A 576,716-nucleotide genomic window follows, 5' to 3' on the forward strand; every position below is an offset into this window, starting at 1 on the left:
CAATTAAATGTCCTTGGTTTTATACACACGTCGCTTGAACTTTCTTTTAATATAGATGTTTTAAGGCCATGATCCTGCAAACCTTGCTCAACCAGGTAGTCCAATTGAAGACAATGAGGCTTCTCATAAGACTAGGGATTGATTACTCATATGAATAAGTGTTGCAAGAATCTAAAATTAGTGAATTTATAATGTATACATACAGCATTTCCAAATCCATTATTTTCTAGTTAGAAGTCAATAAACAAGTTTCCAAGCTTGCAGGATGACCCTGGGGAATTATTTTGATCCAAAGGAATCTGGTGTAAATCCTGGCTCAGGACAAATCCTTATTACTCAGAGTTCAATTTTTGTGACATATATGGTAAACAGAAGACAGCCTCTGATGAAAAGACCACTTACCTCCAGGGAACACACTATAAAAACTACAGCTTTGAGCATTAACAAACCTGTTGGGAGGATTACCAGTTGGACATTATGTAAATATGCTTTTATCTTCATTATCAATTGTTGCTATGTCACAGAAAATGCGAGTTGGAATAAAGGTAAACCCTGATTTTCTGAATCCCAGTTACCTGGCATTCATATTAGTCAAAATTCAGAAATGTCCTCCAACAGTGTCATTTAATTTTTCTGAAATTCTATTTTTCCAAAATCCAAGTGAGTCCAGGTAAGTTCTCTGAGCTATTTAGGTAGTTAGGATTTATCAGAATATTGTTTGGATTCACAGAAATCAAAATATGCTTTGCATCTCATAAAACCACAGGCAACTCAGAAACAGCATGGTCTAGAGAAATTAAGAGGTTTGGGAAGCAGGATATCCAGATTTCTAAATCCCAGTTCTAACATTGACTTACTGTATTGCCTTGTCAAGACATCAGCTTGAAACTGTCTGCCTTGATTTCCCCATCTGGTAAAATGTGGATAATATTTATTTACCCATCTCAAAAGGGTGCTTTGATTGTTTGATTGTACACAGCTACATAAATGCTGCTTATTAAACACTTTTTCCATTGCAAAGCATTATCTTCATCTTCAATTATAAACATATAAGCAGTTGCCCAAAATGTGATTGTACTGAAATTAAAAATAATGTAAAATAGATTGAATCCTATTTTAAAAAAATCTAATGTAAATGTCTGAGATTACAGTACAATTTCCTAATGGAGCTCATGTCTCTGACTTTGATCATATGTGATTGTGACTAGAATGCTAAGTTGCAATGATGACCTCTATTCAGTAGCAACATATACGCAGCTCCTATTGTATGCTTTTATATTTAAATAGTGAAACATAAGGGAGCAGTTTGAAGCAGAACACAGCTGGGTCAAAGGAAAATTCACACCAATTACAATTCATACATAATTCACATTTTACCTATATTGGAAAAAAATTCACATTTATTTACTGTCAAACAGGTGTTAAACTTTACATTGGTTATTAGTGATGGGCTCATTAACAGTTTTACACAAAGGGATGAAAAAAAGCAGAATTTTGCTGAAACAATTTACATTTCATTAGATCTTTATCATAAAATAAATTACTAAATATAGGCAGAAGGAATATGGAGGAATAATATTTGTTTTATTTAATTTTTAAAAGGACAGGCACCTTTTGTTCACCAGAAAGTTTGAGAGAAGTGTCCAGTGTCCCCATTAGCCCTCCCCTTCCCACCCTGGTTAAAGAATGAACAGGGAATTGACTTACAATCTTGGCTAGATTTTACCAAATTTGTGCAAGGCATGGCATAACTGGCTTCTGAGAGAAATTTCTCCTTGGAAATCGGTTGTTTGGTTTTTTTGGCAATAAAAAAAAGTCAAACATAAGAATAAAAATTAACTTCTCAAAGCAGAACACTGTTTACAGTGAAAAATAAGTGAAAACAGGTAGAACTTGGAATTTAAACATACTACAGTACTATGAACAAAGTGTAAGAAAACCAGCTTATAACATATGTGCAACCAAGAGCTCTTCACAATATTTTCTTCAAACTCTTTAAAATTATTTTTAATAATTATATTTCAGTTGGACACAAATGTATTTTTTTACCCTAGCAATAGAACAAAATATAATTTCTTTAGCCATCTTTCACAAGAACAGTTCATTGTACAGTTGAGGAAATATATGAAATAAGGCCTGTGGCTTGATTGCTAGTGGTTAGACATGTTTCAATCTTTGCCTTAATGGACAAGATTTGCAGTGAACTGCAAACTGATGCAGAATCTCTCTCTCCTGCTTTTGAAAGTCTTGTCAGGAATAATAAGGTACAGTAAATTTGTCCCACAGGATTTTAGAGCCTACGTCTTGTATATAATACAATGCAGGCCTACCCAAAAAAGGAGGGGGGAGGGTGCAGCCATATTTACAAATATAGTTCACAAACTGCTGCAGTAAAATGGCTGGAAAGTTTTCATCTTTGTTTGTTTGTTTCACAATTTTGTTAAACTCAGCAGCAGAAGATATCTTAAAATACCTTGTTGGTATCTCTTCTCTTTGTAACAAATAATTCATTTTAGTATACTCTGTGTATATACAAAGTTTTTGTTTTATAAAAATTCACAGAACTGCAAGGTCCAGTCATTCCCTTTACACCGGAGAACCACAGGGTGAACAGAATAGTCTCTTTGAGCAGATATGAGGGAGCCTGCGTTGGGCCAATAAAGTCTTTTTAATACTTGTATGTGGCCTTTAGTATTTCTTTGCTACACTATTAAAGGCTTGTCACTAGTTGCATTTGCCCTTCCCTAACATCTCCTTCTGGGATACATCCTTCTTTGTTAATAGGAATTATATAGCCATCACTATTGCCCCTGCTGATTTGATAGTACATCTGAAGCTGATGGCCAGCTCCAAGATTTGGCATGCTTTTGTAGTAAATGTCTTCATTCTCACTCCTCCTGGAGGGAGAGAGATCTTCTTCAACATCAGGGCTGCTCTCTGGATAAGGAGAGTCTCTAAGATTGGGCATGCTTGTGTAAAGAGAGTCTCTGTTGGGGGACTGTAGGTGGTCTTCAGCCTCAGCTGTCAGCTGTGAGACGTAGCTGTCAGTTCCTTCAGTCTTCACTTTCTTCTGTGGCTGGTACAGAAGCGAGTGAGTCCGTTGGGGAATGAGTGGTGCCTCAAGCTCCTTATGGTGAAGCTCCAGTCCTGGGTTGTCACTGTGCATCAAAGATGAAGCATCCGCCACAATTGCGTCATCTTCGCTACTGCTCCCGCCAATCACAGCTTTGGCTGGGAGTGTGCGCTCCAGGTTGTGGTTCTTGCTGCTGCCCCGCAGGTTGTTGTGCACTAATTCTGAAATGATCATTTTTTCAAAAGCAGTATCATTCAGGCTTAGTCCACAGTCTACAACTTGCACACTGTCATTATAATCTCCATTGCGCAATGAGTAGCTGTTGTTGAAATTACCATTTAGCGGTAGAGTATCCATGGCACTTGTATCCCTGGCATTGTTCAGTGAATGTCCTGAAATAGAAAGGGGACAGTTTGGGTTACTCTCTGGCACTCTTTTTACTTTTCTTCTTTTTGTATAAAACTCTTTAATGTAGTTCAGGACAAAGTTGTACTTGGAAGTAAGACTTGAAAGAAGTTAGGTTATTGAACATTCCCAACTGTAAACAGTTGCACACCTTATAGGAAAGATGTATTTCAAAAATTATACTGATTTCCCATGGGGTGGAATTGGATTTTAATTTAGAAATTTAGGGGGTACTCTGGGATTCGGATTCCATAACTCAGTACCAGGTTTATGACTCTTCCACAAGGAACTGTTCACTCCATGCCCTTGCATATGTAATGCAAAGCAATTCATTTGTAAATATTTACATTTTAAAGTACAACACCATGATTAGAAAAATAAAATTAACAGAATTTGTCCTAAACGACACTAAATTAAAAAGGAATTAGGCCACATACAAAACTGAAGGTCAATGTATAACATAAACCCACATAACTGGCAAGCAACTACTTTAACAACAGTTCTAACCGTTCCTTTTTTTTTCTGGAGATGAAGTAAAGAAAAGAATGAAAAATGGACAAATACAAAGACTTTATGTTAAACAAGGACAGCCAACTTTCACACTAAAGGGACCAGGGCCCACAAGCACCATCCAACAACACGATAGACAGCAGGTGGAATGACTCACTTTGACAACTCACATCATGTCTGTCTGCTCAGGCTATCTGGCCTAAGAGTAGCTGATATATAAAAGAAAGTAAAATGATTTATTGTAACATGATGAAGAATTACTAAGCTTCTCAGCAACTTAGTCAGAGCAAGGGTTCAGCAAATTAGATTACTAGCAATAACAGCTTTTTTCCCACTTAATGTAATTTTTGTACTAATATTCTGTCTGCCAGCAATGGCCTCGGGCTTCTAAAGGTCAAAGTTCGCCTGCAGTCTGCATCAGTCACAGTGACAGCACTGAATGAACCAGTATAGTCAATTAAGACTTAGGCCCACAGACACCATGGGCATGCAGTTCAAATGCAGAAATGTTAGGAATTTCTGTAAGCATGGGTCACAGAAATTAAACCAAAGAATAAATATTAACTGTGGAATGGGAGGAGGAAATCAGCCATGGCTGACATCTTTTAACTGCTGGAGGAATGACAGATTGGGTAAGTCTGCTGGAGATATGAAAAGAAGTTTAAGGAAAAAAATTGGAATCTTATGGTGACAAGTTTTTTGCGTTAAAGAAATGTATTTTCTACAGACACAAAGACATGTAAGCTACAAAATCACAACGCTTCCCAGGCAAGAAAAACAAGAGTTTTGAAAGAAACTGAAAAGCCTGTACCATGGAAAGTTAGATTGTTAGTGGATTCCTAGAAAGTCACTTTAACTACAAATATGACTGGAAATAAAGAAAGAATGAAGTGATGTTATTGGAATGAAACTGATCACTGTGAGGCTGCTGCATTATATGCAAGGCTTGGAGGAGTACAGGGGAAAAAACTTTTGTTTGAAAAAGATTACAGATTTTCTTGTTTTGCCTTTGTTCCACACTTAAAGCTGCAGCGTACTCTAGAAAATGCAAGTGTCTTCTAAAAATTTTTTAAATATGAAAGTGATATGTTTTTGTCAAGAGACTGTTTTGGTAGCAGAATACTGATTTTGAGCTAAATTCTCCTTTTGAAAAACTTGCAAGTCATTTTGTATTGTGTTATTCCAGCCTGCCATGTGTACCAAATTAGACAAAGTGATGATGGTTGTTTGAAAGGCCTCTTTAAGCTTTGATTAAACAACTTCATAGCTTTGTAACTTCATATATGTTTCAAGATCTTAGCTGCACAGAACATATGGCATTTATAAGAGTGAGGCAACACATGGACCGCATGCTGGCATTCATTTCCCTAATGAAAGTGATTTATTTTTATAATTTTGTTCTCTGTGCTCTGCTAAGCAGATACCAAAACGTATTTGATAACCCTAAGTCAGAGTTCTGTGATATACTGCAGAGTTAAGCACTCTAGAATATACTTTGACTGATTTGAAGAGGCAAGTTTTGTTGCCCATGATCAGGTAATTCATTTGAAATCTTTCCATAGCCTGTAGCAAGATTACTGTGGGAATGTAGAAATGTAAGTAAATTATTAAGCATTTTTGCTTGACATTGCTTTGATTTTAAACAGCAAATTATTTCAGCATTGCATATCCTCATTTACCAATAGGCTTTGCTACAGACCTTGTGTTATTTTCCAAAAAGCACTACAGAAGTACTATTTGAACGTGGAAACATTTCAGTTGCAAATTGTGAACCACTTGCCCGCTGAGTCTACGTCATGACCACTAGTTATGTTTTAATTGTGCCCATTAAAAACCATGCTGAAAAAATTTACATTTGATAGGCAAAGTTAAGTTTTACTCCCATACTTGTCTCTCTGTAGGTTGCTAGAGGAAAGCATAAGGAAAGTAAGAAAACAAGAGAATGAAAATAGAAACTGCAGTTCAGTTAAAAAAGAAATTTGAAATAAAAAACAGAAACAGGTTTTAGGTTCTCCATAGTGCCAAAGTTTTAACACTGAGTTTTAATTACACTAGAGGCAATTATTTGACTCATCAAAACTGTAACTACTAGATATATATTAATTTATGAACTGCTCTGCAATTAAGAAAAGCATTTGAATAATATCACAACAAAAGTTAGGTTAGTGATGACACCCTTATTCCAGAGAACTAAACTGTTCTAATTATAACCTCAAGATTCTCCTAAAGAAATCAACTAACATAAAGCTGCACTATACTATAGTTTGGTTTATCTTTGATGCTGGAAGCAATTTTCTACACCAGGGTATCCAAAAGTGTCAAGATGCCTTGCACTGCTTTATTATCTAATCAGCTCCATACGCAGGTTTTTCTCAGCAAGATTTAGAGTCAACTGAAGCTTATATTGCATAGACATGATACCTCTAAGTGAAATATATCTTGAAGATGGGCTCTCGGACCATGTGGTGTCAGTCCTGTAATAGTATATTAAGATTTATGCCACCTGTGTTAAAAACATGGATAATTATTGGTAAATACTATTATGGCAAAGGCATTACTATAATATAGTGCAGTTTTACAAGCCTGGCATTGGCAACACTGTAAGTATTTCTTAAACTGACAGAAATTCAGAATGCAGGACTAGAATATTGCAACTTGAGTTTCTAGCTAGCAAAAAGAAAGGACTCAGACTAAAGAAAAGCGTTTCGTTTTTTTTTCAATAAGTATAAGCACACCTGGTGAGTTAAACACGGGAGCTGAAGGGGCATTACATACAACTGTTTCAGCGAGCAATGTGTTATAGGGGTTGTTAGTGCCGTGTGGTCGAAGAAGAGGGTTTGTTAGTAGGTAATTGCCAGTCATTCCTAAAGCAAAGAAACAGAAAAAGAGACATCAGTTCTTTAATTTTATTCTGACAGTTTTCTATAACATTTTTTTTATTCATCATGAGTCATGTAGAACTTGTCAAATGTAATTCAGCTGAAAATTTCTGAATGTATTTGAACTATTAATTTGAAGGAGGACAGAGAAAACTTAAGTTAAATTTCAGTAATTCACAGGTGCTGTCCAAATCCCCAAAGTAAACACCTGCTAAGAATGACATTTACTGATTTATACAAAAATAACATTAAAGAAGAATAGCCGTTAAGTGCATAGGGATCCATATTCTATTTGAAGATGCTATAGCTTAATCAAGAATCTTGAACACTGTGGTCCAGAACTGAAAAGTCTAAATTTTATTAATTTAGAGATGTTGGACAATCCCTTATGAAAACATCTGGGTTATTACTAACCTCTGAAAAGCAGAGGGGAGGGGGAAGGAAATAACTTTCTTCAAAGAAATACAAGGAATGACAAACTGCAACAAGCCTATCTTAGTATATGCAAAAGCGCACATGCTGAAGAGAAAGCAAAATGTTTTGCTTTAAGAAATTAAACCATTCATATGTTCTTTTGGGACAGATTCATGCTGCAACAATATCTGCCAGGCTTTAAAAATAAATTTTTAAATGTCTAAATTTCTCTAACAATTGGCTTAGCAAGATAAAATAAAACATGACATGATAACATGAACAGATTTTTACTAATTTTCAACTTTAATGCATCACCATTTACACAAGATTTCAAGTAATTTATTAGACAAAGTTTCAGCATAATTTATTAAAAACTAAATGTTTAAAAACCAGTTAATTTGGCTGTGTGACTTCTGGTTTTTAAATTAGTAGGAAAACTAGTCAGAATAATGAAGAAAAATTATGCTAAAACCTTTGATTGAAAACATGATTTTAAACATTTCATTAAGGTAAAATTCAACTTATGTTGTATTGAGTTGCACAACTGCATCGGGACTAATGTTATCTGAATACATTACATGTCCAAAGAGAGCTAAAAAGCCATCCACATTTTCATACTATATTTAAATTTATTAGATTCTCATTCAGGCAATAGCCAAAGATATTTTAAATATTAATGCCGTTATCCTACTAGAGATATTTTATTCTAGGTAGCAGAAATTCCTGGAGTTCAGAGAATTCTTTTATTGACAGATTATGCTAATTTTATTTGACAGTAGTTTAATTTGGTTAACAATTAGATTGCTTTTTACCCTAACTTGTAAAAGTTGCTATTTGGACACAATGAGAAATACTAATTCCAGTGCACTTCCATATTACAATATATTAAATCTTCTCCCGTATGTTTTACTTTTAGCTTGTTTTACTTTTACTAGTGTACAGGTTACCAACAGTTCTTCTTTGAGTAGTGTCCTAAGTGGAGCACCCACAGGGGGTAGAATCTCGAAGAACCCCAGTTTCTGCGTAAGGTAAGTAACCTTTCCATATTTTCTGTCAATTTTATCCTAAAGCTTCATTTACAAAACCCCAAAAGCCCAAGTTAATTAGTAAATTAGCTTGTTTAGATTTGTGTCATTCTAATGGTGATATTGTAACTAAAACCCTTTACAAAGCTTGGCAGACTAGCACAAGGGAAAGGGGTTCATTTGGTCATGGTTTCTTCCCCTGAAAAGACCTTGTGCCTATTGCCTAGTGGTATGGCTGTTAGGCCCCAACATCACATTAACCTTGGCCTTTGAATTAGCTGAAGGCCATGGCACAGGCAGAGCAAGTCTGGGGACGGATGGGCTTCAAAGGGGTGAGGTCCCAGGCTAGCTTCTGCTGGCCTATGCAGGGCATACCTCTTCCCAGCAGCAGCAAACTCCTCTTCTACCGCCAGCAATTGGTTAATTTTAGTTCACCAGATTCTAGAGTAGATGTAAAGATTCAGGTGGATGGCAGTTCACTGAGTTTAGCCTACTGTTGTATTTGGGGTCAGGAAGTAATTTTACCCTAAGCAGCATCCTCATGTGTTGCTGGTGGTTTGTTTTTTGCCTTCCTCATTTCCAAGGTTCAGCAGTTAGGACTAATGCTTAGTTTGTGGGTTGAAGATAAAGGGGCTTGCTGGTTATGGTTCCTAAGGATTTTCACCTGAACTGAGCAGCATCTATAGGGGTTGCTAAATTTGGTAGCACTAATAGTAGTTTTGCTACTGTCTTTTTAAATTTTGCCAATTTAGCAGGAGTCTGTTGCAGCAAGGTCAGGTCCATATACCCTTTTCTCACAATGTGGGTGCAGAGTTGAGAAAAGGTAAAGCTAGGGCACAGATGGGGGAAAGGGGCATAGTGACAGGCTTTTGCATTCAGCTTTAATACAGAACAGCCCTACCTCCATTAGTGGCTCCTTGGCACAAAGTTTGGTGAGGGGAGAAAAGAGTGGTGGTGATTGTGGCTAGAATTCTCCTCATTTTTGGATGGCCATGGGCATTAGCATGTGTTTGGGGCCTTCATAAATGTTACATACTGTATGGACTAGATATGCTGGATAATCTTCAATTCAAGTTAAAACGATTAATGAATTTGTGGCCACCAGAAGCCTGCAATCTAGTTTATGTGGCTGTGTATTTTTGGGGCCATTACACATAGCAGACACAATGCTGTCACAGAAAGGATAAAAATTTTACTGAAAAAAATCTTTACACATGTCTTTTGCATAGAAACGGTGTCAATTTGATTTCACTGGGAACATTTCTGAGTCTAAAAAACAGTCTCAAATATGCATTAAAAATGTTACTGCACTTGTATTTCTGTTTCAGATTTAACCTATAAAGGTTAGTAAAGTTTTAAAATTATGTTCTTGCTTTTAAGCTAAATTATTGAAGAAACTTATTAACACACATTTCCCATGAATAGAGAAAGTCAACTTCTATAGTGAATGGGCAAGTTGAGTGAACATTGATTTTAAAATGTGCTCGTGGAAGACTATAATTTTAGACAACATGTGTTCGAGAGTTTTTTTTCCAACACAAATTTGTTTCAACTCTTTATCTGTCAAATGCTATTAAATCTAAGTCATCTAAAATTGAAATGTTCCCAGTGACTGACCTTGATTAAGTGTTGAAGTGCTGTTGATGTCACCTGAGATAAAGGAAGATTCAGATTGTTTTCTCACAGTGTCGTTCCACATCCTTCTTATACGACTCTGTTAACGTAAAGCAGTGAGACATAAACATTGTATTTTAGGGCACAAACAGATTTTCCCCCTTTCATCTGTCATCATGTGAAGCATTTACATTGCTTCTCGCTCTAACCTAAATAATTTCTAAAATAAATTGGCTCCTTTGTTATGAAAAGTCTAGTCTACTAAATTCCAATTAGGTAAAATATGATGGTATCCTTGCCAGCTCCCTTAAAAAAAAAAAAAAAAAGAGGATGTTTGCATAAGAACAAACTGAAAGGAAATGTTTAAAAAGAAATCCATTCTACAAAACAAAACCATGTTTTGCCACCTAGATCTTTATAATGAGAAGACAGTTAGTGCACATGAATGAAACATGTTTCAGTAGGCTTTTGTAAATAAGGTTAATTAGAAGATGCTGTCAAAGTCTTTGTTACCTGAGTGCCAGAGGAATAGCGAGCGCTAGTTCTTGTTGTCGACGCCTTCACTGAATTGTGGGGGCTCTCAGTTGGTAGTCCACCACAGCAATAGGAATGTCGGAAGCACTTTCCATATTCCTTACGTACCTGTAGATGTACAATGGGGATAATTAAAAAATCCAGATGCACAATAAATATGTCTCTTGAGATAAGGATGTGACCAACCATCATCTATTAATGAATTTTAAACAAATTCCTTTATGGGAGACACACAAATTCAAAATTTTCATCATTTTGATGCAGTTGATGAGCTTGTAATTCAAGGTATTTATAGTTTTTTAAAAAGGCCTCCTATCACAGATCAATATATGTAAACCAGGTTACTGCACATCTGTGTTTTTGCAGTTTTGTGAGTAATTTCTTTTTAATGGAATAACTGTTTTGCGCAGGAATAAACAAACGTTCTTTGATAAATGATTAGGTTGGTATTTTTTCCTCTTCAGGCTTTCCAGTCTTTAGTTTTTAGTGCAAAAATATTGAGTCCAGTTTCCCACCATCATATGCTGGATATTGCAATATAATTGCTCTTCAATTATATGGGTAACACCCATGAAAGTAATCTCTTTCCAGAAATTACAACGTAGGGAGAACAGACCCTACACATTGTAAGACCTATGAACAGATTTTCATAAAAAGTTTATTATATGCAATCCAAACATAGCTGCTTATTAATATAGCTACTGCTGCTTCTGTCGTGTGTGAAATTTACAATAAAACTGCCCTAATCTGTGCAGAACGGAAACCACGTCAGTGAAGGCTCTGCCATAATGTCTCAGTACCAAGTTTTGGATTGTAGAATCCAGGCCACCAGGTAACTCAACAGAACTTCTGTCAAGGCACAAGAAATACAATCTTTGTTGCTATGTATGTTTGCTGACTCCCAGGAAGTTTGAACTCTGAAACGTCAATTGTTTTAAATGAGATTTTTGTCTGAATAAAGATTAAAGAAAGCTAAGTAACGATATCAACATTTGGCCTATGATTAGTCATAAATGAATGTCATAAATGTTTCTAAATGAACGTCTTCACGGTGCAGCTTTATGATTAGATGTATTGATGTTTATTAATATTAAAGTCATCAGAACTATTTTACAGAGTAGTTCTTTCCCTCAAATGTGTTTACTGACAACTGGTTCTAAGTAATTCTTAATAGCGTGCACATATCCTGGCAGCACTGCATGGATAGTAAAAGACATGCTTCTAAAAATTTTATCCACTAGGACTTTTCCAAAGTCATCTGGCTGCTAAGACTCCTAATTTCCCAAGTTTCTTTTCAAAATGGAACTTGGGCTCCACAGTCACCTAGACACTTCTGAAAAGTTTACCTGGCCTGTGACTGTACATGAAAATGAGAGAGAGATTGTGTGAGAAAAGGTAAAATTTTCACATGTAGTACTGAAAACCCATTATAAATTAATGAAGTTTTTTTTGCATAACTCAGGCTTTGCTTTCAAACCCCCCAAGTCTTTTATTCAGAGAGTACATAGTTTTATCATGATGCTTTTATAAAAGCATGAGCAGGCTGCAAATTTGACTACTCAACTTAAAAATCAGTTTTTCAGTGAAAGCTTGAATTTTATACAGCGATACCAACTTACAAATTTTGTAAAGGAAAGGGACACTGTACGTATTTTAAATGAACCCATCTATACCATACAAAAATATAATCACAGATACATAATTAAAATGGGGTAAGTTCATGAAAATGTAAAGTTCTGTATCATTAACTGACATAACACCAAAGGAAAATGTACTTCTGAATTTTAACGGATATTAAATGCTCTGAAACACTATAACAGGGACAATAGCAATCAAAGCTGTATTTTACCCAAATACCACCCTCCAGGGCCGGTTTTGCCTAATGCCTACATTGCTGTGAATGTACATTATCTGTCAGTACTGCACATTCCACTGTCATTATTTCTAAATTATAGCCTGTTTGAAACTGATGGCAGTAACAGCACTATCATCTTGTCAGGACTGGAAACATAATAGTTTTCTCTTCCACAATTCTGTATCTCTGTTCAGTTTAGTGACCAACTAGTAATAACAGAATAAAAAGACTACATTAGCTATGCAGACAGGGACAGGATGATGATATCCAGTGAAGGGCACTGAAAATTTTAAACCTTAAATAGTAGCCTTAGCATTCTTTCAGGTATAAATCTTCTTGATCTAGATTAAATTTTTTTCATACGTGACTGGCACTTTAACATTGCTTGACTCCACTTAATATAGAAACAATGCCTGAGAACAGGAAATAAAACAGCAATGTGCCTTTGGTTTTCAAATCCTATATAAGTGGTTAAAAAGGCAAAATTTTAAAATATCCTAATCTAGAAATTATTTGCATTTTTACTACGTTTACATTTTCCCCCTTTTCTATATTCAATCCCATCTCAATGGTTTTCCCTTTCTGAATGTGTAAGGAGTGCTATAGCCAACTTGATAAAACACTTCTCTCTTTTTATTAAAAACAACTAAGAGTACTTGTGGCACGTCAGAGACTAACAAATTTAAGGGGTCACAAGGACTCCTCCTTGTTTTTGCTGATACAAACTAACACGGCTACCACTCTGAAACCTGTCTCTTTTTATTCTGGATCTCTTCCTAAAACACGTTATAACAGTTTGCATGGAAGAAGTTGTATACCTCAAATTAAGAAACACACAAAGTTAAGTGGTGAGCATGCACGATTTAAATCACAAGAATGATACTTTGCACTTAGCACCCTTTTCATCTAAGGGTCTCAAACCACTTTACAAGCATTGAGTTAATTAAGTCCCGTGAGGTACATGTAACAGGAGCTAATGATTACAAGTTCCAAAATGTAAATTGGTTAAAATATCTAGTGGCTAAATGTCTACTGTAAATTTGCTAAAATTATTTCAAAATGGTTACATTTAAGAGAAGATAATGACTATAATTTTTCATTTTACCCCTCTCCCCTCCCTTTATTACATATCCGTTTTACCCTCATTTGCTATACGACTCAGATGCAGACTGTAAGCTCTTTGGTACAGTTGCCATTTTCTGCAAGAGTAATGCATATACAATAACCACACACACGGGGCAGCTCAGGATATTGGTAAAAGGATATTCAGCTTTAAACCTGTAGGCTGACACACGGACTCTTGCCGCAGGGTCAGTAGTTCACAGGAATTTACAAGTGAGCCCACTCGACAGTCTTTGGGCCAGTCAACGTTTTTTAAAATACAAAAATTGTCAACTTTGGAAAACTCCCTTCCACCTCACATACTACCTACCACTAATGACCACATTTTTCTATCATCTGTTGGTGTTCAGCATTACATTAATTTTGGGTTCTCAGTTGACTCTGAAATGAACAGTTACCCACACTGCAACCCTCACCCATCACCACTGGCACTACTTGGCACCTCTCAAGAGAGAAGACAAGGACCTTTCACTGATATAGAGGGTACAGTACTCCCTCAACCCCAGAAGTGATCTCCTGCAGGTTGAGACACATCTAAGCTGAAAATGAGGCTCTGATTGCAGCACGAGTAGGCATACCCACACTAGCTTTAATTTAGCTGGCATGGCTAAGATTGGTAGTGAGGAAGTGGTGGTGCAGCATTCAGCAAGGACTAGCTTCCCCAGTCCAGGCCTCCTGGGGACTCTGGGTACGTACTCAGGTTGCTGGCCCACACCAGAATCTGTGCCACTGTGTCTTCACTGCCACTGTTACCCACATTAGCTAGATTAAGCTAGTATGGATATGCCTAGCTGCATTGCAACCACACCTTCATTTGCAGTGTAGCCAAACCCATTGACATTGTAAATGACTGGAAAGTTGAACAGCCATTGTTTGATGCTTTAACTTAGTGGTGGGCAAACTGTGGCCCCACAGGGTAATCCGCTGGCGGGCTGCCAGTTTGTTTATATTTGCATGGCCGCCCGCAGCTTCCAGTGGCCGTGATTCACCAGTCCCGGCCAATGGGAGCTGTGGGAAGTTACCTATAGTAACTTTCATCCAAGATTCTCAGACCACTTTATGAAACATTAACTAAGCCTTGCAACACCTCTGCAGTGTCCTATTAATACCCAGTGTACAGCTGCATGAGTCACAGAGTAGTTAAATGACTTGCCTAAGAGCACACAGCAAGGCACTTGCTGCAAACAGTACCAATGGTTTCTGACTCCCAGTTCCCCACTGTTGATCTAACCACTAGAAGACAGGCCTTCCCTTGAAATTACACTCCATCTCCCATTTTTCTTCATTGCTATTTCTTTTCTAAAAATATCAGGCTACTGAAGAGGTATAAACCACGTGTGTTTGTTTTCAGTAACTTACTTTCTTTTGAAGGGCACAATGAAAGATGAAAATAAACATTCCCTGGAAAGCATTAAATACTGTGAAGAGATATGTCATCACAACAGTCTCTTCATTGATAAACAGCAGGCCAAATGACCATGTTAGGCCAAGAAGACACAGGAGAGCAAATGCACCTAAGACCCAGGACCTGTAAAAGAAAATTAATTTTAGTAACACTGCTGATAAAAATGCATACCGCCAACTCCAATATTAACATTTCAGTTGCTGCAGTTGACTTTTACTAGGTTCACATTCAAATGCAAAAAATCCTTAGCTTTAACCTTTCATCTATTAAAGAAAGAACAATTCCATTTGGTACTTTCAGTCTCCAGTGGAAACAGCAACAGTAGATATGACCTTTTTCTTATTCAAGAACTGCACAAGATGTCAAAACTATTTTAAAATGCAAAGGTATAGCACAAGCCCCAGCTACCCCACTGCTTTATCTGTATTTTTACAAAGGAGATTGGTAAATCTAGCTTAACCACTAACTGAGCCCTATATTTTGAACAGTGGTTCTTCCATATGTCACCAAATAATGTAACAAATACACAAAAGTTAAACAGCAGAGTAAAAACCTAGAACCTAAAGCTTTAATATTCTGGCAAACTCAGCTAAACTAAGACTAAGTGATCTAACTTCCACATGAAGGAGCCTTGCTGAAATGTGACAAAAATATGGATACATCCAGAGATTCCAACATGACTAGTTTAAGGAAAAAGGAATTGTCGAGAACAGCACAGAATGAAGGGGAAAGGGATTTTAGTCAGTGCATTCCACATCTAACTAATGATCTTACTTGATAAATGGTTTATTATCTTCATAGCTAGAAAGCATTATAAGCAGAAAAGAGAAACAAAATTATTAGACAGAATTGTAACAGAAATTAATATGAAAGCATTTTTGTATTTTTAATAAAAATTAGTCAAAATTAGGAAATTCAAAGTGCAGAGGCAAGCAATTTAAAATCATAAAGGCATATAATAGTTAAAAATACTTTAGCAAATTAGATATTTCCAAACTAGTTAATTAAAAGTAAGGGTGATCCACAATATTGGCGGAGTTTGTAAAATTAAAAATATCATGCTAGGAATTTGTTAATGTAGGGTTCTACCTTACCCAGGTAAGTCCGTATTATAGTAGCCATCACAAACACGGTAATTACTGGTGTGGATGAGAAGACAGAAAGAGGAAAAGGAAGAAAAGAGAGAGATGCTAAAGATTAGCGCTCTCTCTCATCATGCAACATGCAATGAAGCTGATACTGACCTATCTATAGCATCTGGTTTGCAATGTTAGCCTTAAAGTAAACCTGTCTTTGCCATTTTCAGTATCCAAAACAAATCTGTAGCACCTTTTCACAACCAACCCTTAGTTACACCATCCCTTCAAAGAGTTTATAGCAACAGCCCTCAGTTTGAAAAAAGCACTAAACAGAATACACTAAAAGACTATCAAAAGACTATCACAGCTGTAAGATTCTTATTAATTACGTAACACTTGCATTACTCTCCAAAAGGGATACTGAAATACAGCACCAATATAAAGTAAACATTTGTTCAATTAGCATGAAAACAACAAATAATCTTCAAGTTAACAATAGTAAGGGAGTCATTTCTCTTGGGAGAACTGGATTACAAATGAAAACTGCTCAGAATCCCTAAAATAAAAACGCCATTTAACAAAACAAACTTAACATAATCATATCAGCCATGCAAACAGGAACGTCATTTTGAACTACATTTTAAATGCAAATGCAATTGCCACTTTGCTATGGAATTTCCATGAAGATACTGACATAATTTCTTGGCATTAATTCCAGGCTGAAATGATCTAATTTTGACCAATATCTGTGACATTATAGTAACAATGTAAGGAAAGCAGGATTGGTACTGTTTCTTTCTAACTGACATTTGTAGTTGCTGGGAGACAAAGTCATGTGTTCCTAATGGAGAGTAGCTTTCAATCAGTTCAGTAATCAGAAAATAATCATAGTTCTCATACTTGAACACAAAGCACTTACTTAATGTTTTCCAACCTGCTAGAGTCTGGTTTCAGAGTGTTTGAGTGCTTCACCATTTTGCACAATGTGATCACCAGGAAGATAAGATTCAGCTGTCAAAACAGATAAGAAAGAAATTAAACTACTTTAAGTTTAACAGGTTGAATAATGAGGACGTTATTGACTTAAAAAAAACCCCTCGGTTTATTTTCAAGTATATTTAGGTGACTGGTAATGGTATTTGGAGTGTTTCACCCCTAAGATGCTGATTCAACTATGGACAAAGGATAACATTTCAAAGTCCGAATTTTACCAAAATCTAGCCTCACCAAAAGTCACTACCTTCTCATACAACTTGCGTTTGCCATATTTAACCTGTTGGTCTACATTTTACATTTTCATTCTGCCCTATCGAACATCACTATCTAAAGTTAGACTAACCTCCGCCTTACCTGCTCCTGTCTCACCCATTTGCCCCTTATGTTTTGCACCCCGTTTTTGTCCTTGTTGCTACCATTCTTTCCACTTGCCACCATTCCATCTTTCCTTCCCCCTTGAGCCCTTTCCTCCTCTCACTAGTTCCATCCCTTCTATAGCTGCCCTTCTTCATTCCTTCTTGCCCTCACAAGTACTACTCTTGTCTGGAAAACAATTTTTAAAAGTTGTTCCACGGTAACAAATGAAAAGCCTAGAAGACACAACAAGGGCACCTAATTTAAACCATTGTGTAGCACTGTCTACTTTCTCCATCCATTTTATTGTCTAGACATTGTTTAATTTCGATTACAAGCTGATTGTGCCAAGCACTATGCTGTTTTATATGTCTGAAGTACCATTTATGCCGTGGTGGAAGATAATGAATGTGTCCAAGTACAAAAACGATGAAAATGATTACAGCACTTACTATTTTTTCCAGAGAAGCCCATGTGAAATGAGCTGGTGGTCTCAGACCAGTTTTTAGTCCACATGACAAAAATCACCATCAGAACTGACACCTAATAACTGATGTTAGAACCTCGGGAAAGAGGCAGTTGATGGAATGGACATGGAGACTGATTTGCTTTCGAAATTAGGAGTCTCTTCAAAGTCAGAGTTGAGTACATTTTGTAACCTGCCTGAGACACACTGCAGTAGATTAATGTGATCATTTCTCACCCTCCTGTGCCTGGGACAAATTTTGCATTGTGCTGCACAAGTGTAATGGGGATGAGGGAGAACACAGGGAACTTCTCCTCCCACCCTTTACACAAGCAGCAGACAAATTCCCTACCTAGTACTGTACCTTCCAGATGTTGTACTTTTGTGACAAAGTCTTCGTCCTTCTAAGTCTGTAAAGTGACTGGCACGTTTTGGAAGTTTCCATGATGTTAGTAATAGTGCTTGGGAAAGCACTAGGTTTGGGGGGCTCGGACAGTGTTCTATAGAACCACAGGGGTGTGGCCTGCCAGCTATGAGGCATTCCCAGACCCCTCGCTTGTTTGCCATCTGTGGTCTGTAGTGCATGCTAACTGAAAGTGTGCATTTCTTTTCAGGCCAGTAGTAAAGCTCAGCTGGTAAGCCTAACTGCCCTAATGAGCTAGCTTGGAGTATCCTGCAGTGTGCCAGTAGGATGCTTCCTGGATCAGACACCCATGGATCAGGCATGGCTTAGCCCCTGTACAGCTATAGTAACTGGAGGTCTTTGAGATGTGTGGCCCCTATGGGTATTCACTGTGGGTACACATGCACACCATGCACCCTGGATTGGAAACTCTTCACCAGTAAAAAGAAAAGGCGTACTTGTGCCACCTTAGAGACTAATACAGTTATTTGCGCATAAGCTTTCGTGAGCTACAGCTCACTTCATTGGATGCATTCAGTGATGCTCATGAAAGCTTATGCTCAAATAAATTGGTTAGTCTCTAAGGTGCCACAAGTACTCCTTTTCTTTTTGCGAATACAGACTAACACGGCTGCTACTCTGAAACTCTTCACCAGTAGTGACGGGTAAGTTTGTACCCTTTGCCTCCTCTTGCTCTCATCCAAGAGCATAAGGAGTGGCATGGTTTGACTGCCTCTCCAGCTCTTATTCTACTTCTAATCATGTGAGGACCCAAGCAGAGGGGAAGAGGGTGGGTCATGAATATCCACAGGGATTACGTATTTTGAAGAACTCCAGTTACTATAAGGTAAGGAACCTGCTGACACTTCACTCTAAGTATAGTGCCTGATAAATGTATGACTGAAGCCCCAAGTTGGCCCCTACAGATCTCCCAAGATTGGGATTCCTTGTAGAGAGGCCAACCAGAGCAGCTTGAGCTCTGGTAGAATGAGCCATGACATACTGAGGAGGCGGGGCTTCCGCAAGCTGCTAGCAGAGGATACAGCTGGAGATCCATTTTGAGTGTCCTTGGGAAGGTATTTCCTCTCCTTGCATCCTCTCAGCAAAAGTGATGAATAACCTTGGAGATCTTCTAAAGGGCTGTATCCTGTACAGACAGATGGTCAGAGCACTGCATACATGTAGGGAACAGTGCTTTCTGTGCTCCCTCATATTGTGAAGTTTTGGTTAAAATACTGGTGGACTGTCTGGTTGAAGTAAAAGTCAGAAGGAACTTTGGGGATAAACTTGGGATGCAATCTCAGAGATACTTTGTCTTATGACAAATCATATAAGGTGGGGTTGCAATAAATACCCCAAGCTCACTCACTCCCCGGGCTGAGGTGATAGCCATTAGGAAAGCCACCTTTATACATAAGTGGAAGAGGGAGCAGGAGGCCCAGAGTTCAAATGGCAAAGTCAACAGCACCGATTCATATCCTAAGTGGGCATATGCTTTGATACTGGCAGGAATTTTCTGACAATGCCTTTTAAGAATTTTACTGTTGTGGGGTAGAATAAAACAAAGCAGTTCTCCACCATTAGGGGGCAACGAAAGGCATTAATGGCTGCTAAATATACCTGCACTGAACTGATACAACTGATGGCTTCAAAGAGAGAAGACAGTTCAGGATAAGATGAATCCCTGACTCCACTGGAGACAACTGATACTTCTGACACCACAAGGAGAATCGCTTCCATGTGGCAGCATCACACTTTCATGGAGAGGGCTTCCAACTATTGAGATAGAGGGACTGGACTTCCTCTGAGCAGGAGCTCTCTAAATTCATTCCCCATCCAAAATCTGGGCTGCCAGATGGAGGGATGCTGGGTTGGGATGGCTGGTCCTGACTCCATTCTGTGACAATAGGTTTGGAGATGGCAGTAAGTAAACGTACTGGCAGGAGGCCATCTGCAGAGCCATGGTGAACCAGGACTGTCATGGCCACCATGGTATTATTAAAGTCAGTATTGCCTTGTCCAACTTCGTGTTTCAGAATATATGAGGTTGGAGAGGGATGACAGGGAAGGCATATATCAATAGGTCTGACCGTTGCTTTAGGAGGGCATCCCCTCCGGAGTTGTGCCCCTGTGTGTCTCAAGAGCAATAGGCTGGGCACTTCTTGTTTCCCTGAGTGGTGAAGAGGTCCCATGATGGGAATAATATCTGCTGTACCACCGACATGGAGTTCCCACTTGTGATCCTTGTGAAAATGCCTGCTGAGGCTGTCTGTTCAGGATTTCATCGTTCCTGGCACTGCAGTGAGGATGATCTGATGGTGGGTGCACCAATTTCAGAGCGGGCCAGCCTCCCTCCAGAGTGGTACGGACTCTGGTCCCCTCTGTTCGTTTATACATAGCAGGGACGGGAAGCAGGCTGGAACAAGGGCAAGTACAGTTGTGGATGTGGTATGCGTTGAGCAGCCACTAAACTGCTGTGGGGGCCAAGCTTATAAGCAGGACTGCTAAACTAGCAGCCAATCAGGGGCTGTTCTAAGAGTTCTAAGGTTCCTTGCAGCGCAGTTAGCTAGGGAGCAGGCCAGCAGTTGTGCCTAGGTGGTCTGGTACCTGACAGTCCAGGAATCTTGAGCTGCGTAATTGTCCAGCCTCATAGAGACACATCTATAATGAGTGCCTTTGTGGGAAGGGAGGGAGCAAAGGGAACCACCACACAAACAATGTCCTTCTCCCACCAGGTGAGAGGTGTCCAGATGCTATGAGGAACTGAGATTCTCTTGTCCAAGGAATCTCTGTTTGGAAGGCAGACCTTTCTCAGCCAAGCCAGGATACTGCACAAGTGTAGCCTGGAAAAAGGGGGCCACATAGGTGCATGCTACCATGCAGCCTTGGAGGACCAAGCAGGACCAGATAGTTGTCTAAAGACTGAGATGAATGCTGAGGTCTCTCATTATGAGGAATCTGTCTAGGGAGGGAAATATATTTTAGAGTTGCTGGCGCAAGTGCACAGCTACCATCACCATGACCTTTGTAAAAACCCTTGGGGCCACTGCAAGGCCAAAGGGGAACATCTTGTACTGGGTTTAGTCTCTAAACCCATTGAAAAATGCAGGAATTGCCTGTGCTGGGGGAATGTCTTTATGAAAATAAACATCTTAAATTGAGAATCACATATCAGTCTCCTTTGTTTAGGGAGCAGATTAGAACAACTAGGGTAATCATCCTGAATTTTATGTGGTAGATGAAGACATTCAAATGCCTGAGGTCCAGGATGAACCTGCAATTCCCTTTCTTTTTGGGGATCAGGAAGTATTTGGAGAAAAAGCCCTTTCCCCGATTATGGTCTCTCCAGCCCCTACCTAGATTAAGCAGCTGAGTCTGGACAAGGACAATAGTGGAGTGGTGTGTCGGCTGCACTGTACTCTATGGTGCTTTCCTGGTTGCTCAGGGGGCCTCTGGTAGAATGGCCATGGGGCTGCACCACTTCAGAATATTTTCTGCAAGATGGTGGGGTGCACATTCCCAAGGAATGGAGAGTGGCATGAGAGTATTGGAGTGAGTGACTCACTGGTTTTCTTGCTGAAGGCTTGTTAACCTCAAAGGGGAGATCTTCTACCATCACCTGAACCTTTTTGGGGAACCCTAATGGCTGCAGCCAAGAAACCTACCTACCTAACTACTGACATCACCACGGAGCAGGAAGCTGTGTCCGCTATGTCCAATGACAGCTGAAGGGATGACCTGGCCGTTAGCTTTCCAGAATAGCCTGGAATTGGGGCCTACACTACTAACATAATTTATTGGTTAACTCTTGTGGCAGTTCATGACGTAGTATTGTGACATGAGCATTCAGTAGCTCTTGATATGGAAAAGTAGACTGGCTGAAGAAAAGTTCTTTCTGGCATCCTTGTCTGAAGGAATGATCCTTGACTGGTTAGTCATTCTGCTCTGTGATAGATTAGACAACCTGAGAGTTCTGATTTGGGTAAGAGAACAAATTTCTGCCTCTTTAGGGGAAACAAAATACTTCTTTTCAGTTCTCTTTGGGGAAGGGGCCCAGGTGGCTACAGTGTCCTTAGCTGGCTCCAAAACAGCCTCATTCATAAGAAGTGCCACTTTGGAGGGTGCCACTGACAAGAGAATGTCTATGACGACATGGAGAGGAGGGGGAACCTGAACCTCTTCCAGCAAGATGTGGGAGGGTTTAAGTATTCCTCTGGAGAAGTTCATGGTACTGCTTGTAATCATCTTGAGGAGGGGGAGACTGGTATCATTGCCTTGTCTACAAATGAAAAAGAAGCCCTTGGCAGATTCAGAGGTACTGGCTGCTCATGTTCTTTTGCCTGACCTAGAGAGGGCTCAGGCTCTACCACTGGAGGTGATTTCTGATTAAATCTGTGCCCTCGGTGTTCCAAGTCTGGGACTTGATAGTAAGGGTCTCAAGTGTTCCAGTATGGCCAGTAGGTGGGTTCGCAGGGATGGGTGCAGATCCCATGGGGATTGCTATTAATCCCTGAGTGCTCTGTATGAGTCCTGGGATGAGGTTTTGGCAGCCCTATACAGGTTGACTTTGTGTGTGCAGACCATTGGTGGAACTGGCAGTAACAGCTTCTACACTTCCACACAGTAAGAGCCATCCAACTCGAAGGGCGGAGCCAGCAGTACCCATTGTCTTCTGGCAATGTGGCTACGGGTATTCCCTGGAAAGCAGGGTCCTGATGATCCTTGAGAAGGGCGTACCAAGGTCTGACCAGAGGAGAATTGGAAGAAGTCATCGGTATGTGATCTGTCAGTGCAAGCTTAGGCATGCAGTGTAGTACTGCCAGGGCAGATGGTGAGTGCTTTTTCACTTTCCTTACGCCCCTTGAGGATGGTTTTGGAGCACTGGAAGCTGGCTGTCAGAGCTGGCTTGTGCTCCCAGTACTGTCAGAGCTGGCTTGTGCTCCCAGTGAACTCCAGGAGCACCTCCCTCTGTGGTATGGAGTCTCATGCAGTCTTGAGGGAAGATACAGCTCCCTTCTTTGAGAACTGATGAGACTTGTTTGCCTTCTTACGAGTGTATTTCTCCTTGTCTTCTTCATGCTTCCACTTTGCAGAGTCCCTGAGCCTGCTAGGTTCCAGTCAGTGAGGCGGAGAGCGGGAGGTCGATCTGATCAAAGTCTCACAGAATGCTCCATCTGGTTCTTGCAGAGTCTGAACTCCTGAGACTGCCTAGGGCAAGGGGAAAAGGAGTGGCAGATCTCACACTTTGATGGGATGTGTGATTCCCCAATGCAGTAGAGGCAGTTCTCATGCAGGTCACTTACTGGTAAGACCCACAGGTAGACAAGGTAAGACTTGAAGTTTGGGACCTTAGGCATATGTACCCTGAGTGTTGGGAAAATTAGCTAATAGGGGCCAGGAGTTCCCCCTCTGTAACTGTGACTAAGACTACTCACTAACTAAATACTAAAACTATTAACAATAATAAACTATTTACAGTGTTACTAGTTAGAGATTTGAGCAAGCTAGAAAGCTACAAACACAGGACAGTTTGGTCTCAGGCTGTGAGTAGTAGAGGCAGTAGGTCTGTGTCATCCCTTACCACTTTGTTGAGAGCATGAGGTGAATGGCCAAAGAACAGACCAATGGACACTACTATTGAATTTTCAGTCCTGGGCTCATGGAGTGCACGCACTCCAACAGTGAATACCCATAGGCACCAGCACTCGAGGAAAACTGGCAGGATGATTCTTTGAACACGAGAAGTCTAATTGGCAGCTAGGCATCTAAAATGTGGAAAAATAGAAGCCTTATAGAGTAAGGATCCCATCCTGCACTGATATCCAAGCAGTCAAGTCCCTACCCCTGAGCCTACACAATGTTCTAATAGGGCAACAGGGCTTCACGCAGCCTTTGCCTGTATGGATTTCATTGCAGAATCGGAGGCTGTTACCAAACATTTTCTCAATATTCATTAAAATTTAGAAAATAGAACTGAAAAGTAGCCCAGTATTTTACTAAAGTTGTATTATGGTAGATGAAAAAGAACCTTAGAAATAAAAAGCATTAAAGGACCTTACTTTCAAGACAAAGTAACTATGACAACAGATGATATGATACTTGTTCTCCTCATCTCTGTGAAAAATGATATAATTTGAAACATCAGCAACAAAAGAACACTAGTTCACCTCTGAAAAAGGATTAAAAAACATTGGTTCTGTATATGTGCTCTGTAACTATCAGAAAATTATTCTAGCTGTGCAAAAACTGTAAGTGGCATCGAGCTAACCTTGGGGAAAGACACATCCTCTTTTATCTCACTCACCTCCTATCATGGAAAAAGGGGTTCAGTTCTTTTAAGTAAGTTGCTGTTCTGGGTATATTCATTTTATTGCATAGTACACCAAGCAGAAAGGACACGGGAACATGATGGAAAATAATTACTTTTAGAATAAATGGCTTTAACTCCTCTTTCTATTGAGGACAGCGTGTGTGTGCATGCACGAGAGAGAATGAACCAGATATTTTGCTTCTTTTCCACTAATCTGTATCAGCTGTTATCCAGATGATTCAATGCATTTGAAGTTGTTGTTTTAAGAAGAATAAGTCATCCTAAATACTGAATTTCTTAATATCAATAGAAATTTAAAAAAAAATCACATTCCAATGCATAAAATCCACAGAGGCCTATCGAATGGCAGGTAGAGTTTTGTGTTTGCACTTCTGCAAAAATGGGCCTCTCTGTAGCCTATAACAATTCAACCAATGGACATGATGTTTTTTGCTTTCACAACTGCAGCATTACATTACACCGAATTTTCCACCTGTCTGAAGAAGATCAAACATTGACCCAAGTCCATCTAATTATTCTTTTAGCATTATAAATCAATCTAACCTTCAGCTGATCTATATCTATTCTCCTCTTCCTCCATAAAAAATATGGGACACCCAATCTCGAGTTAGTAGTTTCATCTTTTAGAGTTTGACATTCTCCAGTAAATACCAGTGAGTTATCAGTTAATACGTATCTGCTGTCTAATAGATTTTTAAAAGAAATTATCCTTTAATGAGCTCCAACTCCAGTTGGTAGATGTGTTGCTGCAAGCCAAACTAAGGAGAGACCTTCATCTTGGGTGGACTTCTAAGAACTCAAATGCACAGGCAATGTGTGATGATAGGTTCAAAGAGTCTTGCTGAACAACAGTACAGGCCCTCAGAATCTAGCACAGCTTCACACTAAGAGAAGGTTACACACCTTGCAGTAACTGAGGTTCTGCGAGATGTGTGTCCCTGTGGGTACTCCACTCCAGGTGACGGTGCGTCTTGGTGCCATTGATCGGAGATCTTCGGTAGCAGTGCCTGGTCGGGATGCACGCGCCCAGCTGTTGTCTTGCAGCATCGTTAGGGTCTATCTGTGTGCACGCGTCCCACACCCCCTCAGATCCTTCTCTACCATAGAGTCGTCTGATTCGTACTCCAAAGTAGAAGGGAGAAGGGTGGGTAATGGAGCACCCACAGGGACACACATCTCAAAGAACCTCAGTTACTGCAAGGTGAGTAACCTTCTCTTCTTCTTCAAGTGCTCTCCCTGTGGGTGCTCTACTCCAGGCGAATGTGAGGCATACCCACTATGGTTGGTGGGACTTTGGAGTTGTGTCTTTGATAACGGTAGACAGTACTGTGTGGCCTACCATGGCGTCTGCCATAGTGTTCTGTGTGATAGCGTAACGTTTGGTGAATGTGTGGTCTGATGCCCATGTGGCCACCTTGCATATGTCGGTAATAGGTACATGTTGCAGGAATGCAATGGATGTTGACATCACTCTAGTAGAGTGTGTTCTGATGCCCTCTGGGGGTTGAGCATTCTGGGTCTGGTAGCATGACCTAATGCATTCAGATAGCCACTTGAAGAGTCATTGCTAAGAAAGAGCAGCACCCTTCAATCGTTCGGTAGTGGACACAAATAGTCTAGCGGATTTACCGAATGCCTTAGTGCTACCTAAATAAAAGGCAATTGCATGTCTGACATCAAGAGTATGTAATGCCGCTTCCTGTGGGTTCTTATGAGGTCTGGGGTAGAATGCAGGTAGGTATATTGGCTGATTGAGGTGGAAAGTGGACACCACCTTGGGAAGAAATTTGGGGTGTGGTCGCATCGTAATCTTATCTTTGAAGAAAACTGTGTAGGGAGGGTAGGCCATTAGTATGCTTATCTCCGAGGGATGCGGTCCCAAGTCCTGCTCTGGAGCAGAATAGATTGCATTTGCAGTTTTGTGTTGTGGCAACCAGGTCTACCGACAGGGTGCCCCAGTAGGAGAAGAGCTACCGCAGTATCGTGGAGTGCAATTCCCATTCGTGTTCTTGTGAGAAGTGTCTGCTGAGTGTCTGGTGGTAGTGTGCTGACACCCAGGCAGGTAGGAAGCAGTGATCTCTATGTGATGTTGTATACACCAATTCCATAGCTGGATGGCTTCTGTGCATAGAGAGTGTGATTCCCCCCCCCCCCGAATCTGTTGATATAGAACATGCATGCTATATTGTCTGTCAAGACCCACATAGATTTTTTCCTTATGACTGGGAGAAAGTGGAGGCAGGCATATCTGACTGCTCTGAGCGCTAGAAGATTTATGTGCAGACATGTCTCTGACAGGGATCATCGGCCCTGTGTTGTGTGAGCTCCCAGGTGCACTCCCCAGCCTATCAGGGAAGCATCTGTCATGAGCGTGAGCACAGGGGAATTTTGATGGAAAGGGACGCCTGTGCATACGTTCCCCAGTTTTGTCCACCATTGTAGGGAGATTAAAACCTTTGCTGGAGGAGTTAGCATCATGCGGAGGCTGTGCCTGCTGGGTTTGTATACAGAGCTGAGCCAACCCTGAAGGCACCTCCTACGTAGTCTGGCATATTTGACCATGAAGGTGGTGGCTGTCATGTGACCAAGAAGCTGCAGCATGTTCTTGCCTCTACTCTGGGGCAAACAGATAACGTGCCTATGAGGTGTGTGATGGCGAGGAATCTGGTGTGTGCGAGTGAGGCTCTGGTCAAAACTGAGTCCAGGTGAGCCCTGATGAACTCGATTTTCTGTGTGGGTATCAGGGGGGACTTTTGGAAGTCTATTTGCAGGCCTAGACTGTGGAAGAGGGAGATGGTAAAACAAGTGGCCTCTACTGTCTCGTTGTATGAACGGCCTTTGATCAGGCAGTCGTCTAGGTAGGGGAAAAGTATAATTCCGTGTTTGCGTAGGTGGGCCACCACTACTGCAAGAGTCTTGGAGAACACTCTCGGTGCTGAGGAGAGTCCAAATGGTAGCACTCTCTATTGGAAGTGTTCGTGCCCTACTGTGAATCGCAGAAAGCGTCTGTGTGCTGGGTGAACAGATATTTGAAAATAGGCATCCTGTAGGTTGAGGGCTGAGAACCATTCCCCTTGTTCCAACGCGGGTATTACTGTGCCTAATGTGACCATCTTTTAATTTCTGAACATGTACAAATTTGTTTAGTCTTCATAGGTCTAGTACAGGTCGCCATCCTCTGCCTTTCTTCTGGGTCAGAAAGTAGTGAGAGCAAAACCCTTGTCCCCGATGTTGGGCCGGTACATGTTGTACAGAGCTGTAGAAGATGAGTCACCTCTGCTTGAAGTAGGCGCTCGTCAGAGGGGTCCCTGAAGAGGGACGGGGAAGGGTGGGTGGGCATGAAGTGAAAGGGATGGAGTAGCTCAATTGTACTATTTCTATGACCCAGTGGTCCTGTGTGACCTGTTGCCAGACATGGTGGAAAAACAGGAGACGGTGGCCAAATGGGCAAATAAGTGGTGGTGCCAAGGGATGGTCACGCAGACCCCCAAACAAGGCTTCAAAATTGTTGTTTGTTTCCCAATGTGTGGGATGTAGTTGGTTGCGCTTGGTTTTGTCTGCCCTGGGAGGTCTGTTGCAGTTCTTCCCATTATCGTATGGTCTCAACTGGGGCCGGTGATATTGTTGATAAGGTTGATACCGTTGCCTTCTGTGTGTGGGGGGGTGGGGGGTAGGACAAGACGTCAGACAGTTATATCCCCAGTGTGCATAGAGTGGCCCTGGAGTCCTTCATAGTGTGAAGGACTTCATCAGGGGTTTTTTGTTTTTGTTTTGTTTTGTTTTTTTGGAAAAAAGTTTATCCCTATGAAAGGGAAGGTACTCCACTTTGGTCTGCAGATCTTTAGGGATGCCAGATGCAGACAGCCAGGAAGACCGGCGCATCACTACCACAGTGGCGGTAGTACAGGCCGCTGTGTCAGCCATGTCCAGGGATGCTTGTAGCACCATCCTAGACACCAGTTGATCTTTGACGAGGACTGATTTAAAATCTGATCTTCTGTCCTCTGGGATATGGGAGGTAAATTCAAATAACTTGTTGTAATTGTCATAGTTGTAGCTTGCGGGGGGGGGGGGGGAGTAATTTGCAATTCTGAATTGCAGAGTGGAGAAGGTGTAAACCTTGCGGCCCAGGAGGTCAAATCGTTTGAGGTCCTTATCTTGTGGAATGGGCCGGTATTGTGGTTGCTTTGTTCTGTTGGTAGCTGCCTCAACCATAAAAGAGCTGGGCTGTGGGTGGGAAAATAAGAAGTCTACATCCTTAGCTGGTACATAATGTTTATGTTCAGCCCTTTTACATGTTGGCAGGATGGAGGCAGGGGTCTGCCATATAGTGTCAGTAGGTTCCAGTAGGGCCTCATTTATGGGTAGTGCAATCTTTGATGGCGCAGAGAGTTGGAGGATTTTCAGGAGTCTGTGTTTTGTCTCCTCCTAATGGAAAGTCCTGACTGATTGCTGCTCTCTTAAAAAGTTCCTGGAGCTACTTAAAATCGTCCATGTTCTGTGGTGGTGGTGGCATGAAAGCTTCATCTTCAGCTGACAGAGAATTATGATCAGATGATACAGGGAAAGGTTCATAGCCCATTTCTTCAAGGTGGGGGGCTCAGGAGCTCTGGATGTAGATGGAGCTGGAGACAGAGGTGCAGAGTGGGTCTGCAGTCTGGTGGAGGGTCCACAAGAAGGATTGGCATCATGGGCAGACCAAGGGTACCACTGTGGCCACTACATAGGGTATGAAAAGTGGGGCACTGCCCATGGGGGGACAAAACGGAAATTGAGGCTGGTTCTTGTGGGGTGCCATGCCTTGAAATAGGTATGGCTCCGGAGGGGGAGGAAAGTCAGGCAGGGAAAACTCTGCCTGCTGCGGCATGTCATTCTCACTGTCAGTGAGCGTGACCAGGTCAGGTGGTGAGAGTGGCTGATCAAAGAGTGAGCGCTCGGTGCCTAGGAGGGGGGAATCAGGCTGTGGGGCCATGGAGATGTTAGCATGATTTAAGAATTGCTGCTGCTTCATGGGTTGCGGTGCTAAGGGTCTCAGAGTGTGAGCCAATTTCCGCAGCGATATCTATTTAGCCTTGGTGGGTGCCTATAGGTGCCCGCCGGGAGTGGTGTGGCTGCAGGGGGGGTTATTGTCAGTCTCAGTGCTGACGGTCTTGTTGGTGCCGGGGTGAACCGCGCAGCCAGTACCGAGTCTGTTTGCGGTGCCGGCAGGGTTGGTGCAGAGGAAAGTTGCCCGCTGTGGGGGGGTTGAGTCCTTGTTTCTGAGCCCCATATGAGCCGTGTTTGAGGTGGTGGGGAGGTCAGCTGTGATGGTTCTTGGTGCTGTCAGCACCAGGGAAGTGACTTCGCTGGAGACCCTTTTTAGTTTCTGTAGGTCTCTGTGTGGATAGGTTGGGGCTTCCTGCCTCTTCACATGAGAGGGTGAAGCCGCATTCCTGGTCGGTTCCAAACTGGCAGGGGAGCGTGAGGGAGAGGGTTTACTTGTGCCCGTCTCTGCTGGTGGCTGCAGGGATTTCTCCATAAGGAGCATTTTCAGCCACTTGTCTCCGTCATGGCGAGCCCTGGTTGTCAGGCTATTACAGTGGACACACTTTGTGGGGACGTGTCTCTCACCTAGACACTTCACCCACAGTGTGTCCATCAGACCGTGGCATAGATTGACTGCAGAAGCCGCATTTTTTGAATCCAGGGGATGCCGGCATCATGAAGCTATGATTGCCTGGGGGGGAAGTCTCAGCAGGAGATGAACGTGAGAGAAAAAAAGTTTAGTTTTTTAAAATAACGAACAATGAATAACTATTCTAAAGGAAGGGAAAGAACTGGGATATTTCTAGCTAACTATTTCTACTTGTTTCCTTCAGTGACCAGGCAAGAGGTTCAGCACTGCCCCGAGTCCCATCTTCAGCTGAGAACAGTTGAGAAGGAACTGAGGGGGTGCAGGACACGCACGCACAAACAGACCTTAACGACGCCGTGAGACAACAACTGGGTGGGTGCGTCCCGGCCAGGCACTGCTACCGAAGATCTACGATCAACAGCGCCAGGACACACAGTCGCCTAGAGCACCCACAGGAACAGCACTCGAAGAAATGAAAGTTCATTTGATGCCACCAAAATTTTGCATCTTCTTGTGATTAGCAGAGCTACTGAATTCACAAGGCTTCCACCATTTTAGGCAAAGTCTTATGAAATTTTGGATTCCTAAAATCAGAATCCAAACCCTAATACTGATTTGGCCTCAAATATCAATTCTAAACCAAAGTCTAAATACTGCCTCCTTAGTTCATCTCTAGCTGTATTACCTATACATACATAGGGTGATTTTCAAAAACAGTCAACATTGGGCTAACTCTGGGAGCTGGGTGGGTCAGCACCTCTGAAAATCAGGCCAGTTCTTTTTAAGTGCCTATATATGAATTTAGGAGTCTAACTAGCCAATAAGGTTTGAAAATTCTGCTTTACATGAATAATGAGACAGTCCACAGATAAATTTGAGAGAATTATAATGTAAAATCACTACATAGCACAGATAGGTTATTCCATAATTGCCCACTAAAATGTTTTGCACTTTCTTCTGAAAGCATATGATAACTGGGCACTGGGAGACATGGGATACATGGCCCACTGGTCTGATCTAGCATTGCAATTCCTGTGTTCCTACAAACATTTTATATAGCTGTAAAAGAATTTACAGGAACTATTTTTTAGAACAAAATTCCTCCACCTGTAAAGACAGTCTGTCTTATCATAAATCCAAATACAGAATCATAGAACTGGAAGTGACCTTGAGAGGTCATCCAGTCCAGTCCCCTCCACTCGTGGCAGGACTAATTATCTAGCCCATTCCTGACAGGTGTTTGTCTAACCTGCTCTTAATAATTTCCAATGATGGAGATTCCACAACCTCCTTAGGCAATTTATTCCAGTGCTTAACCACCCTGACTGTTAGGAAGTTTTTCCTAATGCCCAACCTAAACCTCCCTTCCTGCAATTTAAGCTGATTGCTTCTTGTCCTATCCTCAGAGGTTAAGAAAAATAATATTTCTTCCTCCTCCTTGTAACAGCCTTTTACATGCATGAAAAATGTTGTCATGTCCCCTCTCTGTCTTCTCTTTTCCAGACTAAACAAACCCAATTTTTTCCATCTTTCCTCATAGGTCATGTTTTCTAGACCTTTAATCATTTTTGTTCCTTTTCTCTGGACTCTCTCCAGTTTGTCCACATCTTTCCTGAAATGTGGTGCCCAGAACTGGACACAATACTCCCGTTGAGGCCTAATCAGAGCGGAGTAGAGAAGAATTACTTCCTGTCTTGCTTACAACACTCCTGCTAATGCATCCCAGAATGATGTTCGCTTTTTTTGCAACAGCGTCACACAGTCAACTCATATTTAGCTTGTGGTCCACTATGACACCCAGATCCCTTTCCGCAGTACTCTTTCCTAGGCAGTCATTTCCCATTTTGTATGTGTGCAACTGATTGTTCCTTCCTAAGTGGAGTACTTTGCATTTGTTCTTATTGAATTTCATCCTATTTACTTCAGACCATTTCTCCAGTTTGTCCAGATCATTTTTAATTTTAATCCTGTCCTCCAGAGTACTTGCAACCCCTCCCAGCTTGGTATCATCTGCAAACTTTACAAGTATACTCTGTATGCCATTATCTAAATCATTGATGAAGATATTGAACAGAACTGGACCTGATCCCTGCGGGACCCCACTCGTTATGCCCTTCCAGCATAACTGTGTACCATTGATAACTACTCTCTGGGAATGGTTTTCCAACCAGTTATGCACCCACCTTATAGTAGCTCCCTCTAGGTTGCATTTCCCTAGTTTATTTATGAGAATGTCATGCGGGATAGTATCAAAAGCTTTACTAATATCAAGAGGTACCATGTCTACCACTTCCCCACATCCACAAGGCTTGTTACTCTGTCAAAGAAAGCTATCAGATTGGTTTGACACGATTTGTTTTTGACAAATCCGTGCCATCTTTTACTTATCACCTTATTATCTTCTAGATGTTTGCAAATTGATTGCTTAATTATTTGCTCCGTTATCTTTCCGGGTACAGAAGTTAAGCTGACTGGTCTGTAATTCCCTGGGTTGTCCTTATTTCCCTTTTTATAGATGGGCACTATATCTGCCCTTTTCCAGTCTTCTGGAATCTCTCCCATCTTCCATGACTTCTCAAAGATAATTGCTAATGGCTCAGATATCTCCTCAGTCAGCTCCTTGAGTATTCTAGGATGCATTTCATTAGGCCCTGGTCACTTGAAGACATCTAATTTCTCCAAGTAATTTTTATTTTGTTCTTTCCCTATTTTAGCCTCTTCTGATCCTACCTCTTTTTCACTTGCATTCACTACGTTAGATGTCCAATCACCACCAATCTTCTTGGTGAAAATAGAAACAAAGAAGTAATCAAGCCCCTCTGCCATTTCCAAATTTTCTGTTATTCTCCCCCTCTTCCCCCATTGAGTAATGGTCCTACCCTGTCCTTGGTCTTCCTCTTGCTTCTAATGTATTTGTAGAATGTTTTCTTGTTAGCCTTTATGTCTCTAGCTAATTTGATCTCATTTTGTGCCTTGGACTTTCTAATTTTGTCCTTACATACTTGTGTTATTGCTTATACTCATCCTTTGTAATCTGACCTAGTTTCCATTTTTTGTAGGACTCTTTTTTTTTTTTATTTTTAGGTCATTGAAGATCTCCTGGTTAAGCCAGGGTGGTCTCTTGCCAACTTCCTAGTGGGATAGTTTGCTCTTGTGCCCTTAATGTCTCTTTGAAAAACTGCCAACTGTCTTCTATTGTTTTTCCCCTTAGACTTGCTTCCCAAGGGATCTTACCTACCAACTCCTTGAGTTTGCTAGTCTGCCTTCTTGAAATCCACTGTCTTTATTTTGCTGTTCTCCCTCCTACCATTCCTTAGAATCAAGAACTCTGTCATTTCATGATCACTTTTACCCAAGCTGCCTTCTACTTTCAAATGTTCAACCAGTTCCCCCCTGTTTGTCAGAATCAAATCTAGAACAGCCTCTCCCCTTGGTAGCTGTCCCCACCTTCTGAAATAAAAAATGGTCTCCAATACATTCCAAGAATTTCCTGGATAATCCGTGCCCTGCTGCGTTATTTTCCCAACAGATGTAGCTGAAGTTCCCCATCACCACCAAGCCCTGTGCTTTGGATGATTTCGTTAGCTGTTTAAAAAAAGCCTCATCTAACTCTTTTTCCTGGTTTGGTGGTCTGTGGTAGACCTCCTACTATGACATCACCCTTGTTTTTTTCCCCTTTTATCCTTACCCAGAGACTTTGAACAAGTCTGTCTCCTATTTCCACCTCAGTCTCAGGCAAGTGTATACATTTTTAATATATAAGGCAACACCACCTCCCTTTTTTCCCTGCCGGTCCTTCCTGAGCAAAATGTACCCTTCTATACCAGTATTCCAGTCATGTGTATTATCCCACCAGGTCTCTGTGATGCCAACTATGTCATAGTTGTGTTTATTTACTAGCATTTTCCGTTCTTCCTGCTTATTCCCTATACTTCTTCCATTCATATACAGACATCTAAGATACTGATTTGATTTGATATACAAGATCGAGGAAGAAGAAAATTATCACAAACATTTCAAAAAAATCTCTATCTATAAAAATGTCATAAAATCTAATATCTGAGGACTTTACAGAGCAAGCAGCAAGTTCAATACCCTAGGGGAAGCTGGGTAATCTCTCTTTACCAATACACAGAAGTCTTGCTTCTAACCCTGCAAAATCAGACGGCACTGGACCTTAAAATGATGCCGGACTGAATACTGCCTGTCCTGCGCATCAGACCAGTGTAATTTTGAGGGAAATATTTTTGTCTCAAGTGCATTTGAAAAAAGATTTGTTATAAGCTGCAGAGAGGTCTGAAAGACTAGGAATCCTAAGAAAGATAGATAAGTGGCAGAAAGAAAGTCAGGAATATGACAAATGCAATTTATCACGTCTTTCACTGCCATAATTAGCATGTGTGTACGTATAAAACCACACATCTACAATATATATTTATATACATATAATGTGTGTGTGTATATATATATATACACACACACACACAGACATACCAGTGAAATAACATATTTCAGTATGAGTAAAATGACCACACATTTTTCCTGTATTGATTAAATAGAACATCTACGGAATCTTTGTTTAAATAACCTTTACCGGGCGAATTTATTAGCTCCATCTGTGAGGATCATACCCCAGTAGTCCTGGCTGAGCAAGTCTAACCAACTTCATCCATCTTAATGGTATGAATGAACATGGAGCTATATAGAAGTCAAAATAATTCGGGCTTTTCTGACCACAGATTATGGGAGCATACTGTTTGTTTTATAGCCATCAACCTGCACAATTGAATCCTGCCTGCCTGAGTTTAGCAGTTTAAAATTCATTCCACACAGCCTGCAGTGCTGACATGGATATGATAAGACAGAAGAACAGAAACACCACTCTGAAGTAACCTAGCTGAACTGCACATGTTCTGACCCTTTTTGTCCTCCCTGGAGCTTTTGTTACCTGGCAAATGCAGCTCTAAAACTGTTTGTGTATCTGCAGATCTTTGCTCTTAGCCATGCAGAAGCCTATTTCTCTCTGGGACTGGCAGCCAAAGAGGTGTTCTCTGAAGAAGGTTTCTAAATGAGTGTGCAAGCTGAACTCTTACTGAACTGAATTAATTATTAAAGATGCAGATGGAACTGTCCAAATGATGAGAACAGCTCCTGATGTATCATGATCCAAGCTTTCATTAAACCGTTTCTGGCATACTAATGGTTTCCCACCGCTCATTACTTACATGCTCTTTTCTCATAGATATAATGACCCTGGTGCCCATAGGCATGACAGTCTATGGAAATACTAAAGTTGAAAGTTTTATGTCTTCCTCAGAAGGCAGTTTTCCCTCACAGACCCTCACGTTGTCGTGTACAGATTTTAATGCAATTGAAATTAAAGCAGCAAACAATATTGTCTAAGAATATGCATATTATTTCATTAATAAACATCATAAAAGAGAATTTAAACTAGTAACAGATGCTCAAAAGATTACTAATATTAAAGTCTTTCATACCATTGATAATGAATACCCTACTCTACAAACATGGCTCTTCTCTGGTTACGCTGCACATGAGATATTATTTTTCAGCCATTACTCATCTCCCTCTCTCTTTCTCACTCTCTCAGTTGGACGATTAGAAGGCAAAGCAATTGCAGGAGAAGAATTACTCCCAGGAACTAGACTGTGATTGCTACCTGCTGTTTCATATTTGTGAAGTTGGGAATACTGCTCCCAAAGGCCTTTAGCCACTTAGTCTAAATGATTTGCTGGAGGATAATAATATCATGGCTGATAAATAATAGTGGACTCTGACTGTACATGGTCAATATAATTTAAATGTCCTTCACCTCTGTTCTCACTCTGACCTGGTTATGAGGACACATAAATGGCCGCAGCAAAGCCCCCTTCTAGCTCCCTCAAGTGAAATGTTATATAAAATAGAGAGACGTGACCTAGAAAGTGCTTACAGTAATAAGTTAAACAAAAACAAACAAAAAACACTTATAACCAGACCCTAAAGCACTGACTAGCTGAACTGTATGACAACAGACTTAGAACAGTTTTCTTTAAATGATCATAGCAATCATGACAGGTTTCAGAGTAGCAGCCGTGTTAGTCTGTATCCGCAAAAAGAAAAGGAGTACTTGTGGCACCTTAGAGACTAACAAATTTATTTGAGCACAAGCTTTCGTGAGCTACAGCTCACTTCATTGGATGCATGCAGTGGAAAATACAGTGGGGAGATTTTATAGACCCAGAGAACATGAAACAATGGGTGTTACCATACACACTGTAATGAGAGTGATCAGGTAAGGTGAGCTATTACCAGCAGGAGAGGAAAAAAACGCCAAAACCTTTTGTAGTGATAATCAAGGTGGGCCATTTCCAGTAGTTGACAAGAAAGTGTGGGGAACAGTGCGGTGGGGGTGGGGATAAACATGGGGAAATAGACTCTGTGTGTTTACTGTGTGTCATGACCCATCCACTCCCAGTCTTTATTCAAGCCTAATGTAATGGTGTCCAGTTTTCAAATTAATTCCAATTCTGCAGTTTCTCATTGGAGTCTGTTTTTGAGGTTTTTTTGTTGAAGAATTGCAACTTTTAGGTCTGTAATAGAGTGACTAGAGAGGTTGAAGTGTTCTCTGACTGGTTTTTGAATGTTATAATTCCTGATGTCTGATTTGTGTCCATTTATTCTTTTATGTAGAGACTGTCCGGTCTGGCCAATGTACATGGCAGAGGCGCATTGCTGGCACATGATGGCATATATCACATTGGTAGATATGCAGGTGAACGAGCCTCTGATAGTGTGGCTGATGTGATTAGCCCTATGATGGCGTCCCCTGAATAGATATGTGGACATAGTTGGCAACGGGCTTTGATGCAAGGATAGGTTCCTGGGTTAGTGTTTTTGTTGTGTGGTGTGTGGTTGCTGGTGAGTATTTGCTTCAGGTTGGGGGGGTGTCTGTAAGCAAGGACTGTGTACAACTTCTCCTATTGAAAGAGTATGACCTACTGTATTAAAAATGCCTTGTAAATATAGTTGAAGGCTTAGTTCTGAATCAAATTCCAAAGTGGGAGGGATTTCCTTTACTTTAAACTTTTTAAATAGACTAAACTTTGTACTACATTCTTAGTTGACCACATTCCTCATACCTCAAGGAGACTATTATCTCTCTCTCTCTCTCCCCACATATACATACACACACTTTGACATTTGAGAAAAGAAGAGGAAATTTTACATAGCAGATCCTTCAGCAGTGTGACTGTATCTTTAAAATGAAGCATCTATTTGCACATTGTGCACTTGTCCTTTCTTAAGTGTCCCTGCTCAATGGGTTGAAAAAACTCCATTGTTTAACAAAGGTGGCCTTCTAATAAACAAAGAGTACATCCCGAGATACATACATCTGGAAATACTTTAGCATGTTATCTTAGGGAAGGATAAATCACCTATCTATAGGCTTGGCATAATTCAATTTTTTTAAAATATAATTTTGACACCAATATCGATGTTTATTTTTAAGCATTTTTTTCAATTTTTACTTATTTAAATGTCTTAAGGTGTGGGAAATTATGGAGTGGGCCAGACAATAATTATTTAAAGACAATAGGCATTGAAATTCAAGAAGTTAAAGCTTTATAAATTTTAAAACACAGATTGTCAACATTACGTGCCAAAATATACGAAGTGAATACCCCTAAATTAAACCCAGTTCGAGATTTTTATTACTCTGACTAGCTATAAATTTTGATTATTATCAATGGAAATATTTTTTTGTTGCCCTGTGTGTACAGTGAAATTGACTTTTACCAACGTTTAATAAAAATCAAATCCTACCAAGCCTACCTATCTTGGATGGTCTGGCACATCTTTTCACTGTAATTCATAGATTCAAAATACACCAATTTTCTTTCACACTTTGGGGCAGTGTAAATTATAAGATACAAAAAAAGTGCTTAAATAATTCAGTGTATAAATCAATAAAAGGCAGGAATTTAAAAATTAAGGCTGACAAACTAACCTCGAAAAAATAATACAAGAGTACAAAGCTCTAACTAGTGAAGGGAGTGTCAGAAACTTTAATTTCTTGGCTTTTGTCACAACCATGGCATTATATAAATTCATGGGATCTGGTATTTAATTGCTGTAGGTTTCTAAAAACACTAATAAAACCCACTTCACTATTCCAAAATATCGAAGTTATGAACTCTCTCTTATGTTCCTACAGAATAAATATCAGTGCACACTCAAGCACAGCTATACCTTTCAGAGCTCTGACGCCACAACCATAAAGTTGAGTTTTAAATTCATTTTGAATATACTTTTCTTCCAAATTCTTACATCTCTATTTCCACGAGTTTGAAATAACTGCAGCAGATCTTCCCCTGGCTAAATATACAACCATGTTCAATCTATTGTAAAGACTGGAATGATTCTAGGAATGGATAATGAATGAGTTAACCACTCCATATTTAATTAAAAAAATAAATTATATATATAATTAAAATATTTCCACAACCAATTGGACTGACTCACATGGGTTTTCTATTGGGTTCACAATACATTATTATTTATATAAAAAAAAGTAAGTGTGTTTTATACATATGTTTTATACATAGAACACATAGCATATATATACATAGGGGGAAAAACACTTACAAATATACACATACATAAGCATATGTATACAGAATTATTAGATTGAATTATTTACCCAGACGATTGGAACTTCTGTTTGAATCATTCCAGTCTGTTGGATAAATATTTAGTTACAATTTTTGAGCATGTGCAAAACCGACTCAATAGACTAAAGTAATACTAATGGCCCTTTTGTAATCTGTATTTAGTACTGTATTGATCTGTCATATGACTGCCATATCAATATGACCTTTAGTATTAAAATAATAAGGACAAAAAGAAGAAGTGAAGAAGCACCAATTGAGTTTTGAACATTAATAATTTGGTCAGAACTATATTTTAAACATTCTTTTCAGTCCCTTGTTCCCATCATAAATTTGCCATAAGTATTTTCATACAAAACTCTGAGAGTAGGGTTTGTAATGATTGATGTTACTCAACCTTCACAACGCTGTTGCTTTTGTAAAATGAGCATAAAGGGGAAGGAAAGGGTGGGGGGGTGGAGGGGAAAGAAGAAAGCACTCTTACCAGAATAATGAAGGTAACAGGCCCAATGAAACTCCAGATAAAATAGTTATCTACGTGGAGCCAGCAACTGTGGTGAAAAAGGCAATGAAAGTTAAATGATTACATTGGCTCCTGAGTTGTAAAAATGGAAAGTGCAAAACCCATCTTAAATAATCCTTGAACAGGTGTTTCATTGTGAATAGACAATAAGCCAACAACAGTGAACAAACAGTATCATCTTAATCATGGCCATTTCCCCCTCCCCCCTTAGCTAGGGCTGTTTTCTTGGTTCTCTTTAACAAGGTTGTTGATCACCTGCTCTGGTTTTCTCCTTACATATCAAAACTAATGTTTGTTTTTTTAAAAAACCCTCTCTCTCTCTTTTTAGGTTCACTCAAAGTTTTTGCTATGGACTGATGAAACCCGACATCAGTAAATGCTTTATTTTCATAGGTTTTCTATGTAATTTTCAAAATTTGCCTTTAACTTTGTATCATAAACAAAGTGCTCATTCCTGAAGAATGCAAGATAGAAAATGTTCAGATGTCATGTTTTGCTGCAAAACAGTATGATATAAATAAAATACCCCATCTGGGAGTTGAATAGTAAGAAAAAACACATATGATATTAAAGTAAATGATGCATAAACTTATCGGGTGGCTTCACTTAGTGGTTCATTTTTCATATAGCCCAGCCCCCTGCTGAATCTCTTTTATTTGTCTTTCATCAGTAGCAAAATCAAGCAGCTTTCTAGAAGTCAACAATATCTTCCCATACTGTAACTAATTTCATCAAAGGACAAAGTAAAACGCCATTGGAAAGCAAATTCATGCCTCCAGCAACTCAAATCCTCAGAAACATTTTATGTCTACCTTCTGTCACTTTCTATAAATATCTGTATTTTTATAAATAAAAGGCAATGGGTAATTTTAATCCTGCTCTACCCTTCTGATAAAATATTATCAAAGTAAAACATATAGGTTGGAATATTGTACTGTCATATTTCAGAATGAGAGTTAGCCAGAGGGCCAGCTGAACAAAGAGATCTAATGAAGCATTAGCTTAAAACTGGGTGGTTAAGCCTGTCAGACACTTTAAGTTCGGAAGAATTTTTACTTAATATCCATTTGAGGCCAAAAAGTTATTTACTTTTTCAATTTGTTTCAGGTCAATCTTTTGTGTTAAAAGAAAGACCATAATTTAGAATCTGCCTCTCCAGAGTACAAATCCTCTGAACCTAGAAAATTACAAAAGACTTGATTGTAATTTGTGCATGGCATTGCCATTCTCTTACCAATAAAGCTTTCAGATGCTATTTTAGTCTGTCAGGGACACTCTGACAGCTAACAGGCTTTAAAAAAATTATTCACTTGAAAAACACTCAGGTCACTTGCAATTACTTACGCTTTCTCTGTTCCATAGCTCTTATAGTCAATAGCTGCTGAGACACCAACTACTGTGGCAGGGAAGAGGTAGCCAGCAACATAGTAGTACTTCTTCCTAGAATATTCACTTTCAAATACTTCTACTAACATGAGATAGAGCTGCACTCCTTCTAGACACATCCAGGCAAATGCTGCCAGGAAGAAAAAGTGTAAGAGGCCTGCAAATATTGGACATGCAATCTGCAAAGAAAGAGAAACATGAAAATACAAACTGCCCAAACCTTCCTAGCTAATTCGATACATTGCAAATGAAACAGTACGCAATTTTGTTATGAAGGTAGTAACTGAATATATTTCTACTAGAGACCCTTCACAAGTCCAGTGTAGTTTTCGCTAGTCAGAAACATATGCTAGATATTCAGAAATGTTAGTAATGTATTATGTCCACAGTAACTGCAGATAGTATACTCAATTGCACTATGTACATTAAGTATGGAAACAACTTATTAATATTTCTTACTGTAGAAGAATATACAGCATTAAAAACAATTCCTTAATTTTGGCATTGGGATGTTATCACTGCTGCAAGACTTATATTGTAGATGATTTGGTACATGAAGATAAATAAAGAACAGTTGGTTCTACATGTATTATTTATATCTTCTGTTTAAAATTCTTATGTAGCCATCCGAATTTTCTATCTGCTTTAATATAAAATAACTTTGCTTTTACTATTTTAGGAAGTTCTGCTGTTGTATCAGTAGCCAGTTTAGATTCACTCCTGTGTAGCTGAATGCTGGATGAAATTCTACCAAATTATGAAATTCCAAGCCACTCTCGGAGCTCTGAATGATGGGATGAATTTCACCAAAGCTTCAAAAAGTTGCATCAGACACTCAGAGGTCTTTGGTGCAGAAAGGTCATATGTTTCTGGTACATCAACATTTAATTTCAGCACCAGTTTGACAAGTACCCTTTAAATCACCTATCTTTATTAACATATGCTTCTGAATGGAAAAACACTATTTCCCTTTAAGAGGGAAATAGAAGCTATAATGGTATTTTTGATGCCTGCAAATATTATTTGTGAACATGTCCATCTTAATCTTTTGTAACACCTTTTTTCATAGATTTATAGATATTTAGGTCAGAAGGGACCATTATGATCATCTAGTCTGACCTTCTGCACAACGCAGGCCACAGAATTTCACCCACCACTCCTGCAAAAAACCTCACACCCACATCTGTGCTATTGAAGTCCTCAAATCATAGTTTAAAGACTTCAAGGAGCAGAGAATCCTCCAACAAGTGACCCGTGCCCTATGCTACAGAGGAAGGCGAAAAACCTCCAGGGCCTCTTCCAATCTGCCCTGGAGGAAAATTCCTTCCCGACCCCAAATATGGTGATCAGCTAAACCCTGAGCATATGGGCAAGATTCATCAGCCAGATACTACAGAAAATTCTTTCCTGGGTAACTAGGATCCCACCCCATCTAATATCCCATCACAGCCATTGGGCCTATTTACCATGAATATTTAATTATCAAAACCATGTTATCCCATCATACCATCTCCTCCATAAACTTATCGAGTTTAATCTTAAAGCCAGATAGATCTTTTGCCCCCACTGCTTCCCTTGGTAGGCTATTCCAAAACTTCACTCCTCTGATGGTTAGAAACCTTCGTCTAATTTCTAGTCTAAATTTCCTGGGGGCCAGTTTATATCCATTTGTTCTTGAGTCCACATTGGTACTGAGCTTAAATAATTCCTCTCCCTTTCCAGTAGTTATCCCTCTGATATATTTATAGAGAGCAATCATATCTCCCCATAACCTTCTTTTAGTTAGGGTAAACAAGCCAAGCTCCTTGAGTCTCCTTTCATAAGACAAGTTTTCCATTCCTCAGATCATCCTAGTAGCCCTTTATCCCGGCCTTGCTGTGTCAGTTACATTCAGAAACTTGAAAGCTTGGCAGTGGTGTCATATTTAAATTCACATCCATTTCAAACAGTCATTTTCACAGAACAAGATCAATATGCACACAGACTTACTTTGTATTCTGTTTTATCGATGCCTATTAGGAAAATGAACTCTGCAATGAATAGGTTGATACAAAGATTCTTGTGAATAGTATTACGATCACTTTGCAGGCCACGGAAGAAACAGAATGTGAAGATGCAGATGGCCAGGCATACAAGGGAGATGACAATTCCCACCCAGGTGATGACAGTAAGGAGTAGCTCATGCACTCCATCTTTGTACTGAAAATAATCAAGAATGGAGAAAATTAATATGGCCATTTATCAGTACAAACAGAAGATCATTTAAATAGGTAACAGCTAGAAAATTCCTGATTAATTTTATAGATGACAGAAGTGCTGAGTATTTTATTAATCTTATGTCAGGCTTATCTGCTGTTCAGGATTAGTGTGGGTGCAAGAAACGCAGCTCTGAGTGCACAGAGATAGAAATTTGAACTAGATCAGATAATATTTTTACTTTTTTCATGGTGACCTGTAAGCTTGAAGAAAATTCTGTGGAAAAGACTCGTACCGTGAATGTATTGCAGTACACACGTGCGGATACAGAGGAAAATTCTTATAATAGTCTATAAGAGAAAACCTTGTTTTTTTCCTACAAACCTAGGACTCTATATTCAAAAAGCCTGAGTGCAAGTATGTGCACATTCATCATGAAGAAATCAATTAGAACAAAAAAAAAAGCAGAGTAACTCAGCTGACCCTTCAACTTACAACACAAACTCGAATCTCATTTTCAGGTAAAGACTGGTTCAGAAGATTGTCCTTGCTTTCACTGGCCACAGAGTCAACCCTGTCATTCTCCTTGGTTTTGTTTTTTATATTGGTTGTATGGTTCAGCAACTCACTGGCAGCTTCTTTGCTGGGCTATGCTGCTGCTAGGTTTATATTTGCAGGCACTCTTGGGCTTCCCTATTTAGCCGCTCTCCAAAGTGCACAATGTCCAGGCAAAGTCTCAGAGCTGTTCAAATGTCACATGCTCTGGGACTTTAGAAATCTCATAGGCACCCTGGTGTGCAGCTAGATGGAAAAGCTCCATAGTGCAGGGAAGTTTGAAGAACCCAGTAAAGAGGCTGCTGGACCTTATCATTAGTATAGCAGCTTGTGTTTAAGGGAGGGCATAGAATACACAAGATTCTCCACAATTTATATCCAACTGTATCTGGGAGTTTGTTAAAGGCATGGGGCTAGAAGTTGAATGGAGGGACCAGAAACCTGTCCAGTACTGGGAAAGCACATCTGGTCAAAAAATTTCAAAAACAAGATTGTGACAAAAAACAGAAACATTTTTTTTTAAATGTCCCCCTCATCTTGTGATCAGCTTTATGGAAGAGGGAGGGAGAAAGGTCATATGGAGAAGAAGCTGCGCTGGGAAGTGATGCATGAAAGTTGGAAATGCTCAGAGATATGTCTGAGATTTGGATAAGCATCTGAACTTTTGCTTTCTTCTACATATTAAAGCCAAACCTTCAGAGGTTTGCTCTATACTGACTAGAAGCATCATTACTTACCGCAATTTCCCTATGGGCCATAAGGATTGCAAAGTTTGTTAGGTGGCTGCAAGCACAAGATGTATGAGTTTTATTTGTGTCAATCAGCTTGCACCCCTGAGTGGACCAATATCCCATCATAGTCCTCTCTGAGTAGTTCCAGAAGGAGCAATTTGCATTGAAATAATTGTCAGGCTGGGGGATAAAAGGATAAAATAAAATTAGGATTTTACACTCTAAGATGGCAATAACAGTTGTTCAATATATGTAAAAGGTAATTTAGATTAAACTTTGCATGTTTCGGACTATAAAGTTTTTCATCAGCAAAGTTGTGGACTATGTTGTACAAGGCAGACATCTAGTTTAAAAGGGACTTTATAGTCCGAAACACTTTAATGTGTAATCTCAATTACTGTAGATCCAATTTTAAACAATTACAATTTCCTTCTTACGATTTTATGCACTGATGGTGCATTGTAGCCTTTTTTTTTTCTTTCTGCAAAATTAAAACTGAATTTATTCTGTAGGATTTCACCTTTATCTGACCATTTAAAAACGCTGTCCCTTTTCTATTCTAATTTTTGAGCAAACCAAAGTTGCACATAAAAGGCACCAGGAAAGGATTAGCTCCTTGAGGCCTACTTCAAGGAGAACTTGCTGAAGTAGATACAAAAGAGGAAAATCCACACATTTTTCTGAGCCAGTCCTGATAGTTTACCGTGCCCACTCTTTTGGCATGGGAACAGGAAGAACCCAACTCAAACAGCAGAGTGAAAGAGCATAGTGAAAAGAAACATGGATTTAGCAGTCATGAGGAAGATGGGCAGCAAACTTTGAGGCACTGGAGACTGTAGAAGCTACACTCTGTTCTCTGTTGAATAAATCTATTTGAATAATTTGTAAAGGTTTCCCAAAGATGGCCCAGAATTAAAGTAAGTATTCCAAGTGTCATTTAATTTTGCTACATTAAACAGGCAGAGTCATAACAATTAATATTTTTCTATCCTGCTGCTAAGGTAAGAGTTAATTTTCACTTAGAAACAAATTAGAGAGTCATTTACATTTTCATGTTGATTACTGAATTAACTTTCATTAAGAATACACTTAAGTTCTAATAATCACTGAACCAGGCTCATTTAATTTTATGTTCATAGACTTAAATAAACTTGTGTCTCTGACCTAGTCCAACATTTAAAATTCAAATGGAAGGAAGGTGGTTTTTTTTTCTGCTTTGCTCTTCTCTCTTGCTGATTTTATGACCTTCCTATTAATTCATTATCATAACTCACATCAATGTGTTCCAGGGTAAAAAGCACAGGATCAGTCAGGTACACACGGCTGGACTCCTTGTTGATAGAGGCTGCGATGACGTGGGAGTTCACTGCAATGGTACTGTTCCGACCAACGAAGTCACTACCCAGCTTTATGGTCGCATTTTCGGTACTGAGGAAGCGTCCCAAACTTTTGTAAATGATGAAAACCAATTTTGCTAATCCTAGTAAAGGAAAACTCCCATTATAATGTCATGGAATTGTAGGTGAAGAGTACAATGTGTGCTGAATAATCTATTGTCTAAATGCAAAATAAAACATCAGCAAAGAGGAATGCATTATGCAGGATTTGGATTCAAATCAAAGAGACTTACACATACTCCGTACAAGAAAGAGCCCTTGAACAGCTATTTTTACTTCTGCTAGCCAATGTATTAACATATTCAAAAATGTAAGATTTAAATTACTATTGCTTTAAATGTGTATTTCGCACAGATTAAAGGAGTCAGATTGTTTATGTGCCCAAACTTACCATTCCTGCTGTTCTGTTTCACAGTGTTTGCGGAGAGTTGGATCAAATTGCCTCCTTCACTGCCCTGAGGAAATTTCAAGTCCTGCACCTGGCCTTCTGTACTGAGCACTGCAACTTCCAGAACTAGTCGGACCAAACACAAACCAACAGGGAAGGGGAGAAAAAAACCGTAGAAAACATTTTTTGTGGTCAGATTATAATGTGGCAGGTGATAACTTTCTGAAAACTCCTCATTTTGCTGTCCTTGTTTGCCTCTACAAGACAGAGGCTTGCTGGCATGTTTCAACTATGTGGACCTAGTTTCTTTAAACTTTAATTAAACCTAGTTCATACTACCAAAGTAACAGCACTTCAGTGGTGAAAACATGATAACAAACCTTGTTTTATTGTGTGCGTACAAGACATCACTTTAAAAACATTGTAAACTCTTATGTTGAAGAAATCTTAATTTTTGGAGCCAAGAGTGTCTTTACTGCATAAATGGTTAGTGTCTGTCTACAGTTTTTAATAGCAATTATACAGTACTAAGGCTATCCTAAAATACCGTAAATAGCTAGGTGCGTTTAAATAGTATAGTTCTGTGAATCTCTGTATTTGTGTCTAGAAAAGTCCCAAATATCGGTTTTCTGCATGTATGTTAAAGAGTTGTTGAAAGACATTTTATGTTTATGTATTTTAAAAAGTTTTAAATGCTACTATCAGTTTTTTACATTTTAACTCAGGCTTATATAGTGCAGGACTGAGGTTTTATAGAATTACCTTGCAAGGTTGGATGCTCTTTGATAAGTAAAATTACTCAGTTCAGGACAGACTACTTAGGAAATATCTTTGCCTCAGTGTTAAAACTTGGCATTTATGCCCACCTGTACATCACATTTGACAATGATTTCAATTTTTCTGCCTACATATTCTGAAGGATGAACACAAATGCTTCCAATAACCAACAAAACAGTTAATGTACAAGAACATGACAGATCTACAGTGGTTTTTGCATGGAAACTATTTATTTGACTAATGAGTTCAGTACAGGGTGACCAGATAGCAAGTGTAAAAAATCGGGACGGGGGGGAGGGGGAGGGGGATGTTTAGGTGCCTATATAAGAAAAAGTCCCGAAAATCGGGACTGTCCCTATAAAATCTGGTCACCCTACTTCAGTATAAGTATAAATTGTGACATCCTGGGTCACTGAAGTCAATGCAACTTTTACCACTGAGTTCAATGAAGGGGTGGAGGGCAGTATTTCACTCAGAATGTCTTTAAAGGGGAGAGAGGGAGAACTGTGGGGAATGGAGGAGACAGGTAGTCCACTGCCAGCCTTTCTGGAGTTAAGATTTTAGGTTGCTCTATTTCTGAATGCCATTTAGTTTAATGGGAGTTGTGTTTGCACAGCTGGTCTGTTAGGCCTTGACTGACATCAGTAGCCTTGACATGAAGAATATATTATTTTGATTTGAAGGCAGCTTCTCCTGAGCACTGACATACAAGTAGTCCCATTGAACTCACTAGAACTACTTGTACATCAGTGATTGAAAGATCAGGGGCCTAGATACACAATCTACTTTAAAGGAAGCTGTTGCCTTACAAGTGGCATGTAGGCTAATTTGCAAAAGGTGCGTCCTTACTCTTTTTCGAGGGGGAAAAAGTAAAGGTAAAAATATGAATGAAAAATGTCTTCAATTAAGTCAGACAAGAGAGAATACATTTTTAAAAATTATTCTTTAACAGTTAAATCCAGCTCAAATTCTCAAAAGCTTTTCACAAAGAGATTCTATCCAAAATTCTAATAAGGGAGTGAAACTTTTGTAATGACAATTGATGTAACTACTTAGTAGTGATAGTGATAAATTAGTGATGGTGATACACATTTTGTGTGAAAGTTCTATAATTAGGCAGGCAGAGTGACCACTACAAAAAGTAAAGGCCATCCAGAATTTGAATTTACAAGTGCACAGTTCACACCAATATTACTTTGCTTACAATATGATGTTTAGGATGCAGTTTTAAGAGAGAAAATAGAGGTTTAAAATATTATTTGTTTGGATTAAAATCTGAGTTGATCTAGAGGCCCTTCACCTGCGAGACCATAAGTACCCAGCAGTTCCACATTGTTCTCACACCCCTATCCAAAACATTATTTATTCAATACTCTTCCCATTCCCAAATCTCTCGGTCCAATCCCCAAGCCTCTGACCCAGCACCTCAGCATCACATGCTTCCCTTTCCCCTTGTACCTCACTGAGGACTGACTCATCAGTACACTAAAGACATTTTAATTTTATGGACCAGCAGTGGGTTTAACTATCACAAGACTATACCTATATTTGTAGATCCCTAATGCTGAGCCCTTCATCTGCGCCACCATTTAAATTCTAAATTATGTTCCAAGTATCTGCAGCTATTTTGCAATCTATGGAGCATGGTTATTCTGCATTATGGAAGATGTAGTTGCATTTTCACCTGAAGGCAGTTATGTTTAATATAAACATTTGGTCCATGTTCTATGTGCCTAAAAAATGTAACTGGCAGAGTACATTCCAGAAAGTAATTTAAATTCATTAGGAACAGATTATATATAATGGGAAAACATTTCCACAGCTCCACAGAAAGCATTTTACTTACTTCAGAAAATCCATTCTCTGGCATTTAAGCACTATTCATATCCATACATTTTGCTAATGATTTTTCAATTGTAGATGAACTTTTCAACATGAACTACTTTACTTTTTTACATAGCATTAATTATGCTACAGAAGAATAGGTTTTTTTAACTAATTAAGAAAACACCCCAATTTCTGAACACTTTCTACCAAGTACTGCAGACCCCAGCTTTCTTAGTGTACTGTGACTATTAACCTTGGTTTTTGTTTTCTTCTCATACCGGGATTTGCAGTACTTGAAACTACACTTGAAGACATATTAACTTACCAATGTTTTCGGTGGGCATTGAGACTCTAGTTGGTTCTAAGAGGTTGTCAGCCAAGACAAAAGCCCCTTCTTCTAGTGTATCAAGTAACATTGTTGCAGCATGTGCTTGTTCGGAAGAATTCATATCTTTCCAGGATTCTAGAGCTTCAGGCCTGAGGAGGTTGTTCACTGTGTCAACGATTGCCTGTATTCATTAGAAAACTACCATTAGGTGTGATTGCCCTAGGCAGTGGGAGAAAGTTTCCAACGTTATCTGGTGACAATTATAATATTTAACTGTCAAGATTATTTACTGTGATTTAATGGCACCAGAAAACTATTTTCAACATAAAAATATTTCCAACCCTTTACTGAACTAGCACAAATAGAGATGCACTAGCCACCAGCTGTGTGTTACCTGTCACTGGTAAACATGCAGATCTGGCTTGTTTCATATCAGATATGAAGACTGTGTTATTCATGTGCTGAGAAATGTAAGAACCAATGCCAATGGTCTTGCCTGAAGCTTAATACTGAAGTTAATGTCAAAAAATATAATTCACATTTAGAAAATACTAATACCAAAGTCAGCATTCCAAAGTTTAGGCTAAAAAGGCAATACTATTATCCTGCAAACTTAACACAATACATGCAGCTACAGTACATAAGCTGTTGTCTAATACAAACTCTCTCTTTTATTATAAGAGGCATGAAATGAAGTTGCCTCAGTAGTTATAAAATAATCTGCACCACTCTTTCTCCCCTTTCCTGTACCTGTTGACAAATACTTAGAAGCTTACTAACTTCCATTCCTGCACAATGGTCATTCAACAAAGGAAATCAGTAGCACAAACAAGATGCACACTGACTGACCCTGTTATCTGTGAAAGCATAATTACAAAACTGAACAAAGTTCTCATTTTTGAAAGTCTACACTGTGAAAACTATATTATTATGTATTAGGGTTCATTAAGCTGCATATAAAACAACAGTAAGTAAGGAGAAAAGGGAATTTGAAGAGACATCATTACATTCTCTTTACAAAATAATCCAATCAATCACAGTAATCAGTTAATCAATTGAAGGCAGGCTCTTACATTAATGCATAATGTAGCTGTGCATTGAATATGCCATGCATTGCTGAATCATTGTCCCATTTACCTAGTCATAACGTGTCATTAAGCACATATATAATTTGATCAGTTTAAAAGCACTGGGAATGGAAACGAAACACATTATACAAACAAAAATATTGGTTTGGAAAACTACACTGTACACATGAATGAATAGGAAAAGTTGGTCGAGACTATTGTCAGACCAAGATTAATTAGCTTAATCCATCTTTATATCCTCTTTCTGCCAGCACTGTGAGCCACTACAACCTTCCTGGAGGGTTGAAGATACTTCGAAGTGGCATTAAAAGGTTTTTTTTCTTTCTCTAATGGGAGACAGAATAGTCAAATGCTCACACTGATACTGCTGCAGCCATTAATTAGAGTGGAACAGAAATTGGTCTGTAGAGGCCAGATTCATTAGTCACCAAGAAATACAGATTGGAGCCTCTAATCTGAGGTACAATTGAATCCTCTGTCACCAAGTGGGAACTTGCTTCATTTGCATAGTGTAAGTCAGCTTTTGATTTCTAATTTCAAGAGGTTTGTTATTTTTATCTTAACAGAGAAGCTCATTTGAGACTCATTGAAAATGATACCAGTCAAAAATTAAGGTCGTGCTACTGTTTCTTGTGTATCTATATACAGCGCTGATTATATGCATTCATTAACTCGAAGCATGCCTTATTTACTATGGTACAATCTAACTCGATGTATTTCTTCAGTGGAATCAAAATGATTAGCAATATAATAATATTTCTGAGGTGCTCTCTCCTCCCTGCCAAAGGGGGGGCGGGGGAATAAAAGACTATTTTTGTCCCAATGACACGTGTCCTGGGCAATACACCAATTACTACATTTCCCATTAACTTATATCTTAAAAGGTGAACTGCAAATGAATTACGAAAATTCAATCCCATTCCAACAATATCTGCTGTGCTCCCCATTAACCAGGCTAAAAGGGACAATTAAAATATTATTATTTGAAATCTGATTCCACCACTCCTATTTCTTTTTTCCTTTTGGATCTCAGAGTAACTATTCTTGCTGTGACCAAACAGCTCTCATTTCTATGCAAGGCTCCAGCCTGTGAAGGTCGGTGACTGGAGCAGTCCTATATAAAGGGGGGAATGTCAGATAAGAGGCTTTTCTTTTTATTATGTTGTGCGGTGTTTCAAAGTTTTTATTACTCGTGTATTATATCCCATAGAGTGTAAGCAAAAATTAATAATATTTAAAAAAACTTTGAAAAACCGTGCAATATAATTTTTAAAAGCCACTTACGTGATCCACTCTAGGCCAGTTTCTTCCACTAGCAGTACTGAGTGGTGGCAGTGACATAACTGGCACAGCATCACAGTGTGGGAACTGGGCACTGCAGGGATGGAGGCTGCAGAATCTGCAGGAAACTGAAAGTCAGGTAACAATATACTGCATGCCCCCTGTAGCTTAGCTAATGGGGCACTTGGCACATACTGTACTGTAAAGTTACAGGAATGAATTTATTTTTATTTGTAGTCCACCCCCTTAAATTGCTGAATCTGACCTTAGTAATGTCTCTTAACAAAAATCTCTGGAATTTAAGATTGCACCTCAGAAAAAGGGAGAAACTAGCAATATGACACCATTTCTGTTTTATTGACTTTTTTTCTCCACGCACGTAACACAAGGAAACAGAGATATTATCATCTCCAAATCACAATGCTCATTACTGTTCTTGTACTTTTGGATTGGGGACAGGGAGCAGGAGAAGAGTTGTAAGAGCTGATCATTTGCTTATTCTGAGAGTATTATACCTGTGCAAAGCCAACATTTGTACAGTTGATATGGGGTACAAAACACATTTATCAAAGACTGAAATACATAGGATCATGCAGCAAGATGATAAAGCGTGGCAGGTTGCTGAAGCAGGGTGAAAGCAGGGTGACAGCACAGGAGAGATACCTTAAGGTAAGCCCTGCATGTCTTCTCTCGTTTTTGGAGCTTTTTAGTAAGAAAAAAGAAAATCAGAGATTAGACACATTCTGGAAGCTACAGAAATATCCAAAAATTAGTCTGATGTGTCAAATCTGCAGTATGCAGAGTCCAGATGTCTGTCTAGTTTTAGCCCAATGTACTTCCATGGGGCCATGCAACATTCTTGGAGAACACTATGCCCCAACCATATACCTGGTTATACCCTTCCTTTCCTTCATGAATGGGAGTTCTGTTCAAACTATGGGTAGACTATGGGCATATGCTTGGTCTTTGGAGAAACTCTGCTCAGCAGTATAGCTAGGGATTTTGAATAAAACCATCAACCACTCCTGCAAGAGCTAATATGCCAAGAATGTAGCTGCCACAGTGGGAGATGTGAGAGGATGGGATGGTCTTTCCAAAACAGACTGGGTGAAAAATCCTTAATTTATGTTGTGCTGACTGAATCACAGCGGGCAAGAGACAACCCGTGCCCTGAAGTTTAGCACCCACAACAGGAAAACTGGAATGATAATCTTATTATGATTCACATTCAAAAACATCAAGAGATAGTTTTATCTGTGATCATATTTGCCAGTAGTAATAACTGGGTACATGTTTAATATACCCAACTATCATTAGTAACTAATGCTTGGGTCTTAAATGGACTAACAAAGGCTCTGATCCTGCAATCGGTTTCCATGAAGATATGCTACTCCCCAGAGTTCAATAGTGTCACTTCTTCTCAAACCAGAGGTGATATATTCAATATTTGAATAAGCATACACACATTTTATATTTGAACCCAGTCATCTATTGAGCGTCATGTCAGCCAGTTAATAAAATTTACACTTTATTGTGGATTTGTTTTTTTCTTAAATCTTTATTTGTACAGTAGGAGTAAAGCTCAGATTTGGCAGTAATGTTTCTGAAAGGAAAAAAAAAAGATTATCCTAGCAAATGGAGGTGTGGGAAGCTGTGTACCTTGTTATAACTCCGCCCAGCTGAGTCTTTTTCACTAGGCCTCAGTTCTTGCAGTTGAGCATCAAGAATGTCCACCAACTGTTCCATCAACCTCACCGATGAACTCACATCACCAGCAAAAACTGGTCCTTTGGTGTGTTTAGCCAGTTCATTGGCCAGACTAGCAGCATTTTCTCCACTTCTGATCTGAAATGACAATTTATATTATCTCAGCAGGATCCGTTGTTCTGCTTGTGGCTTCCAATTCTTATTCTCTGTATACCTTTGTTGTGGTGAAATAATCATTTGCACGTACGTTGAAATCCGCAACTAACTGAACCAATAACTTTATCTCCGCAGATTAAAAGTTCTTAGATCCATGACACACAAAAGCAGTTCTTAACAGCCATCAAATCCAGAAATCAGATTGGTGATTTTGGGTCAGATCTTCTTTTCATCTTCACTTTTATTTTACCACTGTTATCAGACACTAATAAATCTTTTTGTTCATATCAGTGTTTGAGGCATTTGAAAGTCAAGCAGCTGGTAGTGATGGCAAATTATTTAGTTTCAAAACTTCACTAATGCTCATTAGGGAGGGGAAGCACAAAAAGTGATGCTGCACTCTAATCATATTCTGTTTTAATGCATTTTTTTAGAATTCTAGTTTCTTCCATCATTTTCAGTTAGCTAAACATCTGCTTATACAGTACATATTTTGGTGTGCACTTTATAGTACTTGATTTATTAGGTGAATGTACTTTTTTCTATTGAACATCAAAAAGCGCGTCTGAATTTAATAGAAATGAAATTAAGCAAGCATGGACTCATTAAAAGAGTTTAATTTAGAAAACAGCTTACCAAAGAACACATGTGAATCTAGCTTTCAGTAAATGCTTTACAGACAAAGTATGCGTAATTCTTTCTGCTTTTAAATTGAACAAAGAGTAATAAAGATGGTTTCAACATACAAAGCTGAATAATTTATGTTCAGAGTTAAAACCCTTAATCACCAGTGTGTATCATATTAAAAGGTTCCAACCAACCTTCTGAGCCAGCTGATTTACCCAGTGTGAGGTACAGTTGCTAAGATCAGGGCCCTTAGGGTTCCATGTTCCAGTGGAAACCATGCAGAGATACGAGGCAGTTCCTACAACAGATGTAGAAACAACAGTGAAATTGAAACCATTTTTCTGCATGCATTCGGGAAATCAGCTACAATGCACTCCATACTCTATATTAAATTTTGAATAGCACTAGTGGAAACAACTGACAATAACTGACAAAACGTAAGAAAATAATGTAAATTACAAATGGCAATACACAAGTCAGGGTAAAGTATCAGACTTTCACAGCAAACAAAAAGCTCTTGATTTTCCCTAGAAATCATCCAGAGAGCAGCTCCTAATGGGAAAGGCAGCTGTAAAGCAAGCTTCTCTACAGTTCTCAAGCAAAGACCTAAAGTTTGCCCTGGATTCTTGAAAAGTGTGTGTGAGGTAATTCTGTACCTATATTCAAATGTCTTTTATAGATCAAAGCATGAACAAACGCTACATACTTCAAGTAACAAAAATCATGAGAGTTTGAGATTACCCAAAACAAAAAATGCCATAAGAGTTGTCCATTCTTTTTGAAACATTTACTTGAGATCAAGATTTTTTTTAAGGCAATACCTCGAGTTCCTTTGGGACAAGGACGTTCAACCATCATTCCTCTTTGTGTCTGAGGCCAGCTAATCCCCCTGGCCTCATCAGGTTCACAGAATCTCTCTGGCAAAGGGAAAAAACTTGTCACTGGAGGAATTTTCGTTGTGGAAACTGCTGGTGGTGGCTTGGGCCCTCTGCTTCCTTCCTTTGTGCCTCCAGCTAATGTTGTGCTTATGGGGCCTTTCTGTGAAGTCGTGCTTATGGTTGACACAGTGGTTTTGTATAGCTCTGCTGAAGAAGTTATTGTCACTGCGGTAGTAGGCACTGTAGGGAGAAAATAAAGAGTAATAATAAAAATAATGGTTCTTCAAAATAGTGAAGAAAGGTAACAAAAGGTTATGTGATTTTACATGATTCTCTGGTGTCTTTTTTCTTTATTTCAGTATCAATCTTTTGTGCTCTCTACAGTCACTGTTAAGCATATAATTCTGAATGTCTATTTTTTTTTAATTCTCTCAGTCTCAAATTAACATGATGGTTCAGTACATTTTGTTTACACCTTTTCTCTGATACAAATTGATAGTTACATTTCTAAAGGCCGAGAGGCACTAGTAACGAATTATCAGTACATGACAAATACACATAAAACAATTAAACACGTTCTAATGACCTTAAAAAAGAGCAGCCTGATAGAATAATTTAAATCAACGTGCTGTAAACAATCAAGCTCAGTGTAACAACAAAAAATTGTGGACTGTAAATAACTAGGGCATTTAAAAATCTAAAAAACCATCGAGTCACCCACTCTACACCTTGCAGGAAAATAATTACTGTAACATCTTCCCACCCGGCATCATTCTTGCTTGATTAGATCCCAACAGAAGAAAAGCCTAGAATGTATGTGTTGTCTTAGTTTTTGATCATCTTGGGTTTTAACTTTATATAAAGCAGATATGAAGAAACGAGTAATTCAAGCCTGTGGCAAGTACATGGCTTAATCTTCTGTGTCAAGACAACACTGGGTTAGGCCAAATAATTTCTGATTTGAGACCTAGAATGGATTGATTCTGCTGACCCACATAGGGAATGTACTAACAAATGTGCTGATGAAATACAGAACAGATCTGTTTGGAGTGCTATTAAGTTACAGAAGTATAATATTGGTATCTGTGAATATTGTGCTCACCACCATAATTTGTTCATCTGATAGCAATAAGAGCCAGTGGAAGAATGCAGCTGCATCATTTGTTATTTCTGCATCTCCACAGGTATGCATGATGCTTTACAGACAAAGCAAAGACAAGCGCCTGCCCTGAAGAATTTACAAATGAAGGACAGGCATTTACTTCACCTCTTATCAGACAATACTGGAAACAAGTGGCTTTGACATTTTTCCGTTTTTGGGGTTGTTGGGTTTCGTTTTTTTTCTGTTACTTCTCATAGGCTAACCCTAATTATACAAAAGGAATTTTCATCTCATGTCCTTGGGTTATGACTTATGAAAAATATACATACTTGAAATTAAATTAAACCACAAGTGCAAACAAGAAAAGAAGTACCCAAGCTGTCTTTCAGAATTTTTCAAAAAATGTTTTGTTAAGAGTCTCAAATGTTGTTTACATATTTCACGTTACACAATCTTTTTTTATTAAAATCTTTTTTCACACTATTCACTTATAACAATTCTTCCTGGATAAATGTTTTATAGACACTAACAACTGACCACGCTAAAGTAAAAATTTACACTGCAATTTTTGATTTGTTTTCAGTTTCAAGTTCTTAAAGAGCAAACTAAATTTCTTCCAAAAACAATATATGCAAAGATATTCGTTCTCACATTATTCTCCATCTCAATCAGAACCTTCTTAAATTTGCATCTTATTTTCAGTCTAATTTATTTACTGTTTGAGTACTGCCTGTGTAATCCTGCTGAACTTCTTGCCTACCCAGCTGCAGCAAAAACCTATTCAAACCTGTCTATCTTTTTTTGTAAGTATTTGCATGACATCTTGTGAAACCTCTGTAATTTTCTTTTGATTACAATGCAGCCAGGCTTTCAGTGCTTTCTCAATTAACATTTGTCAAAAGCATCACAATCACTTGAAGAAGTGTCAAGTAACTGCTGCTGAATCAGGCGCTGAGGGTGGGGAGGGGAGAATAGAGCAGGGGAGAACAGATTATAACTATTATCCTATATATCCCATGACACACAGTGCTAATTAGTACATATTTAATCACTGAACTCTGTATTAACAATATTGCAATTAGTACTGTTTTATTAGACCTTTACTTTTGGTTTTGGGACAAGAATAGTCTAAATACTATAGGAACTAGCTAAATATCCATAAAAGGACTCATGACAAATATTTGAAATTCAATAGTGAGATGACTATTTTAAGAACACAATTTCATACTGCAACTCTGAGTGCAGCTGATCTGCTGCAGACTATTTTCAATGCTACCCATTAAAATAAATTATACAGCACATCTACTTTGGTTTTAAAGATGATCTGCAAATACTGCTAATAAGAAAGACATTTTCAAAATTATTTATAATCCTTAATTAGTAATAACATAAAATCACAAAAATAAAATTTTAAAAAACTATCTGCAAAATACTCTTCTCAAGACCGGAGTGGAATTCCATATCTGAAAGAGCACACTACAATAATCCAAATGGAGTTGGAAGTGCAGGGAAGGAGAAGCACCTTCAGTGGAAAATGTTAAAAGAATGACACACAATTCATGAAATCACTTTTGAAAAACATCTAGCATTTAAAAGGCAGGTCATCTTGTTTTTAAGGAACTATCGGAGGATATACTCTACAACATAATCTAAGATTTCTGTTTACTCTAGGCGCAAAACTGGAGTTTATTCTTTTTCATTGCAATTTAATTCGAATCATGACTGTTAGGTAATGTCTGTCTTGCACTAGGAAGGAGCGAACATGCAAGCCTCATATACCATCAACCAGAATTTTCATTTTGAGGAGGTGATGGCTGTCAAGTAACTGCTTACACCCCAGGACTGCATCTCAGAGTCAGGTAGAAAATCACCCTCTTGTGCCCAGGAGCGGGGATGGGACTGTAGAGGGAAAAGGAATGTTTAATTTGCCTCACACATCAAAACCAAAGGAGTTATGAAATCTTGTTTTGTGTGGTCTTAACTTTTAGACTGGGCTACAATACTTGTGGCAATGGGAGGAAAAACCTTCCTTTTAAAAAAAAAAAATCATTTGTGAGAATGTGTTCAACTGAAACTGGACTGCACAAACAAACAAACAGAGGTAAACATAATTACTGTGTAGAAGGTAAATTAGCGTAGATTTGTATCATCCTTTTTCCTAGACCAAATTTAAATTAATACTCAACTAGCCAAATAGGGTTGCCAACTTTCTAATTGCACAAACCCGAACACCCTACTCTGCCCCCTCCCCTGAGGCCACGCCCCTTCTCTGAGGCCTTGCCCCTGCTAACTCCATCTTGCCTCTCTCCATCGCTCACTCTCCCCCACCCTCACTCACTTTCACCAGGCTGGGGCAGGGGCTGGCGAGTGGGTGACTGAGGGCTCTGGATGGGGGTGCGGGCTCCGGGATGGGGCCAGAAATTAGGAGTTCATAGTGTGGGAGGGGGTCCAGGCTGGGTCAGGGAGTTCGGGTGTGGGAGGGTGTGAGGGCTCTGGGGTGAGGCTGGGGATGAGAGGTTTGGGGTGCAGGAGCAGGCTCTGGCTGGAGGCGGAGGGCTTTGGAGGGGGCTCAAGGATGGGGTATTGGAGGAGGTTTGGGGTGCGGGCTCTGGGAGGGAGTTTGAGTGCGGGAGGGGGCTCACGGATGCGGGCACTGGCCGGGTAGCGCTTACCTCGGTCGGCTCCCGGAAGCGACCAGCATGTCCCTCCGGCTCCTAGGCTCAGGGCCACAGTTCCCTGTGCCTAGGAGCGGGACATCCCGGCTGCTTCTGGGAGCCGTGTGAAGCCAAGGCAGGTAGCGAGCCTGCTTTAGCCTCGCTGTGCCACCAACCAGATTTTTAGCGGCCTATTAAAATCTCCCGGATTGCTTTCAATAGTCACCGGGAGACCGAGGCCAATTCTGGTAAACTCCCAGCCAATCCGGGAGGGTTGGAAACCCTCTACCCAAATGGATTACTCCTTCCACCACTGAAAATATAGGAACCACTGGGGTGAAATACAGCAACTATTTAACAGTGTGCTATGTAACAGAATAGCCTAATAATTTAAGACAAGGAGTAAATAATTATTTTCCTCTGAATGGAAAGGAAAGGGGAACTTAGACAGTAAAGGCCAGATTACCAAAGGTATTTAGTAACTGCTTTTCAAAATCCCACTAGGCATCTAAGTGACTAACTCTCACTGAAATGCTTAACTCCCATTGACTTCAATGGAAGTTGGGGCCTAGGCACTTTTAAAAATTCTACAATGTTCCTATCTGCATCTTTAGGTGCTTAAATACCTTTAAAAATCTGGCCTTAAATCCCAATGACTTTCAATGAGACGTAGCCACCAACATGCCTAAATCGATTCTGAAAATGAGACTTAGGGCTTGTCTACACTTAAAACGCTGCCCCATTGCAGCTGCACTGTAGTAACGCTTCAGTGAAGCCACTACCTGTGCCAACAGGAGGGCTTGACTCAATGGCACAGGTATTGTACCTCCCCGAGAGGCGGTAGCAAGGTCCACAGGAGAATTCTCCTATAGACATAGCACTGTCTACACCAGTTAGGCTGGTTTAACTGCATCTCTCAGAGGTCTAGATTTTTCATATCCTTGAGCAACATAGTTATACCGATTTTATTTCCGAGTATAGACCAGGCCTGAGGCTTCTAAGTCACTTAAGCACTTTTGAAAATTACCCTAATAAAGTAACAATAGACACATTGGCACTTGGCTAGGTCACTGAGTTAACACTTCCTGTTCCCACAAACAGTGCTGTCGGAGTTGAAATAGCCCACAAGTAGCAAGGGCCTTTATTTTACAGCTCTTCTGAAAGATGGCCCCCTAGCACAGACCTGGGGTATTGTTTCAGTAGTGACTCAGGGAAATCACCAGCACTTGCTGCAGCACCTAGGTATTAAGAAGTTGCGCAGCCAGCTATTAACTCAGCCAATCCTGCTTAGCTGAGAACACAAAGTTAGCATAGCCATCTTCTTAATTGATATCTGCACATGATAATAAAGGTTTCAGTAAACTGGCAAAATTGCTTCAGTTGAAAACTGGGTTAATTGGCTCCCAGTATCTCATCTCTTTCACCATGACCACTCCTCAATCAATCAGCAGCATGAGATAATGGCCGAGATCTGATTTTCTTTAGCAGTTTGCTGCCTGACTCCATGGAAGATTCTTGGGGTGATAAAGATTTATTTGCACCAACTTCCCATTATTTTAAGGCTTGGGTAATGGCACTATAAGGGCTTGTGCTCTACACAGACCCACAGCTGCTATATTTTCCTGCAGTGATCTGATAAAATGTAATGATAGTTAACATGCTGCAAATAAGGAGAATGAACTCCAGTTTGAACTGTTTTGCACGGTTAGCGCAAATTGGAATGAACATAGATTAAATCTTCCCCTAATTCACTGAGAAAAGGATCTGCCTTCTCTTTGATGCCAAAGAAGCATTACAGAGTAACAACATATCCATTTTTGAAAATACCCCCTGCTCCTCCTAATTCTTTCAATTTAGAAAGTATTTTATTCCTGAATTTCTTCTGCCTTCTTGCATTCTTTGGGTGTCTGTGATATGTGTAGTAGAAAAAATACAGTATCCTCACCCACAGGGCTTGCCAGCCAACTAAAGAAGAATCTGGTATGATGCACACACTTGTTTTGAGTTGTATCTGTTTGTTATTTTAAGTCAAAATATATTTTATTACTAATTTAGGAATACAACTTTTTAAAAACTTTTCTTTTCACTTAACCCAAGAAACCACATTCCTGCACAGTTTTTATGTGGTTTCCATCATACAAAGTATTCAAAGTGCTGTGGAGAGAGTGTTAGCATAGAGAACACTTTACAGAACTATGTACAGTAATTCCCATAAGTGCAGAGAGGGGAAAAACAACATACAAAGGATGAAGTCAAGGGAATGAGCTGTGAAGGAGAGAAAAGGCCAATGTGATATGGGTCTGTTTCTTGGTGCAAGAGAGTACTTTGGTCACAACATTCTGAATTCCCTGAAGGATTGAGGAATATTGTAAAATAGGCAATTGCAAAAGCAGAGATTGTGATTACGGCATGGATAAGGGTTTCAGCAAAGGCAGGGTCAAAGTAAGATCAAATACTGGCAATATTCTAGAGATTGCAATAGGCAGAATTAAACATAAGGGAGACATCTGAAGAAGGAAAACACAGGTCTGAGGTCAAGAGTGAGTCCAAGATTTTTGGTCTTGGGAGTAATGCGAATGTCTAACTTCAGGAGTGAGAGTCAGATATGACAAAGAAGTCTTTTTACCCAGGAGGACTTCAGTCTTTGAAACACTCAGCATTTGGAAGTTATGGTGTAGCCAAGCACTGACAGAGTCAAGACAGCAGACAGACAGGTGACAGAGGGATCAGAGAGAGTCATTACTGCTCCCACTCGAAAGAGAAGTGACACAGATTGCTAAATTTTCCATAAGGGCTCCAAATTAACCATTCCAACAGAAGAAGTCAAAGCCAGGATGTCTGCTTTTGCGGCACTAACTCTAAGACATCATTAAATGTTTAATACTAGGGTATTTTAGGACAAGGCAGCAAAAAAACAAGGTGCTATGGTTAAAAGATGTAGAAACAACACCCAACTTTATGAACAGACAGTTAAGAACATAAGAATGGCCATACTGAGTCAGACCAATAGTCCATCTAGCCCAGTATCCTGTCTTCTGACAGTGGCCAATGCCAGATGCTTCAGAGGGAATGGAATGAACAGAACAGGGCAATTATCAATTGATCCATCCCAATATCCAGTCCCAGCTTCTGGCAGTCTGAGGCTTAGGGGCACCCAGAGAGCACGGACTTGGGTCCCTGACTATCTTGGCTAATAACCACTGCTGGACCTATCCTCCCTGAACTTACCTAATTCTTTTGGCCATCACAACACCCTCTGGGAATGAGCTCCACATATAAAGTGTGCATTGACAGTTGTTATAAATGAACTTGTGCAAGTACTAAAAAACAAAAACTCCTCTAGTCAAGCTAATAATTTCAAAATTTGATCTCCAGTCTCCAGCCTACCAATAAGTAGCTTACACATGCAGACATCAAAATCACATTGTAATAAGAAAACTGATGGTCAATTTATACAGTTTAAATGAATATTATGCTGACACTGAAGTGATCTGAGCATTTTATACAAAAAAAATTAGCTTTAAGGGTTTCTTCCTAATCCCTCTATGACTTATTATTTGTTTATTTAAAGGGCATTCATATTAGGCAGCTTCTGTCCCTCTTCAATGCGCTGTTTCTTTTACTATGGGGAGCTGGCTTAGGGTATGTTTACACTGAAGCTCAGAGTGTGCTTCCCAGCACAGATAGACTGACTCGTGCTAGTTCAGCTTGAGCTAGCTAAAAATACAGACTGTAGTCAGGGGTTGCCTGACCAGCAGCTCGGGTTAGCTGCGTACAAAACTGCTCTGACTCCTTGGGTACACACTCAGGTGGCTAGACTGAGCCGCTGCCCAGGCTATCCCTGTCTACACTGCTATTTTTAGCCTGTTCGCTAGCACAAATCCATCTACCCAATCTGGGAAGAATAATCTCAGCTGCAGTATAGACATACCTTTAGACTGAAGGAGATTTATGGTAAAATTTATTTTTAGTTCTTATATATATGTGTGTGTATGTGATTATATATATTAGGGATGTCAATTAATCGCAGTTAACTCATGCATTTAACTAAAAAAAATTAATCCCAATTAAAAAAATCAATCACAATTAATCGCAGTTTTAATCACACTGTTAAACAATAGAATACCAATTGAAATGTATTAAATGTATTTTGGATGTTTTTCTGAATTTTCAAATATATCAATTTCAATTACAACACAGAATACAAAGTGTACACTGATCACTTTGTATTATTTTTATTACAAATACTTGCACTGTAAAAATGATAAACAAAAGAAATAGTATTTTTCTCTTCACCTCAGACAAGTACTGTAGTGCCATCTCTTTATCATGAAAGTGCAACTTACAAATGTAGATTTTTTTTTTGTTACATAACTGCATTCAAACACATAACAATGTAAAACGTTAGAGCCAACAAGTCCACTCAGTCCCACTTCTTCATCCAATCGCTAAGAGAAACAAGTACATAGATCTATTTGTGTGTCTGTAGTAAAACAAAATTAAAAATCAATATACACTCACTGTCTTCCACTGAGCTGAAAACTGTAACAGTATAATTACACACAGTCTCTCAAACCAACCCCAACATTTTCTAAAGATACCTTCATGGATGAACAGTGAAAACTCTGTGGCTAACACTCTATTCTATATAAGGAAGGGAAGAGTAGTATTAGCAAAGAGCTCAAAAAGCTTTTTACTCCCTTTCAAACTCTTGCTTCACTCACCTGCTGTTTGACTAGAGCTCCAACAGTGAACCAAACCCTAGGGCAGTTGCCCCAGTCCCATAAAATCCTTAGAACCAGCATCTGCTTTCCAATTGACCCCATCATCGTCAAACATTCCTCAGCATCCAGTTACAACATAAAACAACATTCCAAAAACAATCTAAGGTGGCTGGGCTACATACAGTTTTTGTATCAGTATAATTACAGGTATGTCAGTTAGGGGGTGGGATTTTTTTCATCAAAATAGTTATACCTGTACAACAGTTAGTGTGGACGCATTAATACCAGTACGAAGGTACCTTATACCAGTATAGCTTGTTCTCCTTCCTGTACTAGGAATAGCTACACCGGTAAAAAGGACTTTTTACCAATATAACTGTATTCACAGTAGTGGGGGTAGTACCACTTTGACTATACTATATAGCTGAAGTGGTACAACTTTTGTGCATAGTAGACAAGACCTTACTATAAGACTTTCTGAAGTGGAAAAAAAAGTTACTAAATGTAACTTTAATGACATGTCTAAATTAATGACATGAGAAGTGAAACATTTGCCTTCAACGATAAAGAAGCTTGTCAAAATTTTTCTCTCTCCCTGTATCCCCCTTCCCAAAATGTTCCACAGAGTAGTTCTTCATGAATTTACTCTACCTCTTGGTGTTAACTTGTGGTTCATAGTTGTTGAAGTAATTTCTTTTGAGATCTGTGTCCCAAAAGCCCCCCCCCCTTTTTTTTTAAGAGAGCTGATGCAGATAGTTGTGCTCATTTCAGATTGACTGCAATTGTTACAGACTTACCTGGAAGACTAATGTGTAATTCCACAATGTTATAATGTGCTAGAAAGATGTAGGATAATCTTGTCTAAGCAGATACTGGAGACAGTGCAAGAAGGATGGAAAAACATTTATACCTGGTATTGCACATTAACCCCTTCAGTCCCCCCAAAACCTCCTGGCACACATCTCTTTCACCTGCTGGTGCCAAGAAGTTAAAAGGTCTGTAGATACATTTTAATCAATTTAAAAGTCGGGAAGCAGAGCACAAAAGCTAACAGGTTTCTGGCTCAAAATGAATGAAATTAGTCTTATTTCAACAGATCTCCTCTAGTACAGGTGACACAAATACAAGCATTTATTCCTAATAAAATAACTATCCGGTGTTTTAGAACTTTAAAGTAGGCACTTCAATGTGTGTCATACCAACAAAAAGTAACACTGCCATGGGTACTAGTACCTAAGAAATCCTCCTTGCCCTTCAGCCAAAATCAAGGTCTATAAACAAAAATGTCCAAATATATGTTATATCAATGATGATACAAGTGGATTGCTGAAGTAAAAGCAAATGCTTACCTTGGGCAGGGTCAGGTGGGCCAAACTCTAGAGAGTATCGTAGAATGAAGTTGTTGTTCCACACATACAGATGGTTATCTCTTGGGTTGTAATCCACCGCTGCAATGTACTGGTACTGGTTGGGGAAGGGAACTTCTACATTTTCTCCTCTGCTTAACCTGGTGTTGTAAATGTAATCAATTGCATTCTTGCCAGTTTCACTTTCGTTGTCTTGATACACTGATCGGACTACATAGAGGACTCCACATATCATAAAAGCATTGGATGCTGCCCGTTTGTCATATGTGGTTTCCCATGTTGCTTCAAAGCGAAGAGTGTATGGATTCAACTGGCTAATAACTATCATTCCGTTGTTTTGTTCCGTAGCATAAATTACCCATAAGCCATTTTCATCAACTGCTAAATCAATATCAGTCTTTCCTCCCCATCTGTATGGAGAAGTGTCATGGTAGTTAGCATAATTGATAATGGCCTCTCCACTCTTAATTCTAGTCCTCAAATCAAACTTTACAATGTTCCTGGTTCTTTCTTTGTTAAAAAATACAGCACCATCATACACCACAAATCCAGTGCCGTCCACTCGATTTGGAAGTTTGTAAGTTGTCTGTTGGCGTCCATTTTGGAAGTCCTCTAAAGAAGCGTATTCTATCAAAGTATCAGTGCGATATGGAGTCCATGGCATGAAGTATATTTTATCTGCAGCCTGGAGAGGATCTTTGCACCAAGCACCTGCCTTTTGTTCAGCTTCATATAAAGACGGTGAGTCCACAATTGCTTTCAACGTCCCCGGGCAAACAAAAACTAACAGTCACAGAGAGAAGTAAGACAAGAATTATGTCAAATTAAAACATTCATGCACCTAAAAAGACTAGGTAAGTCATAATGACTGAGTCAGGAAGAAAAGAGTCATTTAATTTTATAATAATTACAATTATCACTCTTTATCATCCACTTTTCTTAAAGTTACCATGTTCTTATTGTACCAGTATGTAAAGTGGATGGGAACTGTTTTCACTAGTACAGACCAAGGCTCAATCACACACATGTACATCTAAAAATGTAGAGCTAATCTTGCATTTTAATCTTAGACTTTAGTGAATACAGCATTTAGGCTCCAGAGCTTTTAACTGGTGTGTAGTACTGCGATAGGTCATTTCAGTAAAAAAATCACATCCAATTGTTTAGAACTTTAAGAAGTGGTGAGGCTGAAAAAGGAGGTGCCTCGATTAAAAATAAAGAAACAAAACAAATCGTCAGGTATATAGAGAAAGCAATTAGGAGCAGAGAAAACAAAACACAACCAAAGCAATGAATGAAATAGACCAGGAAACCCTGTAACCAAGGCATGCTATGGAGAGGGTTCTGGAAGCCAGGCAAGATGACATTTGATTAACAGGAAAGTACCCAAGGATGAGAGAAAGAGAGGGAAAGAGAGAAAGCACGGGACTCTCCCCTCCAGCCCCAAGTTTTTCAGACACTATATCCCACCACCTACTTTAAGCAACCAAGTCTCTTTACTGCAAACAGTCGACTTCTTTATGAGGTGTACTTATGAGATCCTGCTGATTATCATAATATCAGAGTGTTGTGGGTAGGGAAAGGGAGGAGGTTAACATCCATAAGGCACATAACAAGGAGCTGGGGTTTGGACTGTATACGTTATTTACCTTTTTGCTCCACTTCTATTTTAAGCATCGGAAGGAAAAAGTGCAAGGAAAAAGGAAAGAAGATTAACATAAATTGACTATTAATCTAAGATTAAATTAGTAACAGACGCTAAATATAGGGAGAATAAGAACTGCACTATATTGGATAAAGAGAAATAGACAACAGGAAAACCTAGCAGGAGAAAGATTCTAAAGTTACATAAGTGAACATGGATCAATCATTTTAGTCGTTTAAGGAGGCAACACCAATATGTTGGCATGTAGTTTCACTTAGTGAACCTGAATAAATAATGAATTACTTCACTAATGCATGATATACGTACCCTTCCCAAACACAATGTATATTCCTATCAAGTTGGTTTTTTTAAATGAAATATTAATATATATTATACACAGGTAGGGGTATGTGTGAGCGCATGTGTGGGCGTGTGCTTATAATCCCCCTGCTCAGTGTTCTGTTTTCCTTTCTTGTAAGTGAAGTGGTTCATTGCCTTTAGTTTTCCTTGGGGTTTCCCCCTCCCCCTTGAATGTTAATTTTCAGAATACTGTAACTTCTTAGTCTAGAACTGCAAAATCAGAGTAAAAGGAACAAGCGAAAATATCTAGAAGAAAGAAGCAAAAGCACAGTAAGCAAGAAGAAAGGAGAAGAAAAAAATTAACATTTAGCTCATTCAGGCATTCTTCAGCATCATCGACTAAGCCCGAATCAGCAAGCTAGTATGTAAAGACAATCATGGCAAGCACTGAAAACAAATACCATCTCCACCACCACACACACCATTAAAGGAAAAAGAAAAGGAGTACCTGTGGCACCTCAGAAACTAACAAATTTATTTGAGCATAAGCTTTCATGAGCTATAGTCTCTAAGGTGCCACAAGTACTCCTTTTCTTTTTGCAAATACAGACTAACACGGCTGCTTCTCTGAAACCTGTCATGAAAGGAAAGTGCTTCATAAAACAAACCTAATTAGCAGAATTGTTAGATTACTGAAGCAATTCTTTCCCAAAGACGTTTAAAGGAATAGATTATGTAGTTACATGAAGGGTGTTACAACCAAAGTCCCAATAACTACTAGCCATAAAAAACAGTTCACTCTGTCAGTGGGAATTTTGAAGTACGTTCCTTCAGTTTCAATAAATGACCTGGACAATGCCAGTTGTACAACTCCTTTGTAACAATATTTGTTGATACCAAAGAAGCGTATGAAAACTACCTGTACAGCTATTACACCTTCAGTATTATGGTATTATCTAGGAAATGTATTTCTTTCTTCCACAGAAGATTGTGGGTTTTTGGTTTCATTTAACAACATTACCTGTGCTATTGTGTGAGAACAGCACTGACCAAACCGATCTAATATTTCTTCAGGGGACAATTTAGAAACCTTTTTTTGGTTACCGTTTTTGAAATGAATGGTATTTTTCCTAGCCTTGCTCATTTATACATCTTCAGATAACATACTTATTTTCCTGCTATTTGTGGTTATGGACTTATAAAAGTAAACAGAACAGAATTTTTAGGTTGCCACAATTCTGATAGTGACATTCAGATGATTCCATCTGTGAACTATGATGCATGATCTTATTTCTCAGCAAAGAGCAATATTGTACCTGCTTAGAATTAGTAAGAGTAGGGCAGTTGTGAAAAGACACGGATAACAAAAATCATTAATAGCATGTCTGCTCTGAGTACATTTGTGTACAGCTGTACGCTTTTCAGGGACAGATGGGCTTACTGAAGTAAACAAATGCTTCAAAGTCCAATCAATAGAGAGAGCAATAAAACACTTTTAAAATGTCTTCCATTGAATTCCTGAGTCCAAATAAGACTTAAAATAAAATTTCATGCATAGATGTAGGAAGTAGTGCTTCTGATGTGCTTATTAATCCTACAAGGGCTGACTTCTGTTATTCAATCAAAGTATCAACATATATTGTTCAGCATAATTGAGAGAAATGTCAAGTAGGGCACTCTCAATTTCTCTGTAATTCAATCAATAACATTCTAATTTTAGGACAAAGCAATGCATATCAGATTTGTTTAGAATTCCATTTTTAATGGAGATTCACCCGAGCATCCCAAAAGATCATTTTTATTGAAGAGGATTAGAAAAATATCAGCAATAGATATGAATTTTGAGAGGCAAACAAAAGAAGCTTCTCATAAAGGATTTCGTTATGAGGACCATGAACATAGAACCCAGGGAGCTGTAGCAATACGCATGGTCAGCAAGGTAGCTATGTATTTATGGAGACCAGCAAGACGTGGAAAAGCTAGTATGCTACACACTATCCAAGGGTGAGACATTAAATTCAATGTGTGAGAGAGCTATATCTTTTACCACAAAATCTCACACTCTCAACCATGTTTACCCTCTCTCATGGACAGAATGGAAGTGACCATGAGATTTCATAGGTTTTTTTTAAAAACAAAATCTTGTGATAATTAAAGATTTGGGGGTGAAGGGATAGGAAAAAGAGACCAGTTCAGAAAAATAAGAACAGGAACAAGAACTTTTTTGTTTTTAGGTTTGAAAATGTAGGGATCAGTAATCTCTTCCCTCACCTAGACCTCCAAAAGGCCTAGACGACCTTTTTGAAATCCTTCCTAAGGGATCTAACATGAGTCGAACTCTTACGTTGGGCCAACTGAAATTTGCAAACCTTGGGATTTCAGGTATTCTACATGCCAGCACTGTGTTTTTAAGTGCCACAAAGGGCTCAGAGCACTGAAGATTCAAATAGAGCAGTCAGACCCAGCCCAGAAGGGAGAGAACACTAGAACTGATAAATGCATTTTTGTTGGGCATCAGAGAGAAGTAGTTTTGGAAATATAGGGATAGATGTCGGGAAGTAATCAGAGGGAAGAGAAAAAATGGGAAGGGATAGTGAAACATCACAAGGTTAGGGTAAGCCTTTGAATGGTAAAGCTTATCCAGACTGATTCATCAAATCTTCTGGGGGTTGTCAATAGGATAATTCCTGTGACAATGTTGTAACTACTCCTGGTGGTCACCACTATGCAAGCTGCAGTTACAACTTCCTAATCTTCACTTGGGGGGGGGGGGGGGGGAAGGATATCTATCCATCTATCTCCAGAGTCCAGGATAATTAATAATAACAGAATAATTCACAAGGGGCGTCAATGGAATTAAACAAAGCAAACATTTTAAGGAATAGAACGGCTACAAGTTAGAGTTCAGCGTAGGCTGCGTTGTGGCACTATACTTCTGATAACTGAAAAAGAAAAGTCCCTGTAGATAGGAATACCCAATCAGTAGAATATATCCACACATGTCTCCCTAAAACAGCATAGAAAATTGTTTTAAAGTTTGATAATATTTGCATAATACTTTTCTCTCTAGATTGGCCTACTGGAACTGGCTCCATGGAAAAAATAACCTTTTGGCATTTGATTGACCTCATGCTTTGGAATAAGATGCACTGCCCTTTTTCTAGGAATTTGGGAACAGAAATTGTGCTGAAGTAAAAATGACTTTAATTAAACAAAATAATATTGGTTAGACTGGGACAAAACGTAACTCCTCAAAAGTGGGACAAGAAAAAAGGTTACAACGAGTCACCAATATTACACATGGGAGGAAAGGTACCAATGAGCAGTGTATAAAGTAGGCGTCCAACCTACAAAGGGTATAGAAAAAGATCATAAAGCATCCATATCACAACACCACAAAAATACACAGCAGGGATGAAAACAAGAGGTGATCTGTGTTTGGCCTTTAACGGATGCTGAATAAAGCTAAAGTAGTGAAGCAATATAGAGCACTGTTTTGGTTTAAGAAGTTTGCATTTCAAAACAATGTGCAAAAACCAATATGGACAGTTTTGGCATGGCTTTACTTATGCGAGAACTCATTCCCTTTTGTTTCTGATGTGTATTTTCTGCTACTTGGGAGTGTTTTGTATCTGAAACAAGCTTTGTTTTTTGTCCAAATGAAAGTTTCGGTTTTGGTTTGAGATCAAGAACATTAACCTTAAAAACTGTTAGAATTTATGAAACAAGCACTGTATTGCTATACTTCACACTGCAAGCATGGCCATTTCTCTGCTGGATTAAAGGAAGAGGGAGAAGTCACTCCAAAGAGTGATCTTAAGAAGAAATGAAAACAGGTGAAAGTGTTGAATCAGCGTAACTTTTAAAAACTGAAACACTCTTCAGTTAAAAAAACCCACAATTTTAATTATAAATGTAAATACTCCTGAATTCTGGCATTAGAAAGAACATTGTGCAAAACTGCTGTAGTGCCACGGACTACTGATTTTTCATTCTTGGTATTAAATTTTAAAATATTATTTTTGAAAGATTATTTCCAGTCACAAAACAAATTCTTTCATTTATGTTAAAGATGAATGTCTATTTATTTTTCCTATGTGTTACTAAGAGATATTTTTTCAATTTATTAATAAATTATTAATTTTGAATTCATGTGCACTTGTGAATGTGCAACTTAACCTGAAAGCACAAAGCTTTCTTGCAAAATTTAATAATAACTGAGACACTTGCCTCCAATACCTCTGTAGTGGGTTCTGTCATACACCCAAGGTAACCACACAGCAGGTAGCCTTTCAAGTTGGTAATGATTAAAATTGAAGTCAATTCCTTCTTTAGATAACTGTGAGCCAAACCAATTTGTCAGCAACTGGTATTGGGCAAAAGAACAAATTTCTATCTGGCCTACTGAATAGCTAATTCAAGTTTGTTTCTTGAAAAACAGTAGCCTTAAAAGCCAAACACTCAAGAACACAGACAGACACTTGGCCAGCATCACACTATGGCTTCCTTCCACACTTCGTGAAGCTAATTGGAGGCCCTAGTCTGTAAGTGCTCTGCATGCATAATGGTTCTGTAGGCCATAGACATATGCTTCTTTTGCATGTAGTAGTGCTCCAGCATTAAGTGTGAAGGCTGGAGGAAGTGAACAAGAACCAAAAAAGTTTATACTTACTGTAAGGAACACATTCATACTGAACTTCAAGATATTTGTACGTTCCAGGACAAGGATCAGGAAACACGTCTGACCCAGTAACTACTATACACTGTGTTCGGTTGTTGCACCTGTAAAGGGGACAAGAAGTAAGCTAATTAATTTAAAATGAGATTTTAGTTTGCAAGTTTATACCAAAACAGTGTAATGCAGAGCAGACTCCTTTCATACGTGGGCAATCCAGTCAATAAGGAAACAGAAATAATTAATATTAGATCAGTCAACAGCCATAAATAAAGTGTCAAGATAATATTTCAGTTCAAGCTTCATACACTTAGATCTGGGAGTCAATGTTACTCCAAATATTAACTCCTCCCCTTTGACTGAGGTAACTACACCACTGGCTCCATACTGATACTCAATAAAGCATGTAATAAATAAATATGGTACATTGTTTCAATGTGAGATGTTTGCAAATTAAAACAGCTCTAAGTAACCAATATGAATAGTACTGACATGGCTTTGCTTATGCCAGAACCAATTCCTTTGCTCTTTAGACATGTACACGCTACTGAATGTTTCTGCATCTCAGACAAGCTTTGTTTTCTGTACCAAAAGAGAGCTGTGATTTTGGTTTGAGGGTTTACTACAGATCAAGAACATGAACTTTCAAACTCATAGAAGTTTAAGGAACAATTGATGTATTGCTAAACTTCCCAGCGAAAACATGGCCATTTCTCTGTAGGTTATAGGAAGTAGGAGAAGTCACTGCAAAGAATGACCGGATGAGGATATTTTAAAATAACAATTAAAACTGCTGAATCGTCAGAGAGTTGTTTAAACTGAAATTTAACAATTTCTCCAAATTAGGGCCTTCCTGTTCTCCTATGCCTTGTGTGAGGGATTGGGGAAGTCGAAAAAGGAATGTAGCCCAAACTATGATGAGGGACTGGCCAGGCCAAATTTGTGTCATTGACATGCAACCTGGCACATAGAATCACAGCTCCACTCCCTCAAATATGGCCTGGCCAGCCCCCCATCATCGTGACAGAGAGGCAGCTGGTCCAAACCTGTCAGCACTGTGACTCCGTGCACCAGATTGCAATGCCTGGAGTGGGGAGCTGAACCCAGCTAGAACTGCAAGAGCTCTGGATGAGTGCAAGGTGAGCATTCCTATCCTCCCATCAGCAGGACCCAACCCGATCCCCCAGCCTCCCATCCAACCTTTTGGCCCATTGTGGAGACCCAATTTTGGGTTGTGACCCAAGTAGCTGAGAAACCCTGGACTCAACTACTTCTATGCCAGTAAAGGTACTCCGCAGACATACAGATAGGCAGTATGGGAAGATTGCACTTTTGCTACCTGCTATTGGACATATGGAGACTTCAATCTCTAGGACGGACACTTTCTCTTAAAAAAAAAAAAAAGTGCTGTCCTTATGATAAGTCATTAATATGTGATTCTTTTTACCCACCACTTTTTCAAGTATCTTTTGAAGAAGAGGAAGGGTTAAATGCTGGTATCTTGGCCAACATTTCTCCTCTCCATAAAATTATGTCTATATCTATAATGGCTGATCTGATCATTTATTTATTTAGATTTATACAAACAAATAAAAGGGGTATCTATCCAAGGATCTAGGTGCTGCTGCCAAAAGTGACAAATAAAATTAAACAAACAGATTACCAAACTTACATAGTCACCACTCTAATTATTACTTCATCATTTTGAGATGCCATGAAAATTGAGTGTGTGATACACAGCCAAATTCTATTACACTAATAGAATCTGTGCAACAAAGTCTCTCTGTCTTGCTCTCTTCTCCTTCACCTGCCATCCTGTTGAGACAGAGAAACCCCTATTCTGAAAGCTGCTAGCTCACGGGGATTTCCAACCTCAAATAGATATGGAAATAAAGGTACTGCTAATTGGTAAAAATGTATTAGACACCATTAGAGAAGGAATGTCATTAATAATTAACTTGAAGTACATTCATTGTAACCGATGTCGTCTTTTCTAACCAGTATATTGTCAGCTTGGTCCATCTATCCAAATCTATTTTAAAATTGTTCTAGCTATAGGCCAGTCATTAAATTTGTATAGTTTTCTGGAATGTGGGAGTACTTGAGTGTTCTGTGTCCACCTACATTTACAGTTCCCTTACATAGTTTTCTGATGCTCATTTGTGAATTCTCTGATTTTTTATATATCCCAAAATCTTAATTTTTAAAAACACATTGGGACTTTATATTGGAAGGTCCCTTAAAAATTAACAGGCCTAGACAGTTTGAGTCTTAGTCTACACTACCAACTGATATGGATTTTCCACATTCCTGAGTGACACAGTTATACAGACCTAACCCCCAGTGTTGTGCTGACAGGAGGGATTCTTCCTTCAACATAGCTACCACCTCTTGAGGAGGTGAAGTACCTACGTCAATGGGAGAAGCTCTCCCATCAGCTTATGTAGCATCTTCACTCAGTGCCGCAGCTGCACCGCTGCAGCACTACAAGTGTAGACAAGCCCTCAGTGTAGCATCATCTGAGCACAGAGACTAATTTCTGCTAAACGCCACTTTTGTACGCAGTTTCCGCTTTTTTATCTTTGTTAAATACACCACGAGAACAAAGAGGGGAGATACTATGCATCCTTGTTACAGCTCCAAATCAATCCTCATTATCTGACAACAGCAACAAAATCATTACTGCAACTCAGAAATTTGGAGACAAAATTTTGTTCCACTCAAAACTTCCTATAAAAAATACCTAAAAAACGCACTCAACTCATTAAAGGACCTTCTGAAGTCTTAAAAACAAAATGCTGGAGTCATAAAAACAAAATGGATTCTTAAGAGTCTGATTCCTAGGCTGCATGACTCATCTGCAACTTCCACTGACTTCCTATAGAGATGGAGTTCACTTTTATTTTATTATTTCATTTTATTAAGTTGTACAAGAATAAGTAAGATGTTATATCAGGAATTATGGATGGTGCTTTTCAATTATTTTCTAGTTTGCTGAGAAAAGCATTTAAAAGAAAAACACTTTTAAAAGGCCCTGAATCCCACTCTTTCCTGAACATTTCAGGTTTTTTCCAGTGAACAGGAATAACACCCTTTTACATTTTCAACATAAAATGTATATAAAATATTAATAATTACCAAGAAAAAATAATTTTAGCCTCCAGAGACTGTCACGCTAAATAATTAAGACGTAACAGTAACATTTAAGGCACCCACAATATTTACAAAGACTTATGAAACAATGAATTTGTCACTTACAAGCAAATAAACCTGATTTGTGCAAGCTTTATATAAATGCAGTGATAGCTGATTTGTAAAAACTAGTATTCATTTGTAAAAAAAATGAATTAAATTAGAAACCCTAGTTAAGCAGAGATTAACTGCAGTGCTGAAGGAATGACTACTTAGCCTGTTATGTTAAGAAAGGCAAGAATTTTCCAGGAGGAAACATAAGTAGTACACTACTAGCCTGCTGGAGTATAATGTTAAGGTGTAATTGTGTACTCTACCAATGCCTTTTCTCCATCCTTTTACTATGAATGAAAAGGTTAATTTTCATAATGCAGAGATGTCACTTATGGTAATCTGAAATCAAACACAGAGTTAAATTAACAGTTACAGAACAATGTTGAACTCTATTCACCTCAGGAGGACAATTGTACAAATGTAGAAATGGCCCCTTCACAGATCAGATGAAAATAAGAGAAAATGGTAAATGAAACAAGTGGCAGTATGGCTACAGCAAGTATTTTACCCACCACAAATCTCTCCCTGTACTATATGTTACCTTCATGTGTTCAGCTTTAAAGACAGCTGTACTTTCCATGCTAATTTGTTTGCATTTAAACTCTAATCTTGACTTGTACAATTCCCAACAAATTGCTTCTGCTCTTCTTTTGATTACCTTATGCTCATTATTATACTTTACCAAGTGCAAAGTATGGAGATGAGATTCCTCGTGTAATGTATTGTGTGAGGTGTTTTAATCAATAGTCTTATTTTGCTGATTAAGCAGGGGCTTCTGTTTTGGCAAGATAACATTAGTTTCTTCTGTCATACTCCAAAAGCCATTGGGAATCTTCAGCAGATCATTAGATATGCTACAATAAAGCTTTCGTACATTCTCTTTTCTTCCTTAAATTACTTCCTCACTGTCCTATCATTCTCCGTCACTGATGGCATTGCGTTATTATTACAGTTCCCCTGAAACATGCACTAGAGCTATGTCTCCAGGCCATAGAATGCCATTTTCAATTGAGGCTTCTGCTTGAAAATACAAATTAAGAAAATTTCATTATCTCCTGCCAAAGGCCATTATTCACCACTGTTCTAAGGAAGATTAAAAATGCAAAATCTGCCGACTTGAACAAATACTCCAGCATTAAAATGAAAAGCTCAGTAGATCATGGCAGAACCGGAAAACTGCAGTAGTACTGAAATTTGGAAAGTCATACACTGGCATGACTTTAACATTAGATGGCTCACACAGCTTGAATAAGGGGGAGGTCATATTTAAATATAATTTATAAGGTTCCTTTTAGTGGTTTCTGACATAGATATAGGTAATAATTCCCATTTATCAACTTCTCTTTCCAAAGCTGCGTGTTTTGAGCATATAATCTAACAAGTATAATAATGTACCATAAAAAAACCAATGGCATGTCAAAGAGGACAAAAGTTCAGGTCAAAACTCTCAGGTTATCAGAAAATTTTTGTCCATGTATTCTTAATTCTGGATATTTTTTGTGAACACAACTTTTCATGAAGAAAATATGTAATACTGAGCAGTCATTATCAGTACACAGACAACACAAACATACAAAACAGTTAAATGATAAATAGATAAAAGAATAAAACTATTTTTATAATGTTTTAGAAACTGAAAATCTGATTTCTTTGTGCCTCACACTGATAACCAATTGATTACATACTTTATAGGGCTCTATCTTGCATGGTAATATGCTCCTGCATATTGCCTACAGCAGCCTGTTTGCATTCACTTGAGGGATGAAAGCAGACTGAGTTGTAGCACGAGCTGCTTCACATGCTGCTCCTGCTCATTTCCCCACCCCTTGTGCCTTAGGTAATGAAGAATGGATGGGATTGATGGATGTGTTATCGCCACAGCAGAGATATATCCCACATGTTGCATTGCAACAACATCTTTTTAAATAGAAAAAATACTACAGACCCAGATTTCAGAGTAACAGCCGTGTTAGTCTGTATTCGCAAAAAGAAAAGGAGGACTTGTGGCACCTTAGAGACGAACCAAGCTTATGCTCAAATAAATTGGTTAGTCTCTAAGGTGCCACAAGTCCTCCTTTTCTTTTTACAGACCCAGAGCCTACCTTTAGAGATACTCCTGATAGGCCTGCAAGTGAGATGTCCAATGCATTTGCATTTTCACATGCGCAATGGTTGTGCTAACTTTCCCAATATTAATATGTAAATTACATGTATGTAACACCATGTTTTGGAGCATATAATCTAAAAAATTCAAATTCAAATATAAGCATTAGCAGTAGTTTACATGGGAAGAGGCATGGACTAATACTTTGAGAATCTGACTTAAATCAGTAACTCCCAAATTCTAATTCCAGCTAGAATATGACTCAAGTCAGCAACTCACAAATTCTAATTCCCCAGCTCTCATGATGACTGCTTTTGTGTCTTCAACAGGTCACTTATTCACGCTGCTTTAGTATTCTCAGGTGTAAAATGGGGATATCAATTTAAATGAGTCGTCAGGGATGCGGGGATAACAGAAATTCATTAAGGCCCTGATCCTGCAAAAACTTATGCACCTGATTAATTTTACACACTAGAAGTAGCCCCATTGCAGTCAAGGCTCTATATTCAGTCACTGGGATGACTCTTGGTGAGTAAAGTTATGGGGGAAGATAAATCTTTTCAGGACTGCCTAACATCTCTGGAGATGTCAAGCACTATTTAATTGCTAGTTTTTTCTAATTTAGCCTTACAAAGTTACATAGACAACACGTACATAAAGTAGCAAGAATATTATATTCTTAGGATACAAAGTTTTTAAAATACATAAACTTTACTACATACTATGACTAATACTTTACTATATGCTATATGATACCTAAACAGTTAGTAAACTGAGTTTATTCTAATCCCGAAGAGTAGGGAGAAATTGTCAAGAAAGAAAGCCCTAAAGAACCAATATTAGCTTTGGCCGTTGAGCTCAGGTTTGAAGAGGTGAGTGGCAGTCATTGTTGGAACATCAATGTTGCTATAGAAATAGAAATAATACAACAGTGAACACATGCAGAGAGGGTGAATATCTCCCCCTGCCTGCAAAGCACAACCCTCTGACAGACTGATATGTGACTGCATACCTGGCTTTTTATGAAGTGAGCTGTAGCTCACGAAAGCTCATGCTCAAATAAATTGGTTAGTCTCTAAGGTGCCACAAGTACTCCTTTTCTTTTTGCGAATACAGACTAACACGGCTGTTACTCTGAAACCTTTAAAAGTACAGTATGCCTCACTGGCAATTTTCTTACTACTGTGTATAGGACTCCTTCGTTTGCAAGATAGTAACCCCTAAGATTATTCCTTTAAAGGAAAAGAGCACCCACTTTACTCAGCTCAAAGGGAAACCAGAAATCTACCTGCTTTGATGTTGGTTTTAACAATGAGGAGAAAAATGGGAGATGGATGTGCACATATGAGAACAGAATCTGGCCCTTAGCAATTTGCTTAAATGTTAGAGATCTTTCTGGCTCTTATTAAGGTAGTCCAGAAATTGGTCTGCAGACTCACATTGCTGGCCTCATAATTTATATCACGCCTTGGCCAGTCTGAATGAAAAACATTTTGAAAGAATACATTTTTGTAGTCCTTTTTTTTGTTTTGTTTTTCAGACCGTTGATTACTATCCACAATTCTGACACTACTGGGTTGAGAAAAATATAATATTGATGATCTGTTGAGTCTTACTAATTACTAAGTCAACATAACATTAGGAAGCTAAATGCTGTGTAATTAATATGGCAAAAGGAGATGTTCCATAGTAACGTTCCCATTTGTCACATAAATATGAAGTCATAATTCATAAGTAATATCTGTTGCCTGTTACATTGTAATCTTGTAGGACTCTCAGGATTAAAACCATTAAGATTTAACAATTGCTTTGAAGGATAAACATTCAAATTTGTTAAATTACAAGAAAAAGTGCATCTCCCACAATCTCCTTCATAGGATTATCTCCTCTGATTCAATATCGATAGATGCATATTAGATTTGTATACTGAAATAAGCCTCGTTTTTCTTGATTTCAACCTCACACTTTTAACAATTTTTAACGTGTTGACCCAGCTGCTTTTTAGTATTCATGTTTTCAAATTTCAAAGCAGCCAAATGTTAGAAAGGGGAAACTTTAAACTATTCTTAATTACTCACAGATAATTTATCAAATAGATTACTCTTGCTACTATTCGTTCCTATTTTAGTGCTCTGTTTATTGACGTGAATGCCAATATTATAGGAACACCATAAACTTGATATCAAGTCAATTAAAACATGAGTTAAAAGGGTTTTCAGGTATTACATTTGTCCCTAGTTTCTCTGCCAATTTTGTGGTTTTACAAACACATTTTCCTATTTTTAAAAAACGCTTCTCTCTCCCTTTTTGCTGTGGAAAAGACCTACTAAAACAGGGGACAATAATGATCTAACTGGCTATGCTCTATACAGGAGATACAGTGAAACTAACTATACACAAAGTGTAGTTAGGTATACAAAGAACGCAAAATAAAATAATTCCTTTTTTTTAAATATCTTTTACGTATAATAATTTTAGGTATTACTTATAAATCTAACATAAAATAAAATAGTTTCTAGTCCTCAGATGAAGAATGATCTTAAGTAGACCATGTCTCCTTTATTTTAGAAGGCTAAATTCTTGCAATGAATTCGAGCTGTGCATGCAAACAAAAAAAGGGAAGTGTGACAGCATAAAGAAGAAATCAGCTATGTACTAAATAGGATTTCCGCTGCATTTCTGGCTGGAGTTGGGGAGCTGAAATAAAAACACATACATGTTTATTTGTTGCAAGTGAGAGCACAGCAAAGGGAGAATGGCAGTGTAAGTTTCGTAAAGGACAATCCTAAGCATAAGCAGACCCTGATTAACAGACGCCCTGTACAAAGCACCCAAGTAAACCACTTCACCACTGAAAAGGAGTAAATAACACACAGGTGTGCTTATCTAACTATGTAAGCTAAGTATTATCAAAGTATTTGAATAAGTGACACAGATTATCCTCATTTGCCCTTCCCCACAGGTACTGGATAATTTTTCTCCCCATCTTTTTTTCCAACTCTTTTCCTCTGCTTAATGGCGCAAGTAAGCTGTTTTTTTAGAGAAACACCTCTACTTGGGTGTAGATGTGCAGATATTCAGGCTAATGCTTACCAGGAGTCTCACAAAAAGCGGCACAGTTTTAGGTGCAGGCATTGTCTTTCGGAAGCTATGCAGGTTTCAGAAGAGGATTTGGTGCTACTGCAGTCACATCACATTCTAATGTTAATTTCTAACATGCAACACTATAGTACAAAATACAAAAAGTGGAGGGAAGGGAAAAAACCTAACCCCGATTTCTCTCTCTCATGCATAGTGCTGTAATGAACACACAAAGATAAAAAGCACCAGATGATAGTAAAAATTATTTTATTTTAATTAAATTATTAAATTAAATTATTAAATTATTTTAATTTCTGCACCCTGTAATTCTTTTTTATCCATGGGCTGGCATTTACCATTTTCATAATGTGGTTAAGGTTTTACAATTTAAGATTGCTTCCTATTCGCTTCAATGTGATTCTCTGAGTAATATATATTGTACCATGAATTATGAAAGTATGCATAGATTTATTCTACAAGTTAACTTGTATAGATCTTTAATGCATCTTAATATTGCCCCCAAAATTCCCCTTAATTACTAATATAAGCAATTTTAAAGTTATAATGGTTATTTGTTAATACAACTTCTGATACTTCAGGCACTTTGATAATTTCTTACAATTTGACTGGACATTTGGGTCAGTTTAGTGCAAATTAGGTTTGATTCACTCAGGGTCTTATTAATCTAGCACAATTCTCGTTTGTAGAACTGCATACTCAACACAAATTTAGGTTAGTTTTAGTAGGACAGTAAGCCTTATTTATGTACAGAGCAGGCCACTGAGACCAGGCTGAATTCACAGGGTCACCAGGTCTCACTATACAGTGGAGAGAAGAGCATAATTCCAAAATTAAAAAAAACCCTAACTGGTCTTTAAACATCAATATTGTGTTCATAATTTCAAAACTTCCTCTTGAATAATTAAAAAAATATTTTGACCTGTATCAATTAGGAGCAATTATGTATAAAAATGTTCACCTACTGCAGTTTGCACATAGAGAAATGATCACATTTTTAACAAGGGAAATGGAAAATCGCGATGGGATGCCCTAGTTAGATTAAATTAGCAAGAAACTTGTTACCAGAACATATAAAAGATACAGCATAATAAGATATGACCTTGCAAAGGAACCTTGGAGCCAATCTATGATATTCTTTCCCCCATAACCCTTGCTAATTATCTGCGAAGTTAGCGACCCTTTTGTGGCAGGTTATTTTTCTTCAAATAGTGGAAGTATTTTGGCTTTTAAATATTTAATTAGTCTTATGATATAAGAATTGTTGCACATACCAAGTGATTCAATTTTCAGACTGTACTCCTCCTAATTATGCTCAGATTTAGGTTGGTCATCCCAAACCTCTCGCTCTTCTAATTATTTACTCCTTAAAGATCGTTCAGTGGAGAAATATTTTTCACCCTTATGGCTCTTCCTTTCCACAAACGGCTTTTCTGGTCCGTTAATTACCCACTCAGAGGATTAGAATTTGTAATAATGCAAAAGAACCTGCATGTACGATGAGTTTTACTGGGTGAAAAAGAATAAATTGTTTTCAGTAAACCTGCCCTGGGGAACAACCCCTTTTTGGTTATGATTTTCATCAACAAAGGCACTGTGCCATCACTAGGTATCTGCTGATTCCACAGGGTTATGGCAGCGATTCATGTGTGCAGCTGAACAGACCTCCAGAGGCAAAATGCATAGCAAGAGTTGAAATCTTATGCCCCAAGATAACTAATTTCATCACTTCCTTTTATTTTACTTTTTGAAAGGTTCTCATTAGACTGCAATCTGACATCAATATAGCATAGTCCTTTTTTAAACCGTCTCTTCACGTTTCGCTCTGGGTTTTATGGCTGTGTAGGTATATATGTTGAGCTGATGACTAAAAACAAAATTAGAGCCCCTTGATTTCATTTGCTGATTTCTTGTCCCAATATGGTTTAAAACTTGAGACAGAAGTGCTGTCTCTTGTAGGGTCTTTAATCAACTCCGTAACAGTGGTGTCATTTTTATTAAAATGTATCTCAAAGTCCTTACTACAAGTACTTTCTTTTATTCAGAGAGGAAAGCCTGTCACAAAAGCACAGTTATTCATTATCCACAATGATGTCTGAATCTAATTATCATCTGGAAAGCTCACACGGCTTCCAGGTACAGAACTTCCTCAGCAAAGGTATCTTCCCACTCTTCTAACTCAAGAAAGATAGTGCTACCTTTCCCCCCCCACCCACTCTTTTTTGATCTGCAGTTCAGATTAAATTACTTGTTTAAACTGTTTTTTCTGAATCCTAGTGTGCCCAGTCTTAATCCAATGAAGTAGGGTGGATTTTTGTTTGTTTGCTTTTACATTTGCAGAAATGGGTGTCTTGTGATTTTTACATATCAAATCAAGCAGGCTCACCTGCATAAGAAATGCATGAGAAAATTCTCTAGCTCATCTCTATCAACTTGGAGCTAATCTTTAATTGTGACAGAAATAGTCATAATCTAATCCTTGTATCAAACTACCTACCACTGCAGGAGTCTCATGTGTTTGCACAATTAAAACCCCCATGTTAGCTGTGTATAATACTGCATTACATTTAATGCAAATCCTTTTCTATTGAAATTAGAATTGAGCTGACAGCAGGAAGTGGCTGATAAAAAAGCAACAAGGCACTGCTGATGGCATTCATGATAACTGAACACTAACTCATATGTATTCTGTCTACAGCATATTAACAAAGTACTCTTTTTTAAATGTGACTCCAGGAGGTGTCCTTTTGCTATATCTGTCACAAAGGCAGTGAAATTATCTAAGAAAGCTAAATATACAAAGTAAATGACGGTTTTCATACCCATCTGTGATGCTGGCACTAGAATAATACACTGAAGGCATTATCTGTGCTGCTACATTTTAGATAAGAAAACACCTACAGCTTTGGAAGCATAATAGTACAGCTGAGTTCACCGTGTATAAGAAATGAAGTTAACATCAGAAAGATGATGGGTAGAGAACTGGTAGAGAACTCTTAAATGAGAAAATAATTGAGTCCAACATGTCTTGTTGTTAAACAGAAACACAGTCTCATACAAATCCCGGGGTTAGGGAACACAGTTTGATTTATGATGAACCAATTGTTTCACAGTGCTGATAAAATGCTTAGATTAAATACATTTTCAAAATCACTGTCCCTTCAGCTAAAAGTCAGAAAGAGAACGTTGGAAGTATTGGACGTAATGAACAATAAGGTTAAAGGATCTTAATTGCACAGACTATCACCAATAATTTAATATGGAAGCTTTTGCACAAGGAAAAAGTACATATCTTGTCAGATGAGATATTATATGATTTTAATAAATATTAAGGTCTCTCATTGCAAGATGTTAACTAAGAGAGTTTGGGCAGGGACACAGGGTTCTTGTTGCATCTAGCAAAGGTCTGAGATTATAATATCCCCTACATTTGTTCAAAGAAATGCTTTTTTTAATCCCTAATTCATCTTTTAAGGTTTTTAGAGACTATGTATGTATTAAGATATCAAAATTGTAGGTATAACTGCATATTTTAGTGACAAACTTGAAAAAATATATGACTGCAGATAGTAAATTTGAAGTGCAGGATTCTGTACCATAGTTGTGTTATGAAACAGATTTGACACTGCAAATGTATATGAGATAAGAATTCCCCTCTTTGATATTTCCCAAGCAAACTAAAAATATTACACAGAGTACTGAGTAACATATTCAGTCTATGCTACACTCTAAGACTGCATTAACTTCATAGCAGTAACTTGTTTTATAGGCTCAGTTCATCATGACCTATAAAATGTTAGGTTGAAGTGCTTTAAATATCTGCTAACACCATGTGCAAGTCTGGGAGTACAAAGCAGTGTGCTGTGATGCGGCAAAGACAGTACTCTTCTGAGAAACTACCATGCACTCTTATGTCACTGATATAAACAGGGTGAGCATGTTAAATAATGTATGACACAGACAGCAAATCTTTATAAGAAACTGAAGTTCTAGTTAGGATTTTTAGTTTTGTTTTAGCATTGAGATATTTTTAATCTTCTACAAACACCCTAAAAAGTCAGATTTCACTGTAAATTTAATAATTTATATATACATTTAGTATATTCAAGGTTATTACATTTCATAAAAGAACACTTTGTGGCTCCAATTTAATTTGTGGGTCCAGATTTGGAGGGGGTGTGTGTATCATTGGTCTATACTACATAAAAAAAAGGATAAAGACTGGAATTACTATGTCTTTTAGTAATCATGGACAATTTATTAAGTAATTAGTTGCAACTTCATTATTAAAAAAAAAAAAAAGAAATTCTGTAACATCATACTGTTGCCCATAGCTTTGGCCCTTAAACTTTTTCACTTCAGTAACCTCATTAATGTCAAAATGCCATCAGAATGTCTGCCCAATTTAAGACTATATAGCTTGGGCAAATGCAAGATCTATGGGGTTCAATAAAAGATGTTTTCTTATTGCATTGAACTAGAAAGCTTAATTGTAATACAAAGATTAGAGTGCTCTTTAAGTAGGGGATCAATCTGTGGAAGAAATAAACTTCCAGAATGTGAAATGAGTACATTTCTATATTACACTGTAGCCACTTTTTAACTTCTAAATCCTTGTTTTTCTTTCTTTTCTTCTCCTCCCAGCTAAATTCTCTTACTGTAATAATTCTTCTAAATTCTATAGCAGTAAATAACAGCATTATTAACACTGAAAGCTTTTTAGATGATGTCACTGCCAGCACTAATTTCATAACACTAAAAAGTTCTCATAATTCTACTTAAACATATTGTTCAGTTCACACTAATCTCTGTTAATTTAAGATCTACACTCGCCCTATCAATACTCATCTTCATGTACTTTTTTTTTTTAAACATGTCAATCCTGCTTACTAAGTGATATTCAACAGATTTCCTATAGCGCAATGAATCTTAACAGGCCACTTTTAATTGCTTCACACAGGAAACCACATTACTATTAATTCCACAGCAACGGTATAAAATAAAACCATTGCTTCTCAAGCTCGAGAGCAATTAGACCTCTCGGCTATTTGGCTAACTCTGCTTCATGATACCCAGTGCAGTTAATTATATTTTTTGATGTTAATAGTCTCTGGCAGTTTCAAGCATAACTCCTCTTTGATGAATATTTAAATTATATTTGAATAAAAAAAACCTTGGTTACATTTCCTATTCAGCAGTCATCATAGCTTAATAAAGGTCGCCTCAGCAAATGTTGAGATAAATGTCTATGTGAACACATGTATAAAAATCCTAAATCAATTTATCAGATAATTTAGCTGTTTTGACTAGTACTGTAGTGAATCTAACCAAACTGTTCATGGAAATATAAAAATAAACGGTCTTATTCTCTTATAGTGATATTTTATGACCCAAAAATTGCCTTAGCTATTTATAAACATGTTCTTTTTATCTATTAAATATATGAGAATATAAATTATCAATGAGAACATCTCAGGGCTGGACCAGAAAGTCACCAAGTGAACAGAAAGTATACAAATTATCTAAAATAATGAATGGAAAGCTAAAAATTCAATGCATTGGGGGTAAAATAAATGTTGTCTCAGCCAAGTTCTCACTGTCATTAATCCACCAAATAATGTGGCTAAATAACTTAATCATAACAATATGTCTAGTAAGTGATACAATCTGCATAAGAGATTTTACATACATTAGTGAACTCACTACAGGAATGCTGGACGGGGCCCTAAATCTGTAATAAAGCGATAGAATCTGAAACATACTTCTCATATAATGTGTGCATACAATACTGCAAATGAATATACTGCACAGAGTGATATAAAAATATGCCCCAAAACACATATACACCAATCTACCAAATAAAAACATACAGTGATACAAGGAAAAAATTTGATCATAACTTTTGTTAGTGACAGGAAATAAAGACAGCTTAAATAAAAGATCCCATATTACAAAATAAAATATCTATAAGCAGTTTAATAATGTATCCCAATTTAATTTTAAGTCAAATTCATTCTTACTGAAGTTTCCCAAATAGGTAGCCTATTCTAATAAGTTTAGGAAAAGTTGTTACTTTCGCAGACTGTCCATTTCTTAAGACAATTACAATGCCAGAGATCAATCTTCAAATCACATGCTGCAAAAAACAACTACAGAACACATCACAAAGTGAATAAATTTACACTGATAGTTGTCTCACTTCACCCGACTGTTTTTCAGACTTAATAAACTGAGGCTTTTTGTATCTAGGCTGTTAAAAGATACTGTGAGAGAATGATCTGAACCATTACAGCTATACAAATATTGTTCTTTCTTAAATGAATAAACCAAGCTTACCAGTTTTTAATTTAAAATTAATGGTAGCAAAAATGAACACTGTCAAGTAAGGTTTTTTATCATCCCATGGGCATGACTGCTTTTTCCTCTACTAATGCAGCATATTCAGTGGACTAAAGATTTTGGTGTGACTCATAAATATTCAGTGCTATACCACTCTATGATGAATAGCTTCATTCATAAAAAAGAGATTGTGCACTTGGGTCATTGTATGGCTTCTGTTTTTTTCCTTTTACCTGAGTCATAATTCACTATTGAGCCTCATACACAGAAGAAAAGCAAAATCCACAGAGCCACACAGAATTGGCTATGGTCAGAAACCCAATTTAAGTATGAGGAGCCCTTTAACATCCACTTGAATAAATATACTCATGTGGGTGACTGTTTGCAGCATCAGGGCTTATGACTGTACATCTGCTTTTATGTGAGCAGTTTTTAAATAGCAGTCTAAAAGGGACTGGATGGCTTTGATAAACGTATGGTAAAGAAGTTGTGAAGACATTATCAGCAATCTGGTACTGAACACCAATGACATGCCAAAGCAAAATACAGACCGTATATTTTATACTCGGTCATTTACAATGGCAGCTTTGATGCACGTGCAATCAGGGCAGTAGTCATCCAAATTGATATCTGAAATACAGTGATCAAAATTACTACTTTTTGGATATAAAAATGAGAGCAAATATCCAAACTACCCAGGGAACAGAAACAGAAAAACGCAGGTTACATCATACTATGAGACACGTTGCACTACTGAATATCTTTAACAAAGTCAGCCCTCATCCACAAAAGGAATAGCTACAGTATTCATATAAAAGCACAAACAGCAGCAAGGGTCTGAGGAGTCCTTGTCTATGCCTGACAGATCCCCAAAAGAGAGATGCTTCATCCTCAACAACGCAACACCTTCTACAGATGAGGAGTTGACTATGAAGTGTTGCCCATTATAATAGTTTTAAACTACATTAAGAAATGTAGTTTTGAAGCCAGGCTACACCTGGTCACAGAATCAAGCCTGAGACCTGTCAGAGGGAGTTAGGTTGAGATGCTCTAAAATGGTTTACTCTGGCAGAACATTCAATATGCGAACCTGGTTCTGAAACCAGTTTTGCGTTCCACTGGTGCAGACAGGGCTTAAGAAGCTGAAGTGTTTCATTCCGATGAGATTAATCAACAGGAATTGGCGAATGAAACTCCCTCCATCTAAGACTGGAGTCCAGGGAAAGATTTATTTCATTTCAATTAGAAAGAACCTGGCTTGTTTTCACTTGAAAGGAGATAATCTGATATGCCACTGTTTCTTTTGTAGACCTGACAAGCAAGGAACATATAGCAGCACTTGCAGGATGTGTCTTCTGAGTGGAAGGGTATTTAATTTTTTTCTTTCAATGATATATCACACACACTGATATGTGGAATGTAAAAAATCATTGCATTGTTAGGAAAAGATTGAACATCTCTCTTTCCCGCTCTCTCTTTCCTCTGCAAATGAGTTACCATTTTCCATCATATTTGTGTGCTATCTTGCAGAGGAAGGGTAATATGCATGAAGGTAGTAAAACAAAAATTGTATTAAAGAATTTCTTCCTTTAGCACAGCTTTTGTGTCCCCTATTCTCCTACTTTTCTGTAGTAACATTTTATAAAGAAGGATTTTTGAAAGAGGGGAAGGTCCCTAATTTGACCTGTACCTTATGTACATCTACTCTTCTTATCTGTCACCTGGAAAACAAACCCATAGGATTCTTTGTGCATTTTTCTAAAACGAATTTCAGTGCTGTTAAATAAACAAAATACAATCACAGCTATCTAGCACTCATGAGGAGAAAAACAGTGTAACGGACACAAAGCTCAGGAAGTTTCAACCCAAAGTTTCCTACAATTTGTCCTTATTTAAAGATTTCCCCACAGATATCAGGATATCCATGGAGGACCAGGGCATCTGCATGGAGGCATAGAATCTGCACTACTCCCTGGCTCCTCAGCATCAGTGGCTTTTCATCTGGCTTTCTCTTGCTCCATCCAAACCCTTTTCACCACAACAGTACAGCCACTTACTTGTAGGCAGGGCTTCCAAAAGTTGTGTGAGAGGGAAAGAGATGGCTCTGGGGCTCATTCCCATTTCATCTTATAAAAACTACATCTTTCAAGTGGTATTTCCACAATTTCCCCACCTTCTGTGGAACTTTACTGAGGATACAATCAATGTTTTTTTCAGAGTAAGGAAACTAGCTCTCTCTTGTGACAATTATTTAGTTAAATGCTAGAATCCACTCTTTTTTAAAGAACACTCTCTGGCTATGTCTACACGGCCTCTCAGTTCAGACTATGGGGGTGTGAATCGCAGCACGCACGAACGTACTGCATAGTAACTCTTCTGTGGGGTTGCTACTGGAGCGAACTAAAAAGTACCCAGTTCACATTAACATAGTCCTCTTTGAAAGAAGACTTCGATAACATGAACTTTACTAGATACCTCTTACTTTGGGCCAACAGCATCCACGAGGAGTGAGTTACTTTGCAGCATGCTAGTACACACTTCAACTCACATCTTTGCTGTGTGAACTACGGGGCTGTGTAGGCAAGCCCTTACTTTATTTTTTGTTAGTTTCCCAACACACATTTGCATGTGAGTCACATATAATTTACTTGCACACATTTATTAGTAGACTCACTGAAATGTTATTTTAAGAAAAATAATTTTATCTAAACTTCTTTCATTTACAAAGGTATTCCAGTGTGGGCTAATTGTTGTATATGTGTATGTGTTCGCATGTGTTTTTAAGAGTGAAAAAGGTCATCCAGAGAGCACATTTAGCTAAGGATGACACAACTTTCTCTGCCTGATGTTTTTTGGGGAGGGGGATTGCATACTTTTCTGAATCATTATGAAGATAAACCAAATTGGCACAGATTCTTATTAATGGCACAGTCCATTTACACCACTCTGGCAATATAAAGGAATGATAGGTGAGATTAAATGGAATTTACTTTAAGGCCCGTTTACATTGCCAGAGTTGTGTATGGGGCGTCTTAGTGTAAATGAGAGTCTGGCCCAGGGAGTCCAATATTATTAACAAAGGAAACTCTCACTTTTTTGTTGCAGTTCAAAAATAATCTGGATACCTTTTCTATTACCACTTTTTAAAAAATGGACAGGCTATTATGGTTGTGTGATAAATACCCTTTCATTTGGTGCATTCCCAAGTTGCAACGTTCATACAGTTTTCTGATCATTTGTTATTTTTTCTTCTTTCAAAGGCCTATTTGAAACTATGTTCTTCATGGCACAATACAGACCAGATCGTAGAATATCAGGGTTTGTAGGGACCTCAGGAGGTCATATAGTCCAACCCCCTGCTCAAAGCAGGACCAATCCCCAACTAAATCATCCCAGCCAGGGATTTGTCAAGCCTGACCTTTAAAACTTCAAAGGAAGGAGATTCCACCACCTCCCTAGGTAACGCATTCCAGTGCTTCACCACCCTCCTAGTGAAAAAGTTTTTCCTAATATCCAACCTAAACCTCCCCCCCTGCAACTTGAGACCATTACTCCTTGTTCTGTCATCTGCTACCACTGAGAGCAGTCTAGAGCCATCCTCTTTGGAACCCCCTTTCAGGTAGCTGAAAGCAGCTATCAAATCCCCCGATTCTTCTCTTCCACAGACTACACAATCCCAGTTCCCTCAGCCTCTCCTCATAACTCATGTGTTCCAGTCCCCTAATCATTTTTGTTGCCCTCCGCCGGACGTTTTCCAATTTTTCCACATCCTTCTTGTAGTGTGGGGCCCAAAACTGGACACAGTACTCCAGATGAGGCTCAACAATGTAAAATAGAGGGGAACGATCACGTCCCTTGATCTGTTGACAATGCCCCTACTTACACAGCCCAAAATGCCATTGGCCTTCTTGGCAACAAGGGCACACTGCTGACTCATATCCAGCTTCTCGTCCACTGTAACCCCTAGGTCCTTTTCTGCAGAACTGCTGCCTAGCCATTTGGTCCCTAGTCTGTAGCGGTGCATGGGATTCTTCCATCCTAAGTGCAGGACTCTGCACTTGTCCTCGTTGAACCTCATCAGATTTCTTTTGGCCCAATCCTCCAATTTGTCTTGGTCCCTCTGTATCCTAACCCTACCCTTCAGCGTATACCTTTCCTCCCAGTTTAGTGTCATCTGCAAACTTGCTGAGGGTGCGATCCACGCCATCCTCCAGATCATTAATGAAGATATTGAACAAAACCGGCCCCAGGACCGACCCTTGGGGCACTCCGCTTGATACCGGCTGCCAACTAGACATGGAGCCATTGATCACTACCCATTGAGCCCTACAGATCTCATCTTCAAAGATCCATGCAGCTGTTTGTAGAATAAAGATGTTATAACCTTTATTGTTAAGGACACTGCATTTGATTTAGAAAGCTAGTGTTACTTTTGCTGTCCATTAATACTTTTTAGGCACTCAAACGTTGTTTTTTTGCCTTTTTAAATGAACTATCAGTTCTGTGTGATCCAGAGTCATATGACAAATTTTCTTTTAAGCCCATTAGTTTCATTTCATATTAGTTCTACCATGTCACAAAATGGTTAAATGACTTAGATCAAGTCAGTTGTAGAGATCGGCCTGGAGCCCAGAGGTCCTGACTGGCAGCTTTCTTCTAACCACTCACCAATGCAGAAATTTTACCTCCTCGACGATCCAAAATTTTGAAGAAAGCCATGTGGTTCTTGGAATATGCATGCCAACAGAAAGTGAACCACTTGTATTATATTGGCACCACACAAATCTCTGTTATTAATATTCATCAGGGTTTTGCTTAGTTCTTGTATGTATCATCTTCTAGGAGTTCTGTTTTAAAATATATGTGGGAAAATTCACATCGACTGTCTAATATTATCCAGAAAGAATTACCAAACATAAAAGGCTTATTTTGTTGTATTCTATCCATACTTGGAAACAAAGTGCCCTCAGCATCCAGAAAAATGTGGCTCTCCTAGCAACCACACACATTTGAATGTTATTTGGCTTATTATAGAATGTCTCATTTTAAAACATATGTACATATATATACACAAATATTTTAAATGTTATTATTTAAAGTTATAAAAACTGAAAAAGCATGCAGAAGCCATAAAATCTTCAGTGCCTGCCTCAACAGAAATTGGTAGTGATCATCTTCAGTTTCTCAGTGTCTGTAAAGCTAGGCTTTGAAGTTGACACTGCAGGCAGAAAGTCTTCATAGGTGAACAGGCAGTTTGAAAATAACTCAGACAAACCATTTTCATTCTTCTAAAACTGGCTTCTAAGTGGATTTTTTTTTAAAAGTTAATTTTCAAGCCACCAATTTGTCTACAAAGAACAATATTAGCTAGTAATGTCAACTTCAAAGTCTCACAAGAGTTACTGGCTACAGCTGCACTCAGGACTCCTCACAAGCAAGGAAGTTCTTGTCCTCAGGCTCCTTATGTGTCTAACCTTTTTATTTCATTTTTTTTTTAAAGTAAAGAAAAAAATATGGGAAAAATAGTAAATTTCTCCCTAGGGGAGGTATTGTATAGTTAATAAGTATCAACTCATCCAGATTGTTTTTACACATAAAAATCCCACACGGCTTGAAACTATTGCTAGGCGATTATACTGCTCATTCACTAACACATATTTTAGAAACAATGTTACATTACGGAAAAAAAAAAAAAAAAGAAAGGAACAAACAGCTAACACATAACTATATGAAACTGACCAAACCTAGAACTGTGGGAAATACAGTTCCTACCACACCTCCACACCCCACCCTGGGAACCCCATCAGGTTTTGTGTGTGTGTGTAGGGCTGAGAGCATGGGGGGAAGGGAAGTGCTGCCAGGTTTTGCCTCCCTTTTTTAAGCTAATTTTTTTAACTTCTATTTACATGAACATACTGAAACTGACTGCTCGACCACAAACCTCATTTGGAACCATAAGTACTCACTCAGGCAGCAGCAGAGACCACACACGCACACAGAGAGCAAATATTGTGTTAAATGTAAACTACTAAAAAAATAAAGAGAAAGTTTTTTAAAAATTGACAAGATAAGGAAACTGTTTCTGTGCTTGTTTCATCTAAATTAAGATGGCCAAAAGTTGCATTTTTCTTTTGCATAGTAAAATTTCAAAGCTGTATGAAGCCAATGTTCAGTTGTAAACTTTTGAATGAATAACCATAACATTTAGTTCAGGGTTACAAACATTTCAGAATCACCAACAACCTCCGTTCCCAAGATATTCGTAACTCTGAGGTTCTACCGTAACATATATGTGAAAGATTTTATACTATAGTCACTGGGATCTAATTTCAATCCGTGAATAAAAAATATTTTAAGTTAAAAGCAAAGTGATGAGAACATCAATGTTCTAAGATAGGCCTATTAGGAAAAAAATAAGAAAGTTAAGAACTACCAAGAAACATAGAGAAGAAAAGAAACAAGTAAGTGGAAAGAGATGACCATGTCCAGTGGGTAGTATCAACTAACACTGGATGCTGAAGGAGATGGTGGATCTGTAAATTTTAAGAGAGATTTGGTTTGCCAGAATCTACAAGCTTCTAGAAAGTGGGCATGGCTTCTGATATCACAGTTCTCTACTAAATTGGTTAGCTCATCTTATTTTTCAATCTTAAGTTTTCATTAGGGTGTTTCTTAGGTTTGTAGTGAATGCTAAAGCTGCTGAGCAATACTGCAAACACATGGGTAGCATTTAGTAATTACTAAACATCACTCTATGAATTTATATGACTTGCCAAAAAATTGAAGGCAGCAGTAAGTAACTGAGTGGACTGAAGTAATAATGGAAACAGATCATTCTTCTGAAGTAAAAAGAAAACATTGTCAGGAGCTCTTAAGTAGTGAGATGGAAAGGATTAGTATTCATCTCAAAAAGCACCAAATAATGCTTTCTTCGTGAGCAAATGTACAAATGAATTAAGCTTTTTTCTACTGAGAGAGCAGTACACTGATGAGTCTAATGATCCTCTATACCATTGTTGTTATTGAAATACAACTGCAATAAAAACAAGTGCCTGTTTCAGGACATATAACACCTCTTCAAAATACATTTTATTCAGGACCAGCATCAATTCACCCCCCAAAATAACTAAGATCAATCACTGGTTATGGTATAATAAACAAATGAAAGATAAAGACTTCAAATACTTGATAAGAAAGTTGCAACCTTCTTTTTATATAGAACAAATTGAGAGCAATGTTAAGAAAATATTGGAAGACAGAAGGAAAGTGCATTCCTACTAAATGTCATTGAGTCTCTGAAAAAGAAAACCATAAAACATTAAACTCAAAAAGTCTAGAAATTTCTGCCAAGAAACTAGAGAAAAGTGTGACACATGGTCTTGGCCATTTGCTTAGATAACAAAAAGAGAATTTTAAAAAACTGAAAAAGATTAAAACTTCTCAGATGCAAATAATCTAAACCTCTGACATATGAAGCACATGATTTTTTCCAGTTGAGATATAAAGTAACACCTAGCCCAGTTCTGCAGATCATGAAAATTCAAAAATACTTCTGCAACCACCATAAGCTTCATGCGCACTGATGGAAAAACTAACGTCCTAGCTTCCTAATGACACTCTGGTGAAACTCTTATGAAGACTGCTTGTTTATATTTGCATCCAACTGCCACAATCCTGAAACATGTGCTGAGCATAAAGAAGACTTCGATCAAAACACAACATGTGTTTTACACAACAAGGAACTCTACAGAGAAGCACTACACTTACAAAGCAACTGAAAGTGGTTTCGAAGGGACTTGACAGATGACGCTCAGGCTGATGACACTGCTGCTGCAGTCTCAGTGGAAATCTGGCTTGATCTATTTAACAACAATGAACTAGAACCACAAAAAGACAATCCAAACTGATTCAGAGAAGTTCTGGAACCTTTCCATTAACTTGGCCAGGATTAGCTACAGAGTCCTTCCACTACTGACCGCAAACACAAAAGCCATCAGTTGAAACATAATCTCAAATTCCTTAATACCCTTCTAGCATTTAAAATTTAAGATCGAGATTGCTACCCTAATTCTATGTCTATGAAGGCTGTTGTTACAGTTAGTAACATCAAAATGGTTGAAAAGAATGGAAATAAAACTCTGGAAAAACTTCATAATAGGCTAGGTACTGAAATACAAAATAAATTGGTGAATGTGTACTGGTATAGAAGGGAGGATAAAGAGTATCATAGTAGACTGGAGACACGATTATTGCTTTTAGGCTTTACTTACAGAAAACATGCCTTTTTATAGCATAAGAAAATATAATTAATGAAAAAAGCATAGAAGAAATACTATTCACTTGACTTCATAAATCTCAGAGGTTTACTGTTTCTCTCCACCTTTTTTTAGCCCCCCTCCCCCCCCCAGAATAATGAGGGGTGGAGGTTTTTTGAAGTGGGGAAAACCATCAATCTTCACCAATTCCCACTCATTTGTCTGTTAAAATGAGACTATTTGAAAAGACATGATTTTTTGCATTTTATAACAAAAACGGACAAAGCTAATAATATGAAGATATCACTTGAGCACTTACAAGGGAGTTTTTTTTCCAGAAGGTCTCTATCCAGTCTCTGATGATGACAGGATGGTAAACATGCCCATGAAAAATCTACACTAGTACTTCCACAATTGTTAGCACTGGCTGATCTACACAAATATTAGGCCATGGCAGGAGAATTTCTGTAAATCTTCAGTGCAGATGCAATTTCTGTGAAGCTTTTTTACAGTGAGTCCCTTTTATTGGTGCTACATCTCATACCCTGAAACTAACAGGGCGACTTGCTGAACGCTGGAGTGATAGTAATAACTGCTGAGCAAGACAGTCAGAAAGCAGTTTTGTCCTCTAAGAGGACAATGCTTACACCCTTTCCAAAGAACTGACCTGACTGTACAGTTGTTTTAGTTTGATATGTTTTGTAGGTGAGCAGAGGGTCAGCTATTGATTGTATTGATAGCGTTTAGAAACTGCTTAAACATGCAGCAGCCATTTGAATACTTTTTGAGTACAGTTTGACTTCCTGAAAGACGAGGATACAGTGACACTTCAAAGAAGTGAAATGTTTCATTCTCCTTGCAATCACCTGCCTGATTTCTCACTTTTATCACAGAGACTATAAAAGGAACTCAGAAAGATTTGCTGGTAGCTAGCTTCAATTTCTTTGTAATATTACTAGATAAAAATTAGAAGGATATTTGAATAATTTTTCCATAAGAGAAAATGTAAATCAGTACATATACAATGAGTAAATTAATCGTGCGGTACACTTTTGGAAAAACAGTAAATGCATTTTTACCTTTGTGTCATAATTTTGTAGGCATCTGGGAGGAAGCATTCTGTGTTTTCCATCTGGAAAGGGTCGGCATCACAAATCTTGTCATCTGTCCGTCCATAATTAGCACTCTCTATCATAATAACATCACTTCCTGGACACCGAAGGTCAATGGAGTAGCCCTCACAAGACAGTTCCCTCCTAACTAAACCAAATGGTAATGCTGCTCGGCTGAAACCTTTAAAAAAAAAAAAAAAAGGAATCAAATTAGAACAATGAGAAAAAACTGACAAAAGGAAAACACTTTCTGGCATATGCATGGATGTTACACTTTCTGTCCCATGCTCAAGGAGAGGAAAGTAACACAAGCCATTACAGATGTTTTTTATCACATTCACAGAACATAGCTTTTGGAATTGTAATCATATTAGCCTAATTACAAAACATCTTTAAAAATATCTGAATGTTTTCCAAAGATCTAAATTCACATTGAATTGGTCCAGGGTCTGCCTTTTACAGGCAGTGTGCAAGATAAATACAGTAATGAGGTATTGCCAGGCATAAGAGAAAATCACAGAGTGAAGAAATGTTTTCAGAATTTCAAAATCATCTGGTGGTTTCTTCTGGATTCCGCACATTCTGAGCTTTAATTTAAAAAAATATTACAAAGTTAAGTTTTCAGCCCTTTACACTGAAAAGCTACTGTTTTTACAGTGTAAATCAATGTGCTGCTGCTTTTTTATTGCACATTTGCAGAAAACTGAGCTAAACAACAGAGGAGAATTCTTCTCACAACCAACTCACATAACTGCCAAGTTTTCAGAGGCAGGACCTTAGGGTGGAGGCTGGCAGCTCACGATCCTCCATGTTAATAACCTCACGACCCCCTGAGGGGTCCCGAACCCCATTTTGAGAACCCCTGGAGTAGATGAAGAAGTTGATTCGGTGGGAGTTCCAGTAAGGGGAAGTGCTTGGTGCAGCTGAGTGTGTAGTGGGCAGTGGCAAAGGCAACTGATTGGGTGAGATTGCCAGCGTCAGGGAGCCAGCTGCAGCGAGGTCAGTCTACTATCAACACTGGGGCACAGCTGAGGCTGATTGACTGCAAGTACTGATTGGTGAACGGATGGAGCTAAACTACTACTTGACCCAGCAGCAGCCAGCACAACACATCCCACACTGCAACTGTGCTTGATCCTGCTTCCTGCTCCCATGTCTGCTCTGGCCCAACCTACTCTTGTGCCTACTCCTGCTTGCTTCCAGCCCATGCCTGCTCCTGCCTTTATCCATCCTGGACACCCTTGGCTCTGACCCCCGGCTCTGCTTCTCGACCATGTCTCTGGCTCACCCTGGGCTTGGGCATTTGGCTTCTGACCTCTGGCTCTGACCCAAGATGGGGGGGGGAGGGGGGCCGTGCTGGCGCTGTGTGCTTGGGGCAACTGGCTGAGTGGTGAGGGGGGTGCCTGACTGGAGCAGTGGGTGTGCATTTGGTGATAGGATGGAGGTGTGGCCTCAGGTGTGGGTTCCCTGGTGATAATGGTCTTTGGGATGGCAAGAGGGCCTTATGATTAGCACCTTGCCAGGCAGCTACTTTGCCCCCTATCTAGCTATTCAGATCCCAGCCTGACAAGCAGTCTGTAAGAGTGAGGAGCAGGCAGAGATGATGAGAGTCACAGCTAAACAATGTGAGGGAAAAGCATTGCCTCAATCTCGGTTCTCACCCTTTGTACCTCTCCTCTCTCTTTGAAATGCAGCTTTTCCTTTCCCAGGGATGTTCCATGTCCCAAAGGTGGCCCCCATGACATTTTAGCGTACCTACCTATGCCATTTTGCATAAACTAACAGCACATTACTTGAGTAAGAGCACTTATGAATAAGTATGTAAGTAATTTCTGCAGAAGTGTGCTGAAAAGTTCCTGCATCCAATCAGGAAAATTCACCCCCTTTCCTCCCCAAAAAATCCTTCATTAATTTGGGGAAATCCTTGTTTTTACCCAAAAAAAAAAAAAAAAATCTGAAATCTTCTTCTGTCTGAGAGAATTCCTTAAAGCAAATCATTCCATTGAGAGTTTTGAAGTAACATGCAATTGTCTGGGCACCAAAACCTAGGACTAGCTAATTCAATGGGAAACCTTTTGTCCTTTACATCAGTTCTTTATGCAGTCAATGTAGAGCGCTAGCATAAAGTAGCTATATTCTGCTATACCAGGGGTTCTCGAACTGGGAATCGGGACCCCTCAACTTATTACATGGGGGGTCACGAGCTGTCAGCCTCCACCCCAAACCCCGCTTTGCCTCCAGCATTTATAATGGTTAAATATATTAAAAAGTGTTTTTAATTTATACGGTGGGTTGCACTCAGAGTCATGCTATGTGAAAGGGGTCATCAGTATAAAAGTTTGAGAACCACTGTGCTATACATACAAGATTTGACATAGACCAGATTGCTTTGTCTCCCTGACACAAAATTTGAACCCATCATCATATTAAATTGTGTGATACGTTAGATGATGTGATAAGACTAAATAACAACTTCTTTAAAAAAGTAGATACTTTTCAACAGCACCGGAGATTTTTTTCCCCCCAGCGTTCTTGTAAAACTAGTAACACACTCTAGCACTGTTATAGTTAAGATTCCATAAAGATTTCTGGCATACAGTAAAGGGTTAGGTATTTCAATATTTACCCATCTTTGGTACTCTATACATTTAAAAACAAACATTTCTCTCCCTTCCATAAGCAAAACATTTGGAATAATATACACACACAGTCATTATTACACACACACAGTCATTATTACACACACACAGTCATTATGTGTTCAGAAAGATTTTTGGTTCATACATTTATTACACACATGCAACACAGCATGTGAACCATTTGGTATAGTCTACTTTAAATATGGCATATTACCGGGGTGACCAAACAGGCGGAGGAAGAGAGACAGCGTAAGGGGCTCTGAGAGCCGCACTTCCACTATAAAAGAGACGCGGTTTGGCCACCACTGGTATATTGTATTAATATGATCGGCATAATTATTATTTATTTACAGGCGCTCTCACACTGTGTTATGTGTTTTCCAACCAAACACAAAGAATGCCCAGTTTCTGCACCATAGAGTTTATAATAAATACATTGTAACAACAATGCATAGCTAAAATGAAAATGAAGACAAACAGACAAAGAGCAGGTGGTGTAGCATGTGCCATTTTGGGGCGTTTGGATGGGGGTATGAAAGAGAATATTCCCAAGTCACATACATACTGGTTTCTTATAATCGTGGTACCAGAAGTATGTCTTTAGAAGGGAATCAAAAGCAGAAAAAGTAGTGGCTTTGTGGATCTTTGTGGAAGAGTGTTCTGTGCAGAATGGAAGAAAGCACAGAGATGACTGGGGGCAAACTGGAGGATAGTGGAGTAACTGGAGGAGCAGAAGAGACAAGAGGTGGCAAAAAGGACAAGGCCAAATAAGTACAGATGGGCAGAATTATGTGGAGCTTTAAAGGAAAGGACAATAATATTGAATATGATGAGGTGGAGAAGGAGAAGCCAATGGAAAGATTTCTTTAAATCTTTAAAAAAAGAAAGATGGTCAAATTGACGGGCGAGAAAGTGATCTTGGCAGTAGTATTTTATATGGACTAGAGAAGCACCCTTCCTATTGTGTTAGTAATCTGTGGATTAAAACTCCCATTGTATTGAGATGATGAGCTGTAAGATCTCCAAAAGACTTGTTTCTTTTAATCATGTCAATCTGTAAGCACAGTCAGTTTACACTCATACATTTTAATATTTATTAAAAACAGAAGAAAGAATGGTACACTTTAAAACAAAGAAACTCCAAATTAAACTTTCATATCATCCAAAACTCATGCCCCTATGTTTGACAGAATGTATGATGCATAGCATCAAACACTAATATTAGATCTTTGCTAAATCTAGTCAGAATGGGCCAAGATAAAACCAGAAGGTCATGCATGTTCTCTTCTGATACACAAGTGTGATTCAATTACAGTCAACATATTTTGATCCAAAGTATATACACTTTAGCACCATGGCCCCAGCCGTGCCAGGACTAGCAATAATGCTGCCGATGCATTCTGTGATTCTGAAGAACGAAGTCATCCAGCACAAAATAGGGAATTACTTAATTCTGCCTCTGCTGCCGGCTTTTTCCTGTGGCGTCCTGGCAGTTTGCAGAGGAGTGTTAGAAGGGCCGAGGGTGCTTCTGAGGGAGGTTAACTGACATAGTGTGGCTGACTGAGCACAATAAGTCACTCCGTGTTTGCAGCATCAGGTCAGACACTTCTATCGTTACAGGGATGGTACTGAAAACCATGCTACATTATCTATGATGAATACAGATCGTTACCCTCATTTATATTTGCAACAGGAAATATACTGAATCCTGCAAATACTGTACTGACGTTAGCTAACTGCAAATCTTATATCTAAGGGAAGTGGCAATTGATTTAAGTATCATCAATTGTACATTGACCTAGATTTCACCTCCCCATTCCCTACATGCATTGCTCTATATTGGGGCTCACATTTCAAAATAATAGACAAGCTAACGTCAGGTCACTCACTGGGTAACAGAGGACGCTCAGATTATATTGTAGGATGCTACTCTGCAGAGAGAGAAGGCAGTAAAGCAGTGTGTTAGACAGGGACGTCCCTCTATGGAATTTTTACAACACAATCGCCATAAAGAAAGCAGTAAACAAAAAAATTAAAAGTCCTGTGACAAAGCTGATGTGATCTTTATTCTAAGCTTCGTTTATAATCTTTTTCTAGCAACAAAGAAAAAATAAGCATTTCAAGAAGCAAAGTGTAATTCAATCCATCTTGCAACCCTGACAATTGAAGAAAGAACTAGTGGGAGGCCTTGTGAGTGAAAAATCAATATTGCAGCTTTGTGCCGTGCAAATGTGAACACTGCCAAATAGCAGTGCTTAAGGTAAAATGAACTATTTTGCTCCATTTTCTCCTCTCTGAATAAATGATTTTGAAAAGATAGCTTTTTTTCCAGTGCTATAAAATGTCAAGCAATAACGCTCTGTGCTTTTGGTGAATGATTGGAATAAATACCTCTTGGCAACAGGTGCAGTGACTTAGGACTGAAATACATTCACATTCAGGAGATAACTCCTGATAAACTGATACAGGATGGAAATTTGAAAGACCAGGGTTTTGCATCATTTCAAAGCATTTTACAAGTAAGTATGCTACTCTGTCAATAATTACTATTGTCACTAGCAACTTTATATCTCAGGTGCACTTCTCGCCATTAATGTTTTGAACACACTGCTTTACTAATCAATTTCTATTCAATCTGCTGCCTGGATGAAACAGCTTTACAGTACCATGCGCAAACTATTTTGTTAGACTGCAAATCAAAACAAAACAAAACAAAAATCAACTTTCCTTGTTGTTTTTGCTAATTGCTTCAAAGCTAACCCTGTCATGGATGACACTGCTCATGCTGTCTAAGGAAGCACAGTGCTAGCTGATTGATAGAATATCAGGGTTGGAAGGGACCTCAGGAGGTTATCTAGTCCAACCCCTGCTCAAAGCAGGACCAATCCCCAATTTTTGGCCCAAAACCCTAAATGGCCCCCTCAAGGATTGAGCTCACAACCCTGGATTTAAGCAGGCCAATGCTCAAACCACTAAGCTATTGTCAAGGACCTATACATTAGTGGGGCTGTGACTGCAAGCACAATCTAAACATTAACACAAGTAACAGCCTATTACCAACTGAAGCATATGCTACCTCTGACTCATTTGCGTTTATATATGTTAATCAGATTTCTTTCCTACAATGGAAAGGAGAAAAATACTTAATGAGAAAAAGAACAAGGTTTCTGTCATACTGAACACTCAACTTATAAACAGTTTTCATGGCAAACATATGCCTGTTGCACGTTTTACTTGCTCAAAGTTCAGGTGAGTGTATTCATTACATCTGAAATAATAAAATAAATCTGCTCTTCTGAGATCATGTTTACAGTTTCAAGTAAGGCTAAAAGTAAGTTAATGTGGATTTTTAATGGCAGCATGCATTTCTTTGTGCCATATCTATCATTGAGTCCATAGAATAAGTTTGTAAAGAAACTTTCCCCACTACTTATTCCTATTTAATTACAAACTGAAGTACACATGGCAGAAATCTAATTTGCATGCTCTGCTTTACTAAGTAGACATAGTGTGATCCACACGATGCTAAAAACCATTTTACAGAAGTTTACAAAATGTCATGTTCTGCCTCATTTACCATCCTGTTGTCAAGCTACTTAATTCAATTAAAGAAATAGTTTGTCTTTAAAAAGATTATCTAAATTAATAAAAGCACAAAGAGAAGTTAATAATACAGTTTTGTGCCCACTAGCATACAATCCTTTTCAGTTGCCAATATTAGCAGAATATGACAAGCTTAATATACAAAGATTTTAAAAAATAGTTACCTTGGAATTTTTCCCCATGCAAAGAAAAAACAAAAAAGAGTAATATTAGTGGCTACTATGAGTACTACTTGCTGTTAGAAGCAAGGAACCTTGATAAAACTTAAATCACCAGTAAATCTTCCTGGAAATACAAAATTATTCTCAGCGAAAGAGTGCAGTCACTGAAGGTACTATGAACATGAAACAAAACTAACCAGGCACATATATATATCTGTCAACAATGAAATGTCACTTTTTGTGTTATTTGGCTCTTATGGAAAGGTCTTTCGGAAAGAGCACATCTTTTCAAGCAGAATGTTTACAGCTGTCTCTCTCACAATCTTTTATTTTATCAAATCATGAAATACGATTCAAGTTCTAGACAAGACACAGTGATGCATGTTGAGCAGAATTTCAATAATACTTGTTAAACAAATGCAAAGCTTGATGAAAAGGTTCTTTTATTATCCAGTAAAAACGAGATAGAATGGATCAGAATATTTTGTAATTCTCCACTGTATAAAAAGGCAGATACATATGAACAACTGTGAGTAGAATCCTTCTCCCTACTTCTTAGAGAATGTGTTACGTGTGTAGGTGTGAGAAAGAGAGATGAAGAGAGAAGAGGGGCAGAGGGGCAGTTTACAAAAATTATGGGAATTCATATCATGGGCTCAACAAAGCATTTGTAAAGTCATGCATAAACCCCTCAAAATCCAGGAATTCCTCACAGGATCAATCTACCACCACCACGAAGGGTAGTCTCTCTGCCCCTCCAACCCCCCACTCCCCCCTTTTTCTTTTTCTTTTTTTTTGCACACATGGCACTGTATATTTTATACAGACAAGCACGTTATTTTGTTAAACAGCTTCTAAATTATCCAATACTGGTCAACAGATCATGCTTGGCAGTAGCAAATACCACAAAGATAATGGCAATTTAAATGACAAGTGTGCTATCTAATTCTAGCTTCTAAGGAAAAAATCGTTCTGGCAAGCATGTCTATTAAAAGATTACATAGGCACAATAAGAGCTTCTGATACTACTCAGAGGTCTGGAGTTCACAGTACTCAGCTCTTATTTCACTGAAATCCACTAGATAAAATGTAAACAGTATGAATCAACGCCACTGTAGACAACAGCCAGCTGTTCCAATGCAGATAAAAATATGCAGAAAATGACCCCTTTTTAAAATTGGTTGTCCTGCCATCATCTTCATATAGAGAGTAACGTTTTCACATCAGAGATGGAACAAAGGAATGTATCTAAAAGAGCATCTAGAAAGAATGGATTATTCACTGATGAAAATCCATTTTAATAGTCCAACTAAATGTAAAGTATCCTGTTTCAATTTTTAATCGTTTTTATCTGATTGTTAAAAATGATCTATTGCATAATTTTGAGGAAAATACATGACAGCAAAGGCGTATTTATTATTTGAACTTTAATTAAAAGGTTAAAAATCCCAATATACCACCTGATCTTTCAAACCTGTACCCACATGAGTTGTCTTTACCCTGTCATTCAAGGAATAGTTCTACTTGAATGAATTACTCTAATAAGTAAGGGCTACTGGCATGTGTACAAGAGTGCTGCATCAGACAATTAGTAATGACTGAACAAGTTATCTGACCCCTTATTTTATTTTACAATACCACTATATCAAATCTGGAAGCCTTGTCTCTTTGAAAATAATGATGTGCACTTACTAGCAATTTTCGTATTCAAAGCACTTTACAAACATTAAGTAATTAATGACAGCTTTTCTCAACAAACCCCTTAGATTAAAGGACTGAAAAATTGAATTATTTTAATATGAAGTCTAGAAGTCATTTAAAATTTTGAAAACATTTGTCAAATTTTAGTATATTTCAAGGTTTGCTGTAAGCAACATAATTACAACAGCTGGCAATTTTGTACAGTCATATAGTATATTTTGTGTATACATAAACATATAGTACGGAAGCCTCCAACAGAATACTGAATTCTGGCTTCTACTTCACTGAAGTATATTAGAATCTTCCTTTCATGATCCTTCTCCCCTGTCGTTCTCAAAAACAATCCTATTAAGCTCTATTATGCAAAACATGATTTTTGAGGCCTACCAGATTTCTGCACCAGGAATTGGCTGGGCAGTGGAACCTATTTCTTTACTGCAACTGTGTCAGTCCCTTCTGCATATGGTTAACTAGGGTGGATACCTCATTTAAATTCTCCTAGGCAGATCTCTCCCCTTATTCAAGAGGGCCAAAAAACTGGCTTTCCATGGCAGCAGACTTAATTTTTTCTTTCTTTAAAACAGCAAGAGAAAAGAGTGCTAGATTGACAGCACCGTAAACTGAAGTCCTCTAATCATCCAGAACAAGTACAACCGTATTCTGAAGGGATCACTATTGTGGATAAACAGACAGACTGGTCTTCATGACCATTTATTTAATCCTTCACCTCCCTGCTGCAATTGCCACAAGGGTGCTAATTAACACCACACTGTGGTGGAGTTTTTTGCACTTGAATGTGGCTGCAATGGAATTTGATTGAACCCACCAATTAATTCAATAAAAGCCACCAAACCAGGCACTTGACACTGGCAATTTCTGATCACTGCCAACTTGTGGTACATAGGAATCACGTGACCTAAAGGTGAAACACTCAGAATCACACTGTAAATAGGCATATGAAGTATTCAATCCTCACCCAAGGCCAAATTTTATGCTCAGATGCATGTACATCCGACATTTATTTCAATGGGACTTGCAAGCATCTGAGGGAAGAACTTTGTCCTCCAGGTTTAGAATGATCCCAGTCTGAAGCCATTCATCTATCTAGGACACTCCCTTCCTTTTGCCAGTTTGGTGCCTGTTCTCAGGTGACAGGTGTCTCCTTTCTTTTTCTTTACGTCATAGGCACTCGATCTTTTGCCTGCTGAAGGAGGGCACCCTACTTTTCCACCTTAGCACTTAAACACATAGTGTCTTTAAAGCTTCTCAAAGCAAATCAGCCAGAGGGTGTCTGTCAATTAGTCTCTCGGAGCTTATCCCCATGGTTTGCCATCAGTGCACTTAACTGAACATGCAACCTGTCAGGAAGGAGAAGTTTCTGAATTTGGAACAACCTCAGGGTGGACTGAGACAGGGAGGCAAGCCACATGAACGGTTTCTGTGTCATAAATTCTGTGCCAACAGGATTTCCTGCTGAATTGCTTCCTCCACACACGAAGTTGGTAGCAGAACTCAAATATATTGCAATTTTTGTATTTGCTTTAAAATATAATTTCTTGGTAAACATTTACATTTCAAATTCTCTCACCCAGTCTTATTTGCCTGGGAAGTTCTGCTAACCATAAGGTTGGTAAAGAGAAAAAACAAAACATGTCCTTAAGCAACATTCAAAAGCCTCCGCTGAGTTGACTGTTGGACAAAGGCAAAATACCTTTGCTCCCCAGCTTAAAAATTCTCCAGAACTTAAATAAATGAGCTACACACAGTGATGCATGAATGTGCAATCACCATGCAAAAAATGGTAAAGATTCCTTATGAATATGCACATTAGTGAAAGTCAAACCACCCTATAAAAGATCAAAATATTGCTCAGGATGAAATTGCTAGTAATGACTCGTTGCCTTTTGTGTGCATTGGCGTGTGAAAGGTTATATCCTATCGTGCCTTGTTCAGCTTAGCCAAGTTTCTATTTTCAGGATCACATTTAAGGATCACATTCTGATACTCTTACTCATTATGAGTAGTAGCATACTCCACAGTTATCCCATTAACTCAGTACTACTCAACCTGAGTACAGGTAACAAAATATCTGTCCTTACTTGGCAATTACTTTTTCATCATGTTCAGTTCTCATTCAGGAATTGTATTATAATTAATAGAATGACAGGTATTTTCTATATTGACTTTTATGAACAAGGAAATTCACCCCTTAGGCTGTATTTTGAAAATACAGCATGCTACATCCATGTGTGAAAACTGAACTGTAAATACAAGTCCATGCATAGACTACAATATGTGAGTTTACCTCTACAAATTTACTACAGTATTTACCAAAAACACTGTAATATCAGCACTGTAAACTGTAACATTTTTGTACAAGGGTGGGTTTTGTCTTGTTTCTTTTAGAGTGTAGACTTGTGAAACATTTTAAAACTGGCTTAAGTAACAATGGGTATGTGTACATGTCCTCTGTTCTTTTGGTGTGTTCTTCTAAATGTATAGAGACAGTGTGGAGACTATTATCACACGTGTAATTTACAATGAAAAATGTGTTTGGCTTCTATGAAAGCACGTCACTTCAGACAAAGTTAGAGTGCATATACATTTATTATTAGCCTAGCAATACCTCTGTCCATTCACTCTACAGTCTAAAATATTTCTAGTGGACTAGATTAGGAGGAGAAAGAAGAACCCTTGTAAATATCAAGGAGCAAGATCCCACTGAGAAAACTGATAGCCAAAATATAGCAGATATACATTTTTAGAACAAGCAGAAGAACAATTTGAAAAATGTACTTTATGGCAAATGCACAGTCACTTCAGATATTATCAAAAGCAGAATGAGTAGTGAGTAATCTCGAAAAATGCCTAGTGTTAGCCTGAAAGATCAAATAATCTTTTCTGACCATACTGTGTATGAAACAATAACTCTATAGCTTGGAGAAGATACTGGAGTAAGGGGAAATAAGACACCATACAATGTGCCATTAACCAGCTATAGGGTAACTGTAGGCATGTGTCCACAGCGTTCCTCACAGATAGTGAACAGGATTCCTGAGAGAGTAAGTAATTCAAGTCACACAGGTGGGAACTGAACCTAAAACCTGAGAATTCAAATCATGTGTCTTAGCCACAAAACTATCCTCCTTCTGGGTACTCAAATGTGATGGTAATGAGTGCACTAGAAATTACAGGAACTGCTCTTAGCCAGACAGTGTTGGCATGGAGAGCGTACATGTGCTCAAGTGAGAGAGGACGGAAATGGAGAGGGCCCAGAAATAGCCACCCCAAATCCCCAAGACACAATCAAAATAATTTTTCTTATGAATGCATGGGACAGAAGTTCCAGGGTTAATATTATTTACATTAGAAAGTAACAACAAGCACACACTTCAACAGACTAGAGAAAGGAAATGTTTACATATGCTAATATCGTCCTTTTAAGAAGCATGCATCCAACAGCTGATGAATTGAACTTCCAAAACAGTGCATCAATTTATGAAAGAAACTGGAAAGCTGTATGTGAGATATGTAGAAATGTAGGCATCAAATGAGTCCCACAAACTAGACAACTCACTGCACCATTATTACAGTCTGGGAAAATAAGGCAATTTCTTCACAGATTAATACACATTACATATACTGACAGACTTGCCTGCAATTTTGTTTTTGAAAATTCTTGCTCTAAATGTTTGAAGCAAGTATTTCAGAAAGGCAGCCACCAAATATAACAGATGTGACTGCTCCACTTTTTTTCCATCCCAACTAAAACTACACTTTCCTACTGAAACTACTATCAAAAAGTGTGTTCTCAAGACATGCTGTTTAGGTGTACGAACAGTAGGATGGGTTTTGCAAAAAGGAGGGGATAGCTTGTGATCTAATCATCAGGTACTGAATACCTCAACTTCACGGAAATACAAATCCCAGCAGAGCTGATTCCACCGCTAACTGTTCTCAGGCAGGTTAAGTTGAGCACCATTCTGTTTACTCTGCTGATCTTTCAGCTGAGATGTTAAAAAGGGGTTCTGCTCTGCTTAGACAGTAAAGAAACCATGATGCTTATGTACAAGAAGGGATTTTCCCAGGCATCCATAGTTACAGGGAAATGCATCTATTTCTTTGCAATATGCATACTTCTATAAATCAATTGTGACGTATTTTTCACTTCTGCCCTATTTTGACTACGAAGGCCAGAGAGTTAGCTGTTGTAACCCAGCACTGCTCCACTGAATGTGGCCCACATTATCTTGTTCTATACAAACAGAAAAGGAGTACTAGTGGCACCTTAGAGACTAACCAATTTATTTGAGCATAAGCTTTCGTGAGCTAAAACTCACTTCATCAGATGGATTCAGTGGAAAATACAGTGAGGAGATTTATATACACACAGAACATGAAAAAATGTGTGTATATAAATCTCCTCACTGTATTTTCCACTGAATCCATCCGATGAAGTGAGCTGTAGCTCACGAAAGCTTATGCTCAAATAAATTGGTTCGTCTCTAAGGTGCCACAAGTCCTCCTTTTCTTTTCGCGAATACAGATTAACACGACTGCTACTCTGAAACCTGTTCTATACAGTATACTAAATTTTCTGGGTGAGATAATATTTACTGGGGAAAAAAGGAAATACTACTACTCTTTGGAGCTGCTGTACTCAAAAATAATGGGGAAATTTAGGACAAAGCAGAATCTAATTACCCCAATTAGGCCCTGATCCTTCACCATTAAAGTCAATGGGAGATTTCCAATGACTTAATGAATGCAGGAGCGAGCTGTTAGAATTTGGTCAGATCACCCAGGCTCAGAACCAGTGTGCTCAAGAAAAATGCAATGGGACCATTAATGAGCCTTATTGTTCTGTTTCATCTAAAAAGACAGTGTCTTTAGCTGCCAGTTCCCCTTATCAACACCATGGGACATTGGTTTAGTATTGATTTAGGACTTGACACAAAGGCCACTGAAGTCACCTTTCCACCTATTCAGGGTGTCTACATTTAAAACGCTGCATGCGCTGCTGTAGTACTTCCATGTGGACACTCACTGGTTCTCCCGTCACTGTAGTTAACCCACCATCCCGAGAAGTGGTAGCTAGGTCAACAGAACAATTATTCCTTCCATCCAGCACTGTCTACCCAGGAGGTTCGGGCAGCAACACTACATCTCTCAGCTGTGTGGATTTTTCATGCCCCAGAGAGATGTAACTATTTCGATACAAGTTTTAAGTGTAAACCAGCCCTCAGTGGGCTTTGAAACTGCCCTACGAAAAGAGAATGCCACCTCCTGTATCACTTACGAACATACCCTGCATTCCAGTCCAAATTCTGACAAATGGAGGACCTTGCTTAATTTAGGAAATCACAATTCAGTGTGAGATGGCTAAAAGATGTACACATAATGCATAGTGAAAACAGAAATGTTAAATACCAACCCCTAATTAGTAAACCAGCACATGCACCTATAAAGCCATGACATCCTCAGAACCAAGCCATTTCAAATCATTCCTTTGTCATTGATTGGGACACGTTAGGGAATCTTGTGTAATTTGCATTTTATTGTATGGAATGCAGCAGAAACTTCATGCCGAATATGTAATAAAAAACATGCAACCCAGCAAAGCAGTTTTCTTAAAAATTTATTTAGGAGGCCGCAATTTCAGCCTCGACAGACAGCGATAGAGGATTTCCAGTGGTATCTGAATAAAAATATACATCTTATATAAATGATTATGTCTGAATAGATAATTAAATCATTTTTAAATTTACAAGAGATTATGCACCATTGATCACAATTTGGTCTAATTTTACAATTCAGGAAATATATATCTGAAAAAACACTTGAAGTAATTAGAAATTCACATTTAACTGTTTCAGAGTAACAGTCGTGTTAGTCTGTTTTCGCAAAAAGAAAAGGAGGACTTGTGGCACCTTAGAGACTAACCAATTTATTTGAGCATAAGCTTTCATGAGCCACAGCTCACTTCATGTTTATAACATCTCTGACTGACTATACAAGTAACTGAGTCTTTGGTCCAGAACACACAGAGTTCCTGTTCAGATGACAAAGTGTCCACCTTAATGAAAAAGTAAAATTAGAAAACAAATATCCATTTATATCTATATTTACATATTCTTAAGGGTGGCTGAAAAATATTACTATACTCAGCAAACAGAAAATAATTTGAAACACTAAACTGCAAAACGAGGGAAAGAAGCTGGGTCAGGGCACAAACTATTTTGTTTTCCTACATATCTGAAGAAGACTGAGTAGTGTCACCTGTTGCAAGCCCACACGTTTGAAAAAACCTGGTGGGGAGGGGGAAGAGTGAGCACAGATGTCTATTATCCTTGTTAGTAAGTGCAGATTAACAAATCATCACCCAGTATAATATCCTTTGGATTTCAGTTAACCGTTGTCTAAGCGACCTGCCTAAAATTCCACAAAGCTAAATGTGAGCCTAATTTGTAGCTGTTTCAGAGTAACATCAATTTGGGATAGTTGCAGTGTAGTCATAACAATAGTGCTGGGGTATTCAAATTTGGAAGGGATGGAAAATGGAAATGAAAATCCCTCTCCCTAATTAAATCACAGAACGAGGGTTTGAAGTGGTAAATAATAAATCACAAAGAATCCTCAATCTGGTTGTCAAGGAAACCAGTATGCCTCTGCCATAATTGCTGTGAGCCCCATCTTGCCCTTTTTGACACCAAGCCTTATCATGCATTCTGGTCAGAGACTGAGAAAGTAGCTTTTCTATTCCTCTCAGGCAATCACGTAACATGCATTGAGCTTCACTGAACAGGGCCATGCTACCACACAAACCTTGCATTCAGCACCATCCTTTTCTTATCTGTAGACAGTAATTAACTAGTATAAGCTCCTGTATATTCCTATCAACCCTCATATTAGAAATGGGACTGAACTAATTGACAGTGCTTTGGATGGTCTCAGCAGCTGTATTTACTAGAAAGGCCTCCTTAAGTTATTGTTGGAAAATCTTGAGCCTAGTTATCTTGGTCTGTGACAAGTCCTGGGAATCTCCTGTTTCTCATTGTTTCAACCCCAGTCTGAAAAACATCCACTAGAAGTGGTGACTGACCAAGCTCTGATTTTAGAGCAGTTATGTAGGGATGATCATGAAAAAGATGACCAGGAAAAATTAAGCATACTCTACAGTAAGTGAAACCATGGTGCTTAAAAACCAAAACCAAATAAATATTAAAGCTAATCTGTTGCCCTGTTATATGGGAAGCTTAAAGTATGGCTTCTCTCTATTCTCCCCCTGTGACAATCACTTTTCATAAATATAAGTCTTAGGGTGAGTAAGTAGCTAAACTTTATCTTTTTTTTGGGGGGGGGGGGGGAGGGAGACTCCTACATCATCAGGGTTAGGGCCAGCTGGGGTTGTAGCAGATAAAGCTACTCCTAAGAACAGTAACCCTAAGAGATGAGAAGTGGGGAGGAAACTCTATTTGTTCCCCACCCCATCCCCAGAAATTCTGTGCCAGTTTTCAGAGGAGACACCCCCAACTTTCGAAAGAGAGGAGAACTGCAGAGGGGCTAGGTACGTGCACCCATGATACTACTTGCCTCTCAGGAACCTGGAGCAGACAGAAAGGGGGAAGGCAATATTAGGGGGAGAGAGAAAATGCTTCCTGCTAGGAATCAGAGAAAGAGAGATTGGAAAGAGATCTGGAAAGGAACATTTGCTGATTCTTCTCCATTTGCTGGTTATTGGTTTCCCCTTAATCCTGCCCCTCTCTTACAGTTCAGCAATCATTCAGCTGTCCTCCCTCACTATCCCTATTATTGTGCTTCTCTTTCATCTTCCCTCCCTTCATTTAAACACCCCTCTCTCACTCAGACAATCCCTCCCTCCCCCCCAGTCCAACACCAGTCACTGACCACCAAAAAAAACATGCTCCTAAAACTAAGTTTTGTAATATAAACAAAACATGTCAAGATAAACAAGATGAACTCTGACTACTTGACCTGTTCACTGTATAACTTTCCCTCACTCTTCATCTCTTTCTGTCATTTTAGAGTGCAAGCTCTTTGGCACAAGGACAGTGTCTTTCCTTCATGTTTTCACAGTGCCTAGTGCAGAGGGGCCTCAATCTTGGTGGGGGCATTTGGTCACCACAACAATATACTGGTAACAACTTTAAAATTGCAGGAAAATATGGAACAAAGTGATATAATAATAGTTTTTTTATTTATTTATCCATTGTTGTGCTTATAGCAGCTTGTTTCCCTTTTTAGATATTGCAACATGCACAAAGAACAGCATAATTAAACTTGTTCCATCTTCAGAGAGAAGTAAATATAACCACATGTTGACAGCTACTTCCTTCTGTCTATTCATCCACTTGTTTATTTAGCTTTATTGGCTCTACCAACTGTAATTGTTTTGTCTGTCTGTTGGATAAGCCAAGCATCTCAAGATAAGATACAGTACAGAGCACTGGTTTTCTACTGCTGTAATGTTCAAGTATCCCAGCAATAATGAGGAACAATGGGTAAAATCTTTGTTCTAAATCTTAGCTATGACGAGTACTTCTGTGATTAAAAGATCTGTGAAACAATGGGATGTGCAAGCCAAAAGATGCAGTAAATTCTGATTCTACGGTAGGCTTCTCAGACAGTTTGCCCATATTTGTTGTTAAAAGAAAAATCTGCTCCCAGGAAATGAGATGCATATCAGTCACAGGTTCTCCTACTCATGTACATTAATTCACTCATGCTTGTCAACCGTCCTGATTTCCCAAATCTTTGACCTTCATCCCAGAGCAGCTGGAACTGAAAACAATGTTTGCCTACAGTTCTTCACTTCTGCTACTGAAGGCTGCTACTGTCGGTGCACTTGCTGCTCTCCCCAGCTGTCTTCACAGGTCATGTGCCTGTTTCCTCGGTTCCCACTCTAACGCCTGGTCTACACAAGGTTTTGGTACAGCTTTAGCTACGTTAGTTTAGATGCTAAGGCTATTTCTACACCGGCACTTACGTTGATAAAACTTTTCTGGTTCAGGAGTGTGAAAAAACACACACACCCCTGGACAACAAAAGGTTTAACTAATAGTGTCGGTGTGGACAGCGTTCTGTCAACGGGAGTGGCACTCCTGGTGATGAAGCTACCACCCCTCGCCTCTCTCCGGGAGATAAAGAATGGCTCCACCACACACCTTACAATGGCGCGGCTGCAGCAGCACAACTGCACTGTTGCAAGGAGTGCGGTGTAGACAGCCTAATATGATGAAATCTGTGCAACTCCCTAACCTGCACCTAGTTATACCCGTAGAAAGGTGCTTGAATATGCATAGCTTAGTTTAATAAATGTATGGAAATACTCTAATGAAAAGCTGAGTAGTCATTTCATCCTAAACAATCCATTATCTTCCCTTTTCTTACCCCCTCCAAACACATTGTACTCTAACCTGTCTTCAACTATAGCAGCTGTTGTTGGTAACGGAAGAGCAATCCCCTACACATATAAAAATTAAAGTTCACATTGTCTGGCTAAAACATGTGCATGACTATGCCTAACCAAAGTTTGCATAATAAAAGGCCGGTCCCAAGCTTGTATTGTACGATTTGGGTACAAACATGTTCCTTTGGAATACACATTTGTAGCATGCATGGGAGAAAATACAAAGACCTTTGTCTGATTTTTACAGCTAACTTAATATGACATAATTTAGCCAGAATTTTATTCTTATTAGAACAATTAATGACTTCTTATTTTGAACACCATGACAGCAACACTTCCTTGTGTGTTTTTTGCTTTCTTTTAGAATCCTGAAGGCTACACAGGTTTCCATACCAATTTATTTTTCCTCCTTCCAAGAGTTTCACATTCCATGAGTACCATACCAGGTGTCATATGGCTGGTTTTCCCAGTGATACAATATGCTATATACAAGGAGATCAAAATGATCCATACCTTGCACCTTCATAATCCACTGTGAAAAAAATACCCTGTTGGTAGGAAGTTTTTTCAAACAGATATTTCTTAATCTACACTGTTTTCCAGAAAGAAAAGGAGTACTTGTGGCACCTTAGAGACTAACCAATTTATTTGAGCATAAGCTTTCGTGAGCTACAGCTCCAGGTGGTCAATTTGATTTGTCAGTGCTTTACAATCTTTAGTATTCCCTGTTAGAACAGCACTGTATCCATCAATTACTGTATCCAGGTCCTCAATTTTTCTCTTAGCCTCCCACGATCCTGAGCTGAAGCTTTCAGAATTCTTACCCATTGCAGCAGCATAGCCTGAATTGCTAAACATTTACTAATATCCTCTGAGTTTTTAATAAGCCACTGTTATATTGTTTGATTAAAAAAGCCTCTTTGGTATCAAACCACAAGCAGGCAGGCCTGCCTCCTAATTGGTGGACATCCTAGAGTGAAGTATAGAGGACTCTCTGCCTTTCCCTATCTTGTATGACAGACACAAAGTCTCTCTCTTTCTCTCTCTTAAAAGTAATTAAAAGAAACCACTTGCAAATCATAATAAATAAGAGAGATCATGTGGGGGGAAATTATATCTGCTAGCTTGATTTGCCTACATGAGTACTTCCTTCCCCAGTTCCCACTATAGTTTTTCCTCCTAAGACATTAAGGTAAGTGTAAAATATACTTTTTTTGTTACAAATTACCAAACATTTCTAGAAAAAGACTGCTGGAAACCAAACAGAGATAAAAACTGGAAATGCTTTGAGAAAGATTGGCTAGGACGCTAATTGACTCATAACTCTTCTGTAGGGCCCCTGACTGGAAGACTGGAAGGAGATAATCATGTGTTGCAACCAATCCCCCAAACAGCAAACATGGTATTCCCCTTCATGAAAATTGCATGTACTCTATACTGAAGGGAAAACTGTGGAGGCAGAAGAATTTTAGATTGACATTTTTCTTTTTTGAACTCCACTACCAGGGCCTCTGGTGGCATTAGAAATATTTTCGTAATCCACCATTCAAAGCAAAAACAAACAAAATTGTTTAGTGTCGGATTCAGGATTAAAAAAGGTAACAGCTGTGCATTACTTGTGTAATTGTAAAGGTCACCACTGCTAATGATTTAGAACAACAAAAGGGCTCTCCTCCTTACTCATGCTAGTTTTATACACATAAACCAAAATGTCGGCACGTCTACATTCTTTTTTGTACTTTATTTTTCAGTCTCTTATTCTTGATGAGCACCACATTCCTGCTTGGGACAGTCATCTCCAGCTAGATCGATGTACATGATCTTAGGCCCAACCACTACAGAATTTTCTAGCACACATCAAGGTAGGAGCTAGAGCTACCTCAGACGTGGCTACTGGCATCCCCATTTGAAGCTTTTCCAATATCTCATTCTCTGTGTGGGTTATAAATCAGCCATCCTCTTAGACAAGCTGCATTCACAAATCTATCTGAGTCTTGTCCAGCAGGCGTTACCAGAGCTATCATACAGTACATCTGCTTTTACCCTTGCCACCACAGGACAAGTTTATCACTCATATGAAATAATATTGTGCCTGCTGGATTGGGGCTCAGAGACTCAAATGGTCCTTAAGTCTGGATCTCTGAACTGCTCCAGAGCCATCAAAAGCAACTACCCAACTCAAGTAGAATAATTCAATGAATTGTGATGGATAATTTCAACTCTCTCTGAAACATTTAAAATTCTCACTCTCAAGTGGTTTCTATGAGTTTCAGCAAGTGACCTTTGCAAAGTGTAATTTAGAGAACAAAAACAAAAATTACCTTGTAAATTAAACTGCTTCAACTAGAATCTGTTGTGACCACAGTGCATATTAACATGGCAAGCTCTCACAAAAATGTCTTTTCAAGTAAAGAAATATATTACTTGTGTGTTCAAGTATAGAGCTATAAACCATATGAGACCCTATTTATTTCAAATTTCCCATGATGCCATTTACTCCAGCTTTTAACCTTTTATGTGACATTGAGCTATTTTATAATCATAAAGTAGTAGAAAAAACGACCTGCTAATTTGAAAGGGACACATTACAACGTCTCTCCCTGGTGCTATAATTTTTTTTTTTTCCCCAAGACAAACCAGTTGGAAAGTGACCATCTGCTAGGGTGTTAGTACTATTCAAGCAAAGTAATGAACAAAATGTCCTCCTTTCCCAGCAAGAAAAGGAACATTAACTGAAAGGAATTCAGGAAACAAACATATGAGGTTAACAGACTGCTTCACCACAAAGTGAAGTTTCCATTTCTTTAATTATTGTTAAATCTAAGGACTACAAAAAGGATGATACAGAAAGTAACACTGCTGGACATTATGCTCCACATACAACAGTACAAGAAATTTTGAACCTTTACAGCAACAAAAGTTAGATGATCGTAACTGAACTTCCCATTTTTTGACTGCTAAGCCATGTGGAAATGCATGTTGTATACAAATAAAAAAAATCTATTATATACTTCAAAATAAACAACGCAATTTGAACTCTGGGTGCATTTTCAATATTGAGCAGTAATTGCCTTCCCCCAGCTTGTTTTAGTCTTATGGGTTTTCAGTATTTCAAATCAGCTGAAATAGGTGAGGGAAAGGAGAAAGACTTTACTGGACAAATTTTCAAGGCAGCCTCAATAAATCTTTCATATTTGTATGTGCAAAACCACCTGTATTAACAGTCAACACAGAGCTTCCAGCACAACTGGGCTCCAATCTTGGTTAGCATTTCTATGTGATATTATAATACAAATAATAATAATTTTGTGTACATAAAGTTCATCTATTGCACATGCATATGTCAGTGCTCAGAAAGCATGCACAGTTGTTTTCATGTGTAACTCTGTATATACATAAGTGGATAAAGTCTGACCCTAAAGGGCACATAGAACTATAGTGTGCTATTTCTCAAGGTTACAAAATAAATTGTTCTATTTTAGTTTTCAATCAAGATGTTATTCATCTCTGTAACTTCTCAGCATATTTACAAAAAATGCCATTGAAGACTTAAAAGACAAAATTAATCTTGACCATGTCTTGATGTTTAAAACATAAGTCAAACATGATGTTTTAAAATGTACTATATAGTTACTTTTTATTTTGCAGCATAGTTTATTTTAAGGGTCCCGTCGACCCAAAAAACAGCATCAAGTAACCTAGGCCTTATGTAGGTCATACACCAGCAAAGCAGGACATGGTAACACCCCACATCAATGTGTCAAATAAATGTATAGGACTCATTGCTTCCCTTATTTTTAAATTCATAACAATAAGGCAATAAGGCACTTTATGCAGTGGTATTTCTCAGGGAAATGGTAGAATAGGTGTCTTATGAGAAAGTAGAAGTGGCCAGACAAAATGTTCCTCACAGTCGAAATAGCTACAATTTGTGACATAGCCAGTAATGGGTACTGCACTTCTGGGACTGTTAAACTCACTCTCCTTTCAGACTTATAACACTACACAAGATACAATAAACACAGAAATACGATGCCTATTGGGTGTCTACTTAAATAGTTTCATACCTAGCATTTTTTCTGCCCTTTCTACTTGAATTTCTTTTCTTCCTAAACCTCCTTGTCAGATATGCTCACAGAAATTGAAGGGAAGAAGGACATTACTCAAAATCTATCTTTACTACTGGGGCAGATATCTGTGCCACTATGCAAGATGAAGAACTGATTTAAGGGGAAAGTTTCAGCCCAAGACAAAAACTACACAATTACAGAAACTAAGCAGAAGAAAGTGGGCTCCTCCAAAAAATGTTAGATACCATGCAGAATTTAAGAATCATAAAAATGGATCCACTTCAGTTTAGACTGCGTGAAACACAATCAGTCAGAAAGTGCATGCCAGATTATACTAGAAGCGCATCTTACTGTAAAGACATATAATTATTGGTCCCTACTTCATTCAAATGATTTTATATATGGAAAAGCATTAATATTCTTTTTTGCCATTCTACATATTTAATTGAATTCCATCAATACTTGGTCAACTAAACATTTTGTTTAATTTTGAAAGGATTTAAAAAACATACGTCTGACTTGACCCCTTGCCCGTTTCTCCTTAAGGCAAACCAATTTTATAACCAGGATAACACTAGAGGATGAGCATTGTTGGGGAGTTGCTCACTGTGCCTGTCATACCCCGTTAATGCAACTTTGATTTGCCTTTGTTCTGACAGTAGCAAACAGCTGCTTGTAAATGAGCCACAGTCCCTGGGCTGCCTCCCATTATTCCACACTTTTGTTTGACAAGGTCACTTGCTGTGGGGATTTTGGGGAGACAGAGTGTGCAGCCTATAGAATTAGAGTTAAACCACAGGCAACCCAGCTTGAATGCTCTTTTTTTCCCCCCATAGCACCAGAAAAGTAAGAATAACAAAGAGAAAATCTTTAGTTCTGTGAGCAAACTTTTTTTCTCTAGTGTCGATTTCATAATCCTCAAACTATTTTATAAAAAGAAAATCATGTTTCCATAAATTCCTTTTCATTCACAGCTATACGGAAGTTATATTAAGAGATGGATTTAATTACAAAACAGGATTAACAAAATGCAGATTAATATTATATTGTTCGTCCCCAGAAGCAATATGAGACAAAGTGATTCCAGCTAACTGCAGCCATAGCAAACACTGCAAGGAAAAGACTAAGATACAATCTGAAAGGTTTATGTCAGTTTCTGTGGGAATGTTTATTTTTGCTTTGAGCCAAGTTTGGGGTAGAAAAACTAAACCTCCAGTAAAAAGAGTCTCATAAGCAAAATATTATGTTTGCTGCTCTTTTCATGAATAGCAGACATTAATATGGCTTGCAAGTTTTATAGTTTTGAATCTTGCTATTAAAATGCAAAATCAGTATCTAGCCAAAGTTACTGATGTTATGAAATCCTTCCCATCTTTGATTTTTCAGACTGACCAATGATATTAAGGAGAGTGAAATCTGTCATTGGGGTGTCCCATCCCTTTGTGCCAATTATTATTGCTTTTGAAGCCATCCAGGAATAGGGAATGCATGGCAGATACTCAAAGCAATGGCTGATATGATGGGAGGAGACAACCTGTGGCAATTTTCTACCATGAATGAATCATAGTGGAGTCCTTTCAAAATTTATGGGTACAGAAAGGGGAGGTCCTAGCTTAAAATAAATCTGCCAACTTCTTCAAGAAGGACCATATAAAACAATTAATGGAAATCAGTCTAAAAGCCCTTCAATAGCTGTCACCTGGCCTATCCAAAGAGACATTCCTGATGATTTTATTCTTTATCTCATCAATCCAAAGAGTAATTGAGCTCTTCCTGCTCACTGCCATTTCTATCCTAAACAAGTTTTTGTCAGGCCACTAGAAAAATGTTAGATACTCACATCAAGTAACATACTTAATAAAAATGATGCTGCATCTGCATTAAAAGTAGAAAGCCACAAAAATTACCTTTCAACATACTAACATCTCTGTAGTCTTTGACAAATTTTGGCAAAAGAACAGATACATAAAATTTGCAAGCTTCACAGTAAAGTAAAGAAACTGGCAGGGAATTCTAGACAAGTTCTGAATGCATTCTCAAAATTCTGAAAGGGGAAGATTATGTTTGTAACCACTAAAAAAAAAAAAAATCAGCTTTTTAAGCTCTTTCGTGTTTCGACTAATCCATTATATCTCTCATTCTTGGCCGTAAATGCTTCACCAGTAATTTAAGTTCAGATAAAATGGTCTTTCCAAGTTTCAATCAGAACTACTTCCTTACTGACATGTCAAGGTTCCTCCCCCACTCTGAACTCTAGGGTACAGATGTGGGGACCTGCATGAAAAACCTCCTAAGCTTATCTTTACCAGCTTAGGTCAAAACTTCCCCAAGGTACAAAATATTACACCCGTTATCCTTGGACTGGCCGCTACCACCACCAAACTAATACTGGTTACTGGGGAAGAGCTGTTTGGACGCGTCCTTCCCCCCAAAATACTTCCCAAAACCTTGCACCCCACTTCCTGGACAAGGTTTGGTAAAAAGCCTCACCAATTTGCCTAGGTGACTACAGACCCAGACCCTTGGATCTTAAGAACAATGAACAATCCTCCCAACACTTGCACCCCCCCTTTCCTGGGAAATGTTGGATAAAAAGCCTCACCAATTTGCATAGGTGACCACAGACCCAAACCCTTGGATCTGAGAACAATGAAAAAGCATTCAGTTTTTTACAAGAAGACTTTTAATAAAAAATAGAAGTAAATAGAAATAAAGAAATCCCCCCTGTAAAATCAGGATGGTAGATATCTTACAGGGTAATTAGATTCAAAAACATAGAGAACCCCTCTAGGCAAAACCTTAAGTTACAAAAAAGATACACAGACAGAAATAGTTATTCTATTCAGCACAATTCTTTTCTCAGCCATTTAAAGAAATCATAATCTAACACATACCTAGCTAGATTACTTACTAAAAGTTCTAAGACTCCATTCCTGTTCTGTCCCTGGCCAAGACGACTACAGACAGACACAGACCCTTTGTTTCTCTCCCTCCTCCCAGCTTTTGAAAGTATCTTGTCTCCTCATTGGTCATTTTGGTCAGGTGCCAGCGAGGTTACCTTTAGCTTCTTAACCCTTTACAGGTGAGAGGAGCTTTCCCCTGGCCAGGAGGGATTTCAAAGGGGTTTACCCTTCCCTTTATATTTATGACAAACCACTAAAAAAAAAAAAAATCAGCTTTTTAAGCTCTTTCGTGTTTCGACTAATCCATTATATCTCTCATTCTTGGCCGTAAATGCTTCACCAGTAATTTAAGTTCAGATAAAATGGTCTTTCCACGTTTCAATCAGAACTACTTCCTTACTGACAAAAAGTATTTATACTATATTTATTTAATGACATATTTTAAATAGTGTGTATTCCAACTGAATCATATTCAAATTATCCAGTGCCAACAAGAATTCACGTAACAAAGAAGAATCTAATGGTAATCGATTATGACAGCCCTCACTTCCCAACAAAGCACATTGAACACACTCTAGTAGCTCACTATTAGAGTACAGGACAGGAGATTGCAAGCCTCATTTGTATTCAAAGGAAGGCAAATCACAAACTCATTTACATCCCTCCATCTTCCTTACTGCATGTCAACAGGAGGTGGTCTATCAATACTACCTTTGAAATAGGTGGGTGTCTTAAAATACCTTCACATTTCAGAAAAGACCCTGAATTACAAAATAGACCCTGAGCCTTAACTTGTATATTTCCTTTGCATAAGCTACAATAAAACATGAATAAATACAGTTCTTACTTTGTTCTCATTTTAATCTACCTTGCAAAAACTGGTTTCATGTTATAAATTTAGTCAACTTAATCTGGCATATTAGAAAAGAAAGCTGCAAATTAAACCCATTACAGGTATGACCATGTGGCACAGCTGGCAGGATATGCCTCTTAAATGACAGATGAATAGGTGCCAATTTCTTCCTTCCTTCTTTGCATACACACAGGATAAATGTCTGAGCAATCTTTGTTAAGATGATGAGTTACTGGAACAAAAAGATGAACTAGAGTGGAGATCAAAAACTCATTCTTCAGCTAAAACCCTATCTCTTTGTAAAATGACAACTAGCAGAGGTTTGTTTGTAAAGTTGTGAGTAAAACCCATAATAGAGAAAAGCATCAAACTAAAGACTTTTTTCAAATATTTTTAGGATCGTTAAATGAAGATTGGTTCTTAATTAACTCTTTGAGGCTTGCTTCCAATTTCCCCAAAGCCAGTCTAGTGTCAGCGATAGACATGTTGGGGAAACTACTACCCTGAAAGTATTAAAATCACCATGCACTTCCAAGGCCATATGTCTGCTATTATTCACTGTGGCACTGAAGCATTAACAACAGTCAGGCTAAGCTAAAAACACAAATATCTGTTGTCAATCAGAACCAATTTCTGATAAAGTGTGAACAAACATTCCACAAGATAGGAATCAAGGGCATCTTCATGCCCAAAAGCATACACAGCTAGCAGTAAGCAACATTAAATGTGTTTATACAAAAACAAGATAGATTAAATAAACTAAACCCTGTGCTTAAATGCTTTTGATCCCTACTGTTTGCTTTCACACTGACAGCTCTCTCAGACTCTCTAAGAAATTCGATGTACGCATGAACCATGACTGGCGAAATAATAAATTAATGCTCTGATGTCTGGCTTCAAACTTTTTAAGAGCCTTTTGAAAGTGAGCACAGATGTCAGTAATAACTCCCCACAGATCACACCACACACCCATCACACTAATGCAGCCTTTTCCCCTTCCCCATGCCCGCCCTCAGTTTACAAGGATGGGGGAGATTTGGCTGGACCAGTAGGTGAATGATGTCTCTTGGAGTCCTTACTTGGGCAGGAAAGAAAAGGAGCTCCTGCCTCCTCCCTTCTTTGATAGCCTCATGCTATAGCAGGGCATTAGTTCCCACCCCGACACCTGATGGGTTATTCATGACTCATGTGGGACCTCATTAGTGTCATAGCTCCCTTGGGTGGGCTGTCATCTGTGCCTGTTTCCTTCCAGGCATACCCAGGGAAGACGTGCTGGCAGACGTTGCAGTAGGTGGGTCGTAAGCCAACCCAAGAAATGGCAGCATCAGCTAAGGAGTGACGGAGCCAAAAGATTTCCTGGCCGACCCCCACCCCATTAGGCAGTGACCATGTAAGGCCTCAATGCAGGCTGTGAGGATGCACTCTGCCTTGTAGATCCAGAAAGAGATCAGCAGTGCACTGCCTCAGCAGGGGCTAGCAACATGCCCTTCAGAGAGGTTTGGTGGATGCCCTGAAATGAGTGTGTGCATTACCTTTCAGGACACCTCCTTGATTGGTTTTGTTGAACTGTGGCACTGCTCGCTCCAGCTATAATCCTCCCTCGCTTTGATATTTTCCCCTTCTGTAGCGAGGGGTAAATAAATTCTGTACCGACCCCTGCCACCCTTATTGCAGAACAGAGATGAATGAACTCTGTACTTTCTTCTTCCACCCCTATTTGGGGTAGGGGCTAATAATAAACTCTGTATATGTCCCCTACCCCACGTGTTATGGGGGTTTAACAATAAACTGCATTTCCCCACTTTGACAGGAGGGAAGTTAGTAAACTCTGCATTTCTTCCCCCAATGGGGAGCCAACCTGATGTTCTAGCGGTAGTATTTGGTTGAATAGTCCGATAACATATATAGCCTGACCAATCTGAATAGGGATTTTGAAGACTGTTGATGCTATTTTAATATTCTGTTTATTCTCATTTCTGCAAGATGAAGCAGGGTTTTTTTCTGGTCTAGTAATAAATTCTCTGTTGGGGGGAAGGGTTGGGAGGGAATTACTGGGCTAGTCAAGGTCAATCAGCCTTTTAAAAAAATAGTACCATTAGGAAGGATGGCCAAATTCCTTAGGAAATCAGTGATCAGTCACGGAAGGATATCTTATCCTTCTGCCAAACTTTTCAAGGAAAAAAGGATGCACCTGTTTTTACCAAAGATTTGACATGTTTTGTGTAATTTAGGGCATATTTATGTCAGTTTTGTCCATTAGCAGGGGGAGGACGGGGTTCCTTTTAGGTGCTGGCAGGTTTCCCGTGCAGGTTAAATGAGAAAGTGGAGGCCAGAGTAGCTGGCTTCAGGCCGAGGCACTATCCAGGTGGCAAATGGCTGGACCATTGCTCCACGATGCATGGCCAGGAGAGAGGCACTTATCCCTCACACAAGGAAAGGGAAAGGAGACATTTTGGTCCTGGACCTCACATGGATTTCACAGCAGAGGGAAGAAGAGGTAGCTTCCTTTTATGGATTTAAACTGCCTGTACCACCCTTCATTTGTGAACTGCACGAGACTTGTCCTGTCAGGTTTGTGTGGGGAGAAGCTGCCTGTCAGTTCCTCCATTAGTTCTGTTACATCACAGGTAAGAAAAAGCTGTGGCCTTCAATTTAACTAATTCTGCATGGGGAGTCTTAGTCATCACAATTTCCAGACCAATGCTGCAAATATTTAAAACTACTCCTTCCTGTCTTTAGTTTCACCTGTTATTTACTGATTAGAACTGATATTTTCAAAGGAAGTGAAGATTACCAGCAAGCATTTGTTTAAGCAAAAAATGCCACCGCCCCTCAAAGAAAAACCCTCACCATTGCACACAGGTTTTTCTTTAGATGGTCAGCTTTGTACCCCTCAATTGTGCTTTTAGCCAGGCGTCATATGGCTTCAGACTAGGAATCTGACTAAACTGGTGTGAGGCCAGACATCAGTACAAAAGCTCAAAAAAAAGCCCCTACAAACCCTTAAGCAGGCTCCCCTCCCTAAAATTACTTGCTGTTCTGGCAGAAATACTTCCTTATTTATAACAGACATTTTTTTCTTAAATGGAGCCTTACATCTTACCCTGTCTTGATAACGTTTTTTCCTTAAACCTTATAGCAACAACAGATGATTTTTACACCACGAAGCACAAAAGCAAAGGTGATCTCACCATCAATGGGAAAAAGAAAGCCTGAGTCATGCCATCTTCACCCCAACTAGTCCACCTCACCAGCTGGCATGACACAGAGAACAGTATGGAATACCTCAAAAGGGAAAAGTAAACTAAGTATAGATGAGATGAATTAAAGTGGCAGTACGGTTGACAGGTGTCCGGTTTTCAAGGCCCAAACAACAGCTAAAATGATGTATTTCTGCCACATGGGGTGCACCAGTAACAGAAAATCTCTCCACACAACCTTCTCTGCTCTGCATCTCCCTGGTGGCTCTGTACTGGCATTGGCCCCGGGGAGGCAGGAGGATGGACCCTGGATGGACCCTCCGACCAAGAACTCAGTGTTTCCCCGTACCCCCAGCTAGTGGCTCTGGCTTGGCTACATGCTAACTACAGTAAGTTGGCACTGAGGCTTCTGCCCTGCCTGCCTCTGAGTGTATTTTTCAAGTGCACAACCCACATACCATATCTCAGGTTTGGCCCATACTGAGGTAGCTCACAATGTGCATTATCTTATTACCAATTAACCTTAAGTATTGTTTGCAAAAAATAAGTTCTATTTAAATGTGCAGTTGCACAGGTCAAATATTTTCTGTAATATGCTGAAAATATTTCCTTTTACCCTTTGCTTCTTTAAACATTTTCCAATATAAACTACAATATTTTCCCACTAAATACATGTGTACACTTGTCATATTTTATATGTGATTGTGTATTTTACAGTTGTTTGTTACATCTTAAGAGTTTATATATAGACGTATAAAAATGTACATGAACTTCACTTAGACTTCTGTATGGCATTTGACTTAAAATGAGATATTCCATTTTAAGTTTAACACTTTGCAAAATCAAGGTAGCACATAACAGATGGATTAAAAATTGGCTAACTAATAGATCTTTAAAAAAAAAAGTGTAAAAGGGGGATCAGCCAGTTTAGATGTTTCCAGTAAGGTTCCACAGGGTTCTTGCCTCAATGCTTTTCGATACCTTTATCAATGATGTGAAAGAAAAAAATAAAATAATTGCTGGTAAAGTTTGCAGATGACACAAAAATTGATGGAGTGTAAATAAAAAAACAAGTTTTACAGAGTAATTAGGAACACTTGGGAAGATGGGTTTACTTGAAAAATACATATTTTAATACAGTCAACTGCAAGGCCGTATATTGAGGAACAAACAACATAAGTCACACTTACAGGAAGGGGGAATGTATTTTGGAAAGCAGTGACTCTGAAAAGGATTTGAGCATCCTGGTGGATAAACAACTGAACATGAGCTTGCAGTGCAATGTGGTGGCTAACACAGCAAATGTGATACTTGGATGTATAAGTAGGGCAGTTCAGAGTAGCAGTGGAGAGGTGACAAAGGTATAAAAAGATGCAAGAGATGAGACAGACTAAATTACATTAGCAATAAAGGGCAAATTTTTTAAACAGTGAAGGAAATTAGCTATTGGAAAAACACACTTGGGGACATGGTAGATGTCCCTAAATCAAGACTAGATATCTTTCTAAGAGAGATGCTCTAGCTCAGGGGTGGGCAAACTACAGCCCGGGGGCCACATCCGGCCTGCCAGACGTTTTAATCTGACCCTCAAGCTCCTTCTGGGAGTGAAATCGGGGGTTTGCCCCTCTCTGCACGGCTCCCGGAAACAGCAGCATGTCTTCTCTCCCTCCACCCCCGCCCCCCTCCAACTCCTACACATGGGGCAGCCAGGGGGCTCCACACACTGCCTCCGCCCCAAGCACCGCCCCTCTAGCTCCCATTGGCCGGGAACTACAGCCAATGGGAGCTGCGGGGGGGGGACCTGCGGATGGGGCAGCGCGCAGACCCGCCTGGCCACGCCTCCGTGTAGGAGCCGGAGAGCGGACATGCCGCTGCTACTGGGAGCTGCTTGAGGTAAGTGCCCCCAGAGCCTGCATCCCTACTCCCCTCCCATGCCCCAACCCTCTGCCCCAGCCCTCATCCCACTTGTTCCCACCGAACCCCTTGGTCCCAGCCTGGAGCACCTGCCTGCATCCCCAATCCAGAGCCCACACCCCCAGCCGGAGCCCTCACCCCCTCCCCTTGCACTCCAACCCCCAATTTTGTGAGCATTCATGGCCCGCCATACAATTTTCATACCCAGATGTGGCCCTCAGGTCAAAAAATTTGCCCACCCCTGCGTTAGCTCAACCAAAAGTTACAGGCTTGATATAGGAATCATTGGATTAAATTCTATGACCTACGTAAAAAAAAAAAGAGATCATAATGGTCCCATCTGGCATTAAAATCTATGAAACTCTTCATCTACTGGGCAGCATTCTGTCATGTGTGCATGTATTTTGAATCCTTCAACTTCTGTGCAAAACATAAAGCACAGTTACCCAGATTTCTGCAGAATTTGAGAATTTCATTCTCCTTGAGGAATGAGTTTTAAAGGCCTTCAAACCCTCTTAATAAATCAATGGGATGAACTCAACTGGAGTTTTTTGTGCACAGAAGTAGCGAATCAGATCTTCTCTTTGAGATTTACAACATAAAGACATTTCAATCCTTAAAATCTGAAATAATAAATCCCTCTCTGAAAGGGAAACTGTCAAACATTTTAGATCCAGTGTCAGAGTGGAATTGTCAGTGCCAGGATATTAGTAAGACAAGTATGGATCAACTTCTATTGGTGAGAGAAACGAGAGCTCTGTGTGGCTCAAAAACTGGTCTCTCTCTCACCGACTGAAGTTGGTCCAATAAAGATATTACCTCACCCACCTGGTCTCTCTCAACTTTTTACACCAGGCACACTATTTCTTATAAATGTTTTTTAAAATAATAAAAAAGCTCATAGGGAAGTGCCTCTAGATTACAAATATCTCTTTGGGGAATGGAAAGCGCAGTGTGGATAAATCCGATTTTTTAATTTAAATTAAATAAAAGGTTTTCTTAAAAATAAATCTATTTAAAATTAAATTGGAAATTGACAACCGATGTTAAGGCCTAAACTTATTATAATCGACTAAAATAATTTAAATTAAATACAAAAAATAATATTAAATAGTACATATTTTCTGCGAAGTTTTAAAGGAAATCAAAACACGGCACAGGTGGAAGTCACAGGCTAAGCACCTAGAACCACAGCCTGATGAACTGCAAAACCAGCCTTTCATAGCAGTAGCCTCTTCTGCAGCAGTAGGGAGAATATAGTCTTCATTTCGCTGCACTCAACTAGTTCGGTTCAACAGCTAGCTCATTCAAAATTAAGGAACTTTGGGAGTTGTACAAGCAGGAAACATCGTCCTCCTCTACCAATCCATGAATAAAAACTCAGCGGGAAAGGATAAGATTTACTATTTTTAAACTGTTGAAAGACATAGTGATCAGAAATAATCAGTTCAATTCACTAACTACAGATAATACTTCATTTCTTCAATAGATCAGTCTTAAATGCAAAACACGTTTTGATAAAGTTTTTGATACTTTTCTTGTGTTTTAGCACATTTAAGATAGCTTTATTGAATTAAAAATAGATCAATAAAATGCTGTTTTCATGCATGTTTTCATGAATTGGAACGCCTATCCAAATAGAGCCTGATGCAAATCACAAGAAAAAAAATTAACCATTATCTACTAAACAAGAAATGCATCATTCACCATTTTATAAAATAATAAAAAATGTAAACAAATTTAAACTAAGCTATACGATTGCTTAAATAAACGTGTATGGAATCAGGTATTCTCCTGGTTAGGAGAAAGAAGCAACAAATCTAATGAAAAGGCTATATTTAGCTGCAAATCAAGATGATTTAATGGTTACCAACTAATGAGAACCAACCTTTCTTTAGAAAAATAACTAAAAAGTACACATGCAAAACACCATTAAAATCAATTACTTTTAACTAAGGTTTTTTGCTTGCTGACTTAAATCATGATTAAAATCAGCAAGTTAAATCACCTTAATTTTAATTAATCTGGTGGAGAAGATGGAGTTAACCAACTTTGCTATTGCCAGAGTCAAAGAAATGTCAAAGGATACTATTTCCATTTTGCCGTTAAAAAAATAAAACCCCCAGACACATGTGTGCATATTCTACCAGCTGCAGGTAACTAATAAACACTATTCCCAGAGAGATGGCAATATCAATCAGTGATTCACAAAGACATGGCATGACATGGCATTAGTAGTTACGACTGTTAAACAAAAGCAACCATGTTAATTTCAATTACAACTCAAACACTGAGGAGGAAGGGGGACAAAAACAATGAGATAAATTTTGCCGTCAATTACACTCATACAACTAAAGAAAAGGAGTACCTGTAGCACCTTAGAGACTAACAAATTTATCTGAACATAAACTTTCGTGAGCTACAGCTCACTTCATCAGATGCATGCAGTGGAAAATACAGTGGGGTGATTTTATATATACAGAGAACATGAAACAATGGGTGTTACCATACACTCTATAACGAGAGTGATCAGGTAAGGTGAGTTATTACCAGCAGGAAAGAAAAAACAAAACAAAAACCCTTTTGTAGTGATAATCAAGGTGGGCTGTTTCCAGCAGTTGACAACAACGTGTGCACAGATCAGTCCTTGCTTACAGACAGCCCTGCAACCTGAAGCAAATAGTCACCAGCAACCACACACCAAAAACACTAACCCAGGAACCTATCCTTGCAACAAACCCCGTTGCCACATATCTATTCCGGGGACACCATCGTAGGACCTAATCACATCAGCCACACTAGCAGAGGCTCATTCACCTGCACATCTACCAATGTGATATATGCCATCATGTGCCAGCAATGCCCCTCTGCCATGTACATTGGCCAAACCAGACAGTCTCTACGTAAAAGAATAAATGGACACAAATCAGACGTCAGGAATTATAACATTCAAAAACTAGTCGGAGAACACGTCAATCTCTCTGGTCACTCGATTACAGACCTAAAAGTTGCAATTCTTCAATAAAAAAACTTCAAAAACAGACTCCAATGAGAGACTGCTGAATTGGAATTAATTTGCAAACTGGACACCATTACATTAGGCTTGAATAAAGACTGGGAGTGGATGTGTCATTACACAAAGTAAAACTATTTCCCCATGTTTATCCCCCCCCCCCACACACACACACTGTTCCCCACACGTTCTTGTCAACTGCTGGAAATGGCCCACCTTGATTATCACTAAAAGGGGTTGTTTTTTTTCCCCTCTCCTGCTGGTAACAGCTCACCTTCCCTGATCACTCTCGTTACCGTGTGTATGGTAACACCCATTGTTTCATGTTCTCTGTGTATATAAAATCTCCCCACTGTATTTTCCACTGCATGCATCCAATGAAGTGAGGTGTAGCTCACGAAAGCTTATGCTCAAATAAATTTGTTAGTCTCTAAGGTGTCACAAGTACTCCTTTTCTTTTTGCGGATACAGACTAACACAGCGGCTACTCTGAAACCACTCATACAATCGATGAAGGACTTCAGTAATCAAAGGCAGAAGTTAGACCAAAGTCTGTCAAATGTAAGACACCAAAAATTGGTGGGAAACTAAAAATGTAAAACTTAAATTGAGCTTTTAAAGTATATTATTTCCTCAATTGTTAGAAACAGTGTTCTACGTAATCCAGCTCTGTAGTATAAATTCTTAAGTAACTTTAAAACACCAGTTTTTTTTCTTTAACTTTAACAATTTATTTTCTAGCAACTAAAGCATTTACATGCAATTTATACTGATGCATTACCATACCCTGCTTACCATTTATAGACACGATATCTAAGTCTGGAGTAGACTGGTGGCTCTTTGGTGCATCTGTTTAGGCCCCAGGATGACATCACATACATTCCAAAACATCACTGCTAGATTACCCTTTTGCATGAGTACCTTATGGTTAATAGACCAATTAATCATGAAGATATGCTTGCAAGAGACGTTGAAATCTTGTTTGGATAATGAAGTAGAGTTTACAGAATGTATAAGCAGAAATAGTGCTATAAAAGCACAAATTGAGCATATTCATTATGGGGTACAATCAGTTTTTCATTAGAACTTTTAAAAAAGCCATTAAGTGACAAAAACTTAATTATCAGTTTACAAATTAACAATTATGGATGAAAAACAAATTGAAGTATTTCAAGTGGATTGAATAATCTGGTAAAATATTTAGGGTCACATTGTGTAGTTCTGAGGATCCATTCATAAATAAATGGTGTGGGTGGGTGATTACCAGTATAGCAGACAGATGGCAAAAATGGCACCCTTCCTTTTAATCCTAGATCGGGTCTGCTGAGCTGGCAGTTTAAAAAAAAATCTAACTGAAAACTGGGCAAATTTAACGTAGAAGCTATTGAAATACATTAGTAGAACCCACAATACCATTTTACAATCACTTTTCAGAGTTGAATTGTACTTTAAAGAACACTTGAGTCCAAACCTGTGAAGTATTGGGATTCCCCTGTAATTGAAGAAGGGAATTTCCTGCAGATGCACGCTGGTGTTTTTTTCTTTGCACTACCTCCCAGATGGGTAAGGAACAGAGGCCTTTCACAATGACAGAGAAAAGGTAATATGGGATTATTCTGCAATTTTATATTTACTTTCAGTCTAGTGATGCTTCCTGTAATACACACAGATGTATTTTTATTGTTCTCTTTTTCTGTAACATTCCTAACAAACCACTAACTGGGCATAAACTAAACTGGTCTGGGTATCCAGTTTATCTGGGGATGCTCAGAGGAAATGAAGTTGTCTGGCCTCTCAATGGAAACATTAAGGAATAGGTAAGAGTGAAGGATGTGGAGCAGGCTGTATTCTTCCACCTGAGCAGTGCCACAGGTCAGCGGTGAGAGGACCAAATGACTTAAGAGTGGGGGCTTGTTTTTAGGATTACATTTAAAAAAAAAAAATCCTACATACACAACCCGTTTTACACCCCAAAATCCAATTTTAAAAATCAGCATTAAAACTAATTAATGATAACTTTCTCATATGATCAGATTTAATCCTACCTTGATCCTTTGCAGATAACGCTTAACACTGTACCAGTATGGGCTTGTCTACACTGACACTATGGTGGAAAAGCTATGGCACTTCAACTATGCCACTGTAGCACCACAATGTGAACCCTTCCTACAGGGGTTTTCCGTCGCTGTAGTTAATCCACCTCTCTGAGAGGGTAAGAATTCTTCTGTTGACCTATCCACGTCTACACTGGATCTACCTAACTACAGTGCTCAGGAATGTAAATTTTTCACATCCCAGAGCAACATAGAAAGGTCTGTCTAATTCGTCAGTGCAAACCAGGCCTGAGTAATCAGAAACCCAGTAGCTCAACATTTTCAATGCTGCCTGACAGCCAGCTTGCAAATAAAGAACTTTATCAACGGCCACAAAAAATCTTGAGCTCCTGTTGCCATCATATATATAAATAGTGTTTTAAAATTAGAAACGAAATTAAAAATAAAAATATTTTTATTAAAATAGAACATTTTAGGCCGTACACTGAAAATGACTGTCAACTCAGAGTTAGATATGTATTTTTTTCCGGATCCCTAAATAAAACTTTTATATAGACTCAAATGAGGTATAGTTACATATTTAGCCCTCAATCCTGGAAACACTTAACCATGTGCTTAACTTTTTGAATGAGTAGTCTCATAGAAGCCAACCAGGTCTACTCCCATGGATAAAGTTAATCATACACACAAGTGTTTGCGGAACCTGGGCCTCAAAGCAAAAAATCTATGGAATTATATGCAATGTGGATCATATTACAGTAACTGCTACATTTGTAATATTTTGCCTCAGCAAATCCCGAAATGTACATGTTCCACCGATTCTGTTAGGATCCAAAGTCCACTGAAGTCCATTGACTTCACTGACTAGGAAAATTAATTCATAATACTTTTTCCTTCTAAACTGCAGGATCCCCACCCTCCACCACAAACACACACACACCTGAATTAGAATTATGGCCATCCTAATTTCCATATATAAGACCCAAGAACAATGTTTTAAGGTAGCAAGGACAATTATCAGTACTTCAACATTCCTGGCTATTATTCATCGAAAAGAATAATTATCCCTTGGTTCAGCTTTCCAAGAAGTCACCTATTTAATTCTGCTCTTGTGTTTTAACAAAGACTTCTCAATAAAAAATTGCCTTTCCATTTTAGTTGTTCACAAAAGAATCTCTAACAGTAACAGAAAATGACCTATATCACAGAGGAGAGAAAAAAGCTCATTATTCATACTTCAGGCCACCAAAGAAAAAAATGATAAAGCTTACGAGCACTCATTTGAAGGCATGCACAATGTTTCCTGCTAAACTTTAATTATATTTTCAGTATATATATACTCTAGTGTTCTGAAACAAGCCAAACTACAGTGATCCAGGAATACCCAATTTCAGTATTTACCAAAATATGTCCCTTAATGGGTATAATTAAAACATAAGAAAAAAAAGAAATTTGCTCAGCTCTTGGGAACTTTTGCTAGACATTTCTGTACATTTAGATTAAACAATACATCATCACTGAAATTCATACAAAAAGCAATTCAAATTACTTAAGTTAAAAAAAAAAAATCAGGAAAAGCAGGTTGAGCAATCCCATCATGTCAGTGAGCCAAAAAGTTGGTTTGCCTCCAAGTGTCTATTACATGCACATTTCGGTTTTGAAAACTCAGAATTTTAACATTGTATTTGCATGAACATAAAACAGGAATGCTCTGAAAAACTGAAACCACAGCAATTGCTCCTATAAAATTACTATTCCATTGCAGGCATAAAGACTCACAGCTAGTTATAAAGGTATTTTTAAAAAGAATCTAAGAAAAAATATCAAAGGCACCAAACCATTTTTTACATTGCTAAGAGACTGTATCGGTCAATGTTATCGAAGACTTATATATGTGATAGTTACTGTACTTTTCTGTATGTTCCCTATACATGGTATTTAGTAAATATAATAAATAGGCCGAAAGATATAACAACACAGAGGAATCTGAATCCAAAGATTTCCTTTTACCTTTAATAAACTGTTGTCCAACTCATTCAATAATGGAATATTCTACATGGGTCAATGATGGCAGTTCAGGCAAACAAAAGAAGTCTTTATGCTCCATCTAGACATTGCAAGGTGCTTATTCAATTTCTTCTGCATCAGAAGCAGTGTTCCTTACCTAATATGTATACATTTGCTGAGTGTTATTCAGCCTTTGTTGCTTCTGACCCTCACTTGGCATTTAATTCCCAGTCCACCAGGGTATTCATGCTTGATAGCACTGATGCACATACTGAATGCTTTATTTATGTAATGGTACAGGGAATGAAGCTATAAACTGTATTAGACAATATCCAGTTTACAGATGCCAATGGCTAGTGTCACAGCATTACTGACCCATATCTACAGCAGTAAATATGTCATTGGAATTTAGAGAACGGAATATAACAATTGTAGATAAACATTAAAATGAAGGAAAAATTAAAGTCTCAGATACATTTTTGATTCCAGGTTTGAATTTTAAATTTTTCAGAAATATTCATAGCACTGAAATTGCCACTCTTATTTTTTTCTACCCTTTAGTTTTAAAAAAACAGGCATTTGTCCTCACTATTTAAGTGCAAGGAAAACTCTGGTAGTCCTCCTCCTCCCCTCCTAAAAATGGTCACTAACTATTCAAAACAATTGAAATTACAATTGAAGCTAAGGCTTGTACATGTATCCCCAAGTGCAGCTACAAAGAATTGTTTTAATCGGCGATGCCCAGTGACTAAAATAGTCTAGAACTGATTTAAAACATATGACATACAACTTGATAGTTTACATAAGAGAAGTACTGACGCTTAGTCTTTTAAGACAGCTTCATTATTTATACCACTGTATGTAAATCAACTAAAGAGGCAAGGTCTTTTTCTTGTTTCAGATAAGTTATTTCATAGCAGTGAATATCATGATTTTTATTCAAATGTTCTCTCAAAAAAATCTTTTTATCTAAAATTAATTAAATAATATTTCACCAAAAGACTGTGAAGATTGACCAACATAGTCATGACCTATTGACATTTCCCCATCTACTAAAGTGAATACACTGACTAAAAAGAAATATCACACACATGCTAATAGATGACAACAGTAAGACAGATTTGAGAAGGACTTAAATTATTCTGAAAGCTTGGAACTTAACATCCATAACAGTCTGTATCTTCTCTCCCCCCCCCCACTTTTTTTTTTTAATTATGTCTTTTTAAAAGGCCCCCTGCTGCGGTTTTTGAAATACTAAATGGCCTCCACAGCTATGTGACATAATTCATTCTAATTCATGATTATTTTCAAACTATTCCCGGTTTCCCAGAAGCTTCTTAAAAGAAAAATCCTTTCCCCTATTTAAACTGTATATTTTCAGGTATAAATTTTGCAGAACAGTATCTGAGGTACAGTCACAGCGCATGCTGTTGCTGCATTTCCATTAAGAAACATAATGAAAAAAAATCAGACACATGCTGGTTTTTAAAACTTGCTCTTCTAGGTACAGACTGGGAGTGTTAAAATTCCATCTTCCCTGTGGAGTGAATTCTATTGAAAAACATTTGGCTTCTGTTAAAAAACAAAAACAAAACAAAAAGAACCCCACTCCCTTCATGTAGGACAGGTGGAATTTTAAGACTCCAGAACTATGCCTTAAAAAGCACAGATTATTGCCGAGTATGGTAGGTACTGCACTGTACTTACAGTACTTTCAAGGAGCTGACATCTGCATTTACTTACCAACTGCACTTTTTAATTTTTATTTCTACTACAGTAACATGCTTTTGGAATCCTAAAAGCCACAGAAAAGATGAAGTCAAACCAGTACAGGATTGGTCCCAGTGTCATATTGTAGCACTGTTTAATGACTTCTCTCCTTCACCCCTCCCCACTTCCAAAACAGGATATTAATTAGATTAAAAAAAATTCTAATTTGAGATTATGTCCTCTGCATGCTAGAATTACCCCTTGTTGTTCTACTGAGGGAAGCAGAGCACCAACATGATAGAGAGGGGAAGGGAACAGCAGCTTGCCCAGGGTCATAACAAACAAGCATTACACAAAAGCATCATATAGTCATGAATTTGCAACTAGTCAAAATGTGCCACGCACTGTACATCCTGTTCCAAGCGCTGTTTGTGGCACACCTAAGAGAAAGGCAGGCTAACCCTGAAAGAAAGCAATGTCTGATTTTCTGGACAGTGTTTCTGATATGATGTAGCATGGGCTCTGTTTATCTGGAATAATTCTTGACAGCTGCATCCCCCAAGCACATGCTCTGATACAATGCCCCAAGATGGGTAAAGCATGTATGACAAAATGAAATTTAAAGCAAGACAGCCAAATCAGCCTGTTCCACAGAGTACTTTCCTGACTGATAGACATAAGGACAGTCTCTTGGAAACTAGCAGAGAAATCAGCAGCTCTGGAGGGGACTTCAATGTCATTTTTAACCCCCCCCCCTTTTTTTTTTTAATATTGAGTTTTAATGGCACAGTAAGAAGCAGGGTGACAGAATCAATAGAGTTTAAGATGCTCTCGTAATCTGGGTTTAACATTGTAGTAACACCTTTAATCAAAGATATAGAACCCTCTGTGGCACTTTGACATCCACAGCTATCATTTAGATACTGCTTTGATCACACTGAATTAACAACTTTAGTCAATAATTAAAACCTGGCTGCCCAAAATGTCAGGGTAAAACTAGTCTGACACTTTATCGTTCTTATAAAAGCATCATTTTAATCTACACGTTCTGCCAACTGTTTTGCGGAGTTATAATAAAAGTGATCAAGATGGGATAAAATGCTACTGGGAACCGTAGAACAGCAGAAGAAACTTGGTACCAGTTTTTCTCCATGGAAATTAACTGTACCTATAAAAACTGGTGAACCACCCCAAATTTATAAGTAGGGGTCTTACTATAAACTCTGAGCCAACCTAGTTTCCATCCCAGGGATCGGCAACCTTCGGCCCGTGATCTGCCAGGTTAAGCCCCATAGCGGGCCGGTTTGTTTAGCTGCCACGTCCTCAGGTATGGCCAATCGTGGCTCCCACTGGCTGCGGTTCGCTGCTCCAGGCCAATGGGGACTGTGAAAAGCCGCGGCCAGCACATCCCTTGGCCTGCGCCACTTCCCGCAGCCCCCGTTGGCCTGGAACGGCGAACCATGGCCAGTGGGAGCCGTGATCGGCCGAACCTGTGCACACAGCAGGTAAACAAACCGGCCCAGCCCACCAGGGGGCTTACCCTGGCGGGCCATGGGTTGCCAATCCCTGTTCTATTCTATTCTTTTCTTAAACAGAGTCATAAAAATCTTTCATTTTCCAGGGGAAAATGCGAAAGTAAAAATCCTGGGTTCTTAACCTGTTTGTCTCTGAGCCAACCTATGTCCTTGAGAAAGTCACATAATCTCTTTGCCTCAGTTTCCCTATCTGTAAAATGGGGATAGAAATAGCTAGTTTCCTACAGCACAAGGTGTTGGAAAGATCTGATAATAGTGTGTGAAGAGCTTTGATATTCTCAGATAAAAAGTGTTGTATAATATAAATTATTAATAACATGCCAGTTACAGGTGAAGCAACAACTATGGCTACTTCTCACATAGAAATATCATCACAGAATATCAATCATGTTTTATCACGTTACTATTGGGGTCAGTATACAAGACTATCTTCAAAAGGCATGATTTTTGAAAATGCAGGTGTGAGTGTGGGATGGGGAAAGACTCTGCTTATATGTCTAATTCATTCTGCTGACGTCAGAATAATTTGAGAGCTCAGTTTTCCACAGCCTATATAAATGGTGTGTTTTGTTTCAGGGAATGTCTCCTTCACTGAAATGTTGGGAACATGTATACCATTATGTCAAAATAAAAATGGCAATATTAAAAAAAACTTGATTCCTTGATTTAAAAATATGCTACATTTCAGTAACTGTTTTATACTGCTACTGTACTTTTGGTTATTTCTGGCTTTTATTGATATGTATCTTTGTTCCATCCAGTCTCTTTTCTAACTAATTGCTCAAACAGTCTGAAAGAGAGGGGTAATTAATTACCTTTAGAGGAGAGAAGAACAATTACGCTCATAAACTCTTACGTAGAAAAACTCTTTGATCATGTTGTATGTCTTACAGTCTAAAATATAGGAGAACAGGCACTTCAGAATGTCCTGCCACAGTACAGACCTACCATAAAATACTGCCAAGGGGCCAAATTCTGTGCTCAGATTTATATACTTGGTTCCTTATTAATTTAAGTAGGAGCCCCACACTAGGATTTGAAGGCAGAACTTCTATTACTTTTATTTATTCAGTGCTGACACTGTGCAGCATTGGGCAATACGTAGAGAAAGACAGAGAGAGTAAGAGTCAGGGGCAGGGACTAAGTATAAACAATGATGAAACATGCCAAATCCTAAATATTTGCACTCATAACAGGAGGTGGTGCTGCTGACATCTTCTTCAACTCTGCTAAGTGAAAATGGTTACAAGACAATTTATTTTTGTCATATTGTATCAATGCTACCTAGGCTTGCAGAACGCAGGTTAAGTTTCTTGCCCAGAAATTTTATTCATATGACTCAGATCCACAAAATCCAGCTGGCATGTACGTTAGTAGATCTGAGACAACACAAAAAGCAAGTTTCTAGGTTAAAAATGTAACCCTCCCATCCTTCACCCACTTCAGATACACTGATGTGAACCTGTGTAACTAAATTTCATAAAGAAAAAATGGAAGGCTGTTTCAATTAGAAAGGAGGTGGAGGAGGGAGACGTGGGAGACAGAAGGACTAGCAGCAGGGCAAATCCACAGTCTCAGTTCTAAGCTTCTCTAGAATGGCACTATCCAATTGATCAAAGTAAAGAAGGGCTATGAGAATTTCTGACTTCTATTAAAGAATGCTTCCTTATCTTGGCTGGCCACTTCAATGCCATTAAGTTGAATGCCTTGATACTTAAGGAAGTTTGGAAATTACCCAGAGAAGAAAACATTGCTAAAAAAAAGAGATTAACATCTTAAAATATTTTTGGGGTGGACAAGCCAGAAATATGAAGCAGCACCTAAAGGGCAAGCTAAGAAAAAAAAAAAAAGAGGATGAGAAGACATGTCCATCACGTTTAAGTCTCTCCTAAGACTGTTGATGTAAGGGTCCAACATTTATAGAGAGAGTCACAGGACTGCATTTAAAGATGTACATGTTATCACTTTTAGCCTTTTACGTATTCGCAATTCTGATCAAATGTAATACACAAAGTAGATAAATTATAACCAAATACATTACTAGCGTGTGCACAGTGCTAATTAAGCTGTTTCTATTATACATTTAAAAAGTGTTCTGTGTTTACAATTTTAAAAGCAATAAATGTTTATATAATTTGTAAATGCCAAACATAAACATCATTCAGGAGAAAACAAAAAGCTACTGCTAACAGCAGCCATGTCCACAATGCAGCCACAAGCCAAAAATCCTTGGTCTATCTTACAAAATTAACTGGGGTACTTACTGTCTGTTTTCTAGTATTTTAATATTGGATTTAAACAGTTATTTATTAGGTATAATAACTGCCTCCCTCAGACACAGCTGTTTGGACTGAAGGGGACAATTTTATTTTTTGTGAGGTCAGGTTTACCCTATAAACTTACATCGGTATAACTACATAGCTCGGGTGTGTGAAAAATCCACACCGCTGAGCAATGCAGTTAGAGCGACCTAATCCTCTGTGCAGACAGTGCTATGTCGACAGGAGGGCTTCTCCCACTGACATAGCTACCGCATCTCACAGAGGTGGATTAACAACTCCGATAGGAGAACTTCTCCCATCGGCAGAGCAGAATCTTTGCTGAAGCGCTACAGTGGTGCAGCTGCGTCACTGCAGCCTTTTAAGAGTACACCTGCCCTGAGTTGCAGCAGAAGCACCAAGCAAGTAGGAATGTTTATCAATCTATATGGACTAATGGGATCTGTATAGCGGTTCTTTAGAATAAGAATCGCTGAGATGGTAGACTGTTCTTCTCAGAATTTAAAAGTTTAAAGGCATATTTACGGAAGGTAAAACTTTGTTAGGCTGATAGTGTCTGAGGAAGAAATACAGACTGCAGCTTTGCATCTCTTTCAAAAAGGACTTTCTATTTGTAATATTATTTGTTACAAAAATGCCTAAGGAGAGAAATGCCTGGAAGAAATCATATCTCAACTGTACTACACACATAGCAAAAAACAGTCCTTAACCAAAAAAGCTTACAATCTAAATAGACAAGGAAGAAAAAGTATAAGAAAGGAAGTATCCCCATTTTACAGATAGGAAACTGATGCAGAGACATTGAATTGCCCAAGGTCAAATGGAAGTCTGTAGCAGAGTCAGAAACTGAACCAGCATTTCATGAGTTTGGAAAGTCCCGAACAGGTACCTTGATTAATCACAAGACCACCCTTCTTCTGCCAGTCCAGCAAGTGACCACATATTGAGTGGAACAAGCAAATCTTCAGAGGGTACAGGAACACTTTTGCTGAGTATATTTCAGAATCCAAATGTTATCTCCTTTGGAAAAATTAGCTCCTGTTTTCCTCCCAGAAGAGGGGTAGTTAATCACAGAAGCTAAGGCTTTAGACTTCTTGGGAATGAATTTCATGACTTCCATGAAGTATTAGAGATAGCCTTACTCACTGTTAAGCAAAAGGAAGAAACTAGGCAACACAATCTCCTCGTACTAGGTGAGAACTGGGAAAAAACTGAAATGAGAAAGGAACGGACAGTCCCTAGAACCACTATAATCCTGGCCAAGTGGGGTCAGAAAGTAGGGTTTCCAGAGCACCAGCCATTTAGGCCAACATAATGGCAATTAGAAGAAGGACTTTAAAGGACAAGGAATGGAGCTCAGAGGCTTCAACATTTGCTAACTGTTACCCCAGGTGTACATGAGATACTGTAGTATTTCCAATACTAAGTACAGGAGGGAAATGGCAACTTGGCACATGCTGACTACTTTCTCTAAATCATTGATTCATAGAAATGCAGGGCTGTAGGGGACCTCAAGAAGACACCTAGTTCAGCCCCCTGTACTAAAGAAGGGCCAAGTAAGCCTAGATCGTCCCTGACAGATATTCTAATCTCTTCTTAAAACCTCCAATAACAGGGATTCAAAAATCTCCTTTAGAAGCCACCTTCTAGCAGCAACTGTCAATACTGTCAATAAGCAGCAACTGTCAATAATTTAGTTAGACTATCTAAGAGTGCAAATTCAGGTTTGAATTTAAGTTACCAATAGCTTATTTAAACTAAAATATTTTCCCTTAAACAGTTAATTGTTTTCAGAACTACATCTTACATGCTCCGAGACTGAACATCAATATGGCTTAAGATCATGGAACTCTTTAAACTGACTGTAGGGAGATGGTTCAAATTATCACAAATGTGGCATTTAATTTTAGATAGGTATAAATTCACAGAAATATGTATTGCAAACAATTTAGACAAACACAAAACAGAAGAGGGGTAACAGAAAGTGATCCAAATCTAAATCCTTTGATCAAAACGAGAATGTTAATTCTTTGAAACCAACCAGCCACTAACAACACAGGCTATGACCATACCTTACACTTTAAATAGGGGTGAAGGAGGTTAAAACATTTGTCTCAACATTTCTGCTACTGTTAAGACTTAGCAGTATTTGGTATATTACTTTTGCCTGCTAAAAAGGAACGGCTACGTATGACCATACATCCATTGCCTAAATCCTACACATGCAATAGCTTAACCTTATAAAAATCAATGTGTAGAAACTTGATGAGCAAACTGGTGCCCAGCAAGTTTCCCACCAAGAAAACATCCAAAAATATCCAGGAAAGCAAGCAAATTAAGTAGCTCAGAAACTTGAAAATGTTTTAATACTACTATCATAAATAGCACTTTCATCTCCAGAACAATTTACAAACATTAATTAACCCTCACAATACCTTGGACAGTTAGGTGAATATTTTCTGCCTTTTTACAGATGGGTGAAACATGGGCAGAACGGTCAAGTTATTTGCCCAAAATTATAGAGGGAGTCCATAGCAGAGCTAGGTTTAAGACTATGGGGTTCCTATACCTCAAATCATTACTCTCACAGGAAGGGATCCTGGTATGTTTCATGCTGCAATAAATCTCAAATGCCAAAGGAAACTAAAGGGAATTCGCTTGTTAAGTCATTTCTTCTGACATCTGCTTCATAAAATGTATGTTTGTAAACCAGCTAAACACAGATTAGGCTAAAAACACAGCAGCTACCAACAGGATAGCACACAAAAAAATCCTCTCTCTCTAGGGGAGCTATAGAAAAGCTATCCTGAAGCTACACTCTTTTAGGAGACAAGTCTGAACAATACACAGACTGAAAGCTACCCAATACAGATTAGTCTGCCTGGAAAAATGAGAAGGCTTCCAGGCTCTTCCACACAAAACTCAGAGGCTTTGTCTTGATGAGGAAAAGTGATCAACCTTAGATCAGGCTTAATTTATACATGCTAATTAGTCTGACCTAAATACTATCTTTTTCCTGGTGTAGATGCAGAAAAACACCTTATAGCTCAATTTAGTTAGCTGAGCTCTAACCTAGGCTTCTACCTATGGTAGAAAACTGACCACCTAGAAGTTTTACCTGTCTCTACACTAGGAAAAAAGACAGTGTTTAGGTTAGGCTAATTAGCATGTGTTGGCTAAATCTCACCTAAATTTTACTATTTTGCTTAGGTAAGACAAAGTAAGAGAGACTTTCTCCAGTTCTTTCTCCAGATTGCAATGGAGAACTTCTTACCCAAGAGGGTATTCTTATTGTTTAAGTGCTACCCCTGCAAATTTGGATTGTACCCTTTATCCTAGACATCTACTATTTTTATGTCAATAGAGGATAATGTGATATCCACTTCCTCCTGCCATTTAGAGAAAAGCTGCTGTCTTGCTATCCTTTATTAATTCCCCCTCCTCTCACTTATGGGACAAAACATATATGAAGCTACAACAAGGGACAGAACTGTCTGCTTCTGCTGTAGGGTGTTTTCAAAGGATCACATGGAGAACTAACTCTTGTAATAATCTAATGAGATCCTTTGAAAACATACCTATCTCACTGAAACAGAAATTTGTTCAGACACACTTTAATATATATTAACGGTACATTTATAAATAAATTTATAAAGCATTAATAAATGTTTAATAGATGTTATAAGCATGTTACAGACCTGAATAGTATGTACTGGTGGCAGTTAAACTCTGGAATAGGTTTCCAAGGGAGGTTGTAGAATCCCCATCACTGTAGATTTTTAAGAATAGGTTGGTCAAACACCTGTCAGGGGTGATCTAGGATTACTTGGTCCTACCTCAGCACAGGAGGCTGGATTTCTCAACTTCTCGAGGTCCCTGTCCAGCCCTACATTTCTATGATTCTATAAGCACATGGGAAGAAGGTATTATAGATGATTACCAGCCACAATTATAAGCAACCTGCTGTTCTAATGAATTCTATAACAATCTATGTTACATTAATCATTTATTAACCTTTTATAAACTATTTATAGAAGTGTACCCTTCATATATCAGGCAACTCATTTTCTCCACTATGACTCCAAACTCATGTCTTGAACTTATCAATGACTTTAGATGTAACTTCATGGTCCAAACTAAAGGAGCAGATACCTTTACTCCTTATTAGTTAGCTGTGCTCTTATGAAGACTCCTGAATGCTAATGTCATGAAGTAGTAACTGGCAGCCTAGCTGAAAGAAATATAGCTGGTGAAGAGTGTTACAATAATTCTCAAGTTCTCATTGGCTGCATATAGACTACTGACAAGCTCAGAGAGGACTTTTTAAATTTTGGACAATCTCCTTTGACAGAGTTCCTTGTGGGTCTTGAGAGAGTGATTAAAAGTATAGCCCTTATGAGAAATGTTGAAGAAAGCAAAAACTATGAAAGAACAGATGTTGCAGCTACCCACAATAAAGTCAATATGTATACTGTAGATGTAACAGAAAAATCTGGGTGGTGGTTAAACAAATGGCATGAAAATTCCTCAAGTTTCTTTGACTGCATCTGATTAATTAACAGGCCCAGGAAGGGATCACTCAGATCTATGCATTACTGGATTATGAACAAAAAGGCACCTTTTAATGTTCTGTGCTTAAAAAGCGCACAGTTTTTAAGTCATATTTTGCAAAGGATTGTAATATGAATTCTTAAAGAACTGTAAAAATATTAATTCCATTATATACCGTTAGTGACTGGCTCTAGCCCACAAAGAGCTTGTAAGGAAAACACTTATGTTTAAATGACAGATCAAAGAAGCATTACTAAAATCATATAATCCCTTTAAACAGGAATCTGGAAAACAGAATAAGGAAAGGAAACCCTGATTCCTTCACTTCCTTAAACTATCAAATTGTTTTTATTTTAACATGAAATTCTTTGTGAAGCTCTTACTGATACATAAGTATTTTCCTTTCTCAAGAAGCACAAGCTGCAATAATCAGGTTGCTAAAAAAATACATTTTTCCTTAAGCATTACTTTGAATAGCAGTTTTCTTTACTTTTCACATTCACAAGTTACACAGGAAGTGAAGAGTACTGACAAGATTATCCTTAGTACATTAGGGACTAAAAACCTTGAATTTAATAAGAATTACACTGAAGGATGCAGATACCTTTGGTGTTCTGTTTATTGTCCTTACTGCCACATGAGCACCTGCAGTCTTGCACTGTCCTACCAGGCATTCCTGAAAACACCTGGACAAGCTGTTTGCCCAAGCACTAAATACTGGAGATGATAAAAGATAATTAGCAAGTGAAACTATTCCTGGCACTACTTCGACATTATTGCAGAACTGCAGCATCAAACTGGCACCTGGTAAGGGGAAATGCTAGATGTGATAATTCCAATTTACACATTCAGCACAACATTCTATCTGCCTGTCAACGTGAAACAGTTTCTCATTCAGTGATAACATAGATACCCCAAAAGAATGTTGTGCTCAAATACTGACATGAAACTTTTATGTACATAACACACCCTCTCTTGACCAGCTGCAATTGCCTTCTTTTCTTGCAGGGTATGAGTTGGCCATGCATTTTTTAATTACAAACAAAATCTGACTTTCAAAAAATCCCTGAATAGAAGAGTATATTATACACAAGTACCAAGCTTACAATGCATGGTTTGCACAGCAAAGAGCGCTATTTAATACACATGGAAGAGTGTGCTTCAGTTATGTTTAGTAAAATTTTCAATAGAATATGTCAGTTACAAAATTATAGAAAAGTATTTGCAGCAGTTAGAAATAGCCATTCATAATAGCTCTTTAAAGTAAAATATTATTGTACTCTCACTCATGTAACAAAAAAACATGCTACAATGTTCTGTATGCACCTCAGATGTGTAGATGTTTTTCCAAAACATTTTCCAATGATCTCATAACAAGAAATTATTTAAGTATAACAAAAGTAGGAAGCCTGTGAAAGAACTGATGGGTCTGCTGGACATCAGGGAGCTAAGGGAGCAGTTAAGGAGAATGAAGACAATGCAGAGAAAATGAATGATTTCCTCATCACAGATGGTGTTGGGTAGATAAGGATAAGGGGACAGGGTGGAGAAAGATACAAGATTCCATATTTGGACTGGCGTTGTTCCGTATAGTTCTTCATGATCTGGAAATGGTGGTGACAACAATGACATGAGAGAATCTGCTGATACTATAAAGTTATTTAGGTTAGTCAAGACTACAGAAAACTAAGAAACTTCACTGGGCCCTCACAGAGAAAGGTTAATGGGTATCATGGTGGTAAACAAAATTAAATGTCAAAGGCAAGGTAATTCACATTAGAAGGTATAATTTTAAACTATTTATAAGCATTGTTGTGTTCTAAACTAACTGTAATTACTCAGGAAAAGGACCTAACATGATTCAATGAAATCCTCGACTCCAGATACAATGGCAATAAAACAAACAAAATATTAAGATAAAGAATGGGATAGAAAGCATTATGAAAATGTAAATACTATAAACATCTTTATATAAACTGATGGTTACCCAAGCTTGGAAAACTGCGTTCCATCCTGGTCACCCTATCTAAAAGTTTATAGCAGAAACGTAAGGGGCCCAGAAATGGACAATGAAAAGCATTAGCCATCATGAAATGTCCAAGTGAAGTGAGAAGGAAAAGATTGGAAGTGTTTGGTTTAGAGAGAAGAGTAAGAGGACAGAAGAGAGGCTTATAAAATGACTGTAGAGAGAAGGTAAATAGGGTACTCCTACTTCCTTTCTCTTATTACACAAGAACAAGGAGACACTGAATGAAATTGAAAGGCAACATTTAAAACTGATTACAGTAAATACATTTTTTACACAGTGCACAAACTGTGGGACTCAGTGCCACAATATCGAGTCCAAGAACTTAGCAGGAAATAAAAAAGGATTAAACATTTAGTTGAATAAGAAGACCACTCAGCTATAGTCATATCAGATAGAATATAAGTGTATATATAGTTATATTTTAAAGCAGAACTATAAACCCTCATGTTTAATCATGTAAACCAATTACTAACTGATAAGACTAGGAAGGAACTTCCACTATTGGCAGATCACCTTCTTTATACCTTAGCATCTGACTCTGGCCCCTCCTGAAGACAAAATTCTGGATTAGAAGGACTACTGATACAATCTGGTACGATAATTTTTGGTTCCCATTGGAATTACATTGCGGAGCCCTGAAAGGTTTGTCTGTAAACTCAGGCCCAAAGATCTGTTTAAAGGCCCAGCTTGTTAATTCGGGTAAATTGAGAAGGCCTGATTCTCTTCTGATTCTAGTAAATTAGAAGCAACTCCACTGAAATTTATGGAATTGCATTGTTGTGAACCTGAGGTGAGTGAGATGTGAACATGGATTGTGCTTGTTCCAAAGGATTTTGTGAGTAGAGGACTGGAAATGCTACAAGTTTCTTCATTACCATTCCATAGTGAGGCAGGGCAGGTTGGCAGAGTTCCCCCCACCTCTATGGAATGGGCAGAAAGTTTGGGGGGGGCGGGGGGGCGGGGAGAGAAGTGCATACAGCTCAGGCCCCAGTAGAAGCCAGTGCCATCTAAATGGCTATCACCCTCCCAGGCATCCTCTGGCTCTGCTGCTAGGGGTTCCCAACTGGCCACTTCCCTGGGATTCCCTTCAAGAAGGTTTTCTGAGCACAAATTAATGGGACCTAAATTCACGACAACAATCACTTGGTTTGCAGTCCCCGAAGGATGACTGGGTAGTGATGCTATGGAGAGGCATTCAGAAGCCTATTCCATTTTCACCAGGAAACCAAGATCCTGAGGACCTCCTCGGGAGGTTCTTCCGCAGAGCCAGAAAAAGAATATGGATGATGTCACAGAGAAAGTACTTCTCTATTTCCACCTCCCTCTTCCTCTCCCTTCCCGCAAGAATATCCCTAAAGGTTTTCTCCTCCACCCACAAATTGAAATATCTTCTTCACATTTAGAAATGAAGGTATCAATAAAGATATGATAAAACAGCTACAATAAAATGGAACTAGGTGTTTAAATAATCACACTAATCAAGACCATGAGAGTAAACTTAGTTCTCCACACTAAAGTTCTCATGTATGGATTCCAGACCCCTAGCAGAGGGACAAGTTGAGAATGGGATGCTACAAATTTTAATAAAGGTACCAGTTTGACAAGATTTGAACTTATTAACAATGCAATACATAGGCAAATACTTTATCCAATAGAATACATGCAGTCTTTGCCTACTATCTTATACAAATGCTGAAGGTGAACTGCAAATGATTTTTTGAAGCTGAGTTTGTTCCCTTGTTTTGTTGGCTTTTTCCCCTCTTTGCTTTTGATGTATGAACATTTTATTTTTATTTTTCCTATTTACTTTTTACCTTAGAAAGATCAACTCTGTTCTTCTCTGGTGTTGAAAGAGTGCTAGAGGACCTCTATTTTACCACCTCTCACACATTGCTGAAAGGATGGAGGTAATGAATCTTTCACAAAGACATCCTTTCGAAAACGACTGAGAAGTTATCTAAGTGTAAGGGAACTATTGCCCCTTACTAACATTCAGTGGGGGTCTTTTAGTTGCTAGATCCCAGTACTAAAAGGGGGAAGGGTGATGGGGAATCAGGACCCTGAGACTGACAGTCCCTCGGAACAATGGGGAAAGGCCAATGCTTCAGATCAGCCTGAATGACAGGGCGGGCAGGCTAATAAGGGAGTCAGGAGGCCAGGGAAGTCCCGTCCTCTGTGTGAGCTAGAATTGCCTGGGTCAGACAGAGTGGGGCCAAGCTAAGGAGAAAGCAGGGGCCCGAGGTGAGCTGGGGAGCAGAGCTGTGCCAGATCCAGAGGGACCAGAAAAGCAGCCCAGAGAGAGCCGGCCCTGTCCTGGGAGCAGAGCTGCAGCCCCAAAGCCAGAGGCACAGCCCAGAGAGAGCAGACTTGCCCTGGGAGGAGAGCTGCAGCAACCAGAGCCAGAGGGGCCAGAAAAGCAGCCCAAGAAGCAAGTCAGTGCTGGCAGCAGAGTCACAGAAGCAGCCTGCAGAGCAGACCTGTCCTGGGAGCAGAGCTGTAGCAACCAGAGCCAGAGGGGCCAGAAAAGCAGCCCAGGAAGCAGGTTGGTGCTGGGAGCAGAGTCACAGAAGCAGCCTGTAGAGCAGACCTGTCCTGGGAGCAGAGCTGCAGCAACCAGAGCCAGAGGGGCCAAAGAAGCAGCCCAGGGAGCTCGAGGCAGAGCAGCAGCAGCAGTGCTGAGGCAGAGTGGTGGAGCTGGGGCTGGAGCAGTCCGGAGCTGGGTGCGGTGAGCAGCTGGGGAAAGCTAGGGGGACCCTGGGCAACAGGCCGAGCACAGGGAGACGCCTCAGCCAAGAGGCTCTGCAGGCCAGGCTTGGATCCTAACCCCGACAGGACAGGGGCGACACTGGGAAGAAGGGTCCTACCACTTAGAGCCTGAGAGTGTGTGACCACCACCAGAACGAGTGTCCAACCCACAGCACCCCTACAGCAAAGCCAGGGCCTGAGAAAAAGGCCTGGGACTTACAAGGAACAGACTGTGAACTGCCCTGACATTCCAGAGACACTGTTTGTGATGTTCCCTGCCACAGAGCGGATTGATGTGTTTTCTTTAACCTTTCCCATTTTTCCTTATTCTTTTTAAAATTAATTGTTGATTAAATAACTTGCATTTGCTTTAACTTGTATTTAATGATCAGTGGGTCAGAGAAGTGCCCAGTGCAGAGAGAGTACCCCGGAGTGGGGACACCCTAGCCCCCCGTCCTAGGTGACCACAGTAGGGTTGGGGGTCGAGCCCCCCAGGAATCCTGGGCCCAGCCTTGTTGGGGTCATGAGGACTCTGCCAGACAGGAGAGTGGAAGGGGAGTTCTCAAGGGCAGGGAGGCCACTGGGTAAAGGAAGTGGGAGAGAGGACTCAGACCCTTTCGCTAGCCCACTTCACCGGGGTAGTGCAGAAGCCAGGAAAGTTCCCCACAATAGCAGAACTATTCCCCCGCTTACATAAGTATTAACAAATGGCATATAAAACCCCAAAGTTTTATGAAGTCCGACTAAAAATCCCTTCTCCCACAATTACTCTGCTTCTACTCTTGACTCTTATGAACATAAGAACATAAGTTATGAAGTTATCTTTTCTCTAGTTCACCACCTCATCAGTCTTGCAGTCTAGACAGGCCCGGAATACCTAAGGTAAAAACCAAGGAGAACCTTTCTCTGCTAAAGAGCCAAACTAATATGCAGGGTTTCTTTATACATCATTAATGGAACAGGGCAAAAAACTATCTCCTCTTCACCCTCCCCTCTTCTGCAGGTCACCTTTAAATTGCTGCAGGCAACATTGGATATGATTCCCTACATGTGTTATAATCTGAGTATTACAAGGAAAACTTACTTAGGGCTGCATCATGGAGTTTTCACTCGCCCTGGATGAATGATGGTGCTTAGTTTCCCCAAGAGCAGAAAAGGTACTGGATTGTAACAGTCACAAATTTGATCCCTGGTTCTCCTCCTTTGGAAATAATCTGAGCCGGCCCTTTACTTAGTAGAAATTAGTCCTCCTGTATGTGCCTGTGGAGTCAAGGCTCCCCTCCACACACACACACACCCCACCACTTGTACAAGTGCGGGAGCAGCAGTCTTGCAGAGACTGATTAACCTACCATGCTATGTCATGTGATGAGGGTAGCCCAGGCCCCCTATCTTTCCTGCACAGGCATACAGGGGAAGCCACAGTCTTTACTTGGAGGAATATACCAGCTACAGAGTTCCAAAAAGATGTGTTCCCCAACATCCACAAACATCTGCAGGTATGAGCAAACATTCATAAAAAATAAACTTTGTAACATTTCGTTAAGATTCACTTATTTTAGGGTGACCCTGTACAAAGACTTCCATTCTCTCTATGCCTTCCCAGTGGTAGAAACTATTATTCTATCCTACATAGGTTCTAGAAAATGAAAAAATGGCATGAGGGAGGCATCGCACATCTCCACGAGTTCCAGAGAGCTCTCCAGGTTCACTAACAGGGGCCACATACACCACTAATGCTACACTATCAGCTGAGAGCTAACAACAGCTGAGAAATATGTCAGACAAAGTGCAAGACCCGAAAGTCCAAATACAAGACCCATTTTTGTCAGCCACTTCTGGAAGCCACTGTATTTCTCAGTGGCATTTAAACTTATTTATTAATTTCCTTACTGAAAGGTAATTAGGTTTTACCTAGTTTAAGAACTTCATTTTAAAATGTTTTAATACAGTCTTTTTTTAAAAAGCTCATTGAAAAAGTGCATTGACACGCTATGAAATCAGAGCTTTATTCTGACTGCAGCAGAATTCAACCATTTTTGTGCTTAATGCCTAAGACAACATTCACACATAATAACAATGTGGCTTCTATGAAGCCAGTATTCATATGCTCTAAGTGTGTACCGCAGGGGCATGGTCAAAGCTGGCAGACCTGAATTAGACCTATGTTTTGCAAAAAGAAAAGGAGGACTTGTGGCACTTTAGAGACTAACAAATTTATTTGAGTATAAGCTGAATTTGTTAGTCTCTAAGGTGCCACAAGTCCTCCTTTTCTTTTTGCGGATACAGACTAACGTGGGTGCTACTCTGAAACCTGTGTTTTGGTTTGCAGACATAGATGTTGTGCCATTGCTCCACTCTGCTTTTCTGAGTCAGCAGGGTAAGAACCCTTCAACTTTCACTACCTGGCTGTTTAGAATTACTGAGCCAGAAGGCAGAGGAGGGCAGACAACATGATAGTTATGCTGGGGGAACAAAACACAAAAACACAAACAGCAAATTGATGTTGGATTACTCACTTTAGAAGCAGGAACTTAAACCATGATGCAGATTTCATTTTGGCGGCATCTGTGACAGACTGTACCCCTGTGCTGTACACCCTATTGTAATAATCATTGTACAAAGGATGTGTTGCGGAGTATCATTTGAAAACTTGTAATTTGCTGGTCATTACTATCCTGGTAAAATGTATGTGGCAACACTGCATGTGAAGTTTGAGAGATTTCCCTGTATGATGTTATTAACACATGTTCCAAACCACAGCCCTACCCAAGCCGAAGTTGGCAAACAGGACTGTCCTAAACAAAGGAATGTGGGCTCTGTTTAATTTGCATTTGATCAGGAAAGAGTCATCAAGCAAGGAAGCTCAAACAGGTGCGGAAAAAGCATCAGGGAACATCCTTCCACATAGACTTTTTGTACTCAGCTGGAAATGTTTTTCAAGGGGGGGACTGAAACTATAAAAAGGAGGGACGAACACCCTAAGAAAACCCCTCTCTCTCTCCCTACCCATCACATGGGTGACACCTGAAGCGACAAAGGAAGCATTCATTAGATTCTGGGAGCAGGGCTTCTTACCTAATAAGTCTGGTCAGTAAGATTGCTGAAAGCATAAGGTGAGAAAACTTCGCTTTGAATTTAACATAGTTTGTTAAATTAGGCATCAATTGCATTTTATCTTTATTTTTCTTGTAACCATTTCTGACTTTTATGCCTCATCACTTGTACTCACTTAAAATATCTCTCTTTATAATTAAAAACCTTGTTCTATTGCTTTATTTAACCCAGTGTGTTTAAATTGAAGTGCCAGGGGAGTGTCTGTCCATTTGGGGTGACAAGTTGTGTTCATAGTATTTCTACTAAAGTAACTGACTTTATACAAACTTGTATTGTCCAGGGGAGGGCTGGGCGGTACAGGACATACATTTCGGGGGGAGGGAATCTAAGACAGAGTGTGTTGGGGTCACCATGCAGTATAACTAAGGCTGGTTAGAGTCATGGTGTGGCTGGCTGCAACACACACACAACAGACCCGTACCTGTGAGTAACTTAATGCTTGAGGTTGTTTGTGAGCAGTCCAGGCTGGAGGCTACAGCAGTAAAGCATTGTAAAGGGCACTCCAGATTAGAGGGCAGGGGTAACACAGCTACTCATTAGTCTGGATTGTATGCTGGTATGTCACAGCGTGTTAATTTTTTTTCAAGTACCTGGAGAACATTTAGGAAGAACTGACTTTATAAGATGTTTAAGTTTTGAGGCATGCCACCTTTACAGTGTCTCTATTAGAAGTACATCTATTCTGAGTACTTTTTATTACAGTATGTACTAAAACGCTTTGTTGAGGAACTAGTTATTCCACATATGCAGCAGTGTCAACTTCCTACAATTTAAAAGCTCAGTTAAGTAATGTTATAAAATACTCAAAATAAGCTTCTGGGGGGAAAAAACTGCCCTTACAAACACCTAATCTAAGAGTTCTGGAAATATGAATATATTCTTTAATTATAGCCACACTTTTTTTAGCAGTTGCTGTAATCAATTGGTTGCAATCAGGTTTACTCTGGCACTAAGCCTGTAATCTTTTGAAATAAAAATACTTTATCGGGTTGTAAACATATTATACACATTACATCTTCTCTATTGATGCAAATCTTGTGATGGGGTGGAGAGGGAATGAACAGTTCTAGCACAATTTTTTCATGGTGTCACTGGAAACAATCCGTTGGGCCTTATCAGACAAGGTTTCAATTTTCTATCGTTCCATTTTAACCTGCCTAATCAGTTGAACAAAAGTACTTTATGTGAAATGATTCCTTCAGTTGCCTTAGCTACAAATCCCTGCAGTATACTATAATTGAAATCTACTCACGTAAGTTAAGAATAATTAGGACCCCAAATTAAGCTAAACACAAAGTTAATTCAAATAGTCAGCTGCTGTCATTTACATGGTTACAGAGTTTTATTGTCCCTTAACATCTCTGAGTGCTCTTAAATGCATTTTGTTGTTTCTTCACCATTTAATATTTTACTCCAACTGGAAATGGGATCAAGAGCCTAAATTTGGCCAGAACCTGCCACTTCAGTCACAACTTAATCAAGTCTTTTCTCACTAAATGTTTTCCGCACTACTGTCACTGTACCTTTGCTATCAGCTATCAGCCAATTAACAATACTGCTGAGGAATGGAATGATAGCTCTCAGATACACTTCCATGCTAAATAAGGCTAGTATCATTGATTCTGCTATGAATGTCATCAATGCAACAAAAGAAAGAGCTTTTGAAAGCTAATGTTCAGAACACTTCTCTTTGCCTAAACTCTAAAAGCAAAGGATTAAACAAGTTTCGTGTCTTAAATGAACAGCAATATGAAAATGTTGTTCAAAAACATATATCATGCAAAAGCTAGATAATAATGCATGTTACAGATTAAATATGTCTCATACTGTAAGCGCAACTGTTGCCAGAATATGTTACAACTCCATTGATTTAATCAAGCCATACTCAAAGCTAATTAATATATTAATGTAGTTAGTCAACAAACACATTTGGCAACTCCATCTATTTCTTGAATAATCTTCCTCTATGGGCACTGTGCTTTTAGTAAAACAACTATTTCTATAAAACCTTCTAAGGCAGTTTATTATATGTAGGTATTCAAGGTTTTTATACCCTTTATTTACACTGCACATATTTCAGGTGGTTTGAGTGCTGGAACATTTTCAGTTTCATGTAAAAAGTTTTCTTCTTTTTTTAAACAGTACATTGCAAAACAATCTATAAACATACAGAGAAAATTCATAGTTGTTGGTCATTGAGTAGCAATTGAATTTGAATGCTTGAAACAACACTGTATAACATGTGTTAATAACATTTTTGTTTTAGCTGGTAATCTATAAAATGATATATGGTGATTCCATCCATACTAATGGGTAATAATCCAAACCACTAGTTTGCCTTCTAGTACTTTCCAGGCTTCACTCTTCATGCACATCAACTTCATCTGTTGCAAATTAAACAATATAAAAGTGTAAGTGCCAAACTGTTCTTTTTTGTTTACTAAGAGCAAATTTATCTTGAAACCACTGAAGCACCTAATCAGTTCTAAATGACCACAAAACCACATTTTTCCAAACAGGATTGCAATGCTGAAGATTTTCTAATCTGTACTACATTATTAAAATTCATTTTACAAGCAACACCCTTTCACAACAGAAATTTGTTTGAAGTAGACGACAAAAATATCAGAGGCAATCTATCACCCTTGAGCTAGAGAAAAGAACTGGGACAGCTCAATGGGGAGAATATGGGAGATAATAATGTGAAACATTAGGGAAGGAAGGTCAGGTTGCATGCCAAGTAGTCAGACAGGATCAGTGAATAAAAGGCCAATTAGACTGAGATGTTTACAATCAAGAGGTGATATGAAACAGGACAAAAATCTTCCAGCTACAATGTAAAGAGAAAATATTTCTCACTTCTTTTCCCACCTAAAAATACACATATTTGCAGAATCTGCTGAGAATGACAGCTTGAAATGAACTTACTGAATTCAAGTTTAATAGGAAAAACCTCTCAAAACAGGTTTCAGAGTAGCAGCCGTGTTAGTCTGTATTCGCAAATAGAAAAGAAGTACTTGTGGCAGCTCACTTCAATTCAGTACACTGAATGCATCCGATGAAGTGAGCTGTAGCTCACGAAAGCTTATACTCAAATAAATTTGTTAGTCTCTAAGGTGCCACAAGTACTCCTTTTCTTCTCTCAAAACAGTGCCATGAACTACCTACAGTCTCTGCTAGTACACAGCATCAATGACACCGGTCTAACTCTTAATTTATGTGGTTGGGGGAAAAGTTAGCTCGTTAGTCTGGTGCTATAAGCAGGAACTGAAGTTATGTGAACTCTCTCGGTTTCTCCCACGTATCAGTTGCTTAGGCAACCAATACAAAAGTTTAGTTTGGTTTCCAACCCCTCTCCCACACACATTTCTGGGGAGGGGGAAAGATTCTTCTTCTTTTTTTTTTTTTTGTTGCAAACATCACTAATGCACAGCATGGAAATACCAGTCAATTATTTTATTATTATGATTTAAGAAAAGAAATGGGATGAATTCTCAACCACCTAAACTGATTTATTGTCACTGGAAATGAACACATTTTCCCCCACTCCCTTTAAAAGGACTGTCTTAATGTCACTTGGACATGGATGAATTGTCTCCATTTATTGAAAGAGGCATCCACCAACTGAACAAACATTATACAGCTCTATTTCTTTACACTTCAAAAGAAAGCTAGAAGACAGAGATAACGGAAACACAAAAAGCTTTAGCACAATTGGGTTTTGAAAGTTAGTGGACTAGTTAGTTCAAGTTTCTTTTTGGTAGATAGAAAATTTGAGACATCTTGAATCATAGGAACTAAACAAAGCCCAATATGTCAGCAAGGATTGCTCTGTTTCAGTTTGTCATAATATTTCCATGGATTTAAGATGACACAAAATTTACTGGTGCTAAATGTGGGGAAATTTTACCTTGTTAAGAACAAGGAAGACAATTGAGAAGAAAATCCAATATTTTTAGGTAGAACATTCAAAACATCAATCCAGTCATACCTGTAGATTACAATAAATCTGTCAAGCTTGATAAGATTTATCAGTGGATAAACTAATGCTACAGAAGATAACGTATAAAACTGAAAATGTCTCTAGCTTTAATTATGTGAATTTTTATTAATTTTAGAGTGAGTTAGAAACAAAACTTTGCAAGATGCTTTTACAAAAATAAATGCATTGCTAGGGATACAGTAGAATTTAGAGCAAAGTATACTGCTTATTAAGGATCTTTGCCTTTGTACAATTACCCTATAGAAAGAAGTGAAGATATCATATTTATGTTAAAAAGTAAATATTGTGTGACTATATCACACTTTAAAAATGCCGAAGTCAACTTTTAAGTGCGTCTGTTGTCTGGGAAACTTGTCATATCGACATAAGAAATTGTATACCAGCATACAGAAAGGTCATATAGACCATCAAGTACACTTACAAAGAGAACATGCACAGACATAAAGCGAAGTCCCTTTTTATTCTGAATGGATTGCTTTCTTGTTCCTTGTGGAACACAGCCTGGAACTAAATCATAAATACAGAAGTGGACATGAAAATTAGTATTTTATGTGAATGGATGTGATCCTGCAAAGATTGGTGCATGCAACTGTACTCACATGAGTACTCCACAGACTTCAACTGAACTATTTGTGGGTGTAAAATTAAATGTAAATGCATGATTGAAGAATTCAGGTTTTGTATGCTACATTTAGATTTATTATGCTTATGAGAACCTTCATTATTTTCTGATTCTGATGTGGACAAATATGACAGTAGTAAGAAGAGAACTTTCAGTGCATCATCTTCAGTTATATACTAATTCAGATGTTTTATGCTTCCCCATTCCCAATTCTACGGGTTACAAACCTCTCCATTTTGTACTATGTTCCACAAGTATAATACAAACACAACTAAGGAGGACTGAAGTGTGTACTGATAAAGCTAAATAAAATGCCCTGTTTCTCAGATACAATAGTATTCTTACATTTTAGTACAAAAACAGGAATGCAATCATTAAAATAAACATATACAATGATTTGGTTTTAAAACCATTAAAGGTAGTAAAAATTAAAATGATATATTACATTCTCTGTGCTCCATAACGTAGCACTGAGAGTCCCAATAAATTTTATATAGGAGATGTGTGGTCAAGCCACATGTACCTTGTAGAAAAGGCACCCTACAGTCTTTAACTAATCTAAAACATATCCACATATGGGAGCAAGGGGAAGATTCAAAGTCAACTGTGTTAGTCAGCTAAGCCAAGATAGCTGAGTCAATTCAAACTTATCCTCATGATTGGTCATGTAGCTATTCCCATTGAGACTGAACAAGGCTATCATAATGAAAAGTGGTAAATTGAAGCAGTAGTTTAGAAGACTCTGGAAAAGTAACATCTGGCCTTAAGCAGGAGTAAATTGTGTTTGTACCTTTTTTGACAAATTTTCAAAGTCCTTCTCTCCTTGTGAGGAGAGCCTCTGAAGCTGCAATACAGTTTCCCCTTTCAGAAGAGGAATTCAAAGTTTTAGCAAATGACAGCAGGAACACAGCTCTTTAAAAGAGTAGCATGCAATAGCTAATACCTAGCATACAGTAATTTAGAATTTGCATTTTTTTGTTCAAATTATAACAAATTTGACAGTGTGTATGAATTAAAATAAATAATTTAGTGACTAAAATTAAGATTTCCTAGTAAGTCCTCTAAACCAGTATTAGTGCAGTATTTAAAATGGCACTTCACAAACTGAGACTGTCAAGGCTATCAGACTTCCCTATTCCCATGTCATTTCTCCTACATTTTTGAAATAGCTATTTTCTTTCACAAAACATGAACCTCAAGTCCCACCATTGAGGGAATGAATGAAAGGATATGCACTTTACCTGGCATTTTTTTTCTTTAACTTTTTCTTTAAAAGGAAATTTGATTTCACTATTTAGATCAATTTACTTTTTAAAAGCTGTGTTGGCCCGATGTCTGTTTCAGGAACAAAATAGAGACATCTCTAAATAAACACCAGGAAAGTATTTCGTCTTTTGTTCACAACAAATATTGAAAGCAGAACTCAATACATCTGTTTTGGTTTTTATAGGCACCCTACCATTCCTTTTTACATAAATGTTTGCCTTTAAATAATCTGCATTCATTATTTAACAAAACCATTTTTACTAATAGAATCATAAGATACACTGCGTTGGATGACTTATCCTGAAATCTATCCCCATTTTTCCAAGAGTTGCTGTTATTTATAATTAATCACTAGTGCCGAATAGTGCTAGCATTCAAATGTCTGACTTTTACTTACTAGGACTCCATTATACAGTATGGATTCAGTAAAACCTATCAGAAGTGAGCACTCAAGGGACTGACAAAAATTGGTTGCTTAACAGAAGTGGTGCAAAATTGTACTCGTTATGTTTGTGGATACTTCGTTAAACCAAGAAGTTGCCTAATAAATGTAGTGTTTCATGCAGATTTACTGTGATTTAATTCTCCAAGCTAGAGAAATTCAATGTACATTCCTACTTACTGATACATGATGCTACAGTAAGCACTACCCTGGAAAAAATGGACAAAACAAAAATTAAATCAGTTAACAAAAAGTTGATTTTCCTATTAGCAAAGCTCTCCTATCAACTCAAGATACGCTGTGAACAAGGGTTTGTTTGTTTGTTTGTTTGTTTTAAATACTGCGGGCCCAATCCTGCTAACACTTACCCATATACATGTGTGAATTTATTCATGTATACAACTGTTTGCAGAATTAGGCCCTGGGGGATCTCAATTGTGCAAGGATGTTGAGCATCTTTTGAAATGTGCTCAGAGCCTTCAACTCCCATTGCCTTCAGAGGGCTCGGAGGAGGCTAAGCAGAAGGCTACATGCACTCTCCATCTTTCAGAAACCAGGTGTGTATATTACCTGTATTTAAATGTACCTTTTAAAATAAATGCAATAATTCCAGGTGCACATTTAGAAGCACTTTCAATTTTTGTAAATAAAATTTTGTGAAACAAAATATATTGTCTACTCCACTGGAGTATATAAATGTTTAAAAATCTGGGTTTTATGTTTTTCATTTTAATGTAAACAAAAATGTCTATTTACAGACAAAGAGGGGCTGGAACTAATTAATAATAGATATTACTTTAGGAAACAGTTTTTTAAAAATCAAATACACAAGGATGAAAAAACCCAGACTTTTAAAATGCTCCTATACATGAGACATCAAACCCACTCACACTTTTTTGGAATTTTTTCCCTAATTACTTTGACATAAAATGAATCGAAAAATTAAATCAAGTCTTGACCTTAACATTAAAATAAAATGTAAAGTAAATATTTAAGCTAATTAACTTTAGCTCTTCTTCCCGCACGTTTCCTTCTTTTGCTTGGTTCTCTTGATTTGGTGTCACAATATTATCTACTTACTGCTGTTAGCAGACTATGATGCCCTGTCAGTCTTCTCTAAAACAAACTGAGATGACACAGATCAGTATACCTGAAGTATGTCCTAACTCTCTGCAGTTTTCCTTCTAGCTGCCAGTATATGTCCTTTCCAGGTTCTCTTTACCTGCAGGAAGGAACTGCGTCAAAAGCAAACCCCTTGGCCTGTTGCCTCAGAAAAGAAAAGAAAAGAAAAGAAAAGAAAAGAAAAGAAACTTCTTTTAACTGCAGATATGATTCTTGACTTTATAGATACTGCAAATAATACTGCAGTCTTTCTTGAAACAGTCTCTGTCTGCTAACCCCCTATTGGGTTAAGCCACTGTGACAGCAACGAGGGTTTTATCTTGATTGGAAAAATGTTCATTAAGTGGACTAATGAACCATTGGTCCACACCTGAAATCTTTTGTAACTGTATAGAAACATTCACGCTTAACAGCATGAAATTTAGTTAGTTTTTTTCTACCCGCTGTAACAACCTGCTTATGTATATAAGATTTCCATAACAAAATTTAAGTAGCTAGATTCCAAGTCAGAGAATTTAAAATATTCTTACTTTCAGGTGTTCTCAAACTGGGGGTAGGGACCCCTCAGGGGGTTGTGAGGTTATTACATGGGGGGTCATGAGCTGTCGGCCTCCACCCCAAACCTCCAGCATTTATAATGGTGTTAAACTTATTAAAAAAGTATTTTTAATGTATAAGAGGGAGTCACACTCAGAGGCTTGCTATGTCCCAAGTACAAAAGTTGAAGAACCACTGACTTAGGGACTGTTATTTTATACTTCCAGGGATGAAGCATCATTACTAGAGCATGTTACACTTGGCATATTTTATGACTGAAACAAAAGGCAACGTAATCTCGTCAGAAAGTCTAACAATGCTGTATTCACTTTGCTTCTGGTGGCTTAAAGTCAACTGAATATTAATATTCACTTTCAAAATACAGTGCCACAATATTTAATTTATTCTAAGAATTTATAATTAATTGTGTATGATTCTGTTAGCTGCTCCCAATTTCCTTCCATTTACTTTAGATAAGAAAGTAAGTCCTGTATAGACTTTAAAGGAATTGAATTCAGCACTGAAGCATCAAAAGATTGCTACTGCCTCCTAGAAGCCGGAATAGGGATAGAAAAACATGGATCTGAAATCTTACAAATGAAAATTACCTTTCTGCAAATTGTAACAATTCGGCAGGCAGAAGCTTTCAGTTTATTTTTCCTACCCAAACACAGTAGATAAGCTATTTATTGCTGCAAACTGCTTGTTTTATATATATCTAAGTTAATCAGAAAAAAATATAACTACATGTTCTATACCATTTTCCCCTTGCTGCTTCCAGATTTTCTTCAACTGCTACATATTGCTAAAGTCCAATACTGAGATATTTTGCTAAAATATTTCAAAATTCTGAGTTGAGAGATTTTTAAATAACCACACACACACAACCTTAAGATTTTATAACTGTCATTGAGCACCTTTAATTGGAAAAGCCATGAAGTGAAAACACCATTTCCCAGTACTATCTTTTAAATACAATTTTAAACTAGTTCATTCATTCTTGCAAGATGAATGCATTTTTGCATCAAACACAGTAATTACCAAAGCCAACTAGCTGTAAAATTTAGATATCTAAGCTCCTAGTGGCTTCCCATCTGCAGAAACTTGTCTTTCATATGACAATAAGATTTCAGCCAAGACTAAAAAATGAAGGGCACCAAGAACACACATATGCGTAGTCTCTTACGAATCATAAGTTACCATCCAAAGAATCATACAATCTAAAAGATGAATGTGTTGGTCTTCAGCACTATACTCACAACTCCGGGGAGGGTGGGGAGGAGGGGGAGGAGAGAAGAAATCTTGAAAGCTGTTTAGGCAAAACTAGACCTTTCAGGAAGGTATATTCCTTGATGTGTACTCCTTAAAGTCTACATAGGAGTTATTACTATATTTCAGCAAAATGGGTTTATCAATTCAAGCCCAAGAACTGAGTGAGTTGAGAGAGTCTTAGACTAGAACAAATGTTTAAATAAATATACATTGAATGTGAGAGCTTTTATAAGATATTTAAGCCTTTAAAGTTTGCTGGGTTTTGTTCGACAGTAGTGCTTGTTTGATTTTACTGCAGTCTATTTTCTGAATTACTCAGAGGGGTTTGACCTATGAATCCAAAGAATTCATACGTAGTGAGATACAGCCCTACTTTATTTTTTTAAATGATATCAGATGTAACTGAGGAACTGCAAATTAAATCACTACACTCTTAAAAGTAGTATATTATCTATCAGTCATGGGGTTATCTAGCTATGGGGATGAATGATATTAAAAGGCAACTGCCAACTTGAAACCTAGTTAATTTTTTAAAAGTTACAAATATATTTAGATATTACACTTAGCCCAAAAATTCCTTGCCAATACTTGTGGTTAAAAAAATTAAAATAATATTTTCTTGTTCTTTTAAAATGTTTCTCTCTCCAGTGTAATTGTCTAAAAGAGCCACAAAAACAACCAAGGAGACTGACTACATTATCGAAACAGTGAACTGATTTTACACAAAAGGAAGAAAAAAATGTTTTTCCTCCCTAAGCTCTTCTATTTAAGAGCAATCTTAGGTGCTGTATGTACCAGAAGTGAACAATTTACAGAGAGCAGTTAGGTTTTTAAGCTTGCAGTGTTCCTGTATGCACTTTCAGTTTCATTTGTCCAATTCTCAGATGTATAGCATTGATTTTAATGAAATATTTGCAGTTTTATTTCCAGCAAGCCAATCAATGGAAGTAAAATAGGTGCTCCGACTGCTGCTTTTGGTTCCATTAGAACATATTTTAAACAACTATGCATTGTTTATATAACTTGCAATTTACTTGTGCTCAAGGATAGTATAGTGAGAGGACTGAACAGAAGGAATCCAAAAAAATAAACCACCTACCAGTTCTATCATCACTCCAGTTGTCTGAGTACTGTTATTTAGTGTCACTGTATCAAACAATGTACGTTTATTTTTAATGTTTGTTTTGTTTTAATATCAATCATTTAGACTAACAGCTAAGCTCTAGAACAGGACAGGTAGTAATTAGTTGTTTCTAGTTAGGCAGGTGCATCCTAAAACTCCTGAGCAATCTAAAAGCAAAATAATATTTTAAAATTGTACAAGAGCATGTGGTCTCTCATCTGGAGCATAACTAAAAGATATGATATAATCTTACCTTCTGTACACTGCAGGAAGCTGATTATGAGAAGTAACCAAAAAAATTGCATTCTGCAACCAGAAGACACCATTATTGATCCCTTTAAGTATTTTCTTTGTATTCCTTAATGAACCCAGTTATAAATGCCCAGCATCATTGAAGCCAGTGGTCTGTATCATTGATCTTCATACCTGGGGATGAAAAACAAACAAACAAAAAAAGATTCCGTTGTTAGTCATATACTCACAATTTTAAAAAAAATTATTCACGTATCGGATATCAAATTTTAGCTGACATGAAGACAGAAAGTCAAAAATATAACATGAAATACAGCTGTACTGTGGCTGGGGAGCAGGCAGGCATGCTGGATTTACGATCAAAGTCAGTGATCAACCAGGATGAAGAAGTTTAAAATGTGATTGTAGTTAATGTGCTCCTACTAAGAGATACAGTGAAGATAAGAGAATGGACTTGCAGATGAGTGGGGTTTAAACACAAAAAACCTCACCAGACACATTATTCTACACAACACTGATACAAAACAGATCCCAGTACAGAAAGAGATACAGCCCAACAATAAAACTTTCAAAGAGAAGCTCAGCGGGACCCCTTCCCATCACAGCTTCCTTACCCTCCACAGGAGATAGGAATGCCAGTTTTTCTATTATGCATAGTTCTGCCTTCTCAGACAAAAAGCTAAAACAGCAACATTGTCATCAAAATAACAATTTTGCTGAGGAAGCTCATGCTTCTTTGACCAGTGGGTTTCAGAGAACTTCTAACCACAATGAAAAACCTTTCAAACAAGGGGGCGAAACCACATGTGTTGCAAGCACATTGTTAATATTGCCACTTCAAATCACATGTACATTAGCCCAGGTCAGAGACGGTATTGCACATGATCACACTGGGTTTAGCAAGTGACTGAACTCCTTAATTCTACTCGAGAAACCAACCTTACCTGAACTTTTCCTGCATACCATGTAAAACGAAAGGCTTTAAAAAGATACATTTGATTTTTTTTTTAATGATAGTGGAAAACAGTTATCGGACTGGAAGGTCTGACCAGCCATGTTCACTCTTCAGTCAGTGCCTTCATTCTTGCAACAGCCATTGGAATAACAGATTACTTCCTCTTTCATAGGTCAGCCTATGAGCTAGATCAGTCTCCAACAGACAGCTGTTTGAGATATTAAAGATATCAATGTGAATGCACAGTTGAATTCCCAGTATGAGTGTGGGCTCTATGAGCTAGAGGAGTGTGCAACTCAGAACATGGTAATAATGAACCTCCAAAAAATGCTGCACAGACATAGATCAAAAGAGACAAGTTCTGTAACCCATTACCCCCGGCCCTATAGTCAGACAGACCAAAATTTTCAAATTTGGGTGCCTGAGGTTACACTTAAAATAAGTACCCTGACTTTCCAAAGTTCCACAGATCATGTAATCTATGTTATCTTTCTTGCCTGTGCATAGCAAACTGAGGTTGGAAGCAACAAAATCACTTAAGCCAACGAAAGGGCAACTGCCCGCACACCCCATGACTCTGGATAGTCCTTGGTAGTTCATTTCAACCCATTCACACTTCTTTTAAAAAAAAGCCCCAGAGCTGCAAATGAATGACATTTTATAAAGTTGTTATCGAACAGCCTTGAGATCCGTTGGGACCAAAGCTGCTATACAAAATGCATCAATGATCATGATAGTGCCCTAGTGGAGATACACTGTGGAAGTTTCAGTTCAATAGCCACGTGGGAGTCTATAAATTGGTGTACACTTAGGAGTTGAAAAATCTATTCATCCAGTCACCAATGACAAGTGGGAAAGCTCTCCTTGGCAAGGATGCCCAAATCATTGATTTCTAGAGAATTTACACTTCCCTTTTAAAAAAGTTTATAACCCTCATGGTCACAAATACACTGAGTCTGAAGACAGACAGCTGTAATGCCTCTGATGTTGCTCACTGCTTTGACAAGCAGCAGCAGGGTGAAATTAACAATCACTTCATTTGTTTCAGAGCTGCTATACACAGTCCTGTGGGCAGCAATGAATCCATCAGTGGAATACTGCTGCTGCTTGTCCACAAGACTCAAACCTTACATTGGCTGTGAGTGCAGGAAGACACAATACCAATGCAGTCTGACAAGAGTTTAATAATTTAGAGTAGCCAAGTATGCTGCTTCACAGTGGACATGGTTTTAATGGCGATGCCACTTCACTGTTGGATTTTTTGCCCCCACATACCTCTTACAGAATGCAAAGCTCTTACACTCTCATATACAGGGAAATGAAAGAGAACTGCCATTCTAAGCTTTCAACAAAAGAGGCTCTTTTCCTGCAATTTGCAAATACAGCCAACAAGTGCTCTTCAAGCAAAGGGGCAGAGTGATGCATACCACACATGTATTTCCACGAAGAGCAGAACAAACACAGAGTAGCTCTTCCTGGCCGAAGCCCAAGCGCCTAGAGGTGAAAGATTAATCTCCAATTAATCTGAAATAGTTATATTTTATCTCTTAAGTTTTTCATCCTGGTCTGAGAGGGCTTTGCATACTGAAAAATCTAAAATCCACATATGATACTGCATGCAGCTGAAAGTAAGATTGCTAAGGAGTTCCAGCTCAGGAGAAAAGCAGGTATTGACACTAAGTTATCAAAAATTTGGAATTCTCCCACAGAAAAAGCCTAAGGAGAATTTAGATTAATTCTTCACCCGTCACACCCAAAGGGCTAAATCACTGAACTATTTCACAGACACTACAGACTGCTCAGTATGATTTGAGCAAGCAATTAGAATAATTTGAGAGTATGGATGAGGCACAATAATGGCTACACATGAAATTAAGTCAGCCTTTTGATTGCTCTCAGTCCATCCAGAGGATTTGGATTTCCTGAGATTTAGTTTTAAATGGGTTTTTTTTATTTCCATAACTTAATGCTGTATGGGCTACTTAGTTGCATGCATAAATCTTGAAATTTTGAACAGTTTTTTTCCACCTCAAAGTAGATAGTGGCAAAGCTGTGCTGTGCTTTGTCATTCTTCACCTCAATGCCTTCTTGTTTGTGAGAAAAAAGGAAGGAAATAATTAGAGCACCATTAGAGACTGATGACCACTTTCCAGGAAATAGCTGCCCAAATAGGAAAACCAATGGCAGAGGGAAGGAGTAAAGGCTTCAAACCTTCTAAATGGACTTATTTTAGGTGTTCTAACACCAAGCAATAGTTTCTAGAAGGGGCTTGAGAATGTTCCTGGGACACTACAAAAACAGCAACTACCACCCAGGTGAAGTAACAACGTTTGTGACAACCAGAAATAGTGGGTGTACAACATTTATACCGTTCTACTCTACTGGGAAATAAAACTTGGCTCACTTTGTTGTACTGAAGGCAAAGTATGTCTGAAGAAACTAATTAGCCTTCATCAGACTGTTTATCACTAAGATGTGATTTCAAAAGGCCAGAAAAAAATTCAAATACAGTTCGAAAACTGACCTCAAGCGATTTTGTTTTTGTTTTTTTAACGAAATTAATAACAACTCTCCATTAAGCAAATTGTTATGAAACCCTAAACAGTAACTAATTCTATTAAAATAAAAGGACATTACAATACTGAATCAACTATTCAGCAGCACAATAAAACTAATCCTGTAATCCTGTAAAAAGTTACCCCAAAGATGAGCTGGAGCCAAAGGACACTTGTAGGGATAAACGTTTCTGTCAGTCTCGTCTTCTGATCACGTAAACGCCGAAGATGTGGAGACAATGGAATCTCACAACAACAACAAAATCCAAAAAACAAACAAACAGGACCAGGAAAAGCCATATTAAGTTACCTCTTTGCAAACAGAAAAGTAGATCATAGCAAGTGGCTATCCTGTGCAAATAACTTGTTTCCTCTCAGATCTTAATAGGCCTAAGCTATCTGTGATCCAGAGAGAATGTTTGAGAGTGGAGAAGAGAGATGGTCCCCAGAGTAAAAACTGCGTAAGAGTGCAACAAAAGCTGTCCAGAAAACTGCAGCTGTAATTTAAATCCCTACCTCTGGGCCATATTGTAGTTTCTCACAGTAAAACCTGCACTGGAAACCGAGACGTTTACCTTGTGGCGTTTCCTTTGTATATTTCCTGTTGAAGGAGGGGAAAAACAGGAGAAGTTGGTATTCAGACTTGTGCAGTGCTAAGGGATGCACAGATCTCTGCTCCCAGCCCTACATATCCTAAAACAGAGGTAGTCCATTATTTTTTGTCTAGGTCCAAATTTCTTGCTCAAGGTCCAGACTGTGGAGAAAATAATAATAATAATAAAAAAAAACAACCGAACAATAATGGTATGTAAATAAAAAGATTTTGGGGTCCATTCAAAAGTGTCTGCTGGTCCAGATTTGGCCCACAATCTGCCTATGGACTACCCCCATCCTAAAATCTCTGCCCTGCTCCCCGACTCCTCTGCACTGATGAAACCTCTAATCCTAGCTGCAAATCTCTTACAGAACATGTGCTACCATTGGCTTCCTCTGCTCCTCTCCCCACTCCCCACTGCTCAGGAGCACCTCAGAAACAGAAAATGCTGCTCCAACTATCAGTTCTCCTTGAAATAGGTACTGTCTGGAGATAAGCAGCTCTGTGAAAGGAGTTTCTCCCGCTTAGACATACCCCCAAATTCTGCAGAGCCCAAGCCCCAAGGGTTCTGAGAGGTCTAAAACAACATGCATGTCATGCAAAGAGCTGTCTCTCTCCCCCATTAAGTAACATTTTGTCCTATTCTATCAGGCCCTACCACAAATGAAAATGGAGACGAGCTCTGGAGTTGTGTTGAGGTAAGCCTGGTTGTTTCTTTTGCTGAAAAGCTTTCAAGATACCTACAAATACATTAATATTACTACTTTGAATTTATACATAGCCCTGTCATCTTAGGACCTCAAAATGCTTCTGCAAACTTCAATTAACCCTCAACATCCCCAAGGTAGATAAGCATACCCACTTTATCAATGGGTAACCTGAGGCTCAGAGAAACAAGGTGAATTACACAAGATCACACACTGAGCCAGTGGCTGAGCAACAAGCAGAACTCTAGAGCAGTGGTTGTCAACCTTTCCAGACTACTGTACTTCTTTCAGAAGTCAGAGTTGTCTTGCATACCCCAAGTTTCACCTCACTTAAAAACTCAGGCTTAGGCTTCAGCCCCGCATTGCGGGTCTCAGGTTTCGTCTTTCTGCCCTGGGCCCCAGCAAGTCTAATGCTGGCCCTGGCAACCCCATTAAAACAAACTTGTCCACAGTTTGAGAACCACCGATATAGCATACAGAACAGTAACAAGTCATTATCTGCATGAAATTTTAGTTTGTACTGACTTCGCTAGTGCTTTTTATGTAACCTGTTGTAAAGCTAAGCAAATCTCTAGATGAGTTGATGTACCCCCTGGAAGACTTCTGTGTACCCCCAGGGGTCCGGATTCCCTGGTTGAGAACCACTGCCCTAGAGGTTCTTGTTATAAGCACTAGGTACACTATCCTGCCCTCCATCTCACTATCACTCACCTTTTGTAATCTTACCTATGAAATTTTTTTAAAGTAAATTTTAAAAATTCAGATTTCATAGAGTTTAAGGCCAGAAAGGACCAGGAGATTGTCTAGTCTGATTTCTTGTATATCACAGGCTGTTAAATTTCATTCAAACTCCTACACAGAGTCCAATTAGTTTAGTTAGACTAAAGCATTTCAGTCCTCAGAAGACGAAAATACATCTAAAAAAGGGTAGGGAGGCAAGGATGTGTGGAGACACATTTACAGACTACTTGGTCTCCACAGAAAGCCTGTGTCTATGAGCTTTCCAGTCATGAGGTTTCCCAGTTTTAGAAAAATGACCATTAATGATGCTATAAGACTACCATGTAAAAAGTCAACTAATACACCACTACTACTAAAACCTTCTTCCAAGCTCCACAATGAAATATCAGAATGTGCCTTGGCATTGTTTATTGTCCAACAGCCCTTTCGCTTGCAACATAAGAGACAGTTGCAGTCTTTCAGCAAGTAACATATTTACGTTTATTAGATGCACCAAATATTCAAGACATGCCTAACCTGTCAGCAAGGTTATTTAAAGGGGTGGGGGGACATAACTTGCTTTAATAGTTTTACATTAATGCTACACAACTGGGAAGCCATATCATGTCTCTTAAATTGCAAGATCTTGTAAAAAAAAAAATAGAGACACAAGCAATACATAACTCTGTTTAGCTAGCATAATTTTAACTACTATGGTAAGTGGTCAGTCTGCAACCCACTTCCAATTAAACAGGTTGCTTATTGCAGAAGAAATGGAAAGGCTAAACCAGCTCTATCTAAAATTGGTCAATAAAGACTAATATTCCATTAAAAATATTGCAATCCTAAAGACCTATCCCTGGGGTCTTATCTTTGGTTCTGTATGCAACAATCCCCATTAATTAACACCTTGAACATTGGGTTTCTAACACAAAACATTTCTGTCTCAGCAGTACAGAAGGAATGCAGTATCAGGGAAGGGAATAGCACAGTAAGAACAAGACGTGACCAAGGTCACCCAGCCTTACAATAAAAAAGTCATTTCTATGCACTCAGCTGCCTTGTACTCTGAAGTGATACATCAACGCTTTAGCAAAGCCTGAAACAGTATGGGATAAATATACATGCACCCTGAATCTAAACTGAAGCAGAGATCACAAAGATCAGTCACTCTGTTAATCAGAGCAGTGGAAGTTTACTCACAAAGGAGGAGCTACCTGTATGAGAAGCAACACTAAACAAATTATTTAATAGTATGACAACAATTTATCCCATAAAAAGGCAGCAACTCAGTGGTCTGCCTCAATAATTCACAAGGAAAATAAATGGGATTCAATTAAAAAGGGCAAAGATGTTCATTTCTCTTTATAACTCCAATTTGGCTCAGGTCCATTCTTGTGTTTTCACCAGGTATTGTATATATATATGTATATTCTACATGGAGTGCCTCTCCTGACAGGCTCGTTCAGACCCTTCTTGTTAACACAGGATACAGCATGGACACTCTGGGGAGTTTTCATTCAATAAACCAGGAAAGTAAATCCTTGCTAGTGCTAATCAGAAAGGCTTTTTTTGGCTCCAGGCACTCTGTTTTTGCCAAGTTTTAATTTTTTCTCTTTTGCCTTCACTAGATCCTCAGAATCACTGAATTATTCCTCCATTTCATTTCAGTTGACATTGCATCACTGACTGAGACTACTTGAACTCAAACAGTTAAACTGAAGTCTTTTCATATTTTCGGCCTCAGTGTATCACTGACTCTTTCTGGTGCCCTAATGATAAATCCCCAGTACATGAAAACTGGGGGAGGGGAAGAGATTCTGTAAGTCAATTACAACTGTTATCAGCTGTAATATCCTAGTGTCACGCTGAGCATGTTAAATATGCTGATCGCTTTGGACACCAGAGGCACAGTCTGAGGCTGTTTGACGTTCTCTTCATAAATAGTCCTAAGCTGTTGAAAATGCAAAACAAATAGCTCTCATTTTCTTATAGGATAGATTTTTATGAACATCAAAAATAAACAAGGGAATAATGAACAGCTATAAAAACACTCATAGAACCATATGACAAACCAAAAGAAACAATCTTACAGCTAAAGAAAATTCAGAGGCTTTTCAAATTTCTCACAGATGAGAAATCCACAAAATAATCCTTTATTTTAAAAAGATGTATCTCTCCTTTTAGATGAGAAACCACCGGTCTAATATCATACATACACTGTAGTCTTGTAAGACAGTAAAATGTTTGTTGACAGTCTTGACAGGGCTTTACAAAGGCCCATTTTCCTGAAAGATGTTATGTCACTTGATTTAATTCCTTTTTTCAACTACTATTTTTCACAGCAGAGAATTTGTTTGAAGTGGAGGTAGACAAACAAAATGGAACTGGGATCAGACATGCCTATACCTCTGGAATGGATGTCACATGATGCTTTGTGTAGCTGACTGCAAAGCTTTTAACATACTTGATACGCTTTATGACCTTTCCTCACTTGGCATAAGAGCAGAGAAAAGTTAGTATGACAAAGAGGAGAGGTTCAGACATGCCTTTTACAGCTGACACATTGAAATAAATAATGTCATTAGCGTAGGACACATCTACCTGGGAAAACACAACCAAGTCCAGGAACCTAGTTACAACTCAATAGAAGCTTAAAGAGTGGACAAGAACTCATCACCTTTTAAACACATTCCATAACTGGGCTAAATAAAGCCTTGAGGTCCTGACACTACAAATTGCAACTCTGTTGTAACTGGGTAAGGGGACAATCATTCTGCAACCTAATCCTACACTGTAAGCATGAACAGACCTTTACAGATCTAGGTTTGGTAACACTGCTCATGCTGGAAACACACTGTTTTCACACACTCTTTTTTAGGTTATTTGCACATGGAAAATAACCTACTAAATATATGGGAGAATCAGGATAGCATCCATTTCAGCAGCTTTCTGAAGGATACAGTTACATCTTAATTTGGCACTTTTCCATACATTATGCTGAAAGTAAATTTCTATACAGTGTATATATGATACTGTTCACAGTTTTGAGGACAGGTCTATGGGGATGAAAAAAATCACCTTTGGCATTTTCTTAAATCAGACCAAATCAGGTACAAAAATAAGTGGAAAAAATTAGCTGGCTTTTAAAAAAGCTAGCAAAAATATATTATAAAAATACACATACTGCACTGGATGTAATCAGTGGCATAGCTTGATGGTTACAAAAATAATATGGTTTGAACGTTAACATCTGTGAGATCATGGCCTAATCACTGTGCAGTGAAATATGAAACAAAATCAATGGTGACACATAAGATGTAATGCCGATTATGTTTGGCTCACTGCACTGAATCCTTGATTCATAAATCACTGTTACTAGCCATTCAGTGAATCAATATTCAGATTCCCTCTTGGTCTATCCATATGACCACTAAATGAAATAATAATGACCCAAGATCTGTCATATATTAGGTCACCAATATTTCCAACAGGGATTTCTTGGGAACAGTGAGGCAATCTAGGATAAAATATATTTGATGCGCTTACAAATAAATGTGAAAAAGCTGGAACTATATATAAAGAGAAAGACTTATGTGAGGGAGAGATCCCTATTTTTAACATCTGACCTTTCATTATAACGTCAGATATTAATATTTAACATAGCAATGTAATAATTCACTTTATTAAAGACTATTTTTATAAACAAACTTAACCATAAACTTTTTTATTTCAAATATACCCCTCCCATTTTTTGCTTGTTTTAAAAGCATCATTAATATTACTTTGATCAGAAATCCTTGTTTCCTTACCATGGTTCCGATAGCCAAATGCTTCAAAGGACCAAAGAATAGTCCCATTAAAAACCAACAACAACAAAATAAAATAAACTTCTAGAGTGCTTTCAATGAAGCCTTATTCCCCAAACACTTTACAAACCATTTCATTACATAAAAGTAGTGCAACACCCCTCTGCAGACAAATATGAATGCTACTGTACACTCTCCAGCATTCCACATACAATCCTGAGTCATGGTGCTATTAAAATCTCTAATGGTAATAATATCTAAGAGAGCGAGAGATAAAAAAGGAAACAGTGAGGACAAAATGCTTAGCCCTTTAAAAAAACATTTAAAAAAATACATAGCATGCAACTTTTAAACTACGATCAAAACAAGAATGATATTCCACAGTGGAGACCTGGCTTGTATGAACGGGACTGCACGGTACCTAGATAACTCTTCAGAAGACCCCTCTATGAAAATCAGCAACAGAAAAAGCAGTTCCTCCTGTCAATCACTGACAGAAAGTGAATCCTCCAGACATGCTAATTTACACAGTGGGGGAGCTGCACAGTGGAAGGCTTAAAACCTACAAATAATTAAAGTTAAAAAAAATACCTCTTATCTCTCCTTCCTCCTTCACAGTCAATTTCCTTCCTTGCCTTCCTAGTTTATGAAGAGAATCTTCCAATACTGACAGTATGTTAATGCTCCAAAGCCAGGAAATGACACAGTTAAAGCTGGACATGCAGCGTTAACTCTGTCCATTGTATGTATGAATTACTATATAGTCCTTAATTATATAACATACTATTTCTCATATAATTGTCATGCATATCTCTTGTGACATATACAATAAGTTTTGCAGGACTCTGTGCAATACACACCTAACTTGGGGCCTGATTCTGCAATGAGATGAATGTAGGTGGATCCCTGTGTCCATTTAGAGACCCATGTACTTCAGTGGGGCTCCGTGTAGATGCATGGGTTATCCATGCACATCTCATTAAGGAATGGGGCTAAAAATTTTCTTTACAACTGAAGTATTAATGTATATCGTGACCTCTCTTAGCTGTGCACTGAAAGGGGACTTACTTCAGTGCTGCATGCATCTTCTACTGGCTCTCTGCATGAGTAACTTTCACCCTTTATGAGCTTAGTGTGATTTTCAATGGGTCAAAACTTAGTCAAATCAAAAAGCTACTGTGCTCTCCCCAGCATCCCATATGTTCTATTCCTGGGAACACTCAAAAGGCATTTCTCCTCAGTGAAGGCTATTTTCATGTCTAATTTCAACTTTCTGCTCCCAGACATTTCAAGGGAGAGCTGAGAACTACTTAAAGAGCTACTTAGAGATGGCAGAACTATTTTATTTTATTAAAGTTACCTTTGGGAAAAGATCAAGGCTGGAAAATATAATGTACAATTTCTGAAAAGTTATAAGCAACTAAACACTGGGTTTTGAATAGAAACCTTAACTAAAGCTGTTGCAAACTTAAGATGTAGCTTAATTTCAATTTACACTTTTATTTTCTCTTATCCCTTACATGTTATCTTCTCTCTCTCTTCCCTCTGGCAGTGGATACTAATACCAAATATTCAGAAAAGATTTAAGGGCTCCATCTGAGCTGTGAAGGAGGTAAGTTAATATAATGCCCCTAACTGTCAAATAGTTGGAAGTCCAACTACAGCCACATGGCACACGATGCACATTTAAAACAAATTTACAGGAGAGGAAGGGCAGAATGGAAAATAATCTTACATATTGAAATCACTATATGTCTAGACTCATTTTCTAAAACACTTTTTAAAAAAATCTACCCTGAATCAGATTTGAACTCTTACAATATTAATTTCCATCTTCCCACACCAGACAAAACTCAGGATATACCCTGGCTTCAGTTTATTTTTTTCTTCTAAAAAATTGACACATCTATTAGGAAAGTAACTCCTTATGTTCTCTAGTTTCCTCAACTTATACCTGACTCAAAGCAAGGGTCTGTGTCATTTATATATTTATAATTCATATTTAAATTATTTTTATTTCTGACAATCATGCCAGGACATGACTACCCATGAAGTGGAAACATTTTTATTCCTTCTACTCAAGTACAATTCAGACTTCCCAAGTAGACAGAGTTTAAACTTCAAGGCCTGGAGTTGTGCGTCACGTAATATGTTACCATTTTAAATTACACGCTGTCGACTTTTTAATATCTTATTTGTGAATACTTAATGGTCACTACTTCATTTGCCACTAATAGAAATTACTTTTTTAAACAATTAACTACACACTCAATTTGCCAGCTGCAGTTCATGTGTGCACCACATGAGAACAAATGAAGTCTGCATTTGTCTATCCACCTTATTTCTAAGTGAAAAGTGTGAAGAAGGTTACAAAATTTTAATAAGAGCATTATATTACGGCAGCAATAATCTTGGTGTTTTACTGGAAGTGAAGTGGATTACTGTAAATGAAATTTTAAAATGTCCTTTCCATTTTACAGATAACACAAAATGACTCTTTTCATGTCTCCAGTGATAAGGATACATTTGCCACACATTTAAATAGTGCCTTCACCCTATCCACCCCTGTTCATGAATTAATAATTCAGTGACATTAATACAAGAAGATAAATGATAAAGAGATTACAGCATAAGGGCCAACAGTACATACATACTTCTTTTCGAACAGCTAATACCTCTCTGCCAATTACAGTTAGAACTTTTTAACAGTTTTCAATGGCATTTTTAGACTCTAAGTAGCAGCTTATGCACACACTGTTTCACACAACTGAAGCTTAATAAATCTCCTACTGGTACCAAACAATCATTCTAGGGGATTAAAGTGCAACATCTGCTAACATTAAAAAGCACTTTATATAGCAAAATATATAAAAGCAGTCTCTATTGAACTGTCAATCTTCTGAAAAAGCATCTAGATATATAAACTGCTTTGGCATAAATTATACCTTTATTGTTCAATTGGTAACTTTAGCTTCTGACAACGAGGTGTATTACTACGTAGTGGCTACAAAAGAATAAAAGTATTTACTGTCTGGAATTATTTTACTGTAGAGCAGTTTTCAAAAGCTTGAAAAAAGAAACATGCTAAATCATTTTATATATGTGTGAGTGTGTGTGTGTGCACACAAAATATTTCAGATAAGAATCTTGTAAGAACCCCTGCTCTAAGTAGTTTTTCAGTAGTGAAGGAAGTTACCAATCAATTTCCAAATGTCAGTTTCTCTACCAAAATTTGTTGTGGTTCTGATCGACTTATTTTCTTAATTTTTATAAAATAATTTTTTTTTCACAGTACCCTCTTCTTTGGGTAGATGTGTATGCATGGGTTTAAAACAATTAAAATTCTGAAGATTACATTTTTAATTAGGAATTTTAAAATATATTTTAAGGAAGAATTTGGTAAATCTTAATGCTTCTGAAGTGAGAGAGACACTTAACATTGTTTTGAGCCAAGAACACAATAGGCCAACACTACACACACTTCTCTGCACAGTACTGCCGAGACAACTCAACCCCTGAGATTTCAGTTTTGGACATCTAAATAATAAGCTGCCAATCACACTGTACCATGGTTTTGTAGTGTGGACAAAACGGGATGAGATCAACAAATTTAGTTTGTGTCTTTTAACCAAAATCAAATTTGCACCTAGGTCTCCAGACATGAGAGCCCAGCGCCATGGTCCAACATGCCAGTCAGGCACCTATAAAAAGGAAACATTTGATGTACTCTTTCTTTTTTAATTGGCAATGAAATCCCTTCAGGTTTTCACATTATTTTTCATTGATTGATCTGGTTGGCTTAATTTTAGCATTTCTATCCAAGCTATGCATTGTTTTGAAAATGAGTATGATAGTATTTTCCTGTGAGAGGTGGAAGTTTACATGGTGCATTTTAAAGAGATGAAAAAACTCCAGGTAACAAGGTCAAAAAAGGTTCCAACATGAGACAACTGATGCACTGGTCAGAACCTGTTACCTGCACCAGGCTTTGAAGTACCCATAACTAGGGCCAAGGGAAACAAGCTGTTTGAAAAAATAAGCTTTAAGGCACTGAGCCGGTAGATTTAGCATATATTTTTTAAAACTGATGGTTTCTTTTGGCTGAAAACTACTCCCACAGCTCCCATATATACTTCAAAGGCAGGAGTCACCATTGCTTGAGATGGGATAGAGCAGGGATCGACAATCTTTGGCACGCGGCCCGTCAGGGTAAGCCCGCTGGCAGGCCAGGCTGGTTTGTTTACCTGCCACATCCGCAGGTTCGGCCGATCACAGCTCCCACTGGCCGCGGTTCACCGTTCCAGGCCAATGGGGGCTGCTGGAAGTGGCGCGGGCCAAGGGATGTGCTGGCCTCATGCCAAGCGTTGCCAATCCGTGGGATAGAGAGATTAGGACCCTGACTATCCTAGGGTCTCCAAAGATATGTTTTTGAAAATCAGTTTGACTTAAATGAATACAATCATTTTTAAATAAAAATTATGAATAATTAAGTCACTACTCACATACGCTCCCAAAATATGTGATAATGTAAATATATATATACTCTATTTTTTTTCAAATGGAATAAAACGTGACAAACTACGCTGGGAGATATTGGCACATCTCAGATGCTGGAGTCACTTGACTTTTGCCTTATGCCTCAAACTGTATCAGTGTGTTGATCTCTTTCATTGCATACATTCCTCTTGTTGTGGGCTAGGCTTGCTTATTATTAAAGATTTACTGTAGTTGCAGTAGCCCCGTGGTTATTTTCAAATACAGATCATAACCTTCCACAGTTGCTCAGATTAGCATTTGCAATTTAATCAACTTTAATACAGGAATCAAACAATGCTGACAATAATCTAAGCAGCTCTTTTGCACAAAGACATCTGAATATTAAATATGAAATGTAACAGGTTTAAATAATTAGAGTTTTTAAATGGTGTGATATATAAGTCTTCCCTAATTTGGTAAGATGGAATTCTCACATAACACTCATCAAACTACGCACAAAAAGACGTTATGGCATTTCACTAAATTAAAATCCTGAATCCCCACAGCAAGAATGTACAATTTTAGATATTATTAATACTTTAAATCAAACTGTATTATTCAGTTTCATATAGTGCAATTTATGGTAGTCTTCTGCTGTGGTAGCAAAGAGCACAATGACATCTTAATCAGATTTTAACATTCGTTGTAAAGTGAAGGCACTTTCAACAGAAAACAATAGGTCAAGTCAGAAAGTAAGACTGCTTTACCAAAAGACTCTGTTCTTTGAAATACAACAAATATTTTTAGCAAATACCGTTTTAAGCATTTACTCACCTCACATTCAGGATGAAAGAGCAGCTGACAGAACAATCTAAAACTAGATTTAGGGAAGGCTGTTTCTGCCCTGCTAGAAAATGAATATGAGGTTGACAAAGAGAAGAATTCATCATTTAGCAATTTTAAAACTCCACATCTAATCTAGACCACTGGATTTTCAGTTTCCCCAAATGTATCACTCTGTACAGAATCGTTCGCCCCATCTCAAATACCACCACATTATATAACAGTAAAGGCCATCACAGTGTTCTGGGCACCTTTGTGATAGATTAAAAATCAGGAAAAAAAGTAAGCATCAATAAGTAGACTCACCCCCAACTCTAATAATTACTCTCCAGAAATCAATTAGAAGAATACTGTACAGGAGGGGGAAAAAAGCAATTGGAGCATGAAGTGCTGAAACAAGGCATGCTCCCTCTGCTCCTCTGAAGTGGAGCGGTAGTGGGAAAGCCCTTGGGTAACCCGTAAAAGGAAAGGAAGCAGATGGAACTGGGTGACCCGGAGAAGAGAGGCAGCAGAATGAGCAGGACTCTACCAAGAGGTCTGTGCAAATGGAATGAAGGAAATAGAAGGAGTGAAGAAGCTGTCCAGGAGTCTGTGCAAAATAAAGAAGCAATAGAGGGAGCAAGAGAAGACTGACAACTGAAGGATGAAATACAACAGGGAACAGAGAAAATGCTGAAGAGTACAGGGAAAGGCTGGGTGCAGATGGCAGAAAAGCTTACTGGTCTAAATTACGTCAAGTGTAATTTGTTTTGTTTAGAGTGGACAGTCAGCATTTACCAATAGTTGACATACTATTTTACACACACACACACACACACACACACTACTTTATTTGGAAGCAATTACTAATAGTTTTATGTTCTGCAAGTTAACATGTTCTATACATTACTGATAATTTTACAATGATAAAAGAATATATAAAAAGTTCACCATACAGTATCAACATGCCTGCTACAGATTCTGGACAACTTTTGTTTCAGAATCAAATCAGAAGTACAAGAGACCATGACTGCAGTAAACGCCTAGTTTATTTGTAGTGCATTATTTGGGTCAGCTTGGGGGGGGGGGGGTTCAATTTTTTGTTTTTTAAAAGGATAGGGGAAAGAGCTTTCAAAGTCTATTCTTCCATTAAACAAGACGACTAATGACTCACTGATAATGAACCTAGCTTTCTTATATGTCAGCTTTTACTACACCACTTTGCATGATATTGCCATGTGTCAACATGCTCTCTAGAAGAGCCTATGTTCTATTTTAATGATATATTCAGTCAAGAGGTGAATTGATGCATTTTGACTTAAAACAACAATATTCAATATTTTCTAAAAAATGAAATATTCTACATGAAATTAATATTGCATACATTCAAGTACAGATTACAACAAACATAGCATAAATGTTCCAAAGTCAGTACACCACAATGACCTCTGTGGTACAGTAAGAGACCAAAAACAACACTGTGAAAGTGCAATCCTGAACAATACCTTTCAGCTTTCTCACACTATGATCACTTACTACCTAAAGGAAGTATGTATATGGGTCTCATACACTGGGGCTGAGAACCAGGAGACCTGGGTTTTGATCCTGTTCCTGACTCTGGCACTGAGTTGCTGGGTGATCCTGGACAAGTCTCTTACCCTCTGTATGCTGCAGTTTTGTCACCTATAAATCTATGATAATATTATTTACCCATCTTTGCAAATGCTTTCAGATTTTCAAATTAAAAAGTGAATACATATGTCTGTGTGTATGTGTACATTTATAAACACAGAGAGATATAAATATTTAAAAGCCAATCATTCAATAGTAAGAACTCATGTAATATCCTTCAAGTTGCCTGTGTTTCCATTTTGTTTGTTTTCTTTGAAAATATTTATCTTAACCATAATATCAAATCAAGGAACAAAAAACATATTCCTAAACAAGTGAGCTAAACTGATCCTTTCAGCTAAGTAAATACACTGGTAAACATTTCATTCAATTCTAAGAATTTGTCTTGCAATGATCATAGTTCTGGCAACAGAGTATTTATTCCCTTCAACATGTAGCCAGCCATGTACCTTAATTACTTTAATGTTCAGTCAACATCAATTTCCTAAGGCCTGGGCTTTGCATAAAGTTTATTTGCCACACATTTTGCAGCTTGAGCTCTATTAAGTAAGCCACAATTATGAACATTTTATCATTTTTTTCTAGTTGCACTGAGATGTAGCTCATTAAAATGGGGTACTACGTACTTCTGTAGGGGAAGAAAAGTAACAATGTCCTTCTACTGAGGACCAAGGCATCAATAATTCAAGTTGATTGGGAAACACTATTCAACAAGATTATTAATTTTTAAGAATGAAGTATAAGTAGCAAACATTGCAAAACAATTGAAATTTGACAAGAACCTTCAAGAAAGTTTACAAATATGAAGATTTTAAATAACAAAACTGTATTTAGTTGTTGATTTCCTCACTAAAAACGTAACCTCCAAAAACTACTCCATATTGGCCCAATTCCATACTGGTATAATCAAGGGCTATTAGCCTAGCCTGCGGATCAGCCAGTTGTCCCAGAGCAGGTTGCTCACTGGAGTAATGACTGTTAATCACACTGCCCTGGGTGGCCTATGACTTGTTTACTCAAACCTCCTGTCTGATTATTAAGAAAACTGGTTGAGAGAGAGACTGCCAGGGCTAAATCCACCCAAGCAAGTTGCCTTGTGTACCCAAAGTTCTTCTCCCCTTACCCCAGAACAAAAATGCTCTTTTGCTGTGTCTTCTGATATGGATCTGAAGTCAGGGAGTTTTATGTACAGTACTTGTAAGCGTACATGCAGGAACACTGCAGCTGAAGGCCTGGCAGCCTGTCCTGCCTGGCTCTGTGGTATGGGATTTTGTTTAAATGTACATGTTTTGGGTTTTATAGTTTTAACTCTTATAATCTGCAGGTTTCCTTTTCAGTAGTTGGTGATTATTTTAACTAAATGCTGAGTATTTTAAACCTCATCAGTTCCAACAATAAACACAACAAAAAAAAAGGTAGAAGTTACACAAAATCTTTTCACTACCAGCCCTCAGTCTGGGGTTGGTGATTGGTGTAAATTTCCTGTTATCCAGGGATCGTGCACATCTCCCTGTGCCTAGAGAGGCCATCTTTCACAACTTTCCCGAGTCGGCATCTAGCCCATTTGCAGTCCTGTATAGGGAGTTTGGTCAAGGATTATTGCAGTCCGGAGATGGCAAACCACAATTTTTCATTAAGTGCAGGATAAAGCCCAGTACCTTCATGTTTATATGTCCCAAGATGATTTCCATAATGAATTCAGTTTACATACGGCCACTAGAACGTTTCCTACTTAATAAGGCATTTCCACCATCAAAATCTACATTGTGCCAAATTACTTTTCCTCATTCCCACAAACTATATTTGAGTGGTATAAGGAGTCAAAAAAGGAAAGGGTAAAAAACGGAAGATCGCCATTTATAATCTATATCTGAATTTTAACACTTTATGGCCCTTGCGCAGATTGAAATCAACTATAAAGGCTAACATACTCTTTAATTTATACCCTAAGGGTTCCATGCTTAAAAGGAAAGAGCATGTAGAGAAATACAGTGTTTCTCAACCTGTCTGTTCTTTGAAATGTCTTCATTAAAATGGAGATTTTGACTTTTTGACTGTGAATAACAGAAAAAGGACAAACTTTGGTTCCAAATGTCTTTAGCTGGAGATAATTCATTCTCAGAGTCTAGTGTTCCTTCTCATAATGATCTTATCTTTCACCAAGTAACCATCCACTTTATGAAATTTGGGGGGGGGGAGACTGGTAGGCGGGATTACCTTCATTTCTTGATCATTAACTAAGGTAGTACTTATTACACCTTTGTTTTATTATAACGCAACTGAAAGAATCTAGATGTCAATTTAAATTTGCAAATAGAAGTAATCTTATTCCTCCAGACCTATGAATGTCAGATAGTATTTATATACTATTTAATATATTAATACATATTTAAATATTGGACAGTATCAATGGAGAGTTCTAAACCATAAACCCATAGCAGAAAAAGTGTGTTTGCTATAAGGGAAACACTTCTATGTGTCAGTGCGTAGAATGAAATGTCACAACCTATTTTACAAGTCTCCCACAGTAAAATAACTCGTTCAAGGGTCTAACAAACGTACCTCAAAGAGCATATATTTTTGGGGTAAGCAGGAAAGACCTCTTTTCCCCTTGTATGAGTCACAATCAAGCTCCAAAGTCACAGGACTTATCAGCAGAATGATTCCAGTGTTTCTGAAAGCAGCAAATAATATCACCCACATGGACAGCACCTGAACAGGTTTTCTCCAAGTAACCACCCCACAACCAGTTTCTTTGATTACTTTTACACTAATATTTCTCAAACATGAAAAAGTTGTGGAAACTAGAATATACAAAATAATTAGGGCTGGAGGTGTGACATCTAGAAATATGATTTTTTTTTATCAAGTAAAGCATTAGCAAAAAACAGGAACTGTGAATTTTCAAAACAAATAAAAAGAAATTTAATTATAAACAGGTAAATAACTATAAATCATTGGAATGGGTTTTAAGAAGCTGTTATAAAAATCAAATTGGTACTACACTGAAGTTAATTCATGAATTAACATTTGATTTGGAGAAATGAAAGAAAATGGCATTAATTTTTATATACATTTAATCAAATGTGTACTCAAAATATCTTCTGGTAAATTTCATGTAACATTTTAATTTATTTCTGACTTGACTTACTGACTTTTATTTAGGTTTCAGAGTAGCAGCCGTGTTAGTCTGTATTCACAAAAAGAAAAGGAGTACTTGTGGCACCTTAGAGACTAACAAATTTATTTGAGCATAAGCTTTTGTGAGCTACAGCTCACTTCATCAGATGTATTTTCCACTGAATGCATCCGATGAAGTGAGCTGTAGCTCACGAAAGCTTATGCTCAAATAAATTTAAGGTGCCACAAGTACTCCTTTTCTTTTGACTTTTATTTACTTTACTAGCATGTTAAATTTTTTCTCCAATAAACAGTTATTTGCAAAATAGAAAATATATCAAACAAAAATACATGCAGTACTTTCAGATGCAGGTACAATTTTTCTATTTTCCTTAACATGTCCAGTGAGGTGAATGCTATGAGAACAAAAATTATATTGCATCTTGACAAACAAGCAGAAGCAAAACTAATGGAAGCCAGACAGTAAACATTAAGAAACGATATTTTAAAAAAACCACACAAAGTTACAGTTGACCATTAATCAAATAACATATAATAAATAAGATGATCTTCCTGTAAGTCACAGCATTCTATACATATTATAAGCCACCATATAATTTACAAACATCTGACAGTACTTTGCTTATATGGTTATCGGTATATCAGAAACAGTATAATGTTGGAAAAGATGTTGCTAACAATATAATATCTTAATGTGTAGAGGAAATATTTGAATTCTCTGTAGATGACAGTTAAAAATGAAGAATTTCATTCACAGGTGTATTTCAAAGGCTCATTGTTTTGCTTTATCCTATGTTGTGCATTTCTCACCCATAAGCCAAAAGCTGCTGTTCACTTACATTCCATATGCTAAGTACAACTTTTAATAATCACAACAGATCTGCTCTTCAAAAGAGTCAGCAAAAAACACCACAATAAACTAAAACTAAATCGCCTTTCTACATATGAATGTTTTCTGTTCCATAGGCAGTTAACTATTACCTTCTAAAGTAGCTTCATTTTTAATACACGGTACTAGTAAAATGATAACAGCACAGACTTGTGTTTTGATTTATTGTCTTGTGAAACAGAAAAATACTCATTTTAAAAAGACATTCAGTACAGAATTTGTGCAAAAAGGCAAACAAAATAAAATAAAAACCCAAATCTGTGCTGTAAAGGTAATCTTTTTTATTCCACATTTATTTATAAACATTTTGAAAATGTGTAAGTAAAAATGTACAGATGTAGCAGTTAATTAAATACTATTGCATATATATATATGTGCTATAATTTGTCTTCTTAAGCCATCTAAAAATTTGCATTTACTGAAACACATATGTAGACAATGAATGGACTAATAAACTGTTAAACTATTGCTTCTTAATCCTTCTATTATAATATGACAAAAATGTATAAACTCAATTTTTAAAATGAGGTTTTCCATGCTGGCCAACATCCCAGCTTTTAATTCACTCTATTTACCTTTTATGATGGATTTTAGGTTTCTTTCTACTATTTTTACTCTTCATTTTATTCTGAGTGTTGGCTGTATTCTTAGTTAATTCATACAGGCCGAGTGCATTCCCCAAGTATATAAGCACAGCTCTTTCTGTTAAATCGATGGGAGCCCCACACACATCAAGGGTAGAATTTGTCCCTTTGATTTTTTAATTTTTAGACAAAAGTTGCAATCGCATTCCAAAGTCCAACATGGACAAAACGTAACAACAGTCCACGTACCTACTGATGTTTTTCTAAAACAAAATGTGTTATTCTTAGCTCACCGTTCTTGTTCTACCTAAAAGATCCAAAATGACAAAGCTCCTCAATGCTCCACTCTAATTATGCATACAAAAGATAAATGAATTACTGACTACAATCCACCAGTAACCAACAAAGTAACTAAAAATCAAATTTTGAATAATTCATATTATTTATTTTAAACCCTAATGAGATGGAAGTTATTCACTAAAACATCAGTATATTAGCTATAGTAGCAATATTACTTTGTATTATTATATATGTAAAAAAAAACTTTTGTCAATATTTGGGTATGTTTTTCTACTCGTTACCAGTAATCATTTACCCGTGATATAAATTATGTGGCTACAAATATGTCTGTATTCATTTTTTCTCTATTGATATCAAACATTTCATAATATTGCATTCACATACACTTTCAACCAATAATATATTTGTGTTCGTGCAAAATATATACATACTCGTTGCAAGTCTTTTCAGTAACGAAAACAGCCATGTGTACATTTCCTTAATTTGAAAGACCTAATTGAGACTTCATCTTGTCACAGTGTACTCAAGGAAAGCAAGAGAGATTTTTTGGTGTTTGTTATTTTTAAAAATTGTATTTAAGATACACATCTTCCTCTTATTAAATAATTTACATTTGAAACTATCATAAAATCTACAGTAATTATATTTATAATTTGTACTATTGTAGTTCAGGTACGGGGTAATCCTAAATTACAACAGGACCTTATTTTGATCTATCATTCCATTTAAGTGTCTTCCATTGATAACATGTAATTAGTTTGATTAAATGTAACTAACCATTGTACATTGCTTCCCTCAATGTGTACTTTTTGGGGGGGAGAGGGGGAAGTGGAAGGTGGAAAATGTTAAGCAGTAGGCAACACCTTGAAAGCTATCCAAAGGGAAACAATACAAATACTTGTTTCAGCGTAACAGCCGTGTTAGTCTGTATTCGCAAAAAGAAAAGGAGTACTTGTGGCACCTTAGAGACTAACCAATTTATTTGAGCATGAGCTTTCGTGAGCTACAGCTCACTTCATCGGATGCATACCGTGGAAACTGCAGAAGACATTATATCACACAGAGACCATGATACTACATGACTATGGCTTTCGTTACTTTTCATTCTTTAAAGGATTCCTACACCAGGTTTCAATAAAGTAAATCAATGGGTAATTGTTGCTACATTTCAAAACATAATCTAAACTTGTAGCTAGTTAGAAAGTGTGGTAGCTGCTGTTATTTAGTTCCTTAGTTGTCTTGTCTTCATAAAGATGTACCCTTTCAAATACATCTAGCAGTAAATAAAACTGAAAGTTGTTTCATACTAAAGCTAAAACTGAGTAATATTATTTCATGCTATTAAAATCTACACAAAAGGACTTTCAACATAACATTTTAAAAACATTATTGTCCTACCTTCAAATTTGTGAAGCTGCAAGAGTAGAACTTAATCCTAGCAGTATTATCCCCACACCAGAATTGAAGTTATACGCACTCCCTGATACTATTGTATTTTGTAGAACTATCTTCTCTTGGCTGAATTTCTGAGTAATCCTTACCTCACAGAGAAAAAACACACTGTGTGGAAACAGATTATGTTCATTGCGTCCCCATTATTCCTCAGTAAGATTAATTTAAGAAACCACTCTCTCTTCATCATAAACTAATACATTTTTCAAAAGCAAATCAGGATGCAACTTTTCAACCAACAATACCTATCAACATTTCTATAAAAGACAGCATTTATATATTTTGTATAAATCTTACCACCATAATCCTATTGGAGTGTAATTGCTGTGGCTAATATTCTTACCCTGTTATAAAAATGCTCCACATAAACGTGGCACTGAGTTGTTAAGATAATACATGATCATGCTGTGAGAGGGTAATACCTATACAATAGCCCTTTCCAATACCATAAATCTCTTTATTAGACAACAACCTATTACAGCAGATCTACTTAACTGTTTCCCTACTTAGAGGGCCATTTGGTGTTACAATAACAAGCTGACTTTTCACATTAGCAAGGATTAGCCAGTATAAATAATAAATCGGCACTGAGATGGTGCCCTGTTGGACATAGTAAACCTTTTCTAGGTGTTTAAAATGATAATCCAAAATGCAACAAGAAGACTGCATTCCGCTGCACATATATGTTTTAAGTTTACAGCTCTGTAATATACTGATGGAAAATCAACTCTCAAACCAATTTCCTTGGAGGATTTATTACAAGGGAGCATGTTATTGAGTGCTGTTTCTGTTTTATGGAATGTGCAACTATGCATAATGTTTTATTTCATAACAGTATAATAGCAAATAGCTTGCAAACTTACTGAAATATTTTAAATGAAAAATGACTGCCACCATTTTTCAGAGCTAAATAGTGCAGAATTTATTTAAATGCTTCTTGCTCAGCAAGCAAGCTATATTAAAAATGAATGGTTTTTTTCACTAAAAAGGTCTTCACTTTTTTAAAGGATCATCATTATTTCAATGCCCAGAAATTTAAAATGAAAATTCTCAAACTTGTACCAACTGATCATTTCGCTCATTGTTTCAAATGAAAGCATTTCTGCTTCTTAAAAGTAGTGTTATTTATTTATTTACAAATAACCTTATAATTCAGTATTCTGCATGTATTATTTTTTAAGATAGCAGTTTTCTAGAAATCTTAATGCTGGATTCTTAACCGCTAGTTGTCCTGTGTAAGTACCAATGCACTAATTTGTCAACTATATAATTATGAAATTCACTAACGTTACAGGTTATTTCATAAAAGCATGAAAATTAAAAGAAACTTGCATCTCTAAATAGGCCAATTATAATTAATATTTAAATGGAAAAGATCTAATGCTTTCTGCTTAGATTCTACACAGGCACTTTCGTATGTCCTCAAAGTACTATGTTGTCTATCTGATGTCTGCAGGACATTTGTTAAAAGAGGAGACAGTTTATGCAACCAATGAATTTGCTGTATTTTGCTTCCCAAGGCTTTTTTTGTAACCATCATAAATGGAATAAAAATATCAATTTGATGTGCAAGAAAATTATTTCCAGCAATTCTTTTTTCATTTCCAGTAACGAAATAAAGGGACTTTTCTTAAGTCTAAAACGATTAGAGCGTAAATGTTGACTTCTTGACTTTTTATATCTTTTCCCATTGTCATCACTGTTAGTGATGGGAAATCCTTTAAACAAGCTTTCTTTCTGCACTGCATGAGTATGACAGAGTACTCAGTGAAATGAAATTGTATTTACTGGAAACATTTCAGCCCTCAATGCCTTGATTATGTTGATTATCTCATATACAAGCTCCCTCTGCAGGTAATAAGAAGGGTTAGCAAAACTATATGAAAAATGTGGGTAGTAGCCAGAAAAGAACCCTAATAATTGGTCATCAATTCCCCCAAGATATCCTTTTCCTAACAGTTATTTGATACAAACAGCTACTGGAGAAGCCACCATTAAAATATTGTTGCTGGCTCCACAGGACTATTATTGCCCTTCAGAATAGTTATGTGTACAGCTTTAGTGCTTAATATTCAAGATACACAGACTTCTTTTTCAAAGTCACCTAAATGTTTTCAGGGGAAGGAAAAACACTGTTCTGTTTACACAAAACTAACCTGAAATGACAGACCACCCAAAACAAGACAACACATCCAGCCTGTCTGGTGTATCTCCTTAACTTAAAAACAAACAAACAGCAGCATTGTGGCTGTATTTACTGCTGAAGATAAGACCCTATGCCACTTTGAGATACATATCTCCACAGAGTTTAGAATCAATTAGGTTGTTACTCTGAAACAGATAAGTTGAGTTCTACTCAACCATTTAAAAATTAAGTCTATAGTAATCTGTATAATATTTATGAAAGCAATTGTCTTGTTTTTATAACTAGTTTTCATTCAACTGAAGGAAGATTACTTTTTATTAGCCTTCCGATCAGCATTTTTCCTGCTTGAAATATCTTTATTTTATTCTTCATAATGTATGTAACATGAACTTTAATAAAATCTTTTCAACACAAATGGAAAAAAATCCTCAATGACTGAAACTATAAATATTAAGCAGATCAAAATTAAGCAATTGTTCTGTTTAACCTCCAGCACACAAATAGAAAGACCTAAGTGTGGTGGCAACGTTAATGCTTTTTCTAACATGGAAAGAAAGAATTAGAGAGTGAGTAAGGCTATCTTTCTTTTCAGGACCAAATCCTGTAAGTTGTGACATTTCAGGACTACTCGTGAGTAAGATGAGGGATTTGGCCCTACATGGACTGTTCTCGCTGAAAAAATAAATATAATACCTAGCTCTTACAAAGCACTCCTTAATAGCAGATCTTGAAGCACTTCACAATCTTTAATGCATTTATCCTCACATCTCCCCTGTGAGGTAGGGCAGTGCTATTACCTTCATTTTTACAGATGGGGGACTGGGGCACAGAGAGGCTAAGTGACTTGCCCATGTGTCCATGGTCACAGAGGAAATCTATGGTGGAGCAAGAAAGTAAAACCAGACCTCTCTGTAAGTCCTACGCTAGTGCACTAATCAGTGGACCATCCTTCCTCTCTAGAAACTAAACTAAAAATATAGCTTGCGTTGCTTTCAACATCAATTTACATTAAAAACCAGAAGAAATAATCTGAAAGAACACATATTTAGATGACATTCTGGTAAGGGTATAGTTGATTACACAGGACAAAAAACAGGGCAAATTTTAGACACACACGTCTGGACAATGGCTGGCACATGTTAACCTCTCTCCTGCTGCAGGGAAGTTATTAGTGACTGGATCCATAACCTGTCATTATCAGTTACTAGTATGTAAGTCCTAAAATGGAGAAAGCAGAACAAAGGGGGTGGGGGGTGCAGCATCTCAGCAGGATAAGGATCTTTGCAAGTATTCAACAAGATTATGGTTTTATAAAGGGGGAAGGATATTTTGTTTTTCTCTCTCAAAATTCTCTCTTTCAAACTCCTGTGAATAGAGGCAGATCTTTTGTCTCTCCCCTCCACCCCCCCGCACCCCTCCCTGTGTCATCTATAATATACTGTTTATTTCTATCCCCTCCCTTTTCTCAACTTAGACAGTCTGGCTATTAATACACCAGAACATTAATACTCCTCTCACTTACACTAGTTTTACATTAGTATAGATCCAATGATTTCAGTATAAATGCACTTACCCTAGATATTTGCCAGAATAAGTGAGAGGAAAATCAGGCCTTGCCAGTCCAACTATAAGGAATACCTCAGCTACACTGAAATCACTCACATCAACAGACCTAAACCTCAATCTTCCGATGTCTAAATATAAAACCTACCAAACAAAACACTGAGAAGAAATCTTTTAGGAGCCGTATTATTTGTTCAGACTAAACAGCTGTGTCATCTCTTGTGTTCTGAACACAAACCTTTCTATTCAATGAAAAAGTTTCCGAAGTTACAAGACAGTAAAAATGGGTAAAACAATGGCTGAGTCAGTTTAACGTGATCATGTTCTGTCATGTAACCTGGAGTCATGAGCTTGCCAAAGTAATTAGACTTATCATCTTCTGAAATGCAAAATCCACCACTGAAATAGTTATTGCATTTTTTAAAACGCATTTTATTCAGAACTGACATTAACCATTGCTCAAAATTGAGGAGAGGACAGTGGGCAGTTAGGCCGTACTACAATATATATTTATGGCAGCTGAAGAAAGAAAAAAGGACAGTGGGAAAGGTAGCATATTGCAATCAGTGCTTGGATGGTAAGACCGTCCATGCACACCAAATCCCATCAACTACAAAGCAAGTATTAGAGTCTCAAACAAGGTCAGTCATCCCCTCCCCCAGCTGCCAGGAAAAATTTTTTACAGTAATGGGTGTTAGATTATTCTGTCATCTAGATTCAGAACAATAACCAGTTTGAGGTGTTGATTGATATGAAAATACCAACAGAGGTCACAAAGAAAGGAAGAAACCCATCTAAATTAGAGTGAATATTCTATCACATCCAGAAGCAACCAAATAAATATACAAGTAACACAGTTTTAAAGCACAGCTCACACGCAGTGAGTTACTTTACTCTGTACTGAAATACAATACAAGAAAAAGAGTTTAAAATATATCCATAAATAAATATAAAATTTTTAATCAAAAATCTGTGTAGCTTTTGATGACGAACAATATTAAATTATCCTTTTCTTCAAAACCACCACCTCCACCACCAGATAAAAGAACACCTTTCCTTATTTCTCTTCTTTATGAAGAATGATGTAATAGAATCCCTTACTAAATTCAGTATCAAAATATTAAACATATTTTACTCTGTACTGCATTAGAAGTTAGCATCTAAAATCTAGTCCTTGTAATAGAAAAAATTCCTAAAACAACTACTGTTTTGCCTTTTACTTTGGCTAAGCATTTGCAGCTAATCAGGACAAGTAACAATTAAAATACAACATTAAAAAAAAGGAACATACAGCAAACAGTGTAAAGTCCTCTCTTCCACCCCACCCCACCCCCCCCCCGGCCCCTTCCCCCGCTGTTCCCTGCAACTCTGCCCCCATTCTCTTCCAACATGACAACTTGTGCACAAGAAAGATCTGTGGGCAATTTTGCCATACTACATTATATATTTGTGGCAGCTGAAGAAAGAAAAAAAGATGGTGGGAAAGATCTGTTTTAAAACAGCTTTTAAAATAAAAGGATATTCTTTTCAGAGGGGTTTATTGCTCCAAGGAACCTAGTAAAGACAGACTTAGACTCTGTCATGTTTACACGATAAAATGGAAGCACTCTGATGAAAAACTGCACCACTGCATTTACTTTAAAAGGAACACAAAATATTTTAAACTTCATACCACTGAAGAGGCTCCTGGAAAAGGTCTATTTGTTTTAAATAGAGTTATTTGAAGGAAACTGCTTTCAGCATTGAAATACAGAGTTGAGTTTCCTTTGTGCGAATTTTAATATTTATAATGTACTCCTCACAGATTAGAAAAATCAATGACAAGACCAAGAGAGACCCCATTTTCCTCAATACACCTTCCCTTGTCACACCGTAATTAATACTGTTCTCAGTAGAGGGAGACATTCCATCCCAGTTAAAACAGACCTAAATTTTACCCTAAGGCAGAAGGTCTGATTAAAACATCTCTATTTATAGTGACATTTGTCCTCTCTTTTCAACCACTTTCCTCAGAAATTCCAGCAAACTGACTTTATGACCTACAAATGGTCCACTGGTTCTAACTTGTCATGTTGCCCATTCTTGTAGCAAAGTCAGTTTTGGTGACTGAATGAAGCAAGAGCAGAGTCCAGCAGGTGCCCAGTTAAATACTAGGAAGTCTAAACCGCAACAGATTTTGCAGATATAAAAATTCCAGTTCATTGTTTACATATAAGGACTAAAGATAAAATGCTAATGTCAACATTAAATACTCCGCAAAAAATGGTTTATATTAAGAAATAACAATGGCTTTTTTATTCTGGAGGTGACGAGCAAAGACTTTTTACATTACAGACAAGAATATGGACACTGTTAGGGCCACTATGAAATTACAATTTTATCTCTTGCCTTTCAGTCTGAAATGTCTGCTAAGGTATTTATAGACAACAAGCTAGACAGGAGAAATAACTAGTTGTGATCACTTATCTAAAATAATACTATTTCTTTAGGAGGAGGGTATTATTCCCTCTATTTTGTAAAGTTATTGTTAGACTTTCGCCTCATCTGCAAATACTATTGTAGGAATAAAAATAGAAATGCTTACATGATACAAAGAAACAGCCAAATAACAAATATGATGTGTAGTCAATATTCTTATGGTACATAAAATATGGTAACATTTTATAATATTAAGCAATTTAGACACTGCTGGCAAATTCCTACTAACCAAATTAATCTCATTTCTGGTGCTTTTCAGTGTAAATTGATTTCCCCACCCCACCCCATCCTCCTTAGCTGCTCTGGTAATTGAACAAATTCATACTACTGTGATAGGATTCTACTTACCAGCAAATAACATGTAAAATCTGCTAAAAAGATGAAGTATATTACTTCATAAAACTGCAATTTTGTTGTAATTCAATAAATTGTATTTAAGCTTGCTTTGTGCCACAAAAGCAATCAATAGCATTTTGCAGTAGGCTGCACTTTACCTGCAGGTGTTAAGCATTGTGTTTCCTTAGGTCAGTCTGCAATGCTCTTGATTATTATGCCTTTCTAAATAATTTTTGGTAAATAACAGGCTTGTGTAAGTTGAATCGTAGCGATAATGACTGATGAAAATCAAACAAGAAAGAAATCATGACACATGCAAATTATATATTTCTTCAAAGTCCCATAAAATACTAAATTTAAGATGATAAGCCATAACCTGGACTATGTTATAATTCAGAATCTGATCAAGGGCCCTTTTCTTAAGAACTAGTTTTAAATTATCAGTTTGTATCGTAAGAGGGTTGTATTGATTGTTATACTCATTAAGCAACGCATTGTTACAACTTAAATCACTAGCCAGTAAGCAGCATACACTCTTCAACCCCAAAATGTTGGAACCTGTATTTCACACACTGACAGGTGAAAAAGTTGAGCTTCAAGAAAATATGGTTATTGAGCAGGGATTTAAGAGTGACAACTTTGAATTAATCTTTTTACTGGACACAGCTCAGATTGAAATAAGTGTGTTCATGAAGTAAAGATTGAATGTAATTCTTCCTATAAATGTATTCAAATAATACCACAAGCTTACCTATCCCTACAGAACCATCTCGACTACTCTTATTTTAAGAACTGTTGGAAAGCAAATGAACCTATCTTTGAAACCTATTTAAATATTAAACGGCATTGTGAAAAATACCGAGAATGGCCTTTACATAGCTTTTTGCTTTTCCAGTTATCTTGACGTCCACTTGCAATAGAGAGATTGTTAAATCTTTTTAGTTTTTTCAAATTCAAGGATTTGAAAAACAAAAATAAAAACCAGACAATTAAGTTTAAAGCTGTACCTAAATACTTAAGAAGTAGAATATTTTTCTATTTCAAGCTGCCTTTTCACATCAGAAATGTATCAGTCCTACAACATGCTTTAAAAAATTTCTGTTGAACATGACATATCTAAGTAACATGATTGATTATAATTTCACTAAAGTTTGCTATAAGGTATGCTGCTGTATAACTGACTGCCTGTCTACCTGTACATGAATATGATTTCAATTATCTGCCAGACATAGTTTAACTTCTTCTCTTGCACTTCACCTGGTAAGATCATTAACAGCTACTTTAAGTTCCTGTTTTATCTGTCATCCTCATGTACTTCCCAATGGAAAATATGACGGCTCAGGAAAATGTACTGTAATTATTTAAAATTTAAAAGAATTGTCTGGGGATTATAGGTAAAATTATCTTTACCAGGAACTACACTAAGTTCGGAAAAAAGAAAGTTTAGAAGAAATCTACAAAAATTTTCAATACAAAAGTCAACACACTACATGGGAGAGATGCAAGCAAAGCTAGCAAGTACCGGTGCATCAGATAAACTTTTTAGGCCAAATTTTCCAAAAGATTGTTGATCATCTTTATGCTTCAATCTCTGATTTTTCCTAATTATGTAAATTTCCCTATATTGGATGCACACAGTTAATAGCTAGACTTACTTAAATAAAAATGTTGTTCCAACTTGAATTTACATGAAATTTACTGCAAATAGGTCCTTATTTTTCTAAAAGTGAAATTATAACCAGCCAGACTACAATGTATTTACCAAACAGTACAGTAAGTTCATTTGATTACTCTACTAAAATAGATTTAACCTTAGTCAAATAGAGATTCACTTTGAACTATCACATTTTTCAGAAACAAAATCACGTTTAGTATGTATCATTAAAAAATAAATATAGCACAAACTTTTAAACCACTGCCATCTCGATTATTTTAATTTCAATAAAGTATTTTCTTACCAAAGCTAAGAAATATCCTCTGAATAACCCCAATTACTGATTTAAAGCATTAAAAGCTATAAAAGAGATAAATAAAACATGGAGAAAGCTTCTGAAGTGATCAAATAAGTACTAATTACTAAACAAACTTTGGTTTTTAAAGCTCTCCTCTTGCTCATTGTAAGGAAGGAAACACCCAGAAGCCTGGTGTTAATGTCTCTGCTGATTGTGAAAATTGCTGCAATAAAAACTCCAACTGCTTGTCTTAAATTAAGACTTGCAAGACTACATGTAAGATCTGTATCTTTGCATTAGTTTTTATAACATTTGGAAGTTTGGTTGCTCGCTTTGATGTTGGTCTATTAATGAGCAGGGCTGCCCCCCCCAAAAAATGTTTATTGGCCATTCTCAAGTCAAAACTTGAAGTAATTGGTTTGTTCTACCCCACATGATTCAATATCCTGATTTCCCCAACTACCAGCTCCCAGAACTATCTGAACGTCTATGTTCCTTTTCTGTTGCCAACACATAGAAACCCCCAGTGATTGAAAATGGCAGCTGAAGTGCTGCTGTTGCACATTAATTTTTCTCTAAGTGGTCCAATTTCGTCATCTGAATGTTGAAAATCTTTCTTCTACTGCATTTTATATCTTTAGACATTTGTCAAATTTGGGATCACCATCACATAAATTGAAGTGCAACATTTTCAAGACAATTTTTAGATTATCCCTAATAGCGCTAAAGATAATGCGCTTTCTTTATAGCACTCTCCATTCAAAGCAGACTAGTTAACAACAACTTAAGTGCAATAATGGCATTACATCAATATGTTCCTTTTATACCACCAAAAGGTACACTTTAGACAGCTGAAGGCATTAGGCAAATAAACTGCTGAAAATTACCTCAAAGTAATGACACGATTTTAGGACCACTAAAACGCATCTATCTACAAAATACTGAAGTGTTGTCCATTTAAGGGTAATAGAAGTCTAAATAAACTATGTAATTAACTACAGTTTTCTTCAAGACTGTTATCCTACACAGCTCAGTTTCTTTATTAAATGAAAGTAAAAGGAACTCTTTTGAACATTAGTGAAGAATACCTCTTACAATAAAGATATCATATTCATATTCCTTACACTGCAATGTGTAAAGAATCCATGAACCTACAAAGCATTCAAAACCACTTTAAAAAAAAAATCACCGTCAAAATAGGTGATATTTTATTCAATTTAAGAGGTCTGGGAAATGCAAAGTTATTTTTTGCCAAAAATAAGAGAGAGAGCAGAATGCAGTCCCCAAGAACCATCGACTTTCTGGAAAAGGGCCCACCTTACTGAAGGATAACTGCATTTTGCTTGGCTCTTGGTTTGCCAGATTATGAATATTGATTTTTTAAGATAATGAAAGGGTAGACTGAGACATTGCTCTTTGCAAACACAGGAAAACAACAGTATCAAAAATTGTGTAAATTTGAGTTATATAAACCAATTTAAAATATAATGGTAAATAGTCTACTATAAGACCGACAGAGGCCTGGCCACACCTACTTAAGAGTATTTACTACACCACTAACATTAACCACAAAATATAATACTTTGCTCTTAGTATCCCCTATTTAACCCATTAAATCAGATTACAAGAAGTTATTATTTTTCACATTAGAAATGAACTTACAATAAAAATGAAATCGAAGTACTTGACTAATAGATGGTAACACTGTTGTTAAACTACATATGAAAGCTTTTAGAGTAGCAGCCGTGTTAGTCTGTATCCACAAAAACAAAAGGAGTACTTGTGGCACCTTAGAGACTAACAAATTTATTTGAGCATAAGCTTTCGTGAAGGCATCCGATGAAGTGAGCTGTAGCTCACGAAAGCTTATGCTCAAAAAAATTTTTTAGTCTCTAAGGTGCCACAAGTACTCCTTTTCTTTTTATATGAAAGCTTGTCTATTATCCTAGTCTACATATTAAGGAGAAAAGTATGTTTACTTCAAAAGTTTGAAACTGAGTAGTCTTTTATTTCAAGATTTCATTTTTCTCTGAAGTAATTAGAAGTTCTTTCCTATTCAGACCCCCTAATGTCATAATGTGTAGGCCATACCCAAAGCATGAGTCCAGTAGAAAAGGCTTTCTAAATCCCAATAACAGACAGAAGACACCAGAAGCAATGTCACTGTGGCTGTCATAAAAGGTCACTGGTTTCACTCTTTTTCTTGAACAAACCATTAACCAATAGAAAATAATTGTCTGACCATTTGCAAGGGTTCTGCAGCAGACAGACAATGTTTTTCACTCACATAATTACAAAACAGCAAAAGTTCAGAAACATAACCCAAATCCACCTCTCCATTTTATCCCTTTACAATTCCCACTGCCCTTTGGGCCTCTGCTTGGGAGCAAATTGAAGACAAACTGAAATTTTCTCAATTGAGCTGGAACTAAGAAACCTTTGATATGCTAATAGACCCCTTCAAACGGTAAGAATTCACACTTGCATTAATTCAAACAATTTGTGCAGAATGATGTGAAATGGCACCTCTTTTAGTGACAAGCAACAAAAGGAGGGAATCAGAGTGTCTGAAAAAACCAAACAACAGAACATTTGTTCTGCAGAATTCTTCATCGTGTGCACAAGAACATTTCTATGCAAGGAAAAACATACACCTGAACACCACATCTTTACTTTCTGACAAATCAACTATGTCCAAACCCCACCAGCGCTAATTTAGATTTATAACAGGACAGTATTGTTGTTAAACCCAGATACAGTAAAAGTTGCCCGTCACACATTTACTTTGTTTTCTGTCTCCAGGTGGCCCCAGCTTTCCACATCTGAAACTAAAAAAACCCTCCTTCTTCCACAACTGGGAAGGAGTATCATTGCAAGCTGGAAGCCTCTTTTCCTATGCAGTCGCGGCTGGGCGGACTGGCTCTTCATGAAGCTGATTTAGTTAAAATAAATCTGCAACAGGTAATTATTTACTAAACGGATGCAACTTTCTTCATTGCGCAACTTGAATTCGGCAGGGAACAGACTTGGTGGGGCCTGCTCTATACACACACACAGACAAATGAATGAACTACCCACGTCAAGCTATTACTCCTCTGAACCCAAGGAGGGAGGGGAGAGAAGGAGGCTTGCTGGCTCAATATACAGGAAAGAATGTTGGATCAGACCAAAGAGACGAGAAAAGGCTGCCTTGCTCCGGTAACGGGAACCATATGGCTCCTGCTGTTAGTTAGAGCCTCGCAGGCTCCTTTGGAAGAGCCGCTCAGCCTGGTCCCTTTTCGGGGGTGCCCAGCAAGAGCCAGCCTTCCCCAGCTCTGAGACCAGAGTCTCTCTGGGGGGAAGCTGAGGGCAGTGGGAGAAGGTCGAGGATCTCCTGGAGGGACCTGTTTCATTGCAAGGGGGAGCTGCAGCCTCCTCCGGCTGTGCCTTCACACGGTGCCAAGGCTCCGCTTGGACCCCGGGTTACCAAGTCAGACAGGCCGATGCACCGGCCCCACCTCGCCAATAAGAGTCAGAGGGCAGGAGGCCGGTAGCTCGCAGTCTGCCCACGGCCCTGCTCTCCCACCGCGGCCCGGAGCCCCCTTTGGGCAGGAAAGGGCAGCCCGCCCCCAGGTGCCGCTCCACCAGTCCGGCTGCCCAGGAGCCTACAGCCCCGGCTCCCCTCTCCCCAGGGGCCCAGAGGCTGTGGCCGCTCCAGCCATCCGCACTCCTTGGGACCCCACGCCGCTGGGGCGCCTCCGCACTCCCCCCATGCCAGCCCCGGTTCCCCAGGGCGCCCACCCCCTGCAAGAAGCCGGCCCACAGCCCCTGGAGCCTGTCTCTAATTGTTGCCATGATCGGCCATCCTAGTTCACATCTGGCTCCATTTTCATGTCACCGTCTCCTTGCTGGGGCTGCCTGGGAAGCCCCTGTGGGGGAATTAACCAGCCCCCGGGGCTCTGCCTGGCCAAGAGGCAGCAAGCCATGCTCCTGCCGCCGGCCCTACCTCCCCTGCCCAGCCTCCTTCCCCGCGTTGGCAGCAGCTGCCCCCTCGGCTTGCCCGGGCTGTCCTCCACCCCCACCCCCAGCACTTTGATTTAACCGGCGCGGACTATTAGTAAATGGTGATGGCGTGAAAAAACCAGGCTGCATGGGGTGTGTGTGGTGGGGAGGCTATTCCTCTCCCTTGTCGCCAACACCGATTTGCTGTGGTTCACTGGGAACGGGGGATACCCCAAGGGAGAAGGGGGGGCCGCCTTCGGTTCAGCAAACAAGCCAAGCCCCCTCCCCAGCCTTTTTTTTTTTTTTTTTTTGGCAAACGGCTCAAGAGGGAAGCGACGCAAGTAGCGAGCAGGTCCCGGGAACAGCAGCAGCACGAGTGTTGCCCTGAGCTCGTCTTACCTCGCTGTGCGGAACCGAAGCCGGGCCAGGGTCTCTCTCGCTCAACTCGGGTGCCCCAGAGGAGTGCGCCGGGTGAGCCCCCTCTGAACGCCAGGGGCAGAGGAGTTAGTTCAAGCAACAGCAGGCGCAGCGGGGACCGGGCAGGAGAAAGCTGGGCTGGGCAGGGAGAGAGGGAGGCAGCTGGCTCTGCAGCTCGCCGTTGAGCTGGGACAACACACGCAAGGCGGCTTCTCCTCCTCCTCCAAGCGGCCGGCCGGTCGGTCTTGGTATGCTTTGCTAAGGGCTAAGTCAACATTTTCCGGCAGTTTCCAACACCCCGCTCCGCAGGGAAGGTCGAAAATAGCCAGGCTCCCCGACCCACACAAATAAATAAATAAATAACAGCAATAAATCAAAGGGGTGGACCCACGGTGCCAAGCCCAGTGTAGGTGACCAGCCTTGGGAGTCCTTTCTCCGCAACGAAGGGGAAGAAAAGGCGATGGCAGGAGCAGCCGGAGCGACCAACTCAAATTTTGCAGCGCGAAGCCCCCTCCCTTCTCCGTGGCTCTGTCGTTCGCATCGACCTAATTTACATCTCCCTGGATGACATTCTGGCCTCTGGCATGATACACTTCCAGCCCCTCCTCGTATTTCTCGTCTGCCTCTCGCCGCTGCTGCCCCGTGAACGGCTGGAGCCCTGGAACCGACCGCGGAGCCAGTAACACACACACAGCAAAGGGGGGGGGGAGGCACCGCAACACACGCACACAATCCCAGTGAATTGTATTGCAAGCTCCTTTTCGCTCATGCACCTCGGCGTGTGTGACTGGGGACTGCTAAATCCTGACACAGACTCTCCGCCCGCTCTGAACTGGAGTCACCTCCAGCCTCCTCCTCCAATCTCCACCCCCCTCTCTCGACTCCCCACCCCTAAGCTCAGCTAATCATATAAACATTAGCGCGTATAGTACCGGCCGCAAAGGACAGGCTCCCTCCCGCCTGCCCCCCTACCCGGGGGCTCAGGCAAAGGAAAGCAGATTAGAGGCAGCTAAATACAAAACGTGAAGCAGATAATCTATGGCGCTATATGCCACCACTGGCCATTTTCCACTCCATTTGAGCGGCTGGCGGCGGCTGCTGCTTGGAGGGGGGGCCGGAGACAAGGGGCGCTCGGCTTGAGCCGTTTTGGCAGCAGCGCTCGCCGCTCTCAGCCCGTGGAGCTGCTGCAAGGTTTGTCCCGGGCAGGCTGCAAAGGGCCCGCGCCGCCGATAGCGAAGCGAATGATGCTAGGTGTCCCTGGCTGGCTCGCGCTGTCAGCCCGGCTCCCCTTCGGCCTCTCCTCCGACGCCCTTGCCCCAGGGGCTTCTCTCGAGCCGAGCGTGACGCTGCGGACGGGCAGGCGTCCCCTCGGCTCGTTGTCTCCTCGACTTCCAGCGTGCAGGGCTGGACGTTTCCCAGGGCACGTTTGCAAAGGGGCAGCAGCCGGCGTCAGGCCCCTGAAACTTTAGCGCGAGTCCTTCCTCCTTTGTGTGCGATCTGCCTGCAGTGGCTCTGGCGCACGCCGAGCGCGGTGGCAAGACAAGGAGGGCACCCGAGGGGGAGGAAGGGCTGCCCTTTGAACGCGTGAGACTTCAGGGGACACGCAGCACGTTCTTCTCGCACCAAGAAGTTAAAAGTGCAAGACCCTGAGCGTGGACACTTTACCTGGGTAAAAACGGCCGTGACCGTTCGTGTCCATACCCATGAGTCACCAGACTATGAGTCTGTGGAGCACTGTACCTTCTCTGAGCAAAAATAAGCAAAGGAAGGAAAATGAGTCTAAGGCTCCCAAAAGCATTAAGGAGTTTCTAGGTCTGTTTCCTTCATTTCCTTGCATTGAAATTGCTTTTCTCTTGTCCAGTGAGCACATTTCCTTACGCCTCTTATTCATTACCCATGCCAGCAATCAGAGACAGCAGTCCAAACTAAGGAGCTACATTAAAGAATGCATGTCAGGCCAGGATAAATAATACTTGAACACAATATCAAGAAAGGTATTAATTTGAACCAAACGTGCATATATGTACAAATACAGTCCAGTAATCCCGTTGATTTCTTTCAATAATATCCACTCAAAGCTGCTGAAGTGTTTTCTTAAGTTGCAAAATACTGAAAAAATGTGCTGTTGTTCAAAATGTGGAAATTTAAAATATTTGAAGGCCCCAGTTCAGCAAAAAGCAACTTGGCATTGGGAAGTGTTTGTTTATATAAAGAAATGAAGGGACAATAGACAAAACCCTGAGATATGATAACACAAATCAAAAGCATTGTGCAATTTAACTTAAAGCTCACTTTTGTGCTGTCTTAGAACAGCTAAAGAAGTGCTCTGACTTAATACCAGGCTGCAATGGCCACAGAGGGACAAACATCCATCCAAGGATCAATTTAGCACAAGTGAATACAGACTAACAGGGCTACCCCTCTGATATTTGGCACAAGTGTGACCCAATCACTTTCCTTTTTACTGGTGGCCATGCCTCCTTTTTTCTTGCAACAAAGTGGTGTAAAAGATTTCTTGACTCTACACTACTTCAAGATTACCTTAGTGCTCTAGGAATCCTCCCAGGGCCAGTCATGATGACTTTAGGTCCAAAATATGCTGGCAGTTCAGGTCAAAGCAACCACATCACACCAGAAAATCTGGGACATTATCTCTATATTCAGAAACACTTTATTTATCAACTTGTTAGCATGTTACTTTTTATTCAACTATATAAGCTTCTGTTGTGATAACAGTCTTTGATATCTCTACATAAAAATGCAATAGTATTTTTTAAAATAATTCTTAATATGAATTAAGAGGAGCATGATGTGCTTAAAAGGTCACCTCAATTTAAAAAGCAGAGGCCAGATTCCAGTCCATGTTTTTTCTACTATTTTTTGTTCAGGTTAATGTGAGCATTTTACAGCCCTTTGTGTATAGTCAGTTTAACTCTTTCCCCATATAATAGGAGAACATTTCTTTCTTGCTGAAAAAATTAACCCTTATAAATAATTTCAGGGAACCAGCAAAGCTCTTAGATATGTTTAATAGAATTAAAACATACACAATGGTATATATCATTTAAAAATGCACTTATCTGAAACTAGTTTCTATTTAGAGGTTAAGGTGTACCTGCTGTGGAGACATCTTTAAAAGGAAGCCATAACTACAAAAATGCACATTATATATTACATGTATATTTATTACTGATAATCTGTTTTTCTAAAGTAAGTTCAGCTGTAGATGAAAAAAAATTATGAGGGCGATCCATTAATAGAGGACCTATTCCTGCTCTTACTGCAATCAGTGAGTGGCAGCAGGGTTGGGCTATAAACAGTACAACATATACAAGGATTTATGTTTGTTTTTCTTTTGGGAGGGAGGAATCTGTCCATTCTTAGGCAAAATGTCGACTGGCTTCAGTGAAAGTTTTGCCTGAGTAAAGACAGAGGAAGACTGCAGAACTTGGCCTTTTGCGGATATTCACTGAAGTCAATGGAGATTCACCTATGTGGATTCCTTTGCTGGACTGTGGTCTAACTTTTTTTCTTTCATTAGGAATCTTTGGGAGTTAAATTTCTTTGTACATAAAGAGTTACGTACCTTTGCCACAAATTTTAACAACAGGTAAAACTACAGATAGAAACCTTTACATTCAGCATCTGTTTTGAAAACACAAGCTTCCACTTTAGGTTTCTTAATTCTGATTGGGTCTTCGTTATAATGATAAGCATAATAGATAGGTATATTGCCTTCGCAAGCGAAACATGATTATTCAGCACTTAATTTGTATCCCATTTTAATATAAATACATTTCTTCAGAATATATCCACACAGCATATTTTGGACTCAATTCTGCACTTCTTACTCTCACAGATTTCAATAAGATTTTTCCAAGAGTATGGGCCAGATCCTGCAGTCCTTAAAATAATGTTTCCAGCCCTGTTTTCGTTAGTTCTTTTTCTTTAAATGACTTTTTTTTTTGTTAGCTATAGAATGTGCCAAAAATACAGTTAAAATTATGGTTGATTCAATTATGTACACAAACCTTCCAGTAAGAAGATGGAATACAACATGGAAATACACTGTTATATATATAAGTGAAATGATTAAAAACAACTGAAAGGAAAACTGTCGTTAAAAATCATGTCTAAAAATCAATTTCCTACTAACAACATTTTAGATCATTAAAACTGAAACAGTTATGAATAAATAATTTTGTTTCCACCATTTCACTTTCTGCATTTCAATCCACTTAAACTCCACAAAGTAAATATGGACTAGTAATTTCCTCTTTTGTTTATAATCATAATGCACAATTCTGCAAAATATCTGGATTCCGAACACTGCATGGAATATTTAAATCCAGACAAAATTGTTTACATCAACATTATTTTCACAAATACTTTCACTAACACAGGTCTATTATGCTAGGTTTTGTTAACATTATCTTTTAACCTACATGTTCTCCATGCATACAACTCCTGTCAAGTCAGTGGGACTTACTCATGTCCCAGATCGGGCCCTTGAAGACTAATGGCAAACTGTTATAGATTATTGACATGATTTTCAAGGAATTGTAAACGACTTACTGAATATGGGTGTTCTAATGAAAGGGTGCATGACAACACTTGGAATAGATTTCACTGCCATCTGAGTTCTTGGGAGGGTATACTTCAAAAAGATGATTGAACATATCCTACAAAACAAGTCAAACTGTGCTTTCATATACAACCATGCATCCATGTTGACCGCTGGAGAGTTTTCTACCATAAAATTGTGGTGTGTGTCTGGGTATTCATGAAAGAAGAATTTAAAATGTTAAAATATCTTGATACATAATTTAGTATTGTCCCAGATATTTTTTTTCCTTCATGAAAGGAAGGGCTGAAGATTTACAGAGATTTTCTGCATCCACTTTTCTTTTGTTTGAATGTACAAAAATGATTACATTTTAAATATTAGTAAAAAGAGATTTCCCCCATCCATCCACACATTCCTGTGAATAACACATCAATGAACATATAACTAGTCCTAATATGAGCAAAGACCAATGGAAGAGGCTGTATATCCACAGTATAATAATCAGACTAAAATTTACATTAACTCTTGTATAGTGTTAAGACATATTTAATTTGGCACACAGACTTCAACATTTCAAATACAATACTGAATGATAAAAAGGGCTAAATACTGCTTGTCTTATTCATGCAAAGCTTAGGAGAGTTTTGTAAAGTGAGCAGGTTTAGTTCACAATAGGAAATGTATATTATCTTAAGACTTTGGAAATACATCTTGACAATTGCCAGTTCTTTTAAACTAAATAACTGTTCTTAATGTCACTGGAAAAAAATCAGAATCCATCAATAAAATAAGAAAATTCTGCAGCTGTTCCTAACAAGTAAAGTGCAGTTTGAATACATTTTACTACACTAATCAATTTTAACGACTCACAATCTATATTATTATTTAAGAAATAACAAAATCATTGACTTACTCAGAATACTTGCTAATTGTTTTTAAAAATAAATTCTACACATGACTAAGGAAACACCCATTTCCATTTGTTTTATGTTAAATCAACATCTAACCACTCATGGTGATTTCATTCAAAGAAAACAGAAGGAACACATTAGCTGTGTGGTTAAGGAGATTGATGGGCTTCAAACATTTTAACCATGGATGTTTTTTTCCAACTGTAGAAACTCATGTTTCTAATTTAAATAGCTTCATGAAAATGAAGATAATTGTATTCAACAAGGCTGTTGTTTCTTGTTTCTTAGGCAGAAATTATTTTTTTAATTTAGTAATATTAGAAGCAACTTTGTTCAGCAAGAACAGGATTATTCCTTATGAGAAGACAATACAGTTGTTTCACCATTCCTTAAGCAGTAAATTTGGGAATACAAATGATGGAAGTATATGTTATTGTAGAACCATGCTCTTAGAAATACGAGCAATAGTATAAGACCAGCTGACCCCTTAGGCTTGAGGGCCTGAGCTGCAGCCCAAGCCACAACATCCACAGTGCTATTTTTAACATGCTAGCTTGAATCCAACTTCCTCTTAGCGTGTGTGCAACGTGCCTCAGGTGGCATGACCAGGATTCATCACCGAATTTGGTCCGCTGTTTGGATCATTAGCTTCCCCAGCCTGGGCCAGGTACAGTCAGGGAGAATGATGTGATTCTGTCAACCAGGGCTGAGAGGTGTGCTCCTAGCTGTAGTAGATATACCCTATGGGTCAACTGCTCACACATACTCTCTCTTTCTCTCTCTCTCCCCACCTCTCCTCCGTAGAGCTGCTTGTCATATAATTAAACATTCCCTCTGTCCATCACCAACCATCAGTGGGAATGAAAAGCCCTCAGACAGTGGAACAGCTCTGGTTCCACAGCACAGAACATCCCAAGGGACAGAAGCCCATAAAGGGGAGATTAACAAGGCATGGACAGTGCAGTGGAGAAACTGGTAGAGCTGTGACTATGTGGATCAAGAAGCCTATTCCTTTCCCCATCTCATGTAACAGAGTACAGGCTTCACAGCTACTTCGAAAGCCCATGTAGTAGTTGTAGTAGCAGCAACAGAAGCCCAGATTTGTAAAGGTATTTAGGGATTTTTGTACTAGGCGTCAACTGTCAAAGGGATGTTTGGCTTGTAAGTGCCTAAATCTCTTTTGAGAATGAGACACAGGTATTGCAACACTGAGTGCAGCAATACCTAAATACCTTTAAGAAGCTGGACCAGAGTGACCATTGGGCTCAGATACGACAGTGATGGGCACAGTATAAGAACATGACAAGAAAAGAACAGAACCACTGCTGAACCTGAGAGGATTCTTTTTCTCCAATTCTTGTAGGACCTTATTTATCCTAGACTTCCCAGCCAGTGGTAGTTCAAGTCTAGACAAAGCATCGATAGTGTTTTAACCACTCTGTCACCTGGACCTGCTCTGAGTTGGTCCTGTGCCACCCCAGGAATCCCCCCACACCAGAGAAATTTACAGTTGGCTCGTTATGCCCGCTTTGATTCTGCTTTGTGCCAATGATCTAGTTCCTTATATATATATTTCTTCCTCTTGGCGCTTATTGCCATTGTAGCACTGACAGTCATGTGATTGGTTCCCTCTGGAGCAGATACCAGAGATGCATCATGGATCACTGGTCAGAAAGCCTGGAAACAGCAGTGAAGTCAATCCCTCCTCCTCACCAACTGTGCACATCACTACTGCTTTGCAATCAATCTCAACCGGCATGGACTGGGCATAAAACCCAGATTTCCTTCTGAAGTTAGGTCTTCCAGCTCACATTTTATTATGCTTCTGTCAAACCACCAGGTGTGATTCTAACAGCTGTAAGAAAAGTCATTTTGTTTCAAAAAAACTGCTTGTAAAGGCATCTGTTTCAGTAATGATTTGTTTTACATTACAAATACCTGCAGCACAAGGGTATTAATATCACCAAAGTATAGGGATCAATGATATTCCACCTCTTTTTTTTTTGAAATGAGCATTTACTTCTGACAAACCTCAATGTTTTTGACAAATACTGGTCCCGTCTGATTGAAGGTATGGTTATGCCTTTCTAAAAATACTGCAGTTGAAAGAGTGATATTAACACAGCACTACTGTTGGGAGGAACATCGATTGACTACCTAGTACTGCTACTAATTATAAATATTAAAAAACATTAAATAATTAATTAAGACGCTACTCCTCATCCCATTCTAAGCACTAGCTGTTGTCTGTTGAAAATCAGCACCAAAATAGACCTTTTTAAATTGCACATAGTGAATCAGAGTACTATGCTATAATATATCAGTAAGACAACACTCTTAAGCATAATTTTATTGCCTGGCTGAAGAGGTCTACTGAAAACTATGTGGGGACTTTGTGTAGTAGAAAGTTTTTCATAGGCATAACTACACAGGAGTTGTGGGGTTTTCATGGAGTCTTACTGAAGTTCACAAGCACCAAGTTTTACTGCTTTCATCATTTGAATCTTTAGTTCTAGTTTTCTGTTCCTGTTCCCTATGCTTGGGCATAAGGATTCAATCCACTCTTTCCCCAGTGGGAACCAGTACTGGCAAAAGGGTGAATATATCAATTCCCCCCTAAACTGTATTACTGTATGTGTATATATAGGTATTAAATAGAAGTTCATAGAATCTAGCACTGAAAAGAGAGATGAGATATATATTCATTCAGTTATATATATGAATGTCATTCAAGTCCCTGCATCCCAAGCCTAATGGAAAGTGTTTAGTAGTTTAGACAATTTTAGCATAAACGAGCAAGCATTGAAGCTAGATCTGTGACCTCCCAGGGCTTGGATCTTTTCTGATAGATTCTTTAGAGAGCAATTCTTCCATCATGAAATAATTTGTGCCATTATAATTTTCATGAATGGGTGTTTAATTTAATCTTCTACATGCTTGAACTTTGCCACTTACTGCAACTATGTTCTGGGTTCACAATGTAATTAATCATTCAAAATCTGTCACCTTAATAATGGCTTTATCTTATCACAGTAAACCTTGACATCTAAGTCTTTTATTACTGCACAAAGCTAGGGGCCGAACTCTACTCTCACTTGCAACCCCAACTGAAATTTTTTTTTGAAAGGATAAGTATATACACATCTGATCAGTTGTTTGGCTAATCATTTACATATTTATTTGAAAAAAATGAGACTTTAATAAACAATAGTTAAAAACTGTGGCCCAAATTCTGCAATGAGATCCACACCAACTGAGACCCTTCTGCCCACACAGAGCCACAGTGCACTATCAGGACCTATACTGGCAAACTGTAGAGTGCATCTGATATTGTATGTATGTTCACACCACTATGTTCAATAAAGACAATAATATGAAAACTTCCGGGATGAGGTAGACATTCTAGAAAATAAAATGTATAAAAACAAATGTACATAAGCAATCGATCTTTTTTGCAACAGAAAACTTTCATCAGCACTGGTCAAAAAAGTATCTTTTTGCAAAGCAGTGTTGGGAAATGAATATTAATTTAAGGATGCTGGAATTATTAGATTATTAATTATGTAAAAATAAATGCATGTATTTTTACCACATTATACCATTATCTATCTTGTTTTCAGGGGAATTTAGGCATCTACCTCTTATTGTGAAAGACATTTGTTACTAACATTATAGATTAAAATGTACCATGTGCAGGTGCAGACTTCAGTTAGCAGTACTGCTCTGTTTGTTTAAGCAACATTTTTCTAGGAGAAAGAAAGAGGCAGCACAAGGTCAGGCAATAGACAATGACACAAATATCTTTGAAAACTATTTACTATACAGACTTGCAGTTTATCAATGTAGTTTTCTTGGTTCAATGCAACAACACCTTGTGACTTATAGCGGTTCCTATTTTTCTCAATTTTCCAGTTAATGAAAGTAGTGTTTAAATACTCTGTAGTTAGATTATTAACTTCTACAAAATAGAAACAGATGTGTGTCTTAGTATGCCATTAAATTTATGATTTACATAGTACCCTTGAATACAGCTGAGCAGAGGCCAATGATTCTAATTTGCTCTAGATTTACAATAACCTGATCTGGTTTTTGTAAGTACTGAAACACTTTAAACAAAATTAGAAAGCCGTTGTGCTTTGTGTGATTAAAGATGCAATTCCCTTTGGGGTAATGAGAAGAGTTAGAACATGTTTCTTCCTTTATGGATGTTTCTATTATAAACATGAGTGCTATATATTATGTATTTTTGTTACTATTTCCTAGTTTTTAATTATAAAATAAACTGATTGAGTTGCACTGGAGTCATACTGAAACTATGCCAAAACCTAGCCGAAGAATGCATACTGAGCTTCATAAAAATCCTTAAAATTCTTCCCAGGGTCTTAAGGTCTTGTTAGACAAATACTAGTTCTCATAATTTTCCAAGACCAAAACATCTTTCTGATTTAAAACTACCCTATTTAAAGATTTATTTAAAAACCTAATGCATTTCTTAGCTTATTAAACTACATTAATATGTAAAGTTTTACAGGAGAAAGAGTCAGTGAATTCATAGTCATTTAGATCTGAAAATAGGGATTTGCTGTGTCTCATTGCAGAAAGGACAACTAGAATGAGTACTGATGAAGTGAGCTGTAGCTCACGAAAGCTTATGCTCAAAAAAATTTGTTAGTCTCTAAGGTGCCACAAGTACTCCTTTTCTTTTTGCAAATACAGACTAACACGGCTGCTACTCTGAAACCTGGCAGTAAACTAGCTTCAATAGTATGGATCCTGTGGATCCTGGCAATAGTAGTTATAAATATGAAGTGGAGTAAAGCTTATTTCCCCTCTTAAATATAGAAAATAAAATATGTAAAACATTTATGAATATAGAGATCTTGTCCCAAGACCAAATGAGAGTGAACTTTTCAGGAATATGTCAGTTATGTGAAAGCATCACTAGAGAGTATGTAAGTGTTTAGGGCCTGATCCAAAGCCCACTGAAGTTAATGGAAGTTTTTTCTATAGGCTTCAGTGAGCTTTGGCTTAAGCCCATAGAGATGTCAGGTTTGAGTGCAAGACTGGGAGCCAGGCAGTCCTGTGTTCTAATTCTGACACTGATTCCTTTTGTGACCTAAAGCAAGTAATTTAACAATTCTGAACCTCAGTTTTCACATCTGTAAAATCTGAATAATAATAATAAAACTTAACTGCCTCACAAAGACAGTGAGGATTATTGCTTAGGGTCCAATCTGACATCCCTTGCATACCCAGAAATCTCATGGAAACCAATAGGAGGAGAGCAATGGGGGTAAAACACCTAACTAGTGTCAAGACTAAGATTGATAAGTTTATGGAGAGGATGGTGTGATGGGACTGGCTACAATGGCATGTGGCCCATCCGTAACTGCCAGTAGTAAAAATTCCCCATGGCTAGAGACGGGGCACTAGATGGGGAGGGCTCTGAGTTACTACAGAAAATTCTTTACTAGGTATCTGCCTGGTGGGTCTTACCCACATGCTTAGGGTCTAACTGATCATATCACATGTGGGGTCAGGAAGGAATTTTCCCCTGGGTCAGACTGGCAGAGACCCTGGGGGGTTTTCACCTTCCTCTGCAGCATGGGGTATGGTTCACTTGCAGCCTTCAACTAGTGTAAATGGTGAAGTCTCTGTAACTTTAAGTTTATAAACCATGCTTTGAGGACTTCAGTAACTCAGTCAGGGGTCTGTTTCAGGAGTGGGTGAGGCCCTGTGGCCTGCAATGTGCAGGACGTTAGACTAGATGATCACGATGGTTCCTTCTGCCCTTAAAGTCTATGAGCCTATGACTGTGCAAGAAGTGCAGAACTGGATTTTTAAACTTACAAAATGCCTTAAAGATAAGTGCTAAATATTATATCTGGGTTTATAATCGTGTTACTTTAAGTTTATTTATATGCAGCTTACCCTCTGATGAAATGTTTAATTTTCTTAGTTGTCCCGTTTTAATGATATATAATTAATAGGGTTGTCGATTAATCACAGTTAACTCATGCGATTAATTCAAAAAAATTAATTGCGATTAAAAAAATTAATCGCGATTAATCGCAGTTTTAATTGCAGTTAAACAAGAAGAAAAGGAGTACTAGTGGCACCTTAGTGACTAACCAATTTATTTGAGCATAAGCTTTCGTGAGCTACAGCTCACTTCATCGGATGCATTCAGTGGAAAATACAGTGAGGAGATACATGATAACACCCATTTTTTCATGTTCTGTGTGTATATAAATCCCATATAAGGGACCTCAGGCTGACAGTAGCAGACTGGTAAAGTCAATAACTTATTTGAATGAGATTTCAATTATGCCTAGTGAGTGAATAATATGAAAGAATTTTTCTTTTCCTCTTAAATGAAATAACGACTGTGGATTTGGAAAACATTGTTGCTAAGAATAGAAGGCATCAGGAATTTGGAACCTGTTTTTTTTTTTTTTTTAACTCATGTTATTTTTTTATTTGAATTAACACAAGGTTAGGCCCCAGTTTGTAAACACCCATGCTTATCTTTAAACATATTAACATGTTCCATTAAAATGAATGAGACTACTCTCATTTGTAAAGCTAAACGTGTGTAAATTTTTGCCAAGTTTGGACCTTAACTCTAATTCTGAAAACAATTAAACATGTGAGTAACTTTATGCCCGTTAATGGAGATTAACATGCCTCAATGTTTGCAGGACTGGGGACATCTGAGGTGTTTTGGATTGTAACCAATTCCTGTATTTTTTGAGAAAATGAGTAAATGTTCCTTTTTGAAAGTACATATTAACTTATTGATTTCTAGAGTCTGTAACTGGGTCTGCTAGAAATTGATGTACCAGAGCCTATGTGATTAACCTGGAGAGGAAGAAGTAAAAAGCATAAATAGACATAAAAATTCGAAAAGTCGGATGTAGAGCAATTGTAGGCCTGTGGAGTGGAAATTATAAATGGTCTTGAAGATTTTCAGAAGTTCTCTTATTCGTTAAAAAAATGCAACTGGCACCTAAAAGAAAAGCAAAACCAAATTCTTATGACATCTCAAGAATTCTAGGGCTTATATTATAGGAATATATTCTATTGATAGGAAGAGGTCGTGGGCACAAAGATTTAGTAGCATTTTTTTCATTAGTAAGAGTTTTTAAATAAAAGTATGTTACTGAAAGACTATTTTACTTCACTGTGAAAACTTGTGAAAGATACTTTGTGAAAGTTCAGGTTTTTAAAAAATATTAAATGTGACCATGGATGCACTTAACAATTTATTTTCCAGTAAGTCTTATGGGCTCAGTCCTACCACTACAGAAGTTACCGGTACCTATCCATTGGCTTGACTAGGAGTTTGATCTGGCCACAATTACCAAAAAGGAAGCTCTGTATTAGATGTTTCTTATTAATTGTCAATTTTCTTCAAATAACGATTGCAAGGAAACATTTTTAATAAAGGAAAAACCAATATACTCTGTGATTCCTCATATTAAGGGCCATTCTTAAGACATTTTCTGTAATATGATTGTTCAGCAACTCAGAATCTTTGGGAAGAGCAAGACTGTACTTACATTTGGTCATTAATATTTTAAAAATTCAATTTAGAATTATTTAATTAAAATCTAAACTTAAGTCCCAAGGCAGGGTGAGCATGTATTTTAAATTTTTACCATGTCTGGAAAAAAGCTAAAGAAGGTGCATCTCCATGCATTAGAAAAATATTTGCTAAAGAAGTGAAGAGGGTCATTTTTTTCTTCTCTCTTCTCTGGACTTTCCAAAGATATTGCACATGGAAATTGGTGTGGATGAGATGCTTCAACCAACTTCAGTATAATAATAGAATTAATCTCTGCCCAGACATGCAAGCCCATTGGAAGTAATGAAGAAATGAGGTGGCATGGGACAGATACAAGTCAGGCCAGAATTTGTCTCGATGTTTCTCCAGTGCTCTGTTGGCTCCAGATCCAGACTTTCTCAAAGTATGGGTTTGTGACCATCTCTAATTTACAATTTTCATATCAAAAACTAACACCCTTATGCGGAATCTAGTTAAAAAATGTAACAGAAGTTCCCATCATCTGACAAGTCCTTGTACTTATGCTGAAGTGGTCTCTGTTGCAAAGTTGCTGTCTTCATTATTTAATTTCTCTTTGGAGCTTGCAGCCTATGTGAGCCTGTTGAGTTCTTTATTGAATATGTTTCAGAGCACGAACACCTGCCGACTTCTTTAATAACAAGTTGTCCTCAGTCGGCTTATATGTGAAAACCGTGCAGCAGAGGTGAGTTATGAATAACCTTAAACACTGAAACCGGATTCCATTAAAAAAATAAAAATAAAGCTATGGCCAGCCTCCACATCAGAACTCCCCAAAATGAATTTGTGAGGGCTTTCCACAGGATGGAATCCAGGGAGATTTTTTTAAAATTGAATTCCATTCCAAGTAAGTGGGGCTCAATTGAATTCAATTTCCATTTTGGCTCCTAGGAAAGAAATATACACTGCATATTTTTATTGCTAATGTTTTCAATTTAGCTTTTGAAATATTATTTATATTTGACTATGCACAAGAGCAATGGACTTTGCTGCTTTCTTTAGAGAAGGGCAATCTTTCAAAATGGATTGACTAAAGGATAGATGTTTAAATGAGAGTAAATTCCTAGGCTTTGTATAGAATTAATAAGGCTTAGATGCTGTACTTGGATGTGCAAACCCACCTCACCTTGATTTTGGTGGAACATCTCTATATTCTCTCCTTAACCTCTCTCCTTATCCCAGTCATTCCTTCCTTACTTCCTGGGCAGCCTCTTTCCACTCCCTATACCCTCTTGCTTAGAAAAACTATGGGGTGAAATAATTTTGGGTGAACTCTCCTTGACTTTAGGTGGCCAGGATTTTACCCATGGTCTCAGTCATACAGTTGTTAAGTTAAAAAAAGATTAACTTGAAGTCAATGAGTCTTACATCTGCTCAGAATGGATATTGGCTAAGACACACTAATAAGACTTTGTCCAATTAGTTCATCTTAATTGGCTTTACTCTGCACTAAAAAGCTCACATCACTTCTTCCATAATTGCCTCACCTCTGCTGAAGCAAATTATTTTGCTCTAACACATAAAACTGACTTTTCTGATATATAATAAGTACCTTACAAAGCTAAAACTATCCTTACTTGGCCATAGTCAACTCTTGATTCAGATTAAGTTATTTTATTTAGTCAGAGCTTGGGAAATAGCATTTGAAAAATCCCCTTTGCCCCACAACTACAAGCTAATTTAACTATTTTACACCCCCTTTAAAAAGTTAATTATTTATTTGGGGGAAAATACCTAAAGTTCAACCTTTCCTTGTTAATTAACCCCATTTTTATGGGCAGTAAAATAAGCAGTCTTTATCCACCATCAGTAGTACGTGAGGCATGTTCACTTGACAAAGAAACATATGTTCCCTCCCAGCTTTCTTCCTGCTCAAAAATAGGGACCTGATCTAAGGAAGGCACACACACACACACACACACACAAAAGTATGTAATTTAGATCTACCAAGAGCAGTTATAGCACACTGCTGTTGATATGGGATTTTATTAATTTTGCCTATCTATTATACTACTTATGTATGTAGTGAGAAACATTTTATTTATATTAGGACACATACTTTATATTTGATCATTCTTAACAGTATATTACCTATTTTTATATTTCTAGCATTTTTCACTAATCTAATTGTGATGTAGTAGGATTATTTCAGTTTAGGTGATCTTCTCTGCCTTTTATGGCTAGTGAGATAATACAACTATGGTTTCTCTGTGTTCTTTTTTGTCTCTTTCCCTAACAAATGTCCTGTGCAGTGAGCCATTTTCCATTTCAGTGTTTGTTTTTTGTATGGGAACAAATTCAGTCCTGCAATAAGTGGATGCAACACCCAATGAAATCCATGGAACCTTCTTCTGGTGGGGCTGAATGGAGCCCTTGATCCTTTGTTAATACGTGAATGTTATTTTTGTGGTTGCTGTCTACTTAGATGAACTTTCCCTCAAATGCTTCTTCAGTACCTTATCCACTATAAACTAATTCTTACAAATTTTCAGTGCTACCAAGAAAAAAGCTAAAACAGTTTAAACACATGATGGGTTACGAAGTAGATAGCATATATTTCTGCATTTTCAAAAAGTACCAAATAATGTATATTTAACAAGAAAAATATCCTTGTCTTCTGTGTCTTGGTATTATATACACTGCCCAAGTCTCATTAGCATCATTTATGTTATGTTATCAAGATTTTCTGAATGAAAAATGTTCCTCATAAACTCTAATCTATCTATTATATTTCTATGATAAACATGCAACATCCACAACTCAAATAAACACATCTGCTTTTTACCACACACGTACATAGGATGAGAAGAGAATAATGCTGCAGCAGTTCAGTGTACTAGGAGAAGGAATTATATGATTTAAGGGCAAACACAGTAACACTGTATATTTAATACTTAAAAAGGCAAGTTTTAATTATAATTAATTATGGTCAGTAGAAGAGTGATAAATTGTAGATAAATTGTTCACAGTCATAGTTTTAGAGTCAAATCTCCCTTTGGTTAAGCCATGGAAATTGTATTTATTAGTATTAATTTTTGCTTGTATCTAAACAGATTCAGATATTCTGTAGGTTTCTGTTTTGCTATGTAGTATATTTCTCTGTCAGTTCTTGAAATAAGTTTTGTCGTACTTTTATTTGAAGAATTTGGACAACAGTAAACAAGCTCTACGTGAGGACAAGACTAATACTGTGTCCTATTACTATTTATAGTAGTGCATAGAAATCCTAGTCTGTGCTGGTCACTCTGCAAACACATAGTAAGTGGCAGGCCCTACCCCAAAGAGCTTCTGTACTTTTATCTCCCTTCACAATTGCACAATGCTTACATTTTCATTTAGGGTGCTGTTCAGATATTATGAGGGATGGATGTGGTATGGAACCTAAGCTGAATAGAACAGAATGCACTCAGGGCATAGAAGCTGTAGATTGCTCACATCATATGAGAATGGCCACTATTTCACTGCACTGCGTATAGGCAGATTCTTAGATGCGGTAGAGCTGGGGTCCACTATAGAGATGGTAGTGGCTGGGGTTGGGTCAGGACAATAATTCTGAACTATGTGATTATGCCTACTAAATTAATGTAGCTCCACATAAACTCTTGGAGAGGGGCTTTTCTGGGCCCTTCTGTAGCCTAAAAACTGAAATAGCAACCACTGAGGGGTTGTGGTGCTGTCCTGCCTATAGGCTGGGGATAGATTTGGGCCTGGCATTCATGTATACTTCCCTATAATGGTGGAACTGCACCCCTTAAAGACTATATATTAGTACTATAGAGTGAATCTAGGCGTTTCACAGGCAGCTCTCTCTCTCTTACTTCAGCCCAAATCTCTTTCTTTTTGCTGTACTCCATATGATTATTTTTCTAGTATAGGAGGGAAAAGATGTTTATGTTCTATCTGACTTAGTCTAAATAAAATGTTAAAAGGTGATGATCTCTTCAATCATTACTGATCATTACTGACAAAACTATATTTTAAAATGGAGAAAACAAATGTGTTGACCTTGTGAGCTATGTAATACATTTAAAAAACAAATCTGCTATGTCTTTTTGTTTAATAGTTGTGATTTGCATAGTTGAACTTTGAATGCATGGTCATAAATAGTTAGAATCTAAATTGACATAATGCCCAGCAATGTTAGGGTTCCAGACAAAAAAGGGGTCATCTACTCGTCAAGAAAGCCACTCCAGCTCAACAAGATGATGTCTAACAAAAAAGCTACATGCCTGAGGATAGATAACATATTCAGCTTACTGTTTAAAAAGACAAGAAGTTTTCATTTATCAGGATAATCTAGTGATGATAATCAGTACACAGAGTGAACCCTCTGATAAAAAAAGAGAAAAGCCCATCAATTGTTTTTGCTAATTAAGATTAATATTATTCATGTGAAATGAACCAAAAAGTTGTATGAAACCAGAATCCCAAAAGAGGTCTATAATCTACACAAATAATTGCATGGAGTTTTAATTGAGAGAAAAGTGAGAACCAATTTTTTGTCTTATTCAAGAAATCATAGCAGCAGTAGCCTTCTTCTTTGTTAGCAGTTCTTTCATATTCTCACTTGATGTAAAAAAACATGCAATTTTTCACAGATTAAAAACATTTGTGGAATTTAAAAAACCCTATTTAAAAACAAAATGGTTATATATTTAATGAAATGATACAATTTTATATATTTAGCATTAATTTAAGGTAACAATTTATTAACAGAGAAAAAGCCTTTTTTATTGAAAACAGGATGCTGTGACTATTCATAGTAATGTGCATTTAATTTTTATTCATTAAGCACAGCTAGAGTTGGGGATGACAAGGAAAGTGCATTTTGTTAAAGTGCAGATTAATTATATTCAATATTTTATTTTCTTTGAATATCTGACATTTAGCACCCTTTTAAAGGCTAAAATGTCCAGCCACACTGAAGGAAATACTAACTGCCAAATTCAATTTCAATTTCTTTGTGCAATAGATACCTAACATGGGAATACATTTATGTTTGAATTAATGTTACATACTGGTAATCCATAACCGGCATTATAATTCTGTACCTGGGAGCCAAAGGCAAAATGTCATATTTGGGGACGGGTATATGGTTATAACTATAAAACCTATTCCTCCCAAAAGTGTTATCTTGGTATTCTGCACCAGTGTCTGATCACCCCGTGCACTGCATGTATCATTTTGTTTGTTTGTATAAGACATATGACCCTTGAGGGCAGAACTCTTGTCCCTTCTTTGTTCTACATAGTGCAAAGCGCACTGTTGGCACACAACCAGTAATAATAATTTTACTTAACCTGCAAACTTATAGCTATATTGACCCCAATCACGATGCCAACTGAATAGATTTGTTTTCAGCCTAAATTAAACGTTTCTCTTCCGCCACTTTCCCAGCATATTCAGCCTCAGGCTAAAACTGTTTTAAGTGGACAAAATCTGTGGTAAACACATGGACAAACTCTGTTGGTAAACACTTACCTTTAACAATATTATTGCTTAAGGAACACTGTTGAAAAGCTTATATGTAGTGCAAGGGTCTATGGCTTCAGCCTACATATGATCCTTGTGCCAAGTACCTACTGCTAATAGGCAAATATACAGAAAAGAGACAGGTTCTTTGATGGTTTAATCCCAAACATACTTAACTGTCACATAGTTAATCTTTTTGATTAAAAATTACTCTTCAGTTCTTTTGAGCATTTTTTGTTTGTTTGTGGATTTAGGAGGTTAAATGTGGTTCTCATGTCTGCTTGGAACTGCTCTTTTTTATTTGTTAGTTCTACATGATTATTTTTTCCCTTTAATCAGAGTCCCCAAAACATATCCTTGACAATGATACTGCTGAGACACCCACTATTAGCAAGCAAGTAAAACTATCAACAAAGCAGAGAACCTCATCGTTATTATCAAGTGATTTGATCTACTGGTTAAAAACAAGTGTGTTCAAAACAGCTTCACCTGCAGGCTTTACTTTCTAAGAGGAGAAAAAAGTTCCAAAGAACAAGTCCCTTGCTTTGTGAATTGGAAACCCTATCATCATTTTTTTAAAGTTCATTTTAAACTTGTGTCTTGCTGTGGGTTTTCTTGAATTCTGGAACCCTTCTACTTTGTTTCAAAGACAACAGAAAACTGGGGGGGCACTCATTTTAATCCTTCATTTTTTTATGCTCTTATGCATTAAATTTTTTGAATAATATCCTTTTAAAAGCAGATTTTGAGTTCCTTCTGGGATTAGATCGGATGTATTTCAGCTATAATGCTAAGAAGCAGTCACATTTGAAGTTTGAATTTGTGCTCGGAGGGGATATTTTTTCCAGTAATATTTCTTCCCATTTTAACAGTAGTTCCACTTCTTGATGGTTTTATGTTGATTTCAAACTACATTTTTATGGAGTGGAAAGAAATTCCTTTATAAAGGGAATGCCCAAAGAACTGTTAGAAATGTCTCTCCTAGCAGCACACTCATAGGATTCAGTATAGTTTGCTCAGAAGTGTTATTTTAGGATGACCTTTACATGTACAATATGATGAATTTTTCTTTTTATTTTGTAAAGACGTTGTGATCAAGGGGTAAAATAAATATTGCCTTTTTCAGTCATAAAAAACAGAGAATGACAACTGAAACCATCTTTTTTAAACAACATGATAACAGGCAGCTCTCTCAGAAGAAGTGATGTCTGCTTTTGGAAAACATACAATTTTAAATTCACAGATGTGGCAAAGCCCTAGTGAAACATGAATAAGGATCAATTTTTATACAATTCAGCACAGTGAAACACTGTATAGGACTCACCTTTCCTTAGGGTAAAGGAGAGATACACTTGCTCTCTCTCCTGATAGGATGTAAACTATATTTATGTGTGTTGGTATGTATATATTACAATAAATTATGCAGAAAACCTCAGTGGTGAACACCCCAAGGTTCAGAAGCATTTCCAAAAGATATGGTAAATTCTTATGTGTCTTTAGAAATAAATGCAATAGTCTGTCGGACTTTTCTAGCTAGTGAACAGGATTTGAATATTCAAATATTTATATTTCTATATACCATATAATTATTAGATTGTCAGTTTGCTTAAAAATAAATATACAATCTTTTATTATAACAATTTACTTTCTCTTCTTTGTATTCAGTATTATCAGAGGTAGAAATAGCTTTCTGCTTACCATTCTGAGAAAGAAGAAATTCATCATTGTACCATAAATACCCTGGAAAGCAAAGAAAATGTTATTAGTTATTATGCCTTCATCCATAGGGATTTTAACTGCCAAACACAATGCATCAGCAGCAAAACAAAAATGAAACAAATCTATTGTAGAAAGCACAGATCAATATTTTAATGCAGATCTGAACATATATTACATGTACTTAGGCAGTAAGGGCCAGTTTTGAAAAAAGAAGAAAACCTAACCTATGAGTGAAAACTCAAGAGCTTGGCTTGTTTAGACTAACCAAAAGAAGGCTGAGGGAGACATGACTGTGCTCTATAAATACATCAGAGGGATAAATACGAGGAAGGAAGAGGAGTTATTTAAGTTAACTACCAATATGGACCCAAGAACAAATCGATATAAACTGGTGATTAAGTTTAGGCTTGAAATCAGGCGAAGGTTTCTAACCATCAGAGGAGTGAAGTTCTGGAACAGCCTTCCCAGGGGAGCAGTGGGGGCATGGGTGGCCCTAACCGAGACTGTGGCCCTGCCCACGCTCTGCTGGAAGGCCCCACCCTCACTTCCCCTCTTCCCTGAAGTCAGAGGGGGCTCAGCTTCTGCTCATGGCCAGGGGCTGGGGCAGCTCAGGCTGGCCCAAGGGTCAGGCCAACAGCCCGGAGAAGCATTGGAGCCAGTGGCCTGGGGGTTGGGCCACTGCTGGGGCTGGCCAGCAGCTCCTCCGGCTGCGAGAAGTGTGTGTGTATGGAGGGGGGGGTTAAACTAGTGTAAATGGTGACTTCTCTGTAACTTGAAGTCTTTAAATCAGGATTTAAATCAGGATTTGAGGAACTTTGGGCTAGTCTACACTAGCAACGCTCAAGTGCTTTCAAGTGCCGCGGCAGTGCTTTAACGTGGCTTGTGTGGTTGCAGCGCAGTGCTGGGAGAGAGCTCTCCCAGCGCTGTAATGAAACCACTTCCATGAGGGGTGCAGCTCCCAGTGCTGCTGCACGGTCTATACTGGTGCTTTACGGCGCTGAAACTTGCTGCGCTCAGGGGGGTGTTTTTTCACACCTCTGAGCGAGAAAGTTGCAGCGCTGTAAATTGCCAGTGTAGACAAGCCCGTAGTCAGAGGTCACGGGTCTATTACAGGAATGGGTGGGTGGGTGAGGTTCTGGGGCCTGTAATGTGCAGACGACCAGACTATTTCACAATCCCTTCGTGATTTGGGATTGCACTTCCATTAGGATTTGTCTGTGCACTGGTTGGAAAATTTGGTTCTAGTGTTACATTTTCAGTGGGGAGATGGTCATCTAATTTCCCTTTGTGCCTTTGAAAAATCAACCCTTATTCTCAGTGGTGCATTAATGTTGTTTTGCAATGGTGTAAAATTGAGATCAATGGAATGATATTGACATAAAACTAGAGTGACACAAATGGCAGATGAGACCCAATATTTCCCTTTTCAAAGGACGGAAACGTGTTGTACGGGACTGAAAACGTTACGTAAAGATTAAAATAAGAATATTCCTTAGATGGCTATTAAAAGATATTAAACATCCTTTACGATCTGCTGAAATAAAGAAAGTGTTGCTTATGAATGATACCCTGTGACAGTCTTGAGAACTGTCAGTACAGACAACACCCCACACACCCTCACCAACATTCAATCCTGTGAGATGTAGCACAGAATCTTTCCCTATGTTTGGCCACTGAAGGAAAGGACAACAGGGTAGCCCTCAGCAAAAGGAAAGGTAAAAGACACTTCAACATGTCTCAATTCAGCCAAGTTTCAAAGAGGAAAAGGAAACCCTCCCCACGCCAGTTCTCTTCTCAGCCCCAGTGCTCTTCTTAGAGATCCTTGCTCCTCGACTCTGACTGCTAGACTTTGGCCTTGTTTTCCCTCAGTTTATCCCTCTGGTGCATTGGGGTGAATTCACTGATTCCCCGCAGCTGGGCCAGCACTGTTACTTTGAAAATCCCTGCACTCAGACTAGGCAATGGTTGTCCTTCCTGTGGCTGAACACACAGGACTAGGGTCATTTTTAGAAACCATTCCCTCCACCCCAAACACACACACAAACACACACACAGCCAGGCATAACTTCATTTGATTTCAAAGGTAATTACATACACATGAGTAGTTTAGCTTGAAAACTAATGAGAGAGTCCTTTTTAAGCCATGCAACATCTTAATTTCTAGTTACTTGGTATTATACAGAATAATTTATTTTTTAAAAATCTCAACTCCGGGGTGTCCTTAGTTTTTTGTTTCCACTGACCAAATACTTTCATATCCCCTTAAAGAATGTGACAGCCCCAGGCTTTAATCTTGTTCTTCCAGTGCCAGTAAGATAAGACCTTTTTTTACAACACAGTTTTCCACTCATTTTGCAACTAGTCTCTGTCTTTGGGTTGTGGTATTACAAAGTTCAAGAAACTCACCAGATGCTCTAGTTCATATTTGCTCATTACATTTTCTGAATCAATAAACAAAATCAAGTATTTTTAATAGCCAACTCCTGAAGAGGGCAGCACGTTCTAGATATTATTGAATTGTAAGCTAAAACATGACAGTCCTGGCTTTACTGTACTGTAAGCGGGGACGTGGAGGAGGGGAAGGGTTATTTTGGATATTTTGTGTAGCCAGTTCCCATGGTACAATAAGCCAGGAAAGTCCTAAGCAGTTACAGACCAAGGTCAAAACTGTATTTGATTATTAAAAAGAACATTCAGATTAGGTTACCTGAAGCAATGTGTTTAGAAAGGGAACAACAAAATATCAGCAAGGACTACTTCCATGAGGAATGTGTTTTATCTTTAACACTGTAGATAACTTTTCCTATTGGCAGTGCATTGACTGTCAAAACTACTAAAGGGGTTAGATTTAATTATCTCACTTCTTGCACATTTCATCTCAATTGCTATGGCAACATTCAGTTGCCTCCGCAGCAGTGCACACTTTAATCAGATATTTCCTCACTCATTTCTCTGCGCACCACAGCAATGTAGTCAAATTTACAGCCAAACCCTGATGCCTCTGATAACACCTCTTTGGAATTAATGGTTAGGTTTCCCCCACATACACACCCACCCACCCAAATACTTGCAGAGAGTTTAGCACCCTGACAACCAAGGCTGGAAGAGATGAATACAGTGTATACTTTAACTCCTTTCTACATCATCAATTTTATGCTGTTTCTCCCACCACTCCCTCTTTACAAAGCTTCCACTTATTTAATAACCAACCCAGCAAGCTATGGGCAGGTATTCTGGTTTCTGCAAGAACTCTATTTAAAGGTTGAGAACAGGAAACACAATAATTAGCCAGACAGTATGGTTCATTCCATTTGCACTCCTCCCAAAAAGCTTTTTGTTTGATTACTCATCTCTTGATTAGATACTTCTTGGTGTATGTCATAGCTCTTTAAACTCTCAGACTGAGAAATCAGGGACAAAGGCTAAAATATAAATAATTAGCGGCAATGAACCAACACCAGGAACTACATCTTGAAAGACTGACAGTATCAAGAAACAGAAAAAGAAAAATGCACATAGGACTTAATAAATTTTGATTATAGAAATGTTTAGCATTTTAGAAGTAGAAAAAACATCTGGGTAGAAAATAGGTAAACATCCAGGTAAACTGGGAATAGCACCTAATAATGCCTAGCTTCTATGGTGAAGGACAAATTAGAAATACATTACATGGATTCAATTAGATTAATGTAGAGACAGACAGATATGAGCGGTATATTGGGCTCAGGGCATTAAAACATGACATATTTCCATAAATTATGCATTAAAATATCCATTTGCTGTTTTGCTCTTTTAAATAATAGCCAGTGCTGTAAGTACAGTAATCTCCACATTGTCCTTTAGCTGTGGTTTTCCTCATAGTTGTATACCTGCTAAAAGGACAGTAGTGTCATGGCATATTTTCAGTGTCTACCAGACATTGTCTAGTACTCCATTAATGAAAGCAATTTAGGTTGCTATGTCGCCAAGGTGGTTTTCCGAAACAGAACCCACAAACTAAAGTCCCAGTCCTACAAACCCTTACATACATGAATAGTCAGTGGGATTTCTCATACAAATAGGGACACTATTCATGTTCAAAAGGGCTTGCAGGATTGGGCCCCAAGAGCCTATTTCCCAGTCACATTTATTACAGTACATACACATGCGTTTTCAGTGAGTATTCAAACAGCATTTAAGTTCTAGGGAAAGGAAAGATCATTTAAAATTCAGGTTTTGCAATCTTGTACTAAAACTGAAGTGCAAAAGTACTTATGCCTAAAAAAAATCTAATATCCACACACTCATTGACAATAATCACAATGTTTGTAATATAATTTGCTTCACTCAGAGAATTCATATGAAAGGTGATTCCTGTGACTTCCATGGAGCTATGCTGATTTCCAGCAGGTGAGGATCTGCTCTATAATCTTTATCTTATTACTATTTTTATAGTACTATAAGTATCCATGGCACTGTACAATTAGGGAACTTGTGCCACATGATCCATTGTCTACAACCAAGCTCTACGATACAACTGCATTTGCTCCAACCCCTCAGACAGAGACAAACACCTACAAGATCTCTGTCAAGCGTTCTTACAACTACAATATTCACCTGCTGAAGTGAAGAAACAGATTGACAGAGCCAGAAGAGTACCCAGAAGTTACCTACTACAGGACAAGCCCAACAAAGAAAATAACAATCACCACTAGCCATCACCTTCAGCCCCCAACTAAAACCTCTCCAACGCATCATCAAGGATCTACAACCTATCCTGAAGGACGACCCATCACTCTCACAGATCTTGACAGTCAGGCAGTCCTTGCTTAGAGACAGCCCCCACAATCTGAAGCAAATACTCACCAGCAACCACGCACCACACAACAAAATCACAAACCCAGGAACCTAGCCTTGCAACAAAGCCCGTTGCCAACTGTGTCCACATATCTATTCAGGGGACACCATCATAGGGCCTAATCGCATCAGCCACACTATCAGAGGCTCGTTCACCTGCACATCCACCAATGTGATATATGCCATCATGTGCCAGCAATGTCCCTCTGCCATGTACATTAGCCAAACTGGACAGTCTCTACATAAAAGAATACATGGACACAAATCAGACGTCAAGCATTATAACATTCAAAAACCAGTCGGAGAACACTTCAATCTCTTTGGTCACTCGATTACAGACCTAAAAGTGGCAATTCTTCAACAAAAAAACTTCAAAAACAGACTCCAACGAGAGACTGCTGAATTGGAATTAATTTGCAAACGGGATACAATTAACTTAGGCTTGAATACAGACTGGGAGTGGATGTGTCATTACACAAAATAAAACTATTTCCCCATGTTTATTCCCCCCCCACACACACACACACTGTTCCTCGCACGTTCTTGTCAACTGCTGGAAATGTCCTACCTTGATTATCACTACAAAAGGTTCCTCTTTCCCCCTGCCCCGGCTGTCCTGCTGCTAATAGCTCACCTTACCTGATCACTCTCATTACAGTGTATATGGTAACATTGTTTCATGTTCTCTGTGTATATAAAATCTCCCCACTGTATTTTCCACTATATGCATCTGATGAAGTGAGCTGTAGCTCATGAAAGCTTATGCTCAAATACATTTGTTAGTCTCTAAGGTGCCACAAGTACTCCTTTTCTTTTTGTGCCAAAGAAATGACTATTCCCTGCTCTCCTTAGCTTATTGCACAGCGACCACCTTCTGACAACAAAAATTACAACATGACCCCAGGAGGGGAGATCGAAGCCTGAACCCGCCCGAGCCCAACACATCAGGGCCAAAGCTGAAGCCCAAGGGTTTGGGCTTCAGTCCTGGGCCCCAGCAAGTCTAACGCCAACCCTGGCAACCCCATTAAAATGGGGTTGTGACCCACTTTGGGGTCCCGACTCACAATTTGAGAACCGCTGAACTAGAGGCACAAGTAGGTAAAACACAATATAGAGCAAACACATAGCACTGCTTGGTCATGAGGAAGTGCTTCATAGAACAGGTGGGAGTTTAGAAGTTGGTTGAAGAGAAGGAAGGAACTTGTCCAAATTCATAGTGGACTCAAAGAAGGCATCACGATGCAAGTGGGGAAGGAAACAAAGGAATGATTGGGAAAGAAAGTTGGACAGAATGAAGGGAAATCAGAAAGGAGATGTGGAAAGGGTCAGAGTTAAGATCTGTTTGTCATCTCAACATGTAATTGGCAACATTCTCACTTCATTACTATAATCAGTATTGTTCTCTTTTGCATTATTGAATACTTCTGAAAATATTTATCTGAACATCACTGTAAAAAACAACAAAAATTAATATGAAAAAAGTGATTGGGAAATGTCTGACTATAATATGGAAAAAGAGAGAAAACCATTTATAAAGAAATCAAGAAGACAGGGAGATTAATGTTATCATTTGTCTTATATTGTCTTCATCTTCAAGCGTCTGCTATCTGTTTGCTAGCACAATTTCTAAACTCTTGTTGTGTCGTCATCTATTCTAGATTGGTGATGTAATAATATGGGCAGCTCTGTTGTTTGGTTCTCTTTTTTGTTCTTATTTTTATTCTCAGTTTCGCTCCCACTAATGCATGGTCTGTTCCCGACTCTGCCCCGTTCCTGCTATGTATATCCTCTAAGGTTGTCCATTTGTGCCAAATTATAACATGATCAGTTTGGTTCTCTGTTCTGTGATCTGACAACCTCCAAGTTATTTTGTGAATTGTATGGTGCAAGAAAATAGTTCCTCAAATGACCAGGTCATTCATTCCACAAAAGTCAGCAAACATGTCACCATTTTTGTTCATTTCACTTTGGCCTTGTTTCCCTATACTTATTTCCCTGCCAGTGTTATTTCTCCCCATTTTAGCATTCATGTCTCCAATTACTAGAAGGACGTCTCTTTTTGGGACCTTTTCTACTAGGCTCTGTAGCTGCTTATAGAAGTTTTATTTTTCCTCTTGGCTAGCTTGATTTGTTAGAGCATAACATTGCATAATGAACATGGCAAACTCTTAAATGTCTAATTCTACTGATGTAAGTAATGTCATTGACCTCAATGCTGAACTACCTGGGATTACTCATGTGAGTAAAGTTAAACACATACATTAGTGTTTCCTTTTTTATTATTATTTGCATTTTCTCTGTGTGGCCATGTGAAAGACCTACCCAAACATTAGGAGAAATGTGCTAACTATACAGAGGAGTCAGGGAAATTGATATACACGGGGTGCTGTCAACTGCACAAAGTTATTTTCTCTGCACAGTCATTTATAATAATCCTAGGTTGTACTTGTAATAATAGTAAGTAATTAATAGTTAGTAAGTAATAGAAATGTAATTTTAAAGTTGAGAGTGTCCTTTTAATAGAAAAGGATAGCCTTTTAATAGAATTTTTAAACCAAAGCATGGAATTCAATAGCAGCATATAATTCTCTATTAAATTCTATATGTTGGTTGGAGTGATTTCTGTAGACTTCTACAAAATCCCTATTCGTTTTATTCAAATTAATTTTTATAGGTTAGCCTTTATGGAAAGATCCAACAGATTTTCTATTTTCACTGTTCTACACATATGGTGACTACAAACTATTTCTCCCCCAAATCTTAAAAGAATCAAGGGATAGAGCCTAACCATTTAATGGTGAGGAGGCAGTTGTTAGGAGCGCCTACTTGGTTTTATATTTATAAAATTTATACATACTTTTATTATAGCCCTACCACTCCCTAAAGGGATTATTAAATTTTTAGACAAATTAAAATTAAACAAGAGGTAAAGGTGCACTTGAACGAAAAACTGTTGAAAAAATGCCTACAGGCAAGAACAAAAGCAGCAGGGAATTTTTCCAACCGCATGTCTCCATGACCTCCTTGGAGCCTACTGCCTCTGTTCCCACTTAGGCAGCAGATGTGATTTGCGAAATGCTCACACAGGTGTTGTGAACTCGAAGCAAAATGACGTGCAACTCTGTCTCCCTTCAAGACAAAAACTGAAGGGAATCCCTGTTAAACAAACTAAGCTGGAGACTGAATGAGAAAAAAAAAAGAGCACAGAAAATGTACGAACAGTGGAGAACTTTCCCCTGATCCCCTAGTAAAATGCAGTCTAATCACATAGCAACATCCAGAATATCTAGAGAATCAGATTTGAGTCCAAATAGGGTATTACTGATCTCAGGTGATAAAGAAAAATCAGATAAGAAGTCTTATACTGATATAACTGTATTTTTTATTTGAAACTAAATGTAAAAGATCCCTTTAAGTTGAAAGACTTTGGTAGATTCCAGTAAAGCAGTGGTCCCCAAACTTTTCATGTCACGTCCCCCCTGACTCCTGTCCGTGCCCACCCTGGGATCTGTGGCGTGGAGCGGGGCCATGGCAGCGGACAGGGTTAAGAGAGTTGAGTCTGGGGCCGCAGCTTGGGGGGAGGCTGGAGCCAGGAGTGGAGCCGCAGCCAGGAGCCAAGGCTGGGCCTGGAGTGGAGCTCTGGCTGGGAGCCAAGGCTGAGGGCAGGGCCAGGGTCACAGCTAGGGGTTGAAGCTGGAGGCAGATTGGGGCTGGGTGGAGATCCCTCCCTGCCCCACTGGGGGGCTGGCCCAGGCTCTGCCGCGCCTGCCCGAATATTTCTCCACACCTCACAGTTTAGGGACGACTGCAGTAAAGGGACCTAACAGGAGTATGCAGTTGCTGATCAAAGGAAATTCACGAGAATATTACATGGAATGGGCAAAATCAGGGCTATTGAGAAGAAATATTCAACCAGCAATTCATCCAGTAAAATGGGTGTTTACAAATATGCAGCCCTGGCTGGGATGATTTAACTGGGAATTGGTCCTGCTTCGAGCAGGGGGTTGGACTAGATGACCTTCTGGGGTGCCTTCCAACCCTGATATTCTATGATTCTATGATTCTATGAAATACTCACCAGCAACTACACACCACGCCACAGAAACACTAACCCTGGAACCAATCCCTGTAACAAACCCTGTTGCCTACTCTGTTCCCATATCTCCTCTAGCGACACCATCAGAGGACCCAACCACATCAGCCACACCATCAGGGGCTCATTCACCAGCACATCTACAAATGTGATATATGCCAGCAATGCCCCTCTGCCATGTACATTGGCCAAAGCAGACAGTCTGAATATGTAAAAGAATAAATGGACACAAATCAGTCATCAGGAATGGTAACATACAAAAGCCAGTAGGAGAACACTTCAATCTCCATGGACATTCAATAACAGATTTAAAAGTAGCCATCCTTCAACCAAAAAACTTCAAAAACAGACTTCAAAGAGAAACTGCAGAGCTACAGTTCATTTGCAAACTTAACACCATTAATTTGGGCTTGAATAGGGACTGGGAGTGGCTGGCTCACTACAAAAGCAATTTTTCCTCACTTGGTACTGACACCTCCTCATCAGTTATTGGGAGTGGACCACATCCACCCTGACTGAATTGCCTTGTCAACTGGTTCTCCTCTTGTAAGATAAACTCCCTTCTCTTCATGCGCCACTATATCTATGCCTGTATCTGTAATTTTCACTCCATGCATCTGAAGAAGTGGGTTTTTTACCCACAAAAGCTTATGCTCAAATAAATCTGTTAGTCTTTAAGGTGCCACCGGACTCCTCTTTGTTTTTATAATAAAAAGCAGTTGTACCATTTTTTTGCACATTCACATAATATACTCTAATTGTATTCCATTTCTATTGTTTTCTTTTGCTACATTTGATGTGTGCTGTGGGTGATGTCTTGCTTTTATATGCAACTAAAAATACATAAATTAGCTGAAAGGGTGTTGAAAAAGTATATGTGTATTATGGCTGGGATTTTGAAAGGAACCTAAGGAAGTTAGGTGCCCAGTTCTCATTGAAATTCCATGACAGACAAGCATCTAATTTCCTTAGGCTCCTTTGAAATCCCAGCCTATGTATATTACAGAATTTCTCAGCATTTATTTATCCATGAAGCTTAATGAAAAATCTATCCGATCAAGCACCCCCATACAAAGTAATGGGCTTTGCATTTTCCTGAACAGTTTTTAGGTGTAGTATTTGTGACTCTTCTCCTTCCTTTCCTGTGTGTGCCCTGTTCTGTATCACCTACTCCCCACTTCCTTTAAGCGTTCATTACAACCTAATGGACTTAGCAGCAACTGGGGTCATGGTGATCAATGACTTAGGCTGTTGAGCATTCAGTCATTGATCACACTGAACAGATTCATCTTTGGGATACCATTGCGAACAGCTGCCTCTATTTAGCCTGCCAGCTTTCTGTAACCTCAAGGATTCAGTGAAGTTCAGAGACAGTGTGAGAAGTTTCAGAGTAACAGCCGTGTTAGTCTGTATTCGCAAAAAGAAAAGGAGGACTTGTGGCACCTTAGAGACTAACCAATTTATTTGAGCATGAGCTTTCGTGAGGTACAGCTCATGCTCATGCTCAAATAAATTGGTTAGTCTCTAAGGTGCCACAAGTACTCCTTTTCTTAGTGTGAGAAGGTTATATAATTCTGTCAAGAGATCACTTCTTTGACTTTTTCCAATTTCAAAGTCCCATACCATTCTTTTGCCTACCGGTTGGGAGGTATCCCCACCTGAGAACTGCCAGTATATAACATACCATAACACAGCAGTATCAAGACTATGTGTGTGAATGTGTATACATATATAACTCCCTTGCCTTGAACAGAATATCAGGCGTATGCACTTATTTCTTTTATGAAAAGCATTACAGAGTACTGAGGGGACACCACAGCTGGGTTTGTGTGTGTGTAAATGTCTGGTATTATTACATGTACTGTTTGTCTTCTTGTGTATTTAAATATTACGTGCCCAATTTGTAAGACTACAAAGTAACTTTACAATCTTGGATAAAAATATTCACAATTTACCAGCTTTACTCAGAAACTCGAGTACATTTCACCAACTCAGTGAAAGGACACTGGGATCTTGAAAATGGCTCTCTCATCCAAACATTTTTAGATTTCTATAACTGAAAGAGATTAGACAATTTTTCTTTTCTTTTGCTCTATTTTTGCTTCCTTACTTAGTGCAGTCCAGGACTTTGTGAGTAGTAAGTCTGACTGGTTTGCATCTCCAACTCACTCTGCAAGAGAGTGTTGACTGGAACAGTATCAGTAAAGCTGAAACTGAACATAAAGAGGCAGTAGACAGGAGTGTGCACCACAGATGAAAATCACAAAACCAATGCATTACTTAAGCCCTATTTCGAGTGCTTAAATAGGATTTAAATGGTGCACAGATTTCAAGCTGGCCCTTTCAGCAGTGAATTTCATCAGGAGAAAGGGGAGAAGTGAGTCTGTGAATGTCCGGTGTGTGTGTGTGTGTGTGTTTCTTAGCCTTCTACCGTTGATATTTAGAAGGGTCTTTTCAGAACAGAAAAAATCTAAACCTTCTATATATTTAGAAAATCAATGTAGTATTCAAAGGATTGGGGTTGGGGTTGGGGTTGGGGCAGGGGGTGGTGGTGGTGAATTGGTTGATTTAAAAAAAAATCAAATGGACAGCATCCCTTTTAACAACTTCAAAGATCTATGACATCTTGTCAAATGACGCGAGGCTATTTCTTTAACACATATCCAGTGAGGTGTATGCAACTCCAAAATGGATTAGAATTGCCAGGAAATGGAGTCATACATGCCATCTCCTGTTGTACAAAAAGGAGCTCCAGTACTTGGAAGCACTTGCAGAATTCAGCAATAATCAAAATGCATAAATTAAGTGGGTGGCAAGATTGTTCACCATTTGAAAGTACAACAACAATGAAACAGACATAAAGGACCTGATTCTCCATTACACTGCTCCTTGTGTGATCAGTTACACGAATGCAAAGTGAGTGTAAAATTCTACCTGATCAGAATGATAGGTTTTACAGCAGCTTTTCACTCATTTTGCACATGAACAAAGACAGTGAAGAACCAGCCATATTTTTGTGAATTTCCTACCTGTGCTACTTATAACCCCGAAATACTTAAAATTGAAAGAATTTTTAAACTTTAATATATGCTGCTTATATATTTTTTTCTTTGAAGTCAGCTTGGACCAGAGAACTGATGAGTCAGTTTTGTTTTCTGGGTACTTAAACTCTTTCATGGTACAATGTGAGTCATATGGTCATATGTATCTGGATTCATAAAACTGCAAAGGAAAGTTTAAATTAAGAAAATCATTTTAACTGAAATTAAAATCCATGAAAACATTTCTAGCTGTGTTAGGTTTGATAAAGCCTTTTTGCAACAAAATCTGTCATTTGCGCTAAAACTAATTTGACATTGTCACTGTAAATCAGAGCTCTATATCTGAGCTCTGTACTTCTTGTGAGATAGTCTATGACATATTAAACAAACATACACTGCGTAGACTACACCAGTGCATAACTATGTCACCATAGCTATGGCGGCATAACCCTGGGTGTTAGGTTGGCGTAGCTATGTCAGTCAGTAGTCTGGATTTTTCACACACCTGACCTATGTAGCTAAGTCAATCTCACTTTTAAATGTACACCAGCCTACTATGGAAAATATTTCCTAAAGAGATTTAAAGGACAAATTGCCCAAAGATTTGCACCTCAATTAAACGACCCCTTAGCCTGAGCCCTGCAAGCCTAAGTCAGCTGGCATGGGCCAGCTGCTGAGTCCAAAATGGCCAAGAAACTCTTTCATTATAATTAAATGTAGGAAAATTTGGGAGTACTCAGTATTGTGTTAACCCGCTGAGTTATGTCCATATCTGATTTCCACAAGCATCTTTGTGCTTGTCTAAACTTTATGTGGAGTATTCAACAAAGCAAGGCAATCTAGAAAGTTTACAGATAAAGATGAGCTCCAGCCAATCTCAGAGGTTTGCTTGGCTTTTAGAAGAAAAAAAGAAGTTTGTTTATATACTTTTCAATAAAGTTTTATGCTCATAGGCATGAAACCAGTGGTAACACTGGGGCTGCTGTGACATCAGATTAATCAAGACCCACTGATACTTTAAAAATTGATACTTTGGCTTTTTCTATTTACTTATGATTAGCACAGCTGTTGCTAACCATACACTGCTTTTCTAAAGTACCATGGGTTTCTAAGTGAGGGTATAAAACTATGTACATTTGCATTATGTTTTATTGTACTGCATATTTTCAGCATCATTTCAGTCATCATGAATCCACAATGTTATTAGGGTATGTCCTTTTTTTGTTTGACAAGCAACATGATACACGTTATGTCAACAGTGAAAACCCTTGGTGTAATTTTTTATCCCCATTTTCCCTTTAATAATCATACAGCATCATTACACATCAATACATCAGCCATTTTTTATTTCATGAACTTTCAGCATCACATGGTCATCTCTCCCAGGAGGACACTAAATTGGTTATCCATACTTTGCCTACAGAGAACTCACAATGGAGCTTTTTTAAAAAAATAGCTTTCTAATAAGTAAATGTACTGGTTTCCATTGACCGAAAATGCCTGCACCAGGACACAAAGGCAGACTAAAAAGTCTTTTCATATTTCATCTGTAATCAGGTCACTGCATTAACTCCTTGTATAACACTGAATAGATTCTGTTATTAATATATATGGTACTGCCAGTACATGATCTTACCACTTCCTATCTTATGGAATTGATTACATATTCTCTTTGTCTTTTATTCTGCCACTCTTTGTTTGCTATCTGTTCTGAGAGGTTTACCATAAGCTGAGCGCTATTGCCTTTAGCCAGCGTATAGCACTGTATCTGTGGAATTCTTTTCTTTTGGACAAGCTGAAATGACTTACTTTTAAAAACCAAACCAAATTGTTGTCTTTTTAAATTGGATTATGATTAGCCCAGCTGTTATTTTAATTTATTGTTTTATTGCTTTTGCAAAGTGCTCTGGGATTTTTAAGAAGATGCTAGGTTTGCATTGGACTGTATTATTTAATCATTGCAGTTATCATTATCTTGGTCATTAAACTAAAAAACATCTGCAGTGTTTCTCAAATAATGTTCATCAAAATTTAAGGGTAAATATTATTAATAATTATGGCAACCTGGAAAGTGTAATTTAACCATAAATAAAAAGGAAAACATAATATGAAATCCCATATTGATTCACTAACAAAAAATAAACTAACAAACTGCATTTACAACTAAGATATCTAAGGCCAGATTCTGCATTTTTTCCACACTCCAAACTCCTCAGGAATGCAAGATCCAGACACTAGAGTACTTCTTTAGGAGTAAAACCAGAGATTTAGGGCAATATGTCAGGTAGTGCTTTTGATATGGATCTCACATTAAGTTGACCTTTACTGGTGAAAAGAAGCATTACCTTCAACCAGCTGCTAAGCCTGCTTTGACCTGTCACAAGTCCCAAGGCTATGCAGGTGCAATATACTGTTTTCGTCCTTGTCTGCAGCAATTCTCACAATCAATGTAATCTACTTGCATATTGCCAGCAGTGAGGGAGGCCATGTTATTAAGAGGTAAGAGTGAAGAACTGAGAGGTAGGAGCATCCTGGTTGAGCCACTGAAGGAATAGTGTGACCTTGGGTAAGTTGCTTGGCCTCCTTTTAATGTCAGCCAGCTCAGCTGAGTGCTGGGTAAAATGCCCCCTTTGAAAACTAGGGATGCACCATCTGAACTGAAGTTTACTGAATAAATAGATTGAGGGGGACAAAAAAAATCTTTTTAAAAGGTATTTGAAAAATGCTGTTAATGAGGCCAGTCAGGGGTCTGGCTGGTAATGTATAAACGTAACACGTTTCAGAGGAAGAGTGGTAAAAATATGCTGAAACTGCTGAAAAGAACTATCACAGAGTCAGATGCACTTGGTACTTCACTGATATCATACCCCCTTAGAGAAGAGTACATTTAATATGGGACTATCTTGGAAAATGCTTAAAACATGGCACGGTGCTTTTGTTTATTTTTGAAGTTTGTAAAGTCAAGCTGTTTTTGGAAACAGAGTTGCAAGAAAGTATTAAAATTGTTGGATGCAGTGGCACAGTTAATTAACAAATAATAATTGCCACTGGCTGGTGATTGACTGCCAATATTTTTACATGGGACTCCCACCAAAAATGTGCCCTTTTAGCCCATGCTCAACTCAGAAGTGCAAAGACTATGGGTGAGGGACTGGAGAATCTATTTATGTCTCATTTACAGTGAAATCCACCCCAGTGCAAAGAGCCAGAAAAAAAAATTCCTTCAGTCTTACAGTTCCTTTGTACTCCCTAAATCCCATGTAAACTCTGAACATAGGGTTTACAGGGGACTCAAGCAACGCATAGTCTTTGTGCTAGCTCTTTGCACTGTAAATAAAACAGTCTCACTTCAGTATTACAAAAGGGGAATTCAACATCATTCAAACAAACAAACATATTAAGTGCACTTGCTGAAAATATACTTTTCTCTTGAACAATGTGCTGAATGTACTGGCAGAACAGCACAGGGCTCACCTCTTGTCATTTGAAAGGGGGTTTAAAACTCTTGTAGAGAGTCCCATCATAACTTTCCCAGAAAATATTTTTTGAAAGTACCCGACCCTTGACAAAACTTTGTCCATTTCAAAGGTCAAAAATTTCCCCTTCCTCATTAGTGTTTTATGAGCCATAGGGATAAGTTATCACTGGCAGGGAAGATATAGCAGTATACAGGGAAAGTATGCCTTCCTCTGAGGCAGGGAAATCATCCCAAACCACATTTCAGTTTGGCTATAGAATTTTAACAAGGGCTTCCTCTGAGATCTGCAAGCCCCTTCTGAGATATCAGAGTTCTAGCCAAGCTCGACCAAGACTAGGCACCAAATCCTACAGTGAAATCAACATAGGTATATCAGTTTATACCAGATTAGGATTTGGTCCAAGGAGGCATCCATTTAGGTTGTGATATAAATAATTTATTACATTGGACTAGTAATAACTAGGGGAGGGGGACTAAGGGCTCATTTAGGACAGAACAGAAATGAATTTTGAAAGATGTCAAATGACTAGATATCTTTACCAACATTTGGAGAGAGGCCTTTTCTGAACTATATCCTAGAAAGCAGCTTTAAAAACCATCTAACACAAAGGTTCTCAAACTTCTTCCCAGCATGCGGACCACATCGTATTAAACAATTGCTTTGTTGATCATCTCCTCCTCCCATCCATGGCCATGTGACATCCCTGTGGGAACTAAATCAAATGTTTACATGACATGTGATATTTGGCAAGTATATAGGAAATGTAAATGAGTTAATACAGAAAGTGGACGTGTGTATAGGTGAAGCTGGAAATGAGAACAGCGAGCACAAATGTGATGGGCCTTTTCTCCACGGACCAGCATTGTTCCATGGAACAAAGTTGGGAGTTAGCTGATCTAAAGGTAATAGCAGTTTACTGTGAACATGGCATCTAAGTACGGAAAGAATAAACAGTACTGAAAGATGATGTGTTTAAAAAAATGAGTGCTTAGTAGCTAAGATGCTAATACTTATGGAAAAAAGGTATATTTAATTAAACCACAAGAGATGGTGCAGTGTGTTATTTTTCAGCCTATAATTTTTGAATTAATGTTATATAAACAGTGTGGCACGAAACAGAAAATAAGGTATCCTTTTTTCCAAAGGAACTGCCCCTCATTAATCAACAGGGTGTCAAGACTTACCAGCTACATTCAGAAGCCCATATGTTAAGTTCCGCTGTCTACGTTCAATAGCACTTAAGTGGGTAATGCTAATTGTAAACAGGAGGATCCTACTGTAAAATTATAAATTGTAGGATCCTTCCGCAGTGACTCATTTGACCCAGCAAAGGACAATTAATGTTTGCTTTCCCTAGGAATGAGTGCTGCAAAAATAAAGAGCCAGAGCCTCAGCTGGCACAAATCAGCACAGCTGCATTGACTTCAGTGGAATTGCATCCATTTACACCATACCACATCGACTACTTTTCAGTGTCAGGACCAATCCTACACACTTCTATCATGTTTGAAAGCAGCTATGCCCAAGTGACCATGGCTGCAGATCTGGATTTGATTTTTTGGTAGCACTCTTTTGAATGCTTCAAAATATTTGATTCTTCTCATGATTGTGCTTTTCTACAGTTAAGCGTTAAGTTACTTTGTTGATTTTCTAGTGCTGCAGCAAAAAATTTGGCAGCCCTTTTGGTTCCTTCTCAATTTACTAGCACTGTGTCCTCATCAGCAATATTTGGAGGGACCCAGTCACAAACTAACTGCTGTAGGCTCCATTAATTCTTTCTTCCAGAAGTTAACTGCTATTCTAGAGCTCTAGAAGACAAAAGCCAAGCATGCATTTTACCTTAGCTAGGGGCTGCGCTGCTATTTTTAAAAAAAATCTGAGAGATGGAGTAATGGCCCTTCCCACATCGACTTACAACAATATGAAGGTCAAAATTTGGTCCTAAACAGTAAATATATAACAACATTAAAGAACAGCATAAAGAAGATGGCAATATTTGCCAGCCATTACCACACAGTTAGCAGAAATATCTCCCCTTCTTAGTACCGAAGGAAACTGAGGTGATCTCAGAAAGCCCTGCCTGGTAATTGCTAGCAAATGTTGATTTCTTTAATGGTAAAAGAATGCTAGTAACAGCGTACTGTCCATAGTACTGTGTGGGCAATCTGTGCATTCAGGGAGACCACTATAATTTAATTGAAGCTAACAGACTTTCTCTGGATTGTCATTTTCTTACTAAGTGCAGAATTTGGCATATTTACTTTAGAAGTATTGACAAAAAGGTCTGATTCTGCAGGCAGACAAAAAACTGCCATTGAAGCTGCTATTGGAAATTCCAGATGAAAAATTTCCAGATGGTTTCTCATAGTACCAGTTGGTACTGGAATTCTGGAATTATAGAATTCTGGAACACAGCAAAGAGTATATTGATCTACTGGTTCTTAAGGTTACTGGTCCTGCAGCAAAAATAAAGAGAGGCTAGCAGCAGACACCAACGGACCCCAGACGAAGAGCTCTAATGGTGACTGCATGGCTCATGAGCTTGCATAGCTTCTAACTGTATGTTAACTCTTGCTTCTCTGTTTTTATTCTTTGAAAATAATTTGAATATCCCTGTTTGAAGGATTGTGACTAAAAGTAGGTTTTGAAAAGGATTCAGTGAAGAACAGTGGTGCTGGATATAGCATCAGAGAGAAAGGAACAAAGAGCCTGAACATGAAAATGATGGGTGACCAGTGATAAGATGTAGACAATGAGGGACTGGAGCCTTGAAAACAAAGGATGAAGAGTCCCACAATTATGTTTTCAGAAGAGGGAAGTAGCATAGGCCATCATCCCTTACAGTAATTTGCAAGGAGTACTTTCCCTGAGGCAGAGTAGCTAGTTGTTGTTTTGTTGATAAAATTGCAGCTAATCTAAGCAAGTCTTCCTAAATCGGTATGTACATGTTTGCCTTCTGCAACAACCATAGAAATTCACTATTAAATGAAAAGGTTCAGTGAACAACCATGTGAGCCTAAACTGTGAACTGCCTTAAATCTCTTATATCTAGGTGAGGATTGTTGTCCAGGTTTTATCTGGGGGGAAATGGGGGGTGGGAAAAACAAACAGGACGAACTACTCCATCCCTAAGACTTTTTTAGAAGCTGATATTTAACCTGATTCTAAGGGAACATCTGTGTTCTGTCTGCCACCAATTTAAGTAAATGGGATTTTTGCTTAAGTAAAGAGTGAAGCAGCAGACTGAAATTCCCATGTAGTTACCAACCTGCATGACAAATCTAACACAAGATTAAAACTATTTTGAGATACCTACTACTATGAGTCCAGTGAAATGACACAGAAGAAAACAAAGGAACTGTGTTTTATTTCCTAGTTGTAGTTTCCTCCAAGTGCAATTCAAAACTGATTAAAATTATGAAATCTTTTTATTGACAGGGTTAATAATAACATTCAAATGGTGCTGCAGTGTTTCAGATACTCAATAATGAAAATGCAAGTGCTCACTTCTCTAAGCCTTTTGTGCCCCTTTCCCTCGCTAAACCCATATAATTGTTTTTTTGGCTAATTTCTGAGGCTGTTTAATAATACTTCCTGCTAGACATCTCATGCAAACTCAGCAAGAGGAAGCATCCTGAGTAACAGAAAAGACTTCTGCTCATTTTAAAGCTCAAATTCATACTTTCCTGAACAAAAGAGATCCCTGCTGTTTGAGTTTGGCAACTGCCAGGCCAACTGCATTGGGGAAGATTGGATTAGGAGGGACAGCTTACTGTGCGGTAAAGTCTCCACTCTCCAGCAGGATTTTTATATAAATTCCATTTCAGTTCATGAATTTGGAGATAATGAAATGGATACAAAACACTCCAAGGTTTCCAAGTCAGCAAAATAATGAACAGGCACAGGCAGAAAGCTGATTTAATACATTTTTTTAACATTTGGTCCCTTGTATGAATAGGATTGATAATAGTACAGTGTATCTCCCTCACATGGAGTTTGCTTTAATACCTCTGTCTAAAAGCTCATGGCTCAAGAGGATGTGAGTGACGTGTGAACATCAGCTATCAAGAGTTTTTCACAGTTTAAACGCCAGTAAGCTGTATCTTTTGCCACATGCTAGTTTGAAGAAATGGTATCAACACTCGCCAAAGATATCACCAGATCTTCATGGAAAAAATGATACATTAATTCAACAGCTTAATGTTAGTGTCTGGTAAATATACCACTGTAATTAACCAGCTTCATATGAGAAGGGTATAGATTTGTAATTTTTCAGGCCAGAAGGTGCCATTAAGATCATTCTAGTCCAGGGGTTCCCAAACTTGGTTTGCAGCTTGTTCAGGCTAAGCCCCTGTCAGGCCACGAGACACTTTGTTTACCTGAGCGTCCACAGGTATGGCTGCTCGCAGCTCCCAGTGGCCACAGTTTGCTGTTCCCAGCCAATGGGAGCTGTGGGAAGTGGTGGCCTGGCCTGCGCTGCTTCCTGCAGCTCCCATTGGCTGGGAACAGCAAACCGTGGCCACTGGGAGTTGCAAGCAGCCATACCTGCGGACGCTCAGGTAAACAAAGCGTCTTGCAGCCTGACAGGGGCTTACCCTGAACAAGCCATGAACCAAGTTTGGGAACCCCGTTCTAGTCTGACCTTCTGTATAACACAGGACATAGAATCTCACCCACTAATAATTGTCAACTGCTGGAAATGGCCCACCTTGATTATCACTACAAAAGGTTCCCCACCCCCGCCCTGCTCTCCTACTGGTAATAGCTCACTTACGTGATCACTCTGGTTATGTATGGTAACACCCATTGTTTCATGTTCTCTGTGTATATAAATTTCCCCACTGTATTTTCCACTGAATGCATCTGATGAAGTGAGCTGTAGCTCATGAAACCTTATGCTCAAATAAATTTGTTAGTCTCTAAGGTGCCACAAGTACTCCTTTTCTTTTTGCGAATACAGACTAACACGGCTGCTACTCTGAAACCTGAATGAGCCCAGAAATTTGTGGCAGAAATTTGAGAATGGATGAATCTCTTGATATTTCTACATACTTCCGGGCGTCCCCCACTGATTGCTAAGTTTTTTGATTTACAAAGGATTATTTTTAAAGATAAATACTCTCATGATATCTGATCCTACTTCCCTTCCATTTAAGTTGATGGCAGAACTCCATGAATGAAACCCTGGATCCATGAAAGTCAAAGGCAAACTTCCCCATTTAGTCCAGTAGAGCTAGGATTTCACCCCAAGTTCAGTGGAAGCAGGACCAGCCATCAGCTCTAGTTTTAGAAAGATCCCTTCTTTCTTATAGGTTTCAGAGTAACAGCCGTGTTAGTCTGTATTCGCAAAAAGAAAAGGAGTACTTGTGGCACCTTAGAGACTAACCAATTTATTTGAGCATAAGCTTTCGTGAGCTACATCCGATGAAGTGAGCTGTAGCTCATAAAAGCTTATGCTCAAATAAATTGGTTAGTCGCTAAGGTGCCACAAGTACTCCTTTTCTTTTTTCTTATAGGTGACATTCACCCTTTGCAGAGGGTCAGTACAAAGCCTGCATACAGCTTAAGTCCTGATTAAGCCCTTGTGTTAGCTGTCTTCCCAGGGGTGAATCTGACCCATAATGAACCATAGCCTTGGTTTCACTTATAAGCCAGTTGAAGTCAATGGGAGTCATGTATGGCAATGAAATTAAAGACAACCTGTACTGTTAAAATCCATGGTGCCCTCAGTCTGCAAGTTCAACTTCCAATAATATTAACTATGGTTCACTGTTTAGATGGAGGACAGTATCGGGCCTTAAGGGCTAACAATACTGTAATATACCAATTATCTAAGCTACAGAAGTAGAAAGATTAACAAAAAGTTCAGAAGTGAAATGAGTTACACAAGAATATGTATATCTAAAATATTCAGAAACTCCAGTGACCCATTATGTTAGGTGAGTTTTCCCCTAGCAAACAGGGCTTTATTTATTTCTCTAAGGCTAACCTCTATAGAATATTCACTGTTGAGTTCCCTTTAAATACATATAATGAAAATATGAAATCAGCTAATGTTCCGCCTGGCAGCCAAATATCAAAAGAAAAAGGCCAGGTTCTGACCAACAAAGGAGTTTGTATCAGGTGCCCATGTGGCTCCTAAGGTTCATTATGATAGTGTATAAGGTTGCAAGGTGAATTTATGAATGAGAGTTTAAAGTTCTTTTGTTTAGTGAGGAAAAACATTAGAAAGCTCAGCTGGTAAAATCTGGACCACAGCTATTCCTATTGTTTAGACCTCAGGCTTGCTTAACATACTTTGTTCAAAGCCAGTTCCATTTTCTATCAATTAAGAATAAATGTAATATACTTCTTTAAAGCAAACAAGCAAAAAAACCCCAAAACATTTATGAACAAATGGGATTTGTATTTTTCTCTTTGTGGGGGACCTGTTTGATTTTAACCAGACACATTTTTATTCTGCAAGAACATTTGACTAAATTTCTTAATCCACAAAAAAATTGGATGTAAGAAGGAACAGCAAGCAGCAGTACAGCAGGAAAACAAGATAGGATCCAGTTCTGCTGCCTTTATTCACATTAAGTTGTACCCTACTCTGCAAGTAGTCCCATTAAAGTTACTACTTTGGTATGAATACATATACTGAGTAGTATGTTACTCTGTGAGTAGTCCCACAGTAGACTGTGAAACCCATACAATGGTGAACAGTTAATCACATGAGTAGTCCCACTGATTCCCACGAGAGTACTTGAGAAGTAGGGAACTACTCAGCATGCGTGAGGCTAAAATCAGAATCAGTCTCAATAGGAGTAAGGGTGGCTGAATGAAGTCCTTAGAAAGTAGCCAGGTCACCTAACTTTATACTCAGATGCAATGAACAGCATTCACAAATGAATAAAGGTACAATAAGCTAAAAACTGGGATGGGAATAAAATCATTTATTAACAAAACGTGGAAAAGGGTGAGAAAAGTAATGATAAGAGATTATTATTTTATTAGAAAAAATACAATCATTCCCAGGATTTACTGGAATATAAAGGTTAAAATTAAAAAATGCATCTGAATTGGCACTTAGGAAATGATCAGAGTGGAGTAGCTCTTTGTCATAAAGGTATAAAACTGTCTACAGCTGGTCATTGTTTCAGTGTTACTTCAGAACAACACAACCCTCCTGCAATATACTTCTCAAATATTCTCTTGTCTTCCCTCAGTGAGTGATTTATAACATTTCACAACAAGGCAAGTATCACATCCATTAAATGTTAATACTGAGTTATACTTTTTGAAATCTTCCTTATCCCCTTTATAGTGTTGCGACTGACTTGTATTTTGGAATAAGGAAAGCACATTTTTGCTCTATTATCAATTATTTATTCAGCACTAATCTCTTTGGAGCTCAGCTGGACACACTGCAAAATTCTGTGGAATTTCTTCCATCCGCACTGCATTCTGCAAATATTTTGGGGAAACTGGTATTGGAAAGCAGGTATTTTTCTGGATTGGACTAGAATTCTCGGCATCTTGCAGGATCCAGTCCACAAACCCTCTCCATGCTAATCTGTAGCCATATGTGGGTGCTTGGCAGGTGGATATACACACAACCACAGATTCACGGGCAATGTCCCTGTCTGCAAAACACCCCTGCATGCTACTGGACCTTGAGCCCATATGAAGCACAGATTTGTAGCATGCAGGAGATGCGGACTTTCTGCGTGTGCTGAGTCCTGTAATAGAACCTCACTCATCCTGTTGCCTTTAGCGTAATACATGCCTGTGCTGTTATGGGGCAGGCTTAAGGCCTAAATGTTTTCAGGACAGTTATCCCTGAATTCATAAAACTAAGCAATAATTCTATAAAGCATCAGTAACTTGTATCTTTAACGCACTACAATCTAAGTAGTACACTCAATGCCCTCTGTAAGTAATGCATATAAAGTCTATAGCCAGCTCTGCAACCTGATATAGCCATTATATTTCAAATATGAAAAGAAGCCTCCTCGAAATAAACAATACGAAAGAGAAGACACAGAAAGCACCATCCCTACACGTACGTTAGATAATAGAAAGCATTCCTCTACGTGTACTTGAGGAAATTAACAACATTCCCACATATTCATTCAAGGCAATGAACATGCGGTGCTGGATGCATATATGCGTTAGGGAAACAAACTTGCTTTAAATAATCAAAATACACAAAGGAACATTTTTCTATGTGATTGAAAATAACCCTAACAAACGTGAATGTTTTGCAAATGAATAATATACTTAAAAAAAACAAAACCAACCAACCAACGCCTCCCACTCCCCAGCAAATAAGCACACACATAGCAGAAGTTCATATATAGGCTTCTCTTATTGTACATGGATGTATATAAAAATAATTGTTATGAATAAGTGTATCCAATCTTTTTCTTTGAATTCTGACTATAGTTCACGGAGATCAAGAGGACATCAAAATGATTAAAGGAATTCCATAAAAGGAGATGCTAAAAACTCTGGACTATTTAGCCTGGAAAGGAGAAGGATAACAACAAATGTGTCTGCTATGTATAAATTAATGAAAGATAAAGATAGAGCCTCTTGGGTTCTCCTTGTACATGTTTTATGAGTAAAAGAACTCTCAATGAAATTAAGTAGCAACAACTTTAACACCTAACACTATTTTATTACCAACTTATAATAAATCAGTGAAACTCTCTGCCTCAGGAAACTGTTGAGGCAAATTTCTTAAAAACATGATTAGACACATATGAAGAAGAACAATATCTATGGATACATACAAGCTGGATAAAATTACTGTGGCTATCTCAGGCCATAATCTGACAACCAGTTGAGGCCAGAAAGAAATAACCCCCAAAGTATAGTATTACACAGGTTATGGTTAGGCAGGAAACAGAGCTATATACATTTTAAAGTATCTAACATTGTCCATTATCACACCAGTCTAGATGGGCTATGTTTTGTTATGGCAATTCCTATGTTCAGGCACGTCCTTTATTATCAAATTAAATTTGTTTCCAGGCTGCTTTTTCTAATTGAAAAGAGTGACAACATGTGATAACAACTGGCACATAAAAGAGTGAACTCTAAAATACAAGATTAAGTTGCTATTGTCGTAAATAAATATGTAAAGGTAAAATCCTGCCAAAATGCTTTTGACACCCCTACGTTCATCATTTTGTTTAAATTGGTTGCTAAGAGGGGGCAACAAGGTATATCACCAACGACTCTGACAGACTTATATTTTGTGCTTATTATTTTAGAAAGCAGAACCATCTGAATTCTGTTTGCTAACTATGGTATAATATAAATTAGCTTGCAGGCATTGTGTGTGCTATATTCTGCTTAGTCCCAATGTATTAATGAGTAAATGCAAGTATTTGAACAATCAGCATTTCAGCATTTGCATGCAAACTCTCATGCTGTGTAATTATACACAGAGCTGGCACTCAAATTAATTAAAGCTGATTTCTCTGTGACTGCAAACTGGTCATATCCCCAGACTTGCCATAGTATGAAGTCATCACCCTATATTCAACATGACATTTTATGTCCCTAGCATTCTTAGCAATGCTAATATGCAACAACTGTAAATTAGGCAATATTTTAGAGCGTAGCTGACAATGGCTGGTTGGTTGAGGTTCTCTCACACACCCCCACCTCCTGCTTTCCACAGAAAAGTAAGAAACCAGTTATTTCCATTGTGTTTGCTTTGTAATTATCTCAGCTAACAATGTAAACAAATTACTTACATTGTTTCAACGGATACGCATCCATGTTTGATTAGTGGTTACAGAAAACTTGTAAAACACAAAAAAGCATCACACTACCACCAACAAAAAGTGTTTGATGCTAACATACAATTAGTATTTGCAATTTCAATGTTAATTAAAAAACCCTCTCATTCCCTCCTTTTCTCTTTCTCATTGAAATAGCTTTATTTTATTTTTAAAGGCAGTGCAATTGAAGAATAGGGAGTTGGGGAGGCAGAGAAAAGGGATTGCTGTTAGATCTGATTAAGATTTCAGGAATCCTCATCAAATAGAGTGGAATTGGAGTAGAGGCAGTTCTTTACAGTACAGATCCATAAAGGCTGATTTCTGGGGCAGCAGCAAGTCCCCAGCTCTTTCACAATAAATTAATCTGCTCTTGTTTCACAATTTCATTGAAAGAAGTCCTTTCTCATACAGTTCTTTTGTAAAGATGTCCTCTGAGAAATTAAGATATTATTATGATCTTTTATCTCGCAAATATGTCTCCAATCTGAACTTATAAGACCACTGGAAACAGAAGAATAATATAATCAAGTCCCTTAGTATTCTGTGGTTGAAAAATTTCCCATGGAATTTTTCATCTGCTGTAGTGCTAACATATTGCTAGAGAATTTATTAGTTTATATCCCCAGTGCCATAGGCTGCCCTTGATCCACAGTGGAACTCCCTGAGTTCCTCCTGTTCATGTCAATGGATTTACCATAGTAGTTTAAAGCAACCGCTTTAGGGCTTGATCCAGTTTCCCCACTGACATCAGTGATAACACTCCCAAATAGGATCAGGACCCAGGGCCGGTGCAAGGATGTTTTGCACCTAGGCAAAACTTCCACCTTGCACACCCCCCTCTGACCTGAAGCGCCCCCCTGTAGCAGCTCCCCGCCACCCCCCCTCCCGCCCTGAAGTGCCCCCCCCTGCGGCAGCTCCCCACCCCTCCCTCCGCCCTGAGGCTCCCCGCCGCCCCCTCGGGGAGCCATGCGGCAACTCCCCTCAGCCCGGGGAGCCGTGCGCTAACTCCCCACCCCAGCTCACCTCTGCTCCGCCTCCTCCCCGAGCACGCCGCCACTTCTCCGCCTCCCAGGCTTGCAGTGCCAATCAGCTGTTTGGCACGCAAGCCTGGGAGGGAGAGAAGCAGAGGGGGCGGCGTGCTCAGAGGAGGAGGCGGAGCAGAGGTGAGCTGGGGCGGGGAGCAGTTCCCCTGTGCGCCACCCACCCCTGTTACTTGCTGCAGGCGGCCCTCCCTGCACCCGTCTGCCCCAGCTCACCTCCGCTACACCGCCTCCCCCGGAGCGCGCTTTTGGCCGCCCCCAACCACTTGGCGCCCTACGCGGCCGCCTAGTTCGCCTAGTGGTTGCACCAGCCCAGTCAGGACCATAGTCCTGGCAGCAGCCAATATCAAATGCTCCAGGGCAAGACACAAAAGAATTCCAACCAACCTAGGCAATTATGCAATGCGGTCTAGTAGCAGGAAATGGCTTTCTGACCCCTACAATGATCACTGTATGCCTCAGAGCATCAGATCTCATTGATAACATGGTGGCAGAAATCTCATTGCTAAGGCAAAGGTACAGGGAGTATATGGTCTTTAATGCTTGCCTCTAATGCAAAATGATGTTAAAGAGTCTAGTTATAGAACTGTTATTTTTGTCTTGCATTAGTTCTGGCCTCTACGGCCAATACTCAGGGGTGCTTATTTACTTTTATTTGACAAATATATCATTTTAGATATGGCAGAAATGACGGTAGTTTCTAGTTCCATTGCCTTCTCTGGAGTTACTCCTGATTTACACTGGTGTACATAAAATCAGAACTCAGGCCTTATGTATGTTAGTTGCAAGAATAACTATTTTCATCATTGTAGCAGATCTGACTCCTATTTACATAGCAGGTGCTGAAATATTACAGTTATCCAAAGACAAAACTTTCCCTGACTTCAGAGGAAGCAGGATTGGGACTTATTGCTACTGACAATCAATCCTGGGTTCAGTCCTATCAGGTGAAGAGTGCTCTCAACTTCCATTCCAGGATCAGGCCTTATCACAGTTCTGATTCAGGAATGTAAGCTCTGAAATGGGTTGGGTAGTTCTGGCACCACTTTTTAATTTAATTATTTTTTTTTTAAATCAGAGCCAGAAGTTTCTCTCAGGAGTAAGAAAGAAATGCTACAAAATATCAGAAATGTGGGAGAACCCAGGTAAATTTATTAGGGGTTAACAGAACTGAAATCACCAGAAATGTTGGAGAGTGGAAGCAGTCTCTAGGAAATGTTTGCAGAATCAAACTTAATAGAAAATATTTTTTTTATAAAAAAATATTTAAAAATGTCTATGTCCATGTATTCTTTGCTATAAAACATACCAGCGGCCCTCATCCTGCATTTCCTGAGTATCAAAACACCTAGTAACTTCAAGGAATGGGAATACAATGATCCCTGCTTCATTTGTACCTGCTTCTAAAAGTTAGCTTTCCTTTCAGCTGTGTCATGTATTCACTTAGGCTTTGTCTACACCACAGGCAGGCAAACTATGGCCCACGGGCCACATCCAGCCTGCGGGACCCTCCTGCCTGGCCCCTGAGCTCCTGGCCCTGGAGGCTAGCCCCCGGCCCCTCCCCTGCTGTTCCCCCTCCCCCACAGCCTCAGCTCACTGTGCCTCTGGTGCAAAGACCTGGGTGTGGGGGTGGGGGGTGGGGGGCTGCAAGCTCTTGCCGGGCAGTGCAGCTGTAGAGCTGTGGCCTGGCCCTGTGCTGCGTGGAGGCATGGCTGGCTCCAGCTGGGCGGCATGGCTGTAGTGCCGCCAGCCCCTGGTGCTCCGGACAGCACAGTAAGGAGGCAGGGAGCAGAGGGGGTTGGATAGAGGGCAGGGGAGTTTGGGGAGGTGGTCAGGGGGCGGGGGTGTGGATAGGGGTCAGGGCGGTCAGAGGGCAGGGAACAGGGGTTTGAATGGGGGCAGGGGTTCCGGGGGGGCAGTCAGAAAGGAGGGGGGGTTGGATGGGGTGGCAGGGGGCAGTTAGAGGCGGGGTTCCAGGGGCAGTCAGGGAGAAGGGGTGGTTGCATGGGGAAGGGGTCCTGGGATGGCAGTCAGGAAGGAGAGGGGGCATTGGATGGGGTGGCAGGGGGCAGTCAGGGGCGGGAGGTCCGGGGTGGTCAGGGGACAGGGAGCAGGGGGAGGTGGATGGGGCAGGAGTCCCGGGGGGACTGCCAGGGGGCGAGAAGCGGGGGGCGAGATGTGGGGGGGGGTCGGATGGGGGGGGCAGGCCATGCCTGGCTGTTTGGGGAGGCACTGCCTCCCCTAACCGGCCCTCCATACAATTTCGGAAACCCGATGTGGCTCTCAGGCCAAAAAGTTTGCCCGCCCCTGGTCTACACTGTTGTTATTCAGGGGTGTGAAGAAAACACCTCCCCAAACGACAACAGACCTCTGAGAGATAAGAGTTAAGCCACCTGAAAGCAGCCCTGTTCATTTCACCTGAGCTCCACAGGCCTGTCAGCATCAAGTGATGGATTCCAATACTTCTTAAAGAGAAGCCAGCATTCCACCCCAGATATTGCTGTATTTCTGAAGTAGGTGGGCAGTTTGTAAAATTCATAAAAGACTTTGGAATCTTTGAATGAAAGGTCCTATGTCATTATGACTGTTATTAAGAGATAATTGACGATAACCTAGTTGATTAAGTAAATTCTTTCCTTCTTCAGCAGACATTTAGACATGCCACATCTGGTTAGAGGAAGGGGAAAGAAAGGAGCACAGCATACAGACCTTTAATTAACCACCTAATTCTCAATGCAGAAGCAGTTTACAGTTCTTTAGAAATTATTTAAGAATACTTCTTGTTGATGGAGACAAATTGAGACATCTCCTTTAACAGCTCATTAAGACTTAGAGGTGTTTGGAATGCAGTGTCTATATACTTATGGGTAATGAACAAAATTGTAACTATGAACTCCCAGAAGGATTCCTGAAAATGGTAACAAATGAAACAATAGTTCTTTGCAGAGGCCAGCAGAGTCACCCATTCAGTTCCTTTAAAAAGCTCTGCCTGGCAGAAATAAAGAAGTTCACTGTCTATGCAGGTAATACAATTTCCACCTGGATGGCACATTATCCATAGGAGTAAAAAGAAAAGGAGTACTTGTGGCACCTTAGAGACTAACAAATTTTTTGAGCATAAGCTTTCGTGAGCTACAGCTCATTTCACTGGATGCATTCAGTCTCTAAGGTGCCACAAGTACTCCTTTTCTTTTTGCAAATACAGACTAACCCAGCTGCTACTCTGAAACCTATCCATAAGAGTGTAGTTGTTCTTCCAAATGGGCACTGGCCTTGATCCTTCAAAGACTTAAGTAGCTGTTTAATTTATGCACTCTGAATAATTCCACTGACTTAACAGGACTATTGAATGCAGAAAGTTAAGCAGCCACATAAGTCTTTGCACAATTGGGGACATAGATTTGCTAGTTCTCAAACTGTGGGCGATGGACAACTTGACTGTCTGAGGAGCACTTGCTGGAGTGCGCTTGCCTTACTTTTTAGCTGCCAAATTGCATTAATAGAGAACTAAAACATCATTAAATACACCTTTTGCATATTAGAAATTGCTGCAGTTGCCACGGGTAGAAAACTGTCCTTTTTCAGGGAATGATACAGAACTTATCTGTTGGCTCCAATGGTACTGGTGTGAATAAGAGTTTTTACTCTCAAGCCCATACTGGGTACAAATTGAGATGCTTCATAAACAATTTACAAAGAAATTACAAGTTGTTCACCACTTAATGATTAAGGCTTTTTGGCAGGCTAAAAACTAAGCTTATGTCAAGGTTCCTCCCCCACTCTGAACTCTAGGGTACAGATGTGGGGACCTGCATGAAAAACCTCCTAAGCTTATCTTTACCAGCTTAGGTCAAAACTTCCCCAAGGTACAAAATATTACACCTTGGACAGGCCGCTACCACCACCAAACTAATACTGGTTACTGGGGAAGAGCTGTTTGGACGCGTCCTTCCCCCCAAAATACTTCCCAAAACCTTGCACCCCACTTCCTGGACAAGGTTTGGTAAAAAGCCTCACCAATTTGCCTAGGTGACTACAGACCCAGACCCTTGGATCTTAAGAACAATGAACAATCCTCCCAACACTTGCACCCCCCCTTTCCTGGGAAATGTTGGATAAAAAGCCTCACCAATTTGCATAGGTGACCACAAACCCAAACCCTTGGATCTGAGAACAATGAAAAAGCATTCAGTGTTTTACAAGAAGACTTTTAATAAAAAATAGAAGTAAATAGAAATAAAGAAATCCCCCCTGTAAAATCAGGATGGTATATATCTTACAGGGTAATTAGATTCAAAAACATAGAGAACCCCTCTAGGCAAAACCTTAAGTTACAAAAAAGATACACAGACAGAAATAGTTATTCTATTCAGCACAATTCTTTTCTCAGCCATTTAAAGAAATCATAATCTAACACATACCTAGCTAGATTACTTACTAAAAGTTCTAAGACTCCATTCCTGTTCTGTCCCCGGCCAAGACGACTACAGACAGACACAGACCCTTTGTTTCTCTCCCTCCTCCCAGCTTTTGAAAGTATCTTGTCTCCTCATTGGTCATTTTGGTCAGGTGCCAGCGAGGTTACCTTTAGCTTCTTAACCCTTTACAGGTGAGAGGAGCTTTCCCCTGGCCAGGAGGGATTTCAAAGGGGTTTACCCTTCCCTTTATATTTATGACACGCCCCCCAAATCTCAGCTAGGGTGAAACACTGGCTGGGATTTCTTCCTGGAGCTCTAGGAAAACAGAGTTAATAAGACACATGCATCTCTAAATATACTACCAAGTACATAAAGACTAACAATATTTTCCACATCTCAAGGACGATTTTAACCAGTTGATTCTGGGAAACTTTCACGGGAGAGTGCATCAGCCACTTTGTTAGAAGCTCCTGAGATGTGTTGGATGTCGAAATCAAAATCTTGGAGAGCTAAACTCCACCGAAGAAGTTTTTTGTTAGTTTCTTTGACGGTGTGAAGCCACTTTAGTGCAGCATGGTCGGTTTGCAGGTGGAAACGCCGTCCCCAAACATATGGGCGTAGCTTTTCCAGAGCGTAGACAATGGCATAACATTCTTTTTCAGTGACTGACCAGTTGCTTTCCCTCTCAGACAGTTTTTTGCTGAGAAACACTACAGGGTGGAATTCTTGATCAGGTCCTTTCTGCATTAAAACTGCTCCCACACCACGCTCGGATGCATCTGTGGTTACTAGGAACGGTTTGTCAAAGTCTGGGGCCCTTAGTACAGGGTCAGACATGAGTGTCGCTTTAAGCTTGTTAAAGGCCTTCTGACACTTTCCGGTCCACTGAACAGCATTTGGCTGTTTCTTTTTGGTTAGGTCTGTCAGTGGGGCGGCGATTTGGCTGTAGTGCGGTACAAATCATCTGTAATAACCGGCCAAGCCTAAGAAGGATTGAACCTGTTTCTTTGACTTTGGGACAGGCCACTTTTGGATAGCATCCACTTTGGCCTGTAGGGGGCTGATAGTTCCTTGACCCACCTGGTGTCCAAGGTAAGTCACTCTGTTTAGGCCTATTTGACACTTCTTAGCCTTAACAGTTAGTCCTGCCTCCCTTATGCGCTCAAGGACTTTTTGTAGATGTTCCAGGTGGTCTGCCCAGGAATCCGAAAATATGGCCACATCGTCAAGGTAGGCGACTGCATATTCTCCTAATCCCGCTAGGAGACCATCTACAAGTCTTTGGAAAGTGGCGGGTGTATTTCGCAGCCCGAAAGGGATTACATTAAATTCATACAGCCCGAGATGTGTGATGAAGGCTGACCTTTCCTTGGCAGATTCATCTAGCGGTACCTGCCAGTACCCCTTGGTTAAGTCCAAGGTAGAGATGAACTGGGCCCTTCCCAGTTTCTCTAATAGTTCATCTGTGCGTGGCATGGGATAGTTGTCTGGGCGAGTTACAGCATTTAGCTTACGGTAGTCCACGCAAAAACGTATTTCCCCATCTGGTTTGGGAACTAGAACCACTGGAGATGCCCATGCACTTTCAGAGGGGCGGATTACACCCATCTGTAACATATCCTGGATCTCCCGTTCTATAGCAGTTTTAGCTTGAGGAGACACCCGGTAAGGTTGGACCCTAATTGGGTGAGCATTACCTGTGTCAATGGAGTGGTATGCCCGTTCAGTCAGTCCTGGGGTGGCTGAGAACGTTGGCGCGTAGCTAGTGCACAGCTCCTGGATCTGCTGTCGCTGCATACGCCCAAGGGTCATGGAGAGGTTCACCTCTTCCACACCACCAGCACATTTCCCTTCGTAGTAGACACCTTCAGGCCACTCAGCGTCGTCTCCTCCCTGGGCTGTAAACTGACAAACCTTTAATTCTCTGGAATAAAAGGGCTTTAGAGAATTAATATGATACACCTTAGGCTTTCGGTTGGAGGTGGGGAATGCTATGAGATAATTAACAGCTCCCAGGCGCTCCTGGACCACGAATGGCCCTTCCCACGATGCTTCCATTTTATGGGCCTGGAGCGCCTTTAAGACCATGACCTGGTCTCCTACTTTGAAGGAACGCTCTCTGGCATGTTTATCATACCAGGCTTTTTGCTCTTTTTGAGCATCCTGTAAGTTTTCTCTAGCAAGGGCTAAAGAGGTTTGGAGGGTGTTTTGTAGGTTGGTTACAAAGTCCAGAATGTTAGTTCCTGGAGAAGGTGTAAATCCCTCCCATTGCTGCTTCACCAACTGCAATGGCCCCTTAACCTCACGGCCATATACAAGTTCAAATGGGGAAAACCCTAAACTGGGATGTGGTACAGCTCTGTAGGCAAAGAGCAACTGCTGCAATACTAGGTCCCAATCATTGGAGTGCTCATTTACGAATTTACGTATCATGGCCCCCAAAGTTCCATTAAACTTCTCCACCATGCCATTTGTTTGATGATGGTAAGGAGTGGCAACCAAGTGATTTACCCCATGAGCTTCCCAAAGGTTTTTCATAGTTCCTGCCAGGAAATTAGTCCCTGCATCTGTGAGGATGTCGGAGGGCCAACCTACCCTGGCAAAAATGTCTGCTAGTGCCTGGCACACACTTTTAGCCCTGGTGTTGCTTAGAACTACTGCTTCCGGCCATCGGGTGGCAAAATCCATGAAAGTCAGTATGTACTGCTTTCCTCTGGGTGTCTTTTTCGGAAAAGGACCCAGAATATCCACAGCTACTCGCTGAAATGGAACTTCAATGATGGGGAGTGGCTGGAGAGGAGCTTTGACCTGGTCTTGGGGTTTTCCCACTCTTTGGCACACCTCACAAGACTGGACATAGGTAGAAACATCCTTGCCCATTCCCTCCCAGTGGAATGACCCCCCCAAACGGTCTTTGGTCCTGTTCACCCCAGCATGGCCACTAGGGTGATCATGGGCTAAGCTCAAGAGCTTGGCCCGGTATTTAGTTGGAACTACCAACTGTCTCTGAGGATGCCAGTCTTCCTGGTGTCCCCCAGAAAGAGTTTCCTTGTATAAAAGTCCTCTTTCTACAACAAACCTGGATCGATTAGAAGAGCTGAGAGGCGGTGGGTTGCTCCGTGCCGCCGTCCAAGCTCTCTGGAGGCTTTCATCTGCTTCCTGTTCGGTCTGGAACTGTTCCCTTGATGCTGGAGACATCAGTTCCTCATGGGATTGTGGACCTAGGCTTGGTCCCTCTGGAAGCGATATAGGGGATGGAGCTGTTTCTGTTGACTGTGAACCGCTCTCCGCTGGTGCACTATGTTGGGATTCAGGCTCCGGCTGAGCCTCTTGTGTAGGGTTATCGGCTGCTGCCAGTTCAGGTTTGGTGGGGCCCTCTGGTGTTGAGGTTGCAAGTACTGGATTCAGTGCTGACACGGGGTCTGGTGTTGGTTGTTCGGCTGGTTCCGGTTCTGGGACTGGTTCCGTCTGGGTCTCTGGGACTGGATCCACTACTGCTGTTGCAGACATTGGCCTGGGGTCCAGGTCCATCACCTCTGACTGGGTCCTGATAGAAGTTTCCGGAACAGAGCTAGGCCTCACGGCTTGTTTAGCCTGGTTGCGGGTGACCATTCCCACCCTCTTGGCCTGCTTCACATGATTGGCCAAGTCTTCCCCCAACAGCATGGGGATGGGATAATCATCATAGACTGCAAAAGTCCACATTCCTGACCAGCCCTTGTACTGGACAGGCAACTTGGCTGTAGGCAAATTGAAAGAGTTGGACTTGAAGGGTTGAATCGTCACTTGGATCTCTGGGTTGATTAAATTGGGGTCCACTAAGGAAGCATGGATAGCTGACACTTGTGCTCCGGTGTCCCTCCACGCGGTGACCTTCTTCCCACCCACACTCACAGTTTCCCTCCGCTCCAAGGGTATCTGGGAGGTATCTGGGCCTGTGGACCTCTGGTGTGATTCCGGTGCAATGAACTGTAATCTGTTGGGGTTCTTGGGGCAGTTGGCCTTTACATGCCCCAGCTCGTTACACTTAAAACATCGTCCAGCTGACGGGTCACTGGGGCGAGGAGGGTTGCTGGAGAACGGGGTGGTGGGACGATAAGGGGTCTGGAGGGTTCTTTGGGAGGTAGGTGGGGCTTTGGGCGGCCCCCGGTAATAGGGTGTGGTCTGGGGTGGTCCCTTCTGGTCTCCGCTCCAACTGCGACCAGTTTTCTTCTTCTCTGCCACCTCCACCCATCTGGCTCCAATCTCTCCTGCCTCAATTACAGTTTTGGGTTTCCCATCTAGGATGTATCTTTCTATTTCCTCAGGAACACCCTCTAAGAATTGTTCCATTTGCATTAGGAAGGGCAAATTTACTGGAGATTCAACACTTGCTCCTGATATCCAGGCATCCCAATGTTTTACAATGTGGTAGGCATGTCGGGTAAATGACATGTCTGGTTTCCACCTTAGGGCTCTGAACCTCCGACGAGACTGCTCGGGTGTTATCCCCATTCTGACTCTCGCCTTGGATTTAAACAGTTCATACTTGTTCATGTGTTCTTTAGGCATTTCAGCTGCCACCTCAGCTAAGGGTCCACTGAGCTGCGGCCTCAGCTCTACCATGTATTGGTCAGTAGAGATGTTGTACCCAAGGCAGGCCCTTTCGAAGTTTTCTAAGAAGGCCTCAGTATCATCACCTGCCTTGTAGGTGGGGAACTTTCTGGGATGGGAAGTGGTAGCTGGAGAAGGATTGCTAGGGTTTGTTGGTATATTCTGCTGGGCCTTTATCCTCTCCATCTCCTCCACATGCTTCCTCTCTTTTTCCTTCTCCTCCTCCTTCAGCCGCATGAGTTCTATCTGTCTTTCATGTTCCCTTTGTTTTTCCTCAGCCTGAAATTTGGCTAATTCCAGCTGTAGTCGAGCTGAGGATTTGGCCATTCTAACCTCTCTGTTTTTAACTAACTTTACACCCGAGGTTTAGAAATAAACAAACAAAACTTGGCTGTAAAATTTTGCTGTGCTGGAATAGAATACCTATTCTCTGATAGTGATTGTCAGCCTACAGAAAAAGACAATTCCCTTGTCTCTGCTCTGGGCCCAAATTAAAGCAAAAAACCTCCAACTACTTGGAAACCTGCTTACCCAGCCCAAAGAAGAAAAAAAATTTCTTTTCAAACCTGTGCTCCTTGTAAAACAAAAAAAAAATCAAAATCCTAAAAAAAACCCTGCCACTTTTGTCTCCAGGCAAATGGGTAGAGCACACACCCCCTATTTACTTTTAGGAAGAAAAGAAAAAAAAAACCTCTGGGTTGGAAGACTGTGAATTTCCCTGCAGGAGTTAAGTACCCTGCCTCCAGGCAAAGAAAACCTGCAATTCACAAGATAATCCCCTTTTGTCTCTGCTTGGCCACAAAGCAGAGAGAAACCAAGCTGCTTTCAGTTTCAAAGCTGCCTTCTGGACTTCCTAAAAATTCCTTTTTAAAATCTGTATTTCTAGTTCAAAAAATCTCAACTGGATCTCAAAATGATTTCAGGTTAATCCCACCACTGTGCCACCATGTCAAGGTTCCTCCCCCACTCTGAACTCTAGGGTACAGATGTGGGGACCTGCATGAAAAACCTCCTAAGCTTATCTTTACCAGCTTAGGTCAAAACTTCCCCAAGGTACAAAATATTAAACCTTGGACAGGCCGCTACCACCACCAAACTAATACTGGTTACTGGGGAAGAGCTGTTTGGACGCGTCCTTCCCCCCAAAATACTTCCCAAAACCTTGCACCCCACTTCCTGGACAAGGTTTGGTAAAAAGCCTCACCAATTTGCCTAGGTGACTACAGACCCAGACCCTTGGATCTTAAGAACAATGAACAATCCTCCCAACACTTGCACCCCCCCTTTCCTGGGAAATGTTGGATAAAAAGCCTCACCAATTTGCATAGGTGACCACAAACCCAAACCCTTGGATCTGAGAACAATGAAAAAGCATTCAGTGTTTTACAAGAAGACTTTTAATAAAAAATAGAAGTAAATAGAAATAAAGAAATCCCCCCTGTAAAATCAGGATGGTATATATCTTACAGGGTAATTAGATTCAAAAACATAGAGAACCCCTCTAGGCAAAACCTTAAGTTACAAAAAAGATACACAGACAGAAATAGTTATTCTATTCAGCACAATTCTTTTCTCAGCCATTTAAAGAAATCATAATCTAACACATACCTAGCTAGATTACTTACTAAAAGTTCTAAGACTCCATTCCTGTTCTGTCCCCGGCCAAGACGACTACAGACAGACACAGACCCTTTGTTTCTCTCCCTCCTCCCAGCTTTTGAAAGTATCTTGTCTCCTCATTGGTCATTTTGGTCAGGTGCCAGCGAGGTTACCTTTAGCTTCTTAACCCTTTACAGGTGAGAGGAGCTTTCCCCTGGCCAGGAGGGATTTCAAAGGGGTTTACCCTTCCCTTTATATTTATGACAGCTTATCACTAGTAAACCATTAAAATTTATAATCTTCATCTTATTTTGCCAACTGGACTAGTTAGCAATAGTAAGTAGTCTCCACAGGATTCAGCCTTTATCTCCTGGTACAGTTCTCTTTTCAGTGACACAAGCAGTAGTCAAAGTTCTATGCTGAGCTAACTTCATAATCCTAAATGAGAGGCTGCTGAGACCGATTCTGCAGCTCTTCTTTTGTGGCTGAGCATATGTATTTCAAAATTTTTCTTCCCATGATTCCCTAGCTCTCTCTCCGCTATATTTAGGATTCAATGTTCATTTCTGAACATTTAATTGCTTTTGTTCCACATTTGAGTCACAGTAGGTCAAATGTGCTCCCGACTATCTTGTTAGACTCGTTAAAATCAAATTGAAACTGTATGATTAACGATTTGAATCATCTCTTTTTTTTTTTTTTAAAACAGGAAAGTAAACAAGTACTTGTCTAAGACTCCACCTGCTTTGCTGCTGTTATGGTGCTGTGCATATCAGAGGGAAAACAATTCCCCCTTCTCAAGGCTGAACTAAAATTAGGCTCCACCTGCAAGATGTTAGTGAAATCTTACACAGCTGCATTCCAGAGACAAGTTCCACAGATTGCTTTTGGAAAGAGCTGTGCATTTCTAGCAAAATCAAAATGAAACGTTTTCGCTTTTTCTGCCTAACTTTCCAAAAATGCATTATTACTGATAAATGTAATTATTATCACACTAATCGTGCTGATAAGTAATCTCAAAAATAGAACCATTTAAAATGTAATTTTACACCCACATCCCACTGTATTTAACCACTTCTTCCCAAATGCAGGCAGTAATCATAATAATACTGAGCACTTAGATGGCATTTTATTCATTTAAAAGCATTTCTATGGCACTCATCACCAAAGTCACTTTATTTTCTTTATTATATCTACAAAGTGCTGCACTGACATTAACAAATTAATCCTGACAACACTCCAGTGAAAAGGGGCTGAGCCTAATCATGCACGACTTATCAAGGAAAACTCCCAGATTTTACAATCTTGACTCACATGGAACAGTAGCCTACCCTCTGAGTTAATTCCATTGAAATGAATACTACTCAAAGTGAGCAGTAAAACTGTGGGAATCTAGACCACAAACATTACAGAACTCTGCTGTATGGGCCCGATTCTTCAACTTTGAAGCCAAAGGAAGTTTTGTCATTGACTTCAACAGGATCAGGACCTAAATAAGGCCTTTCATGTCTCTTTTTGGCATTTATATGTAAATAGCAGATATGCAAAGGTGAAATCACTGGATTAATCTGTACTATTGTAACCACAGCAGCCCTGTAAAAAATCAGAATTTCATTTGCAAATTTTTCCCCCCAATCTTTATTTTTTAAAACGCAATGGGTTTTCAAGCCTTCTCATTCTAAAAATGAAGCCGATGGGCATTATAGTCTTCACATTTAAGACTGAACTGAAATTTGTGACTAGATACTTTTATTTGCATATGTATACTTCTAATGTTTACAGAAAGGCAATTGTTTATATAATGATTTTTGTAGCTGCTTAAATATAAAATGTAGATTCAGTTGACATAAGTTAGTTGACATAAGATGAAAGTACATAAAAAGTATTTTGGTTAGGATTTGAGCAGCTGATTTTTAGTTGAAATTAAATGAATGAGAAATACGTTCTCAAACTAAGGTTCTGTGATTTGCAGTATCATTAATTATCAGTCTGGACCAGTTGTAAAGCAATATAATTGGTACAATTTGTTGGTTTTTTTAAGTAATTCTAGATTGACCCACAATGGGCTGGTAATTCCATAACTTATTTTCCATTTTAGGATATTATAGCATGCCAGTAATTGAATCAAAGGAGGCTAACCAACTGGCACTGCCTGAGTAAACATTTTGTTTACTATGCTGCCCAATTGTTACTGACAACAAAAAAATATAAAAAGAGGTTTAGCTTTCAGTTCCTAGATAGTGAGCTCCTCTCTCTTTCCACACTGCAGGCCATTAAAGACTGGACTGCCCCCTGAGACTGAATAATTCTAGGGCACAATATAACAAAGGATTCAGTCCTCTAGCAGTGTGGGAGTGGACTGGGGGCACTTAGATAAGTTTCATTCACTGTAGTAGCCGTAGGGAACAGTGCATCAAGCCAGCTGCACTGGCTCAGTTCATGGTGTAACTTTACACTATTTTCCCTCTAAATTGCTACTAATCCCTTGGGTTTACATGTTTTTTTGGGCAGCATCAGAGAAAAGCAGTGTGAAATTGCCTGAAAGCCTCCTTATAAATAAGACTTATGATATAGACCAGTTCTGTTGATGAAAAGACTGATAGAAAGCCCTTGAGGATCACAAGAACCATTTTACAAGACTCCCACTGTGATTTTTTTGTCTCTATTTAATGACTGATAACTAAAAAACCCCAAACAAACAAACAAAACAAAACAATTCCCCCCCCCCGCACCCACCCCGCAACCTTTCCTAACTAGGTTAAAGTCTCTCTGGCCCACTTTTGTTCAATTGAAAACAATATGTCCACAACAAAGCAGCCTTAGCTGTAATGTAAATCCATCTTTTTACTAAAAAAATGCTTCTTGTTTAAAGCCCTCTCTTATTATCTGAGGATTTTTAATGTAGTGGGATGAATTCAAAGGTGGTATGAGTGGGTGCAGCTCCACTGAAGTCAATATGAGCGGTGCTCACCAATACCCAGTCTGGATTTAGCCTGGTATCTTCATAGTAAATGAGCCATGCACAACTGAGTAAACCACATGGCACTAGACTTGCGTCACTAACATTATCTGCATCAGACAAACTCAGCAAGTGTGAAAATCAGAGCAGAGGGCCCCTACCATTTCTTGTGCACTACTTAAGCCTTAGTTAAGACCTTAACGTGAGAGTCTTAAACAGGGCTTACGCTGTGCATGGGGCCTTGGGCATGTCCTCTCTCAGAAGTCAATTTCGCCCAGGGGAAATTTTCAGGACTGCAAAAGAAGAGCATTTCTGATGTGAATGTCTGTTTTACCATGCAATCAAAATCAAGACTACTAGAAGTTGGAAAAGATAGAACTTTTAGAACTTATGTGAGTTATGGGGATGGGCAAACTGGTCTCATGAAAATAAGAGCCAGCTATGCCTTTGCTTAGAACTTTACAGGGGCAATGTACAGGACTATGGATTTTCAGATTCTGGCCAAGATCAGAGGTATTTGAAATTACACAAGATAGCCTGATTTTTTGGGTTCCTGCCTGACTGCTTAGCCAGTCCCAGCTTCTGAAATGAACTGAGTTCAGTAGTCTAGTACAGGGATCAGCAATCTTTGGCACGCAGCCCGTCAGGGAAATCCACTGGCAGGCTGGGATGGTTTGTTTATCTGCAGCGACCACAGGTTTGGTCAGTCACAGCTCCCTCTGGCTGCAGTTCGCCGTTCTAGGCCAATGGGGACTGCGGGAATGGCGTGGGTCGAGGGATGTGCTGGCTGCCCCTTCCCACAGCCCCCATTGGCCTGGAACAGCGAATCGCAGGCAGTAGGAACTGTGATCAGCTGAACCCGCGGACGCTGCAGGTAAACAAACCGTCCCAGCCTGCCAGCAGATTTCCCAACAGACCACGTGCCAAAGGTTGCTGATCCCTGGTCTGATATCTTGTCATCTTGTTAACCATTTTGAACAGCAATGGTGCTAGCATGTTGAGGGTGCCAGTCCTAATGGTACAGACCTAGAATGCCTGATAAGTAAGGCTACAATTTTGCCATGGATATTTTTAGTAAAAGTCATGGACAGGTCACGGGCAATAAACAAAAATTAACAGAAGCTGTGAACTGTCCCAGACTTTTACTAAAAACATCCCTGACAAAGTGGGGAGGGAGAAGTGTCCAGCAGCAGCTGGAAGCTGCGGGGACCCCGTTTCCCAGTGGCTGGAAGCTGCAAGGGGGTCCTTCACCACCCACGGTAGTGGATGGGCAGCAGGTGACAAAGACATAAAACTATGTCTAAGATGAGGGTTCATTGATAAATATGCTATTGGTGCGTTTATTGGCATATATTAAAATACAACATCACATGGATAAACATGAGTTTCAACAATCAATCTCTCATTGGGAATATTGTCACTGGTTTCATTCAATGGGATCAGGATCAGACCTGAAATGCCTAAGTATAATGAGAGAAATGACTACCCAAAAGTGATGAACAGGAGTTTAGTGCCCAAATGAGATATCTGAAAATAATTGCCTGGAAGTTACCCCAAGTTCTGTCTCATTAACATCCACCTACTTTCACCGTCTCTGACTCAAGGAATATTAACATCCACCTGGTAGATCAACTATAGAGTGGTTGTTTTGTGAAAAGTATTTACCCACAAGTGATAGGCTGTTCTTGTCTTTTATCATTTTCCTGTGGAAGTTCATTTGAGAGCATAGTGATTGTCTCATTTCACCCACAAAGTTATTATTAGGGCATTTAGTGAACTGAATGAGGTATACCACATGTGATAGGCATGTGTAGGACCCACAGATTTTTAAAGATGTGTTGATTATTGTAGCAGTTGAGATATATCTGCAGGTTTTGCATCTGTTGTTCTGGCAGGCTCTGGTGACACTTTGAGTTGGGGTGTCATGGTCTGAGGGAAGCTTGCTGCTGATCTTAGAGAGGTGTGGGGGGTGTTAGAAGGCCAGAAGTGAGGGCTCAGGAAAGATTTCTTTCAGGATGGGCTCTCCATTGAGTATGGGTTGTAGTTGTTTGATGATACTCCTATGGGGTCCAGTGTGAAGTGGTAAGTGACAATAGGGCTGTGTGGTCAGAGTGGGTTTTACCCTAAGAGAACCTGCCTCAACACAGAAGTATCTGGGTGGCCCATTCCATGATGTAATCTACTTCTCTGGTGGAGTGTCCTTGTTTGGTGAAGGCAGTTTTAAGTGTGTTAAAGTGCATATCCCAGACTTTATCTTCAGAGGATATTCTGTGGTATTTGAATGCCTGGCTGTGGAAAACAGGTTTCTTGGTGTGTTTAGGGCAGTTACTGGATCTATGAAGACAAGTGTGGTGATCTCTGGGTTTCTTGTATATGGTTGTCTGTAAGGTTCCATTGTTGAAGTGGATTGCTGTATCCAGGAAGTTGATGCTAGTGTGGGAGTGTTCCAGAGAGAGTTTAATGGATGGGTTGTTGAAGTTCTGGTGGAAATCTATGAGGGAGTCTGACCCATTCAGATAATCCTGAATATGCGCTCAGATTATGCAATAAATATTTGGGCAATTCAGGTCAGACATTTTTTCCAGAGTTGGCTGTGGCTAACTTCTTTTATTCCCAATACAACAAAAGATCTATTATCACACATGTAAGTTGTTCTTTCGGGAAGATGTTCTTTCACTTAGGGCACATCTTCACTGGCAACGTTAAAGCTGCCGCGACAGCGCTTTATCGTGGCTTGTGTAGTCACTGGCTCTAAAAAAAACACCTCTGTGAGGGGCTGGTGCACTGTCTAAACTGGCACTTCACAGCGCTGAAACTTGTAGTGCTTGGGGGGGGTGTTTTTTCACACTCCTGAGCAAGACAGTTGCAGTGCTGTAAAGTGCCAGTGTAGACAAGCCCTTAGACCGAAATAGTTTGAGTTCATTGGAGAGTTCTGAGCCACTATAAGCTGATGAGAAAAATCATGTGATTCTTTCTCTTTCTTTCTTTCTTTCTTTCTTTCTTTCTTTCTTTCTTTCTTTCTTTCTTTCTTTCTCAGTCAAAAATGGTGATGGTGCACGAGTGAATTTTATTGCTGGTGCGGCTCTTCATCCCAGTCATTAAAATGTGCCTGTTACCGTTTATCTCAATTGTCCCTTTAGTACACTGAGGTTTCTGGGAAAAGAAGGCATTCTCTTTCATGCTATGTACCTGTCCTGAAAGCGGCAGATGAGGAAAACATGACATGGCCTCAAGCACTTTGTTTATCAGAGCATTCTTCCAGCAATGCATGTCTCTATATAGTGGATGTGGGCTTTGACATGCAGATCAAGCCGGATTGTCAATACATAGTCTTCCCTTTCTGAACATTCCATTCATTCCACAGTGGGACTCCTTTGATTTCAGTGTGGCTTACCCTTGGCTCCCTTTTGTAACTTGGTATCTTGCCATTGTCCCTTTGGCACAATTCCTCCTCAGCAGAGGTACTTTCCGAATTTGATCTCTCAAACACAATTTCTCCTTCCTCCTTTCCTGTCCCATCAAAAAGATTCAGTGGCTTTACTTCACCCCCTTCTCCCGCCCCCGCCCTGACCCCAGACAATTAGCTGCTATCAGATTCTCTACTAATCTCTCCAGTTTGGTGGGAGATTTTTTTGGCTAAGAGTAAATGAGGAAAAACTAGTGAGTCTGGTTTGCACTGTCTTAATGTGTGTAGTGTTTTCCCAGTGGAGAAGACTAAGAAAGTAGACTGGGGCATTGGTCCTGTTCAATAGTTTGATGGTTATTTGATTTCCCCATTGACAGCTAACATTGAGAGTTATTTAGAGACGTTAGCAGAAGAGGTAGCACATCCATTAAACTAATTTATTTGATAAACAAGTAGAACCCTCACAGTATGAAAAAGTGGGATCTCCACAAGGCATTAGGGACAGCTTTCTCTCCCATTTCCCCACCCCCTGTAGAGGGCCATCACACCCTGAGCTCAAGAACTGCCTCTGGACTGGTAACATCTGGAGTGCAAGGACCCTTGACTCTATGGTCTACTCTAGACTAGCAGCTGAGTTGTTCCCAAACAAAGGGAGAGCTGGCCTGTAATGGTCCTTAAAATGTGATGCAGCATCCGTGTATCTCTCCCCCTCCCCCGGCCCCGGCCATGCTTTGGAGTTTTGAGAGCTTTCATTCAGCTGCTGCACCTCTGCACTCCCCCCCAAAGCATGGATTTCATTCTGCAACATTTTGTAACTGCCAATAACTATTTCCAGTGCTGTGCTCCCATTAATCACTGTGCAAGTGCACAAGCAAAGAGGGTTTTCTGGCATGATAAGGTGTTTGGGAAGTTGCAGTTGGTAAATAAAATAACTTAATTAATTTTAATTCTAATCAAGAGGCAGGAAAACAAATTAACATGTTTTAAATGGAAAAGGACAAAAGCATTTAGAAGTTATAGAATAATTTCAAGTTTTAAGAGGTATTCTTAAAGAGTTAGTCTCCATTATAAAAAATTGACAATACAGAACCTAAGATAAATAATACCTTAAAGGTTTTCCCAAGTATTTAAAGTAATTTTTTGTTATATTTTTTGTTTAGGAATTTTCGGGGAGTTATTTTCCCAGCCAGTTTCACATGCTGGATCTTATTTGTCTCACAGTAACAGAGAAACTGGAATGGCTGCTGTTAATGCTGGGAAGGAAAAAAAACCCTAAACACAAAACCACCAACCACAAACCACTCATCACATGACATGAGTGATTTATGCATGGCAACAGGAAGGTTTTATAAATGTTCCCCTAGGCAACTAGTCTGGGATTGGTTTGAACAAGTCTCAACTACCAGTCTCACTGGTGGCCTGTACAGTGATGTGTCTGTAATAAAATATATGACTAACTTTGGAGAGTCAGGTATCGTACATCCAAAGATGCCCCCAAATTGTCCAAATTGGTTTGGTTTGTCTCTTATTAACAAGCCTGTTTACATTTCAGGAATAGATCCTGTAAGTTCATCGACGTGGGCTAGCAATGCTCTTAAGCCTCATAGTAAAGTTCTTAATGGTATTTTAAAGCAGCAAAACAAAAACAAACAAAATTGTGTTGTATGTAGAATGTGTGCCATTAAGGGCCACATTGGACCTGGCTCTGTAAGCACATGCACAAAGAGGGGAAGATCCAAAGGGTTCCCCAATACATCCTAGCACAAGGGTTCAGACTCAATCTCTGTCCTGAGTTTGGGATCTACTCTTCCCAAATTACCCTGTTATCTTCCTCCGCATTAGGCAACAGAGCTGATCCTGACTGGACATGCAACACTTTGACTACATCTACATTGCACAACACTTACAGCAATACATAGGGTATATGTAGCTACACACCACAGTGAACTGCAGGCTGCGCCCACATATTGGACTTTGTAGCTACACATGGCAGTGAAAGGTTCTGGCAGGGAGAGGCAGCAGGAAAGGGCTCGGCCGTAGGGTGCTGGTGGAGACTTTTCCTGCTGCCTCTCCCCTCCAAAATTTTTCCCTACTGTTGAAGCCTTTCCCTGTCTTTACTCTGCTTGCTTACATCTACAGTGTTGTTATACCCATGCTAAGGAGGCATGTAGCATTTGTACTCTATTTGCTGTCAAAAGGCTGTGCAGTGTAGATGTATCTTTTGTAGAGTCTTGACTGTTCTGACCAACATACCCCGTGAGCTTCTGCAGGAATTATACTTTCCTCAGGCACAATGCCTCCGGGAGCTCCCAAGAAGTAGTATGATTCTGCATCTGCCACTGTAGAGTGTACCTTAAAGGCAGAATTCTAGTCCTAAATTAATACTATCTAATTTATATTTCATACATTTTGTACCAGTATTCTTTTCTTAAAGTTTGATTGGATTCTCTTCAATTACCACAGCACTAATCTACTTGATATGTAATGAAAGATGTTCATTAACCAGTTCTTTTTAAATATGTCAGTTCCTCACAACAATACATAGTTAACATTAATAGTTAGACGTGTAGCCCCATCATCATCCAGGCTGTGTAAAAGCTTGTTCAAAGTCAAAAATGATTTGGAGAGGGAAATTTTGGAGATGACAGCTGTTCAAGTCTCATAAAAAAGCACACTACTCTTCCATTTCATTAAATTTTTACTTCTTGATTCTAATATGTATCCTGGAAATCTGCTTGCCTCAGAATATCACTGAAGCAGCCTGTGAGAAGTCTTACAAAGATAAGACATTGCTACATCACTGATGGTATATTGATATGTAAAAGGATCCAGAAGGCAATTGTCAAATAAATACGGACCGTAAGTGACCTGGATGATTTCTTCCTGGGTGACTAGTGATAAGCATGAAGCCACCCTTTGTGTTTTCCTTCATTTGAAGTTGGCATTCCCCCCTCCCCATAAAATATAAAGAAGATACCATTATTATTATAAGAATAAAACATAAGAAAGTTCTCAGACTAGGTAGCAAGTAGGGGCCCACTGAAAAACCAGCCCTACTCATGGAAGCTCCCTTCAAATCCACTTGCAACCATCAAATTAAGCTTTCATGAGCTACAGCTCACTTCATCAGATAGTAGCTATAGCTCACGAAAGCTTATGCTCAAATAAATTGGTTAGTCTCTAAGGTGCCACAAGTACTCCTTTTCTTTTTGCGAATACAGACAAACACGGCTGTTACTCTGAAACAAATGAAAGAATGCTAGTTCCCCATATTCAGCCTCTTCTTCTTCTCCTCTCATTTTCTTCTTTCCATTCTGCTGCTGTCAGGGGATAAAGCAATGCCCCATTTTCTGCAATACTTTATGCCAAATCCTATTCTCTTGACTCACAAAAGTAGTCTTCATTGGCTGAAGACCCTAAGATTTCTTAGCTCTGAGCCAGAGGCCACTGAGAATACAGAGAGTCCACAAAACTGCGTGCAGAACTCACAAAGACATCAGTAGGGATCCATATGTGGATACGGGGCAGTGTTATTGCCAGAGTTTGTGGTGAGGAAAGGTTAGTATCTCTCTGAGATCAGACACAGCTCACTGGTAAAGAATCAGCATGGGTATGATATAATACATATAAGGGGGTAAATATTCAAAGTTTGAGGCCTTGCTTCACCTTTTTGCCAACACAATTTATACCTACAAACATGAGTTGCCGGCACAGATCTGAATGCTTATCCACCCTCATTTGCTCCTCACCAGTTGAGAAGTTAGAGGTGTAAATACTCAGTTTGGTGCCTGTCATTGAACGATGAGTGCAAAATGCAGGCAGAAATTTTGCAGGTGCAAGTGATGGGGCTCATTGAGAGACTGACAATGGCAGATTTTTACTGCTACAGTCTGTGCTTTTACAACCAAATCATTGTAAAGCACCACATAAAAATATCCTGAAGGGGAAAATGGATAAGAACAATGAACAACTTTCTTCCAGCAAAACTAATGTGAGGCAGCCAAGCACAGCACTGGGGGAGGCACTATTATTGCCTCTCTCTTGACATATGAGTCAGAGACAAGAGTTTGGCTGAAGCTAGGAAACAGAGGGACTTAACTTATGAAGTTGACAAAATAGTGATTTTCCCCGAGTTGAAAGAGACCACACAGGCTTTCAGAAACAAAACAAAACATTGGCAGGTGTCAAGTAACACTTTCTGGATGTGACTGCAGAAGCTTCTATTCTATTCCCCTCCAGACTCTGAGTTACAGTTTAAGGAGGCCTGTATTTTCTGGAATTGATTCTCAACAGTCAGCTTGCTGGAGAAGACCAGAAAGGAGGAAGGAATATAAACCCATTGTTGAAATCCTAGGAAGGTAAAACTAGATACACAGCAGTGCTATGCAGTTAAATACTGTGGGGAAAGATCCTCAGTTGGTGTACATTGTCATAGCTCCATTGAAATCAATTTACATTAGCTGAGGATCTGTCAGATCCCAATCCCATCAAAATCAATGACAAAGCTACTATTGATTTCAATGGCAACAGAATTTTACTTCCTGTAGGGACAATCCCACAAGCCCTATTCATTACTGAAGTACATTTCCTATTGATTTCAAAACTCCCAACAAAGACAATCAGACTTGTGCTTGGGTAAAGAATTAATAATGGCTGCAGGAATAGGCTCTGTAAGATGTCAGGAAATATAATGTTTGCAGTGGTGTTGTAGTCCTGTTGGTCCCAGGATATAAGAGAGACAAGGTAGGTGAGGTAATATCTTTTATTGGGCCAACTTCTGTTGGTGAAAGAGACAAGATTTTGAGCTCCCTGTGGTCCAATAAAAGATATTACATAACCCACCTTGTGTCTCTCAGGAAATATAATGACTAATGGTTGCAACAAAAAGATGAAGAACTAAATACTTCCACTATCCCTGATCCAAATGAAGGATGGAGTAAAACAAAAATTACAGGGGAAGTCAGTCATCTGCATTTACAGTTATCTTGAGAAAATGAAAATAGGAAGCACCAGAGGACCTTGTTGTAAGTGATGCATATGCTATTGTGTGTTCATAAAAACCAAAATTAAAACAAGAGGACTTATATCTAAGACATCATTTAGATAATTTTAATATCACAGATATCCTGTGCATTATACTAAACCTCAAGAATCGGCAAGAAGATCCAAACTATAATTAGCTCTGCCTTATTTTTTAAATTAGAAGTATCTTTGACATTCAATTATAGTACTAAACAAATTACTCAAAATAAGTCTGTACTTTGTACTGAGTAGTTTGGCTTTTATGTAGACATCGTTAGCATGGAGAAACAAATGCATCTGATAAAAAGTAACAAGAAAATAGGGTGGCTACAGTTTAAAAAGTGTTGTGCACGGTATAATCATAGAATCTCAGGGTTGGACGGGACCTCAGGAGGTCATCAAGTCCAACCCCCTGCTCAAAGCAGGACCAATCCCCCAATTTTTCTCCCAGATCCCTAAATGGTCCCCTCAAGGATTGAACTGACAACCCTGAGTTTAGCAGGTCAATACTCAAACCACTGAGCTATCCCTCCCCCACCCCCATTGTTTGTTTGGGTGAGCAGAACTGTTGATGGATAAGAGACAGTCCCTGGAAAGTTGTCTGGCTAATAGCAGCTATAGTATAAATCAGCCTTTATATTAAATGTGTATTTTATGGTTCCTTGTATAGAAGATCAAAAATTAAATATATGCAGGACCATAATTACAGGATTAATGGCCAAAGCTTATACATAAAGAGAGAGATTTCAAGAAAAATGTGTTGTAAGCATTTATTTATTTTTTTAATGAGTAGGCTTTACAAACAAACTTGAAATATAAAAACAATAGTTCTCTTTTTATACCAGAAAGGTCACATTCAACAATTCCCCACCGGCTTTATCCACTCTTAACACCAACTGAACCAGGAACAGGTTTTGCCTCTTTGATTTGCCAAGACTCTGATTACCAACCTTTTGGTTACAGCCATGAATCAGAGCTACTTGGTGTCTGTAATCGGGGGAAAAGTTCACTTGACTAAAGTAGTTCACAAATGTAACACATCTGAGCAAGTCATTTTACTAGTTCAATGACAGTACATTCATCCACATTATTAAATGCAAACTGAAAAGATTGTTTTCATACTTTGGAATAAAGGGCCAAGAAAATCAACAATTTCCACCCCCGCCCCTTCCCCAAGGAAAACGATATAGCTTCAGAGAAAAACCCGTTACTTCTCATCACAGATAGACATGTAATTCAAAACACAACCCCCTGCATAAATTCCTTTCTAATAAGCCATTATAAAGTAGTTGTCAACGGGGAAAAATAGTTAACCACACCTCTTGTGGGTTAGCCTGAATGGAGAATAAAGTACTAGGCCTGCGGGATTAAAAACGCCTGGATCTTTGGGGAGCTTCCAAACATTCGCTTTGGTAACAGATAGAAAGCTCTTCAGCTCAGACTGCATTGTCATATGTTTTATTCATGGGCCATCATAAGGGCCACCAAATAGATCATCACGTTTACATCAGGCCTCCTCAGGGAAATAAATTCTTTAATAGTTGAACTGGCAGGGTCAGTCAGTATAGAGATGCCTGCCGGGCAACCAAATAATAAATAAATAAATGAAATGAAATGAAATGAAATGAAATCAAACATTGAGAGTTTAATGATGTCCTTCAGCAGTCACCAATCAATATGTTTTCTCTCTCTCTGAAAAGGTCACATTAAGGTTTCATCATTTTAGTGGTATCCTTTTTTCGTGGCATGAGTAATTGCGGAGGTACATGAAAAAAGCAGTCTACAAGAAACAACTTCATTGGTGTTGACAAACCTTTACAAATACTTATTTGTGATGTTGCATCTCTTTTGTGATTTGGATTCCTAGTGCCACGTGGAGTTCCCATTGTTTGCCGCTGGAAATAAATGTTTTAACAGACCCAGCGGTACATGGGCTAGAGGCTCTCATTTCAGAGCTGACTAAACAATAGAACAGCCTCATATAAAAAATTTGGCAGGACTAAGGGCTTCTCATCACAGACAGACATGTAATTCGATGTTTTCTGCAAATGTATACATCTGTAGTTGTTCTGTTTATATATATGGGGTGCATTAGGTGAAACCTCATGTAAAAAAAGAAGGAATATATGCCCCTTTTAACTCTCTCAGTAATTAAGTTAGACGAAATTTGTAGAAGCTGGAGATTGATCTGATTTTTCCCTGGAAACCATCCCCTTCCCCATTCCTGTTGAAAAGTGCACTGTTGACCACATCACTGAGGCTTGGGGTCATATTCAACTCCTCCCCCCAAATCCAAGTTGTCAGTAAATACTGCTATTTTTTAAAAAACAGATCTCCAAAATCTATCCATTCCTCTCCATCCACTAGTAAAACCAATATCAATGTCTTGGTCGTCTCTTGTCTTGACGAGTAAAACCTTCTTTTCTTGGCATCCCCATTTTATGGTGGACCCTTTCTCTGACTTCCAATTGCTCCCACATGAAGGTCAAACTTCTCCAGGACTCTATGCAGTTTTGCTTCTGATCTTGGCTCTCTTTTCATACTACTGCTCACGCTGCTGTTTACACTCTGCTTACACCCTTCCACTGTAGCCATCTCCCACACTCACTTGAGAGTTTAGTGACTCTGCATCTACATTTCCTACAGTCACTCTGCCTTCATTCACATCCCTTCTCAAGGTGCAATATTTCCACAAAATCTTTCAAGATGATCAAATAATGAGATAATGCCTCCTTTTTAAAAAAGGTATCTGAACCCCTGTATAACAAAAAGGGAGGATGGTACAGTGGTTAGAATGCTAGACTGAGCTTGAGAAGACTTGGTTTCAATTCCTTGCTCTGTCACAGACCTCCTGTGTGACTTTGGGCAAGTCACATAGTCAATCTGTGCCTCTATAAAATGAGGATAATAGCACTGCTGCATTCCCAGGGCTGTTGCGAGGCTAAATACATTAAAGAGTTTGAGGTGCTGAAACACCATGGTGTTGGGCACCATAAGTACATTGGATAGACAGAAAACTCAGTTTTGAGGTTATTGCATATCAAATATATTACATGTCTGATTTGTACTGTCTGTCAAATGTAGACTGCATGTTCTTTGTGGCAGAAATTGTGGCTTTATCTAGGTGCCCAACAAATAAATAAATAGTAATTAATAAAAGTAAGGTCACTTGGGAGAGCCATAGAATTAACAGGGATAAAAATGGCAGCTCATAGTAGAAGAGTTGAGGAGACTCTAAACTAACTCCATAGCTATCAATTACTGGAATCACTGCCTTAGATAAAGGAGACCGTTGACATGTCTTTGGTCACTGGCAGGGAAAGACGCAGATATTGGTTTAAAACCCTGAGGAGGCTGAGAATATGAAACATTTGCATGCTAGTAGCTCCCACAAATGTTTGTGAATTGAAATTGTGTTTTACTTGGGAGAAATCTGCTTATTAGTTCACAAACAGCAGAAGTATTTCACTGCTTGTACAGCTTCTGTTTCCCCATTCCACAAATTCATGGCTCACTACCTAACACCCTGGCAGACAAAGAAAAACATTTTGAAAAAAATATTTTTGATACATTCTGTTGTGTTAAATTCAGTTACATGGCATCCAATTAGGCTGCTGGAAGCCAGGGTTATGCATTGCAGCAAACATGATGAGCCATAACAAGATATAGCAAAGTTGGCCAAAAGTGTAAGCAAAGATCACCAGGCCCTGGCAGTCCACTAAAAAGACAGAGAGAGATAAAGATATGGGTCCTTCAACTGAGGAGCATACAGCACAGCACAGACAGCAATACAAAGGTAGAATAAAGTCTGCTTTACACTACTCCAATCCTGAGCTCACTATGTGCGGGTAACCTGGAATAGTGTACATTATCTTGACGGCTACTCTAAATTACACTGGCTGCCAATGGCTCAGCATTGGTGAGGCTTAGAGAAACTCCAGCCACCTCTCCTATACTAACTGCAAGGAGAAGGGGTGCGGTAGAATTCATTATGCTGCCTCTTCAAAACCAAACAATCACTCCTATCCTCTGAGGGACAGTTATGCTGGCATTATGGCATGCCAAAACATCTGCATGGCACCTGAGGATCTGGCCTCATACTATATAGATATATAGCTATCCTAATGCTTATATGTTTTATATAAAAGATAATGTGATACCGGAAACTCAAAGTCGGGGAGAAAACTTAATCAAATGAGTGAAAATTACTCTAATATTTTGGGATGCCATGCACATGGCCTGACGGGGAGAGCACGTGGAACCTACACTAACATATTGTTTAAAGAGAGTGGCTCCAGGAGTGGTGGAATAGGCTCACAGGGTCATAGATAATTATTTATATTTGCCAAGGAGGAAAAAAAAAACAACCTCATTGACCTCACCCTTTTCTGGCTCTGCAAGTAGAGAAGCAAGGGCAGGCATGGGCTATTTTATTGGCAGGAAAAGGCAAAAACGTTGAATTTTTCCAGAATCTGTGCAAATGTCATCTTCGGTCTGTCATTTCAGACACTTTTCATGCAGCTTTTGCAACTGTCCCTCAAACTATTAAGCAAAATCTTATTATTATTCAGGTATCAGAGGGGCAGCCATGTTAGTCTGTATCCACAAAAACAACGAGGAGTCCGGTGACACCTTAAAGACTAACAGATTTATTTGGGCATAAGGTTTCGTGGGTAAAAAAACCCACTTCTTCAGATGCATGGAGTGAAATTTATTTTCCCAAATAAATCTGTTAGTCTTTAAAGTGCCACTGGACTCCTTGTTATTATTATTCAGGGGAGAGTTTTAAAAGTAAGTTGAGGACTTGCGGATCTTTGTTATATATCTGTTTGGCCCGCCATCTACCAAAGGGAATGTAGAAATGTTTGCTATAGAAATGTAAGACCAAACACTCGGGGGGCAAGGCAGAGGGGAGTTGGTGGGGGAAGAGAACCTTACACTGTTTGCATCTTTCCTTCCCTCATACCCAGCATTTTCAGTGCTATTTAGTAAATACAGGACATCTGCTTTATTGAGCTAGAAAAAACCTATCAGATGTAATGACAGCACTTTGGACTCTATTCTGATCTCACTTACACTCCATGCAGCTTGGGTTGTTTTTTTTCTGTAATTTTAATGAAAATGTGGCACAGCATATCCCTTTCATTTAAATTATGCACTGTCAGTATTTTTCCTCTTTGCAATTGAATCACGTCTCAGGAAACATGCCAACAAGAGGGGGCTGCAGAAAGCTGGGAGAAAGTGTTGGAGGCAGGCTCTTGACCAAATCTACACACACTCTGCTGGAGCCTGTAAATTCCCACTGTTTCTACATGGGGAGTTCCTGCCCTGAAGGGTAAATGCCACTGAATAACACTGACTTCCTGTTAAAAGGATGGTCCATCCATGCCCGCATGACAGGTTAAATGTTATGCTCCAGGATGGTATATTGTTACTTTTTCTTGACCCAAGTGGCTAATCAAAGTTTCAGGTTCTGAGGATTTCCAGTTGGGAGCAGAAATTACTGATGGAGTCTAGTATTTTCTTTGATGCAATCTTATTTGTTTACAAGGAATGTACAATCTAAGTCCCGCTTCTGTAAACACAGGAGGAACCAACAGCAAAAGGAGCAGTTTCTTAGCTTTCAGGCCCAAGTGTCTTTCAGCCAACACTCCCAAACCAGAAACTTTCTTGACTCTAGGCTTCTTCCAGGGTCACATGCACACCCTGCTTTCTTTCTCTGCTCTCAGTCTCTTTCTTTTTTTTTGGTCTATACCCCAGTTTCTCCCTCTTTCTCTCATCCCTCCCTCCCCCTGCCACACCCCTGCACCTGGCCAGAACAGTACCCAGTCAAATCCTTCACCCACATGGTGCTAGTTTCTGGGAAGACTCCAGTAGGCTTTGTTTTTGGTGTGGCGCTGTGTCTTAACTGTTTGTTACTGCAATCTTAAGTGAAGGGCACATTTACTCATCAGTTTCAATGAGGTTTTAATTCAACCCATAACAAGGTTTAATGCAGCTCATAATAATATTATTCTGCTTTCAAAAATCTTCCAAAAATGGAATGTGATAAACAGAAGCAGTCTTGGAACAGTTTTAGCTAGCATGAATGGCATTCATGCATCAGCTCTACAATATAAGTCTAGAATAGGCAATTCTTAACGTCAGCTATGTCAGGGTCTGAAATTAACAGATGTGCCTTTCATTTAATCTTCTGTAAACCCAATTTTTGGTTATACATGGGCACAGAAGCTCAGTCTTACCCACTTTTTAGCAAGAGTGATCTCTGCTTTCTTACCTCTTTTGGTGTCTCCTAACCTCTGTGCTAGTTCAGTCCATTGTCTCCTAAAATTCTCTGGCATTCTACTGGGTACCACTCAGCCCTCCTCACATGAGCTCCAGCATTTGCCATATTTTTTCTGGTGACACAACAACTTGGGCCATTGTGAGAACACAATTATGAGCAGTGCAGATGTTCTAGGGAGACACTAAAGGGGGCAAAAATTTTCAAAAGTAACCATTGTTTTTTGGTGTCCCTATTTTTAGAAGCCCGTATTTAGACTCCTGGGGCCTGATTTTCAGAGGTGCTGAAGGCCTGCAGCTCATATTGGCTTTATAATGGAATTGAGGGTGCTGCACCTCAGAAAAGAAAGCAAAAGGAGGAGAAAGCCTTGGTGCTATGGCTTAAATATGGCTGCGCTGTTTGGAAGCCAGATGGGAGACCAGTGAGCCCCTGGACCTGAAGAAGAGGTACAGGACCTTCATAGTGGGATGAATCTTTTGGGATCTTTAGGATTGGCTTTCACGTTCTAGCTGCGGCGGGGCGCGACAAATGACAAAAACATGAGGAATCTCTGAGGAGTTCTCCTCCCCACAGGGTACCTCTCTTGTGGGTTTTCTACAGCCTGTGGTACTATATTTAATATCAAAGAATCCAGATAGATGCCTGCTCCAAGATGGGTGAATCAATCCTCTCTCCCAAGCACATAACATCACAGTATTTCCACATAAAGTTACTGATTTGCCTTTCAGTTAAGTTCAAACCTTTGGTTAAGTTTAAAGCCAGTGACTTTAAACAGTTTCATTTTTCCACTGTGACATTTTTATTGAGGTCACCAGCTCTCTGGTTGACATTCAGTAATGAATGTTTGAAGGATCAGGTCCTAATATTGTTAGTGTAATCTAGTGGGCAGGGAATTAGACTAGGACTTAGGATACCTGAGTTCTATTCTTAGCTTTGCTATGCCCTGTTGTGTGACCCTGGGCAAGTCACTTCCACAATCTATGCCCCCATTTCCTCTGACACCTTTTGTCTGTCAGACACTGACTCCTACTATATATTTGAACTGTGCCTGATACAGTGGGGCCTCTAGATGCTAACACAATACAAGAGTTATATGATGATACATTAATATAGTCTAATATAGTCTATATCAATACGATAGTGTAATTAGACTATTTTTAAATACATATTTTATTTGTATTTATATTATATTCATTAACAGATTAATTTGACAGATACTTTAAAAAGGCAGCCACTTTTCTTCAATTCAAGTACATAATTTAATTAAGAAGTATTGGTAAGCTCTCTGGTTCAGAGACCATCTTTTTGTTCTGTGTTGTTACAGCATCGAACACAATAGGATCCAGGTTCACAATAGGGCTCCTAGATATTATAGTAATACAAATAATAAAAATAACAACAATTATAGAATAATAGCTGGAATTCAATATCTGGTATATCAGGTTGTTTATTACCTTATAGGTTTACATAATTCAGGTTTTATTTTTGTTACTGTACCTTTGCAAAATATCTTATTTCATCTTCTTCAATCAGAAGTCAAACTAACCTTTTGCGCTACGTCTAACCTGTCAAGGTCTCTAAGAGAAAATATGCTTTAAAGGAGTAGGAGTGAACGGTCACTTATGCACCATAAATTCTATTGGCAGATACACTAATAGCTTGTAGAAATAAAGATGACTTTCTCCTTGGAAGCTCTAATAAGACCAGGGAATAATATACAATCTGTGATTCAGATACATTGCCCTACAAATTCAAGAGCTTTTAAACAACCTCTAATGCTTAATAATAAGGGAATACATCCTATCTGCTTCTTTCTTAAACTTGGTGAGATAAACACAAGTTATATTTGTGAAACTCAACTACCTTTGATTTCTGTTGCTGTCAAAACACTTAATGATTATTTTAAACATGTAAAAGTAAATGCCCTCAAGGATTGCCTTTAATTCAACCACAGTGGATAAAAGGGAAAAGCACTGGATTCTTCTGGAAACTTCTTCATGATAGTTTTTTTAAACAAAGAACTTTTAAACATAGGCATTGAAAATCCTCTCCAATTCATGCTGTTATTTTTAAGCATTACAGGTCTCCCTAGATAATTGCAGCCAATGGAGTTTATCTTGGGCTAGCCTTACTTGGTATGTTTTTAGAGTGTCTAGGTAACAGCACCTAGAAGAATTAAACTTTCATAGAAAGAAAGAATGAAATTTTAATACCCCAATGAACCACACTGAGAATGTCTTTTTTGAAGGAGTAAGACAGCTTAAGACTGGACTTTTTCTAAAGAACAAAATGAGTCTCACTTCTAAAGACTCAGACTTGGCAGGTTTGCAGTTTTCTTCTGTACGGTAAAATGCAACTGATAGCTACCATATTTTTTAAAGCTATAGAAAACTGACAACTTGGCAGAAATGATAGTCTCAGAAACAACAGGGTTTTGTGTAGGAACCGTAAACCAGGAAAACTCTATTTAGCCAGAAGCCTACTTTTGTGTCCATTACCCAACCTACTAATTATTCCCTTCACTCTGTGGGCCCAGATTTACATACACAGATCTAATCTTGGAAAAAGAGGCAATAAAATTTTTCGAAAGATAATGCCTGGACTTCACAGTATCTTTGGTGAGCAATGCATGGGACACATACGTACCTACACACCCCTCTTGTGAATCTCATGCTTCAGTTTTTCTGGTATGTTTGGATTCTATGTGTGGGGCTACTCCATTTTCGCATTTGATATCAATCACTCTGAGATGCAAATGAACCTTCAATTAATAGGTCCTTGTGACTAAAAGAAAAAAGAAAAAGAAAAAAGTTGTTCTTTGATCAGATGCAAAAAACTGAAATACCCGATGTGTTTCACACTGGTGCTTCCACGACCTGCAAAATGGGCCCATAAAAAGACTAATAAGAGAGACAGCTTGGACTTCGGCTGCCCAATATCAGCAATGCCTGTTTTCAGGATAGGCATTTTACCCGTGCCCCTAGAAAACATGATAGCACATATTGTCTTAAAATGCCTGCACTCACTGCAAGTAATCCTGACAACTACTGTCTAGTAATCACCCTCTTGTTTCTGGACAAGGTTACTGAAAAGGTGGCAATGAGTTAATGCCAGACACACCTGTCATTTGCCAATGTTATACATCCTTTCCAGTCATAGCATGGAGAAAAGTCTGGTTGCACTGACGGATGACGTCCTCATAGCTATGGACTTCCATGTTAATATTACTTGACATTTCGGTGACTTTTGGCACAGTAAACCCTAAGAAGCTACTTAAGACCTTGCAGAGATGGATGAAATTGCCTTAAGCTAGCTCTGCTTATTCCTCTCTGACAATGTCTGGAAGGGGTATGATGGGGAAAAAAATTATTTTCCTCCTGTAGGGATCTCACTTGTTGTGTCGACAGAACTGAGTTCTGTCATTTCCTTTAGAAATAATTGGCTACAATATCAGGAATATAATAATGATACCTACTTCTAAATCACTTCTGCATTAGTACAACTATCCCAATGCTTGAAGGAAATCTGAATGTGGAAGAGAGATAATTGGCTCAAGTTTAACCCAGGGAAAATGGAGATGATGAGAGTAGGAAGTGGAAAAATTCTTAAAACTAAGGATGTACCACCTATGAAGGCCATCTGTCCTGAATAAGTAAGCAGAAGTCTTTCTGGACTCAGAGCTAGTCCTGCACCCTAAACACAATAATGAAGGAATATCTTTGTACCATCTTCAACTAGCTAGGAGACTGCACCCATTCCTTTCATATCAGCAGTTAGCCACCTTGAGCCATGTTTTTGTCATCTTCAAGATTAACTAGTCAATGCACTCTACCTCAGACAGAAGATGATGGCCACACAAAAGTTATTCATCAGACAACAGCTCCCCTCCTAAGTGAGACACACCAAAAGGGAGTCCATTACACAAGATTGCCATCCGCGTCTACAGCAGTTCTGATTGACTTTCGGGGGTGAGACTACTTGTTAAATTCCTGAATGGGCTGGCAAAAATCTATCTCAGAGTTCACCTCTGAGCCACCACAACATCTGTGATCAGACACATTGAGACTGATAGTCCTAGTGGTGAAACTATCCGAGACTTGGGGCTGAGCATTTTTTGGTGGGTGATATAGTATCTTTAGGCTTTTTTGTGGAGAAGCTGTAGTTGAGGCACATGTACAATGTGTTAAGGTATTTATTCCTTCATAGTGGTCTCATAAACCCACACATTCCTTGTTGCTTTCTTTGGCATCACACAGGTGATTGGTAAAGTCTCTACTTGAAATAGGAAGTTCATTCTCTGCTATCCAGTGGTAGTTGGGACTATCAATGGGTAGAGCTCATTGATGTTTTTCAGACAAAAGCTTTTGCATTGAAAAATGGCTTCTTTCCAAAAATGGCTTTTTAAAAAAAATCTTGTCAACATTGAAAATTGCAGTGACGAATGTTGTGCCGTTACATTTTTAAAACAATCTTCTATTGAAAACAAAAACATAATAATTTCAATTATTATTTCAAAATTGTGAATTTTTTGGAAAAAGCAAAAACTTCTAAATTGTTCATGAAAATTAAGTTGGACCAAAAATTAAAACCTCACTGTCAGAATTGTAATGCTTTGCTATATTCCGATATTCATTTTATTTTGGTACCCACTAAGCAACAAAGCAAAATACTGCAAGTAGGCAGAAACCATTACCTTTTGCTGGGGTTGAAGGTAAGTGTCTGAGGAGGATAATCTAGCATTAAAAGATAAAAGGTCATACACATAAATACTGGTGAAATTCCTTAACCTTCCAGTCGTCAAAACCAAACTCTGGACATCTTTATCTATTTGTGCATGATTCTTATTGAATGGAGTTAACATACAAGATGCAAATACTTCTGACCTTTCATACCTGTTCTTTTGAGGGGCTCTAAGTAGGGTTGCAAATTTTGGTTGGACGTATTCCTGGAGATTTAATCATGACATAATCTTTAATTAAAGATTAATCTTTAATTCCTGTAGACTCCGGGACAATCCTGAAGGGTTGGCAACCCTAGCTCTAAGGGAAGCTACTGCTGCTGTATGAGGACTCTGGGGGCTGCATTAAAATTTGTTGACTTTTAGATAATGTGACCTTGCCTCATTCCTTCAGATACCTCTGATATTACAGTATATTTTACCTAATTTGCATTGGTCATATGATAGTGGTCAGTAATATTACAGTGGCCTTTATGTGGTAATTTGCCTTTTTTCTTAGTATTCTTCAGAAACTTTAGGCACTCCAAGAAATGTTTATATTTAACAATTCATGTTTCTCAACATGCTCTTTGTTTTGGTTGGAAAACAGCATTTTAAAATCCATGTGTTATTCAAGTAAAAGAATAAGTGTCTGTTTGTGTGGAAGTGTCCCAAAAAAATATAAGCAATGAAATGAAATGTATTATTCCACATCTGGAATCTGCCTTTGTCCTAGAGACGGATGCAGTCTAGTTGTAGTTGTGAAGAAGAGCTGTCTCAAAAGCTTGTCTCTCTCACCAGTAGAAGTTGGTCCAATAAAAGATAAATATTACCTCACTCTCTTTGTCCTAGAGATGTCATTTGAAATATAAGCAACATTTAAAGTTATATCTTCATGCTAACAAACCTATGTCCTTCCTATTGTCACAATAAACACAGCATGTCAGTAAACAGAGTTTAAATTTAGTCATTCATTAAGTGAAAATGGAACAGTTATGAGTTATCATGACAGGAAGTTACCTTTGTAGGCATAGTAAAGACAAAAATATTCTCTTTGTGAAAACGTACCTGTATCAAACAATCACAGCATGTTTTATTCATGCCATGTTTATGTCTGGATATGTCCAAGTTACTTGCTAGGTCACACTTGATGGATTCAGGAGGGAATTTCTTGGTACAATGAACAAAAAGAGCCATTGTGTTCTTGTGCCCCCACCTCAGACCAGAAAAAAACCAGTACAATAAAAACAGAGTCACCTTCCTGCCTTCATAACATGTGTGGAAAGAGTCTCAAAACATGAAAAAAAAAAAAAAGATGACTTTACAGGGGAAAAATCTTTGCTGTTCCTATTGTAATAGTCAAGCTGGTTTACACAGTAGCCCAGGAGTAGCCTGAGTCGGGAACAGACTGATGTGGATTGGAACAGCAATAAATGTTTGCTGGAGATTCAGACAGAGCTAGTGAATACTGAATGAGTAATAATTCTTGTATGCTAAACATTTACTGGAGACATTTTGCCATTTTAACTCTAGAATCTTAGTATAAAGTTGCTAATAGTTAAATACACCCTCTTCATAGATGTATTTACCAGAATCTAGACACTTGATGCAACAAACACTGTTGCTGAGCTCTCAAAGTTTTAAAATTAAAGGAGAGTAAAAGTGATAACACCTCATCGAGGTCGTGCCCCACTATGTTGATCCTACTGTATTTAAAGGGTAAGGTTGGGTCACTAGCTGAAATAAGAGCAGTGTAGATGTGGTGTTTTTTGTTCATTTTGGTCCCGATGACCCTAGCAGAGGGCTCACTTATTGAAGTGTGTTTGTGTGCAAAGGCATCTCCAGAGGGAATGTCTTAGATTATGCTCTTGGAATTGTGTCTGAAATTGGAAAAGCACTGCTTAAAGAAATATCATGGTGGTATTAGAGCCTGTTGCTAGCCTTGAGTAGCGCTAATGCAGTGATTACATAAAAGTCAGAGCTCTTCCCTGAGAAGGACTAAGATGCTGTCTTTTCTGCTGTGCTTCCCAGTATAACAGAGACAACATTACTCTATATAGTACTCGCGAAAATTTATGATGGCTAGCCAAAAAAGGAATATAGAGGCTAAACAGGCAGTGACATGGTGAGGGGAATAGAAATCTTGTCAAAGTAGATTGTCTATGTATGCAGTTAACAGATGTAGGTTTCAATATAGCAGGAGACCTCAGGAGGGTAAGTTGAGGTATTATGCCAAGAACATATTGACATATCAAGGTAAGTGGATGTGTCCGGGGGTGTCACATGGATTTATGTTAAAGATGCTAAAATCAGACCTATTAATGATCTAGAAAAAAGGGGAAAATGCATATTAATTACATATTGCTTAATTGGAAGAGTTGCAGACAGCAGTGAGAAAATATAAAGACACCTAGAGAGGTTAGAAATACAAGCAAGAAATTAAAAAAATAAAAACAAAATAAGATTTGGTATAGAAAACAATAGAGCAATGTATTTTAAGGGAAATAATCTGACACAAAAATATACAATGGGAGGAAGACAGTGCTTGGAAAGCATTAATGCTGAAAAAGACTTGGGGTTAGTGGTGAGCTGCAAATTAAATAAAGCCTGCAATGTGATATGGAAGTAGGAAAACAAACAAATGTGATTTTGGACTACCCATACAGAAGGATCACTTTCAAAGTGAAGTGTGGAAGCCACATCACATGAGAAATTTAGAGCACTTGAGAACCTGTTGTAGGAAATAATCTGGAAACAACAAAAGGATGGACAAAATGGCTTCATGTGTCATAATTCAGACCTGCTGTAAACAAGTGCAACTGCATTGACTTTAATGTAGTTGTATCTGTTTTTTTCCAGAAATGAATTTGACTTATTCAAATTCAAAAGACCTTTTTTACTTCAAATCAGAATGATCCTATGATATCTCCACACCTATACATTTAGAAAACCATTCATCCTACAGCTTTAAAAGAGACTAAGTCAGACATCTGTGGGTCAATGACCAGTTTTCCACCTCCTATTATTCTTGGCTTATTTCCCAGCTTTGGAGTTGGGTTCTTTAGACACTCTTGGGAAAGTGAAAATGTTTCAAGGCCCTACCTGCTTCATTGAGCTGAAAGTGCATATTAAAGAGTGTTTGAGAGCTGTTCCCCAAACTTGGACAATTTTACAGGCAAATATGGAGAGTTCATGAATCTTGACTGAGATTACAGACTACTGCCTGGGTACATAGTTTACATTTTTCTCTTGCATGCCATTATAAAGGTAGACATTTGAAACCATAATTCTACCTAAATAGTTGCCTTGATTTTTTTCTGTTTTGTTTTGAGAAGATTACAGTCATATGATATTATTTATTTGGAATTTCAAAAAGCTTCTTATACCATTTTCACATGACAAGCTCCTGCTTAAGCTTGTAGCTACAGAGATTCAAAGAATCACACTGGAATGGTTTAAGAATTGGTTCAGTGTAGAAAACATAGCTGGCCTGATGGTGAGGTGCAGGGGTAGCAGGCTTGTAAAAATTTTGGTGGTACCCAGAAGACCTAGAACCCTCCCCCACAAACTTCCCCAGCACCCGCCTAAGGCTCTGGGAGGGAGTTTGGGTGTGGGAGGGGGTCTGGGTTGCAGGCTCTGGGACGGAGTTTGGGTAGAGGCTCTGGGCTGGCGCAGAGGATTGGAGTGCAGGAGGGGTGTAGGGTACAGGCTCTGAGAGGGAGTTTGGGTGCAGGAGGGGTGAGAGGTCAGGCTCTGGGAGGGAGTTTGGGTGCAGGGGGCATGAGGGGTGCAGGCTCTGGGCTGGGGAAGGGGATTGGGGTGCAGGGTCTGGGACAGGGGTGGGCAAACTTTTTGGTCCGAGGGCCACATCAGGGTTGTGAAACTGTATGGAAGGCCAGGTAGGGAAGGCTGTGTCTCCCCAAACAGCCTGCCCCCTGCCCCCTATCCACCCCCTTCCACTTCCTACCACCTGACTGCACCCCTCAGAACCCCAACCCATCCAACCCCCCTGCTCCTTGTCCCCTGACAGCCCCCTCCTGGGACCCCCACCCCAACCATCCCCCCAGGACCCCACCCCCATCCAACCCCCCCTTCTCCCTGTCTACCCCGACCCCTATCCACACCTTCACCCCTGACAGGCCACCCTGGGACTCCCATGCCTATCCAACCCCCTCTGTTCCCTTTCCCCTGACCGCCCCCCACCCCAGAACCTCTGCCCCATCTGACCGCCCCCTGCTCCCTGTCCCTTATCCAATTCCAGAATTCCCTGTCCCTTATCCAACCCCCACCCACCTGTCCGCTTGCTCACTCGCTCGCTCCCCCCTCACCCACTTACCATGCTGCTCAGAGCAGCAGGAGATCACAGCCCCGCCACCTAGCTGAAGCCAGCCATGCCGCCATGCTTCATGGCAGGAGCTGTGGGCCAGAGCGTTGGTGGGGTGGGGAGGATAGCCCCTGACCCCTCCCCTGCTATCCTCCCTGCACTGCAGCCTCACCTCGCCGGGTTCAGGTTGCCGGGATGCAAGGACGTGCCGGAAATGATGTGGAACGAGCATGCATGAAGCCGCTCAGCCCTGCTGCACTGCTGGTGGGAGCCCCCGGGCTGTTTTAAATCTCCCGGGGGTGGCAGGAGGGGTTGGGGGACATGCGTGGGGGCGGGGGGACGGGCAGGAAACTTTGCTGGAGCCGGGCCCCTGGGCCAGAATATTCCTGGTGCCCAGGCACCACGGGCCCATATAACTCGCCGCCCATGGTGAGGTGATACAAAGGCAATGCTACATAGTGTTTTGCCTGAGACTATAGGTCTGTTGACCTTTAATCTCTTTGGATTGAAAGATTGTGGACATATTATAGCTTTACTGGATTCTTTGCTGCCTTGCACTTTGTATGGTCATTTACATCTGGGCACAGTAGGTGCAAAGTGAGTTCAAATGGCTACCTCTGGTGCCAGTGAGGAATTATGAGTGGGTAACATTATACATGCACATTGCACTCACTACACACAGGTGTATATGACTTCACAAGATGCAAGGCATTGTAGAAACAGGCCAAATGTTCTTAGTGTAAGGATATTATAACTGTGGGCTTGTCTACACTTAAAATGCTGCAGCGGCACAGCTGCACCACTCTATCGCTTCAGTGTAGACACTATCTACGCCAACAGGAGGGCTTCTCCCATCAGTGTAGGTAATCCACCTCCCATCTATCTAGAGATCAGGTCTATACTGGGGATTAGGTTTGTATAGCTCTGTCTCTCAGGGGTGGGGATTTTTCATATCCCAGAGAGATGAAGTTATACTGAAGTAAATTCCTCGTGTAGCCCAGGCCTATATATTGCTGTAGGCATAATGTTTGCTTCAGGACTCCATGATCAATCGATAGAAAAATAATAGCACTGGCTTCAAAGTCCAGAAATCTTACTACTTTGGCTGGAGGTGAGGACTGTGTTGACTGCTAACAGAAGAATAATGACAGAAGAAAAACAGACAAGTTTTTGGCATCTAATTCCGGGGTAAAAAAATCAATTATCTTTCTTTTACAAGCTATAAAAGAAAGGGTGAGCAAGCCCATGGCCAAATTCTTAGGTCTCTTATGCAAACAAACAAACAAAAGCGTAAACATAGAACAGGTGTTTGATTGAGAGGAGCTTTAACTGAAGCCAGTGGGGGTCACTTCTTGGATGGCTGATGCTTTTAATGTGCTGTATATGAATCATATCCTTTGTCTATACCTATAACAAAATCTATATAATCCAGACAGAGGAATAGGCTACTAAGTGGTGAAATTTGCTGATGACACAAGTTTGGTGGCATGTTGAAGAAAGAGCTAGTATCAAGTTTAATTAAAGGATTTTTATTTGCTGCATAGCTTGGCTGCTGTCTAGCAAACCAACCAGTCTGGACAATGTAAGGTTATATATAATTGTTTCAAAGTAGTAAACAAATAGTGTATACACAGGATAATTACACTCAATTACACGGGGAGTATTTTGAAAGAGATCATAAAATAGTGGGCTCCATTCATGAAATATCAAGAAAATGTGGGGAACCAATTAAAAGGGGGAGAAAAAGCCAACAGAAGGATTCGGTATATAGTGACAAGAGTAGAATACATGTTTTACAATGCACTTAGAAGTAAATGTCTTCATTTTTATTCATTAAAAAAAAAGAAAAAACCCCTAAAATTACCAACAACCTGTTTTAGCATTTGGGAAGGCACAAAGAAGGAACAGAAAGATAGAGGAGATGATGACAAGCTATAAATCTTAATGCTTAAATTAAGTGGTGGGGCTAGAAATACAGTACAGTGTACCACTTGTTAGAAGTGTGACAAATGGTGTTCCATTTGCTAAAGTCATTTACAATTGGCCATTAATAAAGGGTCTGGGATACGGGATGCCATTTCCTAAAGTTTTAAAATCTAAATGATAAAAAGTATCTGGAAATCTGAGTAAACTTATATTACTTAAGACCTCTGGTCAAAGAAGGAATTCAGTTCAGATATATATGGCCTTAAACAGAAAGCATGTTACTGATGATTTGCATTGCTCTCTTTAGGATTGTAAAACCTAATCACAACAGACAATAGCCCAGATGTGTTAAAGTGAAATTAAAGGAGAAAACCTAATGCAAAGCGGTTACCAAGAAGCTTTACCCCCTTTATTATAGAATTCATTAAACATCCCCCTACAAAACTTCATGAGATGGTCAGTGATCATTCATGAAAAACTGACGACATCTCAGAGGAAATCCAAATACCCTTCTCAATACAAAAGCTTTGATGTGCAGCTTGTTTACCCAGCTTTTCTCCTCATATGCTTTTCCTCCATCATGTGGAAATTGGAATTGAAAGGGGATATTTTCTAGATGCTTGAGAATATCAGCCACTAGTTTCTTCCTTCCCCTCTATGTTCCCCTCAATCCAGTGTATCTAGTTTCTTTACACCCTTTAATCTGGAGGTTCATAGTTATTTCTTATAATATATAGGCCAGGGGTGGCCAAACTGTGGCTCACGAGCCACATGCGTCTCTTTTACCATTAAAGTGTGGCTCGCAAGCCCCCTCGGCCCCCTTATTCTCTGCCTACCACACTGCGGGGATGGCGGTATGGGATCTTGGCACCTCTGCCTTGCAGTGGGGTGGTGGAGTAGGAGCTTCTGACCAGCGGGAAGGAGGGTCTCAGGGCTTCAGCAGGAGTGGTACTGAAGCCCTGAGCCCCGGCTCCTAGCAGGGGTGCTCTGACTCTTGAACTTCTGAAGATTGTTGTATGCAGCTCGGAGGGACAGTAAGTCCCCGATATAGACCCTTAAAAAGTACCGGCAATTGTGTAGGGAAACCACAGTAGCACTTTCTAACATTTTGAGTCTAATTCTCATTTACACTAAGATTGCATCTACTCTGACAGAGTAAGGGGACCTTGAAGTGAGTATAAAATGTAACATATAGCCACTTTAAGGGATTTTTACACTGCCAGAGTGGTGTAAAGTGGCCTTAGTGTAAATGAGTAGCAGGCCCATTGTCTTTGGAGCCCAATCTTGCAGACCATACATAGGCAAAACTCTCACCAGTTTCAGGGCCCCTACAATGCTATTTTTATATGTAAGAGAAACGTAGTATTATTGACACTATAAGCAAACTAAAAGTCACACTAAAGTTAATATTCTCACATTATAACAGGGCTGTCCATAAATTATTAAACCAATACAATTTATTATCCTGTCTTTAGCTATAAAATAACTATATAAAAAGGGAACAAGTAATATCACAAGCCATTCTACTTAATTAATGATTTTTTTCCAAACTAGGATGTGTTGTGATTTATAAATCACTGTGCTAAACCTTGCACAGTTTCAAGAAGAAATATTTACTATCTTTGCCCCTCTCCAAGTTATGATCACCTATGGAGGACATACATTAGCATTCACATTACTTCAGAATGAATCACTTTTGCAGCCACCCTCTGTTCCACATTTGTGCTGGTAACCTTTCTATTATTATGGTAATTATTAGCAACTGCCTTTAAACAAATGGCAAAAGCAACATTACCAGACCTTGCCTTAATTTGTTTCCTTTACCTTCATACACATCTGTATGCTGTTTGGTCAGGATGGCATTTGATTTGATTTTATCAGTCTCAAAGTGAACAGCAAAAGCTAATGCTTTGCCCAAATGCAGACAAAACAGGCATGTAATTACAAGTTGTTTCAATGCATTTATTCTCAACAAGGTAATTTGATACTCCTACTTTTCAAGAATTAAGATGTTACAGATAAATAATGCATTGCTCAGACTTTCAATTTGCTATTCAAAAAGACATAAATCCTCCCCATGCTTTTATTTGCATCTCAGATTTAAATATAATTATAAGTTTGAACTTTTAAAGAAATGTTATTGTAGATAAAACTGTTGGATTGAAAAACTGCAGAGAGGAGCCAGCCACAGACTTCAGGCAGGAGAAGCAGCTGCTGAAGTAGCCAAGGCAGGGACATGCTGCACTCAGAGGGAAGGGGGTAAAATGGGGTAAAGCTTGGCCCACCCCTCAACAGACCCAGAACTGTACAGGAGAGACCCCATCTTCATACTTTAGGGCATTCTAGGACCCAGGCAGTGTGCCTTTTCTCCCTGGCTATGTGGCCTTGTGGGAAAACTGCAGAGAGGAATCAGGCAGAGACTCTTGCTGGAAAAAGCATCTGCAAACCGGGACCTCTGGGTATTCAGAGAACAGTCCACCGTTCTGACTGGATTTTCTCTGCCCTGTGCAGATTGGCTGTTTGCTCCAACCCTTCCTCCCCCCTCCAGGCTCTTCACCCGAGTTTCATTCCACAACTTAACCTCTTCTCCCCTGTCCTGTCCCCCTTCCCTTCAATGGCTCCTCTCCTTTTACTTTTCTTTCCATTTAACAAAGCCCTTTTTAACTAAATACCCCCACCAAAACAAAAATCATAACACTAACATTACATTTTTTTGCCATCACATAGCTCTCTCTCTCTCTGCTTGTGTGTTACATCTCACCCTGTGTCTGTCCTGTCTAGCTAGGCTGTAAACTCTCCAGGACAGAGGCAGTCTGCTACTCCGTGCTTGTACAGTGCCTAGCACAATGGGGCCCCATTCATGGTGGGCCTTAGGCACAACTGTGATAAACATAATAGAAAATAAAGTTGGAGATGATAGAACAGGCATATGAAATGGATGTAAACAGCCAAATTAGAGCAGGCCCAGGAATCTAGAGGGCCCTTGTGAATACAGAGTCGATTGTCAGATTGCTAGACTATCAGACAAAACACCAGCGAATATACTGTCTACAGAATGGACAAGGAGATCTATTAGGTCTTTTCCATTCATTAGATCGGTGGTGGGCAACCTGCGGCCCGTAATGGTAATCTGCTGGTGGGCTGTGAGACAATTTGTTTATGTTGACTGTCTGCAAGACCGGCTGCCCGCAGCTCCCAGTGGCTGTGATTCGCTGTTCCCCGTCAGTGGGAGCTGCGGGAAGCAGCGCGGGCCACAGGAACATGCTGGCCGCCGCTTCCTGCGGCTCCCATTGCCTGGGAACAGCGAACCGCAGCCACTGGAGCTGCGGGCAGCCATGCCTGCGGACAGTCAATGTAAACCATCTGTCTCATGGCCTGCCAGCCCACCACTGCTTTAGATTGCAAGCTCCTCAGAACTGGAACTATCTGTTCTTCAGTGTCTAGAAAATGCTGAGAACATAGTGAATGCTATGGCAAATGAACAATAATTATTATTCCTGTGATTCTTTGATTTCCTATATCTCAAGCATCGATTTAAAACTGACTGCCAACTAATTTTCAGTACATACTCTGAATGAATACGCTTTTAGAAAACGATGGGGCTTTCCTAACATTTTTCTTTTTAAAATCATTTTATTCAATTCTACAACAGCACGATGCAAAGTATTGGGCCAAATTCATCGTTGGTGTGACTTCGTTAGTTTAGCCCACTGTATATGTAACTGTATAAAACCACCACAATATATTTTAAAGAGCGTTATTGATAAGCTAAAGAGAAAAGAAAGTTTTCAAAGCAAGCATCAAAGAGAGGTCGAGTGATAAAAGGGCCAGAAGAAAGGGCTTCTAGATGAAAGGACCAGAGTGGCATGAAGGGGCCCTAAATATCCTATTTCCAGTTGGGGAACAACTCCCCGGTGCAGGCACTGTAGAAAACAGCTGTAAGGCTGCGTTCTGAGAACTCTCTTACAAGCCCTGGTGTAAGGGTGGACCTGCGGACAAGGAGGCATGGCTGCTGCAGAGTGACTGCAGCTCAGATTCAGGGCAGTGCTTTGGCTCTTAGCTTAGGGAGGCAGCTATAACTTAGTCAGATCCCCTTGGTATAGGTGGCATACAATCACTTTAGACCCTCTCTCCCTGGACATAGGGTGACCAGGTGTCCGGTTTTCAATCGGAAAACCCAGTAGAAAAGGGATCCTGGCAGCTCTGGTCAACATCGCTAACTGGGCCATTGACTGTCTGGTTGGTGACACCATGCAGTGGGGCTGGCAGGCTCCCTGCTAGCCTCCACGCTGCACAGCTCCCAGGAAGCAAGCGGCATGTCCCCCCTCCAGCTCCAACGAGTAGGGGCAGCCAGGGACCTCTGCACGCTGCCCCCACCCCAAGCGCCATCCCTGCAGCTCCCATTGGTCGGGAAGTGTGGACAATGGGAGCTGTGGGGTAGCGCCTGTGGATGGGGCAGCACGCAGAGCTGCATGGCCGCGTCCTCATGTTGGAGCCGACGGGAGGACATGCTGGCTGCTTCCGGGAGCTGCTTGAGGTAAGCGCCGCCCAGAGCCTGCGGCCCTGACCCCCTCCCGGGCCCCAACCTCCTGCCCAGCCCTGATCCTCCTCCTGTCCCCTGAACCCCTCGATCCCAGCCTGGAGCATCTTCCTGCACCCCAAATCCCTCACCCCCATCTCCATCCCAGAGTCTGTACCCCCAACCAGAGCCCTCACGCCCCATACCATACTCCAAACCTCTCGTCTGCACCACCCAGCCCAGAGCCAAACCCCACGTTTCTGGCCCTATCCCAGATCCCACAACCCCAGCCGGAGCCCTCATCCCCTCTCGTATCCCAACCCACTGCCTCAGCCTGGAGCCCCCTCCCACATGCTGAACTCCTAATTTCTGGCTCCACCCTGGAGCCTGCACCCCAGCCAGAACCCTCAACCCCTCCCACACCACAGCCCCCTGAGCCAGGCCGGTGAAAATGAGCCAGTTATGAGGGTGGGGAGAGTGAACAACAGAGGGAGGGGGGATGGAGTGAGTGGGGGCTGAGCCTCGGAGAAGGGGTGGGCAAAGGTGTTTGGTTTTGTGGAAGTAGGAAGTTGGCAACCTTACCTGGGCATCACATTCTAAATCTCAACCAAGGAAGGGGCGTAGTTAAGTCAGAGAAACAGAAAAGGGTTTAAACCAAAAGTCCAAAACATCTTTCCCTCCCAGACCATTCTCTGTCACTGTTTACAATGCAGACATCCTCTTTGTCACTCAGGCCTCTAACCAATGGAGGCCCTTTGACCCTTCCATCTCTCTTGCTCCACATATCCAAGATAGGCCTTAATTCTGCTGCTTTCTCCAGAGAGAAGATGTGTCCTTTCCTTTCCATCTCTATACCTAAACTCTTGTTCAAGATCTTGTCCTGCCTTGACGTGATTACTACAACCTCTTCTTCAGCAGCCTCCCTCTAACCCATGTTAATTTCTCTGATTCATGAAAAGGGCAGCTAATAAATTCATTCTTCTCATGTTTTTTCCTCCTCATTCTGACCATGTGATCTCCCACATCCATCCCTCTTTGAACTTCTGCACTGTCTTTCCTCTATTGTATCAAGTTCCAACCTCTCATCCTTGCTTCCAGAAAATCAGCTGAGGAAGATGTAGAACTGGATGTCCCCTGTATAGACTCAAATTAGCAATAAGGCTAATCCCATAAATAATCCAAAAAACCCAACTAACCAACCTACTCACTCACCCGAGGGCAACTGAAAAAGAGAAAAGGGCCTAGGGCAGAAACTCAGTGCATTTAATTAAAGGAGGGAGAGGAGAAAGCATAGTCTCTACCCAAAGTTATAAAAGGAGCTGTTAAAAATGTAGGATTAAAACTAGGGTAAGAGTATCCTCAAGATACACCTTCCTGTTGGAAAGATTTATTTATTAGTTTTATTAAAACACATTAATATTAACTTAGTGCCATGTGCATTAAAATGGCATGTGTAGATGTTTTTAAAAATATTTTTAATGTTACATAACGCAAGTAGATTCAATTTTACATGGCATTATGACATAAAACCCCAAAATTTAAAATGGAGGATATGATTATTTTAAAAAATCTCAAAGAAGCCTCCATCTTTAATTTTATCTTATTTTAAAGGGTATAGGTTTCCCCTGTCCTATAAATGCATACTTTATACAGGATGAGATAATTCAACATTTCCATTTTGCAGATGTCTGAAATTTTGGCGATTTCTAATAGAAAGAGTATCAGAATTTTTGTATATTTGAGAACTTTAGGATTTTGGATAAGATGCTAGTTTGTAGTGTGGTACAGTATTGAAGGCAATCTGGGCAGTTCAAACTTTCTTAGATAAGATCTGATCAATCAATTTGATTCACAATTTTATAGTGAATTAAGAAGAAAATTTATATTATCTGCTATTGAAAGACAATAAGATCATGATCCTGTTCAGGACATTTTTCTTGTGTTATATTTACATTCTTTGTACAAGGTTTCCTGCCTGCTAGGTCCCATTTCCAAGTGTGACGAGTACTGGGTTATTGATGAGGAGGCAACAGGGCTGAAAGATGATGGTGATATTTTTCAGAACATGAAACCAAGGACATAGAATAACAAGCTTCTAAATAGCATGGTTCTAAATAGAATCATGTTAGGTTACAACACAGGTATGCTTGTTACATCTTAAGATAGAGTGGCTGTAAATATATACAAGGAAATATTTGGTTTCCAGTTTTGTGCAACAATCCATTTATGTTCAGTAGTATTCATGAGCTTATAAAGAAACAAGTGGTAAGGTTGGAAATGTAAACAAAATATTTTAGATTAACTGAAATATCCATTTCATCATAAAGATATATCTAAAGAAGTTTTTTTTCAGAAAGGGTTTTCCTTGAGGAAAACCAAGTCCAAATCAGTTTACTAATAACAGAGATATTAGATCTAATAGGAAGGAAATAAAGTAACATTGTTTCAGAAGAGCCATCTCAAAAATTCAACTTGCAATAAAGTAGAATATGCACAGTAAGGGTCAAGGCTGATATAAAACTATGTGTTAAATCCTCAGAACAGCTGACATGGAAGTATTGGATGCATTAGCTCCAATGGGAGCTGTAAACTTCTTAAACACTGATCTAACTTAATAGTTGGCCTCTTATATAAGTCATGAAGGGAAGGTCTTTCTCTGTCCCCCTCCCACAAACATCCTGACATACATCCCTGACCCTTCTTTGCCTTCTGCAGGGTGTGGAAGTTGAAGCAGCCTCAGGGCTCATCCTTGATTTTTACTTACATTTTCTAAACTACAACCAATCGCGTTTCAGAGTGGTCCCTGGACACTCAATGATAGACTTCTAAGTGGCAATTCTTCAATAAAAAAACTTCAAAAACAGACTCCAACTAGAAACTGCAAAACTGGAATTAATTTGCAAACTGGACACTATCAAATTAGGCCTTAATAAAGACTGGGAGTGGTGGGTCACTACAAAAAACTAATTTTCCCCCTGCTGATACACCTTCTTTTCAACTGTTTGAAATGGGCCATCTTATATATTGAACCCATTACTACTACAAAAGTGATTTTTTCCTCCCCTCTTGTCAATTGTTGAGAATAGCCCACTTCCACCTTAATTGAATTGACTCGTTAGCACTGACCCCCCGCTTGGTAAGGCAACTCCTATCTTTTCATATGCTGTGTATTTATACCTCTATACTGTATTTTCCACTCCATGTGTCTGATGAAGTGGGTTTTAGCCCACGAAAGCTTATGCCCTAATAAATTTGTTAGTCTCTAAGATGCCACAAGGACTCCTCGTTGTTTTAACCAGTCCAGTGATTGGCTGAACATTTTACCTGCTCTGTTCAGAAAAGGGTGTAGCCCTCTATAGCTGTCTGTCACCGTATGGGAACTGCAGAGGGCACTTAAATACTTTGGAAAGTTCATCTTCCTTTTTTGATCTGTTCGTTCTCTACCTAAACTGCTCTTCCAGAAATATTTCAGATTAAGATTTGTCATGTGCACGTGTACATGGAATTAACATACATTAATTGTACATCAATTATCAGCAAACACAATTCTTTAACAATAAGGAGCCAGACCCTCAGACGATGTAATCTGGGTAGTTTATTTACACCCACTAAAAGTCTGGCCTACTATTCATTCTTCATTGTTGATATTTTATTTCTGCTCATTTTACTGAATGTTACAGCAGAAAACTGCTTTGGCTGTAAACATGCACAGCAATGCCAAGAAAAGGCACTCACACATTGCAAGAGAAGCAGTGGTGATCTATAGATTAGATAGATTTAATAGATGCAAACCCATGTCTCTATTTTTTGTGGGGAAGGAAGTATTGCATGAAGTGTTATCTACTGACTGGAACTGCATTGATTCACAACCTGCTGTCTGCGCTACCGTGACCTGTCACTGGTTGATCATAACTTCAGCATATTCCCTTGGGATTCATAGGAGTTTGTACATTAGCTTCTGATCCCAATGAAGAGTGCACAGAAACTTCTAAAACTCAATTCTCCAATTTCTTCTATGCAATGAAGGATTTGCTATTTTAACTGCACTAAACTCTTTTAACAGAACAGCTCCGGGTATAGTCTCAGTCAGGAAAAGCCCACAGACCTCAATAGGTGCTCTGAAAAAAAGCAATGTACACCCCACTCTAGCAGTATATACAGGGCAGGGGTCATGGCCTTGCTCCCTAACTAGGGGACCAAGTGGGGGTCCCTCTTGGGATCCCCTTGAGTAGTACAGCTTGGAAATCTGCACTGCTGTGTCAGGTGCCCTGGAAGGGAAAGATGTAAAAGGCTCCCTCTTCTGCTATCTTAATCTCTCCACCACAGAAAGGAATTTGGCATTGCCATTACATGTTGTTTTTCTGCTTTGTTTGTAAGTTGAACAGTCATTTACAGTGCCCCCCACCCTGCCATCTATGCAGGCCTGAGCTGTGTGTGACACTGAATTACATCAGGGATACTGATGATACTCATCAATGCTATAGTAGGATTATATTCACTTATATGGGCTCTGGTTAATAGAGAGAGCTAAATTATTCACGTGATTTATTTTAGTATATTTATTGCACCAAGATCTTTTCCCCTTTCTGACATGATTGGTGCCATAAACAGGATTTCGTAGTCTCCTAGGCTTTTAGCTCAAAAGTTGCTTCTTTACATATTATACCTATAAATGTAGAGAATGGAAAAATCATAGTGACCAAGCATAAATTATAAATTAAGCTGACAAAGTACAGGTAGTAGCCAAGTGTTACACAAAGTAAAACCAAAGCTTTGCAGGATCCTAGCCAGACACTTGTGTTGTGACAGCCCAGCTAGGGTAACAAGGAGCAAAAACACACAGGATGCTTCTTGTTTATTTTTAAAGTTTTTCCCCCTTAAGGTTATGTCCGTGGAATCCCACATAAGGCAGCAAGCCTGCATTCTGTAATGTTTACTTTTGCCCAACCCTTCTAACATTTGTGTATCACATTAATACATTTGCAATTATTTGAACAGAATTTTACTATGTGTTTTGACTTCTGAGCAATAATTGGAAATAACAGACTTTTAAGTAGTACCCCAGCTGTCTCCTAAGTATTATTAAGCCTCAAGAATTATTGGGGATGCACCAAACTACAAAGGAATTGTAAATAAATGATTTCATCTGTATATGATTTTAATCAAGCTTGGCTTGCTGTTAAAAGGCTTGTTTAATGAAGGCTGTTTTTCCCTTATGAGAGTCTAGACTACGTAGTTCAATATCAGCCAACCAAGGCTTATTGCCGTAACAATAGCTAGAGGGTTTACCACAAAAAATATGCTTTCCTTTGAGTCTGTTTCTGATCACGTATTTGGAAAATGACAGGCAAATAACTTGAATAAAATAAAATAAGTGACAATCAGTGTGAAGAAAACTCTGTTGGCAAGAATATAAATTAAATGAAGTCAAATAATATTTTTGATTTGATTTATATGATGTTTTAATCTATAGTTTTAATTAAAATAATTACTTCATCTGGGATTTCTTTTCCAGTGTTACACCACAAACAGGAACACTTCAACAGCAGAAATAGCAAGAGGCAAAGACAAACCCTTGGCAGGTCAGCTGTAAATTGGATAGATGTATGATGGCTTCAGTACTTATCATTACAGATACAGGAAAGAATGCAACATTACAAAATACTCTGGAAACAAGAAATGCTGTGCATTTACCAGTCCATTCTCAACTGAATCCGAACTTTTGCAACTTCAGTTTCCAGCAAATATTTACACACATGCATAACTTGATTCACAGTCATGACTCACCCGAGTAAAGTTACATGTGTGCAAGCGTTTGAAGGATTGGTGCCTTAGGGTCAAATTCTCTCACGCATGTTTTTTCTTTGTAGTCAGTGGGACTATTTGGTATGAGTAGGAACTGCTCACTTGAGTAAAGGTTTGCAGGTTGGGGCCTTTATCCTTTCTATTGCCGACTGTACTTATAAGATAGTCCATTTCAACACATTTTGTTTAGTTAAACTGAAGTAGTTCATTTTTAAAGAAAAAAGTGCTATTGCCAAAAACTACAAACAAGACTAACTTTGACTAATATAAATATTTGAAAACCAGAACTTTTTGTTACGTATTATAGAAACAATCCCGATATAGCCGATGGGGAGAAGTGCTTTTATGGAATAGATGAATCAAATGAAATATAACAGAAGAGCATAAACGTTAAATAAACATGAGAAAGTTTGTCTTATAACAGAGCAGCATGTTTGGATCAGCGGCAGATATTCTCTGCTTTTAACAGCTCAAATGGAAATTCTTTACATTTCCACTTCCGCAACACATTATTTGAACCTTAAGCCTCTCTAATTAAAAGGAATCATTAAATTTATTCCTATTACCTCCTTTAAGGTTTATTTGCTAATAAGCAATTGGACAAGGGATGTGTGAAATGAATAGTTGAAGAAAAACGGACAGCAAAAGAGAGGTCTGGAGGGTGAAGTTGGTTTATTAGGCACTGTTTGTCATGAATGAGTCTACTGCACGTACAAAAGCAAATCCCACTACCTTAGAAGATTAATTCTGAAGGAGGCACTCTTTGGGTCAAAGTATACATAAGCGTGTGCCTAATCTCAGAGAAATCAGGCTATTTTCTCACAGCAATTAAGCAGAGGTCTAGGGTTTCACCCACAGTGTATTTAAACACAGGATACAATTAAACCCAAAAGTATTAATATCTTTGCTGTGCAAAATTGCCCAGGAAATAGATTTTGCCCTCTTTCAAATGGAAAGCAAGACAAATTAATGAGGATGACTTTATCTGAGACAAAATTCTCTTGAAACAAGTGTATATGTAAGTTTCTAACTATTAATTCCTTATGTACACAGGAGTTTTTCCTTTTTTCACCTGTATATCTTATACTGAAAAAGCATAATGTTCAGTTTACCTAAGTGATTGATAACTTAATTTTTCAGTTAAATTAAATTTGTAAACAGTTCTACAAAATAAATAAATTCGACAAAAGCACTATTAACATCCAATATTACGAACAAAAATTCTGTCATGTAGCCTTGTTTTCTATTAGACCAGAGAAATGAGTAACTGTAACATCTTATTAAGTGATGAATAGTTTAGAAAGATTTCTTTCTTCCATGTTGTGTAAAGATTTTAGTTACATAAGCAAAAAGAAGGCTTGGTCTTGAAGAACATTAATGCCTATTTGAAACAGCACTCCGAGAGGAGGGGATAAAAAAAATAACTTCACAACATGTTATTTGTTACACATTGACCCCACTGGGCAAGAATCTTCATAATCCAATATTTTATTAGATAAACTATTACTTTTTCAAACCCTCTAAAAACCCATTGTGAGCTGGTGCACTTTCATATTTATCACCTCTCTTTTGGCTACGTAGCAGATCTATAATCCACTTCATCATTAATCCACTAAAATAAATCAATGTTTTTTCATTTATATAGATAGAAAATGCCAATCAGGACAGCTCTTTGTACACAAAACAATATCCATTAACAGTAAGAAATCAGGCAACCTGTATGTTTGGTCTTAAAAAATGCTACAGCTCTACCATCAAGGCAAAACATAGAACAGATATTAAATATATTGCATGAGAAAGCATCGGTGCTTTAATAAGTCACTGAAAAACTGTTAATAGCTTGAGCTTTTGGTCTGATGAAATCCTGCATATGATAGTAGATATTCTGAATTTTGTAAGAAATGTGCAGAAGTGGTTTTGTTTTGTTTTTTAAATCACCAGTGATTTACTTTTCACTGACACTGTTGGCCAGTTAGACTCCATTTTAACCTTTAAAAATGCAGCATTTCCCCAAACAAGTTACTTATTAAATAAATGTTCTTTTTTGAGTGCAAGTGACCTTTTAAATGATTATTTCTCAGCACTTGCAACAAAGAGAATTTCACCTATCACCTTTAGGTTTTTGATGTGCTGCAGTGAGTGAATCCCTAACCTTTTCACAACATGTAACATGCTGCAGAACACAAAATTACTTGCTAACTTTAATTAAATCCCTTCAGGAAAGTCTTGCTGACCTCCCTGGGGGGAAAAAAAAAAATCTTACAAAATGGAGAGAATCTCCCTCACCTCAAAACCACCATATCCCTCATCTGCATTTGATAGCTGTAAATCAATCTGCAACTGTTTCACAACATTATGTTCTACTGTACCAGATAACCACTGCTGTTGCTACTTCACAGTAATGTTTTTACATAATTTAAATTAAAAACCATAAATCTCTTTTTTTCTGGCACTCAGTAAGGGCCTGATCCAAAACCCACTGAAGTCAACTGGACTCTTTGGAACAGGCCTTAAAACAGCAGTCACATGGAGTCTTCTAAGTCAGTGGTGCTCAACCTTTCCAGACTACTGTACCCCTTTCAGGAGTCTGATTTGTCTTGCATATCTCCAAGTTTCACCTGACTTAAAAACTACTTGCTTACAAAATCAGACATAAAAAATACAAAAGTGTCACAGCACATTATTACTGAAAAATTCCTTACTTTCTTATTTTTACCATATCATTATAAATCAATTGGAATATAAATATTGTACTTACATTTCAGTGTTTATACTCCTCTATATACTATACACGTCATTGTCTGTATGAAATTTTAGTTTGTATGACTTCGGTAGTGCTTTTAAGGTAGCCTGTTGTAAAAGTAGGCAATTATCTAGATTAGTTCATGTATCTCCTGGAAGACCTCTGCATACCCCCAGGGATACGTGTACCCCTGGTTGAGAACCACTGATTCTAAGTTGTGAGCTGCCTGAAAAACATTTGAAGAAAACACAAACTTCTGGACAAAAATCACCCTATTCTCTACACCATAGGGAAAAAAATTTGTTCTGCAAGGTAAGAGAATTTCACAACACAATGAATGTAAAAAAAAAGGAAGTCACCTCAGAACCAACACACAAAGACTATCAAGGAACAACAGGCCAAAGTACCATTGGATAATAAATGGATGCAGCTCCCTCCTCAGAAACTAATGGAGCAGTGACCTCTTTTCCCATTAAGTGGCAATGGTAATTTTAAACTTGATAATTTATGTTACGAATCAAGTCAAACATAACATTTTCATGCTTTCCTTAGAGTTCTTTACTAAATTAAAGGGACCCAAGTTTTTGCCAATACTATTTCCCTGATCCCGAGCTATTATAACTTACAACCAACATATATAAACACACACACACACACACACACACACACACACACACACACACGAAGCACAGGATAGATTTTATTCGCTGGCTTGTTACAGTTCTCATGCATGCTAAATCCATCAGCATTACTCAGCTTTGATGTCTTCCTCTGAAATACTCAGGCACTTCAGCATACTTCTAACACTAAGATGTTCATCATGTATTATATTTTTCTATAACATTAAGTTAAGAAGGGACATAAGTCTTAATGTCTAGGTAATGCTTTTAATATCTAGGTAAGGAAAATTGGGTTCTAAATGACTTAGATAACATGATGATCATTTAAATATTAAAGTTTTTTCCCTCCTGACTTGAGTAGTAATACTATTTTTAAAATGTACATTACAGAGAGAATTGGAATGAGGCTTATTTACTTGAAATGAAAGGTAATGTAGCCTGGGAAACATGCCATATAGTTAAAAAGAACTTGTTAATGAAAAGAAACTTACAGGTTTTAGGATTTTTTTTTATGTTGAGTTAATAAGATGGTGCTGAAATTTTGCAATGGATGCAATCCTCCAGATGTAAAATCAAAATTAGTTTCCTGTTATAAGCTGGAGTCCTAGAATAAGCAAAGAAGCAACAGAAAGATGTAAGGACTATGGACCTTCTTCTGTTTTGTTCAAGAAAAAGGAGATCAGTTATCTGATTGGTGTGTAATCACAAAGTTAAACAGCAATAAGGGTAAACTGATTTACTGTCAATTCTACATGCCATCTTTGTCAGTTCATTATGTATATTGGTGACAAATAGTACAGAAGAGACAACAATCAAATAACTTGCAACAACTTATACTCATATACAACTATTTACATTTCAGCAAATGAATATTGATAAACAAGTGGCTTTCCCTTCACAAACACTACTCAAGGATCTCCCATTCATTATTATATCTAGAAAGTACAAACACTAATTCTGAGTCAGTGACAGTCTGTTGAAACCTGCCCTTAAACAAGGCCAACTATACTAATGTAAAACCTTGGCAAAACCTGCTTTTGCTTCCAAATGTCCTATCATTTTATATCCCCAGGTCACAGGAGTACAGATTCAATATTATATCTGTCCTTGAACCTGGCATGCCCCAATGAAACAGTTGGCAGAGTTTATTTTGCACTGTACCAATACAGTGTAAACCAGCATTTGCTTTCCTCCATGGGGTTATTGAACCCAGCTTGTCTGGGTGCACAGACAGCACTTTGGCCACAGATGTGACTGGTTAACTGTACAAGTAAGGAGGATAAATCCACACAACAATACTTCATTCACCAAGGAAATCTGCAGTGGATTACAGCTTCTCTATGGTTACGTCTGTTCTTAATTTACTGCTTTTATTCAGTTTTCAACCATAAATGAGCCCCTTATGAGGCATTCACTATGCAGAATTGACAACTCTTTATATCTACTCGAAAAATATTTTTGGATAATAATGTATGGTTATGAAATATTTTAAGCAGTTTGAATAGTTACATTATATTCCTTCCGTACTTAATGATGCAGTGTCCCCTGTAAAAATGGAATCCTGGGCAATCTGGGGATTTCACATGTTTATAACAAACAGCAGCTTGGCCATACAGAAACGTAAATTTTAAAACTGCTTATTTCATGGGAATGGCATTGTGATTTTTAAAAAAGCTCTTATACTGCATCTCAGGAGAAAATCCTAGGCAAGAATTGTGACTAAGGGCCCTGTGGATAGGAAAATTTTAAAAAGTATTTTGGCAGGCATATTTTGTTTATGGGCTTTTTTGTTTGTTTGTTTGTTTAAGTTCATGCCACAAGTACTCCTTTTCTTTTTATGATAGATGTAGACGCTAAACACCATTCAACAAGGGAAATCTGAAGATTTCTGAGAGCACATAAAGGCACTGGGGAGGGTTACCACATTATTTATGTATGAAACCGAAATGTAAGCATGGGTATTTTAATCTTTTTCACCATCAAAGGTTCTCTCTCAATTTGTATGCCGAATTAATGTGCTATCTGCTTCGGAAGAGCCATCTAATGGGACTGATTAGCATTGGACATGAAGTGGCATTCAAGGAAGAAGATGCCAGTAAACAGAGCTACCTTGGAAACCAGTGACATGCCATAAAGCTTCACATACAAAAAATATGTCTTGCTCCATGCCAATATCTCCCACCTCTCCCCCCATCAGCAACTCAGACATATGTCCTCAGAGGGATGTCATCCCTTGACGCTGTAATTGGCAATAGAGCAGGGAATCCATGTCAACGATATGGAACACTTATTAATTGAGACAATAGCAATGAGGCTGTAAAAAACCTTCCAAGATGACAAAGTCCCCTTTGCATTATTTTAGATTAATTTAAAGTGTTGGCACACAAAGCTTTACAACTTTATTCTTGGCAGAATATGAGCACTTTCAGACTCATTGATACTCAGGGATTCTTCACTATTACAGAGTAAACTCCCTGTAGATGAACAAAAGAAAACATTTGAATGAGGTACTTGCAGTGTTTTCCTCATTAGCGGCTACAGTGTCTTGATCAGGGAATGAGTGCTTTGGGAAAAGCATTCTTGGCATTAAGAAGAAAGGACATTGCTTTTACAGGCAGGAACACTTTATGATTTTCTGAAACATCCTATCATAGCACCATATGTAATTCAAATAAAAAAATACAACTGAAAACAAAATTAAGTATCAGGGTACTTTAAAAATATGGGCATATGGATTTAAATACAGCAGAAAAATACTGAACTGATTTTAGCTTGGTTACTTTAACCATTACCCTGTTTTATGGATTCCAGTTCTTCCTTTGTTTGCAATCTAATTGTGACTGGTTTTGATTTCTTTATAAAAATAGAAATTGCATTGTTGTTATACTGTGTATCTTCAGTCTTGTTTAGTGGATGCAGTTTGCATGCTAGGGACATTTCCTGCATTTGTCTAAGATTCTGCTGGAATTACTGGATAAAATACTGTAACTAAATTCTGCAATAACAGGGACTATTCCAGTAAGACCCTAAGGCCTTGTGAGTGCATAATTCCCTGCTGTATGCATTGTGCATTGACTTCAGTGGCAGTTGTGTGTGTGTACACAAGTCCTGCTAACATAAATAGGAGTTATGGCTCAGGACTGAAAGATTTACTTCAAAACAGAAAAGTCAGACAGGCAACACCACCCGATGACAATAATAATTGAAACTCAGCCCCACCCCAAAATACTAAACCTTAATGAACAGGCTTGGCACAGGGAGGCTTTGTGGGTGGCAGAATCCCCACATGTTTATTCACAACAGTTTCTGAAGCCTCAGACCAGCAGAAGCTTCTGTTGCCTATCCACCACTGCCCTATACATGCAAAGTCAAGTGAAGTGGTCTGTGGATTCAGATAGTCATAGATCAGCCTGCCACACCTGTTGCTCCATAGTGATGTGAAAGGAGCTCCAGTGGAGCTGGGCTCCATACACAGAGAGTGGATACCTACTGCAGAGGCTTTGAGAATCTGTATCAGTCCCACGGCACAGTAAGCCCTCTTGAGCCCCAGGGAGCAGTACCATGGTGTCTTGGGGCTCCGCAGCCACAGATATCTAAGTAATTCAGGAGAGAAATAATCTGAGGCAGCCATGTTTTCCCAGCACCATGCAGCTAGTCAACAACTCCCTTTCACCAACATCTGAGTCAGTGATGTTGTCCAGTTGTGCTACATTGCCGTTGGGGGTGGGGAGGTATGATGTCAGGAGAGGAAATGCCTACTCAAGATTCCAGCGGGGCGGGCGCTCCTCCTCAGCTGACTGATAGTCTGCGAGAGTGATTGGCCTGGACTGCCAAAGACAGGCGTGTGGCTGATAACTCCAAAATGACGGTCATTCGAGAAGTGGAGTTCAGGCCCCATCTGGCCAAAGACCACCCCTTCGCAGCAGCCAGGGGAGTCAATGTTCAGTAAAGCTCCCCCCACCTCCCCACAACTGTCCGCAGGACAAGCAGTATCAGTTCCTGGGCTATGTGGTGGTGAAGGATGTTATTAGTATGCTGCATACTAAAGGACTAGGATTTGGCCCTAGCAGCACAGTCTAATTTCATGAACAATAAACCATATCAGTTGTCTGTATTTGTGTGCCATAAATAAAATGAGCCACACAGTAATATACTGTTACAGGTCTAAATTAAACTGACAGCAGCAAGGACACTGCAAGCTAAGACTGCAGCTCCACTGTGAATTCACCTTCCTATACTAGTACTTAAGGACTGCCGTTAAGGATGATCAGTATCAAGACACCTGACCCATCTGGCTAATCAAGTGTAATCTATCTGACCCATCTGGCACCTGAGCCAGCCAGCATTCTTACATAATTAATATCACACACCAGTGTACTCATACTAGACCTCCACACTACACTATACTGTGTATATGAAGAAGTGCAAGTTGGAGGATCATTTAACACTGAATTTTCTCAATACATCACAATTACAGAATCACCCTTGCTGAATAGCTTCTTTTTACTGAGCTGTTGGAAATTTTCACAGTATCCCAGTAGTTAACAAATTATATCATTTTTTATCTGAGATGGAGAGGTCTAATGGTTGCACATGGGGACTATAGTGTAAAACATATACAGGCATTAGGTCAAAACCACTTAAAGAGAAACTGAAGAAGTTAATCATTTAATCTACTCAGAGTTGTCCTGTTTAACTCTTACCTCAATATATATATACATATATATTTTAAGCCCACTACTTTATGGACCAGATACTGCAAACTTTATTCACATGGGTTGTACCATTTAAGTCAACTGGAGAGGATCCCCATATTGGGACTTCAGGGTTGGTTAATATCAACTTGCAGGCCCAAATATTGAAAAATACAGTTGTGTCTATGTACTAGTTTTGCTTCCAGTGACGTGCAGCAAGCTGGAGATTTTTTTTCTTGAAGCATTATGTAGCATTAACAGCAAAGATAGAATGAAACAACTATTAGACTATCACATATGCCTTCTCGGGCACTTGGATACTCTAACAGTTGAGATCAGTCCTTTCCTCCACCAGAACAAAGTTATTCTAAAGCCACTTTACCTAACTACAAGATCTTTGTAAAGGGGGGTCCTTGGATGGGCTACAGATGACATAACAGCTTCTACACCACTCCCAGCAACTGGCAAGACCAAAGGAAAGGGTGACTGCACCCTGGCAATCCCTGGTTGCTGTAATTGCTCTTTGGTGCCATAGGCAATCAGCACAAGTTTGAAGTGCCTGAGGAATGTTTAAACATGATTCAGGGGATTGGAACTAATCAGAATGGTTTCAGGAGCGAGAAAGCACAAACGTGGCTTAAAACCCCCTTTGGACATCCATCCTTAACTTGTGCTAAGGGGTTCTCAGCTGTCACTGAAGATGTTGAAGATCTGGTTCTGTGTGTCTCTGGGAAAAGCTTGTCAACTTTTTGGGATGACAGTGTGGTATGAAGAAATGCAGAATATCCGATAACAATGGGCCAATTTAATCTTTGATGTAACCTCACTGACCTCCACAGATTTATGCTGGGGCAAACGTGTTCCATTATACCCATAAATAAGTAAATATAATGCATTCTGTAAACTACTGATAACTGCACCTGAGACAAGAACATATATGCTAAATTTGAGCCCATAGCAAATTAAAGAGTAGCTGAATGATAACCCCTCCACAATAAGGTGTGCAATCAATAATGAGCTCCCCTCCAAAGGTTAGCTCATTTACAAGAAGCACTTCAAAGTCTGGGGCCAACTGTTCACTAATAAACACTTTAGGTACTAGATGCTAAAATGCCATTGCAATAAAACAACTCCACCCTGGTGTATCAGCAATGGACCCCCACCAGGAGCAGACCCAATTGGGGCAGGCTAGATGGATTGATAGGTGAACCACTTCTGGATGTTACACACACTACACACATGCACTGATGGGTAGGTGACGCTTCAATGACGGAGGACAGTCAACACGACCGTTCTGGCTGGTGTTGCAGACAAATTCTGCTGTCCTTCTCAGGCTTCTTTATAATATTGGAATAATTGCTTAGTCCTGACTGGTACCAACACTCTTCACACATCTTCTGTCTACTGATAAATAAAGGGGGCTCTGGAATGCTGCATGCAATTTATTTCGACTTGTGTCTGGGATAGGTTGTTCAGATGAGGCATGCAGGGCTGGGCCAGATGGCAGGGTCAGGATCTGCAGAGATGCTCTAGGGGGTAAATCACTCTGACTTCTCAGAAAGTGATGCTCCATTTTCTCTGAGCCTCAACACTGGAAGAAAAAAAGGCAGATGTGGCCATCAGCAGTTTTCTCCACCAGTGTGAATTGCAGCACATTTCCCAAAGCCTGTGGTTCTGGAAAGAACTCTTTTATGGCTTTCTGTCCTATCCTATTTTGATATCCACAGATATATAATGAGATTTTTTTTCTGGGTTACTTATTGTGAATTTTATCTGAACCTGACATTATTTGGGTACGAGGATTGGGGCAGGAATTTCATAAGAATGTGCTACCATCTTAGATTTTTGGTACAATTTCCTGGCAGGTGCAAACACCTTGAGAAAAGGCTTTGAGTAATGTTCGCAAATGCACCTAAGTCCCATTTTGAAAAGTGACTTAGGGACTCCAAAGGGCCAGATTTTCAAAGGATTTTCGGCATCTAATGGAATAAATAGGCAGTTAATGTGATTTACAAAACTACCTAAATGAATTACATGCCTAACTCCCATTGAAATCAATGTTTTGGCACCTTTGAAAATCTGGGCCCAATTCACTTTTGAAAGTAAGAGTTAGGCACCTAAGTGACAGATATTTTTGAAAATGTCACTCCTTTATGGCTATATTTCTGTACTTTGCCCATGGTAATCAGTGGAACTCAGTAGAGCAAAGAGTAAGATGCAGAAAAGTGAAGGAAAAAAATGAAAAAAAGTTAAAATGAACTACTTCAGACTTAAAAAACATACAAAAAGTAAAAGTTGGCTTCAGTCAAAATTTAGGTTGCAGTTCTGGACTGGGGCCAATTCTCAATTTATCCAAGCCCAAACCATTTCTAATGGAAATGTCTGATTCTTCCCCCACAACTCTAAAAGCATTATTAGGTGCTGCTACTGTAATTAATAGACAGTAATTTATAGAGTTCCTACTTCCTTTTTAGAAACATGCAAAACTAATCTCACAAAAATAAATGCAAAGTAACAACTGAAAAGTGACCTTTAACCTTTTGATGAATTTAAAGAAAAAACGTATATTGGATCTGTACATTAATAGAGCCTGTTGAGCTCAGTAGAATATTTTATATTCATCTGTGGTTCATCAGGCAGGTTCATGACCTTTACAGAACTGCAGCAGCTCCCTCTGTTCTGAAAGTCGCAAAGGGGAAGATAGTAAATATTATTTTGTGATTAGAAAATGATACGAGAATTGTTACAGAGTTTTCAGTTCCAGAATTAAAACATACACAGCAGGAGAAACTGCACAGAGTGGAGCATATTTTATTCCTGGTAATACCCATGTAAAATCAGAGCAGCTTCTAGGACTTTGGTAGTGTTATTCCACAATTACACCAGCTTAAGCACATGCCTAACTTTAACCACGTGAGTAGACCATTGACTTCAGCACCTTGTGGAATCAGAATTTGGTTCCGTGATCTTGTTCCTTTCTACAGCGTAGAGAAAATGTATCCAAATGAATACAACTGAACTTTTTAAAAAAAATTTAACAGTGAAAGTAACTAACCCTTGGAACAAACGTACCAAGGACTGTCATGGAGTCTCCATCACTGACGATTTTTAAATCAAGATTGTATGCCTTTCTTAAATATATGCTCAAGGATTTATTGTGGGGAAGTCCTATGCCCTGTGCTATATAGGAGGTCAGGCTAGATGATCACAATGGTCCCTTCTGGCCTTAGAATCTGAAAAAAAAATTGTTAAATTTGTCTGTTGGTAGCATTTTATATGAAACACAGGAATAAATAACCAAGTGCAAGAGAGTACATTTTTAAAGCATTACATGAAGTGTCTGATACAGTGTTTACTAAAAGCTTAGTTTATCTACTGCATTTTTAGTTCCATATTCTGAGTTCCTTGGTATACATATAGATTTTTAAAGGTCTTCAGTTATGACTTGTTGGGTTTATAATTTCATAATACCCTGCTCTTCTCAGACCTTACAACTCAGTGGGTTGGTCTAAGATACCAAAATACAGGTGTAGAATTGTGTTGGTTGTGTGCAGAAATCAAACTGGGGGTGGGGATGTTGGAGCAGTAGTACATTCCCAAGCTCTTCTTATTGCCCAAGTTCTACCTTCTTCTGTTACCAAAGTAAGAAACCAGATTTCACAGATCTTCATGATATGATTACCCCTCTCCTTTTGTACACTTTTGAGTTAGCAAAGTTGACATTTAAATTATCATTACAAGGTTTCAAAGCTAATGCCCAATTGAAATGAATGAGACTTTTCCCAATTTTTAGTCCTGTTGTTTCAGGCTGTCTTCAGACTCACACAAATGGCACAGTATTTTGATTTACACTTTACTCACATACTGGACTACGGTTTGTTTGTTTGTTTTGAAATCAAAGCTTACAATTTGGCTCCCATCTTGTGCTCCATCAGGAAAAAATAATAGCTTGCCAAGCTGCTGGGAGCCAATCCAGTGGGAGCCTTGGTTGTATGTATGACCTACAATAGTCTTAAACATTGTGGAAATTCCTCTTTGGGTTGGTTTTTTTAATGCCACATATGAAATAAACATAAATCTGACTAACTGAACATGATGCTATACCTTATTCTGCATCATGAGAATGTCCTTTACTTCTTTCTCCATATACCCTTTTCACTGTGGTAAACTGCAGAGTGAGATTTAAACACTGTAACAATATCAAAGGTAACACCTTTCACATGGAGCATTATAGCCTAATGTCAATAACTAAGATGATGACAGGCAAAAAAAAGGTGGTACAACAAATTCAGCTTCCCTGAGGGCCAATTCACAGCCATCTTTCCAACCAAATTATCCCAATCTAGAAGATTCATGGTGAAATCCTGGTCCCAATGATGTCAATGAGAGTTTTTCCCACAAACTTCAAGGGGGCCAGGATTTCACCCTCTTTCTTTAGTGTATGAGGGCACTTTCAGCCCATGTTAATTTTCTCAAGTATCTGGTGATGAAATAGTTTTCATTTTAGCTTATTTTTCATCATTTACTTTATTATCACAGAACGATCCTTCCCATTAATGGATTGCCTTCATATTTATTCATTGTTTTGTAATATACTCTTTCTTTTGCTTCCTCATTGGCAAGGGACGATGAAGACAGGAGAGAACAGGGTATTAATGACTCCTGAGCTGGTGCTTCAGGAAATGCTCAAGTCCCGCCTGCCAAGAACTTCCAACTTTTATGAATGTGTGCAAATGTTTTTTTGCAGCCAGATACCACTTTCACATAATTGCTATGGGAGAGTCATCTAACTTGATTCTGTCATAATTTAAGTGGAAATCCTGTTACATACCATCCCAGGGTGGGCAGAACATAGCCCACATCGTTTTTACAAAGATCTTATACTGACATTCTCCATTTAAATAAGGCAAAGCTAACTCTAGAAAATATTTCTGGATAGGATACTAATAGTAATATTACAGCTCTCAATAGTACAAGAACACTGGTCAAAACCACAGATCCTAAACAGAACCACCATGAACAAAATAGCCAACATATTTTGCATCCTAGCTTGCTAATAACTAAAATGTGCTGTTGCCAGAATAAGTTTCCCTCAGAGCAAAATTTAAGAATCATATTATTTAGCTGGTTACCAGACTGTTTGAGTTATCTGTCCCTTATTTAATCCAAGGGATTACTCAACAAAACCAATGTTCATTCAACAACATTTACAAAATCTGTTGTGGATTACCACTATCACCAGTTAAACCTGTTTCAAATTTATTGCTTTCATTCAGGTTAAATAATAAAAGGGTCCATTTGTACCACCACATGTATATACACGAATTCAGCTTTCATCATTCTCTACAAGTTTAATCCAGTGATTTATGTTTTTTAACACAGATTTGGGGAATCTGTTGAAGAACCTCAGCCAGACTGATAGAAGAGTTAAACTGGATTAATGTGATATGGTTAAAGCCAGCCTATTCTGTTTGGTGAAAGAGAAAAGGCAAATGTTTTAACACTGCAACCCTGCGTGAGGTTCTAATCATTTTAATGACTTTAGCAAAGGAGAACAGAGCAAGGTTGGGAAAGTTCAAAGACACTGATCTTTATTATTAGAAATATGTTAGAACAGCAAAGAAGCAAAGCTGCTTTTTTCCTACTTTTTCTTTAGTCACAGCAGGAAATAACACTCTACAGATTACAGAATAGCAGCCGTGTTAGTCTGTATTCGCAAAAAGATTAGAGTTTTCTGACATTTAAGCAGTCAGGGCAGTGGTTACATTTTAATTTTAAAAACATTTTTTTTAAATTCTTCCAGTCTTCCAACATTTAACATACACACACCATACAGAAAATTCAGTGTGAATTACTTGTCTTATGTTTCATAATACAGGCAAATTTTTTAATTTAAACTGAACTGAATGGCTGAGGGTTTTGTTATTGGGATACAAAGACTTTTGCCTTAGGTCAGCAGTTCAAATCCAGCTCAAATTAGAAACAACTGAAAGTGTTTAACCACCAAATGGCCATGTGATGGGTTGCATGAAATGAACTGGGTGCTCACAGTCCAGTTTGCAGTGGATAATACCCAACATAAAAACAACCACCACTGCCTCACTTCCCCAGATGGCATTGCTTGACAATCTTAGTAAAGAAGTCAGGAATTAATTACTTCCGCCCCTCTACCAGTGATCCCTCAGTTGAGGTGGTCAGGGCTGAGGTGCAACAGTGATGTGGTGTGGGGAAGCTTCTCTGGCTGATGCTTATGTTATACCTGCAATATGGATAAACAGAGGATTTCTGTCTCCAGAGTTATCACATGGCTCTTAAAAATCTTTCTCAAAGCACTGAAGGAATGAGAAGATTGGAATGTCCAGAACACTACATGGACTTCCCACATTCCATGTTATAAAGCTTGTTAAAGTAGCACCTTTTAATCTTCAGCAACAAATTAAGGCTTTCTTGAACAATTTGGTAAAGCATGGCTCTTCCTACAAGCAGTGGACAAATCAAAGCTTTAGAAAGGAATGTCTGGTTTTGCTTGATATGCAGTTCTGATTATTTTTAATTTAGCCTAACTGTAACTTTTGTTATCATAGAATCACAGGACTGGAAGGGACCTTGAGAGGTCACCTAGCCCTGCCCCTTACACTCATGGCAGGACTAAGTATTATATCTCCTGGAACTCCTTATACTAAGAACATTATCAAGATGGAAGAAGTGAAAACATAACAATGTGCTCTGTGCTTAGAATAAGGCACTGAGAGTCAAGTTCAAACTTGGGGATGTAAAGTTAAGCATAATCCACATTTGAGGACCAAAATAAGAGCTGCCTGGTTTTCAGCAGGGCTGAGTGCTTTGAGCTTCCACTGAAGTCAATGGACATTGTGGAATTTCAGCATCTCGATAATCAGATAATTTTTACTCGGGCGCTTAAATATGGATGTAGGCGCCTAATGTTAGGCACCCAAGTTTGAACATTGTTGGGTAAAATCAATGGTATTTAGGCTACTAAGTGACTCTGATGCTTTTGAAAAAGGGATTAAGACTCATCCTTTGAAAATGTTATCCTTTTAATCCTAAACTATTTCCCCTGCTATACACATTGTGTGACTCAAACAAGTCGTTATCTTCTCTGTAGCTCAGTTTACCAGCTGTAATTTGATGAGGCTTAATCAGTGTTTGTAGAGGGTTTTAGAACCTCTGATAAAAGAATCATAAGTGCAAAATATCATTATTAGTAGTATTGTTAAAAATCTCCTACAATAAAATACATGGCTTCTCCAAGTTCTGAAGCACTCATAAACAAGGTACTCCTGCCGGCTCCTGCTCCCTCTGTGAGAAAGGAGGAATGACTGACTTCAGCTCAGGTTAAATATTTACAAGCAACTTAAAATATCTTGACCTGTCTGATTTGCTTTAGTGATCGCAGTGGTATTTATAAAGAAGCCCAGCAAAACTCTTGGAACTATATTGTACACTTGTGTACGAGGGTGAAATTCACTCCTCTGCAGGGAACCAGCACCATGACTATTGTGCCTCCTAAATCCCATTTGCACAATGAAAATAGAACTTAAGTGAGATGTAAAAGAGGCCAGAGCCTTGTACAGGATCCCTGCATGGTAGGGAATTACACCCGTTGCAGTTATTTTCTCACATAAAAGATCTTTGGTTTTATTTCAGTACTAAGGGGCCAAATTCTGCAGAAATTACATAGACAAAACTCCCAGTGAATTCCCAGAAGAAATTTCTGAGTAAGCAAGGACTCAGCAAGGAGTACAACATTTGGCCTTCAGTGTTTAAAAATAATTTGGCTTCAGCTTACGGACCAGTTCAGAAGGTCCAATTATAGTACTAATTACATACAAGCATATTTTCCCCACATTCCTTATTTAGTCACTATTTTTATTTGCTGTTTTGTTTTTGTGCCAGTTTGACATATCAGTTTGACATCTTTTTGTCCTGATGATCCAGTATAAATGTATTTATTTAAAACATTCTGTCAAAGCAAAACCTTACATTTTTACTGGAATTTAATGGGAATTGGAAACTGTAGAGAACTAGGCTGGGAACTGTCTCAGGACATGTTCCTCAAGTCCCAATAGGATGGTGACACTTGATAACACAGAGATGACATAGTTAAGGTGAAATCCTGACCTTGCACAGACTGAAAAACTAGGGTGGAAGAGATTTCTACAGTTGTAGAAGTGAGGGAAGAATCAGCTTCAGCAAGCTACGGAGCTGCAATGCAGCTGAGAAGACCAGTGAATCCACATGGTTATGGATCCCTGGATCCATTCACTAGCCCTACTATACCAAATCACTTCCTGAAATCTCTCTAAAGCACATGTTCCAGTTCTGTGTGGGCTTCACCAATCCTACCCCTTCTTGCCTTGCTAAGTGGAATCATACTGATTCCACTTTATCAAAGGCCACCCTACACCATCTGTCTGGACAGATTTGTCCATTAATCCCTAACGACTAGACTGAGTTTTTAGCTGCAGTCTTGAGCAAGAGACACTGCATAACTTTCACTGCTCAGAGAGTTACAGTTCTTGCCCTGTTCCCCTCTTCTTCCACTTACTGCAGCCCTTGAGAGAATGCAGCCTACTTTCTCTCTCATGCCTGGCCATCTACCCTGACCAGCATGGAAGGCGGGAGAAAGAGCAAAACCAAGTCACACTCTGCCTTCTCTTTACTGACTTGCTCACAGGGAGGAGCATCTGGAGACCAAAGGCTACATTCCACACCAGACTGATACAAGGCTGAGGAAAAAAAATGTATAGGGTGCTTTACGCCCCTGCTTGGCTGAGTGAGACCAGGGCACCAAGGAAAGGGCCAGAGATAGTCAATTACTTTTTGTCAAGGTCCAAATTTCTTGGTCAAGGCATAGTCAAGGTCCAGACTCCAGAGAAACATTTTTCACGCTGCAGTAACAATAATTATAATAAAATAATAATAATAAGTAAATAAAAAGATTTTTCAGTCTTTTCAAAAACATCTGACGGTCTGAATCTGGCCTGCGGTCTGCCTATTGACTACCCCTGGTATAGGCGATAACAATCTGAGCATTTTTGGAGCAGGATTGAAGTCTAAATACTATCCAGATATTATTTTTATATATATATAAATATATATAAAATTGTCCAAAAATTGCAACAAGCTCAAGAGAAAACATTGCGTCACTAGTGCACTGTACCACCTTGTCTCTTACAACTCTGTGGTTCTGCGGAAGAGGTGCAAATACTTCCTTAGAATTCAACATGCTGCAGGGAAATGACAGCACTTTTCAATTGTTGGCATTTGTGCAACGTGCTGCGAAGAAAGAATGACAGAACAGACAGACAGACTGAAATGTAATAGACTCTGCTGTTTGTCTGTTAGGAATTTGGAAGAGCTACTTGGCACCCTTCAACACTTTGGTCCGCTGAGAAGAAATGTATGTTTTGAAAATCTGAATGTAGCTTTGAAACAAACCTGTCTGTAAACCTTTGACAAATCTTTCATTACAGAAATGTGGAAGTATGGCTACCAGTGTTAGGTAGGAAAGTCATAATGACAAGGAGAACCATTTATCATCCATACTCTGTGCATACCATTTACTGGATAAGGTGTATGCCAACAGTAAGAGTTAAATAGCATTCCAAACAGCTGTTCACATCAATCTGCTTAGCAGCTATGGAAAGGCCTAAAGTGTTTCCGTTTCAAATAATTTATCATGGAGGTAGTTAGTGGCACCTGTCTTTGACTTCTCCCTAGTACTGAATCCTTACTGGCCCAATGTATGCAAGGTTTGGTTCACCAGGCCTCTTGAAAGTTAATGACAAAGCCACCTACACAGAAATAATGCAACACAAACTGCGATGGTGCACAGTAGAATAAAATGGATCACTGAGTATTATTCTCCACACTGGATGAAGGGATACTTAGTATATTGACCACAAAAGTAGTAGTGTTTGCTTTATTTCTGCTTAAGTCAGTGAGACTCAAGGCAGTAGACCTTTGCACTGCAGCTCTCTAAAGCCCACTATTAAGCAGCTGGGATCCTCGCATTCTGAGGTTGCGTTAAAAGAGGGCAGTTAAATCTGAGGGGAAGTAGCCCTGCCAGTGGTTGAGGCTGCATGCCTGAGATATTGAATCAGCACATCCACTGGCTAGCCTCAGTAGACAATGCTGACCCATTTCAGGTCTCCTAGTGTCCTGAAGTTTGCTTGTCCTCATGTCACCACAACCCCCTTTAATGCACGTTCCATTGCCTGTGCCCTGGGTTATGCCAGCGGAAACTGGCATAACCCCAGGGCTGAATCTGGCCTGTGGTCTCCTTTCTTTTTCCCGTAACCAGGTGTTTTAATATAGCCAAACACTATTTAAAATAACACAAACACATCTTGGTTTTGTATGAGGGGAAATAACAGGCCTCTTTATAGCACACATTTTTATCCTGCCATAAAATTGGCACCTGGTGTAACAAAAAATGATATCAGTGTGCACTTTATAGACTTAATGTGAATAATGCAAGAAGTATTAAAAGAAAGAAGCACTGAAATTACCACTGCTGATAATTTTTCAAGAGTGCAGAATAATTTCTTGAGAAAACAAGAGGCACTATTCATTATGCTGTATCACATGAGCTCCAGTTTCATATTCCCCGCCCCTTAGCATTAGGTTTGAAAAATGCAAGCATCCCAGCTGCTTAATAATGATGTTGTTGTATTCATGCAAATCCCTCAGAACTTATGTCAATGTTTAATTTTACAATAAATAGAAAAAGAAGCTTGTTGCATCTGTAGTCCCTTGGCTGGTAACAGACTTGTCATCCGAAACATTTCCCACTGCAGTCGCCTCACTATTCTAGAGGTGGTAATAGTCAAGGAAAACGTTAACATTCATGTGGTGTATTGAGAGAAGTTTATAGATATTGACAGTAGCGTTCATGAAATAGATTATATCAAAACACCAAATATATTACCTTTACCCCAGCGGTAAGCTTTTGTAAATTGAAGTCAAATATGTAATCACTGAACTATGCTAGGATGATAAAAGGAGCAAAGAAAGGACTTCAAGTGCTACGGATTTATAAATGGAACTGTTCCATCATTTCTCCTTAACGAGTTTTAAGATATTTTTTACTCTATTTATTTACTGTGCAATTCCACATGATGGACTTATAAATGGAGAGCTAGAAACTGCACGGTTTGTGTAAGCAAAGCTCCCACTGACATCCATGGATGTTTTGCCTCTGTGAGAGCTGTAAAATAAGGGGTCCTGAGGATTTAATCCAATCACAGGATTTAGTCCAAATCCTGCTGAGAAAAGTCTTGTGGAATTTAAGGATGAAAATAGCAGGGTTGTATAGACATTAAATAGGATTCTAGAGAAATAACTCTAAAAACCTATAAAATTTAATACAGAATTATATGATGTGTATGGAATTTGTAAACCAGTTTATAGAATTTAACAGAAAATTACATAGAGAAGTTATTCTCCATTCAGGAGCTTTCCATAAGAGTAAACCCATTTGAAACAAGCTGGATATATTTAGGAAAATGTATGTTTCTTCAAAGAATGGTAGAGCAGATTGCTAGGGCTTTATAATTTGAGATAGTCACAAAATTGCTCCTAATTCTGAACTTTAGAACCCTAAAGCAACATTAGCTGAGCTGTTTTCACAACCCTATGGGGGAAAAAAATGAAATGAAAGAGAAAGGTCACTAATTGCCTTAGCCATATTTGCTTGTATTTCCACTTCTTGCAATGAGAGCTGGAATGTAAACCTAGGCAAGTCTAAGGCAGAGGGAAGTATATATGTTTTACATCAGTTTGCCTGCTGTGCCTGGTCAAATGAGCACAGTAGGGGGAAAGCATATTTAAAATACTAGGCTTGCTGAGCACAAGAACCAAAGCACCAGAGGCTCTGGGTGAAATCCTGATTCCACTGTAGTCAATCAGAACTTTGCCAACTTCAGCTGAGCCAGGATTTCACCCCCAGCCTATTCAGAAGATCTCTATGGGATCTTTTTACTGGCACCTAGGGCTCCGAGGAATGCAAGTGCCCTGGGGGACATGTTTTGTGGGCCCACTGACAATGTGAATTCAGTGCCTTGCATGGTGACAGGTTTCAGAGTGGTAGCCGTGTTAGTCTGTATAGTATCAGCAAAAACAACGAGGAGTCCTTGTGGCACCTTAGAGACTAACAAATGTATTTGGGCATAAGCTTTCAGTGGGTTCTAGCTCACGAAAGCTTATGCCCAAATACATTTGTTAGTCTCTAAGGTGCCACAAGGACTCCTCGTTGTTTTTAATGTGAATTCACTGTGCCACGAAGCTTCCCAGGTGGAGAAGATTGCAGCTGGCCACTTCTACTCCATCCCATATGCTGTAGCAGCAGCTGTGTCCTGGTTGTGTCAGTGCCAGGGAGTAAGGTTTCTATTCCCTGCACTCCCATGCAGTTTTTGAAAGCTAAGCCCTTTCTTTCACTCGGTATTTGCTCAGGAGATCAACATTTGAGTCACAAAAATACCTTTCTGCTTCTTTAAAAAAAGGTTTAAACAATCAACATTTGGCAAGAACAAAGCTGATAGAAGCACATTCAGATTCCTCATACTTCTGCAGGCATCTCCATGACTCGACCCTTTCTACATTTCACCTCCTACTTCTTCCACTCATACGCCTTTCACTCTGGGTTTGTCTACACTACCACTTTTGGCAGTAAAAGTTTTGGTGATCAGGCGTATGGAAAAAAAAAACAAGAGGCTCTCCTGCCGACATAGTTAGCACTGCTCTGTTGTGGGTGGTTTAATTATGCCGGCAGGAGAGCTCTCTCCTGCTGGCAAAAAGTGGTTACATGGGAGACCTTACAGTGGCACAGCTGTACACTCCCTTTTGTTTCCTTTTTTCATGCCGCTTCCCATGTCTGAACCAGCCAACCCCTTTCCACATTTCTCCAGTGATTTCATTCTTCTCCTTCAAGTCCTTCCTCATAACTTTCTTCAGGCTAAGGTTCCATCTACAGTCATTGCTTGAGAGCTGCCCATTGCCATTCCTTTGTTAATGTCCCACAGGTCAGGCTTACTAAACAACACAAGCTAACAATGTCAATCCAAACAAGCTTTGCCAGAGAACATTTCTTGTTCTCCTTTTGTGTTGTCACATCCTCCTTTGTTCTCTCTCTCTCTCACTCACACACACACACACACACAGACACACACATGTTGATAGTGGTTTTGCTTACTGTGTGATCTGTATCAAGTAAGCAGCCTAGGACATGTCCTTGTCTTCCTTTGTGTCTGTAAAATGCCTAACACATACAATAAGAATAAATACTAATACAATAATAATGACAATGATACTATTTTTGCTAACTGGGTGTCCTTAGATTTGGGCATGCTGCAAGTGGGTTTGAACAGTGCTGGGTGTGAAAGGGTATGTTTATCTTTGCAACTCACGTGTAGCTGCGTCACAGCTTCATGTTAATGAAAAGCTGCGTAGTTTCTCTAACACACCAGGGATCTCCTATGAGTTACACCATATGCACCCCCACTTTATAAGCCATCTTTACTCTTCTTTCCTTCCCCTCTTGTTCTCTATGCTCTTGCGTACTTGTAAATCCCCCATTGCGTACAGATTGAGTACTTGTATGATGAGAAATCCCCACCAATAAACTATCTTGTCTATATATACGACCAGCTATAAAAATATTTAAAGTAAATTACAGAGATGCTTGCGTTTTGAAGGACATTAGCAATTTCAGAATGGTGCCTATCGCTCTGTAATACTGACATTGATTCCAGCATCGCTACTCTGGTAACCTTTTCACGTGTTCATAGAAAATCAGATATGGATCTAGAATGAAATACCTGATCTTCACAGATACCTTTAAGATACTATCAAAATACTAGCAGGTAATCCAGTAACTCAGTCTACTTGGAAAAATTTGCACGAGGAACTTAATACTGGCAAGAAACCTAATTGAAACGAATGTGTGACAGTGAAACTTGGCACCCTTTAACTAGACCGCCAAACCTAGCTATTTATACACCTATTTTCATTTTTTAAGTACTTCTCATGATAAATAAGAAGCCAATAAATCTATCAAGACAATCAAAGAAGCAGGCACAATTTTTTAAAATATAAAACTTTAGATGGTATTGAGACTTTCTGGATTCCTACCTTTTTTCTATTACAAACTTCGAGAGCACTCAACACTGTAAATTTATTTCCCTAATTACACAGTTACAGAAGTGCCTTTGCCAAAAAAACATGCCAATCCATCTATTCTAGACAGCCACAGCATTGTAATATACCCTGGTGTGAACAAACCAGATCAAGCTGCAAAAGCACAGTGAGTCAGACATTAGCCATCCCATTCTGGATGTACACGGTGCTCTGCATCCACACACCATGATCCGTGCAAGATCTGGGGATTGTTGCACCTGTTTCAATTCCCAGCAAAGCTCCTTGGAGCAGGTGCATAATGTCTATGGTTTATAAGGTCTGTTTGCACCTGTGCATCTTAACTAATGACTCTTTTCTGTTTGCTCTTGTTTTGATCTCAGGAGCGTGGGAGATGCTGCTGAAGCAGCAGACAGGCAGCTGTGGGAAGCCCCAGTAAAGTACATCAGGGGCATGTGCCTATGTATGTGCCTGCTAAACTAACCACTGATTTTGTCCTTTATCTTTCACAGGCTACTCCCAGTGGGATTTTAAAAAGTTAACGTATTTTAGAAATTTGTATTAAGGTTTCACATTCTATTTTACTGTTGTGACCTTCTGTGTTGCTCTGGCGGTTGGGGTCCAAGGAGGCTGGCGGAACCAAGAGCCTTTTGGTCCTGTTCTGAATAGGAGTGTGTGTAGGGAGCACAGGACCAGGACCAATCAAGTATTACCTCAAGTACCCTTGGGCCTGCATGCACCTCCTAGTACGTTGTTTGACAGGTAACAGAACCAGGCACTAATGGAAAGGTGTAGAGGAACATTGTGGGATAGCACTAGGAGGCAACAAAGGTGCTGAAGCATTAATACAATGCTCCCCATTAATAAAAACTATGAGATTTGTTTGGGCAGGGGAGGGAGGAAAGAGAGAGAGACAGAAATGCAGCATGGCCATTTCACAGGATTCCCCCTGCCGCACCTATATTCAGTTGAAGGCTTGTGGATATTAGGTCCAGGAGTTGGCCACATTAGCATGTGAGTTGGGTGGTCTATACAGCTTGTTGCATTATCAATTTCAAACAATATGCTTTACAAATTTAGCCTTTTTTCTGTTCAAACTCGTTTAATCCCGGTTTCTGTATTCATTATTCATGTGTACTTATTATTCATAGATAATCACCTTATAGTATGAATTAATAATTCTCATCTTATAGGTAGTTCATAAACTGTTCAATTGGACTGTATGTTATTTGCACTGTGTGATTGGCCTTGGTATTATTTTTGTTCTTTGATTGGAAGAGCGAAAAGTTTAAAACAAACGAATGAATAACAAATGACGAATACTGAATAACAAATACTTTTGTTCATGCACAAATACCCTTGTTTGCACGTGAATACAAGTGTTTTTGTATAAAGAACAGCCATTCCCCAAATGTGTGTGAAAAAACCCCCGCACATGAATGCTGTCTCATAGCAAATAAGAGAAGTACTCATGTGATTAAACAGAGGTTAAATATTCAAATTACTGTTTGCAGGTAGAAAAGGAGTACTTGTGGCACCTTAGAGACTAACCAGTTTATTTGAGCATGAGCTTTCGTGAGCTACAGCTCACTTCATAGCTCACGAAAGCTCATGCTCAAATAAATTGGTTCGTCTCTAAGGTGCCACAAGTACTCCTTTTCTTTTTGCGAATACAGACTAACATGGCTGTTACTCTGAAACCTGTTTGCAGGTACTGTTTTGAAATATTCCATCAGCTCCAGTGTGATGCATGTATAAGATACCAGGGACAAAATAATTCAAACTGGGATTTATCTGAATGGATTCAGGTCACAGTCATTCACCAAAAATGTTGATCTGCATATAATCTTAAATATTCTGCTGAACTTTACACAATAAGCAATAAGCAACTTTAGCACTACTTATATTTCATAAATTTCACATCTTCTGGATAAATGAATGTCTCTAAATTCAGCTTTTGTACCCCATATCCTTTCCTGGCTTTAAAAGAGTTCGTCCAAGATCAGCGAGATACTGAACTTTAAAGCAGAGTCCATTGTAATAACAGTAAAGTTTAATGATGCATAGCTGTGAGAGACTGACAAATTCCCAGCCAAAGTATTGATTCCTAGAGAATTTATGAAGTACATGCTGTATTCTATGTCATTATGGTCCATTTTTGGCTGAAAGACTCATGTAAAATAGATTTTTAAATGAGTGGTAATAGCCAGACATAAAGAAGGTATTGATGTGTGTCACGAAGGGTGAAATAGCATGCCAGGTAAAGGCATATAACAAATTGAAAACAACAGTGCTGCAACTCCTACAAATGTAAATTTGTTTTTAGTTTTAATCAACCCTTTGTTTCAATAGGCCTGAATATTGCCACAGCAAGTGCAAAAAATAAAAAAAGCATAGATTTTTAAAATGTAATTATTTACAGTTCGATTTCATGCTTCACTTTGGAATATGTGTCTATAAAATGCATATCTCACTTACAGACATGTTAATCGATATGAATTGTGTACTACATTACAACAAAACTACATCTGAGATTATTAGAAAAAAAATCAAATGCACATAGATCTGCTTACTTGAGCAATATGTGAAAATTAATAGCTTGAACCTCTACAGAACTGGTGGTTAGAAGACAGGGCACTCTACCTTTTTAAAGTGAGAGCTATAGTAATGCTGTCTGATATGCCCGGATGAGGTAAAACCAAATTATGGCACAGACAAGACTTGAAAGCAGACTCAAAAAAATGAGGGTGAAGAGAAGCTCAGACAAAGAAGGAGAAGAGAATAATTGATTGGGTTGCTAAGGTTTTACAGAAAAGTAACACTGCATTTTAATTGCATTCCAGCAACCTCTTTTTGAGCTAGAAAAAGAGGTCACCTAGGTCTAACAGTGTTAGGGACCTACATAGTCCAGACATAAATATATCTCCCATGCACTCAGAAGCACCATGAGAATCAGCTAAATCCTCCTCGGAGCAGCTGCTTTTCAACAATTCAAGAGTTTATCAGCCTAATAAAAAAGTAGCTTGGCAGGAAAAAAAAGGCTGACAAGCTCAATAGGCTCTTCTGTGGCCTAGCGGGGCTGAAGAACTCTTCAAGGTCTTAGGCAGCACTGAACAGAGGGCTCTAAACTGGCACAATCATCTGTACCACAAACAAGCCGCAAGACCCAGAGAGAGGTCATTCTTTACATAAATGTTTTTCCCAGGCAAAATGCAGGCGAATTCAAAGAAAATGGGTTGAATCCAGGGTGCAAGGTTAGAACAGAAGTACTTTTAAGCTCAGGGAATCAGGAAAGATATTCCCACCTGTAATGCAATATCATAGCAGAAGTATTCACTAAACTGGCCCAGTTCCAGTCCATCCGTGTTTTTGTTTTTCATGGGTTCGCTAGGATTTATAAGAGCAGCCGTCAGCTCTCAAAAATAATGTGTATAAGGTTTAAATCTCCAGCTCAGGTTTTTACAGCAATTTTAAGGAATCAGTCTGGCAAAAGTGTAAATAAGTCAGTTAATGATTTCACAGGCTTATTTCTTTTCTATTTGTTGTTCATTTTTAAATTGAAATGGTCTGAGCAAAATTTACCTCAATTCAAATCTTCCTGGCTATTACCAGTTTAAGACAGACCTTTAACATTACAGTCACATAGCTTTCGTGTGTTACTGTGCATACACATATAGTATATCCAAGTATACATAATTACTGTATCTGGCTTCAACAAATCAGCTTTACTAAAACAGAACTGTCCCTTTTATCAACAACATTAACAGCTGAAAAGGGGAAAGTAAGTCAACTTAATGGCATATTAGATTTAGTAAATAAGCTATTCCTCCCATTATTAGTTCACTTGATGACAAGTGTTCAGGGACCACCTTTGATCATTGACAAGGCCTCACAAAATTGTATAAACTATCATAAATACCTAGAATTAGCAGCATCAAGTTATTTCTGACCTACAGCAAAGGAATGACTTCACATACTTCAGAATTTTCAGGATGTTTACTTACTGATCCATGATGCTCATTTGTGCTTTTAGACTATACGCGGTTTCTAAACTGCCTGCATGCAGCTGCATGTACAAAAAAGGACATTTATAATGTGTCCTTGGCTGCAGGAGCAGGGACTAGGATACGAGTTGCAGAATGTGCGTGATGGAAGCAAGAAGCCAGTAGAAGGAGTGAATATGTGACCCTAAGAAGTAGTAAAGGGTCAGAGCTTCTTAGGCACAACTTTCGCTGGAATGGGTGACTTGGGGATTTCTGAGCAAGGAAATTGCCTGCTGTTTGTTTCTACTGTGATCAGGGCAACAGGACTTTATGTACATTTGCATGAATCAACAAGTTTAGACCAAGAATATACCTGACTCATCACCAATTTCTCATCCTAATGGAAACAACCCTGCAAGACCCTGAATTCTGGCTAACCACTGGGGACAAATGGGGAACAGTAGTCTAACAAACTAAATCACTGGAAAAACTTTTCTATAATTAATTCACCAGCACGTTACTAGGAATAACTCAAAATTAACTGTGTTCTCTGTGGCTAAATGGACAGAGAAAAAGATGGCACACAAATGGTTTCCTTTGTAAATTTTTTACACATACTCACTAAATTTCTTTCTGCCTCTCAGGCCAGTATGCATCTAAAAAAGTATGCCATTGCACAGCAAATGGGAGTGAAGACATAGACCAATAACACATGTACAAACAAGTCAAACCCGACAGTAAATGAGTTCTGAATTAGGCTAGATAAAGTACATCATGGTTCAATGTAGTGTGTGTATTTATAATACACTAAAAATACACTTACTGGTATTTGTCTTTGGTTCAGGGAGGAAAGCTTCTTTTAAACAAACAAACCAAAAATAAAGTCTAGACCATAGTAACTTGTGTTTTTCAATATACTTTTTTTTACTAAGATGGTCAGTCCTGTGGCATTTGTAAGAACAAGACAAAGGTAAGAGCTATGTAATAGAGGGTGTTTAAAATATTTTATTTTTAAACATTTGAGGGGTTTTTTTGGCCTTAGTAGATCCTTAACTTTAAGAATGGATCAGTCACTAAGGGCAAGTCTACACTACAGCGGTACATCAGCGTAGTTGCACTGATGCAGCGCGTCTGGTGAAGTTGTGCTATGCTGAAGGGAGTGTGCTCTCCCATTGGCATAATTACTTCACCTTGGCGAGAAAAGGAAGCTCTGTCTGGGGGAAAGGGTCTCCCGCCAACGTTGCACCTGTATGGACAGCGAAATCCTGGGTCGCTCGGGGGAGAGGGCTTTTTCACACCCCTGAGCAATGTAAATTAGATCGACTTAAGCAGTAGTCTAGACCTGCCCCAAAAATAGTCTCATGTTAGACATTATTCGGGCCTGATTCTCCCTTACCCTGTACCTTGTATACTCATTTATACCTGTGTGAAGTGAGTGCAAAGTGAGTGTAAAATGACTATCCATCAGAATAGCAGCATTTTATGCCAACTTTGCACTCAATCCTTGGATGTGCTGATGTGGTGCAGAGCAACCTTAGCCTGTATAACTGGCTATGGCAGGATATTTGATGTGATCCACCACTGAGCCAGTACCAACAGCTCCTGCAGCACCCTGCTCCCTGCAACTGATGGAGGATGTGTGGCCTGAAGAAACTGTCTTCCCTGCATCCTGGCAACATAGGACTGCTGTTACAGCTCCTGGGAGCGACTGACAACTGGTATAAATTACACCAGCTTTTAGCCAATATTTGTTAAGTTATGTTGGAGTATTGGCCTTGACTATATCAGCTCAGGTGACTTAAAGCTTCCATCACACGCTCTCCGGAGAAAAGCTCTTCTGGCTTGCAACTAAGGATCAAGGCCATGTGCCCTGGTATAATGACTGCCTAATCCGCAAGGTAGGAGAATCAGACCTCACATCCACAGATCAACTTCCTTTATTTACAGAGTTCTCTCCTCTCAGATTCACAGTTGCAGGAAGCTAGTTTCAGCAGGTGATACTGTGTGGAGTACAGTTTTATAGCCATTTAGTTCATGTTATTGAAATCTACTTTTGTGGAGATTATGTAAAAGTATGTTTCCCATAGGACAGAGTTTGACCATTCGAACGGGTATAAGTGAACCACTCTAAAAGGAAGAGCAGGTCAGAGCTTACCTAATGTGATCCATCACAAGGGCCAAAGGGAATAATTATTCCCTGCATGACTGATTTTGCTTTGTAATTTACCATATGTACTGTCCTCACCATGTTGGAATGCAAAATCTGGTTGCTGCACTAATGGTATTTCCCTTGATTATGTCACTCAGTAAAAATGATAGCTTAAAAATAGACAGGAAAGTTCAATACAACACATCATCTGGTCCATCCTAGCACTGTTAAAGGTACATCAGCCTAAATAAATGGTTCTAATGCTAGTGGGATAGGTACCTCAGCTTTGAAAATCCCACCCATAGTGCTTTGAAAAAGAAGAGCTGCATAGAATTACAGAAATTGGAGATGGCAATAGGGGCATCTTGCCCATCCATTTGCAAGTGAAAGACTGAATCCCACAGGATGGTGCCAAGCATTGCTATAGTCACTAATAATTTTTATTGAGTTATTGAATGCACAAACATTTAAATGCACCATAAATACCAAGACCTTATGGAGTAAGAATATGTCAGCTCAGTTTTGGTTAGGGTAACACTTGTGTGATTGTGAGTAGTAATGTACCTCATCAAAATACAAAGGCAGTAGATTACTGGTTTAAAATATTATATGTATTTTAAAACAGTAATCTGCTGATTACACACACACTTCAGTACGTGTATATCACATACATACAGGTATACACATATGCCATTCTGATACACACACGCCTCATATCTATATATGTGCCTATGGATACACTTTATTCAGAAAAAATACAACCTGGACTCTTTTGTACAAACTTCAGAGAAAGGTCAGATAAAAAGAGCATGCTCAGATTCATTTTTAAAAAATAATTAAAATAACATAACATCCCATCTTCTCTACAATCCAAATCATTTTATTTTGAAGGCCCTCTATAGTTCTTCTGCATCTCTTCCTTCAGTTTGATTACAATCTATACACTTATTTTATATTAAGATATACATATATAGTACCACAGAGCATACTTGATACACATTCACATGCATATATATTTTGGAACCTAATGACTGTGCTATTAACCTGAACACATTAATATATATATATAGAGAGAGAAAGAGCCTAATTATGGTGTCAGATGTGAGGCACACTGGAGAAGAAAGGGTGCAAGTTGCACCAGATGGCCTTAAAAACAGTACCCTGCCTCTAATATAGAATACACACACACACACATACACACACACATTCCAAAATATGGTCTAATATTACTTCTTTCCTGGGGGTTTGCCTTTTATACTTGATAAGGAATTATCAGACTCATGTTATATAAATGTGGGTGATAGACTACGTACTACAATGATACAGATATAAACCAAAATGATTACGCACAAAAACCCCTATATTGCATGTAGATTAACATCACTGAACATTACTTCGCAGAGGTTACAATCTACTTTATACTGGTGGGTTTGGAAAAGCTACATTAATAAAAAGACCCCATTCAGATATTATATAAAATATACTGCACTGTCTGTTATGTAATATTTGCTCCACAGATGAAGATAACAGCATATCAGTCTGCCTGCAAATCTAATGATCTACTTTCTACTAAAACCCATTAAAAATATCTTTAAACCTTCACCCAAATATAGTAGTGATAGAGGCTAAGGCATCTCTCCTCGGTACACACTGATAAGCTAATTAGTTACCAAACCTTGGGTATGCGACATTAAATATAGTGACTCTTCTGAAAAGCATGGATGGTCCTCCCAAGCCAGAAACTTGAATGCGCACTACTGGGCGCAGAGTAATTTGTGTATGGACCCCAAACAAATATTTGATATGATCCACCACCATATGATCCGCTGCTCCCCCATCGACTCCACTTCCACCTCTCGCTGTGGTGGAGTACAGGAGTCGACGGCAGAGTGATCGGGGATCAATTTATTGCGTCTACTCTAGACACGATAAATTGATGCCTGATAGATCAATCACTACCTGCTGACACTATCCTCAGTGTCACATCTGTTCACCTTTTTCCTGCCCTATATTCTGGGCCAGTCAGGAAGCTCCACCCTTCTGGGAAGAGCCCATTACAACCGTACACCTTGTCGGCAGGGCGTGCTTACCTGTAGCTTGTTCAAAGAAGGTGAGGTGGAGTAGGGAGGAAGTGAGGGTATGGCCCCTTCCACCAATACTATTATTCTTATTCTTAGTATTACCATTGTGCCTCAGAGCTCTTCTCCTGGAGCAGGACCCCACTCTGCTAGGCACTGTGCAAACACAGAACAAAAAGACAGACCCCACCCCAAGCCACTTCCTATCCAAGTATAAGACGAGACAACAGATGGATATAGACTAACAGGGAAGTACAAGGAAAGAATGAGATAATGTAGGTCAGCATGATCAGCAGTGGTCTCAACCACCAGTGGCCCTAATAATTGTCAAGTTTTTGTAGGCATCACGGCAAAGGAGATTTTTAAGGAGGGTGTTGGAGGAGGATGAGGTGGCTTTGCAGAGGTTTCAGGGACTTCCTCCCAAGTATGAGGGGCAGCACGGGAGAAAGCATGAAGGTGTTTGTTTGAAAATTTAACACGTGTATGATGGAAACTGGCATCATGGGCCACTCAGAGGCAGGAGTTGACATCTCATGATGTCATTTTCATGAAACACTGAGAGATGATAGGATGGGCCATGAAGGTCCTTGAAAGTGAAGACAAGAAGCCTATGTGTGATGCAATAGAGAAAGAGAAACCAGTGGAGGAGAGCTCTGGCCCAAGAACATGGCTGATGAATCTGTGCCATCCTTGAGGATGTGAATGAATTAGAAAAGAAGGTCAAAATAAAACGATTTAACCTTTCAGGGCTATGACCTGACATTCAGAAGTTGCAAGGATTTTTCTGTGAAAATAATGCCAATTAGCTCTCGTGTAGCATTTTTCATCAGTAGATATCAAAGGGCTGTACAAAGGAGGTTAGTATCATTATAAGATGAGATAAGAGAGATGTCAGAATGTGGTTCCAACTGAAAAGGGGTTAAGACTAGTGCATTAAACTCAATGGAGAGAGAGATATTTTTAAGCTTTCTAGTGATTTAAGAGGAAAAATATAAATTGTGTCTTTCACATCATAATTACATGTTAACTCTCTGTTCAAAACATTCTGAAGATATCAGTAACAGTAGTTCTCAGTTATCTTAAAAAAAGGATAAATTCTGGTACTCGCTATAATAAGCATGCAAATATAAAAGACAGAAAAATCACAGAATAAGCAACTTCCACTGTATCATTTTCAGAGGTATAAATGCCTGACATTAGTCAGGAACCCTGAAGGACTAGTTTCCTCTGGACACATCTACCATGTAACATCCATTCCTATTAAAGGGAGTCAGACATGAAGCTTCATTGAAGAAGCAAGACCATATTATTGTGATGACTAGCTGGGCTTGTTACTTTGGCCTAGTCTACACTGGTGGCGGGGATCGACCTAAGATATACAACTTCAGCTATGAGAATAGCGTAGCTGAAGTCGACGCATCTTAGGTCGATTTACCACGCGTCCTCACGGCACGGGGTCGACTGCCGCTGCTCCCCCATCGACTCCACTTCCACCTCTCGCTGTGGTGGAGTACAGGAGTCGACGGCAGAGTGATCGGGGATCAATTTATTGCGTCTACTCTAGACACGATAAATTGATGCCTGATAGATCAATCACTACCTGCTGATCTGGCGGGTAGTGTAGACGTACCCTAAGTAGTCTTATCAGACAAGGGTGTGTGTGCTGAGGTAATAATACTGGGCCAATAAAAGGTGTGTTTTGCTTGTGTCACTTCTGATCTTGATGTTTTTGGAAGCAAGACTATTGGCTTCACACTTTCTGTTGACAGATGTGACAAAGGCAGCTGTGTCTTACCAACTGAACCCACATTTTCAACCCTGGTGGTAGCTACAGTACTATTCCAAGATGTGAGGTATGAATATCCCAGGTACTCGCTTTTAAATGAACAGCCTGATATTAAATCCCAGGCTGTGGTTGGCCGATTGGTAGCCCCTGACATGTCCTTTTCCTTGTGACCCCAGAAATATAGGCCCCATTCCCCAATCTAGGACAAGGGATGTTGGCTAGTGCAGGTTGCCCATCAGGAACTAGGAGTTTACTGCTGTATGTGCAAACTACTCAAATAGTTCACCAGGTCAGACTCCATAAGCTGAAGACCTGTCTGCTCTTCACTTTGCAGGACACATTGCTGAACATACTGCAACATTAAGCATTTGAGAAATTGCAAGCAGGGGCTGACATGATTTACTTATACATACAACTCTTAGTTCTGTGCCTTCTAGGTTATTTAAAAGGTGTCTTGAGAATGGCAAGCTTAAATAGGGTAGACTGAGAACTTTCAGTTCAACCCTTACCTAGGGAAAGTCCTGACTGATATCCACATACTGCAAACAACAGAGGTCTATCACAATGTTCATTCAGATGTCAATATATCATGGAAAGGTGGGTGCATGGGACCCAGCAGGGAAATAGTCATATTGGCTGCAGATTATTGTTACAGCAAGTTTAATTTTTGTCAGGCACTTTGACATGGGCAGCTTTTAACTTTTGTTCAATCCACATAAATAGTACTTGACTAAAGTAACTCTGACCACATAACAGACAAACATTGCCGGATACTGTCTGAAGAGCACTCCATTGCTCTCATACATCTTATGGAATAATTATTTTGTACAAAATATCATCAATAACACTTTTGGTGGCTCTATGTCAATAAATACCTGAAATCACTAAAGTATCAGCATTTATTACTCCATTTGTAATTCTGATAGACTAGCAACAATAGTTCCCAGTAAGGGAGTTTGTTTGTTCACAAAAATCTTTATTTTAATAAGGAATTTGAGTGTGAATTTCATATTTTCGAGTCCTCACCTAACCTTCCTGTATAATCAGTGTTGCCAACTCTTGCAATTTTTATCATAAGTCTTGAGATATCTGATGTTGTTCTTAAAGCACTAGCCCCTGGCAGGTGAGTGAGAATTGCAGCATTTTAAAAAAATTAAGTTTCTAGCCCTCATGGTTGCAGAAAAAACCTAAAGGATCAAACCCAGAAAGCAAATAAAAGAACCCCACATTTATTATTTTAAAAATCTCATGATTTTCAAGCCAATATAATAATTGTGGGGGCATGCTGCCTGACTCACACTCTAACACCACTTGGGGTTGGCAATAGTATAAACCGCGGGTGTGAACAGGTGGAGAGCTTACTGGTCACTGCTAGGAAGCAGAACTGAGTGAGATGAGTGGGCTCCTTTCCTGGCGCTTTCAGCCTTCTCACCTGGTCCTTCCTCTAATTTCTGTAGCTGTTCTAGCCAGATCTCCTCTTAGTGGAAACACTCCAAGAAAAAGCACTGTGTGTGCTCCTTAGGCAGCATAGTAACAGCCACCAGGTACCCTGCAGGCACAGTTGCCAACTTTCACATGGTAAATAAGCACCCCGACTTTCACAATAAAAATCAAGCTAATCCCATTTCAAAACAAGGCCAAAACAAGCCAACCCCTAAGATCACCAACACTCTATGTGACTAGATCCCCCCTGGGCATGCAGTCTGGGACTGTCGTGGGCCTGCTGTACACCCCTGACTCTCTCCCACCCTTGCGCCTGCTTGCACCGCCTTTGCCCCTGCTTGCTGGGAGCTGATCAAGAAAAAAAAAAAGCAACAAGCAACAAGCTACAAGCCAAAACCTAGTCAACAAGCAACTCACAAGCCAATTAAGCCAAAAACAAGCCCAATTTCTGCATTTTTTTTTTTTTGGTGGGTTTGGCATGTCTGCCTGCAGGACTGCTTGGCTTTCTCAAATCTACCTCACAGCTCTGTCCCTCCCCACAGAGAGTTGCAGGTGGCTCCTCTACCCTCTGCCCAAAGCAGTTACAGTTTGTTGTTGGAGGTCTTTATGCCTTCCAGGCTAAATTCCTTTGAGAGACAGAGGGAGGAGTTGAGGTCATTGCTGGTTCTCTAGATCTGGATCCATCCTGTCAGCTCCTTCTGAGCCCTGACGCTAGAGCACCCAGCTCCATTAAAAGACGTTTAAAAAAAGCCCAGCAACCCTGACTGCAGGGGTGGTGTGTCTCTAAACTATCTGAGTTTTATAAGTAGATTTTAGGAAGGAACAATATATTCTTTCTATTGGCAGGGTGTAATCTGAAGGTGGAAATTCAGGAAAGAAATTTTGAAATATCTGAGGGTGGAGGGGATGGAATAACATTATCCAGGGGGAACAATTTCAAAGAAAGAAGATTACAATGAAAACCAGAATACGACTCTTTGTGTATTTGCAAAATCAGCAAAGCAGCAGTTGGACTGTAACTAACCCAGCCTTCAGGAAAAGGAGGGCCAATCCATTTTCAAGAGGGGAATGCACAGGTCTCTCCAATATGCAGCTCTGGAACAAAGCTGGCGAACAAGAGCCAAATAGACTAGATGGACTCCAATCAATTCTGCTAGTGCTAGCTTTCTGTAGCAATTACATATCACCTTTAAATGAACAAGCTCTTGTTTGTCCAAGTTGTTCTCTGATGCACGCTAAAACAAAGCCATTGGTGTTTTATCTGATCTGGATGGAACTGGGCTGCTTGAGGAAATACTTATATACTATTTGTTACTGTTTTCAGTTAGGGCATTCTGTCTTCAGTGAAGGGGTTGCAGAATAAAAGGACTGAGCCCACCAAAATCACTCTGGCAAGATCTTCTGTTAAACTGTGCACCAAAAGGCACATAGGCTCAGAGGGGCAAAAAAGGTGGGTTTAGTTTTTTTTGTAGTTATGAATTATCCAGTATAGCTCTGGCTGCAATACTATTTATCCTTTCCTGTAGCATAAACACACGGAGAAGCACTATTCAGTACTTCTTGTCCATTATGAAAACTACTAAGCCAAGTTCAATCCCGATTGGCTTCCCTTGACTCACAGCCAAGGATGAATTTGGTCCCAATGTGTCTTGCTTTACTCAACGCAGTCCACATAATTCATGTTCAACGCGTCTTATTACTCACTTAATCCCATCTGGGGATTGAGATACTATTTTGATTTCTATATGCTGAGACAGAGAAATTGTTATGCTGGAAATTAGTTTCTCGGTGCAGAGTGCTATTTGCGTTGTGTAGTGGATGCCTTCCATGTCACCATTCATTAAGGTTCCTGTAATGAAGGATCCTCGGGCATTCCCACTATCAACCCCTAGGCCCATTGCTCAGTCATGGAAAATGAGCTCTTAGCTACAATTTAGTATAAAAGGTCTCAGCCAGAGAGCTCATATGTTTCTCTACTCAGCGCAAAACTCAGGGTGGACCACCACAAGAGTTCCATGATTCTGGAGCCTAGAACTTCATGGGATGACTAGAAAAAAATATGTACCATCGGCTTCAAACTACAGAAAGTTTTTCATGCCATCCAAACAACAAATATTTAAACCCCATGTCTAATATCAGCATCATGTAAGTGCCCCAATCCTACCAAATCTTGTTCCATTCGCACATCACTGTTCAAAAGGACAAGATAAAGAAAGCCAGAAGCTGGAAAAGTAGTATGTTGGGAAGCTGTTCACATAAAGAAGCCTCTGACAAAGGCACTTCAGGGCAGATGTTTCAAGGGATTTAGTTCTCTAGCTTAGTGGTTCTCAAAGCTGGTCCTACGCTTGTGCAGGGAAAGCCCCTGGCGGGCCGGACTGGTTTGTTTACCTGTCGTGTCTGCAGGTTCGGCCGATTGCAGCTCCCAGTGGCCGCGGTTCGCCACTCCAGGCCAAGGGGGGCTGTGGAAAGTGGCGCGGGCCAAGGGACGTGATGGCCGCCTTTCCCGCAGCCCCCATTGGCCTGGAGCGGCGAACTGCAGCCAGTGGGAGCCGCGATAGGCCGAACCTGCAGATACGGCAGGTAAACAAACTGGTCCGGCCCACCAGGGGCTTTCCCTGAACGAGCGGCAGACCGGCTTTGAGAACAACTGCTCTAGCTTTCATAAATTTCCATGAGTGTTAGGCACCAAAAATGCCTTTACAAATCTGGCCCTTCCTCCGAAGGCCCTGTCCAGGATGCTTTCATCCACTGGCACTCCCCGAGGGGTTGATTGGGTATTATGGCAAGTGTGCCTCAGTTTCCCCATTTGTTCAGCCAGTCATTTAGCCCTGTGTCTGGCAGTTCCTCACTGTGACTCCAGTGCACCTACTGGATCATTAATAATCTCTCCTCTCTTGGGGCAGTAAAGAGTTTAGTGAGTCAGAAGGCTGGTAACCCTAGCAAAGGGTCAATAGCCTCCAGCCGTTTGGGATTAGGACCCCTCTGCTGGGGTTTGTAGGGGAAAAAACACCCAATCCTTTGGGTTCCAATCCAGAGAACCTGTTTGAAGCTGTTACAATCAGTTTATCCCTAGCCCTTAGTGCTTCCTACCACACCTCTCTTGAGGCTGTTCCCCAGACTCATCCTGATCCTTTTTTCTGGAGGTCCAGGTGCCTGGGTGGCTTCCTGCCAGCATGTTGCTGAAGGAGTCAAGAATCCTGTTCTCAGTCTCTCTGGCAGCTGCCCCTCCCTTCTGACCCTGCAGCCTTTTATCAGCCCATCTGGTGCAAGGTCACCAATCCATCCCAGATGAGACTAGCTATAGCTAGTCTTCCTGCTTAACCCTTTAGCATTTGGGACAGCATGGGGCCTGTGCATTCCATGACAATCTCCATACCCTCTAGGGGCAGTTGTGTGTTTTGTTGCTCTCTGACAGTCTGAATGACAATGGGAAAGCATGTGAACGACTGGATGACATCATTTGTAACACTGACATTTTGCAGTGTTGCCAAGCTCCTGACACAGGCTGGAGGGAGAACTGGAGCTAATCATTTAACCCCCACTTTGGGTTTTTTTTTTTTTTTAAGTGTAAAATTGATACAACACAATTTAATACAAGTGAGAGAAATCCTAGATGGGATTTTACTTTATGCAACAGAGATTAAGTGAAAACTCCACAAACATAAAAGATAAATCTTCTCTCCCTTTAATACAGCACTCTTCTGTTGCAAATGAGAGTCTACCTTGCAGGTGACACAGGTGAAAGTTTGAGTGAAGCCATGTTTGTGATTTGCCTCCAGTTTGCCTTTAAAACTCTGATTGTCCCCACCAGACTACATTTTTCAAGCCTAGGCAGTGCAAGTTGATGGAAGGTAGTATGCCAAATGCCCTGCATCTCACCCACAAATACATTCCTTTTTGCTCACTCTTGCATTACCTCACTCACATAGGCTATGTGCTTATTTTAAGTCTTCTGTACTGTTTTGATGCAGGTGGAAGTATGCAAAGCTGGGGAGAGTTCTGTAAGAAATAGGGTCTTTCCCACTCACATTGTTTCTATGAGTGGCATAGGCTGCTACAAAGAGAATACCTTCATTTAAAATAACAGCTCCACTTTACGTAGCTTGTCACAGAATTATTTTTTTAAATCCCTCTAATATTTCAATGAACCTCTTCCTCCCTGCCGCTCCCTTTAAATGAGCATCTGGATACATCATCCCGGGCCTGCCTTTGCTGTACTAACCTTGAAGTGCTGCAGAGTCTTGGGAAGCAGGAGGTTAAATATTAGCAGACAAAATCATGACACAAATGGCTAGTTTTATTCTCAACAATTTGGAATGCTACAGCGATAATTCAAAACCTAAAGAATATTCTGAAGCAGGGACTTTTCTTCTTTCATCCCAAAATCCCAGTAAAAGAAAAATCACCTTTTAAAGCCTTTTACATATCTTACACAGCACTATTACTAAGTACTATAAATCATGGACTGCCTGAAAAATATATACATTTCTTTTCATAGGGGCTGAGCCAACAGTCCATACCCAGGCAAAACTCCCATCAATTTCAACAGCAATTTTATCTAAGCAAGGACTGACTAGAGACTGAAGAATATGGTCCATAATCTTTAAAATGCATTATGCACCTCAGAGGAAGAAAATCTTTCTTTCCTTATATACCCTGTGCCAAGTTGGACCTGGCACTGAAAGGATTTTTGCTATTAGCAGACAATGGGGACAAGGTTAAAAAAAAAGTAGCCATGAGAAAGCAATGATTCTGATTAAGTAAATTCCATTGAACTCTTTCTAGTAAGCAGTATTCAGGTCATGAATGCTAATTTGTCCTGCAGGGGGCTGTGGGTAATTACCCAGAAAAACTATCAGCCTTATTGAATTGCTACAAAATAGTATTGCTGAATGGCATGCACTGTAAAGGAAGACAACCTTGATATGAGCTTGTACGAGAAGGCAGACTTTTTTCTGAAAACATCATAACCCAGACCCACATGATAATACATAACATTTTACTTAGGAAATGACAGACATATTCCAGAGTACTTTTATGTTTAACACTTAAATAAAATTAACATGCAAAATTATGCATTACAGAAATGCCACTATGACACATACAGCAAATTTAGCTTTCTGCATATTTAAAGTTGTGCAGAATCAGAACCATCTTTAAAAATGAAGCAAATGTGGCATATTTGGCCGCATTTCAGCTACCACACAGAACTGCTGACATGACTAAAATCTAGATAATTTAGTCCCATATGGGAATCCATACAACAATTATATTGCCCCTGTTCTGACACAGTCCTGATTTTGCACTTCTTTCAGCCTAGCTTTTTATAATTTTAATTCCCTTCACCAATAAAGCAATTTGCATTCACATAGTCTTCCTGGCTAAGGAGAGAAAGGAAGAAATCTGTTACATGACCTTGGTCTCTTTACAGTTGATTACAAGGAAACAAACTCTTCAACTAAACCATTCTCTCATCTGTTTTTAGTTGATGTAGAACATCGCCCCGCAAACCACAGGAGAGAGCTAAATATGTACAACATAATGGAGGGTATCAATTCTGTTTCACTTAAAGAATGTATATAGGAGGGAAATCCTCCCATATATACCTAGTACAGAGAGAAGACCGGACTGTACTAAAACCCCATTCCAGGTATGCACATAAACACTCAAAATTTGCTGTTCATCTCAACTATGAAAATATAGAGGAAACTCTGAAGAAATTAAGAGATTCAAAAGAAAAAGAAACTACACCAGAATGTTTCCATCTGTTGCAAATCCTCTCCCTTTACTGGGATCAATTGAAAATGTTGCCCCTTTGATTCAATTATTATAAATTATTAATTATTATTATTATTATTATTATTATGTAACACTGACCACATTGGACTTCATTGGCAGGGCTCAAACCATGGACCTCTTGAGCTAAACACATGAGCCTCTGCTGCTTGAGCTAAAAGACACATCTCCCAAGTCCCGTAGTCAGCCCTATAGCAGGCTCATCAATCTCTAGCTGGCCTACCCACCACTAGAAAGGGACAGAATGCCATCCTGGCCAGGAAGGGGGGTTACAATTATTATTAATCATCATAATTCTTTATATCACATAAGTGCATAGAAGCTTCAGCCTATGGTGGGGTTCCATGTCCTAGTCACTGGACAAACATATAGACAGTCTCTGTCCCCAAAAAGCTTACAAATGTAGGCTGGCACTCAGGGACAGAGCCTCAGCTCATACAAACAGGTCTAACTTCACTGACTGACAAATCTATACCCATTTACACCAGCTTAGGATTTGGCCCTTATTGTAAATATTTAATTATTTCTGGAAAAATATCATTAAAAAAATTTATTCCAAACAGTATCAAATAGTGACATGAAGCATGTTTTCTTTGTGACTTACTTTACTAGTCTTAGATAACAAGGCAGAACATAAGACACACAGGGAAAATATAATCAAATTAATCAATTACCTGAAAGAAAAGTAGCATTGCTAGCAACTTTCTTTGTTTTAAATCTCTGCGAAGTAGGGGAAAATATTCAATGTGCAAACCTACCATAATTATTATAAAGGATATGTTTGCAGAGCTCCAACATACAAGAAGAAACAAGCTGTTATAATTGCTTTGTTATTAAATGGAGGGATTCTCTCCTCTCTCATATCTGCCTCTGTCTTTCTTTCTCTCTTTCCTTCTGCTCCCCCACCTCTTTTCCTCTTCTCACCCTGGCTCTGAATAGAAACATTACTCTTTACTAAATGGAAGATTAACTTTCCCATGGAACCAGCACTGCTGAGATTGGCTACTGGGATTCATTTGAAGGACTTAGTTCATGTTCAAGATGTTGGAACAACAATGACTGTCAGTAAAATAAAATATTGAATATAACTTGGACATAATATTAATTAATAATCTTTTCTTTTCAGTGCCTCATTTTCCATAGAAGATATGAGATTTTGGTCAAAGATCAAAGTGTAAGTCCACAATTTTCACAGGAAAGGACTCATTTTTCTTTTGAGTACTTGAAAGCAGCTGGTTAAAAGTTGGCCTGTGATGATATAATGTGTGTGTGTGTGTGTGTGTGTGTGTGTGTGTGTGTGTGTGTGTGTATTTTACTGCTTATTTTGGGGGCACTCTCTTTTTCAGGTTTCAGATGCAATTAAGCAAAAACAATCATTCTGTTTTCACCACCACAATGAATTGTTCTAAACATATCCTGAAAAAGCTAGACAGCTATGAACAAAGGCAACACAACAATTGTGAATCCAAGGTCCTCTAATGTACTCATACTGAAGTACATTAAAGTAGTTTTATTCCTTCTACACCTTGACAATGACAAAAAGGAACAAATAGAACTTCTCCCCCAGCTGATGGGAACAATGGCAGCTCTCACTTTTCAGTGCCACTATAACCTATATCTCATTGTAGAATTACAGCTGAAAGTTGTTGTTTTTAATTCAATAAGATCAGAAATGCACAAATTTCCTCAGTCTATATTTTTCACAATATAAAACTGTCTTCTATTGTAGTTCTTTTAAGGGAAAATGAATGCCGTGTGTGTTAATGGCAAACCCCAGCTATGAAGACTGTGAATGAGTGTGTTTGTCAGGTTAACACTTCTGTTTCTAATAAGAGTTTCATTTTTCAGCTTTTTTTTTTTTTTGGTTACCTGATTGGAGCAATTGAGGTACACTTTAAGCAGTTGATGGATAGATGCCCAAGAAATACAATTATTACTGTGTATTCAGCCTTCACATTATCATTAACACTCCAAACAAAGAGACCACTGCTAAGATATGTTACATTATGAATATGAATGTTAGTTCAGTCTAATTTAGTTCATTAGTTGGATGGCATATTTGATTTCCAAAGAGTCAGCAGGATACTTTAATCAGGGCATAGCACATGGGGCTCTCATTCAATGCAAGGAAAGGGTTAACACAAACCTTTCCTTCCAATAGGAACATTAACATAAAGAAAATAAAAACAAACTTACAACAACCCCAGCAAACTTTAAAATTCTGCTTCTCCCTCCAGGCTGTGAAAGAGTCAGAGTCATTTCTCATCATTCCTGAATGCGCTCTATTGTAGAAAGAGTCTAACTGGGATTAAAAAGACAGTCCTATGCATGCACTTTACTAAATCCCTGCATGCCATTCTAGGGTGACTCTACTGTCTGAACAAGTTTGCACAGAAGGAATAGCTGCTTCAAACAATTCAACTGATCAGCAAGACTGGAACAGAAAGCATGTCAGTCCAGCTATGTGCCAGTTGGTAATCCACCTCTTTACATAAACGATGGAAACAAGGGCTTTGTTGCTTAAACAGTCCCCCTAGCAATGTGCAAATAGGTTTTTTTTTCCTTTTTAAACACTTAGTTCCTATCATCATAATGGTTCCTGTTAGCAATCTAGTACTATGATTACTACCACAATTCAGGCAGGCAAGAGGACTGCAGTAAATTCACATAAAACTGTCTGTCAAAAAGCTCGACATTCCATATCAGTTACAAAGCAGTTATCTGAACAGGTCAGAAGGTCAATATAATTGGATGATGGCAGATATAGCAGTGAAAGAAATGTACTGGGAGGCAAGCTTGAATCCTCTTACAGCTATGGGCAGCGCCCTTTTTTGCCATGTCATTTATATTTTTCTTCTTAGTGATTTCCCATGAAAGTGGAGGGGGGCGGGAGGAGTGGATGCATTGTGCTCAAAGCAGCAAACAAGTCAGCAAGCACCAGGAAAGATGCAGTTCTCCGGTGTGCAAGAATTACTAGGAGCTGTGATAGCTGATGCATTTGTGGGCACCGATCCTGGATTCATTTGTGTGTTTACAGTCCTCTGGTCCTCATACAGTTGAAAGATCAGCGTGGTGAGGTGTTGGAGTGGCTCCGGTAAATATCATAGCTTGGGATAACAATAATTCGGCTAAGCCAATAAAAGGAAAGGAGGCATTTTATCATTATACTTGTTTAAACTATTGATGAAAGAGGTACACACTGTGTACACATGTATTGGTTTAACTGAATTGGGCACAATAACTGGAAGCTTTTTTAAATAATAGAAGGGCTGATTCTGTTTATACACTAGTATAAATCAGGATTGACTCCACTGGACTCAATGGAGCTGCAGTGGTATACACCAGAGGAGAATCAGGTCCATAGTTGTTCATATCGCGCTAATTTCAAGCTGATACTTTTTTCATATTTTGGGTGAATATTTCACTTTCTAAAGGTTAGATCAGTAGCAAAGTTGAAAAATAAATGAAGCAACCTCGTTTACCATTTGCCAGGTGAAAGGGAGACTCTCTCGGTGTGTGCTTCCCTACACTGCTCTGCAGATGAACTCATTGCTGGGCTGGAAAGATACTCATCTGTAAAACGACAGGTTTCAGAGTAGCAGCCGTGTTAGTCTGTATTCGCAAAAAGAAAAGGAGTACTCGTGGCACCTTAGAGACTAACCAATTTATTTGAGCATAAGCTTTCGTGAGCTACAGTAAAAGTAAAAGTTCAACAAGTCTCCAAGCCAATTCAGCTGCTAAATCTTTCCTAGTCCCCCCCGCTATTTTTCTTTTGAAGGAATGTGGCACACAAGTACACACACACACACCCCTCTACCTCAATTTATTTACAGAACAGGTACAAAGTAGGCAGCTGGAATGTGAATTCCCCGTTACTGTCCCACTGAATAGACTTCTACTCTCCTGCTGCACCCCTCTGTAAGTAGTGAGAAATGATTCAGTCTTCATGGTTACTCAGTTCTGACCCTCACCTGAACACATCAATTGTACCAAATGCTGCGGCTTTTTACTGTTTTTGTGATCTGGTCAAATTTCAACTTGGCTTACCTGACTTCACTTTAAAGAGTGAGGTGAAGATGGCCCAGGGTCCTGAAAGCAAATGACAGATGCTTTATCTTGTAAGCCATCCTGCCCCTTGTAGTGAACCTGTTTTGATTTGCCCAGTCTATGAATTCTATCATGTATGTGAAAGTTTAGTGATTTGACAATTGAGCAGGCTGAGCCTGAGACTAAAAAATCATTTAATGTCGCTTTTACAGGTCACAGAGGTGATTTTCTGTCTTCTATCTACTGAGCACACCCAACTTTCTGTTCCAGCTTGTGCAGTGGATGTAATGGATGTGTGAGTATATAGATAATTATTCCAATAACGTGAGCGAGTCATATTGCACCAACTGCTTCCACAAGCCAGGGGAATGGACTTACTGCTGACCCAGGCCTGGGAGGTACAGAAGCTGGGAATTTTGCCTCTAAGTCATCTTTACTCCTCTTTCTTCATATCTGTGAAACCCCCTCTGTTGATATGGGAACTGTAATTGAGGAAGGAATATGGCAGGCCAGAGCCAAGGGAATGGCTATGAAGAGGCTTGTGGGTCCAGCAGCTGTCGGGGAGCCCTTGAAAGCATGGGATAACAGAGGAGGCAGAAAAGGGCCAGGAGTCAGTATGAAGGCATGGGACCACCACAGATCTCAAATCATATGCTGATTTTGGGAGATGAATGCTCTGGTTCTGCCATGGGAATGGGAAATCCTGCTTCTCTGACTTAAAAAATGTGTAGGAAACTGTGTATGGGGGAGTGTCATAGGGCAGCCTGTCTGAAGCACCCTCTTGCAGTAGCCACATCATGATACATGCACCTGCTCTGTTTCTCTCCTGAGTCCCCAGAGTCTTGCCAAGTATAAATATAGCCTTTGTGAGATTCAATTATTATAACAGTCTTGTGCACATAAATCATAACAAAAGTCCCACAACCATAGCCCAGGTTTCCCCTAGCACAGTCCAAATAGAACATGAAACATAAAGCCCTGACTTTCCTTAATAGGCCCTTGCTCTCCACTGAAGTCCTATCTTGTCTTTGTGCCAGGACAGCTACCCCAGTCCTTCCAACTAGAGTGAAGCCCTGCTCTTCCCAGCAGGAACCCTCACATCCCTTAAAAATTGTCTGCAGGGAGCATCCTTGCCAGGGGAGAGTCCCTCACTCCCCCAGCCCTCTCACAGTTCCTCTGGGTCCAGTTCCCCTGCCTGGAGATGTCAGCAGGTAAGCTGTCCTGCTACTCCCCTATATTCAGCCTTCTCTGGCCCTCGGCTCCAGCTCTTTTCCTCAGAGCCAGCAGACATCTCCCTCTCCTGTTCCCCCTGCCTTCTACCCTCTCCAGCCTGTTGATCTCTGGCTTGGGGATGCCAGCCAGCAAGACTCTTTTTCCTGTTCTCCTGTCTTCAGCCTTTTTCCAGGAATCACTTTCTCCTTCCTCCTCTAGTCCCCTGGTCTCCGGCACCTGTCCTTCCTGACTGAACCAATCTGCTCTGACTCACTGGGACTCCCTTCCCCACAATGGGTCTGTCTCTCTCACTAGATCTCTCTTGACAAACCCAGGTAGCCCTGACTCTCTGGGTCCCTCCTTAATTCTTTATAGCAACCTCTTAATTGCCACATGGGAGCACCTGCCCTGGCACAGGGGAGCTGAACTACTTTATTTACTGGGGCCAGCTACCCTGTGTGTCAGGGAGCTTATGGAGTTTCTGGTCCTTCATGGGACTAGCATGTGTATGGGATGATATTGGCCAATGTTACTGTCATTCTAATTCTATTGTTTCTCTTATTCTATTCTATCTTATTCCATCAATATTTTGTCACATTGCTTATATGTATCAGCTGACTAAAGCAGCAAGCCAAGATGAACATAATTGTATGTTGCTTAATTTTTGCAGCATGATTCACATCAAATTCACAAATGCTGAAAGTTGGATAGCTGCATTTCTCTCGTATGGGCATAAAGTCAACACTCAGTTGATGTAGCATCACCTTTGTTAGACTCAAAAGCCAACAATATTTAATAAGACATACAGGTGACTTCTATATTTTGAGATTTTATGAATCAGCCTTTGTGCCTCTCCACCTCCATCCCCTCCTAACTGAAACAGGTGTGGAAATATGAGATCCATCATTCTAGTAAATAATGCTATGTGGCAGATTGTAGAGAATACACAGTATAGATTCCTGTGATCACGCATGTGAATCATCGCATTTATGCTGCCTAAGGCACATGTACACTAAGGAACAGTTGAAACCCAGCTGATTAAGTTGTAGCATAAAACAACACCTCAGTAGTCAGGAGTATGACAGCCAACAATGGTTTATTAGACCAAGGAGTATAACATTGTAATTTACTTCTCTAATACATGTCATGTTCTCTCTTACTGTTTCCCCTTATAGAGTGAAATATGTAGGTAAGAGATTGCTGTACAAGCTTCATGTGTTATGCCCCTCCAAAATTAGAGGGTAACAAACCGTCCTTATTATCCAGTGCATTTGGTGAACTGCTATAAATCATCGAAACTGCAGGTTAGCATCTAGTGGTTTAAAAAGTCAAGGCACACTAAAGACTTCATGTATCTGCCTGAAGCTATTTTTGAACTACGATACAGATAGACAAATGATTACTTCCTGGCTCTTCCTATTTTATTGTATGTTCCTAGACATTATTTCTTTGCTTATTCACAGGAAACCCAGGATTTATAGAGTCTGGCTTGATGCAAATATTTAAACGATTCCCCTCGCCCCCCAAAAACCATAACAATATGAGCCAAATCAAGTTTTGTTTTTCTTTTGAAACTGGAATTTGTGGCCTTCCTCCAGATGAATGCTGTGCTGGTCACAGACAATTTATAAAGAATAGCTTGCTTATTTGTGAAGCAAACATATGTAATCTGATGAAATTATTAATGTCATCATGTTAACTGTATTTATGAGAAGAAAGGTAACAGTGCTGACATTGCAATTATGCTCAAATGTTCCGACTCTTTGCTTATTCGCCCAATCTGTCAGTCCAGCATGGGGGAGACAAATTGTGGTGGGCACTTGACAATGCACAAAAGAGATATAAAACTATTCTGATTAAACCTTGATGAAAGATTAAACAGCTCTGAACACTTGCCAGATTCCTAGGACATGACATTTTAAACTAGTATTAATAAGACTTTCTACTCGCCAGAGGTTTAAAAATATACAAGATTATAAAAATGGTAATGTAGCTCACATCTCATTTGGTTCTCACCTGTGTTTCAGAATCTATACACTAGTGGATTCATTCATAGCTCTTTTCCAACTAACCTGAGCTATATACATTTTTAGGGGAAATCCTATAGCCTATACATATTCAAGCACAACTCTCATTGCAATCAACCTGCTGTGATATCAATGAGTGTTTTGTCAGAGAAAGGACTTCAGCAATTTGCCCCATTACTGTTCAGGACAACTTTTTAAAACTAAATTCATATTTAGAGAGATAAAGTGAAGTGAGCTATAGCTCACGAAAGCTTATGCTCAAATAAATTGGTTAGTCTCTAAGGTGCAACAAGTACTCCTTTTCTTTTTGCGAATACAGACTAACACGGCTGCTACTCTGAAACCTGGGTGAGGTAATATCTTTTATTGCAGCAGTTCTCAACCAGGTGACCGTGAACAGGTTTCAGGGGGTTCACCAAAATAAACCAGAGAGCAGGGCCAGACCCACAGGACTAAACTCACTGGGGCCCAGGGCTGAAGCTGAAGTCTGAGCCCCTCATCCCTGGGTTGAAGCAAAAGCCCAAACAACCTAGCTTCATGGGGCCCCCTGTAGCATGGGGCCCTGGGAAATTGCTCTGCTTGCTACCCACTAACGCCAGCCCTGGCTTTTAATCTACTCTGAAAAACAGTTGTTTTGGCACAGGTGGGCTGTGGAATTTTTATAGCATGGGGGGGAGGGGCTCAGAAAGAAAAAGGTTAAGAAAAAAAACCATTTTATTGGACCAACTTCCGATGGTGAGAGAGACAAGCTTTCAAGCCACACAGAGCTCTTCTTCAGATCTGGGAACAGTACTCCCAGCACAGAAAAATGAAAGCGGAACAGATTGTTTAGCACAAGTGGTTAGCACATATTGTAAGGGACCATTCAAGGTTCTCACAAGAAAACCTGCACAAAAAGATGAGCCTGAACGCTTAAATTCATAACTTTGGTAGAGACCAAAAACCATGGACTGAACAGAGACACTGGGTTTATGGCTTATTACAACAATCTGTAACCCACTAACCCAGTGGTGAGCTGGAGCCAGTTCATACCTGTTCACTAGAACCGGTTGTTAAATTTAGAAGCCCTTTTAGAACCGGTTGTTCTGCGAGGGACAACCGGTTCTAAAAGGGCTTCTAAATTTAACTGGCCAAAAGTGGCGCCATAGGCGCCGACTCCAGGGGTCCTCCAGGGCTGGAGCACCCAAGGGGAAAACTTGGTGGGTGCAGAGCACCCACCAGCAGCTCCCCACCCCACCCCCAGCTCCAGCTCTCCTCCGCTCCGCTCCGCCTTCGCCTCCTCTCCTGAACGCGCTGCCCCGCTCCGCTTCTCCGCCCCCCCAGGCTTCCCGCGAATCAGCTGTTTGCGTGGGAAGCTGGGGCAGGCTGAGAAGCAGGCTGCAGCTTCCCGCTCAGGCCCAGGAGGCGGAGGTGAGCTGGGGCGGGGGGGTGCAAGGAGGGCTGCCTGCGCCGCAGCCGGGGTGGGGGGCGCGCAGGGGAACCGCTCCCTGCCCCAGCTCACCTCTGCCACCCTCGGCCTGAGTGTGAAGCCGCAGCCTGCTTCTCAGCCCTCCCAGGCTTCCTGCCAAACAGCTGATTCGCGGGAAGCCAGGGGAGGGGGCGGAGAAGCAGAGCGGGGCAGCACGTTCAGGGGCAGAGGCAGAGCAGAGGTGAGGTGTGCTGGGGCCAGGCGCGGGGTGGGGAGCTGCCGGTGGGTGCTCTGCACCCATCGAATTTTCCCTGTGGGTGCTCCAGCCCCGGAGCACCCAGGGAGTCAGCGCCTAAGGTGCCACTTTTGGCATGATCAGTGGGGGGAGCGGCCGCTCCCCCTTCTCCCCCCCAGCTACGCTCCCCCACCCCTAGGAGCTAGAGGGACCTGCCAGATGCTTCCTGGGAGCTGCCCCAGGTAAGCACCTCCGGGACTCCCCACCTTGCCCCCCGGCAGGTCCCTTTGTCTCTTAGGGGTGGGGTGGGCGCTCACTACGGTGGCCCAGGAGACCCTCCTGCCTGGTTCTGGGGGCAGTCAGGGGCCAGGGAAGGGGGATGGATGGGGCAGGGGTCCTGGGGGGGGCATCAAGGAATGCGGGGGGTTGGATGGGGCAGGAGTCCAGGGGGGCGGGGGTGGGCAACGATCCCCTCTTGGGGTGAGGAATGAACCCGTTAAGATTTTGGCAGATCATCACTGCACTAACCTCCTCTTTTTGTCCTATGACTGCAGAGGTGTTAACGGACCACTCTAACTTGAATGGTTCCTTACAATATGTGCTAACTGCTTATGGTAAACAATCTGTTCCACTTCGCATTTTGCTGACCCTGGGATTTCCTTTCTCTCACCTGAAGAAGAGCTCTGTGTGGCCTGAAAGCCTCTCTCTCTCACCAACAGAAGTTGGTTCAATAAAAGATATTACCTCACCCACCGTGTCTCTCTAATATCCTGGACCAACATGGCTACAACAACACTACATGCAACTAATTCATATTTCGGCACCTAAATAAGCGCCCTACTGCTCGGGGGCTCATGTCTCCCCGGGCTTCAAAGAGACTGTTTCAAGTGCCTCTAAAAATCAGACCATTTAGATGCCTTAGGTCTTGATCTTGATCCCACTGAAATCAATAGCAAAATCCCCATTAACTTCAATTGTAGAGGAACAGTCACTAACTATGGATTTAGATGCTTAACTTTAGGCATGCCATTTGGAAAATATAAGCAAAAACCTGTTTATATTATTGTTCATAATTCAGCATTTGGCTATAGATCTATCTAGAGGAAAATAGAAATAGTAATCCCCAAACTACCGCTCTCTCTTTATTCTTTAGCAAAAAGTTTCTGGCTTGAAAAAAGGGATTTTTCTAGAATATAAATTATACCTCTCTGTTTACACAAAATAGGAGCCTGATTTTTCACTGCATTGCCCCTTGTGTAGGCATTTACACTGTGCAGAGTGCAAACTGGGTGTAACATGCTGCTGTTCTGATTATGTAAGTGGCAAGAAGTAAAGCAGTAGGGACTCAGGCCCAACATTGCTATGATTATATGTTTTTAATATACATGTATATTGACGCCTGTAGATCTATAGTGATTTCACATCAGCTGAGAATCTGGCCCACAATTTCTACTCTAGCAAAATCTTTTCATACCAGTTTTATTGCCAAGGAGTAAATAAAGACCCCCAACAGATCACTTAGGCCTTTTGTTCCAAATTGATGAGACACATATTGGAACTGAAACTCTCATATGACACAACTGAGAAGACTTTAACAGACATATGTTTAATTTCTGAGGGTTTGAGATGATTGTATTTGCTTTCTCTTTCACCAGATCTGAAGACTGAGGAAAAGTCTCATCCACTCACAATGAAAACATATTTTGATTTATGATTTGCCAGATTTCAGTGATGACTTCTGTCAAAAAGAGAACGATCCCATATATGGGCCTCATAAAATATTTAGTTAGCATAGAACAAAACCACAGAACTATAAAAATGCAATTCTCACAGTTCAGAAAGAGAAATAAATTAAAGTGAAAAAAAGTTTCTTAACAAAAAAATTCCTTCAATATTCTGCTTTTACATGCAGTCCATGCATCCATTAAACCTGAAAGGAAACAGTGAGCTAAGATGAGGTAAACCTAGACACTAAGACCTTTTTTGTTGACTTATTCAGAGAAGATAAATTGAAATAATAAAAAAGCTGCCTGGCTCTTAGAGGCTGTTATTACTTGCAACTTCACATGCATTCTTTTTGAATTTGCAACTTGTAGACTGTTTTTATCATTATTATGTGTGTACATATATCCATATAGTTATACTTTTAGCTGTTAAACACAAGTAGAACATTGTCCTTCATATTTAAGGCCGCAGTCCTGCAGACACATAAGTGTGTGCATAACTTTTACTTTAATGGGATTCCTTGCACAAGTAATTTGTTTCAGTGTTTGAAGGATCAAGGACTAAAGCCCCAGTCCTGCAGAAAGATCCATGGGAATGGGGCCTATATTAGTAAATCGGCTTGAAAGTATGCTAAAGTGTTGAGGTAGTTTTCTGAAAGCTTGTGCATTATTGATTTTTCAGCAGGGTAAGTGATCTAGCTAGTTACAAAATCTTGTGCTGATTTTCTCAAGATGAAGCGATTCACAGTAAATTCACTCCTAACCTAAAACATACCTCCAAATTTACTGACCAATCCTGACGCCTTCAAAGTCAATGGTAAAATTCTAACTGACTGCTGTGAGAACAGGATCAGGCCCTCTCAGCTCTTGGTATTGGAATTTTAAGGTCTCTCCCCCCCAACCTCCCGCCACAATAGCTTGAATTCCTGTATTCTGATTAAGATAGATGGAATATTTGCATCCTATCCATATTCATAACCCTCCTTTTCAGTGTCAACCCAAGATACCACATTTGTTGCCTGGGCAGACACATGCAATATGTTTAGGAGGTTTTGTAGGGATGGAAAAGAACACAGTCCTTTTCAAATTCTGCAGAATAGGTGGCCACTAGGTGAATTCATGCTGTTGAAGTGCTGAGAGACCGGAACAATCACCATGTCTTTTGTGTGTGACAGAAACTGTAATTAATGATTTCTCCCCTTTTTTGCTAGAGAGAATAGAGAGATGTGCCATTGACAGGCATTTTATTAATGGTTTCTGCCATCTTAGTATACATAAAGGGGCATTATTGGTTGCAATGCTAGTTTAAAGATTCTTTTTGAGGAAATGTTGAAGACGTTGTTTCATGGATGAAAAATGAAGGTAATCTATCCTCAGCCCAAGTTTGGGTTTCAATAACAAAATTAACACTATTGTGACAGTTCCTATTGTGTCTTTTAACCATCTGCCTCCTGCTGGCCCAATCAATAATGGGATCTGCGGGGACGTTGTCACCCTTACCTACTCTCTCTCTGTTGAACAACAAAACGTGTCAATATCATGTCTCATGGCAGCTTTACTAAGGAGATTTATCATCCGTCTAGGTGGTGGTACATATTTTAGTGACTGTTGGTCTGTTTTTTTTATTGGGAACCTATAGGGGATAAATAGTCAGCCTGGCACACAATAAATTAGACATGCATCTTCCAGTTGCAATAATGGGTGTCAAATGCCTAATCCGCTGGCCACAGAACTGAAAATGTACTACGAGGCCTTGACTACACTAGGGTATTAAAATGAAAGAAAGGGTGTGCCAAATTCAGTATTACTTTACAAACTATTTTGCTGATGGCAGCAAATAATTCAGCGTGCAGTGCTAAAAATGCATGCACATTTTCCTTTAAAAAAATTAAATTCTTTTGAATTGCCCAGAATTCGCAATGAGGGGCCATTTCTATGCTGCAATAAATGGGTATCGCTTCATTGAAATCATTAGAGTGGAGTCCATTTACACTGGCTGAGGATTTGGCCCATTATTTAAAGATGGATTAGGAAACCAGACTACCTTTATTTGGCTTAGTACTTTTTCCAAAACACTTTGGAAGTAATGTTTTACTTTGTCACTGATGTGTTGTTGATTCAGTGATTTCTGTGCATCAATTAAGAAAAAAACATTTTTTTACCACATGGATTCACAATAATGCAATCCAAAAACACAGGGATCTTTGCTGCAGTTTGCAAAATCCTCCATTAAAAGGAAAATAAGATATTCCATATTTTAGGTCCCGCCGGTATTTTATTGCAGACTTCTGGAGATTTAATTTTAAAACACAGAACTTTTCTGACTACTTTATGCAGTGTTACAGCTGACAACATTGACAAATTTATCCACTTTAGTTCATTAATAAAATACCCCTCCCCACAACCCCAATAAGCAACCCTATGATTTTCTATTCAGTTTTTCAAACTTCCATTTCTCAAAGTCCTGAAAGTCCCTGTTTTGGGAGGCAGCTGGAAGTGTGCTGTTTGCTCATTTGATCTTCCAACAGCCATTCATTTTCTCTGGGAATTTTTAAGTAAGCTCCCTTATTGGGAATATGTTAATGACATCCGCCATGATTACCGATTTTCTTTTTGAATCGTTATTCCTCTGTGGGCAAAGCAATCAGAAAGGGAGAATAGAAGATTTACTTCTTGCTTGTGTGCCTTCTTCAACCATCTGCTCCATCCTGATTCATTTGAATAAGATCTGCAGTTTTAGAGATTCTTTACTATGACATTCTAAAGTATTTTAAAGCTTAAAGGAGTTAATAGTTATCTATCAATGTCACAAATGTGGCACTGTGATGTATTCTAAGAGCAAATTTACCTTTCAATAGTTTACAGGGCTAGATTAATTTTATTAAAGTAAAAAACTGCAATGCTCCTTAACAGCTTCATTATTTCAAACATGCCTTTTGTGAGCACATTTATTATCAGGAGCACAGAGTATAAAAGCTGCAAGAAAGGGAACTAATTTACAAAGCAAAATGATTTTTAAAATGGGCATTGTTAATCTAAAAAAAGAAGGAAGAAGAATAAAGAAGCCCCATATACAAGAAAGGATATTTCTGAATGAGGAATTATGATATAACATGAAAAACATTGTCCCTTAAAGTACATTGTTCTTGCTGAATCTATATTCCTATGCATTGTGGTTCATTTACCTAGATTGGAAATGTTGTTTTGAGATTTAACTTGGACAGGAGACGTCATTTGTCCATATCAAAATCAAATTCAACTGTTCTCTCAAATTAAAATACCTATCTCATATAGCGAGAGTTAGTTCATCCAGCCTCTATTGTTGATAGTGATGGGCATACTGTACTTTTTAAATGGGGTGCACGTCTTTTGCTGCTTTACGTGTACACCGCAGATTCAAAACACTGCTGACTGACTTAAGCCATTTGTACAGAAAAGTAACTGAAAATCAGCAAGACTGACATCCTAGAAGAGAGAGAGCTAACTAAACAGGAATGTAGAGGCAGCATTTATAGAGGGGCTGCAGGACTTGGGGATAGTAGGCCATTAAACATTGTCCAAACATTAAGAAAAAAATAATTAATTTTCAATGAGGGGAAGGAATGGCAAACCCTCTTTAGTTCATCCAGATGAGGAGAAATATTCATGGGCACATAAATAAAGAATGTATCGAGGTCAGTTACTTGACTTTATGGAACTAATTTGGAATTTGTACTACCTGGTAGAAACCTAAAAAAAGAGAGAGAGAAAAAAAAAAGTAGAGGTAATCTACAGAACGACAAGTAGTAGATGACATTAATGCACTTCCAATAAATAAGATGAGCCTTTATTGATTAGAGTTCTGATTTCCCTTTGACTTATTACAAATTGAATAACAAAGCTGGGACCTAAAGAGTAATGACCACACCACTACGATTTAGTTGACCAGAGCCAAATTCTCTCAAAATAGCTACCACTATCTCCAGAGATCTTCCCAGAAAGAGAGCTTGGACTAAAAATCCTTACTGGTGTTGTGTGATTAATATGACTGCCCCAGGGGTTACAGGACTGGGTTCAAAGGAGAGGAACCTACAAACCCATTTTTTCTTATTTTTTAATACGAGATGGACCTGAACCAAACCACAAGTTATTGGGCTCAGTGCATTAATTATTTGTTGAAACTGTTATTCAGGAGGTCAATTTCCTTCTGGCCTTCAGAATCTTTGAATCTTTGAAATTCCCTTTTCTAAACATCCAAAGGTTCTTAGGATTTCAAACCCAGATTTGGAATTCATGGCTGTCCCTAATGACTAAACTGAATCCTGCCTCCAAAAACTCCAAAACTTGGTCCCAAGCCTATTTCTACTTTTAATGTAGTGTACAAATAAAACACTTTGGAGAAAGAGGACTAAAAATAGAAAAGCACACGTCTATCTTAATATTTCATGAGATCAAAATCTTAAGAACTCTAAATTAAAGCTAGGCAGGTGGCCAATGGAGTACAGAATAGAAGTATTCATAGAAAAAGTAGGGCTACATTTGATGGAGAGTGAATAACCTATATCTGGACACATTCTTGTTTTGCCCAGGGGAGTGCATTGCATTTAAAATATACAGTGCAGCGTTAGGTTATTTCGTTTGGGAAACATCATGTTCTAGTTTTTCCATCTACATACTCTTCCATTTTTCTTTCATCCCGGTAAAAATGCACCTTGCTGTTCTAATGTTATAGCTGTGAGGGATGCAGCCGTCTGCTCATTCAGTGGTCAAAGGAAAGCCATTCACCACAAAGCTCTGGATCTTTAAATACACAGACTCAGTGTGCAGAAGGAATATTTTAATCTCTTTTTCAATATTTCCCCACATTTTGGACCATTTTAGATAAGTAATCTGACCACCCAACCCAAGCAAGACATTTATGAATAAAAGAATTCGAGATCTTAGTCTCCCATGTAAAGCCAGAATAAAAGGTTTGCAAGGGGGAAACTATACCCCAGAAAGGTGTGAAACATCTGTGTAGTTTAAGGGCATAGTAGTAGCACTGGCTTAGTGAAACCAGTTCCCGCACCCATATGAGGTTTGTGGCCAGTAGATTCATGCATGGCTACTAAGTCTTTGCCCACTAACAACTGCCACATCTGTTGTCTATCTATCTTAGGCACTTATGGAACTCCTATTACCATAGTTTCTGAGCATATCAGAATCTTTAATGTATCCCTATGAGGTAGGGAAGCCCATGTCATTTCAGATGTTGGAGGGGAAGAAAATTTGGCCTTAAACACATGAGAACACCTAGCATGCTGGGCTTTAAGCAGCAGTACATCAAAGTACAAGGTCACTCTTCTGCTGTCTGTGAGCAGAGAAGAAAAATACTAAAAAAAAAAATGAGGATAGTCTTAAATGCAGTAGTAAATTTCCAATGATGGACATGCAGACAAGGGTAGTGAATATTTTATCCCATTTTGCTGAATGTATTTGTTATCTGAAATATGTATATAACATATTTCAATTTTACCTTAAAAATCTATTTAATAGCTATAAAAAAATCTGATTTTAGAGTCAGATTCTAGATCTAAGAACTACCAGTGCCTTCTGCTGAACCAACATATTTCTTTCAGTAGTAGACGAGAACTTGGGGATTTTTTGCATTACATTTCCCCTCTCATGTGATCTGCGTCAATATACTATTGGTACTATTAGGCTAAAGAGTGTTTTTTTCCACATAACCAGATTCTGAGTTTATGAAACAAACAAACAAACAAACAAACAAAAACTCTCCAAAAAACAAAAAAAAGCCCTACTTGAAACTTGATATTGGAGCCCAGAAAGTAGATTAGGCTATTCTCGCTTCTTGAATCTCTTTGTAAGGGTATTTGGAAGAGTAAGATCATATGAGTCCTGTACTGTGTTTAGAAAATATTTGCTTCTTTGGATCTTGCTGTTGTTTACTATCGACTTACTTATTTTTTAGTCAGTATGCTGTTGCTGGAAGTGTTCAAAAATAAAAGGCACAACAGTCCTGTTCTCACACATTGTTTTAACACAATTCCACATTGGTAAATCAATGCCAGATGTGTACAACCTGCCAAATGTTTAATCATTGCCATGACTGCATTTATACTTTTTTAAGGATACACTGTATTTCTCATTTGAGCTGCACTATGTGTAAAGGTCCTACCTTCATTTGCATGGGGTGTTGTCTGGAATGGTTAGCTAGCCAAAACTCTCACTGTAGTCCCACTGACTTCAGCGTGAGTTGATCAGGCTCTAGCGGATGTGTATGCAAGATGTCTGTTTGTGCAGCCTCATACGTGAGCACAGAGCAACTCATTTAAAGAGGACAACAAGACTTATGCAATTTTGAAAAGAGACAGGGTTTTAATATCAGCCAATGAATGAAAGGAAAGAAAATGGCAGACAGGAATAATAGTGAATAGTAAATGAATAACTCCAGATGATATAAACTCATCATATGTTTTCAATTACCTTTTGTTAATAAAGTAGGATATTGAAGGACTAGTCTACTGACTGACAAATAAAACCAAGACTTAGGCAAATCTGGAATCCTTTGCTAGGTACAGTTATATAACATTGATTTGCTTTCACTGTACTCCCTAAGGCTGAACTTAACTTCTTTGCAGCAGGCCAGCATGAAGCCTCTGTACCACATAAGTAACTTAAGCTCACAAAATAGCTTTTAAATGGGTCACACTTTATCGTAAGGTTCCTTTGATAAATAGTTGATAAAGGATTAATAGAGGTTTTAATCAATGGTTAGTCAATTGTTATAGAGTCCCATAAATTAATAGTTTGCTTATAATCATCTAGGTCTCCTTCTGCTGACAAACTTATAACCATCTATACCCACACTACTCATGTTTGCAATGAGCATTTAATATCTATTAATCACTTATTGACCTTTTAGAAAGGAGGTATAAATGGAACTTTAATATAAAATATGAACCCTAAATGGGTCTCAATTGGAGCCTAGACAATTTGTACAGGGGCATATTTCACCCTAAATTTGAAAAACGGAAGTCCTGCTAGATGTCAAGGAGTTTCAGTGATACTACTTGTTCCAATACAGAAACAATATTATACTTGTGTGTGTTTGTGAATCAATTATGTGCTTTGTCACCTATTGTAAGCAAATTACCAGTTCTAGATGAGATGAAAACCTCTTCTGACTACAACTTAAAGGTCTCATTGAGAACAGGGATACAACATGACCTGCCATATGGCTGCTTCTCTGACAAAGCACAGATACCCACCTATTATTACAGCTAATGCTGTAATCTCTCAGCATTGTGCACTTTCCAATTTAGTGCCTCTGTAAGGATTCTTCCATAGAATTCATTTACAGTCCTTTTAATGACAATGTTTTTCTCATAACATTCCAATAAATATTTCAATTTGTTCAGTTAAACCAAATTGGGGAAAAGGAAACAAAGGTTTGACCATAGGGGAGGTAGACTGAGGTGAGGGTAGCTGGCAGTGCAGTGCACCAGCGCATGGAGAAGGCGGCATGTAGCACCATACATTGTGAACAACGGTGGCACACATTGTGGACACAGTGGGCACACAAAGAGGGCTAGCTCCATAAGCAATACCAGGCAACTGTTAGAAATGTATCAGTATATAGCAGTAATACTGACAAGCTTGCCAGTCCTTCCCCCCACTCCCCACCTCCCCCCGCCACAAGATAAACAGAATGACTACCTCCATATCTGCCGTATTCCCTGGTGCATCTCCATACATAATACAGGAAATACCTAGTGTATTATAAATAGTGAAGTTAGCTAACTGCAAATCTTATTTAATTATCTACGACAATTAGCAAGTTTCAAGTCCCATCACTGCCACCTATGCTCTAAGAATTATTTGAAACAAAATACATTGGCAGCAATAAGCAAAGGCACAGAAGGCAAAATGCTGCAGGAAAATAAATAACTAATTGCATTAACCATCCACTGTCACTCCTATAAACTAAATGCACTGATGAATCAGATATTTTTAAAAATGCTACCAAAGTTTGTATTGTCTGCAGCCATAGACTGAGGAACACTATGGAGCCCCAACCCAAGGTTTGTATGTAAGTTAATTAAGTTTTTGGAGTAATTGCCCTCTCATAAATCTCGATGGGTTTTTTAGTTCTTTTTTCGGATCCTGACAATTCCATAAGGATTTCAATTTCCTTCTCCAGTTCCTGATTACAGTACTCCAATCAGGTTCTAGTTATCTTGTTTTCCTTTCAACTCCATACTTACCTTCTCAGAACCCAGTTTCGCAGTTCAAGCTGTTATACAATGTTCTATTGGTGAGTAATTTAGTATCTTACATTTTTCAAAGCTTTGAGGGAAATCCTTTACTGCTACAAACAGCAGTTCATCCTCAGCACTCAATGTGGTGTTCTATATACCATAAATTCAGCTGTCTTTCTTGTAACTGTAAAAAACTAGCTTCTGCTTTCTGGTTACTTTACAATAAAGTAGCCCATCTGCTTACACTGTCTATAGTAACAATGTTATCTTGTGAGAGAAATACCTAAAGATATGCAAACTCCGCACTGCTTAGGTCTGCATAAACATTTTTAAAAACAGCCCGAATTTTCTTTTTCAGAAGGATTTGAATGCTTCTCCCAATACAAATACAGACAAAAACAAATCTGACCCTGTATTTTATTTCAATTAATATTACAATCTTCCTGACCAAGACAAATGTTTAACAAGTGACTCTGCCAAGGAGCCTTGTCAGAATTTTATCTTTACTGTTCATTAAAAATGTCCTAACAAACATTGTTTATGGAATAAAAAAAGTAGCCACTGTACCTTTTATTGTGCAAAACTCAAAGGTGGCTCTTCCTGCTACTGGTTTTACTCAGCAGTAAAAGAGAAAACCTTGCAAGTGTTGTTTACACAGTACTAAATTCTTGTAAAGTCATACTGAAACAAGCCTGCTATCTGACCTAGCCCTTAGGGCTACTTAAACACCTGTGGATTTATAGAGTTCAGATGTCTACAAGGTCTGTGTTGAAGTTCATTTTCAAACCTGTACCCCATGTGAAATGCTTTGCTGGTACAGTTAAGCTATTTCTACTTCTTTCTGGTTCGCAATGCAGGGACATTATGAAACAACAAAGATAATGAATTATGAACAAACTTATTGTTATATACAGGCTTTAAATGCAAACGGCAGATAAATACTGAATATTTTGGACTCTGTTTTGAGAAGCTTAGCTTCACTAAGAATTCAGCAATAGGTGGGGGTGAAAGCAGGGGAGGGGGATGACTAGCATCCTCTGTGCAACTAACTGCACAGAGTCACATACACGTACAGGGTTACATATCATCTGTTTTTAAGATGAGTACCCCCATTACTTTTACTCTTACTCATGGTGAGTGTTATAAAAAAGGCATCCCACAACCCAATGACACAATATGGTCCAGGTGAGAAGAACAGGCCATGATGTATTCTAAACATTCCAAAATAAAAATAGCTGAAGCACATAGTGGGGAAATCCTGGCCCCATGGAAATCAATAGGAGTTTTGCCATTGACTTCAATGGGTTCTGGTCTTTACCCACTGCATTCAGATAAAATGTGTCCCAAATATTGTCTCTCTCCATAATCCAAGTTTAATGCAAATGCCTGTCGTTTGATTCTTTGAAAATCACCGGATATAAGCTGGTCTAGCTCTAAGGCCGTAATTTTAATCATTCACTTTTCATGGCACTCCATCCCACCTACTTCCTTCAGATTTTTCAGAACTGAGCAGTTGGCAAGAACTTTAAATTCCACTTTTTCAGTAAGATTTTATAACCATCCACAACAAATTTTAAGTTTCATGGTTCTGATGAAATGTTGAGGGTCATGGCAATATACAGCCTCACTTATAATAGACCAGGTTTGACTAGAATGTCAAGATGGTTCCATATGGCAGAGGCGGCTATGCCGCAGTGGGAAACGTAGGAATTTGGTCTAGCTCAGCCACAATGCATCTCGACAATGGTCATGATCTTATTCCGAGTCTCGCAATATTTGAGGTTTTTCTGAAACCCCCAGCTACTGATTACATGAGACTCTGAACTCAGAAAAACTTAAAAATGTGATTGGAGTGCACCCTAAAGGCTTGCCAATCAGAAGGCAAATGAAAAGAACCCTGCATTTATGAGTCTTTACATTTCAGGATTTTTCAGCCCTTCTCATGATTTTCTGGGACCCGACTCATGAGTTTTGAACAGTTGGGGTTTGTGACGCTGACTCCCGGAGCTCAGAGAGCTCATGCTGCAAAAAGAGCTGTAAGAAAGCATGCACACTTATTACCATCCAGCCAAATTTGCTGACTAGAGCAGGGGAGAGGGAAGCTGGCCATTGTCCTGCCCTCGTCACCTTTAGGTAGCTTAGTGCGGTCAGCACAGAACAGCTGCTGTATTTCCCAGCTTCACTGTGGCTTGCCCCTGCACAATGTGAACAAGAGACATCTCCGTGCGTCCACTCCATGTTTAATGATGCATCACAGTGTGCTGCTGCACTCTACATCAGTGCATTTAATTCAAGCCACTCATAACTTTATAAATTGTTGGAAGTCAACACTGCTGTATAAAGAGTTATATACATGTTAAATACATTTACCCCTACATGCAGCCCAATCCTCTTCTGGCTTGAAAGCTCCAAATCAGATCCTTTTAAGGAGCAGAATAATAAATAATAATAAAGTCATCATATATTTAACATCTCTTCCTCTTTTAAACTCTGCTCACTATAGCTTTCAATAGGGGTAAATGTATATAATAAACTGCCATGCTTGGCCTCTTGCTGATCTATCCTGTTTACACATGACTAAATCTTTTTTTATGCTTTTGACAACACATTGTTCATACCTTTATATCTGTACTCATATTGGTTTTATTGTAGGGTTATATTTGCAATGCCGAATTAGACTGGAAGATGTATCTGTTTATTAGATGGAGTATGGCTCACACACATTTTTATGATCATTATTTTTTATTTCTCTCTCACACACATTTATACACCCCACCCCCAATATAACGTTTAATTATCTACCAAGTTTTTCATTATTCTTCTCAGTGCGACTGATCAATAGGCAAAAAAGCATGGACACTTTTTGGTAAAAGGTGACATAGCCAATAAAATAAAGCCATTCTCTCAGTCACTCCCCACACTGAGGCCACGTCTACATTACAGCCGCACAGCTACAGAGCTGCAGCTATAGCAATGTAGGGTAGACTCTTCCTAAGTTAATGGAAAGGATGTTTCTATCGACATTGATAATCCATCCCTCCGAGAGGTGGTAGGTAGGTTGACAGAAGAATTCTTCCGTCGACCTAGGAGGTGCCTCTCATCTGCACTTAATACTAAGGCTCTCACTCACCATGTATCATCAATCTTTGCAGAATTCTCTGTCCAGTCCTGTGCCTAATTTGTAGAAGTAGCCTTCTTCCACTGGAATAAATACTGCATACTGCAAGTCAAAATATCCTCAAAACTCTCCTTTGCCTGATGCCTACAAAAAACTTGACAACATTTAGGCAGTAGTCTTTGCCCACCAACAGCTCATTATGTTGACCAATGTTGTCTCATTGTTCATTTGTACCCTCCCATCTGTCTATATCTGTTCCTTGTCTTATACTTAGATTGTAAGCTTCTTGGGCAGTGACTGTCTCTTTGTTCTGGGTCTGTACAGCTCCTAGCACAATGGGGATCTGGTCCCTGACTAGGGCTCCTAGGTACTATGGTAATATAAATAAACAAACAAATAAAATGGAATATGACAAAAGTGAAATATGGCTTCCATTTCCAAGGAGATGTTTGAGGAGATCTCATAGAAATGTGGTCTAGTGCTCATTTCCAAAGACAGAGAGATGAGAAGCCAAGGACGTGATAGCAAAACCAGGGATGCTAATATAGCATTCAGAGCAAATTGGGAGGATCCTGTAGAACGCAGGCCAAGCCTGGGAGAAAAAGAGTTAAAGGGGTAATGATCATGTAGTAGCAGGGGAAAAAATGGGAACATAGTAATGAAAGTTCAAGGAAGGACTTGGGGCAGCAATCATCATGATTTATTATTGGATTGTCTTTTTACTTCATGTCTGTACAGCACCTAGCACAATGGAGCCCTGACTGGCACTACTATATTAGAATTTATAAAAAGTAAATAATAATAAGGGCTGGTAGTGAGTTGAACAATGATACATTAGCTGGAGCGGGAAAGGAAACTGGCAGATTGCGTTAGGTGTGAGGCCTTAGCAGCAGCTACTGGAGAATGAAAGGAAGGAGAGAGTGAAGAGAGAAGAGAAATTAGTTTGAATCAGGGTGGACAGAGCAGTGGATAATTAGGTCACTTGCCAAAGTAGTATTAATCCAGCACAAATAATCTTTAAGGGAAATCTTGTTCCTATATAAAATCATCCATGAAAGGGATAATTCCGTCAAGAAGAGATCAGTTTTGCAATACCTGCCCCTGGGCTCAATCCTATTCTCATTGAAGCAAAATGTCTTTTGACCTCAGTGGGTGCAGAAATTTGGCCCTTTGCCCAAACATCACCCCACTTTTTACTGGATCAGCTGGGAAAACCACCCTTTTGAATCACTGAAATTCTTCTCTACTTTGCTGGGACAAAGCATTTCTTCCATTTGAAATATTTCTTAGTTTCATAAATGCTGAGACAACGTGATAGAATATGGATTCTTCAAAAGAGCCAAGGAATAGATATTTTTAGGTTTTCAAATATGAACAAAAATGGCATCATTTTGTATGTAATTCTGAATTTTAATGAGCAGTTCTATTGATAATCACTGAACAGCTATATTTATAGAAAAAATGGATCATCATAAATACTGAATTGTGCCATTATCTACATATGTTGCAGTTCTCAATACATCTAGAAATTCAGTGTTTAATTTCTATAGCAATAGAAATATGGTAATTTCCACCAGAACTATTAGTCAGAATGCAAAATTAGATCTAAGCCAACATCCTGGCTGCAGTTTTAAAAAGTTGGATCTAGATGAACTTCCTCATAGATATTTTCATATTTTCCCCCCCACAGGGGAAAAAGAAACAATGTTATTTAGGAATGCTAACTGTGCCAGCTCGATTTTAAAAAGATCTTTAACAATTTAATGTCACTTATTTTGGTACAGCAAAAATTGTGGTCATCGTCTTGAATTGTATTAAAAAACACACAGTACTAAACCAGACGGACCCAATAAGAATATTGCAACCCCAACTGGTAGTGCTGGACTGGTTTGACATGATAAGATTTTTTTTTATAGTCTTATGCACACTAATTATACTGCCTTTTCCATTGAGACTTCAAGGGTTCAATAATAAAAAGAATTGAATGAGTAATGACTGATTTCTGATGTCTGCCTATAGTGGAAATAACATTTTTCACTGCAGGTTTGAAAATGTCCAATTTTATCCTTTGTAGATAAGCAACAGTTGCTCTCTAGCACTGGAATCCCCTCTGTTTGGGTTGATTACACCTTTTAAAATTGTGAGCCCATTAGATGTATATTCAAAAAGAAAAGTTTGATGTAGTCAAGTTGGGATTTCGTAAACATAAAATACAGAAACTTAATCTGTCAGTCATCTTCCAGAAACCTGCTCCTTGTTGTTTTGGTACATAGAATTAAAAAAAGGAAAAATGTAACAGTGCATTGGATCCTCAAATCTTAGCAATATAAATACACATCCAACTATGTAATTAAAAAAAGATTAAAATTTGGCTTTGTAAAACAGCTTGCAAATTCAATGTATCTCGAAGCAATTTAGAAGTAATGAGTTGATATACTCAAAACTAAGTGCTTTGAGATCGTGGTCTGAAAGGGGCTATGCAAGTATTAATTATTATTAGAAGTAATTTAATAACCAGGTAGCGAAAGAGAACAACATTAAGCATTCAGCTCTCTCTCAGATATAGCCTTGAATGTTAAAACCTTTATTATTGAGAAAGAATGCAATAGAAATCAATTGAATCTTTTTATCAAAACATTTTAGCCTTGGTGAAGGGGGAAAAAAACCACGCTGAGAAATGCAGGTTCATTTTTTTTTTTAATCTGTTTTAAACTTAAAGGTTTTTTTAAACTTTCAACCCTAGTGTGCGGTGGGAAACAAATTCATACCCAGAGTAGGCATTCTTTTGGGTGCATATCATATTTCCTTTTGCATTTATAATAAAATAATAATTATTAATAATACTAATAATTGTAGCAGATCAAACCAGAAGGATCCTGGAATATATTTGCTGGGAATTGCCTAAGGCTAAACACCAGGGACATGAAACAAACTGTTCTTATCACCTTTTTCCAAACACAGCGATTTAAATTTACAATGAAAGAGCCAGCACCAGCTGCACTTTAAGAAAGCACCACATGTCTTGAGCAGTAAGAAAATGGAAAAAAGCCCAGTTCAAGCTGGAGGTGTCATCTTCCTCTAGCCAGCTGGGTGACACAAAGCTGAAAGCGATGAGGTGCTAATTAGAGGTTGATGAACAGAATCTCCGAGTGGAAACTTGTCGAAATAGCCTTCACTGAATCAGAGCCTTATATGTCAGCTCTTATCTCCCAGTACAGAGCACTGTCAAAGCCACAGAAAGAATGTGTGAATTCAGATATATATACGGTTAGGTTACCTTTTATCTCGTACCATATGTCCTCTTTATCTTGGCGTTACTGAAAAATTACCATATTTTATATCATCCGTCTGTATCTTTTCTCCAGTTTGCTCTATTAAAATGTCTAGCTCTTATTGCAGAAGGACACATCAGACCTTTTTTTATTAAAAAAAAAATAAGTATTACTAATTCTCCCAAGGAAAAATGATCTTGGAATGCAAAGTACCAACAAGCAACGAGCAATTAGCCAGATCAGACAGTAGCCTATGTAAAAGGAAAATGATGTAGCTCAATAAAAGAAAGAGATATTATTTTAGAACGGGGCTGAGTTTAAAGACATTCCCTCCTTTCCAAGAGAAGGGAACATTTTGTGGTTTTGATTTTTTTTAAAGGGTCAATACCAAAGTGCTATTAGCAGATTTGTATGCAAGCATCCTATTCTAATTAGATCAAAGGCAGAAATATTTAGTGGCACTGATGGGCCAAGCACAGGCAGTTAGCTTCACTTCTGGAAGAAGCAAGAGCCAATGGTTTAACAGCAACAGCAGGTGCACCGTGGCAGCTGCTCCCAGGACACCAGAAGGGTAGGGTAATTGGAGAATTTTAACAAAGGGCTTGTCCTCTTGATCCTCTTCCACCTCATCTGTTCATCCTTAACTTCTGCTATCACTATTCACTGAATAGTGCAAATGCTGTGGGTGAAATTCACTGCAGGTGTATAGGCCCTGAATTAGCAAAGCATTTAAGCATGTATTGTTGACTTTAATGGCATAAACACACATGCTTAAAGTTAAGCATGTACTTAAGGACTTTGCTGATTTGAGGTCATAAAACCAGGGTGATACAAATTTATGCAGGAAAAGTCTGGAACCAGAATGGGGAGTTGAAATCATTCTCCAACACAGGGCCAGGGCACAGGTCTGTACCAACTCTGCAAACTTGTGTAGTGGGTTGGAGCATAAATATGAGCTCTGTGGACTGGCACCATGCTAACCTCTGCCTCAACCTTTCTAAGGCTGGCATCTAGATCTCTGACAGCACACTGAGGGCTGCAGAGACCTCGCCTGACTGCTCCAGCAGAACCCCAGATGAGGCGCTCAAGGGGTAGCTCTGACTGTACCAGAGTGAACGTCACCCTTAATGTATGTCATACCACAGGCCAAGTTACTTGCTCCTAATATATGATGAAAAATGCTAATCACTCACCAAATCTTCCACTCACACTAATGCATCAGTTACTGAAAACTGCAGTACTCACTGCGTAAGGATGAGGGGGAGACCTCACCGGAGGCCTTATTGCACAACAGAGATTAATATCCTTCTGGTTCTTTTGAAGGTATTAAACCAGGCCCAGTACTGCTACTGTTCTGTAGCATTACTGTTAAACAGTAGCGTCACTGAACTGCAGAAAGGCGTGCACGTCAGTGGTGAATAGAGCTTTTTATTATACATAGTATGCAATGTTCTTCAGGCATTCAGATACCATGGTAATGAGCATAAGGACCTATATAGAATGGAATTGGGTAGCTTAGGACAAAATACTGATAATCAAGATATTATTAAAGAACTGTGTTTAAAAGAAAAGGAGGACTTGTGGCACCTTAGAGACTAAAACTTATTTGAGCATAAGCTTTCGTGGGCTACAGCTCACTTCATCGGATGCTGAAGTGAGCTGTAGCTCACGAAAGCTTATGCTCAAATAAATTTGTTAGTCTCTAAGGTGCCACAAGTCCTCCTTTTCTTTTTGCGGATACAGACTAACACGGCTGCTACTCTGAAACCTGTGTTTAAAAGGACTTTTAAGAACGGTCAGATAAATACACTGCATTGACATCTAGCAGCTCGATGGCTTGGTGACAGATATATCTGTCTCGTAAATAAAATACCAAAACCCATTTTCTATTTAAAAGCTGTGTGCATCCAATATGCAACATGTGGTTCTCCCGATATTATGTAGTAGAGACCAAGTTACACTAACAGGTTAGTAATTCATGAGTAGCTCTGAATATCTAAATAATTCCTATAAAAATGGACAATTTACAGGTAATAACATTCTCTTGTCCAGTGTCTTTCTCCTCTCGTGCGCTAAGGCTCCAAAGAATTTGAGACTGGCCAATCACATGATTTTCTACTCATCTTCCAGACAGGAACCCACTTGGGCTCTGTGACAGCGTGTGTTAGTTATTGTGATGCATTGGTTTTCTGTTACAATTTGAGTGTATTAAAATCCTAAACGTATGACTTACAGACCTTGGTGCATGTCAATGGAAAAGGGGAAAATGCTAAGTTGATGAAAACTTGGCATAAAAGATTCACAACATATTCAGAAATGCGGCCCTAGCTCTGATGAGCACACAAGATATGCATAAGGAGCTGATCCCATAATTGTATCATGTAAAGATTTATGATATTGTACTTTAAATATTAACACCTTATAAAATATGAAATATGCTTTCCTGCACATTTGTAATTTTACTCAAAGTAACATGTTTCATTCTGTTTGCCTTTTGCTTCTGAAACACAGTTCAGATTAATTGTTCTCTTGGAAAAAAAAAAATCCATGCTCTTTTGAAAACGTCAACTCTCATTAAAGCAACTCTCCAGAATAATGACGTTATCTGATTTTTCCCTCTTTGATTAGGCTTGTATAATTCTGTATTATCTTGGTATCTTTGATGCCAAACAAGATTAAATTGTCAGGTATAGTATGCTAAATTCATAATCTGAATTTAAAATAAAATCACTTATAAGGAACTCGAAGCATCGGCATCAAGGGACATAGTTGCTATATTTACATAATTTACACCACTGACAAGGCATTCTTCCCTAATTATTTATGGCCAGTTATCATCAATTTCTGGTCACTGCTTGAATCATTCACTGTAATTATTTCCCTAAGGAATCTTGCTTGGATGTAATGGAGACAGTTCCTTATGCCTCATGATAGCACCAATATATGTGTTTCTTTACAAAAACAATACTGTTTTTGCCACTTTACATCTGTGTGATTTACTCAGCTTGAAAAAATAAAACAAAAAATCTACAAATCCTGAAAAATTGATATCAGCATTTCAGCTTTATATTCTATTTGTCATAGATTTTCAGAATTATCACGCAAGGAAGAGAGAGGAGAATTCCCTCAGAAATTTTTGAGATATTAGGAGGAATCCTTGCTCAATCTATTATATGCCTTTACTTTTCATTACCCTCTCTCTTCCACTTTATCTTTAAATATTTTCCATCCCTAATTTTTATTTTATAAAAGTAAATACAATGAGGACTGATTTCTGCCCACAAATGTAGATTTCACTTCTATTTGAATCAATCCTAAAGCGTGCAAACACAAACCTGCATTTGAGTTCCTAATAATTCTTCCGATTGTCTCGTTGCTGTTAAAACCTGTCAGTCACTGATGAAAAGTGCTAATCACTCCCAGAAATCCAAGTCTAACACACAAAAGTACCAGTCACTGAAAAAATAATACCAATTTGTCATGGATGGGAGGGAAATCTCACGCAGGATCTAACTGCACAATGGAGTTTATTAAGTTCATTTTGCTTCAGTCTAGCTCTGCTTGCATCCAATGGTTTCAGACTTTAATTTCAATGTCAGCTAAACCCCACCAAGGTAACTTATATTCATTAGCTAGGCTCCAGCTGAACTGCTGTGAAATCTCTTGGCTGTGACAAGGATTCTTGGCTTTCAGCAGAAGCAGCAGCGTTTATTTTCACTTTAAGAAAAGTAGAGTTAGTCGGATGTTCCTACTCCTAAATTCTGAACTGGTTCTTGCGCGATTTTTTTTATTTTAATAGGCACATAAGTTATTTTCAAAGTTGGTTCTTTACATGTGACTAATTGTATCCAGGAAAGAATATTTCACAGTTAATACTCCACATCGCAGCAGTGCCTTTGCTCTACAACAGTTAAGCTTACTACAGAGCAGTCGCGGTGATGAGGAGTACATATCATGCACCATAAAGCACTGTCGCCTCCGGTCACAGAAACTGTGTAATATTACAAAGGAAAGGTAGCTAATTCAGGAGTCTTCATGCCCAAACCATTGTACCCTCAAAGCACTTCTTTAAAGCCTTAAAGCAGGCTGTGCTGTTTGCGCTTAAACTATAAACAGAGACTCTGTGTTTTCCTATTACGTCACCTAAATGTTTAGGAGCGTTTGATCTTAATATACTATAATTAAGGAATTTACAATAATTACCTTTTAGAAATCCCTATAGTGGTTATTACCTCTGGAGTTGATGAGAGGATGTTGAGAATGTGCAATAATTGATTTCTATCGGTTATGTGGATTTTACTTTCTATTTTTCAAAGGGGCAGCAACATTTTAATTGGCTGAAATTTCTGCTTAGTTAACTTAGTTTTATGAGTTCATCTGGATTTGGTTAGATATCACTACAGTCAGAGATTGCTATCTGAGCAAGGCCTACCCCATAAGTAGTGTGGTAGGAGCACCCTTACAAGAACTGTAACATTTGCACATAGTCAACCATTCACAATGAGCGTCTTTTTGTCTACAGCTTTGTACCATAGGTCCCTGGTTGTCTGCAGTGGTTAGGTTGCAGAAGGGTTTAGAGACCTACCTCTAAGAGGCAAGATGTTGAGTGCTTCCTGCTTTCAAGGCAATTGAGGGCTCCTCACAGGATCAGGCTTGCAATGCTTTTGATAGAAAGAGGAAACAGACTACGGCAAAGCACATTTCAAGGGTGGCGTGCAAGCTTCAAAAACACAGCTTCATCAGAGTACCTCAGTCCCGACCTACAGCCCTCTCACTATTCCAAGCCTCTGAATTGATCCAGAGAATTTGGTGCAGCTTACACCAAACTATATATGTGGTGATTCAGGAAGAGGGAAAACTTCAGTTTGAGATTTGCCTTGCTTATGATACAAGCCCCCAGGCACATTAATCCTCAAGTACGTTAATCCACAGTGCCACCTAGCCACCTCTGTGTATTTATTTTAACTGTGACAAAAAGATAACTTTCCTAAACTGTAAAAACTGCTAAAACAAAGTCCCTTTAGTAGCTGGGTGTAGAGGGAGGGTGAAAAACAACAACTATACACTACCCAAATATGACTATACCAACAGTTACTGACCCAAAGGAAATCTGCAAATCTTTCCTACAGCTCTGTGTTATACTGTCATTATTCAGGACAATATAAACGGGATATTATCTACCTTAAATGACAATGAACCATACTGAATTACAATGAACTATTCTATAAACACCTGCTCTAAAATAACACAGAACTTGTCTTCCAAAAACACAAGCATTTTTTTCCTGCCCATATCCTCTTCCCCCCGCCTCCCTTTTTCAACCTTGGTCTTAGAACGGAGTTAATTTTTATATTATATTTACACTAGTCAAGCTTTCAAATGTTCTCATAAGTATTTAATTTATTCTGGGCCAAGCTAGCAGAATCAAAGACAGCCACTAAAAGAAGTCCACCAGAATGTATCTAATAGATAGTTCCAAGCCAAGGGAATTCCCACAGAGAATTAACTGATGCCCTGAGCAGTCAAGTTCTTTGGCATAGTGATCAAAGAATGAACTAGTTCTCAGCTCAGGGTGCTTCTGTGAGACTCACCCTTTAAAACTTCTCTGGTCTTTGATAGCATCTGCACAGTATTCCCTAGACATCCCTTATACCTGCGCATAGGGAAGTAAAAGGAATAATACAGCTACCATGGTGACATTTTCCAGTTATCAAAAGCAAAATTGGACGTATGTGCTAGTTCGGACTAACAGGATGACAGAAGACAGGACCATCTACACGCTCTGGATTGCTGAGATCTGCTCCAGACATCCCCCAGTTTTGTTAACCCAAATTTATGTTCTCACTAGGATGATGCCGTCTTTAGTAACTCACCTGGTTCCAAAATTTGCCCAGACATATAATTTCACCCCTGCGTCCCCAGCCCAAATACTGTGGAGACCAGACTATACAGAGTTCACATTAATGTGACAGCTGTCATTTATGGCTGGCAGTTATATTTCAAACCCCTCCATGCTTCAAGTTCAGGTAAGATGACTTAGGCCTATACAATTATAACTTTTCAAATGACAACTTTGTTTAAAAACAGTTAAAGTTGAAAGTATGTTTCAATGGAGTCCTGCTAAAAGCCAAAACACAATACTACATTTCTTTGCAAAAATCCACACCTTTAAGAATATCCTCTAAAAAGTCTGGAAATGAAGAGTAAGGGGCCAGTTCCCATTGCCACGTACTGTGCAGTTACTCACTGCAGACCAACTAGATGGAGGAGAAAGGACTTTCTCTCTCTCTCTATGCCACTCCACAACTCCCACTATCACCTGAATCATCGCTTCACACATTCCCTACTCCCTTCCTCTACCTGCCTCACTTGGTCCCAATTCCTGGTGTCCCCCTTCCACACCTCTGTGTCCCTTGGTCCTCTGCCTTACCAGTCTCCTGCCACTTCCAAGTTTGCCCAACTCCTGACTGTTCCAGAGCCCTCCATTATCTTGATTTCAGTAAAGCTTTTGTTACAATCCCAGATGACAATCTTATTAGCAAACTAGGGAAACGTGGTCTAGATGAAATTACTACAAGGTGAGTGTACAAGTGGTTGAAAGACCATATTCACAGGGTAGTTATCAATGGTTTGCTGTCAAACTGGGAGGGTGTATCTAATGGGATCCCACAGGGGTCAGTCCTGGGTCTAGTACTATTTAACATTTTCATTAATGAGCTGGATAAACGAATGGAGAATATGCTAATAAAATATGCAGATGACACCAGGTTGGGACGGGTGGCAAGCACTTTGGAGGACAGGATTAGAATTCAAAACAACCTTGACAAAATTGGAGAATCAGTCAGAAATCAACAAGATGAAATTCAATAAAGTACAAAGTACTATACTTAGGAAGGAAAAATCAAATGTACAACTACAAAATGGGGAATAACTGGCTAGGTAGTAGTACTGCGCAATAGGATCTAGGGTTTATAGTGGATCACAAATTGAATGTCTGTCAACAATACGATGCAGTTGCAAAAAAGGCTAAAAAAATTCTGGGGTGTATTAACAGGAGCATTGTATGGAAGACACAGGAAATAACTGTCCCATTCTACATGGCATTAGTGAAGCTTCAGCACTTTAGGAAAGATGTGGGCAAAATTGGAGAGAGTCCAGAAGACAGCAACAAAAATGATGAAAGATTTAGAAAACCTGACCTACAAGGAAAGATTAAAAAAAAACTTGACATGAGTAGTTTTGAAAAAAGAGGACTGAAAGGGGACCTGATAACAGTCTTCAAATATGTTAAGGGCTGGTATAAAGAGGAGGGTGACCAATTGTTCTCTGTGTCTACTGAATGTAGGCTTAATCTGCAGCAAGGGAGATTTAGGTTAGGATATTCAGAAAAACTTTCTAACTATCAGGGCAGTTAAGCTCTGGAATAGGCTTCCAAGAGAAGTTGTGGAATCTCCGTCACTGGAAGTTTTAAGACCAGGTTGGACAAACACCTGCCAGGGGTGGCCTAGATTTACTTGGTCCTGTCTCAACAAAAGGGGTTGGGCTTGCGGACCTCTTCAGGTCCCTTTCAGCCCTACATTTCTGATTATCAGACTGAAGAGCATGCCCCTTCTCCATCCGCCTTTCACCTAGTCCTCTGCCTCCTTTTTATACCCCTTACCTCATCCTATGTACTCTGGCCTCCCACCCAACATCCATGCCCTCCCGCCTCTAGCTCAGCTCATCAATAGCAGTAGCACATCTTGGGATGTCAGCAGCAGGTCAGTTTACCGTAATAACATTTTTAAAGTTATCCTGTAGACATGTGAAGAAACTGAGCTCTGTAAAGCCGTGGCCAGGAAAAAGCACAAGGAAACAAACAAAGAAACAAGATATTACATCCTGCCACTTCAGGGCACTCACACACACACACACAAACACACACACACAAACACACACACACTTCTGCACAGAGCATTTCTTCACCCACGTGCAATACAGTGGGAGTCAGAACCAAAGTTGGTTTTTTTTTTAGCCTGGCACAAAAAAGAGCAAAAGGCAAACAAAGGATGAGCTGCTTCAGCTGGAGGATAAAACAAACAGTTCTTAATTCACAAAGTTTCTTGTGAGCAAGATGGCCAGTTTCCCAATCCTTCCTTAATACCAGTCCTGGGCCTGTGCCCAGGAGGCTGCTTATGGGGTTTCTTCCATGGTCTAGAAGTGAAAGTTTGGGCTTCCTCTTTTACTACTTCTCTTCACAGCCCTGCTCTAATTATCCCCTAGCTAACCCATTCGCTGACTAACTTAACATAGGGAACACACATGCACACCGCAGTGCAATCTCTTTGTCATTGTACCATCCAAACACTCATTTTGCTCCTCAAAGCACTTCACCTTAGCACGGGCAACAAAGCAAAATAATTCTGGGCTTTGTAGACCAAGACATTTTGAAGATAGAATGAGACAAAAAAAGTTAGGAAAGTTTTCAAAAAAAAGTCATAGAGAGGGAAATTTCTTAAACACCATAATTTTCTGGGTTTCCCCCGCCACCCCAACCTCTGCTTTCCTGAAAATATTCTATGCTGGGGTAAGACACGGCATGTTCAAAGAAATGTATTTGTTTCTGAGGACACTGAAAATTAGGCTTAAAATAGGAAACTAGCTTCAACCTTAATTGTAGAATAGCTGCCCCCGCATAACAACCGTGCTGGGTATTTATCTCAAGGAGAATGTACTAGGTGGCGCAATGATTGACACTTGATGGAAGACAATGTGCTGAGCAACCCCTGCTTAGTGGCCTTGTGCTTTGACAAGTTTTTTTCTCCTGGTGGCTATTTGTCATTGTTAGATAGCTACACACTTCCCTTCCTGTGGACCTTTTTGAACTCTGCTGTTCTTTGAACAACATTCAGATTGCAAAAGAAACTATTTACCAGCCAGTAATTACAAGCCACCCCTTGTGTAAAGGTAAACGGTAATGAGGAATGTGCAAAGAATGGCTGGCACTGTCAAAAGAAAAGAGGTTCTTGTAAAATGTAAAGCCATACAAAATGCCTTATAGACTTATCCTGCAGTAACTGTATCAATTAACCATGCTAAAAGCTCTAACTCAGATGGGCACTGCACACAGCATGTCTGCCAGTGTTTTATTATCAAGTCCATTATGATGAGTTCTTGTCCTAGACAAAGGGAGAACAGAAAAAGAATTCAGGTTGACAAATTAGACTTGAAATCAGTTTCATTTACATAACGACTGGAAGTTCATTAATAACAGAGTTTTAATTATTCATGCTCTTGTTTCACTAGATACAGCAGTTTTCCTCCTGCTGTGCTGGATGTCTGGATTAGCTAAAATGAACCATAGCAAACTGATAGACTGCCCAGATTTCTTAGATTCTTTTCTGCTTTCCAACTACCAAGGAGAAAGCAGGAGGGAGGGAAAAAAGGCAATTCTTTTATCCAACTTTACAACATGCTTGTTAAAGCGATTTAATTTTGTATTGGGTGGTATCTTCCATGTGAAGTGGGAACTCAGCTTTAAAATTCAAGTCATTAGAAAATTTCTTAAAGCACATTGCATGCAAATTTGATGCATATTTGTCAATTTATAATTCCCTGTACTGAGATCAAATTAGATCCGTAGCATCAATGCTGGGTATTTGCATTGAAGTACCCCCACGTGAGCAGTGAGCATCTCTGGAGGGGCAGAGCCACCTTATTCTTTACCAAGTACTTTTTTATAAACTGTAAACTTTTCTTATAAACTTCTCATTCCATTAGTCCTTTTTTCCTCCCCATGAAATCCCTTCTATTGGCTACCTACCTACCTGTTGCTCACTCTTGAGGGGATGGGAACAGAGCCAAGTGAAATAAAAGGGGAAAGTCTGTAGATATTTATGAGAGACACACACACAGATAACAGAAGGACTTCAAACCACTCTGGGAATGAATGAATGAATAAATAAATAATAAAAAGGAAAGCAAACAATGATTGGGCAGCTTTACCTTGTGGGGGCTCAATTCTCCCACCACAGGATACACAAGTAACCCACTGACTTCAACATATCCTGCAGGGAAAGAAGAGGGCCCCTGGATTTTACATGACTATTTGCTGTTCATTAAAACTCAAGAGTCCTACTCTCCGGCTGCAGGATGCGTGAAATTCCTACTGAAATCAATGGGAATGACTCTTGTATCCTGCGGCACAACTGGGCCCCACTTGAATCGGAGCTATACGTTATGGCACTTAGAACACTGGCTAGTTTACAAGACTGGGAGATATTTCTGAAGGATCATGCTTGCTAATCTGTAAATTATACCCAAAAAATCCTTCCTTTTCCACAGTCATTTAACTAAGATGCAAGTTCTTGGTGGTTTTTTAAATGATATATGCTGAAACAAAATAACGGTATTAGACTAAAAAGCATTTCTGTAGAACAAAAAATAGGTGATCTCTTGAGCTTGAACTATGCAGGGGTCAGGGGAAGTTGTTTGCTTTGCTCTGCAAATACTGTTTTGTTCTATTTTCATTGTTTTCCCCTTCCCCTCACTTAAAAAACAACAAAATTGCTAAAGGAAAATAATGGAAGATTTTATGCTGAAGGAAAGTGGGAGATTCAAGAGACATCTGGGTGGTGTTTGCTCTGGCACTTCTTTTCAGTGTCCCCTAGTAGGTTGCTGATGGGGGCAAGCAGGAGGGGGTTTCCTATGCTTACATTTAATTTCCAGGTGCAAGTATACGTGCATCTAAATCCTGTCCAGATACTGCCACCCAGCTGTATGCACCTTCCAGGTTTGTTTATGAACTGGGCATATACTGCACACCTGACTCATGCCTTATCTCTATGGCAAAAATCATGGAATGCCTCAGTGAGTTCTTTATAAGGAATCCAGTTCTAAACTGAGAAAAAGGGTGGGCTCTGAGTAGACACAAGGCTGGGATTCAGGAGATTTTGACTCCATTCCTGGCTCACCCACAGAATTTCTATTTTTCCTTGGGTATGATACCTAGGGCCAAATTGTGAATCCATTATTCACTCTGGTGAGCAGTTATTCTCAGGGATAGTCTGTAGAGCCAGAGATAATTCCTGTGAGTAACTGCTCACAGTGTGAACCAGGAGTTAACAATCTGGCCCTTTACTCCTCTGTGCCTCAGTGTCCACATAAAAATAAATAGGGGTGATAATATTTGCCTGCCTCCCAGGAGTATTGTGGGAATGAATCTGTTAATATGATGAGCACTGTAGAAAATCCTAAATACAAGAATACTTGAAGATTCCTCTGCCAGAAGAGTTAGGTAATGTGGACAACTTCTTATCATCCTGAAAAAGACAATGTAAACTTAATAAAAGGAGAGTAGAACTCTGCACTGGGATTTCTATGAGGCTTAGGCAGAGACAGATGCCATGTCTACACTGCAGAGCCTTTGCTGGCATGTTTTGTTTTTTTTTTTGCTGACATAGCTATGTCAGCTAAAAGGGTGTGATTTTTTTCACACTCCTAGCCAGCATAGCTATTCCAGCAAAAACTTTTTAATGCAGACCAGGCTAGAGAATAATGCACATTTCCCAACCCCAGAGGCAGATTCCCAACCCCAGAAATGGGGCTCTTCAAGAATTGGGTGGAGAGAGGCAGCTAACCTTCAGCCTTCTCTACAAGGGGAGATCTTTAGGCGGTGATCATCTGTAGCCATAGTAGTGATCAGACAATCTTGCTAGACCATGTGCCTTTTGGGAAGGACTTCCTTCTCCTCGGGCAGCTTTAAAAAATATTGCAAGTGCAAATTTTCTTGTGAAAGTGGCTTTCCAGGATTTCACATGCTTCTCTTGCTACATGCTCTTTGTCTACCATTGGACTTTCCAAACCAGCCATCACTCTAGTATCTCAATACAATTTATTTTCAGTCCCCTTGAAGTTTCCTAACAAACCTCAAAAACATTCCTTGGGGCAAAGTCCTACACAATGATCTGGTGGAAAACATCACGTGCACATCCATGAAAAATCAGCAACAAAACCCAGACACACATTTCATTCAGCTCAGTCATTAACAATGATCAAAGAAGTTTTAGCAGCACACATGTGAGGCAGAAGCGAAGAATTCACAAATCAACAGTTGTGGCCCACATTTTTAGAAGATTCAAATTCAAATGCACCTCAGGCCTGGTTGTCAGTAATGCAGATCTTAAGTTAGACCCTCAAAAAATCAGGTCTTAGGTGTCTAAAGTAGGGCAATAAAATATGGAGGCCACTCAAAGCTGGTGGTCACTTTTTGAAAAGCATGGCCTTCTAAATCAGGTTTCTGAACAAATTAAGTAGAAATAGTATTTTCACTTTATATGTATTAAAGTCACGAGGACATTCATCAGCATGCTCTCTAAACACATTTAACTCCCTGCCTGTGCAACTGCATGTACGCTTTCCATCCAACAGCTTGCAATAATATGGGGGAGGGGATGAAGACTGTAGACAATTCAGGGGTTTAAGGCTGGTACCAAAAAAAAATTTAAAAAAAAGGAAAAGGTTGATTTTAATGTTTATCTGATTTGTCTATGATTACATTTCTGTTTATTGTGGCCTTGTGTGTTCTCACCATGTCATTTCCAGTTCCACACTAAAGTTTGTGTTTTATCCTCAATGAGGAAATCTTCAGGTAGGTTTAGTGCAGAAGATTAAGGCTGCATTAAGATTAAGTCTGAAATGTTCTGCTACCAATTAGCCCTCTAGTATTTCTGTAAGCTCTGAATTTTTGATGCGATCAATGACACCAAGTGGAGCCATCTTCTGTGGAGTGGTTATTAAAGATATAAAAATCAATACAAAGATGATACTTGGAAATCTATATCACAAGATAATGAATCACCATGAAAGCCAGCTAAGAAGGAATGTCAGCAAACCAAACAGAAGGTTTGTGCATAACAAAGTATTTGATGCCAGTAGAATTTAAGCTAAATTTTGCATGAGACAGAAGTCTTCAGGCAACACTTATGATACATTTGCATGGCAAGGTTTTAATGAGATGAAGACACAAGACCAACCACACATGGGGCTTTTTGTGCATTAAAGTAAGAGAGGCAGAGAGGGCGAGGGGGAGAGAGAGAGAGAAGATAGTTATGGAGACATACACTATTAAGACAATAATGCCATAATTTGACTTTAATGACAAAACAGCATTGAAAATTTTCTCTGTCAGTAATTCTCATTCAATTTCTTCTAAATGAAACATTATTTGCCTGCACCTTAAGTGCTGATTGTTATTGGAGTTGCGTATTGGAGCTTCACAGGATACTCCAAATTTAATTTGAACTAGGGATTGATTCAGTTTCCTTCAAAGCAAGGATTTTTCCTTTCCAAAATAGAGCTAGTGCATGAGTTTGCAAGTTCATATGGGTTTACTGCTTGACACGATTGTATGTGACATTACAACATTTATGGTATTTTTGCCTTGCACGATGACATATACAAAGAGCCAGAACTAGCAAAACAAATGCTTTGTTGTGTTATTTCTTTGCTTCCTTGGGAAATATACTCCTCACTAAGAGATACTGATATCAAAGACAGCTGTTCACAGTTCAAATCTAGTATATAATAAAACCACTTTCACTTTGAACTTCTAGTATACCATCCATTGGCAGGATCTCAAAGCATTTTACTGAGATTAATTAAGGCACAAATCAGCCCTATAAGGTAAGTATTATAACACTCTTTTTGCAGATGGGGAAACTGAGGCACAGAGGCCATGTGACAGGCAGCATGGTCCAGGAGATACAGCACTAAACAGGGACTCAAGAGACCTGGTCCTGTCACTAACTTACAGAGTGACCTTAAAAAAGTCACCTCACCTCTTGGTGCCTCTTTTTCCCCCGATGCTCTTTGTCTGTCTTTTTAGACGGCAAAATCTCTGGGTCATGAACTATCTTTTCCTAGGTGCTTGCACAGTACCCAGTGAGAACCTAACCTCCTTTATGGCCTCTAGATACTACTGAAATACAAATAATAAATTATATTAATAAATGCCATGCTCAAGGCCACACAGGAAGTCTGGCAGAGCCAGAATGAAAAACCAGATCATGTAAGTCTCATTCTTGTCCTTCACTCACAAGACCATCCTTCCCCCGAAGCCCACAGAAGCTCTCATTCTTAAATCTTTTCCTGCGGTACAGATATGCACCAACACTGTTTCTATTTTCCCTTTTCGGGGCTATATTGTTATATTTTCCTTTTTAGGAGTATTCACTTTCATTCAGCAGGATTAGGACACTTGCTTTTTAGCGTTGTATTGTGGCACAACAGTTATCAATGCTTCTGTTTCCTTGTTTCTCCCAGACACACATAGCTATCGCATTTGCAGCTGTTAAGTAACAACATTCGCGGATAATCATGCTCACAATCACAGCTTATTGTGCTTTTAACAGGACGCTAAATGCGAGGCGGGTATTCTTTGTTAATCAGTAACTAACTGCTGATTTACAGATAGGCATTTTAGGTTTTCTCCCCCCCTCCCAATGTTCCCCTCCAAACTACTATGCCAAAACATCAAACGAGGGGACTAATGGATCAGATCCTGCTGTAAATGTGTGTCACTCCAATGAAATTTACGCTGATTTACACCAGCCCAGGATCTGGCCTAATTACCTTTTGTCCTGGACCTAAAGGCAAGCAGAGAGCATATTGATAACCCCATTGCTGTCCATCAGCGCTTGGCTGGAGCAGGAGCGGCTCATTCCTGAGTCACTAATTCATGGTGGAATTCCCCCAGAACTGGCTTTAAAAACCAACAACTGCATAACAATTATGTTATTTAAAAGCAAAAATAAAAATAAAATAAAATAAAAAGGAACACCTTGTATAGTTTTTTAACTAGTCATTACAGTTTTGGCTTCCCTCCCTCTTTACCCCCTGGGGCTTTGAAGGCAAATGAACTATTCAGTAGCATAAAACAAGGCGAATTAGAACAGGCTTCAATAAAACACAGACCTCTGGCCTGCAACGTTTTTCACATGGCACAAAATGTTCTTCACTGCAGTTTTAAATCTTCCAGCTTCGTGATTGTTCTGACACCTCTTTATTGTCCCTTTCAAGTGCAAATGCCTAGGTATCCTTGCTAGCAATGAAGCACTCCTGTTCACAGGCTGCGTTCACCGGCTGGGAGAGCTTCCTCTTCTTCAGCTGCATCTGTACAATTTACATCTGTCCCTGTGCCGCTGCTCAGAGGTTGCAGAAGGGCAATGAGACACCCCCCCCCCCCACACACACACAGAAGGGCAGCTCCTGGAGGCTGCTCTTCACAGCCTTCAGAGAGGCAACCCCCCACTGTATTTTCCACAGCATGCATCCGATGAAGTGAGCTGTAGCTCACGAAAGCTAGGCTCAAATAAATTGGCTAGTCTCTAAGGTGCCACAAGTCGTCCCGTTCTTTTTGCGGATACAGGCTAACACGGCTGCTACTCTGAAACCCAGCCAATGTGGTTTACTCCAGGAAGGGCGAGGAGTGGTAATGTGAACACTGCCAAGAGAGGCCACTACAATGTGTGAAGTGAGTTCCCTGAGCGATCTCACTCCTGTGATAGCCTTTGCACTGCTGATGAATATTCAGGGCCCCAGTCTGAATGTCTCCCTTCGGGCATTCATAGCCTCCTGTGTGTGGCTCAGAAAGGGGGCATGGGCCTGCTTTGTGCAGCATTGGGTGTCAGAAAGAGATGGCCAAATACTTTCTTACCTGTGAAATTGATATTATTCCTTTCATAGCACCTCCAGGAAAGAGTGCCCTGACAACAGGACAGCCTCTCCCTGAACTCCCCATTATCCAGCAATATGCTGGGAATATTTTAACAAGGGGCTCCCTCAAAAATTATCCACCTTCGCCTATGATAAACCCCAGGTACCAGGGTGTGTGTTCTCACATACACAGGGATAAGACACTGGGGAAGCTCTATATTTGCTTCCCCAATCACTTTCACCTAGGATGAAGGCAACACCACTTGATAAACAAACACATTATGTGGTTTATGCTGGAAGTGTCTACAATTTGTTCCTGAATTTTTTTTTCTGATTATAACTATGTGCTGTATTGTTGGAATAAACTGTCTCACTTGAAAGAAGATGGAAAAGACCGAAAAGGTGGAAAAGACTGAAGGAGATTCTGGGACGTTTCCCCTTCTCCCATGAAAATGATTGGGATAAAGCTGCCATTTTGGCACAATGTGGTTCACTGCAAGAACAAACAAACAAACAAACAAACAAAAAGGTGCTCTTCAGTTAAAGTCTAGGGGACTAAGTCTGGCCAGAATAGAGTTGCCGTATTTCAGGTTCCCAAAAAGAGGACCCTGCAGGGGATGGTGGGGGGGGGGAAGGGTGGGAGCTGGAGGGGGTACCTGTGGCAGGGGTTGGAAGCAGTGTTGCTCCCTGTCATGGTGGCAAGGCAGCTGGCGCAAGCCCAGGACACAGCGACAGCCATCAGTCAGCACCTCCCTGTGGGACCCACTCCCCAGCCTGGGTGGGTGGAATCTGGCAGCTGTGGCTGCAGGGCAATGGACCAATCAGCTGCCAATGCAGAGGAGGGACCAATCTGGAAGCAGCCAATCAGTGTTCTCTCTGAGCTGCAGCCATCTGGTCCGAAAAAAATCCTGAACATTGTCTATTATTTGAAAAATCCACCTGGACAGAGGCTCAAAAATGAGGCAATGTCCAGGAACACCTGGACATATGGTAAACCTTGGCCAGAATATGTAGCTAAGAAGAGTCCATACCCTGAAGAGCTTACTATGTGTACGTAGGGGCTCCTGATCCTGGATGGGACTTCTAGGTGCTACCATAATGCAAATAATATGTAACAATAATAATAACTTAGCAGTGTCCAACGCAGGGATGATTTGCATTAACTGCAGGCATTCCAAGACTCCTTTCAATTTGGTGGCAGATATGTATTTCATTAAACTATGTAGATATACCTCTTTCTAAATAATCACCATATGGAACCTCCAGTATGGAACCAGGCAAGGCACTGGTATAACATGTGGTGTATCCAATTCCTATGCTTTTTCTCAGCTGAGGTTACGGTTGCAATATTCACTCTAAAACCATGGTGAATAGCAATAGTTTCCATGCTTTGTTGTTTTTAATTCATTGTGTCTTTCAGGAACCAGGAGATGAGCTGAATGAAAACCACCAGAGGGGAGCTTGTGGTATTAGGCCATCCTGCTGATCAACTAAAATAATAAGTTATCATATGCTTTATCTCAGTGACAATGCTATCGGATTATAGTATTGTTCCTTGTTTTACTAGCAAAGCATAATTGCGTATGATAGGGGCTCTCCATGGACCATCAGAACAGATAAAGAACATTAAGAGGGACTCGGAAGCTGGGAGGAGAAGCAGTCATGGGAAGATCTTTTTTTCTGTTTTGCAGAATGAAAAAGTTGGAGAACAACTAGCATTCCCCTTCACCATCATGTCATATGTCTGCATGTTCTTTATTTAGAAAGGAGAATGTGAACCACCTCATTACAAATTCAGCTGAAGCCTGCATTCTCAGTCCTTCTGACCCCAACCTCTACCTTATTGTCTTTTTTACATCATGTCTAAAATTAGCTTGACATCTCTTTCTTTTATCTATTTTGGGAGACACCTCCACATTTTTGGTTGCCAAAATAACAATTAATCATAACAGTACACAGTGCATTAATGTTTCTAGTATTAATGCAATTTGTTAAGAAGACTCTCTCTTTCTAAACATAGAACCTAATTATTTAGAGTATTTTTTCTCCATTTTAGAGACTTTGGCACCTGTAAATAAAAAAAGATCAGTCTCCATGTATAGTCAGTCCTTAAACCTCTAGTGGCTGAGGAGGAGTTCATTGTGGTGATGTTTTTTTCTATTTGTATATTTTAGGTTGACACCTACCTGCTATGGCCTGGAGATTGCCCACAAGCTTATTTCATTTCACTGCTACATTCCATCAGATGGATTACCGCTGCACTCATATAAATTTGAGCCAATGGCCTATACATGGAAGACACAATGCCCCAACCACCCAAGCTGTTTAGTCCCTCCCTTAAATAGCATTTTCCAATGCATTAAATAGCATTTTCCAATCTCCCTTCAGCTGTAACATTTACTTGCCTTGCTCTCATGGAGATAAATGTTTAGGGTAATATTTTTGTTAAAGGATGCAGATTTCCCAAATGAAGTAAACATGCAAAAGATAAATTTGTTGCAGAAAATCTAGAAGTACCCAGAGTCAAAGATGAAAGACCACAAGCTGACTGAAATTGTTGACAAGCAACAGTGTAATAAGAGCATTGCAATAGTGGAAGAATTAGATTGAAATATGCACAGTAAAATGCTTGCATACACAGATGGATTTAAGCTCCTGTTCTACTATTTTTCTTACTAAAAATATAGCCACAGTATTAGAAATAAGGTAATTAAAGAGGACTACTAGGAGAGATGGTAAAGGGAGACTTTCAAACAAACAAAAAAACAGACCTTCATAACAACTGAGGTAATCCCCTGACGCAGAAATAGGTACATGCAGAACAGACATAAGCAAGAAGCTCACTTGTTGGGCAAACTCTGGCAAATAAAGAACACTGTTCAACTCAGTACGATCATCATCCAAGTAGGATGGAAGCAGGGAAAGGGTTTACTAGCAACCCCTGAAAAGCTTTTCAAACTCACCTGGCACTCTTGTCAGCCCCTTGACTCTATGTGCCAAATGACACTTGCCTCGCTCTCAAAAGGCAGCATAATTTTTAATTGCTATCCTTAGTGCACTTAAAGCAATGTCAGCAGTCACCCCACTCCGTTGCCTTATGCTTCACACCACCTGGGGCTGGCACAAATCCCTTCAGTTGGCAAGGCACTGTGACTTTCTTTTCCCTTGCAGCTGTTTTGTGAAGAGTACAATGATTTATATTGTCTCCTTGAAGTGCTCAAGTGGCTGCATGTGATGCTGCTGTCTACGGATTGGAACTTGGGGTCCTGAGCTTGCCTGCAGCCTCAGGGGGTGACAGGAAGACCACACTGAAGAATAGGGGTGGGAGTTGGAGAAAGAAGACCTAATTGAGCTCCATCTAATCCAGAAATAGCATTGAAGTTGAGAGGGAGCCATGACCATCTCTCCTTGGCCAGAAAGGCTTTGAGGAAGGGATAACGGAGCAGGGTTGAGGAAGAGATTTAAATGAAGTTCCCCATAATATTACTTAGAAGCTTTTATGGATCACTTACCCAGGCTTAGACTCCATAGCGCTCAGCACCAGATGAGGAGATGTCCCAAGAGTTGAGTTCTGCCACCTACAGCTGAAAACAAAAACAAACGAACAAACAAAAAACCATTAGTTGGTTTAAAAATGCAACAGCAAACAAACATTAACAGGATTTAAAATAAACATGATAAGTTCAATTACATCCCTAGCCACAGTGAATAGTTTGATCTATATGTATCTGACAGAGGGAAGGACATGGGGGATTCTTCTTCTTGGTTAGTGAAGCTTGAGGAGAGCCAGAAGGATCTTGCAGACAAGGAAGGAAGGAAGGAAAAGGTGGCTGAATGATTTCAGGAGCTGAGCAGCGTGACAGAGCAGGTGGAGAGCTGCTGCTAGCCCACCTAACTCAGGGAGGGGGTTAATTAAAAAATCAATTTGCAATCTTCTGTAATTAGTTTGAAGAGAACCATCATTGCCACCTGCTTGTATTGATTGTGACAATACAGGTTAACCACTGGAAAGCTGCCACCACCATTTTACAAGTGCATTTCTTTCTTCATCTGGAGGTTAGTCTGCTGCCTTTGGAGCTTGAAGGAGGAGGTCTGAACTCTTCCCCTAGCATCTGCTCCTTCCATAAGCAGAGATCCAGTGGAAAAAGCAAAGGGTTGTTTTGATTTGCAAGCCATTGCTTTCTTTCATGTCTTTTTTTTTTTGAGTTGGCATTTGCTCCTCTGACTGGAACAGGCACTCAACATATTAGGGCAAAACTTTACCCTTTTGTTTCCCACCTCTGGCTGGTGTTATACCTCTGTTCTTTCTGAAATACACATCACATTTCTCTTACATCTCAAACTGGTGGCCAAGGTAACTGCAGATGAATCAAAAGTGACTTAGCTCACAAGTTATTAGAAACTGTCTCATCATCTTGTTAAATTCTGGCCAAATCCTGCTCTGTTATGTTAGCCAAAATCTGAAGACGTTCCATTTAAGTCAAGAGTGCTGGATCTTTAACTAATGTAAGCCAACATAGTAATATTGCAGCCAACAGTGCAGTTTACACCAGCTGGGGATCTGGTCCTGGAATCAACAGAGCTATTCCCTGGGTGTAAACAAGAACAGAACATTGCCCTCCATCTCACTATGTGCGCCTGTCTGGCCCTGCTTCCCCCTGTCTTTCTCCATCCTCATCCCTGGCTTCCTTGACTGATGGGAACACCCAGACCATCCCTCTGCTAAATGAAGCAGGCAAGTATTTCTTACTCACTTTTATTCACCTTTAGCAATGTGTATTTTATTTGTGATCCTGTGTGTCTATTATTTGTTGTTCTTTAAGCAGTTCGTGTGTGTTTGAGAACCAGGACATGTTTTACACATTTACAATCTGATCAAAAACAGTTCAAGAGTAGAAAAAGGCAAGCTGGAAATAAAAGAAAAGTTCAGCCATGATAGTTTGGAAAAGTTTGGTTGGCTGACCCAGTGGCTAACTTAACCCATAACATTTTATTCCCATGTCAGTCATTCCTTGGTTAGGAGAAAAGGCCTAATTTCACTTTATATGGATCCCTGCTGCTGAACTAGCAGTAGCTCGGGTCTCAAGAATTCCCATCCAGCCTAACTTGGCCAAGAAAACATTCCACTAAGCGGCGATCTAACATCTGATTTTCTTCTCCTTGAATGATATATAAAGGTAATTTAACCCTCTTTCTTAATTATTAAAAAATCTGGTTTTACAGTTCACAACCCAAGTATTAATAAGGGGGAAGTGTAGGCCGTGGACAGGACATGACCAGGAGACAGAAAACCTGGTTTTCTTCTCAGTTCTGCCACTGAATCACTGGGTTGCCTTGGGCAAGAGACTTAACCTTCCCAGGCATTGGTTCCTAAAGGGATAAAATGGGGATAAAGACACCACCCTCTCTGAAGTGCTTTGAGATCCTCAGTGCTAAGTAATATTACTATGAGGCTGGGGCTATACTGTGTTTTTTGAAAGTGAAAACTGTGTATTTTAATCCCAGAAGAAGCATGTTTTCAGCTTAGAATTCAACTTTATTTACAACTGAACCCTGATGACAACATCATTTATTTACTTAACAACAATTCTGCATTAGGCACCATGAGGGTGATTCAATGTCTGTTACATTTATCAGTATAGTACAGTGAAAGAGGAGTTGAACTGCTGCTCAGATGCATCAGCAATGCAAGTTGCAGTCTAATAATGTGGTAAATGCTGCCCTCTGGCTCAGGTTGGCAATGGTCTCTTATTTAAAAAAAGGATCATTTTGTATTAAACAGGGCAGGGGTTGGGGGTTCAACAGCTGTCAGAACTCTCCTTAGAATTTAATTTAAAAGGCTAACTGCTCAAAGCATATAGGGTTAGAAAACAACATGAACGTGCATTCAGGGAATAGTCATATTACATATAGTAATATATATATATTTCCAAATATCCATAAAGAATGGGAAGTACTCATTTTAATATAGCTTTATCTTGAACAGGATGAGTAAAGGATTCACGTCCACATTAAGTTAAAAATTTTACATTATTTTCCTTTGACGATTCTAGAAGGCATACAACTTATTTCTGTATATAATTTTACAGTTTTAGACAACATATAATATGATAAAATAAAGTTACAATGTGGCACATAAATCCAAACACTGGAGGATAAAACTAGTTCATAGCATCACTGCACTGAAAGCTTCCAATGAGAACGTTTGCACATCTGTGGACACACAGCAGCTTGCCAGAGTGGTAAAGATTAAGCTGTAATTATTCTTCTTAGGAAATTGTAGCTTTAAAAAAATTATTTAGGTGACCAGCAAGAGAGTCTCTGAGCAAAGGAAGAGAATATAATGATTTCTTGTCCTCATGCTCCTAAAAATTTTGACAAGTTTCAGAGTAGCAGCTGTGTTAGTCTGTAACCATAAAAAGAAAAGGAGTACTTGTGGCACCTTAGAGACTAACAAATTTTTGTTAGTCTCTAAGACACCACAAGTACTCCTTTTCTTTTTTCTAGAAATTTTGGCCCTTTTTTCTTATAAAATTTGGGCCATATTTTACATTGTACTGCACCCATGGGTGGTCATTGTACTCATTTTGCACTGGTGTAAAAGTACTATCATTGTGATATGGTAACATTTTACAGCCACTTTACACTGGGGTGAAGGACTATAAAAGGTTGAAGGCAATGGAAAATCCAGCCCTGTGACTTCAAGTCTTAAAGTCCATCTTCTTAAAATAGAAGCAGGAAGAGAGACTGTCTGCTTTGCATTAGAGGAGGATGCACACAATGTATTGAACACAAGGGCAGTATTTCTCCTGGGAATATTTCAAATTTAGGTAAAAGGGCAGTAGCCTTTTTCTGTAATTCCAGAGAAAAGTTCAATTGACTTTAGGAAGAAGGTTCAGAGCAGATTAGAGGATGACCATCTCAGAATCAAATTGCAAATAGGAAAGAGTAATTGATAGGGCTTTTAGTTCACTGATCCTGTGCTCTGACATAAAAGTAATTAAAAAACAACTCTAACAGGTGAAAAGAACAAAGAAATTTAACTGAAAATTTCAAAGGAAGAATTTTTAGAGGCTGTGAATTCAATACTCAAGTTCAAAGGACCTAATGGGATGTGGTCAGGAGAGCTCAGAAGCTAAATACTCTGTGCAACCTTATCATGTGCTTCCAGCAGCACCTGCAGCGGCAATTGGCACTCAGACAATGAACACTAAGAATCCTTCAAAATGTGAAAAGTTGAGGCAAACTGAAAATCTTTTAGCCTAAGCGTCTGTCTCTATGACAAAAGGCAAATGTTACACTAATTCCATAATACTGTAGATAAAAGGAGGTAGAAGAGGGTTTAACATGTCTTACTGTAAAATACCTCCAATTAATTCTTATTATCCCTCTTTATTAAAAGAGGAAATCTATTCAAGTTAACACCAGACATCCCTGGTGGCTGCATTAGGCCTCGAATTGGCCAGAGACAGAGGAGGTAGATGTAGAAACATCCTTCGCTGCACAGAGCAGGCCTTAACCTGGGTCCAGCTGAGTCTTCTGCACAGAGCTCCCAGGAGGTGTGTGGCTGTGGGCCATTTAGGTGCTACACCGTTAGATGCTAACATGGATTCCAAGGGGGCGAGCATCTGCCTTGAGGTGGCCATGTAATTAGAGCTGATACAGGATGACAATTCCGTTCCATTTTGTAGCAACTGTTTGAGGGTTCTAAATGTTTTTATTGTACAGTGGAATGAAAACAAAACCTTTCAAACATTTTTGCACAAAAGGGATTACATCAAAATGTCCCTTTTTGAATTGAAACAGAAGGGGTGTGGGTAGCCTGGTGGTTAAGGTTGTGGGAGATCCAGATCCAAGTCCTTGCTCTGCCTGGCTCAGAGTGATCAGTGTTGAAAAACTTTGCTCTAAAAGAGGCAGCATGGAGACTGAAACCTGGGTGTCCCCAATCCTAGGCCAGTGCAGTAACCACCAGGCTATAGAGTGAGCCGCTCTCAAAATGGATACAGCTACATGAAGTGTTTTGATTTTGACAAAAGAGTTTGTTTCAACTTGGTCTACACATAATGCTTATATCACTGCCTTCCTTTCCCAAGGGCAGTCATAGGTGTGGCAATGAATCGAGTGGGAGGAAACAGACACACCTGCAAGCTGTCTGTGTATATAAGTACAGGAACTGGTTTTGTCTCCCACCCTCATAATTATACAGGGGTTACTACAGTCCTATGGATGTCCCAGCTGGTGAAAGATATGTACAGTGCTGCTCCCTGACTCCTGCAAGCAGGCACATAAACTTCCATTAATAAAACAGGTCACCTTGACTCCCTTTACACAGCATGCTGAGCTTCTTCAGGCTTACAAGCCATTGGAAGAACTGGGGCTAGGACTGGACCCCTTGTTATGTTAAGTTGATTAACTGTTGCCTTGCCTTACTTTATATATCGATTTTTTAGAAAGGTTAGTGGGAAGAGCAGTTGTAAAAGAGAGTCAGCACTTTTCCCACCACCCCTGGCCTCGGCTCTCCCACCATTAAACTGAAAATCCATTGCACAGCAGTAAGTGTACAACAAAATTTGTGAACCCTGCAACTGATTCAAAAGGAACAATCAATTAAATAGAAAACTTTCTAGTATGTGTTTCTATTTCCTTTAATAAGAAACTAGCTAGCTCAGCAGCCATTCTAAACATTCTTCAGTGTACATTAATGGGATCCACCCATCTTAATCTGCCTGCAGGAAATGAAGTTAAAAAAGAAAAATAATCTAAAGAAAGAAGCACTTCCTAATTGTCCAGACTCTACACTACCACTTACGTCACTCAAGGGTATGAATAAGCCAACTCCCCTGAGCAACATAAGTTACATGGACCTAAGTGCTGGTGTGGACAGCACTATGTCGGCGGGAGAACCTCTCCCGCCGACATAGCTACTACCGCTTCTTGGGAGGTGCAATCATTAAGTCGAAGGGAGAGCTCTTGTCTGTCGGCTTAAAGCGGTTACACTAGAGAATTTACAGTGATGCAGCTGCAAGCTCTGGTGATTTTGGAGGCTGCAAACATCCATCTCACCTCCTGTGAATCTTTTGATGGAGGCCCTGACAGCTTCTTTTGCTCACAATGCCAACAAACTGATTGGACATTAGAATTCTCTGATGGCCACTTGTCCTGGTTGATGTAGCCTGGAAAAGAACTGTAATTCAGACTAACAGACATCATGCAACATTACTGCTGATCTGGGGAAGATGGGATATTGGTGAACAACTTTCAGTAAGGATGTTCACCACCTGAGCACAAAGCTCGGGAACCCCTCTCCTCCCACCAAATCATGCTTTCAGCGCTTAGTCTTGATTCTTTCTGGGAGGTGAAAAGACGCACATACAAAACATAACCCAACCAGTCAATTCCAAAGTCCTTTTTGCAATTGATAACTCATTTGTTACCCTGGAAAAAGACTTTATAATTGAATATCAGAAAATCTACATTGTAATCTAGCTATTACTTCATGGGCCAGAAGAGGTAAGCAAAACACGTTTCCACTTTGTTTTGTCTTCGTGCTTGGACATTTTCCTCTCACATGTATTAGTGACCATGCTGGTATTAAATGGCTTTTTTCCATTTGATGGTTAGAAAGTCTTTCTAAGCAATTTTCTAATAATAGTTTAAAAATAATATTCCCAAATGTAAATAATGAATAGCAAATTAGTTGGGGAGGAATTAAAAGCCTGGCCTCTACTAATGGTTATAACCAAAGAGTGCAATTACCAGTACATTTTGTATGTAAACCTGTCTCTAGCTTCATGAAATCCCTGAATCTGACACACAAAAAACAGAGCTCTCTCATTGCCATGGCTGGGTATCTTACTATCTGATATGAACTGTAGCTGTTAGAGTGGTGAACTGGAGATGTTATTTTATAGCTATAGAGAGAACTTTAATTTTCAAATCTGTGTTCCAGGAAAGGAGAACCCCCCACAGGTGAAGTCTTCATTAATTCATTGAGCGACACTGTTCCATAAGAGGCTGTTTGCTCCAATTCTTAACAGAAGGTAGGGGACACTTTGTAGAGCACCCAAGTGTTTAATGGTAGACCTTGTGGCCTCTTCAGCTAATTTTTATGTTTTAGGTTTTTGTATCAAATTTAAAGAACTCAACCCTCAGGCAAGGTCCAAAGGTTTATTCTGAAATGGGAACAAGATCTTTGAAAAGCTCTCTCATGTACCCCGTGGAAATTAGAAAAAGGAAATTAAAACGATCAACTGAAGTGAAGGAAAACTGAAGCTAATCGTGTAAATTTAAAATGCAGCTAAGTATGTGCCAGTGTCTGAACTTGAGAATGAGATATTCATTCATGCTAATGAAGACAGCAATTGGACTCAGAGAGCCATAGATGAGAAAGAGGGAGAAATGAAGAGTCACACACCTTTCTTTGCTGGGACATAATACCCACACTGGCCCTGTAGCCACTGGCTGGAATCAAGGACAAACTCCTTTCAGGGAGATGTTAAATACTAGCTGATAGCTAGCTGGGCTGAGAGAGAAAGAGAGAGAGAGAGAGAGAGAAGGAAAGTGGCAATAAATATAGTTTTCAGGCTACATAACATTCACCACAACTATGGCCATCCTTATGCCACTCTGGTTTAAGACTGGTTTAAAGGGGCAAGATCAGAATCAGATCTACACCTGGAGCCAACCTAGCTATGTTTTTCATAGTGTTTTAGTCTGGCTGCGTCTATATTCTCTTGAACAGCTATTTTGTTTGTGATTCTCTGTATTTTTGCCCTGAGCCAAATGGGCTTTGCTTTCACTTAAGACACTTGGCATTGCTTGCCTAGACTACCAGTGGGAATAGTCACTGCTGGCTGCCTTGGAGAGACGTAAACTGCCCTCTGATCTTGAGAGATAAAAGAATGAGGCAACAGGCATGAGCACCTAGGCAGCAGAAAGGGATTGTAAATATGCTGTGTTTGTGAGGAAGGTGACTACAGTCAAGTGCAGCCACAGGGAGTCTGACCTAAAGCCCACTGGAGTCATACAGTTTACTTCAATAGACTCCGGATTAGACTAAGGTTATGTCTACACTGGCAGAGTTACAGCGCCAGCAGTTACAGCAGCGCTCAGAGAGCGCTGAAGGGAAACCGCTGTTATGTGTTCACACTGTCAGCTGCCTGCACAATAGTGTGTTCACACTTGAGGCACTTGCAGCGGTATTTGGAGCGGTGCACTCTGGGCAGCTATCCCACAGAGCATCTCTTCCTCTTCTGCCGCTAAGAGTTGTGGGGAGGTGGAGGGGGTCGTGGGGCATCCTGGGTCCTGTCCCGGTGCCTTGTGACGCATTGCTTCACATCCCAGCAATCCCTGTACTTCCGTCTGCATTTGGCACCATCTTTCAATGGTTTTTGTATGCATGCTCTGTCTCTTGGGTCTGCAGGAATGAATTCTGCAGTGTTGACCAGTATGCTGCTTGCTCTGACTAACACGCCAAGAGTGGCAATGGGGTTATTCCTTAAACTACAAAGGCAAGAGGAGTGTGACATTGATCTCACCATGCATAGTAGCTATGACACAAGATTGTTTCTGGCATTCACAGAGGCACTGACCACAGTGGAATGCCACTTTTGGGCTCAGGAAACAAGCACTGAATGGTGGGATCACATCGTCATGCACGTCTGGGATGACTAGCAGTAGCTGCAAAACTTTCGGGTGAGGAAAGCCACATTCATGGGACTGTGTGATGAGCTCTCCCCAGCCGTGCAGTGCAAGGACACGAGAATGAGAGCTGCCTTGCCATTGGAGAAGCACGTGGCGATTGCACTGTGGAAGCTGGCTACTCTGGGCTGCTACCGATCGGTCACTAACCAGTTCGGAATGGGAAAGTCTACCATTGGACTCGTGTTGATGGAAGTGTGCAGGGCCATTAATCACATTCTGCTCTGAAAGACCGTGACCCTGGGTAATGTGTGTGACATTGGGGATGGCTTTGCACAAATGGGCTTCTCTAACTGCGGAGGGGCGAAAGATGGCACACATATTCCAATTCTGGCACCAGACCACCTAGCTACTGAGTACATTAATCGGAAGGGATATTTCTCTATGGTTCTTCAGGTGCTTGTGGATCACCTTGGGTGTTTCATGGACGTTAATGCAGGCTGGTCCAGAAAGATGTATGACATACATATCTTTCAGGACACTGGCCTGTTCAGGAAGCTGCAAGCAGGGACTTTCTTCCTGGACCAGAATATCACTGTAGGGGAAGTTGAAATGATCCTGGGAGACCGCACCTACCCCTTAATGCCGTGGCTTATGAAGCCATACATGGGGAACCTTGACAGCAGGAAGGAGCGGTTCAACAACAGGCTGAGCAAGTGCAGAATGACTGCTGAATGTGCTTTTGGCCGTTTAAAGGCCCGCTGGCGCTGCCTATATGGGAGGCTGGACCTGGCCGATGACAGTATTCCTATGCTGTACGCTCCATAATATTTGTGAAGGGAAGGGTGAAAGCTTCACTCAGGGCTGCAGTGCAGAGGCTCAGTGTCTGGAGGCTGAGTTTGAACAGCCAGAGACCAGGGCTATTATAGGGGTGCAGCATGGGACTATAAGGATCAGGAATGCCTTGAGGCAGCAATTTGAAGCTGAAAGCCACTATTATTTGTTGCTATGCTCACGAGTGCAGTGCTTGTAATGCTAGAAGGTGATTGTGATTGGTGCAGATGATGCAACATGAAGGTTTAAGAAAATTCCCTGTTGCTTTGCAGGGCTCTGTTTGTTTTCAGTTAAAATAATTAGGATTGTTTCAAACCAAACCAATTCTTTTATCGGCTGTAGTGTGTCCCAGTCATGGCCCCTTTCTGTCATGCATTGTGAAATCTGTCCGTAGGTATCACAATTCCTGCAGCTGGAGCCCAGCTGGGACTGGACAGCCTCCTCTCCCCAAATGCTGATAAGGTCCAGCAGCTTGGCATTGATCCAACTGGGGGATCACCTGGTGCATGGAGCAGGTATGGCCACCTGGAAAGATGCGCTGAGATCACTACACGCATCACTGAGAAAACAGGAAGGGGACTTTCAAAATTCCAAAGGAATTTATGGGGTGGGGATGATGGTTGGTCACCTGAGGGGAGGGCAGTAGAGTTCAAACCCATGACCAGGGAGGCGAGAACAGGCATTGTAGGACATCTCCCGGAGGCCAACTGCAGCACTGTAATCAACCAGGCTGTCTACACTGGCACCGCGGTGCTGTACCCCCAACACAGAAAGCTCTACGCTTCTCGTTGGGTTGGGTTTTTTTACAGTGCTGCACTGTTTTTTACAGTTTCTGCACACTAAGGGGCTTGGCAGTGTGTATACCTCGGGAGTTACAACACTGAAAGCTGCTGTACTGCGCAGAGACTTGCCAGTGTAGACAAGGTCTGAGAGAGAGCTAAGAGATCTGAGGGCTGAAAGGCTTGGCTATGCGCATCTATACTGTAAAACCCCTATGAGGATTTTCCTTACTATGACCCAAATCTTTTTATTGCAGGTCACTAACTAAGGGCTTGATCCTGAATGACCTCAAATCCCATTGACTTCAAGAGGCATAATTTCTGCAGCAACCTTAAAACTGATGCAGTCATGCAGATACAACAGTTTGGATTGCCTGGTTGTCTGAGCTGTGTCGGTGCAGGACTAGAGAGGAAAAAGAGAATAAAAGTGGTTTAAGACAGTTAAGCTTTGTCATGCTTGGGACAGAATGCAGACTGGTTCTATCACTGTGAAAATCAGATCAGCCTGAAGTCTGGTCTATATTATGTCCAGCTGCCAATGACCCAGGGGACCATTTCAGCTTCTAGGATCAGCCAGATGCATTGGGGTTCCTTGCTATGCTTCTTTTCCCTACTTATGCCTATGTGCCTGAGGCCTGGAGGATGAGTGGCACAGGAGTCACTACATTGGCCCTCTACCAGCTGAAAATGAATTCTCGGGTAGCTAGTTAAGCCAGTTTTTTGCTGCCTTGCACCACTGGCTGATAACTTTATAGTCCAAAATAGATTGTTTCAGTTTCAGAACCATCTTGTGAGAAGCTGTTGAATTCCTTCAGTTACTAAGCTTAACAGGAACATTCTCGGACAGAAAAGTGTTAGAAAAAGAAGCTAGCACTCTGCCTGCCTTAGGGACTGATCATAATGTAGCTGTATGCTTGGGAAAGTCTTACCTGTGGATTACCTGGAAGTTTCCCCCAATGACCAAGTCTGTTTCCTCTCCTGCTTTTTTTTTTTTTAAAGAAAAAATATATATCCCTGAGAAACTGTTTGCAGCATGAACAGAGAATAAATCAACAACAACAGAAAACCAAGAACTCGATTGCTTCTCTCTACTTCTGCAAAAAACCATAAAGGCTCAATTGTCCTCTTAGGACTCCTTGGGAAGTCTTAACAAAAGTCTCTAACAAGAAACTAAATGAAAGACTAGGGATTTAGCAGCAAGGCAGATCTATCATAGACAAATCATATGGAACATTCTTTCCTTATGATTGTGTCTATAATAGGGCCAGACTCTGATCCCCTTAATCATGTTGAATAGTATTTCACTCCCTGAATGGCTCCACCGAAGCCACCGGGATAACTTGTGGAATAAGATCTGATGGACAGTTATCAGAAGATACCAGAATCTGACCCATTGGGATTAAAATTTTGGAAAGTTAATTACAAATATAACTTTAATTTTAAATTAAAGGTGACTTGCAAAGGAAAAAAGAGGATTGTGTGTGATTTGTTTCTTCATGATACCCAGGGAGCCTGAAAATTTTTGGTTATTTAAATTTTTTTCCTACTTGGATTTTTACACTAGAAATTCATGTCTCATCTATGCTGGAGGACTCAGAGGATTGGGGACGTACTAGGTTTTATGATATCACAATTATCAAGGATGTGAAACCTGATTAGCTGAGGCCAGGTCTACACTACAAGTTTTTTCAAGGGTGTCAGTCAGGGGTGTTAAAAAATACAATCCCCGCTTGAGATAGCTGGGCAGCAAAAACTCCTCGTGTAGATGCAATTATACTGGCAAAACTGTGCTTTGGGTAGTATAGTTTATTTGACAGGGGGATGAGAGAGAGGGTGGTGTTTCAAATAAGCAATTCTAGCAAACGCACAGTTTTGCAGGTATAAACCGTGTGCACCATACGCATGGCATAGCTATCCTGGAAAATGTTCCTGGCCTGAGCGGGGAAATGATTTTTTTTCAGACATTTTTTTTTTTACAAATGATTTCCACTGCAGAGTTAACTCAGGGTCTTACTTGGGTGCTGTCCTTAAACCCCCTCCTATCCACACACACAAAACCCCACACTTGAGTTTGGTGGCACTTTAAATCCACAGCAGCTGGCATGGCTGGGGTGCAGACCAGAGCTCAGACATCACTTTCACTCAGACTGGTAACCCACCCACTTTGCAGAGAGGACTCAGGCTAAATCACTCAAGTACTGATAGTCCTCCAGTGCTTTCCCCATAATTCCCCATGTGCTCAGAAGGACAAACAAGTTCTACCACAATTCACTGGGAAGAAAGATGTGGTTTTGGGATTTCATTATAAGCCCCCGCTTTTTAAGGTGTCCATGGGCCAACATTTCATGAGACTCTCACCACCATCCGCTTGACTGGGGAAGCCTACAGTAGTTCTCAGATTGCCATGCTTGACCAATTGTCAATTAAACCTTCCTCAGCTGGTTTCTCATTATGCACCTGCATTTTGTTTGGCAGGGATTGTCCCCGTACTGCCAATGCTTCCCTTCATGCTTGAAAGCCAAAGTACCTCAGCATCTGTTGTGCATATGCAGAGCTTTGTGGGGTAGTTCACTTCTGAAACCCAGAGGAAGTCAATCCCAAGCATGAATCAAGCACCCCAAAATCATGAGATTGTTTTAAAAATCATAACATTAAAGAACACTCAACATTTTGAGCTCCTGATTTTTAAGCCTTCAGGGTCATGTTTTTAACATTTTGTCTACCACCATGAGGGTTAGAAACTTACATGCAAATCCATTTTCATTTTTAATAAAAGTAATCACATGACTCCAGGAGAAGAAGCTTTGAGAAAAAACAAATCTCGTAAGACTGAGATTAACATTACAAGAGTTGATGAACTATAGGGACACAAACAGGTGCTTATACATCAGGAACTAGCTGAGGCTTAGGGTCTAAATTATGGATCGAGAGGAAGGGAAAAGAAAAGTTGACAGAGTATAGGAGGGGTGGGCAAGGGGAGTGAAGACGTTAGAGGGAACTAAAAAGGGAGAGAAAAAATCAAAATTAGATTCAATATACTTTGCTCTCATCCCATTTCTCTACCCCAACCCAAAAAAACCTGTTTCCTGGATGGCCTCGGTAGACTGCCACAGAAATCTGTTTTGGGCTGCAGAGTAACCAGTTTTTACTTTGTTCTTTTCCCAGTGGGTGAGTAGGTTGTTATTTTTTAAATGGTAAGAATGAAGTAAAAATAGAACTTCATGGCTGCTTCTTCTTAGAAGTCTCTAAATATTCAGAGAGGCTCACAAATTGTGTCCACTTTTTCACTCCTGTAAAGCCATTTCCCTCCTATGTTTATTTAAATACTCTGCCATTAAAATAAAAATTAAAATAAACAAAACAAAAGGATACTAATGGGTAGATTGTGAACCCCTTGCTCTCATTGGTAAGCAGCTACCAGAAGTAGGGAGGTTCAAAGCAGAAGCTAACCCTTCCTCTTTTCTTCAACATAGTGTGTTTCCATATTGCTGGGGTCACAGATCAAGGTAGGCTGTTAGGTACCATATGGACAATAGAACTAAGGAACAGCAGGGAAAATTACAAACAATTGGTTATATTCTGCCTTCATTACATTCATGCAACCCCATTGACATTAGTGGGGTTGTCTGGTGTAATTTCTCCTGAGGGCAGAATATGGTTCAGTGGGTTTAGATCAGTTTGAATTTCTTTGCTTTTGTCACATCTCAGTTTTTGGTGATTTGTTTTTCTGTTTTCCTATAAACAGCACTAAGCAATCAGTGTTTGTGCCACATTTCACAGAAACTGCTGCCTTCCTGTCTGCAAAGTAAACCCAAGAATGCCTATTGTGTTAGCCAATGTTTCTTCCTCAGCCAAATTTTTCATTTTCTGGTCAAAAATGGTCTGGAGCAAATTAAACATAGATATGGATACTACAGTAGTCAGACCCAACCCTGAAGTGCTTTGAGATCTACTGATTAAAAGTGCTGCATCAGAACTAGGTATTATTATGGTTATTACTACTTACGTGAGTAGTCCCACTGATTTCAGTGGAACGAGGGGGGGACAGCTTTTTGAAAGCAGAGAGCATTCACACATTAACCTGTCTGCTTCTTGTTCAGAGAAATAGTGCAAACAGTGTTCTTTAATTGAGATAGACAATCTGGCTAAAAACAGAAGGGTGTGCTTTTTCCTTCCTCCTGTATACACAGATTTATTTTTAAAGGAATTAAGAGTAATATACTGGAATTAGTGACCCTTTTTAAAGCAGAGCTAAGACTGAGTAGATCCTCTTTGGAAAACAGGAAATGAAATTGGGTGAAAATAATTTCAAGACCTGCTTTACTTTCAGAGAGCACAAAGGGTGTGCCTAAGCCTAATTTATGGACACAAATATAAATAAGTTGCTTTTCTTTTACTTTATAACAACATTTCAGTTAGTAGCAGCATGCCAAGATCGTTTGCTATTGTTTTTAGAAGGCTGTGATCCGTTCTGGAGTATTTGGGAGTTCAAGTGTTGTATAATTACACAAAGCAGGGCCTAAGCAAGAATATCCTGTTTTGCTTCCTGTACACTCATAGGGTGGTTCATCTGAATCCTTGACAACATCTAGCTCCATGAAGAAAACATTAAGACTCCTTGCTGATAGCTGCTTTTCACCTAGTGCTCCTCAGCAGTTGGGCTGTTTAGTCACCAAGTGTAAGCAGACAATCACCCTATTGTTTACTTTCTAGTCAGAAGGAGCGTTCCTGCTTTTCTTCACTCTGTATGGCCTCCATAATCCTAACAGTCATGTTCACTCAGCAGTAAATCTAAATATATGCTTCCCAAAGGAGTTTCAAATCCATGACATAGATTAGCATCACCGTGGCTTGACACGATCTGTGACAGATTCCACAGTAATTAACATTTTAAATCAGTCAGTACTGCCATTATTCGATGAGGAATCATTCTGCTCCCCAAATAGTGAGAAATTAACAATAAATTTAAAGTGCAAAGCACTATTATTATTATAATAAGTTGAATAGGCTGTGGTGAACAATGTATCATTCAGAAGCTCTCTGTCAGAAATGCTTCATCTCATAACCTATCACCATGTCTTAAAAAAAAAAAAAAGAGGGAGACTCAACTGTGTGATGGTGAATCAGGAAACTTCACAAACATTCAAGGAACACACATGCCACTACAAATTAACCATTAGCACTGCATGGTATTCATTCTTTCTGTCACACACTGTGGGAAGCATGCCTTATTAGCATGGGAGCATGGAGCAATAGTATCTCACTCTACTTAACATTCACTTACCTTGGGGGAAAAAAAAAGCACACAAGCACAGTCTTAAAACAAAAATAGAAACCTAACCCCCAAAACACTGCAGTTCTGTTCCCTTCCACATTTAATCCCAGGATTAAAAATTACAAAATGAAATTTTACGGCCTTTTCTTTCTCTTCTTCCCTTTCGCTGTAATGCTTATAATGAATGTGGGGTTTGCATTTTTAATCAGCCCTAATAATAAACAAGACAGTGATAACAATTGCTGCTCCCCCTTTAGTTTTGAATTTCAATAGTACCCAGGACACTGGGGAACCTTCCTGGATCCCAGATGTCAAGTTACATGGTCTGCCCTACTATTTTCATAGTGGCAGGCCGGTTTCTTGTTAAATTTCAAGGGATTTGAATGGCCATCCTGGAGTCACCACTTCTCACTCAGACAAGTTGTGACTAACCCTCATCCTATTGCCCCGATTCTCCAAAACCAATTCCCTTTGACCTAATTGTTTCTTTGTAAAACACACTTGGGTTATTTTTTAAAAATCTCTTGTTAAAATGTCCTGCACAAATCCTTACGAAATCTATATTCAGTATCAGTGTTCCTGTTGGAGTCCTGTGCGGTCTATAAAATGTCTAGTGAGGGGCCCACTTCCCATACCTGCCCTACTTGCATGCTGTTTTATTTAAGAATCAAGAGTACATTTTACAACCACTTTGCCATGTTAAAAAAAACCCAACAACCCCCAAAAACATAAAAGTGACTTTCTGGGGGACAGGACCACTTATGTTTTGTTTCACTAACTTCTTTCAAAATACACTTGTAAAATAAAAAGTTATAAATCCCAAACAATTTAGTAAAAGCTAATGTAGCAGTAAACCAGAGCCTTCCACGGACCTAAAGGCAGAGCTGGTGTTTTAAACCTCTGTTGCTTTAACCTATGTATTTAAAAAAATAAAAAAGAAAAGAAAATCTACATGACTCAGTGTAACCCAACACCATGGATTCGCAATGCAACTAGATAACATGGAAATGTATTTTGTTTTTGACTCCAGCATAATTATTTCAAAAAGCAACAGCCAAAGTTTTGCTGGTAACTAGCAGATAAAGTTAAACATTGCATAAGAGATTCAGGCCAGCTCAATGGCCTAGATATGCAGCATGAAGTATCACTAAGTGGAGCCAGATTTAAGGCAAATCACAACCCTCAATAATCACCCCCCTCCTGTGTATTATTATTAAATGTATCTATTGTGGCAGCATTCAAAAGCTCTAAATCAGAATCAGAGCCACGTTGTGGTGGACAGTGTACAAATACAGATAACAGATAATCCCCTACCCTAAAGGGCTTAAAGATTTACCCCTTTGCCACGGCCCTGTTGTGCATGGGTTGGTAATGGAGGGGCCTTTCACATAAGAGTGCATCTTATGGGTTTGGGGGGATCTCACCGCCATTCCTCTTTGTGAAAATTGGACCCTTCACCTTCTCCAGAGCACCGATGCCTGTGTTCAGGCAGGCTGGGATCAATCTCAGAGGAGGTGTGGAAGACCCTGCGAAGCTATGATGGGGAATGGCAGTGAAGGCCTCCTCCCTGACACACATACACAGAGTCCTCAGTTCCCTGCCTCCCCAAAGCAGTAGGTTTCAGAATTAACCCATTAATATCAATGTGATAGTTCACTCATCTCAGAGGTCTAGTTTCAGGCTGTCAGCCGATTCAGGCAGATATCATGTGACCTTAGGAGCTGGGACCTTACCATAGGTGTACAGTGCTCTGCCTCCAAGCAAGAGTCCTGGATTCCAGGTCTAGTTCTGCTTCCTGAGCTGTGTGGGCAGTTACCATCATGGAGGTGATGGACTCAACTCCAATTGTTATCTCTGGATCCCTGTACAGCAACACCGGCTGGCTAACCCAGAGGTGCAATAACAGATACTCTAGCCTATTGAAGTGACAGAGTGATATGAGACATGCATGGGGGGAGGCAGAGGTTAGATAAGGGTGCAGAAAAAGGCTTTCACATCAAAGTGGAGATTTGACTTTGAACTTTCCCCTCTTCTGATGTCTAGGTCATTGATTTCTTGACCTGACCAGATTGCCTTCTCATCTGGGAACCCCCCCAACTTATGAGAGGTTGTATCACAAGGGGTAGAACCAGATGACAGTTTTGTAGACATGGGGAAGTTAGATCCATTCACTGGCGGAGGCAATAGAAAGTTGGGCTATTTTAGTCCATACTGCAATCCTCTGACATAGCTAGCATTCAGATGAAGCATATTGTATTCTGAAAGCATGTCAAGTCTGGCAGCCAAAAATTGCCTTTCGTGTAAGAGGAAGAGTTTTAAAAAGTCCTCATTCACATAAGTTAGTCAATAGAAAGTGTTTACTCTAAAAGACTTGTTGACATATTGCTATGGGCACATTTTTTCTTTTATTTTTTTTAAATAAAAGCATAGTTAGGGCAATGTAGCTGGAACAAGCATTGTTAAGTACTTGTCCAGGACAAAAACCTTCCTGCAGAAAAAATTCTCAATTGCTTTTCAGCTGCACAGTGGTTTATTGTTTGCTTTAAATCAACCCAGATTCTATACTACATACCACTGTGTCTGTTAAAAATCATTATGGTGCAATTAAAAGCAGTGTCAAAGGTGGGATTTTCTTGTGTGTGTGGGTCTAACTGTTATGTACTTCCTCTGTGCCTCTCATGATTATCTGCCCTAGCTCTGGTCAAGAGATACAGCTGTTATGAAACACTCAACAGATGGCAGTGGCTGAATGATGCTTCATCCATTTTTGGATACTCTAGTGACATTTGAGCTTATGTCTTCCATAAATGCTGTCATGCCACCAACTTCTTTCAACCAAACACAAGCCTACAATGAACAGTCACGATATTAATCTTTCCAAAGGAATAGCGATAAATTGAACTGCCCTTATGTAAAGTAATATAAAATACTTAAATTTATTGTCCTTTAAAACTTTTAACCATAATGGATAGATATGGCTAGAAAATAGATAGACTGATAAATTGGTAGATGGATCTCTCTTTCTTAAGGATGAAACAGCAGTAAACTATTTTATTCTTATAAGACTCTTCAGAGATTGATTTAATTTACAAAGAGCAGCAATTTCTCTCCAGTTGTAGGAAACTGCTAGGAACTGGAGTGCTTTGAAAAGCAATTTTACTAATCAATTTATTTTAAAAAGAAAGGAAAACAGCCAAAACATACACAGCTTCTTGGGGCCTTTTAGGTAACAAAGGCTGCTTAGTGCTCTATTTTAAAATTAATTTTTAAAGCTAATTCATATTGAATTTTTGATAGTTAAATTTGATTTGGAGAAGGAGGTTTGTATGGGAAAATTGACTGGCATTGCTTCAAAATAACCTTGTACCTCTACCCTGTAATATAGCATCAAGATACTATGGTGATCACTATACAAAAACCTTACAAAGAAAGACCGATGGCTGCATTTAATGTTTCTGACACTTCCTCTCCAGCAACCTTAGTTCTGATCTACAAATACAATGAAAAAAACGAAAGGCAGAAAAGGGTTGGACAATTCAGGTATGTAATCATAGTGATTAGGAAAGGCTTTTGCCAGAAAAGCAGGTTCAGGTATTTGGTTTCTGACCTGGTATGGTGGCTGCATTTTCCCCATACCATTTCCAGAAGAACTGGACCTAAAAGCAGTATTTCCAGAAATGATGTTGCAATGTTGGAAACATGATTAGTCAACATGAAACTGTAAGATGTTTATTTCTCACTACTTTATGGTGCCCATCACCATGGCGTCTAGGTGCCTCACCTAATTAAAATGAAATAATTGCTGAATAAATTCTTTCCCCAGTGATGATCAAATAATCTGCTTCCTTGAGGGCTGTGCGCATTTGCCAACAGGCTCTGCTTACTGTCATGGGAATATTTAACCTAATGCCTGGCTAAACAAACACACCTTCCATTGTGCTCTGAAGACAATCAATCTTTCATCTCTTAGAAACCAATTCCAAAGACCTTCTAATGCCCAGATACCAGACTTAAAGAAATTTGTCCTAGGAATCAACAGTAGAAACATTCCATTTTATCTCAAACACCATGAGAGGGAACAGATAGAGATGCACTTTCCCAAATAGCTCAGTCCCAGACTATTCAGGGCTTTAAGTTCCTACTGAGCCCCTTGATCTGCACCCAGAAGTGAATTGGTAGGTAACCACTGCAGATCACAGGTGTTCCCTGCTAATGGTGGCCAGCTCCATATACTGCTGGATGTCTCCAAGGGAAATCTGAAACAGAGCACACTGCAGTGGTTTGGCATGTGCTGGATGACTAATGTGAAATTTGCACGTTACTAACCATGGATAAGAAATGGAGTCCAAGAACATTCACCGCTGCCACATTAGAATCCAGGAGCAGAGGTGGGTTGACAGTCCAACACTCCAAACCAAAGGGTGACATCCTCAGAGACTTGTCCCACTCCTCATGTCACAGCACCACCTTCTGGAGGAAGTCTGCCTTAAAATTACATCTAACTTCAGCTTTTTTAGTTTTCCACCACAGACCCTGTGGAGGAGAGCTAACCCACCCCTTGTAAATCTTGTGCCAGTACCTTTAGACGTTCTAATACTTGGGGAGATTGAGGAAATCTCAAGATTGTCTAGTTACCTTTTGCTTTAATCTCTGCTGTTGTAGCAGTTTCCACACACTCAACAGGGAACTAGGAGGAGGGAAAAGAGGGCAGTTTACTTGCATGCTATTTCCCTTTCCACTGTCTCCCAACTGTTTATACTGTGAGCTTTTCCATGCAGAGACCTGTCTTACTCTGTTTGTGACATGCCGACTACCTCTGAGCACTTGATAAATAATATAGTAATGATAATATCCATTTTCAGTCAAGCATACAAAAATTGCACAGTTGTGAAGTACAAGAGCTGGTCTCATTAAATATCCCAACCTTTCTATATATATAGTTTATGCCCCAAATACCAGCACCTAAGCAGTAGCATATGTTCTTCTGGTTTTGTTCTTGCTCGGCATGATCAGACAACATCCTGACTTCAGACACTGGACTGTTGGAGGTATATGACTAATGTGCACTAATCAGTAAATAATCCTACAAACCCGAGTGAATGATGGGAAAGATATATGGTCCACAATGAATGTAATTGTGTCTGCAACCTTGTGGATCAGCATTTGAAATGAAAAATATGCAAATGCTGACTCCATGCACCAGAGGGTTAAGCTTCTGTCTCACCACTCAAAAGGTCTGTGCATCCCGTTTTCAAAACGTATCTATGTCAAGAGTACACTGAGCAATTTTCCTGAATTTCTACCTCTTCTAAATATGGTGCTCTTTGTCCGACATTCTGTGCATACTGCAGAATATAAGCATTTAGTGCATGATCCAAAGCTCCTTGAGTTTTCCCAATCATTTCAGTGGTTTTAGCTGAAGTTCTTAAAGAACTCACTGTATTCCACATTAAACCATCACTTTCCATTCATTATTTTTAACCATTTTGGTTTCCTTGGCCTCTCAGTGCAATGGCTGCAAGCAAGTAAAATGAAATAAAATGAAAAAATATACAGATGTGTGTATTCAGAGAATCAGGTGGTAAAATAGGGAGTTTCAAGCTAGTGCACAAAGTAAGAGTACCTATTTCTCTCTATAAAGAAACAAATAAAGAATTTCAAACTCGGTCAGAGTTCAAATTTACAAGCTATGAAAAAAATATCTGAAGTGTGTTTGTGTTTCTGTTATGAGGGAAACAAGCAGTGTTTAGAAAATTATATTTTTAGCCACACGTGATTCGATGGAAAGAATTAAAAAAATCCAGCAAGAACTCTCAAGCACTAAGTACAAGAATAACAAGCCATAGAATAAAACAGAAGGGGTTTTCACATAGGTTCCGGCTGTAGGTCACCTCATTAGACAGTTGCTTCCTTGTAAATGGAGTAAGAGGTAATTCCTTTCTGTAATGTGCACACAACTTATTTAATTTTATTTTTTTAAAAGTGAAATGCAACAGGGAATGACCACATCATATTTATCTGGCTTTCAATACGGAGAGGATAGAGAAGTTTAAGAGAGCTCCATGGTTACCACTGCTATTACGTCATTATTGAGCATATGACAGTGCAAAACGACAAAGAGGCAACAGTGTAAACATTGAGGAGGCAGTGGCCACCCCTCACAAAACAGCAAATCTGTGCAAAAACTGCATGCAGCATCAGATATGAGGAAAAAAGGATTTTCATGCCATAGCTGATCTCAGTTTGAGCATTGTGAGGCTAAGCACAATAGGGAGCTTTCCAGTACTAATCTGCATCTGATATTTTATACAGTCTAAATTCATGCAGATGATAAGGTCCAATTTTTGTAACCATTAAACTCAGGCCATCAGCATCCTCTCATGATTGGCTCTGAATTCTGGAACAGTATTTGCTTTTATCTCTGCTTATGATTTTCACATCCCTCTATGCAAAAGCAGGATGAATAACAAAAGGAAGCTAGAAAAAATGTAGGCTTTTTACAATAAACCTAAGGTTTCAAGTGGACATAATTTAAACAGATTTTAAAATACACATGATAGGGAAGGAATTGGACACAAAAAGGATTATCCATCTCTAAATACTTTATAGTGAGAGTTAAATGAAATGTTGTTTCTCCAGCTGGACATTTTGCTGATCATCGGTTATCGTCATTGGTTCAAAACCCAAAAGATATTATGTGAGGTTTTTTTGTGCAGCTTTAGCATTGGCCCTTCTGTCAGTGTTTCACTGCATGATGTAAAGAGCAACTCTTTACATGTGAGAAGACAGATGCTGGTGATTTAAGCAGGGCAATGCACCACAGTGCTTTTATTCAGCTGATATTTAATGATTTACCATTTAATGCAGTTCATCTTTCATAACCCTGAGTTCAAACAGAAGCAGCTGCTATTAGGGATGCAATAATATTGAACTTCCAACCAAAGGCATAGGAGAGCTTCTTTTATAGCTTTAGCTACTGGACCCATCTGGCCCTTCACTTAAGCACTGTAAATGAAGGAGATGGGGTCCTGAACAGAATGCATAATTATGCAGGATAAAGACTTTCTAGTCAAAACTAGTTGCGTTAACATCACTCTCGAACTTTGGTTGATGAAAACAATTCACTTTATCACATTATCAGAAGAACTCTCAAAAGAGGCCAGTAGCATATGGGAAAATAATGCTGAGCTGAAATCAATTATGATGCCAAGGTTCCTCGAATCACTCAAACAGGAGACTGGGTCATTCTTTCAGGAACTCTTTCCATTCCTAGAAAAGGATTCACATTTGGGGCATGGAGCACAGCCGTACCTCAGTTCAGAGGGTGAAGGTCAGCAGCTGAAATTTCCTCCCACAGTAACGTAACAGCTGGGACCAGCCTTCAGAAGCTACTTTTAAGTTTCTGTTACATCATATCTGAGTAGACATCAACAACTGGATGGGGAAAGTGACAGAAATGTTATCAAGCAAGTTGCTTAAAAAAACCTTTTACTAAAAAACAAACAAACAAAAAAACCATTTACTAATGCAATAATCTGTTTTCAATTTTGTGCTAGTGGAGATCTGTTGGAAAGTAGATTATTGAAGGACTACATTTACCTCTGTTCCCACAAACATCTGTAAATTAGGATTTGCACGAACAGAAGCAGATTATGAACTCTCATTACAATTACAGGGCTACAGAACAACAACTGTTGCCTAGTTATGATTATAGCTAATCCCTTGACTGCCAATGGTAGACAAAAGATGTTTTCATTTTCTAGTATCTTATTTGTAAAAGAATAGGAGACTTTTATTGTCAGCTGCTTTTCCAGATGAGGTGTCCAAGCATGATATGTCTGGTCTTTCATGTTTAGTGTGACAAAGTTCCTCCTCTGCTTTGGTGGGTCCTGCGCTCACCTCAGAGGTTCACGGCAGCCCCCAGTTTGGCCACTTTCATGGCTCAAATCTGCCATTCACTCAGTTAGCCTCATCACTGGCCAGCATGGGGAAAGGAAGAAGAACAATCCCCGCAGTCTCTGCTGATCCACCTAGTGGATCGGGAAACAGGCCAGAGACCTTCCCCTCTGGTGGAACCCACAGTCCAGTTCAACTCCTCCGGTATCAAGTAGGGAGTTGGGGGGATGGAGAGATGGGGGGAACCCAGGCCCGCCCTCTACTCCGGGTTCCAGCCCAGGCCCTGTGAATTGCAGCTGTCTACAGTGGCTCCTGTAACAGCTGCGTGACAGCTACAATTCACTGGGCTACTTCCCCATGGCCTCCTCCCAACACCTTCTTTATTTTCACCACAGGACCTTCCTCTTCATGTCTGCTAATGCTTGTACTTCTCAGTCTTCCAGTAGTACACCTTCTCACTCTCAGCTTCTTGCACCTCTGACCAGCACTTTAACACGCACTGCGAACTGAAGTAAGCTCTATTTTAAACCCAGGTGCCCTGATTAGCCTGCCTGTCTTAATTGATTCTGGCAGCTTCTTGATTGGCTGCAGGTGTTCTAATCAGCCTGTCTGCCTTAATTGTTTCCAGAAAGTTCCTGATTGTTCTGGAACCTTCCCTGTTGGGAAACGGGACATCCTTCGCTTGCTCCTCAGCTATCTGCTTTCTATTCTTTCCTAAAGCCCCCTGGCCTGGATTTTTCTTACTTTTTGAACCTGCCTTAGTTTCCCTCCCGCGCCCCGACCGGGTCAGACGCTTTTTTGTTTCGTTTCATCTTTCTGCCGTTTTTCTCTGCTGCCGTTGAGTGCTGGTCAGCTGCCAATTTGCCGCCAGCACCCCCACACACACCTGTTCCCGGGCGTAGCTATTTGCCTCAGTTGAAACCCCCGGAGGAGGGGGGGGAAGATTGCCGACCCGCTATCCGGAGGGGGGAGTGGAAGCCCCCAGACCCAGCCGTTTTGCTGTCAGCCTATCTTTGCAATATTCTCGGCCTGCCGGAAGCCTTGGAACACAGCCAACAAAGCTGGAGAAGAAGACAGAGGACAGAGGAATCACCCAGGGAAACTACAAAACATCGCGGAGGCGGCCGTAAGACTGAGTAATTTTTTGAATTATACTCTCGTGGGGGGGAGTTTGACTGTGGTTTAATTGCGTTAGTGGCGGCACAGGGGGTGTGGCACGGAGCTGCCCCCCGATCCATCGGTGCCCCCCCCAACATTATTACAACTATCAAGGCCCCCCACCATCCGTCCCTGCTGGCAACCTGCCATCTGCCTTCGGATCCAGCTGTTTGCTTTGAACTTTGCCTTTCGGACTGGACATAACAGCCGACCAGACGAGACTCTTTGGACAAACGTGCGTGAGTCCACCCCCACCCCCCTGGACTGTTTACCCCACAGCTTGCCCCTATCACCGGACCCCGATTTCTGTTTCCCCCCCCTTCCAGTCCAACCCATTTGGTACCCCCCGGCCTGCAGCCCAGCAGGGAGGAGCGGTTAATCTGCTTCCCCCTCCCCCCTCCTCCTTCCGGTGTCTCCCCATCTCTCCCTGCTCACAATAGCGGGGAATGAGAGGGGCGAGGCCCCTCTAACAATATCAGTTGTCCCTCCCCCACCTACCCTCCTGCCCAACCGCCAAGCCCCCGCCCCCCACCACTGTCAAAACACCTGCCACCGCCCACGCTGGGGCACCGGCAGCAGGAGGCACCGGGGCGATTACTGCCGCTGCTACATCCACCGCCCCCCCCAGATTCTAGGAACCCCCCCCAGTTGGCCGGAAAGGCCAGGGCGGGAAGAAAGGAAAGGGCCCCACTAAAACCACTAGGCCCTCCATGGCAGGGGCTGCCCCCACCGCTGTGGCCTTGTCATCGACCATGGCATCCCTCCCTGCTGTTCCCCCTACCAGCTCTGCGAACGTCCCTCTCCCGGCCCCCAGGGCGTATGCCCGGGCGGCAGCGGGCTCCCCCCTGCCTGCCGCCTCATCATCTCGCCCACCCACTGCCTCCGCTACCATCACCAGCGGCCGGGGCCCCTTCCCCACCTTGACCAGGAGGCACGGTGTCCGTTGCCTCCTGGTGCCCGCCTCGCCCCACGTGGAGACATACGTGCAGGCACTGGCAAAGGTGGTAGGACCCACGGCTATTGTGGCGGCCTCCAAAATGTATGGGAAGGTCATTTTTTTCTTACCTTCGGAGGCTGCCGCCCAGGAGGCGGTGGAGAGGGGCCTGGCGGTGGGGGGGGTGTTTGTCCCCCTAAAGCCGCTAGAAGACCTGGGCGTTCGCCTCGTCCTCACCTCCGTTCCTCCCTTTTTACCCAATGCTGCCCTGTTACCTGCTCTCTCCACCCTGGGGAAACTTGTTTCTGTCATCAGCCCTCTCCCGTTGGGCTGCAAGGACCCCACCCTCCGTCACGTCCTTTCGTTCCGCCGGCAAGTGCAGCTTCTACCGCCGCCAGCGGTGCGTGACGGAGTGGCGCTCGAGGGGTCCTTCCTAGTCCCTTACCAAGGAGCCCGCTATCGGGTGTTTTACTCCACCGGAGAGGCCCGGTGCTACCTCTGCCGCTCAGCGGGGCATGTCCGCAGAGACTGCCCTTTGGCCCAGGGGGGAGGGGCACCCGAGACCCCCCGAGACCCGGCAGGACATCGGCCCCGTCGTTGCCGACGCCCCTGGCCGCCCGGCACCTGAAATCAACCCTCCTCCTACTCGATCCACCGCTGCTCCCGTCCGGGCCCAAGAAACACCTCCCCTACAACGCCCAGGCGAGCAAGGGAGTCTCACCCTTGCTATTACCGGGTATAGGAGAGGGCCCGCCCCAAGCAGAACCCCCCGCCCCTCATGCTGCCTCACTGTTACCCCCCCGAACCCTTGAACCATCGCCTCCGCCCCCCCACACGACCCCTGCTAACCAACCCCCAGACGACGCTATGGAGGGCTGGACCCTAGTCCAGGGGAAGCGAGGCAAGAGGAAGGCTCGAGCTCCACTGCACCCATCCGATTAGGAAGCCCCCCGGAAGACCAGGAAGGGAGGCACTGATATTGAGCCTTCCGCTACGGCCACGAGTGAGATCCATCCGCTGGTGTCGGGAGGGGAAGACAGACTGGCATTGGAGGGCAGAATCCCCCCTCCACGAGAGACTCTCCCCTCCGAGACCCCTGAGGAAGCTCCTTCTGCCCGGATACCACCCGAACCCCCCGCGAACCCCGAGGCGACCGTTGAGGCGGGCCCTAGAGGAGAGACCCCGGGAGTAGCAGGAGTTGGCCTCTCCTCCGTGTATGCAGAGATTGAGGCCCTAGATTTGACCCCGGTCACCCAGGGAGAGGATGATCTACTGCCGGCTGGCCTCGATCTGGGTAACCTCACCCCAGCCCCTTTCCCCATGCTCCCTCCCCCTAATTGCCTTCCCGGGCGAGCGCCCCGCAGAAGGTGGTCCACCACCTGATGCCATGGCCGCCAAGACCACCACGGAGCCAGCGCCTAGCGTCACTGGGAGCCCCCTCCCTTACCCTTTAACCCTCGACTCTGCTCAGGAGGCACCTTCTTTTAGCTGTTTGCCTCCTGAAGCCCAGAGCCTTACCTCTGCCCCTGCCCCCACCCCTGTCCCTGCCCAATTCACCTCCTCCTGTAATGCTATTGCCACCCCTGGGGTTATTTCTTTCCCGCCTTCCGCAGATTCCTCCCAGGGAGCAGCCTTTGCACTTTCTAGTTGCGACCCATTAGGAGTTGCAATTTTTCCCCCGCCATCCCCTTCCACCCCAAGGCGTGAAATGGATTTAATAACCCCAGCCTGTCAGACGCCCCGCTGGTGGTCCGCACCCTGCCTACCCACCTTAGCGGACCACGAGGCTGCATTAAGAGCCCCACCAGGGAACACCCCGGAAATCATAACCCACCCCCCCATGAGCTGCGGCATGGACTACGGAAGTTCCTAGAACACACCTGTGGCGCCCGCAATAGGGTACAGCTGGCTTTTCAGCTATGGGGGGACTTTGACCAAATTCTCCAGGCCACAAGGGCCCTTATACAGGAGGGCAGGGGGCAAGGAAAGCGCAGTGCTGCGGCCTACGAGTGGGCCTGCGGCTTCCGAAAAGATCTACTCATCCACGGGATGGGTCACGGGTTGCTGTGCAACCCGCCGGGGGCCACGAACACCCCCACCAATAAGAAACCCCCACCCCGCCAGCCCTCCGCATGACGCCTCTCATTATTGCAACCTTGAACACCAGGGGCTGTAGGATGACTCTCCGCAGGTCCCAGGTGCTCTCTTACCTTCGGGAAGGGGGGTACTCTGTAGCTTTCCTGCAGGAGACCCATACGGACCCGACCGTTGAGGACAGGTGGTGGCTGGAGTGGGGGAATGGGGTATACTTTAGCCAGTTCATGACTTGGCAAGCTGGAGTGGCGACCCTGTTCTCCCCCACCCTACGGCCCGAGGTGCTAGGGGTCACTGAGGCCGTGCCGGGCCACCTGCTGCACCTTCGAGTCTGTATGGAGGGGCTCCTGGTCAACCTTGTTAACATCTATGCCCCGCAAACGAGCCCAAAGCGGCCACAATTCTATCAGCAGGTGTCCGACTTTCTCGGACTTTCTCTTAGATTCGCATGAGTGCCTGGTCCTGGGAGGGGACTTTAACACCACCCTCGAGGAACAAGACCGCTTAGGGGCCGAGCCGAGCCTAGCCGCCGCGAACATTCTCCGAGGAATAGTCGAACATCACTCCCTAGTGGACGTCTGACGTGACCATCACCCAGATGACACTTCCACGTTCACCTTTGTCCGGGTGGAGGCCCATCGGTCACACCACTCTCGGTTGGACCGTATTTACTTATCCCGTTTCCATCTTTCACAGGCCCTCTTCTCCACCATTCGGCCGGCCCCATTCTCCGACCATCATTTAGCCACCATAACGGTCTCCCTCTGTGCAGAGAGACCGGGGCCGGCCGATTGGCACTTTAACAACAGCCTGTTGGAGGACGAGAGCTTCGTGACGTCCTTCCGGGAGTTTTGGCTGGCCTGGCAAGAGCAGCGGCGTGCCTTTCCCTCGGTGCGGCAATGGTGGGATCTAAGGAAGGTGCGCGCCAAGCTCTTCTGCTGTGACTACACCCGGGGCACCAGCCGACGGAGAAATGCGGCGATAGAGCAGTTGGAACGGGAGGTCTTAGAGATGGAGAGGCGCCTGGCCGCCAGCCCCGAGGACCCGTCCCTCTGCGGAGCGTGCCGGGAGAAGCGGGAGGAGCTCCAGGCCCTTGAGGACTACCGGGCCCGAGGTGCCTTCGTTCGGTCCCACATCCGTCTCCTTCAGGAGATGGACCGCGGCTCCCGCTTCTTCTATGCCCTGGAAAAAACGAGGGGGGCCAAGAAACACGTCACCTGCCTTCTAGCAGAAGACGGCACCCCCCTCATGGATCCGGAAGAGATGTGTGGGAGGGCCCGTGACTTCTACACAAACCTTTTCTCCCCGGATCCAACTAATCCTGGCACTTGCGGGGTGCTCTGGGAGGAACTCCCCACAGTCAGCGTGGGCGACCGAGACCGGCTAGAGCTGCCTCTCACCCTGGCTGAGTTCTCGGAAGCCCTCCGTCGCATGCCCACCAATAAATCTCTGGACATGGACGGGCTGACCGTGGAGTTTTACCGCGCGTTCTGGGACATTCTCGGCCCAGACCTAGTCACTGTCTGGGCTGAGTCCTTGCAGAGCGGGGTCCTCCCTCTGTCGTGCAGGTGAGCGGTACTCCCCTTGTTGCCAAAGAAGGGGGACCTCTGCGATTTACGAAACTGGCGTCCCGTATCACTCCTTAGTACGGATTACAAGAAAGCAATCTCGCTGCGGCTAGGGTCCGTGATGGCGGACGTGATCCACCCAGACCAGACCTATACTGTCCCGGGTCGCAGCATTTTTGACAACCTATTTCTAGTCCGGGACCTTTTGGAATTCGGGCGGAGAGATGGTCTGTCGTTCGCCCTCCTGTCTCTTGATCAGGAGAAGGCATTCGATAGAGTAGACCATGGGTACCTCCTGAGCACTCTGCAGGCATTTGGATTCGGACCTCAGTTTGTGAGTTTTCTCCGGGTACTGTATGCCTCTGCGGAGTGTTTGGTTAGGCTCAACTGGACCCTGACTGAACCGGTCAGCTTCGGACGAGGAGTGTGGCAGGGGTGCCCCCTCTCGGGCCAGCTGTACGCTCTGGCGATCGAGCCTTTCCTCTGTCTCCTCCACAGGAGGTTGACAGGGTTGGTGCTGCGGGAGCTGGAGCTGCAGCTGGTCCTGTCGGCATACGCTGATGACGTACTCCTCGTAGTCCAGGACCTGGGCGACTTGGCGTGAGTGGAGGCATGCCAGGCCATCTATTTGGCAGCCTCCTCCGCCCGAGTCAACTGGGTCAAGAGCTCTGGCTTGGCGGTGGGGGACTGGCGGCAGGTAAGCTCCCTCCCACCCGCGCTTCAGACCATCCGGTGGAGTGCGGGTCCACTGCTCTACCTCGGCATTTACCTTTCCACCACGTACCCTTCCCCGCTGGAGAACTGGCAAAATTTAGAGGGCGGGGTGATAAGAGCGGATCTGGAAATGGACGAGACTACTCCGATGTCACTCCCTCCGAGGGAGAGCACTGGTGCTTAACCAACTAGTCCTGTCCATGCTCTGGTACCGGCTCAACACCCTGGCCCCGGCCCCGGGTTTCCTGACCCACCTCAGGAGATTGATTCTAGAGTTCTTTTGGTCAGGAATGCACTGGGCCCCTGTTGGAGTTCTTCATTTACCCCTGAAGGAAGGAGGGCAGGGCCTGAAGTATCTGTACACTCAGGTCCGCGTTTTCCGCCTCCAGGCTCTGCAGAGGCTCCTTTATAGTGCAGGTAGTTCGACGTGGAGCATATTGGCGCACGCCTTCCTGCGCCGCTTCCAAGGGCTCCGATACGACCGGCAGCTCTTTTATCTTTGTCCGAGAGGTTTTCCGCGAGACCTCTCCAGGCTGCCTGTCTTCTACCAGGACCTCCTCCGGACCTGGAAACTGTTTCTAACGACCAGGTCCGTGGCGGCCACCGTGGGAGCAGATCTTCTCACGAAGCCCCTGCTACACAATCCCCAGCTCCGTGTACAGGTGGCGGAGTCCCGCTCGGTGCACCAGAGGTTGGTCCTGGCGGAAGTCACGAGGGTCGGAGACCTCCTGGACTACGACCGGAGAGACTGGCTGGATCCCCTGATGCTTGCTCGGTGCATGGGGCTCTCCAGCCCTCGTACCCCCCGGCGGGTACTTCAGGAGGTGAAGGCCGCCTTGACCCCCGCTGCTCGGGCTTATGTCAACCGAGCCTTGCACGAGGGCGCACCCCGCCCACCCTCTACCCCAGGCCCACCGGACCTTTCCATTGGGCCCCTACCCTGCCGATCCCAACAAACCCCTCACCCTTTCACTGCAAGCCGGCTGCATGAACTGCAGCCGGTCAGTTTTCAAATCGCACCATGGAAATATTTATACACACTCTCACTTCACACCCTTCACGCCCATACCCTGGTGTCCCGCCCCGATACAAAGTGGCGGGACCTCCTGCCACCTTTGGAGGGTGAGCAACCTCGGTGGGCCAGCCTGTATTCCACCTTGGTCCCGAGGCCCGTCGGGGACATCAGTTGGCGACTCCTTCACGGAGCTCTGAGCACGGGCGTGTTTCTGACACGGTTCACCCCCATCCCGGATACTTGCCCTTTTTGTAATGTGAGGGAAACCCTGGCGCACGTATATCTAGAGTGTGCCAGATTGCAGCCCCTTTTCCGGCTCCTCACAAATATTCTATTGCGCTTTTGGCTTCATTTCTCCCCTCACCTTTTTATCTATACACTCCCCATCCGTGGCCCCACAAAATCGCAAGATCTCCTGGTTAACCTCCTCCTAGCCTTGGCTAAAACAGCCATTTATAAAACCAGAGAGGGGAGGTTGGCTCATGAAGCGTCCTGCGATTGTAGGGCCTTTTTCCGATCCTCAGTACAATCACGTATCCGGGCGGAGTTCCTCTGGGCGACGTCCACCGACTCCCTTGATGCCTTCGAGGAGCGGTGGGCGCTGTCCGGGGTTCTCTGCTCGGTGACCCCATCCCGTTCCCTCCGTCTGACCCTTTGATTGAGGGAAAGAGCGAGAGACGCCAGCCCCAGCCATTGCCGCTGTGGATACCATCATTACTGTCATCTAGGAGGGGTCCTATAATACATGGGTGTCCCGCCCCGCCCCAAACTGCCCACCCCGCAGCCGTGCCCATCTTGCCGGGCACTCTCAGGAGAGGGATAATCGGTGACACTGGGCATGGCACTAGGTAACTCGAGGGATGTGGAAGACCACGAGTGTCGAGGAAGCCCCCCGCTCTGGGCCCAGGCAAGCCTGAAAACTTCTCCCTCCTGAAAGCTGCTGTGTTATACCTTCTGTTTGCGTTGTTTTGTTGCATAGTTTGTTTTGTTTTCCTTGGTAACTTTTTGCAAGTGTTACACAATAAAATTCTTTTCTGTTTAAAAAAAAAACAAAAAAAAACAAAAAACAAAAAAAACCAACCTTCCTTGTTACCTTGAAAAGGGAAAAGGGATGTACTTAACCTGGAGCTAATATATCTACTCTCCTGTAGCCATCTGGCCTGACCCTGTCACATTAGATACAACATTTCAGTTTTCTTCTAGATCTTTTAGGCCTTTTTTCACTCCACTTTCCATCTGAGAATCTGAAGGCACTTTACAAACACTAATGGATTTAGTCTCAAAATCAGGATAAAATGAGATACTCCCATTTTGTAGATGGGCAAACTGAGGCATAGAGCAGTTAAAGCCCAAATTTTCAAATGTGGCCTTCAATTTTCGGTCCCCAATCTTAGATACCTAATTGATGTCACTGGTAACCACAAGTGCCCAAATTAGAGGGTGGTTTTTTTTTTTAAATTTGGCCCTAAGATCACTCAGGAAGTTAGTGGCAGAGTTAGAAGTAGAACTCTGGTTTCCTGACTTTCTGGGCTCTGCCTAATCACAAGACCATCCTTACTACAGAAATATTGCAACTAAGAAATTGTTCTTTGATCACATATCAGCTAAGTGAATTGTATATATTGTTGGCAAAACACTATTTTCAGTATTTAGAATTAGCCAGAGTATTTTTGTAGATGTGATCATACAAAAAAAAAAGTACAACACTTATTTATAGATTATGAGACCTTGTTTTAGAAAGTCAAACTGGAAAACATGGGTGCAGGAAAGACAAGCCTGATCTTGTTCTGGGTTTTACTGCCAAATGATGTTTTTAGATTTTAGAACAAGTGGAGCCAGTCTACTTCCTCATGTCTGTTAGTTACCAGATGTAAAAGGCTCTGGGATTCAACTTTTACCACAAGATTAAATGTAATAGTTGGAAATGTAATTCAGATACAGCCTACTGAGATAGGAATTGGAAAAGGTTTGGAAATTCAGTTTGGCTTACCCAGAATATATGCAAAGCTAACTGAATCTTGTTAATCTGCATTGGACTTCTGGACATTTCAGAAGATAGCGCTTTACTTACATGAATCTGTGTCCCTAAAAACAAACAAAAATGAAACACACATACCCCCATGCTGCCTCCTTTATCAATTCACTGTATTACCCAACATGGCCAACGTCCACCTTGGTCACTTTACCTGTATATTGTAATCATCCCTCTGCCTTGTTTGTTTTTTAGCCCTCATCCTGCAAACACTTATGCACATGAATAACTTTACTCACATGAGTAGTGCCATTGGTACTACTCCCACATGTACATTGTTGAAGGATTGGAACTGTAGACTGTAAGCTGTACATGCCATGGATTTCAAAGCACATGTAAACAAATAAATAGTCATTGGTATTCCACATTTTCCAGGACTTGGCCAGGGGAGGTATTTTGGTAGTTTTTATTTACATTTCTGTCCTAAACATATATGTACCAAAAAAAAAAAAGTTAACCAAATTTTTTAGACTCTTAAAAAAAGATTGAGTGTGTTATTGGGTTAGGGCAGGCTCTGGGCCCATTACTACTACAGTCCCTGAAAGAAAAACAGTCTAAAGCTCATTCTTATCACCATCTTGAATTTTATAGTGAGCTGTCAGTGTCATAATTCAAGTAAATTAAAATACCTGACATGGTAGGACAGAAGTGTAGAATTGCTCTGTCTACTCTATCATAGAAGTATAGAAGCCAAAGGTAGATGCACCTTATTTTGTCACCTCACTGCTGGTGCAGAAGTGTTCCCTAGTGTAATGGAACATTCACCTCTATTAAGTAACCACTCTACCCCTTCTTTCCCACCACCCTGTTGGTCTCTACATTGGGGGGTGGGAGGAGAATGGCATGTTGCCAAGCATGCTGGGGAGTAAATAGAGCAGTGTGTCAACCTGTGATCAGATGTTTGTTATGGGCAAACAGGTACTTGGGGTGCACATATGCTCAGCCAGCCTGTTATCCATTTTATCAGCCTAGCTGGCAAGTGACTTCTTCAGGTGGCTAGTCAGTGGAGAGTGGGGATTAGGAGTTAAAAAACAACAAGAAGAAGCCATTTTAGAAACAAACCAGCAAGCAACCTGCCAGGAACAGGTCCTGAACAGAGGAATGTTCCTGGGATCCAAGGGAATCCTTCCTACCTGTTTCTTTTACCTGTTTTGCAGCAGAAGCTCCAAGTGGGTAGCGGCAGAGCAGAAGTGCTTACTGAGCCTGTTCAGTGTGAGAGGCTCAGACAGATGGATTGCAGAAGGTAGGAAACATTTTATCACTCCCTGCCCTTCTCTTTGGCATTTGGCTCTGGATCCTAAATAGATACCCATTCCAAGCAGGATTCTTTTCTTGGGGAGATTTTGTCCACAGTCTCTCAGCAAAGCACGTTGGGGTATGAATCCACTCCCCCCTCCCCAGTGTTGTCCAACTGGTGTTTCTAAATGTCCCAAGTGAGACTTGGAGACTGTTCCACAATATAATATTTCTTAATGTCAGGAGTTTTTTATATAAATTTTAAACATTTTAAGTATTCACTTTCATCATTTTTCTCCTTGACTCCTATTTATACTCACTAATCCGTTTTCCTCCTGCATACTGACCCTCTTTGAATTTGAAGATTTATTATGCCTTTCCTTTTAGTTATCTCCCACTTCCCCGTAATTTGTGTTCTCTTGTGAAAACTCCCTCCAGTTTGCCAACATATTTCTGATAAGGAAGTGTATCACAATATTTGGGGTGTGGTTACATCAGAAACATAAAGAGAGGGACAATAACCAGGCTTGTCTGTGGTGCCTCTGGGTAGGCAGCCTTTTTGCTGTCATTACTCATTGCTTACTTCATGTCTAATTTGTTTTCCATTTCCACTTCTTACACTCTTAATATTACAGTTTTCCTAGTTTCTTGAAGCCATTCAATATCCTTATTCTGCATTACATTTTCTCAGATGTATTAGCTTTAATATTTTTCTAACTGAATTTCAGTTTCTTGTGTACTGCCCCTGTTTGAAATCTCTTTGGTACAAATTCTTCAATCATTATTGGCATTCACAACACCTCCCAATTTAGTATTATCTCCAAATTCATTAATATGTTGCTTACCCTCACCTCTATACCATTAATGAATATATTAAATATGACTAGATATCATAGTAGTGCTCTTCTAGACACATCCCGCAATTCAACACTTAACCATTTATGATTAGCTTTCCCTTCAGCCAGATTTCAAATCACATCACCATGTTTACATTCCAATAGAGCTGGGTGATTTTTTTATTGAATAGTGCATTGCCCAAAAAGCATGGGAAATTTTTGCAAACCAAGACTATTTGAAAATGTGACATGGAATTTGCTGAATAGTTTTGGCCAAAACTTTGTTTGGTGGGGGGACTGAGCTGCCATTTACAAGGCAGCCAGAGGAGACTCCCTTGTAAACTATTGCCCAGTAATTAGGGTACGCACCTAGGATGTGAGAGACCCAGGTTCAATTCTTTTTCTGGCTGATGGGGAGAAAGGATTTGAACTGGGCTCTCCTACATTGTCGGTGCATGCTGGAGCTACTGGGCTATAGGTAGGGCTCTCTCATTCCCTCCTGCTGAAGTTGTTCCACTGATCATAAATAATTAAACAGCCATAGGAGTAGGGAGACAAACTCAGGGCTCCCAGGTGGGTGCCCTAAGCATAAGGCTAAGGAGTCTTCCTCACACTGTCCCAAAGACTATTAGAGAGACTGAGAGAGCTCACCATAAGGATATCCCATAGCATGCTGATTAGACGAGCACTCATTTACCCCCAGGGAGCTCCCAGGGAAAATCTCTTCTGTACATCAGGCTGAGAGAGACATTAAACAGGTCTCCCAGATCCTAGGTGAACGCTAAAGCTTATAAAAGGCGGCTTCTCCCCATTTTCTGAATCTAGCCCTTTAAAATCATGCAGAAACAAAATGTTTCAGGTTGAAAGAAACATTTTGTAAAACCTCAAATGGACTTTTTGAATTCACAGATTTTTTTCTGAATTTTTTAATACAGTTCTACCCAAACCATTTTCCTCCCAATTTTTCAGACTTGCCAGTGAACTTAGAAATAAATTATTTGCTCAGCTCTACATTTAAGCTGATTTGAATTAACAAAAAGAGGAAATTTTCCTGAGACATTGTATTAAGTGTTTTTCTAAAATCCAAATATCTATCAATTTTAACATGCTTGCATTGGAATTGTGTAATTCTACCAAAAGTCTAAAATCAACCAGCATTATCTGTCAAGATCTGTTCATTATAAAATCATGCTACCCACTGTTCATGGTTCCAATATCCTTTAGAGTGTAGTAAGCTATTTTTCCCTCATATTATTTGTTCCATTATTTCACTATGATTAGAAATTAAACTTATGCTGCCATAATTGATAGCATCACTGGTATGGGACTATATTTACTTTTCTCTAATCTTCTAAAATATTTCCATTCCTTTTCTAAATATTGGTCAGTGGTACCAAAAATTAATTTGTTCATTCATTTAGCACCCTAGGAAGTATATTATCTTGGCCAGCTGATTTATATGTTTCAAGTTTCCAAACACACCCTTACCTGCTCTATATCATTATTAACTAGTTTTCTTCACTTTGTTTCTTGTTGAATAGAGATTTATAAAATGGAGTTATACATCTAAACCATGTATTGAGTCATCTTTAATTTTCTTTGTTTGTCAACAGAGACTTACTTTGGCTATTATGTCTTTTAAACTTTTTGGTTCATCTGTCTTCTGGGCAAGCAGTAACTGACTCTATAAGTGAGTGGTCAGTTTGGATGAGCTATTACCAGCAGGAGAGTGAGTTTGTGTGTGTATGGGGGTGGGGGGGATGTGAGAACCTGGATTTGTGCAGGAAATAGCCCAGCTTGATTGTCATGCACATTGTGTAAAGAGTTGTCACTTTGGATGGGCTATCACCAGCAGGAGAGTGAATTTGTGTGGGGGGGTGGAGGGTGAGAAAACCTGGATTTGTGCTGGAAATCACTTTAGATAAGCTATTACCAGCAGGACAGTGGGGTGGGAATAGGTATTGTTTCATATTCTCTGTGTATATATAAAGCCTGCTGCAGTTTCCACGATATGCATCTGAGGAAGTGAGCTGTAGCTCACGAAAGCTTATGCTCTAATAAATTGGTTAGTCTCTAAGGTGCCACAAGTCCTCCTTTTCTTTTTGACTCTATAAGAAAGACCTTTGGGTGTACTGGGCCACTGCTCTCTTGGGCAATATTTATTTTAGATCATATAAACATGTCATCTTTCCAAAAATATTGTTTAGGACTATGGTCAAATTTCCCATTTCAGATCTGTACAGTGGATCTCAGTTCTGATATTATTCCCTTCATATACGTTTGAACTGCCTGGTGATCTCAGTGGAAGACCTACACATATTGGATGAGCAGAATATAATAATTGAGACTTACTGTGGGAACATGAGAAAACTATTTTGCCCTTAATAATACTTATGCAGGTGTTTACAGACTGTATGTGTCCACAGAAGTCATACATGCTTGATTCTTATCAGATCATTTCTTAGGAAGAGGCCAGTATTATTAGTCAAGAAGTGCTTGTTTTGTAATGAGGTCAGTGTGTTCAGTCAAACTTTTTCATTTGTTTTTCCTGACTAATAGTTAGGACCACACCTTCAACTGGAAGGACCAAAACCATTATTGCACAATATTAGTGAGCAGCTTATCCAAAATATTCAAGCAAGGGTTCCTTACCAACAGATATGACAGGTAGGACAAAGACATTTGGCAATGATCAGTGAAAGCAAATAGGTCTTTAAATAATGATACTGTGATACTCCTAGTTTTTGTACGGTATCATTTCAGTTACAGGGTATAACCAAAAGTTGTTGTGTTCTGCACTTTCCCCACCATTCACTCATCCTTTGGATGCGGCAGAGAATAACTAGGGTCACCCCCATAAATTTACATTCAGAATGTTATGGAAAAAGGTTAGGATTGTTATTCTGTCCTTGTTTCATGGATGTAACTCTCATTACCATTGGCTCACAGGGGAGCAGGGCTAGGAGAAAAAATTTCTTAGCATGTAGATTCAGAATTGAGGGATGTTATCTGTGTTGAGGAAATTCAGCTAAACCATTTTCTATCCCTGCCCGGTATGGGGTTGCCTTGGAGATACTGCAATGAAATATATGCATCATTGGTCAGTGTTAACTAGAGTATCGAAGACTGTCCGCCTGGCTCTCAGATTCTATAGGATGGAAAATGGGGGGGGGGGGAAAGTCCTCTTTTCTCCTCACATACATAAAAGGCCATACTGAGTCAGACCAATTGTCCATCTAGCCCAGTATCCTGTCTTCTGACAGTGGCCAGTTGCAGATGCTTCAGAGAGAATGAACAGAATAGGACAATTATCAAGTGATCCATCCCTTGTCGTTCAGTCCCAGCTTCTGGCAGTTGGAGGTTTAGAGACATCCCGAACATGGGGTTGTGTCTCTAGCCATTTGGGCTAATAGGTATTGATGGACCTCTCCTCCATGAATTTATCTAATTCTTTTGAACCCCTTTTTTGAATACATCAGGTGGCAACCTCAGATAACCTCCTCTACATTGGGATTGAATAACAATGATAATACCTTACAGATAGAGAGTCTTTCATCTTTCAGGGTCCAAAGTGCTTCATAGACTCTATAGAAAGTCTATGGAATGCAGCTAATTTCCAGGGCAGTTAGTTAAGAGTGCCAGCAACACTATTCAATAATTTCTAGGAGGGGAAGTGAAGAAAAATTCACTCAATTAAAACTGGAGGTGGAATTGAAGAAGAATATAATTATAAGAATATAATTACCCAAAACAGAATTTGGCCAGGATACTGGGCTACAGTCATGCAAAAAGTTCTGTGTGATCTCAGAGTTTTGTGTGTCATCAGAAGGACAGCACCCCTAGCAGCACGAACCACTGAGTAAAATGCTGGGACATTGGTTTAGTACTACTTCGGACAAAAGAGTGGCGCCTATTAATTTGCCAACGTGCCTTTCTGCAACACCTACCCTCTGACAATACAGTATATAATACAGTATGACAAATTCACAAGATGATGTTGCCAAAGTCTTAGGACTATGAGAAGAACATAATCTGTTAGTGGGGCAGTGGCAAAAGGAATATTCATGAAGATTAATCAATGTTTACAGCAGCCAGAATGCTCTTCTTATTTACGAAAATGAAAAAAGCAGCCACCCACACCCCCCAAAATCTTTCTTTATGATTTTCAACAACAATAAATATCACTTTGAAGCTACAGGATTGTAATCCTACTATACACCCTCAGGATTCAAACATCTCAGGTAGGATTATGCAGTCCAACATTAATTCCTTGTCGAATGAATCACATGTAACAGACGCTAGTCATGTTGCTTAATATATTGGTGCTTAGATGCCATGGTGATGGATGATCTAAATAACATGGTGATCTAAATAACTGCATAGAATAATATACATTTGAGATTTGCCTTAGTGAGCTATCACAGAAATCATGTTTTGTGGTGATTCAAGAGTTAAAGAATTTTCCCTTCCAGTGTTTATGAAACTAGAAAAAGGAGAGTAGAGTATCTCTTTAAGATGCCTCAGGATTAGATGTAGCATGATGCAGCACACAACCTGATCTGCGCATGGTAGGATCTGGGGAAGGGGGAGGTTAGTAATCCGTAAGCACATGTTGAGCATTTATAAAACAGATCTTTTAACTTCAGTTTAAAGCTGATAGGCCAGATTTACTTGGCTCGTGCAGTGAAATGTACATCACTGTTCCCAGTACCAACCTGTGTTCTAATGGGATTTACTCCAAGGAGGGCAAGAGGTGTTACCACTCCTTGCCTTACTTGATTTCCCTGCCAGTGTGGGAAGAGTAGCTTTATTTCATGACTGGCTGATGGAAGTACTTCCCTCACTTACCCTGGTCCCATACCTTCCTGGTCAGCAGCACCCATGATTTTGGGTTATGTCGGGCCTCTACAGCTCCCCAGAAGAGGGGAGGCTACAACCATTTTCCTCTGCTGTGACCTCCTACCATGCTGGATTCTTTACACCAGATTCTGACCTTAGTTAGTATGGGATAAATTCAAAAGCAGTGCGCTGGAAGCTGACAGAGTTGCTCCAGACTTACCCTACTCTAATAAGGGCCAACATTTTGCCCCTTAGTAGGAGCCAGTTTAATTCCAGGCAGTATCTAGTCCATTATAATAGGAGTAATTATGAGCTAGCCTATTTTGTTTTAAATTATGCCCTATCAGCCTGGCAAGATCTGGTTAATAAAGTAGTATGCTTACTTTTCTGCCCTGGGGAACGCTGCTGTATGTCACGCTGTTGCTTCTTAAGGAGACAGTCTCTCTTTTACATGCCCTGTTTAATCAGTAAACTCCACAATGAACGCAGAGTCATGGCAAAAAGAGTCACACGGGACAGTGAGTGAACTGTATAAATATGCTGACAACTGATTAAGCAAAAATAAAACAAGAATCAAATAACCACAAAAAGTTGGCAAGACTCCAGCCACCATTCATTTCCTACAGCAGTGAGAATAATTTAGTTTTATATACTCTTTTACTGACTGGAGTTTCAAAGTTCTCCACTGTACAAAGGAATGGCAAAGATTCTTTCAGTCATTCTGGGAATCTTGAAATCTTCCCCCTATTGTTGCAAAAGGGCTGCTCGTGTGCAGGTTTTAATCGAGCTGTTCCTGAGCTAATTCACATGAGTGCAAGTAGGCAACTGGCCATAACAACAGGCAACAGATAGACCACATATTAAAGAACCCAAGCAGGAAACAAACTGCAGTGCACTAACTGCGGTCAGCACTTTATCTACAAAATTACCTCAGCTCAAGGAAGAAGGCATCCTAAGGTGTAATAAAGCAAATACTGATGGTTTTTGGTACATAAAATTCAGTGAACTGTTAACCTTGTGCAAAAGGTTACTGAGATGATCTAATACTATAGTATGGCAAACTTATCTAAACTTTGCTAGTTCTGCTCCTTAAAAAACAAACCTACCAACAAACTGGAGGGTATCATTTTATCTTAGCTAGATGGCATATTCTGCTCTGCAGACTTTAGAATCTCCTGCACTCTTTAATCAAACCTAACTTTGCTATGCTGTGATTTCAATAGGGAATTCTGATGGAGTAAGGGCTCCTACAAAACAGACACATCAGTAGAAGGGTCTAGCTAATTACAGTTGTTACATTATAATTTCCAAATGATCTGATATGGAAATTAATGTTCCTTTAAATGAACATATTTCAGTGGATTAATTTAGTGAGTCATCAACATCCCTCCACCCAAACAACAAACCAACATCAAGGAAGAAGATATTGTGGTATTAGTATTATTAAACAGAAGGCATGTTGTGAAACCTGGTTTACTACATACTTGTTATGAAGCCTGTTTCATTATTGGGTCATGTCAATGTTGGGTTTAGAGTTAAGCTCATTTGAAAATGGAGTAGGAAATCAGTTTACACAGGGGTATAGCTAAGCTTGTTTAAAACACAGTTTTGAAACTGGGTTTTATAGCATTTTGATCCTGTTGATGCTGTTTTAAACTGGTTTAAAACAGGAGCAGGGAAAATTGAAGGGAAGCATGGCTTAAAGCCTATGGATTGTCGTAACAACGGTTTTGTCTACTCTCAGGTGTTTGTGAAATACTCCCACTATCGCATTAGCATTGTGCAGTTCCACCAGTTGGAAGCACTACTGTAGACAGGTTGCTGGTATTTTTTACCATTATCATCTAACCCTGTTATTCAAATGGCGTAGAATTATGCAAAAAAAAAGAGTTTAGACAGGGCCTGTGAAAATATCCTATATCCCGCCCTTACCACCTAGAGCCCTGTGGAAAATGTACAGTTCTGCTGTACAATGAAGGAGGATTTGCACATACCAGTGTTTCCTGATGAGGGATGGGCCAAAGAAAGGGGCTCAATTGGAGGATCCATTGCTGTGCAGATTTTCTACTCCTTCTCTCTGTGGAAGAGAGAGGGAAACTAGATTGCAGAGCCTACTCCAGCCATTACCCTGGAGTAGCCATTCTCCTTCCTGCAGACCTCACCAGAGCCCCAATGAAATACTTGGCTTCAGGAAGGGATTTTCCCGCAACCCTTGCACTGAAGTCAGAGTCAGAAGCAATTAAAAGCAGCACGGAATAATCTACTGGATATGAGTGGGGGATCCAAATCTGGCCACAGATTTAGGATTTCCTGCTGGGTGCATTGATTAAGCTTCTAGGTATAATGGGTGCCAAGTTGTCTCACAGTACCTGCCAGGTAGCCCTGGCTCATGGCTAGGGGATGGAGAAGCTACTATATATGCTATGGGGTTTACTTCACCTCTTCTGCTCAAAATTAGCTCAGATGGCCTCCATCTCAAACATGTGAACATAAGAACACCCATACTGGGTCAGATCAGAGGTCCATCTAGCCAGTATCCTGTCTTCCGAAGTGGCCAATGTCTAAGGTGACCATACTTCCCTATGCTGAATACGGGACCTCTGGTAAAATTACTCATATTCATATTCAAGTAAGTTCAACAGCAATCAATCAGAACTATGCAATACAAACGTTCAAATTAACATCAAGTTGACTGAGCCCCTGTTAAAAAGAAATACTGAGTAATTGGATTCTTTTTATTTATCTTCTTATCTTTAAGGCTTTAGGATTCACGTGGGGAGAGGTGACACACATACTCTCTCATACACGTCTCTCATATGGGGGAGTGACCTACTGACCCGACCCTCCCTGCCAGGCACTCTCTGCCCTCCGTGTCTGGCTAGGCCCCTGGGATAAACCCACCTCTCCTGATACCTGGCACCGCATCTTCCCAAGGCAACACATTGGGGGTGTCACATGGCCCCCCTCTTCCCAGATTTCTGCCAGGGTTCACACCAGAATGTGGCCAGTAGCAGCCTTTGGGCACTGTGTGGGAGGAAAGGGATCGGAGCTGCTTCCAGCCACGGGGGTGAAGGGGGGATGACTTAGCCCTGTGTATTTGCAGTGCTCTTCTTCCCATCCCCCAACCCCTCTCTGTGCCCACGCCCCCTCCCCCATGGCTGGAAGAGCTTGTCCCTTCCTGCCTGCACAGCGTGGAAAGGCAGCTAACACCTCCAGGTTGCTGCTGACCACTGACATAACCCAGCTGCCTCCTGTCCCCGCCCAGCTGCAGAGCGGGCAGGAAGGGGTTAAACTCTAAGGCTTCATTGTGTACCAGGGCCCAGGGAACCTGACTGCAGGGGCTTCTGCAAACCAGCCCAGAGAGGTGGCTCAGCAGGGGAGGGTGCCTAGAGAATGGAACAGCCCTGTGCTCCCTGCGGGCAAGACCCAGGGTGGGATGTGTGTGTGTGTGAAGAGGGTACTAAGTCCCTGCCCATGGGGCTCCTGTGGATCCTGCAGGGTCAGGGTGTGAACAGGCTGGAAATTGCTTCCTCCCCAACTCCAAAACTTAGCTAAGATGCAGAGAGGCTTCCCCGTGCCAGCGCTGTGCGGGGGGTTTGGCACATGCAGGGCTTGGCTCCTCCTGGCCAGCGCCCCTGGAGTATCTTGGGTTTTCCCAGGGCACCAGCCCAGCCAGAAGTAGTGGGGAAGGAAGGAGCCTGGCGACCAGGCTGCTGGTGAGCTGAGCACTCCGACCAGGGGCTGGTTCTCCACACAGAACTGGGAGCGGGATGTGCCCCTCTGGGGAGGATATGGAGGAGTAGCGGCGCTGGGGGTGGGGAGGTGAAGGGGAAAACAAGGGAGAAGACAGCAAGAGGGGAGAACGTAAAGGGCCAATGGGGGGTGGGCAGTAGAGGTGACACGTACCGGCTGCTGCTTGGCACCTGCCCGCATTCACCAACCACCGCAGCTTGCAGTTAGTACTAGCAGGAAATGGGACTGGGGGCAGGGCCCTGCTGGCCAAAACCTGGCACGTAGCAGGAGCTATGCTGACGGACCAGCAGGGAGAGCAGCCTGCGCCATGCGCTGCATCTTCGCCTCGCCACCAGCCTTGCACACCCACCCCCATTGTCAGGCACTGGACCTCCCCCCCCACTCACTGCTGGTGGATGGACGGCTGGCAAGCAGGGATCCAGCCAGCAGCAGGACCTGCCAGTACTGATAGGGGAGACAGAAAATACAGGACAATTTGCCTGTTTTTAGGAAAAAGTCAGGACACCTGCAGGAGGGCTTAAATATGGTACTGTCCCTTTAAAAATGGGATATCTGGTCACCCTACCAATGCCAGGTGCCACAGGGGGAATGAACAGAACAGGTAATCATCAAGTGATTCATCCCGTCGCCCATTTCCAGCTTTTGGCAAACAGAGATTAGGGTCACCATCCCTGCCCATCCTGGCTAATAGCCATTGATGGATTTATCCTCCATGAACTTATCTAGTTCTTTTTTAAACTCTAAATATGAGAGAAAGAACAGAATATGTTTCAAAACAACAAAAACTGTAATTTAAATAAAGAAAGGGCCGAAGACTCCACTGAGTGCTTTTATCAGCTGCCTGCCAATTTCTGAATGATGACTACTAAAAAAAGATAATAATGAAAGGAAAGTTTGAGATGAAAGATAAGGCAGAAGAACCGTTGCATTAAAATGTATATACATACACTCAGATTCATAAAAGAAGTCCTGCCTGTTTAACACGTAGCCATAAACACCTAATGAGTCCTGATTCGTAGATTTTATGGATACATGAACATACTCAGGTATGATTACCTATGCCGACACTTTAGTTTATATATTTAATTAAGATCAAGTCTTTGCAGCCTTAGCTCTTTTTTTGTTTTTTTTTTTCCTCCTCATCTCCATTATCCAAATGTGGAAAGGAAGCTAATAGCAGATCTCTAACAGCCAAATGAGTATGACCAATATAAATGATGAGAAGATTTTTCTTTTCTGTCTACAGGGGAATGCTAGAGGATAATGAATGCATTTTTATGAAGAAAAAAAATACTATAGCCAGGGAAATACATTGTGTCTACATATATAAATATGTTTATTGAAAAGGAAAGTGGGTGTCTAATTTGGACTGGAAATACCAAATTTACTACACTCTTTATTTCTGAATAAATTTATCCAATGTACAGAATTATACTATAGCAAATCTGAGAACTTCATAAAAAACCAGACATACTGCTTTGATTACATGGTCCAGAAGCACCTGATCATTGTTGAATATTTCTTTGGCTGAAGGGGATATATGATCTATAACATAATTTGTTGTGGCTTGACATATCACACAGATGAATACTCTGATCTGCATTAGCTAACCCTGGAACACATTACTGAAAGTTACTGCTGATTCTGATATGCTGCCTTTATATCTTCGCCAAAGCTAGCACTGGCTTTCAGCTATTCATAGAACGCCCTTGGATAATGTGATAGATTGTTCATGAATTCAGCATCTAATCATTTTAGTGGCAGTAATGACAAAAGACGACTTTCCAGATCTTGAACTAATAATGGCAATTCTTTTTTTGTACCGGTATATAACGTTCATTTTTTCGTTTCTAAAACAACCATAGAACAAATCGCAGAGCTGTATCCAAACTATACATAGTAGCATGAAACCACAGACCAGGACAAAAAGCTGTATATGAAGATTCCTTGGTCTCCTTAGCTAAAATCTTGATATGGAAATAAAGAAATTATGTGATTTTCTTTAAAAAGGGACCCACACACTGTAAGATACCGATACCAGCCCAGTATTTGATCTAATTAGATACCAAACATACAGAGCCAGGTTTTCCACTGCCTTGTACCCTTCATAGTCATTTACACATCTGGAAAGTGAGCGTAAAATACTCTGGTTACAGTGCTGAACTGTGCCTCTCAGGAGGTGCAGTCGAGGGAGAAGAAAGGCAAAGGTAACTTTCATAGAGACCTTTGCAGCACCTGAAATCTGGGCCTTCCTGTCAGACTGTTCAGTTCAGAGACCAAATAACAGAACAGTCTCTGAGGCTGTTAAGCTGGCGTCCCACAGCTGCCTATCTGGGGTGCCCCACCATGCCAGAATAGCCACAGTGCTGTTGTGTGCTTACCCACCAGACCTCCACACTATGCCCAGAATTAGGGACTGTGAGGGAGGAGACAGTAGGGCTGCTGCCTCGGCCTGACACCACTGGGGGAGCCTCTTTACACAGTGAGTTTTCCTGGGGCTGTTTTGCCCCTGTGTGACTCCTTTACATCACAGGAGAAAGAATAAAGCGGCCACAGTAAGGGAGATATTTGGAGCCTACTATTTTTATGTGGTAGATTTTATATTCACTTTGCATAGCTGTAAATATCTACACAAAGTGCAAGGCAGAATAGAATCTGCTCCATAATGTACAACATGCACCATCACTTTAATACAGGTATTAGAATATTCATAGAATGGGCTGAATATCATATGCACGATTCAACTTGAACCACGTGAGTTCATGGGCGAAATCTCAATAAGATAAAAAAAAGAGGCCAATCCTTTATTCCTTGTGCATCTGCAATGGAAAGCAGGATTGGAGCAGAAACACAATCCTGCAAGACCATGTTTTTCACCCACATACACATTCACAGCAGATTTAATAGTATCAGTGAAAGACAGCAGAATGCTCCATTTCCTTCAGATGGCAGAAACATAACAGGGCACATGAGAGATATTTCTGTTGTCTTGCACAAACAGTTTCCTTTCCCTTCTCCCAAGTGTTTTATTTCCAAGAAAGGAAGAAATCATTGTGGAGGAAAGCCAAAAAGCCAAATCCTGCTCACCAGACATACAGGGCTAATCAGTGAATAGGACACTGGACTGGGTTTCAGGAGAACTGGGTCTGTTCCTGGCTCAGCCACTGATCTTGGGGGAAACATTTCACCTCTCTGAGCCTCGGTTTCCCCACTTGTGAAATGGGGATCGCTTTGAGATCTAGGATTGAAAAGTGCTATTCAAAAGCTAAGTATTATATCATTAACATCAGCAGGACTTCTATTGTAAGCAAGGAGCACAGGCTTTGGCCCAAAGAGTCAGAATGTGAAGCTCAAAAATAAAACTATGTTTATTGGAAAATGGCCAATGAATGCCTGAAAATCAGACTAAAAATAGAGATGTTTAGCCTGATTTTGATACATGTGTGGTATTACAATCCCTTGTTACCAATAGCACTTCCTAATGTTAAGAGCCTGTTGGCTAACTTAAGTTTCCTCTGGGTCGTTCCCATATTCTTCTCCTCTGTGAGATACGAGTCCTTGTTACTACTCAGATATGCATTCCACATCTTGTAATCATTAATGCACTCAAGGGAGAAAGGAGGGGGCAAGAGGACATGGTTTCAAAGCCTGTTTCTGCCCAATTCATTTTGCTTAATTTGTAGACCAAAGCAGAACTCCGTTGAAGCACGTCTTTTCTCGCCATTTGTCATGTGCTTCCCCCATCACTGAGCTGAGATATTAAGCCGTAATAATATGTCTTTGGATAGTTTAGCAGAGAGAACTTGCTGATTCTTCTTATAGTAGCTCTGTTTGGATTTTGCAGCTATCCTAATTGCCATTCAGGGGTCCATTTTGTGGACACTGTTCAGCGAAATTCTGCTCTTGTTCCCCACAGTGAAAATCTGGAAAAATGCCTCAGACTTCGCCAGTGTTGTTCTGGATCTAGAATGGTGGAGGCGAGAGCAGAATGGCTAAGATGTCCCTTTCTGTGATAAGTAAATGTTGAGAAAGGGAGAATGTGCCTGTGTTGTTTTCAATTAAAGAGGGCTATGATTGTGATTGGTCTATAAGGTTTCCAGAGCAGAGGCTCAGTCATGCCTTGTGACAACCTCACAGTAGCACAGGGCTAGTGAGCAACAGGAGACTAGACTACTTGTATCTTGGATCCAATTCAGTGTGACAATTCCTAGTGAACAACAGCTTTGGACCTAATATTAATTTGCTGTCTTTTTTGCTTTGGTGTCATGCATGTCCTTGGAGGTGGTTGCATTTTGTGCATTAGACAAATATAGATTTCTTAGTAGCAGATCTGTGGAACTGATATTTTAAAGAATTTTATGCTCAAAAACTGATGCACTGCAAAGGTCTGGTATTAAACTTCATGTTCGGGCCTTGGTGGGTTTGTTCACTGATAAGCCTGCTTGTTTTTCCTTTGTATGATATGTTTACTTCAGCAACATGAAACTTAATCAATAAATAAATCAAAGGAAAAATTTACAGCCTTTTAAATTAAAACAGAGGGATTTTGTTGATTACTGATACATCATGAATATCATAATAAGAAAAAGACAGCTGCTCCAACATGGATTTATTATGAGTATGCTGTTTCTAAAACTACTGGTAATTTTCTTTTCCTTTGCATTTTATTACCTGGGTGGATTTGTGAATGATTGCCAATCAATTCCTAAATTTTACCCTGCCAGGCCTTTAGAAATTGTACCAGTGGCTTCTTCAGAATTCTCACAAGCAATGTTGGGAATTTCTCTGACAAGGAAGATGTAATGACTCAGATGAAGCTCACAGCAATTACAGACACAACAGGTTTACATTTCTCAGAATGTATCTGAACTCCTGATAATTTGAAGAATTATCTCCCTTTATCTGTGTGTGTATGTTTTGTGCCAATACCACTGTGTACAGAAACTAGCTGGGAATGGAATGTGCTCATACCATAATAAAGCAAAGAGTGAAACAGAAACCAGTTCTTTCTAGGTTTGTATTTCTACCTGTTCAACCACTCCCTGTCTAAGAACTCCTTGGCAGCCTTACCTTATACTACCTAACATCTGCTGAAAGATGGACGGCTGCCCAACCCCGCCTCCCGCCCGCTGTCTTTTTTCTTCTTGGTGTTACACTACACCTTTTATCTGCATATCATCAAGTCCTTTTGGACGCATAATAAGATTTGTGCCAGACTATGTTTCTTGGCTTTAATGGTTAGTTAGCTTTCCAGAATACACACTCTGGTTTAGACATACTTTTATTACTGACATCATGAGAATGCATCCCTACTTATGTTTAAAATTGGGTGTTCACCCTTACATGAAAGCAATGAGATCAGGTTGAGCAAGAATCTGAGAGACAGAATAAAAACAGCTGTTATCTGCTTGATCCATTTTTTTTCTTTCACATTATGAATGATAATGATCTGGAACAGCGAGCAGCCTCCAGCCATGAGAGTTTTCCACAAATCTGCATTTCCATGTGTTTGAATAATGTCTCCTTCCTCTGCCCTTAATATGATCATTTTGCGTTTACTCATGGCTGTTGGTATTTTAGTGAGGTGATAAATGCAGAGGAAAAAAAAACACCTTTACTCAGTGCTCAGGTGGACATGCTGATAGGTAAGTCTCTTGTAAGTCACCCAGAAATATTAGGACTAACTGATGTAGGTTTGTGTTGAGAGTTCTCTCATTGGGAGCAAATAACAGATATTTCCAACTGTCAAGCAAATGAGGAATAGGGTGGTCCATATTAATTAAATCACTTTTAAAACTATTACAGTTGCTCCCTATGAACTTCTCCCTCCATGAAGATTTCTCAGAATGGTAGGAAATAAGCAATATCTCATAGAAATCCATATTCCTCTGAATGAGTCCAGGCGAGGGCTCACGGGTTCAAACAGAAGAGCCTGGTGTTCTGAATGAGCCATACAGGAAGGTTTATTTAGTTTATTTCCATTCAACACTCCTTCATCACAGGCTGCTTCTGAAGATCTCACTGCATTTGCTTAGACAGACAAGCCTAAATTGGATTTAACCTCCAGAGTCAGCCTTTCATATTGCAGATGTTGCAGATTGGGGAGCAAAATTTATTCATTCTCCAAAGCCAGAGATTTATGGGCTCAAGCTGGATCAACCAGTGGAGGGCATAACTCCTACCTCCTTGCAAGAGAAGGCTGTCATTTCCTCCCCTTAATGAATTGCAATTGTTAGTGGATATCTTTTTCAGACTCTCCTTTGGAACACTACCCCAGAAGTGCAAGTAATCAAATTGTTTATGGGTGAATATCAAAGGTTTGCTTCCAAACATCTTGAAGGTTAGTTTCTTATGCTGGCTTTATCTGAAATAACCAGACCCCTTAGGTCTGCAAAACTGGGCTGGAAATCTTATGACGACAGTTTCTTCCCTGGATTTCTCAGTACTTTCTAATTCTGTCTGGTCTGGAAAAACCACAAGAACAGCCTTTTTGATGACACGTTTATTCTTCTTTTTCTGGCCACTCATGGCAACAATAGGTGCAAGGGCACCTGAAAATAAAAGAAAATGTTTAAGAGGAGAAACCCATACTTTTCAAACATTGAAAATGGGTTTGAATTCTGGGCTGGGGCTTGCACCGATTCCAATTTATATGAATCAGTTTTCCTATTGTGATTTTCATTTTATGTGAACTGGCTTGCCCATGTGATACTTGACTCCCCAAATTCTGCCAAAGGTTTTATGCAGCACATCTGCTTGTTTCCATGACAGTGAGAAACTGAAAAGCTCTTGGGCAATGTTCAGTGGAAAATATTAATGCAGTGATAGAAATAGCTTGATGTTTGAGGATTGACGGTATTATATATAATATTTATGCACATATACATACATATAATACATGCCTGCATGCATTCACACACATCACACTGTATTAGTGACCACTCCTAGACATTGAACACCAGTGAATTCACATTATGTATCTCTTCAGCAAATATTATTTAAATCTCAACATGGAAGATTTTCAGTATATAGTCAAATTCTAAAGAATTCCTTGTTTGGTAAACAGCTTCTGCTTACCAATCTAGGAAGTCTAGTATAGACAAGTTAACGGAAATTAACAAGGCATAGTGCTCTCAAAATTCCTCTTGCCAGTTTTCTTGTGGCTTTTTTTTAAAATTAAATGGACAATAAGAGTTTTGCTGTACAGAGATTTTCCAGTGTAATGAGCATATCAGGGAAGTAGTGAAATCTTATTTCCCCATTTTCCCTTCTTGGAATATAAGATTTCCATGGCAGAGAGGAAAATAAACAGCTGGAATCTATAAAAGTTTGGAAACTAACAAAGTTGAAATTTACACTTCCATTTGCCGATGTTATCAGGCAACCAAACAATATGTACATAAACAGAGAGAAGCATGTAATCTGATAGATGTCACTATCAGATTTATTCAATATATGATTTCAAGTAAAAAGACATGATAGTTGTTTGTCAGACATGTTAAGGGGAAACTGTCAGAAACCATGACGAAGATGATCATGCCTAGTGGTCAGAGTCATGGCAGCTGGGCATGGTCAGAACTGGGAGTCAGAACTACAGTTAGAAGCCCTGCCTCAAGAGCTAGGCTGGAGAGGGACTAGGAACAAGGCTGGAGCAAGCGAAGGACTGGAGCAGGCTAATGTTTGTGAAGGCTGTTACCACTATCAGGAAGAGGATAGTTCCAAACCATGAAGTAACATTGAACAGACTAAGCTGCTGTTTCTCCTGTGAAGCTTATATACATCCTTGTGAGTCACCAGACCAGATCCTGGCTTGTGGATTGGCTGGAGCCTCGCACAGGAATGACTCAGCAACGCAAGTGGCTTAATCATGCTCTAATTTAGGGATGATTCATCATTTTACAGAAACATGACAGATATCCCAGTAAATAACTCAAACTCATAGGAAGCTTTATCCGAGATGGATAATTCTGAGGAATTCTTTATAATCTATACTTCCTGGTACTCAGCCCCACATGATTTAGCTTCTCCACAAAAGCAAAAAATGAACTTTCTATATATCTAAAACCCCAGACCCTCTAGATTTCTTAAGAACCCTTTGTAGTTCTGCCCTTCCTTGTATTATGCCTTGGAAGGAAGAACTAGTAAAAAACAAAAAAATCAAACAAGGTGATGTTATCTATTCCTCACTGGACTTGAAGAAGTAGGCTCTAGCACAGATCCAAACAATACTACTGGACATGGCCTCTCAAATAACAGGTTTCCTGAAGGGAGGATGGAAAAAAATCTTTGGTTGCAAATTTACATCCTGCTTATTTAATGGAGATTGCTAAACACAAATATGACATTTTTTGGAAAGTGGGATTAGTTCTGAAATACCACTCTAATATAAATAATTCTGTCAGCCTCTTTGGGGATTTATCTGCCAACCTACATACTTTATTAGCACTAAGTTGGTCTTCCAGCACTTGTGAGAGGAACTTGGTGAAAACGGATGAGACTTGGTTGCAGAAGAACCCTAAGGTACACCAAATATTATTGGACAGCAGGTGAAAAACTCAGTTATATGCAGACTCAATCATTTTAGATCTAATGAAAGAGTGCATGGAGCCAAACATATGAATCCCACTTGTCTAGGATTATCTTTGTTTAAAACAAAAATCTCCCTCAAATTTTCAGTCATCTTCCTAGCCCCTTTGTTTGAACTGCCAGTCCTCAAAAATCAGTGACTACAAATCCACGCCTCAAGCCAGCAGGAAGCATGAAGAAATTGAATTGTTAGGTTGGCTTAGAACTATTGGCCAAGGCTTAGATTTTAATTCCACCATCTATACAGCCAAGTAAAAATTCAAACTTTTTTACAATTGTATTCCTATCCTAACTCAGGGAGAACAGGGGTTTACAAAGCCAGCTCCTATGCGACCAGAGGAGCTAGCAAAAGGGAGCAGCAAACAGGGGAGCTTTGCAAGGCAGTTCTCCAGTGAAAGAGAAGAGACTACATGACCCTTGGGGTGAGTTTGTCTGTTGAGTGCTTGCTTGCCATGTGCCAGGTTCATTTAAGAGTTTAGTGTAGTCTATTCATAGATTCATAGACATTTAGGTCAGAAGGGAACATTATGATCATCTAGTCTGACCTCCAGCACAACGCAGGCCACAAAATTTCACCCACCACTCCTGCAAAAAACCTCACACCTATATCTGTGCTATTGAAGTCCTCAAATCGTAGTTTAAAGACTTCAAGGAGCAGAGACTCCTTCAGCAAGTGACCCATGCCCCATGCTACAGAGGAAGGCGAAAAACCTCCAGGGCCTCTTCCAATCTGCCCTGGAGGAAAATTCCTTCCCGACCCCAAATATGGCAATCAGTTAAACCCTGAGCATATGGGCAAGATTCATCAGCCAGATACTACAGAAAATTCTTTCCTGTGTAACTCCTTGGCTGTGTGCTGAGCCAAGCGGCCTGCTAGGCTAGGCTGAGAGCTTCCTAACAGGCTCTAGACTGCTGTCCTTTGATCCCTAACCCCTTTAGAATCCCTTGACAAAGGGATGGGGCTAATTTAGGGAGAACGGAGGGGGGGTGTTAAAAAGCCAGTTCCTAAGTGACCAGAGTTGCTAGCGAACAAGAGAGTTTAGAGGAGTGCAAGAGTCAGATACACCTAACAAACTTAGGCCAATTACCAGCTTCACCCCCCTAAAAATATACAAAAACCCAACGGAAAAAACCCAACAAGAGTAAAAAATAATTCTGGCATAAATCCAGCAGCAGAGTGGGAGCTATCCAGTTTATTGTATTGAATGCGGCATGTATGATTATTTACCTTGTGGGCAGGTGGAATATGTGTGCATAAGGTACAAGCAACTCATGGCCCTCAGAGACAGAGTATGGGCTGTTGAGACCAGAGTGGGTGAACTGAAGGAGCGAAAGGAGACAAGGAGGTACATAGATATGACTTTCAGGGACACAATAGTAGGGCCTCACTCCCAGTCTGACAGCCTCTTTGCTGTTAAGGAGGATGAAAGTCTTGGGGTAAGAGCATGAAACTGGACTAGAAGAAAACAATTCCATATTTGGAACCTTCCTTCCAGATGATGTCATGATATCCTCCCACCCTGAGGATACCCCTCCTGGGGAAGGAAACCCAGTTGCTAGGAAGAGTCAGATAATAGTAATGGAAATATAGATAGCTGGGTTTGTAATGACCAGGAGAACCACATGGTAAGTTGCTTGCTGGGTGAAAAAATTTCAGATCTCACGAGACATCTAGACAGACTTATGTGCAGTGATAGGGAGGAGCCAGTGGTTGTGGTACACATAGGTACCAATGCCTTAGGGAAAGATAGGAGAGAAGTCCTGGAGGCGAAATTTAATCTGCTAGGTAAGAGATTACAGACCAGGACCTTCATTCTCTGAAATGCTTCCACATGTAGAGTCAGGAAGACAGGCAGAACTACAGGTCTGAATGCTTGACTGAAATGATGATGCAGGGAGGAGGGCTTTAGGTTTATTAGGAATCCTTTTGGGAATGGAAGAGCCTATGCAAGAAGGATGGGCTCCACCTACACCAAAATGGAACCAGATTGCTGGCATATAAAATTAACAAGGTTGTAGAAATTTTTTTTAAAACTAAGGGCTGGGGGAAAGCCAACAGGTGTGGAAGAGCATATGGTTTGAGCAGAGACATCCCTTAGGGATGAATTTATTAAAGGGGGAACTCTATATCTACATATAGGAAAGAAGTTGGTGAAGTACATGTAGAAGTCAGTGTGGAACAGTCAAATGTAAAAAAGAGTCCCATTTAAATATAACCCATTAAGACAAGCAATAATATTGACAGAATGCACAAATGCTTTTTACAAAAGCTAGAAGTCTAAATATTAAGATGGGTGAACTAGAGTGCCTAGTATTGGTGAAGATATTGATATGATAGGCATCACCAAAACTTGGTTGAACAAGGATAATCAATGGGATACCAAGGTACAAAATATATAGGAATGACAGATTTCAGAGTAACAGCCGTGTTAGTCTGTATTCGCAAAAAGAAAAGGAGTACTTGTGGCACCTTAGAGACTAACCAATTTATTTGAGCATAAGCTTTCGTGAGCTACAGCTCACTTCATCGGATGCAGTGAGCTGTAGCTCACGAAAGCTTATGCTCAAATAAATAGGAATGACAGAGTAGGTCATGCTGGTAGGGGAGCAGCACTATATGTGAAAAAGCATAGATTCAAATAAAATAAAAATCGTAAATTAATCAAACTTTTCCATAAACTCTCTATGGATAGAAATTCCAAGCTTGAACAATAAGAATATAGCAGTAGGAATATACTACCAACCACCTGACCAGGATGTTGATAGTGAAATGCTCAGGAAGACTGGAGAGGCTAAGGAAGAAGATGAGGGGATTTTAACTGTCCTCATAATGACTGGATACATGGCACCTCATGAAGAGATACAGAGATAGAACGTCTAGATACCATTAATGACTGCTTCTTGGAACAGCTTGTCCTGGAACCCTCAAGGGGAGAGGGAATTCTTGATTTAGTCCTAAGTGGAATGCAGAATTTGCTCCAAGAGGTGAATATAGCTGAACCGCTCAGTAATAGTGACCATAATGTAACTAAATTTAACATCCTAGGGGGGAGAGGGAGAGGCCAAAGAAACTCACCACAGTAGTATTTAACTTCAGAAAGGGGAACTACACAAAAATGAGGAAGCTAGTTAAATGGAAATAAAAAGAAACAATCACAAGGGTGAAATGCAGAGCAAACTGCATGGAGGCTATTTAAAAACACCATAATAGAAGCTCAAACTAATGTATACCTCAAATAATAATAAATAGTAATAATAATACTAAAAAAACCCACCCAAACAGTAAAAGGACCAACCCTGCCCCCCCCCCCCCAAAACAAGCCCCACCATGGCTAAACAGCAGGATAAAACAGGAGGATGGACACGAAAAGGCAAAATTGAAAGTCAAATTCTAGTGAAGTCAAGTGTAGAAGTAAAATAAGGCAGGACAAGAAAGAATTCGAAGAGCACCTAGCTAAAGACACAAAAATTAACAGCAACATTTTTTAAAATTACATCAGAAGCCAGAAGGCTACCAAACAATTAGTGGGGCCAATGGATAATCAAGGTGCTAAAGGAGCACTCATGGAAGATAGGGCCATCAAAGAGAAGATAAATGAATTCTTTGCATCTGTCTTTACTGAAGAGGATATTTGGAAGATCCCCACACGCATTATTTTTAGGTGAAAAATCTGAGGAACTGTCCCAGACTGAGGTGTCAATAGAAGAGGTTTTTGGAACAAATTGATATATTAAACAGTAATAAGTCATCAGAACCAGATAGTATTCACCCAAGAGTTCTGAAGGAACTCAAATATGAAATTGTAGCTACTACAAAATGTGATATGTAACCTATCACTTAAATCAGTCTCTGTACCAGATGACTGGAGGGGTAGCTAATGTAATGTCTATTTAAAAAAAAAAAGGCTCCAGAGCCAATCATGACAATTACAGTCCAGCTAATGTCAGCATCAGTCAAATTGCTTGAAACTATAGTAAAGAACAAAATTATCACACACATAGATAAACATGATATGTTAGAGAAGAGTCAACACAACTTTTTAAAATGGAAATCATGTCTGACCAAGCTAATAGAATTCTTTGAGGGTGTCAACAAGCATGTGGATGAGAGTGATCCAGTCGATATCGCATACTTGGATTTTTAGAAAGCCTTTGACAAGGTCCCTCACCACAGGCTGTTAAGTAAACTAAACAGTCTTGGGATAAAAGGGAAAGTACTCTAATGGATCAGTAACTGGTTAAAAGACAGGAAACAAAGGACAGAAATAAATGGTCAGTTTTCACAGTAGAGAAAGATAAATAGCGGGGTTCACTCAGGATTGGTGCTGGGTCCTGTGCTGTTTACATACTCATAAATGATCTGGAAAAAGGGGTGAACAATGAGGTGGCAAAATTTGCAGATGATATACAATTACGCAAGATAGTTAAGTCCAAAGCTGACTGCAAAGTATTACAAAGAGATCTCACTAAACCGGGTAATAGGATGACAAAATGGCAGATGAAATTCAATTTGATAAGTGCCAAGTAATGCATATTGGGAAAAAATAATCCCAACTATACATACAAAATGATGGGGTCTAAATTAGCTGTTACCACTCAGAAAAATCTTGGAGTCATTGTGAATAGTTCTCTGAAACATCTATTCAATGTGTAAGCTAACCAAAAGTTAGGAACTATTATGAAACGGGATAGTTAATAAAACAGAAAATATGATACCATTATATAAATCCATGAGTACTGTGTGCAGGTTCTGATAATCCCATCTCCAAAAACATATATTAGAATTGGAGGAGGTGCAGAGAAGGGCAACAATGAAGAGAGATTAAAAAGACTGGGACTGTTCATCTTAGGAAACAAATGACTAAGTGGGGGATATGATAGAAAGTGAATAGGGAAGTGCTACTTACCCCTTCACATGACATCTGATGAAATTAATAGGTAGCAGATTTAAAACAAACAAACAGAAGTTTTGTTCACACAATGCAGTCAATTTGTGAAAATGAACTGTATAACTGGGTTCAAAAAAGAATTAGATAAGTGAATGGAAGATAGGTCCACCAGTGGCTATTAGCCAAGATGGTCAGAGATGCAACCCCATGCTCCAGGTGTCGCTAAAACCACCAGCTGCCAGAAGCTGCGATTGGACGACAGGATATGGATGCCTTAATACTTGCATTGTTGCATTCATTCCCTCTGAAGTGTCTGACACTGGCCATTGTCAGAGACAGGTTATTGAGCTAGAGGAACCATTGTTTTGACCCAATATAGCCATTCTTATGTTTTATCAAATAAGGATAATGTCCTCAGTTCATTCAGGTATTAGGAGATGTTACTTCTCATTTGTATACAGAAATATTCATAATTATGACAACACTGGTTTACCTTTGACTTATCAGTATGGTATTAAGAGCCAAGCTTTTTCCATTAAAAGGACCAAGGGATATTACAGTAATTAACTGATTATCTCTGTGACACTATGGTGACATTCAAACTCAACACATTTTGCTATTTATAAAGTGAAACAGAATAAAGGTGTTGTGTGTTTTTTTCCTGTAATTAGGCATATGTTTTTAATAGATATTAGATAATTACCAAAACATAATGATAAACACATTAATTAGTTTTGGAAACTTTTTCATTTTCACAGCAATAATTGTTGAATTTATTTCCTGTTTTACAAGGAAACTTTTCTGCACAGTTAGCAGGAGACTGTTCTTTAGCCTCATTTTTCAAATTAGCCCCTAGATATGAAGAATTTAAAGTTAAAAAACCTTGGGACAGTTTATCTGTATTCATATTGCTTAGAAAACTTGCTTCAAACAAGTTAGTGAAAAAGTCCAGACCTTCCTTTCTAAGGAAACAGCTTACAGTTAGGCATGCCTGTAATTTATGGATGCATATTTAATATGATAAATATTTGCTAGCAATTTAAGAAATTATTGGTAAAGTAATTTTCTCAGCTGTGTCAGCTCATTCTATTTATACACTTTTATAACCACATTTTGAAAAGCATCCATTAATTTCTGGTATTCAACTTGAGACAGAGCCCAATTGGGAAAGTCTACATGGCTATTTTTAGCTCCATAGCATGAGTCGGTAGACCTGGATTCTGAGACTGACTGCCATGGGTGGGTTTTTATTTTTTTTATAAATGTAGACGTTTCCTTAGTGTCTCAAGGTGCACAGCCAAAAACATGTGCACTTAAAATTAATGAATAGTTTTGAGATCTTTTGCCTTAAACTTGAGCTGATCCTGCTCCCATTGAAATCAATAAAAGTTTTGCCATTGACTTCCATGGAAACAATGTTGGCCTTTATATAATCTTTTGACACTGATCAGTGATCTGAACTCTTAAAAGTCCTCTCTGATTTATGGACACAGATCTGCACTTTTCGTGTCAGTCTTTTACGAACTGCACATAACAGATACTGGGATGAATGGTACCCTATATGACATAGGCTGGGTAAGGATAAACAGACATAATGTATTAGTGAGATTCTGCTCTTTAGAAATAGATAAAATTCAAAATGAATTAATCTTCAGGAATTTGGCTGATACATAAAAGACAGGACATTTCAAATATGGCCTAAAAATAAGACTGAAAATCTTCCAAGGAGAAGTTTCTTGTGAGAATTCTGATACCTGCATGATCTGGCCAGATTATGTTATCACATTAGATCAATTAACTAGTATTTTTGTAGCACTCTGAACCTCTAAAGAACAATACAAATACAAAGTATCATTATCATTGTCAAGGTTCCTCCCCCACTCTGAACTCTAGGGTACAGATGTGGGGACCTGCATGAAAAACCTCCTAAGCTTATCTTTACCAGCTTAGGTCAAAACTTCCCCAAGGTACAAAATATTACACCGTTATCCTTGGACTGGCCGCTACCACCACCAAACTAATACTGGTTACTGGGGAAGAGCTGTTTGGACGCGTCCTTCCCCCCAAAATACTTCCCAAAACCTTGCACCCCACTTCCTGGACAAGGTTTGGTAAAAAGCCTCACCAATTTGCCTAGGTGACTACAGACCCAGACCCTTGGATCTTAAGAACAATGAACAATCCTCCCAACACTTGCACCCCCCCTTTCCTGGGAAATGTTGGATAAAAAGCCTCACCAATTTGCATAGGTGACCACAGACCCAAACCCTTGGATCTGAGAACAATGAAAAAGCATTCAGTGTTTTACAAGAAGACTTTTAATAAAAAATAGAAGTAAATAGAAATAAAGAAATCCCCCCTGTAAAATCAGGATGGTAGATATCTTACAGGGTAATTAGATTAAAAAAACATAGAGAACCCCTCTAGGCAAAACCTTAAGTTACAAAAAAGATACACAGACAGAAATAGTTATTCTATTCAGCACAATTCTTTTCTCAGCCATTTAAAGAAATCATAATCTAACACATACCTAGCTAGATTACTTACTAAAAGTTCTAAGACTCCATTCCTGTTCTGTCCCTGGCCAAGACGACTACAGACAGACACAGACCCTTTGTTTCTCTCCCTCCTCCCAGCTTTTGAAAGTATCTTGTCTCCTCATTGGTCATTTTGGTCAGGTGCCAGCGAGGTTACCTTTAGCTTCTTAACCCTTTACAGGTGAGAGAAGCTTTCCCCTGGCCAGGAGGGATTTCAAAGGGGTTTACCCTTCCCTTTATATTTATGACAATCATCATCAGATGAGCAATACTAGAAGAATAAAGTCTAGTAATATTTTGATACTTCTGGAACTCAATGAACCAAGAAATGGAAAGGGCAGAATTTTGTATTTATTTATTTTTTAAAGAAAAAGTGTAATTGAACTTTTCAAACTTCATGAAAGTTCATCCCTAATCTAAGGCAAGACTTTTCAGACTGTTTTACCTATCCCTTACTCAGAGTAATATGCCCCCATAAAAGAATGTAGTACAGTGAAATTTGTGGACACAGTGTGTCTACCAGGAAGTGCAGAAGCATCAAGAAGTAGGTTAGCGAGATATGAAGACACAGCATTTAGGGAGTGTCTGATGTAACACTGAATCTGCTTTCATCCATTTTGTTATTGATATAATAGTTAAATAAAAACATTTCACTAAAATCCAGGACTCCCTCCTTCCCCAAGAATACTACTAAGTATACATTTTTAATGTTTTCTCCCATTCTAGTTTAACAAATGCAATATTCAGCAATTTAAACTAAATGAACAAGCTCTTAAGGCCTTAAATTATCTAGCTCAAAATCCTACAAAGCCTTATTCACATGCTTAACTTTATGCAACATGAGTAGCCCTACTGACTTCAGTGGCACCACTCACATGTGTAAAGGTTCAGGGCCCTATTTTCTAAGCTGTCTGGACAGCACCACAAAATGAGGATTTTAGGGCTTGTCTACATGGTGATTTATTCTGGAAGTTAGTCACTAGAACTGGAAGGTGTAATTTCCAGCTTCAGGAGACATTCCCATATTAGTTCTGGTCAAGCTAGCATACTAAGAACAGAAGTGTAGCCATGCTGATATGAGGGGCTAGCTGCCCCAAGTATGATCCTGTCTGACTGGGCACATGCTTTCGTGGCTACACTTCTACTTCTAGTGCTAACTCTATCAGAGCTGGCTCAAGTATGTTCCTTGAGCCAGAATTTGTACCTTCCATCTCTAGCTTAGACATATCCTTAGTATAGACAACATACTTGTAGGACAACATCTTGTGGTACTACTTACACATCAGTGTCTGTGGTAGATTTGGAGATGTAGGCCATGTATGAGAAATTGGATTGGGCTAACTTAATTCCTTTTGTTTTGCTTAAAATATTTTCCCCTGCATTCCTACTTTATTGTTTCCCATGCAACTGCAAGAATTAGCTCAGTAGACTGGATACTGGAACACTGTGACAGTCAATTTAGTTTTAAAGGAAAGTGACTTTACATTTTAAAGCACAAAGAAAACACAATTTGAAGGTAGACCACAGAGAGCAAAAACATAGTTAATAAAACACAACAGAAGACCTATAGAGGTTTCTGTAAAATGGCTAGTGTCATTTAAAAATCTTTCAAAAGCTTCTGTCTAGCAACAGTACTGACAAGACCAATTTTAAGCAGCTAAAGCTGCAAACTACAGATGATCTTTTCCTAAGAAAATGTCTTTTTAAAACTTATATTATCTAACTTCCTAGGCTTGAACAAACAGCAATTTAAAAAAAAGTCTATTTTCAGTCATCAAAAGAAAGTTGCAAGTGCAGTAATATTTTCATGTGAAAATGCAGCACTAACTTTAGCTTTTCCAGTATCCAATAGGGTTTTATTGAATGGTTTTACTATTATGATCTCTGTCACAGATAAAATAGACAAAGGCATTACCTCAGATAAAATTAAGTTTATTTTTCTTTAATAGTGATCATTGGGTTATTTGCAGAAGGGCACAAAAATAACTGGAAAATATTGATTTAATAGCTCCAGCTTTCATAAAGCTTCATATCTTTTCTTTTTAAATTCTGGTAATACGCCAAAGAACAATTTCCAGTACACCAGTTGTGTTCCATAAAAAAAAAGGTAAAAATCAATTAAAGTCATATATTCTAGAGGAGCACCTAACTATATGGAAACGTTATTAAGTTAAAGCCTTTTTTGTTGTTTCTGGCAGTCCTCCTCCAAACTGTGTCTAAACCACTTTGTTTCACTGCAGAATAAAGGAAGCTATGTGTTTTCTTTTCTTGGCAGGTGAAGGTATAACTAATACAGAGAGGAACTTCTTGGTAGTGTATGGGGTGCAGCGGAAGCTGGCTAACCAATGACATCACCCCATCACAAAGAAACTATCAAGGCCATTCCATACACTCTGGAAATTAGAACAAGCTGCTGTCCAGTCACCAATGCCATGATACCAAAAGGCTAAATGATAATGTGGGGAAAGGGAAGTGTCAAAGATATGTAATTCCAATATGAAACTTGGTCTAATTCTTCCTGTAAGATTAGATACTCTGAATGTGAATTAATACCCATCTCAATGATGCTTTGTTTTACTTAATGTGTTTTTTTCCCATGTGTTTTCTGAGGCAGTGTTTTGTTTTTTCCCTGTATGTTCATAGGAAATAAAAATTGGCTCTGGCTTTCCCTAGGAAAAGAAATAGAAACTTTCAGAGCATATGGCCTTTCAGATGAACTAGTCACTTTAAAATAAGCTCATCCATTCAACTTGAGGACGACTGCTTTCAGTGGTAGAACAATAGTCCCAGAATAGCAATGCATGCATTCTGCTAGATAGAGGATATATTTGAATGCTTTGTCAAAAAATTGGATTTCTTGTTTAATGCCAAATGGATACAAGATTTAGGTAACAGAATAATCTGTCAGCCTCAGAAACTACTATGTTTGACAAGAGAGGAGGTGCAACATTTTGATTCTGCAGTATAGATGACCTTTATACAAATGCATGACATAAATGCAATAAAAATAGATTTACTTGAATACATTAATGCTTTCTTTTAAAGGCTGCCATAACCTTTTATTTACTGAGTAAGTTTTTTTTTTTTTTAAATGCAATGGCAATCAAGCTATCAGTGAGTAAGTTATGATCTGGAAGTTGATAGTGAAATAAATACTATTTTTTCTTAAAAACATCTGGCATCTTATCCGATATGCTTTTTCCTTTCATGACTCCTAAATGTAGCATTCCATACTGAAAGGTAACTGCAAAGCAAACTGCAAACTTTTAAATAATTATTTCATAGCCATGGCTTTCTGCATTTCCAGAAATGTGCACTGCAATTATTCTTGCTTTCAGAATATGCAGCCGAAGCAAAAGACTAAATTTAATTTACTCTCTTTCTGTTTTTTCCTGTGATCTCTCTATGTAGTATATATATTTTCAAGTGACTATATATTAATTCTGTCAGAGAGAAAAAGAGACTCCCATATTAGTTCCTGCTAGTCAGAAGTCAAGACCTGAATCTATATCATTGGAATTCTCCACATATAACAGCCTTGACATTGTCAACTGTTATTCCAGTGACTAGTGCGCTTAGCTGCAATAAAGCCATTTCTCTAGATTATTCTATTCTGCCCTTGGGGCACTTATGCTGAAGAATGACCCTTTCTCTTATACACCAGGACCAGGAAACCTCTACAACAATTTCAAATCCTACCCAGCAATGGCAGTGTTGGGAGTTGAAATGCCTCCTTCAAAGCAACAGGCTCCACACAACAGCGGCCTAGTTTGTCAAATTACTACCCTTGCCATGATCTTTTTTAAAATGTCCCCTTGTTGTTTGTGAAGTTTTAATTCCTATTCAAGTGACATACTAAAATGTTAAGGCCAAGAAGGAGAAAAATTCCCTATACAGTCCATCATAGTCCATCATAGTTTGGCTTGTGAAGTGGCAACCCATGACAATTCAGATTACGGTCATAAATCAGTCGTAAAGCAGGGCACATATTTCAACAGATCATTGGGACAATCGGCACACGGCACAAGAAGCTAACATCCCAATTCAGCGGGGCACTTAAGCACATGCATAACTTTGAGCACATGAATACTACTTGCATTTTTCAAATTATACATCTGCTTAAGTATCTTGATGAAGTGGGGCAACATTTGTCCATCCCAATTCTGATTCTCCCTCATACCCAGGAAAGAGAATATGTAACATGTTGCAAAGTGAGTAAAGAAGTAAATCCCTTCTAGTAGCTGAACTTTTTTGGCAATGTTAACAAATGCGTTTCCTTGGCAATGAGTCAGAATCTCAGAGAAGCTAAATTCAACAGCGTTTAGCACAAAGAATTCCCAACCACTAACACACAGAGGAAAGCAGCCCACTAGTGCTGCCAGGTAGTGGAGTATTTCTTTAGCTCAAGTGGTAGGTACAAGTTTGTAATTTGGGGCTGAAGATCTCAGGGTCAAACTCTGCTGAAGAACACTGATGAGAACTGTTACAAAGTCTCTCTCAGACATTCTAGAAGAAAGAGTCTTACCTCATTTTATGCACATAAAATGCGCTGTATAGATTATTCATTCTCCTGACAGGAATAATCTATTCTGGTGGAACAGTTGGGGAGGTCGTCGCATGAGGTTTTTGCAGGCCAGAACACAGGCACACATTAGCACAGGTAGGGACCCAACTTTTGGCCCAGATTTGCTGTAATTGGTTATTATTAATCAGTGACAATCATCAGGTGAGCATTTTATATTGCAAAAGTTCTGGACACTTTTAAAAACATGTACTGTATAGTTTTTTATAAGAAATATTACTTTGCTTACAGCCTGAGTGGCCTCTTTATTGACGTTTTGTGTTATTTATTCATTTTTCCTTGATGATGCAAGGCATAATTCTATAATTTGGTATTTTATGGTCAACATACAGTGTGACTTTTCCTGACAGAGAGCTGTTAACTCATTTGTGCTAGTGGTTGGGAATTCTTTGTGCTAAACGCTGTTGAATTTAGTTTCTCTGAGATTCTGACTCATTGTCAAGGAAACGCATTTGTTAACATTGCCAAAAAAGTTCAGTGTTAAGATCATTGAAGTCATTGTACCTTAGCAAAATCCTGACACTGGGTCACCACTGGGTAAACATGAACATTGTACACAGCATATTGAAGTATGTATTTAAAATAGAATGATATTACACGATTTAAGAAGAAATTAAACAAAAATCATCCTTTAAAATATTATTTAAATAAAAGTAACAGATACGATGGGGATGAAAAAGAGTCAGCAGCTCTTTATGTTCTCTTGGGTAATAGCAAACACGACTGAGATCCCAGATGTGGGGCATGGAATCAATTAAATAAAAATCAATTAAAATCACTAAGAGTCTATGTGACAAGACATCTGAAAGTTCCTAACTGAACTAATGGGCCTGGAAAGGAAGAGCTGTAGTGAGACCTGTAGCTACCATATTGCACCCCCCAAAAGACACGTTAATGCTCCCATTTGCTGCCCATTATTAATTTAACAGTGCAAAATTGAACCTGAAAAAAGGGTGGGGGCTGTATTGAAAATATGGTTCAATAACTTAGATAGGAAAAGCTTCAGATTTTTATTAACACACCAATATTAGTGAAGTCACAAAGCTTTCAGCTAGCAAAATCAACATTTCCCCTGCATCCAGCTGTTATCATACCACATATATTACAGTTAACCAGCATATTAGTGATATTTGTGTTGAAGAGCGAATTACACTAGTATCCAATAAGATTATACAATATAAAAGGAAATTTACCACCACTTATCTGATTCAGAGAACAGATCCCCTGGGGCCTTTAACTGTATTTTGTCTAACAAATGTTGAGCCTACTCTTGCTCTCAGAAAATGTACAGTTTATCCTTTTGTTTCACTCTGAGCTTTGCAGGGTATGAGCTATCCATTTCTACTTAAGGGAATGCTCTGTGAGGGCCAGATCCCAGAGGGGTGCATGAAGCATGCATATGTGTGTGTGTGCCGGGGGAGGGCAGGGCACTAGGTGTCCTTCCCAATCATTGGTCCTTCTGTATAGGACCTGTTCAAAATTCTGATAGGTGGTATAGTCCATGTTCCTGACTAACACCCCTACAAGCATCTGCTATAGGAAAGGTGGAGAAGGATAAGTGGGACCATAGCACATGCCCACATCCCCAGTAGCCAGCAAATCTGGCTGGACATAGAATGAGGCGCAAGCTGCTCCTTCTCCATGGGTGGGAAAGGTAAGTGGTCAGGTGTGCTGGCTGCAAGATCCCCCAGGAGAAATGCTGACTGATGAAGCCTTCCGGTGCTCCTGACATAGCATGGTTGCTATATATGCCCTGCAGTGTGCCTGAAGGCACCCCCAACAGAAGCTTGCCATAAATAAAAATATAATACTCTGCACATCTGTTTAAGGATCCCAGAGTGCTTTACAAATATTGGCACATTCAGCCTCATAGACTTCCTGGGAGGAGTTATTATTATCCCCATTGAAGTCAATGTAAAACAGGTACTCAGACAGATTCTAGGTGCACCTCAAAATGGAGAGCACCAAAATTTGGTGGACATATTTTGAAAATTTTGGCCTAACTGTCTTGCCCAAGATCACACAATGAGGCTACGGCTGAGCCAGGAATAGAACTCTGAGCTTCTTTCTCTAAGTTCCTTGATTTAATCGCCAGGAGTGAAATCCTGGCCCCACTGAAGTCAATGGGAAAACTCCCTTTGACTTAAGTGGGACAAACATTCTGCCCAAGGCCATCACCCGTCTCTCTGTTCACTTCCCTGGGACCAAAGTTTGTTGATACTTCAGGTCACAGGTTCAGGAATTACATGCCTTCCCCATTGTCTTTTTCCTCCCCATTTTAAAATTCACTCTTTGTTGCACAGGCCTCACAGTTTAACAATTATTGTGCTTTCATCTTTATCCTTCTTGTGCTGGTTTTTTTTTTTTCCTTGAGATATAGTGTGCATGCTCTATCCTCACCAGGTAATCTTCAAGCCTCAAGATATCTGGGAACTAGTCTTTCAGAAAAGCCACTCAAATGTTTACAGTTCAAAATCCACACACCACAACCTATTTGAACAGCTGAAAATCCTTTCATTTGGTTTTCAAGATAGTCTCATTTGTATGTAAGTTTTCCAGGTAAGTCAATGGTTTTCTTGGAGTCAATGATGTGATGATTCCATTTATTTCAATAGGGCTATCCATATTAAAATTAATGCACAGAGAAGCCACAAAAGAAAGCCCCAATCACAAAAAAAAGCTCTGGTAAACATTTTATTCTTATGATTTCTATGGAGTATTACCACTTATTATTCTCACTTGGCTATGTTTATCTGAAATTAGCAGTACAAGAATCCCACTTATTCCAAAGGGAATTTGCACAATGAAAATGACATAGCCATAATACCACATGAAAAGAAACTGCATCATAATAATAATATATTTAATTATGCTGCTGGGAGTTTTTTCCCCATTTATAATTCCAAAAGGCCATAAGTCCCTTTAAGGACAATTGTAACTCAACATTTTGATCTTGAGCAAATATGTATCTGAAGCTCTGAGTAATTTACTTTCTCTGCCACTCCATGAATCAAAACAAGTGTTATGGATTAAAAAAAGTCTTTTTCTGGAAATATTTGAAACCATGCTGCCAAATTGCATGTCGGGTTTCAACTTGATATGATTTGAAATAGCTGAGAGAGAAAAGCCATGAAAATGGGATTTATTAATGAATAGGAAAGAAACCCTACTGTCTGCTGTAATACTGAGTGCAGCTAAACATTATGAAAAGATGTGTGGCATATGTTTAGTGGCCCTGTTTCCCCAGGAAGGAGTTTCTCAGCCTTCTTAAAACCATGTTATTTTAAAAATATCAAATGGCACCAGTTCTGCCTTACATTCGGTGTGATGCTGAGCTCCCTCATCTCCTAATGACTACAATGGGAATTCCAGCGATACATAGACTTTAAGGTCAGAAGGGATCATTATATCATCTAGATGACCTCCTGTACAACACTGGACATAGCATTTCACCCACTTACTGCTGTAGTGAGCTCAACAATTTTAGCTAAAGCTTTTCTTCCAGAAAGGCATCCACTCAGGATCTGAAGACATCAAGTCATTGGAGGTGAGGGCTGTCAGAAATTCACAGCATTAAGCTCCAAGACCCTGATCCAGCAAAGCACTTAAGACATGCTTAAGTGCTTTTCTAAACGAGTTCTTATCTGCCTATAGATTTCTGTTTAACTGGGCTGCTTCTTCTGCAAGAAGTGGACAGTTATGGCTAAACCAAACCCTAATCATATCCAGCTTCTAAGGCAAGACACCTGCTTAGATAAGAATACATCTCCCTCAGATTAATCCTCAACAAGGCTAACAGCAGGGAAATGCAGGTGGCAAGGAGAAAAGAAGAAACATGAGAATGAAAGAAAGGGATAAAAAGAAAGAAAGATAAAGTAAAGAAAGAAATACTAAAAATTATCCACAGGAAAAGGTGGCAGACCATGCAGCTAATGCCTTTTGGGGGCATGCTTAGTGCTTCTTAATTGTTGCATGGCACTTGGGTACCATGGTGACAGGTGCCTTACTAGTACCATATGGTAAGTGTTAGATAGATTAGATTCTAGGGAAGACTGTGATAGCTCATAAAATATTGTTTGTTTAAAATGTTTGTGCAAATTCTATATAAATCCAGTGGAAACTTCACAGTGCAGCACTCAATGAATCCCCATTTATCGAAACCTCAAAAATGGAAGGTTAAATATTGGTTTTGTCTCCTGTCTTGAATTATAATCCCCATCATAAATCAGTAACCCCCACTAACCTTCTCCCACTGTTTATCTACAGTCTTGTGATTGAGACTGCATGTTCACACAAGAGAGTAAACCCCACTGTATGAGCTATCCTGACATTGGGTCTATTCACATAGGAGAAAGCAGGTGATGTGGGCCTGCTTACTTTCTATTGCCCCATCTGGAGCAAGTAGGAGGAGAATGGATGGGGTAAAGCAGGAAATAGGCAGATGCTTAGCTTCACTCGACTACTCACTGGCCCACACAGCTGAGCCAACAAAGGGAATATCATAATTTGCTGCTGGTATAGGCCAGGATCAAATTACTACCGTCCTATTCTCAACCCCTTACTCCTGGAAGAAGCAGGGAGAGAACTGTGCCTTAAAGAAATACCCCTATGTTACAATGCTTTCTGGGGATGTACCTCGGCTGATGCAGTTTATGTATCACTCCTTGCCTAAACTCACAATCTGGCCCTCAATTGATTTTGCTCTCCCTGATAAATTTCCACTAAACTGGATTGGGACATATTTTCATACAGCTAAGACTGGTTGCACAGCTTTGCATCCTCCCTGGAAGCAAACTACCCTTCTTATCCTTCATGTTTGCCTTTCTTAATGCAGCAATATATTGGATGGATGATATCAATGTTTCTTCTACAGTAACCCCCAACATCTCTTTCCTTTATCAGTATGCTGAATGACTGTGCTGCTTAATAGGTATTCTCTATTTTGGTTCATTGCTCCCAGACTTAATATTTTACATTGTCTACACTAAACTTCATTTTCATTTACTGGCCCAGTAATCTAAGATATCCAGCTCTCTCTGAATAAGGTTGCATTGTTCCTCATTACATGAGGCTAACTGCCTGTAAAATGTCATATTTTAAAATTAAGCTGTTTTTAGCTGTGGCTTGAAAAAAGAAACTCCCTTTTTATTTGGAAACAACAGCTTTCCAAACACTGAGCCACTCACATGCTAGACAATGTGGACCAAAGTCCATGCACTTGATTTAGGCACACAGACCTATCACATCTGGAGCAGGTAGGCAGAGCATACAAGGGGTAGGGTAGGAAATAAGCACAGGCGTTGTTTTGCCTAAATCTTGTGGTTAAAGCATACACAGGGTTGCATGTATGTACTTCCCAAATGCATCAACGCAAGCTAACTTGTGCACATGCATTAGAGGATTTGTTCCCGTACGCAGGGACTCATTGACTTTAAGGCCAGAAGGGACCATCACAATCTGACCTCCTGCACGTTGCAGGCCACAGAAGCACACCCATCTACTCCTGTAGTAGGCCAAGAAGCTCTGGCTGACTTACTGAAGTCCTCTAAAGTTGATTTAAAGACTTCAAATTACAGAGCCACTTGAACCAGGTTTGCACAAAAGAATATGCATATTTCAAAATTAGGGTCTAAATTTTAATAAATAGGCAAACAAGCAAGCAAAAAACCCAACTCAACCAATCAACCACAACAACCCCCCTGTAACCCTATCAATCTGACAGCTTGAATAAATTTCAGACTCAATTTAAAAAGCTAATTTTTTATTCAAAACCTTGGATCCAAATGGCTCTGATTTTTGTGGTGTTTTAAATCTGAGCTTAAATCTGGATCAGAAGTTTCCAAGTTATCTTTCTGGATCTGAACCGAGTTTCTAAGTGCAGTTGGTCTGTGGTCTCTACTAAAACTGCCAACCATTGTGCTAAGTAAGGCCAATAATGATGGTAGCTTTTCTGATGGTGCCACTTATTCAGCAAGGGCATAATCTTTCAAGGACTTATGCAAGTGTTTAATTTTATGTACCGTGAATTAGTTAGCCCTATTGACTTCAGTGAGACTACATACAGTACAGAAAGTTAAGCACGTACCTAGGTCTTTGTAAGATCAAGGGATAAGAAATCAATTGAGATGGCCCAGAGGAAAACAACGAGGTGATGACAACTTTAAGCAACTACTGCCAGAGTTCACATCCAAACAGGAATGATTCCTTATCGCTTTCAATTTCCTTACCTATTCCCTCCACTTTAATTATTGTGGTGCTATTGGACATCACTATAATGGAATTATTTAATATTAATTATAAAATGAGGTTAAATGATTTGAGACCATTATAGGGTCATACATCTTGTGCCTCCATCAAACTGTTAGCCATAATTTGGAACTGCTGTTGGCACTCCACTGAAGTCCACAGCATCCATTTGGCTCAGTGAGTCACTTTCAAATTTAAATGCATGAGCCAATGGAGTTACGAAAATGCCATAACACAAGCTTCAGAAGCCACATTTGTGTCCTGCTGTCATTCTGAAGGCCACGTTTCAATTTTGGTGAACAATGTATGGCGAGGAAGTTTGAGCATCAGACTTTGGGAAAAAGAGCACAATTGATGACTAAGGTTCAAAAGAGAATTTTCATTTGGAATACTGACCTTGAAAGTATCTTCCATTTTTGTATATTTATGTACATATATTTTTCCTTCTGTTAAGCATCAGATATCAGCCACTGTTCAAGGCAGGGCACTGGACTAGAGAAACAGCTATGATATTGTATGGTGAATCCTACATTCCAATATGAAACATATAAATCTGAGCTCCTAAAAGTGTGAAAAGACTGATTTAACAATAAATATGAAAACGTGGAAACCCTACTGGATGGATGTCCTTCTCTTTTTTTTAGTTCTTGGGAGGTTGGAGAGGTTTGTGAAGGGAAGGGAAAGAAAGCAAAGACACACAAAGGTTTTCATGATGTTCAAAGACCATAACTTAAGTAGCAATGATGCCATATCAATCCCATTTCAGTCTGAACTCTATTACTTATGCACTGAAATTTACTCTACGAGTTATTTACCAGAAAAAAACAAACAAGAAAGAGTACACAATACAAATGAAAGGAATGGAATGATGGGGCAGTGACTGAAAAATGACAAAAGCAAGGATACCCCCTGAACCACACCATTTGTGCTTGAATAAATAATCATAAAAGACACCTCTTAAACTACTTTCATGATGCATCTTGCCATGTCTAGTGGTTAAGGAATTTGACACTATTACTTTTAGCACCAGGTGTGGATTTAGGCAGAATCTATGAATATACATGGGGGGATATGGAGGTACTTCTGAAAATTGTGGTGGGAAAACTGTAAGGGACAGGGGCTTAGGTGGTCTAGCTCAGCTGGGCTGAGATCTGCTCACCAAGGATGTGAGTTGCCAGGCAGGAGTTATAGAATCACAAGAGCCAGGTTACATAAGCAAAAGTTAAGAGTCAGGATGGGGCAGAAGACCAGAGATCAGAAGATCTTCCTGGGGCAACCCCTGAGGTTAAACAGAGCGCTTGGCCAATCAGAGGGCTGCAGGGTACCATCACTCTGAGTCTTTTGGGTGGCACTTCTTGAGGCACCTTCTCTCCATAGTGCTGCCTGGGTATGCCTCTGCATGGTCTTCTGGTGGCACTGTGAAACTATCAACTGTCCCAGGTTCTGCAGATGTGGGTTCTAGTCCCCAGTTCCTTACACATACTCCTTGGGCTAGCCACAGAAACTATGATTACACTGAAGTGTAAGCCTGGGCTTAGACAAAGCCTTGAGGGTAACCCTTCTGTCTACACACAAATCTCTCAGGATCCTGTGTGAGTAGAGGGGTCAAGCTGGGACCTATTGCTTTGCAATACAGATGCACCCCCGCCCTCCAACTCAGGTCTTGGGAGTCCACCAAAAGTGTCCCTTAGGCCAGCTTCCTTTGTCCTTTCTATCTCGGGAATCACCAGTCAACTCCAGGGAAATGGAAGCAACCTTCATGTTGTATTGCAGCAGCTGGGTGAGTCAGCATTTAACCTTTCAATAGTTTTCTGACTGCCTCAAACATACCTTTGGAGAACCTTCTACATATGCAGTGGAGACCAGTCAGAAGAAATCCTTTACAAAGCGTGCTGCTCCATGGTTGCAGGAGCACAGCCAAATTTTGGTTAATCTCTGGCATGATGCCAACAAACAAGTGTATTTTAATAAGAGTACCAGAACGATGATGTATAGCAGCAAAAAGCGAAGAAGCTGGCAGCACTGGAAATTTTCTGGAGCAGTGACCAGCATACGGAGTGTATTAAGTGGCTAAAGACCGAGTACCAGAAAATCAGAGACCGGAACCACACCTGAGACAACTCACTGACATTATGAATAATGCTGACATTATTAATCTGATGAATCATAGAATCATAGAATATCAGGGTTGGAAGGGACCCCAGAAGGTCATCTAGTCCAACCCCCTGCTCGAAGCAGGACCAATTCCCAGTTAAATCATCCCAGCCAGGGCTTTGTCAAGCCTGACCTTAAAAACCTCTAAGGAAGGAGATTCTACCACCTCCCTAGGTAACGCATTCCAGTGTTTCACCACCCTCCCAGTGAAAAAGTTTTTCCTAATATCCAATCTAAACCTCCCCCACTACAACTTGAGACCATTACTCCTCGTTCTGTCATCTGCTACCATTGAGAACAGTCTAGAGCCATCCTCTTTGGAACCCCCTTTCAGGTAGTTGAAAGCAGTTATCAAATCCCCCCTCATTCTTCTCTTCTGCAGACTAAACAATCCCAGTTCCCTCAGCCTCTCCTCATAAGTCATGTGTTCCAGACCCCTAATCATTTTTGTTGCCCTTCGCTGGACTCTTTCCAATTTATCCACATCCTTCTTGTAGTGTGGTGCCCAAAACTGGACACAGTACTCCAGATGAGGCCTCACCAATGTCGAATAGAGGGGGACGATCACGTCCCTCGATCTGCTCGCTATGCCCCTACTTATACATCCCAAAATGCCATTGGCCTTCTTGGCAACAAGGGCACGCTGCTGACTCATATCCAGCTTCTCGTCCACTGTCACCCCTAGGTCCTTTTCCGCAGAACTGCTGCCTAGCCATTCGGTCCCTAGTCTGTAGCTGTGCATTGGGTTCTTCCGTCCTAAGTGCAGGACCCTGCACTTATTCTTATTGAACCTCATCAGATTTCTTTTGGCCCAATCTTCCAATTTGTCTAGGTCCTTCTGTATCGTATCCCTCCCCTCCAGCGTATCTACCACTCCTCCCAGTTTAGTATCATCTACAAATTTGCTGAGAGTGCAATCCACACCATCCTCCAGATCATTTATGAAGATATTGAATAAAACCGGCCCCAGGACCGACCCTTGGGGCACTCCACTTGATACCGGCTGCCAACTAGACATGGAGCCATTGATCACTACCCGTTGAGCCCGACAATCTAGCCAGCTTTCTACCCACCTTGTAGTGAGGTTCAATAAGGATAAGTGCAGGGTCCTGCACTTAGGACAGAAGAACCCAATGCACAGCTACAGACTAGGGACCGAATGGCTAGGCAGCAGCTCTGCGGAAAAGGACCTAGGGGTGACAGTGGACGAGAAGCTGGATATGAGTCAGCAGTGTGCCCTTGTTGCCAAGAAGGCCAATGGCATTTTGGGATGTAAAAGTAGGGGCATAGCGAGCAGATCGAGGGACGTGATCGTCCCCCTCTATTCGACATTGGTGAGGCCTCATCTGGAGTACTGTGTCCAGTTTTGGGCCCCACACTACAAGAAGGATGTGGATAAATTGGAGAGAGTCCAGCGAAAGGCAACAAAAATGATTAGGGGTCTGGAACACATGACTTATGAGGAGAGGCTGAGGGAACTGGGATTGTTTAGTCTGCAGAAGAGAAGAATGAGGGGGGATTTGATAGCTGCTTTCAACTACCTGAGAGGTGGTTCCAGAGAGGATGGTTCTAGACTATTCTCAGTGGTAGAAGAGGACAGGACAAGGAGTAATGGTCTCAAGTTGCAGTGGGGGAGGTTTAGGTTGGATATTAGGAAAAACTTTTTCACTGGGATGGTGGTGAAACACTGGAATGCGTTGCCTAAGGAGGTGGTGGAATCTCCTTCCTTGGAGGTTTTTAAGGTCAGGCTTGACAAAGCCCTGGCTGGGATGATTTAATTGGGGATTGGTCCTGCTTTTGAGCAGGGGGATGGACTAGATGACCTCCTGAGGTCCCTTCCAACCCTGATATTCTATGATTCTATGATTCTATGCCCATTTTATGATGTGTTTGATCTGGTGCTGGGTACTGCATCAAGCATAGAGCCAATGGTAGTGCATGTTGACCTGGACAGCTGGGATGACGACCTCCTGGCCCAGAGTCCAGGTTGGGGACTGATGTGAGCCAGCAGCAGATGCTGAGGAAGGCCAGCAAAGTGACTCTGGTTGCTGAAACTGGTCCCAGAGAAGGCTTTGTTGCAGGAGCAGCAGCAGCACATCCTGGGGCCATATGTCGAAGAGCTTTCTCATGCTCCCCACTGAGGAACAGCTCGGCATGGAACCAGCAGCAGATATGGAAGGGACAGAAGCCTGGCAAGTTTCTGGATCCATTTTAATATTTATTAATGTAGGAATGGGAGGGATTTCCATTCTATGAACCAATGCAAAAGTTATAACAAGCCCTGGGTAGCAGTGTGTATCCGATAATGGCTGACTGCATGCCAGAGCCTTGGCCTCCAGGCCATGTTGAATTCAAAATGGTGACTAGTAAATGATGACTCACTGGTGACTAGTCACTGGTGTAATGATCTGCCTAGAAACAGTGAACTGTGGGGAGGAAGGCGGAAATGTGTTCCAATCAGATCTAGTCCATTTCAGTGAAATGTAGTCCATGCAGTCCACAAAATTATTTGTCCCAAATACAACTGGGGTTTGAAATTTTGTCCAGAAATGTGTACTCGGGGGTGGAGCAGAGTCTAAGGAGGAAGGCTGTAGATTTCTGCGTGTTTGCATGCAGTCAGACCAGGCTAAGGCATGTGGAAGCTAACACAGCATTCTGTTGATTTCCTCATGAATTCTGACCCAATCCCATGCTGATAGCTGCAGACTTTTCCCGTGGCAGGAACTCCAGACAGTAGTCACATTTCAGGGAAGGACGTATTTTCCAGGGCCACCTTGATAGCTGACCACTCCACTCAACTCAGGTGTGCTGTTCGGTCATTATACGTTGAAATTCTTCGGTTGCATACACTGCTGGTTTCCCACCATTAGCTTGGAATAACATCTCCCATTGCCAATTGGGTCCTCCAACATATGAAAGGCCTGAAATGATAGAAAACCCTTTTGTAGTATGGCCTCTGACCCTCCCTGCCCTGCAAACCCAAGGTGTTTGAAATTTTTAGGAGAAAAAAGCAGTTTTGATTGATTAAATTTACCATTATATCTTCACTTCTTTTGCTGCAATTAACCCAGGTGTGTCCAGGGAGCTTCTGTGGTCTGAAGCATCCCTCTCACAATATACTGAAGTTCACTTTGGAAAAGTAACATTTTATGTCCTTGAAATGCCACAAGGATTTTTTCTGTGCTTCTCCACTGAGCTATTTGAGACAATAACCCTGTGTCTTGTCCTATTCCAGGCCCCTCGACATCTAAACCTGCAGTATCTCCACAGCTTTCCCACACAGCAGCAGAAGCCTAGCTCAATGTATGTTCATGGGCCATTCCAAGAGGAAGTGTTTCCGTTATGAATTTATTGTTGAAGTGCTGGACAGGGTCAAGGCAAACCGTGGGATTTATGGCAAGAAGAAAGGCTCAGGCTGGTTGCACAGCTTGGGACAGGGTTGCAGAGCAGGAGCAGGCTCTTGCTTCACAATTCTGGAACATGAATTCTGGAACCTGGCTATAGGGGGTTGACAGTGATCAGATGGTGCCTGATTGCCTCAGAAACCTCTGCCACTACTTTACTCACAGTCAACTTTCCAACACCAAAGGAGTTGGCAATGGCTCTGCAGCAGTCTGGATAGCCACTGTCCAGACCTTTATAGCAACCTGCTTCTGATTGGCATGGCCAACCTCAGGTGGGTGTCTTTATGCTGGAGAGTCGGGGCAAACTGCTCATAAAGCTCCAGAAATGTAGCTTTCTTCATGTGAAAATTCCAGACCCACTGCTGGTCATCCCAGGACTGCAAAACGATGTGATCCCACCAGTCTGTGCTTGTGGCCCTACTCCAGAAGCGCTGGTCTACATAGGTGACATCAGTGGCTATACCAAGTGTCACGAGCAGCATCAGTCCGTCTGAGTCTGCCGTGTCTGTGTCATCCTCCTGCTCTGTCATAAACTCTGTCAGGTGCCTTTGGTAGGTCAGAAAACGCTGCCGAATTGTCCACCAGCATCTCATGGAAGCTCTCCCCATTTCCTGATATAAGAGTGAAAGGGCAAGCAAGAGAAATTCTTCAAATGGTGTCTCCTCCATATCGTTGTATGGCAGTGCACATACCAAAATGACTGCGCAGCAAGATGTTTTGGGGCTGTTGAAATTTCTTGTAGTGTGCAAGGTGGACAGTCAAGTTTTCCCACTCTACACCATGGCCAAAAGCCTAGAGTGGCTACAGTTCAGGAGGGTGCTAGGGAGTCTAGGATATGGTGGTTTAACTAGAGTCTGTGTGCTGCAGTGTGGATGCCAGAGTCCTGGGTTAGAGCCTGGGCTAGAAAATTCTTAAGCTAGGGTTGACAATCACTGTAGACACTCAAGCGCTGTGTTCTCTAACCCAGGGTCTGCTGACTTGAGTCCTGCTAACCCGGGGCTTACATGGCAGCATACACACCCTTAGTCACTTTCTGAATCAGTTTCCCAGCTATAAAATGAGGATAATTGTTCTTCCTTTCTCCCACCCTTTCTGGTGGGAGTTTCAAAAGTGCTCAGTGTTGGTGTAATTCTGCTCCGATTGAAACCAATGATAAAAGCACCATTGATTTAATGGGAGCAGAATTAGACTAGTGTTGTTAAATACCATGAGGGGAGTAGCTCCCAGTGCTGGTGTACTGTCTACACTGCCACTTTACAGCGCTGAGACTTGCATCGCCCAGGGTTGTGTTTTTTCACACCCCCGAGCTAGAAAGTTTCAGCACTGTAAAGTGACAGTATAGACAAGGCCTAAGTATTGGTCTCCTCCAGGCACTAGGAAAACAAAGATGCTGTGCCATCTGGGTTTGATGGAAGAGAGGCATATAACTGTGTGTGCCATGTGCATCTTGATAGAACTACAGCCCAAATTGTTTTATTATTTTCCTCAGCATGACATACAGGACGGGCAATCAAAATCAGCCTGGCAGAACATGCATGAGAACTGTCTCTGGACAGATAAGCAATTAATCAAAATCACATTCTCTGATCTCTTGGGGCCAAATTCTGTTCCCATTGAAATCAAAAGAAGATTTGCTATTGAGTTCAATGGGAACAGGCTTTGACATTTGGAGAGGAAAGAACAAAACCACTCAAGCAAGGGCTATGTCACTTATATCACAGATATCAAAGGCTGCTGACTCATGTGAGAAAGTCAGCAGACATCTGATCTTTGTCCGTTGCAAGGGAGAAATCAGCAATCAATGAGGCTAGAACAGTCTTTGTACCATATACAACTCATAACTTCATCTGCAAAGGATCAGGGAAATATGAAGGCTCCAGATTACCCTAAAGTCCTCAGTCCCTTGGTTAGAATGTTCCCATCGGTATATGTTCATAGTCCAGGGTCTGGAGCAGGAATCAAAAACACTGTTTAAACACCTTCCTTCCCCCCCCCCCCCCCACTCCTGTCTTAAGGACTCCTGACCAACTTAACAGCACAATACGTATGCAAACAAACTTAAACAAAGCCTTTGTTTAAATTTGTTAGCATACGTATTGTGCTATTAAACCCATATAAAGAATGAATGCCCTCCCGAGCAGCATTCTGCTCCTTTAAGGAGCAGAGTGCAGCTCCACCCCCCTCCAGAGTGGGGGGGATAGCCTCCCCAAGTCTTTCCGGTACTCTGTACCCACTAAAAATCTCTTGCGTACTGGAGCGTACCACCCTACTTGTACTCCTGATTGTATCTGGGATCCATTAAGCCTAATTCAACATGGATTTCCCTGGCTGTTCATTGTTTCAGATAGAACCCATGCATGCTCTCAATACAATATTTGCTGTGTTAACTCTGATACTCTCTTACCTGGGCAATCACCACTATTTTTTTCCTGAATAGTAGTACAGAACACAAGAACACCTTATTTCATGAAGAAAATTAATGGGTTTCTTTGCTCACTTGGGAATATTACTTCTGTTGTGTGGGGAAAGGTCATACAACTATATACTAAATCCTAAAATCAGTGAATGCATAATGGCTTCTGCTATTCTGAACAAGAATCATTAAACAAATTCATAAATCAATGAAGCACACTGATGCATTACTTTAATTATCATTTCTGCTCAGATGGTTGGTTTACATAATGTAATTGTTTACTGTATGATTATTACACAAGAAAGGCTTGCCTGGACCTTCATTTTAAAATCTATTTTAATTTTTTAACGTTTTTATGACAGTAACAAGCAATAATTTCTGCACTAAAGAGATTAATTTTAAAGGATCACCAATTGCTTCCTTTTGGCATTCATAATGGTGTAATATTAAACATTAGTTTTGGTAAATTATTCTATTTTTTATGACCAAATACTACTCTCAGATTTGCCTATGGCAAACATCTAATAGGACTTGCAAAGATGAGGGCAGAATTTTGGAGTCTGGCATTGACTTTAAGGACAGAATTATTAGGCTCTTAGATTTGACCAAATGGAATGAAACAACATCAACAGCATGAAAGGCATAATTTTTGTTTTCTAAAATGATAGGCACAATATGTTAGTCTTTTCCTGGTATGGATGACAGTCCAGAAATACATGGCATTACTGTTCCCAAGGGTTTAGAACTCATGAGTCAGGCCCCCAAAATCATGAGAGTGGCTTAAAAATTATGTGACTTAAAACAGGCTCTTTTGATTTGCCTCTGGGTTTTGAGATTTTAGGGTTCATATTTTCAAGTCCTGTTCTGCAACCATGAGGACTAGACACATATCATTAAAAAAAAAAGAGGAAAGCTGATAGTTTCACATAATCGCATGACTCCAGGCACTGGGGTTTTAAGAAAAACAGAAAATATTAGAAGTCCCACTCAGCCAAAAAGCATTGTTTCTGTGACTCATGTAGTCCAGGTCTCTGCAGCCCCCTTCAGTGCTGAGCTACATAGCATTAGAACATGGAGGAAAGCATTTGTACCCAAGGCTGAAGCTCAGATGAAATGCACCCCTGTGCACCAGGCCTAAGCATCACTTAAGTCCTCAAAATAGGGTCGAAGGGGCACTTAAGTGGTGTATAGGCTATGCAGGACTCTGCTTGAAGGTGAAATGGGCAGCATACACAACTTCCCTCATACCATGGCATCATGCTGTGGAAAATCTGTGTTGATAATACAATTGGACCTGAGGATTCTATGCTTCTGCCTTGTGCCTTTTGAACATGAAGTAAAGCCCCTTCACACAGCCTTTCCTCCCTGCTGAGTACTTCTTTCACAATGAGATGCAAGATATGTTATCTTAGTTTCCCATTAACGTTAATGACAGTTACATATATAGGTTAGATCAGGTCACCTGGAGTGCATACTCCCAGGGTGATACACAATTCAATGTATGATCTAAAATAGTACGCAGGTGGTAGGACCATCATGTAAGCTTTACTTATTTACAACTGTTATTAAAATGATTCAGAGTCAGGAGCAAGAATAAGAAAAATATATTAAAACTCGTTGCTTCATAAATGAAAATAAAATCTGATTAAATTGCAGTGCAAGATGACCAGAACAATAAAACATCATGTACTAAATTTACCTCTGCTTTGACTCCACTGAAGTCAGTGAAGCTACACCATAGAGGAATTTTGGCTCTTGGTGTTAAAATTCTAAAGATCCTGATGTGTCAAGAATAAACTGTAAAGTGTTTAAACAGTAAAATGCTAAACGCATAAAAGGGGTTTTAGAAGTAGGTCCATGAAAAATGATTAGCTATTTTAGAAAAAAAGAAAATTTCTGTTGCTGATATCATTAGCACACTGATACTGTCCCTATAATAACCTGTTGTTTGGGACTCCTTTTCTCTTGCAAGGAAGTAACACTGCACATTTCATCCAATTTGTCCCTGCACTTTTCACAGACATTCCAGGAGCTCATTAAGAAAAGGAACGACAGTCATTAATCTATTTTTACTAATATACTTCCCTCAGGATCTTAAAAAAAATTCTACTTGGCCCTCATAAGTAACACGCTTTTCTCCTAACAATAGAAGTTGATCTTCCTATAATATATTGAGTTATATCGTTGTATAGGATTGAAATCTCAGAGTAATTTGTCTTCAGTACAGCCCCAAGCAGGAGGTGGTACCTCTCCAATATTAGCTGCCGAAAGCTTTGTGACTCCCAGACATACTGCAAATCATAATTCCTCCCCTCTTCATCCTGGCTCAGAGGGTAGTAATTTGTTGCTGGCCGTTATCAGCAACAAATGCAACACCCCCCAGTGCCCAAACAGCTGCACTGGCAAGTACATTCTCTGCCCTTCTCCACTCTCTTGTTCCAGGGGGTAGAAAGTGGGTGGTCAACATCATCTGATTCCTGTAAGCCCTGACTCAAGGTCCAGGGAGCTCATGCAGTGGAATAATTTTTAATTCTCCTTAGTCCTTTACATGGGCATGTAGTTCAAGTCACAGTCTAGTGCTAAGGTAGTCTATATTACCTCATTTCAAAAATAATGTAATATACTCCCCCCCCCCGTATATTTTAAGATGGCATTTACAAAGGAGCCTTCTTGCCAGACCTCAGATCAGTTGATCAGCTCAGAGCTAGGATTGACACAAAAGAACATTACTAGAGCATGTGTTTATTGGCACTGCTGGAAAAGAAAGAGCTTTTTGGAGGGATTTCTTTATACCTCATTCAAAATTATTTTTGCTCTTTAACAACTTTGTTTAAAGGCTTGTCTACACTTAAAACTTTACAGCAGCATAGCTGGAAAGGATTCTGCCATTGATGTAGGCAATCCGCCTCACCAAGACGCGTTAGTTTGGTTAACAGAAGAATTCTTCCATCAACCTAGCACTGTCTACATGGGGACTTTAGGTTGGCTTAACTGAGGTGCTCAGGGCTGTGGATTTTTCACATCCCGGACTGACATCGTTAAACCAACCTAATTTTCTAAAGTAGACTGGGCCTAAGAGATGAACCCAGATGCACCTGCTGATCTGTATTTATCTGGCACCAAACCAGTTCACTTTTGTTCCTTCCAGTGAGAAATTGTTCTGTATATCTCTCAGCAAGGGCACAAATCTCTATTCCGTTGCTTGTGAGGATAATATAAGTGAGGGAGGTTTAAAAAGAAAATACAAGTAAGATTTTCAAATTCCTCAGTGAAACACAAAGCAAAATCCTTTTTCATGAGAGGGAAATGTAGTAAATGAGTGGTATGGGAGTATCACTCCAGAGAAGAAAACATTGGCAGTTCTGCCATTTTCAAGTGATTTTTGTTATAATAAATCATTTACTACCAAAAGTCAACAGAATTCATATGGCACCTTAGCAAATAAGAGAACACGTAGGAATTGAAAGGGTTCTGAATGAGAAGTTTTCTGTGTCTAAAATGAACACTGACACCCACATTTTTAATATGTGTTTGAGGGGTTTTTTTTAATATATTTTGGGTTTTTTGTTAGTTTGTTTTTAAACACTCTTCATCAGCAAAAATTACTCCCTTAAATTTCCCAAGATTTTGAATAGCTGTTCCTATATTATGCATCCGATGAAGTGAGCTGTAGCTCACGAAAGCTTATGCTCAAATAAATTTGTTCGTCTCTAAGGTGCCACAAGTACTCCTTTTCTGTTTGCGAACACAGACTAACACGGCTGCTACTCTGAATCCTATATTATTGTAACTTTTATTATTATTGTTTGCTGAGCAACATGATTGTTCTTGATGCTGTACAATATATAGAAGAAGACATGGTGTCTATGCCCAGGGAATTCCATTCTTAGACAATACAATTCAGGCACAGAACACACTGGTTCACCATATCAATATACAGTCTCTCTCTTCTGCTTTGCCTAAACAACACACCAGGCTGAGGCTCTCTCTCACCTGGAAGATGTCCTCAGCTTCTTTCCTCAATGACCATTAGAGGGCTACCTATCCTTAACTTGCCAAAGTCACTTGGTAAGCCACCTGGCCCAACTGCCCTCTTAAATTCACCCAGCTGGCTCTCATCAACAAAGTGGCTCTTTGGAGGGCCAGTTGCCTTCTCTCCAGAATCCCGATCTTTCCTGCACAGCTTCACCTACCTTTAAGAACATTGAGAGCTCAAGTTCCCACTCTTAAGTGGAGTGCATTCCTCTGCTTCAAGTTCTCTGGTATGCCCTGAGGCTTGATGTGTTCCACAGCGTGTAGCACCATCGAGAGGCATGCACTTTACAGTGAAGGCATCCAGGGCTCAGGAGAAAAGCAGCTGGAGTGTGCAACAAAGTAAGAGGGAGCCACAGGTTTGGAGAAGGGAGAGGGACCTGGAGGCAGGTAGATAAATAACAAGCACATGTATGGTACTCTTTAAATAAATAATTATAATAATAATAATCCTGGGAGAGGATAAACAGAGTATGGCTGACCCTTGTGTAGGTGCTAGACAAAAGGACTCTTGCATCCATTGGAAAGGGTGGGGAGAAGGAGGGGAAGCAGTCACAATTGCAGTTCCTGTACCACACCTGCAGGGTGCATACCTGTGTAAGAACCAATGAGCTACACCTACGGTGGCATGCCTCCACACTGGCTCCACCACAGGCCTGTGCTTTAATGGCACAATGTGACCGCTCCCACAGCAGGCAGTTAGATAATGGGGTTGCAAGTAGGCGGCAATCAGTCAAGTGCCCTATTGAAGGAGAATCTCCTTCAACAAAGCCAACCTGTACTTAAAAAAAAAAAAAGGAGGGTGTGGTTGATTCATCTCAGTTTACAGAAACAGCTGAGGTTCCTACCCTTGCCTGATTTAGGCATAGTTTATTAGAGAATTAGTTTCCTCAGACACGTATAAGGAAACTGCTTACAGGGCACGATAGTGAAGGGAACTGGCCTTCAGGAAAAGAAAAATCAACTTTGGAGTGGTAAAATGAGTCCCTTTAAACAGAAATAAACTTTTGACATTTACATCTCCCTGTCTCCTGTGTGAAGCAGGAGCCATGTTTTGCAAATCTAGAAGTGGCAGAAAGAATCCTGCTTTTAAAAATAGTCTTCCTGGTTTATTAAGCACCAGCCTCCATCCCTGCACGCTTGTCACAGAGAAAACTGGGTGCTCCCTATCAGGAACAACTCTATGCATGGTTGTTTCACAGACCAGCTCCGGTGTCACTTCAGAAAAAAGCCACCTGCTGCTTCCCTCAGCCAGGCATGCTGTAACTGACATTTGAAAAAAAATATATAAAATAAAATAAAGGAAGAGAAAATGAGGAAGATGAGAGACTGGGGGACAGAAAACACATAGTAGATAGAAATTTGCATTAACTATCTGAAGCCAAGTTTAACAGGTAACATAAGTACTGAAGGGATTGTTTCATTGATTCATATTCTAAACTGATACCCAGCAATCTCTGCAAGATGGCAAATAACCTAAGACAGAGAACATTACTGGAAAAATGGTGGAATACCCAAAATTATCATCATTACCTTATTAGGGAGATAACATTTCTGATCCACTCCTGAATAATAAGGTTATTTCTCCAAATGCTATTTTATATCTCTGGTTCCACTCTTACAAGTTGTATCCATAATTAAGATACAGTAACTGGGGGGCAGTTTTACTTAGGGGGAAAAAAGCACAAAAGGGACTTTTCTCCTCCATCACACTTGCCCATATTCAATAACTTTTCATTTCCCATTGTCTCATCATTTTGCAAATGATGGATGAATAAGTCTGGAATTAAATTAATAATTAAATAAAAATTTAAAAATGTGATCCTGTGAGCAGACCTATAAATACATAAATACAAAAGGCCAGTGCATAGTTTTCCAAAGTGGACCTCCAAATCCCTCATTTGGATGTTGAAATTGTCACTCAAATGGCTGCTTTATTTGCCTGAGTGCTGACTTAATAGACTGAATACAGGATGTGGCAGTACTGTTAAAGCACCCGTGTTTGAAAATTGAGTGCTGACTTTGAATGATTTGTGACTATATTTATTCTGTTGTTCAGTAGAAACTAGCATCCTATCTATCCATCATGGCAACTCTCATAACAAATCCAGTGGTTCTGTATATGATCAGCTTCTGAGAAACAACACATGCTCACCGTTATATACTGTGTCTCTGCTCTTTTACTTTGTTTTACAGGAAAAAATACATTATAGACTATTGTTCTTAATTTAATGTTAACTAGAGAGATAAAGTGGGTGAGGTAATATCTTTTAATAGATCAACTTCAGAACTTCAGTTGGTGGAAGAGACAAGCTTTTGAGCTGCACAGAGCTCTTCTTCAGGTTTGTTAACTAGTTAATGGTAACTGGTTCTTTGTAAATAAAATGCACATCTCTGAGAAAGGAGATCAGTGGCTAAGGATTTGAGAGTGTCAATTTGAGAGGGAAAAGGCCACAGGTCAGAGAGACTCCATGAGGTTAGAAGCACTGGCCTTAGGACTTTAAAGGGGACTGGAAGAGATGGGAGCAGGCTTGTGGTCCCACCATTTCTACATGTTAGCATAGGTGGGATGCAGAGAGGGAGAATAAGATATACTAGCTTTGTCCTGTCAAGCTCTGGCATAACTCCAACAATAGTCTTGTTTAGGTGGCTAAAAAAGGTGTGCTTTTTAGCTCAGGGTAACTTACATGTGAGCTCTCCTGAGGAAAATACATGTCACTTTAATTTTATCACTAAATAAATTAGATGAGATCAACCCTGGGAAGGGTATAATGTCTTCACTGTTTTACCTCAGGATAGCTCATATATATTAGCTACATTGAATAAAAAATATTGCACCTTTTTTGGCCGTAAAGACAAGGCCAATGATTTCGACCTGTGCCACATCTGATACTCCTGTCAAGGAGAGACAGTCATTCTGAACTGTATGATGAATTTGTGATGTGGATAATAAATATTTAGGAGAGGCTATTATGTCTACAATAATGAAAGACTACCTCAAGTGTATCAATTTTTTTTTAAAAAATCTCCTTGCATATTTACTTACTGTATGCAGAGAATTGATCGCTTGTGATTCTTCATGTGCACATTTGTGCAAGTAATTGTGCCTACAAAAGTGAGCACACACTTGTTTACATGGACAACACTGGCATATGGGTGCACAAATTAACATTTGGATGTCTAATTTGTGTGTGCAAAATCAGAGCCTTTAGTTGAAAATTTACTATTCTTACATGAGGTGTTATTAGTTTTAAAATTGATAGTACTCATTAAATGCAAACTGTTTTAAGTTTTTATAGTTAGCAAATGTCAATAAATCTATGGCATGTAAAAGGGCACTGCTCACATGGCAGCTATTTGAATTCTATACTTTGTCAAATATATGTACCTCTTAATTCAATATTCCTTAAAGGCAATACTCATTGTGGTTTACAGCATGACACCTGACCTTTTGTTAATGTCAAACATAATTTTATTTTAGTAAAGGAAATGATTATATTTCTATAAATCTAATCATTATTGTTGGAAAATATATATATTAGAAAAAAAGAGGAAACACTGATCAACTAATCAGTTGCTTATCTTGTCAGTGATTTCATATGTTATTGATGACATTTATTTCTGGGGCTAATAGGTATGAAATGGAGGGGGCAAGGAAGACAACATAAAAGTCAAAGTTCCACCCTTATCTGAGAATGGCTAAGAAATCTGTTGTGTTGATTGGAAAGAAGAATGTAGCACTAAGTTGTTTTTTCCACCCAAGCAGGATAAAAATCATTGATTATAAAATATGTGATTTGGAACTTCACTTGAATGTACCAAGGTTGAGTACAATTTACTAGGCTGCTATTTTGTTGTGGTCTCTCCAGTTCTCCCTACTGGAGTTACAGAATTTAGTTCCTAGACATGGTAATTTTTTCCTCTAGTGAACTGAAACTTTTGCTGTGGGATGACACAGATCGATTGGACTTATATATGTTAATAGATAGCATACATGGCCACACTGATCATGTATGCTAATCTATTAACAGATGCAGGTCTTATTTTGTTATTTTTTATGATTCATGTGGACAGTTGAGACTCTTATATTGTTAGACAGGTTTTGTGCATTCAGCAAAGGCTATGAAGGAATACTTTTTTATTTTTTCTACTTTTCTCCATACATGTACATTTAGGGAGGGATATGTTTTCTACTGAACAGCTGGATTGTGTTTAACTGTCTTACATTGCACAATGTGTTGTCTTTTCTTTGAGAGACACCATGGCAGAATTTTATAGCATGCCTAAGATTAAGTGAAAAGAAAGCTACACATCTGCTTTTTGGTTCTAACATACCTATTAGATTGGTTCATGTGCCACAGATTTAGTATTTCTATTTATTATTTAGATAGCATGATGAGTATGCATAGCACCTCAGAGACAATTTGAAAAGAGACTCTTTCATTGGGACTTTAACATGTAAGACCCCATGACAGGGCTTGCTTCCATGATGCATCCTTGTGGCCACATGACCTACTATTCACTAGTCAGTTGAGTCTTTGACAGTCTTTCGCCAGTTATCCTGGGGTCCAATGCAGTGGTGCTTTAGTCCTCTGACTAAGACATGCTTGAGTCTCACCCCATCCAGGGTATTAAAGTCCAAAATTAAGAGAAAACCAAAAACTCAAAATAGAGTCATCCAATAAGTTTTCAGCAGGACCCTTCCTTTCCACTCAGGGCCTCTTTTCAAACAACCATTCCTTTGGTTGGTCTCCCCCACCAGGAGGTTCATCTATCTACCAGCTGAGCTAGGCCTTCTCCTTTTAATTGCCCACTCTACACCTGATATCTAATGCACGTGATGAGGCAGGGGAGGGCTAATTGAACCCACAGGAACTCATGCTCCTTTCTAGTGAGGTGCTTGTGCACCAAATCACAGACTGACATAACAAAATACTAAAGCATGAATTTGACTTTGAGCATGTGAGTAGTTCCATTGAATTCATGGCTAAAGTTAAGAATATACTTTAGTGCTTTGCTGGGTGGGGCCTAAAGTCCCAATTGTGAAAACTCTCAGTACCAACTGTAATGATTACTGCCATGAGTAGTCAATTCCACAGCACTTGGTAATGTTTGCAGGACCAGACACAAAACTACACAGATCACAGCAAGGAACCACAAACAGCTGGGGAGATCATGTAAGGTTATGACTTGAGTTGGGTGAAATTTTTCAGCTGAAACTGTTTTAAGCTAAAAATGCAGATTCAGTGACACCAAAATATTTAGTGAATTGATATTGATTTGCTGAATTATTTTGGTAAAAAACACAACCAAATCTAAAAAAAATCCTAAAAAATTAAAATGAAAATTTTCAAAATGAAATGTTTTGATTTTTATATTTGAAATGGTTTTTTTGTTTTGAAATTTCTGTAATTTTAAAATATAAAATATTTAAATATTAAAATATAAATTATTACAATATAAAATATTAATAAATGCTCAAAATTGAGACAAAACATTTTGTTTTGGGTCAAACAAAACTTTTCATTTAACTTGAAATGAATAATTTTAACTTTTTGATCTAGCCCAAATTTTTTCAAAATTAATTTTTGGATTGACCCAAAATGATTGTTTTCCGGTTTTTCAGAATTTTTCAGAAAAATCTGTTATTCGTGAAGCTCTAGCTGTGACAGTAAGCTATAGAGATGTGCTTCGTTATGTACACATCTTGTCTGTTTTTCTTTTCAATTGTAAGTGAATATCTTATAATTTGAGAGAAAAAAGCATGGAAAGAGATCAGAAGAAAATAGTGCTGGAAGACTAACAAGTTTGACTAACTGGAAATGGTGCTGTTCCTACTGCTTTGTTTCAGGAATATAACCTGTTGGTGACAGCAATCATGACTTGACAGAGGATCAATCACAAGAGTTACAAGTGCTTTGCCCTTTTTGCAATATGTGACAGTTTTCAAAAATATCATCCAAGATAATCCTTTGTGGAACAACCTTTTGGATGATCTCTACTGACCCTAGTTTTCCTACACAAACACAAATGTGCTTCAAATAATATTTGCCCCAGTTAGTATAATAATCTTGGTAACAACAAGATGTAGCCTAACTAAAGAGGTTTTCTGTGCTTAGCAGCCAGAAGAGACACCTTGAACTAACTAATCAAAACAAAACATGTTTAAAGCTACCTGTAGCCTCACACCTGCTATTGCCAGCACATAGTGCCTGATTCACTACTGTGTTACTCCAGTTTATATCAATGTAATTCTACTGGGACCAGATTTACGGACTATGAAGGACATGATTCACTGGAGCATTACTCCAGCTGTATGCCAGTACAAGTCCAATGGAGTAACCAATGGAGTTCAGTTTTATACCAGTGTAACTCCATTATTTACTCCCATGCAGTTATACTGGCATAACATTGGATATCACAGTACTGATCTGCCAGTGTGCCTCCCACAGCTCTCCTAATGCCTCTTCTGCTATCTGCTTTACAGAATGGATAGGAAGCTAACCACACAGCTTAAATGGCACAGAATTTTGCATTGATCTGGCATTTGCACCTGGGTAATTTACAAAGGACAGAATTTAGCCCTTACTGTTACTTCATCCTGGTTATGTTTTGCGGTTTTATTTAGTATCCACTTCTAACTCCATAACAGTTTTCAATGTGGTTAAGTGACATACCACACTGAAGTAACCAAACAATGATGGCTTAGTATATAGACGGTATGACATTTGATTACAGCTAAGCTCCCGCAAATGCCAAGAGGAGTTCCTGGGAAGATATTTGATATTGACTTTAAAAATGGTCCATGTGACTAAAATTTAATACATCTTGTTAACATTTATTTTAAGAATATTGATTTTAAAGTAGAAATCACCTACAAAGAGAGACCAACGATAAAGGCCAATGTGTAAATTGCTTTAAAACTGTAGTTACTGTAATTATATGGAGCATTTTATAAGCAACTAGGGACTGCTTTGGATAGGTGACTGAAATTTAATCAGTATCTGGCAGATTGCCTTTCTGTTGCACCTCACATTTCCAAAGTACTATTCTAGGGCAAACCTGCTAGCATTGAGAACTTTTATTATCACATTTGGTCTCTCTTTGAACATTTCCCAAAAGAATGGCTTTCACAGTTCTCATGGAAGATTTGGGAGCTGGGTCATTTTTCTCAATAGCATGTGTCTCCCTTTTCAGGTTGGGGCAAACTTCATTAATCTATGTGGGCTGGGTTTTATAATCACATGGAGCATTATGTATGAAATGCATAAAAGATTGATTTGTTAATGAGACTACAAGATAAAGGAAGCTTGCACATTCCTTTGTACTCCAAGGACCTATACGTTTGTGTTAAATCTCTTAGAAAAGACAACTTATTTCTTCTTTATTTGTGTTAAATGGCAAAAAATGGATAGTTTGGGCAAGAGAGCCTGAATGCTCTCTCTCTTTTAAAACAAGGCGATAACAGAAAATAATTATAAATGGTAAATGTGAAAATTAACCTATCTTGAGAGTTTGCGGTTTACAAATAAGAAATCAATAAAGCAGATTTAAAACGTTTGATTATTTTTGATGGTTCAAGATGTAAAGGTCTTAAAGTCTAAATAGAATTCTTAGAGCTTACCTTCATTAAAGTGGTAACTATTGGAAGACATACAGTAGCTGTCTAGATTGATTATTATATTATCTGCTTTGCAGAAAAATAATATCCTTGACTCAGTGCTTGTTGTGAAATCCTGATTATTTTGCTTAATATACTTTGTCCCCAGAGTAAATTAAAACATTTATTTCTTTTGTACTGTAGTTTGCTTAAACTTGGATTCTTGGAACATATCTGGATTGTGCTGTGACATCTGAATCCCACAAATCAATTTATAGTTGTTAAAGATCATGAAGAATGGTCCATTAAAACAGTTAGTATTTGACAAATAACAACATCTGTGTTTAGTACAGAAATTGATCAAACAGACAGAGCACTTATTCCTGATGCCCAAATGAAAGTCTGCTTGAACAAACTTATTAGTCAGTGTCCTAGTCTTAACATGCTGCCTTATTAAATAACTCTAGATGTATTAAAATCACAATCTAATGTGATAGCACCATGAAATACCTGTTTCTAAATGACAGTTGTTAGGCCAAAAATTACTAAAAACTGAAATATATAGAAAACATACTTTGATTTTCAATAGGAAGTTTCTCTATCACAGATGAATCTCAGAGTCAGACTTGAATGAGTGTGTACTCATATGTTGCATCTAGACATATAAAACAGGCAGATTATCAGTATTGTTTATACTGTGCTTCAGCCACTGTGCTGCATCACTGAAGTCAATGTGTAGAAATTTTAAGGTTTTGTTCCAACTTGGAACAAAGGATTTCAAGATTTTGAAGTATGGCTTCATACTGAAAATTCTCTGTGAAAGAAAATATATTTGTTTTAGATCTATTAGAACATTTTGTTTAGACAAAAATAGAAATGTTTTGTTTTGATGTTGACTTTTAATTTTTTTATATTATATTATAATAGCTAATAAAAATACAAACATTTCAAAACTAAAAGTCAAAAAACAAAATGTTTTGTTCCAAAAAATGTCAAAACAGGACATTTTTGGAACTTTTTCCCCTCTGATTTTTCTTCAGAATGAAATGTTCATGCAATCGACACATGCTTTTGCAAAGCGTTTCAATTACAATGGAACTGCATTCTCTGATGGACAATTGTTCCATCAGAGGGTATATATATATATATATATATATATATATATATATATATATATATATTGGGAGTAGGACCAGAGTTTTACAGACAAATAAAAGATAGGCCCCTGCTACTGGGATCCCACTATAAGTCAGCAATGGATCACAATTAATCAAGGAGAGGGGTATGGGAAGAACAAAAGGTGATAAGAGTAAAAGATTATAACAGGTGGTTTTTATTACATGTACATCTTACTAGTTCATTTCTCTCTCTTTGTCTGGGAGTGTGCATTTGTGAGTTGTTTAAAAAGCTGTAGATATTGTTGCTCTGGATTATTGTTTAAATTACTACAGGCTTTGTGTATGTATTTTATTTGCAAATTATGCACGTGGCCCTTATTTTGTATGTGTTTTGCAGACAATACGAATGCTTGGACTTAAGGGTATACTCCAAATTAATGCAATCTATTTTCAAATATGAATAAATAATATTTTACCTTCTACCATGAATAATGATACTTAACATTTATACAGCATTTATTTTCCAACCCACTATACAAATATTAAACAATGAATCCTCACAATATCCCTCTGAGGTAGGTAAGTATTCTAGGTTTTACATATAAGAAAAATAAGAAAAAGAAATAAAGGTAAAGCACCTAGCACAGTCGGGTCCTGGTTCACAACTAAGGCTCTTTGGTGCTGTGCTAATACAAATAATAATATAAACAACAACAGGCAAAATTTTTAAATCTGGGTGCCTAAATTAGGCACCTAAAGAAATCAGTGATTTTCATAGATTTGGACTTCTGAATGCTCACAGCTCCCTTTGAAGTCAGTTGAAGTTGTGGGTACTCAGCATCACATATTAAAAACAGGTGTCTGGGTGTTTAAACCTGGATTTAGGTACACATCTTTAGATTTGAAAATTTTGGCTTAAGTAGGGTGACCAGATGTCCTGTTTTTAAAGGGACAGTCCTGTTTTTGGGGACTTTTTCTTATATAGGTGCCTATTACCTCCCACCCCCTGTCCCGTTTTTTCACACTTGCTATCTGGTCACCCTAGGCTTAAGTGACTTTATGGAAGGAACATAACAAGTCAGCGGCCCAGCCCGGAGTAGAACTTGGAGGTTCATGACTCCCATCACCTTCTGTTCTCAAAGATCCCAAACCAAATCCCAAGCCCACTATCTTGTACCCAGTGCCGATAAGGTGAAGTGGGCACCACAGTGATAGGTGACCATTGAGAGGTTATATGATGTGCTTCAGGGAGAAGAGGAAGACTCCATCCTCCAGACCATGGAATGTCTGCTGAATGAAGGCTACTCTAGTCAAACTGCTGAAGTAGTCTGTACAGTTCTTTACATACCGCCTCGGCTACAGGGGAGGAGAAAAGAATCTGCAGAGAGGCAGATCCTCCAGTTCCACCCTCTTCTAGGCCGCCATGCTGTGCCCTCAGCTGCACAGGAAGTGCTTAGAAAGTTGGTTTGATAAAGGGGATGCACATCCTCTTCAAGACCTCCTAAAATTCTATTCTGTTCTATTCAGGATCTTATACCACATTCATCACCACAGTATTTGAATGCAGCTTAAATAGAATAGAATAGTTCAGCCCTTCCTTTCCTCCACACAGCAAAAATGCAATGGTTCCCTTCCTGTGGGATCTCCACAGCTGCAGTCGAGAATATGGGATTTTCTCCTATAAGAATACAGAGCCAAATGTGGCTTTTTGGTTATGTTGTTGGAAGAGAGTGTGCAGGTAGCCTCACTGTCGGCTCACCAATACAGGAGATACCTGAAATTCAGAGGTAGTGCTCCTTGGAATGTTACCAGAGAACCTGGGCAGTAGATCTGATGGAGTTCCATGATTCTAAAAGAGTTAGCCAAGGCTCTCCTTCATGAGGTACGGCAGGTGGGAGAGCGGTATTGAGGGATGATGCATCCTGCAACTTTCCATACTGCAAGAAGGACCATCTCTGGCCATGCTCCCACATAGCCCACTGAGCCATTCTGCTGGTGTCTGCTCTGCACAGAAAAAGTATCTCAGGCTACTTCCACTCAGGTCCTATAGCTTACTACTTCCAGCTCCAGTGCACTTCAGGGGCTTGCCCACAGGCATTACTTTCCTTCACTTGCAACTGAGATCCTGCCACTTATGGGGTGCTAAGGCAACTACTGGTGCGCAATACACTTCAGAACAAAGGGGAAGGGAAAAATCTGATAAGTGACACTGAGCCAGACTCTATCATTACAAGAAATGCCACAATATTTTAATATCTAGGTGTAAACTCATTACACGAGGTCACATCCAAAAGTCTGAGTACACTTTACAACCAAATTGAACTGAATAGAACACAATTGACCTTGGAAGAATAAAAGTCTTAATCAACCCTCAAGCTGACTAAAACATCAGAAACTCCAAGGATATCCTAAGAAACTTTCACAGTGGGTCAATGCAAATTTCTGACTTCCCATTAAAACCAGGGAGAGAATAAGGTGTGTGAACAACAGACAACAGTTAGCATAAGTTGTGATCTTCTAGCTTTAATCATGAGCAACCCCCAGTATATTTATAGAGGAAAGCTTACCTACATAGTATTCGAAAACCAGAGGGTGTAAGTTTAGACTGCTAACAGGCACGTCTAATTTTCCTTCATACTTAGGGTTTTATAGTCAACCATACCCACGAAAAAATAGTACAAGTAGTAACCTGATAGTTATTCTCCACAGACGTGAAGAAAGCTTAAAGAATTACACAATGTCTGAAATGTTTGACATGTATAACTGTTTTAATTGTAATGTTGTTTTTCAAATTGATTTTTTGCTGTGTTGTAAGTTGAAACAGTGGCAAAAGTTCACAGTAAAGAAGCAAAGCTTACACTGGGGTGAGGAAAGAGGGCACTAAGTCTGTCCAATCCAATTAATTGACACATTTCTAAAATAGGGAATGTGGTCTTATGAAATTACATAGAAGTATCTGTCCTTCCTTAGTTTAGTGTATGGTAAAGTGGCGCTGTTTCCTAACACCAGTTTGATCTACTTGCCAGTCTTCAATATTATAGCATCTCAGCACCTCAGAAACATTAAACATCAACTCCCCTGTGAGAAAGGGAGTATTATTGTCTTTCCTTATTTTGCAGATCAAGACTCAGTCAGAGAGAGATTAAGTGGCTTGCCCAAACAAGTTTGTGACAGAACCAAAATTTGAACCAAGGATGCCTTAACCACAAGTCCATTTTTCCTCTTAGTCCATCCTCACTTGCTAGTCTAAACATCCCCCTGATGTCTGCACTTAACTAAATTACCCACTGAATTTTTCCTAATGTGCTCAAGCTAAAACCTATGTACAAAGACAGGAAAGCATATTTAGAATTATAACCTATTTTTGTAGCAAATTATATTCATATAATTGATATCCATATTAATTCAAAATATATTTGGAGTCACTATACCTTATTTCTGTTTTTAACATAATAATTGTCATTCATGTCACATTTTAACCAAATTAAATTATAAAAATACTCCGTGCTTAAGAACCAACAACACAAGTATCTCCTCTTATTACACGGAGACAAACAAGTAGTTTATTGGAAAAAATATGTGAATCTCATTTCTGATCCTAATGAAGCAAGTAGCCCATTATACTGAGGTTAATTTGTTGACTCATGATTTCTACTTATCCAATGATATACCGAATCATATGAACAAACCTCTACATCTAATCAGTTTTTTTATTGAATCCTGACCTTTAATACACCTTCTTCTTGATTATGAATGGCAGTAACCTTTATCTAATTTAAAACAGACACACTGATGCAAAAATATGCAAAGTATACATGTAAATTCTGAAATAAGATGAAGATATGCATAATCTTCTGGGGAGAAAGATAGAGATGTTTACATGAGGGCCAATTGAGGGTATGTGTGTATGAGGGGGAGAATAAACAAAAAAACAAAACAAAACCGAACCCCAGAACAAGAATGGGTTTTGAGGAACAGCTGCAGAGAGCGTGAAGTCTGTTTAGATTTTCAGAGCTTCTATTTAAAAATCCCGAAACGTCACTATAAATATCAATTTTTATTCTGCTTTTCAGCATTTTATGACATTCATGAAATGATCAAAATGCAGTAAAGTCAGACAAAATACCTCTTGCAAGCTTTGGCAAACTATGCTTCCATATTCCATTGTTTTTTCACTTCCAATACATAAAATTCATTCCCTGCAACAGAAAAGCTGAGTCAAATTCACAACATTCTAAGTGCTGTCTATGTTTGGTTCATGCTGCCCTTTGTCTCAAAATGGAATGCCATGCACATCATCAGGCGATATTCTTTTTCATCCATAACATATTTAGAAACTGCTGTCGTTACCAAAAAAAGAGTGATTTTGAAAAAAAAATTACTTATCTAACTTTCCCCCCCTTTCCTCGCACTTTCTTCTTTTCCCCCCAGGTTAATACAAATGGGCTGCATTGACATTACTAGAGATGACCCCAGCCATGGGCACATTCTGAACTGCAGCATAAGCCTATAATCCATTCTCTCTTTTCACAAGTCATTCTTTCCTGTGACGAGCTCTGAAATGAAATTGTACATCAGCTGCTCTGCTCAAACATTGGAATCCATTTTTGTAAAGAATATGCAGAAAATTTGCAAAACTAGGAGTAAAGAATGTCAAAGCACAAGTCTAGTGAACACATTCCTCTGACAGAATTCTATCAAACAGTACCTGGCATTAGCATGTACTTTCACGATTAACAAGAGGGGGTTGTCAAACTACTATTTCTGAAATAAACAGATTTATCCTGACAGATAATCAGTAGTTTGCACTGCCTAATACATGTTATCATCCACGACTGACATAATTACATTAAAAGCACACTTACTATAATCTTTCATTGGAAATTAAACAGGTTTTATGTAAGACATAAGATGGATCTTTTGGGGAGTGCATGGGGGCTGGGAAGGGAGAGAGGAATGTTGGGGAGAACATATAAACTAAACAACAAAGAGTAAATCCCAAGAAAATCAATGCCAGATTGAGTCTATCAGAATCTATTAGCATAATTTCAAAAGAAATTAAAACCAAATGTGCAGAACTGTAAAATGTGTCCTATACATGCAACCAGTATCTGGGTAATGCCTTTCACTTTCCCATTATACTATCTCAATGGCATCCTCTGTGTGTATGCATGTATGTGTCTGTCTGTGTCTAGTCCCCTGCCTTACCCACAACAGGAACTAGGCACCTAACAACGACATCACAAGTTTATGATACATTTCTGATTTAGACATTTATAGTCAAATATTTAAAGATGGCCACAGATCTTGGGAGCCCAACTTGAGTGAAGTACCATGGGCCTGGTTTTCTGAGGTGATAAACACGTGTGACTAACATTGACTTTGACTGCAGTTGTGAGTACTCAGCAGTTCTGTTAATCTGTTCTCAAAATGAGCTCCAAAATGAAAGAAGGCATCCCTGATCAGTGTCCACGTTTGTAAACTTTGGTCTTGATTCCTAAGGGCCAATTCCTTAAATGTTTTTTTAGTCAAAAAAAGTAAGGTTTGTAGGATTTGTCCCAAAGTACAAAGAATGTGTGTTTCTTACTGGTCCTATAATTGCTTGAGGCCTGCTTAGGCAATGAAACTAATGTGGCTATGCTACGCATGGCTGGGGACAAGACATTAGAAGCTTGTGCAGAGATATCAAGCCATCTGTATGCTATAGTGTAGAGAGTTTTGGGACAGGATACAGAAAGGCAGGGAAAGGCCAGAAAGATGTAGGTTAATACCTGGTTGATCTAGGACTGACACAGCCAGGCTGTGCAAACCCCTTGGAGAAGAGTGCAGAAGCTACTGAAGCCCAGTGGTTGAAAAACTGGCTGCAGAGCAGTCCTGTAGCATGAGGGAAATGAGGAATGATTCCACTCACACATCTGACATCTGTGGAACCTTCCTCACAAACAACTTGTTTCCTCAACTAGCTTTTTCAGCAGGAACCAAGAATGGGCTCTGTGAGAACAAGAAAGTTTTAATAAAAATGATCTCATCTGCTATCTTTCTTCTAGGAATGCCCTAAATCCTTTGAGGATGTTACCTTGCCTCAGAAGAAGAATACTGAGCATAAAATAATTCCAGGAACATTAGGTCTAATTCTGAAATTTTTCTTTCTTTCTCTCCTATACTTTTTATTGTAGGTCACAGTGTCATAGTTAACATTACATTGTTATTATTGACTTCACTGACTCACAGAACACAGCACAGTGCAAAGGTCAGGGAACAGAAATTGCATAGGTTAGTTAGTGGTTGTATTCCCTTTAGTAAGCATTTACTCCTTTGGTTGTAGTCCTCTTAGCTAAAGCATACAGCTTTTGAACCACAGGCTCCTGTAGAAAGGTGAGTCAAATGTCCGAGTTTTGGGTCTATTAGTTTATTTAGGGTAGTAGAGAGACAAGGGGTGAGGTAATATCTTTTATTGGACCAGCTTCTGTTGGTGAGACAGACAAGCTTACAAGACAGAGAGAGAATGAGAGCAAACTTGTCTGTCTCACCAACAAAAGTTTGTCCAATAAAAGATATTACCTCATCTACCTTGTCTGTCTAATATCCTGGAACCGGCATGCCTATAACACCACATACAATATTGAGAGTAGTGAATTTCTCCACAAACAGAACCTGAAAACTGGGTGCATTCTGGTTTTTCTATCCTCATACAGTTATATTACCCTGGCAGCAAAGAGAAGAAGTTGAAATAACAGCTGGTTACTGAAGGGTCCACTTTTGAGAATTGATTCACACCAATGCATATTTCTGAAACAATCTAAGAGATTTTTTAATGTTGCAACATTAACAGAGTGATGGAAATTAAATGGATATGTAACAAATGCAATCTTCTTGCAAAATACTTGGCAGTGTCATACAGAATTTAAATGAATTTATAATTATGTGCTAACTATACACTTGTTTAACACTCACATTTCTCAAGAATGAAAAAAATAAACTATACTTTTAAAATACAGTCTCTTAGCTGATTTAGACCTGTTTCAATCCCACTGGTGTAAATCAGTGAAGCATTTGGCTGTGTGGCTTTAGCCTCATGTACTGAGTACTGTATGCCGGGCAAATCCACAGAGTCTGATACGTTGATGAGGATCAGGGAAAGAAAAAACTGATCTAACAAAGTGGTCTCATCTGTTCTTTTTATCCCTACTCTAAAACTGTTGAATTGCTCGTCACCCATGTTCTGCATATTTCTTGCACTTGATTATGTGTTAAGGCTGTTTGATTGTTGTTTATGTGAGATATTTTGTGTCCAAAGGTCAAATGAGCATAGCTTTTGAATCAGATTCCTACTGGCTGCTTTTGTAATACTTAAACTTTGCACACTGGGAGGAAAAGAAAGTGGGAGACAGTTCAAGCTAACTCAAATAAACAGAGAGAAGTAAAGCAACAATTGCTTTTCTGTATGGACCTGCTCCCTTGCTCGATTCTTCTTTAGAGATAACACTCTTTGACAAAACGTCAGATAACCATGTTCAAAGTTTCACAGGCTAATCATTTAAAGATGCATTTCCACTCCATTTATTTTCCTTTATCTGAACCCTCTGTTGGTTCATTTCAACTGAGGACATTTTCATTTAGACTCCCCAAAACAGAGACATGTAGGGAAAAAAAGGGCCCACTTTGAAACCCCTCTGGAGATTACAAAGAAAAGCATATGACATCAGAATGCTGTGTTCTGATGAGAACAGTTGTTTGCATAAAAATGTTAACTATTACTAAAACTTCAATGAAGTTTCAAGGAAAGAAAGACAGATAAAGCCTCAGGTTAATTTGAGTCATTACCAAGCACTTTACCTGCTGAAAAATTCCAAAATGCAAAGGGATGTCAATCTTGTTCTTTAGGATTTTTTTTTTTAAATGGAGAAGACCTTCAAAGTAGACAAGACAGTCAATTACAGACCTGATTCAGCTCTTAACCCCTTGACGTATAAGTAAGCTTTTTCTGCAATAGAAATCATATTCAGCATTCATTCAGATAAAAGGCCTAAATTTCCAGCATGATATTTCAGCAATGTATTCTGGAGTACAAGGCTATGACAGGTATTGCAAAATGAGAGCATGATATAATCAAATACGTAAGCTGATGAGACACACTGGGGAACACATATTCTTTTTCTGCTGCCGTAGCAAGTCACCAATGACATCTCACTACTTGATAAACTTGTAGCCACTTAGGTTTTCTTTCCTACTAACCTATATTGCTGTACATTTTCTTACATGATCTATCATATGTTCCCTTCATTGCTAAAAGACTCTCTCTCTATATATATATATTTGTAAGGTACTAGACTTGGTTAAAGCTGAAAGCAACTTGGGCCTCAATGAACAATTAACAAGTTGAATGGAACTTATTAACCATCTCTATAATATCCTTTTAAGATGATAATTTATCTTTTTAACTATCCTCTGTAAAACCTGCAGAAAAGAGCCTGATGGGAGCAAGTACACTGCATTATATACAGCTACAAGGTTTACCACATCCTATAGATTCTCTTGCAAGGCACATTAAAGTGGAGTAAAAGGTAACTTATCTTGAAGAGTTGTTTGAGTGAGTTACCGTAGCAAGGGCAAGTTCAAAGATGATGAAGAAGAAACCATCATCAGTGGAAAACAGAAACCAGGTGTAAAGGGCCCTAATAATTTTGGTTAGAAGACTACACAGGATGAATTAACTTGAAGCTTAACATATGGGTTAGATCTTTAGAGAGTTTCCTGAAAGGTTAGCAAATAAATTCAGAGACTTATATAAAATGCAGGGCCTGATTTTCCTTTCATTTATTTCAGTGTATCAATGAATTCAACCTGTAAACCTGGTGTACCTAAGAGGAGAATCATACCAATCATTCTGAAATTACTTAGTGAAATGATGGTGATGACTCACTTAAGGAACACTTTCATACCTGTGAAACATTGGCCATTTGGTTGAAGGAAAGGAAGCCGAAAATAACTGTTTGCTACAACATTTTTTTATTCACTTAGAAAAAGCTTTTCCTCCTAAAGGTCCTTTTGCCCCCTCCTTTTCATATTTCCAGTATTGATTTATCTGATCTCATCTCATTGATTATCAAATTCCATAGGGATCTCCTTTATCTCCCAACTTTATATTGGCCAGAATTTCCATTCAAAAAGATCCCTAAGGTCTTTTCTGAAGTTCACTTTTCCTATCTAAAATTCCCCATCCCCATTTTATTTTTTTGTAATACCAAAAAATATTCTATAAATGCTCTTGCTCCTGGAGTAGGCAAGAAGAATGAATTTGCACTGGACTCTTTCCTCCATCTCTAAATCAAAATTGCTGTGTGTGCAGCAAGCAGAATGGAGAAATTTCTCACTCTCTTTCTATCTGGAAATGATTCTAAAATTCGTAATGTGTGAAGGCATTGTTCAAAAACAGATACTGGTTCTTCCTAGGTAACTTGAATTTACTTAAAAGAACCCCCTTGCACATAAAATAGTTAACAGCAATTCTAATTACTGGATAAGAAAGAAAGGTCAGATTTCTGTTACATCATTGTGAAAGGCTTTTATTACATGCTGCTATAAAACGTATTTCTTTGTCAGTTGCCATCCTAGCAGACTAGCCTGCATACCAATAGGAACTAAAATGCCAAGAAGCAGAAGATAGTTATCTGCTAAATTCTATGTACAGTAACCTAACAAATGCCAGAGGAAGAAAGATTGCCCTCTGCACAGTAATACTTGTGTAGATGTCTTCTTTATGCTAACAATGACAAGGCTCCTTTCGTTTGTACTGTACTCCTTTCGTTTGTACTGTACAAAAATCAGAATGCATTTTTTTCAAAAGCAGACTGTATATCAAAGAGAAAAGATAGACATTCTGGGGCACTGGGATACTTAATGTGGAGAGCAAATACATTTTCCTGAAGACTGCTAACTAAAAGATTTGAATCCATAATGTTAAAACTGAAGATTTACACCATCAGTATTATTCAAGGTACTAGGGAAGGTTTTTGATGGTTTTAAACTTTTTTCTTTCCCCTCTTTCTGTCCATTCTGCTTTACAACATTTTCCTCTTACCTCTATTCTGTTACAGACTTTTAAAATTACAGTTGTTTTTATTAACTCCTAAGTTAGTTAGATAACATTTCTATGTGAATAATATATACAAAACTAATTATTATAATTTACAAATTGCAGCTGACAAACGATGAAGTGAGCTGTAGCTCACGAAAGCTTATGCTCAAATAAATTGGTTAGTCTCTAAGGTGCCACAAGTACTCCTTTTCTTTTTGCTAAACAGGACAAATTTTATCGAAGGACAAATTTAAGGAAGAAGAATTCTAATGCTGTAATTTCTGCACTGTGCTGCTCTTCAAAACTATTATTTTATTGTATTTGAATATATCTAAAATTGTCCTGTCAAAGCAACATTTCAGATGTAACTCTAAACTCTGCCAGCAAATCCAAAGAAACGTTCATGAAGTGATGCCAGACTTACTGTCTGCCTTCATACAATCAGTGTGCTCTCAAACGTGCTAGTTTCATATTTCTTGTTATACCCACTTCAAGTCAGAACTTTACTGAGTAAACAGCGCTTGAATTGCCTCCCCACCCCGCTTTTTGCAGTCTATAGGAATTATGCCCCAAACTGGTTTTGATCCAGTTAACTTTCTTTTTTTAAAAAAACCAAGCATTTTATGTTCAACATTTCAAAAAATAGATATGAACACACTTATAACTATAATGGTTACATTTAATTACTTCTGTTACTACTGGCAATTCTATTAAAAATATGTCTATCTTGTGGTCTACATTATTTGACAGGCCCATTTGCAACAAGGCCTGCAGTTTCCTTGTATACAACAGTGCAAAGTAAAAGGTGACCTTTTTATTTATGTTTAAAACATTTCAACAGTTAGTTCTGCTCCAAAGATAACACCCTAAGAAGGTTCAAGGCCAGAAACCCCTGACAATATTGACTTTTCACTTGATGACTACTGCACTGCATTGACTTAAACAGATATTGGAAAACATTTTTTAAAAGGAAAAAGAAAAAAGCTTAATTGAAGGTTGCACTTGTAGACTAGAGAGCCTCTATGTTAAAATCTTACTTGTCATTGTAAAAAGGATAAATAGCTGGCTAAATAAATGTTAGAATAACAGTCACTTAAACAACTGCACCTATACAGATAAATAACAAAAACATCAGGCACCTGGCATTATATTAGGACCTACTGATGACAAGAACATGCATCATTATAGTGGCATCTAATAATGAGCAAACAGTGATGGTATTATGTCTTTAGAAGAATCAGGCTCCTACCTTTACAAGACAGATGGAAGGTAAGTCCCCCTTTAAAGAAAGTTGTCAGTAAAACCAGGCTGCAGTTGCAGTAAATTGAGTCCTTTCAGTCACTGTATACATGCAGCAGTTCTGCAATGAGGGGAAAAATATTATGGGAGGAGCAGCTGTGAATGAGTGACCTCCTGAAGCTGAGTTCTCTTTGTGAATCAAGCACTGGGAGCCAGTGCCTCTGATTTGCATGGATTATCTCCACTTGAACAGATACATTTAAATTTATCTGGCACAGTGGCAAAAAAATGGGAGAGAAAGTGAATGAGAGCGAGAACAAGAGAGAGAAGGGGAGAGACAGAGAAAAAGAAGACAAGAAATCGGGAAGCTTGGCTGGATATGCTGGTTCTGGCAGAACTGTGTCTCAGAAGAGCTACAGCTCCCTCTTCATGTCACAATTATAAGATAAGAAATGCTGTCATTAAGCACTGGTTAATAACAGAATACCTGCCCCAAACTTCTGATGTTCCATTTGATCAGATTTTTATAAACACTTAATTATTCTGTCATCATAAAGTCAGGATTTTATACTGGAAGCTTCAAGTGATTTGTAATCAGGCAGGTAAAAGAATGAGGCAGGTAAAACTCCCCACGTAATTTTAAACACAGAAACATTTCAAACTGAGTAGTTTGTACAAATTAAGACAGATTTCTACATGTGCCTTAAAAATACAGTTATTGAGTATGCAGATAACTTTAAAAGAATGGAGAGAAGACGGGATTCAAAATGTTGATATATTGTTGTCTTTGACAAAAATATCATTGCTCTGTGTGTGTAAACCAATATTTTTGAGATTACCGAAATATATCAAGACAAAGAGACCTGTGAAAACCCTCTAACAATCTGCATCCAGCCACTTCTCCCTTATTACCATGAATAACACAAGCATTACCTGTCAAATTTTCCCAATTTGATTTAAATGAAGTACTTATGCTGATTAGGGACGTGTGAGGAACCCTCTTGAGCCCTCATCAAAACTAAGATGAACCTGAACTAAACTTTTTTTCTGGTTCAAAGGCATTTAGATAATTTTTTCCCCCACTCTACAGTTTCCCAGTTTAAAGATTTTTGAACCTCTAACTATAGTTGTTGGGTACCAGTTGGACCAAAAGTCATTAAATGCAGAGATAATAGCTATTCGGAAATGGAAGGTAACAGAAAGCTCTGACAGAGTTTATTTTTATGAGATTTCAAGCCCAAAGCTGCAATCTCAGGAGATTCAGATAATTCAAATGAACTTCAAATAAAAATCTGAACTTTTGGTGCTTGTACAAACCAAAGTCAAATTGCAAAACAGTTGAGGGTCACACATCAGTTACATGAAACTTTAAATCCCTCTGTCCCAGGTCTCCCCTTTTTAGTCCTGATTCTGCAAAGAGACGCAAGTTAAACAGATCCTGTTCCCATGTACAGTCTCAGTGAAGTCAACCAGAGTCCATGCAGACTCAGGAGTCTACCCCCTGCTTGGAGCCTGGTTGATATCAGTGGGGACCTGCCTGTGGGGTTCACTTTGCAGGATTGAGATATTTGCTTGAAACCTGGATGCTTAGATGATGCATCTAGCTAAACAATAAATATTGTAAGTACTAAGCTTACCCCTGCCATGAAAAATTGCTTCTTGGAAGTAATCACATTTACAGTAAAACTCACTGCAGATAAATGATTACACAGATGCTGGACAAAGTAGTGGGGAATATATCTAGATTCTCTAATAAAAGCTATGTGACACAGTTATTAGTAACTGCCTATGCCCCATACGCAACCGCTAGCTCTTAAAAATGCACTTGGCTCTCTCCAAAAAACGTCGAGATTCAGATTATTTTGTTTTGGGGGCTAGATCCTTGAGCTGTGCCTGTTTACACCAGCTGAGGATTTAGCTCTGAATGTTTATTAGAAATGTATCAAAACTGCCTGAGGTTTCATACATCCTTCCCATTTTTCTCTCCCATCTTTCTTTCCATGTTTCTCTCAAGCCCATAATGGGTTGCCAGGTGTCCAGTTTTCAACTGAACACCTGGTCGAAACGGGACCCAGCCTGCTGAAAATGAGCAAGTGAGTGAGGGTGGGGGAGAGTGAGCGATGGAGGGAGCGGATGGAGTGAGTGGGGTTGGCCGTATCTCACCTGCTCCTTTGCCTCCAGAATTCACTTGCTCCTTCCACTTACCCTTTCTCTGACCTCCCAGTAAGTGAATGAGTACCCTTCTCTCTTCACAACCTTCCATGATAAATCCATATTTTACACACCATTCCCTGTGAAGGGTTATGAGTAGTGTGTTTCCAACTGCTAGAGGGCCTGGAAAAGCACCATGAGCCGAAATCTGCTCCCAGAAGTGGGGTAAATTCTGTGTAACTCCACTTTACACCTGTATCATGAAGAGATTAATTTGGCCTAAGCTACTCATATTAATCTCCTTTAACCACAGTGACCACTTCTTAAATCTCCTTTGCCATCTTTTACTTTCCATGGTCCCCAATCAATCCTTCTCAATCTTTGAAGAATGTCGTCAGATTCAATAGGTCTTACAGTGCCTTAGACTGTCCTATGTGTTATGCCTCAGACTGTGCTGCTTTCAGATATACTTTACATTCTCCCTGGTCCTAGCTTGCAATGCATTCTGGACTAGGAAATCCTACAGCGTGACAGATATGGATGTAACAGCAGCTTCGTCACCCTACACATGGACCCTCTGAAGACCATCAATGATAAGGGGACTTCAGAAAGGAGCCTGGGAGGAATCAGAGCACAGGAAGTATCCGGGGTAGCCGTGTTAGTCTGTATCTACAAGAACAACAAGGAGTCCAGTGGCACCTTAAAGACTAACAGATTTATTTGGACATAAGCTTTCGTGGGTAAAAAACGCACTTCTTCAGATGCATGGAGTGAAAATTACAGATGCAGGCATTATTATACTGACACGTGAAGAGAAGGGCGTTACATCATAAATGGAGAACGCAGGGCCAATTCGATCAGGGTGGATGTAGTGCACTCCCAATAATTGATGAGAAGGTGTTAATTCTAGGAGAGGCAAAGCTGCTTTTGTAATGAGCCAGCCACTACCAATCCCTATATAAGCCGAAATTAATGATGTTAAATTTGCAAATGAATTTTAGTTCTGCAGTTTCTCTTTGAAGTCTGTTTCTGAAGTTTTTTTGTTCACGTATGGCTACTTTTAAATCTGTTATAAAATGACCAGGAAGATTGGAGTGTTCTTCTACTGGCTTTTGTGTGTTACCATTCCTGATGTCCGATTTGTGTCAATTTATTCTTTTACGTAGACACTGTTTGGTTTGGCCAACGTACATGGCAGAGGGGCACTGCTGGCACATGATGGCATATATCACATTGGTAGATGTGCAGGTGAATGGGTCCCCGATGGTGTGGCTGATGTGGTTGGGTCTTCTGATGGTGTCGCTAGAGTAGATATGGGGACAGAGTAGGCAATGAGGTTTGTTACAGGGATTGGTTCCTGGGTTATGGAATGTAGTTGCTGGTGAGTATTTGCTTCAGGTTGAGGGGCTGTCTGTAAGCGAGGACTGGCCTGCCTCCCAGGTCTCTGAGAGTGAAGGATCTTTTTCCAGGATAGGTTGTAGATCGTTGATGATGTGCTGGAGAGGTTTAGCTGGGGGCTGTATGTGATGGCCAGAGCACAGGAAGGATTAAGAGAAATTGTAGGAAGACCAGGAAAATTATTATCTCATTTGGTAGTGTGGGGGTGGGAGGTTGAAGATGTTGGGGCTGAGATTCCCTTTTGGCAAACTATGTACACCTGTTAGGGATCACTGTGTGGGAGAGTGAAGTGAAGGCTGTGGGGAGGAACCAGAGAAACAATTACTAGAATATCTGTTAACCTTATAAGAAGTCTGAATTTCATTCACTTAGAGGAAAGGGCCAAAGATGAAAATGATATTTTAATCAAATCCATTTGCACATCCTTGCTCTGCAATTGAGCAAACACATTAACAATTCCCTGTTGACTAGGGAAAAAACAAAACAAAAAAAGAACAAATCAGGTTAGGGTGAAGGAAAAGGCAAATGTACCAGAACAACTGGCCACAAAATCAACACAAAGTTGCCAAACCTATGGGAAAAAGTGAATTTAGAGGGCAGGTGCCACACAGTCCTATCAAATAGCCACAAATTTTCCCACTGCTGTGCAAAAGATAGTTATGCATATATTTGTTAATAGTGTTATTCAGTTTAATCCCTGCCCCCACAACATGCACATCAATCCGTGAACTCATTCAGATAAAATAAAAGCCCCCTGAATCTTTCAGAAATTTTCATATGTATCAAGTTTCCAGATTAAATTGAAACAAAAATATCCAAAATGGCATCCAAAAGATTAGTCTTGAGTTTTGCCCAGTTTCAGGTTTGCCCATGACCAATATAACTTCTAGTTATTGGTAATTCATCCCTTCAAACCCAGCATAAAGAAGCAGCAGAAGATATTTTTGGGGCATACTTAGTCATGGGAGAAAACCCACATGAATAAAACAGAACATATCAAAGGACACTGAGACAGGATCTTTGGTAACAGACTTTTATCATTTTGCTACACTGTCCAAATCACACAGTATTTGTACAGTAACAAAAAGGCAGGTAACTTCATAAAATAAGAGGGAAACTTAAATCAGAAATACAAGACAGTCTAGTATAATGAAAGACCTGTGAGAGGTAGACAGGCTATACATGTGGAATGAACTTAATTCAATCAAGCAACATGTATTTCACTAACAAAAAGAGGTAGCAGAATCAAAACCCTGCAATACAGGCATAATATGACCAGTCATCAGGGATGGCCCATACTGCAGAACAACTGAGACTGGTGTAAGAGTAAATACATCCAATGAAGTGAGCTGCAGCTCACGAAAGCTTATGCTCAAATAAATTTGTTAGTCTCTAAGGTGCCACAAGTACTCCTTTTCTTTTTGCAGATACAGACTAACACGGCTGCTACTCTGATACATATGAAATGAATTTTTAAAAAGCTGACAAAATTGTAGTGAATTGAATGCTTATTTATGACAACTTCTGAAAGAAACAGGACAACAGATTATCTGCATATAAGTGGACTTAAAATATCTCTCAGTGCCAGCCTGTTACCCAGTTCAAAAGGAAACAAACTACATCTTTACAGATTGAGACTGTAAATGGTCAAGCCAGAGCTTCAATCAGTCTCATTAATTAAAGAGCAGGAGTAATGCATTTAAGGAAAATTCAGAATTATAGTCTAGTAAAAGTGACACTGTAGTTTTAAAAAAAGAGCATGGAAGAAGAAAGGGAACAGAAGAAATACCAATAAAAGACACAATAAAAACCCTAATGTGGAATGCACAAAGGCTACACATGCACACTGTATTATATAACTTTGGTAGCTAACCCATTTTATTTATGAGGAAATTTCTTGTAAGTTCCTGGTGACAAGACTTACGGTAAGAATGCAGTGAGCACCTTGGGAGTCTCAGAGTATCTGCAACATGGATTCCACAGAACGCCACTTTGCTTGACAAACACAAACTTGTTTATCAGCAACAGGGCCTGGCAGAGAGGATGCCATTTTCTGTTACTAAAGGGGAAAAAGGAAAGTGAGGCCTGGGAGTAAGAAAGAGAACTTAGCTAAATCAGTTTCAGTCCTCAGAATAAAGATTTATTCCAGTTTTCGAGATAGAAGAAGGTTCAGTTCTCATTTTTCCTCACATGTTCACCTATGCAGAGTGAAAAACACATTCCACTCTCCATCACCTAAAGCTGGTATCAAATGCCGTTTCTGTTCCGTCTAGATAGGTAGGCTGCATGTGATGGTTGGTAGCATTTCATCGCTAGTATATTACCTCCTAATCACATACAGGTAAACAAGTAAGAGTTCATGAGCGTGAAATCCCCTCAGAGATCAGTCACCCTTCTGATTACTAATCCATTTCTTTCTTTTCTATATCCAAATTAATTTCTTTTGCAGTCAAAGAAACACAGCAAAGTACTAGGAGAAAATCAAAGGATTTGATTCTTATTTCACATTGTTGTAAATGGGCAGTAATGTCACTCCAGTCAATTGGCCTTTCTCTCCACTCTCCTCCTCTTTGTGTATTTACACCTGTGCAAAGAGTTTGCATGATGCTACCAAATCAGAACAGTAGCATTTTTACATTACTTTTGAACAGTATGAGTAACTGCACCAAATGCAAGGTGGTGGAGAATTAGGCCCAACAGAGCTACACTTATACAAAGTTACTGAGGCAGTGAGATCAGAATCAGGTCCTCAGTTTCCTGGTATTTTTTGTGACTCCATAACAGCATAAACATGAGCAATTATTACTCTGAGCACTAGATATACAGTATCTTAGTTTTCTATATCAGTTTCCCAGGCTATCTAAAGGATCAACTAAAGCTCTGGATGAAAAGTATGGTGATAACTTTGTTCCTCTTACGTAATGGAACTCTTTTAAACAAGGGTAAAACTCATCTGTATAGAAGCCACAACTGTTCTTGGGGGAAGTTCAAAATTGGAGTGAACTCCAGTAGGAACTAAGGACCATTACAAACCTTACCACCTTCTGTTCTAAGTTCAAGGCACATTTCTTTGACCTTGCCTTCTCTAACAGAAAAATAAAGCATGTCTGTATATATTATAGAAGAAAAAATCCAAAACAAAACATTCCTTTGCATACACCTCTCCCCCTCGGGAGAGACTGAGGCAAAAAATAACTGACAGATGTTAGTCACATTGCTTAATGCACTCCTGGATGGTACTCAGATAGTACAGTGATAAGTGCAGTAAAAACCTATAAGTATACAAAAGAACCAAAGATAATTTCTCATGAGCTTGTGTTAAACTATTTGTTAGAAAATTAAATCATTGTGGGTTCTCTGCTCCTTGTCTGCTCTCCCCATAAGAAAATCTCCATCTATAGGTAACAATGAGAAAATCTTGCAAAAATTCATTATGACTAAAGCTGGTGTTATGTTAAATACATTTTTAAAAATTGCTTTCAAAATTTTCTTTTTTTCTGTGCTATACTGGATTGTCCTTTATGTCGTCAAGACCATAACAAGTTCAGGACCACATGTCACAGCAACACAGAATGGCTATACATTGCAAAAATATGTGTGAAACCACTGCATCTGTAAGAACTTACGAATGACCATATTGGGTCATTGGGAACAATGATACACCTACCCAGTATTCTGTCTTCCAACAGTGGCCAGTGCCAGATGCTTCATAGGGAATGAACAGAATAGGGAAATTCTTGTTGTCCAGTCCCAGCATCTGGAGCATGGGGTTGTGTCCCTGACCATCTTGGCTAATAGCCACCGATGGACCTATCCTATATGAACTTATCTAATTCTTTTTTGAACACTGTTATAATTTTGGGCTTCGCAACATGCCCAGGAAATGAGTTCCATAGGTTGAATGTGCACTGTGTGAAGAAGTACTTCCTTATATATGTATTAAACCTGTTGCCTATTAATTTCATTGTGTGACCACCGGTTCTTGTGTTATATGAAGGGGTAAATAACACTTCCTTATTCACTTTCTCGAAATGTGATTTTATAGACCTCAATCATATCCCTCCTTAGTCATTTCTTTTCTAGTGTAGTCCCACTCTTTTTAATTTCTCCTCATAAGGAAGCTGTTCCATGCCCCTAATCCTTTTTGTTGCCCTTTTCTGTGCCTTTTCCAATTTCAATATATCTTTTTTTGAGATGGGACTACCAGAACAGCATGCAGTATTCCAGGTGTGGGTGTACAATGGATTTATATAGTGGCATTATGATCTTTTCTGTCTTATTATCTATCCCTTTCCTAATGATTCCTAACATTCCAATAGCTTTTTTGACTGCCACTGCAGTTGTTTTCAGAGAACTAGCCATGATGACACAAGATCTCTTTCTTGAGTGGTAACACTAATTTACCTAATTTAGACTCCACCATTTTTTATGTATTATTGGAATATTTTTCCTATGTGCATTATCAGTGTTGAATGTCACCTGCCATTTTGTCACCCAGTCACCGAGTTTTGTGAGTTCCCTCTGTAACTCTTTACAGTTGGCTTTGGACTGAACTATCTTGAGTAATTTAATATTGTATGCAATTTTTTCCACCTCACTGTTTATTCCCTTTTCCAATGCATTTATGGATACATTGAACAGCACTGGTCCCAGTTCAGATCCTCGGAGGACCCCGCTATTTACTTCTTTCCATTGTGAAAACTCAACCTTTATTCCTACCCTTTGTTTCCTATCTTTTAACTAGTTACTGATTCACAAGAGATTTGCCATATCAAATCACTACTTAGTTTGCTTAAGAGACTTTGGTGTGGTGTCGAATTCTTCCTGAAAGTCCAAGTACACTGTATCAGCTGAATCACCCTTGTCCACGTGCTTGTTGACATCTTCAAAGAATTCCAGTAGATTGGTGAGGCATGATTTTGCTTTATAAAAGCAATGTTGACTCTTCCCCAACATATTCAGGTATGTGTCTTTGAATTATGTTCTTTACTATCGTTTCAACTAATTTGCCTGATCACTAGCCTGTAATTGCCATGATTGCCTCTGAAACTTTTTTTTAAAAATGAGTATTACATTACCTATTCTGCAGTCATCTGGTCCAGAGGCTGATTTAAGTGATAGTTTACATCCCGCATTAGTAGTTCTGCAATTTCAAATTTGAGTTCCTTCAGAACTTTTTGGGGGAATACCATCTGGTCCTGGTTACTTATTACTGTTTAATTATTCAGTTTGTTCCAAAGCTTCTTCTACTGACATTTCATCTGGGACAGTTCATCTAAAAAGAATATCACCTAAAAAGAATGACTCAGTTATTGGAATCTCCTTCATATCCTGTGCAGTGAAGACTGATGCAAAGAATTCATTTACTGTCTCTGCATCAGCCTCTACTTCCTTGAGTGCTCCTATAGCACCTCCATCATACAGTGGCCCCACTGATTGTTTGGCAGGCTTCTTGCTTCTGATGTACTTAAAAATATTGCTGGTAGTTTTTATTGGTCTTTTGCTAGTTGCTCTTCAAATTCTTTTTTGGTCTTCCTAATTAAATTTGACTTGCCAGAGATTATGCTCCTCTCTATTTTCCTCAGTAGAATCAGACTTCCAATTTTTAAAGGATGCCTTTTAGCCTCTAGCTGCCTCTTTTACTCTGCTGTTTAGCCAAGGAGTCATCTTTTTGGTCCACTTACTGATTTTCTTTTCATTTGGGGTACATTTACTTTGAGTCTCTGTGATGGTGTTTTTAAACTAATTTCCACGCAGTTTGAAGGCTGTTTTAACTGTTCCTTTTAATTTTCATTTAACTAGCTTCCTCATTTTTGAGCAGTCCCCCTTTCTGAAGTTTGGTGAGTTTCTCTGGTATTTTCCCCCTACAGGACGTTATGTTTAATTACATTATGATCCCGATTACTGAGCAGTTCAGCTATATTCACCTCTTAGACCAGATCCTGTGCTCCACTTAGGACTAAATCAAGAATCGCCTCTCCTGTTGTGGGATCCAGGACTAGCTGCTTCAAGAAGTAGTCATTAATAGTGTCTAGACATTTTATCTCTGCATCCTACCTTGAGGTGACATAGTTGAAAGCCCTTGTTATTATTGGGTGTTCTGTTTTTGTAGTCTCTCTAAACTCCTTGAACATTTCACAGTCACCGTAACAATTCTCATTATGTGGTCTGTGGTATATTTCTACTTCTATACTCTTATTATTCAATCATGGAATTTCTATCCACAGAGATTCTATGGTACAGTTTGATTAATTTAAGTCCTCATATTTGCATATGCAAAGCAGATATTGCTTGAAAGATTTATTTTTTCACAAAAAAAAGTTTTATGTACCTTTTTGAAAATTTATATAAGATTATTATTGAAAACACTACTGAAATTATCGAGTTGCTCACTAAAAGAGGATTTCAGTAATGTTGCATAGACATTTTTTTTAAATTGGAAAAAAATTGCAAAATCTTTTGAAAAAACAAAAAATGAATCAGTTTTTGAGGTCTTTGAAATGAAAACAACTTTAAATTTTTCATAAAGCTAGTTTTTCTTTTTTTAACAATATCTAAGGACTAATAGGATATGAAGATCAGACTGACTTTACATTTATATAATGCCTCATGTTTTGCTACTTTCCATGGATAGATGAAAATATATATGTACATAAATGAGTTCAATAATAAAAGAGTTAAAAGGCACTGTGTACAAAGATAATTTAGAGATTTGTCTAACATGATATTCTATTTTACAAAGAATAGTAAATATTTCAGAAATCCTCATTTTTGGATATTTGATCTACTAACAATCTAGATCACATATCAAAATTCATAGTGAGCTCTTTAAAATGGTAGCCATCAAATTAAATACTTTAATTATACCATGTTACATTTTGTATGGCTTTATCAGATCATTTTTTGGGCAGAAGACTGACACAGATCAAATCTGACAGATTCTATGAGAGACAGGGATTTGTTAACATTCATGGAACTACAGTAGAGCTATACATTGTACTCTACTTTCAAAGTTACCAGCAGTTTCCTCACTTCTGAATTTTAATATGTCACACAAAAAGACAAAAGCATCATTCTATTCTTATAATAAATCAAGTCCCTTTCCTCTCTCTGCATATAATGTTGCTTAATTAACTGTTGTGATGGGTCAAGAAAACCTGTGATCTCCCTCTCCTCTCCACCACGATCCCCCAATCTCTCCCATAGGTTCTCTTTCCAAGTGACAGGCCTCTCTGTCTGAAGTCCAGAGTGGAACTCACCCCATTTAAGACTGGATCAACATTCTCTATTTTAGGCACAGCCCCATGTTAGGGCAGCCAGGGGGAGCTCCAACTGGGGTTGTATTGACTTTAAAGGAGCTATGCTCTTTTATCCAATCTGAGAAGCTAGACCAGTGTTTGCATTTTCTGGTTGCAATGGCAAAGGAAAGTGCTTAGACTCTGAGATTCTCAGAGCTGCCTAAAGGATATGTAAGCCAATTTACCATGACAATTCATGGGAATTTTGTGTCCAAACCTCCTGTGTGGCTTTGCAAATCTCCATCCAATAGTTCAGAATTGGCAATTTAGTTACTTTTATATTTGAGTCTCTGCCGTTTCCTAACTTATTTCTTTTCTTTACAATAAATAAATTAAAAGCGTCCACCCAAGCCATCCGATGAAGTGAGCTGTAGCTCACGAAAGCTTATGCTCAGATAAATTGGTTAGTCTCTAATGTGCCACAAGTACTCCTTTTCTTTTCACCCAAGCTAAGTCGACAGACTAAAGAACTGCAGCATGAATGTCTAATTCTCTCACTTCTTGTTTGTCTAGTTCACATCCTCTTCCCTGTTTCGGGAATGATTCAGAATAGTCTAGACAGACACTAACTTTAGCACTTGGATAAATCAAACCTTTCAGTTCTCATGGTGTCTTCAGAATAATCATTTTCATTAAAACTGATTTACACAGTACCAAAACTGTGTCCAGTGTCTGTTTTAAAGCTGATTTTAAAGCAGAGAGCTGATGGGCAGAAATCAACAAAATTGCAAAAGAAGAGCTAATAAGGTCAAACAAAGCAGTAAACCATTTTTCAAAGGAGCTTTCTGGGTTAGAATTTCCTGTTTGCTCAGGAATTCACACAATCCCCACATGTCTTGATGCAAGACTTACTTTTAATTCACTACATTTATTTTTGAAGAGACGCGATATCCGAGGTTGAATTTTAGAAGCAAGTTTAGCCTTTCCCACTGTGTTATGTAATGCAGAGAAATTACTTCTTGATCAGGACATGCAGGCAAATGAACACCAGACCCCTGGGATGGATTTTAAGCTGCAAGCCACAACTTTCATTTATTTAACAGTGGGAGGAGTGTTATGTGCTCCCCTTCCCTGGGCTCTCACATACCAGGCATTTAACTGGGTCTGGTGCAGTGTTCAGAACTCCTGCCAAATAACCAATAATTTGGGGTACACCTGGGCCTACTCCTAGGATTCAGCCCACCCCTAGGACTCAGTCTGCATCTGAAACCTTTCCACTTTCCTCACTTGCGGGGGGGAGAGGCAGAGGTTCCCCATGGGGGAACTCAGTCTGTGAAAACTTCAGGTCTCCCCTGAACTTCTGGTTCTTATAGGTAAGAGGACAACCACCACCAAAATCCCAGGTTTCTTTTGCCTCTGGGAACTGGTCCCATTTACCCTTATCCCAAGGTTGAATTTTAGCAGCAAGTTTAGCTTTCCCTATTGTTATGTAATGCAGAGACATTACTTCATGAAGGGTGTAACGCATACCTAGCTATTGGTTACCTTTCTATGCTGAGGCGACAGTATCTTTGCACTATGCTGTGTCTTGTTATCAGGATTTATTTTTTTTACTACGGTATCTACACTTTACTCAGCAGAACAAGACAAAGCTGAGTCAGATCTGATCTGATCAGTGCAGTGCTGGGAAGAGGCAAGCAATGTTATGTTCATTCACTGTGCTCCCCAACACTAGACACTGCCAGCAGTGCAGTGATAAGCTATTTTGGATATTATGGGCCAGTTTCCCCACAGTGGAGTTTCCCTCCAGTGACATTCAGTTGACTCTGAGTTCTGTTGCAGAGAAGAGTCTGCAGGTACAAGTGTACCATGGTAAGCTTCTGTGTAAGTGTTGGGGGCACGTTGGGAACGGAGGATGTGGGGAGGCATGTGGCAGAACAGAGCTCTGTTATGCAAATCGTGGCTCAACTTAAAGCTCCCCAACTCCCTTACACCTCCACATCTCCTTCTCTGAGCAGCGTGCTGGAGCTAGAGAGAGTCTCGAGTAGACCATGCACATGTGAGGTCCCTGAAATAGATATTTTAGAGACAGGTTCATATTATTTATATTTAGCAATAATTTTGAATGGTTGTTTATTGTTGTTTTCATCTTTTTGTTTTTGGATTGTTAATAGTGATATAAATCATATAACAAGATAAATGGGAGCTGCCCCTTTAAGAATAGGCTTGGGGCAGTGGTGTGATCATGTTGGACAGAAAGAGTGCACATGAGTAGAGGGACAAAAAAACCCAAACCAAAGCAATACAACTGTTTCACAGATCCATCCAAAACTTCTAAGGCTGACTCTGGCAGTCAGCTAACTTCAATATTTGTACTATTCAAAGTATTTCCTGGAGTAAGTATGGGGAAATTCAAGAAAATTCTGCAGCCAGAGCCAGAGCCTATGAGGTGATGAGCGCTCCCTTTGAAGTCAGTTTGAGTTTAGGGCACTCAGCACCTCATTGGATCTGGACCACTGGCTTCGAATCTATTTATCTTGAATAAAACTGACATGACTATATATGACAGAAGTAGAGACTATGGGAAAAATTCATGTCGTAAGGAGACACAACTTCATTGACTTCAGTGGGATTGTATGTAGTTATACTAGGGCTGAATTCGTCTTTGTAGCTATAAAGGTAGACTGGACTTTAGGAAATATATTACCAAAAATTCAAAAGAAATAAAAGTAATAAAATGATTCTACTATCAACAGTAGACAGTAATTCTATAATATTTTGCTTGTTCTGTCTTTCTCAAGTACTGAGGGAAATGGTATAAAATAGTTTTTCTGTATATAGTGAAAAAAGCTTTTTACTCAGCATGTAATGAAAGTGGAGGCTACAACGGCATAGAATTTTATTTATAGCAGATTTTCAACCCTTTGTTTTTTAACCCTAGAATTTTGGACTAGCTCAGTTGTATCCATCCTTGTTGGGCTCCTGTCTGAAATGATATTAAGCTGGGCAAATTATTTCATGTGTTTCACCACAAATTTTTAATTTTTATATAGTACATATATATATTTACAGTGTGAACAAACATTGTCTAGTTTCTCTAATGTTCTTCAAATTTTAGTTACTCAAAAACACCCTACATTGTAACATGTTTGCAAAGCGAGTTCTTTTCTGACAAGAAACACACACATAGCTTCTCTAGTGAAAGTGGGGTTTTCATTTTTATTAGGGTCATCTTACATTTGTTGTAATTAGCATGAGGGCTTGATCCAAAGCTCACTGAAATCAATGGGCTTCTTTCTATTGACTTTAGTGAATTTTGGATCAGGTCCTTGATGTCTCTATAAAATTTTATGTACAGTACTAAATAGTGGCCTATTCCTGTATTCCTTGTACACCAGAAACTTCCAGGGTCTAGCTCTAAGACATTAAAATAATTTAATAAGAGCACAAAAAATATTTTGGATCTGCTCCTGTAATCCCTTTGTGGGCATAACTGCAAGTGAATTCAGTGAGAATTCTGCCTACAGCGGCTTTGCAGGATTAGGCACTTACATCTATATTACACTTTTAAACCATATTTAGCCTGATGGTGTAGTCTGACTGAAGTGCCCATGAAGTTAATAGAAAAAGTTTCTCATAGAAAAAGGTTTCATCTCCATGTCAGAGACATAAGTGTTCATGTTCGCTAAAGAAATGTTTTACTGCTGCCACTGATCAAATACTTTATTTTAGAAATATCCCGTTTCATAGACATTTGGCTGTACTATCGGACAGGTTTTTAGGGTTGCTAAGAACTTGCAGCTCCTAATGAAGTCAATCTTCTCCAAAGCTAGCTGAAATAAATGGGAATCCTTTCATTGTCTTTAATGGGTTTTGGATCAGACCTAACAGGAAATACACGTGCTCAGCACCTCTGAAAAATCAGGTCATTATCTACATATTCTGCAATGTCTGGCTCCACACATTACCAAAATATTTACTGGAGTGTTGTCCCCTTTATATACCTTTGCAATATCGTCTAAGAACATAAGGCAGCTATAGCCAACTCAGGCAGGCAGCAAATGGGAGGAGGTGCTGAGGAAAAAAAGGGTAAACATGCAAAAAGAAATCACTGCCAACAGGAAAAATTCCACTGTAAAAAGATGGAAATGGATCACTGCAAGCAGCTGTAATTCATCTAACTAACATACTGTTTCTCCTTTAAGATTCAGAGTGTAGCTTTAACCAAACTGACTTTCAGAGACAAAAATAATATGTGCTTTTGCAGACCTGAGAAACAATCGTTATAGTGTGCATTTAGCATGTAAACAGCTAAATGGCTCACATTGCATAAAAATACAAAGTTTTGCAATGAAATGAACTGTCACTGAAGTAGCGAAGTGACATATGACCCTCTATTTACCTTTCCAGTTAGCAATCGCAATTGTCTTGGCTTCCCAACCAGTCTCGATAGATTACTGAGCTAATTGTCACTGTATATAAAGTCATTGAAAAAGAGTGTGGAATTATATTGCAAATCAGATTTTATTGATTCATGACAACTCTGAAGCATTTAAATAGGCTGATTTATAATGACACAACAGAACACAGCTAAAATGAGTTAAAATGAGAAAATGATATAAATATTTCTTGCTGGTTTTCATTTTTGTTGACTTAAAAATACCTTCAGCCTACATTACAGTATTATTATTAATATTCCAGTAGCACCTAGGAGCCCTAGTCAAGGACAAAAAATACTCAAGTACTTGAGCTAGATACTGTACAACTCCTCCATCTCCCAAAAGAGGTCCCTGCCCTCAGAGCTTTACCTAATACATGATAAATACCAAGTGTTTTAATCTTCCCTCTATTAGTGAACTTCCATCAGAGACAACGTAAATTATGTGAACACATCAAGAGGGAAGAAGAGCATAGACACAAATTGCTACAGCAAAACCACTCAAAGCCTCGATCCTTCCATCAGATCCAAAGGAACAGACTTTTGCAATAGCCTGCATTCCAGATGACTTGACGGATCCAATTTAAATGGATGCTGCTTTGCTCTGCATCTTTCAGGAGATTGTTTGCACTCCCGAAGATCAGACTTTAGAAGGATTTCAATTAAATCTGGATGATATTCACTAGGATTTGCTGTAATGGATCAGTTCTGGAATCTTACCAATACCTGATACTTTGAAGATGGTGAAAAGCCCCAGAGTGCATCTGGTCACGTGTACAATGGTGTTCATTGGTGAGGAAATTCCTTTCAGATCCCTGCTGGTGAGCAGTATTCACCCTGAAGCATGAGATGTGAGTGTACTTATGTTAGCATTAGCAAATATTAGTCCTCAAATTGCCAAACCTCTTTAAAATCTATCCCCAGCATTTGATTACGAGACCTGAAACTGTAAAATCCATCTATATTTAGCCATACTTTAAAAAGGAAAAGAGTAACATTTATATAAATAACACATGAACATCATTCTGATTTGAAGAAGTCACAGGTCCTGATTCTGATCTCACTTACACTGGTGTCAGTCTGGAGTAATCCCACAGATGCCTACCGCTTTCTGGAAGTGGGAAAAAACAGGTGGACATTCTAAGGGCAGGCTCATTATAAAACAAAAATCTGACATCATCATGTGTCAATCAAAACTGTCTCATACATCATACAGCTAGAATGTTAAACTTCTGTCGGTATTTAGGGCTAGAGTGTGACGGCACACCCAGGCAGGGGACTAAGAAGGAGTAAGGACACTGTTTAGGATTTATCTACATGGGAAAGTTTTACCAGTTATATCAGTATAGTTACCCTGATATGAATATATACCTATGTAATGCTACAGAGTGGCTTTTTTCAGTTTAGCTAAAACCCCTTCCAAAGCACCACAAGCAAAAGTGAAAAAGGTACTAATTCTGGAATAATTAACAAATAATGTATTCATATCTAGCACTTATTTAGTGGTATTCAGGAGTAGATCTCGAAACACTTTACAAAGGTCAGTATCATTATGCGCCATTTTACAGATGGGGAAACTAAGACACAACGAGGGGAAATGACTTGCCCGAGGTCACCCAGCAGGCCAGTGTCAGAGCCAGGAATAGAACCCAGATCCCTTGAGTCCAAGTGCTCTAGCCATTAGGCAACATTATCTGAGTCCATGCAAGAAAATATCCTGGTATAACTGTATTGGTTCAAATTCAGACCTTAGTTTATACTGGTATAACTTTCCCATGTAGACAGCCCGTACACTCTGACATGAGCTACTTGGATTTTGGATCTAGGTGTGCAGGAATAAGAGGATGCTGTGTGTCCACATACTCTGTCCCCATAATAGTTGGGCAGCAGGTACGGCTTTGTTCCCAATGTATGCAATCTTACTGTGAATCTTGTGCTATATGTTTTACTTGGAGCTCCAGTTCTTGGGAACAAGTGATTATGTGAGAACCTCAGCTTTCATTTAAAAAAAAAAAAAAAGAAGTTTCTAGTCCTCACAGTTGAGGAGAAAAGCTTGAAAATGTGACCTGAGTGCACCATAAAGGCCCAAAAGCCAGGGGGCAAATAAAAAGAACCCAAATGTATTTTTAAAATAATCTCATTATTTTGGGGTCTGAACTCATGATTTTGGAACATTTGGGATTGGCAGTATTGGCATGGGAAATAGGCAAAGCCTTGGTTCAACCCCCAAAGCACTGGCCAGTGCAGCTGAACTGATGGGGGGGGGATCATAATTTACTGTTGGTATAAGCAAGGGGTAAATTATTACTTCCCCACAGAAAGGATGAAAGAGAGGTATTGTGACTCAGAGGTGTGTCTCCTGGAGTGACACAGCAGACAGGGCAGTGCAAAAAGACACCTTCACTGTTGGACAATAGGTATATTATTCTAGATGGTTATGGAGCCTATTCTAAAGGCAGGCAGATATCAGCGGAAGCTAAGAATACATGGGGAGAGGAAAACAGACTGTATATTTAGTATGCTACTTAGTCTCTATCCAAACTTCCACTGGCTATTTTTAGGTTGCTAGATCTAAACAAACTGATTTCTTGTCTTGTGTCTGTGTTGTCATCAAGGTTGGAAATGAATCAAATTCTTAACACTGTTTTATGCTTTCTTCTTAAATTCTGTTTAAGAAAAACTTATTGAAGCACCAAACAAATAAAAATTGAATGGGTAATAACATTATCTAACTGTGATGGCTTAGGAAGCACATCCCTTTGCTACTGTATCCAAAACATTTTAAAGGTCCAAGCAGAGGAAAGCATCTCTATCATCTGAACTTAATACAGAATCATGTTCTTCTGCTGTCACACAGAGAATTTGTTATAGAGTTTATCTGCAATAAAAGCTATGTCAGTAGTGCCATATAATGCATTTGTAAAGGTTAGCGATATTTTAACCCTTATCTGTGACCAGAATTTTAATGGAAAGCATCCTCTCCAAAGCAGTTGTAGAGAGGGATACTCTTCAGTAGACATTAATGCAAATCAGTGTAGAACAATGACTACCCAATGTTGCAATCAGGTCATTTGGAATCATGTCCTTGAAATTACAAATTTGTGACATAAGTAAAAATATATTATTACAAATTCTGTCAGTCTCCTGTCCTTGTCACAGATTTCTGTTGTTGCAGTCCAGAGAGATTAAGACATTTTATTGCTTAAACTGTCAAGAAAACCTGCAAAAATAGAACAGCGTCATTACTTTAATGACTTTCTTTTTGAAATGTGCATTGTTACAAACTATGCATAATGAACAGTGAATCCACAGAAGTATTGGTTTTATCCATTTGTAGTCCAGTTTCCAAAAATTCATATAATGCTCCATCTTGAACTTCACTAATTAGGGGAATTTACAGAAGTAAATGTCTCACCAGAAGGAGTTTTTTTTCCCCACAAGGAGTTGCAAACTCAGACCCTGTATTTGAAACTGGATGGGTGGCAAATAGAAAATTAAGATTTTTGATGTTTAGTGAAGAAAAATGGTTGTTTCTTTTTCTTTCTTTCTTAATCAGTTTTATTCATCCCCTCTAACTTTTCTAGCAAAATACATTTTCCACTTTAATTGCTGTTTATTTCTTTTCTAAATTTGAGATGTTGAAAATTTTCCGTGTGATGCAGCTCAGCAATTACAGAGCAGCTAACAAGATCACTGTACTTTTAAACTGACGAGACTTATCATACTGTTTCAACAGGGAAAACAGAATTGATGGTTTGATTTTATTTTACTTAATTTGATATAATGTGAGATTCAAATAACAATGTTTTCCTAAAAAAAAAAATCATCCAAAATAAAATATTAGGATTTAGGTCTATGACCATAACTAAATATACTACTAAAGGCTTGCTCTGCTCATTTTGGCATCTGCTCATTTTAATCAGAACTGCAAGACTCGTTTGGGATAAATGATGATTTAATTACTGCATTCCATACACAGTTTCAACTTTTACCTTTTCCCCTTAAAACAACAAGTCTCCAAAAAGCATGTGCAGAAGTTCTGTTTTGATTACTCCTTTATCTTTCAACCTTAGATCTATATCAGGGCATTCCTTTCCCCTCACCCCTTTTGTTCATAATCCATTATAGAAAACACTGTGGATGGCTGCTGCATGACTGAAACTCCGCATTACATTTGCAATTATCCATAAGATTTGTATAGCATAAAGTAGAAGTGTTTGTTTTAAGGGACATCTGCTATAAATAAAATAATACCATATATTTTCAAGACAGCTATCACCTATCCTGTTGTTAGAATGGTGAAAAGTCTCAGCTTCCCAGAGCAGGTTTCAGTATTTGCCTTTTGCCAGTGTGGTCAATAGCGTTTACTTTTGCGCTCTAAGCACCCTCCCCCACTTTAATGAAATTAGCATGTAATGCTTTTGACGCCTGCACGTATCAGCTTTCACTCTTTGGGAAACATGTGAACATCATTAAAATATAGTTTCACCCTCTCTCTTCAAAAATATTTCCTTAACAAACGTTATGAAATTCAAACCAGGGGGTTCATTCTGATGCTATCTTTATTAAAGTGGCATCTGTTAATGCTGCTAAACGTAAGCATCTGTCAACATATCTGGTATAAACCCCTATTTTCAGGGGCCAGAAGACATCAAACTCCCTTTAATATTTGGTATAAAGGACTCAGTAGAGGGATCAAATCTTTGCTTTGTTTTATTTCTTACAAAATGTCACCCAAACCTGTTCTTTTGTTCTGGAGAAAGGATCAGAGACAAAGAGAGAAGATTCCATTCTAATGCACTGTTTAGGATACTGCCATTTGCCACTGTTTGTTAACAGTAAAGTATATTTTGTGCCTTCAAATCACAGTATCATGATGGAGGAAGTGTAAAACTCCCTCGTCCCAGTGGCAGCTCTAGGGAGCACAATGGGAGCATGGCTGGTTCCACCCATTATGTAAGCAGGGGAATAGTCCTGCTATTATGGGGACCATTCCTGGCTTCTGCACTACCCCGGTGAAGTGGGCTAGCGAAAAGATCTGAGTCCTGGCTCCCAATTCCTTTACCCAGTGGCCTCCCTGCCCTTGAGGACTCCCCTTCCACTCTCCTGTCTGGCAGAGTCCTCGTAAACCCAACAAGGCTGGGCCCAGGATTCCTGGGGGGCTCGACCCCCAACCCTGCTGAGGTCACCTAGGACAGGGGCTAGGGTGTCCCCACTCCAGGGTACTCTCTCTGCACTGGGCACTTCTCTGACCCACTGACCATTACATACAAGTTAAAGCAAATGCAAGTTATTTAATCAACAATTAATTTTAAAAAGAATAAGGAAAAATGGGAAAGGTTAAAGAAAACACATCACCCCGCTCTGTGGTGAGGAACATCACAAACAGGGTCTCTGGAGTGTCAGGGCAGTTCACAGTCTGTTCCTTGTAAGTCCCAGGCCTTCTTCTCAGGCCCTGGCTGTGCTGCAGGGATGCTGTGGGTTGGACACTCGCTCTGGTGGTGGCCACAGCCTCTAGGTGGCAGGGCCCTTCTTCCCAGTGTTGCCCCTCCCTGTCAGGGTTACCAATCCCCCTTCGAGTCTGGCCTGCAGAACCTCCTGGCTGAGGCGTCTCCCTGTGCTGGGCCCACTGCCCAGGGTCCCCCTCGCTCTCCCCAGCTGCTCACGACACCCGGCTCCGGGCTGCTCCAGCCCCAGCCCCAGCTCCAGCCCCAGCTCCACTCGGTCTCAGCTCCAGCTCCACTCGGTCTCAGCACGGCTGCTGCTGCTCTGCCTCCAGCTCCCTGGGCTGCTTCTCTGGCCCCTCTGGCTCTGGTCGCTGCAGCTCTGCTCCCAGGACAGGTCTGCTCTGCAGGCTGCTTCTGTGACCCTGCTCCCAGCACTGACCTGCTTCCTGGGCTGCTTTTCTGGCCCCTCTGGCTCCTGCAGCTCTCCTCCCAGGGCAAGTCTGCTCTCTCTGGGCCGTGCCTCTGGCTTTGGGGCTGCAGCTCTGCTCCCAGGACAGGGTCTGCTCTCTCTGGGCTGCTTTTCTGGTCCCTCTGGATCTGGCCCAGCTCTGCTCCCCAGCTCACCTCGGGCCCCTGCTTTCTCCTTAGCTTGGCCCCACTCTGTCTCACCCAGGCAATTCCAGCTCACACGGAGGATGGGACTTCCCTGGCCTCCTGACTCCCTGATTAGCCTGCCCGCCCTGTCATTCAGGCTGACCTGGAGCATTGACCTCTCCCCATTGTTCCTGGGCACTGTCAGTCTCAGGGTCCTGATTCCCCATCGACCCTTCCCCCTTGAGTACTGGGAGCTAGCAACTAAAACACCCCCACTGAATGTTAGTAAGGGGTCAACAGTCCCCTTTACATTTGCAAGTGTGCAGTGTATTCTCCTCTCTGCACTTAGCTAGCTACGCAGGCCAGTGTGTGATGGGTGAGGAAGTGTGGCTGTGGTAAGGCCGTGGCCCCACCCACTTTGGAAAGGCTATCCTTATGTTGTCTTGTGCTTACCAGAGGGCAAGGATGGCCATTATTCCTGATACCCTCACCAGAATACAAAGAGACAAGGAGGTGCTGTGACCTTTCATTTCATAAAGCCCCTCAAAAATCTGAATAGGTGAGTAGTCTCATTGCAATCAGTGGGGCAACTCACAATATTAAAGTTAAGCACATGTGCGTTTGCAGGACTGGGAATTAAGTGTATATTTTTAATACACTTATGTAATATTTAAAATAAATATTGTGGGGAAAAATCAGACACTCCACTCAATTGCTTTAAAAAGTATTGAAAACACTTTGGCCTCCCTGTTTGTCAAAAGCAGAAATGCCTTTCAAGTGATACAGGTAATAAAGGTTCTTTCTTTATTAGCAAGATAACCTCAGCTAGTTTTGCACCTGGCTAAGGATGGATTTAGTGATTTCTGATTGACGGGACAAATAGATGTGTTTTGGGACAAGTTATGATGCTTAGTCATATTGCCTTGGAACAGCTAAGAGAGAGAGAGAGAAGGCAGCTGTGGGAAGGTGCTTAAAACAGAGCTGTGTCTACTGGAGTTCTGCGAGGGGAACTAGCTACACCTGTGAACTGTGAGCTTTGCTGCTGGTTTTGCCATCAAAATCCCTGTTCACGATTGTTGAAACTTGTCAGCAATGTAGATCAATAGCTTCCCTGCAACCCCAAGCATTCAAAAATAATGAGTTGGGTCCCTCCAAAACGAGATTGTACTATTTTAAAAATCTAATTATTTTTAAGCCAATCTGGGGTTCTTTTTATAAGCCTTCTGTTTTTCGAGCCTTTAGGGTTCACAGTTTCAAGCTTTTCTCCACAATCCTAAGGGCTAGAAACTTTCTTTTTTAAAATGAGAGCTGGAATTCTCATGTAATCATAGAAATGTGGTGAAAGCAAAAAAATACACCACATACTCATGTATATTTTAATTACTCAAGAACATATGTTTTTTGTAGGGTGAGGCCTTATTGTGCAAATTTTCTAACAGGGGTTTCTAGGAAAATCTCTAAACAAACTTTATTAAATCACGAAGTCCAAATTTGAATGGGTTCTATTTAGTAAACCGTTTAGAGCTTGTCATCCAATACAGCAAACATTTGTGGACAGATTATTAGAAAAAGAAGCCACACTGATTAAATTTAAGAAAAACTGGTAAGTAAATTTTAAACAGATGCCACAATTAATTCTCTCTAAAAGAAAAGGAGTACTTGTGGCACCTTAGAGACTAACCAATTTATTTGAGCATAAGCTTTCGTGAGCTACAGCTCACTTCATCGGATGCATACTTCCGATGAAGTGAGCTGTAGCTCACGAAAGCTTATGCTCAAATAAATTGGTTAGTCTCTAAGGTGCCACAAGTACTCCTTTTCTTTTTGCGAATACAGACTAACACGGCTGTTACTCTGAAACCAATTAATTCTCTCTGTTTCAAAAAGGCTCCAATCCTGCAAACACATATGCATGTGTTTAACTTTACTACCACGAGTAGTCTCATTGCAATCAACGGGGCAACTCACAATAGTGAAGTTAAGCACGTGTGTTTGCAGAAGTGGAAATTAATTTTTAATACACTTATCTAATATTTAAAATAAATATTGTGGGGAAAAATCAAAGTCATCATGCAGACAACAGTCTTCCAACAGAGGAATCATCTATATCTTCAATGGGCATATTATGTCAGTATTGTTTCTTGAAAAATACTTTTCCTTCCTCTTTTAAAGAGTTCAAGTTTTTTTTGCAATCTTTTTGGAATCCTTTGTCTTATCTTGTGTCCCATCCTACAATATATAGAAAATTTTATCAAAAGTTTTCAGTACTACCCCAAATTACCATGTATGAATTATCAGCACTGATCTGTCAAAGGGGCTTTTGCCTTCAGAGATCCCGCCACACACGCACTTTTATGTGTGTGAATTGCTCCCTTTTTTAAAGCTGAGCCTGGTCCTCATAAGATTTAGCTTATGATGAGGTGATACAGTAGAAAACTGTTCACTGAATGACCTTGGTGCACCAAGAAACCGCAGGTTTATGTCTCTCACAGATACTTGTGTTTAAGAAAGCTCTCCATAACTGTTTTGTGAATTATATCTTGATTTGCAGCAAAGAAAATATATTCTCTCAACTAGTTAATTTTCTGTTACATTTCAACTTTTGGCACACTGGAAATTTACTGGTGTTTTCAAAACAACCTAAGGAAGTTAGGCATCTAACTGTTACTGAATTTCAATGAGAGTTGGGCAACTAACTCCCAGAGACCCTCTGAAAATACCAGCCTTAATGGGATTTATTTTAACAGTGCCTCATTGTATTTCTGTGTGTAAGTGGGGGAATAGTCCCGCTATTGTGGGGAATTTTCCTGGCTTCTGCACTACCCCGGTGAAGTGGGCTAACAAAAGGATCTGAGTCCTGGCTCCCAATTCCTTTACCCAGTGGCCTCCCTGCCCTTGAGGACTCCCCTTCCACTCTCCTGTCTGGCAGAGTCCTCGTAACCCCAACAAGGCTGGGCCCAGGATTCCTGGGGGGCTCGACCCCCCACCCTGCTGAGGTCACCTAGGACAGGGGCCAGGGTGTCCCCACTCCGGGGTACTCTCTCTGCACTGGGCACTTCTCTGACCCACTGACCATTACATACAATTTGAAGCAAATGCAAATTATTTAATCAACAATTAATTTTAAAAAGAATAAGAAAAAATGGGAAAGGTTAAAGAAAACACATCACCCCGCTCTGTGGTGAGGAACATCACAAACAGTGTCTCTGGAGTGTCAGGGCAGTTCACAGTCTGTTCCTTGTAAGTCCCAGGCCTTCTTCTCAGGCCCTGGCTGTGCTGCAGGGATGCTGTGGGTTGGACACTCGCTCTGGTGGTGGCCACAGCCTCTAGGTGGCAGGGCCCTTCTTCCCAGTGTTGCCCCTCCCTGTCAGGGTTACCAATCCCCCTTCGAGTCTGGCCTGCAGAGCCTCCTGGCTGAGGCGTCTCCCTGTGCTGGGCTCACTGCCCAGGGTCCCCCTCGCTCTCCCCAGCTGCTCACGACACCCGGCTCCGGACTGCTCCAGCCCCAGCCCCAGCTCCAGCCCCAGCTCCACTCGGTCTCAGCGCTGCTGCTGCTGCTCTGCCTCCAGCTCCCTGGGCTGCTTCTCTGGCCCCTCTGGCTCTGGTCGCTGCAGCTCTGCTCCCAGGACAGGTCTGCTCTGCAGGCTGCTTCTGTGACTCTGCTGCCAGCACTGACTTGCTTCTTGGGCTGCTTTTCTGGCCCCTCTGGCTCCTGCAGCTCTCCTCCCAGGGCAAGTCTGCTCTCTCTGGGCCGTGCCTCTGGCTTTGGGGCTGCAGCTCTGCTCCCAGGACAGGGCCGGCTCTCTCTGGGCTGCTTTTCTGGTCCCTCTGGATCTGGCCCAGCTCTGCTCCCCAGCTCAGCTCGGGCCCCTGCTTTCTCCTTAGCTTGGCCCCACTCTGTCTGACCCAGGCAATTCCAGCTCACACGGAGGACGGGACTTCCCTGGCCTCCTGACTCCCTGATTAGCCTGCCCGCCCTGTCATTCAGGCTGACCTGGAGCATTGACCTCTCCCCATTGTTCCTGGGCACTGTCAGTCTCAGGGTCCTGATTTCCCATCGACCGTTCCCCTTTGAGTACTGGGATGTTAGAAAGTGGGCAACAGCCCCCTTAAATGTGTATTTGTTTTACTTCCTGAAAAAGGTTAGTTTTTTAGTGGTCTATGTGTAAAATTTTCAGACGTGCCTTAGTAACTGTCTTCTAAGTCCAATTGAAAGCCAGTGGGAAAGCCCTTCTGAAAATGTCACGCTATTTCTTTTGAAGTGGGATGCACCAGATGGCACTTGAGAAGGCCTCCTAATTTGTGACAACCAAAAGTTTTGACAACCAGAACGCTACTTTCAGCTTCCTCAAAGAAAGTCCAGGTTAACTGGATTAGATATTCCCTATTAAATGCTGAGCTGATAATATCCTTTCATGAACTATGGAAACAGGTTTGGGTGGGGATTTTGTATATCAAGTATGTTTAAAAAAGTATGTAGGTAAAAAAAGGATGAGGGCTTGAATGAAAATTCTCAATTCCATTTTAGGGTGGGAGAAAGGATTAGGGTGACATTCTCTAAAGATCCAGACCTTAAGAAATACCTCTCCTTCGCCTGCAATTAAGGATAGGCCTATTTTGAATAAGGACCCTAAACTCTTCTCAAACCTTGTATTCCATGTCAAGAGGACTTTAAAAGTAGTAATGTATTGTCTTTTCCATTAGTAGCATACCTAATGAGATGTGTTTGAAGAAGCCAAAAGATGAAACGTTATGGATATTCATAGTTTCATGGATATAGCTGTTTAACTGGTTACACACAGTATATTATTTGAGTGTTCAGCCACATGCTGAGTTATATTGCTCAGCCAAAATGAGTGCAAATAAAATCTTCTGCCACACCACACCTTCATGAGTGTGTATACCACATATTTGAAAAATATGCTAGAGAAGGTTTTAAAAATTGTATTGGTACTTCCTTTTTTGGTCTCCTTCCAGCTATAAAGCTAAATTTTCACAGTCCCAAATATACTGGTGAAAGGAGAGGAAATTATAAACTAGTATCTAATATAAAGGTATCTAAAATAGGGTTTTTTTAAACTAAATTGGTGCCATAAACTTAAGCCAACAATAGAAAGAAGTAGTATATCCCATTGGAAAAAGGGGAATTTTCAACTCTGTAGTGATATAAAAATACCCATATCTGGCCCTTATGATATAAGACCTATAATTGGTCAGAGACTGAACATTAATTTGGAGAGAAATAAATTTCTCTTACCAGTTTAATTTGTGTTCTCAGAAAGGTTCTGTTTACCAGTCCTTAATTATGGGTGCTTTTTGACATTGCAGAAATCAAATACAGAATATATTAACTGTAACAAACACTCATGAGATAAAAATTCATATTAACTAGTAACAAACAATATTAGTTAAGGGTTTGGAAATCACACTTGTAACAGGGTGGCAATGTCTTTTGTTAATGCTAACAGCAGTATTGTAATTCTGCATGCTCAAGCTACTTGATTCCTATTGAATCACAGTAGCAGTTTTGGTTTTGGTTTATTAACTTTGCCTAGAGGTGGAAATGGCTCTTTGAGGAGAAAACATTAAACACTTGGCTAAGTGTTTAGGGCACTAACTTATTGTCTGGGATACCCAAGTTTAATTCCATAGTCTGCCACAAACTTCCTGTGTGACCTTGGGAAGAGTAAATGAGAGTTAGGGTATGTCTACACTGGCAAGTTTCTGCACCACAAGTTATACCACTTTTATTAAAACGCTGAAATTAAACCCCTGTTGCGTGTCCACACTGTGCTTTTTGTGATGCAGGTGTGCCTCCACATTAGCAGCTCTTACAACAGCAAAGACAGCAGTGCATTGTGGTAGCTATCCCACCGTGCAACTGGCCGCAGGTTGCTTTGGGAAGGGTTTGCAACGCCTCATGGGGCAGGTACAGCATCACATGATGCAGTTTCCCAATCCCATTGTTCCATGGGCATCCTACTACATTGCCAGCTGCTTTTTAACTGAAGGTGTGGGAGGAGAGTGTGTAACAGGGAGTGTGTATGTGTATGGAGTGGGGGAGAGACAGTATGTTTTGGGGGACAGAGAGTGTCACATGCTGTCTTGTAAGTTCAGACAGCAGCAGGAAGCAACCAGTCCTGAGGCAGGGGGAGGGGGAAACCCTGACATCAGCTCCCGCCTCCCTCCTTGGGCTCTCTGCACAGCCATCTCTCACGGGCATTAATGGTTTGCTTTGTGTTCCGGAGCAGATCAACACAGTACCCAAGGACTGTCAGAGACAGTGCTTTGAAAGGAGAGGGGTGCATGTCTCCAGGGCAGCCAAGTTCAAAACAATGAGCAGAGCGGTCACTTGAGGCATATGGGACAGCCTGGAGGCCAATTACAGCACAGAAAGCAATCAAGTGCTAACATTGGCAATAGAGCACTGGTGCCTCTGTGCAAATAGCCTTATGTCTCTCGTTGAGTTTTTTTGCAGCACTGCAACTGAGGAGTTTCTGCGCACAAAGTGGCTTGGCAGTGTGTACACTTCTGCAGTTTGAGCGCAAAAAGCTGCTTTACTGTGCAGAAACTTGCCGGTGTAGACAAGCCCTTACACATCTAACTATCTTCAAGGAGCTGGACCTTAATCTCTCTGTGCCTCAATTCCCCATCTGTAAATTGAAAATAATAGTACTTCCCTACTCAGGGAGTGAAATCCAGGCTCCATGAAGTCAATGGCAAAGCTCTTATTGACTTAAATTGAGCCAGGATTTCACTCAATGTCAGGATAGCCGTGACTGCTGTTCTATAGAAACAGTTCCAAGCCTTCACTATTGTGCACATCCTACAAAATATAAGTTTGCATGCACTCCTGTAACTAGTCCCTCTGAGTGAGTTACTTTCCCTTCTCCCCATTTAATGTGCCTATAAATTCCTTCATTATTTTTATCCCTGGTTTTAATATTGCAACCATATTTGCTGGCTTCCCGCCTGGTTTCCTGGACTCATCTGACAGTGTGTGCATTCATTTGTTATTCAGCTATTGTATCATCATCTGTGATTTTGTTTCATATCCCTTCCTGTATTCTTTAAAACTTCCCCCGTGACTGCTCTCTGCCTTTGGCAGAACTTAAAAACCAAACTTCTTGGATTAATGTAGTTTGCATTTCCAGCTATAGTGTGTCTCAGTTAAAAGATTTTTTCTTTGCATTGGTAATACCTTTATCTGGTCTAAATCATAATGCAGTTTCAATATATATACCGCCTTTAACATCAAGCAGTCAGAGTCCTTTATAAAATGGAGGAGGAGGAAGCTAAACCTGAATAGTCCTTGCAAATAGAAAAAATGTTCAGACTAGATTTAAATTGAGATAATATAGGGGCATTCTACATATTAACATATTCCTTTCCTTATTCCCAATGATTTGCACTTACTTGTTTCCCTGTAGAGGTGGTATACTAAATGATCTCTTCCATTTTTGGGTTGCTTGTTTGGTAATTCTTTTACCCATTTGGGGAATATATTAGTATTTTTCATTATAGTTTTTCATGTATACATACCCCTACTTTGTTTGAGATTATTTGCCATGGTTTCAAAGTTAGAGATGGGTCAGAACCCAAACTTCAGTATCTGAACAACCGTCTTGTAAAATTTAGATTCACATCTAAATCTTATGGGACATTCCAGTCTCTATAATGTGCTAAACCAAATTCTGGGCCAACCACTATTCACCTTTATGAACACTAATTTATCACAGCATTTCTCTCATTTATTGAAAATAATTTGTCTATAGTGTAGTGTCCCTCGAGATAAAGAAGCCGTGTTGAATATAAATAGGATTTTTTATTGAGGCAACTGGACACAAGCAGCACCTGTACTTCCCTCTGGCCCTTCATTGTCCTATGACTGCAGAAGTGTTAATTCATTTTAAGTGGTCTTCTACAACATATGCAAACCCATTATGCTTAATAATCTGTCCCACCTTTTATTTAGCTTGGATACTCTGGTTTTCTTCTCCACACCTGAGGAAGAACTCTGTGAACCTTGAAAGCTTGTCCCTTCCACCAACAGAAGTTGGTTCAATAAAAGATATTACCTCATCCACCTTCTCTGTCTCATATCCAGGGACCAAACGCAGCTACAACAACACTGTTATCACAGCCTGACCTGCTTAGTGTCACTACCCAAGCACTTCTTAAATGCTGGCCTGAACAATAGATTCTGGAAGGGACTCTGATTGCTCACCGTAACAAGAACACTTTCAGGTATATGGTGTATAGTTATAAGGCTTCCTGTTCCAGTAATAACCCGTGATGCAACACTATTGTACCTTGGCTCTCAGACACATTACATTTATTTCTCCAGATAATGGCTTCATTTTATTATAAGAAACACTGTGGTTCCCAGATAGGGAATTACGCAGATGGTGGAATACACTTACTATTGATTATTAGTTGATTAATCATTGCTACAATAATGGGTTAAGAATTATGGTTAGATATAAGAGGAGGAGAATGGAGGAAAACATCAACCATAACCAAAGCCAGATCCACAAGGCAAACAAGAAAAGGGTTATTTGTTTGCAACATAATTCATTTTCCCTTGAAAAATTAAACACCATATTCCCAGCATTTGGTTCTGCAGGAATAAGACATGAAGGTAATTTAGACCTTCATAAATGGAGGTGACACAGACAGGCTATATGGCAAGGTGATAGGGTTATTTAAATAGGCAGTAACTTGACAACTCTGTCTGGCCTGTGTCACACTACCACTGGTATTATTATAACCCGAAGAAGGTCATTGTGGTAACAGCAAGTTGAAGACGAGAAATCATTTTAAGGGATGCAAACCACTGTACAGCAGTCTCTATTTGTCTGGGTTTTATTAAGTCTTATTTTTCTTTCACAAGAAGTAGGGCGGTCCAATCATCTATTCCTCATTACGCAGCAGCACATATACACAGATACCTTTTAGTCACAGATTTGAAACCTATTGTTTAAAGGGAGGTGTTCACTTCCTTCCATTCTAACCTTTGCATTTTTGACGTATAAAGAAGGAAATGTGCCTCCTTTAGCACTGAAAAAATGTGCACTGAAAAATCAGATTAAACCTGTGCTGGTTAACTCCTGATGTCGGCTACTGAACATTTACTCCAATCACATATCTAACCCTGCAGTTTGCATTGTACTGTGTAAAGAATGGAAAACCTAGGAGCTCTTATTTGGCTCTTTTTCTCTCAACATCACTCCTGAAAGTTCTGCAATTACATGTCTCCTTTTTTCAATACACCGTGTAGAGAACGGAGTGGAGGAAAGACGTGCTGATGAAAAATAAATGCATTTTGAGGGACTTTGTGACTCACAGGTCTTGCTATGAGTAGTATTCATCAACATTAATACCAAAGGCATCTAAAAGGCAACAGTTTCGCAGAGATCACTCTCTCCAGTACACCGTATGCCAAACTATTTTATATCTGGTTCTTTGTTGTTTTTTACTCCTGTTTCCAACCTAAGCCCTTTTTTTGGCTTTTTATTTCCATTTCCTCCCCATAAAGTTACATTGATTTCAGGCTTTTAAAGTGCTACTGTTCTCTACTCTGATGAGTTTGGCCTGATTCTCTCCTTTCTCTTTTGATGAGGTTGGCCCATTCATCTCTTCTTCAAAGGAACCATCCTTCGCCACACTTTTTTTTCTGAGAGGTTGGCTCACTCCACTGTTCTCTCTGCCAACAGGATTGGCTTACTTTGCTCAGCACTGACGGAGCCATTCTGCTTTGCTCTGTCAGAGTTGGCTTACTCCACTTGGCTCAGATTAAGTAGAGATGGTAAAAATTCAGATCTTCCATTTAACGGAATTTTTCAACATTTGAAAAAACAAAAAACAAAGAGAATTGGCATTTTCTATGAAACAGAATTTCTGCAAAATTTCATTTTTTCAAAGTCTTCATTTGGGAATTTTGAAAGTTTGTTATTTTATGGGTGTTTTCATTTTTAATTTATTTGTACATTATTTCATGATGTCAGTAGTAGTAGTCAGTAGCCTTATTATTACTGACACATAATGACAACATAGATGAAACATTTTATTTTCAAAATCACTAAGAGTCCAACATTTCATTGAAACATCTTGTCTTCTTTTCAAGATCACTCTCCTGTTTGTGTTGTAAGTAGCTAGCAGCTGTCCTTAACGATTTTAAAGATAAAATAAAATAGAATACTTTATAATGAAATAATGTAAAACAATATAAATATGAAAAAAGCCATAAGAACATAAGAACGGCCATATTGGGTCAGACCAAAGGTCCATCTAGCCCAGTATCCTGTCTTCTGACAGTGGCCAATGCCAGGTGCCCTAGAAGGAATTAACAGAACAGGTAATCATCAAGTGACCCATCCCCTGACACCAATTCCCAGCTTCTAGCAAACAGAGGCTAGGGATAGCATACCTGCCCATCCTGGCTAATAGGCATTGATGGACTTATCCTCCATGAACTTATCTAGTTATTTTTTTTAACTCTATTATAGTCTTGACCTTCACAACTACCTCTGACAAGGTGTTCCACAAGTTGACTGTACATTGTATGAAAAAATACTTCCTTTTCTTTGTATTAAACCTGCTGCCTATTAATTTCATTTGGTGATCCCTAGTTCTTGTGTTATGAGAAGGAGTAAATAAAAATACACTTCCTTATTTACTTTCTCCACACCAGTCATGATTTTATAAATCTCTATCATATTCCCCCCTTAGTCATCTCTTTTCCAAGCTGAAAAGTTCCAGTCTTATTAATCTCTCCTCATATGGCAGCCTTTCCATACTCCTAATAATTTTTGTTGCCCTTTTCTTAACCTTTTCCAAATCCAATATATCTTTTTTGAGATGGGGTGACTGCATCTGCACGCAGTATTCAAGATGTAGGCATACCAGGGATTCATATAGAGGAAATATGATATTTTCTGTCTTATTATGAAAAAAATCCCACAAGAACAGCTGTACTGGGTCAGACCAAAGGTCCATGTAGCCCAGTATCCTGTATGCCGACAGTGGCCAATGCCAGGTGCCCCAGAGGGAATGAACAGAACAGGTACTCATCAAGTGATCCATCCTCTGTCGCCCATTCCCAGCTTCTGGCAAACAGAGGCTAGGGACACTATCCCTGCCTAACCTGGCTAATAGCCATTGATGGACTTATCCTCCAAGAACTGATCTGGTTGTTGAAATTGACACATTTTTAAAACATGTTGATGAAAACAGCATTTTTTGTTAAAAAAAAACTGTTTTGACTAAAAATTTCCAAACAGTTCTAGATTAAGCCCCTCTAAGTCTGCTCCTCTTTGTTGTGATGGGGCCATCCTACTGTAATCTTCTATATTTTGATGTAGTTAGCCTGCTCCTCACTTGTCCAAGGCTGGCTTGAGAATCATCTTCTCTTTGCATGGAAATTGATCAGACCATTTTCCACTGACCACTCAGCCTGCAGTAGTTTATCTTGCCTAGCATATTTTGCCAGATGGGTTATGGTTTTGACTACTCATGTGCATTGGTCAGTTGTGTTTATATACTTTACTGGAAAACAGTCATCTCAAACTCAATAGTACATTTTTGTGCATATACCTTGGAGGACTGAAAAATTGGATCCATGTAAAATCTATTTAGGTGTCGATTATCCCATTACTACACAAGGATATATGTATAGACATCTCATTGGTATGGGACATATCTATCTAAATCCTTCACACATCATATCAGTAGCAGTACATCAGCCTTTGGTCACTTGGGAATCAGGGATAAGTTTTGATAAATGGGTGCCTAAAGTTAGGCCCAGAGCAGGTCTAATCAAAACAGTGTTAAAAACATTGGCATCAGCCAGTGGCCCATCTATAACAGAGTTCCCAGTGTTGCTAATACCAGTGGAGCTGTAGTGGGTTTAGCGACAGTGGTAAATTTTCAAAAAAATGTGCCTAGTGTAGATAGGGCTGTTAATGATTATCCTTATGCTTTTATTAATTAGTCTGCCACTGTCCTTTCTTGTAAAGATTCTGCAGGTTAAATTATTCAACCAATGTTATATCAAAATTAAATGCTAATGTATTTTAAAAAGAATTATTTCAAAACTGCAATCCACACATGGATTACTGATAGCCTTTTTTAATAAGTAAATTTCAATTCATAATAAGATAGGCAAAGTACAAAAAATTTTGCTTGTGAACTTATTAGAGTTTAATTTAAGGATAATTACATTTGTATTTTAATGTTATAAAGCTTTAACTTTTTGAATCTCCCATTTAATGTTATTAGACAATTATTGTCTGTCCCTCCATTGTTCCCCCCCCAATAATTTATTGCAAGTGGACATTTAAAATCAATAAAAATACATTTTTAAAAAATGCTTAAAACCCATAATTTTGCACAGCTGTGAATATTTAAATAGATACAAGTTGAAAAAATGCTTAAAAATAAACATTGATATTACCCATTGAAAAACCATTGAGTCAAACCATTAAAAATTTCCTTCAGTTCTGGTTTGAGTTCATCAATATTTCCTAACTCTCTGGTTCAGACACTAAGGTAAATGATGGTTCAGTAACTAGTTCAACCACTTTGAACTTGTCTGAACCAGTTCAGATACATTTCCTGCTTGCATGGTAACACCTAGCAAATATTTCTTTCACTGTAGAAAAAATATTTTTAAATTGTTATTTTCGTGCACCAGTAGAACATCCTCCAGAATTCTGTCAGTCATATTTGACCACTGAAGTGACCAAATGAATTTCAGCCCAGAAAATGCTATTTCTACCCTGACTTCCACTACAGGAACATGCACTCAGCAGGAAGTGGGAGGAGGGAGGAGACAAAGAGGGGAGGGAAGTGTTCTGGTGTTCCTTTCCAAAGCAGTTCTCTCCCTGGGTAAAACAGACAGGAGAACTACCAATCCCAGAACCCTTTCTCCCCCTCTTCCCTCTCTTCTCATCTCCTCCAGTGGCTTCCTGGTAAGTTTAGTCTCTGCCTTTCCCGCTCTAGGGTTCCTCAGCACCTCAAAAACACCCTCTCTCAGCACCTGATTATTGAACCTGTTAGTCTGAACTGGTTACTGGTTTGGGGTTTTGTGGTTTGATTCCAGTTCTTATTCAATGTGACAGAGAGATTTTCAGTTCTGGTTCACTCAAAAAAAATGTCTGAACCAGTTTTCAGATCCAGGTTTGGGTTCCGTTCAACTCCCTGGAGGAAATGATGAATAAGTAAAATTTTGCCTAGCCTAGTTACTCAAATTATTTTATACCATTACTATAAAATTTTCAGTGCTGACATACTATTAGTTTTCAACTTTTTCTACTTTGCTGCTAAAAGTACTACATTCTCAGCACTCCTGACATCAATCACATTAGGCTGGAGGAAAAAAAATAACTAGAATTTTAAAAATCATAACATCCAATTAATGTGTGAGAGGGCTTTTTGAATCCTATGACTTAGGACTTTCTTATGACTTTCTGTCCTAGTCTATGTATTCCTGCCATCTCATTGTTTAATCCAACTATGCAACATTAATAAAAAAATATAAATTCTAATGATGCTGGTTTTGTGCAGTCCTGTGAACTATTACTTTGATAGAAGTAAACAAATTTTAACCAAAGTGTTTCTATGCATCATTGCAAGATAAAAATATTTGACTTTATAAATCTTTTATTTGTACATAAGTGATGAAACAAGAAAGGTCTATAAAGCTATGAATACCTATTCTAGTAAATGATACAAAAAGTTCTATACAGAAATAATTGATAATCTTGAGATCAGTGACAGAAAAATATAAATCTGTCTCCTTTATGAAGTCTCTTGTGTGAAATATGGAATGGTTTAGGCTATGAAATATGTGTTTACAGCAGAAGACTCAATCAACAGCTTTAAACGTAATATTTCAGGATGAAGATGGAAGTCAATGTTATTGACGTGCAATTTTGAAATTTTATTTATTTATATTTTTGCTCTCTTGCTGGCTTTCAGTTAAAATAACATTTTACATTACAACATTAAGTCCTTCCACCACAGTTAATTACTTCTCTTAGGTAGTGAAGCATTTAGTTTCAGCACCTTCTCTCAAAGGGCTTGGAAGGCACAATTTAATATTTGTATGTATGGTGTTGTTGTACATCTTAAAAACCATAAAGACCACATCAAGGGCTCCAAGGAATAATACATTATTAATCTGATGGCAAAAAATTAAGTGGCTTAAAGAAAGAAGCTGTTGTCTATCCCATGAGTGGCTTTTAAGACATTGATGTCTAGCTTTGAATGTGTCTATTCTTAGCCAAAGAAACCACACGTAATCAGACCTAAAGTAACTATCCAACTTCAATCAAGCAGCTCACTGATGGAAAACCACCAATTTCTTCTCTGTCAGGGCTTCAGTATGAAAAAGGCTATCCCAGAGTCTTCTGGTTTTTGACAATATTATAAAAAGATCTGCTATATTCCTGCTAACTCTGGAGAAAAAGCATCTTCTTAAAGAAATGACACTCCATTCCCATATAATAAAAATGCACAGTGTGTATTTAATATGCTACATCATAATTAGCTTAGAAATCAGAAATGCCTGTCGGAATATCAGCAAGAATACATACAAACAAACTGCATGTATCTTCTTTAAAAAGAATATTGGGCCAGATCTTCAGCTGATATAAATCAGTGAATCTCCATGGAAGTCAGAGGAGCTAAACCAATTTACACGCGTTGAGGATCTGGCCCACAATTAAAAGTCAGCTATATTGGGCCATCCATTTTAAGAAAGCACTCCTCATTGTATTTAGTGGTGCATGCTCTTTAAAATGGACAGCATGATACTGCCATATTACTACCTTCACTGGGTCAATGAAATAGGGAAATTCTGTAATATAAGACGGTCCGCAATCTGAATATTGTTTAGTATGTATATTTATTGTCAGCAGTAACAAGTGATGATTTACCAAGTCATCATCATAAACATATTTAAAAATCGTTAATTTCTTTTATTCTAAATTAAAGGTTTAAACTAGAAACCCTGGCCAGATCTGTTTTAGTAACATTTACTGGGAATGGTGCTGACTTTTATTTTTACTGTAAATTAAAACCAGTCAAGGAAACTAGTAGGGCTGTCGATTAACTCAAAAAAATTAATCACGATTAATCGCACTGTTAAACAATAGAATACCAACTGAAATTTATTAAATATTTTGGATTTTTTTCTACATTTTCAAATATATCTATTTCAATTACAACACAGAATACAAACTGTACAGTGCTCACTTTATATTATTTTTATTACAAATATTTACACTGTAAAATGATAAACAAAAGAAATAGTAGTTTTCAATTCACCTCATACAAATACTGTAGCGCAATCTCTTTATCATGAAAGTGCAACTTACAAATGTAGGGATTGTTTTGTTACATAACTGCACTAAAAACAAAACAATGTAAAACTTCAGAGGCTACAAGTCCACTCAGTCCTACTTCTTGTTCAGCCAATTGCTCAGACAAACAAGTTTGTTTACATTTTCAGAAGATAATGCTTCCTGCTTCTTGTTTACAATGTCACCTGAAACTGAGAACAGGCATTTGCATGGCACTTTTGTAGCTAGTGTCTCAAGATCTTTACATGCCAGATGTGCTAAAGATTCATATGCCTTTTTATGCTTTGGCCATCGTTCCAGAGGACATGCTTCCATGTAGATGATGCTTGTTAAAAAAATAATGCATTAATTAAATTTGTGACTGAACTCCTTGGGGGAGAATTGTATGTCTCCTGCTGTTTTATCCACATTCTGCCATATATTTTATGTTATAGCAGTCTCAGATGATGACCCACCACATGTTGTTAATTTTAAGAACACTTCCACTGCAAATTTAACAAAATGCAAAGAAGATACCAAATGAAATGAAAATTCCAAATGAAAATTTCTAAAGATAGCTACAGCACTCAACCCAAGATTTAAGAATCTGAAGTGCCTTCCAAAATCTGAGAGGGATAAGATGTGGAGCATGCTTTCAGAAGTCTTAAAAGAGCAACACTCTGATGTGAACACTACAGAACCCAAACCACCAAAAAACAAAATCAACCTTCTGCTGGTGGCATCTGACTCATGATGAAGAAAATGAACATGCATCAGTCTGCTCTGCTTTGGATGGTTATCAAGCAGAACCTGTCATCAGCATGGACGCATGTCCCCTGGAATGGTGGTTGAAGCATGTAAGGACACATGAATTTTTAGTGCATCTGGCATGTAAAGATCTTGAGATACTAGCTACAACAGTGCCATGCAAATGCCTGTTCTCACAGGTGCCTCTGGCCATACCTGGGTAATAAGACTATCTCACTCAGTATCATAAACAATGGGCTACCACAAGGCTCTGTACTTGCACCAACCCTTTTTAATATTTACATAAGTGACATGCCTCCAACTAAGTCATGAAAATTTCGATATGCAGATGATCTTGCCATGACAATCCAAGAATCAAACCTCCATGACTCTAAGAAAGCATTAACTAAGGACCTCCAAAATATGGAATAATATTTCTGGAAATGGAGGCTAAAAGCAAACCCTGCAAAAACAATAGTAAGCACATTTCATCTTGATTATAGAGTGCCAAAAACACAGGGAAAGTAGCTTTCTGTGGTAAAAATGTGAAACATGATTATACTCCAACATATCTCAGAGTGAAACTCAACCACACCCTCTCCTTCCATGATCATCTTGAGAAGGTAGTTGCAAAGATAAAAACGAGAGCCAACATAACCCAGAAACTAGCAGGTCCAACCTGGAGTGCACCAGCATCAGTGCTGCGAACATCTGCAATAGCACTTTTATATTCAGTAGCTGAATATTGTGCACTGGTATGGAGCAGATGCAGCCACACATGACTTGTGAATACCCAGCTGAATACAGTGATGTGGTGCATCACAGGAACCCTTAAGTCGACTCCAACTTCATGGCTACCTTTCCTGTCTAACATTGTTCCCCTGCTGATAAGCCGATAATGCTACGAATTCCACGAAGCTCAGCAAATCCAGGAAAACAGATGCCTTCCTATTCAACAAGACCTTGACAACGCCCCACCCTGCAACGTCTTAAGTCCCACAAGCTTTCCTGGGAACATTCGTTTAGCCTCATGCAATCAGGCTATGACCAGAAGGAGGCTTGGAAAGCAGACTGGGCTAAACAAGTCTTAAAAAATAAGCACCTTGTGCCAGATCCCAGGCAGAAGGTTCCTGGGTTTGACCTTCCATGGTCATCTTGGTCAACTCTGAACCGAATTCGAACCAACCATGGTAGATGCAGATATCTAATGTACAAATGGAAAATCAAGCACTCCCCGGTGTGCGAGCGTGGTTCCCCACAACAGACCATCGAACATATCACTACCTACTGCCCAATTTATAAATATGAAGGAAAGATTACTGCGATACATTCTGCTACTCTGGATATACCCATTTGGGTTAATAAACTTCAGGTGAATTTGTAGTTGCCGCTCTACACCAGCCATACGAAAGAAGAACCAACAAATGGCATTTACTTTTTACACTCCATAATCCATTTAGTGCATGACATGGCAGAGCTCTTTAAGGAGTCCAATCCAAAGCCCACTGAAGTCAATGGAAAGACTTCCACTTACCTCGAAAGGCTTTGGATCCATGCTCCCCCTTCCTCTTCCCCCACAAAAAATGTTCATGAACAGTAACTAGTAAACTTCAGGATCTTGACTCAAAGTTCGAGGGTTTATTGACTGCAGTTTGCTCAGAAAGAAGGGTCGAACTGTAGGAAATTAGAGCTAAGACTTACATTGTTTTCCTAGGTCATGCATCTTGAATTAATAGCTAGAATTTGCAGGACATTGCACCTGTGCAGGTAGCATTTTAAAAGTGTGGAATCAGTGTTGCAACTGAACACTAGTGTTTAAGAACAACTCTGAAGTAGTGGAGAGAAAGAGCAGCACACACATGAGAGATAAGCAAGCTCAGCAAGGCAGGCCAGCAGTTGCCTGTATGTTAAAAAGACAGGAACTGATATCTATTAAATTTTCCCTGCCTATATTTTTATATGTCCCCTACATTTTATTCCCTTTCACATTTATAATGATTAATCTGTTTTTGTGCTGTTTTCTATATAAAGATCTAGCTGCCGCAAAGTCTAACTCAGAAATGAGTTAGAGTGTTGTAGAGTGAGAGTGTGCATGCTTGTGTGAGTGTGTATATATATATATATATATATATCTCCTTTTTCCTCACAAGAAATTATATTTAATAAATATGTAAATCAACCTGTCTCACTGTTTCATTTCAAGAAAAGGTGAATAGATGTACTGAAATATTACTCCTAATCTTTTTTCATTGCAGAAGTATATTAGGAAGGTTAATAATTAGTGCTACATGGAGAACAGAAATTCCATTTTTCAAATGATTTCAAGATTTCAAAATCTGGTTTTGTTCTGAATTTGGTTTCAAAATTCTCCACAAAGAAAAATTCTGGAAAATAATCATTTTGACTCAATCAAAATTTTTTGTTTTGACAAAACTGAAACATTTAAATCTCAGCCTTATTTAATTTGTATTATACTACAATACACAATTTAAAAAAATCAAAATGGGACCTTGTAACATGGTTGGAATTTATTTCTGTTTTTTTCCAAAACAGAAGTCTGGCAAAATTGACCTGAATTTGTGAAACATTTCAATTTTAATGGAACTACGTATTCCAATGGAATATGGTTCTGTCAAAGTTTCTCCAACCAGCTTTGGTAATAATTAACAAATAAAGTTCTTGTAAAATTTTTTGCTCAGAATTTAGAAGCCAGAAAAACAAACAGTCACAATATGCAATTTAGCATTCGCAATGTGGAACAAGAAATTTGACACTATTCATTGATTAACAGATAGAATTCTCAGACTCTAAGAAAGCCAAAACTTTCTGTTAAGAGCCATGTGATGTACCTAACTGAGGAGTGATGAACCTTGACTGACACAACACAAGTTGGTATGCAGCAATGATACACGGCAGATGAAAAAACATCTGTTAAAAATGTAGCTTTTCACCCCCACAAAAAATATACGAATGGCACAGGCAATTATGACATACTTTTACAAAATATCTGTTGAGAACATTTTTACAAGTAAAAATGATCAGGTACAATTTTTGCTACTCACAATTTTCTCGATTGTAGTACAGCAATAAAGATCTTGTGGGAGCAAGATCTTATATAGAAACTAAAGGAAGTTTGGGTTTTATAGTCACTATTGATTGGCTTCAGTCCTGCAATGAACAGCTCTTTTGGGGTCAACGGAGCTCTTCATGGGTGTAGCAGTGCTACTCAAAGTGGTGGTCCATGGACCGCTGCTGGTCCGTGAGCCATCGGCTGCCAGTCTGCGCGCACGTTGGAAAAAAAAATTGCCAGTCCCCCACATCAGATAGCTTGAGAAGCTCTAGAGAGAAGCTCTTGAGAAGCTCTAGAGAGCTTCCACCAGTAATAGCTGTGGTGGGAAAGGTCTTAGTGTTTCAGTCTATCCTGTTTAATGCTTATTTTGTCATGATTTCCTCTGTCTTTTGTGCCCTATACCAAATAGCCTTTGCTTTTATTTAAGACACCTGGAATTATTTGCATAGGATGATGGTGAGGAAAATCCCTGACAGGTTCCCAGAGAGAAATAAATGGCCCTCTGACCACACTGGAGTCATGCCAGAATGCTGTTCTGGCACATTCTGTGAGAGCTGGAACAACATTCATGTACTTCTGGATGATTGTATTAGAATTTTCGTAAGAGTCCTTTTTCAAAAATCCTGTATCAGGGCCTTGCTAATTCAAAGAATTCTTGTCAAAATTGTGCATTCTAGCACCTCTTGTTTTAGGATTCAAGCACGGCCTTTGACCCTAAGGTGGGATGGAAGCAGAGGTGAGGTCCTCCTGGTGAGAGGAAAGAAAGAACAATCCCCTCCCTAAATGGAGCAGAAGGGGCGAGGCAGTTTCAAATGGGGACACATGAAGAGCTAAAAGATTTCAGAGCTGATAGGTTTGTTTCCAATGGTACAGCACATAGAGTAGTACAAATCACTCTCATTATAAAAACTCCATTTTTTTTAAATTTCTGAAATTGTGCTTTGTTCCCCTAAATTCAAATTCCATAGAGAAGCCACATTCTGAAACTCCAATCATCAAAAATTTCCAGTGCTTTCTGGGACATTTGCCTAATCAGTTTACCTGCACATAATAAGTGCCTAGATAACTCTTGAACTACTTCCTTCAGAAAACAAACAGAAACCTAACCCACAGGCATGTGTAAAAAAATCCTAAACAGATTAGACTACTCTGAAAGGGGACCAAACAACAAACAAACAGATAATAGGATAAAGGGGGATCAATATGCAACAATGCCAGGGGAAATTTTGGGATCTAAACTTTAAGCTGCTATTGCAAGTTCATTGTTCTTTCAAAAGAGAAATAGTTCAGCATCTCAAGTGTAAGTATACTCAAGAAAAGTACTTTGCATGTTTGCTGGCTCATATCATTTTATTGCATTAAAATGTCTGATTGCATACGAACGAAAACGAGCATGAGACACTGCACTGCATTGCTAACTCCTTTTCAAAGAAAGTTTAGAATGTGGAGATTGCACATATCACAGGTCTCACACCACAGTGGAAGACACTAACAATAAACTTGGTGTTCTGTTCAGGTAGCCCTAATCAGCACCTCTGGGCTTTAAGAAGCAAATTCAGAAGTGGAGTTTTCCAAAGGATAATAGAAATGTGTGTGAGAGAGTGAGAGAGAGAGAATAAAGTATACCAATGTGTTTAAATAACAGCTATAGCCTGGTGCATCTCCCGTGTGCTTTTACAAAATTTATCCAGTCCTACATAGCAGCTGTTTTCCTCAGCTGTCTTGGTGGTATTAACTTCTAAAACTTTAATTTTCCAGCCAGATACCAAGCATACCTGAGATCCCTTATTATGGACTTGATTATCCATGCCTGATTTACACTGTAACCATGGTATCTTTATGGCAATGAGGAGTTCATCTTTGAAGAAAGTCATTCTGATTTACAACTATACAGATTCACACAATGTGATAATAAAGAGGGTACATGCTGAAACCTGACAGGATGTTAAGCTTACTGCACAAGTGTGGACAGCTGAAAAGGCAAGAAATAATACAGTTGTCATTGGATTGTTTCACCTCAACACCATATAAACAAAAGCAGTGTTGTGAATCAGTCCAACTCTTCAGCTGCATAATCCTAAAGTAGTTAACGATAAATGTGAAAAACATAAGACCCCAGCTCTGTGAGACACATAAAACATAGGAATATGCATTGGAGGGCTGTTTTGGTCAAGAAACTATTTAACTGTTTGAAATCAGGATACATATATGCTTTAGGGGGTTTTTTTGTACTGTAATATAGTTTCTCTTATTTGTATATTATGTCTTAATTTCTAAGAGTGAAAATGGCAATGGATTTTAGCCATACACTGAGGACTCTGAATACACATCAAAACTATAGGACAAATGGCTTAACAATAAGTGCTGTACTTGAGCTTTTTCCAAATGCATTCTATTTTGAAGAAAAATATTAAATCTATAACAGCTCTCTAAAAGAAACTAAATGCTTCTCAGAGAATATGATCTTAAAGAGTAACTTATCTTAGAAGACCTGTAGTTTCATTCTGGCAGTGCTTACTTAAAATTTCACCATGTATAAGAATACATTTATTTTCCAGTAATAGCTCACCATGTGCTTCTTTGATACACGCAGCATAAGAATGATACTGAGACAGTCTTTAATATGATGTCAATGTACGAGTCACAGCTACTTATCCTGAATATAAATCAGCTTAAGGCTTTATTAAATATACACCCACCCACACCTTAAGCTATTTTTGTTTCAAACAAATACTTTTTCATCACAGTAAAACATCAACATTTGTATTTAAATGCATATCTTGCATACAAATGTATGTAATAATTAGATGTAATATACCTGCGACTATAAAGCACATTTTTGTACCAGTGACTTTAAAATTCTCGCTTTAAGTGAATGATCAGATAATGAAAATATACAATTTATGCCAGTATTTTCTCTACAGGTTAGTCCAATTTACAGGCCTTATTCCATCTCATTTATGTCCCTTGCTTCTCATATTTTTGCATAATTTAAATAACAAATTGGGGTAACATAAGCTAGCTCTTTTTTGGATATTATTCAATGTCAGCATTATGTCTTCAATAGATTGCTGTCTTGGAAAACTTACACTTACACAGTACGCTGTGGGAGAAATGGAGGGGAAGCAATCAATGTCCAAATGGGGGGTGAACAAAGTGGGCTTAAATAAATAATAATAATAAAAAAGATATGAGTCACACATTTCAAGATGAGCTTATTTATGCCTCACATATTGGAGAAATTGTGGGAGAAGAGTTTATTCATGTGAATGTACGATTCCTGTAGGATTGACAAGGTCAGTGATCTCGATGGTGATCTGCTGAGTAAGTGCTTGTTGTGCAAGTTAAAGTTGCCTAGGGGCTGCTTTAACCTATGCACCCATTTTTTGCAGGACTACACAACATTTTGGAAATTAAAATGTGTGTAATATGCTCCTATTGGCCAAGTGCTTCTTTTCACCCTAATTTTCCCCTTTGTACCCCCTACCCTCTATCACTTATTTTATGCACCAAATTCTTTGAGGAAGATCCCTAAGTAACTGCAGTTTGAATGAAAGGGCCAGGTAGCCTCTTTTCATGTATATAGCATGAAACTTCAAGATCCACAGGGTGTAAAGGAGAGCAGAACAGAGTGCTTAGCCTTTAATGGATGGTTAAGAAGAAGTAATGAAAGGAGAATCAGCTTATCTCAGGGTGCCCTGTGGGCTACATTGTTTTCAAATAGCTTTAGCTGGGTTTTCTTTACTTGATACAATGCTATATTTTGTTTGAGCGATTACCTCAAGAAATATGACTATTTCAAATATCCCCCATAGATATTACAACTATAACTACAGCTCTAAGTTGTGCTAAAAAATAGTTTGTATTGTACTCAGTAGTGCCAAAACACGCTACTGAGATCAGTTTCTGGCAAAAAGCATTATATTCCTTCTTTCTGCAAGGAAACTGGTTCAAATCTGATCCCCTAATGCACTGCATGTGTTCATCTTCCGGATAAACAGGCTAGGATTACTGCAGATGTGGGGATTTACAGTGTACCCTGGGATTTACAGTCTACTTTTAAGAGGTTATCAGCAATTGCTGCTTTAAGGACACCAACACTGCAAGACTTTTGAGATTTCTGGTCTTGATGCAAAATTGTTAGTCTTCGCTTCCCATCTTTCATATCATTTGTACTGTATTTAAACAACAGCAGGGCAACAAATTATTTACTGGATGAAGAGATTAGTGACAATTTGACCATATCCAGCAGTTAAACTTGACTCTAACTTTAACTAAACAACAATTCCCCATTGTAAACTACGCTGGCCTAAAAGGTAATTTTCCAATGACACTGGGACAGGTTATTTCCATACAAAATGAAACCTACCTAGGGGACTGGAAACTTTGGGCCAAAGCCCACTGAAGTCACTGGAAAGACTCTGCAGTTTCCAACCAGCAGGTTCACCCCCACACTTCCCACCAATCTTTAACGCCACAAAATGAGCAGCAGGCCTTGGAATCCACTGGAGTTAGGGTCTTCCAGCTGAAGTCCTTGCACCTTGACACTGCTTCCTGGCTGTTGTGGAGTTTCTCCATTCACCTGTTAGGAGCTGCTTCCAGAAGTCTTCTTAAGTGGGATTCCACAGATATGCTTAGCACAGAAGTTATTAGTGTCTGAGTCTGTGTTGACTTGTGAGCAGATTTCTGACTGTTTTCCAGGCAGTATGGTGAGAGAAAATGCCCACAATGTACCTGGCCTTTCCTAGGGAATAGGAAAACGGAGAGTATGATCCAGCAAAGGCAGTGTGTGTGTGTGTTCTCAGTGAAGCAATGGGGTCTTTGTTGCAGCATATACAATAAACACTTTCTGTAGGTTTTTTTTCTCTTGTGAGTATGGAAGCCCCAAAGAAGGGAGAGAGAAATTGGTTTGGATAAAATAAGAACTGTCCAAACTACTGATCAAAACACAAAATTTCAACTCTTTAATTTTTTTTTTAAGTTTATTTCCCAGTTGCATCCTGAACAGCAAGTCTATCCTTGCTATATTTTCCACCAGGCCAAAAGCAGCAAGTTAGATTCCTGCCCAGAGAATTTAAGGAAGGGGTGTGGTTGAAATGTCTGAGCACAGATCCAGGAGCTCCTGAAGTGTAATTGCAGCTCTGACAGTGACTTTCCTCTGTAAATGAAAGGTGATATTATTTACCTGCTTAACAAGGATGTTATTAAGCTAACTTAATTAGTGATTTATGGGCCTGATCCAAAGACCACTGAAGTAAAAATGGGAGCTTTCCATTAATGGGCTTTGGATTAGGCCCTAAATTTGCTAGCTATTCATAAAATCATAGAACTGGAAGGGATCAAGAGGTCATCTACTCCAGTACCCTGCACTTGTGGCAGGACTTCTAGACCATTCCTGACAGGTGTTTGTCTAATCTGCTCTTGCCTAACCTGCTCCAATGATGGAGATTCCACAACCTCCCTAGGCAATTTATTCCAGTGCTTAACCACCCTGACAATTAGGAAGTTTTTCCTAATGTCCAGCCTAAACCTCCCTTGCTGCAATTTAAGCCCATTGCTTCTTGTCCTATCCTCAGAGGTTAAGAAAAAAACAATTTTTCTTCCTCCTCCTTGTAACAACCTTTTACATACTTGAAAACTGTTATCATGTCCCCTCTCAGTCTTCTATTTTCCAGACTAAACAAACCCAGTTTTTTCAATCTTCCCTCATAGGTCATGTTTTCTAGACCTTTAATAATTTTTGTTGCTCTTTAGTTATTCTTCATATTATTCTTTAGTTAAGCACCTGAGCTGAATAGAACCACTAAATTTTGAGGTTTCCCATCACTATCCTCAAATTAACTGGCATTTTGTGTGAATAATGGTGGAGAATCAAGGACTTAACTTGTTTCTGGCAATCAGTCTTTCCTTGTCACAGATCTAATAACATCTTTGCAACTGATTTGAACTGGTATTAACACAACTGTTGCCTTAGTCCACTCAGAACTTTATCCTGAGTGATTGACTTTGCTGAATGGATTAATTGAGTTAATCAAGACAAGGGTTGCCAACGTATTAGCATTACTTTACATGTCACTTTTGACTTGATCCTTAGATGTCAATGTTTAATTTCAGAGAATTAAATCCAGAGAATCAAAACTATTTATAATTAGCATGCCAGTAATTGTCTCCCACTGTAGCACAGGCAATGGAGATATGCAGTGATAAACATTGTACCGAGAGATGCTAGCAGTTCATTACACACACATGCCTCTACAGTCCAGTATTTAAACATCAGATATATCTGAGAATTGGAGACAGTAGCGTTCTGCGTCCTGAAAAATGTTATAGCGACAATATTTTGTTAGGTCAATTTTTTGTTTACACCCTCCCGTCTAGAAATAAGTTTTTATAGGAAGTTGCAAATTCTTTTAAAATACCATTTCATTAAAATGTGTTCCCTTGGAAAGCAGTTAGGAATAAAGCCCTGCTTCTGCTTGGCAGTAAAAATGATACAATAGGCACTGTTCTCAAGGTAAAGAGCATTCAAATCTGCTTTACTCTGGTTGTGAGTAATAATCACAACTGGTTCCACCCCAAAATAAATTATTGGCACTCCATCTTGAACTCTAATTGCCTTTAAGTTTTCAGTGGAATTTCTTTTTCCAGGTGGAGGAAAAATGAAAGTACATGAAATATAGCTACATTATTAACAAGACACTCTTTCATTGGACTGGTTTTGTTGTTGCTTAAAGATGTTTACCAGAGTTTTAAAAAAAGTCTTATTAAAAATAAAAAGTGTTGGGAAACCAGCAGGCGCCAGAATAACGTGGTTGAATGAAGCCTGAACTCAGAATTTAGTAAAGCCATTGAGTCCTTCAAACCTATTAAACTTCCCCCAAAAAACAGAGCACAGAGTTGCAGAAGATGGATTCTCCAAGAAAATCTGAAGACATAAAAAGATCCATCTCTAAGAAGAATGGTTTTGGCCAGGGTTGGAGGGGGGGGGGTAGGGAAGTACCAAAATACAAGTTTGTCAAGCACCAAAATACAAGTTTGTCCAGGGCACCATTTTTCCTAAGTCTGGCCCTGTTTCTGACTCACAGCGTGGAGAAACCCGAGACTCCAAGTCAACACAAGGCAGCCAAACAAGTCTGAAATGCCAGACGTGAAGAAAATCAAATGGCTTCCAAAGCAAACATTCTGGAGATGATCTCTGAGCTTCAGACCATGACAGATAATTTGATGACCAAGCTTCTTGCTGTAAAGAAGGAAGTTGCTGACTTGGAAGAGTGAGCGACAGTGCTAGAGACTGGCCTGAGAGAAGCAAGTGAGAGAGAAACAGAGTTGCAGAGCTGCATTGCACTGATGGAGAATTGATGGAAAGAGATGCAGCTTAAACTGGACAGTATAGAAAACTGATCAAGAAGGAACAATATCAGAATTAAGGGACTGCCTGAAAACTCTGACAGAGGAAACCCAATTTGGTATGGGAAAACTTGAGTTGTGGAGCTGTTACATCTGATCTCTCTGGAAGAGGTAAAAAAGGTGGAGAGAGCACACAGAGTGCTGCTCCCCCAACCTGGCATCATCATAATAATAAACCCAGAGACCTAATTGTGAAATTTCATGAGCTCATACTCAAAGTCCACAAGATGCAAATTTTCCATGACTTCTCTGCCCTAACTTTAAAAGAGAAGAGAGCCTGGGAAAATTACAGCAAAAAGGCACATCTCCACTCCAGGTGGGGATTCCCATTTAAACTGTCATTCAGTTTCCAAAATCACTATTACAGAGAAAGAGATTTTAAACAAGGAAAAAATACAACCCAGTTGCTTGGGACAGAAATCCAAATTTTAGACATACAAGATGACTCTCCAGAGGCAGGAACTACAGATAAGCTGCTGAAAAATTATTGGCAAATGGTGAAACCCAGAAAAAAGATGACAGGAAAAGAAAAGGCAAAAATACTCTAGAGACCAGACTGGCAATAACAGAAGTGAAGCTGAACAAGAGAACTGGAATACCTGAGGAGTAATCTAAAAGTAGCACATAGGATGTAACAGAATAGACCTCTTGCAAGTCGCTAAATACTATGAATACTAAAATACTATGAAGTTTACTTTAATTGGGGTGATCAGTAATAGCATGTTCTGTATTTTCAAATATAGAGGAAATAAAGAACAAGAGTGGACTGGAGGTGAAGTTCAAGGATGGAGGAGATTGGAGAAAATAGAGAGGGGAGTGGGAAGAGCCTTTAGGGGTCTGTGTAAACTCTCCCTGCAACTCAAATGACCACATGGCAATCTATCTCTACGGGTCAGGGTCGAAGTCCCATAGGGGGAGAACGTACCTCCTTTGGATTGCAAGAAAAGCAGTTCAAGTGCTCATGAGGATAGTACAGAGGGTTTAAGGTTCAGCAAGTCACAGTCGTTAGGGGACTGTTTTACATGCTTCGTTGTTGTGTCATTTGTGGATTTAGAGCAAGGGGAATGCACAAGAGGGGAGGGAACTGGGGAAGAGGGGGGAATTAATACAAGAAGTAGATATGGAAGGTTACAAAAACCAGAAACCAAGCCATATTCCAGCACACAAATCATGAATGGAACATACTTAGAAATGAGAGACATTAGAGACTTGATGGCATGAATGCTTGTGTTGCTAAGGTGCCACTAGTACTCCTTTTCTTTTTGCGAATACAGACTAACACGGCTGCTACTCTGAAACCTGTCAAACAGCTAAAGAATCACAATAATTTCAGATTTTTTCAATAAGCTAAATAGTTACTCTCAATGGCTCTTCCTTATAAAGCAATGTATTTGAATGTCAAAGGGCTAAATAATGTTATTAAAAGGAAAACAAGCCCTGGTAGAACTTAAACCCCTCCCCCCCACAGTCTCATTACTCTACCTCAACAAAGTCTTTTTCAGGAGGGGCAAAGTATGGGCATGGAAGATAATTGATGTCAACAGACATTTTTTTGCTTCAGCTAAAGAAAAGAGGAATGGGCATAATATTTGCTAAACATAGACCTTTTCAGATTAAAGATCAGTGTAAGGATAAGTAGGGGTGATTTATATTGAAGAGCACAATTGCTGGGTTATTAATAACAGTGGGCTCAGTGTATGCTCCCAACCAAAAACAAAACTCTTTTTTAAGGACTTCTTTAAAACACTTTAACACTTGAGGAAAGGGCAATAATACCTGGAGGAAACTTCAATTGCACACGGATTCCTTACTGGGAAAGATGTGTTAAGAAAGACAAGGGGAACAGGGAAGCAGGTGCAGCATTGACTCCTCTGTGCCAACAATTCAATCTCTCAGATTACTGGAGAAAATTGCACCCAGGGGAAAGAGATTATACATTTTATTCACACCCTCATGAGTTTTATACTAGAATAGACTTAATGGTAATTTCTAAATCCTTAATGAAGCAGATAAGATCTGCAGAAACTGGCAACAATACATGGTCAGATCATCCACCAGAAGGCACATTTGATATCTGGGATGGGTCCCAAAGATCACTTTATTGGAAAATGAACTGCTTGCTTCTCCAAGACACAGATTGCGTTACAGCAATTGTTCAATACTTTCAAATAAATGATATGGACAATATAAAAAGAGGCCTTCTTTGGGAGGACAGTAAAGCAGTATTTAGGGGCAGCTGATAAGCACAACCTCTCAACTGAAAAAAGGAAGAGCTCAAGAAAAAACAGAACTACAATAGGAAATAATGAGGTTACAAGACATTCACAAAACCTGTTTAAAAATATCAATAATATTGGGAGGGGGAATTGAATATGTTGATAACAGATATCACTGGAAAAGCTCTTAGCAGATGTTTTATGAAAAAGGAAATAAAAGTGATTGGCTGTTGGCTCAAAAACTTAAAGGAATTCAAGAGCTACATATTATTCCACCAACTAAGAACAATCAGCAAAACACAGTTACACACCCTAATGAAATATGTGCTATTTTTGCTGGTTATAAAAATCTATATACCCAGATCTGCCAAGCTCTGAAGTTGTTCAAAAATATCTGGAAGTAGCAGGCTTGCCAAAGATAAGCAAAATTGATAAAGAAACATAAGATAAAGAAATAACGGAAGAAATCCTGGAGGCAATAGCAAGTATGAAAAGTGGTAAAACTCCAGGACCTGATGGCTTTCCAGATGAATTTTACAAGGTATTTAAGGAGGTATTAATGGGTCTTTTGAGAGGTACCTTCAACACTATCCTGTTAGGGGAGGAACTTCCACAACCTATGGAAGAAGCTACTGTGATTTTTCTCCCTAAAGATGGAAAAGATTTTACGTTTTGCAGTTCGTATGGGCCCATCTCTCTCTTGAATCATATCAAAGGTTTTAGCAAAAGTACTAGCTAGCCAATTGCAGTCTATACTCTCAATTTAAATAAATCCAAATCTAACTGGATTCATTATGGATAGATGGATGTCCGACAATATCCACAGAGAATTTGGAATCATAAATAATGCCAAATTAAAAAAAAGATCCAGTTCTCTTGTTATCAGTAGACTCAGAGAAAGCCTTTGATAGAATAAAATAGAACTTTCTTTTTCAAGTCCTGTCCCACGTGGATGTTAGCCCCCAGTTCCTTAAATGGATAACTGCTTTTTACACCAGCCCAAAAGCAGTGGTGCAGGTTAATGGGGTTAAATCTCCTCTTTTTTGAATTACGCTGAAGGATCAGGAAGGGATGTCTATTGTCTCCTTTACTTTTTGCACTGGCCATCGAGTCTTTTGCACAGAAGATAAGGAACATCACAAGAATAAAATTTGCAGGAACACATCAGAAAATAGCATTATATGCAGATAATTTCATATTATCCTCATCTAAACCAAGTATTTCCCTAAAATGTGTTTGTAAATAAATCCAGGATTTTGGGAAAGCATCTGGATTTAACATAAATCATGTGAAATTTGAAATGCTAGCTATACATTTGCCAGTCTCTGGAAAGTCACTTTTCCAGAAAACTTTTTGATACAAATGGGCAAAAAATTCTATAAGATACCTGGGAATTCAAATCTCAATAACCTAGAAGAATTCTATGTTTTAAAAGTCAAAACACTATTTCATCAAATGAGAAAAAAAGCGGGAGCACTGGGGGGAAATACGCAATTTTTTGCTTGGGAAGACTAGCCACAATCAAAATGAATATTCTGCCAAAGATATCTTTCTTGTTTCAAAATCTTTCTTTGTGATTATCCTCGATAAAACCCTAGCAGTAATACAGAAAATGTTCTTAGAATTTATTTGAATAAGAAAAGGACAAGAATGAGAGCAGATACTTTGTATAAACCCATTAAACAGGATGGACTAGCTGTTCCAAATATTCTATGGTATTATCAAGCCAGCCATCAAAAAGCAGCCATGGATTGGTGGCACTCTAACCCAGTCAAACACTGGGTCTTTACTGAACAAGAAAATTGCTGTATTGTAAACTTTACTAGGCTACCATGGATTAATAAAAACAAAAAATCACATCCTCCAGAAATTTACACACATCCTATAGCAAAGGCTATGGGGTTGGGATAGAATTAGAGATAAGGTCTTTGCCCCTTGCCAATGACACCCATTGCACATAATCCAGATCTTAACCCTAACAGTGACCAAGGGAGCTTCAACGGTTGGGAGACATGGCGTACACATGCTTGGCAAGCTATTCAGCAAAGACACTTTTTTTAAACTTATTTAGAGATCAAACTAATTAACCGTCCCACTCTCCCCTGTAGTAGTACTTTTAAGGCAGGCATTATGTTTTTCAACTTTCTAGAAAACCTGTTTTATACAGAAAGTTAACTTTAATAGAAGCAATGGGGTCTGGTCAATTAGGAAAAATATAACTACGTTATATCAGTCTTTGCAGACAGCTTTCCTAACAACAACAACTGTCTACATATGACATGCTGGGAAAAGGATGGTTGGATAAACACATTACCCCAGAGGAATGGAATTTGATCTGGAAAAGTGGATCAGCAACCTCAGTCTGTAGCACAATAAAAGAAAATTTCTTTAAGATACTGTTTCAGTGGTACTTCACACTAGTATTGTTAATATAGATCAGGGCAGATCAAACCATAGCTTGCAAGCCACATGTGGCTCTTTTACAGTTAAAGTGTAGCTCACGGAGCCCCCCCCCAACCCATCCCATTCTCCACCTACTAGATTCGGGTGGGGGGAGCTCAGGGGTTCTACCCTGTAGCAGAGTGGTGGGAGTAGGGCTTCTACCCTGTGGTGAGGGGGGTCTTGGGCCTTCAGCCCTGCAGGAGGCACCTGCCGGGGCTCAGGGCTTCAGCAGGAGCTGGGCTGAATCCTCGAGCCCTGGCTGGTGCGCCCAGCTCTCGAACCTCTGAAGATTATCATATGTAGCTTGGAGGGTCACTAAATTTGGCCAATCCCGATAGATCACTGGTTCTCAACTCTGGCCCACCGCTTGTTCAGAGAAAGTCCCTGGCGGGCTGGACCAGTTTGTTTACCTGCCACGTCCACAGGTTCGGCTGATCGTGGCTCCCACTGGCCGTGGTTCACCGCTCCAGGCCAATGGGGGCTGCAGAAAGTGGCCTGGAGCGGCAAACCATGGCCAGTGGGAGCCACGATCGGCCGAACCTGTGGACACGGCAGGTAAACAAACTGGCCTGGCACGCCAGGGGCTTTCCCTGATCAAGCGGTGGACTAGAGTTGAGAACCACTGTGATAGATAGATAGATAGATAGATAGATAGATAGATAGATAGATAGATAGATAGATGAGGGAGAAATTTTGTAGGAGGAGACTTTATGCATATATGGTGGACATGTCCAGTCATTAAAGTATTGGGATGTAATCTGTAAATAAATATCACAAATTGTTAGATATTTATACCAAATGATCCCTTGGTAATCCTTCTGGGCTTCCTAGTGGAAATGGTCATACAAAAGGAAAAAAAAATCTCTCATTTGCTAGTAGCTGCTCCGCTGTTGGTAGCCTCTCATTGGAAAAAGAAAAAATAACTCAATTATAAAGGAATGGTTCTAAAGAATCTGGTTGTGGTTATGGAACAATTAACACAATATGTACCCAGCAAAATAGAGAGGGGGTAGGTAGATATTTAGATATTTGGTTACCTTTTATTCAATACTCAGCAAGTACATTCACCTGCAAAACAAAAAAAGAAAAAAAGAAAAAAGTATACCTTTCTAATTTTTTTAATACTAACATTTGATAGACATGTCTGGTCTGTTAAATATGTGCATACAGAAATTTCACTCAGTTTAATAAAATCACTAGAAATAACATAGGTGTTGTAATGATGCTCACTCTGCAATATGGTACCACCCTGTTTCGAGAAATCTGATGACTATATGCCTGTATAAACTCTTTTTAAAGAAAGCTACCTGTTGTAATGATTGCTTAGTTTATGATATTTACATGGAAAGAATTTGGAAACTTGCTAAAACTTCCTAAATAAGTATTTTAAAAACAATAAAATAAAGAGAGTTTGGGTGACTTGTATTGTGACTTGGTGACTTGTATTGGGTGACTTGTATTAGCACTAAGACAGCAAAACTGGCCTTCAGCATGTGTTTCAGGCCAGTAAACATGGTCACAACCTTGCCCATGAAAACACGTGATCAGTTTTGCTATACAAATAAGCTTTGCCAGAACTGTAGATTAAAAAACTTACTGAGAGCAATCACAAGAAGGTTTTAAAGGTATATTTGGGGCAGCATAGCAACAATACCTTCAGACGAGTCTTCTTAATTCAGAAATACATCATGTTAAGAAAAATTAACATAAGTATGAAAATTCTGCTGCACTAATTTATTCTCAAACTTTACTTCTCATATTTTTAAATATTAAAATGCAAGAAATATTTTGAAAGATGCTGTGTGCAATGATAACAGCAGTTCTTCGAATAAATTTGAATTAACTTAGCAATTGAAAGCAGAATTTGAAAAAAGCGAGTTATACATCTTCTGGGAATGGGATTACAATAGTGTTTTTCAAGGTTACTTACTCTTCATTAAAAACTTTGTAAAATAATAATGAAGAGGAAACTGCCTCTCATTAAGGGAAGAATAAGATCACTAGTCAATGTTACTGCTCTTCTCCTCTGACTCTACACTGGTAAGAGTGTAGCACTGTCTTCCACTCCTTAAGAATTCTTTGCTTCACATTCACTGTAAACAGAGAGGAGCCATTATTATACCACATTTGATCCATATCAAAGTGACTGATCCGTGTATCGATTTACATAAAGTAAAGCACATAAAACATTTTTGCTTTTCACCTTTACGCCACCACCTTCTAACGAAAGTTTCCCTTTGCAGACTTCATTTGAATATAAAAATCTCCCGTTGAAATTTGCGGTGTTAAACAAACCATACCAGTCATTCAACTTTTTAATTAAGGATTCAGTGTTCCATCCCTTTTCAGACATTAAAATTTAGGTGCAGTCATTAATCTTTCTAAACGTATTCACCTGTGGCTAATACTGATGTATTTTCTATGAGGCTTGTCATGGACTACATACTGCATGCATAACCACTCTACAGTTAATTACACAAGGGATTATCGTTAGTGTCATAAAGATAAAGCCTTGCTAGAAGCATTACAGAGATTTTTTGAGCAATGCCTTATTTCATTTTTGTTAACAGCTACCTAAGTATTTAAGAACAATAGACATTTGTTTACAGCATGGGAAAGCTAATGGGGGAGATCAGAGAGCATCCAAGATGGAAAAAATATCCAGGACATCTGACCATCTATTCTTTAGCTTCCTTAAAAATAGATCTTAAATCTATTGCTAAAAGCAACATGAGAAAAAAATGCAAATGAAATACTCTTCCTAAAGTTCAAGGATTAGATGTGTGTCAAGTATTCTTTTCTGAAAGGGATGGATAGCACAGTTTATGGGAACTGTAATTTATAGTACAACATAGCAGTCTCTGGGGAAGAAAACAGTTCAAAGGTTGTTAAGGAAGAAAGCAACCTAAGAATAGTGAGTACAATATACAGGAATGTTCATGAAGACATTCATGACGTGGTGTTCCAGTACAAACAAAACTCCAGGGAGAATAAAGATGAGGACTGGGCACATGTAGAAAGGAGTTATATAATATAATGTCAAAATTTGCTTATTATTATCAATTTACATTATCAATTTAACAATGTAATCATATTTAACAATTTTGAATGTCCTGTTCCAGACAACATACAGGCTGGGTGAATGGCGCTTGCTCTTCTGGGCTTGGGGCATTGGTATGCAACACTGGAAAATGCTATTGGTTAATGGGCATTGTACCTGTCACAGCTAGAATGGATATGCTTCAGTCATGAAAACAGATCTAATCAATATAATGCAGACACAAAAAGGGACTAACGTGTAAAAAAAGTTTATGAAAATGACAAGATAGCACAGTAGAGCAACAGCCCTAATTCTGATGTCACTTACATCTGTTTCAAATATACTTCAGTGGAATTTCTCCTGATTTACACTACTGGGAGAGAGAGAAAGAGAGAGAGAGAAAAAGAGAGAGAGAGAGCACGCACGAGTGAGATGAGATGAGATAAGATTCAGCCCCAACGTGCTCCAGTTATATCAGAATTTTACATTATGTTCCTCAATGAACAACCATAGCTCAGAGTGAGGAAGTGCCAGACTGCAGATTTATATCATGAAGGGCTCACACCAGACAAAGTAAGTTCTAAAATAACAACTATCAAAACAATGGAAATTCAAGTGATTTTGTTTTATTTGTTAATTTTTTTTTGAGGTTATATGTTTTTTCTGTTCTGGGTATCAAATTAGTTCCAGTCAAGTGCGAGTTGTTTTTAGTCCACTGAGCCTCTATTAGCAGGAAACAACCAACACAAAAGAATCAATTGGGAACTGAAATTATGATGACATTACAGTAGCTTACTGGATATGCAACAAACACCATAGGGTGCTGTCTCTTTGTTTTAACATTTCCTGTTTGTTTGAACACCTGAAAGCTGAGGGGCTGTGGAATACAACCACCCACTTCAAATCTTTGCTTCACAGACTTGCTTTCCTGTCTGTTAAATCCCTGAAGGCTTGCTTCTATAAACAATAGCAGATCATTGAATTTATGCATGTAATTTGATTTACATTGATTCTAACAGTTATCCAGTGATGCCGTGGAAGACATGGAACCACACAGAGGACAAAACTTGCACTAGCTTTACTGGCTACTTCATAAATATTATGCAACTGAAAAGATCCTCACTGCCCCACATATAGTTTCTGTGAATATTATTTTTTGTCCTCCCACAACAAAGTTACTGATCACAATAAAAATTTGGTTCCTTGTAAGATTAAGTGACTATTTTGTAAATGGCTCTTTTCTACGAGTTCCTCATGTTTAAGTGTCCTACCTATGGGTCAGGGTTTTATTCTGCTGCACATCATTGTAGTAGCTAAGCTCCTTCCATGTAAAATTGATAGCAATAGCTAAGACCCTTACAGATGATATGGAATCTCTGGCTCATCTCTCTTTTTGGGTGAAAGTTCTACTTGGCGTATGTATTTTGGGTGAGGTATGGGGAGGCATGGGAGGTACTTGCATAGGGAGAGTGTCCATCTTGTGTCATTTTTGTTATAGTGGAAAGACTTCTATTTAAAGTTATGTTTGTGAATATTTGTGGGAGGAAATACAGGTTGTTTTCAGCCTGTCATTTTAGTTCAAGGATAATAAACCACTAAAATACTTAGTTGTTTCATTGTAAGAAGAGCTATATTCTTCTTTCCATAAAAAAATACACACCTACAAAAACAGTTTGCCTAAAAACACTCTCCCTATGAAATATTTATCTAAGAATGAATGGGCCATTCCTAAACTACAGATGCGTCAATAAAACATAACAAAGAAGTGACTGTCTTAAAAAACTAGGTGATTTTTGCCACTGCATGTTACTATTTTGTCCCTTTTCCTTTTTCGAAGCAGTTTTATTTATGTGGCAAGGATTCTGCTCATGGTCCTGCAACTTTTTATAGAAAATCTATTACATTGTCAATGTTCTTTGGTTCTTGAAATTTGAATCCACAAGTCAGCTGAGGAGAATCAATCTCATATTCAAAGATAAGTGCATTTGGTTAGGCAGAGATTCTAACTTTGTGGGATGTAGTGTTCTTTTGCCCCTTTAGATTTAATACCGATAGTGGCCACGGCCAAAAAATAATAAAAACATGATTTCTCTTTCTGCTTCCATCCCACTTTCCTGATTTGAAAATATGCAAACTATGTTTTAGTGAAATACAAGAAGTCATTGGGAATTTTAATGCTTTTTTCTTTCAAGGACAGTCTGGAAACATCTTCCTTGCAGGCATCTGTATCTATATATTCACACAAAAACTATGTTAAGCTTTTGCTTAAAAAGTTACTGTATTGAGAAAGAATAATAAAGCATTTCTTTCTGTCTTAAATACCCCAGACAGACATTACCAGATACCACAGTTAATAAGAAGTACTGTCATGCTCTTCTTTTATTTAGTTAGTTTGGGGATGAATTTAGTGCTAATGAGTTTGAGGGACTGATAGCAAAATCTAGAGTCAGGCACAGCGTGGGAAGGTACTCTGAAAGGTTCTTCAAACAGCTGCCAGTGGGTACACTTTTATCCTCATTTGCCACATTCCTGCTTGCTATCAAGAAGCCTGTTCTTGCCAGTTCCCAATGAAGCCAACGAAAGCCAGAACTTCATATGATGAACTCATCTCCTGGCAGTATCAGGATCAGAGTCTTGAAGCTTCCTGGAGCAGAGTGGAAAACTGTGCCCAAAACAAATGGAGGTTTGGTCAGATAAATAAATTCATGCTAAAGACAAAGTTGATAACACTAACTCTTTTCATTTGTGGCCTAATCAATACAGGAATTTAGATCGCCAGACGTAAATGGATTGTATTAATCCATTGGACCACCTATCCCTTTTCATTTGCTATTAAAAAGGCATTTTCTTAAAGGATTAGGAAAAGAAAAACAATAACAACAGAAATATAATCAAACAAATCAAGTGTGCTAGGTGACGTACATGATAATTGACCTGGTACACAGATTCAAATGGTTTGTTTGAAAGGCCAAAGAGAATCTACTCTGGCTGTGATTCTGCACATATTTACGTATATAAGTGAATAGTCCCATTCGCCAAAAATCGGATGACTCAGTCACTAGCATAAAGTTACTCATGTGCAGGTTTGGGGCCTATGTGTGTCATTCAGAATCTCTTCTAAAGTGGTGAATCAAATCTTGAAAGTTACACGGTTGCAAAGTTTCTTAAAACGTCTGTTCACCAGACCGTCTGTTGGCCAGGTATCTATTTTCTTTTTTTTAAATATTATTTCATTTTCCTCCTATTCACCTGCTATTATATCAGTGTGGTTACAGCTATAGCACATCAAGGGCCTGATCATGAGAGATACCCTGCCTTCTTGTCTCCTATTGACTTTGGTTTCTGATTCCAGGGAACTTGGCACTAGTCAGGATCAGTTTCTGAGTCTGCACCCTGAAAACCGAAATGAATTCTTGTTGAGTGGAACAGTACTGTGTATACGTAGCCTCAACTACTTTAGTTTTTAAAAAAGGCATTTAGTTATTTAACAAATTACATTAAAGTATGTACAACAGCCTCTGAACTGCAGTAATTTCAGTGTAATGCAACAAAGTGCATTTGAAATGTGGTGGTGCAGAACAGCACCTAAAGTCATTTTATATACTAAATTGCAGTCAGAAACAGATTAATTTTGACCAAATTATAAAACCTTTAAAAAACGTAACCACAGCAACTGTGAAACCACAGACTTATCTAGATTCATGGTTTGAATGGCGATACAGAAAATATAAACACAGATTGCAAAGGAAAACTCAGAGTAACCCCAAAGGAGTAGGTCACTTCTCACGCATGATGATAAATTCTATTATTATTATTTATTTATTTTGTGTATTACCATAGTGCATAAAAGCTAGTCATGGATCATACACATTATATTCATGTAATATTTCATCTTTTCTCTGTGTACACATACACAAACACACATGCTTTCATACTGACTCCACACAGCAAACAGCAGCCTTAATGGTCCCTTAACAAGAGTTCATTTCTATGGCAAGCCTACTGAGAAGAGACAGTCTAAGTACATCAGGAACTGCTGAATTAGATGATGCACTAGCAAGGTTAATGTAGCATCTGTGATGCAGATACGTGACTTCTCTAATAGCTGCACTATTACATCAGTGCTATTTCTAAGCTCTCCTCTTCAGTTCCATTAAGCTGGTTCCCATTCCTCATTAGTATCGAGTATCATTTACATAGAGAATCCATCAATATATACAGAAGGATTCTAGGAATGCGCTTACACAAGTTGTACTATGAATCACAGTAACGCGAACAACATTATGCTTAAACTAGACTGACAGCACTTCGTGAAACCCTACTTCCAGTTTCTGCATATACGTTCAACTTCAGCTCATGAGCAAGGTGTTAACTGGCCTGATATATCAGCTATGAAATGGTTCATTTTTCTCATTTATTGGTTTAGCAACATGCCTTATGGAGTGTATTTGCAAGATGTCATATTCTAACAAGCATGTAAATAGGCTATAGAGTCAGAAGCAAACTCACAAAAGAAAGTTTCTTTTTTATCTGTGGGCTCTAATGTTAAAAGCCCAGCAGGAGCCATCCAGTTTACAAAAGCTTTTCCTTTCTTGCACACAGTGTGTGCTTAGATATACCATCCCACATCATACTCCCATACCAAATATCTTTTTCTGGCTGCTCAGTTCGTATTTGTTGCTAGTATACAAAATGGAACATCTAAAGACAGCATGATCAGCTAGTGCATCACTAATCTCATTACTGTAATGGCTATGAAAATATCCAACAAAAAAGGAGCCTGTTAGCCTGTATGCACATACATGTCATGCTCAGCATGTGCCCTACGCAAACATGCACAGTTACTGACTCCCTCAGACAATGACGAAAGCTGACTTTTAATTTGACTCGTCAATTCCTGCTGCAAATGACAAATACCTTGTGAGACCCAAATGAAAGGACTGCTGAAAGGCTGCTGACTGTTCCATATACCTCGAAGAGAGATTAAACACATTGATTGGGAAAAAAAAAAGATGTTCACCGACCTTTCAAATCCAATTAAACACTTTTAATCTTTAGAATCATTAGAAAGAAAATAAAAGGCATTTTTTCCTGTTTTCAGTTTATTAGTTGTCATTTATCCCTTCTTTGGAATCAATGCCCCCTAGAATTCAAACCTAAGTCCTTTGAGGTCAAGATTACATCATTGCTGTTATGGCATGTTATACACTAATCATAACCATTACCACTTACAAGTCCACAGCTTCATTCAATTAACTGCCTGACATGGATTTTGCAGTTAATTCATAGTGAAGGTCACCAGTGGTCAGAATGGCAGGTGCATTCTGATACCTCTTTGAATGCCAATTACTAGTGTTAAGCAAGTAAGGGGGGGGGATTTCTAACTGAGTCTGAACAAGTTAATCAGAGGGATCAGAACTTAAAACACATCTTTTATAGGTGTGCCTAATAGTCTATAAAATAATGCATCATAATTGGCAAATTCAAACGACAGTCACACCACTTAGAACTGTAATTTTACATTGAAAGGTAGAAAAAAGAGATTATTCTGCTTTATCTTTATGATGGGAAGGCAAAAGATGAAATTAGGAAACCATACCATAAGCCATTTAGTATCATATTTAACAGAGATGGACCTATTGCAAGCGGTCACATTCCAGTCAGAAGTACAGTGAAAATAGCAGGTTACATGCAGCTTTGTGTTACTACTAGTGTAGGCCAATTTGTTGTACTGCTTAAACACGCAGACAGATATACCACAGCAGACATGTATTGGCATGAAAAGATAATCAAGCCACAGAACAAATTCTTAGAGTAATTGTACTGGAATATATGCAAGCAGATAATCATGAAAATAAAGGATGACTTGTGAAGAAAGATAAAATAAAGTCACAGGACTTAACATAATTCAGGTTTCAGCTGTGAAGAAGAAGTTTTGGCAGAAATCTGAATCAGCCACACTGGAACCCAACCACATAAAATGGACCCAGCCATTCAGCTGGCATAGAGCAGTGGTGTAATATAAAGCATCCAGGCCAGTACTGGGAACTCATTCCAGGGGTATCTCTGGGAAGAAGGGAATGGCTGTTTTCTCAAGACCAGTCCAAAAGATCCTGGGCTCAGAACAGGATCATCAGTAGCTTTTGTGCATTGAGGTATAAGCAACAGTAGTGCTCACATACCAGGATGATGTTTAGTCACCAGTCCTTTTATACCTTAAGATAAAATGTAGACAAATTTCCTGTATGACTCTGAATTATTCTACATTTCTAAGTTTTGCACCAAGCACTTCCGTTTCTTTTGTCTCTATTGCATAATATAATCATAATTAACACTTCACACATTATATTATGTACACACACATATTCGGTGTGTCTCAGTTTTTTTATATAAATAATATAATCACAAAGAGAGCATTTTCCATCCAAAGATCTCAAATCACTTTACTATTAGTAGCAAAGTTAGTCTCATATCACTCCCATAAAATAGGGAAGTATTATTATTCCCATTTTATGAGCAGGAAACTGAAACACAATATTATTTATTATTAATATTCTGGTTTCCACCCAAAAGCCCCAGTTAGGATCAAGACCCTATTATATTGGGATCTGTAGAAATACATTGGCAGACTTAAGATGTAGACAAACTGGAGAGAGTCCAGAGGACAGCAACAAAAATGACAAAAGGTTCAGAAAACCCGATCTATCAGGAACAGTTAAAAATAAATAAAAATCTAACAAAGCACACACATTAGGCATATTTAGTCTTCAGAAAAGAAGGCAGAGACGACCCAATAACAGTCTTCAAATATATTAAGGGCTGTTATAAAGAGGATGACAATCAATTGTTCTCCATGTCCACTAAAGGTAGGTCAAGAAGTCATCGCCTCAATCTTCAGGAAGGGAGATTTAGGTTAGATATTAGGAAAAACTTTCTTACTATAGGGACAGTTAAGCATGGGAATAGACTTCCAAGGAAGGTTGTGGAATCATCATCATTGGAGGTTTTTAAGAACAGGTTAGACAAACACTTATCAGGGATGATCTAGGTCAATAGCTCTCAATGTACCCCTTTTCAGGAGGCTGATTTGTCTTACCCCAAGGTTCACCTCGCTTGAAAACTACTGGCTTACAAAATCAGACATAAAAATACAAAGAAGTGTCACAGCATAGCATTACTGAAAAATTGCTTACTTTCTCTCTTTTACCCTATAATTATAAAATTAATCTATTGGAATATAAATATTGTACTTACATTTCACTGTATAGTATACAGAGAAGTATAAACAAGTCATTGTATGAAATTTTAGTTTGTACTGACTTTGCTAGTGCTTTTTATGTAGCTTGTTGTCAAACTAGGCAAATGTACCCCCTGGAAGACCTCTGTGTATGAGTACCCCTGGTTGACAACCACTAGTCTAGGTATACTTGGCCCTGCCTCAGTGCAAGGAAATGGACTAGATGACTTACTAAGACCTACATTTCTATTATTCTGTAATCCATCCTCTGAATTACATCTAATTTTCTGGTAAGCCAAGACCCAGGAAGAGCTTTAAGTGGTGAATATATTGTTTGCTGGGCATCACAGAAGATGTGATTTATAAGAAGGGATCTGAACATAAGGATGGAGTTGGCTTGGCAAAGCAAGATTGGAAGGTGGTGGGAAAAAGAGGACCAGAACATGTGTGGGAGAGAACGGATGGGGCCTTGAGACCAGTATCTTTGGCAGAGTGGAGGGAGAGGGGAAAACAAGATATTTTGGGGAGACATGCCAGATGCCAGTGAAGGAATTTACCCAGTTAAAGAAGACAAAAAACAGTGTGATTCTATAGACTTAGCAATATTTTCTATCGCTGTTACTGAGCTGCAAGCTTACCTAGTACTACTATATATAATTAATTTCATGCTTGTCTAATCTTGTAAAATCACTGACAAAATTCTTTAAAAAATTAAAGTCAAAATTGGGACAGCACATAAGCTAAATGTTAGTATAAACAAACCAATGTTTGGTTTATATGACCGCTCAATTAGTCTTAATAATTAGTCAAAATAAGCATTAGACACTGCTAAGCAAAGCAATACCATTTACACAGGTGCCATTGTACTTTGGCTCCCTTGGCTTACAACACTTCATGTGGAATCTCACACAAACTGCTAGAAGGACAAAAATGGAAAGACACCGTAGACAGATTGTGAAAAAAGGCCTTAAATGTAGTATTTGAAGGAATGGAATTTCAGAAATATTTATAAAAGGTAGAAAATTTACCATAAAGCTTTATTGACAAATCATAGGTGCTAAGTCTGGGATACCTCCTCTAGCAGATGCAGGACTGCAATGATCTTTATACTGTCAGCACAGTAATGTGGATGCTCTGTCAGAAAAATCCAGGCAGCTGTGTGTTATCCGATACACCAACATCCCCTAAAATAAGCTGGGTCTTGTCCATCCCCAGCCTTAGCACCAGTTACAGAGGGGAGTACTGCCTGCATCATCATTCAAAGGTGTGATGCAACAGGCATACTTTCCTGTGTGCTGGAAAGTTCAAGGGGACAGTGGGCTCTCCACAGAGCTAACATGTGCCTATGCCTTTATGACAGAGTAAGATCCTTAAACAGGAAGGCTGTTAGCTGGGGAACACAAGATCACAAGAACTGCCATAGTGGGTCAGACCTATGGTCCGTCTAACCCAGTGTCCTGTCTCAAACCATGGCCTGAATCAGAGCTTCAGGGAGAGTGTACTGAATAGGTCAGTTGGAGTGATCCACTCCCGTCTTCCCCTTCTGGCTTCTCGTAGTCAGATATTTAGGGTTGCCCCAAGTATGTGTTTTCATCCCTGACCCTCTTGGCTAATAGTCATTGATAGACCTGTCCTCCATGAACTTATATAGTTCTTTTTTTAACCCAGTTATACTTTTGGCCATCACAGCATCCCATGACAATGACAACAGATTAATTGTGCATGGTATGAAAAAAGTACTTCCTCTTGTTTGTATTAAACCTGTTACTTATTAATTTCGTTCAGTGGCCCCAGATTTTTGTATTGTGGGAAGAGGTAAATAACACATGTCTATTCACTTTTTCCATGCCATTCATGATTTTGATAGACCTCTATCCTATCCCCCATTTAGTCGTCTCTAAACTGAACAGCCCTAATCTTAGAATCATAGAATATCGGGGTTGGAAGGGACCTCAGGAGGTCATCTAATCCAACTGCCTGCTCAAAGCAGGACCAATCCCCAACTAAATCATCCCATGTCAAGCCTGACCTTAAAAACCTCAAAGGAAGGAGATTCCACCACCTCCCTAGGTAACACATTCCAGTGCTTCACCAACGCATTCCAGTGCTTCACTAAAAAGTGCTTCTTTTTAGTCTCTCCTTATATGGGAACAGTTCTATACCCTTGATCATCTTTGTCATCTTTCTTTGAACCTTTTCCAGTTCCACTATATCTTTTTCAAGATAGGGCAACCAGAACTGGACACAATATTCCAGGTATGGCCACACCATTCATTTAGATAGTAGCACTGTCACATTTTCTGTCTTATTTTATATCCCTTTCCTAATGTTGTTAGACTTCTTGCGCACTGCTGTGCATTGAGCTGAAGTTTGCAGAGAACTCTATATGGTGATACCAAGCTCTCTTTTTTAGTGGTAATTGCTCATTTAGAACCCATTGTTTTCTGTGGAAAAATAATCCTAATTACACAATGTGTATTACTTTGTACTTATCAGTGTTTAATTTCAGTGACAGTGTCCAAGTAAATCACGCTTAGGACCCATTCTATGATCCAGAGTCATATTCCAAAGAATCACTTTGGTAAAGCAATTCTGTGCAAAATTTATCTTTGTGCCTTTATCCACAGTAGAATCAATAGAGGATGGTGTACAGTTTATTTTTGTGGGAGAGAGATATTTCTTTTTATAATGCTGCTTAACGAGCCTGATAATAAGGTCTGATTTTTAGAAAGTCTGTTTTTCCTCAAATTGTAGCTGTCCTATTGCACAAAATGTCACTTAAACTGTTTTGTAATGTAACACAAGCAAGTGCTCTTTTTGCATAGTGTAACGATACAGAGGAGATGTAATGCAATGTGATAGGTATCATACAGAGCAGAAAAGACTTTTTTCCCTGAGATCAATTACTTGCTATTAACTCAGGCAGTAGGTATCTGATATCCAGTTTATGACAATAATTTAAACAGTGCTGACATAAGTGTGATGTAATCTGCTATACTTTTTGCAATGTGTTTTCTATTTATAATATTTGGGAATAATTTGGCACCTTTCTATATTTAAACTTTTATTTTGACAGGAATAAATGGTTCTTCATATGTAGGACATTCAGCCATTTTTACGCAGTTGAAATTATGAAGAACATTTTTTAATAGGAATCAGGCTATATTTCTTGATAAATTGAGGGGCTGGGGGAAGCTTATTCACATCATGGGACACCTCCATAAATAAACTCTGTTATTCAACTATCTTATCCTGCAACAAAGGGTCATTTTTTTCCTTAAAGGCCTTTAATTGGTATTATTTCTCAGAAGAGAATGCAGTGGCATCTGTCTAGTCTAGGTGGGTTGTTAAAGAATTAGCCCATATAGGATTGACCGTAAGAGAAAAACGAAGTGTAGCAGAGTCTCTGTTCTGCAGGGCAATAAAGGAAGATCTATCCATTGATAAGTTATCTTCAGAGGTCCCCATACTTAGGGAACATGTACCTCAGCACTATGGGTCTGATCCAAAGCTCACTGCAGTTAGTAGAAAGTCTCTCATTGACATAAGTGAAATTGAATCAAGCCCCCTGAACTCAAAATCTAAACCACAGAAGAATGGGCATAATGTTAGGCACATAAATAGTTCTACTGGCTGCTTAAAGTTACACGTGTTTAACTGTTCAGGACCTTAAGGCATGATCCATCACTCACTGAAGTCAATGGGAGTCTTCATTGTTTTCAGTGGATAAAGGGCCAGTTCCAGTAAGAATAGTGACTACTGTGTCCATGCACATGCCCTCTGTTAGGATTGAGATCAATGCAAGGATATATAAGAAATCACAGGCCAGTCCCACTCATTTCCTTTCTACCATGGCAGACAGAGAGGTTCTTCCCTGCAGCATCCACTCATTTTTCTCTTAAACAGTAGATAATTGTCACTTGTACTGTAAATAATTATTTCTATTAGTGTTGTGAGTCTCAAAACAAAATCCACAACTAACTTATTGAAAATAGTTATCTTTATCCTCAATGCCATTCAAATTCTAGTCTACTTGAATCCAAAGCATATTTTAAAAGACAATATGAATCTCTTAGAAAGCATTCATCTTTGATAAGCAGCAGTATAAGGCCTTTTGCTGTTGCAGGGTTATCTCCCTACTCTGACGGATTACTCTTTCTTAGGAAACAACACAGAATTTATTGTAAACTTTGAGTTATTCTTTGAATGCAAAAAGCCAACTAAATTAGGCTGTGCTTTCCCTAGATGTAGAATTCTTGTTTTTGAAAAAAAAAAGGTTGCTCTAACTTTTCCACCAAATATTCAAATTCTCTATAAAAGACAGTTATACAATTAGGATCTGAGCCAAACCATGCCCGAACGAGCAAAGTCAGAGGTAGAACCGTTTGGACTTGGTGACCTGGGTCCATCCCCTCTTTTGAAGAACTTATTTAAATTTGATAAGCATCTAGCAAATAGCTAAGTTAATGGATAGTGGGAGAGGGGAGGGGGGTAGAAACAATTTTCCCTCTATAATTTTGAAGCTAGAAAAGATAGCCCAGTGAATATAGCACAATCCTGGGACTCAGGAGACCATAGATCAATTGCCTGTTTTGTCACAGACTTCCTGTGTGACTTTGGTCAAGTCACTTAGTCTCTCTGTGCCTCAGTTTCAGCGGGTACTTTCCTACTTCCAAGGGTGTTATGAGGATAAATATATTATGTTACATCTTGTGAGGTGCTCAGATGCTATGCTGATGGCATGGGTATCTTAGATAGATAAGTTTGATCCAATATCTATGGCACAGGGGGATAAGGAATAAGTTAACCCAGCTTCCATCATAGCTGGTCAATAGTTTGTGTAAAGGCAGCTCATGCTTGAAAGAGGAGAACCCTTCCAAGGCACACAGAGGAATCTATTACAGGGGTCCAAAACCCAATCTGCACTAAGGACTGATTGACCTTTTTAAGTGGGGACCATGGGCCAGAATGATATTGTTAGGTAGCTTAGTTTATGGGAATTCTGTGCACAGAGGGACTGCAGAGTAGGCTTCTTTAGGGTCTGATTAGGCTCCCCTGGACAGCTCATGGGAATTTTCACCATTATCTTCAAGGTGAGCTGGATCAGCTCCTCAGTCAATGAAAGTTAACTGGTGGATTGCCTCACTCAGTTCTTTGAAAAAAACCAAAGATGTTTTCTCTCCCTTCCTCCCTGGGGATCTTTCAAAATATCTCTTCTCCCCTCTTTCGCTTTCTTTCCCATCCTTCAAAAGCCATGCATTTTAAGAACGCTGCTTCTTGCTGAAGAGTGCTGGATTGTGGCTCTTTTCACAGCCTGTTGCTATTTCTACAGCTCCAGCAACCGTTCATGTATAGAAAACATTGGGGCACAGACTGCCAAGGTATGCAAAAGTGCATGTGTGTGTCACTAAACAGATTGCACAAATTGTGTCTGTGTTCACAATTTGTATGCCTCAGGGTATTCATCTCCACCACAGCGATTTTGAGTGGGGTTTGGGACATTGGATTCACTACCCAAGCCCCAGGCTGTGGGGACTGTGCAGTGCTCTCACTGCCCCTTGTAGATGCTGGTAGCCTGCTCTCTAGGTACCTTTTAGAACAGGCCAGAAGGGACTACAGAGAACAGATTGCTGTACAGTCACTGCAGCCTGGGTGGGTGAATTAAGCACCCTAAACTGAGCCGCAGCTGGTGTTGATGACTTGGACCAGCAGCATTGTCACAGCCACAGTAAAATTTCCCCTCTGTAAAATTGTTCTCCTTCATCTCCTCCCCTAAAGATCCTGCATCCTCAGCCTGATCACCTGATGCCCCAGGCAGACTGGTAACATAAATCTGTCACAGCATGAGTAGTGGCTACAGAAGCCTGCAGGAGAAGTCTGAGCAATTGTTGTTTACTGCCCACTCCTTCCTCTTTAAGAGGCCCACGTGGAAAACCAGGGCTGACCCACAAGTATGGACAAAGTCCCTGGGATGGGGAAGCTCTAGCCTACTTTGGGAGTCTGGGCTCCTCTCCAGCCCAGTGTGTCTGCGGCATGTGGTACTCGGCTGTCCCTACTACTTGCTGAGTACAGACCAGTCCCAGATACTCAGGCTGTGTCCTGACTTGATATCTTCCAGGGACTCACTGAGGGGAGGGGAGGGACAGGAAGCAGGGTAGAGGTCCTGGCCAGTCAGCGTCTCTCCAGTAGGAGAGAGGGAAAGTTGTGGCAATGTGAAGTGGGGAACCCAATACACATGCTCCTCTAGCCCCGAACCTCACCAGTTGCCACTGCACAGCTCCCCTGATGTTAGGCTTGTCCTTTCCAAAGCCTGAGTGCATAGTGTGATGGGCTGGGTCACAGAAACCCCCTTGGGGCTGCCAACGGATGTGCCGAGACTACCTCTGAGCCCGTTTTTCCTGCCAGCTTGGGACCCCAGAACCTTGCCTTGTTTGAGCCAGACAGGCTTGCCTGCTGCAAACATAGACTCAGGTCTGAACAATGTCCCCCAAAAGCTGCAGGCTTAACTGAAAACAGTTTAAGAAGTGTTCCTGTCTCCAATAATCAGATGCCCAGCTCCCAGTGGGGTCCAAACCCTAAATAAATCCATTTACCCTATATAAAGCTTATACAGGATAAACTCATAAATTGTTTACCCTCTATAACACTGATAGAGAGATATGCACAGCTGTTTGCCCTCCCCTCCCGCCTCCAGGTATTAATACATACTCTGGGTTAATTAATAAATAAAATATTAACTACGAAAAGTAGGATTTAAGTGGTTCCAAATAATAACAGACAGAACGAAGTAAATTACCAAACAAAATAAAACAAAACACACAAGTCTAAACCTAATACAGTAAGAAAGTGATTACAGACGAAATCTCACTCTCAGAGATGTTCCAGTAAGCTTCTTTTACAGACTAGACTCCTTCTAGTCTGGGTCAAGCAATCACTCACACCCCTGTGGTTACTGTCCTTTGTTCCAGTTTCTTTCAGGTATCTCTTGAGCCAGCTGAAGACCAAATGGAAGGGTCTCCCAGGGGCTTAAACAGACTTTCTCTTGTGAGTGGTCTCCCTCCCTCCCCAGTGTAGAATCCCAGCTACAAGATGAAGTTTTAGAGTCACATGGGCAAGTCACTTGTCCATGCATGACTCCGAATTTTACAGGTGGCTGCCATTGCTCACATGCTACCTTGAACATCCTCAGATAGACTTCTTATGTGGACTGGAGTCTTCCAAGATCTATTTTCCATTAAGTGTTTCTTGATTGGGCACTTAACTTGCAAATTCCTTTCTAAAGAAGCTTTCTAAAGAAGCTGACCAAATGCCAGGGTATGTTCATACCAGGGTATGTTCAGAGTAAGGTAAATGCTGGTTCATTATAATAAATAAGTGGTAGTCCCTGATTTGCAATCTTCACGCACCTTATATTCCATTTTAATGCAATGGGAGTTGGAAATATGCCAGGAATGCAGAATCAGGCCCACAGAACTTAGCTTACAACAACTAAGACATTACAGTATCATTTCTGTATGCATTCAAATAGGATTTGCCTCCCTGTGCCTGTTCTACATCATCAAACTAGACTTCTTGCTGTGAAGGATCAGTCAAATGGCGGCTTATACTGAAAGACCATTCAGTCACACCATTTATGGCTATGGAGTCTGTAAAACAGCTATAGAGGTTGAAAACAATAATTGTAAAAGAGATACTGATTGTTCTGATAGTTCATTTTTAATATACGCAGTCTTGTTTAGTAAGCATTTATCTGGAGCACCAAAGCTATTTTTTAACTAATTACTGCAGTTTTCTTGTAGAGGACAGGTTGAGCTCATGGAAATGAAAAATTTTCAAAGGGATTTCTCTTTTTTCTCCCTCTGTTCTCCTATAATGAGACGAAGCTGCCTCTGGTTTTTAAGACCAAAATATTGTAACTAAGCTGTTTTATTCTGCTCTCACTACAGCAAATTTGACAAGAACATTTTGCAGCCTTTTTATTTTGAAGTCAAGTAATGCAGACTATATTGCATTTTTAATACCTCCACTGTATCCATATTTAGATCAGTTGTTTACTTCCAGAAGTTATTTCAAGCTCCAGACCAGACTAAACTGAGAAAAATACATTTGTCTGCTGCACTTGTTTGTCTGAAAAGGACCAGAGCTCATGGAAGAGAGTAAACGAAAAATATGTTAACCAACAAGATATCAGACAGCTGCAAAAACAATGTTTTATAATCTGCCATTTAAAATGCATAAGTATTTCCATTTTACTAACGAAACGTTATAGATTCATTAAAAAAAAAAGAGCGAAGAATTGTGAAGAAATTACTTAAAATGAGTGAAAATCATATATCACTGTTTAAGCTGCCACTAGCCAAATAGCATTTTGCTAATGACTTCTACTTTCAGACTACAAATCAGGCTTGTTTGAGTAGCTAAATTGCTCCTGCTCATATCCATCATGAGGAGATAGCGAAGTAACCTGGAAGATATTGCTTCTGGGTGGGAAGGAGGAGGGGAGAGAGATAATTTCTTCACTGGGTGAAAAAAAGCTTGAAAAGATAATTATTTAGAGACTGAGGAAGGTTTGACTGCTCCCAGAATGTTTTACATATTAATATGAGTGGAGTTGTCTGAACATGTTTGATGGATACTGCATTCTGATGTTCTTTGTCCAGGCCTCCGGTCTAGAGGCCATATTTCAGTGGTGCTGAATGTATATAACTTGGGAATCGCACTATCTAAATATAAAATATTATTATTGCAGTATTTTGGTACTTCCACTGCTGGCTGACTGCAGACATTTTGGAGTTTAAAAATATGATTTAGTTTATGGCTGGTTCAAGTTTGGAATGAAAATTCACATTGGGTTTTATCAGCGGAAATCCTGGCCCTGCTGAAGCTGTTGAGTTTTTGCACCAGTAACTTCAATAGAACCAGGATCTAAACCTGGCTAGTTTTGAAAATTTTTAGATATCCATTTAATCACTGAGTTGTTTTCCTGGATCTCTCTTTAAAGGTTCATCCCCAGTGGATATGACATCCATTATATTCCTTTTTGAAAAGTGTTCTCTTTCTGGGAACAGTAAGAACAGATTAAGCTATGTTTTCTCCAAGGATTGGAAAAAAGTATCAAGATAGTCTCTTTAGAGGTTTAAGACAACAAACCTACATGGAGAAGTGTTTTGAGCTGAAATAACCTTTTCATTTGTTTTGTAAGTATTGTCATACTGAAATAATATATATATTTGTCCAGACTTGAGCTGAGGTTGCTGTCAAGTAATTAACAGTCTTCTTAGGGATTTTCAGCGGTAGCTATTTAATTTATAAGATGGCTTTTTAAGAGTTATTCTTTTCCTCATTAGATGTAATTGAGGGATCTGACTTTTACTCAAGAGATACATTTTGGTATTAATTAGCTAACAATCCAAAGTTTCAAACTTCATAAACCATATCTGTGCAAAAGTTTCACCTAATGAACTACATGAATTTCACCTGCTTTGGTGGGTCTTCTTGTAAACCTGACTCTCCTCTTGCTGAGGCTCTGATCCTGCAAGCGTTTATGCTTGTGCTTAATTTTAAATATGTGCTTAGTTCCATTTCACTTTGTCAAGGTAAGCATATGCATAATTGTTTGTTGGCTCAGGACCTGGTGTAAAACATATCTAGCCCAACCAGTGTCAATGGAATTACACTGGTATAAATGAGATCAGAATCAGCCCCACTGACTCCTAATTTATACCAATAAGTGAGAGGAAATAATCAGGCCCTAGGTCTTTTGAAAGTTTCATTTAGGTTTTTGAACCCATGATCTGAAATCATGCAAAATGAGCAGTTTCTCCTGGTTTTGACATCAAGCCTGGTAAAACTCTTTGATTTTAATTTAGATTCACTTTGAGATTTTGAGTTTATTTGAACTCAAAACCTCAAGGTATAACTTGGGGGTGGAAATGTGGGTGAGCCCACACAGACTGAAACACAGGAAAGTGTTTGCATAAAGTTCTCATGTAAACTAAATGTGTGCGTGTGCACACATGTATTATGCTTATCCAAATGACAGCTACAAATAGAAGGCCCTTTTAATTTCACGTATGTTTTTATGTACAGTCCCTGGCTTCAATAAGTGTAACAAATTTGTTCATGTATAGGTTAATCTCTGTGGGGGGGGTTTTCTTCTCGTCCCTGCATTGTAAGTGTTAACAAGGTGACCAGGGTCCTTGCACATTCTGAACAATACACCTTGAAGACTCAGCCAGTCAGGAAGTTACCAAAGGTTGTACTACATAAAAGTCAAGTAATTAAACACTGATTACCTACTGTAAAAAAAAAAAAAAAAAAAAAAAAAAGGTTGAGGAAAGGTTGGGTTCAGAAGCTCTAATTTCACATGGACAATTTCCGTGGAAATCAAGCCTTTACCTACATTCTGCTTGACTTGATCTGAAGGAAAGGGCTAAGAAAAAAGATTAGAAGAACTATTCAGTACCTTCTTTCTTCAGTGGGACTTTGGAGAGGAGACAAAAAGCTACTGGTTATTCATTCAGTAATCTTTCCCCCTAAACAACATTTAGAATCCTCTACAAAATTTGGCTGCAGCTCTTTGGTTTCATTATTCTTAGAAAATACAAAGCCATCTCCCTTCTGCACTCCTGGCTACAGATTAAGCATTTCAGTGCCCCAGGAACATCTAATTTAAAAAAAAAGTTTGTAAACACAGCAAAGTCAGTTTCACCTGATCCTGTTACTTCCTCACATGTTAAAGAAGGCCATCCTGCCTTTGACCCACTCAGAAGCCTCTTCCATCAGCATAATCAAAAGCTAGATGATGTTTTTGACTGTCTGCAGTTTCCAAAGGGGAAGAAAAGGCCACAAACTCCACAGACTACTAAAACTATTTTCTTTGCTACAAGACATCCACAGTTCACTCCCACCTCCTGCACGATGGCTCTTTTCAGGACATGGAAAAAATTAAGAATTATCTAATGAAAGCCATCATGTTTCCTCACAAATTTAGGGAGCTCGTCTTGCAAATATGCTGGACAGTGTCTTTCACAGACCCACACAGAGAAGAATGAAGGTTTTCTCTGCAGCAAATTATCTATTCCAAATGTATATACTTGCATTAATATTGTTTTACTGGAAACAACAGAATGAAGGCCTCACTCAATACACAGCAAGTGGATTACTGACATCAATTACTGCTATTAAAAAAAGTTCCGTATTGTCTTGGAATGAAGAATTAGTTGGGTTGATTCACACCTATTGAAATATAAACATGCTTATGCTCACATTAGGTACTTTGGAGAAAAAGTTCTGCAGCCCGTACTCTAGAGTGCTGTAGGAATTTTAAATAGAGCTACAATATTATACTCGAAATGAATAGGCTTCCCTAAGTGTTTTTCAATCAATGTTCACTTGTACATAATAATCTCGGAAGGTTAAAAATCTTGAGAGAAAGTGCAATATTTAACAATTTACACAAAGTGATCCTCATTTTTTCCTTCTTTTGATCATTAGATTGTGCTTTTCCCAGGGTTCACTGTTGATATAATTATAAGCTACTCAAAAAGATGAATGTTAGTTTGAGAATGAGCGGAATTATTTTTTAGAATTCTGTGCTATGTTTTGACAATTGAAGTTAAACTTTTTTAATTCAGATAAAAAGAAACCCTGACTCTGGCACTCTCTGCACCGCTGCTGGGAACAAGCGAGCCTCAGCCTGAGTAGGCAGACTCATGATAGCTCTGCTTGAGCTAGCATATTGAAAATAGCAGAGTGGACATTGTGGCTTGAGTAGCAGCTCGGGCTCTCAAGCCCTCCTAAACACCTGGATCTGAGCTTGGGTGGCTAGCTTGAGTGTCTGCTGGAGCTGCAACGTCCACATTGCTATTTTTAGCATGCTAGCATGAGCCCTGCTAGCATGAGTCTGTCTATCCAGGCTGGGAGATTTGCAATGTAGACATACCATACATGTACAAAGAGCTACAGAAAGGACATCTGTGTCAAAAGGAGAGGAAGAAGCAGGTTTAAACTAGTGTAAATGGTAGATTCTTTGTAACTTGAAGTCTTTAAATCATGATTTGTGGACTTCAGTAACTCAGCCAGAGGTTAGGGATCTATTACAGGTGTGGGTGGGTGAGGTTCTGTGGCCTGAAATGTGCAGGAGGTCAGACTGATGATCATGATGGTCCCTTTTATGAGGCTATGAGATGGATGTAGTTGGTGTTAGGAAAAGTGTTGAGTTCCACAGGCTAATTGTGTGAATAAGCACTCCCTCTTGTTTGTATTAAACCTCCTGCCTATAAATTTCATCGGGTGACTCCTGCTTTTTGTAGTGTGTGCAAGGGTAAATAACACTTTCCCCACACCGTTCATGATATCATAGATCTCTATTGTATCCTTCCCTAGGCATCTCTTTTCTATGCTGAAGAGCTCTACTATGTTTACAAAAAGAAAAGGAGTACTTGTGGCACCTTAGAGACTAACTCTAAGGTGCCACAAGTACACCTTTTCTTTTTGCAAATACAGACTAACACGGCTGTTACTCTGAAACCTACTATGTTTAGTTTAGTATGGAAGTTGTTCCATAACTTGATCATCTTTGTTGCCCTTCTCTAAGTCTTTTCCAGTTCCACTGCCCCATCTCAAAAAAGGCATAACTAGAAGTGGACAAAGTATGCAAGATGTGGGCATACCAGGGATTCATTTAGTGGCATTATAGAATAATAAAAGTGTAGGACTGGAAGGGCCATCAACTGGTCATCTAGTCCTGTCCCCTGCACTGAAGGCAGGATTAAGTAATAACTAGACCATTCCTGACAAGTGTTCATCTAACTTGTTTTTTAAAACCTTGAATTATGGAGATTCCACCACCTCCCTAGGCAATTTGTTTCCGTGCTTAACGACCTTGATAGTTAGGCAGTTTTTCCTCATGTCCAACCTAAACCTCCCTTGCTACAGTTTAAGCCCATTGCTTCATAGCCTATCCTCAGAGGTTAAGAAACATTTTTCACCTTCCTCATCATAACAACCTTTTATGCACTTGAAAACTGTTATCATGTCCCCCTTCAGTCTTATCCAGACTAAACAAACCCATTTTTTTCAATCTTTTTTTGTAAATCATGTTTTCTAGACCTTGGATTGTTTTTGTTGCTCTCCTCTGGACTTCCTCCAATTTGTCCACATTTTTCTTGAAACGTGGTGCTCAGAACTGGACACAATATTCCAGCTGAGGTCTTATCAACTTGGAGTAGAGCAGAAGAATTACTTCTCGTGTCTTGCTTACAATACTGCTGCTGATACACCGCAGAATGCTGAATGCTGTTCGCTTTTTTTTTTTGCAGCAGTGTTACACAGTTGACTCATATTATATTTTCTGTCTTATTTTTTCTCTTTCCTAATATTTCTTAACATCCTGTTAGCCCATTTTGTCTGCTGCTGCTCATTGAGTGTAGAGGTATAGTTAGGATTGTTCTTCTCAATGTGCATTACTTTGCACTTGTCTCTGTTGAATTTCAGCTGCCATTTTGTTGCCTAGTCATATTATTATTGCTACCCTATTATTTGTATTACAAATTATCTGCCATTTTTACCCTCATAATAACTTGTTATAATGCACTTCCATGTAAAATCTGAACTACATCCAGAGATGGTGGTTTCCGACACTTTCAGGAAGTCACCATGCTAAGGGGCAGAATGGCATGCAGAGGGAAACCTTGTTAAGCTTTTGTCACCACACTGAAGGGCAGATAGGGTGATCCCCCTCCTTCCCTGGTGCGTTCAGTACATCTTGGGATAGGACTAATGCATCAGAGCTAAAGATGAAGGAGCCTTGGGCTACTTCTGAAAGGTACTTTGCTGTTGTCATTTTGGAATGGATCAGATTGCACGAAATAAAGGTATTTTAAAAACATGGCCTTAGGCGAGAATATACCCAGAACCCTCTACAAGGTGATAATCCCCAGATCACTTTGAATAACCCAGATTACCAGTATGTTATACAATCAATACACTCAGTGGACCTATTTCCCATTTACACTAAGGCCTCTGTACACCACTCTGGGAATATATATGGGTCTTAAAGTGGGTGTCAACGTAATTTTAGTATAAATGAGGATCAGAACCTCTATACTTTCAGAGACAAAATCAACTGTTTCCAGGAAGGGAACTCAATATAAGTTGTTTGCTTAGTGATATTGCCTCCATCCTTGTTTATGTGGTTTTGAGATAAACAGATTCCTAGGGCCTTGCCCCGCCTCTATGCAAACAAATTCACTCCTAGGAAACAGATTTTATCATAAGCTAATGGTGACATTTTTGTGGGAGCCCCTTGTTCAAATATTGGCAGCACATTACTAAGCCACTCGATGAGTTGGCAAGGAGTGTGTGTTAGTTCAACTGTACAAAAATAAGCTTGTTTCTTATGCAAGGACACAAAGCTTTTTCAATATAATCAATATCTAGTAAGGGAAAAATACTATGCACATCATTATTATAATAATCAGGCAAACTCACTGCAGGATAAAGGTGGAGGAAACATGCAGAGTGACATGTTGAAACATGTATACAAGACAATTATCAAAAGCAGCAAAATTAAAAAAGGCAAAATGAAAAATAAAGTCTATTTAAAACATTTCTCCAATGTCAAAGAATCAAAAAAATTGCTAAAAATACAATATTAACCGATGTAATAGTTTTATCAGATTTAAAACAATTCCTTATTTAAAAATTACAAGTAAAACTTTTATACTGAATGGCGGGGGGAGGGGGGGAGGGAGGGAAGGGGCGAGGTGTGGCCTAGTGCCAAGGTTCTTCCACAGGTGGATAGATTGGGGGACACTTCTGGTCCCATTTGCAGTTGGGAAGATCACTTCTCCTCCTCCTCCCAAGGCCCCCAATTCAGGAAACTGCTTGACCCCTTGAGTTTTATTAAACTAAGCCCATCCTTATTCAGTAAAGTACTTAAGCAGTGCTCCACTTTAAGTAGATGCTTAATTCAATTGACTTCAGCAACTGCTTACATAGAAAAGTAATACTAGGAGATCATATGGGTATTTTTATCTGCCATTTAATGCAATTTATCAGCTGGAGACAAGGAGGGGAAACAAGTACACTACCTGCTCTTCACAGACCACCAGTGGACCATAGTGTGAAAGCCTCCATTTCTAATAGTTCTATGCACAAGATCAGGCCACACAAACTCAGGAGTTTTAATCCAGACTCTGACAATGACTCCCATTCCCTTAGGCCAGTCACTTAAATGAAGATGAATACATAAGCTAACAATAATATTTATCAGGGCTGCTGTGAGAATTAAAGTCTATAAAGCATTTTGATGATGAAGTATACTATGCGAGGAGCGTTACTATAGATCTACTTCATGCACCATGGTAATAGCTGCCTCGATATCCAAAGTAACTGTTCAAGGTTAATTTAAAACAGAGTTTAATTTGTGCCAGGGCTTGCCAGGGCTGAGTCTTGGCACCTCTAGGCTTGGCAGTTCATAGCCCCGGCACCTCTGGGCTTGCTGCATCAGTTATGAATGTAAAAAAATTACTTGAGCCCTGGCACCTCTTTCAATACAAATTAAGCACTGATTAAAAATGTACAGAAAGTCTTGCATATAGATTATCAGAGTGCAAGTCAGAATTGCTCCTCCTTACTGAAATACCTTCTAAACATTTTCAGACCTAGAGAAAAAAACCTTCTTGTTTTTCCTTCCCAAAGCATGGAGCACTTTTTTTTCCAGATGACTTCTCCTTTTGTTGAAGGCAAAGTCTCCCTTTGGGGGCCTAAGTGATAGTGAGTCAGCTGTTCTGTAGTTAGGGAGAAAAGCAGTTTAGCGTGAAAGTGAAATTCATGATATGCACTCACTCATTTTTAATACGTTCTCCCTTCCTGAGAGCAAATTGCAATTTATCAACAAGTTCCATTGTTCCCTTAGGTTGACATAAGTTCTTCTTGCCTGTTAAGCAGGCAAGCAGAAAGGAGAGCGAAAACCTGAATTGGTATATGTAATTTATAACCCAGGTTTTTTTATATTACATATATTTCGCTGGGATTACTGGCAAAAATGTCTTGATCCTCTTTACTCCCTGAGCTGTGAAGTTGTTTAATTTTTAAACTAGTAAATGAATGTTTTCATTTTATCAGGAAACGTGTGTTGGGAACTGAATAGGTCATAGCAGTTAGCACCTAAATGATTTCTCACCTACTATACTCTTGGGAAAGAGGAATATTAGTTTATGACTAAAGAAGGCTGCTTTCGCCTCACAGATAATACCGTATCTTATAGACAGTCTAGAAGAAGACAAAAATGGCCACATGAAATCTCCACATTCACCTCTCTGGGCACCTGCAGTTACCATGGTATGTTAAAATCACTGTGGGCCACATTGTGGACTCCTTACACTGGCAGTGGCAGGTACCACTGGGACTACTTGAGTGAGTAACCAGTAGGACTAGTTCATTAAATAGTCACTTATGTGAATAAGGGCTTCACAATCTGGTCCTATGGAGCAGCAAATGTTGATTTTTAAATGATACATGAAGTAGCCAAAAGGAGCCTCAGTTTTTGAGTGCCCATTTTCACATACCTTGAGAGCAGTGGCAGCTTTTAAAAGATTTTGTGCAAGTATGGTTGTATAAACTAGAAAGTCAGTGGGTATATAAAGAAAAGAGAAACACTACAGAATAAGTGTGGGGAGTATATTTTGGCTCTGTCATCATGTCACCTATCTTATCAATACAGAAAATATTCAAAAATTATTACACAAACATTTTCATCAAAATGTTGGTGAGTCTATAAGATGTTTGAAAAAAAAGCAACACTTTTTCATGAAAATTTTTAAAAAGATTCAAAATATTTTCACTGATACTTTGAAAATTTGGACAAGCTCTAGTTAGCAACAGTGGGAGACCTAGTGCTGATGATATGCCTGGCTGCTGTGGTGTTTAAATTAGCTCCAAGCACCGTTAGTAACTGGTCTACATTGGTCTTGCAAGAGTGTGGTGCTAAAATGGTGATAGCAATAGTAGGAAATGTGCTCCTTATGTGGACAAGACTTTTCTGTTTCTGTTGCAATGATAAGTTTAGTGGTTAATTTTATTTTCATGGAATCTTTTACCTAGTACAAATGTCTTTGATCATTCAGTGGTTTTTTAGACTTATTATGCAAAATAAGGGGATACAATCAACCTGAAAAAAAAAATCAAACTTCTGTCTGTGTGTGTATATATATATATATTTATTTACTTACTTACGGTATAAATAACTCCTGTAATTGATGGAAGTTAGCAAAATATATTTATCACTATTTTTGCAGGTTGTTTATTTTGGTGCATTTGCCAACAATTTGTATCTCATCATTTTCACTGTTTTCTTGGTGGTCAATTACCTTTCCTGCCTCATGGACTAGCATGATGCTATAGCACTATATGCACTGTCCTGGGGAACAGAAAGTCACCTAGTAAGCCCTATTCAGTTCAATTTTCAGGGCATAGTATCTGACGGGGGGACTTCCAGTAATAGCGGGTTCAGTCAGCATGGTTCAAAAACTTACAACACACCATGCGTTCATTTGGATTTAAAGGGAAATACAGGTGTTTCTAGTTTAGGCCTGCCTCTGGTCTATGGCTAGGAGTCAGATTTCTCTGCTGTGCCTTATCTTGTTCCAGTGTGCTTTACACACCAGGAGTGTTTCTCCAGAACACAAAATCCCATACTGCAGGCTCTATTGTTGATCATTTAGAGTTATGTCCTTCCAGCTGGTTGCCCATTTTCTTGGGTTCAATGGACTTGTGTTTTGAATTGCATTGTAGCCTTTTTATTTCAAATTATTCCCCTCTCTTATTGTCTTCGTTTGGCATACAACTGTCAACAGGTGTACCCAACTTTAAAGAGGCAGGTGGTGGCAATACTTCAGCACTGACATCAATAAGGACCTACTGCAGAAGAGATGGCACTTGCTTTGTTTTGTAGGCAGCCATTGCCTGGCAGTCAAGTCATAATACAAGAAGGTCTAGCCAACTTGTGAGTGGGCAGAAAGCCATTTCAACAGATGGCTATGAGAGTAGGCAGCCAAAAGACAAAGTATGTGCATGAAATGTGGCTACTGAAACATACTTCTCAGACAGACAGACAGACAGACATTTAAAAACTCAGCTGTCTTGATCCTATGCCCCCTAGTTAACATAGTTAGGAGGCTGTGCATCTGAAAGGATTAACATATATGCATAAAATTCTGCTTTCATGGCCACACAAAGAAAGGTTTTGTCCATCTGAAAATAGTCAATGCTAGAAAGAGATGGATGGAGTCATAGAATCATAGAATATCAGGGTTGGAAGGGACCCCTGAAGGTCATCTAGTCCAACCCCCTGCTCGAAGCAGGACCAATCCCCAATTAAATCATCCCAGCCAGGGCTTTGTCAAGCCTGACCTTAAAAACCTCTAAGGAAGGAGATTCTGCCACCTCCCTAGGTAACGCATTCCAGTGTTTCACCACCCTCTTAGTGAAAAAGTTTTTCCTAATAACCAATCTAAACCTCCCCCACTGCAACTTGAGACCATTACTCCTCGTTCTGTCATCTGCTACCATTGAGAACAGTCTAGAGCCATCCTCTTTGGAACCCCCTTTCAGGTAGTTGAAAGCAGCTATCAAATCCCCCCTCATTCTTCTCTTCTGCAGGCTAAACAATCCCAGCTCCCTCAGCCTCTCCTCATAACTCATGTGTTCTAGACCCCTAATCATTTTTGTTGCCCTTCGCTGGACTCTCTCCAATTTATCCACATCCTTCTTGTAGTGTGGGGCCCAAAACTGGACACAGTACTCCAGATGAGGTCTCACCAATGTTGAATAGAGGAGAACGATCACGTCCCTCGATCTGCTCGCTATGCCCCTACTTATACATCCCAAAATGTCATTGGCCTTCTTGGCAACAAGGGCACACTGCTGACTCATATCCAGCTTCTCGTCCACTCTCACCCCTAGGTCCTTTTCCGCAGAACTGCTGCCTAGCCATTCGGTCCCTAGTCTGTAGCGGTGCATTGGATTCTTCCATTAGAGTCCTTATAATGAAAACTCCATTTGCCCTAAACAGCATATTTAAGTCTATATGGAATGATTAGTCTTTAGGAAGACTGCCTCTTTGTCACAATCATAACATTTGTCAAAAAACAAAACAAAACGACAACTCCTAAAGTCTCAGGCTCTCTCATAGTAAATCATAGTCTTTCCAATCTTGGTCGGTCCCATTCTCCATCAACAAATGCCCATAGTAAAGGCTGGAGAGTAACGTGGCAGTTATATAAACTATTGGTATACCAACCCTAGAATGCTCAGTTGAGTCCTGGTCACCCCATCTGAAAAAGCAGAAACAGCAGATAGTGAGGGTGGTCAGAAACAGACAATGAGCATGATCAAAGGCATAGAAAACTCTGTGAAGAGAGACTGACAAGATGGGATGGTTTTCCTTAGAGAAAAGACAAATACAAAGTAGCATGATAAATGTATTCAAATAATGTTTAGTACAAAGAATGTAGAGCAGAATCTTCTATTCACCCTCTCTCATAATACAAGAGCAAGGAGACATTCAATGAAATTGAAAGATAAGATTCAAAACTGATGTAAGGAAATATGTTTTTCCCCCACACAATACAGATTTAGACTATGTAACTCATTGTCAAAAGACAACAAGAATTTGAGCAGTATAAAAAATAAACGAAAACCCTCATTCATATGGATAATTAGAATATTCAGAGTAATAAAAGCAAGGATTAAAACATCACTATGAGTTTGAGAAGGGATGTAAACTCTCATGGCAACCTCTAACCAATGGGGCACAGAACAAAGCTTTCCTTTGGGGGCCTAGTATTCCATAACTACCTTCTCCAGGACTTCTTGTTCTGAACTAGCTGGCACTGGCTACTCTCATACTCATGTTGCTGGAGTAGATGGACCACTAGCCTGATCTAGTATGGCAATTCTATCATGATATGGAAGCACTGTGTGTTCTTTTTAATTCTTAAATAAAGGAGAAACATATTTTTTAAAACAAATTGCAGTGTTGGCTTATCTTCATTGCAGCTGTGGCAGAGCCCCCCTGAGAGTCGTGTGGCAACAGTAGCCGTGGACAGTATGGTGCTATAGACTGGGACTGAGGCAGCACTTTGTGAAATGGGCTGCTTGCCAGAAAAATAGAAGTGGTGGTAATCGTGGTGAGGAGAGGGTGGTGGCTGGGAGGGAACTTCGCAGCTAAAAGCAATCCCCACATTTGTGGTAATTAATGGGATAAGTCAAAGACCCACTCCATCAAACTCCCATGGAGATGTAGCATAAGTATAACTGCTTAGGTAGCAAGGGAAAAAAAGGATACAGATGAAATGGGTTTTTGGCAGATTTAAACAATAGGTAAAAAGATTGTGTATAAAGAAAGCATTTTTTAAAGCAGCAGGTACATATCTTAAAGATACATTTGTATCTTTTTTAAAGAAAAAAATTATTTTAATTTTAAATAACTATTTTAAACATAACACCACTTTCTGAGGCATTGTCTATTAATATATAGGCACACTCCCTAACGTGAGTTATTGATTAGCTAGTTCAGGTCTTTGTATTGGCACCCATCAGCATGGGATATGAACACCTGGCTTTGTATTATGTTGTGATCCAGAGATAAATATGAATGTCAGCCTCATACCCAGTCGTAGGCCCAGAACCTGCGCTGAGACCTTTTAATGTGAAACGCTGACCCTGGGAATGGGTTTTGGCAAGGAAACAAGAGTCCTTGCAACTAGATTCCACTGCTGAATGGGTGCCCGACTGTTTGCAGGCCTTCATGGACCTGGCTTCTTTCACGGACTTTCAAGCTTTGTATGAATAGAGGACGTAACCTGTTGGCTGGCCATGTACCCACACCACTATGCACAGCATTGGCTCTAGGATTCTGGGGACACTGTTATATCTTCAAGAAAAAGGGTTCTGTTCTCCTGAAGATTCTCTTTTTATTAAGTCGAAGTGCTGATCAGTTTTGAACTGACCAGTTTGATATCTGTGCTAAGTTCAGCTCAGGTGTAGGAGTGATTTTGACCCCCCTCCCATTTTATCTGTTTTTGCACATCTTTCCTGGTCTCTTTAGCCCTTTTGCTCCTCTCTCTGTTCCATTTTGTCTCCCTTCCTCCATCTACTTCACAACACCCTCATGGGGGTAGGCACTGTGTTATTACTATTTGGTGATTTGATTAAATTAGTGTCAATATTGCTGTCAATTAATGTGGCCACTCACACTACAGAGCTACCATTCATTGTGGCCAGAGGCTGCTTAGCAGAAAAGCTCAAATGCAGGCAGCTGGCTAGTAGCTCTAACACCGCTGGCCACAATCCAGATAGTAGCCCCTACTAGCCACAGGGATCTGAGGTTGCCACTGACTCTACTCTCATGCATATGCAAAGTGAAGGATGCACAGCCATGGGTTTCATGTGTCTGCAGTGCTAGGTATGGGTAACTGTTGGGAAGACCATGCATAACTTGTATTCTCCCCCTGGCCCTGATTTGTTTTATTGAATTCTGTCTTCCTCTGTGTTTGCAAGCCAATTTGAGTGCTACTGCAATATAAATAAATTTTCAAGTTATTTTTTCCAATGTAAAAGTCTAGCTTCACTGTAATGAAAGCTGAGATTGTCCTTGACATTTACTGTGTCCCAGAATTCAGGGGACCATGACCACTGAATCCAAAGATTGGCTCTGTTCGCTTGTTTCTTTCTGTGCATGCTTAGTGGGCAGGCTTGCCAAAATCATTCTGATGGATGCTTTTCTCCCAGCTGGGGAAGCAGTTCAAAGAATATGCTCCCTTCTGAACTCAGGTCAAGGAACATGCTGGCCACCATGGCTGAAAGCAAAACACCTGTGCCCAACAACGACATGATGAACAATGGTTCTCAACTGCAGCTGACTCACAGGTCAATCTTCCTTGTATTCAGATACAGCCATTTAACATAGATACAGATTTTGTGCCTGATATGTTTATTGGTGGAAACGAGTGCTGAAATGTTAGGCAAGAAGAGTAGGTATGACAGTCAGGTATCTGGATAGTAAACATCCAATCCAAACTAGTTCAAAGAAAATACAGGAAAATAAATGCCAGGGTTTAGACAAGATTCTCTCTTAACATAGTATAAAAAGAAAAAGACCTCACAAAAATGAGGAGAAAAGATTAAAACAACTGAAAGAAAAGTAGGTGGGTTTTAAATGAGTCCAAATGAAGACGATAACATAACCAGTTACTCATTGTTTAAGAAAATATCCTTCCAGGGATGTGCAGCTGTTATCTGTAAGTGGGATTGCATAGTTGGCACCACATTTCTTTGATCTTTTACTGCTTTTCAGACAAGTCAGCCACACTGCTACAGACTCACTTAAAGTGTCTATATTGATTTGAAAATATTTACTGATTCAAGTGTGTATATATCCATTTCCATTTAAAATCAGGAGAAGTATTTTAAGTGACAATACAGTGTATTGTTTATGATACAGGCAGCAAGTTGTAGAAAGAACAGTAAGACTAGAATAGATAAAAGTACATTTAAACAGTCCAATAATGGATGGTTTGTATTAAATTAATGACTCAAAAACTTCCTTCCAAGCCAGATAACTCTCTGCATTGGAGACCTGCATTAAGTGACACATTAGAAGTCACAAATGTGTATGATTTCACAGAATTACTTTCTAAGTCATAAAACTGTAACATAATCCTGGATGGAAAACACAAAACTTACTCCTAGGCATCCGCATATATGGATGATTTTGGAAAGTATGGAAAATTAACCAAACTGATCTGACCCATCACCTATTATTAGCACAACTTTCAAGATTTTCAAGCCTGCCAATATAGTGGTCCTATTTTATTATTTGCTTTCATTTATTTATTTGCTAGTAGATATGTTCTTTACTTTAAATAAGTGCTTCCTGAAAGACAGACCCAAAATATTGTATTTATGCACAAGGCTTGAAATAAGACATCTCCTAACCTTTAATTATGAGTCACTGCCTAGGTTTCTGAAAAGCAGCTGAAATCCTATGATATGTTTTAAGAAGGTAAAATCCTGAGGTTGCTTTAAGACAGTTCTGTTACTTTAAATGTCATATACTGAAAGCCCTTGTTAATAAAGATTGGCACAGGTCGCACTGTCAAGGATAAAGAATCATTCCTAAATCCTTTTTTTCAGGCTACAGCGAAGCCTAATCCCCATGGTGTTCTTGCCTGGCCATGCATGCATGTAGATATGCACCACTTTTATAGTACTAGTGCTTTCTTTCAAGCACGTTGCTCCTGACTGTAAGGCATTTGATTTCTGGTAATTAATCAGCTCCTCATACATGCTGTGTTTCTCCCTCAGGCCCAGCTCAAGTAAGTGATCCAAATCTGGCCCCAGGAAAGAAAAAGCCATTTATGTTCTTTGTGCACAGAATGAAACCCTGATAAACAGTGCTTAGCTAAACATTGAATTCATATGGCATTATTTTTCTTTGCAAACTATGAGTCTGTTTTTTCTTTCCATGCTATAAGTCTTTTTTTTTTTATGGATGCCCTTTAAAATGGGAAATTCTTTTGTGTCCATAAAGAACCATCAATATTTACTATATTATTTTAAAGTTTACACTCCAGACTCTAAACTCATTGCCTGAAAACATTAGTATTCATTTTTTAAACACCATTTTGTTGAATGTTTACCTGTCTTCCTTTATCTATGTGTTCCTTCATGTTTGGCTTGTCTATGTAATAACCTGGTTACTGCTAATTTTATCAGTTGCAGCAAACAACCTGAGCTTGTGTTAGTAATTCTTCATGCCCAGAGATGTGGCAACTCTCATTCTTTTCAATTACTTACTAGTCTGCCTTAACTGCCATTTAAGAAGTCATGCTTTATTATTAAAGGATCTGTGAGATATTTGGCAAACATGCTTAGCAGACATGCTCTCACCCCCTCTTTCTTAATATTAAAAATACTCTGTACAGTTGCAAAGATACTAAGCTTTGCTTGGAAAGGCTACCTGTTCCCTGATCTCCATCAGTTCAAGAATGTGCGGCACTCCTCATTGTTCTGCTAATGCATTAGGATTTGAGTAGTGGCTTCCTACAGTGCTGAGACTTCGATCCTGCCAGCATTATTTCTAGGTTGCATTTTTTTTGGCACGAAATAAGCTTTTTTATGCTGGTCCTTTTCCCCATGGCAAAGGCAATGCACCAAAAGGAATTATTTTACCTAATAGCTCCCTACTTCACACTGCCGTTTTGAGACGTAATTAATTAATGTTTGTAAAGTGCTTTGAGAGCCTGGGATTAAAAGGTGCTGTAGAAGCACTGATATAAGTACTATTATTATTAGTTCCCAGTTCACTACAAGCTATCAAAAAGGTGAACTCCAGCCTTCCGTGTAAAACTAGAAGAGGCTTGTCCACCCCAGTAAGGAGCACCTCACTGCTCTTTGTTTGTCACGCATCAAAAGGACTGGTGTATAAAAATATCTTGAAGCCACTGGTCAACTGATGCAGGCTTCTAGCAAAATAGAGATGAGGAGGAAAAAAAAGTCTTTTGAGCTTGTTATTTCTAGTACTCCTGTGCTGTTTTTAATTTCTCCTTTTCTTGTTCTAAGCATACCATCCAGATAAGTAAAATAAACCACATTGGGCTACAGATTAAGTCAGATATCAAAATCATTGCATGCCGACCGTGTAAACTCACTCATGCTGAACATTTGTGGGTTATCAGGATCAAAGAGCACCTTCAATACTTATCAAAAAACATAGCCCACCATGATTTAGTCTTCATTAAGTTGGTATGTATTTGAAGAACTCAGAGCTAATGCAGTCCAAGACTAAGCAGACTTTTTTTGACTTAGGAAAACATTTATCATCTTAAAGAGATCTGTATCAGTTTTTAAACGTTGTGAAAGGGCAAACAACATAAGGCTCACATGTGCTATTGGGTTGTCTGAATGAGGGAAAGGAGAATAACAGAATGTTATGGCATAGGACTTTGAATCTTAACTGTTACCCTGAAAAACAGGTTTTAGGGTGCCCCTAGAATAGCCCACCTGTTGCCCCCTTCATCTGTCCTTCCTAAGGTATGGGTCTCCAGGGTAGCTAAGGAAAAACGTGGAAGACACAGATACAGCCTTCTGATGAACGATTGATTGATACAGGCACTATTCTTTACAAAACAAAATATCTTTTTATTGATGCAAATAATAATAATCATCTAAACCACAAATCCCTTATAGATGCTATAAGACACAGATCCTTTACAAGCTAAAGAGCAACCCAACCACAATACTATACAGCTGAGATGATTCTAAGCAGTTGCACCCTGTCACAGATGGCCAGTCTGTCACAGGCTGCTGAAAGTAATTTCTAAATGTTTTAAATCTTATACATTTCTTTAATATACATCTTTATTAACCCAAGCGTGCACATACACACACTCTAAATATTATACTATAACTAACTATAACTAACAGACTTACTCTGTCTGACTTCACTTCTGTGACAGGGCTCTTTCTGTGCTGCTGCTGCTGCCTACTTGCTTGCTTGCTTCTTCAGGTCTCCTCTCATTTATTTTTCTCCACTCCTCAGCTTCTGTTCCTTCAGTTGCTCTGCTCCTAACCTCTCAACTGCCCGCTGACTGTTTGCTTTTTATACTAACCTGTCAGCTACCAGATTCTTACTGCACATCCTCAGTACCAAACATTACCTCACATGCCAACATTACCTCATTCTGCACATGCTCACTGCTGCTGTTTACCTCAGAGTTATGATTACCTCATCTGACCTTTTCCCTACTTTTGTACTGCACATAATCAAAAATATCAGGTCACCTGCAGCTTACAATCATTGTTTACTTCCATGATCTGTCAATTTGTGACTTTGCACATAGCCCCTTTGTGACCGCTAGCCTACTTTCAATGGTGGAGAACCATGTGACCTGCAACTGCCAATGGTGTAGCGACTCCTGCTTATTCAAAATGGAGGTCACAAATACAAAATGGAGTCCAGGGAATTTCTCCGGTATCATGACTGCTGTACTTAGCTCTTCTACAAGCTTTCTATGTGAGCTTGGGCAAGTAATTTAAAATATCCCCAAGCTTCAGTTTCCTTATACAAAATGGGGATACTTACCTACTTCATAATATTGTGTTTATTGTCTAGATTATGGTAGTACCCGTGTGCTTTCCAAACACAGAAGAAGAGACAATCATGGCCTCAGAGAGCTTACAATCTATGGGGGGAGGGAGGGGAAAAATAAACCACCAGATAGCAGGTAGAGCAAATGGTTAAAACATTGCTTTGTACATTTTAAGGCCAGAAAAGACCATTTCAACTTATCTCCTGCATAGAATAGGCCATAGCCCCTTACCCAGTACTTCTTACATCAAAACATATAAATCAGGGTGATCAGAATGATGACAGGCACTTTTTTGGTGCTTTGTTTCAGGGGAGGAGCAAGTGTAACGCCTACAGACCCTGGTTGTCGACGGGCAGGATCGAACTGTGGACCTCTGGAGCTTAGTGCATGAGCCTATACTGCATGAGCTAAAACCCAACCAGCTGTTAGCTAAAGCTTTAGAGCAGACTAATTTTATGTCTTTCTAAGTGGTCTTGGTGCACCTAGAGGGACAGAACACCACACCCAGAAGGTCTGTGGGTTACACAAGCACAACTGAAGTGTCATCTGAGTTTTCTCTCTGGCATCTTCCACCACACCTCCCTCTTACTCCATAGACTTCCAGCAGGTTTAAAAGCTCTTCAGCATAACTGTAAGTGGATTGCTTCAGACAATGTACACTACATGAATTGGAAAACATGAAAAGCAAGCATACAGCAAAACAGCCATCTGCTCAGCTTTGGAATAGGAACATTGCAGTGCTCGTCTGTGCATTAGTGTTGCCATTTAATACAGTTTTTAACAAAAAAGTTAATAAAATTCATGGCTGTAGCTGACTCACATTATAACATCCTTCTAGAAAAAGGCTATTCCATTGCTCCATGAAGCTGTGCACAGAATGGTAATGCAGAATGTACAGCAAGCTGACGGGTCTTGGGTTATATCACTGCAGATAGGTGGACTTCTAGCTCACAGGTCATCTGGAACACATTATACAGCATTCCAGTACTGCCAGGATCCAACCACCTGTCTTTCTGAAACATGCCATAACAGAAGGTGTCTCCAAGCCATAGAGCCAGGGGTTCATTCACCAACTGTGCCAATATAGTATGTGCCATAAAGGGGATGCACAGCCATTATTTACAACACCACACTGTGCATCAATATCTTGCTGTATGATAATGTTAATATTTTTCCAGTAATGCGAAGGTGGCATGTAAGATCAGTAGACCCTTAGAACACTTTAGTGTTCTGCATTGATATTCCTGGTAATTTTCCTTGCCGTGGTCACCAATGAAGTCTTTCCACTTTTACATCAGTATGATTTCTGGTGTTTGCAGTGTGTTAGTTCAGAGAACACTCAACACCACAGTATGGTTAGTAACACCCAAACAAAAATGGTGAGGATGTTAATGGTAATCACTGTACTATGAATAGCCTAATTTAACAATCTACCTTACAAATTATGGGATGGTAACTGTCATTCTAAACCTGCATTTCTGTAGAGAAATGTTCTTTCTAAACACTGATTGTAACTCCAATGCTTTTTAAATGAAACAGGTGCTAGTAGATAGTCATTTCAGTTTCATTTACATTATTAGATTAGGATTCTTAAACACTGTCAGTAATATTAATAACTAATTCCTGATTAGTTTCCTAAACATGGATCTGGACTTTTCTGAAGAAAAAGTGAGAGGAGAGTTTTAAGCTAATGCAGGAATTTGGAGGAGGATATCCATGTCCTCAGCTAGTGACAATTGGTGTTTTTCCATAGAGTTACATTGATTTGCAACATCCGAAAATTTTGGCTTAATAAATTAAGTACTACACGACAGACAAATGTTATATTTTAGAGAGCTAACATTCAATAGTACATGTGTTTTCATTCAGAGACATTTAGGAGAAAGGATATTTAACCACAAAACCAAAACTACAGAAGTGTTCAAAATGCATGAAGAATGACAAAGGATTTGACAAAGGATTTGGCAAAATGCTGGGATCTCCACCTTCCTGCAGAAAATGAGCCAAAATGGAAGGAGGAGATTAGTCTAAACTTTTATCCTACTAAGAATTAGCAAACTAAAGGCCTGGTGTAAAATTTTTAAAAACAGTCTAAGTGACTTAAGAGCCTAAATCTCATCGAGTGTCAATGCAGCTCTGGCTCCTCCGTGCTTTAGTCACTTTGGAAAACCGACCTTAGGCCTTTTTGAAAACTTGACCCCTAAAACTTTCTTCCCATTAGTAATCCTCACACAAGTGAGTAGCCCCACTGAAGTCAACATAGCTACTCACATAAGTAAGGTTACTCACAGACATTTCAGGATTGGGCCATAGATTATATGACTAACCAATAATTAAAAAGGGCAGAAATTCTGGTCCTACTGACTCCCATTCATTTCAGTAGGATCAGGATTTCATCCCAGAGAAGGAGATGGATAGGGAAAAATGCAGGTGGGGAAAAATTGTGGATAGGTGGTGCAAATAGCTGCCTGCCAGGAAATCCACACGCAGTTAGAGCAGTGCAAGTCCAACCTTCCCCGCCCTCCTCAGCCCACCCCCCGCACCTTATAAAGGCCTTCCTAAACAGAAAATATAGGAGGTATGTGGAACAGCTGATGTTGTCATAAGGATGTGGGGTGTGGTTACAGAAGTGAAAAGACTTCACACTCCATATTGGGAGATAAGACTTAGTACTGCAGAGCAGAACCACCATCCTCAGGCTGCAGCTAACAGCTGGCTCTGTCATGTCAGAGATGTGATGTATGAACAGAAGAATATAATTGTTAAATGTAAACATTTGCTTTAATGAGGGAAAACCACACAGGAGTGTCCTAAGGCGGGATGTAGGTCCTCATTTTCCCATGTGGACCCTTACACTGAAATGGGTCTTATCCTCCTGGCAGCAAAAATCAACACTGGGGTGGGAAGAGAGAAGGGCGGAATTTAGCCACAATGAATCCTGTCTCTGCAAGTTTGATTTGTGCCCATGTTTGGGGATTTACATGTTGAGTCTGGATTTGGCTACAAGAAGAGGATTTGTGTGTTATTTTCTTGACATGTATATTTATGATTTTTATTTTTATTTTCCTCCATATTGTTAACACCTGCAAGACAGTCCCCCCATTCCCTCATTTCTTTTACAGTGTTACAATTAGCAGAAACTACTTATTTTAAAGATTGGGTGGCCTTAACTGGGGAACAGAAGTCCAGCGGGGGTGAAATAATTGCACTCTCTAAAGCTAGAGGGAGAGAGATGGAGGTTTTAGAGGCACCTTTTTGAATACTCTCCTCACTATCTTCATCTCCCAGAATAGAGTTCCTGTAGGACTCTGCTACTCTCCTTCATCATCCTGCTTTTCATTGGGTCTTCCATGTGAAAACAAGAATGTTTGGCAACTGAAAAAAGTCACCTGGCCTAACCCAGCATTCCTGTTTATTTTAGTTTTTTCTTAATCCTGCTTTCCCCAAACCTCTCCTCTGTGCCTTCCTTCTCAAAAGAGGAGATCAGTGACTAGCAATGTTTGGGTCAGATAGTTAGCAACCCAGTCCAACAGTAGCTCATTTAGCAACTTAACTTCCCCAACTTCTACCCAACTCCAAACACCAGACCCTCACCCTGCCATCTATCCCCTTATACAGTCCCCAAGATGTGTAAAAGGCATCTCTCCTCAGGAAAAGCCTAGTAAAACAGATGGGTTTTAAAACAGCATAAAGGGCCTTTATCTATAAGAGTTATATCCCTTGACAGATTGAACCTGATTGAACACTATTGGCTTAGTAAACATAAGAAAATAATACATTACTGGGATTTCTTTGGTAATTTGAATTTGTGGATTCAAGAGCCAACAGTCACATAATGATTGTTCCAAGGTACATTTCAGATGCAATTTAACTGAAGAAATTGTTGTAAATCAATACAATACATAATCTAATAAATTCAAATGGATTTGACAGATATGACTACTAATTAAAGAATTAAACAATAAAGAAAGACCTGAAGATGATTTGCCCTTGTAAACACTCTCAAACATAATAGGCAAATGCTGAATGTTTAATCCTTTCTCCCTGTACTGTGTAGTGATGCTGTCTGATCCATTCCCAGCTTGGTTCACCCTCTCCTGCATATTAAAAGTTTTTGTCACTATATCTCCTAGCTTAAAAGCCTAGTAAAACTTAAAACAATGTTTGCACGGAATGTAGAAATGTGCCCAGCTAATCACTGAGGTCACTATCAGAGACCAGAAGGACTAAAAGAGACTGTCATGACTACTGGTTGAAACAGATATTTCATTTGACAAAACACTGAGGCTTTGAAAAGTCCCAATTTCCCCATTTATAATCAGGAAGTTGATTAACAAAGTTCAGTTTTGCATTACAGGGTAACAGCGATAAAATGAAGCTTCAGTTTCCAGGTTGAAATAACATTTAATTCTAACAGTGTCTTTTCACCTGGGCCATTTTGTTCTTTAAAAAAATAATGGTTATATTACAAGTAATGAGGATGCTGCTGTAGTTTTTGAAGGCCACACAATGTATCCAGTATGCAGAGCGTTACTTTTGTATATTAACTGCTAGCTGTTATAGGAATTCTCAAAGAGCTAAGAATAGTTCTGTACAGCATCATGGATGAAAAGTGAGAGGATTGTTTTTATATTGTTTGAAAAGAAAAATGGTTTCTTGCACAATCACATATTTCCAGCCTTTGCTTTTGCAGTGTCAACTGAGCTATATGCTTGGCCCTGCTGGAGCAATTTTTGTAGAATATAAACTGGGTAATGCAGAACACTTTATTCACTGCCACAGAAACTGGAATTCTTTCTAACAGCCTTGTGCTTTTAAAAAAGGCATTTATATATGAGACTGGCAAATCTTCTTGTAATCGTCAACCTTCTTGAAAGATGGAATTCCAATTTAGGACTAAGCAACTGACATGAAAGATCCACTTTTTGAAGATTAAAGTGATTTCACATGATTTTATATATTTTGTCTAGGAAGTGCTTAATCCAGTAATTGTGCCAAATTCCATTTTTCTTTTTCAAAAAGAATCTAAGATCACATTATGCTATCAGTAATAGCACACATCACAACATTTACATTTAGTCTTTTAAATTCACAGATGAGACTTTTAATGCATTAATATTGCTGGCACTGCCCCAGTAGCTATGTGGCTAATATCTTTATTTTCAGCTGTGTCTGATTGCAGTCTTTCCTTTTGGATGTGGACCTTGCCACTCTGATCCAGGAATTACCTCCAGAGGAGATCACAGAATGTACTATAACTGGGACTATACCTAAAGACCATGCAGGCGCTTTTGTTAAAGCTATTTACTTAGGTCCCAATCCTGCAAAAATGCATACACTTAAGTTTAGTCACGAGAGTTAAATTGTTCATGTACTTAAATCTTTGCAGTAATGGGGCGTTCATGGTGTTTCTCCAAGAGGAGCATATAACACCTGTGATGTATGGTCTCTGTTGGTTTCCAGTTAGAATTCAGTGTTGAGTGAGACCTATTAGACTCTTTATGGAGTAGGTCTTGGCTACCACATTTCTCTATGTGTTATGAGAGTTGTTGATATCAGCTGAAGGATTTGAATCAGCAGGTCCCAGATTTAAATGAACTGGGTGTATGGCAAGGGCCTCCTCAGTAAAGGTTCCTTGATTCTGGAATTCACTCCCCCCCTGCTCTGACAGAGCAAAAGTTTATAGTCTTCAGGTCATGCACTTACCATCTCTGCCCAGGATTTAGCTTCAGAGCTTGGGCTGGAACAGGCTTCAGGGATTTAATTGGTGGCCTTTTAATATTTGGATTGCATCTTTCAGATAGCATTGGATCATTGTTACTGTGTTATTAATTGAATATTTTATTTTTGTAATTTACTTCAAGAGATTTCCTACACTCATTTTATAATTATGAATTGAAAAAAAAAAGGTAAAAAGAAGAATCCATTCTAGATGAGGAACTCATCCTTTTCTCAGTTGGGAGCTTAGGAAATGGAGCCTTATTCTACGCTTGGCCTATGGGGAGTCCTCAGTAATACAGAAGAACTCATAGTCTCCTTTCCTAGAGACTAGTTACAACATGTCTTATCACCTCTGCCACATAGAACTGGCGCCCTAATCCCCAGGTCTCTCCTGAGCTGAGCATTATGCCATCTGTTACCCCGTCTGACGTTTCGTCTCAGATTCTCTGAAGAAGAATACTCTGAAGAGTATTTGGAATAATATCTTACAGCATATAAATTAATAATATCTTAGTTTTACATAGCACCTCTCATTTAAATGAATCCTAAAGCACTTTGCAAACTTTTACTAATTGGACATACAAATCTGTATAGAATTTATATTATATACATATTTGTATTAAACTTACTTTCCTCAGCACTGATGTACAACCAACTCTAGGTGGAAGGGCCAATTTTTGAATACTGCACAACACTTGACAGTTTAAGACAGGAAGTAAAGAAAAATACGGTATCACACTGGAGCTGAAGGAATTGCAGAATAAGTTACATGAGTTGGATCTGAACCAGTGGTCAAAGAATCATAGAATATCAGGGTTGGAAGGGACCACAGGAGGTCATCTAGTCCAACCCCCTGCTCAAAGCAGGACCAATCCGCAATTTTTGCCCCAGATCCCTAAATGGCTCCCTCAAGGATTGAACTCACAACCCTGGGTTTAGCAGGCCAATGCTCAAACCCCTGAGCTATCCCTACCCGCCCTTCTAATACAAAAATGTGGCATAAGATTTGACCACAGAAGTTCAGTTTGTAATTTAAATAAACTGCCAGATTTGTAAAAGAGTTGCTCAGTATACCAGTATGTCAGCCACATACCCATGTGTTCCTCTGCAGACATATCAGCTTCAGATGGCTATTGCCACTGCAGAATTTTTAAGGGACAGAAGGCTGTTAAAGTGGATTAGTTATTCAATATAACGCCACACAGAATACCAATACATAACAAGAGATTATGAGTCTGACCTTGGTTATGTGTCTCATCCTGACGACAGCTCCTCCAGCAGCAAAGTATTGAATGCTGTGTTGGAACCTTGTTTCAGTACAGACTTAGAAGGAGAAGAATCACCTACTGCATCAAAAATAGTACTTTCTACACTAGCACCAAGGCATTCCTTAAAAGACTCTTGTCCAAATACTGACCCAACCCAACCCATTCCACGTAGGATATGATTTGGTACTTATACCATATACAAGACAATATATTTAGGATGTGGATAGGGTGTGGTGCAATTAGCTGTCCAGAAGCAGAGATCTGCAAAAGCAATCTGATACTCACCCACGGCATCCACAAATTTTCTTAAGTGTCTATAAACTACACAAATAACACTATGAAATACTCAGTGCAAACTGAAGAATAATTTTTGAATCTAGCAATACAGAGAACCATACCCACAACAAGTGATTAACAATAACCAAAACAAAGTCAATACTTTATTACCTACCATATTTTCCCCCATCACTATCTAACAGTCTTAACTCCTGAATCCATTAATATCTGAAAGTTATTGACTGCCCGCATATAAAAATTTCCAGGATCATCAATGAGAGCTTAAAACTATGGTCATCCTGTTCTTTCTCTAAATTTTCATATAGATGCAATTTCCACTTTTTGGACATTGCTTTTCTAGGGATACTTTCTTTTTCACTTCAAGGTTTCTAGTTATGGTGCATACCACAGAGCTATTCCCTCAAAGATGCAGGGTGTAATTATTTCTCCAAGACTGAATGGTTTGTCATGTTTCTGGAGCAACACATCACTATTTCAACAGGAAGGCAATAAAACATTTTTGAAGACTAGAAACAGCAGTGGCTCCCCTGTAATAGATCCCTATTTATATTTAACAGAATCAATAGTTGTTTGCAAGTAATTGCACACTGCAATCTGTAAGTAAGGTAAGATTGAAAGCATGCAGCTGCCTTTTGACTCAGGTGCACTAATTTGCTGAAGTCTGCAGCTAGTTTCCCTGAGATCTACTGCATTCTGGAGGTCCATAAAAGTGACCCCTTTCCAACTGGCTCTATATATTCTTTATGAAGTCCATCAATACAGCAAACTCCTTTGCCTAACCTCCATATTGATTGAAGTTAAGTACTACATTTGCTAGTAGAACTCAGTGAAGCTAATCTCATACAAGTGAGGTTGAACATTTCTCATTTGGCAGTCTCAAAAATACTTGAATATCATAATTGGTCTGCAGTTGAGTATATTTCTCTCTCCAGATCAGAGAAGTATAAAGTAGTCTTCTCTACCCACCATACACAAGTGAAAGGTGTACCATGCAGTTTTTTGTTGTTGTGAAGAGATGGCTCATAAAATGGGCCTTTGGATATCAGTCTCTCTTTTCAATTCCCCACAATACACAATTCTTTTTGTCTGACCATCAGTGAATCCCATGCAAAACCTTAATTATTTTCACAGAATCATTATAGCTGAAATTGGAGCCTTATCTCTAGTTGCTGATTTACTTTAATCAGGACTAGAACCCAAATGATAGAATGGCACAATATTGTCAGCAACAGCTTACACGGTTTCTTTCTTCAGGAGTCGAAGAGCCGTCACATTATTCATTCCTGTTCTTGTAAGACCATCCTTTGAGATAGTGCCACGTATATTACAACCCAGTTAAAATGCTGTTACTGAAAGGAACCACCTGAAGACATGCAGATCTCAATTGTGGCATAATTCTGACTTATTTTCTTGTTATACTTAAAAATGAATAAACATCAGCTATCCTGGTCTCTAGGCTCTTTTTTGTGGGTGAAATATATAACAACAGCAGACACAAAGTACAATTGATATACATGGTGTATAGAATAGACTTTCAGAAAGGAGGTATAATGTCTGTCCAGTGAAACATCCAAACTAATTGATTTGTAGACTCAGGGCAAGGTTGTGCCCTGTTGCTCCAT

The 576,716-nt window shown here is 39.6% G+C and overlaps 1 protein-coding gene across 22 annotated transcripts; it reads right to left on the reverse strand.

Annotated features, from left to right (window-relative positions):
- Positions 1 to 1,404: 1,404 nt before the first annotated feature.
- Positions 1,405 to 479,189, reverse strand: ADGRL2 (adhesion G protein-coupled receptor L2). 22 transcript variants are annotated; one of them, XM_084636456.1, is made up of 30 exons: positions 478,891 to 479,189; positions 376,912 to 376,983; positions 296,829 to 296,941; positions 295,733 to 295,824; positions 274,330 to 274,467; positions 217,115 to 217,156; positions 161,373 to 161,545; positions 95,186 to 95,399; positions 71,061 to 71,170; positions 64,426 to 65,226; positions 54,540 to 54,836; positions 53,913 to 54,016; positions 52,888 to 53,073; positions 51,892 to 51,930; positions 48,857 to 49,040; positions 45,931 to 46,053; positions 45,417 to 45,622; positions 44,149 to 44,322; positions 42,650 to 42,859; positions 40,619 to 40,839; positions 39,236 to 39,302; positions 16,835 to 16,926; positions 15,931 to 15,975; positions 15,611 to 15,637; positions 14,791 to 14,959; positions 10,434 to 10,562; positions 9,924 to 10,020; positions 6,724 to 6,852; positions 5,876 to 5,893; positions 1,405 to 3,465 (listed from the first exon to the last, which is right to left on the reverse strand). In XM_084636456.1, the coding sequence occupies exons 7-30, from the start codon at positions 161,443 to 161,445 to the stop codon at positions 2,711 to 2,713; spliced, it is 4,470 nt and encodes a 1,489-aa protein (XP_084492582.1). In that variant the 5' UTR covers positions 161,446 to 161,545; positions 217,115 to 217,156; positions 274,330 to 274,467; positions 295,733 to 295,824; positions 296,829 to 296,941; positions 376,912 to 376,983; positions 478,891 to 479,189; the 3' UTR covers positions 1,405 to 2,710. The 22 variants fall into 22 exon arrangements, with proteins under 22 accessions (XP_084492582.1, XP_084492586.1, XP_084492589.1 ...); XM_084636460.1 differs by lacking the exons at positions 274,330 to 274,467; positions 295,733 to 295,824; positions 296,829 to 296,941; XM_084636452.1 differs by lacking the exons at positions 217,115 to 217,156; positions 274,330 to 274,467; positions 295,733 to 295,824; ... (1 more) ...; positions 376,912 to 376,983; positions 478,891 to 479,189 and adding exons at positions 4,146 to 4,197; positions 196,864 to 197,698 and having other exon boundaries at positions 3,348 to 3,465.
- Positions 479,190 to 576,716: the final 97,527 nt, after the last annotated feature.

The sequence above is a fragment of the Lepidochelys olivacea genome (assembly GCF_965140295.1).
Source record: "Lepidochelys olivacea isolate rLepOli2 genome assembly, chromosome: 8".
NCBI classification, from domain to species: domain Eukaryota; kingdom Metazoa; phylum Chordata; order Testudines; family Cheloniidae; genus Lepidochelys; species Lepidochelys olivacea.

What these genes read in the sequence shown, in the direction of transcription:
- ADGRL2 (XM_084636460.1), bottom strand. Translation starts at nt 161,445, where the DNA reads ATGGTGTCTTCTGGTTGCAGAATGCAATTTTTTTGGTTACTTCTCATA. An exon ending in TACAAAATTATGACACAAAG is followed by an intron (nt 71,171 to 95,185) that starts GTAAAAATGCAT and finishes TCCCCTTTACAG; the next exon opens with GTGCAACAACCGAACACAGT. An exon ending in GCTATTCCTCTGGCACTCAG is followed by an intron (nt 10,021 to 10,433) that starts GTAACAAAGACT and finishes TTACGTTAACAG; the next exon opens with AGTCGTATAAGAAGGATGTG.